Below are 576,716 nucleotides of genomic sequence, written 5' to 3'. Positions count from 1 at the left end.
ATCTCACCCAAGCCCTCTCATTGCCATTCTTTGTAATATCTTTCGTAATAAACTAGTAAATGAAAGAAAGTGTTGCCCTGAGTTCTGAGAGCCACTCTAGAAAATTCATGAAACCTGAGGCCAGGGGTATGGGAACCCCAACTTATAGCCAGTCAGTCAGAAACACAGGTAAAACAGCCTGGGCTTGCAATTGGCATCTAGAGGGAGGGCAGTCTTGTGGGACTGAGCCCTCAACATGTGAGATTTGATGCTGTCTCCAGGTAAAGAGTGTCATAATTGATTTTAATTAGAGGCCCCAGCTGGTGTCTGATGCAGAATGGATTACTTGCTTAGCCTATGGAGAAAAAGCCTCACACATTGGGTCACAGAAGTCTTTTGTGTTGATGATTGCATAAAATATGGGATAAATTGAGTTTGTGGGGGTTTTCCTATGTCCTATATGCAACATAACATATTCACAGGTTCCAGAAATTAACATGTGAACATTGTGAGGTGTCATTTCTGCCTAATGCAATGTGTGTATATCCCTTGCATGTACATACAAATTTTAAAATCAACTATCAAAAAATTTTCCTATTGTAATTTTTATTCCTCGTGTGCTTTTGATTGGGATATTGCATTGAACCTGCAGATTGACTTGGTGAATGCTGACATTTTAATGATACTGAGTCTTCTAATCCATGAATATCACATATCTTTCCATCTATTTAGGCCTTCTAAATTTCTCTGCAATGTTGTTAAAGATCTTTCACATCTCTTGTTAGACTTACTAATAAGTATTCAATACTTTTTGGTGTACTCTTTTTTATTTTCTAAAATGGTGTTGGTAAGGCACTTACCTGCTTGTATTGCCAACACGTAATACAGTACCTGTCAAACACTAGGTACTCAGTAAATATTTGTTGAATGAATAAATCTATTGGATTTTTCTGGATTCTGCCTTTTTATGGCTCTTGACAGTTGGCACCTTTCTTACAGATGTTTGTATGAAAGTCTTGGGTTACCTTGAGACTATAAGCATTGTGGGGTAGGGATATGACTCATTCATCTCTTCAGGCAATGGTCTAGTACAGTTTTTGGCGCATTGTAAAGTCCATGAAAGCATGCATATATGCTATAAATTAGTGAAGACGGAGCATCTTCATTTATTATGAAGTATACTTGCAAAGTCCCTATACGATTTTCATAGAAGTTTCTGTTGCACAAGATAGTATTGATGAAGGATTCCATGAAACATATGTGGTCCACATATCTGGAGTCTAGACTACAGCTCCTCTAAATTATGTCATTGGTTAAGTCAGAAAGTTGTATACTTCTGGTCAAGTTTTATACTCCTTAGATAATTTGTTTTTCTGAACAATGTTTGGCATTAAGGTCATTATCCTATATAATATATAAGAACATAATAGAAAACAATGCCATGAAGTTTAGTTTGTGCTATCTAGCTGATGCTGAGGACATAGTTCTTTGCGTCATTAGACAGCTGCTAAATGAAGACCCACAGGAAAGATGATCTCCACTTCCAGAGCCTTGAAGGACTGTGTATTTCCCCATAAATTGTAAATTATGCATATCTTTTCATTTTGTGTTGGCTACGAAAAAAATCACTATTAATTAGTGACTGTTTTAGTCAGCTTTTCATTGTTGTGACTGAAAGACCCAAAAGAACAACTTAAAGGAGGAAAAGTTTATCTTGGCTCATGGTTTTAGAGGTTCAGTCCATGGTTGACTGATTCCACAACTCTTGGCATGAGGCAGAACATCATTGCGGAAGAAAGCGGCTCAGAACATGGCAACCAGGAAGCAGAGAGAGAGAGAGAATTCTGCTTACCAAGGGCAAAATATAAATCGCAAAGGCACATCCCCTGTGACCCACTTCCTCCAGTCTCACCCCACCTACCTCTGGTTACCACCCAGTTAATCCATCAGTGGATTAACTGACTGATTAGGCTACAGTTCCCATAATGTAATCACTTCACCTCTAAAAATTCTTGCAGTGTCTCACACACAAGTTTTTGAGTGACACCTATATCCAAACCATAACACCAACTTCTAGCAAACTACATATAGCATGATATGCATTTTGGATTTAAGTATTAATCTTGCCCTTAGAAGGCAAAGTAGAAAGTGGAAGAGATCTATTAGGGTAGAAACTCCAGAAGGGCACATGCCATGTTTGTTTCACTCATGCCTGAATATACACTATCTATATATTAAGTAAGTGAATGCTAAATCACAACACCCTGATGAATAAGACAAGAGACATTAAAAAAAGAGCAAGGAAAGAAGCAAAAAGGAAAAGAGACAACAGTGCTGGTAAGATCAATCAATCAATTAAGTAACATGAGAATTTAATATGACTTTTTCCTCTAATGTTAAATGTTTAACTTGTTTTGATTTTTGTTTAAAGAAATGAGAACATTTATTTACTGAATGTATTAGTCCATTTTCTTTTCCTATAACAAAATACTTGAGTTGCTTATTTTATGAAGAAAAGATATTTATTATGCTCAATTCTGGAGGTTCAAAAACATGGCACTAGCTTATGCTCAGCTCTGGTGAGAGTCACATGGTAGATGGCAGCATAATAGCAAGAGCAAGAGTGATCCAACAGTGTAATGAGAACCCAGAGCATGGGGAGGGGCCAGGTTTGCTCTTTTTATAACAACCTAATCTCTTAGGAACTAACTAGGTTCCCAGGAGAACTATACTGATCCCCGCAAGGGCACTGTCCCCAATGAATTAATTATGTTCTACTAGGCCATACCTCATGAAGTTTCAACAGCACTGACACACTGGGACCAAGCTTCCAACACATGAATATTTGGGGGATACATTCAAACCGTATTCAAACCACCCCTGGTCCCCACATTCATGTCCTACTCACAATGCAAAATGCATTCATTCTATTCCCAAGAACCACAAAGTCTTCATTCATTCTAGCATCATTCAAAAGCCCAACACTAAAGACTCCTTTGAGTCTTGAGGTAATCTCCTTCCAGTTGTGAGCCTATAAAATAACAAACAAGTAATTTGCTTCCAAGATATGATGGCAAGACATGGATAAGATAAACATTCCGATTCCAAAAGGGAGAAGTAGGGAAACAAATAATCATCCCAAAGCAAGATCAAAGCCCAACAGGAAATCTTAAAGCTCCAAGTCCTGCATCCTGTGCACACTATGGGTGGGGGTGGTCTCCCAAGGTCTCAGGAGTCCCATCCCCAAGGATCTGCTCTCTCAGGTGGTACACAGGCCTGCATCTCGCCCAACAGACACTATAAGCCACTGGTTGCTTCAGCTCCACTTTCACAGCTCATGTGAACATGGGCTCTCTGAGGCAGTTCCAGCCCTGTGACAAACTTCTGAGGACCCTCCCAAAATCTCATTGTAAGCCACTCCTACACTGTCACACTGGGATTCTGTGCACCTACAGAGCCAGCAGCACACGGATGCCTGCTTGACAACATCAGAGCTGCCACAGAAGTTTTCACCAAAAGGCACTGAGCAGAACCCCAAGGTGACACTGGGCAGCAAACCCTGGAGAAGGGCCAGGGCCTGTTCCTTGAAAGAAATTTGCCCTTCTACACCTCTGGGCTTGTGATGGGAACAGATTCTTTCTCCTTATCCTGACAATTAGCAACCAGGTCCCCTTTACTGTGCTGATCTTTTTAAGAAGTGATCACTTAGGCACAGGCTGCTTCATTCTACATTTTTTTCTTTTGGTCAAACTGTGAATTTTTTAAGTCTTTTTGACCTGCCTTATTTTGCCCTAAGTCTCTGTAACTCTCACTAAAAGTAGCCAATAATAATGCTTTGCTGCTTAGAAATTTCCTCCACCAAATATCTTAGGTAATTGCTTTCAATTTGACCTTCCACAAAGCTCTAGGGTATGGGTGCAGGCAGGCTCTTTGCAGCAGAGTAACAATGATGGCCTTTACCCCAATTTCCAATAGGGTTCTCATTTCCATCTGAGACTAGTTTTCTAGTGTCCACATTGCCTGAGCCCTCACCAAAATCACACATAATGCTCCACTTATAACTGTAACAGTCTAGATTTTTTTCTAGTCCACATCTTCCAAATCCTTCCAACTTTTACCCATTATCCACATCCAAAGCCAATCCCACGTTTGTAGGTATAGTTATGGTAATGATACTACTTCTCAGTACCAATTTTCTGTATTATTCCATTTTCTGTGGCTATAACAAAATACCTGAAGCTAAGTATCTTATCAAAAACAGAAGTTTATTTTGCTCAGTTCTGGAAGTTCAAAAGCATGGCACTAACTTCTGCACAGCTCTGGTGAAGTCCTTACAGCAGATGGCATCACAATAGGGTGAACAAGGGTAATCACATGGCAAGACAGGAAACTAGGGCATGGGGAATGGACAGCCTTGCTCTTTTTATAATAGCCCACTGTGGATCCATAAAACCTACACCAATTCCTTCCAAAAGTGAATTCCCCAGTCATCTGATTATATCCCCACCTCTTGAAAGATTAACCACCTCAAAACCCTTGCCACTCAGGGGCCAAGCTTCCAACATAAGGGCCTTTGAGGGGCACACTTAAATCATATCCAAACCATAACACAGAATAAGGCAGATATTTATGTATTGATTTGGGAAGATAAAGCAAAGTGCATACAAATATATACTGTACAATCACAGTTCTGTTTTTGCAAAACAAAATCCATATGAATTTTTATGTCCTTTTTATAAATATATAATTACATAGTCATCAGAACAAAGAGAAACTTAGGCGTTCTGAGTCCTATTACACATTGTACACTGTATTGTTGTGACCCTGACTTGGAACATCTTCTCAGAAGGTACAATGTAATTCAGTGTGAAACTATTTTTCCTATGTCACTCATGAAAGTTTATATGGGGAACTTGTGGCTTGTTGGTTTAGCATTGCTTATCTAAAGCCATAATGATGTTAACCTTTGACCAGTTGTTCTACATTTATCTTAGAGAAATCACCCCAAAGAAGATAAGAGACGTTACACAAAGACAGTCACCACTATCATAATGAATATATTTAACAACCCAGAGTAAATGGGGATAAAATATTAAAATATTTCTTTTCTCAAAATTTGTCTCTCAATTGGATTATATTCAAAGCAGATCCTGTTGGCCTTTTCAGCTACTTCAAAGTATTAAAAATAAATAACAGTCTCATTTTGGAGTATTAAAATGTTTAATAATATTTGAATCAAAACTTTAATCTCATTTAATATTAAAACTCTTGGTCTGATTCAAGCTTAGAAGCCTGCAATGAAGAGAGACAGTGGAGAAGGGGACAGGGGGACAGTATTATCTATTTTTATTTCTTTCCTTACTTTTTTGCTCAGGTCAGGGGCAGGGAAAGAAAGACAATGGAGGTTGAAAAGTCTCCCTTAACTAATGTTAATTTTAGACCAGCACTCTCTTGGGCTAGCTCTCTTTTCTTTCATCCCCTTGGTAGGGAAACCCCCAGTTGAGGTCTTCCCACTCCATTTTCAGATTAAGCAGATCCTTGCTTCTGACTTTCTTCCATGGCACAGGCATACCTTTTGGGTATGTGTGTTTGTCAGCTATTCAAAGCTATGTCAAAACACCTGAGATACACATTTTATAAGGAGAAAAGGTTATTTTGGCTCACAGTTTCAGAGATTTTAGTCCATGGTCTCTTGGCCCTGTTGCTTTGGCCCTGTGGCTGTAAGCTCATCATGATGGAAGCACATGGCAGAGGAGGCCTGTTCATTTCATGGTGGTCAAAAAGAAAAGAGAGAGGAAAGGGCTGAGGTTCCAATATCTCCTTCAAGGGCACACCCCAATGACCAAACTTCCTTACACTAAGCCCCACCTTGTAAGTATTCCACCAACTCCTAATGGTGCCACAGGTTGGCAACTAAGCCCTCAACACACAGGACTTTGGGGGGTATTCAAGATCCAAACTAGAGCAGGCAGAGTGCTTTAAATTCAACACAACCCCAGCTATCATCCAGAGACCATATTGTCCCACCACAGCTGGAAATGTCCCTTGTTCCGCTGTTCCTACCCTCCCAACATGCTAACCTCTGGGGAATCGGGTCCTTGCATTTAAGTATTTCTGTATATGAACACTTTTGTCCTCCAGTATGGATGTGCTCTCTAGGAGTCCCATTGACACCTCCCATATTGGGCTTAATTAAGGTCAGGGTAGAGGACCCAGTGCTTCTTCAGTTCTCAAAAGATTCTTGCTAATGATATACTCTAACCCCTCATGGCCTCCCAGATACAGGCAAAATACAGGTGAGTGATGGGCTCTATGAGGCAGGAATTTTGGCTTTAAATTCCCTTTAGCAAGGACCACATGGATAATTCAGTACCTCTCTTTAGATACATGGACACTTAACACTTTTACCCCAGCTGCAGCTCTGAAATAGAAAAGTATTCTGTTAACACCAATAAAAATTTTATTTCAGTGAAGTCAAACAATTTTCTCAGTGCTACAATAGAAAGCATAGTTCTTAATGGATAAAAACAACCTTTAAATTTCTAAATGTGCAAAGTTGTTCATGCAAAATGCCTATTATAGCTTACGTTATGGTGGACTGGTTAATCAAATCACAATACAAATCTACTACCTACAGAGTACAATAAAATGAAAATAACTCATTCATAAGATTCTAATTTGTAGATCAACTTCACTTACAAAATACTACCCTAAGAATTATAACTTTATCAAGTTACAATTTGAATAAACATACAATCACTTCAACAATGGCCATTAAATTAAAAAGAATTCAAAATGACTAGAGAGGAATGAAATTATTGCTCACAAGGTAGCTCTCTAGAAGGCTGAATCTGCCCTAGAGAGATCATTCCTTGGCAGTAGGGGTGAAATTCAGCTCTTGGGAAGAGTCACAACGAAACTCCCTTGATGGACAGATGTTCCTCAGAATCAATGCAGGATAAAAGGATCAGGAAAATCCTCAGAGGATCCTTTTCTAAAATCTCAAATTTAATATCTTCTTTGGTTGCTTTTCATCTTCTCTGCACTGTGTTCTTCTTCTAAGTTGTAGATATTTCTTTGACCAGTCTAAACTATCATCTTCAGTTTAAGAGCTATTATCAAGGGCAGTAATTTCGCTATTCAAAGGACAAATAAGTTTTTCCATTTCTTCTCTGAAAGCTTTGGGTTGTTTTTTTAATTTTATTTTTGTATTCTTTTTTGTTCTGTTTTTGTTTTTGTTTTTGTTACTGTTTTTTGGCATATAGCTCGTGTATCTGCTGTGAAACTTCTTCCTTGATCTCAAATTATTCTCCCCTTCTACAGAACAATGTGGGAGGTTTCTTATCATTGGCTTATGGTTCAATATAGTTTGAGTGTGGCCCCCTCAGGTTCATGTGCTGGAAGCTTCATTCTCAGTGTGGTGGGGTTAGGTGGCAAAGGTTGGTGTTAAGGTAGGAGGTTGGGCCTAGTGGAAAGTGGTTAGGTCACTGTGGGCCCTGATTATTGTTGTTCTTGCAGGGCCCTTTTTAGTTCCCTCAAGAGCAAGTTTTAAAGAGCAAGCCTAGTCTCTGGATCCCTCTGACTTTCTGTCTTTCCATGTGATCTCTTTCTCCTGCACACACTCACATGATGAGGCCATCCACCCTGTTGTGATACAGATAGAAGGCCCACACCAGAGCCAAGCAGTGGCTTGCACCATGCTCTTGAACCTCAAGAACTGTGAGCTAAATAAATCTCTTTTCTTTACCAATTGCCTAGCCTTAGGTATCTGACATAGTTCAGTCCTTAATTTATGCTAAATCTCATTTTAATATCTTCATTTTCTGATTCCAGAAATGAATTTATTTTGTTGTTGAGAGAGTTGTGGTAATGATTTGTTAGTGAGTGTCCCATCTTCTGTATTAGTAAGCTTTTCATCATTGTGACTAAATACTTGATAGGAACAATTTAGAAAAGGAAAAGTTTATTTGGTGCTCATAGTTTCAGAGGTTCAGTCCATGGGCATCTTATTCCATTGCTCTGGACCCAATGTAAGGTAGAACATCATGGCAGAAGGGTGTTGAAAGAAAGCTGCTCAGTCCATCACAACTAAGAAACAGAAAAAAAAAAAAAAAAAAAAAAAAAAAAAAAAAGGCCAGAAGCTAGGGACAAGATATATAACCCCAAAGGCAAGCACCCAGTGACCTATTTCCTCCAGCCACAACCCACCTGCCTAAAGTTATCAATCAATAATCCATTCAAAGTATTCCATCAAATGGATTGATATACTGATTAAGTTACATTTCTTATGATCTAACTGTTCTACCTCCAAACATTGCTGCATTGTCTAACATGAGATTTTGGGGGGGACACCTCACATTCAACCACAGTGTCCTCTCTAGCTAGTTGAATACACATTACATTTAATTACTTTTTACTCTGAGAATTTATAAGGAAGCATTTAGCTTCATGGTGTCAGTTTCCTCAAAGCTCATAAGAATTGGTCATTTACATGTTGTCTATTCCCTGACTTTCTCATAATCTCCATTTCCTGTTCGCCTTCATCTTTTCCAAGGACAGCAACCAAATCTTTCACGGGCAAATTATTCAGATTTAGTCATAATCTTGACTGATGTTCCATTTCATGTGGAACTTATTTCACCCATACTTTAGAGTAGTGATTCTCAAAGACTGGTTCATGGAGCCCCCAAGGGAGAGTGTCCCAAGACTCTCTCAGGAGACTATGAGGTCCATGAAACTGCTTCATAATAATATTAAGATAATAGTTCCCTTCATTTTGTTTCACTCTTGATGGTTGTATGAGATGAAACAAAAATTATGATGGATAATACTTGTGATAGTTAAGTATGAATTAAGATAAAATCACCAGAGCTGGGGTTGTGCCTCGGTGGTAGAGCACTTGCCTAGCATGTGTGAGGGATTGGATTCAATCCTCAGCACCACATATAAATAAATAAAATACAGGTCCTTTGACAACTAAAAAATATTTTTAAAAAAGATAGAAGCACCAAATAGTACTATGAGTCATATTTTTCTTCACTTTGTAATCTCAGGTGTTCTTTGTTTAAAGCTGTCTTCTTTTAAGTATGTCCTTAATGGAGCAGAAAAAGACAACTAGTAATTTTATTCAAGTTTGATTCCTTAATACAAGTTGTTCTAGTATCTTGAACAGCAAAATGGAAAGTCCACATAAAATACTTCTGCCTCATACTGAGAAAAAATGATTGTCTAGAGGGAAAGCACATGGATGATTGAGTTACAAGCTAAAGTAGCCAATTTTTTCAAAGAAAACTATTTTCACTTGAAAGAAAAACTGACAAACTATAGACTAGATATTAGCAGATATTTTCATGAAAACAAAGTCTGTCACTTAACAGAAAACTGATAGTATTTTTTCAAATGAATATTAGGATTTTGGAAAAAAAAAAAACTTGGGTCTATCTCCATGAACTTGACAGATTCCCAATACTTAAAGACTTTCTGTTTAAATCAGTGGTGTTGTTAACAAATGTAATATTTTGATATTTTTAATTAAATATGCCAACATTTGGAAGATTTGAATTACTCAGTTTCCAATATTTTTCAAGTGGCCAATACACGTTGTTATAAAAGTATATGATAGACAAATGAACTTCAATGTAATAGAGTATAAGATGTCATTAATACGATGTCAGGTTCCATAGTGCAACTATCCTTTAAGAAACAATTGTCAAGTCTTAACAGTAATAAATACAATTATCTAAAAAGCATGTTAATATTCCCCTCCCTTTTCCAACTATATATTTATGTAAGACAGGCTTTTCTTCATATACCTGAACTAAAATATCAATCTGCAACATACTGAATGTAGATGCAGAAATAAGAATTGAGATATCTTCTGTTAAGCCAGACTTTTAAAATGTTTGCAAATCTTTAGAACACAACAGTAATGTGTTGTTGGGGAAATTTTTGATGATATTTTTTCACTAAATTTTGCTATTTATTAAAAAATACAAATAATTTATAGTAATAAATACAAATGATTAGATAATTATGATAATAATGAATATTTTCCTTAAAGTTTTTCCATTTAATTTCTAATAGTTATTATCAGTAGACATAACCCATGTAAACAAAAGCCTTTTGGGATCCTTAATAATTTTTAAAACTGTAAAAGGCACACTCCTGGAATCCCAGTGACACAAGAGGCTGAGGCAGGAGGATCACAATTTCAAGGCCAGCCTCAGCAACTTAGCAAAGCTCTGCGCAACTTAGCCAGATCCTGTCTCAAAATAAAAAATAGAAAGGACTGGGCATGTTACTCAGTGGTTAAGCATCACTGGGTTCAATCCCTACTACCAAAAAAAAAAAAAAAAAAAAAAGACTATAAAGAGATCCTGACACCAAAAATCTGAGAGCATCTGCTTTAGCATCTTCAACCTTTTATTTTTCTGTCCACTTATTTTCTTACCCTTCCTGTCATTCAACCTCTTTTGACAGTTGTCTCATGCTTTCCTGAAGATGGGTGTACTTACCGCTTGCATATTACCATTTGCATATTACCATTTGCATATTGCATGTGCTAAAGCTTTGGTACCCAAGGTGGCAGCATTGGGAGGTTGTGGATCCTTCAGAAGGTGGGGCCTAGTAGGAGGTCCTTAGATTATTGCATGGGTGTCCTCAAAGACATCTGTTCTCCCTCTCCCTCTCTGCTTTCTCTGATTCCTGCCTGGCTCAGGATGTGAGCAATCACTCCAACACATATTCCCACCATGACGCGGCTCCTTCACCAGAGGGACCCAAACCAGTGGGTGCCACCCAATCTTGGACTTGAACCTCTAGGAACCAGGAGACAAAAGAAGCAGCCGGTGTCAGGTATTTCATTACAGCAATTCAAACCTAATACATTCCTCCATAGCTTTCTTTAATGCTAGCATTAGTTCTTCACTTTTTCAAATGTAACTTTAAGAGTAATTTGACTTCTGACACATGGGCCTGAATGGCTTCTGATTCACCTTCTAGTGCCTCGGTATCCATGTGATATGAGCCCTACCAACTCTCATTCTGGACATTTCGATTTTTCTTTCCTTAATTCTATACTGACAAGTCTATTTTAACCTCAAGAAGGAAATTTTCAGTTTTTTATTACTAGCCTCCGGGCTTAGTGTTTCTGCTAACTTGTTCTCAAGGCTGGCCTTCATCAAAAAGGTTTACAGTGCTTCGTAATCTTTTTCAATATTCCTGAGCTCAGAATTTTTACTTTTTCTTTATCTAAGCCAGAAAAAGTTATGCTTAGCTCTTTTTCCCTGATTTTAAAATTGGCTTTTGTTCCCATGAAAGCCCATGCCTTCCACCTCCTGGGTCGTGCTATTGAGGGTTGGACCTAGACTTGCACCTTCAGCCAGGCCCTCAGCCCTGCACAGAATTTGCCAGGATAACCTCTGGTAAAGCTCTGGAGCCCACTGACAGACCCTCCAAGGCACCAGGTTGTCAGGACCCTACTGACCCCAACAGAATTCAGGGTACCTCACAGAGTGCTCTATTGAGAATACAAGCCAGGGCCCAGCAACAAGAACAGATCAGCAGTAAGAAGGAGACAGGGAGGGCAGGAGGGAAGTAAAATGGACAAAACAGAGCTTTTCCACATTTTCTATATCATGACACACCAATACATGACCACCAGGGGAGATGGGAGGTTCTTCATGGTCAAGGGTACAGGCCCCATCTGGCAGCTGGGATCAGGGTTGTGGGGCAAGCAAGTGCCTGCACCTTTGCACACACCTTTCCAGGCTTGCTGATCAACAAGAGTCTCTGCAGTAAAGAGCTTGGGTGCTCATGCCATGAGCCCAGCTCCTTCTTGTCCTGTAGTTCTAGAGGCATGATCCTCCCTGCCAAGGTCCCAGAGATCTCCTGCACACAGCACCTCTGACCCCAGTTTATTTTGGTCAGTATGAGAGCATTCATATGGGTATGACTGAGTCTGAGTACAAAAAGCCTTACAAGGATTTTCAATAAACTTTATGATAGCAGGGTTGTGTATTTCTCCCTTTGGTTTCATTTTGTTTCAACTGTTTTGCTGCTGTGTCATTAAATGGGCACACATTACATCTTCCCGATGAACTGACCTTTTCACATCATTGTGAAGTAACAATCTCTGGCAGTACTTTCTTTCAAAGTTTACTTTTCTTTATTAATAACATCAGATCAGCTTTCTTATACTTTGTGCTTACTTGGCATCTTTGCCCACCCAACTACCAACCTATTTTTATAAAGTCTGTCTCATACAAACAGCAAATAGGTGATCTTGTCTTTTTTTCTAACTCAAGATGATTTGCCTTCTAGATGGACTGTTTAGTCTACCTTATTTAATGTCATTATCGATACAGTAGAGTTTCCCCCTTTTCCTTATTTCCTACCTTCTTCTGATTAATCAGGTTTTAATATGTTTGGTTTTTTATTTTTTAGTTTTTTATCTTTTGTGTTATTCAGTAGTGGTTGATCTAGAGATTAAAATATGAATCCTTACCCTGTTACAGTAGACTGACACTAAACTACTTTGTGAATAATTTGTCTAATTGCATTTGGCCCATCTACTACTCTTGTAAATTACTTCTGCCTTTGTTATAGTTCCATACTGTATTTTTATCACTTTATTTAAGAAAGTGTGTGCACATATGTGTATGTACATTAAGTACATTATTTCTGGTAAGCAATTTGTCATCATTCTGTAAGTAATGTCTTTTACCTCAGGTTGGTTTTATGATTCTTTATTTTTGTTTTTTCAGAAGTTCCCTACAGAGTGCCTATTATTTATTTATTTTTAATTTATTCTACTTAAGACTCATTGAGATTCTTGGATCTGTGAGTTGATATGGTTCTTGAATGTGGGGAAATATGTGGCCATTATCTCTTCAGCAACCTCTTCTGCCCTGTTCCCTCACCTCATCTCATCTCATGCCTTCCCTTCCTTTCCCTCTCTCCCTCCTCTGTACCCCCTGCCTATTACACTTACATTAGATCATTTGATACTGTCCCCAAGGTCTCACATGTTCTCTCAGTTTTCCATTCTTAGCTTCTTATTATTTTCAACTTGAATAATCTTCTTTAGTCTGTGTCCATCTTCTTTAGTCTGTGACTTTTCTGCTGTTAGGCTGATAAGTTCAGTTATAAAAATCAATTCTGTTAAGTATTTTTCAATTCTAGCATGTCCATTTGACTTGTAATGTTTTCCAATTTTTTTCTAAGATTCTGTTTATTTACATAGGTTATCCATCTTTCCCACTAGATGTTCCTAACATATTTATAATAGCTCTTCTATAATCTGTGTCTGCTAATTCCAACCTTTAAGTCTTATGTAGACCTAATTGTTTTAACTCTTTTTTTCTTCTGAGTTATAGGTCACATTTTCCTACTTTGTCTCGTAACTTGTTTTGTTTTGTTTTGTTTTTTTTTCTCATTATGTACCAGAAATCATGTGCAAAAGAACAGTAGAGGTTGAAGTAAACAGTATTTACCCCATAAAACAGTATGTCCCTTCCTCTGTCAGGATGCAGGAATATGAACTGGTGCTGGAGAGGAGGGCAGAGGTGAACAACCTCATCGACATTGGAGCACAGTTCACTTAGTGAGGCGTACCCAGCTATTTTGAGGTGGGATCCGATCCCTTCAGCAGTAATGGGATCTGAGCATCAGTGAGACGCCACAGACCTGTGCTTTGAACTTTTCTGTTCAGATGCACCTACGTTTTCATGTTATTGTTCTTGTTGTTGTTGGAAACTATTTAAATGCCCAACCAAATGGTTATGTTAGGGATAGAAAACCAATAATGGCATTGTATGTATTGATTTCTAAAATACTTCTGAAGAAAACATGCTTAACATATAAAGGTTTTCTGAGGAAAACATGCTTAACATAATAAAGGTAAATTTTAAAAATTGAATATTAGATCAGTTAGTATCTAATAAAAACCATGTTTAAAAAAACTACACGTGTGCAAGTATTGGAAGGAAGCCCCCAAGAATGAAATAGGAGTCACCAGTGTGTCAGAACCAAGAGCAACTTTGTCTTAATTTTTTTATTTCCATTAATATCACCAATTGTATTGAGCATGTAATAAAGAGCTTAAAAAGATAACCTAAGTCATTTGGGGCAAAATTTAGACAGATCAGAAGTAACATTAACAATTTCTTAGTCTATAAAAGATGATATAGAACTAAAGAGAGTGAGCTAGTCTTCTCTTGTCCAAACCCCAAGTGAAACAGAGCTGGTTTAAAATACAGCAGAATGAGTTAGGAGCAAGGAAGAAAGAGCCTTTGGATTGTCAAGGTTATAAAATGACAACTAAAGTGAGCAGAATAGAAAAGAGAAACAAACTTAGAGAAACACATACACCTGCAATCCAATCCTGCCATGCATTCCATGTTAAATGTGAGCCATGCCCTCAGACATCTCAGAGTGGACCATCTTCATCTCTCACTGTTACTATGAGCCAGCACTGGTTACCAAGGGAAGCCGTGCCAGTTTTACCAAGGAGGCCATTTAAAATAAGATATGGGCAACCACCTGTCTTTAATAAGTTAAATCCCACCCTGCCTGGAGACAGGGGATTGGTCCAGAAGTTCCTTTTAAATCCTATAGCTTTGGTCCAGAAGTTCCTTTTAAACTATATAGCTTTGTGGTCCCAGCATTAATCATCTTAAGAAATGCTTAATACCCATGTTTTTCCTGATCCTTTTGTGGTTATATAGATTTTTTTCAGATTGAAAAGGGAAGTTTCGTTCCTTCAAGTATTCCATTCACTTCTCTCCCTGACTCCCGGCTGAAATTTCACTCTGGCAAATGTCACTGGGAAATATTTCTCAGCCGAAGTTGATTATTTCTTCTTTCACTGCCAGGTGTCACCACACCTGGAGAGAATGCACTGAGCAAGGAAGAGGGAAGCAGTGGGCTCCAGAGGTAAGAAGCAGTCAGAGGAGCTGATGGGAGGGTCTGGAAGGAGTGGGGGAGTTGTGGGGGAGACTTCACAGAAGGCAGGACACAAAGCAAGTATTCAAGACTAGAAATAAAGAGCCTTCTAAACAACTGTATGTGCGTGTGTGTGTGTGTGTGTGTGTGTGTTTTGGGATGCAAAATTCTACATTATCCAACCAAAGCTGTTTTACCACAGCAATTAAAAATATTAATGTGAGCTGAGGATAAAGCTCAGTGATATGCACTTGCCTAGTATGTACAAAGCCTTGGGTTCAATGCCCAGCATGGCCCTGCCAATACATATTAGAGAGAGAGACATAATAAATATATATTAATATGCAATTATCAATATATATTTAATAGACACAAAATACATATAAACATATCAATATAGTATATAATTGTAATATAACATTGATAAATATATGTCTCTACACATTTATCAATATAGATTAATGTATATATTAATGATACCACTCCAAATGCTTCATAAGAAGTCATCCCAAATGTCAGAAATGGGGGGAACTGTTAGGTAAAATTTACATATACCCATTCAGAATGAAAATCAGCAACCTGAAAAAAAAAAAAAACTTGTGTATTACACCTGAATTTCTCATCTCTCCAATTTTTCGGTGGTCCTTTGTGGGGCATCTTTCAAGGACTACCCGTTGTCCCCTTTAGAATGTGATTTTTGGCCAGAGGAGAAACATCGGGGCAGAATTATGGAAAGCCCTGCTTCAGATCAGCATTAACAATTCATGGAACTCATCTCTAGTTCCACCTACAGCGTTGGAAAGGACACCTGACGTGCAGCCAGGGCCTGTTCAAAGTGTCTCCTAATCTGCTTTGAAATGCACAGTGGATTGGGGCCAACACGAGGTCAATGCTGGCCTCATCTCCGGAGCCGCCTGGCTGTGCTCTTCTGGTAGAGGAAGCGAAAAGAGGACCCACTGCAAACCCACGACAGCGCTTTGGGCTGGTGCTGAAGGGTCTTTTGAAATGCAAACCTCTAGAACTGAGAAGTCAGTCGGAAACTTGTTTCCTATTCTGGGCCACTGGCTCACAGAGGGGGTAAAAATAATCACCGGAAAGTCATTTAGGTTGAGTGGTTTACAAAGTGAGGTGGATCAAAGGTTAAACTCACACAATTTAAATGTGGAGAAGAGGGGATTTCAACATGATTCATTAAACATGCTCAATTTGGGGGACAGTATTTCGATTGCAAATGAGGAGCAGATTAAGGAAGACTTCTAGCCTTCCATTTCTGCAAACTTCATGCAGACAAACATGCTCTGCAGAGTTGCCCCTGACCCCTTCCCACACGCCCTGCCTCTGGCTTCTTCCCTGTGAACCCTTGGTTTTCCTCCCACTCCTTCTCCAGGTCTGCCTTGTCTTATTACACTTTGTTCCTCAAGGCCACCAGAGACCTGCTATTGTTCTCTCAAGGTGCCCTCCACCCAGAACACTTCCTCCTGCCCTAGATCCACGAGGTCCCCAAGCAGGTGACCCCGCCTTTGATCTCCACCCAGCACCTGCTTCAGAACTTCAGGCCCACAAATCCAGCAGCCTGCTAACCACGCCCCTTCAACCCCCTCCTCCAATCCCATCGTTTCTCCAGTGTTCCTTTCTCAGTGAGGGCAAGTCCATTCACTCTACTGCCAAAGTCGGAGAAGCAGCGTTCTGTCTTGAAACTTCCTCTCCCTCACCCCACATCCAATCCATCTCCAAATCCTAAACACATTCCCTTCTCTCTACTTCCAAAGTCCAGCCTGCCCACATCTCTGCATCCAGATGGTAATAACATCAGCCAGGGTCTTCACATCCATCTTGGCTCCCTCCAGTCAGTTCTCTCTACATGCCAGTCAGCATGTCTCCCGGGACAGGGTAGAGCTGCAGGGAATTGCTCAATGCATTGTAAAGCTTCTAGGATAAAGATCACATCTTGATCACGGTCCATAAAGCTGCAAAAGACTTGTCTTCGCACAATCCTGCAGTCTCATCTCTAGACACCTTCCTGCCTCCCACACACTCTTGCGGTTCCACTCTGAAAACCACACAGGTCTTTCATTTCCTCAGACTCTCTCTGCTGTTTGCCACGCCTGGCCTTCAAACAGAGCTGGGTTTCTCTGCCCTTCATACTTCCTCGCTGTCCATCTGCTTGGCCAGTTTCTTCTCAGCCCCTGATCTCAGCAGTAAAACTGAGAAATCTTTCTGCATTCCCAAGCCTAGCTCAGACCCCTTCTTACCTAGTTTCAATGGTGTCCCTGATTTTCTTTATCACACTTTCTAATTAAATGCTACATATTGCTTTCTATCTTTCACATTACTATTTCCCCTGAGTACCTAGCACTATGACCTTCAGATAAAAGAGGCAATAAAGTTGTCTTGAATGAATGAATAAATGAGGAAAAGAAATCAAGACAAAATCACCAAAGAAAAGAGAAAGATCATCTCCAACCAAATGACTCACAACTTACATGGGTTTTGTTTTTTTGTTGTTGCCGTCGTTTTACAAATTTTTATTTCTGTGAATGTAGTAGAATATTCTCTCGGGTACTTATATTGGAATTAGTGACCAATTTAAACACCAATTTTTTATTTCCACATTACCTGGTGACAAGTGAGTTATCCCTCTATGTTTAGGTAATTTGTTTCACTTTAAGTTTTATCTTTAGAAAAGATGACTTTTGAAACCTAATCCTGCAATTCAATGTATTAGCTGTCCTCCCAGCTGTCATTTTAAAATAGTATAATCATGACCTTCACGTCTTTTTCAAGTCGTTGAAAAATGGCCTTCTTACACTAGCACCATAAAACCCAATGAAATACCTGCCTCTTTCCCAGTAAGGCAGGAATAACTAATCAATTCATCCAATGGCCATTTTCCCCAATCTGATTATTCCTTATACTCTTCAGTTAAAAAGTAGCCAGAAACCCACTTTGCCAGCTTTCTTTACAGCTAGTAGGGACTAGTGACATATAATGTCAATGAGGAGAAATGAGGGAAATATTTTGCTCCAATTAAAAAAAAAAAAACAAAGCAAGATCAATCTAAGACATGCTCTATAAACACTGATTACTCCATGACTTCTGTCTTTGAATGAGGTTGTAATACCTGAAGCCCTGCAGCCATCTTAGCATCATAAGATAAAAGCATAAAGGCAGAGATCATAGAAAATGGAAAACTTCTGAACAGGGGGTGGGGACGGGGAGAGCCTGTTATACCTGTCTCCAGAATTCTAGTTATGAGAGATAATTGTGTCTTTATTGCCTAAAAGAAAGCCAGTATTAGTTGGGTTTTGAGGGGGATCTGTAGTAAAACATCTTAAATGATACATTTGCTTAGAATAGGACCACTGATGTTCTATTCCAAGTGTAGTTGATTAAACAGACACAATTCCACCTGTAGTGAACTTCAATACTCAATTCTCTATCTTGCCTGCTGAGCTATCACAAAAGACTATTTCAAATTCCTTTTTCAAGTTAAGGTACACCTAGACTATGAGATTTTCCTCTTTAACAGTTCAGTAACTTTACCCTAAAAGCACTGCTCTTGGTCTGAAAAATACATAGAGGAGAGACATAGTATGCCCAGATCTTTTTTTGTAAGATTGGGTCTGGATTAACATTAAGCCTCTTAAGACCTTGCTCTCCGTCAGCTTCATCCTACTCTTTTCTATAATTATTTTTAAAGAAGATACATACTTTTTCTTTCTGAATACACACAAATTTTAAAAACCAATAAACCAAATACAGAATAAGTCTTCTCTACTGTTCCTCCAAACTCCTTAATGGTTATTTACTGTGAAAATTTCTTCAGAGGTTCTTTCCAATAAACAGAAGAGTTACAGCATCCCCTGGAATTAGGTAGAATATCAGTTGGACTTCTGTATCCAAGAACCAAAATAACAGCAGCCTCCAATAAGAAAGGCGATTATTCCTAACCTGACACTCCAGATGATAGCAGAGTACTGTGGAGTTCTGCTAATCCGAAAGCCAATCCTCCTCTCTCTCTTCATTCTAGCATATTTGTTTGGGGTTTGTTCTTGGGCCAAGATGGAACCCACCACATCCATACCCAAACCAGCAAGATGGAGACAGGAGAATGGAAGACATCTTTCCTTTTACAGGCATGACCTCCAAATTGCCATCACTTCTGCCTCATCCGCTCGACTAGAACTTACTCCCCTGTTCACATCTAGCTGCAAGGAAGGCTAGGAAATACAGTTCCTATCCTGGTAAAGCTCAGGGCTTTCATGACTGTAGATCAAAGAGAGAAGAGATTGTGAGGGGCGCCTCATCCTCTCCATCAGAACATCCACCTGAGAGAAATTTTATTTCCTGCCTTGAAGTTGCTGTAACAAACAATAGAACAATTTAAATGAAATTTAACCGAAGGACAAAGCCAACTTTTGAGCTAGACAGAGGTCACTGACTTTAATGAGCAAGGCTAAATATTCTGTTAAGAAGATTCTCTGTAAAAGTGGAACCATTGTCATCACCTGGGAACCATTAGCAATGCAAATTCCTAGGCCCAACTTAGACTCACTAAATCAGAAATTCTAGAAAAAGAGCCGAAAGTATCTGTTTTTTAGACAAGCTCTCCAGGAGATGCCAACACGTGTTCAAGTTTGAGACTTGCCACACTGCAGATTATGTGGGTTCTTAATAAACATCTATTAATTCCTGCAAGAGACACCAGGTGACTGAGTAATTCTTGTGCTCGAGTGACAATGAGTTGTTCACTTAAAGAAATATTTTGAGGGGGTCAAGAAGGCGGAGTAGAGAAGGTTACTTTCCAAACTGCTCCATGGCGCCAGCCAAGTAAAAAGACAAACAGCTTCTCTTTGAGGTCAGTTAAAAAAAAAAAAAAAAAATGGAAAGGAAAGGGAAGGAAGGAAGGAAGGAAGGAAGGAAGGAAGGAAGGGAGAGAGAGAGAGAGAGAGAGAGAGAGAGAGAAAGAAAGAAAGAAAGAAAGAAAGAAAGAAAGAAAGAAAGAAAGAAAGAAAGAAAGAAAGAAAGAGAAAGAAAGAAGAAAAGAAAAGAAATCCTACTGGGATTTAATCCTGGACTCTCTCAGAACGGCCTAGGGACACAGAAGGCTTGATAGAATTCAATTTAAAAAGAAAAGAAAGAAAAAAAACCTACCTCCGCCACCAGCAGCTGCCAATTTGGATCCACCGTGGGCAGGCAGGTCAAAGAGAGAGAAAGACCAAGAGAGCCCTCATTGCGTATGGCACCGAGGTGTGTCTTGAAACGGAGAGGAGGTGATCAGGGACGTCGTCCAGCTGATCCAGTGTGTGAGCTGCACCTTGCCTTCATGTAAGAGGGACGAGGGACACTGCCTGCGTCCCAGTAACATACAGAGAGTGGGAACAGTCTCCTTGTTTCTCTGCTGTGCTAGAGGCAGGCAGGTGTGCATCTGAACCCAGGGGTGATTCCAGCTGGGTCCAAAACCTGACGTGAGGGAGGCCTGTCGCATGACCCTGAATGTGACTAGAAACCCAGGTGAAATTCAGGCGTGGAGAGGGTTGCACCCAGGGGAATTCGAGACACCCAGAACCGAGAGATCCTAGGTGTCTCTCACTCTTTGAATCTCACAGTTGGCAGGACCAGTTGGGGATGATACAGGACCTGATGGGGTAGGAGTGGAGGGGAGTGAATGTGCACTTTGGAAGATTCTTTTTTGTTGTTGTTTATTGGTTCTAGGGATTGAACTCAGGGGCACTTGACCACTGAGCCACATGCCCTATTTTGTATTTTATTTAGAGACAGGGTCACACTGAGTTCCTTAGCGCCTCGTCTTTGCTGAGGCTGGCTTTGAACTAGAGATCCTCCTGCCTCAGCCTCCAGAGTTGCTGGGATTACAGGCGTGCGCCACCAAATGTGCCCTTTGGTTCTGAGCACAGGAGTCTAAGATACAGGAGCCATGGGAGGCAGAGGGGGGCAAAGGACTGGCTTCTTCGCCAATCGATCCAAACCCAGGGGATATTCAAGCGATACATAGGCCCAGTGCACTGGAGGTGTGATGATTTAAAAGCTTCACGAAACATCCTTCCACAAAGCACTGGGGATCTGGCTAGACCCAAGCCCCGCCACTAGGAGCTCAGCCTCTGGGAATCCCTTTCACGGAACTCTGCAGCGACCCCTTGCTGTGCCTGGAGTAGACAACACCCTCCAACCTGCCCCACCTCATACTGCTGAGAAGGGAAGCTGAGGACGCACAACCTGACCAGCTCCACAAAAAGAAGGAAGTGACAGCCCCCGACTACTACTCTGTGCACAACAAATACCTCAAGAAAAAATAGATATCATGTAAAGGCCAAATTTGAGAATTATTGGGATTGAGGAAGGCTTAGAGAAACAAACCAAAGGAATGAACAATCTATTCAATGAAATAATATCAGAAAATTTCCCAAATCTGAAGAATGAAATGGAAAATCAAGTCTAAGAGGCTTATAGGACTCCAAATACACAAAATTACAACAGACCCACACGAAGGCACATTATAATGAAAATACCTAACATACAAAATAAAGACAGAATTTTAAAGGCTGTGAGAGAAAAGAACCAAATTACATTCAGAGGGAAACCAATACGGATATCAGCAGATTTTTCAATTCAGACCCTAAAAGCTAGAAGGGCCTGGAACAAAATTTTTCAAGCTCTGAAAGAAAATGGATGCCAACCAAGAATCTTATACCCAGGAAAACTTACCTTCATATTTGACGATGAAATAAAATCTTTCCATGATAAACAAAAGCTAAAAGAATTTACAAAAAGAAAGCCAGCATTACAGAACATTCTCAGCAAAATATTTCATGAGGAAGAGATAAAAAACAAAGAAGCAAATCAGCAAAGGGAGGAATTATCCTAAAGGAACTGTCAAATAAAGGAGGAACCAAGATGTGTCAAAAAATAAATAAATAAATAAATAAAATTTTAAATATGAACCAAATGACCGGGAATATAAATCATATCTCAATAATAACCCTGAATGTTAATGGCCTGAATTCATCAATCAAAAGACATAGACTGGCAGATTGGATTAAAAAAAAAAATCCAACAATATGTTGCCTGCAAGAGACTCACCTCATAGAAAGAGATGCCCATAGACTAAAGGTGAAAGGATGGGAAAAACATACCATGCACATGGACTCAGCAAAAAAAGCTGGAGTATCCATCCTCATTTCAGATAATGTGGACTTCAAGCCAATGTTAGTCAGAAGGGATAAGGAAGGACATTTCATACTGCTTAAGGGAAGCATAAATCAGCAAGACATAACAATCATAAACATCTATGCCCCAAACAGTGACTCATCCATGTATGTTAAACAAATCCTTCTCAATTTTAGAAACCAAATAGACCATAACACAATAATACTAGGTGATTTTAACACGCCTCTCTCACCACTGGACAGATCTTCCAAACAAAAATTGAACAAAGAAACCATAGATCTCAATAACACAATCAATAATTTAGACTTAACAGACATTTATAGAATATACCATCCAACCAAGAGTGAATACACTTTCTTCTCAGCAGCACATGGATCCTTCTCTAAAATAGACCATATATTATGCCACAAAGCTAAAGTCCGCAAATACAAGAAGATAGAAACACTACCTTGTATTCTATCAGATCATAATGGATTGAAGTTAGAAATAAATGAAAGAGTAAAAAACAGAAACTACTCCAACACCTGGAGATTAAACAATATGCTATTATATGATGAATGGATAACAGAAGATATTAGGAAGGAAATTAAAAATTTCTTAGAGGTAAACGAGAACAAAGAAACATCATATCAAAATCTCTGGGACACTATGAAAGCAGTACTTAGAGGAAGATTTATTTCATAGAGCGCATTTAATAAAAGAAGTAAAACTCAAAAAATAAACGACCTAACACTACAGCTCAAAGCCCTAGAAAAAGAAGAACAGAACAACACCAAAAGTAGTAGAAGACAGGAAATAGTTAAACTCAGAGCTAAAATCAATGAAATTGAAACAAAAGAAACAATACAAAAAATTGACAAAATAAATAGTTGGTTCTTCGAAAAAATAAACAAAATTGATAAACCTTTAGCCACACTAACAAAGAGAAGATGAGAGAAAACCCAAATCACTAAAATTCGGAATGAACAAGGAAATATCACAACAGACACAACTGAAATACAAAACATAATTAGAAGCTATTTTGAAAATCTATACTCCAACAAAATAGAAAATTTCGAAGACATCAACAGGTTTCTAGAGACATATGAATTGTCTAAACTCAACGAGGAGGACATACACAATTTAAATAGACCAATTTCAAGTAATGAAATAGAAGAAGTCATCAAAAGCCTACCAACAAAGAAAAGTCCAGGACCAGATGGGTTCTCAGCTGAGTTCTACAAAACTTTTAAAGAAGAGCTCATTTCAATACTTCTCAAAGTATTCCAGAAAATAGAAGAGGAGGGAACCCTCCCAAACTCATTCTATGAAGCCAATATTACCCTGATACCTAAACCAGACAGAGACACATCGAGGAAAGAAAATTTCAGACCAATATCCTTAATGAACATCGACACAAAAATTCTCAACAAAATTTTAGCAAATCGCATACAAAAACATATTTAAAAGATAGTGCACCATGATCAAGTGGGTTTCATCCCAGGGATGCAAGGTTGGTTCAACATCAGGAAATCAATAAATGTCATTCACCATATCAATAGACTTAAAGTCAAGAATCACATGATTATTTTCATAGATGCAGAAAAAGCATTTGATAAAATACAGCACCCCTTCATGCTCAAAACACTAGAAAAAATAGGGATAGTGGGAACATTCCTTAACATGGTAAGGCCATCTACACTAAGCCCATGGCTAATATTATTCTAAATGGTGAAAAACTGAAAACATTCCCTCTAAAAACTGGAACAAGGCAGGGATGCCCTCTTTCACCACTTCTTCTCAATATCGTCCTTGAAACTCTAGCCAGAGCAATTAGACAGACCAAAGAAATTAAAGGGGTAGGAATAGGAAAAGAACTCAAACTATCCCTATTTGCTGATGATATGATTGTATACTTAGAGGAACCAGGAAATTCCACCAGAAAACTTTTAGATCTCATAAATTAATTCAGTAAAGTAGCGGGATATAAGATTAATGCACATAAATCTAAGGCATTCTTATACATAAGCAATGAATCTTCAGAAAGAGAAATTAGGAAAACTACCCCATTCACAATAGCCTCAAAAAAAATAAAATACTTGGGAATCAATCTCACAAAAGAGGTGAAAGACCTCTACAGTGAGAACTACAGAACACTAAAGAAAGAAATTAAAGAAAACCTTAGAAGATGGAAAGATCTCCCATGTTCTTGGATAGGCAGAATTAATATTGTCAAAATGGCCATACTACCAAAAGTGCTATACAGATTCAGTGCAATTCCAATTAAAATCCCAATGATGTACCTTACAGAAATAGAGCAAGAAATTTTGAAATTCATCTGGAAGAATAAAAAACCCAGAAAAGCTAAAGCAATCCTTGGCAGAAAGAGTGAAGCAGGGGGTATCGCAATACCAGATCTTCAACTCTACTACAAAGCAATAGTAACAAAAATGGCATGGTATTGGTACCAAAATAGAAAGGTGGATCAATGGTACAGAATAGAGGACACAGACACAAACCCAAAAAAATACAATTTTCTCATACTAGACAAAGGGGCCAAAAATATGCAATGGAGAAAAGTTAGCCTCTTCAACAAATGGTGCTGGGAGAATTGGAAATCCATATGCAACAGAATGAAACTAAATTTATATCTCTCACCATGCACGAAACTAAACTCAAAATGGATTAAGGATCTCGGAATCAGACCAGAGACCTTGCATCTTATAGAAGAAAAAGTAGGTCCAGAGCTTCAACATGTCGGCTTAGGACTAGACTTCCTCAACAGGACTCCCATAGCACAAGAAATAAAAGCAAGAATTAATAACTGGGATAGATTCAAACTAAAAAGCTTTCTCTCAGCAAAGGAAACTATCAGCAATGTGAAGAGAGAGCCTACAGAGTTGGAGAAAATCTTTGCCAATCATACTTCAGATAGAGCACTAATCTCCAGAATCTATAAAGAACTCAAAAAACTCTACACCAAGAATGCAAATAATCCAATCGACAAATGGGCTAAGGAAATGAATAGACACTTCACAGAAGAAGATCTACAAGCAATCAACAAACATATGGAAAAATGTTCAACATCTCTAGTAATAAGAGAAATGCAAATCAAAACCACCCTAAGATTCCATCTCACCCCAATTAGAATGGCGATTATCAAGAATACAAGCAACAACAGGTGTTGGCGAGGATGTGGGGAGAAAGGTACACTCATACATTGCTGGTGGGGCTGCAAATTAGTGCAGCCACTCTGGAAAGCAGTATGGAGACTCCTTAGAAAACTTGGAATGGAACCACCATTTGACCCAGCTATCCCACTCCTTGGCCTATACCCAAAGGACTTAAAATCAGCATATTACAGAGATACAGCCACATCAATGTTCATAGCTGCTCAGTTCACAATAGCCAGATTGTGGAACCAACCTATATGTCCTTCAATTGATGAATGGATAAAGAAAATGTGGTATATATATACAATGGAATATTACTCTGCCATAAAGAATGATAAAATTATGGCATTTGCAGGCAAATGGATGAAACTGGAGAATATCATGCTAAGTGAGATAAGCCAATCTCAAAAAACCAAAGGAAGAATGATATCGCTAATAAGTGGATGATGACACATAATGGGTGGTGGGAGGGGTTAGTGTTAGGGTTAGAGTTAGGTTTAGGGAGGGGGGCAAGAATGGAGGAAGGAAGGACTGTATAGAGGGAAAAGAAGGGTGGGAGGGGTGGGGGGGAAGGGAAAAAAATAACAGAATGAATCAAACAACATTACCCTATGTAAATTTATGATTACACAAATGGTATGCCTTTACGCCATGTACAAACAGAGAAACAACATGTATCCCATTTGTTTACAATAATAAAAAAAAATAGAAAGAAAGATAATCAGGAACTGACAACTACCAAATAAAATAATTTTTCAACCATCACAATGTAAACAATCCCTTCATCTTCCATCAGGAACTATTTTTTTGTTTTACTTCTGTGTGCTGAATGATTTATGTACATTTGAACATATAAATATCTATCTCATCTTATTTCAAGCATTTCTTGAAAGTAGTTATTTTCTTGACTCTGTCTTTTGAGGAACAGGATTTTTGATTAGTATACCTTGGTTTTGTTTTATATTGTTTTTGTTTGTTTTATATTGTTTTTCTCCTATTTCCTTTGATTCTCTTCCACTTTTTTCTTTCATGAACAAATTATATTGTTCTCTCTTCCACTTTTCCTTTAACTCTTTCTACTACTCTCTCTCATCCTCCCTTTCATTATTACCCCTACTTCTCACTGCATTCTCCCTCTTCATCTTTTGAAATAGCAAACCCTTTGATAAACATAATATCTCTACTGTTGGCAATTGCCTAACATACCATTTCTATTTATAGTGCCAATTACCCTTGTAGATAACAAAATAGCAAATATTTAGTTTAATGCTGAATATTGATTGCATTGGTTGTTACTATTTGTCTCCCCCTAAAAAGTGAGGTACTAGAAATCTTCAGAAACACTATAAATTCATAGGGTAGAAGCTCTGCCATCACAGATTGTTACTGATAAGTGGACAGACATACAAATAACATGAAAAAGTATCCCAAACAAATCAAAATAACTCATTAACAGAATCCAATGATATCCCAGTGGAGGAAATGTCAAAGAAGGAATTCTTGAAATGAAGGACTCAATCAGCCAAATTAAACACCCAATGGAGAATATCACCAGCAGACTAAACCACTTGGAAGATAGAGGTTCAAACAATGAAGAGAATAAATCAATTGTGTTCCTGTACACCAATGATGAATCAGTCAAAAGAGAAATTAAGAAAACTATCCCATTCACAATAGGATAAAAAAAAAAGATACCTGGGAATCAATCTAACAAAAGAAGTTAAAGACCTCTACAATTAAAACTACAGAACACTAGGGAAAGAAATTGAAGAAGACCTTAGAAGATGGAAAGATCTCCCATATTCTTGGATAGGCAGAATATTGTCAAAATGGCTATACTACCAAAAGTGCTAGATTCAATGCAATTCCTATTAAAATTCCAATGGCATTCTTCATAGAAATAGAAAAAGCAATCATGAAATTTATTTGGAATGATAAGAGGCCCAGAATAGCCAAAGCAATCCTTAGTGAGAAAAGTGAAGCAGGAAACATCACAATACCAGATCTGAAATTATGCTATAGAACTACAGTAACAAAAACAGCATGATATTGGTACCAAAACAGATGTGAAGACAAATGGAACAGAATAGAAGACACAGAGACAAACCCGCATAAATCCAATTATCTCATACTGGACAAAGGCACCATAAACATACATTGGAGAAAAGATAGTTTCTTCAACAAGTGGTGCTGGGAAAACTGGAAATTCATATGTAGCAGAATGAAATTTAACCCCTATCTCTCACCCTGCCCAAAACCCAACTCAAAGTGAATCAAAGACCTAAACATTAGACCAGAAACCCTACATCTCCTAAAATAAAAGATAGGCCCAACACTCCATCATGTCAGCTTAGAGACTGAATTACTCAATAAGACTCCTAAAGCACAAGAAGTAAAATCAAGAATCAAAAAATGGGGAAGTATCAAACTAAAGCTTATTCACAGCAAAGTAAACAATCAAGAGCATGAAGACAGAGCCTACAGAATGGGAGAAAATCTTTGCCCCCTGCTCCTCAGATAGGATATACAAAGAACTCAAAAACCTTAACACCAAAAAAAAAAAAAAATCCAATTAATAAATGGGCAAAGGAACTGAACAGACACTTCACAGAAAAAAAATACAAATGGCCAACAAATACATGAAAAAATGCTTAACATCTCTAGCAATTAGAGAAATGCAAACTAAAACTACACTGCGATTTCATTTCACTCCAGTCAGAATGGCAGTTATCAAGAATACAAATAAGAATAAATGTTGGTAAGGATGTGGAGAAAAAAGCACACGCATACATGCTTGTGGGACTGCAAATCAGTGCAACCACTCTGGAAAGCATTATGGAGATTCCTTAGAAAACTTGGAACGGAAACCACCATTTGACCTAGTTATTCCACTTTTTGGTATATACCTTAAGGACCTTAAAATCAGCATATTACAGTGATGCAACCACATCAATGTTTATAGCAGCTCAATTCACAATAACTAAGCTATGAAAGTAACCTAGATACCCTTCAACAGATGAATGGATAAAGAAACTGTGGTGTATATACACAATGGAATATTATTCAGTCATAAAAAGAAATGACTTTATGACATTTGCCAGTAAACGAATGGATCTGGAGGCTATCAGGCTAAGAGAAATAAGTCAAACCCAATAGCTAAAGGTCAAATGTTCTCTTCAATTTGTGATGCTAACACACAACAAGCAGGAGAGGAAAAGAATAGAAGTTCATTGGATTAGACAAAGGGGAATGAAGGGAAGGGAGAGGGAATGGGAGTAGGAAAGACAGTGGAATGATTCTGACATAACTTTCCTGTGTTCATATATGAATACGCCCCAGGGAATCTCTACATCATGTACAACCACAAGACTGGGATCCTAATTAGACTAAGATATACTCCACTTTTGTATAAATAGGTCAAATTATACTCTACTGTCATGTATAACTAAAAAGAACAAAAAGAAAAAAAAGTTTGATCATAAAATGTGTTCTAAATAAAATATATTTATATCAAAGAGTCTTTAATTCTCCTTAAGAAGGATTCTGAACATTAGGTTCACTTTTAACCTTTTTAAAAACATAATTCTGCAGCAGTGGATTTAAAATCCAGCCATGGGTAAACCTTCCCCTTTCCATGTTTATTTCTCTTCATAAAGATATGGACTGGCTCTCCCTCTGACGCAGTCAGCATTAGGAACAGCAAGTCCCATGCAGACATCCCTCAGAGGAAGGGATGCTGATGACTGGTTCAAGATTGGAGGAGGAAGGGATCTCTGGGGCATCCCTGTACACTTTCCAATACTCTCCTTTTCTGGCTCATAGATCTGAGCAATTACTTGTTTACATAGTCTTTCCTTTCTCTTCAAAGGTTATTACTTGTAGGAAGTAATACATTGTCTTTATAATCAGTCATAGCGGGGCCTCTATAGGAGTCACCTAAGGAGATTGATAAGATGCAGACTCAGGTTCAGGAGGTTTGGGGACCATATCTGAGATTCTGTATTTCTGATTAGCTCTCAGGTAAAGCCCCTGCTGATCCACAGACCATAACTTGAGTAAGAAGGATTTGTATTATTACAGGAGGTTGAATAGAGGAACTGCTTCAGAAGGCCTCCAAATTTAGTTGAAGAAGTCCCTTCCCATAGGCACTGCTCAAATTACACTTTCAACAAGAAAAAGATGCATATTTACCAGGAGCATTGGATAAAGAGGGGGAAAAAGAAAAGGCACAGGCTGCCCATTCCCCCAACTATTGTCCCACCCTTGCTTTCCAGGCAGGACATCTTCAAAGTATAGGTTCTCCCCTGGGAATCACTATGCTGGGTGCCAGGTAGTCCCTCACGCGTGCAATTCATGTAATAAAGCTTTGCTAAACAATCTACATGCACAGGGGTCAACTCAAGTCTCAAAGCATCAGACAACTAGGCAGAAGGGTACTGTCATGGTTCCATACCCTTGCTGGGCTTTTTGGCCTCTTGAAGGGCCCCCACCAGCCCTTCCACCCATCAGAGCACTGACTGGTTCCCAGAACACTACCTCTGAGGTAGGGTCTCACTTCTCATTGGGTAGCTTAATAGTTTCATGTTGTAGGGAACCAATTTTATTGGGATGAATTGCATTACCCTGCAACACCTTAGGAGATCATTTTCTCCATGGGGCAGTGGGGCAGGGCTGTGGAGATAGTTTGTCCATGGGTGCCCCTTGGTCACCCGCCTCCTCTCTCAACTTATAGAGCTAGTATTCAGTGTTTCTTTCCCCCACTCAAAATTATTCTTTTGGTCAGGCCTTGATGACAGAAAAGCTATTTCTGCTTTACTTTACACTGTCAGCACAAACATTCTCAATGTCTTAACCAAAAGATAAAGTGCCTCTTCTCTGCTATTCCTCAAGGCAGGACAAACTTCTAGAAATTCCCCACAGACAGCTTGACCCTTCTCATTCTCCACAAAGCATCTTTAAAAATCCTTAAGAATCCTTACATTTGAGAGGACTCAAGGAACCATGAATGCCCTGGGCAAATTGAACATATTTTTTTTGAAGCCAAAAATCAAAAACCATGCCTGGAATATTATAAAGTACGCATGGGGACAAAGGAACAGAAAATTTAAGAATAGACTTGTCCAAAAACGTTTCAGACATCTTGGCTGTGGGTAGTTGAAAACATCATAGAAGTGATGGTGAAGGAGAGAAAGGGTAAAGAAAGAGACATATTAAAAAAAAAAAAAAGCATGTACTTCTAATGTATAATGGTATCATTTACACCATTCAGGGTAAATTATATAAGTGTTTCTCACCTATTTTTCATTATCACCTTTCTAAGGAGTCATTTTTAGACATTTTTCTTAATCCAATTCCATGAAATTTTTAATGTGCTTATTTTTGACAGATAAATATTGTATATATGAATGCAGTACAAGGTATCATTCTGATATATGTATATATTGTGGAATAATTAAATCAATCTAGTTAACATATTTTTCACCTCAAATATCACTTTTTGTGATAAGGACATTTAAAATGTTATCTCATATTTCCAAATATACAGTATTATTAACTATAAAATCTATGCTATAAGTAGATTTCCAGAACTTATTTTGCTTATCTAAGTATAAATTTGAACACTGTGACCATCATCTCCCCATTTCCTCCCCTTTCCTCATGAAATTTGAATATTTGCTGATGTACCGTACGTATATATTATATTTTTTCTCCTATCCCCAAAGCAAGTTTTTGTACCCTTGAAAGTGCTGTCACCCCTGTTAAGAATGCATGGGTTAGATAAACGTAGTAACAAACAATCCCAAAAATCTTAGTAGCCAGTTACAGCAAAGCTATTTACTCACATCCCTGCATATCGCAGAGCAGACACAGGCAATACTCCCCAGATTGCCTCACCCTACCATCCAGGCTGACAGAGCAAGTATCAATTCCACTGTTACCAGTTGCCAATGGCAGAGGGAGAGGAATACTCTGGAAGGTGTCACACCTGCAATTAAAGCTCCTTGACCAAAATTTACCATATGGCCTCTCAATCACAAGAGGCCAGGCCATTGATTTTATTGTATATCTGGGAGAGGGAGAACAGGAGAAAATAACAAGTAAGAAGCATCAGACTGAAAACAACCTTGACTTTGGCCAACCCTGCCAATCAGAAAGAATATGCTGCCAGTCATACACGGAGAAGCTGACAGGACCACAGAATGTAAACCTTCCTGGTCAGAGTCTCACTTACATTCTTGCCAGAATTAGTGAGCAGAGACACTTCCCCTTCTCCCACCATCCTGTCAATGTCCTGTCTGTCCATACCTCAATCACACTGTAGCCACCAACTCCATATCCTCTCTGTTCTCACTACCACTTCCACTTCGACTCCCTCATGGGAGAGAGAAAACCACCAAAAGGAAGTTAGGTGACGAAGAAGACTCATAGAGAAACTCTATAAGCACACATGGTCCAATGGCATGCCTTTGGAGAAGCAAATGAACTCGATACAAAAGGCTCGACACACTAGCAAGGGTCGTTGGACCCAACGAAACAAGGTAGGTGCTCGATAAATTCCTAATAGATGAATGAGTGCCTGGTTGGATAAATCATTGATTGAAAAGTACCAGGCACGGCCCATTTTTCAAGGTCTTCAATAATACATTTCCCCCCTTCTTGACTGTTTTTCTTATCTTGAGCTGGGTCAGTAGTGTTCTCCTTCCTTTCCTGTTATGTTTCAGTATCTGCCCATCAGCAAGCTCTGTTCCCTGTGGTCACGCGGTTGGCGTGACTTCTTGATTTGTATTACCTGTGTTTATTACTCTACTTCCTCTTTCCTTCCTCTCTATTTGTGGGCCATGTCTTGTAATTCGACCCCTTCTCTGAAGTGTTCCATGCCTGATTCAACCCATAACTAGCCAGCCCTCGTGTTAGTCCTCCCCAAAGTCTCCAGAGGAAAGGACCCTGTGATATAAACACAGCAAAACAATGACACCAAGAAACACAAAGAAAGAAATTTACAAAATGCCAGATGCATGCACACAAAGTCTTTCATGTGGGTTCAGCCCAGAGTTGTTATATAAGTTTGCTGTTTCTCATTTTAAAATCCGCTAATGGAGCAAGAGTGGAGCAGCAAAGACTTCTCCTTCCACACAGAGTTATGTGACCAAGCGCCCCTGATGCAGAGTGCTGTCACTTCTCTTGAAAAGTACAAACTATGAACAAGAACCAGTCAGCCGTTGGTCCATCTTAGGCAGTTCAAGTGTCCAAGCAGAGGCTTGTCACAACCCAATGTATCTAGGGTACTTAAAAACATGAAAATGTGGGCTGGGAATATAGCTCAGTTGGTAGAGTGCTTGCCTCACCAGCACTAAAGCCCTGAGTTCAATTCCCAGCACCACAAAGAAAAAAAAAAAAAAAAGGTGTTATCAAACACCCTCTTGGGAGAGGGGCAGGGGCAGAGTGAGGATGTGGGAATGGGAGTTTAGATTTTATTTTATGAGCAATGCAGTGAATAAAAATACTTGAGGGAAGGGAGAGGAACAAGTAGTTCCCAGGCCAGCAGAACAGTTTCAAGTTAGAAATTTTGGAACCAAAGCTCAGAAGGGGCAACACAGACTTTCCCTGAACAAATCAGCCATGGTTAACATGCCAGATGGCCACCTAGGTTGTCTGTATCCTGGCACTTGTCATTCTTTTATGTGCCTCAGATAGAGACTTCTGTTTCCATCTCTATTAACCCAATATTCTCAACAAACATCATAATGGAGAGGAGAGAGTAGAGAGCACAGAAGGAAAAGGATCCATGCAGACTCACCATAACATACATATTTTTTGAGCACCATTTGGGCAGACATTGAACAAGGTACTGAGGACACAGGAGTGAACTCAGTCTCTGATCTCATGAAAGTAACATGGAAATGACAAAGAGATAAGAAGCAAGTAAATAAACAAACAAACGACCAAATAAATACAATTTTCTCATACTAGACAAAGGTTCCAAAAATATGCAATGGAGAAAAGATAGCCTCTTCAACAAATGGTGCTGGGAAAACTGGAAAACCATATGCAATAGAATGAAATTAAACCCCTATCTCTCACCCTACACAAAACTCAACTCAAAATGGATCAAGGACCTTGGAATCAGACCAGAGACCCTGCATCTTATAGAACAAAAAGTAGGTCCAAATCTTCAACTTGTTGGCTTAGGATCAGACTTCCTTAACAGGACTCCCATAGCACAAGAAATAAAAGCAAGAATCAACAACTGGGATAGATTCAAATTAAAAAGCTTTCTCTCAGCAAAGGAAACTATCAGTAATGTGAAGAGAGAGCCTACAGAGTGGGAGAATATCTTTGCCAACCATACTTCAGATAGAGCGCTAATTTCCAGAATCTATAAAGAACTCAAAAAACTCTACACAAAGAATACAAATAATCCAATCAACAAATGAGCTAAGGAAATGAATAGACACTTCACAGAGGAAGATGTACAAGCAATCAACAGATATATGAAAAAATGTTCAACATCCCTAGTAATAAGGGAAATGCAAATCAAAACTACCCTAAGATTTCATCTCACCCCAATTAGAATGGCGATTATCAAGAACACAAGCAACAATAGGTGTTGGTGAGGATGTGGTGAAAAAGGAACACTCATACATTGCTGGTGGGGCTGCAAATTAGTGCAGCCACTCTGGAAAGCAGTGTGGAGATTCCTTAGAAAACTTGGAATGGACCCACCATTTGACCCAGCTATCCCACTCCTTGGCCTATACCCAAAGGACTTAAAATCAGCATACTACAGAGATACAGCCACATCAATGTTCATTGCTGCTCAATTCACCATAGCCAGATTGTGGAACCAACCTAGATGCCCTTCAGTTGATGAATGGATAAAGAAACTGTGGCATATTTATACAATGGAATATTACTCCGCAATGAAGAATGATAAAATTATGGCATTTGTAGGCAAATGGTCGAAATTGGAGAATATCATGCTAAGTGAGATAAGCCAATCTCAAAAAACTAAAGGACGAATGATCTCGCTGATAAGCGGATGAGGACATATAATGGGGGGTGGGACGGGCTAGCATTAGGTTTAGGGTTAGGTTTAGAGTTAGGCTAAGGAGAGCGGTAAGAATGAAGGAAAGAAGGACTGTGTAGAGGGAAAAGAGGGGTGGGAGGGGTGGGAGGGGTGGGGGGGAGGGGAAAAATAAAATAAACATCATTACCCTATGTAAACGTAAAAAAATAAAAAAAATAAATAAAAAAAAATTAAATTAAATTAAAAATAAAAATCTAAATGTAATTTAAAAAAAAAAACTAAAGGATGAATGATCTCACTGATAAGCGGATGAGGACATAAAATGGGGGGTGGGAGGGGTTAGCATTAGGCTTAGGGTTAGGTTTAGGGTTAGGGATAAGGAGGGTGGTAAGAATGAAGGAAAGAAGGACTGTATAGAGGGAAAAGAGGGGTGGGAGAGGTGGGGGGGAAGGGAAAAAAATAATGAATCAAACATCATTGCCCTATGTAAACGTATGATTACACAAATGGTATGCCTTGACTCTATGTACAAATAGAGAAACAACATGTATCCCATTTGTATACAATAATAAAAAAAAAAAAAAACCGAGGTAATTTCATGTAACAATAAATGCCAGAAAGAAAATAAAACAAAATGAGATGGATTTTCAATGACGTGAGAGTTGGGCGCTGCTTTAGATAGGGTGGTTAGGGAAGCTTTTCTAAGGGAGTGTCACTTGAACTAAGACCTCAGTCAGGAGAAAAGGACAAAGACCCTGGGGTACTAATGAGTTTGGAGTCTTTAAAGAACTAAGAGAAGGTCACGTACCTGGAGAAGTGAGGTACGTGAGGAGGAGAATGAGGAGAATGAGGAAGCTGGAGTGATGTGCAGCATCACTTAAGGACGAGGGTAAATAAATGGTTGGATAAATCATTGATTGAAAAGTACCAGGCACAGCCCATTTTTCAAGGTCTTCAATAATACATTTCCCCCCTTCTTGGCTGTTTGAACGTGTGGTTGTCACAAGTGAGAGTCAGAGTAGGGCGCTGAGCTGGTCTGTCTTCCCTTTGTCTATTCTATCCCAGCTTCACTGTGTAGCAGCTAGGTGAGAGGGGGTCTCACTCCTGGATATGTTGAAAACCTTGTTCTGTCCTATGACAAGTTTCCTAGAAGCAGACCCCAAAATAACAGTTCATGAGCAACTGATTTATGAAGGAAGTGCAGCCAGAAGAAGCCAGTAAGTGAGGGCGGCGAAATAAAATATAGAAAGTAGAGAGATGAAGGAAGGGAGTAAGGTCAGACAGAGTCCCACAGACAGGAGCTACAGTTCCCTAGAGGGAACTCTGAAGGGAGATTGTTTAATTTAACCTCCAAGCAGTGCTAAGGTGAGGCGAGGAAGTTAGCTTCCCTGATGTCACTCTGACAGTCATTAATGAAAGGCCATCCCAGGACAAGTAAGTATCAGAATCCCAGATGCAGTCCTCCAAGAAAGAGCTGCAGATGATAAGCACTGTAAGCAAAAACACACTAAAGTGCATGAATGTACACAGTTGTACACGCACGCACGCGTACACACACACACACACATACACACACACACAGAGCAAAATCAGATTCCAGAGACCCTGGCAGACCATTGATTTCACCCACTACACATCCTAACCAAATTATCTAGTTTCCAACTAGAATTCTACCATGTAGTCTCCAGGTAGCCTCAGTTTTCTCATCTATAAAATGTATATAATCTCATAATACATTTAAAATCCCTAACACAATGCCTGTCATACATTAGACATTCAATAAATGTTTTTTACACTTAACCAAGCATTCCAAAATTACTGTGCCAATCTAATGTTTTCCCTTTTTTTGTTTTCTCATAATTATATGAGGTCATAAAAACTCTGGTGATCTACACGAGTACAAGAGCTTTATTATAAGATCAGTTGGCAAGCTAGAGGATGGTCCTTGAAACCTTCAAAGAGAAACAAAACTGCATTCCCACCTAATTACACCTCAAGGCATCCTCAAGATTCACTCTTAAGGGAGGACTAGGAATGTTCTTAATAATAACCCTGTAATGTCATTAGCTGTCACAAATAGATTTAGCAATCACAAATGTCAAAAAAAACTTCAATCAAGTTCTTCATCGTTGAGTCTATTGTGGGATAATAGACTTGAGGCTGCTTCATGGATTCCTGGATCTATTTCACTGCCTTCAGAGTTACAGTACTTCAAATGCCCTCCCACTTCCTAATAACTCAGGTGCATATTCCCTTCGGCAGAATTCTTTTTTAATCTTGATTAAAAGAACCAATGTCAAAGAATCTCTGTTTAGCACTCAACGGACTTTGAACATTTAATCGTGTCTGCGTCTTTGATCAAGACCATGTGCGGCACCTACTGTTCTGAGCTGTTTCCAGGTTGGCCCATTTCCTTCCATCCATTGAATGGACCCACCTCAAGCGAGGGCTGACCTAAAGCAGGGAATGAGAAAACAAACTCAAAACAAGCCCAAGGTCCCACACACAGCAAGACACCACTCAGCTCAGGATCCTGTTGGACAGGAAAGTAATACCTTCTACCCCTTAAAGTCATCACAGTCTATTTAGATGGAAATTAAGGGGACTTGATTGATAAAGACTGTGAAACGTAGTTGGCTTAGACTCCTAGATAAAGATGGATTATGCTCTATGGTTTTCTCCCTCTCCTTGCCAAACCTCACTGAAATTCCAGGAAAGGGATGAAAAATAAATGTGTTAATCCAAAAGGACAGGGCCAAAGAGGAGATAGCAAAGAGTTAGAGTTAGAAGTAGGATTGGAAACACAGCAAATAAGTGAAAATTCACCTACTGAACTGTAGGGACTAGACCCGCCTTCCTCCATCTGCCCCAGAATGACAGTAGCTAGCTGAATTCTGCCCCTTCACCACATACCAGCAGAGAGGCTGGATTCTTCTCTGGAAAAACTGACAAGTACAAATGTAAGCTCTTTAGAGATATGTGCTCCACCCAAGAAACCTGTCCCCATGGCTTACCCCCTTACTATCCACATATGAAGCCCACCAGTGGACAAGCTTCTCACACCTCACACTCACACACACACACACACACACACACACACACACACACACAGAGATTCTACTCTGCTTTTTCAAAAATGAAAACCTAAACCAGATGCAGTGGTGCACGCCTATAATCCTAGCTACTGGGGAGGCTGAGGCAGAAGGATGGCAAATTCAGGACAAGCCTGGGCAACCTAGCAAGGACCTTGGCTCCAAATGAAAAATAAAAAGGGTTGGGAATGTAGCTCAGTGGTAGAGCATGCCTGGGTTCAATCCCCAGTACCAAAAACAAACAAACAAACCCTAAAGATCATCAGTTAAAAAAGCAAGTTTCTAAGAGGGGTGGGGGGGGGGGGGGGGTGGGGGGGAAGGGAAAAAATAACAGAATGAATCAAACAACATTACCCTATGTAAATGTATGATTACACAAATGGTATGCCTTTACGCCATGTACAAACAGAGAAACAACATGTATCCCATTTGTTTACAATTAAAAAAAAAAAAAACTAGGAATGGAAAAAAAAAAAAAGCAAGTTTCTGGCATGAAATACACCTAAAAATATAGAAAAGCAGTATCTAAAGAGGCAGAGATGAAAAACAGAAGTTTGAAAAATCTGTAGTATGTATCTTCATGAAATATCTAAGAAGAGATAATTCCATTTGTGAAATTGTTTACTGTAAAAGTACAAATCAAAGAACAATATACAGCAATAATTGAAAATATTACTGACATTAAAACTTTGATGGAAGAAAAAGTACCTTAAAAAGAAGATTTGAAAAGTAAGTTGGATCTTATTTAATAAAAAGCTGACCTTTCTTTTCCGTGGTAGGGAGAGCTGGGTTTATGCATGTTTTTCATTCACATGTTAATTCTTTTTTTTTTTTTTTTTTTTATTTGCTGTACTAGGGATCGAACTCAGGGCCTTGTAGCACTCTACCAGCTGAGCTATCTCTCCAACCCATTTTTTTCTTAATTATTCAGTGAAGTTTATAAATGAAAGTTGAGAGTCAAGGTGAAGACTTATTTTAATTTTTGTGGAGGAGGATATCCAGTTTTACAGTAGAAGAGAGGGAACCAAGTTTACAGGTGAATTTGCAACCATTTTATTTGTCTTTCTCTTGGATTTCCCCCCACCAATTCTAGAGTCAGCTCTACTCTTTCATATGAAATTTAGAGATTATTGTGTAAACATTGGCAAACGTGGTCATATTCAAACTATGTAATTTATATTCTGTCAAACAATATAAATTTATATTCTGTGACACTAATCACACTTCTTGTAACAAGAATGGATTTCAAAAAAGATCTCCTTGTCAGCCAGGCACAGTGGTGAATGCCTGTAATCCTAGCAGCTCAGGAGACTGAGGCAGGAGGACCACAAGTTCAAAGCCAGACTCAGCAAATTAGAGAGGCTCTAAACAACTCAGCAAGACCCTGTCTCTAAATAAAATATAAAAAAGGACTGGGGATATGACTCAGTGGCATTGCCCTGGTACCAAAAAGGAAAAAGGAAAAAAAAAGAAAGAAAGAAAGAAAGAAATCTAGTCAAAGCTCTTATTCCTGAATTATTTTTATGTTTTTGTAACTCCCTCCAATTTTACTCTGTATTAGTTTCTTAAAACTGTTTATCACTTGGTGATATTTTCTAACTTGTTAATTCATTAATTTATTCATTCATTTACTTGTATCTATTTGTTTATTGTTTCTTTCCCTAATTAGGTTTTTGACACATGTACAAAAATTTTTTCTGGAAAGGCAAGATAACAAATTTGAGGAACTTACCCAGAAAATACACTAGAACTTACCCAAAAAGTAGAACAATTTTTCAAAGACACAGTAAATGAGAGGGAAAATAAAAATTAGGTGATCAGTTCGCACAATCAAATACCTAACTAATATGAATCTCAGAAAGAAAGAACAGAGAAAAAAATAAAACAATCACAGTCTTGGTAAAAGAGCTCATAACTGAAGACATAAGTGTTTAGCTCTCTAAATAAGAGACTCAACTAAAGGCATGTCATCCTGAAAAATCAGAGTATCTAGGATAAATGAAAACTCTAAAAGCTTTCAGAGAAAGAAAATATGTCAGACAGTAATGTTGGGAACAAGAATGTCAAGGCTAGTTGTTAAAAGAGCCTGAAGCAACGCCTTCAAATTTCTGAGAGTCATTAATCTAGAATTCTATACTACGTCTAACCATCAATCAAGTACAGGAAGAAAATAAAGTCATTTGCAAATATGAAAATGTTCAAATAAATAAACCTCTGTGCACCCTTTGTACAGGAAGCTACTAAGTAATATACTTCCATAAAAGAATGAGAAAGAAGTGAAATCCAGAAAGGTGCAACAGAAAAGAAAAATAAGAGAAATTTACAAGTTGATGGTGAATAGAAGACAGCAGCCTAGCCAGCAAGCATTTCAAACAGGAGAAGGAAGAGAAAAGGGAGCAAAGGCGTTAAAACAGAAAAATTATGTGATACGTTTAATCATTTGAAAAAAAAAAAAAAAACTGGTGTCTTTAACAGATCAATAAGAGCATTCGGAGAAAAACTTGGAGAAAAAAGGATAAAGAAACCTAATCAAAAGTAAAACAGAAGCAACAATTAAGTACAAGAAACATAAAGCTCCATTAAATACAATCATAAAATAGACTTATTTCAGCACTGCAGGATATTCATAAATTGGAAAAACAGAGCAACGGTTGATTGAAACAAAATATTGATAGATTGGGAAGAGAGTAGAGAAAGTAGAGAGAATTACAGAGAGGCATATAAACAGTGAAATTCTCCACAACATAGCAAGAAATCAAAAAGCAATGTTAAGTAATAACATGAGCATATGATTTGTTCCATACTCATATGTGGATGTTGAAAAAGTCAAATCTCATAGAAGGAGAGAGTAGGTGTTATGGTTTGAATGTGAGGTGCCCCCCAGAAGCTCATGTGTGGACAATACAAGAAGGTTCAGAGGAGAAATGATTGGGTTGTGAGAGTCTTAACCTAATCAGTGAATTAATCCCTGATGGGATTAACTGAGTGGTAACAGGAGGCAGGTGGAGTGTGGCTAAAGGGAGTGGTTCATTGGGGGGCGTGGCTATAGGGTATATATTTTGTATCTGGAGAGTGTATCTCTCTCTCTCCCCCTCCCCCTCCCCCTCCCCCTCCCCCCTCCCCCTCCCCTCCCCCTCCCCCTCCCCCTCTCCCTCTCCCTCTCCCTCTCCCCCTCCCTCCCTCCCTCTCTCCCCCTCCCTCCCTCCCTCCCTCCCTCTCTCTCTCCCTCTCTCTCCCTCTCTCTCCCTCTCCCCCTTCCCCCCTCTTCTCTCTCTCCCTCTCCCTCCCTCCCTGCCTCCCTCCCTCTCTCTCTCTCTCTCCCCCCCCTTCCTGATGATGCAAGCCCACTCTTCCACCATGATGTTCTGCCTCACCTCAAGCCCTAAGGAATGGAGCTGGCCTTCTATGGACTAAAACCTCTGAAACTGTGAGCCCTCACATAAAGTTTTCTTCCTTTAAAATTGTTCTGGTCAGATCTTTTAGCCACAGCAGTGAAAACGCTGACTAAAATAGTAGGATAGAAGCAATCAGAGGCCAGGATGGTTGGGGGAACACGGACTTATAACCACTAAAAGAGGTAACTATAGTCAATATACTTTGAAAAATATAAAAAGAGTGGATGTTATGTATTCTCACCCCCAAAATTTAATTATCTAAGGCGATGCATTTGTTAACTAACTAGACTTAACCACTAAATCATTTAATGATTAAAATATTTTTAGCCATTTGAACAAGATTTTAACCATTCTACTTTATATTGTGTATGATAAAAACATGTGATGTTGTCAATTTTTTAAAAACAATTTAGAAAAAAAGAATATTATTTGAAATGGGAAAATATACATCAGAAGTCATGTCTAAAATAGTTGAATATGGTTTCTAGGGATCAGAGGTAAGGAATGAAGAAAGAAGGAAAAGAGAGTCCCTTTTTGTACCAAGTATTTTAGCACTGTTTTTTTTAAATATAGACATAAAATTTTCATATAAATGAGTTTTGTTTATAACATGAAGAGGGAAGAAGAAAATTAATTGTCTCCTGTGACCTATTCTCTACCAACAAATGCTAACAGGTATAAAATTGCTCTTGGTGAGGTGGTACCCATTCAAAGGGCTCTCTGAGGAAACCAGAACCTAGTCAAAAGACTTTTAAGCACTCAGCCAGTTTGGAACCAAAAATCAATAACATATTCAGTTCACTGGAAAATAAAGATTCAAATAAATAAAATATCAAGTTTACTTCAGGCTGTAGCCCCCCCCCAAAAAAAATGTACATATTAGCCTTTCAGTTTTGACCCTCTTTGATCATTTTAGTACACACACACACACATAGCTCTTTATTCAAACCTCCCAAAGATGTGAACTCTCACTTTCTTTATTTTACTTTTGATCATTTTGACTCAGAATAAACACTGTAACACAATCATTGGCCTTTTTACCTTGTAAGATAGGATTGTTGAATAAAATGAGATGCACAGGAAAATCTGAATTTCAGATTAACAACGGATTTTTTTAGTACAAGTGTGTCTCAAATATTTTGTGGGATATACTTACACCAAAAATTACTCCTTGTCCATCTGCAATTCAATTTAGCTGGGATTGCTGTACTTTTACTCACTAAATGGCAACTGTCTCAAGGGTTGTGTCTCTCGCAATCATCTGCTTCTGAGTGAGAGCTGAGGCTGTGTTTTTCCCCACAGGCTTCCTCTCTGCTACCTTGAACCATAATTTTGTTTCGGGAGTCCTAGGCCAGAGGCCTGGTTCCAGGGATCCCAACGAACCAGGTCCAACTACTCATCCCAAAAACGAAATAGAAAAGGAAATGGTGAAAAACAGGACAGGAACTTTAATCTGTACCCCCATATTGGGAAAGCAAAGGGAGATCCAGGATCTCCTCTGACTTCCGGGTGCTAACAGGAGATTTTGGTTTAAACTGAGGAAGAATTGGGGCAGGAGTCAGAGGTTGGCAAAATTAGGCAGTCTTGGTCAAACTGGCCAGCTAGATCATTCTCTCAGTTCTGGTGCTGTCAGGTAGCTCAGGAGTTCTTATCCTTTTTTTTTTTTTTTTTTTTTTTACAGACTGCATTTTGATTCATTGTTCATAAATGGGGTACATCATTTTGTTTCTATGGTTGTGCACAGTGTAGATTCATACCATTCATGTAATCATACATGTATATAGGGTAATGATGTCTGTCTCATTCCACCATTTTTCATACCCCCCCATTTTCTTCTACATAATCTAAAGTTCCTCCATTCTTCTCTCACCCCCACCCCTCCACCCCCATTATATATCATCATCCACTTATCAGGGAAAACATTCGGCCTTTGGTTTTTGGGATTGGTTTATTTCACTTAGTATGATATTCTCCAATTCCATCCATTTATCTGCAAATGCCATAATATTATTCTTCTTTATGGCTGAATAATATTCCATTGTGTATATTTACCACAGTTTCTTTATCCATTCTTCTGTCGAAGGGCCTCTAGGTTGGCTCCACAATCTAGCTATTATGAATGGAGCTGCTATAAACATTGATGTGGCTGCATCACTGTGTAGTTCAACATCTCTAATAATTAGAGAAATGCAAATTAAAACAACTCTAAGATTTCATCTTACTCCAATCAGAATGTCTGTTATCAAGAACACAAACAATAACAGGTGTTGGCAATGATGTGGGGAAAAAGGCACACTCATACATTGCTGGTGAAATTGCATTGCTGTGGAGATTCCTCAGAAAACTTGGAATGCACCCACCTTTTACCCAGTTATTCCACTCCTCAGTTTATACCCAAAGGAGTTCTTATCCTTGAAAGGGCATTTTCCACCTCTGCTCAGGATGTTTATCTATCTGACCTGTGATCCTGGAAAGGGGCAACTCCGTTCCCATGAGACAACTGCTCCTGCTTTGTGGAACTAGTCTTGCCATGGAAGTGCCTCCCTCCCACTGTTCCTAGAAGGTGTAGGAAGGTTTCTAGGCTGCACTCCGTGGGTCTGAAACGGGATACTACAAAAGCTGGCAGTCTAATGTCCCTGTAAGTCTTACAGGTCTTGAGGTCTTGAAGGAGAACTAGATAAGCTAGGTAAACTTAGGGCTAATAATCCTAGTATTACCATCTTCTAGATGAACACTCAAATGATAGACGTGCCTACATACAGTCAAGCAGGAATGTGCAGAAGATGAAGGCAGAGATGCCAAGCATTCTCCTGCTTTTAGATACCCATAGGGGGGCGGCAGACCTAAGTGAAGAGTCACTGCTTTTAGCAAATGCAGCTTCTCTGAGTCCCCATTATAATCCCTGCTGCCAATGCTGTTTCCTCTTGCCACCTGCTGCTAAACTGGAGTCTGTTCCATTGTAAGATTTGGTGACACTTAACATAGAATACTAAATGTGAGTTAGAGCAAAAGAGAAGAAAATCCTTTGCCTGGGATCATCCCATGGAAAACTTCAGTTCCTGGTTCACTTACTTCTCTTGTGGTCAGCTACTATCCCGTCCTCTTCTGGTTGATGTAATCAGTCCCATCGGTCCTCCTCTTTAATGAGTCCAGTTCCTACTCCATCACCAGAGGACTTTGTCAGGGTTAAGAATCCCTGGCAGTACCAGGTGTGGTGGTGCAGGCCTGTAATTCCAGCAACTGGGAGGCTGAGGCAGGAGCATCACAAGTTCAAGGCCAGCCTCAGCAATTTAGTGAAACTCCAAGCAACTTAGCTAGATCCTTTCTCAAAATAAAAAATAAAAAGGTCTGGGGATGTGGCTCAGTGGTTAAGCACCCCTAAGTTCAATCCCTGGTACCAATAAAAAAGAATTCCCCACGATGATGGAAATATTCTTTCTTGATTGTAGTGGCGATAACAGGTGTGCAAACATTTGTCAAGATTCATGAATTGTATACATTGAATGGGTGCATTTAATACTATATAAATGATACTTCAATAAAATGGATTGTTTTTTAAAAATCCCATAGCAGTACTTTTAGTAAAGCATGAGTTAATCATTCTGAGAATCGAAAATAATACCACAGGGATTTCAGCAGCACAGTTAAGCCCAGAATTTTGCATGTGGATTTCCTTGTATTCTGGTCACCAGTGTGAAGTGGACTACACCTCCATTTATTTCTTGTGGGTATTATGTCTAGCTCCCTGTGGGTACTTTTGAATAAAAACACATACCTTAGAAACAGTGCAATATAGTCCACCTAAATACCTTACAGAAAGCAATACTATTTAATAATAATCTCTTTATGTGACATAAAGATGTGCCGTGAGGGCTACCCAGAATATCATCCCTGCATCCACTGGAGTTGCCAAGGCTACGGGCAAGGTCATCCCTGAACTGAATGGGAAGTTCACCGGCATGGCTTTCCGTGTGCCCAACATGTCCGTTGTGGATCTGACCTGTCAACTGGAGAAAGCTGCCAAATACGATGACATCAAGAAGGTGGTGAAGCAGGCGTCAGAGGGCCCCCTCGAGGGCATCCTGGGCCACACAGAGGTCATCTCCTGCGACTTCAACAGTGATACCCACTCTTCCACCTTTGATGCTGGGGCGGGCATTTCCCTCAACGACCACTTTGTCAAGTTCATTTCTTGGTATGACAGTGACTTTGGCTACGACAACAGGATGGTGGACCTTATGTTCCACATGTCCTCCAAGGAGTAGGAGCCCCTGGGATCGTCTGACCCAGCAAGAACACAGAGGAAGAGAGAGGCCCTCAGCTGCTGGGGAATCCCTGCCCCTAACTGAGTCCCTCAACACACTGAGAATCTCCCCTCCCCCCAACTTCCACCCCAGGCCCCCTGAAGAAGGGAGGGTCTTAGGGAGCCCTATTGTCACATACCATCAGTAAAGTTCACCGTACCCAGCAAAAAAAGATGTGCCAGACATCGCTTGATAAAAGAATTCAGTCAAGACCAAATCATTGAAGTCTCTATGAGAATGTTCTTGCATATGAGGGAGACAATATTAAAAATGAAATTCTTAAACAAGAAGTTCTTCTGAACCATTACGGGTGGGCCTTGGAGGTGGAGTTGAGGAGGTGTTTAATGTTTGTGGTCAGAGTCCTGGCTCCCACTGTTTTTCCACCCAACAAAGGGAAAATTCCATTTTCAGCGCAAACCCCAATCAGGAAATGATTCTTCCTAAAAAAAAAAAAAAAACAGGGAACAGTTCAAAAGCTCCTCCCTACTGCACAGCCCAGAAAACACAAACAGGACAGAGGACTTCGTTGGGACAGAAGGACGGGAAGAGCCTGTGCTCCACCCAAGAAAAGCTGTTTCAGGGTTAGGAATGATTTAGGGCCAGGCATTTAGCTGATGACGCAAGAGGGAAGCGAACCTCTTAAGCAAAAAGTGGATACTTAAAGGGAGCCTCCTGAAGGCACGTACACAACGCTACCTACTTTCTGTGAACTTGAATAAATAAATGTTTGATTCTAGACAGAGAGAAGAAATAAGAAATAAAGTAATCTAATACCAAACCCAAACAGAGCAAAGGGATCCCAGCAGACTGTCAAAAGATACAAAGAAAAGAGAATGGTAATCCCCAGAAGAATAGCTGCAACAGTGATAACAATTTTGAGCACCCACAGTGTCCCGACATTCCTAAGCACTTAGTGCACATTGAATCCTTACAACAGGCCTATGAGCTAGAGTTATTATTAGTGTCACTTGGCACCTCATGAAACTTAAGGTATTGGAGACTCAAGCAACTTGCACAAAGTCACCCTGCACACGAGAAGCAGGGAGCAGGTCTGAATCCATCTCCATCTGATTGTAAATCCTGAACCCCTGGCCACTGCAGTCACGACCTTGCTACTTCAAGTGTGTTCCATGGGCCAACAGCACTAAGAGCATCACTCTGGTGCTTATTAAAACGCAGCTTCAGGTGGCACCTCCAAACCTACTGAATCGGAATCTGCATTTTGACAAGAACCCCACGTGATTCTGTGCATATTAAAGTTTGAAAGATACTGCCCTAGCCCCTTTCAGAAGGCAGACACATTTCTTAATCTTCTCTGGTTAAGATTCATCACCAGTTCCTTCATGAAAGTAGACTCAAAATTTACATCAAAATCTATTGTATAGAATTTGTAATTATTTTAAATAATGTAATGCTTTTTCTTTTAAGCACATACTACTTAGTTAGGTTCTTTTAGTTCAGGAACCATGCATCCCCAAGTTACTCTGCAGCTATGCTTATAATTTTTTTTTCACTAAGTACCCCTAACAACTAAACCTACCTCTCCAGAGGCTCTGGAGCCATAAACATCTCTCTTGCTCTCTCTCTCTCTCTCTCTCTCTCTCTCTCTCTCCCCTTCCTTTTTGCATGCTTTTTTTTTTTTTTTTTTTGGTAAAATATTGAAGAGTAATTTTCATGCTGTAAGATTCACCCATCAAATTTACAATTCAATGATTTTCAATAAATTTACTGAGTCGTGCAATCACCAGAATCCAGTTTTAGAACATTTCCGTCATCCCAATAGGATGCTTCATGCCTATTTACAATTAACCTCTATTTCCACCACCAGCCTCAAGCAGCCACTAAGCTGTTTCTGTTTCGATAGATTTGCCAACTCTGAACATTGTATATAATTAGATGCATATAATATGTGGTCTTTCCTCCTCTGGCTTTTTTCCCTCAGTATAATCTTTTTGAGGTTTATGCATATCATCTCATACACCAGTACTTAATTCTTTTTACTGCTGGGTTGTTCTCCATTGCATGGAGCCATAGCACTTTTCAATTTTTAGCAAATTTGAAAAAAATATTCAAAGCCTCCATACTTACCTTTGAAATCCATTCAAGTGTTGTACATGTCTGTATGGACATTACTATAAAAATGCTTTAAATAACATATTAGTTTCCTTGAAATTATTTAAAATTAAAACTGTGGCTCCAACTCACCTGAGACTCTATCACTGTAAAAAATATAACCTTGAGGAATGGAAATTGATTTTGTGGAGAAGCACACAGAGAAGAGAAGAAGGTGAGGTTATAGACTCTTAAGCCTTTCCTGAAGTGTCAATCATAGGTCCAAGAAGTTGTGACCAGGTTAACTGAGTCAAGTGGGGTCAAGAAAGGCAACTCTAGGCACTGAGAACAGCCTCTGGAGGCCTCCCTAAGCAGGCAATAGAGTTTCACAATTCTTTAACTCCTACATTTATATTTCTCATTCCAAAATCTTCAGTCATTCCCAAATTAATTCTATAATTTGCTTCAAGTCCCAAAATAAAGGTACCTACTAGGTACTGATATAAAGGAATAGCAGAATGAGGTGGACCATAATGACAATGGTAGTCAAGACTCTGAGGACTACATCATTGGGGGAAAAAGTAACATTACACCTTAAAAATAAAGGTTTGTGCCAGCTGCCATGGTGCACTCCTGTAATCCCAGCAGCTCGGGAGGCTGAGGCAGGAGGATCGCAAGTTCAAAGCCAGCCTCAGCAAAAGTGAGGCACTAAGCAACTCAGTGAAACCCTGTCTCTAAATAATATACAAAAAAGGGCTGGGGATATTGCTCAGTGGTTAAGTGCCCCTGGGTTCAACCTCTGGTACCCCCCAAAATTTTTTTTTTAAAGTTTGTTTTTGATTTTTGTTTTTATTTGAGATGTGGTCTCACTAAATTGCCCAGGTTGACTTCGAACTTCTGAACTTGTGATCCTCCTACCTCAGCCTCCCAAGTTGTTGAGATTACAGACATGAGCCACTGCACCTGGCGTACACACACACACACACACACACACACACACAAATTGCTTTAACGGAGAATTTTTCTGCTTACAAAAAAAAGTGGCTATCCTCACCTGTAAGTTTCCAAAAGCTTACCCTTAAAGGGAAACCCTTCTTTGCATGTTTTAAAGTTCATTTTGTTGACTTGGTCAACCTGAGAAGAGCCCCCATGGGATAGTAATTGATTCTACGGATGATCCACCCAAGGTCTGTAACTGACATTCTATTAAAATCACCACCAAATCACCCAGGGAAAGTCTTGGATTCTAATGCCACTTTCAAGTGAAAGAAATATAGGTTCCTGCTGGGCACATTGTTTCATGCCTATAATCTCAGTGACTCAGGAGGATGAGGCAGGAAGATTGCAAGTTCAAGGCCAACCTCAGCAACTTATTGAGTCCCTAAGCAATTTAGCTATAAATAAAAAGGGCTGGGAATGTGATTCAGTGGTTTGGTTAAGTGGCCCTGAGTTCAATCTCTGGTACAAACAAACAACTCCTCAAAACCAAGTTCACCAAAAACAACATCTGAAAAACTGTCACAGACCACAGAAGGCAAAGAAGTCACACAAGTAAATGTGATGTGGAATCTTGGAAGGGATCCTGAAGATAAAAAGAACATTGGAGGGAAAAAAATCAATAAAATCTAAATAAAGTATGGAGTTGAGTTAATAGTAATGTACCATTATCGTTTCCTTAGTTGTGACAAAAGCATTATAAGTAACATAAGATGTTAACCTTAAGGGACACAGGGCATGGGATATATGGATTCTCCCCCTCCTATCTTTCTAAGTTTTCCATTAATCTGTGGTATTTTAAAACACACAGATTGTTTTTAAAAAATATCAATTTATAACCAAAGGGTTAGTTCACAAATTCCTCTACACAAAATATATGCATTAAATTAGCCTAGCTATAGGCAATCAATGATTATATAAATAGGGACCTTTTTTCATTCTTTTTAAGGAAGCATTCACTGCCTAGATTGTTGCCATCCATAGTCATATGCCCTGTGCTACGTAATTATGATTCAGTCCCCTGCCCACAGCCCCGATTCAAATATCCAAAGCCTATAACCATCTCCTGGAAGACTCAAATGCATGTAACAGTAATTTACAGACAGTAAAGATGTGTATAGCAGTTGCTTATTATTGTAATGGTTCAAATATCCAACACAGACTCATTTTCAAAAAGGCTGATATTTTTGAATTTGACCTTTTGACTGCCCCTGGGAATTTGCACGTGGATGGACATATGTTATAAACCATAAAAGGTAAAGGTCCACTACTACATAACCTAGTCATTCCTACATGCCCAGAGTAGTCCTTGAAATAATACACAATAAACTGAAGCTAATTGTGTGTGTGTGTGTGTGTGTGTGTGTGTGTGTGTGTGTAGGGTGATGTAGAGATAGTAAATCATGTCAAACCCCTAACTCAAACTCCAAAAGCAAGAGCATGATCCCAGGACAGGAATTCAAGTTTGCCCTTGGGGTTATTTTTCCATCGTCTTTCATTCCTTCTTTCAACATGTATTGGAACGACAGTGAACCTGGTAACCCTGGCCCATTGCCAGGTGATCTCTTAACAACAAGAAAAGAAGAAAGACAAATCAAACCAAGAATGAAATAAATCACCCCAGAACTACCTGGATACAATTGTCCAAAGTTCTTTATACCACCCAACAGTATCTGATATACAGTAGGTGTTTAATAGATTTATTGAATGAGTGAGTGACACATCAAGGCTTTCCTTAGATACCAATCTAAATAACCGATGTAGGATGTTTTGTTCAATGGCAAGTTGGAAAATTAAGGAACCATTCTGAGGCCCATTTCCTATGGGTCCAAGGAGGAAGTGGTTATTTTTTCTAATTTTCCTTTATGACCAGTGAATTTGCCCCACATGAACCCAACCACCAGTGAAACAAGTAAAATGACTATTTCCAAGCTGACTAAGGGAACAGCCTTTGCAATGACAACACCCAAGAGGAGCCTGCAGAGTTTCTTTAACAAACACACTTATCCTGAGGGCCCTGTGAGATAAAGTAATGGATTGAACAGGCAAGGAACCTGGTCTCAAGCCAGATGCCAAATGGAGTTCTTATTATGACATCACTTCTACATTTCCCAGGTTTCTCTCTGGTCTTAAAATTAGCTGGACAAGACGGAAACATCCTTAATGTAACCTGAATGAACAAATATTTAAAAGCAGAGCAATCACCAGTGCTGGATTAGGAGGCAAGAGATGAGTGTTCTGGCACCAGTTGTGCCTTTTAGCTCTTCATAGAACTTCAGCAGTAGGGGGATTGGCCATTTCTCTGTCACTTCATGTCTTTTCCTTAAAAAAGAGGTGGGGCTGGGGATGTAGCTCAGTTGGTAGAGTGCTTGCCTTGCAAGCACAAGGCCCTGGGTTCAATCCCCAGCACCGCAAAAAAAAAAAAAAAAAAAAAAAAAGAGGGCAGTGTGAAGATTTGGACTACATTAGCTCTAAGGTATAAAATCTCATAATTCTAAGGTGATCACTCTAGTAATAATAATAGTAATATAATTATCATAGAAGCTATCCATATATCATGCTTATCACATGTCAGGCACTGTTCTATGCACTTTCCAGATATCATCTCATTTAATCCTCACAACCATTGCATTATTCCTGCTTTTAGATGAGGAAGCTGAAGCACATTGTACATGATGCCATTTGTAGGGTAAGCACAAGATGGTTATAGTTAGGCTGCTTGACGAGACTCTGGCCAGCTTTGTTTTAGTATGTAATCAAGGTCATAAACACACCGATTCATCATATGTACTCAAGGTCATACATATCTGCTTATGAGATATGTATCACTCACTTTGTGCAACCTGTTGCTAATGTGCCTGCACATAAAAAGGTCTATGGAAAAACAGTGCTGGGTTGGGGGGCTGCTACCACCTCCATATAAAGCATGTCTACTATCCCAACTGTGCCTCGCATACTCTTTCACCTGCTGGGATCCTGAATCTGTTTCCCAGGGACTGAACCTCAGCAGGACACCATTTAACTGAAACTTGCATACATTGAGATCACACAAAGCAAGGACTGCTCTACACACATTCCTGTTATCATAGACTTGAAAGGTGATCACTGTCTGTATAGGAACTCAAGCAACTCAACTTCAGAGTCTGCATGCTTAGCTTCTAACTGCACCAATGCTTCTCAACAGTTTCTTCCCTGACCACAAACATCAATAGCATCTGTCAACTTGGTAGAAAGGCAACTTTTCAGAGTCTCCTCTAGACCAATAGAATGGGAAAGCAGGGATCTGTAGCCCAGCCATCTGCTTGAACAGCCCTCTGGATTATTGTGATGCAGGCCAAGCTTGAGATCCATGGCTCCCTGAAATCCTACTCCATAGCCCTGGTAGGTGTGATGGTGGAAATCAGGAAGCAGAGAGAGGATGGTTGGGGCATCCTCGAAGACCATCTACTCTAATGGTTCCTTGAGCTGAGACAAAAACCTTAAAAAGAAAACTTGCAAAAGTAGGTCAACTTTGCAACCTGCATACCTTTAGAAACTGCACTTTTTTCTTTTAACCATAGAACTTCAGTGAATAAAGAAAAGAAGAAATTCCATCTTTACCCTTAAAAATATTGCCCATTTCTTTCATGTCTAGTGTCTTCAGGAAGAGTCCCTGAGTTGCAAAGTACCAGGCAGGTATCTAGCTGCATGACTCCAGTGGGACATCAGAGCCAGGGATCCAGCTGCAAACACTGACAGACACTTTAAAATCTTTACCGCTGGTGGTCAGTCTTCTCTTCCTAGACCCATGTCTCATGTTCTGAAAGTGGTAGCAAGCACCCGACAACCCTCTTCTTTCTCTTTAGGACTAATACTCCCAATTCTGTGGACTTTTTCTAAGAGTGACACCAGATTGTCAGCTTACTTTCTTAAATTAAAAAAAAAAAAAATACTCCAAGCTAAAATATTCAAATTGCTGAACCAATGGTATCATGGGAGACCATTATAAAATCCTCTCTGAGTTAAGTCTGCATGCCTCAAAGAGCAAAAAATTAATATACTGTCGTTACACAGTTGAGAGGGGAAATTAATTTATACAGAAACCCTTTCTAAGTCATGTTCAGACTGCCCGGATACGGCTCCAAATGGGAGCATTATCTGCCTTCCCAAAATAATACACCATATGCCCTAATCTGGCAGACACGAAGATAATTATATGACTCTGGCAGAGCCAATATGCTCACTAATAAATGGAAAAATGAGAACAATGCACATCAAAGTTAAGTTCAATGGTTATTCAGAATTGTGGTAGGGAAGCTACCTGCTACAATTAAACATGGTGACAAGCAGAAAATGGGTCTCTTCCATAGAATTAAAGAGCCAAAGCTGCTGTGAGGAGACCCATTTATATTAAAGAATATTAACATGATAAAGGAAGTTGGTGGCCATGGGAGGCAGCCTTACAGGATTCCCAGCTATTGGGTAATTCCCTTTCTAATAATCCACTCTCACAGGGACTCAATGGAGGCTCTTAATAAAACCAAAGCTTGAAAATGTCAAATTCCACACAATTGCCTTCAGTTTTAAGCGAAGAAAACTAAATGCAAAATGTGGTCTGGAAGTTGGATTTGCATCAACACACCTCTGCTTCTGATGTTGGGCATCCATGTAGTCTTCAGAGTTGTTTCTTTTTTAGGTGAATGATTTTTTTTCTTCATTGTTTTCTTGCAAAGCTATCGAGAATTCTCGTTTCTAAGCTACTTGGTCTTGACATATCTCAAAGTGCTAAGTGACTGGGAATTATCAAGTCTGACTCCATGTAACTCTCCAAATAAAACTTATTTATTTCACCTTAAAAATAACTGACTTTTCACAGGAAAATCTTTTTTCCTGCAATTTTCATCTTGATTTCCCCCCCACTAATAAGTCCTCCATCCCAGCCCCAGCAAGTCTTCCTCTCTTTAGAACAGAAGAAAGAACACCATCTCAGTAGGGAAAGAAATATAGGTACAGGGAACCTAAAGTAAAAGCACTCATACTCCACTGTGCTAAATCAAGAACCATCCAGAATCCTGAGACATCCCTGGCATAAGATGTGGGGATATGGCAAGCCCTGTGTAAGGGGCTTCAGCTTAGAAGCCCCTCTTGTGAACCACAAAGAAAAATCAATTATTGGGAACATGAACCCTTAGAGAAAATGTCCCTCCCAGAATGCTAGCAAATAAGGTCCCACGAGTCACTCTTGCCAATTAAATTCCAGGAGAAAGACAGTGACAGATGTGGGGGTGCCGGTGGATTTGAGCTCTGTCAGTACAAATAACTTCACAAGGGAGCTTGCATTGTACGGAGGAAAGCATCAGTGATGAAATATTTACATATTTATAAATAGGCATTAACAAGCTTGCCAGGTTTGTTCCGTGCATTCTGACGAGTGGTCCCAGGGAAGAGAGCAGAGACATGGCCCTTGATCGAGAGAGGACATCAGGCAGAGTCTGACCAGGCTTTCCACTCCTGGAGGGTACCCACCACTGTCATTGCTTCAGGCATGACCTTTGACTATCACAGGAGAGATTATTACAAGCACCAGCACTTTTCTAATATATCACCCTAAAGCATTTTCCATTCTGTTCCCAAGAGACGATCCTGGGAGGGGAAAACAGACAAAAAACCAAACTCCTTCATTTTCTACTAGGGAAATGCTTTATTCTTAGAGACCATAGACTTAGCAAAGGCTCTGAAAGTCCTGCAAGAAAGAAATCATTGCTTCACCCAACATTTTCCCATACTTCTTAAGCCACAGGAATCCTTTCATAAAAGGATCACCTACATCCTGTGTAGTACAAATTATCCTTCATTACATTACATCAAAGTGGAATATAATTAGGAAAATAATGCTTATTCGGTATTTTAGTGTTGAATTAAATAATAGTGCATTCCTTTTCCTCTATAGAAGGAAGATAATTTCCTGTAAGACGAAAACGAACCAGATGGGAGTGCCTACGAGTTTCTGTTTGATTTATTGTTTTATTTCTTTTTTTGTTCTTTATAGATATGCATGGCAGTAGAGTGTATTTCGACATGTTATACATACATGGAGTATAACTTATCCTAATTAGGATCTCATTCTTTTGGTGGCACATGATGTGGCATTTCATCGGTGGGGTATTCATGTATGAACATAGGAAAGTCACATCCAATTGATTGATTTATATCTCCTTTTTTATTTATTTGCTATTCTTGTGCCAGGAGGCCAGGATAAGACTTGCTTTTCTATGAAGACAAACAGAAAAGGCACAACTACACTATGAGGTCATTCTCTGGGACTGGAAAACAACCATAGAAGGCGTGTGGACAGTTCTGGGGGTGGGCAGGGAGCTAGGAGTACTCAAAAGTTTTAGTGACTGCTTCCTGGTCCAGCTTGTCTTCTTGCCAGGTTTGGAGTAAGACACCTAACTCTTTTATAAAGCAGGGCCACTGCGTGGCTTACTGAATTCATTTCCATGCAAAGCAAATTCTGAACGTGAATTTGTCACCCAGGGCAGCAGAGTAACAGTAGCCCTGCCCAACTTCTCACTGGCCTCCAGAATGCAGGGCAGATGCAAGCCCTGGTTTTGAAGTCCCTCCTCCACATACACCCAGTGTGCTCTCTGTGACTAGGAGACACACCCAGCATCCTTCCAAACAACTCCCCCTTCCCCTGAAGCCACAAATCCCCAAATTTGACTCCACATTGGAACAACCTAGAAATCTCTGAAAAGTGGTTCTCACACTCCAGCATTCTGTTTTCATTGTTCTGGAGTGAATCTGGGTACCAGAATTTTTTTAATCTCCTCAGACGATTCTAATGGGCAGCAAAGTTTAGGACCCACTGATCTAAAAATATATTCTAGCCCATCAGACTTTGACAAGATCTCACTTCAAATCCACAACTCTAGATCCTCAACTCAAAGTAAGGGGTTCCCATTATGAGTTTGTATATAGGAGCAATAGAAATCTCATCAACCCCACACAAGAAAATGCAAGGTTCTGGAGGTGTATAATTCAGAGGTCAGTGTGCTTAGCATACGTAAGGTCCTGCGCTCCACCCCCAGTGCTAAGCAAACAAACAAAAACAGGTCTATCATCTTTGTTCTGAATCCCAACAGGCTCTAAACACTGTTTTTCAAACCTCAGTGGCAATACACCCTGACCTGACTTGAACTCACTTGGTGTTAAGACCTTGCTATTTATAGTCTGTATTCATCCCACTTAGTGTGAATATCCATGCATTTTGCCAGGAAAATATTAATGTGTTTAATTACAGAGTCCTTTCCCAGACCCTGCTGGAGTTGATACATAATCCAGGGTGTGTGTACCTTTCTATGATCCGAAATTTTCTGAATTCAGAAAGAAATGTGTGGCCCGAGGGTTTAGGCTGGGATAGTCTGATCTTACTGAAGGAACTTGTTTTACTGCTCCTTGGATAGAAAGAGCAGAGAGAAGAAGGGGATAGAACAAAGTAAAATGACCAAACAACATGACCCTTGTGTGTCTTAGATAAAAGTGCCTCATCTGGGTGGATTAATTAGAGCAAAGGAGCCTCTCTGGGTAAACAGCCCTTCACTAGGGCTCATAGCTTGACAAGCAAATCACAGGCAGAATTTTACCTTCACTCATCTCCCTTAGTCAGATTCTTTCATGCAGTGCACAAACTGCACTACCATACAGATGGTCTTACCAAACAATTTTTATAGCAGCTGGTAAATTTTTATAGCAAAGCTCTTTCTAAGAACATGGATGTCTAAAATTCAACTTTTTGTTGTTTCTGTTAATAAAATGAAAATGTTTCTGCCTCCCAAACCTTTAGCACAGTCTACACACACACAAAAAAAAAAATGGGGTGAAAAGTATAGAATGACCTGCATAGGTTGGCCTGCCTGGGGCAGCATGCCCAGGATAGCATGTACCGGGTGCTGTGCCTGCAGGGATGGCAACTGGGGAAGGGCCAGAGTTCACAGATGGGGCATTGGACTTTCCATAAGTGGTGAATGAGTTAATTTTATCCAACTATCAAGGAACAGTATCTAGTGTGACCCTAGCCAGTGTTTGAGCTACAATAACATTTAATTGAACATTTATTTTACTAAAGATAATATGCACTATCTGTGGTAGGTTTCCAATTCTAGGAGAGAGGAGGAAGCTAAGAGAGGTTAGGTCATTTTCCCAGTAAGAGTCAAAACATAACAAAGCCAGTTATTCGATCCAGTTATTTCTGATGCCAAAGCCAATGCTTATAACCACTGCCCCGTCACTACCCTATTACAGCTATAAGAGCACTCAGTGCTCAAAGGTCACTCCAGAAAAAGCAAAAAATGACCCACCCAGCCCTTTGCCTGTGTGAGAGTATTGTTAAAGTTATGCTTTAGCACACGAAACCATAACAAATACCCTACCAGACTAACACAGTATGTCAAACACTTGACCATATTGTGTGTTTGTCTGTTTCCTTATTCACATTTATATGAACTGTACAGTGCCAATGTACTCTCAACTTCAGCTATAATTTGAGGAGACATGTATTGGTTTATGCATTTCATTTGTAGGACCCATTAAAGTGAACCTCAACAATAGTTAGAACCCCAAAATCACACCATCAGATACTAGGCAAAACTGAAAATATTCACAGCAAGGGTGTTTTTCATTAAGGGCACTTTCATGAATATGTAACAGACCAAGAAATTCAACCAATCAAGATGCACCAGTACCTTGAGTTATGACCAGTCACACATAGAATTGTTTCCTTAAACACCCATCAAACTCAGCTACCAAATTGAACTAATGATTGATATGGCACTTAATAAGCAATATAAATAAATTAAAAATATAAATTTCCTGCTCTTAGTGGCAGACATGGCTGATTATCAACAGCTAACTATGCATCAAAAATTTATCCTCCCCAGAGAGGATTCTGGGGTGCTACTTATGTTCTGTTTCTAGGTCTAGATGCTGGTCACGCTGGTGTGTTTAGTTTGTAAAAATGCATTGGGTGATACATTAATGATATATGCACTCTTCTGATTGTTTACTATATGTTAATTAAAAGTTTAAAAAAAAATAATTATCAAGTTGAAAAAAAAAAAAACAGTCATCCAGACTACACAATATAGGCAAATAAAAATAACAAACTAAGAAAAAAAATGTATGTCTCTTTCCAGGTATAGAGTTGTCTCTAGTAGCAGATGCCCAGGCAGGAAGTACATTTCCCAGGACCACCTGCTCCCAGATGGAGCCATGTGACTTGTTCCCACCAGTGGAACCTGAACAGCAGTAAGGTTAGGCAGTGATGTGAACAGTCACAGTGGCTAAGGCACCACGTACTTTCTTATACCCTTTCTTCCCATCTGCCCATTGACTAAAGGATTCCATTACTCTAGAGAATGACAGAGTAACAAGATCAAAGGCAATGGAGGCTGTCATCTCAGCAACTCAGGAGGCTAAGGAAGAGGATCACAAGTTCAAAGCCAGCCTCAACAACTTAGCAAGACCCTGTCTCAAAATAAAACATAAAAAGGACTGGGGATGTGGCTCAGTGGTTAAGTTCCCCTGGATTCAATCCTTAGTACAAAAAAAAAAAAAAAAAAAGAAAGAAAGAAAGAAAAGAAAGGAAGGAAGGAAGGGAAGAAAAGATGGAAAGCTCACTTTGGACTTTTTGTGAACTAGAAATAAAATTCTGTTGTGTTAAGCCACCACAATTTTTGGAGTGTCCTTGGTTAGAAGGTAGAATTACCCTAACTTATGTATTCACCCACAATCTCTATTCTGCCTTGCTGACTCACTGAATTCTGCTTGACAATGTCCACTTAAAAATACTCATTTCTGACACTCCCTTGTAATAAGATGTAGCCACATGACTCAGTCTTGGTCAATGAGACATAATTGCAATTTTCTATGACTCCTAGAAAAGTTCTTTAAAAGACCCAGCTTATCCTGTATGGAGCATAGACATGCCTTATGGAGGTATAGTAGGCATTTTGCAATCGTGACAGCACACTACAATAGCTATGAACTCCTGTATGAAAGTCACTCAGTCAAGAAATAGAATATTGCCCTCAGCCCAGAAATCTCTTATGTTTCCTTTCCTGATCACAGTCTTTTTTCTCCCCCATCCATAAGGACTACTCTGCAAGTCTCTCTTATTTACAACATTTCCCAAACCCACTTACATACACGTTCAACACTCATATGCATATTCCTTTCCAAAATGACTTTTGGATATAAGGGAAAGGGAGTTCCAGTGTATTCATGGCACTGACAACCATGGTATTCTCAAATCTGCACGGTGCCCTCTAATGGCGTCCCTCATCTTCGTGAGAGGGAATATCAAGACCTACCTGTCCAAGAGGCTTCCTTTTCTGCCTCTGTCTCTCCCTCAGTCTGACTCCTCTTTGTCCTTTAAACATCTTTAAAGGGACAGGCTTTCTTCCCAGTTTCATCTCTTGAGACTAAGTGGGGATATTATTTCTTTCTTTACTAAAGAGAAATGCAGGGTTGGGATTGGGGCAGAGCTTGTGATACAGTATTTGCCTAACATTCACAAAACTTTAGATTCAATCCCCAGTACCAAAAAAGATAAATAAGAGAAACTCCAAGAAGACTGGCTTTTGCCATGCTCAAAAAGAACTAAATAAATTTAGAAAAATCTCCCTTCTCAAAAATCCCTAATGCTTGAACTGTCTCTTGCTAAAGAAATCAAGAACCTAACTTTTCCTGCCTGAATCACAAAGCCTCCAGGCTGGTAGGTCAAGGAGAACTTAGTAGCTTAAAATAACCAATTATTCTACTCATGGGTTTGCAGGTCAGCCAGGAAGTTTCTTTTGATCTCAGTCAAGCTCACTCATGCGTCTGCAGTCCAGCTGTGGAATGGCTAGTTGGCTCTGCTGATTTTGACTCTCTCATATGCCCAGGGGTCATATGACTATCAACTCCTCTACAAAGGCCTCAGCTGCTCCATATGTCTCACTCTCTGGTAGATAGTCTGGCCATGTTTTCAGGCAATCACAGAGGAATGGGGAGAAAGCAGCAAAGCACAAAGGCTTCCTCGAGTCTCTGCTTACAGCAAGTCTGCTAGTGTCTTGCAGCCCAATGAAAGTCACAACAATCCAGATTTAAATGACAGGGAAAGAGCTTCTCTTCAGCAAGAGAACCTGTAAGATCAAAAGCCAAGGGGCACGAATTCGGAGAGGGTAAAAGAAGAAGTGCCATCGACACACACAGCATTCTGCCATCTCCACTAAACTCATCTGCCATTGGTTTAGAAGAGTGTCCCAACACTGCCAGATGGCCCCACAGGCTTGGGCCAAGAGAAAGCCTTCAGAAGGACTGATGCAGACAGACTAGCATAGCCACAATTACCTGGAGCACCAAGGGAATATGAGTGAGACTCGATAGTCTATCTGCAGTTTGATAGATGGCCCATGGGGGAACCAACCCATGAGATTCTCACTCAGGAATCAGTACCAGAGTTCTGCTTGGTTGTGGTAGGAAAAGAGAAACAAACCAATTAGCAAGACGGCAAGAATAATAGAGTGTCTAGGTCTAGGTGCAAGCTAGGTGATCTAGCATGTGCATTTTACAATGAATCCCCTTGTCTTGGAAATACCTAAGTGAATCTCTGTGTGTATACTGATTGACAAAAATGGGCCAAATTCTTCATCTCTCCCAATATCTATGCCTGCACTGTGGCTCTGTAGTTCCTCTAATCAAACATCCACTTCCATACCTTTTGAATCTGCGCTGGCCTTTGACCATAAGATGCAACGGAAGTGACAGTGTGCCAGTTCCAAGTCTGAGTCCCCAGGCATACACAGATCTCTGCAACCTTGTGAATCCTTACCAGCACCACAAAAACAAACCTGCTAGAGGAGGAGAGAAACAGTCTGGAAGAAAGAAATCATTCCAGCCATCCCAGCCCAACTAGCTCCTCCAACATCAGCAGAACCCAGGCTCATAAGATAATCTGCCCAAGGACAAGGAGTGGTCCACCCAGCCCAGTGGTCCACCACAGACATATGCGGGAGGTCTCCCTCTCTCTCTCCCCCTCTCTCTGAGCCTCTCCCACCACCCCCATCTCTCCCTGTCTCTCTCTGGAGAGTATGGATAGAGGTACAAATTTTCTTGATATTCTCAAAAAAAAAATAACCTTTTATTTCATTGGTCAGTTTCTATTTTCTGTTTTTCATTTCATTGATTTCTACTTTTTAAATTTTTTTTATTTCCTTTCTTCAGCTTTCTTTTGAGTTTATTTTGCTATTCATTTACTAGTTGCTTAAATTGGAAGCTTAGATTATGGATTTGAGACCTCTCTTCTTTTTTAATAGGTGCATTTGATGCCACAAATATTCATCAAAACTCTACTTTAGCTGCATCCCATAAATTTTTATATTTTTTTCATTTTCAATCATTTTAGAACATTCTCCAATTTACCTCAAGATTTACTGTTTTTTTATTATTATTATTGTAAACAAATGGGATACATGTTGTTTCTCTATTTGTACATGGAGTCAAGGCATACCATTTGTGTAATCATAAATTTACATAGGGCAATGATGTTTGATTCATTCTGTTATTTTTTCCCTTTCCCCCACCCCTCCCACCCCTCTTTTCCCTCTATACAGTCCTTTCCTTCATTCTTACCACCCTCCTTATCCCTAACCCTAAACCTAACCCTAACGCTAACCCCTCCCACCCCCCATTTTATGTCCTCATCCGCTTATCAGCGAGATTATTCATCCTTTAGTTTTTTGAGATTGGCTTATCTCACTCAGCATGATATTCTCCAATTTCATCCATTTGCCTGTAAATGCCATAATTTTATCATTCTTCATGGCAGAGTAATATTCCATTGTATATATATGCCACAGTTTCTTTATCCATTCATCAACTGAAAGGCATCTAGGTTGGTTCCACAATCTGGCTATGGTGAATTGAGCAGCAATAAACATTGATGTGGCTGTATCTCTGTAGTATGCTGATTTTAAGTCCTTTGGGTATAGGCCAAGGAGTGGGATAGCTGGGTAAATGGTGGTTGTGTTCTTGATAATAGCCATTCTAATTGGAGTTAGATGAAATCTTAGGGTGATTTTAATTTGCATTTCTCTAATTACTAGAGATGATGAGTACTTCTTCATATATTTGTTGATCACCTGTATATCTTCTTCTGTGAAGTTTCTGCCCAGTTCCTCAGCCCATTTATTGATTGGGTTCTTTATATTTTGGGTGTAAAGTTTTTTAAGTTCTTCATAAATTTTGGAGGTTAGTGCTGTGTCTGAAGTGTGTGTGTGGAAAAGAGTTCTCCTACTCTGTAGACTCTCTTCTCACTTTATTGATTGTTTCCTTTTCTGAGAAAAAGCTTTTTAGTTTGAATCTGTCGCATTTATTGATTCTTGCTTTTATTTCTTGTGCTATGGGGGTCTTGTTAAGGAAGTCTAGTTGTAAAACAACATGATGGAGATTCAGGTCTACTTTTTCTTCTATTTGGTAAAGGGTCTCAGGTCTAATTCCTAGATCCTTGATTCATTTTGAGTTGAGTTTTGTATAGGGTGAGAGAGAAGGGTTTAATTTCATTTTACTGTATATGAATTTCTGAGAACATGGGAGATGTTTCCATTTTCTAAGGTTTTCTTCAATTTCTTTCTTTAGTGTTCTATACTTTTCATTGTAGAGATCTTTCACCTCTTTTGTTAGATTGATTCCCAAGTATTTTATTTTTTGAGGCTATTGTGAATGGAGTTGTTTTCCTCATTTCCCTTTCAGATGATTCATCACTTATGAATAAAAATGCTTTAGATTTATGTGTGTTCATTTTATATCCTGCTATTTTGTTGAATTCATTTATTAGGTCTAGAAGTTTTCTGGTGGAGTTTTTTGGATCCTCTAAATATAGAATGATGTGACAGCAAATAGTGACATCTTGAGTTCTTCTTTTCCTATTCGTATCCCTTTAATTTCTTTGGTGTGTCTAATTGCTCTGGATAGTATTTCAAGCACGATCTCAAATAGAAGTGGTGAAAGAGGACATCCCTTTTAAAGGGAATGTTTTCAGTTTTTCTCCATTAAGAATGATGTTGGCCGTGGGCTTAGCATAAATAGCCTTTACAATGTTGAGGTTCAATTTGTTGATATTTTATTTAAGATTTTTGTGTCATCATTTTCTGTATTTTCTTATAATCTTTTTTTCATCAAAGTAATGCTAATCTCATAATATGAATTTGGAAGTGTTTTTTCCTTATCTACTTGAAAGAAGAGATTTTGCAGAAATAGTGTTGTTTCTTCATTAAATAATTGACAGATGTCACCAGTAAAACTTACTGGGCCTACAGTTTTGGTGCTTTTCTTTATTTGTTTGTTGTTTTAAGGTTTCTAAAACATAAATCCAATCTACTTAATAGATACAGAACTATTCAGATTATTTATTTCATATTGAATGAGTTTTGCTATTTTTGCTATTTTTTCACCTTGTTGAATTTAAGTGCCTAGAGTTATTCATAGCTTTTTCTTATTATTCTCTTAAAGTTTACAGTCTGAAGTGATACCCCTATTTGAATCCTAATATTGGTAATTTGTGTCTCTTCTCTCTCTCTCTCTCTCTCTCTCTCTCTCTCTCTCTCTCTCTCCCTCCCTCTCTCTATCCCCCTCTCTCTGAGCCTCTCCCACCACCCCCATCTCTCCCTGTCTGTCTCTGGAGAGTATGGATAGAGGTACAAATTTTCTTGATATTCTCAAAAAAAAATAACCTTTTATTTCATTGGTCAGTTTCTATTTTCTGTTTTTCATTTCATTGATTTCTACTTTTTAAACTTTTTTTATTTCCTTTCTTCAGCTTTCTTTTGAGTTTATTTTGCTATTCATTTACTAGTTGCTTAAATTGGAAGCTTAGATTATGGATTTGAGACCTCTCTTCTTTTTTAATAGGTGCATTTGATGCCACAAATATTCATCAAAACTCTACTTTAGCTGCATCCGTAAATTTTTATATTTTTTTCATTTTCATTCATATAAGAACATTCTCCAATTTACCTCAAGATTTACTGTTTTTTTTTTTATTGTAAACAAATGGGATACATGTCATTTCTCTGTTTGTACATGGAGTCAAGGCATACCATTTGTGTAATCATAAATTTACAGAGGGCAATGTTGTTTGATTCATTCTGTTATTTTTTCCCTTCCCCCCCACCCTTCCCACCCCTCTTTTCCCTCTATACAGTCCTTCCTTCCTCCATTCTTACCACGCTCCTTATCCCTAACCCTAACCCTAACCCTAACCCTAATGCTAACCCCTCCCACCCCCATTATATATCCTCATCCGCTTATCAGCAAGATCATTCATCCTTTAGTTTTTTGAGATTGGCTTATCTCACTTAGCATGATATTCTCCAATTTCATCCACTTGCCTGCAAATGCCATAATTTTATCATTCTTCATGGCGGAGTAATATTCCATTATATATGTATGCCACAGTTTCTTTATCCATTCATCAACTGAAGGGCATCTAGGTTGGTTCCACAATCTGGCTATGGTGAACTGAGCAGCAATGAACATTGATGTGGCTGTATCTCTGTAGTATGCTGATTTTAAGTCCTTTGGGTATGGGCCAAGGAGTGGGATAGCTGGGTCAAATGGTGGGTCCATTCCAAGTTTTCTGAGGAATCTCCATACTGCTTTCCAGAGTGGCTGCACTAATTTGCAACCCCACCAGCATGTATGAGTGTACCTTTTTCCCCACATCCTCGCCAACGCCTATTGTTGCTTGTGTTCTTGATAATTGCCATTCTAATTGGGGTGAGATGAAATCTTAGGGTACTTTTGATTTGCATTTCTCTTATTACTAGGGATGTTGAACATTTTTTCATATATCTGTTGATTGCTTGTACATCTCCTTCTGTGAAGTGTCTATTCATTTCCTTAGCCCATTTGTTGATTGGATTATTGGTATTCTTTGTGTAGAGTTTTTTGAGTTCTTTATAGATTCTGGAAATTAGTGCTCTATCTGAAGTATGAGTGGCAAAGATATTCTCCCACTCTGTAGGCTCTCTCTTCACATTACTGATAGTTTCCTTTGCTGAGAGAAAGTTTTTTAGTTTGACTCTATCCCAGTTATTGATTCTTGCTTTTATTTCTTGTGCTATGGGAGTCCTGTTAAGGAAGTATGATCCTAAGCCAAAAGTTGAAGGTTTGGACCTACTTTTTCTTCTATAAGATGCATGGTCTCTAGTCTGATTCCAAGGTCCTTGATCCATTTTGAGTTGAGTTTTGTGTAGGGTGAGAGATAGGGGTTTAATTTCATTCTATTGCATATGGTTTTCCAGTTTTCCCAGCACCATTTGTTGAAGAGGCTATCTTTTCTCCATTGCATATTTTTGGAACCTTTGTCTAGTATGAGAAAATTGTATTTATTTGGGTTTGTGTCCGTGTCCTCTATTCTGTACCATTGATCTACCTGTCTATTTTGGTACCAATACCATGCCATTTTTGTTACTATTGCTTTGTAATAGAGTTGAAGATCTGGTATTGCGATATCCCCTGCTTCGCTCTTTCTACTGAGGATTGCTTTAGCTTTTCTGGGTTTTTTATTCTTCCAGATGAATTTCATGATTGCTTGTTCTATTTCTGTAAGGTACATCATTGGGATTTTAATTGGAATTGCATTGAATCTGTATAGCACTTTAGGTAGTATGGCCATTTTGACAATATTAATTCTGCCTACCCAAGAACATGGGAGATCTTTCCATCTTCTAAGGTTTTCTTGAATTTCTTTCTTTAGTGTTCTGTAGTTCTCATTGTAGAGGTCTTTCACCTCTTTTGTGAGATTGATTCCCAAGTATTTTATTTTTTTCAATGCTATTGTAAATGGGGTAGTTTTCCTAATTTCTCTTTCTGAAGATTCATCACTTATGTATAAAAATGCATTGGATTTATGAGCATTGATCTTGTAACCTGCTACTTTACTGAATTCACTTATGAGTTCTAAAAGTTTTCTGGTGGAATTTCCAGGTTCCTCTAAATATATAATCATGTCATCAGCGAACAGGCATAGTTTGAGTTCTTCTTTTCCAATTCGTATCCCTTTAATTTCTTTGGTCTGTCTAATTGCTCTGGCTAGAGTCTCAAGGATGATGTTGAATAGAAGTGGTGAAAGGGGGCATCTCTGCCTTGTTCCAGTTTTTCGGGGAAATGCTTTCAGTTTTTCACCATTTAGAATGACATTGGCCATGGGCTTAGTGTAGATGGCCTTTACAATGTTAAGGAATGTTCCCACTACCCCAATTTTTTCTAGTGTTTTGAGCATGAAGGGATGCTGTATTTTATTGAATGCTTTTTTCTGCATCTTTTGAAATAATCATGTGATTCTTAACTTTAAGTCTGTTGATATGGTGAATGACATTTATTGATTTCCGGATGTTGAACCAACCTTGCATCCCTGGGATGAAACCCACTTGATCGTGGTGCACTATCTTTTTAATATATTTTTGTATGCAATTTGCTAAAATTTTGTTGAGAATTTTTGCGTTGATGTTCATTAAGGATATTGGTCTGAAATTTTTTTTCCTCAATGTGTCTCTGTCTGGTTTAGGTATCAGGGTGATATTGGCTTCATAGAACGAGTTTGGGAGGGTTCCCTCCTCTTCTATTTCATGGAATACTTTGAGGAGTATTGGAATGAGCTCTTCTTTAAAGGTTTTGTAGAACTCGGCTGAGAACCCATCTGGTCCCAGACTTTTCTTTGTTGGTAGGCTTTTGATGACCTCTTCTATTTCATTGCTTGAAATTGATTTATTTAAGTTGTGTATGTCCTCCTCGTTCAGTTTAGGTAATTCATATGTTTCTAGAAACTTGTTGATGTCTTTGAGGTTTTCTGTTTTGTTGGAGTATAGATTTTCGAAATAGCTTCTAATTATGTTTTGTATTTCACTCGTGTCTGTTGTGATATTTCCTTGTTCATTCCAAATTTTAGTAATTTGAGTTTTCTCCCTTTTTCTCTTTGTTAGTGTGGCTAAGGGTTTATCAATTTTGTTTATTTTTTTCAAAGAACCAACTATTTATTTTGTTAATTTTTCCGATTGTTACTTTTGTTTCAATTTCGTTGAATTCAGCTCTGATTTTAACTATTTCCTGTCTTCTACTACTTTTGGTGTTGGTCTCCTCTTCTTTTTCTAGGGCTTTGAGCTGTAGTGTTAAATCATTTATTTGTTGATTTCTACTTCTTTTGTTGAATGCACCCCATGAAATAAATCTTCCTCTAAGTACTGCTTTCATAGTGTCCCAGAGATTTTGATATGATGTGTCTTTGTTCTCATTTACTTCTAAGAATTTTTTATTTCCCTCCTGATGTCTTCTGTTATCCATTCATCATATAATAGTGTATTATTTAATCTCCAGGTATTGGAGAAGTTTCTGTTTTTTATTCTGTCATTTATTTCTAATTTCAATCCATTATGATCTGATAGAATACAAGGTAATATCTCTATCTTCTTGTATTTGCTACAGTAGCTTTGTGGCATAAAATATAGTCTATTTTAGAGAAGGATCCATGTGCTGCTGAGAAGAAAGTGCATTCATTCTTTGTTGGATGGTATATTCTATATATGTTGGTTAAGTCTAAATTGTTGATTGTGTTATTGAGATCTATGGTTTCTTTATTCAATTTTTGTTTGGAAGATCTATCCAGTGGTGAGAGAGGTGTGTTAAAATCGCCTAGTATTATTGTGTTGTGGTCTATTTGATTTCTGGAATTGAGAAGGATTTGTTTGATGTACATGGATGAGCCAATGTTCAGGGCATAGATATTTATGATTGTTATGTCTTGCTGATTTATGCTTCCCTTAAGCAGTATGTAATGTCCTTCTTTATCCCTTCTGACTAGTTTTGACTTGAAGTTCACATTATCTGAAATGAGGATGGATACTCCAGCTTTTTTGCTGTGTCCATGTGCATGGTATGTTTTTTCCCATCCTTTAACCTTTAGTCTATGGGTATCTCTTTCTATGAGATGAGTCTCTTGCAGGCAGCATATTGTTGGATTTTTCTTTTTAATCCAATTGGCCAGTCTATGTCTTTTGATTGATGAGTTCAATCCATTAACATTCTGGGTTATTATTGTGATATGATTTGTATTCTCAGTCATTTGACTCATTTTTGTTTTTTGACATGATTTGGTTTCTCCTTTATTTGGCTATTCCTTTAGGCTAGTTCCTCCTGTTGCTGATTTGCATCATTGCTTTTCATCTCTTCCTCATGGAATATTTTGCTGAGAATGTTCTGTAATGCTGGCTTTCTTTTTGTAAATTTCTTTAGCTTTTGTTTATCATGAAAGGATCTTATTTCGTCGTCAAATCTGAAAGTATGTTTTGCTGGGGTATAAGATTCTTGGTTGGCATCCATTTTCTTTCAGGGCTTGGTAAATGTTGTTCCAGGCCCTTCTAGCTTTTAGGGTCTGGATTGAAAAATCTGCTGATATTCTTATTGGTTTCCCCCTGAATATAATTTGATTCTTTTCTCTCGTGGCCTTTAAAATTCTGACTTTATTTTGTATGTTAGGTATTTTCATAATAATGTGCCTTTGTGTGGGTCTGTTGTAATTTTGTATATTCGGAGTACTATAAGCCTTTTGTACTTGGTTTTCCATTTCATTCTTCAGATTTGAGAAATTTTCTGATATTATTTCATTGAATAGATTGTTCATTCCTTTGGTTTGTTTCTCTAAGCCTTCCTCAATCCCAATAATTCCTAAATTTGGCCTTTTCATGATATCCCATAATTCTTGTAGATTCTGTTCATGATTTCTTACCATCTTCTCTGTTTGGTCATCTTTGTTTTCAAGATTAAATATTTTATCTTCAATGTCTGAGGTTCTTTCTTCCAGGGGTTCTATCCTATTGGTTATGCTTTTTATGGAGTTTTTCATTTGGTTTATTGTTTCCTTCATTTCAAGGATTTCTGTTTGTTTGTTTGTTTCAGTATCTCTAACTCTTCATTGAAATGATCTCTTGCTTCCCGTATTTGCTCTTTTAACTGTTGATTGGTGCGATCATTCAATGCCTGCATTTGCTCTTTCATCTCCTCCTTCAATGCCTGCATTTGCTCTTTCATCTCCTCATTTGCTTCCCTGATTGTTTTAATTATGTACATTCTGAACTCCCTTTCTGACATTTCTTCTGCTGTGCTGTCATTGGGTTTTATTGATATAGTATCTAGGTTTTTTTGGGACATTTTCTTCCCTTGTTTTCTCATATTGGTCAGATGTCAGTGGGACTCTAAGATATTGCAGATTTCCTCTATTGGCTTATAGTGTCCCTGTAGATTTCCAGTTTATCACCTCCCAGCCTTCAGTAGCCTGAAGTCTTGGAGGAACTTGATAATGCAGTGCTTCCAAAGAAAGCTGCCCCTAGCCAGCTACTGGTTCCAGGACTTGGAGCTGGCTCTGTGTGGAAAGGCTCTCACTGGGGGGCCTGCTCCGAGAAGCTGGCCGTTTGGGAGGAGCCCACTGCCAGAGTGTGCAGGGCTACCTGGGGAAGACTCTAACTGCCCTGCCCTGCTCTGATAAGCCGCCCCTCTCCGTGCCTGCTGCCCAGGCCGAGCTTCATCCAGTGGGGGAGACTCACCCCGTGGCTCTATTTTAGTCCAAGTCTCTCAATGCCTCCCCTTCTTGAATCCTGGGTTCTGGAGTGACTGGAGATGCAGTAACCCTCTAGTCCGCCATCTTGGATCGCCCCCTCAAGATTTACTGTTTGATTCATGGATTATTTGAAAGTGTGTGCTTCATTTTCCAATGCTAAGTGATTTTCCAGTTATCTTTGTTGATTTCTAGTTTATTTTCTTTAAGGTCAGAGTAGACTTATTGCAGTTATCTTAAATCTATTAAGGATTGTTTAATGATTCAGGATATGTTGTATCATGGTGAGTGTTCAAGTGACTTAAAAAGAATAAGTATTCTGCTCTTGCTGTGTAAGGTGTTCTGTGAATGTCTATTAGGTCAACTTGGTTGATAATATTGCTCAGATATTCTGTGAAATTTATTTCCTACTTCTTTCTCTGTTAGTGAACTAGGAGTGTTGAAGTTGCCAGTAATAATTGGGTCTGTCTATTTCTCCTTTCAGTTCTATTGCCTTTTGCTTCATATGAATTTATCTATTTATCCTTGTAGTTTTTTCAGTACTTCCTTTGGTTATTTTGATACTTTGTTATTAGGCACACAGACATTAATAATTGTTGTTTCTTCTTGGACAACAGACCTCTTCATCATTATATAAAGCCTTTCTTCATTCTCGCTAATTCTTCTTGATCGAAAGTCTGCTTTCTCTGAAATTAATTTAATACTCCAACTTTCTTTTTATTAGCGTTAACATGGCCTATCTTTCTCCATCTCTTTGTTGTTAATCTGTCTGAATCTTAATATTTAAAATGGGTTTCTTATAAGATAATAACTAGTTGATTCCTATTTCTTATCCACTCTGACAGTCCTTATCATTTCATTAGGGTATTTATGTCATTCACGTTTAAAGTGATCGGGACATATCTGGACTAAGAGCTACCGTATTTGTCACTGTTTTCTATCTGTTGCTTTTGTGTCTTTTTCTTTTTATCTCTTCTTTTTATGCCTTCTCTGGTTTTAATTAGACATCGTGTCATTTAGTTTTTCACCACTGTGAAAAATAACTCGGAAAACAACTTCGAGGGACAAAAAGATCGATTTTGGTTCTTGGTTTCAGAATTCTCAGTTCATAATCTGCTGGCTCCATTACTTTGGGTCTAAGGTGAAACAGAACATCATGGTGGAAAGGCATAGGAGAGGAAAACTGCTCAGCTCCTGGCAGCCAGGAATCAGACAAAAGAAGGGGCTGGGAATAAAAAACTACCCTTCCAAGGCCGGTCCCTCAGCGACCTATACCTCCAACCATGCCCCATGGTTTCTACCATCTCTCAGAACTCCATTCAGCTATCAATGGATTAGTCCCATTAAAGAAGTCAGAGCCCTCATCATTCAATCACGTCCCAAAAGTCCCACCTCTGAATATTACTGCACTGGGGACCAAGCCTTCCACACGAAAGCCTTTGGAGGACATTCATATCCAAACCATACCAGGAATTTATATCATTCCTTTTTATCTTCTTTCTTAATGTATCAATTATATTTCCTTTTAAAAAAATTTAGTGGTTGCACTAGTTTGCAATGTACCTTTACAACTAATTTAAATCTCCTTTCAAATAGCACTACTTCAAATAATACTACTTCACAGGAAATACCATTTAATAGAGTATTACCAATTCCTCCTTCTTATCCTTTATTAGACTGTTGCAATTTATGTCATTTATTTGTAAGCTATATCATCCAACATATTATTTTGAACAAGCTATCTGTTAGATCAATTAATAAGAAAATATCTTATTTTACCTTTGTAATTGTTTCTCTCTTTCTTTCCAATATCTCAATCCAAGTTTCTAACCTACATAAATTCTTTCTCTCTGAAGAATTTCTCTTAACACTTCTTGCAAGGCAGATCTACTGGTAAAAACAAAACAAAACAAACAAAAACATTCCCTCAATTTTTGTTTGTCTAAAATGTCTTAGTTTTTCTTCATTGTTAAGAACAATTTTGCTAGGTACAGAATTCTAATTGGATGGCTTTTTTCTTTCAACCCTTTAAAAATTTCATTCTATTCTCTTTTTGCTTGCATTATTTCTAAAGACCAGAATGATATCTTATGCTTGTTTCTCTGCAAATAAGGTGATTTTCTTCCTCTGATCTCAAGAAGATTTTCTGTCTTTGAATATGATATGCTTCAGTATAATATTTTAAAACTATTTATCCTGCCTGATCTCTAACCTTCCTAAATCTGTGTTTCAGTGTCTATCATTAATTTTGAAAATTTTGGAATCCTTGTTAGTTCAAATTTTTCTCCTGGTTTTGTTTTTGTTTTGTTTTGTTTCTTTCTGGTATTCCCATTATGTGTATTTATCCTCTTGCTGTTGTCCCACAATTATTGAATATTTTGTTCCAGTTTTTCATTCTTGTTTCTCTTTGCTTTTCAGTCCAAGAATTTTCTCTAGACCTATCTTCAAGCCTACTGATCCTTTCCACAGCCATGTCTGGTTTAATAATGAGCCCACCAAAGGCATTTATTATTTTCATTATCATAGTATTTTTTGTTTCTAGCATTTTATTTTGATGCTTTCTGAGAGTTTCTAGCGCTGTGCTTGCATTACCCATCTGTTGTTGCATGTTATCCACTTTTTTCAATAGTGCCCTTAGAGTATTAATGGTAATTACTTTAAATTCCTGGTGTGATCAATTCCAAAATTTCTGCTATCTTGGAATCTGGTTCTGATGTTTGCTTCTCTTCAGACTATCTTTTGCTGAGAGCAGCTTCATAACTTCCAGGCAATACCATCTTCCTTATGTTGCCTCTCCAGTCATTCCTAAACTTTTGCAACCAATTCTCTGCATTAAATCCCTCTCTATTTGGATTATCTAGAAAGATTTCTATTTTTATCAGATGCTCACTAGTGGGATAGGTGGAGTAGGGTCCTCATATGTGGTCTCTGGGGATGCCATGCACAAACAAGTAGCCACAAGAGTCCTCATTTATGCATTTGGAGCAGAATATAATCAGAAATATGTGCCTTGAGGATCAGCAAAGGGACCAAGTTTATTGCTGCCATACAAATGAGAAAGGAAACAACCTTAAATTCGTAAATCTGCTTGTTCTCTTATCTTGAGTTTAACAGTGCAATTTAGTCTTAACATGATAGACAAACCATTAAAATTAAATGTGGAATCTGTGTTACATAGTCAGGTGAGGAAACTCTTGCCATTACCACTGTCCCCAGGCAATAACCATGCAGTTTACATTGCCACACCCATGCCAGGAATAATACCTCATACTCTTAAATTTCAAATTGAAAAAGAAATTATGAAAATTAAAAGAAAAAAAAAACTCAACTATTCTTCAATAGGTGAATGGAAAAACTTTACTACATCTATATAATGGAACATTATTCAGTGCTAAAAAGAAATGAACTATCAAAAAGACATGGATGAGCCCTAAATGCAAATTATTATATAAAAGAAGCCAATTTGAAAAAGCTACTGACTGTATGATTGCAACTATTTGACATCCTGGCAAAACTATAGAGACCATGAAAGAAACAGTGTTGCCAGGAGTCTGGTGGGGGAGGAGAGGGAAGACTAGGTGTAGCCCAGAGACTTTTTAGGACAGTAAAAATATTCTGTATATCATAATATTGGATACATATCATCATGTATTTGTCACAACCCATGGAATTTATACCACCAAGCGTGAACTGTGGACTTGGGGTTATGATGATGCATTAATATTAGTTCCTTGATTTTTTAACAAATACACTCTAAGTGGGAAGGTCATGTCAGTTTGGATAGGGAAGTCTTTGTAGTATCTCCTCAATTCTGCTGTGAACCTAAAACTACTATAAAAAGTCTATTTGAAAAAAAATCGTCATACTTAAAAGGATATTGTGTAAAAGATGCTCAATTTAAGGATATAGTCACTGCTTTATTAATTCACATAACAAGAGGAGAACTCATATTTTCTCAAAAATTTCATCCTTTTATGCATCTCCATGGGAGCCAAAATGTTAAGACATTATTATATCAGAAATAAAAAACATTGGTTAAATTACCCAGCAAAAGGGACTATTCCTTAGGCAAGGTTTTAAATCTTCTGTTTTGTAGAAATTAATCCTTCCACAAACATCACAAAAACTGCAAGCTTAACTACATATTTATATAAAGAGCAGGAGAAAAAGGAACAGAATAACACACACCTACCATCTTAGTTAGAATGCAGTTTCTTACAAACACAATCACATTTGCTTCCTCATGCTAAATCAAGATTGCGGGGACATTCAGAAGTGAAATTAAATGAGGGAATGATAATACTTCTACTAATGCTTGAACAGTTTGTTTGTGCCAGTCTGCAAAAGTGCATTAGGTCCCAAAGATAGAAATAATAGTATAGCTGAATGACAGCATATTTAATTGTTTATTGTAAGAAAAAAAATGAATTATTTTTATGCCATAAAATAACATTTGATAAACATTGCTTAAACCAACAAGCAAATATTATTTTATGATTTGATTTTATTCCAACTGTGCTTAGGCCATGCTTCCATCATGGTTAACAGAGCTGGACTCTGAATAAGCAAAGAAGGGAATTCGATAAATTAACTGTTAACCATCCTTTGTTCCCTCTGGAAGATGGGAGAACCAGGCTTGAGATAGGTTCCCAGGATCAGGAGTTTCCAAACCCATATTGCAGAACTAGTCTGATGGCCAAACCATTGCCACCATCACCTCTACATCCATGCCAGGAATCCAACCTTAACCTTCAAAAGAGAGAGAAAGATTTATTTTAAGGAACATGTTCACATGATTGTGGAGGCTTAGTAACTCCAAATCTGATGGTGGAGACCAGTAGGAAGGAGTTGCAGTTGGATTTCGAAGGTCATATCCTGGAAAAATTTCCTCCTTGCTGTGGAGAGGTCAGTTTTTTGTTCCATTCATGCCTCTGACTAATTGGATGAGATTCCCCCACATTGTAGAGATGATAAGCTTTCCTCAAAGTCCACCAATTTAAATGTTAATCTCATCCAAAAACACCCTCACAGAAACATCCAGAATAATGTTTCACTATATATATACCTAGATACCATGCCCCAGTCAAAGTGACACAAAATTAACCATTGCATTATTCCAACCCTGTCCCAGGTCACAGTTTGATAAGACATGTCTGATAGAGTGAATCAGTGAGGGTACAGTCAGGAAAGACAGGGCTCAGAAGGATAAATGGAGAGTGTTGTGGGAGGGATGGCAAACACAACAACCGACAACAGAAGGAAGCCACTACCACACCTAGATCTGAAGAATTAAGGGAAAGGAGCTATTCCCGGCACGTGGTGAGATCTGCCCTTCATGAGCGGTTGTGGTGGGTGTAGAAATGTAGCAACAGTCAGAAGGCATGCCGACATAGAAAGGAGCTGGGGGATTAACGCCTCCACCCTTCTTTCCTCCTATTCTCCAACCTGCCTCCATTTCCTCCTATTGGCTAAACCCAACCAGAAGCATGAGGCAAGGAAACTTGTTGCCCTGTTCCATCCAAGGCAGCCTTCTGGGGAACAAAGTAAATAGTGATCGGTGGATAGTGAATCCAGGAGGACAAACAGATGAAACTTATACTCAGAGCTGGGGATGCAGTCCTGAGCACCAGCTGTAAGAGATCAGGAAGGTGAGCTCTGCCCCTTACCTTCAGTAAGCAGGATTAAAAATGAGGAAAACTTCCAAAATAGAAGAAAGGTGTTCTAGTGATGCTGGGTGGCTACAAATAGGACAACTGTCCTCTTCACACTCCATCAATGGAGATGGTACCTCCAAATCATAGACATCTTCAAATAGTAGCCACTACTGTGATATACATCTCTCCAATCTTAGAAAACTTAGCCCCTTCTTTCCTCTTCTAGAGTTTCCCTTCTCCTTGAACTCCGAACACTTTGCATCTTCATCCAGCACAACATCTTTTCCCAAGATTGAGATTGAACATTTCCTAATATCATCTGAGAGAAAGAAACAAGAAACAAATAAACATGCTTGCACAAAATTCAAAACTTCATTTCAGCAAGGACATCCTGAATGTATAATTTATTACCCAAATTTCCAATTTAGTCTTACAAATACTCCAAGTCAAAAGACCTTGACCCAAATCAAGGAGAGACTCAGAATGGATGAACAAAAGTCTCCTGTTAGCTTTGTGGCAGCTGGCATGATGAGTCACCAATCGGTAGTTTAGGGGCAATGGAAACTCGCATCAGCCTTCCTGCAGGTGTTTTCTAAAAATACACACACACACACACACACTCACACACCTATACAAATACGACACTAAGATCAAGAGCTTTTACCCCATACGCAATCATTGTAAAAATTTACTGAAGTCAGGAGTTGCAACTGGTGGCCTGTGGGTCAAATTTGTCCTATAAAAATGTATTGTTTCATGGTGGTAAACTATACATCCCTAAAAATTGGGAGGTTTTGTTATCAATATTTAAAAACCAGGAGATTCAAAAACAAAAATTCATATTTCCAACTTCTCCCCCCAAATCAGGATACACTCAGAAAACTGGACCCATGTTCCATCGTGGTAGCACACTCAACAGCCGCTGAGAAATACCTGACTCCTTTTGATAGGGTGTGTGCTCTTCAGGCTACCATTTTTGCCCCCTAGAAACTGAGGCTGACCATGAGTGACTGCCATAATCCTTGTGGTTTTTTATTTCTTAAGTTAGAGAGAAAAATATTTTTCACACACACCTCCATATGAGGAAATTAAAGGTAGACAAAGAGAAGTACATGTTTCAAGGAAAAGGGAAGGGTGCTATAATTCTGTCTGCCTCACTCATTTATTCTTTCTGCATATGCCAGAGTGGCATTTGGGATTGTGATACCTGGTATGGCTCTTAAAAACTTCTTTAGAAACACTTTAGATTCTTAGTTCCTTGACTTGCTTGTCAAACCCTAAACATGAAGGCAAAGTGTTTTTCAAACCCAAAATGCCAAAATCACCTATGAGAATGAAGATGTCCTATTTCTTGTTTGTTTAATTATTCTGTATTCATTCAGCACATAGTTATTGAAATTTTAGGGGCAAGGCGCTTCACTAAACACCAGGGATACCTTAATGAGAAAGACCAACATAACCCTGGCCCTCTTAGAGCCACCACTCTCTGACCAACTATTCTCTAGAAAGTAACTGAGTATGTTATGATATGGGCACTTCATTTTTTAGTGAGTGACTGCATATCTTTTTTCTGAGCCAACATAGTGACCTGGAAAAGCGTTTTTGCATATGGTAATTGGGTTGCTTTCTATGAGAAAAAATCAGACAAAGAGGAGAAAAGACAAAATTATTTTTACAAACTAGCTCCCAAATGTTTTCAGTAGATCAGTCAGGTTAAGCTGTTGTGCTGCAATAACAAAAGACCACAAGCTTCACTGGCATGTTTTGTTCAAGCTACAAATCCATCACACAGATTATCTATGGTGCTAAATCAGCTTTATCCTGGAACTCAGGTTGAGGAGGCCAACTATCCAAGACCTGGCTGGTGTGTAGGAAAGAGCTATAGCGGAACCACACAAGAGCCCTCAGATCTTCCACTAGGAGGTCTTGTATCTCATTTTCACTCATTCTTTTTTGGACAAAGCAACTCACATGGCCATGCTTGAGTTCAGCTGAGCAGAGATAAGCAACCCTGCAATAGGATGGGTCACAGGAAGGGCTTTTTAAGGAAAAACAATTGATACTTTGGACAATGATACTATTGACCACAAATAGCAATAGGATCAAAGTCACTGGACCCTGGGAGGCCTCTGGTCCCTAGGACCAAAATAAAAATAGAACTTGGGTATAAAAATCGTACCTGCAAGCAACTGATACTCTCCAGGGAAAAAGTCACATGACACAGCAAAGGAAGAAAATGGAAACCCCACGGTCTTGTGTTCCTTTGTTCTTCACTGAAACAGTCCCAGCCACTGTTTCCTCACAAAGCAGATGGGAACTTACACCATACATCACCTCTCTTCTGAGGTGAAGTCCCCAGTCTGCTAATCACAGCAAAATGAGTGGAACAGGAAGCCTAGAAAATTGGAGGGGCAAAGAACTTCCTGACTTAATTGACTGATGAATAAAAACTTCTAAAATTAGCTCTGCATTTCATTACATCTGAAATGAAATACACTGAGTTTATGTGAAATTCTGGGAAATAAAAATGCCCAACCCCCTCATCCCATTTCATTCCTAGGTTTTCTTCCAGACCTTACACTCCGGGAGGGGTAGAGGTAGTTCATTTCCATTCATAAAGTACCATCTTTAGAGTACCCTCAGGTTTACAATCTTAGCCACCCAGAAAGCCAACATCCTCTCTTCACCCCTTTGGAGATAAAGATTGGGCATTGACAACTACAATTACTCCCCACCAAGCAAACTCTTGCCTTTTATCTCCCCACATTTACTAGTAGAAATTGTAAAATACTCGTGGCACAAGGCAGCTGCATGATTCCTAAAGATCTGGGGAAAGAACCAGAAGACAGTAAATAAACAAATGCATTGCAAGAAGAAAAGGAATCCTCTTCACCCCCAGACTGGAAAGTACTTGGCCTCAACAGGGGTGAGGGCTATGAAGGAATCCTGAGGCTTTTAAAGCAATTATCCATGTCTGCAGACTGGTTGCAGTTTATTTTCATTAGTTTGCTTTCAGTCCAAGAGATATAAATTGAAGTTCCCAGAATTATTCTACTACAGATCACTAAATGTTAATTCCATGAGAAAACATGATTAAAAATAGAAATACTGTTATTACAGCTCTGAGACCCTTTTGTTAAGATCCAAATGTAGGAGGGCAAAATGCACTTTCCCAAATTTGAGCTTCTGAGTCTGCATTACCACTTCCCTTTGCCACTGATTTCTAAGCTCAGAAAGTATTGAGCAAGCATTCATAGGCTATAGAATACCATTAGATGCAGAATTTATTTATCTCCCAGGCAACAAAGAACTTGTTTCACGTCCATCTCTGGGCAGGTATACACACAAGATTGACTGGTCCAACAGATAACCTCCCAGGTGGTCTTAGAAAAATACCTCCCATAAAACATGAGAAGATTTGCATTTCCATTAGCTTGCATTTATTAGCAAAGAAACCTGGAAGACCCCTGATAGACCAGCATGGGGTAAAGCAGGAAATTTTCTCAAAGCCAAGCTATAAAAATGATTCATAATGCAAAAATCAACACCTTCGAAGGTAACAATCAAAAAGAAAAGAATGGTTGGGTACACAATCCACACATCACTGAGCAATAAGGTACTGAGTTAGGTGCTAGAGATAGAGACACGAATAAGACAGAATTCCTGCCCCTCATGGAATTTATAGTCAATGAGGACAGGTAGAAATGTATTTGGAAATCTAATGAACATTGTGAAAGAGAAGGGCCAGGGAACGGTGGATTATAGAACAAAGATATTTAATTTGGAGGAGTCTGAAAAGACTTCCTTAACAAAGTGACTTGGAAGATGAGACCTGAAAGATTTGTTGTCAATTAATTAGAACACATGGCAGCTCATATTGCTGCCCACAGAGCTCTCACTGTTGTCAGCTCCCCACCTTTTACATCCAAGAAGCTCCCATGAGGCAGGACACATCACAGGCATCAAAACTCAACAGCAAACCACCCACCTCGTTCCATTAGGAAGACAATAAGACAAATAACTGGAGAAATAAATGGAGCCGTGCTTTCAGTTCAAGAAAATCTAACTGGAAAAACCCAAAGTTTATTAGATAGGTCATTCCAGATATTAACAAGTTCGGATTCTATAAATAAGTAGTCACGAACCCCTGCTCAAATCATGATAACTACACCTTCTCACCATCAAGAATAGTGCTTCACTTTTTTGATAGTCTTTCAAAGATAATAAGCTCTGGAAGTGCAGCTTTATAAATGAAACAAGCAGGAGGAACTTCTTGTCAATCTTCTGACAAGCATATTTGAAAACTTTCCTCCTAGATTGGTGCAAAAAGAAAAATAACAGCATGTGTTATCAACAGTCAACATCACTCTTAAATCTAAGGATAAAATGTACGTTGCTTTCCTAAAATGTCATGCTTTAGTTAGAACCAGAATATTTGATCCCCTGTTTCTCGTAACAGCAATAAGCAGCTACCCAGTTGAACCAGCAAGAATCTAGCTGGCAAGCAAGATGCACACTGTTTGAGCTGAACAACTGGGCTGGATATGGAACCTTCTTAGATAATTGATTAATACATAAGTATCAGTGTTTTTCCTTTTGAAGATGTGTGATCATAACAAATAAAAATGTTCTTTGATGTAATTTCCATACAAGGACACCAGTTCCTTCTGGGCATTATTTTAATTGTATGTGGTATTTTCATTAGCTACACAAAGAGAACAAGTGATAGGGGAAACGTCCGTAAGAAACCTGGACTCCATGCCCAAAGTGTGTCAACCTCAGAGTTGACAGATATCTCAAGGACATCTTCTACCTCCCTTCTCTTTTTACCACTGTCCCCATTCCTCTGCCAAAGCAAATTAAACCCAATTCCTTTTGCTAACCTTGAAGGCACTCTGTGGATCAAACCCATCTCAGCTGAGACAACTTTATTTTCAGCCAAGAGTAAACTTGAGACTTGAGGAGCCCTGACTCTGGAAAGCATTCGCTCCATACCCAGAGATTCTTTTATTAGGGAAAAAGGGGCCACAGGGGTGCTTCGCTCCTGGTGCTCTGAGGTCTGTGTTACAGGCAGGAAGACTTCGAGGAAATTGTTTCTGGCCTTTCTTTGAAATAAATGTAACTTTAACTTCAAGTTTGGGGATGTACAAGTCTCTAAAGGAACCCCTGGGTAATGTCATCTGGCGCAATACATTTGCTGGGTGAGAATAAAAGTCTGTGAGTTATGTCTTACTCTTCTCAGGAAGAAATCTCTTGAGAAGATTATTGCAAAGCAATAGGATTTTTATTTTATTTTGTTTTCTCTTTTAAAATAAAACAACTAAGAGAACATTTTCTTTTCTGATCTTTTTGTCATTGAGATAGTTGCGCTGTGCCTTTATTTTTAATATGACTTGAACAATTATCATGTCTGCCATCCATGTGTTGCAGGGATAGTTTCCATGTTCCCACTGGGACTAACACTCATTAAACAAATAAAATACACTTTATTTCCTCCAAATAGTCATAATGCATTTTTAAATTGATTTCTCAATTATAAATCAGTTGAATCAAGTAAACCACAAAGAGATTTCAGCATACTAGTTTTCAGCATTCTGTCATCTATGGTAGATTCAGTCCTTTTTCCAAAAAATGTGCCAACACATCCATTGAGTGATTTATTACATTCCTTTCTTAAATTTTCTATACCTCCTGACCGCCAACACCAGAAAAAAAAATCCTAAAAAAATCAGATATAAATATTAGTTGATAGATTGTCAACTTTCTAAATGTCGGTAGAAGAAACAAAAGGCCACAGGCTGATTATTGGTTTAACTATCAAAAGAAACAGAGACATACAAAATGACCCCAATCTATCTAGAGGACTACCTTTTGTCTACCTTGTCTCAGGCCTATTTGAAATGATCCAGGCTCAGATTCTATTTGGAATATTTATAAGTCACTTCTGTGCATATGATTCCCTTCGACTTGACTGATACCTCCCTTTTCCTCCCCAGTACTGTCTTTCTCCATACTCTTAAGAGGTCTAGGAAGAACATGACTCAACTGCTCAGAAGTTTCTACATGGCTATAAAAAGAAAATCTCTTACATTTTCATGTATGGCGTTTTCCCTTACATGTTCAAATCTCTCAAGTTTATCATTATATTCCTAATTACCCATACTTTCTAAGTAGATGCGGGTTTTCTTTTCTAATCGTAAATATCTTTAATGTTCACATGACTTTATTAACCATTTTCACATGGACAGTGTTACCTGGCACAACGCAGCACTAAAGATTTCCTTAACATTCAAGAAATATTATTCTTCCTACTCTTTTTTCTTCCCAAACAAAATCCCAGTTTAAGCCAGGCTCGGTGACTCACACCTATAATCTCAGCAATTTGGGAGGCTGAGTCAGGAGAATCATGAGTTCAAATCCAGCCTCAGCAATTTAGTGAGGCCCTAAGCAACTCATTGAGACCCTGTCTCTAATAAAATATAAAAAAGGGCTCTGGGTGTGGTACAGTGGTTAAGTCACCTTGGGTTTAATCGCTGGTACCAAAAAAAAAAAAAAAAAAAAAAAAAATCCCAACTGATAGACCTGTTTCCTTCTTTTTTATATCCCTTTTAAAAATAAGGAAATTGTCTCCAGCAAATGGACACAGGGCTCTGGGATACCAAGAAGGGAGTGAAACTTAAAAAATATAAAAACCCTCCACAGCTTAAAACAACACAAATTTATTATCTCACAATCTGTCTTGGTTGTGACTTGACAGATTTCTCTGCTTCTGGATGTCAAAGGCTAAAACAAAGTATCATCAGGGCCGTGTTTCTTGCTGGAGAAGAATCTATTTTAAAGCCTAGTTGGGTTGTTGTCTGAATCTAAATCCTTATGACCACAGGACTACGGTTCTCATTTCCTTGCTGGCTATCAGCTGGGGACTGAGTGTCTGAGGCAGCCTGCAATCCACTGAGGGGACCCCCTCTAGCAGCAGTGCTCACCCCTGGAATCGCTCTGCCTTCTCTTCTACTGCATCTCTTGGACTCTGACCTGAGAAATTCCTTTGTTGTAAAGGGCTCACTTAAATTGGGCCACCTAGGTAATCTCAGGAAAACTCCCTATCTTAAAGACTATACCTTTAATTCCATTTGGGAGTCTCTTTTGCTACATAATATATTCACAGAATTCAGGGATTAGGGATGTGGACATCTTTTGAGAAAGGGCATTATTTGACCTGCCTCATCACTGTGTATATTTTTTTAATATTTTTAATTTCTACTATGTATATGTATTACTTCTTCAAAAAAATAATTAAAATAATAGAAAAGGACTTATAAGCAACAATATATGCTATGATTTTGATAAGTGTTCCCCAAAGCCTTGGTCTCCAGCTTGGAACCACTGGAAGGTAGTGAAAACTTTAAGAAGTAGGGCCCAGTGAGAGGAAACTAGGTCATTGGGTGGTGTGCCTTTAGAGGTAATTATGGACCCAAGTCTCTTCCTGTTCTCTGTTTTGCTTCCCAGCCACCATGAGGTGGGCACCTACCTCCACTATATGCCCCTGCCATGATGTACTGCCTCACCATAGACTCAAAAGCAATGAGACAACTGTAAACCAAGATCAGTTTCCCCTTTTGAAGTTGATTTTCTCAGCTATTTTGTTACAGTAATAGAGAGCTGACTAAGACAACATGGTAACATTTATGGAAGTTGTAGCCTTTCTAAGCACTTACCAAGTGCCAGGTTCTGGATATGTATTACTAATTTAATCATCACACCGCATTATCTAAATTTTTACAAATGAGGAATCTAAGGCCCAAATGAATTAAGTGTTTGCCCAAGATCTCGCAGATAGTGTGTGGAACTCTGCCACACCCAGAGGTATCTGGCACCATTAGAACTACTTCTAACCACTCCTTGCTCAGTACTGCTGAGCAAGTCCCCGGTCTATTGGAACACCTGTTCTCATTCCTCCTTTGTCTCTTCCTCCTATGCCACCTTTCTGGTGGCATCAATAGAAGCTTTGGTGCAATTTATTATGCAGTGATGTTATGCAGATAACTGATGTTTGATGCAGGAAGAAACCCAGCAGGGGCAAGATTTCAAGCAAAATCATACAGAGGGTATCTGTAGCTGGATCTCATTGAGAAAACCTGAATTATGTCTCAAAGTTCTCCTGACTTAGAATAAGACTTTCATCTTTCTAGTCACTGGATAAAAGCCCTCCTGGGGTCAGAATTCCCAGACTCTTCTGGCTTTCTAAAGAGGCTGGGCAGGATCAAGCACCCCTCAAAGTACACCTGGCCCAGTACATGTATTGCCCCGTCATATCAGAGTATGTGGCAGGAACTCTTGACTGATATTATTTCTCAGTGTTTAACAGAATCTACAACCCAAGTCACCCCCGCCCAAAGTGCAAGTATCTTAGGCACAAAGCTTAAGTTTGATCAATTTAAAGGAATCAGGACTTTATTCAGCAAAAACAAATAATGTAAGAAACCTTTGTAGATAGGGGAAAAGGTAGGCACAGATTCCTTTTTGCAAGATAGAAAAAATAAGCCTTGAAAAATAATGCAGGTGGAAGATGCTTGCGTAGCAAAGCACAGGAAAGCAGCCTTATGACAACGCTGAACATTTCCTGCTGTTCAGAGAAGCATGAAGCAGGCAGATGCTAAACCGTTGGCAGGTGAGTTTGACATTAGTGTTGGCACACTTAACTTCCTTATTTCTGACCCAATGGAAGAAATGCTTCTAGTCTATCGTTGGGTTTAATTAGAGTACAAATACAGTCTATTTCTTTAAAAAGAAGAAATTGGTTAAAATTCCATTATTATTTCTATAGAGAAAATTAGTTTTCAACAGTGGTTTAGAAAATCTGTGTTGGCAGTTTTGGGAGGAAGATTTCATTTTCTAAATGTAAATTTTGGCTACCCCTGTCTTCTTCCTTCTACTTCAATACTTTTTAAAAAACCAGAAACAGGTTTTTTGGGTTTTTTTACTCATAACATAAAGCAGTAAGTTTTACAATATTCTTTCCTAGGTTCAACTTACATGGAAAAATGATTCTTCGCTTGGTATGTAGTTTTTAACTTGCAGATGTGCAGAATGAATGATCTTTGAATGTTCATTCATTAAGAGCTGATCCATTCCATTGCTCTCCTACACTATACCCTGGGCCTCTGCTGGGCGTGGGAAACACTGCCTTCGGGGTTTTTGCAGGTTTTGACAATGCCATATAAAGCTTAACTGGTGGGGCTAAGGTAGGTACTCTGGATAAATGTTGCTTCAAAACAACTAGTGGCATCAAAGCCAGATTAACCAAGGAATCAAGTGCCCTCAGATGGCTGCCTCAGAACTATCATTGCTTATAGCTGTTGGAAGAAAACTCTCTGGCCAAGTCAGGTATCTGATGACACAGAGGAACAGAATATACTTTTGCTTGGGTAATTGTTTCCCTTCCGCGAGTTCCAGCCTGCAGGACACAGGCAGTGTCAAATGATCCCAAGTTGCTGCCCTTCCAGCACCTGGGCATTGTTGCCTCCATCCAGATACCTTAACTGGCAATGATGAAATTTTAATGGGAGATGATTGTACTCCAGGGATTTCCATGTACAAACTGATGAGAGAGGTCTTCCGGGTCACAGACGCAGTCACTGCTCCCTAGGACCTGAATGTGCCTGCTCATTGCTGGGGGTGATTGGAATTTGCAAGTTGGTGACAGCTGGAGGTTTAGTGGCTGAAATAGAATTTCTCAGATAATTGCTGGAAATGGGCCAATGCCTTTGCTGGACTGTGCTCCATGTGGCAGTTTATATTCTCTGTGACTAAAACCAAATCCCCCAAACACAGAAGAACTTAAAAGAGAAGCCTTCAGAACAGGCATTTGTCTTCCGACATGCAGAACATGAGAGGAGAGGGTGGGCTCCCAGCCTTGGGACTGGATGCTAAACAAAACTAAATCTAAGCAAAGATGGTTCTCCCCCTGGAAGCAGTTTCAAAGGACTTCCTAGTTCTTTCTTCCCCTGAATCTTTTCTTTGATAATTGCACAGTTTTCTCTTTGTAAATTTCCACGTCTTTCATGATTTTTTTCTGCATAAGAACATGTCTGCTCCTCATGATAGGTAGACTAGGAACTGATTAAAACAGTAACCCAGAAAAGCTTTTAAAACTTGTGCTCCCAAACCAAGACCCCAGATAGATTTGTACCATGCTAGAGTTGAAAATATTTTTGAATGATATGCTTGAAAGAGTTTTTGAAAAAAAATATGCCACTCAAGACTGGTGATGGGGCCTGAAAAAAGGTACTCTATGCCCTCCCTGTAACCTCTCCCAGAAAGTCATTTAGCAATATTGATCAATGACCTTTAAAATGTACATGCCCTTTGACCCAGTACTTCTTCTAGGACTCAAGATTTTAGAAGATAATCAAGGGTGTAAACAAAGGATTAGCTTCTCTGATGTTTTCTGCTACCTGCCTACTGGGAACTGGGCAAGTGTTCAACTTTGGAGGACCACGATAGTGTGTACCCAGGAACAAGGAGGCAGGAGATGTCAACAGTGGTTGTCTTCACATGGTAGAACTGCAATTTTATTTTGATTATCTGTATTTTCAAAGTTTTCTTCAATGAATATGATACTCATTTTAAAAATATTTTCAAAAATCTTTGAATAATGAAAGTGTTTTGTTGCAAAAATCTATCTACTGACATAATAAATACGCACAAAAAATAATTAATGCAAATAAAAGGGTATCAAACTACATATGGTATGACTCCAGTTTTTAAAAAAGAGAAATCAATAGACTGCACGCTCTTTCTCTCTCTCTCTCTCTCTCTCTCACACACACACACACACATGCACGCACACACACACACACACACACACACACACACATACACACACACACACACACCTGGAAGCACATAACCAATATATTACTGTGGCTCTCAATTTGTGAAGAAATAATGGCAACTTAATTTCTTCTCTTTGCTCGTGTATATAATTTATCATTTTTCTTCAATAAACATGTGTTACTTGTATAATTGAAAAAACAAAGCTTAATTTCACATCCACTAGATCGGGCACATTAAGTATATCTGTGAAGGGAGATTGTCAGGTAGCTCTGTTCTCGATCCCCCACTGGCTTTTGCCCACCATGTGCTGATGCACACTGGGGACTCCCTTTTTGTCTTAAGTAAAATGGAGCCTCCTCTTATTAGAAAGATGGTCTGGGGTCTCAGAGCCATGAAATAGCTACTCAGGGGTGACCTTCAGAATAACGTGTGTATCTGGCACTTAAAAGGTGCAGAAAGAGGAGGATGTGTTGCCTGCCATCTCTAAAAACTCTACCCTTGACCTCATTCTCACTAGCCATCAACTTGTCCCACCCACTGACCCTAGGGGTGACCTCCAGCTCTCTCCAAATGGGATGCACAGATGTAAAATAGCATGTACAGATGCTAATCAATCAGAAACCTGGATTCTCACAAAACATGCTACATTTATAGTTGCCTCCCAATTATTTTATTTGCTTGTTTTTCTCCTGGTCAGGAATTAAGATGAGAAATGGTGGGACAGGTTATCTCTTCCAAGATGTTTGTGGACCTCAGGATGACTCAAGTGATGAGGTGGCTGGGTGGGCGGACAACTCGTGTCATTGTCTGGGGCTGCCTTCCTCAATTCTTCCCTCCACTTGACCCTTCCATGTTTCTAGCTCGAACTTCACAGTCCAGTGGTCTTGAAATGGTTGGGATTTTACATGGCCCTTGGTTACTGGTAGGGACAAGAAGATACTGCTAGGCCTTTTCAAAAATAGGCCTAGAATTGACCCAGCTCCCTTCTGCCATCTCTACTATCAAGGCAAGTTATAAAAGCACCTCTGATGGCTGAGGAAATGAGCTCACCCTGGTGAGGGAAGTGTGCAAACAGGGGGGAGGAAGAAGGGAGGCAGTCACCTATGGGAACCAGCTATCACACTCCCCTCCCTGTCCCACTTACTCCCTTAAAGGTTCCTCATAGGAGTACTTTCTGAAAGAAATCACTTACACATAAGTCCTAATTTTGGGGTCTGCCTTTAAGGAAACTGCCCCTAAGATAGATTATTCCAATCCAAATCTTCCAGCCTCTTCTTCCAGAGAAGTTTGTTGCTAGCACATGCCAAAGCCAATTCTCCATTCTGACACCTACAAAACCCCAAGAGCAAACATTATAGCCTGTAAGTTAGGGATCTTGATTTGGGCTTCTCATTACAAGTTCTTGGGAGTTTAAAAAAAAAAAAAGGCCACCATCTTTGAGTCATGCCCTAGAAATTCTGAATTAATTGTGCTGGAATGAGATCCAGGCATGGGTAGTTTGGGTATTTACTTTTCTGTTTCCTCAATAACTCTGATGTGTAGCCTGAATTAAGAACTACAGTCCTAAAGCAGTTCAAGCTTTGAAGAATGTCTGTGGAGGAGGAAGATGAAGATGCCATGGCATCCGTGATAAAGAAAAATAAATAACCCTGACCAAGTCACCACTTGCCCTGGGAACAAAATCCTGGCAGTGCCATTAAATAAGCTGGTTTGCAAATCCGGTTTCCAAATCCAGTTGCTCTATTTTCAAGTCTAGGAATAGGTGCCTTTTTTTTTTTTTATTGTAAACAAATGGGATACATGTTGTTTCTCTGTTTGTACATGGAGTGAAGGCATACCATTTGTGTAATCATAAATTTACATAGGGTAATGTTGTTTGATTCATTCTGTTATTTTTTCCCTTCCCCCCCCCCACCCCTCCCATCCCTCTTTTCCCTCTATACAGTCCTTCCTTCCTCCATTCTTGCCCCCCTCCCTAACCCTAACTCTAACCCTAACACTAACCCCTGGAATGGGTGACTTTTAACATGAGTCTCAGCTGAAAAAAAAAAGAAGTCACATATCTACACTCTTCTAATTTAGACAAATTCCAGGCACTATGTGCCCTTTGCCTTCTGGCATACAGCATATTGAATGTGATTCCTAAATCCCAGGAGCATTTTATAGGCTTGGTAATACCTAGCTTTTTCACAAGCAACAGAGAACAATCTTGATTATATCAGCACTTGAATTGGAAAAATAAAATAAAATAAACATGCCTTCCAGAGCCATTTATTAAGCTTGGAGGGTGAAATCTGCCTGTTAAAGTTCCATCCCCTAGAAAGATATTTCACAGAATAAAGAACCAGTGAACACTGGGTCACTCCACTACGAATAGGGCCATATTTCCCCTTTTTCCTTCTTGCTAGTCCATAAATCTCCAAAGGATACAGAGGAGACAGCATTCTAACATCCTGTTGTTATATATTCTTGTGAAACTTTATCCTTAGTCCTTATTCTCAATTTGGTTCCTATAATCACAGGCTTTTATTCTATAAAACTATGTTTTGTAATTAGCAAGATAGAGATCACTTTAATGCAAAATATGTGCTAACACAGAAGTAGATTCTGCTCTCCCGAGCATGGATGCCAAGTGCAGAAAAGATAACCTGCAAAAACAGTTCGAGGGAATCTTAATCTCATCCCCAAAATAACAGCCTCCTCTTTCATGAGCAGCAGCAATCTTGAAATACCACATTTCAATATTGCTCACCCCCCAACTCCAGCCCAGGAATTATAACATCTCTGAAATAAAGATATGTCTGATAATTGTGGTTTAATTGGCAGTACTTTTCCTTTCACGTGGTGAATAAAATAATGTGTACCTTAAAAACTGATAATGTCTTAGTTGACATGAAATATAGCAATACACACCAATCCACCCAAACAGGGAACAGAATTCATTTCAGATTAAAATGCAGATATGTGAAGAGTAAAGAGAAAAACTAAATTTCCTCTCCGATGGAGTTCCTTGTGGACTCCACAGGGAGCTAACAGATATACCTAAAGCTTGGAGTGTTATTTACAGGTCTGTATGTACACTATCTCTCACCTATTACAATTTCAAGCGTACCAACCACATCTAGGATGGGCTCTGAAAGAGACTACATTGGAAGTATAGGTTTTTGGTCAAACATATTTCAGTTACCCTGTTGGCATTTGATTGTGTTTCCATGACACAGTTCTGTTTAAAAAAAAAAAAAAAAAAAAGAAAAGAAAAAGTTGCCTTTGGGGTTTTAATACCAATAAGAACTCCAAGACAGGAGGTAATAATTCTCCAACTTTAGTGAGAATAATATTTGGTGTTTTCAAACACATTAATTTCACGGCAGACATTTCAACTCAGAAATTCTGGAGGTGGTGGGTGATTAACAAGTTCTGCAGGCGATTCGGGTGTGTACCATGCTGAATGCACTGCAGTGGTAGTTTTAGGGTGTTGATGCAACCTGGCATACACATTGGCACATCAGTGATGACATTTCCTAAGCCCAGTATCTTGTGCAGAGCTGATTCCCAAATTGTCCAGAGTCATCGACTAGGTGCTCGCCCTAACCACTGGGCCTATCTCAAACCTGGATCTCCTTTCTTACCATCTCTATTTAATCAAAGATCTGTTCTCTACCTTCCATGTGAAAAATGCTCTGAAGATGCTTGTTCAATGAATAAAGGAACTGAGGCATTCAAGGGTTTTCTTAAAATAATGTTGGGCCAGGAACATTTGGATTAAGAAACATTGATGAATTTGCAAAATAATATTCATTTTCATGGCCGCACGTCTTTCACTAGATGTGGAATTATGACCAAGCTCCTCACTCAATGCCTACTTCCTCCCCCCAATGCCATTTATTAGACACTACAAACAGTGTGTGCACTTGACTGAAGAATGGCTTCCATTCTATTGTCTATAGATGATAGAATTTTATTTCTAACAGTTCTGAAGACTGGGAAGTCCAAATTGAAGCTGCCTACAGATTGAGTGTTTGGTAAGGTCCTGCTTCCTGGTTCACAGTCAGTCATTTTTCGGTGTGTCCCCACAAGACAGAAAGGCAAAGGAGCTCTGTGGCGCTGTTTTTATAAAGAGCAGTAATTAAATTCATGAAGTCTTCACCCTCATGACCTAATCATATTCCAAAGGCCCCACCTTCTATACCATTATATTGGACACTGGGTTTAATACATGAATTTTAGAAGACACATTCAGTCTACAGTTTATACCCATGTCCTGGAACATGTGAATATGCTTACATGATAAAAGGGACTTTGTAGGTATGACTAAATTAAAGGTTTTGAGATAAGGAGATTAGCTCTAATCATCCAGGTGGGTTTTGTAATCCCAGGGATCCTTCTAAGAGAGAAGCAGGAGGACCCAACTCAGAGAGAAGATGTAAGTATGGAAACAGAGGTCAGAACAAAGGACAGAACCATCTTTTTTTTTTATTTTGCTCATTTTAACATCAGTGAAGTTGCAAGTACAACTTTCTATTTTGTATCATACTTATTTCATTATATAAGTTACCTTTCTTTTGTTTCTGAGACAGACATCATTACCCTATGTACATGTATGATTACACAAATAGTATGAATCTACGTCGTGCACAACCATAGAAATGAAAAGTTGCACCCCATTTGTGTACCATGAATCAAAATGCAGTCTGTAAAAATAAAAAAAAAAAAAATTTAAATAAAGTCTTTAAAAAGAGAGAGAGAATGTGATGTTAATCCAGTTTTATTGATTGGAGATTTTAGAAGGAAATTGTTAACAAAGGGGAAGAGTGTTAAGAATTAGTTAAAATAACAACAAATAAAAAATATTGATTTTATATTCCTTAAGAAAAAAAAAAAAAAGAACAAAGGAGAGAAATGCTACATTACTGACTCTGAGGATGGAAGAAGGAACCATGAGTCAAGGAATATAGGGAACTTCTAGCTGTCAGAAAAACCCAAGAAAGGGATTCTCCCCTAATACTTCCAGAAGGAACATAGGCCTGCTGCCACCCTGTATTTAGATCAGCACCAGCACTACCCACCCAGAACAGTAAGATCATGAATTCACCTTGTTTTAAGCCACTAACTTTATATTTTTTACATAAACAATAGAAAATGAATATAGTGGGGATTTAAGTTATCTTTTTATGGTAGAGTTTAAAATTCTCTGAACAAACACGGGCCTCTGGGAGACCCAGGGGAGCATGCCTCACAAGGAGCCTGAGACACCTGACGCTGAGTTTTCCTAGTTCTGGAAAGCAGATGGGATTAACCAACTGTGACTTTGATTCTTAAGCAACAAATGCCAAGGTCTCCAGGTCCCTCCCTGGAGGTCTGCAGCATTTTGCAACCAAGCAGGAGTACCCACAAGTTTGCAAGTCTCCTGTTCAAACCTGCTTGCCTTTGAAATTGTGCTTGCTCACACCTGGGTCTGTATGCATTTCTATTAACTAAAAGAAAAACTTACACATCAGTGTCTCAAAGAAGATAAAAGGAGGAATAAACCCTTAATTTCTGCCCTCCATGAGACAATGAAGGGACTGAACAGCTCCATGCCTGGAAGTTTCTTAGGTGTCCTTGAAGGGACACTTTCCAGCCTGCAGGAAGTGCCTTCTGCTATTCCAGTCATTGCCCCTATCTTTTGCTGTTTTCTCCCTTTGCCCACACATCTACCTCTATAAATTTATACTACACTGATTCTGAAACTTTTAGAGTCTTCTGATCTTGACCATCAGGAAAAGGATGTGAACTTGGTGTTAAAGTGCCAGATGCTATCTGCTTTCTCTCTGCAGTACACTTCTAGATCCTTTTCACCACCAGAGCAGAAGGCCTGCAAACCACATTTTCCAGACTTGCCTTCCACCTGGCTCCTGTCAGATGCTACCAAAGAGAAGCACTGGCAGGAGTTTGGAGAGTGAGAGGGAAGAAGGATTTCTCTGTAGATTTGGTTGTGTTGCTTGCAGAGGAGCAACAAGAGGGCAGGAGCAGCAACAGCAAAGGTGGCAGCAGAGGCAGAGCCAGCAATGGTAGTGCAAGCTTCAGGTTCCTGCCAACTCTGCCAGCTTGGTTCTCATTACACCACACTGTGACTCTGCATAACACCTTTTTCTCTTTGCTCTTTCAAAAATAGAAGTGGTAACAGCCCCATGCAGTTACTGAGTCTGGGAGAACTTACCTTCCACCTTTCTCTCCTCTAGCTGTAACACCTATAACAACCAATTGCCTATTTGAAACCCAGTTTCTGTTTCCTGGTTAGATGCAGAGTGTTAGGACTTCATCTTTCACTTGCATGAGCAAGAGACAAAGGGCAAGCAAATCCCTTTCCTTACTTTCAATATCTTGCTTTTTTGAAACTACCTTTTTATTGGGATCAAAAGAATCAAAGCAGCGTCCTGCCCAGATGGTGAGGGTCATTTGAGTTTGATGGATTCCTGGAAAACCAGGTTGCAAGCCAATGTTCTTTCTTAGATACTTATAATCTTAGGTCAGTTTCTCTGGACATACTCCCTGCTGCAATGATTCACGCATTAGTGACTTATTGCAGGAATGCTGTTAAAAGAAGCTGTAAAACAGTGGGATAAGCATGGCAGTATGAAGCCAAGCAGGGCTGAGGTGCAGGTAAGGTCCAGCCTGATTGTTCCAGAACAACCCAGGCCTAATGCACAAGAATTGACCAAGGTGCTGTGAGACTGAAGAGAGAGACACATCCAGGATTGCACAGAGTGCAATTTATTAGAGAACTCACTGACAAACCATGGTCCTGGGTCAGAGTGAGACCAGTTAGATCTCTGCAGTTAGGTTACAAAAAACAGGCAAGTATGTGGGTTAGGACAAAAGTGACTTCATCCTGGTTGGAATGTACCTGTCTTATCTTAAACAAATATCAAAGAGTCAGGCGCATTGCTGGAGCCAGGGTCTGCTTATAAAGCTCCACATACCACTCTGATGGTTTTGTTTATTGTAGTGTTCTGGGAAACACTGCAAAGAAAACTGACTAGGTTTACTGTGAGGCAATCATGGCGGTTACAACCCAAGATGACTGTTGTCACGTCAAACTGAATACACACACTGATCCCCAGGGGAGCCCAGGCATACAAACTGTGCCTCAGAGCTCTCCTATTAATTGCACTAGTCAGTCATTGTCTAAGGGCTGCCTTAGGGCTCATAATCTCCCACCCAATTTTGACTAGCTCTAGTAGCCTGAGAGCAAGTATGAAAAAGAGTTGCAGGTATAGTTCGTAAGAAGCAAAGACACACTAAAGTTAGGAAGAGGCACACAAAAAAAGGTAGAAGGAACCAGAGAGGACCTGGCTGGGACACTGACAGGTCACTATATCCCTGTTCCCCACTACAGTGAAGTTACCTTAACTCTAAGCCCACTTTTTCCTTCCTTCATTCATTCAGAATGAGACCCTATTCTCTGGCACAGTCCCCTAAGGCAGAGTCCCAAGCTGGAAGGGTAGTGCCCAGACTCTCAGATCTGGGGACAAAGTGGAGAATGCAGACCTCTGAACAAACTATTATAGCACCATGGGACAAGCTCTGTGGTAGAGGAACAGGGATGGAGAGTCCATGAAACCCAGGAACACTTAGAAGAAGCACATGAATCAGAATTTAGCAAATGAAGACTGGAGTTTGTCTTTGCAGTTTGCAGAGAGAAAGGGAAGCTACCAAGAAAATAATTATAAGCTGTATCAATAAAGAGGGTCTCACCACTCCATATCCACCCAAAGTACCAAGGCAGAAGCTTTTTCTCCCATGTGGTTCCTCTGGGTATCAAGGAGGCAACTTCTCTTTTGAGCAGTTTAGGAATAGTATAGTACAGTAGTCAGTGCCTTAGTCAAGGAAGCAGAGCCACTGTGGTGGTACTGGAACAAGGAACATATGAGAAGAAATAGACTTTACCCAGTTAAGGAAGTTGCTGGAAGGGAAGGTCCCGAAGAAAGTTGGAGGATCAGAGAAAAACTCCCCAACCAACCTCTGGAATTCCCAGACCAGTGGTCAAGTTAGAACTCCCAGGAGAGTCTCTAGCTGCTGAAGTAAGGCTGGGAAGGGGGCCTTAGGGAGTAGCTGTTCCTCTATGGAACCACCACCTTGAGGGCCTGCTGCTGGGCATCTGGAAGTGGTCCTGAGATAAAAATGGGTTGTTGGTCAGAGGTCAGCAGTTGGGAGGAAGATCTGGTCACAGAGTAGACAAGAATGAGTACAGTCTGGGACACCGTGCTGACTGTAAAAATCCTTTAGAAAAGCAGATGCTTCACTTCTGCCTCCAAAATTTCATTGAAGTTCTTCTTTTGGCCAGTCTAACCTAGAACCACACAAGGAAGGAGATTCTGGGAAACTAGTGTCTAGATTAATCAAGTTGATAATAGAACAATCCAGCACACCTAGTTCCGACCTTCTTATAAAGTCCCAGGCTATGGGTGGACTGCCCTTGGCTAGAAGATTCAGAGTAACTGACAATAAAAGGGCTAGGAGCATTAGAAAGAACTGTTAACATGATCCTCTCTGTGGGATCAACCAAATGGCAGTAGATCATCTGCAGGCAAACTTCCATGCAGCAGCCTAAGCTTGGCCCCGGAAGATGCTAAGTTGGCTCTACACCTCTCCATGTGGACTTAGAGGACATGTGGTATTGCCACTATGAGCTTGATCCCTGAAGTCAAACTTTCTGGATTTCAGTTGTAGGTTCACCATTTGTTAGCATGTTACCTTGACCAAGTAACTTAACCTCTGTACTTCAATTTCCTCGTTTATTAAATAGTGTTCATACCTGTTTTCTATAACTACTGAGAGGATCACTAGAGTTCATATGTGTCACACACTTATAACACTTAAGCCTGTTTAAGAGTGCTTTTTTTCTTCTTCTTCTTTTTTTTTTTTTTTTTTTTTTGCAATAGGAGGATTGACCCCAAGGCTTTGCATACGCTGTCTGGGGATGCCAATATTCCCTCAGGCAATGTAAATTTCATGCCTGATTAGAGAAAGGGTAGGAGTCAGAAATAAAAAGAAGAGCAATGATGATATATATATATATATGTATATATACACACACACACACACATATATGGTCTAGAACTGGTCTAATAAGGTATCAAGTAGACACACATGACTACTTGTATTTAAATTGAAATTAGTTAAAATTAAATAAAATTAGACTTTTGGCCACTCAGTTGTACCAGTCACATATGACCCACACCTACTATATTGGATAACTGAGACAGAAATTTTCCACTATTCCAAAAGTTTTATTAGATGTTGCTGGTCTAGAATTTCAAGAGGATTGCTTAACCTACTTACCATCCAGGCTGTTTTTGAAGACTGGGATTAATATATATGAATAGTATTCATTAAACATCAATGATTATAAATCATCTTTATTTAATGAATATATATTTTATCTCTTCTACTTAGGCATTAACCTATAGGATTTGACAACACTTTGGAGCAAATGAACAGTCCTGTGAAGGAAAACAGTAAAAGTGCACAACGATATTTTCAAAATGTTCTTATTCCTATTTGTCACTCATTCAGAATGGCCCTTCCCAAATCTGTGGAGTTTTCTCATGGCTGGTATATACTCTCACAAGGCAGTCTTTAAAGAAACTTTCTAAAAAGGAAGAGTGATTATAGAAAGGCTAAAACCAAGGAGAGGGTATTTGGATTCCTCTCACTTCTATGAATAGCTGGGGAGTTTAACCAACAATTATTTGCCCAAGTAATGGGAGCATACAGCCATAAGGAAAGTTTGCCGGTGGTAGGTTTCATTTGAAGATCTCAGCAAGAATATAAATGTGTCCTCTGGAGACATATAAATAGCCTAGAGCTCCTCATGTTCAGTCTCCAGGAAATTACTGGCACATTCTAGTGATCTGGTATGCGAATCATCATGATCAGAATTGTCCCTCCAAAAACATTTAGATACATTGCTGGTGGGAATGTATATTTGGCACTTCTTTGGGGGACAATCTGGAAATATCTGTCAACACTCTACTTATACCCAGAAATGTGCTAAGTGTTGTATAATAAAGAATTTAGTCTTTGTTCCAAGTTCCTGGCACAAAGCTTCTAAATACTTGGAGTGTCTTTTTTATTCATGGTGGGTCCCTGGGACCACATCTGGTGGGCTCCTAGATAGTTTTAGGATGGACTCTGGCCATACCTGAAAGATCAACCCCTATGATTTGAGGGGTGGGATTGGACCACCTGACACCAGCTCCATCTCTCAACCTATAGGGAGGGAAGAGGAAAGGAAGATTGAGTTCAATCACGTGACCAGTGATCCAGTCAGGCATGCCTACATAACAAAATCTAAATTGCACCCCTGTCATCCCAGGCATGGAAGGCTGAGGCAGGAGGATTGCAAGGCAGGAGGATCGAAAGTGTGAGGATAGCCTCAGCAACTTAGCAAGACCCTGTGTCAAAATAAAAAATGTAAGGGTCTAGGGATTTAGCTCAGTGGTAAAGCATTCCTGAGTTCAATCCCTAGTACCGAAAAAAAAAAAAAAATCTAAATAAGAACTGGACACCTGAAGCTCCAGTGGGTTTTCTGGTTGGTGAACACACTGATGTGCCAAGAGAGTGGTGTGTCCTAAAGCCACAGGGAGAGGACACAAAAGCTCCATGCTTAAAGGGATGGGAGTTATAGTTCAGTGGTAGAGCTTACCTAGCATGCTTGTGGCTCTGGGTTCAATTCCCAGTACTGCCAAAAAAAAAAAAAAAAAAAAAAAGAAGAAGAAGAAGAAGAAGGAGATGAAGAAGAAAGAAGATAGGGGGAAGGGGTATGGGAGGAACACTTCTACATTTAGGACTCCCCCAAACCTCGCTAATGTGCATCTTCACAGACTGGTTCTGCCTCGTATCTCTCACAATGAAGTTATAATCATAAATGCAGCTTTCCTGACTTCTGTCAGTCATTCCAGCCAATAAATCATCAAATTTGAGCAGCTGGGGAACTCCCAGATTTTCAGAAGTACAGTTGACCTAGGGATCCTTGAACTTGTAGATTGGCATCTGGAGTGAGATCAGTCTTGCCGAGGACTGTGTCCTTCACCTAAGGGATTTGCACTAACAACCGGTGGTCTTTGTCAGAATGGAATCACAGTATTCCAATATTGAACAGTTAGCTCTCCAGGAGGGAGGGACAAAGCCTTAGTTTGGTGTTTGTGGGTTTCCACAGTGTAAATATTCTCACTGTGGCCAATTTAAACTTACCTGTTGTGAGGTCATCAATCAAGGGGTTAGGAAGAAATGCAGAGATTAGCAACTCCAGAGCCTGTGCAAGTTCACTACAGCTCACCACTGTTTATACAGTTGACCAAGCAATCTGACTCCTTCGAATGTATCCAACAGATCTGCTGGCACGATATCCCCTGCCCAAATGTGCACAAGGATGTTCATTGCAGCCTTATTTGTTTTCATAAAAAAGTAAGAACAAGCTACAGGCCTATGAGTAAGCTTAAACAAATCAGAGTAAATAAAATGAAGTGCTTTGCAGGCTGTAGAAAGAAGGCAAAGCAATCCTGATGTGGAATAACTGGCAAGCTATATCATCAAGTGAAAAAGGGAACCATCTGCAGCCTGCCACCATTTAGTATACATGAATATACAGAATATACACCCCACATAAAGTGGGGTGTATATTCGTGTGTGTGTGTGTGTGTGTGTGTGTGTGTGTGTGTGTCTTGAAAAGTAATGCAAAAGGCCTAGTAAGAAAGGTGACTTCTGGGAAGGAGAATTCGATGATTCAAGTGAGAGGGTGAGGGAAACACATTTTTTAAGTATACATTCCTTTCTGTGCCATCTGAATTTCTCATGGTGTCTACTTAGAGTTTTAGAGCATAGGCGATGATGGAGAGAGCAGCATAACAGGAATGACTGGTTGAATAAATAAATGAACAAGGACACCCTTTGAACAAGATGACTCCAGCTCCTTTATCATGGGTAATGCCCTTCCTACACACCTCTGCACACAACTCTGTTCTAAGACCTGCTTCTGGAAGAGGGAGACAAGAGTTCAAAGAGAAACTGCAGAGCCCTTTCTCTAACAATAAGGTCAAACACTGAGATGCCTGTAGGAGCCAGGCAGGCACCATGAGTGCAGGAAGTTGTCCAGGTAAGGCCTGCGCTGTCCCTAAGGCACCTGCCATAGAAGGAAGCCACGGTTCAGCTTCAACAGGCTTGTTCTGCAGACACGTAAGCCTGGAGTTGCCAGATCTTTCCATTTCAGAAGAATCCATAAATCCAAAATAGCACATGGAATTTCTTCCCCTTTACAAAGCGAGCGGCTAGTACAAATCTTTCAAAGACACAATAGGGGCCAAATAAAACCTATCACAGCTTCATGACTTTAAAGAGGAGAGATGTATTTCCACCACAGAAATATAGGAATTTACTTTGGGTTGAGCTTAGATAAGTAGCAATATCTAGATGTGCATTCTAAGGAAAGAGATTTTTGTCATTTCCTCCCATTTCCAAGACAATTAAATGTAATGGTGGTATTTGTAAGGTCAATTAAATCGGAAGCATATTCCCCTTGTCATTACCAGTTAACACATTTCAAACGCTATGAAAAGTCTGTCAGCACATACAAAAGTGAGGGATGGGTATGTACAGAGAAAGAGACTCAGAGGTGGTAGCAAGACAGACACAGGAAAGGAGTCAGAGGGGAGGCTGGCAGGGGCAAGTGAAAGACAGGACTCCAGTACGAAGCTGCCTCAGGACGAGAAAGAGGCCAAAGACGGGAAGTTCAATCACTATACAAGTGGTGTTTTCAGTGGGATTTCTTGTTTATTGATCTGCCTTTCTGAATCCCCTGTGTTTCCATTCTAGTTTGATTAGAATTGTCTGAGTCCATCAATATCAGCATTGTGACTAATCTGTCCCTACCGACTGAGATGCTCCCAGCACCCTGTTGGCTGAAAGTGTGCTGACTTCTTGTTGCTCTAGCTTTTTTAGAATCTCAGTTGTAAGCATGACCATGCTTCTATGGAAGCTCACGCCTGTAAGCGTTAAGCAAGCCAGATGGAAGTGAGATTAATGATGGTGCCTGTGTTACTGTAAAGGAAGAGAAAGAAGTGACATTAAGAATAATGATGATGATGGTAGTAGCTACCATCCTGAGCATTTATTATGAGCCATGGTGCTTTATGAGAGAGATGATGAGAAGTTTCACCCTATTACTGCACCTAGATCCACATCCAGCATCTTGGAGGAATGTATATCCCTGAGTTGGGCACATGTATAGCTTCTCAGATTTCAGAGGCATGTGGCTAAATGAGAAACTTAAATATTTCCAATACACCATAAACAACAAAAGTAATAATAGAAAGAAAATAAATAACTGCAGTAGACTTTTTTTTTTTTTTTTTTTTTTTTTTTTTTTTTTTTGGACAAAAGCAAACAGGGAGAACAACTGGTCCTAAGTATATGCTCTATTCAGCCAGAAAAGACTGGCAGGAATTCCCATCTTTGGCAATGAAATGGTGTCCTTGGTCAGCCAATCTGGCTGCCCCTGTTCCTGCTGCTAACAGAAAGGACTTCATGTAGCAAGGTTATATCCTGTTTCCTCTTCTAAAAGCCAACTTGGACCAAACTTTGTCCCTTTCTTTCAGGACTTTACTGAAGGCTGCAAGAATAAGCCAACACACTCCCACACGGTAACATTTTTCTACCTGAGTCAAGGCTGAACTCACTTCCATATTATTGTCTTCTATCTACAGAGCAGGAAGCTAAGACTCAGAGAGATTAAATAACTAACACAATCAGCAAGCAGCAGTGCACAGGCATGAGTGAGTTTATCCTACTTCAGAATTATTATTCTTTCTTTTTACTTCATCTTTTATTACTTGTTAATGTCTAACTACAGAAGTAAGTACATAAGCATGATGGAAAAATTGGAAGACACAGAAATGCATTTTGTATTTCCAGCCTCACTCTTTCTCTTTTATTATTATGTGCACATAAAAACACAAGCAGTATTTCATCAGGATTGGTCCTAACATGTTCTTTCTACTTCTCTACAAAGGTACAGAGTTCTCACCCGCAAGGCAGGAAAATCAGCCCTGAGAATTTCAATGGCCAGCAGTTTTTTACTTAGGTAAAAGCAACCTCAAAATTACTTCAGGTAGGTTTCTATTATACTGTGTTAATTTTCAGATAGCCCATTATAATTTAATAATAGAGGCAGTAGATTAATTGAGATTTATGAAACATTTCTACTTTTGTGCCTAATTTCAAAAAGCTAGAGTATAACAAATACCAAGTTTACAGGTAAGTACAATCCTGAAAAACAGAGAGAAATAAAATAAAGTACTAATATGCATTCATTCATTTATCATTCAACAAATAAATTTGAGCACCTTTTATCTGCCAGGAACTGAAGATACCAAGTAAATCAAATAGACACACTTCCTGCCCTCAAGAAACTTATACTATACTATGGAGAGAATGACAACAAATTGAGGAAATAGCAGGTTGTAAAAAGTACTATGGAGAAAAATAAGTCAGGAAAAAGGGAAGGAAAGTGCTGAGGAAGGAGCTTGATCTTTTATACAATGTATTAGTTAGCTCTGACTGTCATAACAACAAACATTTATTTTCTTAGTAGTTCTGGAGGCTAGACATCCAAGATTCAGATCCCAGTCAATACAGTTTCTAACTAGGGCTCTCCTCCTGGCTTGCAGATGTCTGAGTTCTTGCCATATTCTCACAAGTACTTTCTTCAATGTGCTCTCATGGAGAGAGAACAAGAGAGAGAGAGAGAGAATAAACTTTCTGGAGTCTCTTCATGTAAGGATACTGTTCTTCTTGAATTAGGGCCCTACCCTTCTGACCTCATTTAACTTTAATTATGTTCTTACTCCAAATACAAACCACTCTGGACATCAAGACTTCAGCATATGAAATTTGGAGGGACATATGCATTCAATCCACAACATACAGGATAGTCAGGGAAGGCATCTCTGGTAAGATGTGGTAGCTATCTTATTTTTATGATTTTTTTTTCAGGATGGTTCAACCTGATTGTCTGGTATGAACACCCTTGCATAGTCCCAAATAAATCAGGACTGGTCTTGGTACAATAGAGTCCAACAGAAATTAAGGTATTTGACTTCTGAAGCTAGATCACAAAAGCAGCCGAAGCTTCCACTTGCTTTTTTGGATCACTCACTCTGAGACAAGTCAGCCACTGTGAAATGAGGACCCTCCAGCAACCTTGGAAAAGGACAATGTAGAAAGACCTCCCAAAAACAGCAATAATTTGTCAGCCATGTGAATGAGCCACCTTGGAAGTGGAACCCTCCAGCCCCAGCTGAAGTCTAGCCTCAGAGCTCATGTGAAGCCCTTAGCCAGAACCAGCCAGTTAAGCTGCTTCCAAATTTCTGGGTCACAAAAAAAAGTGTGACAATGAATGAATGTTGTTGTTTTAAGCCGCTAAACTCTGGAGCCATTTTTTATGCAGCAAGAAATACATATAATAATACACAAGGTGACATTGAGAGACCTGAAGGAAATAAGTGAGTAACTGTGCATATATCTGAGAAAGAAGATGTTCAGGTAGAAGGAATACCAAGTGGTCATAAAAGTAGAGCATGTGTGGCATGTTCAAGGAATAGCAAGGAACACAGTGCGCCAGAAACAGATGAGCCAGAGCAAGAGGAGAAGGCAAGTCAGAGAGGAAACGAGAGGCCACACACATAGGGTCTATGGGTCTGCAGCCCAACCAGAGTGATGTGCAGAGACATCCACTTAAGATATTCTAATTAACAGTGAATCCCTTATCATCAGGTTATACCATCTCCCTTAGTAATCTCAACAACTTTTACACTTCAAATTTTTTTGATGTTTCTAATATAAAACTCTCCCCTGAGCATCAGTATCTTATCCAAAGGGTCTCAGTATCTTATATACCAAGGACGGAGGGTCTGGTTCAGAGGAGAGCACTTGCCTAATACATGTGAGGCCCTGGGGTTCCATCCCCAGCACCGCAAATAAAAAAATACCATGGGCCTAGTCAACACCTCCCCTAGAATATCTAATAGGTATCCCAAACTTACTGGGTCTGAAATGAGTCTCCTGGTCCCACCTCACTCCCCATAATCTTCCCCATCAAATTCATTCTTTCAGGGACTCAAGCCAAAAACCTTAGAATCATCCTTTACCCTTCTCTTTTATCTTCCATATTCCCATCAGACTTTTTGAAAATGTGCGCAGCACTTCACCACCTCAATCTCCATTGCTGTTCTCCAAGCCACTGTGTCTTCTAGTCAGGATTATGGGATAAGCATTCAAACCAGTTTCCTTGCTTCCACTCTTTATAGTCTATAGTTTACTCTCAGTAGTCATCTAGAGATTTGACCATATACATCAGGAGCATGCCATTTCTTTGCCCCAATCCCCCAGTGTGTTCTTATCTTACTCAATGTAAAACCAAAATCTTCATACAGTGAGATTTCCTGGAATCTTTCCCAATTATCTTTCCAACCCATCTCCATTTCTGGTCACTCAGCTTCAGCCACAGTAGTCTCCCTACCATCCCAGAAACTCAGGAACTCAGGCCTCAGAGTGTGCACTCTTGCTTTTCCCTTTATGGAATATTCTTCCTTCAGATATATCCAAGGTTCACTCCATTACCTTCCTAGAATTTTTTCATGTCACCATCTCAGCAAAATCATCCCTCACAATCCTATTAAAAATGTGCTGACCCCTCCAGAATCCTTTAGCTCTTCTTTGACTTTTTTAAAAATGGATCTGTTATCATTATCTGACATGTTAAACATTGTTATCATTGTGCATTCGTTTCATTTGTTTATTTTGTTTGTCTCCTTCCATTGGCATGCAAGCTCCATCCTGCTAAGGGTGTAGTTTGTTTTGGTTGGATCTTTCTAGAACAGTGCCTAATACATTACACACACCTCATATATACTTGCTGGAAACTCAGTAAGTCCCTTAGAAAGGGTGTGCGACTCTCCAGGACATGACCAAATGATGAAAGATGGTGGCTAAAACTGCTGTGCATAAGATAATGAGAACTTGAGATTCTCTAGAGAGAGAAGAAAAGAAAAATAAAGGCAGCATGTATTGAGAAGTGCCCAGCATGGGTAGGGGCTGCCTGAAAGGAGAAAGTTTTCCCTCAGGGATAGACCCCCAAAATTGGAGAAACCAGGGTTATTTAAGAAAACTTTAAAACTAGTTTCCCATGGGACATGGAATATAGAACCCAATCCTTCATCTCCTCCACAAAATACTCATACCAATCCTTCCTTACTTGTTAGTGCTTAGGAGGAGGGAAAGTGAAAGACAATCAATTTCTGCATCCTGCATGGCAGAGAGTCAACATGCTCAGATGCAGAAGTCAAAGGCCAAAAGCACAGCGGATATCTGAGCTGCACAATCAGTATTTAACCTCACTGTGTATTTCCTTGGTTGGCTTCTGTTGAATGGAATGGTAATTTTCACAAGGACCAGGGATTTTAATTAATCAGACACTGTTCGCTGTGGCTTTGCTCCAATTCATCTTAGGGCAGCTGCTTCCCTACACATTCTTCAATTCATATTTATAATTATTATCAAATAACCACCACATGCATACACAGAGTGCCAGACAGTACATTCTTGACGTGATCTCTGAGCCAGTTTCATTTCCACCATTTTAATCATGCAATCCCCAGATCTTACTCCTTTTTCTAATAAGCTTGGCTTATTTAAAGCAGGTAGCCTTTCAGATTTGTTTCTCCATGATATTTTGCTGAAGTTGCTCTTTGCAAGTGCTACAGGCAGAGGAATCTCTTTGTGGAACAACAAAAGTGGTCATTTCCACTGAAGTAGTACCAGAAAATTAAAATATGGAGATAAGAATCATATTGTGTATTGTTCACACAAAATCACATTGAGATCATACATACAATGATAGTTAAACTATTCACAGAGAGAGAAAAATTTTGTAGAATAAAAAACCTCATTCAAAAAATTATGTTTTTTTTTATCTACATCCTACATGGTTAACATGTATCTGTCTGTATTTTATTCCCTTTATATCGTACTGAATATTAATAGTGTGCAATAGGCTACAAGGGCCACCAGGCCACTTTTCCTTCTGGCTTTTCTTATTTGGATGTTCTGTTTACCCTTACAACCTGGCTTATGAACAACCCCTTTTCCACCCATCCAGCTTGACAAATCACAGAACACTTCATCCTAAAAAGGTTGTGGTTTCTGGAGGATCTTTCATTTCATTTTTCATTTTTTCACATCCTTTACAAGTACAAAGGCATATACATAATCCTTCCCAAATTCTCTCAGATTTTTAAACTCAGTTTCATCAAATTCAGATATCACAAATGACAAAAAAAAAAAAAAAAAAAAAAAAAAAAAAAAAAACAATGCCTTTGTTCCAATGTGGATGGAGAAGAACAGGGACTGGCAATGATATCTGTCAGGGAGAATTTAGTAACATTCCTTGAAACCAGAGCAGCAGAGTGCTGCTGAGTACATGACAGGACATGGAAAGAGCCTTCACAGGTGCACACACTCTATGCCATAGCCTGTCACATCCTCTAACGAGTAAAGTTTAAGTCCAAGGTTTAAAACACATAAACACATGTATTGGTGCAGGGATGGACTAATAGTCCAAGAGAACAGAAAGATAGCAACAAAAAAATTTTTTTGCAGGTTTACAAGGACACCTGAGAAAAATAGTCAGTGAGCAGATAGTACCAGGACACTTGGTTGTCAATGTGGGAAATTTGAAACTGATTACCTACCTTACAACACACTTAAGAAATTTCTGGTAGATTTCGGATTCAAATATGAAGCTCAAAACTTGCAAACTTTTAGAATAAAATAGGAGAAAATATCTTTGTGGTGGAAGGGAGGCAAGAATGGAGAAAGGATAGATTGTATAGAGGAAAAAGAGGGGTGGGAGGGATGGGGGCAGGAAAAATAACAGAATGAAGCAAACATCTTTACCCTATGTACATGTATGATTACACAAATGGTGCAACTCTACTTCATGTACAACCAGAGAAACAACAGTTGTACCCCATTTGTGTGCAATTTAAATAAATTTTAAAAAAATAAAAAAGAAAATATCTTTGTGACTTGAGGGACTGTGTGGAAAAGGGCTTCTTAAACTAAGCACAAAAAGTAGAAAGCTCACAGGATGAGAATTATTGGTAAGTTACACTACTACAGTTATGAGCTTATAGTCATCAAATAGGCAATCCACAAACTGGGAATTAGTATTTGCAAATGAAATAAGAAGTGTTGGTATTCTGAAGATACAAAGAGTTCCTATAATTGGTTGCAAAAACAAACAGCACAATATTTAGGTGTGTAAAATATATGAACGAGTACATCTCAGAATATAGCCAATAAACACAAAATGCATTTAATAAATATTTTTAAATTATCCTTGTTAGTTATCAGGAAAATGCCAATTAAAAAAGTGAGAGGACACTGTCTCTCCATTGAATTGGGAAATAACTTTAAAAAGTCTGACACTAAGTGTTAAAGACTGTGTAGGGTTGTGTAGAATAACACTGCTGATAAAACAATTTGATGCCATCTGACTGATGACATACATACTTACATATAACTTGATTTCACTCCTAGGTATAGATCCCAGAAGAACTTCTAAAAATAGCCAAAACTATATAGCACTTCATAGTTGATAAAACACTAGTGCTACTATATGTAGTATACAAACTATTGTGTTTTTTTGTTTGTTTGTTTTTTGTTTTTTGTTTTTTGTTTTTTTTTGCAGGGCTGGGGATTGAACCCAGGGCCTGTGCTTGCAAGGCAAGCACTCTACCAACTGAGCTATCTCCCCAGGCTCAAACAACTGCTTTAATACATTTTTTCCAATAGACATTCTTAGCTCTACATTTTTATGTGTGTGTGAGATACTGGGGGTTGAACTCTGGGTTGTTCTAGCACTGGGCTACACCCCTACCCTTTTTCTTATTTGGATGTTCTGTTTACCCTGACATCCTGGCTTATGAGCAACCTCCTTTTTATTTTGAAATAAGGTCTCACTAAGTTGCCCAGGCTAACCTCAAATTTGTGATCTTCCTGTCTCAGCCTCCTGAGTAGTTGGGATTATAGGCATGTGCCACCATGCCCAGCTAACTCTGCTTTTATCTTCTCAAGGTCACACAATAGCTGAATGACCTCGATACTTCCCAGTATTAATATCTCCTCTTCCTGGGAACAGCTCCAAATCTTGTCTAACCTGCTCTCCCCAGTGTTGTGGACTCTAGATGAAGCCCCAATGAGACCCAGTCAGTCAAAGTACCAGTGATTTCTGGGGAATAACTTGGGAGTAAGTCACAGGACTGTTGGAGAAGAATCTTGCCCTTTCATTCTAGAGCCTGGGAGGAGATGAAACCAGAATGCTGTGAGCCACCAAGTGGTGTCTGAGAACAAAGCTGACAAAGCAGAAGGCATAGTTCAATGACGGAAAGAAGTCTTTTAAAAAAAAAAAAAAAAATTTTTTTTAGTTGTCAATGGACCTTTATTTTATTTATTTATTTATTTATATGCAGTGCTGAGGATCAAACCGAGGGCTCACACATGTCAGGCAAGCACTCTACCACTGAACCACAACCCCAGCCCTGGAAGGAAGTCTTGATGACATAATTTACAGTTCTGAGTTCCCTGAAACTAGGTCTACCCCTAAACATCTAGATTGCTTAAGCAATAAACTCCATTTTCGCTTACATGGTTTTCAGTTGCCCTTTCTGCAGTTCACAACCCAGGGAATTCTGGATGATACATGGACCAGGTCAAAATCATAACCAAGGTGTCCCAATGTCCACTTTCCTTTCCATAGAACTACCTAGAAAGCCACAGCTCCAGAATCAACATGAAAATAGCATTTTTCTTTTACTATGACAAGAATCTTTGGGGTTGTTTTTCCCAGGCTATTGTACAGAAGTATATTTCTGTCTCTTATTTCTGGAAGCGTGCATCAAGTTTATATATTACCCAACTCAAGGTCAACAACTTCATACTCAAAGTAGTTTCTTTGACAAAATTCCTCTTAACTTGGTCAAGGACAACAATCCATAATTATAAGGAAGTTCATCCAAACCACCACTTGTGTTCAACGATCAATGTGAGCATATATGTTAAATTATTATCACTAAAGACATTTGGACCATTTGATTAATGACATGAGTGAAGTGTGGTGACACTATGAATAAAATACCCAACAAAAGAGAGTCCTAAACAACATTCCCTCTCCACAGGAGAGTGGGAGCTTGTCAGAGCTGTCACCAAAATGTTCTTGTCTTCTGACAGGCTGACTACACTTAGAGAGAGTACCCACCCCGCCAGCTGGACTCACTGAGCTGGAACAGGGGGGCCATAATCGCAAGATCGTGATTCCCAGACGTAGTCTGACAAATGTGAATGTGTACCTGATGACAGTGGAATAGGATATATTCAAAAACAGGACTTCCTGGGAATCCCAGAATGGCGATCACCATCATCCATCATTAGAGCCATTCTCGGTCAGAACAAGCAGGTCGGGATACCAGAGGATGAACGTGAGATGGTTGCCAAAGTCGCAAGCATTCTGTTATGTTCTCAAAGTCTTACACTGCTGTTTGCCCCCTCACCCTCTCCCCTCAGTCCCCAGCAGCCCAATACCTACCTCTGTGAAAACCCCACAATGAGGCACCTAATTCAGACACACTCTGGCAAAAGGCTGAAAGCTCCAAAATTAAGCCTTTTTTTCTTTTTCTCCATTTCACTCATTGAACTTTCCATTCCTAAGCCAGATATGGTAGCACACATCTATAATCCCAGCTACCCAGGAGATCCAGGCTGGAGGATCGTAAGTTTGAGACCTCAGAAAGTTAGCAAGACCCTGTCTCAAAATAAAAAATTAAAAGGGCTAGGAATGTAGCTCACTGGTTGGGCACCTATAGGCTCAGGCCAAAGGAAGGAAGGAAGGAAGGAAGGAAGGAAGGAAGGAAGGAAGGAAGGAAGGAAGGAAGGAAGGGAGGAAGAAAGGAAGGAAGGAAGGAAGAAAGGAAGGAAGGAAGGAAGGAAGGAAGGAAGGAAGGGAGGGAGGGAGGGAGGGAGGGAGGCTGGCTTCTCCTTTATATATAGTGAGCACTGAAGCCATGCAATGCTAACTTAGAAGACAAGCAATGCATCTTATAAGTTAATTAAGTGGGGCAAGTCTGTTAACATTCCTAAACATCAGTTTCCTCATCTGAAAGATAGAAATAATAATAGCCTGTAATTCATAGAGTTGTTTAGAGAATTCAGTGAAATAAAAACTAATGCAGCTGATCCAATGGATGGCCCAGAGGAATAACCAAAATAACATCAGTTATTATTAGTATTGCTACTTCTAATAATAATAGCAATAAAGATAAAGAAGATCAAGAGGTTTAAGTTGGAAATAACTGTGGAAATTTGTCTATTTTTTTTCTAAAAGAAACTGAATTGCCACTCGGTAATTATACGGAAGTACACGCTCACGATTTCTGTTTTGCATCCACTATTTTTGCTCAGGGGGCTTTTGTAGAGAAGATCATGTATCTCTTACTGTAGTAAATTTCAATATTCCTTTTTCACAGGAATCCATCAGCTCTTAATTAAGAAACTTTTTATACAATATGTTTAACCAACACAAGCCATGCAAAATAATGCCCCAGCCCAGAGATCTGATACTAGCAATATAAAAGAAGACCTCTCCCCCACCTTTTCTTTAGCCATTTACTTTATGAATAAATTGCTTTTCTTTAAAGGTCACTTTGTTGTTTTAGAACACTTTTCACCTGACACTATCCTCTTACGGTAGAAAGCACACAACAGATATTTCAAGCAATAGCTCTGAAGATTTTATCCATTGTATTATCACAGTTCTCCCAGAGGGGAAAAAAAAAACAACTCAAGATGTTGACTAAGTAATGTGATTTGCCTGAAAATACAAGTGTCATAAAAAATCAAAACAATAAGAAAAGTATTTTATATATCTTCCCCCTTGGGTAAGAAATAATAATTTATTACAACTGATGTTTATTGAGTATTTACTATATGCTTGACAATACAAACTAATTAAGGTTTTAAATAAATCATCTCACTGAGTCATGACAATTATTTTATGAGGCAAGTTAGCTCTTATTCTCATTTTTAAAATAAGAAAATTATGGCTTAGTAATGAGCAAAAGGCACATAACCAACAAGAATGGATTATTCTCCTCTCTAATCTAAACTAGTTGATTACACTAGCTAGATCCAAACATTTGGCCATGACGCCTCCAAAAAGGAAATTTGGGGAAATGTAAATTAGGATAGTTCTGAAGACCTGAATAAGAAGAGCCAATTCCTATAACCTTTCTAGACTCTTCCCTCTTAGTCTTCTTCAGAACTTCTATCCTAAAGTTCCCTAGGATAGGAATTTAAGAATTTTCTAATTCTAAAGCAGATTAATCATTAAAAAATCAGACACATTAAAAATTATCAACTCAGGACATATACCATTTTCTTCCTCCCTCCCTACAATTCTCTGAGACAGGTATTGCTTCCACTTGACAAATGAGGAAATAAAGTTCTGAAAGATTGAGTTACAGATCTGAGCTGTTTTTAATCCCATAGGGATGTTCTTTTGGCCCACATAATGGTATTAAAATATTTGATCCAACTTTTAAAAGTTAGGAAATTACATTATAAAAAACAAATTGTATCCTAAAAATCGAAACTTTGGATTCTCTTGAAAACAAACCTCTGGAAACATTAGCAATATTCCTTCATGACAATTGACAACTAAAGTTGAGAAATAGTTGCCCAAAGCCCATTTTTTTTCTGACCTTCACTGTCCCCATTAACCAGCATCACTCATTTCAATTTAGTATAGAGTCTTTCTGTTGGTTCTCACCTCTCTTGAGAACAGGGAGACTATTATGGCCAGTTGTGAACCAGTCCCCAAAAGGCCCTGGTCATGTAACCACTCTGATACTGTCACCATCTTCAAAAGATGCTAAAATGCCAGAAGACTCACAAATGAATGATATAGGAGTTAGGAGGATGAATGCGTCTTCTCAGTTTATTGGAAACACTACTTGCTTCAGGACATCTTTTCAAAATTCATTTTAATTAATTGTTTTGTATAAGTATCTGGAATGCCAGCAAACTTTGAGGCGTTGCCATATGACTTCCCTAGGAGCAGTTTTAACAGAAGTCTTTGAAAGATCTCACAGTATCCATTTTCCACCTCCTTTTAGTAGAACCCTCCATTTTGGGTTGGGCATATAGTCTCCTGAGATTAAAAACTACATTTCCCAGCCTCCCTTTCAGTCTAATGAGGCAAAATCAATGGAACGTGGATGAACAAGGCCATCTATAACTTTTGGGACTTCTGAAAGATCTACCTGTGTACTATTTTTCTCTCACCCTAGACTAGACAACCAATATGAAAGTGAGCCAACATCAGACATGTGGACATTGGAGAAGGTTACAGAACAATGAAATGGAAGGGTCCAGGTTTTCTGCTTTATGGAAGAGACCCACCCTGCCAGTTCACATCAACTCATCCTGGAGTATTTGTTGAGAGTTAAAGAAATTTTTATTTACTGAAGTCACTATAGTTTTTATGTCTTTGCTACAACAGCCTTCTTCCCCTCCTCCATGCCCACTCTGTCTATTCTCATTTATCCCGTTCTTCTTAGATTTCAGAGGATGAGTTATCCCTTACATTGCCACATAAAGTAGAACCTTGAATCCTGATGCCTTGCTTCTTGGGAACTTCTTGGGACCTTGGGCAAGTTACTTATCTTCTCTAAATCTGATCTGCAAAATCAGAGTTGGAATAGTTCGTCAAAAGGATTAAATAAAGCTAAACAACAGTCCCTGGCATTTCAAAAGCACTAAATAAATGTCAGTGTCAGTCTTTCTCTTTTCTGGTTCAAATCAAATCATTCCATCAGTGCTCCGCAATTTTCCTCTGCTCTGTGACCTCCAAGTAGCCATCAATTGCCCACCTTTCTCCCATACCATTAATCTTCCCATCTCTATTGTTCTGCCCATTGACATATAAACAGATTGAAGTCTCAGCCACCCTAAAATTAAGAATAAAAATTCTGTCAAACCAATAACTTCCCTCCTCTCTCCTCCTCACAACCAAAAGTGCACAAAAGAGATTCATCCTCAACCACTCCCATCCCCTCACCCTCCACATCCTGGTGAACCAGGTCTTACTCATTCTACTTCATGGAGAACTTAAGTCTTCCCTCTCTTCTTTATGTCTCTTTATACAATCTTGCTCCAAGACATTGTGTTTTCACACCTTGGCTGCTACAATTTCATCCTTATTAAAATCCAACTCTCTAATCTTTCCACCCACAGCAGATTGCTAGCTGTCCCTCCAGCATCTGTTGCCCCTTTCTTCCTGACCTCCTAGTGCTCCTTGCAGATATCTGAATGACTAGATTCTGGCCAACAGACATGAGAAAAAGCACTGTGTGAAACTCCTAGGCAGCATTCTTGCCAGTGAGTCACTGTCACACTTCACACTGGCTGAAGAGAGCTGAGCGACGTGGAGGAGGACCACACCTTAGGAATGGCAAAGCAACAAAACAGGAGGATCTTAGATCTCCATGAGGTCATGAAGCAAAGGTATTTGTCAGTTGGTTCTCGCACCTCTTACTGGACTGAGACACAAGAGAGAAATAACCTCTCTCTTTATATTTCAGGAAGTATTTGGTCTATATCCTAACTCACATACTCCTCTTCAACCTGTTTTTCAAATCTATCCTTAAGCCCATTACTCCACCCTGAAATCTGACAATGGCACTTCCATTGCCCTTAAGAGAGAATCCAAGCTTCTATTAAAAGGTCTTAAAGGCCCCAGTTGACTGAACTAAAGTGTCACCTCCCAGCACACTCTTCAGGCAGTCAGGCAAGCTGTCTCTGAGTTGGGTAAGACCCTTTTTCCCATCCTGGATTGCAGTTCCTACAGGCCTTCTACTCCGAATTTCTTACAGCTTGACAGTCTAGAAGACTGAATAGGGGAGGAGGTTAAGACCAAAGGAATCTGACAGACTTGGGATAAAATACTCTCTCCACTGCTTCCTGGTATAACCTCTGGCAAAGGGCTTACCTTCCCTGTAAAATGGGGATAATATTATTCCTCACTTCAGGTTTGTTTTGACTATTAAATCAGGTAATGTACACAAAGTCTTCAGGTGAGTGCCTTGCAGGTAGTAAATGCTCAGTAATTACTGAGTATTGCAGCTCTCCTTGCTAGTATTTTAGTTTGCTATACCCAGAAGAAGCATGGAATACCTCCCAAACTCCCAGCACTACCAGAGGATTTATCAAGGACAGTACTCAGCATTAAATCACAAATTATGCATCTCTAATAATAATCTACCATGGACACAAAATACAGCCTAAGCTCTTTCCAAAACTCCTAAACTCATAAACAGTTTAGGAGAGAGGTTAAGTCTCATTTTATACTGACAGTACAGATGCTGAGTACTGTCTAGAGAATTTTGGAAAAGATTAAGGAGTGGCCATGTCCTCCTGGTATATGAACAGTCAAATTTCAGCATCCTTGAGTCCATTTATCAGTTCTAAATCCCTCTCTATCATTTTTTTCTTGTTAAATCATATGCAAGTTGACTCTGGCTTTCAGAATTCTCTCCTGAAAATTTCAATAATAAAAGTCCCTCATGTATATCTCCCAAGGCCCAGCTGCATTGTGGTCCAGTCATGCATTAATTAAAACGACAAGCCAGCAACCAAAAAGTAATTTTTTTAATTAGCATTTTTACTACAGTTTCTTGGATTAGGAAAAAAAAGTAGAGGGAGAACAGAATAACTTAGAAATTTTCTTTCCCTTTTCATTTATTTTCAATTATTCCCAAACCTTGCAGCTGCCCCAAAGTCTCTCGGTCTCTTGCCTAAAACTAGACACATAAACACATGCATACACACACACACACACACACACACACACACATACACACACAGAACCCATCAGAGGTATGCCTAAACCAACTTGTACCAGTTTGAAAGAGCTGATTGTTAAATCTCCAGGAATTTTTCCAACCTGATGTTAAACATAGCCATTATTAAAAATTAAATGATTTAAACTTGCACTGAAATAAATTATAAGCAGTTGTAATAAATATAAAATACTCAGGGGGAAAAAGAAATGAACACACAATAACATGGACGAGTCTCAAAATAATTATGCGGGAGTCAGGCAAAACAAGAATATACATTGCATGATTCCATTTAAAGAAAACTAATCTATAATGATGAAAAGGGAAAAAAACAGATCAGTGGTTGCCTGAGAGGGAAGCGGAAAGAAGAGTTGAAAGAGAGAAATGAAGCATAAGGAAATTTGGGGGACAGATGGACATGTTCCTAACCTTGATTGCAGTGATAAGTTCACAGACATGTCCAATAAACAAAACTCATGAAATCGTACGCTTCAAGTGTGATTGACTTATTGTATGTTAATAGTACCTCAATAATATTGTTAAATAAACACTCATATCCACCACCTTCTTATTTTATTACAATGTACTATCTTATTACATTTTACTATTTAACGTGTCTTCTTAAAGTTTCCTTACACCTATTGTACCTGTCTGGTGGAAACTGCACAAGGGTGCTGCTTGATAACTCTTCCCAACTCCACATCAGGGTGAAATTGGCCGGGGTAGAAGTAATTAGTTCATGGAAATCAGCAAACACTACAAACCAGGGATTGGTTTATGATTCTGTTTATGGTCTAGACTTAAGAAAGTCATGGGAAAAATGCTAATAATTCAGATTAAACTGTAAAGTGTGTCATGCCTACAGCTGTTACATTATAAGCATCATAAAATATTAAGAAAACTTCCTTTCAGCATTCAACAACTATTATCTCATTCAGCTAAGAAGTCACTTGCTCATATCATTAGAGAATGTGTAAAGTTCCAACACATTCTTCGTTGTCTCACTTTCTTACATCTAACTCGTTAACATAAATGAAAATATTAATTAATGCTTATGTTAAAACTATATTAATTCATCAGTTGCAACCATAAGTTGGCTATGAATACAAGAGTTTAGCAAAAATCAATATGAACATTCTGTGAGAATCAATTGATTGCATAGAATTTAAAATAAAGAACACTGCAGATTTTATTAGTATCTATAAATTATGTGCTTCACAAATAAAATGTATAACGAACTTACACATGTATATTCACAAACTCTGTTTGTTGTGACCATTTATAATCTTCCAAAAGGTAATCACCTAAATATTTATCTGCCCTGTGCCACAATTTATGTCACTTGTGATGCTGGAGGCTGGATAACTATTGTACTTCCTGGTGTACCTTGTCCTTTCCTCACCTTGGGTCTTTATTATGTAGCCTTCTAGTTGAGGATTCTGTTGCTGTTTTTATTTGTTTTTCTTTTTTTTTTTAAATTCATATTTCCCTATACCAAAATCTGTGTAAGAAAAGAAGATACTGGACTGACTAAATAATTATGCAAGACTCCTGCCTCCTTAGCAAGAGAGGAAGACTGCCACCACTTCGGTAGAATGCACTGACTTCTCTTTTATTACTGCACCGTGCATATTTTTGGCATAGTGCTTTACAGCTGATGAGGCGCTCACACACAACTCTGCTTGCTGTAATACAGCTGGCTGCACTCACTTCCACGTCTCCCATCAAGAGGCCTCACTGGGGTCTTGTTGTAAAGCCACCATGCATTTGCTAAATGCATTGCAAAGAGAAGCAAGTGTTCCTTGCATGACATCCACTGAGCTCAGAGGTGACAAGAACCTTGAATTTAGGGATCCAGGAAAAAAGTCTTGGGTCTATCGCATTTCCTGGCCATGAGATCATTAGCAACACTGTGATCACTGAGATGGTAGCATTTCATCGGCTTTCTTGCAAGGCCTAGAAAGACACAACAATGAAATCTCTCATTTGTTGGGGTGCTCAACATGTAGGGGACTTTTCTCTTGTGTTTTGGATTTTGTTAATGTCACCGTGAGTTGTTAGCAAAACTATATAAATAATTAGAGGAATTTATTCACATATAGGATATCAAAATAGAGAAATAATATTTTAATCGGATTTGCTTCTACGCACCCATAAGCACATTCATTCCTATTCCAGGACCTGCACCCTCACTCCCACAATATGTTGGCTCCCTCACCTCCCTCTTCCACCACAGCTGTTCTGCCCCCACCAGCCAGACAGCTGCTCCTGAACTCACCTGCTCTGCACAAACAAGCTCCCTTCCTGCCCTCAACAAAACCAAAAGGACCTTGGTTTCCCCAGCCCTGTGGCTGTATCATCACATACTCCATTTCTCCAGAAAGTCCAACATTGTCATCTCTTCATTCCTTTGTTCAAACTGTTTACACCACTTGGAATATTCTTCTCCATTGAAATGCTACTTGTCCTTCAAACTCTAGAAAATGACACTTCCCCAGGGGCCAGAGAGAATTAAGGAACCCCATTCCCTATTCTTCCATGCCGCTCCCTGAGCCTCCATGTCCGGTGCCTCTCATGCTGTGGCCCATGCCCACTCCACCAGCTGAAGTTTCTCAAAAGATAACTTGTGTTAAACTGCATATTCGTGCTTCTGGAATGATACCTGGCTCATTTGCAGAACAAACAAGTGTCTTGTGCTACAATCAGTTTTCATATTAATTTTACTAAGTTACTGGACACTTAAAATGTGTCATATCTGAGAGTAAGCACTATGGATCATATAAAATAATTGGGCCTAATCCTTGTCTTCAAGAAGCCCACAGGTGAGGGAGTGGGGTTGGGGAGGTGCTCAGGCCCAGGGTAGGGTAAGGGAAGTGAGCAATTCCCCTTCAGTGCAAATTGTAAGGAGATGCTGAAAAAACTCAGTAATTAAGATAAATAATGTGGGTTTCATTTGTTTGTTTTTGAGGGGCTGGGGATGGAACCTAGAGTCCTGTGCATACTAGGCAAGCACTCTATCACTGAGCTATATCCCCTACCCATCAATGATGTTTTAATGAAATATTTTTTAAAAATCAGAATTACTGCAAAAATATCTATGGAGTCTCAAAACAAAAACTTTGCAATTTTGAAATAAATCCAATTATCACCATGATTAAAGACATATGAATGGTATACAGCTCCTTTGCAGAGATCCTTCTTGAAGCTCATCCCAGTCAGGAAAACGTGCTTGACTCTCCCCCCATGTTCTAAGACAGTAATGGAAGTCTCATCTATGTCCTCTCGTAGAAACCCAGTTGTATACCTGCTGTGTGTTATGTGTTTCCTGTTAACTTATGTTCTCAGCATTGTAAGCAACCTGGAGTCAGGACTTAGGGATCATTTCTGTTGCCCAGCTCAAAGAAAGGGAAATATCTGTCTCAGGGTTGCTGTGTACAGTTAGATTAGTTGTATACTTCATAGCTTTAAGGAGGTACAATTTATGTCACATCTATGTGAATGGCAGTCCCAGAAACCACATGAGGAAATCCTATCCCACCTCTAAATTGTCATTCCTTGAAAGCAAGCACTGTCTTAGTCATGGCAGGTCCCTGTGCAGTATCCAGCATAGTGCCTGGTACCCTGTAGGTGCAGCAGGCCTTTAAGCAAAAAAATACATACACTTTTCACAGAACTGTGATCATCAGTAGTTTACTCTTCTTCATGTAGAGTGTATTTTCATTTTTAGAACTATACCGAGTAATCCAAAAATGATGTCTTTTCATTCAGCAAGCATTTATTCATTTGACAAAATTCACTGAAATAACTACTTACATGCCAAGCACAGGTACCGCCTTGGAAACTGAGGATACAATGGAGAGCAAAACCAAGAGCCTGTCCTTGGGGAGTTTACATTCCAGTAAAGAAAATATGATAAATAAGCAATTCAGGTGTGGTAGCAACCGATCCCAGCAACTCCAGAGATTGAAGCAGGAAGATTGCATGTTTGAAGTCAGCCTGTCTCAAAATAAAAATAAAAGGACTGGGGATGTAACTCAGTGGTAAAATTCCCCTAAATTCAATCCCTAATATTGGGAGGGAGAAAAAAAGCAAAACGAATAAGATGTCAGATAGTAGGAAGTGAAAGAAGAAAATTAACTCCAACTTAGAAGATCAAGGAACATGGGGAGCAACTTTAGGTAAGATAGTGCTATGGTCTGAATATCTGAATCCCACCCAAATTCATCTGTTGAAATTTAATCTCCATGTAATGGTTTTAAGAGGTTGGGACTTACCCGCCCCATGAATGGATTAGTACCCTTACAAAAGAGGTTTGAGGGAGCCTGTTTGCCTTTTCTGCCATATGAGGTCACAAGAAGAAGGTGACACCTATGAGGAAACAGGCCGCACCAGACTCAGTATCTGCTGGGGCCTTGATCTTGGACCTCCCCACCTAAAAAACTGTGAGCAATAAATTCCATGGTTTACAAATGACCCAATCTTTGTGTTACAAATATATAAATACGTCACGAAAAAATCTCACTATAATGTGCAATTATAATGCACAAATTAAAAAATTTAAACAAATTACTCAATCTAAGGTATTTTTGTTATAGCAGCCTGGACAGACTAAGACAGATGGTTAGGGCTGACCTATATGAGGAAGTGATAACTAAGCAGACCTAAATAAAGAAAATGAGGAAGAGGGATGTGCTCTGAATGAAGGGAGACTCATCAGAACTGGGCAGAGCAGCTGGACAGCTCAGGGTGAGAATAATCTTGGTGCCTGGGGACCACAGGGAGGCCTGCAGGCAGGACTATGGTGTGTGGAAGAAAAATTCCTAAAATTTCTTGCATTCTGGCCTTCTCTTTCAAGGTACCATGGAGACCATGACAGTTAATAATTTTTTTTTTTTAACAAAAAAAAAGATTCTTTACCTCAGGCTACTAGTTTACAGCACCATTCAGGAGATTCCTTTCTTTCTTTTTTAACCATCTATATAATCTAAATTCTTCTTTTTTGATCTGAGCTCCTGAATATTTAGAAAACATTCTCATTTCTCCAGTCAGGACAAGTCTTTTTTTTTTTTTTTTTTTTTAAAGGAAAATCAAGGTGGAGGGGATTGCTACTTCTAGGCTTTCTCCCATCAGATAATTTAGATTTTTGCGAATTAAAATTTCAAAAATGGCCTTTTCTTTACCTTGTCCCAATTCTGAAAAACTATGTGTTGGTTGTTGGTGGAATGACTAAAAAATAAGATGGGCATGTGCAAAAAGCAAACTAGAGTTTCAATATGAAAAAATAAAAAGACTTAAATTTTCAAGACTTTGTGTCCCAAGTTTCAATATGAAAAAATAAAGGGGCTGGGGAGATGGCTCAGTCGGTAGAGTGCTTGCCTTGTAAGCATAAGGCCTTGGGTTCGATCCCCAGCATCCCCCCCCCAAAAAAATAAATAAATAAAAATAAAAAAGACTTAAATTTTCAAGGCTTTGTGTCTCAAGGCATGGAGTGTGGCAAAGATAATTTACCATCACTTTTCATAAGGAGACCCTGGTTAAATAGCAACACTTTTCATCTTAGTAAGGATTTCCCAAGTCAGATTTAACCAAAGCATTTCTTTTCCTAGAAGGTATCGGTGGACAGAGTATTATTATATTGAAGGCTCTATCATTGTCTGGAAAATAACTTCTGGACACTTTTTCCCATCATAGAATCCCAATAGTCTGGTAATGTGAAATAGTTTATGAACAGGTGAATTATGCTTGGAATATTCTTTCTCTATCTGGACCAAGTCATACAATGAAAAAACCCAAACTCGGTTTCATTTGATCCCATGGTGTTATTTCTCTGTCCTTTACACCACATTCTCACAAAATGATTGCTCATCTGGTAGATTGAAATAATAGCTCCATTCAAAGCAGAATCTCTGGAAGTATCGAGGATAAAGTATGCTCAATAACCTTGCACACAATGGTTAAAATACTAATTAGTCTTTTATAGAACCTTGATAAGAGGCAATAAAACTATGAACACTCCTCTCTCTTTCCCAGCCTAGTCCAGGTAAATAATGAAATTTCATGTATAATTTAGGTTTGAGAGGTAGGGTGGACAAGAAACATATATGTATTTTGAAAAAGTTCCCTTGATATCCTGGTGAGTCTCTTGATAAGTCTTTTTCCCATCCTACTTATTATTCTGCTGTTTGGTGGCTATATTTCTATTCACCTTCTTTTTTTCCCATGTATTACATATTAGTTATTTACCACCATCTTCACCCCTTCAAAATTTGAAGAGATATTTTTTTCTTTCTCATTCCTCAGTTTCACTAGGCTCCTCAATATCTCCTCTTATTATTTCTTCTCTCGCAACTCATCACAATACAGAATTCAAGTTTATTTTAAAACAGCTATTGTAGCTCTGAAATTAAGTTTGTATTCCCCATTCTTCATTGTGCAGTCAGTTTGGAGGAGAAAAAAGGAAATAACATTTTTAAACATTTTAGTGCCAGGCATTATGCAAGGTGCTTTGTGGACATAAATTCATATAATCATTTTAACAACACGTGGTAGGGCTGGGATTGTGGCTTAATAGTAGAACACTTGCCTAGCATGTGTGAGGTACTGGGTTCGATTCTCAGCACTATGTATAAATGAATAAAATAAAAATAAAGATCCACTGACAATTTAAAAATGCACTTAAGAAAACACATGGTAAATGAGATAGTTTTCGTAAACATTTGCCCCTTCCCCTCACTTTCATGGGGAAATCTACTTCCTGCTTCAGGGATGTTGGGTTTGTGCAGACATCTTGCTTTGGCTGCATACTTTCTGTTGCATACTGGTTCCCACATACTTCTCTTGACTTTGGTCTCAACTGTGTGTCATGTTTTGGTCAATGGGATATTAGTAGATACAATGTGATACAAGCAGGAACTTGCCAGTGTTATGTAAAAAATATTCTCAGATATCATGCTAAGTGAGATAAGCCAATCTCAAAAAACCAAAGGACGAATGATTTCACTGATAAGCGGATGATGACACATAATGGGGGGTAGGAGGCAGGCAAGAATGGAGGAAGGAGGGACTCTATAGAGGGATAAGAGGAGTGGGAGGGGTGGGGGGGAAGGGAAAAAATAACAGAATGAATCAAACACCATTACCCTATGTAAATGTGTGATTACACAAATGGTATGCCTTTACTCCGTGTACAAACAGAAACAACATGTATCCCATTTGTTTACAATAAAAATAAATTTAAAAAAAATATTCTCAGGCACTATGGTTCCAGAAGGATTATGAGGTTCTCAGAGAATGAAACTATTTACCCCAGTGAAGTTTTGCCAGTTTTGCAACTGGCCACAAATGGTTTAAATAAAGGTTTATTGTCTTATGCCATTGAGATTTGTGACTTTCATTACAGAACAATCGCTAACCAATACACAGTCCTATGAGCTAAACAGCATTATCCCTTTTTAAACAAAATGGGAACTGAGAGTAAGAAACAAGCCCACATACCCATAGCTTAGAATGCTATGAAACCAGGATCCACTCCAAAATTTGTCTGATCTGAAATCCAGTGCTCTTTTATCTACAGAACACTTCCTCTTTAAATAGTTTTTTCCTCTTTTCATGAAACCGTCAAAATTAATTTAACTCTCACTTCCATATGTCTCTTGCTTGGTTTTTGCTGAGGTCAGTGACCCTCTCTAGAAAGTATATTCTTTCCATTGTCCAGAAAGTTGATCTCCCCCAATTATGCCTTTCCTCTATTCTGTGAACTCTCAATGTCACTTACTGATAATAAGATTAAAAAACTAATAACTGGTTATTCCTGAAAAGTAATATGTGTGAAAATTATATATACTTAACATATATGTTACATATACAATAAAATTTGTTTATTGAGTTCAAGATTGATTAAATATGAAAAGCAAGTTCTGACTGCAAGTGTATCATGAACAATCATGTCCCTTTGTACTCCAACCTAGAGGTGGGGCGTGTGATAGGCCTGGAGTATTCTGCATAGTGGGCCCTGATAAAGCAGCTCTCAGAGCTTGGCAGATATTTGTAGTGTTACTGCTGAGTGACTTGCCATTATTTTTCAGAACTGATAGTACACTAAAGAGAAATACCTGAAAAAAATATATATAACACCCATTATTTTTAAAAGGCCAAAGACTCCCCTGGACCACTAGAGATTGATCAGTTTAACTTCAATATCTGCAAAGGTACCAGAACAAATAGTCAATTTGAAATGATGCTCTATACAACTCAATTGCTGGCCAAAAGGGTACCCACTTTGCTAGTTTAGCTCTGGATCGTAGATCATTAAATATCACCAGTGGTGGTTGTAACATTGTAAATGTGTCTTTGGGATACAGTTCAGTTTCTCATCCTAGGCATTATTGAAATTTGGGCACTATTAGAATCTGAGTCCAGAAATCCTTTGTTATAGGAGCTGCCTAAGCAGTGCAGGATACTTAGCAGGACAGTTAGCCCTCAGTATCTTCAGGAAATTAGTTCTAGGCCTCACCATATTAAAATCTGCAGATGCTCAAGGCCCTTATTTAAAATGACATAGTATTCACATGTAACTTACACATGTTCTCCCACAAGCTTTAAATTGTCTCTAGATTACTTATAATACCTAACACAATATAAATAGTTGTTTTATTGTATTGTTCAGAGAGTGATAAAAAGAAAAACTTTAGTCAGTACGTGTTCAGCACAAATGCAACTTTGTCTTTCAAATATTTTCAATCTGCAGATACAGAGGGCCAACTGTATACCTGACCTCTAATCATGAGGTGCCAATGTCTCTAGACATCATCAAATGCCCTGTGGGGATCAAAATTGCCCTCAATTGAGAATCACTGGCCCCAACATTGCAAGAGAGAGAGAAAGAGAGTATCACGGGAGCACATGAACTTAATTGCACTTTTTCATATGCCAAACTATGCTGAAACCTGCTTCCTTACCAGCCTATGAGTATGTATCCAGCGGCCCTTGCTTCCACGGATATTATGTAGTATGGGTCCCCTGCTCCTTCTGGACATCAGCAGGGGCGGTTCATGTGCGTCCTTGAAGAAGGCTTTAGCCACCCGGCACTTGCCATTCTGTGTTCCCCTGCTCCAGTCTCTCTATAGGAAACCATCAGAGGATGCTTCCCCATGTCAATGCCACCAGGCAGGGCCTATCAGGATGTCTGTGCAGCCTACCTCCAGGAGCATTAAAGATGCCATCCCTCACACTGGTACCACCTACCTTCCAGTCCTCACTGCACCAGAGTGGTCCTGGGCTCCCTACAGAGGGCCTCTGTGTACTATGCTGCATCGCTAGGGCATCAAAAGAATTCTATTTGTACCCTGCCACCCCCCAACCCCTTCCATCTCACAGAGTCTATCAGGAAAGGAATCCTCTGGGCTCAGTAGCTTTTAAGCCATTAGGTCAGAGCATCTGAAATAGAATGTACAAAAGAATCACCTAAGGAGCCTGAGAAAATGCAGATTATGATTCAGCACATCTAAAGTGGGGCCTGATTTTCTGTATGTCTCACAGGCTCCCAGTGAAGCTGACTTTGAACTATAGTGTAAGCAGCAAGGTCTTAATAGATGTCAGAATCACTGAGATACAGATTCTACCAGAGAACTGGACTCAGACGGTCTAAGTGCAACCCAGGCATCTATATTTCCAACAACCTTCCTCAAGTAGTTCAGAGTCCGCACTGTAAGAAATGCATTCCCTAGGACTGAGCCCAATCCGGGGAGCTATAAAGCTGGTGCCACCCTCAGGTCATTAGGCCATACCCAAATAAGCCCAAGCCCCTAACTACTAGCCCAGGTCAGGCACCTGCTGTGTCCCTAGCAGATTGGAAAGAAAGCTTGGATATCCTTCCAGGTTGGGTTATAGGGTCAACCTTTTAAGTGAGGCACAATTGCCAATTCACAGAAAATGTATACCACTTGCTGAAAGCATAGAATTAGAAAATCCTATGCCTTGTGGACTTGGCCTACAGCAGGAACCCTTAAAAGACGTTAAAATACGTCTTTTGAGTATTTATAGGAGAGAACCCTCTTAAATTGAAATCCATAGAGACCTCACTCTGTGTGTTTACCTAAGGGAATTCCCTCTCTCAGCCACCCTGTTCTCCAGGGGCCACACTTTTCCATCAATTACCTCCTCACAACAGGCATAAGACATAAAGCAGAAACAGAAAATTTCCAAAAGAGAGAGGAAAAGAGAGGCTATAAAGGTTGAAGAGAAGAGCAGAACGTTTTTACAATGCATTCACTTAATCATAAAGAACTTGACAAAATTGACAATAAAGTCAACATGACTCCAAGTCCATGTAAGGAACAGCAACTGAACTCCTATTGGGTAAGATGCACCCTGTGTGCATCACCTTCTGGCACCCTTGCAAAGACAATGAAGTGTTATCACTCTCCTTTCATTGACAAAGATGTGGAGCTCAAAGGATCTAACTGCAGGAGAGAAGGAATATGGGTTCCTGATCCAAAGGGGCTGCCTATCAACCCTCTGCTGCTCACACTGGAACCTCCATCTGATATAAGCCACTGCTATGTGGGTCTCTCTATGACAGTAGCTGCACAGTAGTTATATTAGTAACTTAACTAATATAACTGAATTCTATATCCAAAATGACTAGGGTAAATATAGCACTTAAGCACTATAATTCAGGAGATTTCATAACATTTTTCTAGGGATGCTTTTCCTTGATACTATTTCTGCACATGAATAAAACAATCAGTGCCCACTGCTTTGACCTCTGGTGCTTCTGTAAGCTCACCACCATTATCTGCTAACACCAATAATGGAATCTATCAAGCTCTTTAGTACTTATAGCATGAGAAGAAATGTCCTGATAGATCTGGTGGAATCAGGCTAAATCTACCCAGGAAGAAAATGTTACTTTCGATTTTCATAATAGACTTTTGAAGAAACCTATCATATTACTATCCTTCTTTATGAAAACTTATATTGCAAGGGATGAACTACTAAGCCAAAGTAGATCAATAAATATGCCAGTGTGGTTCAACTTAATTCCAGGTTTCTCCAGTCTAACTGTAAAATAGGAATCCATTTCACTGCACATTGTTTTTATAAGAGGAAGCAGTCAAGATTTTACATTTTAGGTTATGATCTAAACCCCTGATATTTTTAAAGAAATATGAATGCAATGGCAACACAGCCCAGCTCGTCCAAGGTCGACCCAATTTCAAATGTTTTTCAATTGCCATTCTTAGGTCTCAGTCTGTAATTCACCCCTGTGTCTGAGAGTGAATTCCTATTCTTCCCATTTAAAATAATAAAATATGGACTTCCCCAATATGAAAATTTGTTTTCTCATCCTTATTCTGAAATGAATTTGATTTAGATAAACTAAAATCTTCCCAAATCTTTTCTTATTCCCAATTCCACCTTTCCCTCCCATTTCCAAAGACCCTGGTTAATTTCCTTAGGTAACTTTCCTTTTATTTATCTGAATATTATTTCTATAGTATAATAATCATTACAATTGCTGAGTTTTGATTTGGTACATATACACATGTGTGTGCATCTCTCTCCTTGCCTAGACCATGAACTCTTTGAAAACAGGGACCCATGGCATTTACTTGAGTATTCATATGGCTAACACATAAGGCTGGCACACAATGTATGTTCGATAATTTTATGTTTTAAATCAATGAAATAAATAAATATGGTTTTGCTCATAGATGAGTATAGAAGTGGAGTCTCTGGGTACTATAGAGAAAGTTGGGTCTGTTTAAGATGTGTCACCTAGGCAACACAAATGGCTTGCAGGGGTTGGGAGAGGGAAAAGAATCTGCTAATAGGGGAGATGAAAAGCAGCCAACAACAAATGTTACCTTCTTCCAATTTTATCTAAAGCTCATCTTGTCTACAACAGTCACAGAGAACTAAACGTAACAACTAGAAGTGAGGTCAAGGGCCAGGGGCAGACTTGGTTAAATTAGAAATAAATTCTGAAGTTGAAGAATGGAGAAAAAATGCTCTACTGCAACACTCCAAGAACATCCCCAAGAAAAATAAGTTCCATTAATTTAAGAAACCAGAAACATGGTTCAAAAGAAATATTGTTTCCTTGCTTGATAAAAAGCTAATTGCTAGGCACTATTAATGGCCAGTCCTGTGTGATGTGATCATAGTTCACTGTTCCTTTTAGACTAGTGTTTACTTGGTGCTTACATTGGGGAAATGAAGGCTTTCAGTGGAGTACTTGACAAATTAGGCAAAATTTCAGGAGTACTCAAATAGGCTCATCTTAAAGTTTTATTTTAGCTAGCAGAGGGGATGCAAGGGAAGGAAAAATTATCCTCAAGTAACATGAACCAGAGCTTGAATGTGGGCCCTCAAACTATAGTCACTTCCTGTGACACTCACATCCATGGGTCTGAACTCATCTACCAAGCAAGCCAAAACTCACCCCCAAAAGTTAGATTTCTCCCAAATCCAAAAGAGATCTACAGTGTGCACATTTCTTGACTTATTTGTGAAATCCGGATGGTTCATCCCCCAAGTTCCGATTTTTGATCTGTGATTTTATTTTTGCCTCGGTTGATAAAAGATAGTACATCCTTTCTTGGCATTCTGCACCCCCAACTTAGTCACCAGAAGCAGATGGCCATGAACATGTGACCAAACTTATTTTTTAATGATTTTTTTTTTAACCAAGCCAATATATCAATACATGAAAGCAGGCATTCTGAGAGCCTAAAATAATAAGCACTACAAAAACCTCCTATGCTTAAAGTGAAAACTTCCCCCCACCCCATGCACTCCCCCTACCTCAAAGGGCTCAGCTGCTCTGCACAGGCTGTTAAGGTTCCCCTTCCTTTGTTCATGCTGATCATTAACTCAGGGCATAACTGTTTCTGATTCTGCCCTGACATAAACAACCTGCACTTCACACTGGCAGTTTGATGTGCACAGATTTTAGATTGGGGCTTTGCGACTCAATGCGTCGTCACCACTGTTCTCTATTCCTTTAAAGTAACTACTAACAGCTACTCGTGATTATCCAAGCTCTTCTTGATGCTGCTACCCACTCAGCTTAATTAAGTCCTTTGTTGATATAAATAAGATTTTGGTTTAACTGAGCTCAGCAAAAGGAAAAGTGTGTTCGTGTGTGTTAAAGATCTTTAGTAGCAAATAACAGAAATACAATTGGACAAACTCAAACTCATGAAAAAGGAAATTTTACTGTGATGCTATACAGAGACCCAAAGGCCCGAAGGATGGGAGGATGTCGAGGTAGAGACACACCACCTTAGGAAGAGAAAGACCCTGAGAATTGCAAAGGTAGGAGGAAGTGCTCAGCAAAGGTGTCTTCTGTAGTCCCACTCCACAAACCAGCTTCTGCTTCTGAGAACCTGCAGGTTCAGCCAAGGAACAGGCTCAATCCCAAATGCCCAGAGGATGGACTAGTTTGAAACTGACTTGTAGCTTTGGTCCAGGTGGCCAGAACCAGAGATGGTATCACACAGAATAACCACGGTGACTAGAGGACCAGGTCAGGGGGTGAAAGTTGTTCTTGTGACAATGGGGAGTCATGATCTCCCTGGCTAATCTGACATCTCCAGAAGAGTCCACCAGAGAAAACTATCTTAAAAAAAAAAAAAAAAGAACACTCTGCGATCCCATAGAAGGGGAAAGCAACTACAAGTTTAATAATTTGGGTAAAAAATGAAGAATGCTGTAGACAGGTATTTGCCATTCCTTTAAAAGGGAATGGCCACCCTTTCCAGCTTGTCCTAAGGAAAATAATGGGGATATTTAGACGGCTTTCTAGTTTCTCTTAAACCTTATTTTCATCACGTAAATGGATTTGCTATTTTGTTCAAATATTATTTTCCAGTGTCAAATTCACATTTCAATGAAAGTCCCACAATCCATTTAAAGACCAATAAGATGTTACTTGAGGAAGAATGTTGTTGGATGTTTTTTCTATTTCCTTCAAATGTCAAAGGACTGAAGAATGATCAGTGTACCTCAGTTTGTAAATGTAATAGACAAGTATTTTTGAGACTCTCCCCAGTAGTTCATTTCTTTCCCATACTTTTTTCCTCTCCAAGCAACTCAGAAGATCTAACTTCCCTTGTTGCCTCAGGGAAGGGATAAGCCCTGATGGAAAACTGAAATGACACATTTTCTGGCTTGGGTTTCCAAAGTCCTAGGCATGTTAAGGGACAAGGAGATGGTATATGGCCGCCATCTTTAGAATAGACAGAACTATGGTAGGAAAACTCCATGGTTGAAAATAAGGGATGAAAGGGAAAGATGGTTCAGTGGACAGCTGTTTTTCTTACAGTCGGAAAATTTTTCTTAGCTCGAAGAGCAGGAGAAATCTAGAGAACAAATTGACCCTGCTTTCCAAATGCATCTGGGAAACAGCAAATTCTGTGGATTACAAGCTTGAAACTTTTTTCCTGTCAAAGTCCCTGGCAGACACTAAAGCCTCAGATAGATTTGAAGACCAGGGACAAGGTGTCTGATCTCTACTTCCCATGTGAATGGAACTACCTAGGGCCTACACAATAATAAGTGGTGACCCTCTCCCTGGCAGAGACCTAGGCAGAGTCATGGACACCTAGGCATGTGGAACATTGGTCATCCATGACCCTAGATAACCACAACAGTGCTGAAGGTTGAATGTTCTGTTCTCTGGAACACTGTGCATAGCAAGCCATAGAAGTGACACCTCAGTGGTTATTTGCACAGATTGAATTCTGAGACAAAAGAATGGCGAACATTTCAGTAGACGTCTATGCAGGTAGATGACTTAAAGATCAGAGGCTTCCCAGATGTGTTTTGATAATATATAAGCTCCCAGGGTTTAGATACAATCTTGAAAGAGCTGGGGACAGATCATTCTGGATTAAATGAGGTTAAGTTTCAACCACTCAGCCAATTGGGAGCTCAAAATAGAATTAAGTTGCATTATAGAAAAATAAAGTTTTATGTCATGCACACTTGAATTTCTGAACTGAGATATGCATCCTCTAAATAAATATATAGGAAAACAAGAAAAACACAAGGAACAATTTCAACAGACTTTCTTGAAGGTCTTTCAATGTCACTCAGTATTGTGGTAGATTTTCTTATTTTCCACTAAGTATTCACTCTCTTTGCCCCACTTTGGTGAAACTAGTTTACTTCTCTTGCCCCATTGATGTGGGGTATGGGTAATGGAATATTGAGATAAGATACAAGTGGAGGTACATAAGTGGAACTGGAGACTATCATACTCAGTGAAATAAGCTAATGTCAAAAAACCAAAGACTGAAGGTTCTCTCTGATTTGTGGATGCTAACCCAAAACAGTGGAGGTTGAGGAGGGGAATAATAGAAATAGATTGGACTAGACAAAGGGTAACAAAGGGAATGGAGGATGGAAGAGAATAGGAAAGACAGTTGAATTAATTGGTCAAAACTTTCCTAGCCTTGTATTTGTATACAGGACCAGAGTAACTTAACATCATATATGATCACAAGAGTGGGAACCTAATAGGACAAGTTATACTTTATGTATGCATATTCTACCAGATACATTCTATTGTCATATATAACTAAAAAAAAAAAAAAAAAAGATACAAGTGGAGGCAGAAACATTTTAAAATATCCTTGCATGTTTTTGGCTTGATCTCTTGTGGTTTGGGCCTTCATCCTAAGAAGACCATACCCTAGACAGCCCCTCTCCCAGAATGACAAGATGCACAGAGCAGACCAGAATCCAACCCACAGTCCAAGGCAGAGTTATCCCCGTTGACCTCCATCCTTGAAGGACAAATAAATTTTTGTTGTAAGCCACTGAGGCTTCAGATTATTATGTAGCATTTTAATAACTAGTTAAACTGGGTGCAGTGGTGCGCACCTGTAATTCCAGAGACTCAGGAGGCTGAGGCAGGAGGATCGCAAGTTCAAAGCCCGCCTCAGCAACTTAGCAATATCCTCTCTCAAATTAAAAAATAAAAATGGGGTGGGGATGTGACTCAGAGGCTAAGCGTCCCTGGGTTCAATTCCCTGTACAAATAATAGTAATAATAATAATAATAACAACAACAACAACTAACTAATACACACAGAGAACATCAGTACCTGTTCTGATGATGCAAATCTTAAGTGCTTATGTGCTCAGGAGTAGTTATTCACTGATTCCTTCTCCAACTTTCTGCCATCACGTTAAGTAGAGTGACTATCAATGGTGTGTTCTCTCTCTTCTTCAGGGAAATGAACCCTCTTTCTGTTGGAGACCTATCTGTTCTTAGTCTTCCTTGCAAACTATTTATTTTTATTGAAGTCTGACAACCACAGTACACAGTCCTCCTGACCACACTGATTAGTCTAGTGGTTATGTGTCTCAAACAGCCTTTTCCCAGGATTTTGTGTGTGTGTGTGTGTGTGTGTGTGTGTGTGTGTGTGTGTATTGGGACTCAAAGGGCCATGCCCCGTCTCTCCACATGGACAATACCTGTTGACAAAAGGAAAGAATGAAGCAGACATTCAGAGGAAAATGGAGATACAAAACAAACAGAAATTTCTGGGTGGATTCTGTTCTTGCTACTCATGCTACCTAATCACATGACTAATATTTCTGGCTCTATTAGCCAAACATTTCCACATTTCTTTCTAAGGAAGTTCAAGTTGGGTTTTTTTTCCCTTGAAACCAAAAATCTTGACAACTAATTTTCTGCTTTTGCTTCTACTTTTTCGGTCACTGTCAACTGACACTCTTCATCTTCCCATCGCAGTTTCCATACTTAGAGTCATTTCTTTATAAACTCTCTGTTTTTATACTGCCCTCCTCTTACTGTATATCCATGTATGTCTCATACTCCAACATCCTGAGAGAAGTCAGTCATGAATCAGGATAGATCCAGACCACCTTAAGGACTGCTTGACTTTGGCTATCTTTGAACCTGGTACCCATCACTACTCCAAGCAGGCATGGCCTGAGTGGTAGGGTACCACAGTGCAAATCTTGTCTTGTGTGAACAGAACTCTGCAGAGAGGGATTATGGACTTGGAAGGCACTCTGATACTTCTCACGAAGAAACAGTAACCACCATTCTTGGTCTATCCTTTTCAAATTACTATTCTTGATGATCCACATTATTATTCCCAATTCAATTTTTACAGACAATAGGTGGGGGCACTGGCTGAAAATGGAAGCAGAAACAGATTTCCACTTAGAGGATAATATGGAATGGGAAACTTTGGGTAAAATAATTGATCTATAGGTGCCAACAATGCAACTAAGAGGAGGTTCTTTTTAGCTTCCAACTCTTCCATGTCTCTAAGATCTTCTTGATACCCTTCACTTCTCTCTGATTGAAATGAATTCTCTAGTAGTTCTCATTTCTAATATTTTCTCTCAAATAGAAGGTCAGAGATCAGATCATTCATTCATTTATTCAACTAATATTAATTTTTAAATTTATTTATGTTTATTTCTTTGTAAAGCATAATTTGCCATCTTTTTTACTATTTCCAGATTTGCTAATAATTATCTAATCAATCATATCTTTTTTTCTAACTTTTTATATTGGAAAATGCCAAACTCACAGAAGAGTTGCAAGAATAATCAAGACAATAACTCTATCCTCTTAACTTGAATTCATCAATTAAGTTTTATTGAGTGAATGTTACTTCACTGTATCAGGCTGATACTTAAGAAATGAAGTCAGGAAAACCAGTTAAATAGCCCACACAAAAATGAAAAATGCCCTTGAGGAAGTCAAGGTCTAGTCCAGGGACAAGAAAGAGAAAGAGAGAGAGAGAGAGAGAGAGAGAGAGAGAGAGAGAGAGAGAGAGAGAGAGAGAGAGAGAGAGAGAAGAGAGAGAGAGAAAGAGAAGAAAGAAAGAAAGAAAGAAAGAAAGAAAGAAAGAAAGAAAGAAAGAAAGAAAGAAAGAAAGAAAAGGAAATGAAAAGGGAAGGAAGGAAGGAAGGGAGGGAGGGAGGGAGGGAGGGAGGGAGGAAGGAAGGGAAGGGAAGGAGAAGAGGAAGAAAGCAAAGGAGGAGGAGGAGTCAGAGGAGGAGCAGGAGGAGGAAAAGAACAACTGGTAGTAGACTGAACTGAGATCCTCTGATTCAATAGATCTGCAGTGGAGCTCAGAGAACCGAATTGCTAATAAATCCAGCAAGTAACCCTACTATAAAGTCAAGACTGAGGTTGAAGGTCCAACAGAAGAAAGAACAAAGAAAGAGAAGCAAAATGACAGGCTGAATTAAAGATATAAAAACACACTTTCACATATTTGTGAAAAGAACAGGATTGAAAGGTCCACATGAGATCACATGGACTTTCTCAAATGGAACTGTTTATGAGGGTGTGGCGGCTATTTTTAGGTGTGGTTCTAGAAACCTCCATTTACCCACTTTTGTACCCTCCTCTTGTGGTATGGGTAATAACAGGTGAGCACTGGGTACACAGACTGCCCTAGCTCTGGGAAATGTCTAGGCCAAAATTCAAGAGAGCTTCTCATTTGTGGAAAGGAGTTCATATTTTCCCTTTGCCATTTCACGGAGTTGAGGTATAAATCAAAGAAAAGAAAGCTTGAGAACGTCCTTTGTTGTCTGGCAAGCGATTTATACACACAGAATAATTATTCTCACCCTCAGCTATTGGATCCATGTTCACATTCACACCATCCACACGTGTTTAGGTATTCCTTCCCCTCCCCACAGCCTCATCACAGAATGTGTGAAAAGCACATAGTATATGCAAAGGTTTTATTAACCTCACTTTGAACGGTGCTGGCGACTAATAGTCATGTAATAAACTTTTATTGGCTAATTAATTGATAGACTTTTTCCAGTTAAATTAATCTCTCTGAAGATGAAATGGAGTTGTTTGACATATTTCTGGTCTTAGACCATTTCCCCTACTAAATATATATGACCTCACAATAACAAGAAGATGTTGATTCATTCTCAAAGAAGACTTAAAACTGCCCTGAGCAACACGTGCGGCGAGTTACCTGAGATTTCCTTATTTCAAACACAGAGGAGCCAGAGTTCCTTGCAGACCATTAATTTGTGCATTGGATTATCCCCGTTGCTTTGTTTGCGAGTTCAAGTCCTTTGATGTGAGCAGAATCGGCAGCTTCTTTTCTTGAGCTGGGCAAGCTGGCTCTGGTGACAGCTGCTGCTGCTATCTTGCCCCACAGCATTTCAGAGTAAACCTGTCATCAAGAAGCCTGTGTGGGACACTTAACTGGTTTGCCTGACTTTCTTTGTTTCTAGTTAAGTATCCTCAGAAGGGGGACACACATTGGAAGCCTGCTGTGTGTAATTAAGAGATAATTGTAGTTGTCTCTGCATTTCTTGCTGCTATACCATTAGCTTATTTGCAAGTGATGTCTAAATGTGGTTGGGATGACAATTTCAAAAATGAATAAAGAATGCATTTTGAAAGATAAAATGTGTGATAATTTGGAAGAGTACTTTACCTTGTTTGGCTAAGAAATGCTAGATGTTTGCTCGATGCTTTAAAATGAAATCGACTTGCTGGCATTTCAAGGAGTGATGGTGACATATTTTGTCCTACTATGCAAAGCCTTGAAGATTCTTTTTATATCATAACTTTTCTTCCTAGCAGATACATAATGAGATCTTTGGACAACTGAATATGATTAAATGAATTCTAAGACAGTGAATGATGATTCCCAATGAATTTTGGAGCAAGCCTATTCAATTTCATTAATATTAGCTAGATGGAGAAATTGTCTGGTATTATCCTGGGTGTGAATTTTCACTATTCTACTACATGATAAATGCTGGTGAGTTATTTATGGGAGAAAAAATTCTAAAAATAAAAAATAACGAAAACATTATTCATCTCACTGAATAGTGGATGGACGATGAGTCAAAGAATAAAGGTAAAATTTTTAAAGTGAAATAATGCACTTAAGTCCTGTTTCATTATTGTTTTCTCCATTGAACTTTGCACTGTTTCTGTTTGGGTTGGGCTTTTTCTGAGGTCTATAAAGGTCTTTAGCCAGTTGTAAATGGTTAAGACCTAGCTGTGAGTGCAAATATATATGTCTGTTGTGAATTTGGCCAAACCAAGTTTTTACCTGATGGAATTGTCCATATTTGTTATGATCCCTTCACAAGAACCCTGAGAAAAAAATTCAGTTTGCACTTTAACACAACCATATAAATTTACCATCCCCTTGTGGTGCTAATCTGAGTAATTCTAAATTTTTTTAGCTTTCAGAGATGATTAAAAAGGGACCAACATCACTTTCCTTTAAAGAATGAAAAGGCAGGAGCTTATTTGCTTTTGGCAATAATTATACCCCTTCAGTAGGGTAATGGCTACTATAAATAGCATAATTTAGAATTATCAGGATTATCAAATATTTATGGAGTCCTTCTTCACACCATGCACAGATCGTTGGGATTTATAGGGTTGATTAGGAAGAGCCAGTGTCCTCAATAGTTTATACTCTAAAGACAGAGATAATTCACAAGAACATAAAAGATATTCTTTTCTTGAAGCTTAAAATGGCATCATGTACTCATTCTGCATTTCTCACTTCTCATTGTCCTTCTAGAGTCTCCTATCCTAAATGAGTTCTCCCAAAAGCCAGTCCCTGAGACAAGAATTTGGAAGTGGTTTATTTTGGAGGTGATCACAGGAAGCAAGTGTGAGAGTAAGATAGTGAAACAGGGAGGAAGGAAAATATAGAGTGTGCTAAATAGCAACAGGGCTCATCCTGCTGAGCAACTTCAGGGAACACATCTTGGAAGTGACAGGAAATTTGGGTATTAATCCTTCAATTTCTGACCATAATGATTGACAGTTACTAGTGAGAAGTTAAATTCCAGGCACTGCCAGGCATCCTCCTCACAGAGGTCCACCACAGCCAGGGAAAGTCTCCAGTAGAGAGATGCAGGAGGGAGGTTTTGCAAATACTGGAACCCTGCAAGGAAGCTGCAGGCCGCCTGAAGATGGGTGGTGATGGGTGGGGTTAGAGGGGTCAGTAGGGCATTCGCAGCTTCTGCTACATCTCCTTTACCATTTGGCTAAAAGATAGTCCTAGCCAAAAGTCATCATCAGAATACTTATGATTCAAACCATTTTTACAACTATTTTAAGATACCATGTACTCCACTTATACTAAAAATTACATAGTCTCTAATTCAGTCTTGAATAACCCATCCTGATTTATATAGTCCAGAAATTAGCACCTATGTCTGTATCATTTTTTATCACAAGTGTGATACATTGGTATATATTTTTCTTGTCATTATTTTTTTTTTCTTATAGAGCAATGGGTACCTAAGAAAAGAAATTATCCATCTTATATAAGATGATTGTCTCAAAACAAAGTGACATCTGTGCTAACTAAAACATTATATGCTTTAGTGCATATTATATAATCGTATATATATTGCATGTTGCATATTGTATTTCTGAGGGTCTGCTTATGCCAAACAGAGTTAATAAAATTCAATTTAACAAGACTAAATTGAATAAAATTTATTTATAGTGATTGGCTTCCTGACAGGGAATAGCCAGTTTGAAGATTTCTCCTAGTTTCTTAAAAGGTTGTTTGAGTGAACTAAAAAAACAGAAATTGAAACAAACAAAAAGATATAGAAAGCAAATGAGCAGAGGCAAGTCAGGACCAGAGTGAATCCAGAGAACGGGAGGGATCAACTCATTCTTCTCAAAATGGGACAGGGCAAACACACAAAAAATAAATAAATACAAACACAGTGGTCTTTTCTGGAAATGTATAAGACTATTAGAGTCTGGGCATATGAAAGAGGCAGAAGAGAAAATGGGCAAAGAGGAGTCATAGTGTTTTCTCATTAGGGTCTGGCAAGAAATACAAGTGATCTGAGGCAAGATTAATAGAAGGACGAGTTCTACCGGTGTGGGCAGGATTAGGGAAACTGCAACAGAATGTGTAGCATTCAGGGTTAGTAACACCGAGAGAGGGATCGAATGCTGAAAGGGCAAGAGTGTCTGAGAGAAGTTACCAGAAATCAGACAGACAGAACTGTGAGGAGAGGATCACCAAACAGGAGCTGGACCAGTGTGTCAGCACTGAGGTGTTGAGGGAATAGATATCCTAGCCTCACCTGCCTGCGCTCACCATTGGACAAACCCAACCAAAAGCCAGAGGGACGGTACCACAGGGATGTAACCCATGCAGGTCAGCCCCTGGAGCAGAGGGCAGTGGCCAAGTGAAATCTTGGAGGCAAGAAGAGGGGTTATGTCATCAACATGGTGGGATAGGAGGCTACTGACTCTTCACCCAGGGGCACACCATATGAATATCTATTCAATCAGAGACTGGTTAAGAGATTCCTACCAACCAGACACCGAAAATATCCTCATCAAATGGGCAGGAAGAGCAGAGGCACACTTGGGCATTGCCTCTGCCCAGACTCTGCACCATAAAATCAGGCAAGGAATCTCCAACGCCCAGCTTCTCATTGTGGATAGGAAAGTTTGGACTTCACACATAACACCTGAACTCTGAAGTTTCCTATGGTTGGACTCTTACTCCATGAAGTCCCCAGTTTTCAGTTCTGCAAATATTTCAATGAAATTAATACAGGTGCATTAAAATAGGTTGGAAATAGTAATCTAGAGCTTAACTATCCTATATTATCATTAAAAACAAAAATAGGTTGTCCTACAAATAGGCCCCTGAGACTATATTGTACCTTTTACATATACATGAGTCAAATTATAAATAGGACGTTGGGCAAATATATCTGGGATGCTGGGACAAAATGGATTAATTCACCAACTCCTGAGGTGGAGGAGATTAGACACATGTGAGTCTCTCTAGACACCAGAGGGCAAAAGGATATATCTAGTACCATAATCCTGAGAAGACCTTGCTTAGCTCTTCTGTAAGTTCGAGGGAGAGACCGCCACCTCCTGAGCACTCCTGCTCTTCCTCATTTGTGCTGAAGCCACTGGGAGAAAAGGCAAGTAGAAGTCTGCCATCTCGTGAGGCAATGAGGTGTCCCCCAATGTCAACTGCAAGAGGCAGGATACTCAGTCACCACAGTGACAGAGTCTGAAGTGTCAGGACCCCATTTATAATCCTAAAGCGGATGTGTAACTCCCTGAGTTCTGATAATTTGTGACACACTCAGAAAGAAGAGTCACCATAATCATAAATTAGTGGATTCCCTGCTGCCATACCTGGACATTTGTAGAATTTGACCTTGTGTTTCAGATGCTTTAGGAGCCTCTGTGGTTCTCCCAAGCCTAATTGCATTAGGCTGGTAACAACTGCTTATGATGCCCATGGGGGTATGAATGTTCTATAATGTGGCTGTGCCTCAGGTCAAACAAATGTAATCCAAAAACACATACGTGAAAGACATCCAGAACTCTGCCATTCCTGGAGCTTTGCGCTCATGGCTGCCTGCAGCCAGTCGTGGGAAGACAGGCAACATTTGACTCAGATGGGTTCTTCCCATCTGTGATGGTGTGCAGAAACTTTTCTCTCTGTGGCTTAAAATCCTGTATGTCATTGTACGGGGAGGTGGCAGGTAATGCTGAGCCTCAGAGAGCCGGTGAAACTTGGCCTATGACAGCAAAATTCCCCTTGCTGGAGAGGAACTGTCAGGAAAGAAATTGAGCACTCCTTTCCCCTATACCATATGGTGCTGTAGTATAATTGAAATTCAAAAGGCCAACTTTCATAGCCTGAGAGTTGCTATTGGTAGACACTCGTAATCACTTTACTGATATGAGTAGGTACAAAGAAGCATAATAATTTAGTTGAACACCATGCTTTCAGAATCTGATAGGAAAATCTCCAAACCTAATGTTTTGCTTCGAAGGAAAAAGATGTGGAGGGAACAACCTAGGCAAATTGATACTATTAGCAAAGTAACTTAAAAAAAAAAAAAAGAGCTATACTGCTGACCAATTATTTAGAACCCTTTTAAATGAAACCTATTATGGCAGGATTCTCAGATCAACAGAAAGAAATCCATTAGACTCTAATTCCCACAGATACTGTTAATGTTAATAAAAGTCATAATTGAGAAAGAAGAGGAAGATATGGAGCCAAGCTATTTTGACAAAGGAGTTTTTACTGAATAGCACAAGAATTCCAAGAAGCATTTGCTGAAGATCAATAAATATACCTCAAATAGGTAGTATGAGAATTCTGGCTTATGAGTCTTAGCGGAGATTTACAAAACACACTTTTAAAATTTCTGTCAAATCTAAGAAGGCATGTTCTAAGAAACATAAGCAGTTCTCTCTCCTTTCAACCAAAAGGAAATGGAGTATGAAGATGCTCCATAACTTAGCCCTTAGGAGATCTATGGGAAGACTCAGTTGCTATTCTGAGCAAGTGTAAGGGAAATGGAGAGTTTAAAAGGACAAAGAAACAAAGATGGTTTTATGTTCGCTGCTGGGAGAATTCTTTCTGTGTCTATCAGAATTTTTTTCAGTTGGGAAAAACGGGGTAGGGGAAGGAAGAAAGAAGGAGAAAAAAATAAATTAGCTTAAGTAGCAGAGATAGTTTACTAACTTCAGGTACAGCTTGATCCAGAGGCTCAAAGATATCATTCAGGAAATTTTTTTTTTCTTGTCATCTTTCAGTTCTGCTCATTCAAGAAAGGCTTTCTTGTCAGTCAGTCTCTTCTTTTGTGGAAGCACTGCCAAGAAAGCTCATTGTCCTCCTATAGTTGTTTCCCCCTTTGTTTCTTTGTGCTAAACCTTTAAGAAGTAAGGAACAATTCATGAAAAATTTCCAGAAAGTCTCCCTTCAGCCCTTCCTCCTTCCTAGAAGCTCAAGGGGCCATTCTGGGTCACCAGGTAGAATCAGGTATCACGGATGCCGGAGCAAGAGAGGAAGCTCTCCCTGGTGACCTTGAAGCACCAGGGAGCCCTGGATCACTCACCACCAGGCTTCATTTATGTGTGACAGGAGAAAAGACACTTTTCTATGTTATGTAAATTATTGTAATTTTGGGATTTCCTGTCTCATAGCAAAACTTAATCTCATTTAATACACTTAGCAGAATGCTCACCACAGCCCCCTCTTCTGAGTCTTTATGAGGTCAAATTCCTACAGGGAGCTGTGCCTGTCTCCTCCTCAGTAGCCCGGAAAGAGCCTCGTTTGAACATCTCAATGGATCTGACTAGGGTCATAAGTCAATCCTTGACCACTGGCCAAGGTCATGTGCCTACCACTGAACCCAAAGTGTTTTTCTTTCTATCTGAATTGCATAGACAGAGAGTTGAAAGATTTTGCAGAGGGAAAATAATATGCACTATGCTTTCCAAGCCTGATTTTCTCCCAAATTTTCTGATTTCTATCAAAGATGTGATCATTCTTTTCATAACCCCTTACTCTGCTGTCTCTTTATATGTCATTCTGTTATCTAATTGTCTCTTGAGTTTGATGTGGTCTCTCCTCCAATACCTCTCAAGACAAAACAAAAACAAAAACAAAACAAAACAAACAGCAAAACAGATGCAGGAGAAACATTATAGTTCCATAATGTAATGTCTGGGAGGAGGGAAATAATCAGTACTCTCCAAAAGTTACATGAGGATGTGGAGGACAGAGTCTAAGATGACCAACCCCTGGTGTTCGTACTGGGTTAACACCTCCCTTTGTCCTGCTTCTAACAATACAATATGGCAAAGGTGGTGGGATGTTGTTTCTGTGATTATCTTGCCCTAAGACTCTATACTGTCAACAAACTTGCTCACCAGGTCTCTCTGCCTAGATGACTTTGAAGAAATAACTCACATAGTAAGGAGCTGAGATAAGCCCTCAGGGTCTGCAGTAGCCTCCAGCCAATAGCCAAAAAGAAGCCAGAGTCCTCAATCTCACAACCTCAAGGTAATTAATTCTGCAGTGCCTGAGAGAGCTTGGAAAGTTAGTTCTCTCCAGTTAAGCCTCCATATGAAACTGCAGCCCATCTGCCACCTTGACTTTAGCCTCATGAGACCATAAGCAGAGGATCCTGTTAAGCTGTGTCTGGAATCCTAACCCACAGGAACTGTTAGATAGTGTATGTTGTTGTAAGAGGCTAAGTTTGTGGCAATTTGTAAAAATTTGTAACAAAATGTTCATCGAAACAGAAAACTATGGACAATTCGAACACCACATCTATCTGTTTGATGATCTGCTTTTTTTCCTTCCCTCTGTGCAAACTCTGCTCCTGCCAACACTTGAGCAGCATTGCTTCCCTTGGCACCCAAACTTATTATTTTAATCAATCATTTGATTTCACACAGCTATTGATAGTTATGGTGTTGTTCTTGGTTATCATGACCATTTGAAAATAATGCTCACATAAAGATCATTCCCCTCAATCTCCCTGGAAATTGTTCCTGTTTATATTTTTCCTATAGCTTCTATTCATAACAACCTCATTCTTTCTTTTTTTTCTATTTTTTTTTTTTTTGCGGGGGGGCTTCATCATTTTTAACTTTAGTACACCAACAGATACCATCAACAAAGTGAAAAGCTAAGCCACAGATTACAGAAACACTTGTAAAAATTGTGCAGTTCAGTAGCATTAAGTACATCCACATTGTTGTGCAACCATCACCACCATCATCTCTAGAACATTTTAATTCTGCTACACTGAAACTCTACCCATTAACAGTAATTCTCTCTTCTTCCCTCCCTACACTCTAGAAATCATCATTCTACATTGTTTCTATGAACTTGAGTCCTCTATGTATCTCATTAAGCATAATCATGTCGTATTGATCCTTTTATATATGGTTTATTTCTCTAAGGTTCATCCATGTTGTAGTATATGTCAGAATTTCCTTCCTTTGTAAGGTTGAATAATATTTCACTGCACCCATATACCGCATTTTGTTTATTCATTCATCTGTTGAAGGACTCTTAAGAAGTTTCCATCTTTGGCTACTGTGAATAATGTTGCTAAGAATGTGAATATCCCAGGCTGGGGAGATAGCTCAGTCAGTAGAGTGCTTGCCTTGCAAGCACAAAGTCCTGGGTTCGATCCCCAGCACCCAAAAAAAAAAAAAAAAAAAAAAAAGAAGAATGTGAATATCCTTTTGCATATATACCAAGAAGTGGTATTGATGGATTACATGGTAAGTCTAAGTTTTTGAGGAAACACCATGCTGTTTTGCACAGCAGCTACACCGTTTTACATTCTCATCAGCAATGCACAAGAATTCCAATTTCTTCACATCCTTGCCAACACTCATTATTTTCTTTTTTTACATTCTTTTTTTAAATTTAATTAAGTGAAATAAGCCAATCTGAAAAAAACCAAAGGTCAAATGTTTTCCCTGATAAGTGGATGATGATATATAATGGGGGTGAGGGGATGGGGGTGAGAGAAGAATGGAAGAACTTTAGATTAGGTAGAAGGAAATGAGGGGGGGATATGAAAATGGTGGAACGAGACAGACATCATTACCCTATGTACATGTATGATTACACGGATGGTATGAATCTACATCATGCACAATCATAGAATTGAAATGATGTACCCCATTTGTGTACAATGAATCAAAATGTAGTCTGTAAAAAAAAAAAAAAAAACCTCATTCTTTCTTTGCCCTCCATACCTCCTTCTTCTCCTCTCACCCTCTCTTTTCTTATTTGATTTAGAATTCCTAAGGAAGGTTGAACACAAATCACCTGTATAGGACAGTCAAGAAGTGTGGTGGTGTTACTGTTTTATTTAATACTCCAGACAGATGCATATCTACCATCCCACCTCTTCAAAACTTTAGTCGTGCTATGATTAGATTCCATCCAGAATTAATCACTTCCTTCCACTCAGATCTACCCAAGAGCATCTTAGCCAGGGTAAAAGGTGTCCAAGTAGTTGTACCTTTTTGTTCTCAAGAGGGATTTGTAACTTCAAAGTACATTTGTAACTACTTTTAAAAATATAGATCAGGTGTGATCCATACTTGGCAAAGAAAATGAAAACAGAGATCCAGAAAGTTAAAGAGCAGAGTTCATTTTATGCACTACTGTTTGGAAAATAAATTGCTCAAATAAAACCTGGACCCCAAACAAAATGAGAATAATAAATGAGGCTATTGACTTGGTGAAAATATACTAAATCTGACTAAGAGGGGCATAAATATTAATTAAACAAACACCTTATTTTTAATCCTGTACTATAAAGTTAAAAACTTCTTAATATTCTTAGAACTCTCAGGACAATTTCTTGCTACTTACCCTAGGTATTATGAATTCCTGTATAGATCTTAATGTCTATAATATTTGGTGAATGTTTCCCATATAATCTGTACTTTATGCTCTGCCTTCAAGATGCTTAACTATTTCTGAAATTATTGAATCTTCTTTTGAAGTAGAGGCAAATTAAGACATCTTCTACCACTAATGCAGAGATACAAAATAATAATTGTATGCAGAGTATAAAGTAAGCACCCTATTTTTTAAAGGAAATAGGAAAAATAAAGGAGAACTAAATGAAGAACTTTGGTATGCTTATAGAAGTTATTATTAACCCTTCATTATCTTTGTTAAATAACGTACATACATAGAGATTTGAATTTCTTATTTCCAAACTACTTCCTTTTCAAAGGTAAATTTTAAAGTGCACTCAGAGTTTGATGGGTTTTATTATGTATATTACACAAGAAGCTTGTGGACACTTGGATTTAATGAGTGCTTTCAATTTAGAGCAATAAAAACTTGAAATTCAAGCAGGAATACATTTGATTTTATGGTTAATGTTTTGAGTTTGCCTGCATATCTAAACAAGATTTTGTTCTCACAAATGTTTGGTGGGGTTCTTAATGTCAAAATGAAAAGGAGTCAGGCAGTGTGAGTCTAGTGGATGCTGGCAGACGGGAGATGCTGCCCATGTCAAAGTGCTGGCAGATTGCTTTCCGCACCACACCTCTAGGGGAGGGAGAGAAGAGGTTTTGGTGCTCATTAATCCCACACAGAGCGACCACTCCTCAGAGAGTGTTTGGAAGAAAAGGAACAAGAACACAAAAAGTATCCAGCTTCATGGAATGTTTCAAGCCTCAATATCCAAGAACAGACTGAACATATTGTGTATGTGGGGGGGAGGGCAAGCACGTGCGCGCGCACAAACACACGCACCTGCAAAATAACAGTAGATTAAATAAAATCCATATTTTAACAGTAGATTAAATAAAATCTGTATTCTTTAGACTTAGTTTTACTTTTTGATTCCTATAAGACCATGTGTCCATATATTGCATTATATACATGACCCACAGGAGAGATTGAATTTCAAGGGGGCGCTCGTGAAACACTTGGTGCTTTACACTTTTTACCTTGCGCAAAAACACACCCACATGCACATACATGTGTGTGCACGCACACACCTGTACACACACACACAAGCACACACACACACACACACACACACACACACACACACACAGTTCTTTTGCCAATAAAGGCCACACTACTAAACTACTTCAACTGAACATGACCTTCGAGATGTTTTTCCAATAGTGGCTTGAGGTTTGCACCGCTATTCCCTCTTATGCGGTTGCCTTTGTGACCCAGCACACACATTTCCAAATTTCCTGGCTGAAATTACATTTTGCAGCTGGAAAACAGTTTTTCTCATTGAAACACTAAGTGGTTCTACAATAATCATTATAAGACTTATTGAGCACTCATGGTATTAAATACTGTCCTGTGCTTTATTTCTGTGAACTCATTTAATCCTGATAACCCTGTGATATAGACAGTATTATTAATATCATTATTATTCCCTTAAACAGATAACAAAACTGAGGCACAGAAATGTTAAATAACTCATCCAAGGGCAGGCAATAAGTTAAAAGAGTGAGGATACAAACTCAGTGAGTCTGGCTCTATGAGACATGCTCTCAATCACGACCCTATCTCTACTATTATATTGTATTCTACAGAATCTGGAAATCCTTAACAACTGGTACTTCAGAACAGCAAAATAAAAAGCAGCTAGACAAAAAGTCGAAATTTAGGTCTGATGGACAGAATCCCTATCCTATAGTAAGAAAAGCCCTTGTTTGCCTTGGCCATGTGACTTTGCTGTCCAGTGGATGTCTGAAAGCGTCCCTACACTTTTGGGGGCCCATGGTGCAGGTGAGGCCATGGGATAGTCTGGTCAGTGGGCTGTAAGTGGAAGGGAAGCAGACCACCTACGAGCTGAAGAATTTACAAAACAATGTGTTACTCTTCAGTTCTCTGTCATCTGGCATGATGATTAAGAAAGCCCACTGGTCCATAAGGAGTAGACTTAGGACAGCCCAGGTCCCCATGGAACAGAGTCCCTCATAAGCTCACTTGGATGTGACCAGGAGTGAGAAATAAACCTTAGTTGTGTTAAGCTACAGGGAAATAAGACTAAATTTGTTTCTGATATTATCTAATTAGTACAGACTACACATTTCATCAGGTTTTCTGTATATTCATAGAAAAGTTATTTGACCTCTGTGAACTCATTTTCTCATGTTGAAGTTTTGGATACTAATACTTTCCTGGCAGAGCTGACCTGGGGATTAAATAAAAGCTTTTGGTGTGGTTTGAAAGTAGAAGATGCTTGATAAATGGTAGCTCTTGCAATTATTCAGCATTACACTAGATAAAATAGGAGAACAGCTGAAGTGTCTGTCATAGTGTATAAAGAACATGAGGGACATTTTCTCAGTATGGCTTATTATTAGTTCCCTACAAATCACAACTACAAAACAGCTAGAGTATCTCCAATACAACACATAAATAAGATTATAATATGTTCTTACTTTATAAATATCTTTTGTTTTGGCATCCAGCATCCACACTCCTGTCCTTTGTTAATTATAGCTCAAATTCCCATGGGAAACCTTCTTTCCCTGCAATCTCAACATGCTCCAGGTAGGGCTCCATTGAAATTCCAGAATGGAGCATGTGACCTGAGACTAAGTCAATTATTACAGTTCATTTTCAATCAATCAGCCACAGTGACTGATTGATTCAAGGAGGGACACATTGTCTGCTTGGAGTAAAAAAAAAAAATGTAATAAGGAAGCCAGGTATGGTGGTATCCATCTGTAATCCAAGCTACTGGGGAGGCTGAGGCAGGAGGATCAAAAGTTTGAAGCCAGCCTGGGTAACTTTGTAAGACCCTATCTCAAAATAAAAAGTAAAAAAGGCTGGGGGTATAGCTCAATGGAAGAGCACCCCTGGGTTTCATCTCCAGTGTCAGAAAATAATAATAGTAATTAAACTAGGATGCTGGGAATTCTGTAAAAAAAGATTAGATCATTCTCTCTTATTTGCACATGAGATGTTGAAAGAGTTGGAGATGTGTGCTAGCCAGGTGGAACTAACTGCCTGTCTGGAAATGGAGTCGGCCTGGAGGTGAATGTTACCAAATAGATGGTTGTGATGGAAAATGAGGTTTGGTGACATTGTATGAACCCTGGTCAAGCTGCCTCTGAAACTAAATCAAACATTGCGATTTTTACTTTAGTGAACTAGAAATATTCTTTTTTTCTTCATCCAGTGTTAAATAAGATTTGGGTCAGAAGGGAAGTTTGGGTAGACCAAAAGCACAGTGCTCAATTCTGGCTAAATGGGGGTAAGATTTGTATCACATGAAATTATATGAGATTCCTTCCCATTCCTGAAACTCTATCAAACATTTTCTCTGTCATATGTCCTGGAGTCCTCATTGGCCTCTTTATTTTATGGCCTCCAAAGTTCACATTCTTGGATTTACATCTAACAGAGGAGTCCATGATTATATAAATGAAATTGGGCTTACATGCCTAAACACTGAAACTCCCCATGTAATTAAAAATTTTCCAAAATGACAAGTTCGCAACCAGAATGTTTCTTTTTCACTCCTAAAAAAAAAGACTTCAATATAAGTAATGTAGATATTCTTCAGAAGAGACATGTGTTTTGCTCAAGAAATACAGAACTTTTAATTAATACTGTGTTTCCTTATCATGGAGAATGTATACAGCAAATTGAAATTTATTCTCACTTTTGGCTCATAAATTTGTTGCATGGAATTTTATAAACTACATTTTACAAGCTATATTGTAATTACCAGGGACCACAAGTACTATTTCTCATAGATTGGATTATTTTCAATTCATCATTCTCCTGCAATAGGATTATATACCCATGTTCTTTGCCATGAGTCTTTACAATGATTCCCAGGTGTGCTAGTCAATTTCCATCACTGTGACAAAATACCTGAGATACACAACTTAAAAGGAAGAAAGATTTATTTGGTTCATAGTTTCAGAGGTTTCAGTCCTTGGTATTTGGCCCCATCACTTTGGGCCTGGGGCAAGGCTGAATGTCATGGAACAGAGGACATGGTGAAACAAAAGCTACTCACCTCATGGTAGCTGGGAACTGAAGAGAGAGAGAGAGAGGAAGGGATCAGGGTCCCAATATACTCTTCAAGGGAACACACCCAACGATCTATTTCCTTGAACTAGGACCCATCTCCTAAACTTTCCACCACCTCCTAAGTCAGATCCATGAGGAGGAGCTGGAGACCATGCCTTCAACACATGAGCTTTTGGGGGACATTTAAGATCCAAATCATAGCATCAGAGTTCCTAAGATTTAGTTCATAAGAGTTGAACTACATCACTCCAGGCAAAAATGTTATGATTGTGGTCTGTAAACTCATATAAAGTATGTACATAAGAACAAAGGTTGAGGCTCAGTGGTAGAGCACTTGCCTAGCACGTGTGAGGCACTGGGTTCAATCCTCAGCACCACTTAAAATAAATGAATAAAAAATAAAGTTATAAAAAAAGAAAGCATTAGGTTGGGGTTGTGGCTCAGTGGTAGAATGTTCACCTAGCACCCATGAGGCCCTGGGTTTGATCCTCAGCACCACATAAAAATAAAATAAAGGTATTGTTAAACATTTATGGATTTTAGAATATAGGTAAAATGAAATTTCAAAGAATTCTGGGTATTCTTTTCATGTTCCTGAATTTCTTAGATAAACGTGATGTATGTGTAAGTTTCTCAGATTTATTCTGATCAAATCTTTTAAGACTGTGTAATTTCAAAAACTTCTGTGAATATGATAGAGTAGAAAAAGTCACATAAAGGAAAATGTATTGATCACCCAGGCTGTGCTCAGTCCACTCAGGGTGCTGTAACAGAATACCATTAACTGAGTGGTTTACACAACAGAAATTTATTTTCTCACCATTCTGTGATACTAAAAGTTGAAGATCAAGGTATCAACAGGCTGGTTCCTGGTCAGGACTTCCTCCTCAAGTTCCAGATGGCTTCTTGAAGGAACTTCCCATGCCCTTTCCTTGGTGCATGTGGATGGAGAGGGAAAGAGAGAAGGAGAGAGAGAGGGAAAGGGAGAGAGGGAGAGGGAGAGGGAGAAAGAGAGGGAGAAAGGGACAAGGGAAGGGAGATCTGATGTCTCTTTCTTATAAGGATGCTGGTCCTTATAAGAAATTGGGCCCCCCCTATTATGACCTATGATTTCATAGAACCTTAATCACTTCCAATTATACTCACAGTGGGATCAGGACGTCAAGTCTGAATTATGGTGAGATAGTTCAGTCCACAACGATAATAAAGTAAAAAGACAATTTAGTGGAAGGAACACAGATTCTGGCAAGGATTAGAATTAGACTCTATTATCTACTAAGATATCTCTAAATTCTTTCCTATAGAAGAATGGATTATGAGCAATAATACACAAAGAAATCATATTTGTATTGACTATGTTTTATCTTTTTGCTAGTAGGCCAATTCTTGCATTTGGAGGTGAGAACTTGACCAAAAGTTTCAAATCTGCCTTTATGGAAAAAGGTGGCTGTTATGGTTTGGATGCAAGGTGTCAACCAAAAGCTCACGTGTGAGACTATGCAAGAGGATTGGAGGAGAAATGCTTGGGTTGTGAGAGCCTTAACCCAATCAGTGAATTAATCACCTGATAGGATTGATTGAATGACAACTAAAGGCAGATGGGGTGTGGCTGGAGGGGATAGGGCATTGGGGGCATGGCTTTGGGTACGTATTTGTATATGGTGAGTGGAGACCTCTCCCTCTGTTTCCTGATCATCATGTGAGCTGCTTCCCTCTGCCACACTCTTCCACCATGATGTTCTGCCTCGCCTTGAGCCCAGAGGAATGGAGCTAGCTGTCCATGAACTTAGACCTTTGAAACCATGAGCCCCCAAATAAACCTTTCCTCCTCTACAATTGTTCTGGTTGTGTCCTTTAGTCACAGCAGTGAGAAGAGTCCACACAGCTAAGCATGGAAATGAAAGATCTGCACTTTGTGTTGGACATGGCAGAACATCAGTCCCATGCAATTCCTGCATTCTCACCTAGGTTAAAAGCAACATCCACATTCCATGTATATGCTTAGATTAACCTAGAGTAAAGACAACAATCCTGACCCTACATCATGGAACAAGTATGAAATGATGAATCTTCCCAGCATTTCACCAAATATGCACTGTCACTGTGCAACAAAACTGCTGAGCTATCTGCTCCATCTCTTGATGGCTTCCTTCTCCCCACCCTTCCACCTTTAGCTTTGCATATTTGCTGGGCTGCTGCTCAGTACTCAAGTCTTCTTTTCCAGCAGGAATGTAGAAGTACTCAAATTATAATTTTGGAGTCACACAACTGGGAGACTGCAGTTAGTTTAAATGAAATGATGTAGACTGAGACAATATGTAGTCATAAACACCTGGAAATTTGCTTCAAGTTGATAGCAAACATTTTTGAAAACAAGTGAACTTTCACATTGCAAACATAGCATCAATAGAAACTTCCTTTTATAGAAAAGAACTTTTGAGAAGCTTTCAGTATTGTAAAACCTCAAGTGAATTTCCCAGCCTTTTAAAGTTTCAATTTCCTTAACAGTAAAATGAAGAGGATAATAATAACTTTTTAAAGCAGTGGTTCTCAAACTTTGACATTAGTTCGAAAAAAGTTACCTGGAGTACTTAAGGAAAATGCAAGCTATTAGGGCACACTCCAGACATACTGGGTAAGTGGCCCCCAGAGCTGCACTTTTAATAATCACCTGAGAGGTAATGATGTAGGTACTATTGGAGTCTTATTTTGAGAATTATTGTAAAAAATAAACAAAATACCAAGCATTCATTCCCTTTCCAGTATGTGAACAGTAATTACTATTTAGAACACAAGGAGTGCATCCAAAAACTCAAACCTGAGAGTTAAGCTTTAAAAGTAACAGTAACAGCAACAAAGTAACAAAAATCAAAGTAACAAAGCATCTAGGTGCAAACAAACAAAACAAAAACAAGTAGCCCGCACTGGAACAGACTATGCAAAGTACAGGCCAATTCCTCTGTTATTCTAAGCCTCAGTATGAAAACAGAGCCACTCCCTACTGGAGGCTTATTATACATATGACTTTACATTTTCACTACCCTAACCTCTATTGATCAACCAAAGGACTATGCCTAGTCTAAAGGGCAAGGTGTCAGTAGACTAAGGAGAGTGTGGCCCTATACAATAGTCCACTAGTAGTATCTTACACAGGAGGGTCACTTCCTGGTCCAAGCAGATCCTCTCTCTTTGGGAGCGCCAATCTGAGTTGTACTACCCAGTACAAGGTCCTCAGATCGCTCTTAATCATTTGTGTCCTTCCCTGAGGGCTTTTCCTTCTAATAACCAGAGAGCTAGAAGAACCTAGAAGCTGAGGCATCACCAGCCACTAACCAGTGACTGACAGGTGTAGGAGTAAAACCTCCCAGGCCCTAGCCTCCAATTTCCACACCTGCAGCATAATTTACACAGCGACACTCCCGCACTGGGATTAGGTTAAAGGATCCTCCCTGGTCTTTTCCTGAGATTGCTTCCTCGCTTGGCTGCTTACCTTCCATGACCTTCTACTCCCTTTCTGATTTTTTCTGAGGGCACTTTCTTTAAAAATCATCGTCATAAATCCCCCCAAACATCAACTTGAGGTCTATTTCTGGGGAAACTAATCTAAAACAGATGCCCAAAGCTTTCATGAGACACAGAGATTGGAGAGAGAGGGCAGTCAGTAATCAGAAACCACACAGCTGTCGGAGCCATGAGGAGGCATGAGTAAATAGCCTAAGAGAAGAAGGAATGAGGTAAAGGTGAAGGCAGGAGAGGGAAGAAGTGATCACAAAAGGCAAACCAGCACAGAACAGTGGAATCAGCATCTGGACTGCGCATGGGACAGCGAGCTGCCATGTGCAAAGAGGGTGATGGGTCATGCTGTGGACCTACTGGGGTTTTGTTGAGCCATCAGAAACGCTGTGTCCTGAAATAACTTCCTGTTTTCTGCAAGACCTAGCTGTGCAGCCACAGTTATCTTCCTGTCTTACTCCTCTGTGCATCCTTTCAATAAACTCCATTACCCTCTTACCCAGATACAACTCTTCTTTGAAAACAAACACCATAAGAATTCCACACTATCAGAAGTAGAATTAGCATCCCAATCATAAATGCATTCAGACACATTTATTCTTTAGATGTTTAGAATTTTTTATAATTAATATGTCCCTTCAGTTCTTTTTAATTTTGTTTTTATTATCCAAATTATAATGTGGTTTTCTGTTTTATAACTTCTAGTTAATGTGGTCTCCATTTTTCATTGTGTCACTAATTTAATAACAAATAAAGTCCCTTCTAATTCTTTAGTAAATGAATTTGTTCTGTATAATTATTAAGTGGAATACATTTCTTCAGTATAATATTTATTGTACCTAAATTTAAAATTAAACATTTGAGATATCAACAATTTATAATATAAAAAAAGTAGGGAGATGTTTTTAAACGTATAATCCTGAAGCACAATACCTATTAAATTTTCTTGTTAAGCCAGAGAGTCCTTAATTCAGCGTTCCAGGTTTCTTGACACCTGTGAGGTAAAATCTTCATATTCTATAATCTTCCACTCTGAACTTTGCTCTGGTTTATTTTATGGTTCACATTAGATCATAATTTCATCAATTTTCTCACAAAACATAATGCAGTTACTGATTCTAGGATTGCTTGGATCAATATGAAAAACAAAAACATGTAGAAGGATAGGTTTTGGTGCTGCATCTGAAGCACTATTATTGTAGTTGAAATGCATGGAAAGAAAACATTATTTGCAAAAGTAACCTGTTTATTCATCTGCTCCCATAAAACTCTCAGAATAAGACAGTTTAGCTCCACATCAGAATGGCACAAAACTTTGTAACGTTAGAGCAAAATGATCATGTGTCTGTCAAGGGAGGTATTCCCTAACAGTTACTTTATTTTCAGGAAATTTTTATTTGAATTTCATAATGCACCATAAAAAATCCCTTCATTACTTCAAAGGTACTTTCATGAAGTACATGATCTAAAGTAGATAATCTAGGGGATATGCTAAATTGAACAGGAGAAGAGTTGTGTGGTTTTTTTTTTTTTTTTAAGAACAAGATTTGCATGAATTTAATATAGATGACTTCATTTTCTGAGCAACTAGCAAACAAAACAACATGTTAATGGTTTCCATAACATGGGAGCATACTATTCCAATGATTATGCTTAAGAATGTACAATGGGTGATGGTAATTCTGCCTCACTGAGGATGTGAAAAGACTGCCTTAAATGTTGAATAAGAACCTTCAGCCTCACTCACAGAGGAAATGCAAATCAAAGCTACCGGTGTACCCCTTGCTTATTGGAAAAAGTCAACAGTCTTAACACACTCCCTTGGGGAGCCCTGGGAAACAGGCTCCTCACACACTGTGGAGATCTCATGGCAGAAAATTTACCTATAAAAATTACAAATGGAGAGCCTTATATCAAATTCCACTTACAGCAATTTCTCCAACAAGCACATTTGTACTTGGGCAAACTCACTCTGTTTCAGTGTATTCAGCGTAGCCTTGTTTGTAATGGCACAAGATTGAAAACAGCCTAGCATTTACCAAGGGGTGGGTGAATTAATTGTGGTCTACCCTCTGGAATACTATGAAACTATAAAAAGGAATGAAAAAGTTCTCCATGAGTTGACATGGAAAGATCATGAAGACAAATATTTAGGAACAAAAAATTGAGACGGAGAGAAGTTTATAGAGCATGGAAGAAGAATTGAAAAATAAGAAAATATATTCATATGTGCTTACATTATGTTTTAAGGATAGAAAAAGAAAAAATGAAAATGATTACCAATGAGGCTGAAAACAAGAATTTGGCAATCAGGATACAGGATGGGAGTCATTCTTCACCATGGATGTATTACCTTGCATTGAATTAAGTAAAATAAAAAATAATAAAATCATTTATTGACTAAAGACTGCAAAAACTTAGCTCTCACGTTTGCATCATTTCAAGGATAAGAAATGTTCCAGCTCAGGTTTGGCATCTATAGGCTTTGAGTTAAACCTGGCTTGCTGCCCAATTCAGTAGTTTTACTGGAACACAAACAATTAGTGTATGTATTGTTTACGGCTGCTTTTGCACTACAGTGGCAAAACCAAGTGGTTGAACCATAGAGCTGACAAAGCCTACATATTTACTGTTGGACCCTTTGTAGAAACACTTTGCCAACCTCTGGTCTAGACTGATGTCAGGTCTGAATAGTCCCTACTGAACAAGGAAAGCTATTCACACACACACACAGAGACACACACACACACACATACCTTAAAATATTTATTTTACACATTCTTCAAATTTTAGTTTTATCTCATAGTCACACTAGAGTATAAATAACTACATTCAGTTTATCCTCTTTTTGACCAGAAAGTAAGTGAAGAATTCTCTTTTCCTCTCTAGCAGCAAGTCCTTTCTTCCTTTCTGTAACAATTTTGACTTAACTTGTGTTCCAGTGTGGCTTAAACCAATGTGTGTGTTTCTCGATCTTGTTGGCAAAGGTACCTGGTCAGAAATTGGCTTATGATCTAAGTCATACCAAGCAGAGTCTCTGGAACCCACTGGAACCCACTTGAACCCTATCTCAAGATTTTTGTTTGATTAATATTTCAGGAAGGCCAGGTATGCCTGAAGAAGTAAAACTGTAGCTTATACGCAATATAATGTCATGTGACATAGTGGTGCCAATGAGGAAGTCTTCTACGATTCTGCTGGGGAAAACGTTTGTAGTCCTTTTAAAAAGGAGAATATATGATTGGTATCTCCCCTTCTCCTAGGTTTCTGCCTGAAATGCAGATGTGATATTTGGAGCTGCAGCAGCTATCTTATGGTAGGGAGGCAACAATCAAAAGAATGAAAACCAATATAGTAGTGATTTGACAATATGTTATTGGGTTCACTCTGGATAAGAGTTACTCTAGGTATTTCAAGAATAAGAAATTTTTAAAAAACTATTTTTAGATATTGACAGATCTTTATTTTATTCATTTATTTATATGTGGTACTAAGAATTGAACTCAGTGCCTCACACATGCTAGGCAAGTGCTCTACCACTGAGCCACAAACCCAGCACCAGGAATAAAGAGTTTAGTATAGAAATGATTACTTACATGACTGTTGGAAGATCATGAGAAAAAAATAGATTAAGGAAGTTCTGTCTGAAATTCAGAGTCAGGAAAAGATTTTGAAATTCAGCCCCAAGAACTAAAGGAGATCTCAGAAAATCTCTTGGAAACTGCCATAATTCTCAATGATTTCCAAAAGCTTCTACAAACCATCTTAGTCTACAACTATGTAGTTTGTTCTCACATCAGTCAAAAAGATTCTGTATAGCTTACATTTCCTCTTTCTTCCTCTTATTTTCCAAATACTATCTCTGTCCCTCTTATTGACAAATTGCAATGTAGAACAATGCAGAGAAGAGAAACTAGGAAAATATACTCCTATTTATTTAAGTCACTATTCTTTGAGCCAGAGGTGTGATTAATTGATATACCTTCCTTCTCTGGAAACCTTAAGATAATGGACATAGAAATGTGAACTTTGTGAGGACAAAAATGAAAAATTAGTTTGCTTTTATAACATGAAATCTAAAACTGGATGGTGTCATTATTTTGATGGTAAAAAATAGAGATAAAATGTGACAATGTATTTCAATTCTAGATAACTGGCTCATTCTCAATGATCCTTTACATGGCTTCTAATATACTCTTTCCATTCCCCAGATCTCGACTGTCAAAATCCTTAGCATATTCTTTTAATGCTAAGCCAATCGCTTTATGAAAAATCCTTGCTGAGTGCCCAGACACAAGCTCTTACTTCTCCTCTTAGTGATCATAGTACAGAACATCTTTTGCTTCCCACTGGATTTTAATCTAGATCAGATCCCAGTAATTACTGTATTCCTCTCCCACAAGGGTCAACAAAGTGGCCTGTAGGAATGGCTGTGTTTTTTGGAGAATAGCCATGCCCATTTCCTTGCATATTATCTATGGCTACTTTCACACTAAAATGGTGGAGTTAAGTAGAAGACTAACACAGTAAGACCCGCAAAGTTGACAACTTTTACCACGCTGTGTGGCCCTTCACAGAAAAAGTTGCAAATACAAGTTTTATTGTATATAAATGAGAGAGGATTATTTACTTTCATATTCTCTCCCGGAATAGGTATTGCCTTCATCTCTTTCCCATCCAGAATCCTCCAATACATTTTTAGCAATTCCCCCCATGGGCACTTGGAAATGAATCAATTTGGACAAAAGAACTAACTTTACTAGTCACCTTATGAATTTTGTGTGTACCAAATAATAATAATATCATAGTGTACACCAACTCTCTTATTCAATAAATTATTTACTGTTATTGGCCAAGCCCTGGGACCAGAGCACTGAAGGAACAGGTGAGGTCCTTATATCATGCTTTAGGTTCCTTTTTTGAGATTGCATTGAATGACCTCATAGACTTGCAGAATGTGTGAAATTTAAGGCGGTGCAGCTCTATTTATTTTACAGAAGTAGCCAGGAAGCTTCAATGACTGCCCAAAGTCACTTGACTTACTAGCAAGACCTCACCTAGTACCCAACTCTCAACTGCCTGTCCATAGGAAAAGGCTTTCCAGTTCTGAGAACTGAAGTTGAAGTGCCAAGTTTATTCTCATGCAGTGTTTTCCAAAATGTGTTCTGAGGACTAGATGTTTTACATTCTGTGAACTAGCATTATGAGGAAAAGAGATCAGAGAGCCAAACATATTTGAGCAATGCTGGGTAAAATCATACAATAGTAGGATTTTTTTCAGAGCATTCAGTATTGATAGGTTTATCATAAATTTCTTATTTTTCTTCATTAATACATAAAACATAATATTAAAGGGGCATTCATATATACATTAGTGGGGTACCATGTGATGTTTCAGTACATGTATACATTGTATAATGTTTCAATCAGGTTAAACATATCTCCTCAAACATTTATCATTTCTTTATGGTGAAAACATTTAAAATCCTTCCTTCTGGCTTTAAAAATAAGCAGTATACAACTATCATCTGTAGTCAACTTACTATGCCACAGCGTATCAGAATTTTTTACTCCTATGTAACTATAACTTAGTATTCATCAACTTTTCCCATCTCTCCCTCCCTAACCCTGCTACTCTCCACAGCCTCTTGTAACCCATTCTCCTCTCAACTTCTGTGAGATCAACATTTTTATATTCCACACAAGAGAGATCTTGTAGTACTTGTCTTTCTGTGCCTTATTTCACTTAACGTAATGATCTCCAGTTCCATTCGTGTTTTGCAAATGACAGAATTTCAATCTTTTTTTTTTTATGGTGGAATAGTATTCCAAGGCATATATGGACCACATTTTCTTCACCCATTCACTTAGGTATACGGACACTTAGGTTGTTTCCGTATCTTGGCTCTTGTGAATAGTGCTGCAATGAACATGGGAGTGAAGATGTATTCTTGACATACTGATTTCATTCCTTTGGAAAAGAAGTAGTGGAATTGTTGGATCATATGGTAGTTCTATTTTTAATTTTTTGAGGAACCTCCATACTATTTTCCATAATAGCTGTACTAATTTACATTCCCACAACAGTGTGTAAGCCTTCCTTTTTCTCCACATTCTTGTCAGCATGTGTAAACTTTAGTCTTCTTGACCAGAAGCCATTCTTACTGGGGTGAGGTGATGGATCAGATGGTTTTGACTTGCATTATCCTGATGATTAGTGATGTTGAACCTGTTTTTCATATAACCCTTGGACATTTGTATGACTTCTTTTGAGAAGTTTCTATTTAGGAATATTGCCTATTTTTAAATCAGGTTGTTTGATCATGAATTTCTAAGAGAGAAATAAAACATGCAGTTTGACTGATAAGGAATCCCCTCCTCCAGTGTCTTGTGGAATGAGTGCTCCTTAGGGCATTGAGTAAACAGTGGTGACAGTGGGACTGCTTCTTGTCATCCTTACAGGTTATTAGGTGCATTCTCAGGAAAATTATAAAAGAATGGTTGCTGATAACCATGTTATTATTTACTCCCACTCTGTTAGTTATCCATAGCTGTGTAACAAATAACTCCAAAGATAGAGGCTCAGAACAATAAGCATTTATTATTTCAAAGTTTCTGGGGTTAGGAATCTTGGTGCAGCTTATCAAAGTCTTCTGACTAAGGGTGTCTCTCTAGGTTGCAGTCAAAGTGCCATCTGGAGCTGCAGTCATCTCACGACTGGACAATGGGCGATCTTCTAAGCTTGCTCTTGTGGCTGTTGGCAGGGTTCAGCTCCTTGTGGGTTGCTGGACAGAGACAACAGTCTCTTGCCACATGAGACCTCATTATAGAGCTACTCACAATATGGTTATTTGCTAGAGGGTGGTGGATAGATGCAGAAAGGCAGACAGAGAAGAGCAGAAACAGATGGAGAAGAAAGAGAAGGAGAAAAGAAAAAGAGGAGAGGAGAGACAAGTTTTATATAACCTAATTTCCAAAGTGTATTCCCTTCACTTCTGCCACATTCTTTTTGTTACCAGGAAGTCCCTAGATCCATCCCATACATAAGATGAAGGTACTACATAGACAATGAATTCCAGGTGTCAAGGACCATGGGGAGCCATTTAGAAATTGCCTATCACACTCACATTCCAAGGTTTTCTTCCCACCTTATATGTTCACTAGTCTATGCAGCAGTTATTTCGGTGAGACAGCATTTTGAAGTAGTATTTTATTTGAGGCAAGCACTTTCCATTTTAAGAAAAAAACAAAGAGCATTCAGATGGGTTCAGGTCATGGAGGATTATTTTAAGGCTATCCAGAGAGGTCAGTCTCATCTGCCATTGTTCTGGATGTGGTAGTAATCCTGATGACACTGTTAATAACCAGCACGCAGTAAGTGCTTCCTTTGTGCCAGATGCTCTAAGTTCTTTGTACATGTTGATTCACTTATTCCTTAACACAATCTTAAGAGGAAGGTATACTCCTTATCCATACTGTAGAAACGAAGATACCCAGGCACAAGAAAAGAAGTGGCTTGCTAAAGGCTATGTAACTCAGAATTAAAACTGATCTCATTAAAGAATCTGATGAACTCCTGATTGCCAAAAGAAAGGTACCCTTTTCAGCTGTGTGACACTGCCCCTCTCAGAACCTTCTGTTGCTGCTGATCTTACTTCATTTTTCTTAGCTGCCAAGACACACTTGTGTGTGTATGTCTGTTGTTTCTTCTTTCTCTGTGGTTGCTTTATCTTGGGCTTTCTGTAGGCATATCTAGTTTATTAATTTGGGAATTCCTAAGGGCTCTACCCTCAACCCTTCTATCATTTCTCTGATGCCAGTGAAATTTCATCCATGGCCATGGAGTTCTAAATCTTTATCCCCAGAAAAAAAATGGCATTACCATCCTCTCTCCATATCTGTTTCTTGTCCTGAGCTCCCCATTTCCACTCTAATGACCAAGTCAGGAACTCCAGATTCATTCTAACCTCAACTTCCTTTATCTTGTCTATGCCATCAATGTCTGAATTCTACTTTCTTGGTGCCTATCTTATGAGTCCCCTCCTCTATGGGCCCTGCCATCCTAGCTTTGGCATCTAATTTTCCTGCCTAAACTTCTACAAATGTCTCCTTACTGATACCCTGCATCTGTTCTCACCTTTCCAGTAAATCCTTTATATTGCTGTCAAAATTTTTTCTTCCATCAACCATGTCTGATCATGTTATTGTTCAAAATGTTTCAATGGTTCCCAGCTGCTTACAGATTAATATCTAAAACTCCTTAACCAGGCAAACAAGTCCTTGATAATCTGGTTCTTATCTCCCTTACAGTTTTATCTCCCAAAGCACCCTTGTTAATACTTAACTTTGCATATTAATTTTTAAAACTTGTTCCTATTTAAAAGTCTAGGATTCTTCTTCCTGTGAACTTCAGTTTGTCCCTCAAGTTTCAGTTTAAATACTGCCTCTCCCCAGAAGTACCATAGCAGAACTGGGCAGCTTGATATCACATCACCCTGCTCAACAATCTTAGTGTTTGACTGACTCCCCAGAGATATGTACTCTGGGAGAACCTAGGCACCCAGTAAGGCCAAGAAATTCAAGCACATGGAGGCAAATACACCGAAGCTTCCTGCACAAACTAGAAACCATTTTCTGTGTTGACAGGCTGGGAATTAAGAATTCACAATGTCACAACTTATTTCTAAGGGTTCCTTCATGATCTGACAGTAATATATTCCTCACAAAAATAATCTCTGAAGTCTCAGGTAGACTGAGATCTCTTTCTGATCTCTCTAAAGTGCTTTCTACATTGCAGCCTCAGTAATCTTGTAAAACACACAGCTGATCAACTCACTCCATCACACCACACCTAGTTTAAAACCCTTTATGCCTTCCTAACACTCTTAGGTTAAAATTAAGCAATCCTCAAAAAAACAAAGCAAAAAGAACCTCCCTTCTTAACATGCCCCACTTGCTCCCACTGTCTGTGTTGCAACTATACTAACCTTTTTCTGGGTTCCTTGGACTTATCTTCCCTGCCCCACAAAGGGCCTTTATATGTGCTTCTCTGTCAGAATCTCTTTCCATTCTTCTTCCCCTGGTCCATTCATTCTCACCCTCAATGTTGTTTCCTCTGGGTAGCTTCCCAAACTTGTGTGGATCAAACCACCAATGCAATGATCCTCCAGAGTGTTTGCCACATTGCATTTTGGTACTTAACACTGATAATTTGGTTGGTGTCCATTTCCTAGGGCCAGCAGGTGAGCTCTTGAGGGCTGAAATCATGTCTCTCAGGTTCCCTGTTACATCCCAGTGCCTGCATAGTGGTTAGCATAATGGAGGAGCTCAATAATTATTTGCCCAACGAATGAATAAATATCAAGAATAAAAGGAGTTTTCATATTGCTTTTACCTTCACCACTATCCAGTATTTGCATATCCCTGTTCATAATTTTCTAGTCTTTTCAATAAGCTATCTCAATTCATTTCAACAACTGACTTTAACTGTAGGAAGGGCAACCTTTGCAGGCTACTTGCTCAATGTCACATGCTAATAAGCAATAATTTGGAACTTGAACCAAGACTTGTCACTTTTCAGTATGGCTTCTGGCCATTAAACAACCAATAAAGGAAGTAAAAGAAGATTATGTAGAACTCACCAGGGAACATAAAACAATGAAATAGAAATATTCAAACAAGTTAAAAAAAACCCACAAAATAAATTTTATTTTAGGCAAGTAGAGCTTTAGTTCATGAAACTGGACAAAAAAAAAACATACTCTAAATGCTGTCATTTTAGCATATACTGTGTATGCTCTGAGGAAGACACATGTCACTTTTCTCTGTACAAGAGGGATTGGTTAATATTCTGTCATAATTCTCATCAAAATTTGTATGGTCAATAAATAAATGTTGGCTATTAAATTGGTGATGAGAAAGCCTACTTCTGGGAAACTTTTCACTTTTAATATGACTATTTTGTACGCAAAAAAGAATAGTTAATCACTCAGTAGGTTAAAAGGGTAGCAAGATCCATCAGTTTCAAAGAGCCACCTCAAACTAGGTACATTTTTTCACTTAACATTTGACCAGACCACCTAAACACAATTTGTATTCACATAATTCACATAATTTAAGAAAATAATTGTGTTTTAAAGTTACTGGTAAAAATACACCCTTTTAAATTCAAATGGTACTTACCTAATAAAATAAACAATTAAGTGCGAATTTACATGATGTTAATCAAGTATTTACTGAACAATGATTATACATCAAGCTCTGCGCCTTTCGTGGGGCTTATAGATCTTAGCAATTCTAGTTTCTCCACTAGTCCGCTTAAACTCATTTTATCCTGAGTTTAGCCTACTCGTTAATAATTTATTTGGGAGGCAAAGGAAGATGAGGTGTGAAGAAAGAGAAGAAAGGCTTAAAAATACAACCTGGATATTCAAAAATACGTGTACAGGGGTTTCGTTCCGTCATTTATTGAGACTTGGTAACAGTTGATAGGGGAAAGTCAGTTTCACTCTTTTGATGGAATGTATACAGTTAACAATGAATTCCTGCATTTGCCCATATTTGCAGTGAAGACCTTACTTTTGCTAATAGCAAATACAAGAAATGAAAAAGGGCGAGAGAAGGTCGTATTTTGCCTGCCCCGCTAGGTCTTTCTGGAGCTAGGTGTGCGTTTGCCTGCTCCAAGCTGTCAACCCCAGGAAACCTGTCCTCGCCGGGATCCTCGCTCTCATGCGGCGCTCACCGGAGGCGAAACGTGTGGCGCAACGAGCGCGGCAGACAGTGTCACTGCGCCGCGGGATCACCGCCTGCGCCCGGTGCGGGGCAGCTGGGCAGTGGAGCCCGGCCGCCAGAACCACGCGCCCCGGGCTGCTGCAGCGCGCCTGCGCGCTGTCACGTGGTGAGCGCTCCGCACAGAGCGGGTTAAAAGTCACGGCCGCGGAGAGCTTGCGAGCGCCCTGTCGGTCGGCGCTCTTGCTTCCTTTTAACCGGGTTTGGCGGGGGCTGCTCGGCTGTGCTTGACCACCTCCCGATCCGTCGGCCAGGCTCAGCTCTGTGAAGCTAGCAGAGCCGCCTAGCGCCCTTCCTCGTAGACCGCACACGCGCACGAAACCGCGTCTTTCAACTGACAATGAAGCCGTAGCCGCGCAGCTCGGCTGCTTGGGGCGAATGGGCGCGAGGCCGCGAGGGGGAGGGGAGGAGGAGGAGGACCGTTGGGCCAAACCCCGCCTCAGCACGCGCCCCTATTGGTGGGCGCCACGGTTCTGGGCCCGCCCCCTAACGGACCTGTCGCTTTGTGACAGGCGGAGGGGCCAGTTCCTGTTGGGTGGGGGGCGGAGTCAGAGGTTGCCCGAGCTCCGCCCGGACTCCGGGGTGCTCCTCCTCCGGCTCTTCTCCGCTGGGCGGGCGGCGGGCGTGAGGGAGAATGTCATTGCTTCTCCGAGCTGTGGTGCCGCCTCCGTCTGCTCCTTCTCTGGCACCCTCGTCCCGTCTGCTTTCGCCGCCACCGCAGCTTCACTGGGGATACGGATGGCTAGTGGGGCGCAGGGGCCATCTGGGTTGAGAGAGCGGCGGTCGCGGCCGCTATTGAGGCGGAGACTCCCCGCCGCCGCCTCCACCCCCCCGTCCCCCGGCCTCGCGGCGCTGAGGGCGGGAGCGCGCTGAGCTCTTCCCTCCTCCTCCCTTTTCTTCCTCCTCCTCCTCCTCTTCTCCCTCCTCCTCCTCCTCCTCCGGGTCCCCGCCCAGCACCCCTCGCACCAGGCGGCGGCGGCGGCGGCCGCGGAGGAGAGCAAGACCCGCCGCCGGGGCACAACATGGCGGAGCCCTCAGCCCCGGAGAGCAAGCACAAGTCGTCCCTCAACTCGTCCCCTTGGAGCGGCCTCATGGCCCTGGGGAACAGCCGGCAGGGCCACCACGGGCCCGGGGCCCAGTTCGCGCACAAGGCGGCAGGCGGCGCGGCGCCGCCGAAACCGGCCCCCGCGGGGCTGTCCGGGGGGCTGTCGCAGCCGGCCGGCTGGCAGTCGCTGCTCTCCTTCACCATCCTCTTTCTGGCCTGGCTTGCCGGCTTCAGCTCTCGGCTCTTCGCGGTCATCCGCTTCGAGAGCATCATCCACGAGTTCGACCCGTGGTAAGTGCCCCGCTGCCCCTCCCCCGCCCGCGGCCGGGGGACGCGGGACGGCGCCTCTGCCCGCCGCGGCTCTCGGGGTCCTGTTCCTGCTCGCGTCCCGGCCGCGGCGGGCGCGGGTCCCGCAGCTGCGGGCGAAGTTTGCCCCGAGCAGCCTGAGGCGGGGCGTCGGGGTCCGGGAGCGGAAGCCTGACCCTCGACTGGGCGAGTGTGACCATAGCCGCGAGGGTGGGCTCAGCTGCTCGCAGCGCAGAGTTCCGACCCGCCGCTCCGGGAGACGGTGGGTCTCCTCCGCGGACTCGTGGTCTGCTCCTAGCGCTGCCTGCGCTCCCCGCCCGCGCCTCGCGTGTTCTTTCATATTTTGCGGGCTCGTTTTTGCTGGTTGGGGTGGGATCGGCCCGGGGTTGCCCTGTTAACGCTGGAGGTGAGTCTAGATGTGCTGGAACCCTATCTGCTCATCCTTGCAGTTTTACGCTTTTCTCCTTTCTCTTTTTGCTCTCATACGAGACGGGAAAAGGAGAGTGAAGTGTTGTAGGAAAGGAAATAATATCCCTAAAAGTGATCCGAAAGCCAGCGACTTTTATTTATTCAGCATTAGGTATTTTCAGGAGTGGCTTTTTTCAAGGCCCTATTAAGTGCACTCAGCACTTCACTGTTCCACAATCATCTCGGGTTGCTTTTTAGAGCAAGATTATTATTTTTATTATTCTGTTAGCCAAACTGTCACCTTCAGTGTGTTACGCACAGTATCCGAAAGCATTGCATTAGTTCCTTTATCGATCTCTGCAGGAAGGGTTGTGGATAAGAGAACAAACAGTGCCACAGTAATAGGAGCCTAGATTACAGTGACGAAGTTGCACATAGTATAAGGGACTACCCCAGTGTTTTAGGAAATTACTCGACTCCTAACGCTAGCTAATTCTGTATACTGTGAGTTATCTAGGCAGGAAGATTGCTTTAACTTTTTTCCCAACTTGCCCAGCCTGAGTTAAGTTTTTTCCACCTGAGAGTATGCCTTTTAAACTAATTCATCTTGTTGCCCGATCAGCCTTGAGTTCATCCTTTGAATTAGACGATTAAACTTTAGAATGTCTGTTTTATCCGAAATACATAGAGAATCTTGTTGAGAATCACGAAATATGTAGATTTAAAATGTTCTGGGAGCTTACTTGTATTATGATACTGAATTTCGGTTCTGCTTTTATGAAGAGAAAAATTCATACTGCAACATGTATTGAAAACCAGAGGGTCCCACTCATGGAGAATTCAATTTAGATAAACAGTTAATTACTTTGACATTCTGTGTGATGGTTGTAATCCCATTTTAGAGTTTTTGATTTTTTTTTTCCAACTCGTTTTCTTTTTTAAATAACCCTTATATTATTTGAAATCAAAGAAGGAAAATATTGGTGTGGATTATTTATGAGCCTAAGAATATCCGTGAAACCTTATTAGACACAGTACACTTCGGTAGTCTTAGCTTTGAAACACTTAAGCAAATTAGATAAAATGAAAATAGAACCAGAAAATGAAAACAAGTAGTATTTACTGAACAATTTGAAAAGAGAAAGTTATGTCTTTTCAGATTAAAACAGAAGTGCATGGTTGATCAAGCATGTTGGGTAACAAAAGTTGTAACTAGTATTTCCAGAGAGTGATATTTAAATATTTTCAGAGTAACATTTTTACAAAAGGAAGCCAGAGTTCTGTTTAAGAGGAACTCTGAGGCTGAAATCGTTTTGCAGAAAAATTTCACAACTGAACAATGAGATGATTTTTGTCATTTTTTCCTTATTTTGAAGGAAGATGAGAAATCTATACCATCAGCCAAAGGTCACTACTAAAAGTGAATAATGTATCATGAAAAGCCTTTTAGATTGCTTTACAAAGTGCTTAAATATTATTTTTTAAAAGAGGAATAAGAATTAAAAGTTGATTTCTTTCTCCAGTTTCAAGAATATGTCTTCAGGGCATAACCCTTTTTCATTAACATAAAAATTTGTATCACTTCTGTTTTTCTATGTGTTAACACACATTTTTGACTCATTATCCTTTAGTAAGTTTGTACCATTTGAATTTCAGTTTATATCCACTAATCACAAAGTATATACATCTTTTCAGTCTTTAAGACCTGCTTAGTTTAGATATTCTGATTACTAAGAGTTTTAATATCCATGTTTATCATATTCTTGATTAAATGTTTATGTGTTTATAATGTTAGATAATCCTTATTAGTAGTAAACAGATATATGTAATAAATGAAATGTCCCTATACCTTATTGTGATGAAGATTTGTCAGTTTGTCAATATGAATCAACTTGTAAGGTCTATTTCAGGTGTCTTAATGAGAGAACCAGGTTTCAGACCACAAAAAGACAAAAATCCAAAACCCTTGCCTGCCCACTTTGGTTTTTCTTTTCATATCTTTTAAAGATCTCAGATAGGCATGTTATTCTTTCTTCTTGTCTCATTCTTTTCATCATTCTTGTTAGGAAAAAAAAAATGTAAAGGGGGTATTGTATAGATTACCTGTTGTTTGGATTTTAAAGCAGTTTTTCTCCAAAGCTACTAATAATTCCAGCACTTTAACAGGTCTTCAGTCTTACCACTCTAGTGTTATACTAGCTTGGAGTTGCTTATCATATAGCAGTGACATAAACCTTTCATAATATTTAAATGTTCCTTTCAGACACTCTTTCTGTAAACCAGTTTATTTTGACCTGCCCACATCTTCCTCAACCCCTTTTTCCATGTCTGGTTTCATTTTTGAAGTTTTTAGTGAAAGACTTATTCTCTGTGAGTTATTTCTATAAATTTTACAGTAGTTCATAAATTTTGTGAAACTCAAAGTTAGCTACCAAAATGATTTGTTGACACAGTTATACTTGTTTTTTAACTTATCACCCAAGTTATTTTATAAATCCTAATGCATACTTATTTAATTAAAGTGCATTGCACTTTTCTAGAACTTGGCAGCATTTTTGGTTACAATTTCCTCACCTTTTCACTTTAGTAATTTGCTTCCTTCTTAGTTGAGTTGATCATGAGATATCGGTTTGTGATTGTGTTGTCTTTAGGTAAATTTAACAGCACCTAATCATCTTATTTTTATCTGGAGCAAACTGTAGTTTCTGCTTTTATTTTAACATTAATGCTTGTACATTATAATACCCAGATTCTTTCCCACAACTATTATCTTAAATTGTGGTAGCTTTTTCCATTGAAGCAATGTAAAAGATTCCTGTGTCAGGAAAGCTACCGTTTTCTCTGTCTTTACAGGTTATATAGTTGGCTCTCCAGAGCAGAGAGAATTCTCTGAACCTTAGCTTTGTCTGCAGTTATCAATAAGGCAGCAGATGCCTTTTACAGGGCTCAGAGTTTTAGTTAAGAGTCAAAAGTTGGAATGCAAATTTTTCCATAGAAACTATTGTAGAAATAGGTTATTGTTACATGTTTTCAAAGGAGTGATAAGCCTTGGAACATAAGCTGTTTTTAAGTTGGGGACTACTTCCTGTACTTTGAGGTCTCCATGTTTTTCTTCACTTTGCAGATGACAGAAAGATGCTATTGACCTTATTTCTGAAGAAGACAAAATGGGTAACAAAACAAGTTTTAGGAAAACGCCCCCAAATCTTAAAAAGTAATTTTGACTGTGGGATCATTAGCAACAGCAGTCCACCTGCACTTCAAAACAGGTATACTGTCACTGATTTCATTGTAATTTAAAATTTTTTCTAGCCTTGAGCTTCTGAGAACATTCTAAGTTACAAGAATGCATAGTTGGGGAGGGGAGTGCCTTGAGTTGTTGTTTTGGATGGTGAGATTGGACCTCCTTCCACTTTCAGTAATGCGCAACTCCCATAAGTAGTAATCATGGATTTCATGAGGCATATATTAGGTCCTGGAGTAGTTGGGATCTATCATCAAAGACCTTGGAACCTTTTCTTTAGGGTTTTTATATCTTGAGGGCTAACTTGGGTAGGACTGCATGCTCCATACTGCCATGAGTAGTTTACATAAAGACAACATTGGTTGTAGACTAAGCATTAGAAACTCAAAAGTAAGAATTACTGACACTGCCTCTGACCTAGTTTTTATAAATATGGGGATAACTTAGCAGCCTGATCTCCAGTTTTTATGTTCTCAAAAAGCGTTGAGTATACAGGAAAATGTTAAAAATTCTCTTTATTGTAATATCTTAGTATCTGTTAGTACACACATGTGCTCTCAGAAATAAAGAATGGAAAGGTTAATATTTCTGAACTACCAAATCACATTTTTTCCCTTTAGTTGGTTTGCTTTGAAAACTTAGAATTTTAGGGATCCATAATACTGCCATTAATTTGAATTATAAAACCCCCATAATTCAACAGACCTATGTATTGCTAAATGACTGTATTTTAAAAATTTTCAGACATACAGGAAAATGGAAAGATACCAACTAGATTCTTCAGTTACTATTTTACTTTGTTTTGTTATTTCTATCTGTCCATTGCTGCTTTTAAATAGTGCTTAAAGACTGGTAGTGCATTGTTTACTTCCATACGAGGAATGTTATCATTGTTCCTCAATTTCATGAAGAAAATCTCTTATTTCTGGATAGCATTTGTTTTCTGTAACACTTGAACGTAAATATGTATAAATATTGTTTCTATACCTACTATCCATCCAGGTTTTGGTTGGTAACTTAACTAAGTTCAATATAGGCTAGGACCTACAAATGTACTGTATGGGACAAATTAGTATTACTGAAAGGAGAAAGAATATAAATGATTAACTTACTACTTTGTCTTCACCTCTCTGCTTTACTTGATTCTGATGGTTGCTTTTTTGTTTTTAAATCACTTTTCTGAGAAGGCTTCTGTGTCCTCACCGTACTATACTTCTGACCATGAATAATTTCCAAGGATTCAGAAATTGATGGAAATGGCAATGTAGGGGGAGCTGGGGAGGTGGTCTCAATTGGGGTCCAAGTGTTGGGACGGGTAGTTGCTCCAGAGACTCCCATCTTTTAGGTAAATGTAGGTTAATTGGCATTTATAGGCTTGGCACTATAAATGCCTAACCACTATTAGAATTTTATGCCTTAGGAAAAATGTTTTCATATTGTCAATGAAAGACATAAACATATTTTGGAATATAACTTGTACATATGTTGGGTGAATATCTTTATGTTGTTCAAGTTTTTGCTGTTTGTAGATAAATAAATCTGAAGGATTATGATTGTTATACTAATTAAATTGACCATATCATCTGTAACCTTTTTTTTCCTTTCTGTGGAACTGGGTGTTGTAGAATAACTTATATATGTTCTGAATGATAGTAGATTAAAGTTTTTGTAGTGTCTTAGAATTTTTATCTTAGAATTGAAGACATGAGTGGGACAACTTTTATTTCCATAGACAAAATAGTCTAGTTCAGTATTCTCTACAAGGAATGAAAAATACAAGTATGCCCGACTCCAAAGTGTATGTTCTTTTTTACTGTACTCTGCCTCCAAGGCAGGCTTAAATGAAAATGTCTTCCATTTAATTTATGTTTTTTAATCAGCTATTCCGATTTAATTCTTAACATACTGGCCTATCAAAATACCTAGTCCCAATCTTTCCTCTAGCTAACTAAGCTCAATAGTTGGATGATGGTTAATTATTTTGATTGTTTTAATATAGGGGAGAGAGAAAAGTTAATGATGATTTCAAGTTTTTTAACTAGAATGACCAGGGAATTTTCAGAAACAGGACCTTTAAAGGGAGTAGCTGGATTATAGGAATAGGTGATTGAATCTAGACGAATGTTGTTTTTGTTTAGATTTATTTTGTCTGTGAAAAGTTCACTGTAATGAGATTGGAGGCATTAAGCCAGTCTAGCTAGTTAAGGGGATTATGAAGCAAATAACTTTCAGAGTAGACTTAAAATTCAATATCTTAATGGGTTTTCGAAGTATATGTTAGCTCCCTATCTTTTTGCTTTCTGCAAAAGAAGCCGAAGAATAAAGGAATGAAATACTTAAGATGTTACAGTTACAGCTTGTTAGATTATTTTCCATTTTCTTTGACCATCTACATTATTTTTGAGAGGTTGTTTGAAAATTGTTACTTGAGAAGATGAGGGGAAGTTACTTTCTGTTACCACTCACTTTGAATTGACAGTATTGGAAATGTTGACAATTCAATTTTAGATATGGGAACAAAAGGAACTTCTGTGTGAAATTTACTAATTTGGAATTGGTGATATAAAAAGTTGTGTACCTGTTGTTTGTTGCTGACCAGATTTGCCTTAAGAAGATCAGACCAAATTGACCAAATGGAGTTGGAGAAAAGGACCATGATTGGAAACTCACTTGTTAATTTTTTTTTTTTAATATATGTATTTTTTAGTTAGGTGGACACAATACCTTTATTTTCTTTTTATGTGGTGCCTAGGATCGAACCCAGGGCCTCACGATCCTAGGTGAGCGCTCTACCACTGAGCCACAACCCCAGCCCCTTACTTGTTAAATTATTATACCATCTTACTTGAGTAATCAACAGTAAAAATAAGAGTATGGAATTATTGCAAAGCAGCACTTTTGTACTCTTTGAGGTGATCTTTGAAAATGTCTTAAATGTTTATATAAGCAAGAGCAAAGAACTGTGTTCTGCAAAGGTTTTTTTTTTTTTAAAGATGAAAAAGTGATTTCAGTCTTTAAAACTTTTTTTTTAAATGTGGAACTATAACACATCCTAAAAGTATAAATAAAGTATATAGTAGAATGAACCCCAGGGTGACCATTACCCAGATCAAGATCATTGCTACTACCTCAGAGAGGCCCTGATGGATGCCTTTCCAATCCCTCACCTGCCAACTTATAGTAATTAATTAAATCCTTTTTTTTATCTCATAGGTGATAAACCTTTGTGTGTTGCTAAATAACATAGTTTAGTTTTGCCTATTTTTAAACTTTAGATAAATGAAATTGTGACTTTGGTGTTTTGCTCTTTTTGCCCAGTATTGTTTTTAAGATTCGTATTTATTAGTCAAAGAGTAGTCAAGAATATGTGGCTAATAATTTGACTAACTAGGCTTTTTTTATCCACCTCAGGAGATTGAATGCTCTTTTATAGCAGAAAATGCTTGTAAGAAAGGAAAGGGGAAGATATCCTCTTCATTTAAGATAATAAATTGTCTCAAAGCTTAACTGTTGAGATGGAGACACCTTTGTCCCTAGATAACCTTGACAACTATTTTTAAGGTGCTCTCAGTCAGTCAGCAGACACTGAGAATACAAAGATGAGGGGATGGAGGAGGAGACCTTACGGACTTTCAAGAGGCAAATGATAATTAGATAAATGCACATTACTAGTTTTAAAACTATGGCTTTTAGTGGACATGGCAGCTTTCACTTGTAGTCCCAGCTACTCAAGAGGCTGCAGTAACACATTCATTCACTAAAACCCATGAGTTCAAGACCAGTCTGGACAACACTGGGAGAACTCATCTCAAAAACAAAATAAAAACTGTGGCTGATGTATGTATGTGTATTAAAATTAAGAGAGTAGTTGCTTGGTAATTTTTGAAAGAAGGAAAGCGAACACTGAAAGAGGGAGTCTGAGCTCAAGGAATTTAGGACAACCCAAAGAACACAGTCTACTTGATGTACTGGTTTTGTAGAAGATTGTTTATCCTGGTTTGTGTGTATAATATTAATTTATGTTGATATGGAATCTCAAATATCATCTTGTGTTTCTCTGTTTTCCATGTTGCTTCTTTCTGTTGTTTTTTGGCTACCAATTTTATTCTTCTTCATTTCATTTCTTTTATTAATTCAGCATAGCCATCTTTGTCTTCAGGAAGAATGGAAAAAGTGTATTATGAAGATTCCTTCAAAAACTGTCCTCAGAGGATAAAAAATTTATAAAGAACAATAAAAGGCCATTTATCTTTATGCAGGAACTTGAAATCTGTTGGGGTATGAGAATTTTTTTGTGTGTGTTAACTAATGTTTTAGGACACTGCAAATGTGATTCCTACAAGGTTTTCTTTTAATTAGCAGTTCTTAAGTGAAGCAAACATGAAAGCTTTCTAATGCATTTGTATTTATTGGTCAATGATTTTGATCAAATTAATAGTATTGTTCTGTTGTACATAAATATATAACCCTTGCTACTTGTGAATAGATTGTTTCTTTTTTGAACAAATAATGAGCTGTCATCATAGTTAATTCTTTGTTAATTGAAGAAAAGTTTTAATCTTGGACTACCTTTCTCCAAACTCTCAATTTAGTCAGCCAGTGTTTCCACAGAATTCAAACTTAAAATTTAAACCAAATATAATAAGAAAGATATACAACAGACATGGGATGTAACTTAGTGGTAGTGCTTGCTTAGAATGCATGAGTCCCTGGGGTTCAGTCCCAAGCACCACAAAAAAGATACACATACTTATGTCCCATCACCACAAAATCCCCTGTAGTATCTGTCTTGAATTAGGTAGGCTTTATTTCGGTAAGGGTCCAACTTAATGATTTAAGCTATTTTAACACTCCTAGTATTTCTTTTTTTAAAATTTTTTTGTAGTTGTAGATGGACAGAATGCCTTTATTTTATTTGTTTATTATTATGTGGTACTAAGGATTGAACTGAGTGCCTCACATGTGGTAGGCAAGTGCTCTGCCACTGAACTACAGTCCCAGCCCCACTAATATTTCTTTTGTGTGAATTCCTCAAGTGGATATACTTTTTGGACGTGAATTAACTCTTAGGAAATGGGAAGCATTTTTCCTTGAGAGATATCAATTTGATAATGGCTTATGTGCCTTATGTGAGAGGTAACAGGTACAGGGTTTATTAATCCAGTATAAAACAGACTTACTTTGGTTAAATGTTACTCAGGACTATTCACTTAACTGAATAGACTGGACTTACTTGGAAGATTTTAACACCTATAAAGTAAAAGCACTCAAGGAGACCAAGTCATTTATTTTCCTGAATCAGTAAAGATACTGTTATAATGGATTTGAATTTTGATGCTCATTTTTCTCTGTAATAAATAATAATGACTGTTTATTGTTACTGTTGCTATAATTTATTGTAACTCCTATTATAGACAGACAAAAGATTGTTTAAAGCAAGAAAGTAATTTCTAATCTTCCTGCATTATCTTATACAGTGTTAGGAACTTAATGAATGCTCTTTGAATATTAAAACAGACCCTTTCTCCTTAATAATCATATTTTTTTCTTTTGTTCATAATGGTAATAGGTACAGTAAGTAAGTCTTCTGTGTAATACTTTGATAAATCTTGAATTAGTGTTGGCAGTAAATCATTTAGTGAGCATCATAATCTTGCTTTTTTGTTTTTTGTAATGCCACTTTCAAAAAAGTTTTTTTAGTCTTACAGAAAAAGAAAGTTGAGGAAGAAAGGAGATGATCGTGATTACAGAAGAAATTATGTGTCATTGATTACCATTAGCAATTGGGAGGTGAATAGCTAAATGAATATGTTAGAAAAAACCTTGAGGGAGGTTTTAGTTTCATGAGTATTTCCTCAAAGTACAGTTAACATGAGTTGTCTCATGTTTTCACTAGTTAAGGAACAGTGAATCAGATAATAATGAAAAGTTAATATCAAAAACCATATGGATTATAAAAGTTTCATTGTTAATTTTTGAGATAGTAAAATGGAAGAAGAGATCAATAGTTAAATTTATAAACTGACATTTTAGGAACAGTAAGAATTGAATTTATAATTGATAGTGAAGAATGTATTAAATTCTTGCATATGGTAATCTGGGTGGGGCTGGATTAATGATCCAGATTGTTTCCTGGCTCTTGAATTAACTGTAGGGTTATAGGCAATTAATATGCAAATATAGCAACGGTAGAAACTGTCATAGCTCTGGCTGTTCTCATTTAAACTTTAACATGAGGTTAAAGAATATTGAATAAAAACACTCCTTGGAAATGAAATAAATTGCTTGTCTCCATTAATTTTTTTTTCAATGAAAATAGCTTTGTCTGTGTCTAATTACTGGAAAGATCATTGAATAGAGTAGATCTTTTATGTTAAATAAACCAAGGTATAAAGTCTTTACCTTCTTTTAGTATCAATTGAACTCTAGAAAAATAACAGGTCAGCTCTTTAATTATAGTATAATTTCATATAATAATAGTAATACTATCCTATGAGTCCTAAAACTGATAGGCTGTAATGATCTCAGAAGATGTTTTTACTTGGCAATAATGTTTGATTTGGAAAAAAACAAAAAACAAATCTTTATCAGTGTGCCTTTTTTAAAAATTGTTGAGCAGTATTTGTTGAATACATCGATACTTGAAACATGGCATGTGTTCTTAATTTTCAAAATATAGTAAACTTGCTCTGTGAACTTTTAGTTTCAATCCCCAAGTCATTTTTACTCTAAGCCAGAACTAAAGAAAGCTTTTATTTTATTATGCTACATAGTTTTCTGGCATTTGAAGGAGGAACAGGATAATGAAACTATGTTAGGTAGATGAAATAAATCTTAAAACTGTGTAAAGGCCAGTCATATGTCAAAGTAGAAAAATGAGCTTGAGGAACAACTAAAATCTTTTAAAATAAAGATATTTTTTGAAGGTTGTTAAAATGAGTCAGTCACTTCATTAAAAGGGAAATCTTTTCTCCTTTTCAATTATTTTAGTTGTTAAAATAATTTATTACATTTAAATAGTGTCTAATATAAACAGTCTTTATAAAAAAGTTTTACTTTTGAAAGAAAATAAAAATTATGGATGCTTAAAATGAATTTGTATAATTTAAGTGATGTTACAGCTATTGGATATAAGTAATATTTATATAAAGCTTATCTTTTTATAAATTAAAGATATTTAAAATGAAGCTTGCATGTGAAGTGGAATGTGTACACTAACTAAATACATCTAATTATTAAACTTAAGGGTAAACTGTTGAACTTCCTACCCAACTATAGAAGTAGAACAATACCAATTTCACATCTTTCTCTGTCTCTGTTTTTTATTAGGCCTTTCCCTTTAGTTTTCCTCTTAGGTCTAGGAAACAATTTGAGTTTTAACATTTCCTTTGCTATAATTTGTGTGTGTGTGTGTGTGGTAGTAGGGATCAAATTCAGCTCCTTATGCATACTGTTGGGCAAGCAATCTACCACTGACGTATATGCCTAGTTTTCTCTTGCAATATTTTAAAAATATCCTCATATATATGTAAACAATGTATTCAACAATGTATTCTTAAGTTTTGCTCTCTTTGGAACTTCAAAAAGGAATATTTGCCTACTTTGTTGTTGTTGTTGTTGTTTTTTAAACTAAGGATTGAACCAGGAGTGCTTTAGCACTTTTTTTTTTAAAACTCCATTTATACATCTGCCGGTTGAATATTTTGGATTTCTCGTTTTTTGCTATTATGGACAATGCTGTTAGGAATATTAAAGCTGTTTTCTGATGTGTATGTGTTCATGCTACTAGGATATACACCTGGCACTGAATTGTAATTACATAATTATATTTTATATTCATATTTACATTTATAATTATACAATTATAACATTTCAGTTATTTTAAATATACACTACCCCAAAACTTAGTGATAAAACAGTAGTTTGTTATTTCATAATTCTGTGGGCTGATTGGGAAGTTATTCCACTTCATTTTTCAGCTTGGGTATTAGGATGATCATAGTCATCTGGAAGCTCAATAAAATGTAGTTATCTGGGACTAGAATGTCTGGGATGTGTGGACAGCTGAAGGGTCATCTGGAATTTGGGTCCTCAACTGGGACTTTTGGCTCTTTCACATGTCTACTTAGGTTGCCTCATAGGATATCGGTAGAGGAATGAAGTTGCCAGGCCAACTAAGGGTTAGGCTTAGAGTAGATAGAGCATCACTTCTGTAATTTATTGCACACAACAAATACAGGCCTACTTCAGTGTCAGAAGGAGATGCATATACAGGTAGGGACAGAATTGTTTAGGGACATCTTTAGAAACTACCACATTTATTATTTTTAGCTCTATTTGAGAATGTCTACTCATATCTTTTAGCCAGTTTTTTAGATTGGGTTGTTTTGTCTTTTTCCTACTGATATAGATATATCTCCTGTGATGCTTAATCTAGGTTAAATTTGTTGCAATATCTTAATTCCAGTTAGTGACTTATTGGTCCTTTGAGCAATCTTATTTTATTATCCCCATTTTACAGATGTACTGCTTTGTGTGTTTTTAAAAAAAACTTGAATCAGCTTCTGACTTTTTTGTTTTGCAAAGGTGTATAATTATGAAATACAATGCTTTTGTTAACCTACCTGACACACCCCTTCCTCCAAAAAATTGAGGCTTGGAAAAATTTACAAGTTATTTTTAATTTATTTATAGTTAATAGTGAATTATAAGATTCTGGTTAAAATATTTTATATGAGGAGATTGAGAACAGATGATGCTCGATGACTTGCCTAGAATGATGGATCTGGAACCTTACATTTAACCCCAGGTTTTTTGTAGTCTTCTCTGACATTCTCCGTCCTCAGTTTTTTTGCTTCTCAATTATTCATCTGGATTAGCCAGTCAGTATCTGCCAAAACATTTTGTACCCTTTTGTTTTAAATAGACTGGTTACTATCAGTGCTGTATCTGAGGATATGCTGGAGTTTTAAGAGTAAAAAGGTATTTGAGATTTTCTTGCCTTCCCCTACCTCCACACTTTATCATGGGAATTAAGATTCTTAAGTATTATGACCCGGATATTTTTTCAGCATTATATTAGAATTCAGAAAATCATAGTTTCATATTTAAATCCTTGCCTTTTGTACTTTAAAAAAAAATTGTAGGCATGCATTGAGTATAGTTGAGTTCCTTTAAAGCTGCAAATACCACAAAGCAATTCTGATCTCCAAAATGCAGAGATTTGAATAAAATGAAACAACTTTCTCTCATGCCTGAACAAATACAAGAAGATATAAATAAATTTGTAGATACTTTTCCCAACCCTCAAATTAGGATGATTTGTTTTGTGTATAGTTTCCAATTATTGCAGTTCTATATGTTGAAGACAGTATAGCTTACTAGTATAAAGTAGTGCTTCAGGCAGCATGACTTATTTACATGTCACTTCATATTTCTTGGATCTAAGATTAAAAGACAGAAGGTAGAAATAATAATAGTATTTCACTCATTGGAAGGATTCTTGACATATGAAATACAGAGCAAGAATATTTTCCATCAGTGGCTCTAGCCATTGCATGACCAAGGCTTTCATTGAATTTTATTTGTTCTTGCCCCAGATTGTTCCATTTTTAGGTCATAGAGAATTAAGTTATCTCTTTAAGAAGTAAACTAAGTATAAAGTACCAATGTCAGGTAGTTTGGTGGAAAATGTAAAGCCATATTCCACCACTTTGAGCATATCTTTGCCAAAACAAAGAGGGAAAAAATAAAGTCTGTTTAAAATTCAGTAAATGGGAACTAGAGGTATAGTTCAGCAGTAGAGTGCTATCTTATTAGCATGTGTGAGGCCCTGGGTTCAATTAATAATTATATTTGTAATTCTCAAAGAGGTTTTAAAATAGAGTAAACATGGTAACCCCTGTGGAGTTAATAAATGTTATTTTATAGAAATCGATAGTTTCTTTTAAAATGCTAAGGATATTAACGCTTTCATATAGTTCAATATTTTTAATTGCCCTTCCTTAATACCTTTAAAAAAGGAGAAAATTGATTTACTCCCTTTTGTTCTTTACTCTTTTGCTTGCTGATGTTTTCTGTTTGAAAAAGGAGCAATGTTTAGGGTATTTAAACTAGGTAAGTTAGATAGCTTTTGGTTTCTGTGGAATATGGAATAAACTTCATGCTCGAAGAAAGCTTAGAAATTATTTTTAGAGTTCTTGCCAAAGTATACTCTACAGACCACATATCCTAGAACTTGCAGTTCAAAATTTAAATTTGAAAAATTTTTCTTGTCACATCCCTTTATATTGATTTACGACACATATTTGTGTGTTACGGGCTGAGAAATTCTTCAATAAACTCTTAATTTCAATATAGTATTTACTGTATTTAATTTAGGAATCACCATACTAGCTTTACTTACTTAATAAATTGGTATTTGTCTTAATCTGTTTTTTGCTATTACAGAGTAGTGAGAATAGGTAATTTATGAAGAATGGATTTTTATTTCCTACATCTCTGGAGACAGGGAAGTCCAAGGTCAAAGAACCCGCATCTGGTGAAGGCCTACTTGCTACATTATTGTGGTGGAAAGTAGAAGGGCAAGAGAGCACACATGACAAAAATGTGCACTCTTGCATATACACCCACATACACACAGAATTGGTCTTGGTTTTATAATAAATCTACTCCCGTAATAATGACATTAATCCATTCATGAGGGCAGACCCTTCAGGCCTAAACACCTGTTAACACTGTTGCATTGAGGTTTAAGTTTTTAACCCATGGATTTGGGGGACACATTTAAACCATAACAGTATTCCATGCAATTCAGTTTGAGAAAGACTGATCTAGTTGCTTTATTTGATAGACAGTCGTGAAGCCTCATGTTGTTAGGTGACTTTTCCTAAGTGACAGAGCTACATTTAGGTTTTAAGTCTTTTTATTTTGTTTGAATTATTGCATTATGAACATCAAGGTCATGCATATTGTAATAGCATTTTTTTCCCAAAAGAGTATTCATTTATAACATCCCTCTTGACTTGTCTTGGTGATTGTTCTGACACTTCAAAATTTAGAGGTTTTTCAACTTGCTTGTAAGTATGCTTTACATCCGTGAAAACCAAAGACATCCAGAGAAGGCCTGTGTGTACATCACTTTTTAAAAAGTGATTGCTTTATTTTAGGTTATCTCTTGTTCTTGCTTTCCCCAAGAGAGTAATCCCTGCTCATTTTGCTTTTGATCTTATTAGTTGTCCAAACCATTTTGATTCTTTCATCATAGTAAACTGTAGGTTATTTACTATAGATGATGCCCATGATGTGATCTTATTATGGAAATCCTATTTACATGGTATATTATATTGCATAATTATATGTTGAATAAGTTAGATAATATTTATTATTTTTTGTATATTATGTAATATATACAAAAACAGAAAGGAAAAAACACATGGGCCTGGACCTTTTGTCTAGATTTTTAAAATTTTAGTCTGCAGTGGACTTAGCTGGACTAATCATTGAATAGTTTTAATTGATCAAATATGTTATTTTATATATACCTTGGATTTTTTTCCTAGGTATTTTAGTGGCATCAAAGTGGTATAAGAGCCTCTTATTTTGGTGTAATACTTTCGTTGCCAACTTCTTGTTCATTCCACTTTCTCATTAGTTTATTAAATATCTTTTATAAAGCAGAAGAGACCTTTTTCAGATGAATACTGATGAGAACTTGTAGTTGCCAGTGCCAGTTAAAGTAGAAGTTAAGAGATGAGACTAAAATAGGAATCCTGTTTTTGGATAAAATGTGCTGGGAAGAAGTTTTATTAGTGTCTTTTTGATTTGACATATGTTTAAGTGGGAAAGTACAGAGTAGCTTTAAGTAGTTTGCAAGACATTTTCAACCTTCGAAGAGCCCTTCGTTTTCTCCTGTTTTGCTCAAAAGTAGAGAAACATGTACTTTGTCTATCTGGTGTACTTACCAGCATGCTCTCTACTTGTGAAGAAACTTATGTGTATCAGTTACAAGGGTATAGGTTAGTGAAAGTAGTCTTAAGACAATTACTTATATACAATTGAGTTCATTAATAGTGGCCAGTCTGTGTAGGTCTTTTCCTTCACAGTTGACCTAGTAAAAGTGATTTAGAAAAGATCTTTTTTATGTATCACTAATAATTCCTTGAAATTTGTATTGCTTTTCTGTTATTTAAATATTTACATGACTGTCTATAAGCATACTAGGCTTGAACATATCCTCGTGTGACTTTCTATATTTTAAGTCTTAAAATTGGCTGTGTGTTATTGGTGTTATTGCCTAGATAGTGTTTATATGTATCCCTTGGTGAGATTAGATTTAGATTGTTTTAGTAGTCCTTGTAAAGTAGGTTATTTTCCCCCTCTTTGTACTTAATAATATAGTTGGCCAGCTCGGCTTGCTTATGTTTTTGATCCTGCCACTAGATGGCAGGAGTAATAAAAGGTGGATTGAAATGCCAACTCTAGCTGTCGTCCTTATCTCCTTTGTACTTTACTTTGCTTGTTCTTTATTCCCATTAATGCTGAGTTTGGGTATATATGAAGTCTTTCAATTAGTAAGACTTGGCTGTGTAAGAGAGATTTGGTACTTCTATATAGCTTGTGAAGGTCTAATACCAGGGTAAAGGAGAAGGAATAGAAAACCTTTAATCCTTAAGGTAATCATTGATATTCTAACACTTTGCTTTTCACTCTTACTGAATTTTGCCCTTTGTTAGATTTTTTCTTTAATTTTCTGATTCTGTTTTACTATATTGACATCCATAATTGATCATTTCTTTTGGTACCTCCAGTTGTTTGCCCAACATACTAGTTGGAATACATGTTAACCTGGACAGTTTTAATAGTTACATGGGTTAAAAACTTGAGCTACACTTTGCAAACAGACTCTTAGAGTGGCTATATAAATCTCTTCACAAGACATATTATTTTCACAGGAGCTTGTTTGATGATAAGCCTTTAAAGAATAGAGAGGAGGCTGGGTGTGGCAGTGCATACCTGTAATTCAGTTCAAAGTCAATCTTAGCAATTTAGCAAAGCCCTAAGAAACTCAGTGAGACCCTGTCTAGATAAAAGTGCAAAAAAGTGCTGGGGATGTGGCTCAGTTGTTAAATGTCCCTGAGTTCAGTCCCTGGTACACAGGAAACAAAAAATAATAGAGAGGTGGACAGAGGTGATGTGATACAGCTTCCATGATTATGTGACATTATTTTAAGATTTTGTCTTATGAGCAAACCTGCACCAGAGGCTCTTCTTGCTGATATTGTAAAATAAGTAGCCATATCGGCAGGGAGGTATAGAGAGCTTCTATGATGGTCTAGCTAAAAGTCATCAAGAAATTGTTGGACCCTCAGTCCTGTACCCTTCAGGAAATCAATTCTGCCAGTAACCCAGGTAGACTTGGAAGTGGATTCTCTCCCTAACTGAGCCCCCAAATGAGAACCCAACACTGTTGATACCTTGTTTACAGCCTCATGAGACCCTAAGCAGACAGTTTAGGTAAACTGTGCCTGGACTTTGGACCAATGAAACTATGATATATTATTTTCAACCATTAAGTTTGTGGTAATTTGTTATGCAAACTAAATATCCTTCACAAACATTTCTTCCCATCTCTGAATGTTACTGCCTGACTTCTACCTCATGTTATCAAGAAATATTTATCAAATATCTTATGTGACATGCACTGTGGGTACAGTGGTGTGAACTCAAATAGACATGATTCTAGTCCAGTGGGAAAGACAGACTTGAAGCAAGATTGACAAATGCTGTGAAAGGCATATGATACAATAAGGGAATATAATAGGATTTTCAGAACTTTTTCAGCTTTCTAAAACTTATGCTTCCCATATTGCTTTCTGTGATGGTTAATTTTGATTGTCAACTTGACTGGATTAAAGAATGCCTAGAAAATTGATACTGAGAATTGGGGTTATTGTTGTGACTGTCTTATGATGTGCTTCATAAGCCTTTGGAATTGGCTCATGGGAGTAGTTTGGAAAAGTTTAGAGGAGTGGTCTACAGAAAGCAGTAAATAGAGCTTAAGAGTGATTCTGATGTGGGCACAGGAGACCAATAAGAATGCAGACAGTAAAGGCCAGATTGAAGAGGTTTCAGATGGAAATGAGGACTGTGTTGGAAATTGTACAAAAGGCTATCCTTGTTACACCAGGGGCAAAGAATTTGGATACATTTTGTCGGTACTGTGATACTTTGGGAGGCTAAGTTTAAGGTGATTGTCTAGTTTATCTGGTGAATATAATTTCGAGGCAGCACAGTATTCAGGCAGTGACATGAATATTTGTCTGTTTTTTTTGCCAAGTATACAGCAAGAATCAGGAGCACCAATGAGAAGAGTAGAAAGATTTAGAAAATTTGCGGTTTGGCCAAAAAGAAGTGTGCATCAGGATGCAGCCAAGGAGGGTGCTCTTGACTAAAGAGATTAGGGCTGTTCAGAAACCACATTTGCATAGGGATGGTAGGAAAGATGCCTGGAGGGAATCAGAAATCTGCAAGTCCATAGCTGTCACTGGCTGAAGGGTTGAGTCTGTGTTTTTGGGGATTGAACCTAGTGGGGACTCCACCACTGAGGTACATCCCTAGCCCTTTTAATTTTAGCCAGTCTTACTGAGTTGCCTAGGTTGTTCTGGAACTTTGATTCTTCTGCCCACACCTGTTTAAAGAAGCAGACCCCAGAAAGCCCCACCCACCCTACACCGTCTAAGCCAACAAGGCAGAACACTTGCAGCTGCAGCCCAAGTAGGCCCACAGCTTGGTGTCATCTGCATCCATGTGATGGTGGTTTTGCAGGATATGGAATGCAATTTACAGTCATGGAGTTTTCCATCAATCTCCCAGGAAAGCCCAGGAGGAAAGGCAGTGTTGTTTGCAGATTCAGAGTACCCTGCAAACAGTTCATGGCAGGGGGATGTGTAGAGTTGTGAAAGGTACGCCAAAGCTACAGTGGCAAGAGACCCTAAGAAGATAGAGATGCCAGGAATGTGGACCATCTGCCAAGCTACAACCAAATGTGCAAAACCAGCTCAAGAGAGTGACCTTTTAGGCTGCAGCCAGTAAAGCTGTGTGGCAGGGTTGTCCCAGCCCTTGGGATCTTGCCATCTGTGTCTCAGATGACAAACATGAAAACTTAGGATTTAATGCTTGCCCTCCTGGGCTTTGCTCTTGCTTTGACCCATCTGTCCTTTCTAATCCCCTATTCTTTCCTTTTGGAATGGAAATGTTTATCCTGTGTCATTGTATCTTGAAAGTATGTAATTTGTTCTTTCGATTTTTCAGGTTCTCATAGCTGAGATTGACTTGGGTCTTCAGACTTTGTACTTGGACCTTCAAGCAGTGCCGTAAAAGTAAAGACTTAAGGGACTCTTGAGAAAGGGCTGAATGCATTTTGTATCATGAAATGGGGCTCCAGGGCAGAGTGCTATAATTTGCATTTTAGTGTCCCATAAAAGCCCATGTGTTAAAGACTTAGTCCCTGACTTGGTGCTATTAAGAGGTAATGGAAATTTAAGAGATGGGGCCTAGTGGAAGGTCTTCCAATCTTTGGGGGCATGCCCTTGAGGGTAATAGTGGATGGGATTTTACCCCTTTCTCTTTCTCTCTTGCTTTGGTGCCATGAGGTATGTTACTATGCAACACAATTACTACCATGATGCCCCTCAACACCTCACCAAAGGCCTCAAAACAATAGGTTCCACCAACCATGGACTGAAGTCATAGCCTCCTCTTTATTTTGTTGGTTAACTTAGGTATTATAGTAACAAAAAGCTAATCACTTTTTCATTTTTTAAAGCAGATTCCTGCAATCACAAAACTTGTTGGAGCTTGATATTAGCATCATGAAAATAATATGCGTACTTTTTTTTCCTTTTTTTTTATTGTAAACAAATGGGATACATGTTGTTTCTCTGTACGTGGAGTGAAGGCATACCATTTGTGTAATCATAAATTTACATAGGGTAATTTTGTTTGATTCATTCTGTTATTTTTTCCCTTCCTTCCCACCCATCCCACCCCTCTTTTCCCTCTATACAGTCCTTCCTTCCTCCATTCTTGTCCCCCTCCCTAACCCTAACAATAACCCCTCCCACCTCCCATTATGTGTCATCATCCAATTATCAGAGAGATCATTCGGCCTTTGTTTTTTTGAGATTGGCTTATTTCACTTAGCATGATATTCTCCAGTTTCATCCATTTGCCTGCAAATGCCATAATTTTATCATTCTTTATGGCTGAGTAATATTCCATTGTGTATATATATATATATATATATATATATATATATATATATATATATATACCACAGTTTTTTTTTATCCATTCATCAATTGAAGGACATCTAGGTTGGTTCCACAGTCTGGCTATTGTGAATTGAGCAGCTGTGAACATTGATGTGGCTGTATCTCTGTAGTATGCTGATTTTAAGTCCTTTGGATATAGGCCAAGGAGTGGGATAGCTGGGTCAAATGGTGGGTCCATACCAAGTTTTCTGAGGAATCTCCACACTGATTTCCAGAGTGGCTGCACTAATTTGCAGCCCCACCAGCAATGTATGAGTGTACCTTTTTCCCATATCCTCGCCAACACCTATTGTTGCTTGTATTCTTGATATTCGCCATTCTAATTGGGGTGAGATGGAATCTTAGGATGGTTTTGATTTGCATTTCTCTTATTACTAGAGATGTGGAACATTTTTTAATGTTTGTTGATTGCTTGTAGATCTTCTTCTGTGAAGTGTATTCAGTTCCTTAGCGCATTTGTCGATTGGATTATTTGCATTCTTGGTGTAGAGTTTTTTGAGTTCTTTATAGATTCTGGAGATTAGTGCTCTATCTGAAGTATGATTGGCAAAGATTTTCTCCCACTCTGTAGGCTCTTTCTTCGCATTGCTGATAGTTTCCTTTGCTGAGAGAAAGCTTTTTAGTTTGAATCTATCCCAGTTATTAATTCTTGCTTTTATTTCTTGTGCTATGGGAGTCCTGTTGAGAAAGTCTAGTCCTAAGCCGACATGTTGAAGATCTGGACCTGCTTTTTCTTCTATAATCTGCAAGGTCTCTGGTCTGACTCCGAGGTCCTTAATCCATTTTGAGTTGAGTTTTGTGCAGGGTGAGAAATATGGGTTTAGTTTCATTCTGTTGCATATGGATTTCCAATTTTCCCAGCACCATTTGTTGAAGAGGCTATCTTTTCTCCATTGCATATTTTTGGCCCCTTTGTCTAGTATGAGAAAATTGTATTTATTTGGATTTGTGTCTGTGTCCTCTATTCTGTACCATTGATCTACCTGTCTATTTTGATACCAATACCATGCTGTTTTTGTTATTATTGCTTTGTACTATAGTTGAAGTTCTGGTATTGCAATACCCCCAGCTTCATTTTTCCTGTGAAGGATTGCTTTAGCTATTCTGTGTTTCTTATTCTTCCAGATGAATTTCATGATTGCTTGCTCTATTTCTGTAAGGTATGTCATTGGGATTTTAATTGGGATTGCAGTGAATCTGTATAGCACTTTTGGTAGTATGGCCATTTTGACGATATTAATTCTGCCTATCCAAGAACATGGGAGATCTTTCCATCTTCTAAGGTTTTCTTTAATTTCTTTCTTTAGTGTTCTGTAGTTCTCATTGTAGAGGTCTTTCACCTCTTGTGTTAGATTGATTCCCAAGTATTTTATTTTTTTCGAAGCTATTGTGAATGGGGTAGTTTTCCTAATTTTTCTTTCCAAAGAGTCATCACTTATGTATAAAAATGCATTAGACTTATGAGCATTGATCTTATATTCTGCTACTTTACTGAATTGACTTATGAGTTCTAAGTTTACTGGTGGAATTTCCTGTTTCCTCGAAATATATAATCATATCATCAGCAAATAGGGATAGTTTGAGTTCTTCTTTTCCTATTCGTATCCCTTTAATTTCTTTGGTCTGTCTAATTGCTCTGGCTAGAGTTTCAAGGACAGTGTTGAATAGAAGTGGTGAAAGGGGGCATCCCTGCCTTGTTCCAGTTTTTAGGGGGAATGTTTCAGTTTTACACCATTTAGAATGATATTAGCCATGGGCTTAGCATAGATAGCCTTTACAATGTTAAGGAATGTTCCTACTATCCCTATTTTTTCTAGTGTTTTGAGCATGAAGGGGTGCTGTATTTTATCAAATGCTTTTTCTGCATCTATTGAAATAATCATGTGATTCTTAACTTTAAGTCTGTTGATATGGTGAATTACATTAATTGATTTCCTGATGTTGAACCAACCTTGCATCCCTGGGATGAAACCCACTTGATCATGGTGCATTATCTTTTTAATACGTTTTTGTATGCAATTTGCTAAAATTTTGTTGAGAATTTTTGCATCAATGTTCATTAAGGGTATTGGTCTGAAATTTTCTTTCGTTGATGTGTCTCTGTCTGGTTTAGGTATCAGGGTGATATTGGCTTCATGTAATGAGTTTGGGAGGGTTCCCTCCTCTTCTGTTTCATGGAATACTTTGAGAAGTAATGGAATAAGCTCTTCTTTAAAGATTTTGTAGAACTCGGCTGAGAACCCATCTGGTCCTGGACTTTTCTTTGTTGGTAGGCTTTTGATGACTTCTTCTATTTCATTACTTGAAATTGGTCTATTTAAATTGTGTATGTCCTCCTCGTTCAGTTTAGTCAATTCATATGTCTCTAGAAACCTGTTGATGTCTTTGAAATTTTCTATTTTGTTGGAGTATAGATTTTCAAAATAGCTTCTAATTATGTTTTGTATTTCAGTCGTGTCTGTTGTGATATTTCCTTGTTCATTCCGAATTTTAATAATTTGGATTTTCTCTCTTCTTCTCTTTGTTAGTGTGGCTAAGGGCTTAATTTTGTTTATTTTTTCAAGGAACCAACTATTTATTTTGTCAATTTTTTGAACTATTTCTTTTGTTTCAATTTCATTGATTTCAGCTCTGGTTTTAACTATTTCCTGTCTTCTACTGCTTTTGGTGGTGGTCTGTTCTTTTTCTAGGGCTTTGAGCTGTAGTGTTAGGTCGTTTATTTGTTGATTTTTTTTCTTCTTTTATTGAATGCGCTCCATGAAATAAATTTTCCTGTAAGTACTGCTTTCATAGTGTCCCAGAGATTTTGATATGTTTCTTTGTTCTCATTTACCTCTAAGAATTTTTTAATTTCCTTCCTGATATCTTCCGTTATCCATTCATCATATAATAACATATTGTTTAATCTCCAGGTGTTGGAGTAGTTTGTTTTTTACTCTTTCATTTATTTCTAATTTCAATCCATTATGATCTGATAGAATACAAGGTAGTGTCTCTATCTTCTTGTATTTGCTGACATTAGCTTTGTGGCATAATATATGGTCTGTTTTAGAGAAGGATCCAGGTACTGCTGAGAAGAACATGTATTCGTTCTTTGTTGGATGGTATATTCTATAAATGTCCATTAAGTCAACTTATCGATTGTGTTAAGATCTATGGTTTCTTTGTTCAATTTTTGTTTGGAAGATCTGTCCAGTGGTTAGGGAGACATGTTAAAATCACCTAGTATTATTGTGTTATGGTCTATTTGGTTTCTGAAATTGAGAAGGATTTGTTTGACATACATGGATGAGCCACTGTTTGGGGCATAGATATTTATGATTGTTATGTCTTGCTGATTTATGCTTCCCTTAAGTAGTATGAAATGTCCTTCTTTATCCCTTCCGACTAACTTTGTCTTGAAGTCCACATTATCTGAAATGAGAATGGATACCCCAGCTTTTTTGCTGAGTCCATGTGCATGGTATGTTTTTCCCCATCCTTTCACCTTTAGTCTATGGGTTTCTTTTTCTATGAGATGAGTCTCTTGCAGGCAGCATATTGTTGGATCTTTCTTTTTAATCCAATCTGCCAGTCTATATCTTTTGATTGATGAATTCAGGCCATTAATATTCAGGGTTATTATTGAGATAGGATTTATATTCCTGGTCATTTGGCTCTTTTTTGTTTTTTTAGACACGACTTGGTTTCTCCTTTATTTGACAATTCCTTTAGGATAGTTCCTCCCTTTGCTGATTTGCATCGTTGTTTTTCATTTCTTCCTCATGGAATATTGTGCTGCAAATGTTCTGTAATGCTGGCTTTCTTTTTGTAAATTCTTTTCGCTTTTGTTTATCATGGAAGGATTTTATTTCATTGTCATCTGAAGTTAAGTTTTGCTGGGTAAAAGATTCTTGGTTGGCATCCATTTTCTTACAGGGCTTGAAAAATGTTCCAGGCCCTCCTAGATTTTAGGGTCTGGATTGAAAAATCTGCTGATATCCATATTGGTTTCCCCCTGAATGTAATTTGATTCTTTTCTCTCACAGCCTTAAAATTCTGTCTTTATTTTGTATGTTAGGTATTTTCATTATAATGTGACTTGGTGTGTTGTCTGTTGTAATTTTGGTTTGTTTCGTTTGTTTTGAATTTCCACAATCCAACAGTGCCGGGGACTCAAACCTGGGTCTCGAGCTTGAGAGGCAAGCACTCTACGTGATGAGCTATATCGCCAGCACTCTGTTGTAATTTTGTATATTTGGAGTCCTATAAGCCTCTTGTATCTGGTTTTCCATTTCATTCTTCAGATTTGGGAAATTTTCTGATATTATTTCATTGAATATATTGTTCATTCCTTTGGTTTGTTTCTCTGTGCCTTCCTCAATCCCAGTAATTCTTAAGTTTGACCTTTTCATGATATCCCATAATTCTTGTAGATTCTGTTCATGATTTCTTACCGTCTTCTCTGTTTGGTCAACTTTGTTTTCAAGATTAAATATTTTGTCTTCAATGTCTGAGGTTCAACTGTTGATTGGTGCGATCATTCAATGCCTGCATTTGCTCTTTCATCTCATCATTCAATGCCCGCATTTGCTCTTTCATCTCATTGTTTGCTTACCTGATCATTTTAATTATGTACATTCTGAACTCCCTTTCTGTCATTTCTTCTGCCATGCTGTCATTGGATTTTATTGATATAACATCTAGATTTGTTTGGGGCATTTTCTTCCCTTGTTTTCTCATATTTTTCAGGTATCAGTGAATCGCTGAGATATTGCAGATTTCCTCTATTGACTTATAATGTCCCTGAAGATTTCTAGTATATCCCCTCTTAGCCTTCAGTAGCCTGAAGTCTTGGAGGAAGTTGATAATGCAGTGCTCCACAAGGAAGCTGCCTCTCTAGGGGTGGTGGCCTTCAGGTAGGGTATATTCCCTGCTAGTGGGCAGAGGTGCCTCCACTTGTTGACCAATGGTCATGCAAAGGGGAACTAGTCTGCAGGCTGAGGCAAGGCCTGTTTGTGCCTGTGTCTCTGGTTTTACCGTCCTTGTGGGAAAACCTCACCCGGCAGGGAAGACTCACCCGATGGGGAGGTCTCGCTGGTCAGTTCCCATCCTAGAGGTTTCCCCCAATCCAAAACTACTGCCTGGGCTGGGCAGCCATCCTCTGCAACGTTCCCAGGGGCCTGGACCTACCCCCTGGGCCTGGGAGCCTCGCCCTGCCCAGAAGAGTCTCCTTAGGCTGCCCCTCCTTAGAGAAGCTGCCCGCAGTCCTGGAACCTTCTCTCTGCCCCCTCAGCTTGTCTCTGTGCGGCTCCTCCACCAAAAAGCCGCCTAGGTCCTGGGACTGTGCTCTGTACCTAATCGCCTGGAAGCAACCCGCCGCACACCTCCTCCTCCGGGCAGCTGCCCGGTGTTCTGTGCGGTCGCTCGAAGTCCAAGCGACCTGCCATGCGCCTCTTCCTCCGGGCAGCTGCCTGGAGTTCTGGTGCGGTCACTCCAAGTCCAAGCAACTTGCTGCGCACCTCCTCCTGGCAGCCGCCCAGAGCCCCAGTGCAGTCGCTCCGAGTCCAAGTGACTCGTCACACGCCTCCTCCTCCGGGCAGCCGCCCTGAGTTCCGGTGTGGCGGCTCCAAGTCCAAACAGCTCGCTGCATATCTCCTCCTCCCGGCAGCCTCCCGGAGCTCCAGTGTGGTGGCTCCAAGTAGCAACCCGTTGCTCTCCTCCTCCTCCTCCTCTGGGCAGCTGCCTGGAGTTCCCGTGTGGTCACTCCAAGTCCAAGCGACCCGCCACACTCCTCCTCCTCCGGGTAGCCGCCCGGTGTTCTGTGTGGTTGCTCCGAGTCCAAGTGACCCGCTGCATGCCTCCTCCTCCAGGCAGCCACTCGGAACTCCGGTGCGGTGGCTCCAAGTAGCAATCCACCGCGCTCCTCCTCCTCCTCCTCTGGGCAGCTGCCTGGAGTTCTGGTGTGGTTGCTCTGAGTCCAAAAAACTTGCCGCGTGCCTCCTCCTCTGGGCAGCCGCCCGGAGCTCTGGTGGGTTGGTCCGAGTCCAAGCGTTGTGCTGTGCGGCCTCCTCTACAATGCTCCCAGTTGTCCGAGTTCAGTGCTCCAGCTGGGGGAGGGGTATCTTGTTGGGTAACTCTACTTCACAAAGTTCCCTGCGTTCCGTGACTACCGCCCCATCCGGGACGCCTCCCCAATGGGAGAGACTCACCTGGTGGCTTTGAGTTGGTCCCAAGTCTCTCAATATCTCCTCTTCTTGAATCCTGAGTCCTGGAGCAACATGAAATGCAGCCACCCTCTAGTCTGCCATCTTGAAACTGATATGTGTACATATTTTAGCCCTTGCATCTGCTCTTTGCTCTTTCTATAACATTTCTACTCCTTCTCTGCCGTTTTTGCTCAATGATTCATCCAGGTATAAGTTAAATGTCAGTTGTAGAAGCCTTCCCTGAGTCCTTTAGATAGTAAGCTTTTTGTGGACTGGTCTACCCTGCTTACTAGTAGTGTCTTCAACACCCAGTATAATACATAGGTAAATTCTTAAAAACAAAACTTGATATGATGGAATTGGGAGTTAACCAAAAACTCGGTCCTTGCCCCCATTGCCAATTTAATAAGGACAGTATGGTTTTGAGAAGAAGTATAAAGAAGTTTTATTGCTTTGCTAGCAAAGGAGAAGCATAGGGGAGTCCTGCCCCAGAGACTGTGAGTCCGCCCATCAGCAGGGACAAGGGAATTTTAAAGGAGCTCTTTAAAGGCTACATTTCAGGTGTGCCCTGACAGGGCGCCCCAGGCATCCTGATGGTGTGTTAACATTTACTTGTTAATTTGGGAGATGTTCCCTTCCTAGTTCCTCTGGCAGATAACTTAAGATAATCTTGTTCCCCACCCCCAAGTTAGGGATGAGGAGAGGGAAAAGAGGAAAAAGAAAACATGTCCCTTTTAAAAATAAGCCTCAGAAATATGTGGACCACTGTTATAGGAGTTTTCCTATACATTGCTGATGGGAGTGTAAATAGTAATTACTTTGGAAAACAATTTAATATTTTTTTAAATACATGGCTGTTCCATAACCTAGGAGTGAAATTGGCCCATGAAGTATTAACCCCCCCCCAATGAAAACACATGTCCTTAAAAAACCTTTACAAGAATTATTCATTCATATTTTGTAAGAATGTATAGCCTCTTATTCATTATTACCTCAACTGGAAACAACCCCCAAACCCTTCAGTAAGCTATGGATTACAGTAGTTATAAAAGTAGTTGTGCTCAAAAACATGTTCAGTAAAAGAAGCCAGACTCACATATGTAAAAGTAGAATTATATATGAAAAGAAATCTGCAAATGAACAAAATAAATATATGAACAAATATTAATATGTGAAAGAAGTCAGTGTTTGAAAAGGGGAAGTGATGAAAAGGTATGGTGTGTGCAGAGACTTTCTGGGTTGGTGTCTTTGGGTGATAAGAGTGATGTTATGTATACAGTTGTCAAAACTCATTTTAAATCAGTATGCAAGATCTGAGTATTTTAATGCATGTAAATTATACTTCAGATTTTTTAAATGAGAAAGAAAGTATGAGTAAGTCAGGTATCCTTAGTACCTCTTGTGTTCTCTTCTTAATTGTATTTGCTTACTTGTTCTTGCTGTAGGATTATCAGGTATTGTCAACTCTGTGGAGTTGGGTACCACGTTTGCGTTTGTTCTTAGTTAAAATTGTGTACTTACAGGCAGAATGCCCAGGCTTATTAGTTCTGAGGTGAAAAGTATTTGAGAATATAATTTATTCATAGGTTGATACCTATATTTTATGGTTGCAGTTTCAAGGGAAAATTTTACATTATTACAGAATCTTGTATTTGGTGTTTTTCTTTATGTAGCTTCTTGATTTTTCTGAGGATTCACAAAAGACATCTGTATAAGTATTGCTAGAGTAATCCTGTTCCAAGTGTAGAGATAGAATAGTGTTATAAACCAAAATAAAAAAATCAAAATTTTCTTAAATGATTTATTTCTTAAAATTAAATATTTTCAAAATTTTGCTAATATATTTTTTGTTTTCGATGTTAACAGACCTTTATTTTATTCATTTATTTATACATCATACTGAGAATCGAACTCAGTGCCTCACACATGCTAGGCAAGCACTCCACCACTGAACCACAACCCCAGCCCCTTAAAACTAAGTATTAGTCCTAGTTTTTTTTTACTCTCTTCCTGCCACCTGTTCTTAATTTCTTGAGATAATGTAAGAAATGAAACCAGATTATTTTACCTTTTTAATACAAAAGCCCTTAAGTACCAGAGCAGTTTGAAAAAGAACTAGGTGGTTATATTTTGTCTAATAAGTACTATCACTTGGTGGGTTTTTCACCCTAATGAAGATAGTATTAATTTTTAAATGATATAATGGCTAGCTCAAAAACTTGAAAAGTAAGTACAGTCTGGATTTTCTAGAAATTTTTCTTTAAATAGGTGCCACTGTTTGTGACTTACGTTGGGGAGTCTTTTAATAAACAAATTTGAAATTCTGCAACACTTTTATGCACACTTTTCTGGTAAGAAAATCCATATGTTTATCGAATTCTCAGAAGCCCTCTTCCAGAAATGTTGAACCTGTTTTAGGAGATTTTCTTTTACATTATTAGCTGCTGGTTTTGCCAACTTTTCAGAATCAACCAAACCTAAAGTTGACAAGAAATTATTCCATATTCAATGTTTGCCTATACTAAACACTCTCAAAGTGTATTTGATATGTTTGTTGTGTCCTCTTTTTTCTTCATTTGTTTTTACTCTTTTTCTGATCTTTTTGGTTGCAGAACTATATCATAATGACTGACCTATGTTCTAACTGTCCCAGTTAACAGCTATAAGAATGAAGAAGAAATACTCCCTTAAGCATATCTGATTTTTTTAATGGAATCTTTGATCATAATATACTTGTTCTTGATTGTAATATCAATTTTATGGGGAATATGAACTTCTTGGCAAGATGTTTAGAAATGCCAAAATCTGAAACTGTGTGGCCACACGCCTATCTTGTCACCCACCTGCTAATCTGCCTTGACTCTCCTGTTTCTAATGCAATCATTATCCTTGAGTTGGTAGGTACTCAACTATGAAAACCCATGAAAGGAGAAAATAATATGATTTTTGCAAAAAGTTATGACAAACTTTGTATTTTAAGAAAATTCACAGTACAGACTCACTATATTTTGATACCTGTAGTCTATTTTAGTTTAAGAACATATACTTTTAGCCAGGTGCAGTGGCACATACCTGTAATCCCAGTGACTGAGGAGACTGATGCTGGAGGATCAAGTTGAAAGCTAGCCTTAACAACACAGTGAGCCCCTAGCAACTTAGCCAGTCCATGTCTCAAAAAGTAAAAAGGGCTAGGGATGTGGCTCAGTATAATAAATCTTAGAATTTTAAATAACATTGGCTTATGGACTTCAATTACATATATAAACTATGTTAAAACAAATGCTTTTTGTATTAATGATAAACATACAGCCATTTTAAAAATATCCATTTTATGATAACTGTGTGCCAAGTACAGAGCCCAGTGTTTGGGATATAAACAATCTCTGTTGCAATGGAGCTTATCTTGCAGAAAGAGAAGCAAAGTGCAAAACAAAAGTATCAAGATAATGTTAATGATAAGGCCTTGAAAAAATGGAGTAATATGCTAGCTAGTGTATGTTGTGTACTTAGAATATAGTTATGAGGCTACCAGTATAGATTTGAAAGTAAAAGAAGGCCTTTTGAAGTGATACTTGAGCTAAAACTAGAATTGACAAGTTAGGCATGTGAAGATCTGGGTTAAGAGCATTCCTCCAAGCCGAAATAAGCTTAGTATGTTGAAGGAACAAAAATAGTGTCCCTATAGCTAGGGTAGAGTTTGAAGTGATGGTGTTAGGATAGGGCCAGATCAGTTACTAAGATTGATAATTGTGAAAATTAAACCCTTTTTGAGATGCTTTGTGTGTGTGTGTGTGTGTGTGTGTGTGTGTTTTGTAATCGTTGTTTGTTTGGTTTTGAGACAGGGTCTCTTGTTGCTCAGGCTTGTCTCCAACTCCTGAACTCAAACTGTTCTCTTACATCAGCCTCCCAAGTAACTGGGCTTTACACACACATGCCTAGCTTTAGAGGTTTTTTTCCTTCTGAAGAATGCTACAGAAATTCATTTGTCTGCAGCAGATGGTTTTGTGAGTAATACAGAGAATTGATAAAAGACTTTAGAGACAAGACCATAGAGGGACCCAGATAGCCCTGAAAAAAGTATGTGGAATGTTCTCTGAATGAAAATTTAATTAGGCCAGTTGCACTTTTTGTTTGTTTGGCACTAGGGATTGGAACTAGGTCCTTCTGCTAGGCAAGTGCTTTACCATTGGACTATACTCCCAGCTTCCAGGTACACTATGTTTATTACCCTTTACCTGAATAATACATGTCTTTAGAAAAATGTTTACCTTTGTAGAGTAGGAATATAGACATTTTACACAACTCATAACTCCATACTGGCACTAAATCACTTCACTCAGGAGAGCTGGGGAAATTTTTTGTTAGGTTGGGTAATATACAAAATATTCTAGAGCAGCTTTAGCAAATATTTATTGAACTTACTATATACCAGGCACTGTGGTTGATGCTGGAGACTGGAAGGTTGATTTATTCATATTTGCCTAGAGCCTTACTTTGCTCTTCATAAGTTGCATGACCTTGAACAAATTACTTAACCTTTCTGTGCTTTTGTTTTCCATAAATTGAAACTGATAATACCCATCTCAGTAAGTTGGCATGATGATTAAATTGGCTAATACAAATAGTTACTTAAAACACTGCATAATGTATAATAAACATTCATTGTATATTAACTATGTTGGTTTTTGTTCATATCATTTGCTTAAGTTAAAGGGGTTCCGACTGTCAAGATCTTTCTAATACAGTGACGGAGCCAAATTGAGAGGAACCAGTAAATTGATGCTATTTAGTATATTTGAAAATGGTAGATGCAAAGTACGAGATCCAGTTAGGGCTATAAAGGAGGGAGTGCCAACTATCTGAAAAGATAGTTAAGGTCTTTAGGAGTAGGTGTCTTTTGAGTTCAGTTCTGAAAGGTAGGTGTGGGAGGATATAGAAGGAAGACTTGCTTTTCAATAACAAAACAGCTCATGCAAAAGTATACAAGTATGGAAAAGCATTAACAGTGCACATTTAGGGAAAACTCAGAAGTTAGGAATACAAGGTGAGAAAAAAGTAGAAAGGGACCATTTCAGGATAGAGCTAGAAAAGGGAGTCTTAAAAACATAAGCACTTTACCTTGTAGGTTTTGGGATACAACTGAAGGATTATAATAGTTAGCTAATAGTTCTTTTAAGAGAAAAAATTGTTTTATATAGCATGTATTGGAGTTAAGAATAGAATACTGGAAGCTAGGAAGTCTGTAAGGAGTCAAGTGAAATAGTCTAGATAAAATAAGAGGACTTTAATGGGGGGGATAATTTAAGAGATGGGTTTATGGGATAATGGAATCTATGATGATTCCCAAAGAGCTGTGATAATGGTAATATTTTAACTGGAATAGAGAGCAACATTCATAGTGGAGGGCAGATTGAAAAATGAGTTCAGTTATAGGTTATTGGTTGAGCATGAGGTACCTGTGAAGATAGATTTATGTGGGCTGTTTCAATATATAAGACTTAGAATCTTGAAAAGGAATTGTGTACTTGGGAATTCCATGTGATAGTCAGGGAACGGGCAAGGGAAGAGAAGAGAGGTAGTAGTGAAAAGAAAATGAAGACCAAGCCTCGATGTCAACATTTGGAGCTAGGGACTAAAATCTGTACAGTCCTTGAAGATTTGTCCATCCAAAGAATTAATCATGGGCAGTTTTAAGAGAATCTGTGTTCAGGTTCTCAGCTTTATGTATTTTTTCTTAAAACCGAGGTCCAGTCATATTAATTCTTTTCCTCTCTCTTACTGCACATTCATCCACCTTTCATTTTATAGAAAGAAGGCATACCACACACATATTCCCTTCATTGTCCTGAAGTATTAAAAAAACCCTATAGCTCCAAATGAAGATTCATTCACAGTGTGGATGTGGGAGTGAAGATACTGTGCTTTCTCCAGAAGAAAGCAAATAAGATATCTTTATTCAAAGAATCCTGTGATACTTCTAGATAACTTGAATTTTTAGAAATTTGTTATATCATTTGAGACTCTAAACTGTAGAAAAAATGTCTAGAAAGTGCTAAGATAATTCTTGGTATAATCCTGAAATATTTGTGAAGTACAATAAAGATTAGGACTATTCTATTTCTAAAGCATTAAGTAGAACAGAGAAATCAGTATTAGAGAAAAATGGGCAGAAGTCAATTTCAAACATAGAAAATACAGTACAAACATTGAGGTGCTTGCCTTGGGTGAAGTGTGCCTTGTTTGAAATTTTGGTGTTCAGTTGGTGTCTGTTAGGACAGAGCCAAGTTTTTATATTGCTTAGTCATAGATTTTCTAATATATGTTAAAATATTAGAAATATATAACATTTTTCTGTATAAGCTTAATCGTAGATTTTTCTAATAAAGCTGATCATGTTCAAGCAAGATTTCTCTAGGAAGGAATGTAAAACTCTGAAATTAGAAAAGTAGAGCTTTTCCACAAAGCCAGTATCTTAAAAGACAGGGCTTTTTCTTCTTGAGTTTTCATTTTATGTTTTTTGCTACTATATATGAGGCAACAAAAACTCTTTTTCATCTTATGGAGGACCTAGAGTAATGCTAGAAGTTGAAGAGATTCAGAGAATGACTAGAAGTCATTATGATAGTTGTTACTGGTCAAGCAGTACTTAATAAAGGTTTCCGACCATGTTTATATTATTTATACCAAAGAGTTGAAATCTGAAATGATAAAATAAGATGTGTATTGGATTTTTTTTGTTCTTTTGTTTCCAAAGTAAATTAAGAAAGGGCATCAACTTCAAGGTTTAAAGTTATATGTCAGTGCATTTTCAATGTTTTTTGTTTATATGTATTTTAAACGTATATGCCAGTGTTTTTTTTAAATATTTAACTTTTGAACACTTTCATCAAATGAGAATTTATGTATAAAGAGCTCAGTAGATAAACAAACAAGACGGTACTTGGTTCCATTTTATTGATTTATCTATTCTGGTATCCCACTCTTGTCAGAAAAGTAGTTCCAGAGGAGCTCTTTGGAATCCCTAAGGTACTGGGAACAGTCTGAAATCTACTTTTTAAAGTTCACAGTACCCAGAAGGTAATGGAAATGATTACATACATTGATTGCTGCATTGCTGTTTTTTTTTTTTTTTAATTAAAATCTTTTTTAGTTTTACAGACTGCATTTTGATTCATTGTACACAAGTGGGGTACAACTTTTCATCTCTATGGTTGTACACGTTGTAGATTCACACCATTCCTGTAATCATACATATACATAGGGTAATACTTCGTTTCATTCTACCATCTTTCTGTCCTGCACTCCCTTCCACCCCATTTTCCTCTATACCTTCCAAAGTTCCTTCATTTTCTCTTCCCCCCATCACCCCCCTTGTTATATATTGTCATGCACTTATCTGAGAAAACATTTGGCCTTTGGTTTTGGGGGCTTTGGCCTATTTTACTTAGCATGATATTTTCCAACTTTATCCATTTACCAGCAAATGCCATAATTTTATTCTTCTTTATGGCTGAGTAATATTCCATTGTGTGTGTGTGTATATATATATATACATACCACAGTTTCTTTATCCATTTTTCAGTTGAAGGGCATCTCGGTTGGTTCCACAATCTAGCTACTGTGAATTGAGCTGCTATGAACATTGATGTGGCTGCATCACTGTAGTATGCTGATTTTCAGTCCTTTGGGTATAAACTGAAGAGTGGGATAGCTGGGTCAAATGGTGGTTCCATTCCAAGTTTTTTGAGGAATCTCCATACTGCTTTCCAGAGTGGCTGCACCAATTTGCAACTCCACCAGCAAAGTATGAGTGTGCCTTTTTCCCCACATCCACGCCAACACTTATTATTGCTTGTGTTCTTGATAATAGCCATTCTAATTGGAGTTAGATGAAATCTTAGGGTGGTTTTAATTTGCATTTCTCTAATTACTAGGGATTATGAGCACTTTTTCATATATTCGTTGATCACCTATATATCTTCTTCTGTGAAGTGTCTGCCCATTTCCTTAGCCCATTTATTGATTGGGTTCTTTGTATTTTGGGTGTAAAGCTTTCTTGTGATCATGCATAAGAATGTGGATGCTGGAGTCAAAGCTGCCTAGTTTAGATCCCATCCTGGTCATTCATGACTGTATGATTTTAGACAAGTTATGACAACATATTTGTGCCTTAGGCTAATCATCTATATAGTATCCTACCTCAGGTTTGTATGTCTGATGAGTAAATGAAAAATGTTTTTATTCCAGTGTCTAACAAATATTAACATGTTAATAATGACTGAAAGTAAGTAGTGTTTAAAACACATCTCATTACCACTGTCCCTCTTGGCAACCCTTCTTTTGCTTAATCACACCAGTTCTTCTACTGCATGCCCTTTGCACTTGCATATTTGCCTAGCACAGCTTTTTTCCCCTCTTTAGCTGCTTCCATCCTTATATGTCTCAGAACTGATGTAAGCTAGGTGCCGAACAGAAACATGGTACATACCAGTTGCTCAAGGAATTTTTTAAAGAAATAAATGATTTTTACTTTGCAAAAATGAAAACAAACTAATGCCAGATATAGAGTAGCCACCTGTAGAAGCACATGCTTTTCTAATGTTGTCAGAAAAGAGTTTTGGGGAGTCTTTGAAAGTTAGACTGTCAAATTGACACTGTCTTCTATCCATAGGAGACAACCTGCACCCTCACTTGGAGTCCAAGTATCCTTATTTTTTATTCAAAGGGTGGGGGGAAGAATCCAATACACACACAAAAAAACTTTATTTAACCTGATTTCTCAACTCAAAACAATTAGAACCATGGGGTGATTCAAGACTTTGCCTGTCCAAAAGGGAACTGACTATGTTGACATATGGTAGTACTTGGTGTGGTGTCCCACTTCCCTCCACACCCATGTCTTCCCTTCTGCCCTGCCTTTTACCTCTCCTACCTTTTCTTTCTGTTCTTTATCACTGCCATCATTGAGCAAAGCCGCTTTCCTCCCTTTACTTAATTTTATTTTCCTTTCTGGTTCTGACTGATTTCTTTTCTTTATGTCTTGGATTTAATTTGTGTCTTGTGTGTCTTATGAACTGAACATTTATGGATATGGGATAAGTTTGTCTTTCATCACCCTATTTTAGCCTGACAAAGGGTTTCCCTTTCTTCTTTTATTATTTCCTACTCTGAATCTGTTTTGTAAAGCCTGATTTCTATACTTCTAAGGTTACTTTTGTGTTCAGAGTGTACTTATATAAGAATGTAGTATAGAAGTGAAGAGTACCAACTACTAAAGTAGGTACTTGATATAGTCATCTTAATGCCAGTATTATGAAAAAGCAATACTTCTCACATCTCCCCTCAAAGAGCCAAGGAAAGTTGATTCATTTATGTGTATGCATTTGGTAGAAAAAAACATGATTTGAGAAAAAAGACCCTTGGGAAACTTAATTTTTACTTTTAACATGTTCTTTAGCACATTTATTTGAGCTAAAAGTTGCATTAGGTATAAATTAAGAGAAACTTTTCTCAGCTTTTCTAGCTCAAGTTCTACATATGCCGTGTATATTATGTTGAAAATTACCTCAGTGGGAGAGTGCTTACCTAGCAGGCATGAGACCGTGGGATCAAGGACCTGGGTTGTGCTTCATTTAATTTTAGGGCTGAGACATATTAAAGGATATATTGTGGTATTTTGCTTCTGTACATTATCATGATATTTCTTAGCTGGTTTTTTGAGTGTACATTTGGTATTTCAATATGCTATAAGATGAACTATTAAATCTTAAGCCAGATGTCTTGAATGGTTAGGTGTCTAACAAGATCCAATAGAAGGAAAATACAGAGGTAGCTTTTGGTGCCATTCCTTGTTTATAAAAGCAGCCCTCCTTTATAAAGCAAGTTGGTGATACCTGGTATTTGTTTACCTAGAGAGATAATGTAGCATTTGTTGGGTAAGTCTTAAACCAATTCATAAAATTCTATTTAAACTGTAATGTTTTTGAATATAGCATTATACCAATCATTTTTTTCTTCTATTTTTGCTGTCCATAAGAAATTTACTTATTAAAAAAAATTCAAATGCTGGTGGCATTGTCCAGAAAAATGTTTCATTTATAATTGTTATAAAGTTGAACTGCTGAAACTTGTTCAGTGAAACATTTTGACTTGCATTAATGCTTTACATCCCTACATTTATATTAAAAATTCACACACAAATGAAAATGGAAAAACATCCAATACCTGATTTCTGTCCCCAATTTTTCCGCTTTCCAAATATATATACTTAGGTACCTTTTGACCCCCATGGGAAAAAGTATCTACCAATAGCAGAAAGAAAAGAAAAAAAATTTTTTTTGAGAATGAAATGTTTCCCATCATAGTGAATTCTTAAGCACATTCTGTGTGTATGTAGTGTGCTAGTTGGATCTTTTGGCATTTACACGTTTGGCATGGATGACACACGGGTTAGTGTCTTCAAAAAGACCAACTAGGTAGGCCTCACTTGCCTCCTGCAGAACACCAGTAGCTACGCTGTGGAAGCACAGATCTGTTTTGAAGTCCTGAGCAATTTCTTGCATCAGCCTCAGGAAGGGGAGTTTATTTCATGGAGTGCCATAGTATCAGGTCTGTTCTGATGAGATTTGTTCATGCCTCCAGTAGAGAGCGCACTCTTGCAGCTTTTGTAGCCAATTGCTTTACCAATCGATTTGTGGGCAGTCTTGCTTCCTATGAGTCATGGTATAAAGACTTTACTTCACCTGCCTTTTCCTTCAGCTGGAGTTGGCAGCTAGAGGTGGTTCATTGTTTATCCGAACCCGAGAAGTATAATCATTTGCGGGGGGGACAGATACAGGATATTGAACTCAGAGGCACTCTACCACTGAACCACATCCCCAGCCCTATTTTGTATTTTATTTAGAGACAGGGTCTCTTGAGTTGCTTAGTGTCTTGCTTTTGCTGAGCTGGCTTTGAACCGGAGATACTCCTGCCTCAGTCCCCCGCCCCGCAGCTGCTGGGATTGCAGGTCTGCATCACTGTGCCCAGCCCATAACCATTTTTGTATAAATGCAATTCTAGTATTTTTTTTTTCTTGCTGTATTAGGAGATAATCTCTTCTCCCTAAATCAAGTTCTTGAAATTTTCTTGCCTTTTGTTGGGATGAAAAAGAAACCAGAGGCTTCACAAGGATTAAAAAAAAAAAAAAAAAAAAAAGTGACTTTTAGCAAATTCTGTTCTTTTAGTTTCCTATAAGTAAAAGCAGTTATAATACAGTATATATTAATATCCAACAAACAACAATACATTTTAGAAGACAGTACAATTTATATATATTTAGCTTATTTTTAAAGGTGGGTCTTTAAGAAGTCTTTTACTTTGTAATGTGGTTTTTTTCTCTTCTCAAATTAAGTAATCCCTTTTTAACTCTTTCATCTCAGGTAGTTACATGTTTATTTCTTTTCGAGAAGTAGTATAATTATTTATATGCCACTTCCAGAAGTGAAAAAAATTTGTGAAGCTTATTTGTCTCTTTAAACAAGTCTTACATTATTGGAATTGTAGGGTGGCTCTAAATATTTGAACAGAGAATTTGAAAGAGTTATTCATTCATTATGAAAATTTCAAATAAACTAAAAGTGGAGAAAAGACCACGACAAACCTCGTATATAACAATACTGCCTATATAATAATTATCAACTTTTGTCATATACTACATAATAAATTCTTTTATTATAGTTAAAATACTTAAGGTTGATCTGATAACATTAGTTAAAAAAGGGTTATGATAGTGTTAGACTGTTACTTTTATTTCTCTTTTTTATTTTAGTATTTACTTTGGTGACCACTAACTTTTAATGTGTCATTTTTCAGCCACCTCACCTAGTTTTGCTTGGGGAAAATTTATAGTCTGTGTGGGTGGGAGTGTGTATGTATATTAAATTTTTCATAATAAAAATTTTACACATATGTATACATTTTTGTTGTGTTTTCTTTTGTTTTTGTGATGTTAAGGATTAAACCAAGGGCCTTGTGCATGTGAGAAAAATGCTCTACCACTGAGCTACGTCCGTAGCCATGTATGTACTTTTAAAGTTCAATAAGTTTTATAAATACATACATGTGTACTACATTTACACATGCACATATACATTCTTCTTGGAACATTTCAATCATACAAGAAAGTAGAGCTAATATTGGAGTGAACCTTTATGTATACATCACCCAGCTCCAATGATTATCAATTCGTGGTCTTATGTATAATTCCCCCAGCTATTTAAATAATTTTTTTAAAGTAAGTGAATTGGACATGCCAAAATTAAAAACTACCTTTCATGCACAATTGCTTTAGTTTATGAAGAAGGGAATACAACACAAAAATTTCCAGTTTGCTGATAAATATTCGTATGCCAAGAAGGAATTATAAAGTAAACATTAGCTGGGTGTGGTGACACATGCCTGTAATCCCAGCAGTTTGGGAGGCTGAGGTAGAAAGAAGACTGGCAAGTTCTAGGCCGTCACCCTCTGCAGCTTAGCAAGACCATGTCTCAAAATAAAAAATAGGGCTGGGGTAACTCATTGGTAGAGCACTTGCCCTAGCAAGTGTGAGGCACTGGGTTCAATCCCCAGGATTACAAAATAAACAAAATAAAATAAACATTAATTGAATCTTAGGAGGGAAGTACTGGGAAACTATGAGATACCTCCAGGATACAAGAATCACTAAGAAGATATTCCACTGTGAGGTGAACCTAGAATAGAGGTTCCAACATATTTTGAATACACAAATAAACATGGACTGGCAGAAGTTGGGTAGAATAAAATATTAGAGAAAGCATCTTTAAGAATAATTACAGGGGCTGGGGAGATAGCTCTGTCGGTAGAGCGCTTGCCTTGTAAGCACAAGGCCCTGGGTTCGATCCCCAGCACCCAAAAAAAAAAAAAAAAGAATAATTACAAACTCCAGATGATTGCGTGAAATAGGGAGAGTAAAATACATGACTGTGGCAGGTTTTAAGTAGGCAGAACAAAGAACTAAGAAAAAGACCATGCTAAAATTTGCTTAAAAGAGGGTGTGATTGAAAAATACATTCAGTTTTTCATTATTTTCTGTAGAAAAGAGTAGTTGTATAGACAATCCAAATGTCATATTTGTTTGTGTTACAACTGAGGTATCCTGGAAATTTGCGTAGAAACAATAATCTCTAACAGATTTGTATTGTGTTATAAATATAGTTTTGGGGACTTCCAGTTTAATAGTTATAAACATGATGAAGAATTCAGGTAATTATGAAGTCACTTGATCTTGAATCAGAATTTTTTATTAGACCCCAAACAAACTTCCATATCATTTAATTGAAGAATATCATTTAACCCTTGGGAGAACTTTTTTACCATCAAATTTTGTACAAATTTAAGTTTGAACTTAATTTGTATTTTCTTTTGAGTTCATGAAGATTTTATTTGAATAAAGATAATACCCTTTTAAAAGTATCCAGGAGCTTATTCCATTTTGGAATTTTGTGTTGTTTATCTTTGTTAACTAAGTTTTACTTAGAACAAAATTTGTGTTTATTTGTATTTGTATACTTATTTAAATGTATATGTATACATAAATATACATACTTATGTATTTGTAATTGAAAAAATGGCAGTTATAAGGGATGTCAAAGGGATAAAAATGATAGGTGAAATACTGCCTCTTCTAAATAGAGCATTAAAAATGAAGTTTTGTGAAATAGTCTTTGAGAAATCTCTTTTTAAGACACAGGGGTATTTATTAATTTTCAAATTTAAAATAACCTGGTGATAAATTACTAGAATTAATAAGCATGCAAGGTTTCTGGTAACAGAATCAATGTAAAAGTATCAACAGATGCCTGTCAACATGTCAAACAAATTTTTAAAAAAATAAATTAAGGTAGCATTAAAGGTGGGATTAAATCAAAGAGATGTTCAAGACGTTTAACATAAAATTATATACTTTCTGGAGAAACATAAAGAAGACCTTAAAAAAGAGATAATCTGACCTAAATAGGTAAAGAGATAATCTGTATTCATGGGTTGGATGGGTCTACATTATGAAGGTGTTAATTCTCCTTAAATTGATTTGTAGAGTAAGCGAAATTTCAGTAAAAAAATCCTGCGAAGTATTTTGGGTAGAATTGATGGAATTTATTTTAAAATTTCTCTGGAAATAGGAAGGGACAAAACCAAAAGCACCAAATAAAAATGTTCTACCAGATGTCAAGATTTAATTTAAAGTTGTGTAATAAAAATAGCATAACATCGTTGCAAGGACGGAAGTAAATAACACTTTGATGGAATATAGAATCCAGAAGCTGATGCAGGCATTAGTAAACCCTTAGTATATAATAGAGGTGGAACTATAGAAAGATGGAGAAAATAGTTATTTCAATAAATGATGTAGCAGTTATAAGGAGGTAAGAGATTAAAACTGAATCCCTATTTGTCACCACATATAATAATCGATCTCAAGTATATTAAAAACTGAAGTAGGTAAGTTTAAACTATAAATTGTCCAGTGGAGATCAAAATTGAATATCCTAATGATCTTAGAGTAACAAAGCGTTTTTTTCCCCCAAGAAAAGTACTATCTCTATGATAAAAACTGATGTTTAGACTTATATCAAGAATTTCTGTTCCTTAAATACCATTAAGAATGAAAAATGAAAAGTCCTAGAATGACAGAAGTTTACAACTTATAAAACTTGACAAAAGAAACCAGCCCTAGTTATTGTGGAGTCTGAGGCTAGATGACTGCAAGTTTGAGGCTAGTCTCTGCAACTTAGACCCTGTCTCAAAATAGAGAGTACTAGGTGGTAGCACAGTGGTAGAGCTTTCCTGGGTTCAATCTCCAGTACCACAAACAAACCTGACAAAAGAATAGTACTCAAGATACAAAAAAAGTATTCAAATCAACCAAATAGAAAAATGTGCAAAGTACTGCTGATCACACTTCACCCAGGCAGAAATTTTATAGTCACTAAATATATTTCAGGATGCATCATGGAAATGCAAATCAAAACTACAATAAGATATCAGCAGTCACCATTGTTGGCAAAATTAAGAAACTTCATAATCCTAAGTGTTTGTGAGAGATTACTAAACAAGAATCTTGGATGAGTTTTATTTATCGCCACAGTCAGGTAGTTGTCATTCATTCAGGGCAACTGATCAGTTGAGTGTTCTGTACAGGGTGGGGCATGAGTTTAGGGTACTGAGTTGTAGGTTCAAAAAGAAAATAGGGACCACTACTAACTGAAAAAGCAAAGTGAAATAAGAGTGTGTTGCCCTTTACAGTCTTGTTATTTAATTTCCAGGATATGATGGGAAAGACATGAGGCCTTTGAAAAGAACTTTTATAGAGGTCAGTAGAAAACTGGGTCAGAAAATAGTATAAAAGGAATAGAGGCAGTTCAGACAGGAAGAAGTTACCTAAAAATCAAAGAGCCTGGGTATGTAGGGATCTGTAAGGGAGTTGTGATAGCCTTAAAAAATGCATACAGGTAGTGACTTGATCATAAGGATCAACTAGGACTGATCACATTCTACTTCCATTTCTATTTTGCTTTTAGCTATCCTAGCTAGGTTTTTAATAGAACCATAATGGGTCAGTTAACTTTAATTCTGCCTGTAGGCTTGGATCTCAAGAAGTACATGGTTCAGTTGGTTCTTTAACTTTGGGACCTATTTAATGTTAGCATCTGGGTAAGTAATTGGATCTCATCTCCATTTAAAAACATTTATGGAATCAGTTATTCATTCAGCAAGAGGTTTGAACTAGGTGCTGTGCTAGGTGTTGGGAGACTCAGTGGTGCCTCCGTAGAGATATTAACTAAACAAATGTGAAAGTGGTGTCTGTGGAAGGTACTAGGAGGAAAAGTTCACTGAACCTTTTCTGTTAGGTACAGGGTTCTAGAGAAATGTGCTGGAGTATAAAAGATGAATTAACCAGGCTAAAAGAGTGACAAGACTGATGCGGGCCCAGGGGATTCAGTCTAAAGATTCTGTGGCGGGAGGTGATGAGGTGATTCTGGAGGACTGAAAGATGGGTGTATGGAAAGTAGAGTAGTAGATCGTTACAAGATGAGATTGTAGAGTTATGTATGAGCTAGACCATGTGTGATATTCAACCATTATGTTAAGAAATGGAGTTTTTTTTCTCTTTAAGAGCTAGGTCGGCTTTGTGTAGTTCAAATTGAAAGTCAAATTATGCTCATGTTTGCATTTTGAAATCACCTTCCTTCTTGTGGCATGGTACACAGATTGGGGAATTAGAAAATTGAAGGTGACCAAGTAGAAGCTATTTCAGTTGTTTCATTAAAAGACAGTAGCTTGGATTGAAGTCCTAGTAACAGAGTAGAAAAATAGTGGACAGATTTAATAAATATTTAGGAAGTAAAGTGACAACCTTGTTAGGATTTGTTTATAGAATGTGAAAGAGAAGGAACTTTGAAGGACAACTCCTAGATTTGTTTATTCTTCAAGTTAGGCAATAGCAAACGTAACATAGACATAGTATGTGTATTTGTATTGGAGGTGTATGAGAACTGTCTGATAAATTAGTTGGAAGTTGAGTTTGAGATGCCTTTGTGACATTCAAGAAGAAACACATAAGCACTTAGATAATGCTAGTTTAAATATGAGAAGAAAGATGTAGGTGGGGGAAATGTTAAATCAGGAGCTAAAGGCCTAGGTATGACTGATGTCTCTTGGGCAGAGATTTTAGAGTGAGTTATTGAGAAAATCTCAGGTAGAGAAGGCTCCCTGTACAGAAAGCAGAGAAGGGAACTAGATGTGGTGTCTAAAAATCAGAAGACTACTATAGTCATTAAAGTCAAAGGAAGAGAGTGATTCAGTAAGAGGGAGACTTATATAAAATGGAAAGTGAAAAATACTTCTCAGGAAAGCTTTGAAGTTGGAATCACACAGTTCCTGGTATTTAAAACATGTTATTAATCACCCCTTGGAATAAGTTTTTTCAAATGAAAAGTTAGGTTGAGAATTTAAAACCTCCATTCTTGCTGTTAATCCTAGGCCTTGTTCATTAAAATACTTTCACAAGTTTTGAAGGTATTACTCTTTCTGTTTGTACTTATTTTCCTATGGTGAATCTCTTCCTTCTGTAGATATTCCTTGTTATGATCTCATCTGGGTCTCTTTAGAGATGTTTGGAATGTTCTTTAGATGTTGGAGTCTTGTTGATAAATGATAATTTTGTGGCTTGGGAATTCCTTACAAATTTAGACTGTACTCTTATGCATACTACAAAGGTTAGGTCTGCTTTTTTGTGGGTCTTTTTTTCCTTGAGAAAAAATGTCACATCTATGGTGCTGGATAGATCATTTTCCATCTCCTTTTTGCTGTACAGCCTTTCCATGGCCTTGTCTTTATAAGCAAAACAAAATTTTTGTTCAGAAACAAAGTAGCTTAAATTTCCCTTTCTAAATTCAGCTTCCGTAAATACTTGTTTGGGTGGGAGGTAACAATCCTAGCATTATCTTAGCTATCTATGTTACTGATTAAAAGTTATTGTTTTATTTAAAATTCTGATTTTAAAAATTCTTTCAGAAATTTCAAATATATATTACTCCATTATCTTACAGCATCCAGTAGTTCTAATGAGAAATATAGTATTAATCTGATTTTGTGATTCCTTTATAGAAAATCACCTTTTCTCTGAATAAATGATTTTAAATTATTCTTTATCCTTAACATTTTGGTTGTGCAATTTCTGTTATAATTCATTCTTTTGTCCATTATACTATTTAACCTAGCTTTGATTTTGTTTATCTTAACAACTACCATTCACAATTTTAAGTGAATCTTTTATCATAAGTCTAATTAATTCTAGTAACAGTACCTTCCAAGTACTTCAAATTGTTTACTGTATTGTTTATTTTACTCATCATAGCTACCTTATGATAGAGGTGTTAATTATTATCCCTGTTTTACAGATGAAGAAGCTAGAGCACAGGGAGCATAAGTAACTGGAGTCACAGCAAGTTGAGGTTCATACTCAGTGGGCACTGTGATTCTAGAACCTGGGCTTTTAACCTCCAAGTTAAGCTTTTATCTCAGGCTACTCTGGAGATTTTCTTCTTTCTATTTCCTATGATATTCTTCTCTTTGCTGATTTTGTTCCTTAGTCCTCATGGTGCTTACTTTCTCAAATGTTTGATTTTAGGGTATGCACTTCTTAGTATTTCATAAGTTTATCTAAAAGTACTACAAAATTGGCATCTATCTAGTGATTGTTATGGAGAGTTAGGATTTGCTGCTGGGAAGGATGTATCAAACTGATTTGGGGTTTGAGAATTTCTTGCGTATTTTGTGTATCCAGCATTGTTCTACCTCTTGTCTACACATAATTTATTTTTAAGGCCATACATATTCATGTTTTACAGTGCTTGTTTATTCTTATTTGCTTAGTACTGTTGTTGTTTTTCTTTAGTTTTTAATGTTGAAGATATTTGGCATTTATGTCACGTACTGCTTATTTTATTTAAAAAACTTTTTTTTTTTTTTAGTTGTTGATGGACATTTATTTAAATACAGTGCTGAGAATTGAACCCAGTGCCTCACACATGCTAGGAAGCACTCTACCACTGAGCCAGTCCTGCTTATTTCATTTTGATGCTATCTTCTGTCAGTAGTTTTTAGTCTTTTGAGTCATGGACTTCCTTGATCATAAAATGAATTCTGTGGACTTTCTACTACCTTTTTCACTCAAATTATAACCCTCTGTCCTGGGTCAAGCAATGACCAAGTACTAATTTGAGCATTAATAGTTCTGTAGACATAGTTTCTTTTTTGTTGTGCGGGGGAGGGGTGCTTTTAGTAATATTAGAGATATAAGCATATTTATTTTTCAGGTAACTTTATTATTTGAGTTGAAGAAAAATACTGTAAAAATATTTGTGTAGCTACAGAATTTAATGAACTATTCCTTTCTGTTAATTGATTTTATAACTTTTTTTTCTTTTTTCTCTCAGGTTTAACTATAGATCAACACATCATCTTGCATCTCATGGGTTCTATGAATTTTTAAATTGGTTTGATGAAAGAGCATGGTATCCACTAGGAAGAATAGTAGGTGGTACTGTAAGTATACTAGCAGTTATTTTGTTAATTTATAGTTACTTGAATAAATTGTTAATTGCTAAGGGGAAAGAGTTTCTTGAAAACTTTGTATAATTTACAATATTTTCTGTGACCGATTTTTCAGTATTTCCATAGATTCTTTTCTTGATAAAATTTCCCCTAACCTGTTTTTGTTTTGGGATTATTTCACAATGGCCACTATTTCTAAATGGTGGAGGCTAGATGGGAATCTACTTTCATAGCGTATCTCAAGTTCAGATTGTGTTTTACTCTATTCTGTAGCAACTTGGTTAATATCATTTAAGAGTTTTGGGTATAAGAATTTTGAAGAGAAGGTGAAAGACAAGGCAGTTATTGAGGAAATCTTGATTTTCCTTTTTTTCCTTGATCAGTTTCACCAGTTTGTCAACTTCTTTAAGTTTTTTTCTTAATTCGAAGAAACTTTGTCGATTATGTTACATGTTTGTTTTCTGTTTTAGTAACTTCAGTTTTTTTCTTCCATTTTCTTGAGTTTTTTTGAGGTGATTTGCTAAGTAATTTTCAGACTTTGTTATTAAAGCTATACTTTTTACATTAATCACTGTGACTGTATTACTTCCATAAGTTTTGATTTTTTTGTATTTTCATTATCATTCTAATTTTCTTTTTCAGATTATATTTAACTTCCAAACATAAAGGGATTTCACAGTTATCTTTCTTGGTATTTCAAATGTTTTGTTGCTATACAACAAATTGTATACAATTTGAATCCTTTAAATTGAGAAATTGATTTGTGGCCTAGAATATATTCACACTTTGTATATGTTCTCTCTGTATTTAGGAAGAACATGTTTTCCATTTTAGTAAGGTGTTCTAGTTTGGAGCATCTTATCCTGATGTAAATGGAGATGAAGGCACATTAAAGTAATTATGATAATCTCCATTGTGAATTAGAGAGGTATGAAATGGTAGTGGCGATGGTCAGTGTCTATTACCTGTGGTTCTTTGGTTCTAATCTTATATGCCTGATTGATGACTATAATTTGTTCCCTTCCATGTTGTAACTTTTTATCTTGAATTTATCCTCAATGGGGACCTGTTTGTACTTACACTTTAGGAGTCCTGGGATTTGGGACCAGCCCCATATTAATCTTTGTCTTTGGATTGTTAGGGGTTTCATCACTGGTTTTAGAACAGTTTTTAGAGGTTATTTCTCAACTGGAGATTTCTTATACCTAATGTTGTAAATTTGGAACCCGCATTCACACATTTCAGTGAGTTTCTTATTTCTCCTTGGACTTAGTTCCTACTTAGTTCTGTGGAAAGAAGGCAAAGTTCCTTACTGCTTCCCTTGTTGGATGAGTAGAATTTGTTTAGTTATGTTTCATAAACAGGACCTGACTTTATGCTGGACCTGATCCCTGTGTTGGGTGAAAACCCGCTGACCTCTAGTTCCTAGTCTGGTTTGTTGGGATTTTTTTCCCCCTCCTTTCCTTCATTTTGTGGGCTACCATGACATTTAGTACCTACTTCGAATTTCATTTTTATTTTTGGTTTCTGGAGAATTGTCTAGTTTTTTGAATTTGAATATGCTTTTTTTGTTGTTAGGATTTTGTTTCTTTGGTTTTGGTCCTTTCATTCAGTACTTTTATGTATTTTAAGCTGTTACATGTCAACTCAGTCTGCCATATTACGTGAACATATTAACTTACCTCGAGAAGTATTTTCAAATTCATTTCCATTTTCTTACATGATTGCTGACAAAATCATACAGTGGGACCTAGTATTTAATGTGAAATAAAAGACAATTTCTGCTTTGTAAGAATGATGATAAATTACTACTTTTTTCTTCCTTCCTTGAGTCCCTTTCTTCATCCATGCATTAATTAGTTATTGAGTATCCACTTTGTGCTATTTTTCTCACAACTGTGAGGAAAATTCTTGCTATTCTGGAACTTATATTATTGTGAGAGTGAACACTTAATCGTATGTCAAATGATGACAAGTGTTAAGGAGAAAAAGCAAGGGAGTAAGTTGAAGACAAGGGGGAATTGCAGTTTCAAATAGTATAGTCAGAATATGGAATTTATAATTTTATCTTGGTAATTTTAGATATGGAGGTAAAAGGAGTCTTGGGATTTAGCTGAGGATGCAGATGTAAACGCACATTTTAATCACTGAGGAAAAGCTAAGAAATAAAACCCTATTTACTATTGTTTGAATCATCTTAATGTTTTATATTTCTCTTTTATATGAAGGTGATTTAACTGTTAACTGACCATTTCTTATATATTATTTCCCTTCCATCCCTAAATACTTTAAGTGATATAAAATCTTGAAACCTTTCAGAAGTCTCAAAAAATTATCTTTGAATTCACCAACTGGTCTTTCTTTTCTTAGCTGGAGTTGTTTGCTTTCCAAATCTTTAGCTTAAAAAGAGAAAAGACTTATTTATAAATACTAACTAAACATGTTTATGTACAACTTTTCTTTGCTTTGTCTTCCTTTTCTTATATGCATATGGTATGAACAAAATTGAAGTGTGTTAACATCTCAATCTTGAGTGTAGGTTAAACTGAGACTATTTTAGGAGTGAGAAAAAGAATTAGTAGAATCATTAAGAAATCACCTATGGTTTAACTGATAAACATTTTTAATTTTAATCATTGTTTCATTCTTTTGTCTTCTTTCATATATTAACTTGTTCTTTGTATCTAATCAAAAAAGATTTTATTTTGTACTATATAAAAAAGGAAATCTTTTGACATTCTCAAACTTACATAAGCAATATGTAATATTATAAAGAAGAGAACTAATGTTAACATTTTCATCCACCTCATTTTTATATGTAATTACATTTTCCATTATTTTTTCTTCCTAGGTTTATCCAGGGCTGATGATAACAGCTGGCCTTATCCATTGGATTTTAAATACATTGAACATAACAGTTCACATAAGAGATGTATGTGTATTCCTTGCACCAACTTTTAGCGGCCTTACATCTATATCTACTTTCCTGCTTACCAGAGAACTTTGGAACCAAGGAGCAGGACTTTTAGCTGCTTGTTTTATTGCTATTGTACCAGGTTATATATCTCGGTCAGTAGCCGGATCCTTTGATAATGAAGGCATTGCTATTTTTGCACTTCAGTTCACATACTACTTGTGGGTAAGTAACACTTAATGGATTTGCTACCATTAAAGCCCATGATCTTTCTGCTGAAATGCCTTAGATTGTACATTTTGTCTTTTACCAATTGTTGCATACAGAGATCTCTATCACTATTCTTAGTAAATTTAATAATAGTTAACAATTTAAAATGTCAGGCTTTTTTCTTTTTATACATAACTAGATTAATGTGTATGTATATAAATTTTTACATGTTTCCCAACAATTCTGTTATTAATTCAGAGGTGAAGATAATAGTTATTCTTTATTTATAAGTCAGAGTTCCAAAACAGGGGCTATCACAAAACAACATGTGAAGTTTGTTTTTGTTTCAGGGGAGAAAGTTCTGAAATAGAAAAAGAAAATGATTTGGCTTGAAATTTTAAATTCTGTTTCAGAAATTAGCAGTGTTTATTTTGCTGTTGACAAATTATTTAAATTTAGTTAATTTTTTTCTGCATACAATATGGTACTACTTATTATTGGGTTCAACTCAGAGCTTTGAATTGATTTATTATTTTAACTTAATGCATCCTACTTTTTCAGTGATGGAAATTGCCCAAAAGCTTTGTGTGTCAGTACTTTTTTAATAAGAATGTTTTAAGGTAGCTAGGGGATTGGCAGCATGGTGGGGTTTTTGTTTGTTTGTTTTTTTTGTTTTCCTCTTTAATAGTGATTTAATGTTGATTAAAATCACTTGGCTAGTAGATATTTTTGCTCTGGTCTGAAATTCCAGAAGAGAATGTTGCAATATGATCAATAGAGACAGTCTCTTGATCTTGAGTTTTAAAAGAGAAGAAAAAAAAGCACCCAAGGAGATAAAGATGATAGTAATCTGTAGGATGTTGCCAGTGCCATTATATTCATCAAAAAATGTTTTTAAAAACTCTTCTCATTTATTGTGTACAGCTGAGAAAAATTTAAATTCAAAATCTGTTTAAAGCCATTTAATAAGCATAATTTTTAATTATAAAAATAATCCATCTAAATATAGATGGATCTTGATAATATGATGCCAAGTGGAAAAATAAGTAGCAGAATAGGCATGATAAATCTTTTATGTAAATTTTAAACAACACAAACCATACTGTCTTTGTTTATACCTGTTTATAATGAAAGTACAAAATATGGTATGTATCCTTCATATACACTACTTTCATTATATGAATTTTTCCTGAATCTGGGTTGTTGATTGAGGAAGCAGAATTAAAGGAGCTTTAACTTATATCAGTTAAAACTTTTTTTTAACAGAATAATCTGAAACAAATACAGTATTTTAATTTGAAAGTCTAGATAGCAAGGCTGTTAACTGCTTCAGTACTCTCTATTTATGTTTCATGTATTATGTAGTAAATTTAAAAAAAATAAAATGCCCTATTTGGGGGAAATTTTAAACAATAGAAAAATATGAAGAAAAAAATTCTCCAGAGGTAACTATCATTAACATTTGGGCACATTTTTAAAAAAAGTTATGCTCTTGAGAAACATAAAAATGGCATGTATGCTTTATTTTCTTTTAACATATGTGTCAGAACCATTACAGTCGTGTCCTGAACTATCTTTCCATATTTTTAAAAATTTTCCAAATTGAGATGAAATTCATATAACATGCTGAGCACTGTGATGCAGGCCTGTAATCCCAATTACTTAGGAGGCTGAGGGAGAAGGATCTAAGAGCAACCTCAGGAATTTAGCAAGGCTCTGAGCAACCTAGTGACACTCTGTCTCAAAAAATGTTTTTTCTCAAAATGAAAACAGTCCTTGAAACTCTAGCCAGAGCAGTTAGGCAAAATAAAGATATTAAAAGGATGTGAATAGAAAAAGAAGAGCTCAAACTATGTTTGCCAATAACATGATTCTCTACTTAGAAGACACAAAAATTTCCGCCAGAAAACTTCTAGAACTCATTAATGAACTCAGCAAAGTAACAGACATACAAAAATAACATCATTTGCGTTCCTATACTCCAGTGATTAATCAGCTGAAAGGGAAATTAGGAAAACCATTCCATTTACACTAGACTCAGAAAACAAAACAAAACTTGGGAATCAGTCTAATAAAAGAGGCAAAGGATCTCTACAATGAAAACTACAGAACACTAAAGAAAGAAATTGAGGAAGAACTTAGAAGATGGAAAGATCTCCCATGTTCTTATATAGGCAGAATTAATATTGTCAAAATGGCCATACAACCAAAAGTGATATACAGATTTAATGCAGTTCCCATCCAGATTCCAGTGATGTTCTTCTTAGAAATAGAAAAAGCAGCCATGAGATTCATTTGGAAAAATAAAAAGTCCAGAATAGCCAAAGCAATGTATAGCTAGAAAAGCAAAGCAGTAGGCATCACAATACCAGACCTTAAGTTAAACCACAGTAACAAAAACAGCATGGTATTGACACCAAAACAGGCAACAAGACCAATGGAACAGAATAGAATACAGAGACAAATCCACATAAATACAGTTACCTCATACTAGACAAAGGTACCAAAAACATACATAGGAGAAAAGATAGCCTCATTAACAAGTGGTACTGGGAAAACTGGAAATCCATATCTAGTAGAATGAAACCTAACCCCTGTCTCTCACTCTGCACAAAATACAACTCCAAGTGGATCAAAGACCTAGGAATTAGACCAGAAACCCTGCACATACTAGAAGAAAATGTAGGCCCAATACTCAATGTATTGGCTCAGGAGCTTACTTAACAAGATTCCTGAAGTGCAAGAAGCAAAATTAAAATTCAATAAATGGGAGGACATCAAACTAAAAAGCTTCTTCACAGCAAAGGAAACAATCGAGTGTGAAGAGAGAGCCAACAGAATGGTAGAAAATCTTTGCTATTTACTCCTCAGAGCATTAATACCCTGGATAAACAACTCAAAAAACTTAACACCTAAAAAACAAACAACCCAATCAATAAATGGGCAAAGGAACTAAACAGACTCTTCTCGAAAGAAGAAATACAAATGGTTAATAATATATGAAAAAAGGTTCAATGTCTCTAGCAGTTAGAGAAATGCCAATTAAAACTCCACTGAGATTTCTTCTCATTCCAGTCAGAATGGCAATTTTCAAGAATACAAGTAATAATAAATTTTGGTGAGGATGTGGGGAAAAGGTACATTCATACATTGCTAGTGGGACTTCAAATTGCTGCAACCACTCTGGAAAGCAATATGGAGATTCCTTGGGAAACTTGAAGTGGAACTGTCATTTGACCCAGTTATTCCACTCCTCGTCATATACACAAAGGACTTAAAATGCATACTACAGTGACACAGCCACATCATTGTTTATAGCAGCACAAGTCAGGATTGGAACCAACCTAGGTGCCCTTCAACAGATAAAAGGATAAAGAAAATGTGGTTTATATACACAGTGGAGTATTACTGAGACATTAAAAAGAATCACTTTATGACATTTGCCAGTAAGTGGGTGAATTTGGAGACTATCTGCTAAGTAAATAAGACAATCCCCCAATACCAAAGGTCGAATATTTTTGCTGATATGTCAAAGCTAACCCACAATAAGAGAGGGTAGGGGAAGAATAGAAGTTCAGTGGCTTAGACAAAGGGGAATGAAGGGAAGGGAAGAGGGATAGTAAAAGGAAAGACAGTGGAATGAATCTGACATTTTTCCTAGATATACATGAATACACCACATTGAATCTCACTCTCAGCATCCACAGGGATGGGGGTCCTAATTAGAATGAGATGTCCTCCATGCTTTTATAATTATATCAAAATGGATTCTGCTGTCATGTATAACTAAAAAGAACCAATTAAAAAAAAAAGATAAGGGTTTGAGGTCTTTGAATTTGGAAATCCAGTTGCTAAGATACTATGTGATAAAAAAGGCTAACCTTTCTTCACTGGATTTCCTACCTTGGTAACTTCTTGACTATCAATTGGCTGTACCTATGAATCTATTTAGAGACTTCTCTATTCTATTGATTTGTATGTATCTCTTCTTATAACACTGTACCCTATTGATCAGTTTATAGAAGCTCTTGGAATCAGGTTGCGTAAATAATCTAACTTTATTCTTCTTCAGAATTATTTTGGCCCTTAATTCTTTGCTTTGTATAAATTTTAGAATTGCATTATTAACTTCTAATAAAAGCTTCTTGGGATTTGATTTTGGAGGGAATTGATTCTGTAGATCAGTTTGGAGAGAATTGTTTTCTTGGTATTTTCTCATCCATGAATGGGGTATCTTTTTCTATTTATTTAGCTCTTCTTTGATTTATCTTAGTTTTTGTTTTAATTTTTCTAAATCACTAGATTAGTAATTTGACATCTTCTCTTCTAATATAATCATTTAACGTTATGAATTTCCCTTTGCACCTCACAGGTTTTTTTAAATAACTTTTAAATAATTTGTATATCATAAAAATTACCGATTAAAGTGTAAAGTTCAGTGACTTTTAGTGTATTTCCCTTGCGTATATTTGCATCACTATTACCAGTATTAAATTATAGAACATTTTCATCACTGCAAGAGGAGCACCAGTGCCTCCTATTGTTCATTTCTCATTGCTACATCCCCTCACCGCTTAGGAATAAGTAATAGACTTTTTGCCTCTATGTAGGTGGAAACATATAATATGTGACACTTCATATCTGGCTTCTTTCACTTAATGGCATTTTGAAGATTGATCTATTTTGTATCATATATCAATACTTCATTTCTATTTATGGTTCGTAATATTTCATAGTGTGCATTATCACATGACATTTATTTTCCAGTTGGGAAACGTGGGTCATTTCTGCCTATTGGCTGTTACAAACAATGCTACTATAAACTTTTGTGAACACATTTTTCTTTATTTTGGACAAATGCAGACATTTATGTACAAGTTTTTCCATGGAAATTTAAAAATTTTTTCTATGCAGTGTTTTCATTAATTTTCTTTAGTTCAGTCTTTTTTCCTTTCTTACTCTGGGGGTTTGGGGATAGAAAAGGGGCAGGGGATTAAACATACTAAGTATGAGCATAGTTCTACCACTAAACTACAACCCTATCCCTAAGTTCAAATGTTTTCTAATGTCCCCTGTAACTGACAGTGTCACCAAGGGGATTGAGTTTCTAACCTACCCTCATGACAACCCATTGTGGTTCCATAGGAAAGAGCTTATGAATGGAAGGAAACACCTGTATCTAGAATCCACAATTAGGATGTTTGAACATTTGCTTATTTATTTGCCTTGTTACTTTTTAACTCTCTGATAAACTTTTAATGTTTTGTAGATTAGCCATGATTTTTTTCTTCATTGTTGGAGTGACAGTAGCATTCCTTCTTGCAGCTTCATGCATTCTAAGCACAAAAAGAATTCAGCAGAGCCAAAACAGGAGAAGGGCCTGTGATTATAGGTCTAGAGCAGTGTTTTCCATTAGAACTTTCTGTGATAATAGAAATGTTCTCTTTACTCCATTTAAGAACTATTTAATGGTCATATGCATATGACCTTTTTTGGTGTGGATCCTAGGTGCTTGTCTTTTACCTAGGTAATAGAATTGAACTTTACCCTTAAAATATATGTCTTAAATATGTATTTCTTTTAAGGTTATTAAGAGGTATTAACTTGTTCTAAAACCAAAGGACCTCAGAATTTATGGATAATGATTGTCAAGTTTATTGTTCAATAATACCCTAAACCGAATTCATTTAAAAAATTCTTTCAAAAAAAAGTTCTGTTTAGGACAATCATCTGGATTCACTTAAAATTTCTTCTGGGTGTGCCCATTACAAAGAAGGCAAACTATTTGTAAATGGCATTGGAATGTTTTATACTGTGTTCAGGCTACAGCTAGTTTTTGCCTTTTATTCCAAGTTAGATTCTTCTCAAACTTGGAAATTTAATCATAGGTTGTACATTTAATATTATATGTTTAAGAAAAACAGAACTCATCACCAAACCCAAGTTTATCCAGATTTTTTTGTTTTCTATAAATTTTATAATTTTGTATTTTACATTTATATATGTAATCCATTTTGAGTTGTTTTTTGTGAAAGGTATAAGTCTGTCTAGATTTATTTCTTTTTTATATGGATATCTAGTTATTTCAGCACCATTTTTGAAAAATATTACCCTTTATAGAATTGCCTTTTTGTTGTTGTTGTTGTTGTTGTTGTTAAAGATTAATTTATATTCATGTGGATCTGTTTCTGGGCTATATACTGTTCCTTTGATTTGTTTGTCTTTTCCCAATATTATGCTGTCTTGGTTACTGTAGTATTATAAGTCAAGTAGTATCAATTCTATGATGTTCTTGTTATTCAATATTGTGTTGGTTTTTCAGGTCTTTTGCCTTTCCGTGTAAAATTTCGGTTCAATTTTGGGTTTTTTTTTTTTTTTTTTTTTTTTTTTTTTTTTAAGTAAAACATATTTCACAATAGTAAGTCTTCCTGTTGTAAACATGGACTATCTCTCTATTTAGATCTTTGATTTCTTTAATTGGAGTTTGGTAGTTTATACATATTCTGTTAGAATTATCCCTAATTATTTTATTTTTTTGGGTGTGCTAATATGTACTGTGCTCAAAATGGTATTTGTTTTTAATTTTACAATCCTCTTGTTCATTTCTGGTATATGGATATAAAATTGATGTTTGTGAACTAACCTTGTATCCTACAGTGTTACCTGTAATCACTTAGCAGTTCCAGTAGTTTTTTGATTCTTTGAGATTTTCTGTGTAGACCACCGTCTGTGAAGTGGTGTCAACTTTATTCCAATCTGTATCCCTTTTATTTCCTGTTCTTGTCTGAATGCATTTACTAAGACTGCCAGTACCATTATTGGGAATGGTGAGAGAAGACAACTTTGTTTTGTCCCAATCTCAGGGGAAAACATAATTATGAATTTATATCTAGACTCTTTCATTGATCTAGGTGAACGTACTTAACCTCACTGTCACACTGTCTTGATTATTATAGTTTGATAGTACATTTTAAAATTGGGATGTACTATAGATTTTTATGTATTATGTGTCCTGTGACTTTGACAAACTTGTGTTAAATTTTGTTTTATCTTCTAGGATTTAATACATATAAGATCATGTTATATGTATTAAATCCTAGAAGGGGAGGTGTTTATTGCTGCCTTTCCAATATGTATACCTTTACAGTAATTTTTTTTCCTTGCCTAATTGTACTGACTAGGGCCTCTAAATACAGTTTTGATTAGAAATAAGAATGGATATTCTTTTCTTGTTCTGATTTTAAACAGAAAACTTTCAGACTTTTATTATGAAATATTCTATAGCTGTAGGTTTTTGATAGATGTCCATTGTCATAACAGTGTTCTTCAATTTTAGATTTGAGAGTTTTTAAAATGCATGGTTGTTAGATTTTATCAAATGTCTTTTCTGTGTCTTTTGAGGTGATCACATAGTTTTGTCCTATTTTATATTAATTCATAGTTTCTCAACCTCAGCATTATTAATATTTTGAGTCAGGTAATACTTTATTATTTCTTATGCCTTGAGTATAGTAGGATATTAGGAAAAGTAGGATGTTTAGAAGCATTGCCTTTATACAGTAGATGCCAGCCAGTTGCACACTGATCTTTTCCTTTAGTTATGATAGCCAAAATGTCTCTATATGTTGCCTAATATTCCCTACGGTTGAAAATTAACCCCAGTAGGCAGTCACTGTCTTGATTTATTTTCAGATGTTAAAACAATTTTGTACTTATAAAATAAACTCCATTTTACATATTGCTGGATTTATATTGCCTATATTTTGTTAAGTATATATAATGCTTATATATTTATGAGGGATATTGGTCTTCAGTTTTGTTTTCTTGTAATGTCTTTGGCTTTAGTATCAGAATTATAACAGGCTCCTAAAATGAGTTAGGGTAATGTTTTCTCCTATTTTCTGAAAAAGTTTTTATAGGATTGGTTTTTGTTTCTTCAACATTGAATTCACCAGTGGACCTATGGAGATTTTTAATTACTAATTCAATTTTGAAATGACACAGTTCTGGTCTGATTTTTGTCTTCATGAGTAATTTGGTAATGTGTATCTGTTTTGAAGCTTGTTTCATCTGAATGGTCTAATATATTGCAGAAGTTCTTCATAACAGTCTTACCATTATAATTTTTGCAGTCTGTAGTTATGTCTCTTTTCTTTCCGGTATTGCTAATTTGTATCCTTTGGTTACTCTGACTGGCTAATTTATACAACTTTTGGGTTCATTGATTTTTGTTTTCTATTGCAAGGATTCCTTGGTCTTTATGATTTTTTTCTACTTTGCATTTTTTAAATCTATTACTACTTTCCTAATATAACCATTAAATATGTTACTGTAATTACTGCTTTTGCTATACTCTGTATTTAATATGTTGTATTTTCATTGTCACGTAATTCAAGATGTTTCAAATTTAGTTTCTCTCTTTGATTCATGGGTTCTTGAAGAAGTATGTTAATTTCCAAATATTTGGAGATTTCCCAGAATATTTTTTTCTTGTTGATTTCTGTTTCTGTTGTTGAAGAATATACTTTCCAATCCTTTTAAACATATTGGGGCTTGTCTTATGGTTTAGCAAATTATGGCAAATATAGGCAAGCCACCCGCTTTATTAAATAAAAGTCTTACTGGAACATAGCCCTGGTCATTACATTACACATGGTCTATGCTTTTTTTTTCATTGCAATGGCAGATTTGAGTAGTTGTCAGAAATATGGCCCCTGAGCTTAAATGTGTACTGCTTTGTGTATTCAGAAAAATTGCTAAACCCTCGATTAACATGTAATCTGTCCTGGAAAGATATAATCTATTCTGGAAAGTGATTCATGTATGCTTGAAAAGAATATATATTCTGATCTTCGGAGGTTGAATATTTGAAATGAATGATAGGATCAAGTTGGTTGATGATGTCAGTGTTTCCTGTATATAGTACTCATTGTTTTTCTTTTAAGTTCTGTCACTACTGAGAGGTAGTTATTGTAATCTCCAACCACAAATGTATTGTCAGGTTTTTTTTTTTTTAGTTTTGTTTGTTTCTGTTTTATATTTTAAGGATCTATATTAGGTCCTTATATACTTAATTTTTATATTTTCCTGATACATTGATCCCTCTATTATAATGAATCCTTTTTTAGAGTGAAATAGTTCTTCTTGTCCCTAGAAATATTCCTTGTCTTCAAATCTGTTTGGAGTGTTATCAACTTGCTACTCTGATTTGTTTCACAACTTACCTCTTCTCATTCTCTTTGTGTGTGTGTGTGTGCGGTGCCGGGGATTGAACTCAGGGCCTTGTGCCCATTCTTTAAATTCAAACTATTTGTGTCTCTGAGTTTAAAGGTTTCATAGACCCTATATAGTTAGATTGTGCTTTTTAAAAATTCATCTAGACCATGACTACCTTTTGATTAGCATGTTTATTAGTTCATTCACATTTAATGCAGTTATTGTTAAAATGATTTGCTTTGCATCTGCCATTTATGGTTTCCTTTTGTGTTAAAATGTATTTTAATTCCCCTCTTTTAAAACTTTGTTATTTATAGTGGTTGATATAGAGAACTTTACAGTCTGCTTCAGATTAACATTAATACTAATAATTCTGATAAAATAATAGCAGTGCTGCTCTAACAACTTCATTTTTTCTTTTCTTCTGTGTTATTTTATGTATGCTATCTGTGTAATAGTACAGATTAAAATAAAATATTTCTATAATTTTAACCAATAAAAATTAAGAGAAAAAAATGTAGAGTCTTATCTGTACTCTGGTTACCATTTCCATTGCTCTCATTTTTTCCTTTGGGTCTGAGTTTCCATATGGTATCAGCCTAAAGGATATCCTTTTGTATTTCTCATAGTACAAATCTGATAATAATAGAATATGTCAATTTTGCCTTCATGTTTTTCCCTTTTTAATTTTTTTTTAACTGTTGAGAAACACACTAATTTTGTTTTTACTGTTTTTAAGTATATACAGTTTAGTGGCATTACATACATTCATGTTGTTGGGCACTGGTCACTATCATCCATCCTCAGAACACATGTATCTTGGAAAACTGAAACTCTGTAGCTATTAAACAATAATTCCCTCCCACTGCCAGCTCCTAGCAACCACCATTCTACTTTCTGTCTCTATAACTTTGAGTATTCTAACCTAAGTACTTCATAAAGTGGAATCATACAATATTTTGTCTTATTTTTAGCTGACTTATTTCCCTTAGCATAGTGTCTTCAAGGATCATCCATGTCAGAATTTCTTTTTTAAATTTGTGATAATATTCAAATTATATGTATATACCACATCTTCAATATTGATTCATTTATAAATGGACACTTGGATTGCTTCCATGTTTTACCTGCTTTGAATGTGGGTTCACACATATCTCTTTGAAACCCTGCTTTCAGTTCGAGTATATACCTTGACATGGAATTGGTGGATCATGTTAATTGTTTTAGAATTTTAAAGTAACACCATACTGTATTCCACAGTATCTATACCATTTTACATTCCCACCAAAACGTGTGCAGGGGTTTCAGTTTGTCCACATTCTTGTCAACACACATTTTTTTTTTTAAGTATTAGTCATACTAATGAGTTTGAGGCATTCCATAATTGTGTTTTTATTTCCACGATGATCAGTGATGTTGAGCACCCTTTCATATACTCATTGACCATTTCTGAAGTCCAGACCTTCCCCTGGGCATGCACAGTGACTTTCCAATTTCTATTGTATATGTGACTGCTTCTGAACGTCTTAGTCTTCAATGTCAGACTTCCAAAAGGGGAACGTAATAGAAAATAAAGGAGAAAAAAGCACTAGCCATTTAAAATCCCTGGAAGTCACTTCAGCTCTTTGGGGGGAGGTTTGTAACATTGGGGGAGGATACAACATTGCCTGACATGCCTCTTTGCACCTCCATAATTAGAAGCAGAAACTAGTGATCCCCAGTATTCAGAAGACAGGATTCTTTTTGAATTCTTGCAATCTGTGTTCAAGCTGCTCCCGGAATAGGTGGTAGCTGCTACTCTGCTAAGAGCTGAATGTGGCCAAAATTAACCTTAATTTACTGTCCAGGTCTTTCCTGCCTGGAAGGTATAATCCCTCCATCAACTCCAAAGTTCTAAAATGGATTCTGCCAGTGTAGTTATTAATCTAGGTGGGGAGCAGATTTCTGGAGTTTCTTATTCTGTCATCTTCCCAGAATCCTTGCCTGCCTTCCCTTTTGAAGGATAGTTCATAGGAGTATAGTTAGGGTTGATACTTTTTTTTCTTTTGACACTCTGAGGGTGTCATTCCGCTGACTCTGCCATTTTTTTCTCCTTTAAAATTTTTCTCTTTATCTGTGTGCACTTCAACTATGGTGTGTCTAGAGGTGGCTTTGTTTGTGTTTATTGTACTTGTTGATTCGTTAGTTTTCATGGATCTATAGCTTCATGTTTACCATAAAATAGGAAAGTTATAATTTATTTAAAGTTACTTTTTTCCCTGTCTCTTCATCACCTCTCCTTTTTGAACTTCTGTTCTCTTGTGTTTTTTGAATTATACAATTTCTATTGACTAGTTTTCATTTTCACTGATTCTTCTGCCATCTCAAAATTGCTATTATGCCTAGTTAATGAATTTTTTATTTTTTCATATACTTTTCAACTCTAAAATCCTGGTTGCTTCTTATTTCTCACATTTATATAAGGATTTATATATTTTAATTTTATTATTGAAATTCCCTACCATATTGTATGTTTTCCTTAATTTTCTGAATAATGGTCTCCTTTAGTTCTTTGAATGTATTTGTAATAGCTTATTGAAGTTTTTGTCCTCTAAATCCAATCTGTGCCCACTCACAATTTTTATTGACTATTATCCCCACTCCCTTACTTTCACCCTCCATATATGGGTCATGTTTTCTGGTTTCTTTGCATGTCTTGTATTTTTTTTTTTTTTTTGAATGAATGAATGAATGAAGCTGGACATTTTAGGTAATGTAGTAACTGAATTCTATTTCATTTTTCTGAGATATGTTGGTTTATTTTAGTAATTTACCTAGACTCAAACTGCAAAATCTCTCCCAGTTGTATTTTATTGATTTGTTTGCTCAGGGTTTTTTTTTTTTTTTTTTGGTGGTGCTGCGGATTGAACCCAGGGCCTTGTACATGTGAGGCAAGCACTCTACCAACTGAGCTGTATCCCCAGCACTTATTTTTGTATTTTAAATTGGCTTCTAAAGATCATCCCATTATCAGAGATTACATGTCAGCCAAAAATTTGGGCAGGTTTTGTGTTCAGACACTTTGATTTAGAAGGCCTCTACTCTGCATTGATTAGTCAGTTTGTGGGTTAATAAATGCATTCAGAGTTCCAGCCAATTCTCAAACTTTCCTTGGCTTTTACTTTTAACTGCTTTTCTCTTGTTTTCCCTCTGTATGTATATAGTTTCTTGTTCAGCAAATAAACCTTAGCACAGGGTTTTGTTTTTGTTTTTTTGTTTTTTTTTTCTTTTTTTTTTATTGTAAACAAATGGGATACATGTTGTTTGTCTGTCTGTACATGGCGTAAAGGCATACCATTTGTGTAATCATAAATTTACATAGGGTAATGTTGTTTGATTCATTCTGCCATTTTTTCCCTTCCACCCCTCCCCTCCCACCCCTCCCCTCCATCTATACAGTCCTTCCTTCCTCCATTCCTGCCCCGCTCCCTAAACCCAACTCCAACCCCAACACTAACCCTTCCCACCCCCCATTATGTGTCATCATCCACTTATTAGCGATATCATTCTTCCTTTGGTTTTTTTGAGATTGGCTTATCTCACTTAGCATGATATTCTCCAGTTTCATCCATTTGCCTGCAAATGCCATAATTTTATCATTCTTTATGGCTGAGTAATATTCCATTGTATATATATATACTACATTTTCTTTATCCATTCATCAATTGAAGGACATCTAGGTTGGTTCCACAATCTGGCTATTGTGAACTGAGCAGCTATGAACATTGATGTGGCTGTATCTCTGTAATATGCTGATTTTAAGTCCTTTGGGTATAGGCCAAATGGTGGTTCCATTCCAAGTTTTCTAAGGAATCTCCACACTGCTTTCCAGAGTGGCTGCACTAATTTGCAACCCCACCAGCAATGTAAGAGTGTACCTTTCTCCCCACATCCTCGCCAACACCTGTTGTTGCTTGTATTCTTGATAATTGCCATTCTAATTGGGGTGAGATGGAATCTTCAGGTGGTTTTGATTTGCATTTCTCTTATTACTAGAGATGTTGAACATTTTTCCATATGTTTATTGATTGCTTGTAGATCTTCTTCTGTGAAGTGTCTATTCATTTCTTTAGCCCATTTGTCAATTGGATTATTTACATTCTTGGTGTAGAGTTTTTTGAGTTCTTTATAGATTCTGGAGATTAGCGCTCTATCTGAAGTATGATTGGCAAAGATTTTCTCCCACTCTGTAGGCTCTTTCTTCGCATTGCTGATAGATTCCTTTGCTGAGAGAAAACTTTTTAGTTTGAATCTATCCCAGTTATTAATTCTTGCTTTTATTTCTTGTGCTATGGGAGTCCTGTTGAGAAAGTCTGGTCCTAAGCCGACATGTTGAAGCTCTGGACCTACTTTTTCTTCTATAAGATGCAAGGTCTCTGGTCTGATTCCGAGATCCTTAATCCATTTTGAGTTTAGTTTCGTGCATGGTGAGAGATATGGGTTTACTTTCATTCTGTTGCATATGGATTTCCAATTCTCCCAGCACCATTTGTTGAAGAGGCTATCTTTTCTCCATTGCATATTTTTGGCCCCTTTGTCTAGTATGAGAAAATTGTATTTATTTGGGTTTGTGTCCGTGTCCTCTATTCTGTACCATTGATCCACCTTTCTATTTTGGTACCAATACCATGCCGTTTTTGTTACTATTGCTTTGTAGTAGAGTTGAAGATCTGGTATTGCGATACCCCCTGCTTCACTCTTTCTGCCAAGGATTGCTTTAGCTTTTCTGGGTTTTTTATTCTTCCAGATGAATTTCATAATTGCTTGCTCTATTTCTGTACGGTACATCATTGGGATTTTCATTGGAATTGCATTGAATCTGTATAGCACTTTTGGTAGTATGGCCATTTTGACAATATTAATTCTTCCTATCCAAGAACATGGGAGATCTTTCCATCTTCTAAGGTTTTCTTGAATTTCTTTCTTTAGTGTTCTGTAGTTCTCATTGTAGAGGTCTTTCACCTCTTTTGTGAGATTGATTCCCAAATACTTTATTTTTTTCGAAGCTATTGTGAATGGGGTAGTTTTCCTAATTTCTCTTTCTCAAGATTCATCGCTTACGTATAAAAATGCCTTCGATTTATGTGCATTGATCTTATATCCCGCTACTTTACTGAATTCACTTATGAGATCTAAAAGTTTTCTGGTGGAATTTCCTGGTTCCTCTAAGTATATAATTATATCATCAGCAAATAGGGGTAGTTTGAGTTCTTCTTTTCCTATTCGTATCCCTTTAATTTCTTTGGTCTGTCTAATTGCTCTGGCTAGAGTTTCAAGGACAATATTGAATAGAAGTGGTGAAAGGGGCATCCCTGCCTTGTTCCAGTTTTTAGAGGGAATGCTTTCAGTTTTTCACCATTTAGAATGATATTAGCCATGGGTTTAGCGTAGGTGGCCTTTACAATGTTAAGGAATGTTCCCACTATCCTATTTTTTCTAGTGTTTTGAGCATGAAGGGGTGCTGTATTTTATCAAATGCTTTTTCTGCATCTATCGAAATAATCATGTGATTCTTGACTTTAAGTCTATTGATATGGTGAATGACATTTATTGATTTCCTGATGTTGAACCAACCTTGCATCCCTGGGATGAAACCCACTTGATCATGGTGCACTATCTTTTTAATATGTTTTTGTATGCGATTTGCTAAAATTTTGTTGAGAATTTTTGCGTCGATGTTCATTAAGGATATTGGTCTGAAATTTTCTTTCGTTGATGTGTCTCTGTCTGGTTTAGGAATCAGGGTAATATTGGCTTCATAGAATGAGTTTGGGAGAGTTCCCTCCTCTTCTATTTTCTGGAATACTTTGAGAAGTATTGGAATGAGCTCTTCTTTAAAAGTTTTATAGAACTCGGCTGAGAACCCATCCTGGACTTTTCTTTGTTGGAAGGCTTTTGATGACTTCTTCTATTTCATTACTTGAAATTGGTCTATTTAAGTTGTGTATGTCTTCCTCGTTCAGTTTAGGCAATTCATATGTCTCTAGAAACCTGTTGATGTCTTCGAAATTTTCTATTTTGTTGGAGTATAGATTTTCAAAATAGCTTCTAATTATGTTTTGTATTTCAGTCGTGTCTGTTGTGATATTTCCTTGTTCATTCCGAATTTTAGTGATTTGGGTTTTCTCTTGTCTTCTCTTTGTTGGTGTGGCTAAAGGTTTATCAATTTTGTTTATTTTTTCGAAGAACCAACTATTTATTTTGTCAATTTTTTGTATTGTTTCTTTCGTTTCAATTTCGTTGATTTCAGCTCTCAGATTAACTATTTCCTGTCTTCTACTACTTTTGGTGTTGGTCTGTTCTTCTTTTTCTAGGGCTTTGAGCTGTAGTGTTAGGTCATTTATTTTTTGAGTTTTACTTCTTTTATTAAATGTGCTCCATGAAATAAATCTTCCTCTAAGTACTGCTTTCATAGTGTCCCAGAGATTTTTTTTTTTTTTTTTTTTTTTTGGGTGCTGGGGATCGAACTCAGGGCCTTGTGCTTACAAGGCAAGCACTCTACCAACTGAGCTATCTCCCCAGCCCCCCAGAGATTTTGATATGATGTTTCTTTGTTCTTGTTTACCTCTAAGAATTTTTTAATTTCCTTCCTAATATCTTCTGTTATCCATTCATCATATAGTAGCATATTGTTTAATCTCCAGGTGTTGGAGTAGTTTCTGTTTTTTACTCTTTCATTAATTTGTAACTTCAATCCATTATGATCTGATAGAATACAAGGTAGTGTTTCTATCTTCTTGTATTTGCTGACATTAGCTTTGTGGCATAATATATGGTCTATTTTAGAGAAGGATCCATGTGCTGCTGAGAAGAAAGTGTATTCACTCTTGGTTGGATGGTATATTCTATAAATGTCTGTTAAGTCTAAATTATTGATTGTGTTATTGAGATCTATGGTTTCTTTGTTCAATTTTTGTTTGGAAGATCTGTCCAGTGGTGAAAGAGGCGTGTTAAAATCACCTAGTATTATTGTGTTATGGTCTATTTGGTTTCTAAAATTGAGGAGGATTTGTTTAACATACATGGATGAGCCACTGTTTGGGGCATAGATGTTTATGATTGTTATATCTTGCTGATTTATGCTTCCCTTAAGCAGTATGAAATGTCCTTCTTTATCCCTTCTGACTAACATTGGCTTGAAATCCACATTATCTGAAATGAGGATGGATACTCCAGCTTTTTTGCTGAGTCCATGTGCATGGTATGTTTTGCCCCATCCTTTCACCTTTAGTCTATGGGTATCTCTTTCTATGAGGTGAGTCTCTTGCAGGCAACATATTGTTGGATCTTTCTTTTTAATCCAATCTGCCAGTCTATGTCTTTTGATTGATGAATTCAGGCCGTTAACATTCAGGGTTATTATTGAGATATGATTTGTATTCCCGGTCATTTGGTTCATATTTACAATTTTATTTATTTATTTATTTATTTCTTTTTTGACACATCTTGGTTCCTCCTTTATTTGACAGTTCCTTTAGGATAATTCCTCCCTTTGCTGATTTGCTTCTTTGTTTTTTATCTGTTCCTCATGAAATATTTTGCTGAGAATGTTCTGTAATGCTGGCTTTCTTTTTGTAAATTCTTTTAGCTTTTGTTTATCATGGAATGATTTTATTTCATCGTCAAATTTGAAGGTAAGTTTTGCTGGGTATAAGATTCTTGGTTGGCATCCATTTTCTTTCAGAGCTTGAAAAATGTTGTTCCAGGCCCTTCTAGCTTTTAGGGTCTGGATTGAAAAATCTGCTGATATCCATATTGGCTTCCCCCTGAATGTAATTTGGTTCTTTTCTCTCACCGCCTTTAAAATTCTGTCTTTATTTTATATGTTAGGTATTTTCATTATAATGTGCCTTGGTGTGGGTCTGTTGTAATTTTGTGTATTTGGAGTCCTATAAGCCTCTTGGACTTGATTTTCCATTTCATTCTTCAGATTTGGGAAATTTTCTGATATAATTTCTTCAAATAGATTGTTCATTCCTTTGGTTTGTTTCTCTAAGCCTTCCTCAATCCCAATAATTCTCAAATTTGGCCTTTTCATGATATCCCATAGTTCTTGGAGATTCTGTTCATGATTTCTCACCATCTTCTCTGTTTGTTCAACTTTGTTTTCGAGGTTAAATATTTTGTCTTCAATATCTGAAGTTCTGTCTTCCAGCTGTTCTATCCTATTGGTTATGCTTTCTATGGAGTTCTTAATTTGGTTTATTGTTTCCTTCATTTCAAGGATTTCTGTTTGGTTTTTTTTCAATATCTCTAACTCTTTATTGAAATGATCTTTTGCTTCCTGAATTTGCTCTGTTAACTGTTGATTGGTGCGATCGTTCAATGCCTGCATTTGCTCTTTCATCTCATCGTTTGCTTCCCTAATCATTTTAATTATGTACATTCTGAACTCCCTTTCTGTCATTTCTTCTGCCATGCTGTCGTTGGATTTTATTGATGTAACATCTAGATTTGTTTGGGGCATTTTCTTCCCTTGTTTTCTCATATTGTTCAGGAATCAGTGGGTCATTAAGATATTGCAGATTTCCTCTATTAACTTATAATGTCCCTGAAGATTGCTAGTATATCCCCTCTTATCCTTCAGTAGCCTGAAGTCTTGGAGGAGGTTGATAACGAAGAGCTCCACGAAGAAGCTGCCTCTCTAGGGGTGGTGACCCTCAGGTGGCGTATATTCCCTGCTAGTGGGCAGAGGTGCCTCCACTTGTTGACCAGTGGTCATCCAATGGGGAACTACACTGCGGGCTGAGGCAAGGCCTGTTTGTGCCTGTGTCTCTGGTTTTACCGTCCCTGTGGGAAAACCTTCCCCGGCCGGGAAGACTCACTCGGTGGGGACATCTCGCTGGTCAGTTGCCCTCCTAGAGGTTCCCCTCAATCTACAACTACCACCTGGGCTGGGCTGTCTTCCTCTGCAAGGATCCCAGGGGCCCGGACCTACGTCCTGGGCCTGGGAGCCTCACCTTTCGCAGGCGAGTCTCCTTAGGCTGCCTCTCCCTGAGAATCTACCTGCCGCCCTGGAAACTTCACTCCGCCCCTAGGCGTGTCTGTGTGTGGCTCTTCCAGCAAGAAGCCACCTAGCTCCTGGGACCCTGCTCTGCACCAATCACCTGGCTATGCAGCCCCTCCTCTGAGCCACCACGTGGAGCCCCGTACAATAGCTCCGAGACTCAGAGACCCGCCACCCACCTCCTCCTCCAGAGAGCCGCCAGGTTTCCGACGCAGTCACTAGGAGTCCAAACAACTCACTTCAGTTCTCCTCCTCCCACCAACCACCCGTAGCCCTAGGCAGTCACTCCAAGTCCAAGTGACCCGCCCTGTTCCTCCTCCTCCTCCTTGGGGTAGCCCCCCGGGTGTTCAGGAGCGGTGGCTCCAAGACCAAGTGACTCACCACGCTCCTCCTCCAGGCAGGCCACCAGTGTTCAGGAGCGGTCACTTTTAGTCCAATCAACTCACCACTTGCCTCCTCCTCTGGCAACCACCTGTGGCTCTGATGCAGTCACTCCTAGACCAAGCGTCCCACCGCTCTCCTCCTCCAGGCAGGCCACCAGTGTTCTGGAGCAGTTGTTCTGAGTTCAAACAGCTCGCCACGCAGCTCCTCCTCTGGCAACTGCCTGTGGCTCTGATGCAGTCACTCCTAGGTCAAGCGACCCGCCGGGCTTCTCCTCTTCCTCCGGGCAACCCCCCGGTGTTCAGAAGCGGTCGTTCTGGGTCTAAACAGGTTGCCACGCAGCTCCTCCTCAGGCAGCTGCCTGGAGCCCCAGTGGTTGCTCGAGTTCAAGCGCTGTGCTGAGCCGCCTCCTCTACGATGATCCCAGTTGTCCGTGTTTACCGCTCCAGTAGGGGGAGGGGCGTCTCGCCGAGCAACTCCACTTCACAAATTCCCTGCGTTCCGGGGCTACCGCCCCATCCAGGACGCCTCCCCAACAGAAGAGACTCACCCGGCGGCTTTGAGTTGGTCCCAAGTCTCTCACTATCTACTCTTTTGAATCTTGCGTCCTGGAGCAACGTGAAATGCAGCCGCCCTCTAGTCCGCCATCTTGGCCCCTTGTTTTTGTTTTTAATGTGGCTTTCTCCTTTCCAGGATCATTTCATTGATTTCCAACTAGTCTGTGGTTTATTCTAACTATTCTCACAGCTTTGGACAAGCAAAATTATAGATTTCCCCCCATTTGATCCTAATTTTATTGTTCTTAGGTGGCACAGCTGTTCTTCATTCTCAACCCCTCCAATCCTGCATCAAGTCCTCCTCCTCGGACAAGAAAGCATTTTATTTTCTTGTGCAATCTCAGACTAATTAAATCACCATTTTTACTAGGGCATGCTTTTGGAGTAGTCTCAGGCAAGAAGATCAGAATTCTCTATTTCTTATATTTGATTGATTTCAAGTGCCTGAAATGATTGTTTTGGACTGTTTTATCTCTGTTCCTTCCTCTCTTCCTTCATTGCAGAGTCTTTTAACTTCACATCCCTATAACTAGAAATGTCTCTTAAGTCAGTCAGTTTTTTTTTTTTTTTTTTTTTTTTTTTAAATTTTCCTTTGATAAAGGCTCCTTTTCAACTAGCTTTGGAAGCAAATAATTTATTTTTATTAATTTAATAGATTATCTTTAATAACTGAGAACTCAGTAAACTTATTGTATTGTGACAATTTGATTTGTGAAATTACTGGCATAAACTAATTAATTTCCTTTTAAGACCTCTCGATCTAATTGTAACATCCTTTTTCTTTTCCCTAGAATGACTATTTGTTAGTCTCCAGACTTGCTGCTCCTCCTCCTCTCTTTTTTTATTATTATTATTTTTTTTTTCTTTCACTCTTATTCAATGCTGATTTCCCATCATTTAACTCAATATTTCCTCCGTATGTGTTGAGGATAAGTAGAGGTCTGATGTTTGCAATTTCTTTTTAGTGCTGTACACAGGACATTATGCTTTTGATGGTTTTTTGTTTTTTATTTAATCCTTACAGCTTTATAAAGAGATACTTTATTGGTTAAGCTATGGGGGTTCAGAAAGACTAAGTAACTAGATTGAAAATCTGTACTCTAAAGTCTTTCCAGTTCCTTTTGAATAGTTGTGCTGCTCTGCTTTCACATATGCTGCTATTTCTTGTTTTGTTATTGATTCCTATTTCCCCATTTATACTCCTTCAGGACTTGCATCTTTGAAACCTTGATTGTTGGCTCAGGTGGATTTTGTTATTCTCATTTCTGTTTTTATAGAACTTATTTGTTACCTAGCTCTGTTCTAGCATTTGGTGTATACTCTCTTTCATCAATTCTAAGACATACACTTTCTGAAACATGGCATACAGATTACTTTTCTACTTACCTCATCCTCTAAACTGTAAACTTTTGTGGGTTCACAGTTTTAAATTCAACACCCTTTTTCCATCTCTGTACCTGCTACTGGATATACTGTGGGTAGTTGATTTGATGCCTTTCATCTTTACTACCTCATTGCTTACAGATATCTCCATCTCAATAAAGCTTTTTATAATTTTTAATCCAGCCAGAACTGCTTTCATTACTTTTACATTCAGAATCTGTAAGAACCACTTAGTGCCCTTATTCACTGTATGATCTCTGTTATAGTGTACTTTGAGGAGCTTGCCTTTGTGTCTTATCTCCACAGTTGGAGCAAGACTTAATTTTTATTTGTCCGACATAACCTACCAAAGTTTTTTTTGTGTGTGTGTATATTAGTAAGTACTGAAGAATATTGTCAATTTATTTTCCTCATTCTCCCTCAGCCCAATTGGCTTTAGAGTCTGAGCACATTCAAGGATAGGAACTGTTTGGTGGTTGTAAAGTTTGTCTTGATTTTCTTGTAATAAATTACAGTAATCTGAATCCAATCAGGAGAGAGACAGGCATGGTACATTGTTTTAAAAAAGGAAATTTATGTCTGAAAAATGGTAGAATGAGACAACATTACCCTATGCACATGATATGAATCTGCATTGTGTACAACCATAGAAATGAAAAGATGTACCCCATTTGTGTACAATGAATCAAAATGCAGTCTGTAAAAATAAAAAAAAATTTAAAAGGGAAATTTATATATAAAGAAGTATTAACTATGATAAAGAGTAAAACAGAGAAACCGTGGTAACCTCTGGGAGAGTACCCAAGGAAGTACAAACTTGACAGGTGTTCAAAACCCTTTGGATACTGTGTGGTTCAGCCCATTAACAGTGGTTTGGATAGGCCGGAACTATTGTGGAGCTACTGAACAATCAGTAGACTACCCTCTAAAGTCAGGCAGGTGAGGAATGGGGAATTGGTGACCTGGGGCACACAGTAGGATTCTGGGTATCCATGGGAGTAGGGCTTTGAAAGTATCCATGGGAGCTCTGGTTATCAGGTCATGAATGCTACAGAAAGACTATCATCACCAGATCATGACTGCCCAGTCAGAAAGACTCTTCTGAATCAATGACTGGCATCAGCTCCACTAGATGAACTCATACCTACACTGCCAACCCCTAGCATACATCTGAAGTGATAGGAGTACCTCTTACAATGTTTCTTCAACCCCCTGCTGAGAAAGATTAACATGATACTCACTTTAGGAGTAGTATTTCCTTGAAGGAATCTTGTTCTTCATCTTGAAAGAATGCATTCAGGAGCTGAGAGGCAATAACTGATACACAAATATAAAGGAAAAAATGAACATTTGCAAACTTCCCCTGACAATATTTTTCTTCTCTAGCTCCACTTTGTTTCCATAAGCCTATCTTTTCTACTCTCAAGTTCTAGGTTGAACTTTTTTTGTTTGCTCTGTTGACATTGTTTGGTCTTATTGCTACCATACCTCATAGCCTTTTGTGTCCTATCCTTGGGGATTCCTTTTTGCTTTCTTGCCCATCTTATCCTCTGAGAGCACTAGTTTTTCCACTTAGGATTAGACTTGTCTGAATATTCTTAAGTTTTTCATTTCACTATCACCCGCCACTGTGCCTAAAAATTGTATTTTGAGCTGCCTGTCCTTTGGTCTCTATCTGTACAATTTTTGGCATTACCACCTTTCCCTTCTCCAATCTTTTTGGAGTTCAGGTATCAAAGGAATAATCTCAAATCTGTCCAGGGACATTGTCTTGCTTTTTGAAATTTTCAACGTTGTATTATACTTTCTTCCCTAATTACATTAAGGTGCTATAAGTTAGAACTTTTTTTTCCCCTTCCTTCCTTCCTTCCTTCCTGCACTCTCTCCCTTCCATTGTATTCTTTTTTTACACTTTTTTTTCTCCATAGTTTTGGTGTCATCTCTAGTTTAATGTAGAGGCTCATTTTAAAAGTAAAGAATTTCTGGAAAGTATTGCTATAGAAGACTTAAATTTGAACTTGCATGGCAGGATAAAGAGATAAAGATGTAACTCTTAATACAGAATTATTTGTAATAGATTTGTTCAATTGATTTTTTTTCTTTTTTAGGATACTCATTTTAAAGAAGACCCTTTGATATTACCTGTGTTTCTAAAACTTAAATTCAATGTTCTGAAGGTGCTAATACTTTGCTTTTTCAGATGAACAGATAAACTCATGTTTGAAAGTTACTTCTTTCATTTTTTTAAGACAGTACAGATTAATCAACTTTTGAACTTGTTTATTATAAATTGCCTTTGTAATTGAGAATTTTACTTACATATTATAACATTTTAGTGTTATAATTTTTTTAGTTATTGATTATGGTATCTGAAAATTTCTAAGTGTAGTAATGAAAAGTTTTCAAAAATAGATGCTCAGAATTATATGTAAGATGTATGTGATTGCATATTCAAATGAAAACACATAGGTTAAAGTGTTAGGTCTAAGCAAATCAACCTTATAAAAGTGTAAATTTACTTAACGAATTTATTTCTTTAGGCCCCAGTTTGTTGACAGTCATTTTAAGGTAGAAGGTGGAAAAAATGTAATTTGCTTTTAAGGTAATTATTTTTACTGGAACTACATAACAAAAGGAATATAGTCTGTTATTAAAATGTCTGCTGCCCAGTGGTAAAAATGCATGTATTTGATAGACCTGGATGTTCAAGTAACCTCAGTACTTCTATTTTTTTTTTAATAACCTTTTGTAGCACAAGTTTAGTAAACATTGAACTTATTTTTAAATAGGAGTAACTTTATAAACATTTTTATTAAAAGTTTGGGTTTTTTTGTTTTTTTTGTTTTTTTTTTTTAGGTAAAATCTGTAAAAACTGGGTCAGTTTTTTGGACAATGTGCTGCTGCTTATCGTATTTCTATATGGTAAGATTTCGTAATTGAAACTATATGAACTCTGATGGGTCTTTGACAGTTAAAACAATTCCTCCTCTTATTCTCTTCTCACCCCAGTCTGGTTTTTCACTTCCTTTCTCCTGCAGTCTTTGGGATTTTGATTTTGTCTAATGTGTTACCTTACATTGCTACCAATCCTCTTTCCTTGTCTCTATCCCCAGGACCTTTATAGACTTATTTTAGTCCAAAGGGCTAATACTTAAACTCTCAAGTACACTATGAAAGTCAAAACATTTTTCTCATAACTTTTTAAACTATTTTAATGTTTGATGACATTTAGACTTAATTTAAAAATAAAATTGTTCCTAGTTTTTGTTTTTCAGGTTAGATTACAAACTGAAAAGGAACAGGAGGGCTGGGATTGTGGCTCAGTGGTAGAGCTCTTGCCTAGCACATGTGAGGCACTGGGTTTAATTCTCAGCATCACATATAAATAAATGAATAAAATAAAGGTCTGTCAACATCTAAAATACACATATTTAAAAAATAAATAAATAGGGAATAGGAAAATTTCCCTGTCAAATATTTAGGATAGAACTGTGTTTAGAAGAAATAAACTTTTTTTTAGCACTCAAATAATTTTAAATGTTGTACTAAAATTATTTTTTCAGTATTCAAATTCACTAAGTAACTGCTTAATGGTAAAATAATCTGAATTTTTGACAGCTGTCATCTACTCAACTGAGTAAGTTGACCTAAAGCAGAAAAATAAGTACAATTAGAAGTCTTGGTGAAAAAAGCTACCCCAAGTACAGATTAACTAAAAAGATAGAAGGAATGAAAGAAAAGGTTGTAAAAAGAATGTTCTTTTGGTCTATTCTCTTCATTCCTTAAAGTAAATGGGGGAAAAAAATCTCTAAGATAAATTTTATGGGACAGAGAATAAATAAGCCTCACAGTAAAATACTAAGCATGATAAGATTAGCAACTATTTTTCAAATATTGAATTTACTCAAATTGTTTGTTTTTCTTCATTTGTAAGTGGTCAAAGTAGATAAGGTAGTATGTTGATATGCTTCATTTTCAAAAGTTTAGGAATTTTCTAGAGTCATTACCTAAATAATAGTCCTATGTTAGCTTATAAACTACCTACACAGTTTTTAAGCAAATTTCTTTAAGATTGGGGTTCAGTACTACCTTTTCATTCTTTTTTCCTCTCTTTTCCAACCCAGAGCCTTGTAGTAGTCTTGTGCTGAAAGTTACTGATAATATCAGCTGATATTTAAAATCAGCATCATAGACTAAGAATATGCTTCAAGTTATTTGTGGCCCCCTGTGAAAGTAGTTTAAACCTAGGGTACACTTGTGCAGTTGTCCTCAGTAATAACAAACCCATGTGCTTTGAAATTTGTCCGTAAATTTTGGAAATAATCAAAAGTTTTTCAGTTATAACTGGTGCTTATTTAGAGTAATTTTGTGTTTTGGTGAAAGACAGTATATGACTAAAACAGTAAACAGATGTTTTTATATGAATTATGTAAACTGATGGCAGTTCCTTACAAGGTCTTCTGAAATATTTGAGACAGGAGCAGCATTGTTAGAAGGTATATGTTAACATATCCTTACTGAAAAATTAATACATTCTTACTGAGAACAAGCATTTTCTTTTTAGACTATTTATTAATTTAAACCAGAATATCCTTAGTTTACCTGATTAAATAGTATATACGGTATAGAACAAACATTAAAATGGGATCTTCCTTTATAATTCATTTGTAGGAAAAAAAATTATACCCAATTAGCACTTTTAGGAATCTTAAAGTGTGTACTGATCATCTGAATATTCCCTTCACTTAAAATGTAGATCAGTGCTTACATTTATTGTTCTACTCTGAGCAAACTTTCTTACAATAAATTTATCTTCAAAAATAGGTGAAGTAAAAACATTTTTATTCTAAAAATTTATGGTGTATATTTTAGAACTGTTTCATGACAGTCTTTTTACTGACAATTCACAAATTATAATGTTCTTAACTTTCCTATGAAATCTCATTTAATTTGAACATTCCTTCAGTGAAATGAGATAAGCATATTAGATTTATGGGATGATGTTACTTTTAATTATCAATGAAAATAAGGGTAAATGGGTTATTTATGTTATATTAAACCATGCTTAAGCATCTTTTGAAATTGCTGAAAGTCTTAATGTTTTATATTTGCGCATTATGTTTAGGTTATCTTGATAAATGAAATGTACCTATTTTTAAAAGTAAAAATATTTATCATTTTTTTTCTCATAGGTCTCTGCTTGGGGTGGTTATGTGTTTATCATCAACCTTATTCCATTGCATGTATTTGTGCTGTTACTGATGCAGAGATACAGCAAGAGAGTCTACATAGGTAAGTGATTTTAACTTTGAAGTCTGTCAGTGTTACTTTCATTGAGTAGACATTTCTGGTTTCGGTCAGTATTACCCATGAAAAGGTAAAAATAATTTGCTTTCTACATTGATAAGGGAAGGTCAAGCATTTTACATAAATGTTTTGTTATCAGCTTTAACTTGATGAAGGTTTGTTTCATTTTTGTGGAAATTAGTTTGAGTTTAATTTGTCAGCCTTTTTTCCCCTTAATTTTGGCGAATGGACATTTTTATTGTGAAAATTATTCACACTTTTTGTATAATAACATATTCAAATTCATCTTACTCTAAGAGATTGACATCCTCAAAATAGTTTGATAAACTTTTAAAAGCCTTTTTTGTATAATATACAAATAGACTGAGTCTCTGTCTCTGGAAAATCTTTATTTTTACTACAGGTTTTAAAACAAATTTTTGACAAAGTTCTTTAGTAAAATGAAATCTTATTAACCTTAGAGCTCATTTTCTGTGATAAACATAGGGTTTTTATGGGCTAAATAGAGATCTGAAACCAGTCTTAGTGTTATAACAATAATATAATAGGATTAACTTATGATACAATTCTGTTAAAACAATTTGTTGTTGAAAAATAGGCAAATATAAACTTGTTTAAGCAGGTTCACTTTTTAAAACATAGCAGCTTGACAGTTCCTCAAAAATTAACTTAATGTTTATAGCAACATTTATTATTCTTAATAGCCAAAAAGGAAAGACAAACCCAAATGTCTAGCAACTAATAAGTAGATAAATAAAAGGTGGTATATCTATACAGGGGAATAGTGTTCAACCATAAGAATGAATAAATGCTGACACATGCTGTAATGTGAAATTTGTAATTATCTTGCTGAGTGAAAGAGCCAGGCACAAAAGGCTACATAGTGTAGGATTCTGTTTGTATGAAACGTCCAGAATATGCAGATCGATAGAGAAAGTAAATTATTGGTTGCCAGGTACTTGGGGTGAGGGATAATGACCTTTCTCTTTTGGGAGAGAAATACTCTACAATTAGATAGTGGTGATGGTTGTGCAGCCTTGTAAATACATTAAAAGCTCATACATGGTAGATTTTTAGAAGGTGAGTTTTATAGTAAATGAATTATATCTCAGTAAAATTAAAAAACCAAAAAATTCATAGTACACTAATGACATTTACATCTGATTGCAGAATATAACTCATTGCCAAAATAAATATTAAGTTCTTATGTACCATAAAGTGTTTAATTTTTTTTACATACTTTTAATTTATTTAATCTTCATAATGTCTCTTTGAAGATAGGTACTGTTGCTGTTTTCATTTTACAGATAAAGTACAAAAGTGTAGTTTGTCTTTTGTGCCAGGCTAGCTCAGACGCTGGAAAGGACGCAGAGTTAAGACCCAGACTCCAGGAGTTGGGTAGAAGCAGGCTTGTGGCGAGCAGCCTGCAAACTTGTCTATTGCAGGAACAGCTATACATTTTATAGGCTTCTTCCAATCACAATGTGCCACGGGGGATAAGACCACCAGGTTCCTATGTGGGTAACACTGAGTCAACTCGGGGCAGTTGTTTACTTTCCTAGGTAGGAGAGGCGGAATGCTCCTCCCTGCAAGTTTTCTTTACACACTTGAGATGTTCATTGCTGCCAGCCAAGAACTAGGATTTCTCCCAACATTTCCCCCATTTTTATTAATTTGGACAAGGTGTTCCTTCAGGAGGACATGATTGACCTGAACCCTTGTGATTCTTTTGTTGAAAATGGACCACAAACATTTAAGAACTGCAAGTATTATAAGGAAGAGCATGCAGGCTAGTCCTAACATTACAGTAGGATTTAGCATATTAAGCAGGTTCTATTTAAAGGTAATAACACAGACCTCTTCCAGGAGGGAGAAGAGGGCCATGGCTGATGTTCTAAAGTCAGTCAGGAGAAGTGAGCGCACCCTACATAGCAACTCCTTTTGTCTGCAGTCCTTGATAAGGGCAGGTAAATCTGGTAATCAATGGGCTCTGCAGATCCTTGACATTCCATTCTCCCAGGAGCAGTCTCCAACTTCCAGAGGCAGATGACTTTCATGGCCTCCATTTCCTCCATTTGACTCGATCCCCTATTTCTACACTAACTGCCTGTCCCCAGTTCTGGCTTCACAAAAGGAGATGTAATAATTTGCTCTAGATCTTGACACTAAAGCCCAAACATTGATATTAATATCCACTATAACTGTTAAGTTCCAAGATGCCAATATTCACTAAAACTATGTTCCTCCTTATAAAGTACTTATAAAAATAAGTAGTTGCGATATATCAACCTATATGTCTCTACTATGAAAACACTATAAACAGTAATTGGAGTCCAGAAAGAAAAATAATGGATTAAACTGTATTCCTGAGATTTTTATTTTGGGAAAATATAAGAAAAAACAATTTTTTTTGTTAAATGGTTATAGAGGAGCTACTAAGACAGTTTTAAAAATCTGGGGCCCAGAAAATTTGTCACAGGAATAAAATAGGGAGAAGATTGAGAGAGGAATTTTTTTCTGAAATGCCCAAAAGTCAGGAAGGAGGAGCTCAAGGAGATAAATGTCAGAAGTAGTCAGATAAATACATTATTAAAGACATCAAATGGAAGTATTTTTCCCTTAAAGTTTGAAATGGTGTTTAACTTCCCTTGAACATTAACAGCAAGATGAGACTGAGAACTGGACGAAAGGATTACAATTGAGGAAAAAGAACTTTGTATGTGTTACCTATCTGTGGTGACTGGAATTTTTCTAGTCACTCTAGAAAACCATGCAATTACTATTACCACTTTGGTTGACTCTGAGAATATTTCTTTTTGTCAGAGGAAATAAAAATAAAATGTACATGTATAAAAAATTAGTTTCGTAAATGTCTTATGTAATTCTAAAATTCTCTACCCTGCTTGTTTCTTTTATCTTACTCTACCTGTATAACTTTCTAGCGGTATTCTTGGTGATTTCTATTTTGTTTTCTTATAGTTTACTTTTGAATGAATGGAAAGTTATGGTGTTCTCTTTGTGTTCTAAATACCAAATTAAATGAATTTTTTTTTTTCCGCCATTTGGGAGATTGGTCCCAAATTAAATGAATTTTAAATGAGTTTTGTAAAATAATTATGAAAAAATGTTTTCCTTTTTAGTAAATTTTTGGCAGATGTCCTTAGAATCAGTTGTTAACACAGCTAAATTAGACAACTCTGTTTATTCACATGTTAAAAAAGGAGATTGTTAATTGTGGAGTAGCATGGAATTTGGGGAAATAGTGTTAAAAAGACTAAGAAAGGGAAGGTCTCTTCTTCATGAAATTTGTGAAAGAAAAATAAGATTTTTTTCTGAAGATTATTTTGGACTTACTTGTTCAATTCCACTGTATTGGGAAATGAATTTTACAAAATTGTAGTGCAAAGAGGATTCTCATATTTTAACAAGAACTCCCTAACTTTGTTTTGCAGTTGTAGGTTTGCAGATAAGAACATAATACTGATAGGATATGAAATGATTTGACCTTTATAATTTGATGAAAATCTGTCACACTTTATGTCATAGAAAATGTATTAAAGATGAAAGCAAGTTTAGGGATTATCACTGTGGGATAACTTATAATTGTGAAAATATGGAACTGGCTGGCTTCTCTGTTCAGTAAGGAGATGATTTGCTTAAATTACATTGTTGTCACACTTGATACTATTCAGCCTTAAACTTAGTCTTTGAGTATTTTCAATGACACAGGAAAAATCAAGGATTGCTAGTGATACTTTGCTTCTCTATTTTCTAAATTTTCTGCAATGAATATGTATTAAATTCATAATAAATGATACTTAATTTTTAGTTTATAGAAGGTAAGAATTTTACCTCTCCTGGTACAGAAGGACTGCATTAATTAAATAATTTAAACAGGGAGGACATTAGTTTCAAATATCAATTAATGATTTTGAAATATTTATGGTATTGTCTAATTTATGATATAGTTTATGGTATTGTCTAAGTTTTCTGTAATATATTAATTTGAGTAAGAGATTAGAAGAATTTTTTTCACATTTAAAATGCATTTTTATGTGGTGTTTGCTGGGAACTGTTACTAAAAGAGTGAAGTTTTATAGACATACTACAGACTTTTAGTTCTGTGCAAATTATTATGGGATTATAAATCTTGGGAATGAAGAAAAGTTAATCCTATTGAATAAATTAAAAGTAAAGCTGTAATTGCTCAGATTCACATTTTTATTTGGCAACTGTAAACAAACATATGTAATGTTAGATCAATTTACCAAAAAAAAGTATTTAAAAGAATGCATATAAGAGTTCTAGGATATAAGCGCTGAAGTCTCTATACTTTATTTTGTGTAATTTTACCATAATATTTTTGAGGAAATTAAGGTGAATCCGTTCGTTAGGCATTTTTTGTTTTATAAAATTTTACTAGCCATTATGATACAAAATGAATAAACAATAATAACACTTTAAGGAATTTATTATACTGTAATCAGTTTTATAGCGTATGATCAAAATGGAAATTAGGAGAAGTTTTTAAAATTCAGTTTAAATTTTAAGAGAAGTTTTGTTAGGCTTTCCAGCTAATTGTGTCCTTCTAAAAGTTGTGTAGATAAATCCTGAAAGAATTTAGAAAAGAGAAAATAGTAAAGGGAATACAAAGGATTTTTGATGATGTAACCATAAAATATGAGATCAATATCATAGAGAATAAGAGTACTTAGTTCAGAGCCAAGTTACCAGAATTTAATTTCTGATCTCTTACTACTAATTTTGGACAGATTACCTGAGTCTTTCTATATAATGTTCTTATGGGTCAGATAGAGAGAAAAATAGTTCCTATCTCACAAAGTTAAGCATGAATAAGGTGCTTATAATAGGGCTAACATAAAAATGTGCTATTTGTTTATGTCTGTTAATATTAAAGTTTTGAATGAATGACCAAAAGAGACAAAAGAGTTCCAAAGGGAGAAGTAATTTTAAAATCTTAGGAGATGAAATCCCAATGAGAATATAAAGATTGTTACTTTTGCCAAGCACAGTGTACACACCTATCACCCCAGCAACTCAGGAGACTGAGACAAGAGGATTGCAAGTTAAGTAAATAAATAGAACTGAGGAAGTGGCACAGTGGTAGAGTATCTTTTTAAAGTGAAAATAAGTGTTCACTAACTATTTATATATGTATGTGCTGGAGCTTGAACCCTGTATATCAGGCCTATTAAGTAATGGCTCTTCTGAGCTTATCCACTAAAATAGTTGTAACAGAGTGATATTATTACCTTTGTTTATAATTTTAAATATAAGGTAATTGAAAAAGTCAAATATTACTACAGGGCTTATAGCAAAATTAGTAGCTCCATTTCCTACTTTTATTTGACCGACTCACTCCCTTAAATAGTATCTAATGTTCTTTGGGCTTTTTATTTCTTGAATTTTTTTTTTTTTTTTTTTAGGATGCCATTTATTGATCTCCTGTTATCTCTAGGCCTTTAAGATTTAGCCACTACATTAGTTATTTCTCTTTCTTTTTTAAAAATATTTTTAGTTGTAGATGGACACAATATCTTTATTTTTTATGTGGTGCCAAGAATCAAACTCAGTGCCTCAAGCTACTACTGAGCCATAACCCCAGCCCGTAGTTATTTCTCTTTCTGTGTCTCTTACACACACACAAACACACACTCTTTTTCCTACCTTTCTACTCTGAATGTATTTATATCATAGCTTTTAAAGATATGATTTTGCAATATTTAGAAAAATAAAATCTGATTTCTGTAAAAGTACTACACAATCTTCTTTTTAAAAATACATAGAACTTTATTAACATGGCCCATTTCAGGGTCTTAGGAAATCTCTATTTTGAAAGACTAGCAACTTCATACTGAGGTAGGAATGTGGTTTAGTTTATGAAATAAGAAGCAGCATCTCTGGTCTTGAATATAACCTGTACTGCTTTACCACAGTAATTTAACCTAAGAGAATAGAGCCACGTGCTTTGTAAAAAAATGAGGACTCAGATATGAAAAAAATCAGTTAAACTTGGAATAGTAGTGGTTTATTCTCAAATGAGAGTTGTAAATCAGTGAAGAATTCACAAAACAAAATAAAAATCATGTTCCCTTACTACAGAGATACATTTTTTAAATCACTATTAACATTTTGTGGGATGGAGATGTTAAATATTGAAGTAATATCTTTGCCTTTTGTGATGATGTATAATTGTAGGTAATAGAACATCTTTAAAACCTATTAATTGGTAACTTTTGTGTATTTAAAATAATATAGGATATAGTAAACAGTCTATAGAATCAAGAAAGGTAATTCCCAAATATCCATTTGTCCACATAATTTTGTGTTTGGCAGATGACACATCCTGGTATGAGTGTTCAGTGATTCCTATAACTTCCTTTAAATTTTGTCTTATATGACAAACATTTGTCTTTATGGCCTGAGTTTGTAAAAATTATTTTGAAACTCATTTTCAATTATTTTACCTTATGTTTTTAATATAGCTAAATTTTTACTACCCCCAAATTCATGAGATGAAACTCCAGTATATGTATATGTAATTGAAGTTTTAATGATTTCAAGCTAAGATATTGAAGTCAATAAAAGACTGTATGACTATTTTAAACATTTTTTTAGTTGTAGATGAACACAATACCTGTATTTTATTTTATGTTTTTTAATGTGATGCTGAGGATCAGACCCAGTGTCTCACACATGCTAGGCAAGCACTCTACCACTGAACTACAACCCCAGCTATATGATTTTTATATTTGTGGTAGGTGAAGTTTTACCAAGACAAAAGATCATTCTCGTCTCCTACAGATGTTATTTGCCAGTATGGATATTTCTGTATAATCTTAAAATGATTTTCTTATGCTTCCCAGAATGCCCAATTTATTAGTGATGTACTTTGTTGAGTTTTTAAAATTGTACCTGCAAAGTATGTGAACCAGGAACAGAAAAAGAAACTGTTTGAGATTTTTGTCCTAGGTTTTCATTTAAATTTAGAAGTTTTGGCAGTATTGGTTATGTAAAGTGAGTTTCCCAGATGAGTGTTGTAATAGGCATTTATTGATATTATTGGGAAAATGGGTGGAAGGTTTTCCTTAGCCTGGCTTATAATAGATTGTGTTTTATTAGTGGGTATTTTAAAGGTTAGTTTTTAGGAAAAATTCACCTTGAAGTGCACAAAGGGAACATGCTGTTCCTTCTGTAATCTGTACTTTTAAATATAACTCATTGTTTAGTTTACAAAGGATTAGTCTTCCAGTATCTTCTTAAATTAAGACTTCAGGATATTTAGAGCCAAGGGTCTTGCCTTAAATTTAGTAGTAATCACTGGCTTGATCAAAATGCTTTTCCAACAAAGGCTCTTCATGTTCTAAAAGCTAGACAGATATAATAAATCATTTTGTACTAGTATCTAGAATACATCTGAATGAGATTTCCTTTAGCAGCCTGTTCTTGTTAAGAATTGTATCTATTTCATAGGCCAGAAGAATTTCTGTGTAGAAGTTAATAGACTTATAATATTAATTAAATGTCTTTAGGTGGCTACTTGCAATAGTAGAGATTAAGAAAAGGTTGTGTTAAGAAGGCCCTAAATGTATTTTAGTAATAACATGATTTGTGATTTCATGTAGTTTAAATCCTTTTTCATTTGTATTTGTTTTCTCTTTGTTTATGAATTAAATGTACTGATAATTACTGTTCTTGTTGTAGTATAGTGTCAACATAGAATTAAATTTGCTGAGTATTACTGCTCTTTGATGTAGTAGTTATAGTCTCAACATAGCTCTAGGAGTTACTGAGGAGCTTTATCTACTATTTTAAATCATGTGAAAGTAGTATATATTTTATGAGTTTCTCATAGTCTTCACACATACATATTTATAGTTTCAGTATACTTTGATATATCTCATTAACCATTCCAGAGTTAAAATGAATTGTTTTCATATAGTAACAGATTTTAAATCCAGATGTATTTCTTCTAGATTTTATCTTTTTTTTTTTCCTGTTATATTATCCTTGATTTCAGTTTAGGTGTTTGTACAAGATTTACTTTCTGTTGTAATTAATTGTTTCTGCTGAAGTATTTTGATTAAACTATTTATTGCTATTTTTACAAATCAGGAGCTTATAAAATATAAGTTTCAGTGACTTATTCTCTACATAGTTTACCTTGAGCAATGTCCTTGGAAAAGAAAAATGGTTCTTTTCATTGTGTATACCTGTTAAGTTAATCATGTATTTCTTTCTCTGCTAGTCAAGAAGAACTAGTTTGGGCTGGGGTTGTGGCTCAGTGGGGGAGTACTTGTCTAGCACGTGCGAGGCCCTGGGTTCAATCTTCAGCACCACATAAAAATAAATAAATAAAATAAAGGTATTGTGTCTATCTACAACTAAAAAATTAAAAAAAAAAGAACTAGTTTTTTGTGGTTTGTTTTAATTTTTCATTCATGCAAATTTCTTACCATTTTTCACCTTGCATATTTACCAGGGTTCACAGTGTCTTTATTAATCAGAAATGTCAACATTCTTGCCAGTCTTTAATTGTATTTGTTAGTAATAAAGCAGAATTGGTTGGATTTTAAGATATTTTCCCAACTGTTTCTTTGATTTACACTATTTGATTGACAGCTAAGTTGTATAGCAAAGGAGTATTTTGTTACCCATCTCTGCTAAAGATTAGCCAGAAGATAAAAGCAAATCAGAATAATAATGTGGTTTAATGATGGGTTAAGGTTAATGGGAATATAATATTCACTTAACTTTTCTAACTTTACATAAAAGAAAGTTACAGTAACTTAAAAATATAAAGAGTTCTATCAGCACAAGTTGTTAATGCCTGGTCAACAGCAGGAACAGCAGGAGCTTCATCTGTACTTAAAATTTCAGTGGAACTTGAATCAGACTCTCCGGTTCTTTTTATTGTATAGAGTATCTCATTTGAGTGCCTTAAATCAAGACCAATGGTGTTTTTCTTCTCTGTATCTTATTCTGACAAACCCTAGATTTAAAGTACTCTAAGAATGAAAACGTGTAGTGTCTGTTTAGAAAAATACTATTTGGGGTTGGGGATATAGCTCCGCTAGTAAAGTGCTTGCCTAGTAAGCATAAGGTCCTGGGTTCAATTCCCAGCACAGCAAAAAAAAGAAAAATACTATTTGTTCCAGATCAATGAGGTTTTCTTAGGTTAAAAATAAATAATATTGGCCTGGGGAGATAGCTCAGTTGGTAGAGTTCTCGCCTTGCAAGCACAAAGCCCTGGGTTCGATCCCCAGCACCAGAAAAAAAAAAAAAAAATTTGTGTGTGTGTATATGTACATGTTACTGTATGTACATATCTTGGTTATTTTTTTCTCGAATTTTTTTGTGACTTTTGAAGTAAGAGCTGTAGTAATAAATGCCAGTAACTGTGCTTCCACAGGATGGCAGTGTGGTAACATTTTCATGATGTATAATAAATGATTTACAACATTATTGGTATTGTGCATTTTCTTAGACCTCACCACTTTGATGGAATGCTTTAATATTCTTCTTTAAAAGGTAAGAAAATTAGTTAACATTGATGAGTAGAAAGTTGTAATAGTTGTGTATAGTAGTTTGGTTCATAGATCCTTCATAGGAAAGAGAATTAGTAGAAAATGATTACTATGGCTATTGCTTATTGAGGTCTTCTGAGAACATTAGAGAATCAGTACAGAAATTATCTACTACCTCTTCAGTGCTCACGTCAAGAAGAAAAGAAATCTCTCCCCCGTTTAAGTTTTTAATAAAGCCCCACTGTCACCACAATGAAGTAACTTGCTTCACTGTGTTATGGTTGTTTGTATATATCTCAGATTTTGCCAACTTAACTCCTAGAGGCTAGTCAAGAGATTTTACTACAAAGTCTGGAGGAAGCATATGCTTTTATGTTTTATTGTGGAGGTTATTTTTAAGAATAATTACCATTTCTTTCTACTCAAATGATTTGAATTTCTTGTTTTCTGTATTTTAAAATGTATATTTGTAAATATGATTAAAATTGAGATTTTTATATATATATGCAATTTTACACATTTGAGGAGAAAATCAGTATTAAGGAAGGTAAATGTTGTGATAGTTGACATTGTATATTTCCTGGCAGGGAATCCTGAACTTTATTAAATGGAAAGGTTTACCAGTGTATTGAAGAGTACTGTGAAATAGGACATCTATTCCCATGTGTTAACATTTCACAATTAATGATTCAAAAAAAGTTAGAATGACTTTTTGGTTTCAGTTCTCTTGAGAGAATACTTATATTTGGGTTATTATGGATACCATATCAGATTCATTTCATTGGTATGTGTAAATAGGTATGAGTGAAGATAATTGGAATAAAGTTTCAAAAGTAAAATATTGATAAGGAATTATCTATTTCTATTCAGTTTTACTTGACATTAACCTATATTTACCAAGTAATAAGTTAAAGTCCCACTTTTGTTTCCTGAGATTGTTGTTTTTCCCTTGAACTCATCTCTGTCATTCTTATTAAACTCTGCATTTGTTTCTATAAAAGTATTTTCTTCTTTGCTAATGAGAATAAATGTCTCTGTGAAGTTGCATGAAAGTGTTGATTTGAGAATATTATCACGCTTAGTCTTCTCTTTTTAAACATGCCTGGGAATGAACTTGAACAGAATGCCCAAGACAGAACTTCATCTATATTTACCAAACAAGCAGTTGCTGAAATTTTTACATTATCAGGCAAAAAATGCCTTAATTTGAAAAGGAGAATATGAATGTGACTACAAATGTGTGTATGTGTTCACATCACACCTTCTAGTTATTATTTATGGAGAATATAATATAGAGGGAAATAAATGGAGTAGTTGTTCACTTTTTAATTAATTTACACACACACACACACACACACACACACACACGTTTGCACACCAGTATCTATAGGGACAGATTCAGACTTGTGGTTGACATAGGCTTGGAAGAGAGGGAAATGGCGAACAACTTCTTGGTGAGTGTGGGGTTTGCTTTTCAGGTAATGGAAATATTTTGAAACTAGAGAGGTCATACAACATTGTGAGTATACTTAATTTCCTTGAATTGTTGACTGTAATATGTTTTTATGTTAACCTCATTTTATAAAAGGGAGGGGATCTGCTTTTTTATTCAGTTTGTACCATTTACTCAGTCCAAATTCTATATTAATGTTAATAGCATTCCATGTTCATTTGTACTTGTAAGAAAGAGAAATCCAGCCTAAGCAGTAATAATGGTAATGTTTAGATATAAGTGGACCCACCTATAATAAAGTCACATAAATGATAGGAGGTTTTCTTAGGTCTCATCTTTCTAGTTGTGCCTTTGTGTGTTCAGTATTTGTAAGGGTTTAATTTATCAGCTCTGGGTTTTGAAAAGGTCTGTTGATCATAGAATCTTAGATTTTGTTGAAAGGGATCTTACAAATCTTGTTGCTGTATCAAGAAAATGTAAGTATTTGTTATTTATATAGTTGTTTGAGATCACAGTGATTTCCCATTTTTTTCTGATTGTGCATCTGTGATTCTGCTGTGTCCAGGGATTCAGTATGTTATTGATTTGTAAACAAATTTTGATATTAGACCCATCAACCAAATTTGTTAACAATAGAAATCATGTGACATAGAAATTTTTCTTTTATATTTTTATTGGTACCTTATAATTACACACAATAGTGGGGTTCATTGTGACATTGATCTTCACATCTGTTTTATACCAGGACCATGCTGTTTTTGTTAATAGCTCTGTAGTATAATTTGAGGTACAGTATTGTGATGTCTAGCCTTATTCTTATTGCTCAGGATGGTTTTGGCTATTCTGGGTCTTTTATTCATTCAAATGAATTTTATGACTTTCTAGTTCCCTGATGAATGTCCTTGGAGTTTTGTGAAGAATTGCACTGAATCTGTAGAATGCTTTTGGTAATATGGACATTTTAGCAATATTGAGTCTGCCTATGCAAGAAATAGGAGATCTTTCCATCTTCTAATGTCTTCAATTCATTCATTGTTTTATGATTTTCATTGTAGAGGTCTTTCATCTTGTTGCTTAGATTTATTCCCAGGTTTATTTCATTTGTTTTTTGAGGCTGTTGTGAATGGAATTGTTTTCATTTTCATTGGGTACATTATTGGTATATAGAAAAACTATTGACTTTTGTATGTTGATGATTTTGCTGAATTATTTGTGTGTGTGTGTGTGTGTGTGTGTGTGTGTGTGGTACTAGGGATTGAACCCAGGGGCTCTCTACCAGTTATCTACATCCCCAGCCCTTTTTATATTTTATATTGGGTAGGGTCTTGCCAGCTGAGTCTGACCTTGTACTTGGATCTTCCTGCCTGAGCTTCCTTAGCTGGGATTATAGGCATGTGTCCCCTTTCATTCTTGCCTGGCCTGAATTTGTTTTATCAACTCCAGAAGTTTTCTTGTGGGATTTTTTGGGTCTCTAAGTATAGAATCATATCACTTGCAAACAGCAACAATTCAACTTCTGTTTATTCCAGATAGTCTCTTGCCTAATTGATTGGACTAACAGTTGAAGAAATACGTTGAGTAGGAATGATGAGAAGGGGACACCTTGTTTCTGTTTTTAGAGGAAACGGTTTCAGCCTTTCTCCATGTAGTATGATATTTTGCATTTCAGTTAGAGCATCTGATAGAAGGTAATTCCATTTCAACATTAACATGTCTGGAAAGCACTCTATTGTACGAATTACTTCTGCTGTCTTCTCTAGATAGCTAGTCCTCCATTAGCTTCAAAGTCATCGGGAATACTACTCTCATACTTTGGTTCTCACTATTAAATTTATGAGCTTCTTATCGTCTTCTTAATGCTGTAGTCGTTTCTTATGATTTGGCTTGGGAGACAACATAACATTTGAACTAATAGCCCATAATTTACCTTCTGTAAATGGATTTTCTTTTTTTTTTTTTTTTTTTTTTTTTTTTGGGTGCTGGGATCGAACCCAGGGCCTTGTGCTTGCAAGGCGAGAACTCTACCGACTGAGCTATCTCCCCAGCCCTTGGATTTTCTTTGAAAACAATTTTTCTTACTAAGTTGGGTGAGGAGAAGTATATGTTATATAATATGTAGCATACAGAAATGCATGCTACAGCACTTCGCTATTCTGAAATGAGCTTCCCAGTCTTTTTGATTGTAGTTTATTTGCCAAAAACTAAATATTGACTTATGTTTATGAAATGTGAATAAATTGTATAAACGGAATTATTTTTATATTAATTTACTTCAGATGGACTTTATCTTAATTTCTAAGTTTTATAGTGATTCATCAACCTAATTGTGATCTGTAAATATGTGAGTACTAAGCAAGTCCTTCACACAGTTGTTAATTCCCTCCTCAACTTTCCTGTGCGTTGACGTTAGCATAAGCTGAGAATACTATACTATACTCCGGGCAGAGTGCAAGTAGTTTTCCTTTATTAGACTCTAAATTCAGTAACTGGTTGGTTTTATGGCTTGACTATTGTGTTCTTTAAACACAAAAAACTTGGTGAACACACAGTTTGTTTTTTTACTCTTAAAGTACAATATGAAGAACATTATGAGACTGTAGACAAGGTGTGAGATATTTAGCACTTTTGAAACAATAGTAGGTATTCATATATGCTGGTGGTGGTGATAGTTACTAGATTGTGAATATTTTGGATTAATGCCAATCGGAATGGAATTTACTTATTTTGTGTGTGTTATTACATAACTTCGTGGGTCATGTTATTGATTACTAATTTCATTTAAAACAAATGATTGCCTTTTGTGGGAAAAGAAAACAAAAACCAGTCACTTCAGGGTTCTAATCTTAAATTCAATTGAAACTTTGCTACAAAAAGTAACATTTTATGTATTTTTGTTTTGAGTACTTACTGATAGTAGTAAATTATCCTTGTTTCCTATTTTGTCTTTATAGCATATAGCACTTTCTACATTGTGGGTTTAATATTATCCATGCAGATACCTTTTGTGGGATTCCAGCCTATCAGAACAAGTGAACACATGGCAGCTGCAGGTATGAAGAAGACTATTTTCCTTCTAAAGAAGGAAAATGTGTAAATCTGTGATCAGTCATTCTTCCAATTAAACTATTTTGGTTTTCTTTTTCTTTTTTAAAAGTTTTCAATAATAACCAAAATGAACTGCGTTCTACTCTTGAAAAATCTGTAAATAAAACTTTATCAGTGATTCTCAGTGCAGGGTCCATGACTTAGAATAAGTCCATTTGTAGTTATTTTATTTGTAATATTTTATGAATATCACCTTGTGTGGACTATCCCTTTACTTGCAGAAGTGCTTTACATTACAGTTTTTTTCAGATTTTAGAATATTTGCTCAGACTTTACCAGTTGAGCATCACTAATCCAAAAATTTAATGTTCTAGAACCATAACTTTTTGAGCATTATATTTATGCTTAAAAGTTTTAGATTTTGAATTTTCAGATTATCGATTCCCAACTGGTATACAGTATATAATAACTTTCTGTGGGGCATTCCATAGTGTTTACCATCAGATTCTCAGTGGGATTTAAAACCTCCTGTCATCTACCCTCCTCAAGTTAAGAACCACTCACTACCTTACTGTTACCTAGCACTTCAAAATCTACTTACATTCCTGATGTTACAGTTTACCCATTTGGTAATTTCAGACACAGAACTATATAGTATAATATATAGCAATGTCTAGTATACACAGCCACCTATTTTTTTGCATGTGTTATTACATTTCCTAAATCTAATTTTTGATAATACTCTTAGGTAACTATTAATAATGTACTTGAAAAAAAATAACTTGATTAAATTTATTTTAAAATTAATATTCCAAATGGACTAAAAGTCTTAGGACTCTTTTACCTCTAGTGTTTTTGTATCATGTACATTTTGACAATTAAATTTTTTCACTAGAACTGCCTTAATTTTCTTATCTTGTATTCACCTTTGTATTTTCTAATATAGGGGAGGTAAGATTAATATCTTTTCTCCACCCTTCCAAAATTCATGACTGAGACCTCTATAACAGAAGACAGATTCACAAGAGAAAAGCATACAAATTTATTTAATAGAAGTTTTCGTATGCCTGGAGTCTTCAGAAATGAAAATCCAGAGAAAAATGTTTGTATGCTTAGGTTTGATGAAGAGTGGACAGTTATATAAAAGTATGAATTGACAAAGGGGAGTTATGATCTAATGGCAATAAACTGAAGGATTTAGAAAGAAAGTTCTATTTGTTCATTTTCTTGGCATCTCTTTCTTCATTGATTTCCTCTGGATATAGGGAGGATCCTTTGTAATGAGAATATCAGACTTGCTTAGAGGAAGGTCGGAGAATTATTTTATGTCATGCTTCGTGATAGTACATAGGGAAAAGATCAGGTAGACCTTCCTGTTTTCTCAAATGCCAAAGTGGCATATTTTGAGATAGCTTGTTCTGAACCCCAACACCAGGTTAGAGTCTTTTCTAAGTGTGTAGTTAAGGTCACACTTATTATTCAGTTATAAACAGTAACTGTGTATCAGGATTCTCCTGATCTGTGTCATTCATTAGGCAAAACCTAATGAATCTAATCTGTCTTAGGATTATTTTTAATGATATTTTTATTAATCCCCCACCCCCACCCAGAAAACATGTCATTTAAAATATAGGGGATAGGAAAGAAGTTACTGTGTTAAACAGACTTCAGTCGTTCAAATGATATTTGTTTTGCCTCGTACATGTATGGGGGTGTCTGATCATTTTGGGGAAAATCTATAGGATTTTTTGGATGTATTAATCAATTGGTCAGTTTCATTTGGCAAAGGAGATGTTGGCTAGATGAAGTAACTGAGTTTTGGTGTGAATATTATAAGGTAAGAAGCCCTTTCAAGTGAAAAATTTTAAATAGCCTGTGAAAATTGCATTTTCGCTTATTTATATGACCCTATTTTCTTTAATTAGGTGTCTTTGCATTGCTGCAAGCTTATGCTTTCTTGCAGTATCTGAGAGACCGATTAACAAAACAGGAGTTCCAGACCCTTTTCTTTTTGGGTGTATCACTAGCTGCAGGTGCTGTGTTTCTTAGTGTCATCTATTTGACTTACACAGGTAGGTGCCATTATTTGTAAAATGTGAATCTTATCTTTAGATTATTCAAAAGGGTAATTCTTATTCAGATATTTTTCACGTTCCATTTATCCTAGTAGATCAAATACTGTGATTGTATTCTATACAGACAATATTAAAATAATAGTCAAAGATTCTAAAATCAGAATAACATTATTAAAAATTATGATTTTTAAGTTTATCTTAATTTTATTGCTTCAGTTGCTGATAAATCCACAAACATTCTTTTCTTGCTGGATGAATAGGCCCAAACCATAAACAGTTCAGAGCTTCTAAGTGATAACCTACTACATGTTCACCCTTTCTGTGTGTACTCTCTCTTCCACCTAACCACTCTCCCCATCACCACTGGGGGGGTTGAATTCATTGGTGTTTTACCATTGAACTACCTTCCACCCTTCATAGTTTTTGAGAAAGGTTCTCACTAAGTTGTGAGGCTGGCCTTGAACTTGCATCCTTCTGCCTCAGCCTCCCAAATTGCTGAGATTAAAGGCATTCACCACTGCACCTGGCTCTCTTTTAAACAGTCAAACAAATCAGTTTCAATCTGCTTCTATATTCTAAATCTCTCACCCTGACTTATTCCATCTGTCAAATTAACGTACCAGCCTAGCTTATAAAATCATAAAGGATAGACAGGAGTTAAAGGCGTAAGTCTTTAAAATCATCTTTGTAATTTGATGGGATTTGGTAAACTAGATTAGATCATTTAGACACTACCCCCATTTAAAAAAATTATCCAATGTTGTTTATTTTTAGCCTTCTTTATTAATCAACTAGAAACTTCAGAGAGAATTGGAAAACTTTCTATAATTTGATCTCAGTATTATTTAGAGTGTTAAGTTTCTTAATTTTTATTTAACTTGTTATTTTCCCTGGAAACAGATTCTCTGTGGATTTATTGTTTTTTATTTAGTCACTACCTTATTTTGTATGATTGGCAGCCTTATGAAATATGCTGGCACCTATAAAAGAACAACTGAAATTTTTGACATTATTTTAAATCAATCCTAATTAACAATAACCACGTATGCCTTTACTCCATGTACAGAGAAACAACATGTATCCCATTTGTTTACAATTAAAAAAAAAAACAGTAACCACAAAACCATTAAAAATATACATGATAAATAAATCAAGTGCAGTAGTGGACAACTTCAGCAATTTAGTGAGATCCTATCCCAAAATAAAAATTTTAAAAGGAGATATAGTTCAGTGGTAGAGTGCTCCTGGCTTAAATCCCTGATATCCCACCACCACACACACACACACAAACACCAAAAAATCTTTTTTACACAATAATAGAAAGGCAGATAAATTCTTCTACATTTTTCTTTCCAAGGTTACATTGCACCGTGGAGTGGCAGGTTTTATTCATTATGGGACACTGGGTAAGTGCAGATATGTTATTTAGCCTCATATTAAAATACCCATTTCCCTGTTCTTAATATTGTTGGTATTTCTGTCAGTATTTGATTCAGGTACCTAGGATATGCTAGTCTAGTAAATGTTGATTCTCTTGTGTATTATCTTTGTTAATAGTAGTTTTTTGACTATACCTTTAATATGCAATATAAGCCATGTATTTCCATTCAGCATGTCCAACTTCTTATTTTAGTTTGTCAAAATTTAGGTAACATTTGTGCAGTTTAGTGGTTGGAATATTTTACTAACATAGGAAACTTCCATCTTTAACATTTGTTAAGGATAGATGCTGTGTTATAAATCCATGCCTTATGAAGAAAGTTTCATTTTAAAGTGCTGTTATTATGAATTAATGAAAAAATCTTGGTTTCAAATTGGAGTAGTTCAAATAAACTTCTTGTCTCTAAAATGTTTCTGTAGGAATAAGAAAATATATTAATGACCATTTATCCCCCTCTCCTTTCCTGCTCTTTGTTAACTTTCTTGATGACCCAATAAAAACCTTACACAGTTTATTGAATGCGCATGTCTTCTGCTGTGATACCAAAAGGGCTGGTCCAATTGAAGGACATATACATTCCTACATAATTTGTATGTAAGCATGCATTGAAAATTCAGCCTGTGGATCACCAGAGAATTTGAGGGAGTCAGTCATAGTGGGTTATTCTGATTAGGGTAAACTACCAGGTTAACTTTTGTTAGTTATCCTTACTCTTAACTTTCTAAAATTTGAGCTACTTTGGAATCTCAGGGTGTTTCAGGAATAATTTTAATTTCCCTCACCTGCCTCCATACCATAAGCAAGGCATTGTGGCATTATATCTTACTAGGTAACGTATTTATGCTGTTTTAAATGAAGTCCAGAAGGTAGTGAAATTCACTTAGGAAAATATAGGAGATGGAGATAAACTGGAGAACAAATTCCTATTGGGCAAATATTTTTGTATTAGAAATCAGAGCCAGAGTCATGTGATTAGCCCTTGATAATTCTTCGTTTTATGGAGGGCACATTAGCTTTAGTTTTATTGATGTGGATCAAACAGATTTATTTCCACTAGAGCTGGTTACATTAGAATGCATGTTTAAACAAGAAGAGGTGAGGACTAAGAACCATATCTACAGGCCAAGAAAATTTCATCTGAAAAGAACTTTTAGCTGGGTGTATTGTCAACACCTTTTGTAGTCCCAGCAAAACTGGGAGGCTGAAGCAAGAAGATCACCATGAGCTATAAGTTCAAGACCAGCTTAGTCAATATAGTGAGACCGTCTCAAAAAGAAAAAAGAAATGTTTTATGTAATTGTAAATAATATTAACTTTTTTGATATCAGGTATGCAAAAATACACATTCCAATTATTGCATCAGTGTCTGAGCATCAACCTACGACTTGGGTGTCTTTCTTCTTTGATCTACATATTCTTGTATGTACCTTCCCAGCAGGCCTATGGTTCTGCATCAAAAATATCAACGATGAAAGAGTATTTGGTAAGAGATTTTTTTAATGAATACTTTGATTTGGGAACAAATATTTATTCAATTCTTCTTTTTTTATTCACTTCAAGGTTTTTTGTTTTTTCCTTGATATATTCAGAATAAATTTTCCCCCCTAATGTGCATAGGTATTTAGCCAAGGAAAATAGAATTTTCAATATGTATATTCTAATTATTAACTTCTAATTTAGAGCTAGTACATGAATTTTGTGTTCACTTTTATGGTTTCTTGGAGGTTAGTGTTATTGTAGTCTGGTTGAAAATTAAAAATTAAAAATTTGTTGACAGTATAATTTTGACTTCCTTTTCTAAGTTAGATTTGATTAAGTAGGAAGAAGTTTTCTGGGTCATCCATCATCCCCGTTTCAGAGTACAGTACATTTTTATATTGGAATAAGGATTACATCTCTTTCATTGACATATTTGTGTATTTTTCCAACTAACAAGACCTGATACACAAATATTTAAAAGCCAAACATTTAGGGTGTGATATTCAAAATACAAAGCCTAGCCTGTAATCCCAGTAACTTGGGAAGCTGAGGCAGGAGGATCACAAGTTCAAGGCTAGCCTGGGCAATTTAGCACGACCCTGTCTTGGGGACCCCTGCTGGGGATGTGACTGTTGGTAAAGTGCCCTTGGGTTCAGTCCCCAATACAGTTGAGGGCGGGGCATGCAAACCAATGACTTTTACATAATTTAATAATTACAAGAAGTGTGCTGTGGTTGTTATAGAAACTAACCTTGAGAAATGCTTTGTAACATGTCCAGAGTCACACAGGCCATTAATTTATAATACGGGGACTTGGACCGTAAGTGTCATTTCTGGTTACTATTACAGAGCACCCAAATGAGTTAACTAAATATGATACTAATTTTTTTCTAGTTTATCTAGATTCATAAACTCTGAAATAAGGTCATGTTTTACTGCATCATTCAAAAAGACTTAAACATAACCCCACTTCATGACCCAACAGTCCCATTCTTAGGTATATCTCCAGGGGAAGAAAGTGCATGTATTCCCCAAAGGACATATTTAAGAATGCTTAGAACAACTTTATCCAGGATGGCCCCTAATTTTAAACGTTCCAAAGGTCATTATCAATAAAATGGATAGATATATTTTTATAGATTTGTACAACGGAATACATTATAGCAATTAACAAAAGAACAGTATGGCCAAATTAAGTCAGTACAAAAGAGAACATTTACAAATGATTATGTTTTTATAAAGTTAATGAATAAGGAAAACTAAGTTCATGCTTTAAAAGTCCAAATAGTGGTTACTTTTTTTTATAGGGGAGGGAGCAGTTATTACCTGAGAAGAGACATGAGAAGGTGGAAAAATGTTGTATACCTTGATCATCATGGGTGGTAATTACATAGGGCATGCATATATACAAAGTCATTGAGCTGTACGCTTAAGAATATGGTATAATAAATGTTTTACTTAGGAAAAGTATTTTATGAGCTCAAATGACTCCTTGACTTTGTAAAGTTAATAACCTTCAATCAGAATGGTAGAACTTTTTCCTGTGGTTATTAGCACATATCTAGAAGACACTGGCTATTGAAAAATTTTTTGCAATTTTTAAAAAAGTTTCCTGACAGTGGCTTTATAGATTATTCCTTTGATTAATAATATAATGGTCTTCTCATCCCACTTTCCTTTAAAACAGGCTTTATGCCAAGAGCTGACAGTGGCTTTTCATGGACTATGTTTGATTCTGTTAACTTGTGCCTAATAATTTAGAAATATGTTTTCATCCGTCAACTAAGGATTTTATAATATATGTGATGCTATTGACAAAGTGATTTAGTCTGATTCCTTATAGATATAATTAGTTAAATATGAATCATGGTACCTGTCTCCAAATTGTTGCTGTATTAGTTTTAGTCAACATTAATTCTAATTTCTAAATAGGACTATCAGTTTTAATATAGAAGCAATTAGGTAATTTATGAGACTTTACTTTTAGATTTGTTTGAAACTGTGGTATTAAATATTTAATTTCCTGTGAACATTTTTCCCCTGAAGTGTTGTAAGAGAACTTGTTTTTGCAGTTGCTCTGTATGCAATCAGTGCTGTCTACTTTGCTGGAGTGATGGTGCGATTGATGTTGACTCTGACTCCAGTCGTCTGTATGCTATCTGCAATTGCCTTCTCAAATGTTTTTGAGCACTATTTGGGGGATGACATGAAAAGGGAAAATCCACCTGTGGAGGACAGCAGTGATGAGGATGACAAAAGAAACCCAGGAAATTTGTATGATAAGGTGGGGAATCTAAGGCCTTTAAAAATTTTATGAGCTTTCTTAATTTTTCTACAACAATATGAACCATATGTATTAAGAAATGTGATTAAATGAGGATTTAGACAAGCTGTGATGCTTCTGTCTGGTTAGAACATTTTCCTCAAAATTTGAATCCCAGTCGATCTTTTAGCTCAGGGTAAGAAAATAGAATGTAATCAGACAAGGAATTCTTTCTTTTGGGACATTTGTTACCTGAATACTTAAGACTTGTTAATAAGCTTTTTTACAGCAAAAACTTGGTGCTTTGCTAAATTACATGAGACTTTAAGCCACTTGGATGAGTGCTTATCTTTTAAGAACCATATACATTACAAACTTTTTAAATGATAATTTGATATTTAACTGACTTTCTTTTAAGCCTCCAGTTTTTTGGCCATCTGTAGCTGACTTATACAGTGTAATTCATTTTTAACCTTTAGTCTCTCAATTAACAAAGCAAGTTAGTTTGTGTGAAAAAGACTTAAAGCAAATCTTGTGTGATATATAACTTTGCTATTTTAATATCAACTAGGTTTGTAGATACTAATAAGTAAGTAAAGAGGGCTGGGATTGCTGCTCAGTGGTGGAGCACTTGCCTAGCATGCATGAGGTGCTGGATTCAGTCCTCAGCACCACATACAAAACTAAATAAAATAAAGTTATTATAAAAAAAAAAAATCTACCAAAAAAATAAGTAAGCAGTGAAACTTCCCACTGTAGAAATTAACTGAAATTCTTTCTTTCCTAACTATAAGATCAATAAAATTCATGAAGATTTGACATACCTGCTTTTGGGATTTTTGTTTTATTTATAATATATATATATATTTATATAGTTTGTGTTATTTTTGGTGGTGTCTTAATCTTAGCCTTGTAATTTTGAGTTTGCATCTGTTACCTGTTCTCTCTCACCAGATTTTTGGTGGTGGTGGTGGTAAAAGTGTGTGTTTAAGGTAATCTTGGTTTTAGCAAGTCTATTGGTTTTAGGGTTTGGGAATTAGAAAGCTAATTTGGTAAGTGCACTTTTTTCCCCCCATACCAAAGTCCTGCATAGTTTGGATTATAACTAGACATTGCCTTTTTTTTTTTTTTTTAGTTACAGATGGACACAATACCTTTATTTTTTAACCCCATGCCTCACATGTGCTAGGCAAGTGCTCTACCATTGAGCTACAACCCCAGAACAGCATTGCTATTTTCAGGATGTGAAATTTAAGATTTCCTAAGGATTTGTTAGATTTTTATATTGTCAGAATTGGGACTATTTGCTTATCTCCTTTGTATTTAATTAAGACATAAGGATAACTGATTTCAAAAGTAGCTTCTTAGTGGAGATTATTTTGCTCTGAGATCAGCTCCTGGGCTGGGTATAATCCCAGGAAACTTTGATTCACAATTGACTCTGGAATCTACTTTGCTAAGTTTTAGAAAACTTCATAACCTGTAGAAGAATATCTACTAGTTACACGTTTTCTGAATCATAGAATTAAATTGATAGATTAGTGTTTGCCCAACTTTTTTCCCCTGAATGTCATAGGAAGCAAATCAAATGATGAATTTGTCTAACCAGTTTTCTGTATCCTCAGGCAGGTAAAGTGAGGAAACATGTAACCGAACAGGAAAAAACTGAAGAGGGATTAGGTCCCAATATAAAAAGCATTGTCACCATGTTGATGCTGATGCTACTGATGATGTTTGCAGTGCACTGTACTTGGGTCACAAGCAATGCCTACTCCAGTCCAAGTGTGGTCTTGGCCTCTTATAATCATGATGGGTAAGAAAACAACTGCTACAGAAAGAGTTTAGAGCACCCTCCTCCCCTACACACACAACATAAACTTTTTGTCCCAAAAGATAGAATTGTGTTTGTGAAGCCCCGAATTTGGATCAGTCTTCCTTCCTTTCTTTCTCCCTTCCCTCCCTCCTTTCTTCCTTATTTCTTTTTCAAGTGTGTGTGTGTGTATGGGGGGGTGGTTCTGGGGATGAAACTTGGGGCCTCCCACATACTATACTTTCTACACCCCCAGTCCGTCAGTCTACTTGTGTTTTTCCCACTTTGGGTATGACTTCTCTCTCTCCAGCTTTGAAGTAATATTTCATGCTGCTCTTTTTCAAAATATTTTTCAGTGTACCTCATTTTTTCTCAAAATGTGTCCATTGGAGACACAACATCATCATTACAGTGAAACTTGTTAGAAATGCTAATTCATTGATTCTGCCCTTAGCCTAATGAATCATCGATGAATTGGAGCCCAGCAATCTGGTTTAAACAGACCCAGATGATTCTCATACAGCTAAAATTTAACAGTTGACTTACACACTGCCTTTGCCCCTTCCCACTTTTGCTTCACACTGGAGTTTAGTAGACTTGCAAAACTATCAGGCCCATCCCAGAACTATCTATAGAATCTACTTTTTAATAAGATTTGTAGATGATTTGTATTCACATTACTTTGAGAAGCACTGGTTTTTCTCTTCATTTTTACCTTTTTTTTTTTTAGAAACTGTCATCCTTAAAATGTGAAATTATTCAGTAGTCTAACACCTCAAGATTTTAAATTATCTCCTTCATGTTTATATGTTATTTAAAATATTATTATTCTTTTCAGCACCAGGAATATCTTAGATGATTTTAGAGAAGCTTATTTTTGGCTAAGGCAAAATACAGATGAACATGCCCGAGTAATGTCTTGGTGGGATTATGGCTATCAAATAGCTGGAATGGCTAATAGAACTACTTTGGTGGATAATAATACCTGGAATAACAGCCACATAGCACTGGTAAGCATTTGACTTTTTTAGAAAAGGTTAAAGAAAATCTTTATTCCTTTTCAGTCAGGCTTCACTTGTGATTAAATAGAAAATATGAGAGTGAAAGTACTCTTTGATTGCTCAGTTCTCAAAGTACTTCTTTTTAACATATATTTAATAATGTAACTTGAAGATATACTCATTTTGTTTGTAAGAATGGTATTTATTTATTTAGGTATAATTCAGAATTATACACTTGTTTCTGGTAGACTTTATAATATATTTAGCTTATTGGAGAATTAGGCAAAATCTGAAACCTTAAATGTTTATTATATTTTCCATTTTATAAACTTTAAAGAAATTACTTGCAAATAGCATTGTATTTTATGGGTATGAAAATTATGTTCACTGTTAAATGGCAAATTACATAAATTAAGGTAATCACTTCTCTGTTCTTTAAAGATTTTGAATAGATAAATGGGTCAACTACATGAATTCTATTTGTATTAGTGTTATAGCTGGTGATCAAATGTCTGCTATGCTGGGGTGAAGAATATATATATGTGCTAGCAAGATCATTTAAAGGCCTGGCCTGAAGTTGTGAGAAATTGTCTCTTAAAGTTTGCCTCCTTTTGCTGGGCATAGTGGCATGTGCCTTAATCCCAGCTACTCAGGAGGATTACAGGTTTGAGGCCAGCCCACGCAACCAAGCGAAGAGACCCTGTCTCAAAATTTAAAAAGAACTGGGGATGTAGCTCTGTCTTGCCTAGCATGTGCAAAACCCTGGGTTCAATCTAGTACCACACACACCATAAAACTTGTCTCCTTTCATTTTTAAATGTTAATTTCATAGAACTTAATTGTTAGCAAAATATTAGAACATGTATTCAAATTTTGACATTTCTGTTATAAGTCGGTTATAGTGAGTTGTTCGTGTTTATAAATCTCAATAAATTCTTTGATATCATAGAAATAATTTTTGCAAAAACATTCCAAGTAAGGCTCATGCAACAAAAATGTACATTTTTATTTTATTCTGCAGGTGGGAAAAGCTATGTCTTCTAATGAAACAGCAGCCTATAAAATCATGAGGACTCTCGATGTAGATTATGTTTTGGTTATTTTTGGAGGGGTTATTGGCTATTCTGGTGATGATATCAACAAGTTTCTCTGGATGGTTAGGATAGCTGAAGGGGAACATCCAAAAGACATTCGGGTAAGAAACTAAATAATCCCAAGTATGTGAAAGACAGTTCATAATGTCCAAATCTTATCTTTTTAATTTTGCATTATATTTGTTTTCATTATTCTATCCCCTGAAGAGGTCACTTAGACTAAGTTTACTATTTATTAAAAATACTAAAAGCATTTCCTAGGTTTAGAACATTTGAAACTCATCCTTGATAAAGTCACATGTTGCATAAGGACATTTAGGTTAACTACAGATTACATATTGACAGTAATTTCTATACCACATAGCCTAGGTGTGTAGTAAGCTATACCATCTGGATTTTTGTAAGTATATTATGATATTCCTGTGCATGATTACAAGATTGCCTAATGATGCATATCTCAGAATGTAGCCTCAAGATTACACTTCCATTTTACCCTATAAAGCAATCCCTTGCCCAAGTTTTCTTGCTTTTACTTTTTCATACCCTCTCACTTCAGTCCTTTCTTTACATTTTCATTATTTCTAACCTTGTACTGTCCTGAAAGAGGACAGTAACCTTGAAATTGCTATCTTTGCCTTAGTCTTGTTTTTTCCCAGTGTAGTGTGACATTGATCATGTCATTTCCTGGCTTAAAAGTCCTCAACAGATGATAAGAAAAGGCCTTGAAACCAGACAGACCTGAATCAGAACTAAAACTGTCAGCTTGTGTTATAGGCAAATTATTTTGGATGAGTCAACATAAATGAACACCAGCTCTTACTCCAGGATCTGGAGTTTGGTGACCAAGACAAGATTAGATCATCACTAATAAAAATGTCAATAATAACTCATTTGGTATTATGAAATTTGTGGTAATGTAGATGAAACTTCTCGAAGTGTCTAGTATGAAATAGATATTTTCTTGGTGATGCATTGGTATAAAGTCCAAACTACTTATCTTCTAATGCAAGCCTTTCTATGCTTTACGTTCCTTTGCTGGTCTCTTCACCCCCTACTAATTTTTTCCACTCTGCCAGTCTGCTCTGTCTCTTGAAACTTGCCTGTGGTTTCTTTTCTTGATTTACCTGTCATGTTTTTTTGTTGTCCCTTTTCTTAGACTAACTTCCCTTTCACACACTTGGCACTTTTCCAAAGCCCTTTTCTGGTGCACCCTTGTCTTTGTTTATCATCACATATGCCTGTTTCCTAGTTAGATTTTATCTTATCTCTCCCATTCATTTGTGAACTCTTAGAAAATGGGTATCCACAGTTGTGCTCCACATGAGGAATCCACAGAACATGATAGTAAGATTTGTTCCTGAGACAAAAGAATTCTTTGGGAAAACCATATGCATGCATGTGGCTTGTGAAAGAGCTGAAGTAAAACCCCAGATTTCTTTGTCAATGTAAATACCATGACGTTTTCCTTGGCTGTGATTAATAAACACCATTTTCTTATTTGAAGTTAATCTAAAATTTTATTCTCCCACTGTGTAATTTTCTTTTGTGAATTTGCCTTAGCAGTATGACATGACAGATCATTATTTTCACATATATGCTCTGAATGCTTATATAGAAACTCTAAATTTCTGTGCTTTATAAATTCTTTTTAAACTTCGAGAATAGATAATACATTTACATGGTTCAAAAATAAAGTATAAAAGTATCCCCACAAAAAAGGGTAATCTTGAAGTGAATAAATTGATAAGATTATAAATTGACAAGATTTTTAAGTGCTCTCACCATATAGAAATAAGTATGTGAAAAAAATACGTATTTAATTAGCTCCATTTATATATTCCCTTTTTTTGTTTTTACATTTGCAGAGTAATATACGTGATGTGGTTATATACTTGATTTATTTAACCTGTCCTTATCTATGGACTTTTATGTATTCGCCAGTTTTTCACCCCTCAAACAGTGATGCAATAAATAGCTTTCTACATTTATTAGTTCACCCATATATAAGTATCTCTGTTGAATATGTACCTGGACCAAAAATCTTTGCATCAGAATACATTTTTATATTCAGACATTATATTTTTTTTCACTGGAGTATCAAAAAGTTCCTTGTAAAGGTTAATTTATAAATTAACCCAATGAAAATTATTACTAAAAATAGCTCTACGAACTATTATTAGTTTTCTAAACATTCTCCTCTCCAACAAAAAGGAGCTGATTTTAGAGTTCATTTGGGAAAATTTAGGAAAATTGTGAAAATGAATGAGGATGAGGACATTTGGAGTCAGCCCCACCTGATATTATAACCATGGTGTTGGTACTATACTTTTAAAATTATTAAGGCTTTATAACAGGTTTAACATCTGATGGGATTAAGTTTAGGGATGGAGATAAATGAATGACTTTATGACTATACCTCGAAAGTTGGTTCCTATGGGGAAATACACAAAGGAAACCCTGTAGCTTTGGATGTGTTAAACTGAACTGACATAGAAACTTCTGGTTTCTTTCTTATAGGAAAGTGACTATTTCACCCCACAGGGAGAATTCCGTGTAGACAAAGCAGGATCCCCCACTTTGTTGAATTGCCTTATGTATAAAATGTCATACTACAGATTTGGAGAAATGCAGGTTAGTTAAATCAATTTTTCTATAATCTTTATTCAGAAGAAAAGAATAATGTTAATTGCCTCTAGAAAATAGAATAATGCTGTTTTATTGTGCTGTATAGAGAAATATGCTTAGCCAAAGATTCTCTCCCATCTCATTAAATTTAGATTTCTGAAATTTCTAATGTGAGAAATTAGGGGAAAAAAATTAAAATCAGGGACTTATTTCCAAAATATGTTTTAGACACTAGCTCAAATCCAACCTTTGCTTGCCATACTGTCTTTTGACTTTTTGCTTTTGGAAGGCATTGTTCTCCAGGGGCAAGGTTTTCCATCTAGGAAACAGTATAGTCTTAAGTAGGTCACTTTGCTATTTAATGGAAAAAATTCTTAAAGAGTTAAATAACATAGTCACTTCAGACATTCACTCTATCTATTCTCCATTATCACAGATAGCTAAAACTCTCTAGATTAGAGTTTCCTAATAATTCAGAATGATGTGGAACAAAAGCTTAAGGATGTGCAAAATGCATGTACAGAGAGGCATTGTGGCAGAAAGAACGAACAGTGGGGTTTTTCTCCCTCTGGAGATGGCCACATTTTCCCTTGATTGTGTAGTCCATGCTTTACCTCAGAGGACATCTCTCTCTTGAGATAGCCCATATTCTCCCTTGAATGTGTTTCTCCTTTCCTAAATAAATCTGTCTGTCTCTAGGGGGAAAAAAAAGAAGAAAGAATAATGAATTTGATGTCATAATACCTGTGTTTTAGGTCAAGCTCTGTCAAGTCATGTAACCCTCATATGTTCTTTTTGGACTCTGCTTGTTCTCCTTGTACTGGACTCATAAATTGATTTAGAGGGAAACCAGAATATGTCACACCCAAGATATGCATTTGTGGCATAAAAGTTATTTTTAAAATAAAAGCAATTAGGAAGCAACAAATGAAGGGAAAGCTTGCTTTATATATTAAGGAAAGCTCTAGATTCTTTTATCAGCCCAGAGACGGCACTAGAGGAATCTGCAAACAAACCTTATTCCATTTATTTCTCCTTTATATTTACCTTCCCATACTTTGTTATCTTGGAGGCTTAAAACCACTTTCCTTTGTCTTGTCATTTCCCCACAAACCTAACTGTTCTTAGTTAAATGTGGTATATAAGCCAGAGTTCTAAGCCATTGCTTTGAGTTTTTCATTGCAATTTCTCACGTGATGTATGCTACATGTATTATTCAACTTGTTTTTCTCTTTTTTTAATCTATCCATTGTTAACAGGGGTCCATCCCAACTAAGAACTCATGAGAGTTGAGGAAAAAATTACATTCTTCCCCAACTATTTGTAAATTTTTTTAATAGCTCTTTTATTACATGACTATAATACCAAGTTGTTGCCACCATACTGAAGCCTCAGTGAAAACTAATTTCATAGTGCTCTCTGGTTAAGTTTGATACCCTGTAAAGCAGAGGAAAAATTACTTAATTTTTTGCTATCACTAGAGATCAAGATAATTCTGTAAATGGAAGGGGTTTGTTTAGGCTTCAGTTTGTGAAAGAAATTTTTATCCTTTTGAAAAATACAACATTATGGCTAATGGGGGCTGGTACACTTGTTTTTAGAAAAGCGTGCTTATCACTCTACTCCTACTCATTGTTTTGCTTCAAGGTAGATTTATACAACTGGTCATTGGCTTTGTCATTTATTTAACTGGAATTACTCTGGAGGTGGCTTTAAAAACAAAGAAACAAAAAAATAACACAATAATTTAAATTTGTTTTTATTTGTGTTTTTGTTTCTTTGAGGGTTACTGGTTGGTGTCTCAAACTATGAAAGTAATAACAACTAGTTACTCTAGAAATAAGGTTTTCTGGGGTAAATGAGTAGTTTCTCTGCTAATGTTTGTGTTGAAGGGCTTTTTTCCCCTCTCACTTAAGTTTATCAACAGTTTAAACCATGATTCTGTCGGGCTTAGTGGCACATGCTTGTATCCCAGCGACTTGGGAGGCTGAGACAGGAGGATCAGGAGTTCAAAGCCAGCCTCAGCAAAACCTAGGCACTAAGCAACTCAGTGAGACCCTGTCTCTAAGTAAAATACAAAATAGGGCTGGGGGTGTGGCTTAGGGCTTGAGTGCCCCCGAAATTCAATTCCTGGCACAAAAAATTAAAATTAAAACAAACCAAAAAACCCCACGATTCTAGCATGCAATTATTTTGATGCCTGCTCTGCTTACAGATGAGATATAGTTAAAATATGAAGTGTAGTTTTTAATGTTGTGTAAATAAGCAAAAACAAACTATCTACTCTTTGGAATAGAAGGTTTATTTCTGTTTCTAAGTTGACTTCATCTATGCTAAGTTTGTATGCTACATAAACTTGTTCTGAGTATTTCTTAGTCCCCTCTCCCCACCCTGTTTTTCTTTTTCTATTCTTCATAAATCCTCCCATGGATCAACTAGTTGAGGTTCCTTTGTAGTTCTCATTTCCAGGGTATAATACCACTGTTTACTTGTGCATTTATTTAACAAATAACACTTGAAATACAGGTATACTTTGAATTATAAAGTCATCATTCTAGTTTAGGATATAGGAAACTTTAAAAATAAATAAAATGTTAACAGTGTATGCAATAGAGTAAAATAAGACGGTTCTGTAGGACAGTGGAAGAGACTTAAACCACCAGTCTCAAAAAGTATTTCTCTGAAGAGATGCTATATAGGTTGAGGTCAAAGGCTAAAAAAGGAGCCAGCAATGAATTGAAGGCCATGCCAGGCAGGAGAAAACAGATAGTTATAAGACCCTGAGGCAGGAAAGAAAAGCCTTCTGTGGTTTTCTCTATATACTTATAAAAAAGGGACTCTTTTAAAAATCTTAATTTTTAAAAAAGAGTTTTTGATGGATTTCATTGATTTTTTTTTTTTTAAATAAGCTGCTTATCCAGTCCACTCAAGGAGCCTCGTATTCTGATTCAATTTTTCTTCCTGATTGCTTTCTGTCTAGTTATCAGCATGAGAACTGTTAAGATACATTTCTTGATTCTGTTTTCTTAATTTAAAGGGAAAAGGTATTACTCAAATGATAGCATTTATTACTTTCTAACATGGAATAAGTTTTCCAATACTAACGTTATTTTTGCAGCTGGATTTTCGTACACCCCCAGGATTTGACCGAACACGTAATGCTGAAATTGGAAATAAGGACATTAAATTCAAGCACTTGGAGGAAGCCTTTACATCAGAACACTGGCTTGTCAGGATATATAAAGTGAAAGCACCTGATAACAGGGAGACACTAGATCATAAACCTCGAGTCACCAACATTTTCCCAAAACAGAAGTATTTGTCAAAGAAGGTGGGTTTCAAGTGAAATCATTCTTATGAAAGGATGATTCAAGGTTGGTTAGTTTCTGTATGAGAAAAATGACTGAAAACTGCTAAAGAATTTCCATTTGCCAGACTTATAGGCTATGGCTTATATATATAAAGTATGTATCAGGCTAGCCTGGCTAGGAGAATTATTTTCAAACTGTGTACTTAAGCCATCCCTAGCAGCAACTTTTTCTAGATAGCATGGTGGTTATTAGTGAACTAGGCTGAGATTTTTCTGTGTGCCATTGCCATTAGTAAGATTTATTTGTAAAGTAAGATGTATCTTTGGCTATCACTTTCCAAACCTATTTGAAAGTAAAAATGCCAAGTGCTTAATTGTGATTAGTTCCTCATCTTTGGTCAAAGCAAATTTACATTGCATCTTCATTCTCCATTCTTAGTATTATGTTACTATATTATTCACAAATAAAGAATAGGCTTTAGATGGGTGAGTTCTTTTGAAGAAAAATTATCGTTTATCTTAAGATAATTATTTTTTGTTTGTGAATTTTTTTTGGGGGGGGGTAGGGGGTGCTGGGGATCGAACCCAGGGCCTTGTGCTTACAAGGCAAGCACTCTACCAACTGAGCTATCTCCCCAGCCCAAGATAATTATTTTTTAATGTAATTATTATGACAAAACTTGTAGGCAGGAATTATGATGAGACTACTGCAGTCCTTTTGTAATAAATATTTAATAATATATGAAGTATTTTATTAGAGGTCATTATTGCTCGTTAAAGCCAAATAGATCTCTAATTTTTTTCTATAAAAGATTACTAAAAAAGAATATTTATGTAGGTTGCCCAGCTGTCAAAGATGGGAAATAATAAGCTGTCAGGTAAAATGTTAAGGTTGTATTATAAGGTTCTATTCTTATAATACTGGTTATTATTAGATTGATTTCAGTCTTAATTTTTAAAAGATGCTCAGGTTTCCACAGCTCACATCAGTTATTTTAAATCATTAATTGTCTTATCCCTTTATTGCTTAAAATATACTCCAGATTATTTCAAATTTTACTATAAAAGTGTTAAATATTAACTGTGATATTTAAATACAAATTTTATATGAATACTTTCTCTCCCAGAAAAAGATTACCATATCTAGAATAATGTATTTAAAGGTGTCACATAGAACTGACCTTCATTGTGTCAGTTATGTCAAATTCAGTTACCAATCTTTATGCCAGATGGCAAAGAAATCAAATGATCTAGTTTCTCACAGGCATGAGAATGGGAAAGCTAATGAGGTATGCCTGTGCAGAGCAAATGCTGCTAGGTCTAAAAGCAGTTACTCCTAAGACATCCAAGCCTACTTAAGATCTATGTTTTTGTATTGTTTGGGTTGGGGGAGAGATAAAGGGAAGAAGGCTGTTGAATTTGCAATCTGAATAACAGAGATCTCAAAGACAGTGAATTTTCTTAATCTGACTCCTTTTGTCTTCCCATCCATCATTTCCCTAAAATAAGCAAGTGTGAATGGATAAATAAAAATTAGTCTTGTGTACCCAAACATATTCTAGTAGATAATAACATGAATTTTTATTTTGTTTTCCATGACTTTATATTCTTTTGGTACTAGCACTATAAAGGAATGCTTCTTGTTTACTTTCCTCTCCCTACCCTGGTTTTCACTTTGAGGGTGAAGGTGTGCATACAACAGACATTTTAGGAGTTTTCCTGCCACTGTAAACTTGGCATGGCTGAGGTGCTAGAAATTGTAGTCCAGGGCTGCAGAAAAAAACTCTGTGGCATGACTTCTTAACAGTAGGGGGAAAAAACACTCTGAGGACTCAGTTGCATAGTTATTTGCATAGATCTTATAGAAAAGTTTTCATGTTAGAAAGCTGTAGATAATAAGAAAAAAGGAACTCCTTGGCTTGGTTTATGTTTTTAAAATTGCACCATCTGACATTTTTATGTTTACCATAATAAAATAAGGTAAGATAACTTGTACTGTGGTTAAAAAATTAACAGCTAATTTGTGTAACCTCAACAAGGGATTGCATTTTGCCTTATGTTCTTATCATTGTTAGAAAAATTATAAATTGTTTTGAAGTAAACATCATGAATAGAAGGAAGATGATGCTGTATTTATCCTAGGTTTCTGAAACCTCTAAGAGTGGTATTTAAGTGTAAAAATTGAATTGGACAGGTCTTGATTCTTGAGCCTCTGTTAACCCAGCATTTGATAGTGCATTCAGCTATTTATTTCCCAAAAATTGTTGCTTCCTTCAATATGTAGGCATGTGTGTCAAATCAACAAACACATGCTTGTATAATATAGCCTGTGGAATTCTAGCATAGCAAATGTTTTTGCAATGATTTCTTCTACCACCTTTGCAGTAATTTGTTTCTTACAACAGAAAACATCTGTTCGAAGTATTTTAGTGAGATGCTGAATTAAGAAAAGCATTTTCTTTTAAAAAGAGCCATGAAACTCAAGACATGTGTTTTTGAAGTACTTACTTTCCTTCCTAAAATATTATTAGAGAATGTGCCAAGTGATTTGTCTTTCAGTTTTGTGAATTGATCATCATCCTTATTTTACAGATAAGAAAACTGGGGCTCTAAAAGTTACTAAGTTAATTTATGTTTCTGACACTTAGCTGGTTCCTTAGAGGCTAAGAAGCAGCATTACCATTTTATGATCCCTTCTTTTATTGTATCATGACTGGAAATTTAAGTAATTATTGCAGCTAAGCATTTTGTTGAAAAGGGAGGTGGGTATTCATTCATTTGATGGTGAAGAATGCATTTGAGACGTGCTATGGTAGTCCTTGCATGTTAAAGTTAGGGACCTACTCATATTCATCCATTCAATAGTTAGTACTTACTAACTGCTCAAGGAGTTCAGTCACAAGAGCTAAGGGCCTTATTAAGACAGTCTTCATCATAATATAATAAATATGTATGTAGATAGATTTTCTTTTAACCATAAGAAATCTGTACTAATATCATATGTTCTGGTTTTGTTTTTTTAGACTACCAAAAGGAAGCGTGGCTACATTAAAAATAAGCTAGTTTTTAAGAAAGGCAAGAAAATATCTAAGAAGACTGTTTAAAACACTGTTTTGGTTCTTGACTTGAAGCAGTTGTCCTTGTGAGAACCGGTCTTTGCCTTTAGCTCATGTCATGTTTCACAGCAACAGAGGGTACAGAACCATCACTGGTCCAGGTTAATGTACAAAATTTTCTGGCAATGCCTGATTGAAAAAATAAAATTTGGATTATAGAGAACAGCTGTTTCTGATTTGTAATGTGAAGCAAGACAGAGCACTGCTGTAAAATGACTAGCAGCAGATTTTTTTATTGGTACATATTATCCTTCAAATCTGAGAATTTGGACTAATTGCACCAAAGAACCCTCTAATTTGGTCCCTGGCACATGCATTCTTGTCAATGTTTTTATTTTACAAGACCTGCATTTTATTTGAATTACCCAAATAGCAATATGTAAAATACAAAAGACAAAAAAATGTGATGAGAACTTCTTGAACTGGTAAACCAGTACAGGTCTGAGAAAGGTATTAGAAAAATAATTATACTTCCTTGAACTGTATTTATTTTCATGTTTCTCCAATGCAAAGAATGTTTCATCAAATGTACATTTTTCACTTGCTTACTGATTGCTATAAGAAGCTGCTGTTTCAAAGATGGACCTCAGAGTAGCTAATTGATTCAAATAGATTTTTATGTTGACACATTATTACTGCTATTAGCAGTTGTTTTCACCAGGTACTTACAGAGCAAGTTTCATACATTGTCATTCAAGGGCTAAATTTATATCCTTTGGAAATCATAGCAACTACAGAGAATGTTGCTTACCAGGATAGGGTTTGGCACCTTAGTACTGAGGTTAGCACTATGTTTACATGCAAAAGATTTAAGGAGAACAACAACAAAAAAAAAATCTTAAAAGTGGATAGGTATCCAAAGTTCACCTTCTGTGACTCTTTAAAATGACAGAGGATTTGTAAATTTTGTCTGGATTTTTCTCATTTTATAACAGTTTCATTCATCACGGTGATTTTTGTTCTCTGCTCCATATTTTTTAATACCTTAAGCATTTGATGAAACACTCTTAGTGCTATATGCATTTTCTTAACTTTTATTAAAAATGTGACAATTGTCAAAAAAATGCACTAAAATATAAATGGAGATTGAACATGTTCACTTTCCAGCTTATAGGCAACTTTATACAGACTTGAAAATTTTCTCCAGTCGTTTAGTAAAAGTGGAAGAGAAAGGGTTTTTCCTGCCACAGGATATAATTTTTTTTTATATGACAAGCATAACACCACTGCTTTTGGTGGAAAAGTGCAGAATAGTATGTACCTTTTATGAAGAACAATGTAATATACAATGTTCAGTGAGAATGTTACTGCTGATTTTCTTTTTCAAGGTGTAGAATATTCTTTGATTTATAGAATTCATTTTTGACCCAGATGATGGTTCTTTTACAGAACAATAAAATGGCTGAACATTTTCACAAATAAAGCGTAACTAAATCTGGATTTCTGATACCTTGTCATTCGGGGGATTTTCTTTTACTTTGTTGCTTTAAAATTCAATGCAGAGAAGTTGTTGACTGTAGGGGAATAAAGTTCATTCAAATTTTGTGTTAAGTGTTGTCTTTTACAAATTATTTGTTTTTGAAAGAACATAACCTCCTTGTTCACATTTATAAAGGTTTTATACAAAAGGTGTGGAAAATCGGTTCAACTAAAACCAGCTATCTTATTTTGCCTTCTTTTTAGCCCAGAATGAAGATCTTATTTTGATTTTTCTTTTGGGGGAGAAGGGGGCAGGGGAAGGGGGAAGAAACCTAGTTGAACAGATTTATCCCTGTTAAGGAATCTGACAAACTATACACCGTGAAGTTTTTGGTATTTAATCAACAAATCTTTAGTGTAGAATTTTTTCATTTTGCACAGGAAAGAACCCTTAGCTTTTAAGTTTTAGGAAACAATGTTTTGGTTCAATGTAACTTGTCAGTAAATTGCCATGTGGTAACTTTTTAAGAACTTTTTATTTTAGCATAAAAGTGAAAATATAGTTTGACTACATTGTATATAGAATAATTGGCTTAAATATTCTTTAAATTCAAAGATCATGACCTTTGAAGTTTTAGACTGCAAAATAGTGCTTGGGCTATTGTTTTTATTTTTTGGTACAGTAAATGAGACATCAAGGCAGCAAGTCTGAAGACAAAATTTAGTTGTTTATACTTACACTGTTAACCCGAGTTTGCAGTTCTCAAACTTTAAAATTCACTTGAGTGCCTAAACAATGACCCAAGAGGTCAGAAGAGTACTACTGAGCACTACTGTTTCCATAGCCAATAGTCAGTAAGATTATAAAATTGGAGCTGCTGCTCCTTTTAAAAAATTTCTTTACTAGGGCTGGCAGTGTAGCTCAGTGGTAGAGCTCTTGCCTACCACATGCAGGATATCCTGGGTTCCATCCTCAGCACTTCTAAAAAAAATTGTTTTTAAATATAACAATTTCCAACTTAAACACTTTGAAGTAGTGTTAAGCACATTACATCATTGTGCAACTAATCATAACTTTCTTTCTTGGAACTGCTGCTCATAATCTTGAAGTAGGCAAATAAAATAGTTAAATGAAGTAGATCTCAGTGTCAGTCTGCAATTGCAATGGTAATAAATTGAGAAAACACCAAGCAGTAATGAAATATCATGACAACTGATTTTTATTATGAAATAGAAGTAAAAATGGACAATTTAGTGAAGTTACCACAAAGTAGACAATTTTGTAACCATGACTCCCAAGTCAGGGTAACAGAACAGTACTAGTATTACAGAAACTTCCTCACGATAACTCTCAGAAACTTTCCTGTCCCACTTCCTGGTCCAGAAGGTAATCACTCTTAGCTTTTATGGTAGTTTTATTTATGCTTTTACCACTTAAGTATTAAGTGCTTCTATGAATTATGTAAATGGACTAAATAGGATATGTATTTTTCATATTTAGCTTCTTTTGCTTAGTATTTGTGAAAAATCATACAGGTTCTTACATGCAACAGTAAGCTTATTTTCATTGATATGTAGTGTTCTCTTATCTCTCTCAAGCTTACTCTCTCAGATATCCATTCTATCGTTGACGGACCTGTGCAGTTTCCATTTTGAGTATTATAAATAATACTTATTTGACATCTGTCTTGGTGCTTATGTGCACTTATTTCTGTGGTTATTTGCCCCCAAAAATGGAATTGCTGGGTTGCATATAAAGTTTTTGTTGCTTCCACATCCTTATCAGTTCTTGTTACTCCATTCAGTTATCCCTTTCTGGAGGGTGCATAGTGATTTTTCTGTTTAGTGTGCCTTTTCCAGGTTGCTAATGAAGTTGACCATATGGAAATCCCCTTTTTCTAAGGTACTGATTCTTGTGCATATTTATATTTTTTATGAGTTCTTTATATATCTTATATATGAGGTCTTCGACCTTTGTGTTTTAAATTTTCTAAGAATAATTTTAATGTTTTTCTCAATTATTTCTATGTGTATGACTTTGTTTTAAAATCCTTTTCCTAACCTGAAATGAAGATAGTTGCCTGTGTTGTTTCCCAGGAAATTTATTGATTTTTCAGTTTGTTTTGCAGTTCACTGGAATTCATTTGTGTAATATCCTACGAATTGTTTTTGTTTGGGGTTTTTAGTTGTTTTTGGCGTATAGATACCCAATTTTCCCAGCACCATTTATTGAGGGGCAAAAAAAAAAAACAAGCAAACAAAAAACCATCCTTTTCTTACAGCTCTGAAATACCCCTTTTGTAGTAAATCAAATTCCATCAACTTGTTATATTCCTTAGAGCTCTTTGTATGACTTAGTGTAGCTTTAAGATAAATAAGATATAGCAGAGTATTCCTCACCTTGCTCTTTAAACTTCTCTTGGATTTCATGGACCTTATTGCCCATGAAAATTTTAGAGTCATATTAAGTTCCACCAAAAGAGTTTTTGATTGACTATTGAGTTGGGGAAAATTAACACCTTTAAAACATTGAAACTTCTGACCATAAATATGGCATATCCTTGAATTTATATGAATCCTGTTTATTTTATAGTTTTGAAGAGCTTGCATATTTTCATAACTTATAACAAAGTGGTACTTTTTTATGTCAGTTTATGATCAGTGTAAAGTTCATTTCTATATATTGAAATCGTTTTCAAAAACCTCAATAAACTCATTCTACCAGTTTATTTCAGAGATTTATTGTGAATGTAACTCCTCATGACCTGGGAGTAGTGAGTTTTATTTCTTCCTTTATAATGGTTACATACTTAGTTTTCTTGAATAGAAAAGGCACCATCCTTGTCTTCTGTTTCACACAGAATGCCTTTTTTTAAGAGGAGAGGTACTGAGGCTCAAATCCAGGACTTTGTTCATGCTAGGCAAGCACTCTACCACTGAACTTCATCCCCAGCCCTTACAGGGAAAGCTTTTGATAGTTTGCTTTCAAGTATGTTTGCTGTAGATTCTTGGTAGATAACCTTTGATCAAATTAAGGACATTGCTGTTTCCTACTTTTAGTCATGAATGGCTTTGTTTCTCAAGCTTTTTTTTCCTTTGAGATTTTTGTTCTGTTACAAAGATTACAGAGACTTTGTTCTAAAATACACTTGTATTCCTACAATAATGATCTGTTAGAAATCACTTGTGAAACCATTTGGGCCTGGAAATTTCTTTGAACAAATTTGTTGTTCCAATGGGTTTGTTTTGTTTTGTTTTAAATTATACATTATTTTACAGACAGAGGATTATTTCAGGCTCTTTAGTTTTTATTTGGGCTTTCCAAGGAAATTACCCATTTCATCTCAATTTTCAATTAATGTAAAATTGTTGATATCGCCTGGTTTAATACCTATAGGTTCTGTGGTGATGTCCCCTTTTACTTTTTTCTTTTTATTGTATTTATCCCTTTCCCCAACTTCTACTATGACTCCCTCATTTTAAATCAATTTTAACCTTCCTCCCCTCTTTTGAAGGCCAGCTCCTAACAGTTTCTGCAGTGTGTCTTTTAGTCTGCTAATTTGTGGCCTTTTCTTGGAGGAGGCAGTTTTCGTTTTACCTTGGTGTACTGATCTTTCCTAATATATGAATTTAAATGTAAATATATGCATTTAAGCAACTTGTTCTTTTGGTAATTTGGGGGCATGTTTCTTGTTTGATTATTAAAACTGTATACTGTTACAGATGTGCTTCTCAAACAATTTGTTCTTAATTGATTCCATATTAAGTGTACACACATTAACAATTTCTTGGGGGCTGGGGTTGTAGTGGTAGAGTGCTTGCCTAGCACATGTGAGGCACTGGGATTTGATCTTCAGCACCACATAAAAATAAATGTGTCCATCTACAAGATATGTTTTTAAAGAATTTAACTGGAACTTCCAAGGCTTTATTTTCAGTAATGTTTTTCCTTTAACTGCTTATTTGATTAATTGCATTATGCCACCTTTCTTATGGGGTTTAGAATAAATACACCATTTCATCCTTATATATCCTACTTTGGATTTGACAACCTTTTAACTAAGACTTGTTTTCATCAGTTTCTAACGTCCATTATCTTGTTAAATATTTCATCTGCCTCATTCATTCTTTCCTTCTGAGACTATTAAGCATAATTAGGCATTATCATAACAGTTCTTTTGGATTTTCTTGGTTTTTCAATTCTAGTCATTTTAACATTGAGCATATTTTAAAGTTGTGTCTAATATTCTATAAAGGGTCTTGTTTCTATTGCATGGGTTTTTTCCCTGCTGGTGGTGGTTTGTGGTCTTATAAAATGGACATGAGGATTTTGTGTTTCAGACATATTTAAGAGTAGTATGGGTAAATTTAGGCCTAACATTTTTCAGAGGATTTTCTTTTCAGGAAAACAAGCCAAAATCACCTGATGGATGTTGCTAACCTGCCATCTCCTTCTCCGAACAGGCGAAGTTCATTATTCCCAGGGTGCAATTATCCAAGGATCTCATCCAAGCAGATACAAATATTTGTTGTCCTATTCCTTTAAAGGTATTAAAATTACTATTCAACCTCTGCCAATTTCCCATGGGAAAATAGCCCCAAATGGTAGACTTTCTCAGAATTTCCATCTTCTAGATTCTGGCCTGGTGATGATTTTTTCCTGTGAAATCTTATTTTTTAATGCAGGCTATATGAGGAGTTGTCCAAACTCCTCAGAGTCTACTACTATTAGAACTGGAATATTAAACATTTATTCCTTTGGATTTCAGAACACAAAAGCATTTAAGATGTTAAATCATCCCCACTATCTCACTGAATGACATTACCAGTCCTATTTTTGTGTCTCTTAAAGATCCAACATTAGAAAAAAGTTTTATTTTTACAGGCTGCATTTTGATTCATTGTATACAAATGGGGTACAACTTTTCATTTCTATGGTTGTGCATGATGTAGATGCACACCATTTGTGTAATCATATGTATACATAGGGTAATACTGTCTGTCTCATTCTCTTTCCTTCCTCCACCTCACCCCCACTCATTTTCCTCTATACCATCCAAAGTTCCTTCATCCCCCCCCCCCCCCCACCTCCACCCTTGCTCCTATGTATTGTCAGAGAAAACTCGATCTTTGGTCTTTTGGGCTTGACCTATTTCACTGAGTGTTATTTTCCAACTTCATTTACCCAGCAAATGCCTTAATAGAAAAATTTTTAATAGAGATAGTAACAGCTTGGAGGCATTTTGCTTAGAATATCAGGTATCTGCTTTCTGAAATTGGCTTCTTTCAAAGGCAGAGACTGAACGAAAACTCAGGATTATATGGCAGCCAGAATGACTAACTGCATTCTCTTGTAACCTTAGCACACCATCTTAATTTGTTAAAAATAAGCTAAATGGATCATAGACCTCTTTCCTTCTGAAGGAAATTTTTAAATTTATGGCCTTGGTGGAGGGAGGACCTGCATTAACATTGCAGAAGATGAGCACTAGTCAAGCTTCTGATACTTCCCTTTCCCCAAGGACTATAAAAAGATTGAGAAACTGGACAATGAGTAAATCTCTGAATTTGTTTCAAGTTTTTTTTACATTTAGGTCTATATTTTGAGTTAAATTTCGTATGACTGGAGATGTTTTACTTCAGTTGGCAACACTGTCCAAAGACTTGTGTCTACACTGGCATCTTAGTAGAAAACTGAGAAAAAAATGTTTTCTGTATTCTCTGTTCCATTGATCTTTGTGGTCCTTAAACTAATACTTTCCCATCTTGACTGTACCTTTACAGTGAGTATTGAAGCAATGCATATTCTAAATCTTTGTTCAGTGGCCTTTTAATAATTACCTTGGACAATAGATATGTACTGTCATCTAGCCTGCAACTGACAAAAAACTAATATTCAGAATAAAGAACTCTTAGGAAGACAAGATTTTTATTAGCCCTTGACAGAAAAAAATCCAAAATAGCAAATATATATGAAAGGAATACTACCCACCAGGTTAGCTAAATATACAAAAGTATTGAAAAGCGTGCAAAAATGAACTCATACTTTGACATTAGTGCAATTGCTATACATACTCTATCCTAGGAATTCTATCAAAAATAGACAAATTGATAACTGTGTTCATGTAATAAAACTATGAAGACCAAGTTCCTTTATAAGGTAAAATATTGATAATCCTTGAAATAAAATGGAGAAAGATCAAAATTAGCAAAGAGATTAAGGTCAAATAAAATTAGAAAGTGGAGACATTACTCCAGTTCTACAAAGGTAAACAAGATTATGATAGTTCTATGTTCAGAGACAGCCTGAGCAACATAGACAGTAAGTACTGTAAACTTGCCCACCAATTGGATAATCTTGAACAAATTCCTAGAAGGATGCAACCTGCAAAGACTGAATCACAAAGTAGAAAATCTGAATAGATCTATAATTTGTAATTATTGACTGGATCAATATTTAAAAGCCCCTGATCCCCCCAAAAAAGATAGCCCAAGATCACATGGCTTCATTGGTGAATTCTGCCAGTCATTTAAAGAATACGGATCCTTCCCAAGACATTTCTGAATTCATCCTAGCCATAAAAAACAAAACAGACCAAGATCCCTTACGAATATTTGGTCCAAAAATTATTAAAAATACTAGCAAAGTCAACAGTATATAAAAGGATTATACACTGACAAAGTGGAATCTTGGAATTAAAAGGTAGTTCAATATATGAAAATGTAACGGTAACCAAAGGGGGAAAACTATATGATCATCTTAATTCTTGAAGAAAAGGCATGTGACAAGATCAAGACCCTTTCAGTGATCAAAATACAACAGAACTAAGAATAGAAGGAAACTAACTCAAAGTCCACATATGAAAACTCCACAACAGACATAATAGTTAAGGATTGAGAGCTTTTTCCAATAATAAAAATAAGACAAGGATACTGCTTCTGCTATCTCCATTCAACACAAGTTCTAGCCAGAACAACCAGGCAAGAAGAAATAAAAGGTATATATTTTTATGTACACGTTTTACACAGCAATATGAAAAATACACTAAGTTATAGATTGACCTGGAAATAGTGTTGGCTTGAATAAGCTAACAGTAGTATGATACAGTACGATTATGCAATGTCCAAAATATAGGTAAAGCCAAATATGCTGTTTAGAACTACACATAGCAGGTATAGTATAAAACAACGGGGATGGTTACTGCAAAAGGGCATGGAGGGGAGATACAATAGTGTAGGAATGCAATGGGAACTTTTGAGGTACCACAAACAGGTTTCATTACTTAAGCAGTGAGTACATGGGATGTTAAATTATTCTTGGGAGTTCTACCCTATTTTTATATAAATCAAGTATGGATATTTAACAATTTCAAAAAAATATTTGCCCTACCACTCAAAAAGTGAGCCTTCTGTGTTTGACTTCCCAAATGACTTATGCTTTGTAGAAAGACTAGAAAATCCAGATACCATAGTGATTACTCATGGAGAATTTCTCCCTCAAAATAGCATCTTTTCCACTTACCTACTTAGAAATAAAATGGTCCCAAGCACTATTCACCTGGATGTTTTAGGATTATGGTCCTTAACAGACCCATAACTCAACAAGAACTCTTCTCATGAAGCATGTGCTTAGTCTTAAGGACTTGTCAAAGTATTCATAATATTGGATAGATTTTAAAAATGTATTTAGAACACTTGATAGATGAGTAACTAGCAATACCTAATAAAGAAAATCTGGGCTCATTCAGAGCCGCCAGTTGATCAGAATGTCTGAATCCCTGAAAATAAACACACAGAGACAATAGTAATATTTAATTGAAATATATTTGTCTAAGATCTACAAAGTGTGAACAGTTGGTCTTAAGAAAGCAGACGAAAGGCACAAAATTAGTATTACTACAGAGAAGCATTCATGCTACTGAATTTTATAAGTATCATTGGAGTGGCACAGTAAAAAATAAATTAAGCCTTGAGCAAAAATCAAATCATATTTCCTTTTTGTTTTGGTCACGTCTGGCCTCATTTGTAAAGGCTGAGGACAAATTCAACTGAAACCATGGAACACTTACAAAGGCTGTTATATATGTTTTAATCACAGTGGCTTTCTTGCAGAGTTTGAGTCATACCAGAGAAGAACACTTTTTAAAAATCCACAGGAAAGTCTTTTTCTCTATCCAAACTAAATATAAGATTGAGGTGGTATTTGTGCATGTTTGAATATGCATGCATGTGTATTTCGCTTCTAAAGCCCTTTTTTCCATCATGAAGATAATGAACTCTCCATAAGATTTGTTTTCTGCTGTAAAGGAAGAAACTTGAGGAATGTATGACTCGTGCCTTGAGCATCAGGAAAACTCACTAGAGGAGCCTGGCTCTGGATTCCATCCTAGAAGGCTCTGGCATTCATCTCCAACAGCTTCCTGCACACCCCCGTCTCAACAAGAAAAAGTAGTTTGGGTGTGGACAAACAAAACATGGATGTGGGGAGGGAGGTGAAAAATCACACTTAGGAAATGATTGCAACCTGCACTTGTACCAGGAATGAGCCACTTTGCTAAAAAGGACATCAATTGGGCCATGCCAATTCAATCTTCATTTTGACAGAAGTTGACTTAAGTGAAAACATCTTTGTAAGTGCAAAACATTTTTGGCAAAGTGAAAAATAGAAAACTTCAAACCTCATTGATAAAAAGGAGCTCATGATTACCCACTTAAACCTTGGTAAGTGCAGTATTTACATGTGTAGTAATACTCAGATATGTACATAGTGCGTGTGTGAACACTTAAGTGTGTATACACACGCCCCAAATGGCTCTTGGATAAATTCAATCCTTTAGCAAGAGTTTGGGGGAGCATGGTTCACAGTATAGATTTTTTTTTTTTTTTAACCATTTCTTGTTTGCTAGCAAGAGGTCTCGGTGAATGCCAACAGAACCTTGGTACTGTACCACTTTAATTCCTACAAAAACAGGGCTATTTAGGAAAGCTCTGCACCTCCAGCCCATCAGTGTGCCTTCCAGAGGGGATTGAAGTATACCCAGCCATCGCCCTGAAAGAGAAGGAAGGAGGAATTACATGGAGACCTCTCAGTAGACAAAAGGAGAAAAGCAAGGGTAGGTGCCCCAGTCTCTGATATAACAGGATAATACAGGGACCTCTGCTAGTCTGCACATACCTGCTTTGTTCCCAATGTCTCATCCAAGCCAACCAGTGACTTCACTGCCCCTCTTGGCCTGGCTGCTTTTAGAACCCAAGATAATCTTCTATCTGAGTATTGGAATGACCAAAATATACAGGGACTTTGTTACTTCACATCAAGATTACTTGGCAAAAAAGCAGTTTGACACAGCAGAGAAAGGTGGTGACTGGATGAATGAACCAACTTAGAAAGAAAAGGCATAGCTTACACGTGAACCCAAACCAGTGACTTATCCCACCATGCTGCAGGGGTGAGACGCCAGAGAGACTTCAACAGGCAGTAGCCAGAGAGAGCAGCACACAAAAGAAATGACCACCAACCAATGAAGTACAGAAAGGCAAGAATCAAAATGGCAGCTAAGCCAGAAGGCAATGTACATTACCATTCAGGAGTTGGGATGATTTTTATTGTTTTCGTGCCCTCAGGCCTTCTGTTATCAATGTTCTGATTTTTATTAAACCCAAGTAAAAGAATTTCTTATTGTTTAATGTACAGCTTTCCACAGAATCCAGGCAATATAGCTGTCTCAGGGACAGGACCCCACCTCATGGAAGGGTTCTTAAAGGATTTACCTCATCTGGGCAAAGGTCCCTAAAGGCAGTGCCCCCCAACCCCCACCCCCAAGCATCCTGTCTGAACCAGAGTCCAAACTTCAAGTGTCCTTTCAGTCCATTTTTCTCAGTTCCTGACTTGGGGAGCACTGGTGGCTTGCTGCTCTGACTATAAGGCCCCTACTAAGTTGCTATGTTGCTCTAAGTCACCCCATAGCCTTATGTCTAGAAAGAATGAGCTATATTTGTATCAGAAGTTAAGAGATTAGTGGCACCAGGGCTAAAGAAAGACCCACAGATACATTTTGATTGGTATTTAAATTTTTAAAATTTCTTGACATTGGGCTGGGGAGATAACTCAATTGGTAAAGTGCTTGCCTTGCACTTGATCCCTGGGTTCAATCCCCAGCACCACAAAAAAAAAAAAAAAAAAAAAAAAAAAAAAAAAAATTCTTGACATCATGCAAATATCAGATTTCCCATAAATATCCAGATTTCTGGCTTGGCATGAATAATTAGATAATCATTCTATGCTGACCTAGACGTGCGTGGCATCTCCTGCTTGGGACAGAGACTGACATTTGCCCCGTTCTCACTGACCACCTCTGTTACTAGGCTCCCGAGGGCCTACTTTGCAAATCGTGGCTCCTACCTTTTTAAAACTTACTATTCTGTTCCAAGTGCTTCCTAATTACTTTATAAACAGTTAAGAGTATAAGGGCCTCTATGGGGCATACCGTGTCTTGCCCACTTGCCCAATGGGGTGGCAGCCACGTGGATATTACTTCTGCCTTCCAACATCACTTTCTTAAGTGACAGCCGTGACAGCATTTCAGGCAGGGTAATCACACTGGTCTTCCCTAACACATCCATCCCATGTGGCTCACAGGAGGTAGAGCCCTGAGAGGCAGTTCTCCATCATGAGAGTTCCAGCCCACCAGGTGTGGGTTGGCTGTGAGGCACTTCATAACTGATATGTTACTAATGATAAAGTAACAAAGAGTTATGGTTTCCTTAAATAGAACAGTATTCAGATGTGCAATCCCATTCCTTTCCCTTCCAGCAGGCTCATGGGATTTTCTAATGGAGGGACACTAGAGGGGAAGTGTCAATAGCTCAGTTCTGCCCTCAAGATGGTTTTAGGCTTCAAGAAATTACCATGAGTGCAGTTACAGGACTATCCTGAATCCTGTTCCAAAGCTGGAGCCAGAGCTAAGATGCCCCTAATTGATCCCAGGACCTCCCTTTCGCCTGTACCCCTGCATCCAAACTGGTGAGCATGAAAAACCCATCAGCTTCCTTGCCCAGGGTAAGCTCTCATGAGCAAGAATCCATTAACAGGCAGCAGAGTTACCTCCTGGATAAAATATTTGGGCTGCCATGGTGTGCGGAGATTTTCCCGTTTTCGTTCCTCTACCCGCTGTTTCTCTTCCAGGCACCGCTTCTGCTCTGTGGCTGCATCAATGTCCCCCAGTCGCAGATACCGGGTAACCTCCTGCCAAAGGTTCCTGGAGAGGCACAGAGGAGAGGAAACAGTGTGAAGAGGTCAGCCAGCTGGAGGATGACAAGAGAGTGCCCAGGCAGGAAGGGAACTTGGGCAAGCCACCTCCAGAGGGAGCTTATCCAGGTATCGAAGCTGCCCAAGCCAGGATTTGAACCCAGAGTTACCTGGCTCTGTGACTGTGCTGCCTTCATTCTACTTGTCCCAAGCAGCATGGCTTTCTCTGGGCTCTGAGTTTCTGGAGCTCAGATCTACCAATAACATCAGTAGGCAGTATAACATTACTACCAACAATAATCGCGGGCACTGACATGGCATTTACCATGTACATTTTTAAGCATTTTACATTTATAAATCCATTTAATCCTCCCCATTCCATGATATAGATGTTATATTATTCCCATTTTACAAAGAAAACTAACGTGTAGAAGAGTAAGAAGAGGAGGAGAAAGTAATGGTGTGTGTGTTTGTGGTGTAGGATCCATCATTTTCCCCCAGGCCTACACAGAAAGCTGTCTCTGCTGCATTCCTTCACTGTAGAAGTAGCTAGTCTGTCTTCTAACATGCAGCTCTCCTCAGGACTTCCCAGGGACCAGCCTGGATTCCAAGGAACACCCCAATCTAAAGTGCAAAGAACCATGGTGGGGCTGGGGTTGTGGCTCAGCAGTAGAGCACTTGCCTAGCATGTGTGAGGCATTGGGGTCAATCCTCAGCCCCACATATAAATAAATAAATTTTAAAAATTGACAAAAAAAAAAAAAACATGGTAAAGCAGGACACTGTCATGCACACACTTCCACACTGAAATGCATCAGGAAAAGCCTCAATTTCCAAATAAAAGGAGCCATCAGTTTTCAATGGTGCCTCTGTACCCAGGAGGCAAGTGGAGGCTTCTCATTAGATCCCTTTCCACAGGGGATACCCCTGACCCTTTCTGCAGGCAGGGCTTATGTGCAATAGGAAACCTTGAATGTTGGCCTCTAGGCTGAGAAGGGACAGTGGGGCCACCAGCAAGTCAGGGACAGCAAGCAACACCTTCTGAGGAGGATTGACGCCAAGGGTCATGTTCTCCTTCCCACCACTCCTGCCATGAGTCTCCCATACAGACCCTGGGAGCACGACGTAATGGCCTGTTCTACAGCAAAAGAAGCTTCAGGAGCTGCAAAATGAAGCTAGGTCTTAGGAAGAACTAGAAGAGAGGTGTACAAAGATTCCCAGCACAATGAAATGATGAATGTTGAAGGAGATGGAAATGCCAGTTGCCCTGATTTGTTCATTAGACAATGAATATATGTATCAAACTATCGCACTGTACACCATAAATATGTACAATTATGTCAATTAAAAAAGGAATTGGACTGAGAGATGTAGCTCAATGGTAGAGTGCTTGCCTAGCATGTTCAAGACCTGGGTTCAGTCCCCAGCAACACACACACACAATCGGCCAAAACAGTAAAGGGAGATAAGGAATCAACTAGAACTGTTCATTACTCCTCATGCCAAAGGAAGAATTGGGTACAGGGACATCTAGAATGGGAGATCCTCTCTAGGACAGTGGCCCAAATTTAGAGGGCAGAGACACCCAGGGACTGGAGAGGAGAAGGTGGGGCAAGAACTGGCCTACAAAGAGCTCACAAAGATCCAACCCAGAGAGCCACCAGACCTGGGGGTCAGGGGGGATGAGAGTGTGTGAGGACTCAGCTGAGGAAAGCGCTGAACACCAAGCTAAGGAAAAAACAGCAAGGGAAGGCACCTTCAGGGTGGGGAGGGACAGGCACAGGTTAAAGCAAAAGGAAAGCCAAAAGGAGCTCTCACTGAGGGAGACAACATGGCAAAGGGTGGACAAGTGGCTAAGGCCAGGTGTGCCTGGCATCGCTGGGCACCAGCTTTGCCTTTTGCTGAGGGCTTTCACCAAGGCAGGACCCCTGCTCAGACCACACTCGGCACATCAACAGGTGCGGACAGAGTATCTGCTCTACTCCTGATGGGGCACTGGTTCCCTTCCAAGGGGACTTGCTGGGGACTGGAGGCCTCCTCAGGCATGTCACCACTGTAAGGCCGAGATGACTGGTCTAACCACTGGTCCACTAAGTCATGCTGATGGCCCTTCCTTTGCACTGGGGACCTGGTGGGAACAGGGAATGCAGGTTTTCTAAGCAGCAAGGGAGTCCTCGGACCAGCCGCTCTATTCAATGCTGTTTGCTCCCCAAAGAACAAAGTGGGTTGGCTCCATTTCCCTGCAGTCCAGCTCCACCTTTCAATAAAAGTACACAAACACACCAGACTCCATCCCTGCTCCAGGATGAATTCTGAGTTCCCATAGGCTAACAAGGCAGTAAAGAGCCTTAATGAAGGGTAGCTCAGCTGCTAATATCCTCAGAAGAACAGCAGCTGGACTATCACAGTTGTGTTCTCAATGGCCAGACTGGAAACAACCATCAAGTCATGATAAGACCCACAGGATTACTTGTCCTGGGAATTCTCCATCACAGCCAGCATGACCAGGGGCTGGATTTTATTCCTTACTGCAGCTTTTTCCTTTTCCTGCTACCACTGCTCAATGGGTTGGGTTGAAAAAAGGATGCTTGGACAGAGTTCATGACATCCATCTGGACATAGAGAAGTTATACTCATTATCCCCAAATAACAAGGATGAGTTGTTCTAATACTAATCCTACAACAAAGCAAAGGTTCCAGGATGCTGAAGCTCTGTTTTTATTAAGCTCAGCTATAATGTATTATTTATACACCTTGTGTTCCTGCTTTGTTTCCACTTAACAAGCACCTCTTTTATTTGGCTGTAGACTCTTCTAGTAATAGCAAACCCTTCTGCAGAATCATTTGAAATTTCATTTTAACCTTACATGCTATCTATAAAAGAGCAGCATACTTTTAGATTAGAGTGAGGGTTGGCAAGCATTTTCTGTAAAGGGCCAGACAGTAAACATTTGAGGCTCTGCAGACCATATGGTCTATGGTCCGCAACTACTTAACTCTGCTGTTGCACAGGAAAGCAGCCATAAACCATATGTAAACCATGTACAGCTGTGAACCGTCATGGCTCTGTTCCAATGAAACTTGGTTTATAAAACCAGTCACAGGCTGGATCTGACCCATGGGTCATGCATAGTTTGCTAACATCCTAGATTGAAAAATCAAAATGGCATCTTCCAATAAGATTCTGCTTGTGTATTTGCATAAATGTCACTTTAAGGGGCTGCACTGTATTCATACCATAGAGTGGACATACTAATTGAGTGTATACTCCATAACTCACCAACTATTTTCCAAATGCTAGACAGTTAGGTGGTTTCTTTCTTTTGTTTAGTTCCCTCCTCTGCCTCTCTTCTTTTTTAAAAATCAGCTTCCTAAATCTGAATTTAGGAATTTTCCCAAGAACAGATTCCCAGCAGTAGCAAACAAAATTAAAGTGAATTCATTCGTTTAACACTACTGATCCATACAGGTAAACTCCTCATATTCCTACTAGGAGGAAACAATTTTATTACACCCTTGCCAGCACTGAATTTTTAAAAATAACACTACTAAGCTGGGAAGAAATAGTATTTCACTGCTTCATCACACAGTTCTTCAATTATTAGCAACTCTGTAGTTGATGTTGTAGTCAAGCAACACATCAGCTGTGTTGACAGACATTTTTCAGGACAGGCATTAAAAGTCTGTCTTAGACATCCATTTTCACAACTCTTATGTAATATACTGCTAGAAAGTTCAACCAGAGCAATTAGCCAAGAGAAGAAAATAAAAGGGAGAAAAATAGGAAGGGAAGAAGTCCAATTATCACCATTTACAGATGAGCTGATCCTATACTTAGAAGACCCAAAGGCGCCATCAGAAGACTTCTAGAGCTAATAAACAAATTTACAAGGCAACAGGTTACAAAGTCAGTGCACAAAAATCAATAGCTTTCCTATACACCAATAATGAATCTGCTGGAAAGAAATCAGGAAAACAATCCCCTTTCACAATAACCTCAAAGAATAAAATACCTAGGTTTAAATCTAACCAAGGAGGTAAAAGATCTCTATGATGAAAACTATAGAACACTGAAAAAAGGAATTGAGGACAACACAAGATAAGACCTCCCATGTTCATGGATAGGCAGAATATTGTTAAAATGGTCATACTACCCAAAGCAATTTACAGATTCAATGCAGTAGACTACAAATGTCAAGTTCAATGACAAAAATATCAATGATAATCTTCACAGAACTAGGAAAAAAAAAAGTTCTAAAATTGATTTGGAAGAATAAAAGCCCAGAATAGTCAAAGCAATTCTTAAAAAAAAAAAAAAAAAGAAAAAAGAAAAAAGAAAAGAAAAGAAAAAATGCAATGCTGGAGGCATCACAGTACCTGACTTCAAAATTATTCTACAGAGCTACAGTTAACAAGAACTGCTTGGTACTGGCATAAAAACAGAAACATTAGGGCTTCAGCACAGAGTAAGGGTCCCAGGCCCAGACGGCAGGACTGAACCCCAGGGAATGTCGCAGAGGAGGGCTGCCCAGCAAGAGACTCACTCACAGGGCGAGGCTCCCTGGCCCAGGAGGTAGGTACAGACCCCTGGGAACGTCGCAGAGGACGGCTGCCCAGCCCAGGTGGTAGTTCTGGATTGAAGGGAACTTCTCGGAGGAGAGCTGCCCAGCCAGACTTCCCCACCAGGTGAGTCTCCCCGCCAGGCAAGGCTTTCCTACCGGGGCGGTAGAACCACAGACACAGGCCCAGACCAGCCACACCCCAGTCCGCAGTCTAGTCCCCCTTTGGCTGATCATCGGTCAACAAGTGGAGGCACCTCTGCTCACCAGCAGGAAATATACCCTACCTGAAGGCCACCACCCCTAGAGGGGCAGATTCTTTGTGGAGCACTGCATTATCAAGTTCCTCCAAGACTTAAGGCTACTGAAGGCTAGGAGGTGAGTTATTGGAAATCTACAGGGACACTGTAAGTCAATAGAGGAAATCTGCAATATCTCAGAGTTTCACTACTAGAGGGGTAGATACCTGACCAATAAGAAAGCAAGGGAAGAAAATGTCCCAAACAAACCTAAAGATGCTACATCAATAAAATCCAATGACAGCATGGCAGAAGAAATGTCAGAAAGGGAGTTCAGTTGGTAGAGTGCTTGCCTTGCAAGCACAAGGCCCTGGGTTCAATCCCCATCACTGTTAAAAAAAAAAAAAAAAAAAAAAAAAAAAAAAAAAAAAAAAGGGAGTTCAGAATGTACATAATTAAAATGATCAGAGAAGCAAATGATGAAATGAGAGAGCAAATGCAGGCTTTGAATGATCACACCAATCAACATTTAAAAGACCAAATGCAAGAAGCAATAGAACATTTCAATAAAGAGTTAGAGATACTGGAAAAAAACAAAAACAAATAGAAATCCTTGAAATGAAGGAAACAATAAACCAAATGAAAAACTCCATAGAAAGCATAACCAATAAGATAGAACACCTGGAAGACAGAACCTCAGACATTGAAGATAAAATATTTAATCTTGAAAACAAAGTTGACCAGAGAAGATGGTAAGAAATCATGAACAGAATCTACAAGAATTATGAGATATCATGAAAAGGTCAAATTTAAGAGTTATTGGGATTGAGGAAGGCACAGAGAAACAAACCAAAGGAATGAACAATATATTCAATGAAATAATATCAGAAAATTCCCCAAATCTAAAGAATGAAATGGAAAATCAAGTACAAGAGGCTTTTAGGACTCCAAATATACAAAATTACAACAGACCCACACCAAGGCACATTATAATGAAAATACCTAACAGACAAAATAAAGACAGAATTTTAAAGGCTTCGAGAGAGAAAAATCAAATTACATTCAGGGGGAAACCAATACGGATATCAGCAGATCTTTCAATCCAGACCCTAAAAGCTAGAAGGGCCTAGAACAACAACATTCTTCAAGCTCTGAAAGAAAATGGATGTCAACCAAGAATCTTATACCCAGCAAAATTTACCTTCACATTTGATGACGAAATAAAATCCTTCCATGATAAACAAAAGCTAAAAGAATTTACAAAAAGAAAGCCGGCACTACAGAATATTCTCAGCAAAATATTCCATGAGGAAGAGATGAAAAACAATGATGCAAATCAGTAAAGGGAGGAACTACCCTAAGGGAATAGCCAAATAAAGGAGAAACCAAGTTGTGTCAAAAAACCAAAATGAGCCAAATGACTGGGAATACAAATCATATCTCAATAATAACCCTGAATGTTAATGGACTGAACTCATCAATCAAAAGACATAGACTGGCCGATTGGATTAAAAGGAAAGATCCAATAATATGCTGCCTGCAAGAGACTCATCTCATAGAAAGAGATACCCACAGACTAAAGGCAAAAGGATGGGGAAAAACATACCTTGCACATGGACACAGCAAAAAAGCCAGAGTATCCATCCTCCTATTAGATAATCTTCAAGCCAAAGTTACTCAGAAGGGATAAAGAAGGACATTTCATACTGCTTAAGGGAAGCATAAATCAGCAAGACATAACAATCATAAATATCTATGCCCCGAACATTGGCTCATCCATGTACATCAAACAAATCCTTCTCAATTCCAGAAATCAAATAGACCACAACACAATAATACTAGGTGACTATAACACACCTCTCTCACCACTGGACAGATCTTCCAAACAAAAATTGAACAAAGAAACCATAGATCTCAATAACACAATAATTTAGACTTAACAGACATATATAGAATATACCATCCAACGAAGAGTGAATACACTTTCTTCTCAGCAATACATGGATCCTTCTCTAAAATAGACCGTATATTATGCCACAAAGCTACTGTTAGCAAATACAAGAAGATAGAGATACTACCTTGTATTCTATCAGATCACAATGGATTAAAATTGGAAATAAATGACAGAATAAAAACAAACTACTGCAACACCTGGAGATTAAATAATATGCTATTGAATGATGAATGGATAACAGAAGACATTGGGGGGATTAAAAATTCTTAGAGGTAAACAAGAACAAAGATACATCATATCAAAATTTCTGGGACACTATGAAAGCAATACTTAGAGGAAAATTTATTTCATGGAGTGCATTCAATAAAAGAAGGGAAAAAAAATCAACAAATAAATGACCTAACACTACAGCTCAAAGCCCTAGAAAAAGAAGAACAGAGCAACACCAAAAGTAGAAGACAGGAAATAGTTAAAATCAGAGCTAAAAATCAATGAAATTGAAACAAAAGAAACAATAGAAAAAATTGACAAAAAAGTTGATTTTTGAAAAAATAAAAAAAATTGATAAATCCTTAGCCACACTAACAAAGAGAAGGAGAGAGAAAACCAAAATTACTAAAATTCGGAATGAACAAGGAAATATCACAACAGCACAATTGCAATACAAAACATAATTAGAAGCTATTTTGAAAATCTATACTCCAACAAAGTAGAAAATCTCGAAGACTTCAACAGCTTTCTAGAGACATATGAATTACCTAAACTGAACCAAGAGGACATACACAATTTAAATAGATCAATTTCAAATAATGAAATAGAAGAAGTCATCAAAAGCCTAACAACAAAGAAAAGTCTAGGACCAGATGGGTTCTTAGCCGAGTTCTACAAAACCTTTAAAGAAGAGCTCATTCCAATACTCCTCAAAGTATTCCATGAAATAGAAGAGAAGGGAACCCTCCCAAACTCATTCTATGAAGCCAATATCACCCTGATACCTAAATCAGACAGAGACACATCAAGGAAAGAAAATTTCAGACCAATATCCTTCATGAACATCGACCCAAAAATTCTCAACAAAATTTTAGCAAATCACATGCAAAAACATACTGAAAAGATGGTGCACCATGATCAAGTGGGTCTTATCCCAGGGATGCAAGGTTGGTTCAACATCTGGAAATCAATAAATGTAATTCACCATATCAACAGACTTAAAGTCAAGAATCAAGTGATTATTTTGATAGATGCAGAAAAAGCATTTGATTAGCATCACTTCATGCTCAAAACACTAGAAAAAATAGGGATAGTGGGAACATTCCTTAACATTGTAAAGGCCATCTACGCTAAGCCCATGGCCAATATCATTCTAAATGGTGAAAAAAACTGAAAGCATTCCCCCTAAAAACTGGAACAAGGCAGGAATGCCCCCTTTCACCACTTCTATTCAACACTGTCCTTGAAACTCTAGCCAGAGCAATTAGACAAACCAAAGAAATTAAAGGGATATGAATAGGAAAAGAACTCAAACTATCCCTATTTGCTGATGACATGATTATATATTTAGAGGAACCAGGAAATTCCACCAGAAAACTTTTAGAACTCATAAGTGAATTCAGTAAAGTAGCAGGATATAAGATCAATGCTCATAAATCTAATGCATTTTTATACATAAATAATGAATCCTCAGAAAGAGAAGTTAGGAAAACTACCCCAATAGCCTCGAAAAAAATAAAATACTTGGGAATCAATCTCACAAAAGAGGTGAAAGACCTCTACAATGAGAACTACAGAACACTAAAGAAAGAAATTAAAGAAAACCTTAGAAGATGGAAAGATCTCCCATGTTCTTGGATAGGCAGAATTAATATTGTCAAAATGGACATACTAACAAATTGCTATACAGATTCAATGTAATTCCAATTAAAATCCCAATGATGTACTTTACAGAAATAGAGCAAGCAATCATGAAATTCATCTGGAAGAATAAGAAACCCAGAATAGCTAAAACAATCCTTAGCAGGAAGAGTGAAGCAGCGGGTATCGCAATACCAGAACTTCAACTATACTACGAAGCAATAGTAACAAAAATGCATGGTATTGGTACCAAAATAGACAGGAAGATCAATGGTACAGAATAGAGGACATGGACACGAACCCAAATAAATACAATTTTCTCATACTAGACAAAGGTGCCAAAAATATGCAATGGAGAAAAGATAGCCTCTTCAACAAATGGTGCTGGGAAATCTGGAAAACCATATGCAACAGAATGAAATTAAACCCCTATCTCTCACTCTGCACAAAAATCAACTCACAATGGATCAAGGACCTTGGAATCAGACCAGAGACCTTGCAGGTTATAGAAGAAAAAGTAGGTCCAAATCTTCAACATGTCAGCTTAGGATCAGACTTCCTTAACAGGACTCCCATAGCACAAGAAATAAAAGCAAGAGTCACTAACTGGGATAGATTCAAACTAAAAAGCTTTCTCTCAGCAAAGGAAACTATCAGTAATGTGAAGAGAGAGCCTACAGAGTGGGAGAAAATCTTTGCCACCCATACTTCAGATAGAGCACTAATTTCCAGAATATATAAAGAACTCAAAAAACTCCACACCAAAAATACAAATAACCCAGTCAACAAATAGGCTAATGAAATGAACATTACAAACTACAAGCAATGGACAGATATATGAAAAAATGTTCAACATTTCTAGTAATTAGAGATAAGCAGATTAAAACTACCCGAAGATTACATCTCGCCCCAATTAGAAACGCAATTATCAAGAATACAAGCAACAACAGGTATTGGCGAGGATGTGGGGAAAAGGTACACTCATACATTGCTGGTGGGGTTGCAAATTAGTGCAGCCACTCTGGAAAGCAGTGTGGAGATTCCTTAGAAAACTTGGAATGGAACCACCATTTGACCCAGCTATTCCACTCCTCAGTTTATACCCAAAGGACTTAAAATCAGCATACTACAGTGATGCAGCCACATCAATGTTCATAGCTGCTCAATTCACAATAGCCAGATTGTGGAACCAACCTAGATGCCCTTCAGTTGATGAATGGATAAAGAAACTATATACACAATGGAATATCACTCAGTCATAAAGAATAATAAAATTATGGCATTTGCAGGCAAATGGATGAAATTGGAGAATATCATGCTAAATGAGATAAGCCAATCTCAAAAACCCAAAGGACGAATGATCTCACTGATAAGTGGATGATGATACCTAATGGGGAGTGGGAGGGGGGCAAGAATGGAGGAAGGAGGGACTGTATAGAGAGAAAAGAGGGGTGGGGGGGAGGAAAAAATGACAGAATGAATCAAATACCATTACCCTATGTAAACGTATGATTACAGAAATAATATGCCTCTACTTCATGTACAGAGAAACGAGATGTACCCCATTTGTTTACAATTTTTTAAAAAGTCACTTGTCTTTCAACTAATAATCAACCAATAAAGTTTGGATTTTACTGATTGCTCTTAAAAAAAACCAAACAGACACATTAATCATTGGAACAGAATAGAAGACACAGAGACAAACCCCCACGTCTATAGTCGTCTGATCCTTGACAAAGGAGCCAAGAACATACACTGGAGAAAAGACAGTCTTTTGAACAAATGGTGCTGGGAAAACTGGTTATCCTATGTAAAAGAATGCAACCTGACCCTTATCTCATATCCTGCACGAAAATCAACTCAAAACAGATCAGAGATCTAGGAATTAGACCAGAAACCATGCAACTCCTTCAAGTAAATATAGGATCAACACTCCGGCATATAGGTACAGGCAACAACTTTTTCAGTAGGACCTCAAAAGCTCAGGTAAGACAAATAGCCAATGAATATATAACAAAAATTCAACTTCTTTAGCAATTAGACCATGCAAATCACAACTACAGAGATTTCATTTCATACCAGTCAAAATGGCAGTCATCAAGAAACAGTAATAAATGCTGGAAAAGATGTGTAGGAAAAGGAACACTTTTATGCTGTTAATGGGACTGTAAATTAGTACGACCACTACAGAAATTAGCATGGAGGTCCCTCAAAAGAACAGGCCTGGATCCACCATATGACTCAGATACACCACTCCTTGGTATTTATCCTGAAGAACTGAAATCATCATACTGCGGTGATACATGCATAGCTATGTTCACAGCAGCATAATTTACAATAGCCAAACTATGGAACCAGCTGAGGTGTCCATCAACAGATGAATGGATAAAGAAAATATGGTATATATACACAATGGAGTTTTATTGAGCTATATAAAAAAAAAAAAGAATGAAATTGTGTCATTTACAGAAAAACAGATGGAACTTGAGAACAAGTGAAATAAGCCAAACTCAAAGTCAAGGGTTTTGTTTTCCCTCACAAATGGAAGCTAGAGGGGGAAAAGGAAAAGAAATGTTACCGGGAGTAGGTGGGGGCAGGGGCTCTCCAGAAAATTGAAGGAAAAACAGTAGAGGAAAGGAGGGAAAGGGGAGGTTCTGGGAGATGAAACTGGCCAAATTATATTGTTACATCATGTTCGTGTATGAATATGTAAAAAGGAATCCCACTGTTATGTTGTGCCAATAAAAAGTACAGGAAAAACCGGATTAAAAAAAAAAAGTCTATCAGACTATTTCTACAGCCCACCCCATAAGTGCAGGACAATTAAACTAAAAGCTACATGGGTCTACCCTAAGGGACAGATGGGAAATTCAAGTAGCTGGGACTCCTGGCCAGTGCCCAGGAGCTGTGCTTCGAAAGCTTCCTCCCGCTCCCTGAGTCAGTGAGGCTGGGAGACGCACAGGCTGGTTCCCACCTGGACTCCATGGGCCCCTGCTTCTCCAGAGGCCTGATCTTCTTAGGGTACACTGGTAGTGAAGTTGTGTCGATGACTTTGGTCTCCCCATTGCTGTAGGTGAACTCCAAGGTACCGTTCCACTCCCCGTGGGCTTTACAAACAATGGTGTTGGTTGGGTTGTGCTTCACTTCAGCTGTGACCCTGAATTCGTGAATGAGCCAAATGAAAACAGATTTCAAAGGAAGTACTTGTACTTAAGAGTTTTTTAGGCAGGTTGTGGAGGAGGTTCCCCCCCCCTTTAGTTTTACTCTTAAAATATCCTTAAAAAAAAAAACAAACAAAAACAGGTGAAATCTGAATAACGTCCATAAACTGGTTAATGGTAATTAAGAGTAATTTGTTAATAGTAGAAATGTTTACTTCTTAGTTCTTATAAACATGCACATATATAAGATGGAAATCTAACAGTCGAGTGAAAACAAACTCTTTTCTCCCCCAAAAGCATCTAACAGCGCTATATTTCAAGCACAAAAAGATTATGAGTGGAGAGAGAGCTTTTCAGTCCTTAAATAGGGTCAATTCTGAATGTGGGTCAAGCACAATCCCAACAGAGCTCACGCTGGGAAAGGAGGCAGTGGCCGGCCCAGCGTCCACGCACCCTGGAAAGCAGGCTGAGCAGAACTGACCCTACCGGCCTCCAGTCAGTACCTTCCAACTCAGGGGCAGCTGGAGGGGAATCTTCAACCTCCCTTGAAAAGGGCTTTGTGGAAATTTGTGACCTCTCTCCTTGCTGCCTCACCCCAGGGAACTCTAGGTCTCTGCTTCTGAGTGAGAGCAGACGCCCACCCACCTCCTCACTTTGTAGTTTTCTGCACAGTCAGAGCAACAAAGCTAAAGCAGGAGGCTAGTCCAAAGCAGCCAAGGGCCAGGGCTAAGGTCCTCCGTACCTGAATTGGAGTTTTCAGATACAGGCATGGGAGCATTCTCCCTGAGCCTGAAAACTGTCCCAGTTCCTGGGTGGCAAGGCAGAGGCTTGGCCCCAGGGACGAGGTGCACAGTGGGAGATTATGAGTGGTGTGCTGTACCACGTTTAACAACTGGCTCTCTCTGCAGGGAAACACCAGTCCCGTCTGCCTCTGTCAATTTCTGTGTTAATTCCACTACCAACATGGTATCACTGAATGCGCAGCCTGGAAGAAATATACAGTCAGCTCATGTGAGCCAGTGGCTTCAGGGAGCCACTGAAAATGTCCTTGTGTGAACACCAATGTTTTTCTAAGGAAAAGGGCAAAGACAGAAGCTTGCTCACACAGTAGGTCTGCTCTTTAAGGAGTTTTTTTTTTTTATTGCTGGAGCCTTAAAACCACTTGGTGCTTCCTCAAACAGCAGACCTCTCCTTCAGTTTAAGGCTAGGGTTTCCCAGCTTATAAAAGGGAAAAAAGATGGGCTGGGGAAGGATCCCATCTGATAGGTACATGACCCAGGATTCAGGAGAGTGAATGGAGCCCGTTGAACAAGAAACCAGGAGCTCCCAGCAATGTCTAGACTCACAGGCCAAATCATTTCAGAGCGGAGGAACAGGCTGAGGCCTCGGAAGGCAGAGTCCATTGTAACAAACAGAAGCACCGTTTATTCTCTGGGGTGCGTTCTGCAAAGGCTTGACCAAAGCTTCCCCCATCCATTAAGAGTGGGGCAGGCGCCAAAAAAGCCCTGTGAAGTGGGGAAACAGCCTCTTGCAAAAAATCTGCTAGCTTTATTTCCACTCGCTAGAATTCCATGTCCCCGGTCCCCCAGGGACAGGAAAGTTCAGCATCGCCACAAGGCGAAGCCGCATCCCACCTGTGCACTTTCCCGCCGTAGAAGGGCTTGGTGTGGAACGTCACCGTCGCCGAGTACCCGGTCTTGGCGCAGTTGATGCTGACCTTTCCTCCGAGCTCCACCCACGGGATGGTGAGGATGGACCGCGCGTAGGCGCTGGGCAGGGTGAAGACGTACTCTTCTCCGTGTTCCAGGAGCCTCAGCACACCTCCAGGGGGAGAGGGGGCAGTCAGGCAAACGGCAGGGACAGGGGCCACTAGCCGAGTAACGCAAGATGCTCCTGCCAGCTGCCACCACTCCCGCCTCCCAGAGGTCAGCCTCCCCCTGGCCACGTGCTTGGCTGTGAGCCGGGTGCTGCAGGAGGCACTGAGAAGGCACCACGCACCAGACAGAAGGGTGCACATTCTGCCCTCAGGGAGCCCTCAGGGAGCCCAAGCGAATGCCGGGTGTTAAGCAATCATCACACAGACACAAAATTGTAATTGTGATAAAGGCAGAGGGGAGAGGTGCCCCGGGCCAATGAGGCCTCCAAAGGGAAGTGCTGATTTGGTAAGGGACAACTGAGCCAGGTCAGAGTCAGAGTTTGCAAAGGCCCTGAGGCAGGAAGCACCTGGTGAGCCTGGAGAGGCTGAAAAAAGGGACCCCCCAGAAGGCAGGTGGTGTGCAGAGGCCCACCCCACCAGCGACAGCCAGACCTTGTCTTTTGAGTTCTAAAAGGCACATTAAGAAGTTTTGCCTTTATTGTGACAGCAAGAGACAGCCACAATAGTTCTCATGAAGTTAAAGACATCAGACTCCTTGGCCTATACCCAAAGGACTTACAATCAGCATACTACATAGATATAGCCACATCAATGTTCATAGCCGCTCAATTCACAATAGCTAGACTGTGGGACCAACCTTGATGTCCTTCAATTGATGAATGGATAAAGAAACTGTGGCATATATATACAATGGAATATTACTCTGCCATAAAGAATGATAAAATTATGGCATTTGCAGGCAAATGGATGAAATTGGAGAATATCATGCTAAGTGAGATAAGCCAATCTCAAAAAACCAAAAGACAAATGATCTCACTGATAAGCCGATGATGACACATAATGGGGGTGGGAGGGGTTAGTGTTAGGGTTAGGGGTTAGGTTTAGGGTTAGGGTTAAGGAGGGGGGCAAGAATGGAGGAAGGAAGGACTGTATAGAGGGAAAAGAGGGGTGGGAGAGGTGGGGGGGGAGGAAAAAATAACAGAATGAATCAAACAACATTACCCTATGTAAATTTATGATTACACAAATGGTATGCCTTCACTCCATGTACAAACTGAGAAACAACATGTATCCCATTTGTTTACAATAAAAGAAAGAAAGAAAGAAAGAAAGAAAGAAAGAAAGAAAGAAAGAAAGAAAGAAAGAAAGACATCAGACTCTACACCTGCTGTCAACCAGGGGTGGGGAGCACCATCCCACCTACTTCTAGATCATAGGTTCTCTGAGGACCCAAGAACTGGGCTTGGAAGGGTATCAGTCCTCTCAAAAAATTCAGAATTAGGTGGGTTTATCCATATCCCCAGGGGAAAGGCCACACTCTTCATGGCTGAGATGCCTACTCTAAACTACACACCTCCCAGGGCTGCTGTGTGGGTTGTGTACCGAGGTCCCACAGAGGCCCTTGGGATCAGCACCAGGCCCTCTGCAGCACCCCATTCCGGCGCTGCGGGCCTTAGCTCCCTAAGCAAAGCCTCCCCCGTGCTACTCCAGCTCAGGCCAGGCCACACCATCATCAAGGGCACCGTGGGCCCCACGAAGGCCAACATACACGGCCAGAGGTAGTTTGTAACGTCTCCTCCCTGGTTCCTCCACCGCAGCAGGTGAAGACTGTGCCCAAGATTCCATGTGTGAGCACTTTCTGGCTGCCACTTTCCCGGGGCTCCTCATCCCCACAGCCATGAGCCTCGAGACGTCGCATACAGCTATCATCACCGTGTTAACAGGAAGAGATCGAAATTCAGCTCAGCCACTTGGCTCATCACTGCCCTTCTCTGAGGCTAGCAGACATCTAAGTCAACTAGAGCTGGAATCAGAGAGGGACGGTGAGGGGCAGCAGGGAAAGAGGGAGGGAATGAACTTTTGGTTCAGAGGAGGTCGCCAGGGGAGTGTCAGCCACGTGGGGCTGATTGACACAGAGGCGTCGTGGCTGCTGTTGGCTTCTGAAGTCGACAAAAGGTGCATTCAGCTATCTATCATTCCGCTCGCCCTTGAAAATTCCTTAACCGCCAGGAGCTCCAGGAGACACAGCACACTTAGCTCTCCGTTTAGTCCACTAGAGTCGGTTTTCCCAGCCCACAAAACAGAGGACTGGTTCTGGAAACCCAAGACGACATGCTGGTCTAGAGCCCTTCCCACGTGGAGGGAGGCTCACCAAGGGCCCGGCCAGGAGCTAAGACCACCAGAAAGCGAGGATTTGGGGGTTACTGGGAGTCACATGGCAGGACTGGAGGGCAGAGGGAGCAGCAGCAGTTTTTCTCTGGTTGTTTTTGGCCGGACTAGGGCCGGAACCCAGGGCCTCACACGGGCGAGCCAAGTGCTCTGCCCCTGAGCTACACCCCCACCCCCTCGCTGCAGCATTTACCTGCCCCCTCTTCCCCACTGGCTGGTTAGATAACTGAATAGGTGTGACGAATGCACCAATTTATGGTGCACACTCGTTGTCCTGGCACTCTTAACTTCCCTGTGACTCGGTTTCCACATCTGTAACATGTGGATAATGGTACGCATACTCAAGGTTTTGATGAAGATGGAGGAGGCGATTCTCAAACTCAACTAACTGCATCCTGCCACTGCCCCAAGCACCCTGAGGTTGTCATCTCATTCCTTCCCGACGACTCTTTATGGCAGGGTTTTTTTGTTTGTTTTTCGTTTTGTTTTGTTTTGTACCTGCAACTGAATTCAGGGGCACTTAACCACTGCACCACATCCCCAGCCCTTTTTTTTTGAGACAGGGTCTCACTAAGTCGCTTAGGGCCTAAGTTGCTGAGGCTGGCTTTGAACTTGTGATCCTCCTGCCTCAGCCTCCAGAGCCACTGGGATTACTTGGCATCTGGCTGACAAGTTTAACACTTAACTGCACCAAGTAAGCAGCCATTTAAGTATTTTTAAAGTTATTCTCTCAAAAAGGAGGGAGCTTTTCTTTTTCACCAGCACATACTAGTTTCTCAAAAGTTCTCTTTTTGGAGGACTTTCAAGTGATCAAACTTTGAAGATATTTCAGAACTCCTCTCCCCAAATGAAAACTAATCTGGACAATTATATACTGCATAGATTTCTCTACAGTTTTTTAGTTTTTGAGGGGGTTTGTTCATTTTTGGTACTGGAGATTGAACTCAGGGGTGCTTAACCACTGAGCCACACATCCCCAGACCCTTTTTTTTTTTTTTTTTCCTTCTTTCTTGCAGTGCTGGGGATTGAACCCAGGGCCTTGTGCATGCAAGACAAGCACTCTACCAACTGAGCTATATCCCCAGCCCCAGCCCCAGACCTTTTAAAAAATTTTTTTATATATTTTATTTAGAGACAGGGTCTCATCTGAGCTGCTCAGGGCCTCGCTGAGTTGCTGAGGCTGGCTTTGAACTTGTGATCCTCCTGCCTCAGCCTTCCAAACCACCAGGATTATAGGTATGCACCACATTGCCTGGACACAGATTCTTCTCTTTAATGCAAATTCCACACAGTATAATTTTAACCTATTTGTCCCACCGTAAAAATTATCTGTCCTGAAAAATGATGGGACATATCCTGTGTTCTTCCAAGTTAAGAGAATTACTATTTTATCTTAAAAGATTTTTTTTTTTTAGCATCTATCAAAATAAGTAAACGAGGGGTATTAAACTTTGATTTTTACTGACTCATAGGCATATGAACTAGTGCCCAGCTTCTGCTTCTGGAAAAGATGTTTTGAAACAATGCTTTGCATAAGAGATAGCATCACCACCCCCTTCCACTGGTCTACAGAAAAATCTCTTCCAAACCACAGAGAAATTTCCCTCAAATCCCCAGAAGTCAGCGAGCCCCAGAGCTAAAATGATGTGAAGACACTGACAAAATCGCATTCCTCTGTCTCTTTTCTGAGTATCCCCAAATGTATGTTCATTCATTAAATCACCTGTGATGATGCCAACTTAGTATTCTTTTTTTGTAGAGTTACTTTTATAAAAAAATGTTCTTAATAGGAATAAATGACCATATTAAAATTAGACTTACAAATGGGACTGCAAATGAAAGTTACTTCCTTCATTTGATTCAGAAGCTGAGAGAAGCTGAAAAATGCCACATAATCATTTGTGCTGTGGTTCAGACCTCAAGCGGGGAAATTTTCATTTGAAATCCCACAAACGAACTTACCAATAAACATAAGGTAAAGCATGAAGATTTTCAAACTGATCCACTGAAAACAGTTCTGTGTCCAATCTCAAACAAAGGAATCAAAATATTCCAATAGTAGTATCTGAACACTACAGATAGCACCTTGGGCGGGTCTGCAGACCCGGTGGCTGGGTGCTCCTCACCCCAAGGCCCACACCACTCTCAGCAGCCCTAACGCGTTCCCAGACTCTGACAAGCGGCAGCTCATTTCTGGGCATTGATCCTGGCATTTTGGGGGGTAGTGGTTGGAAGAACAGTTGAGGGCGGCTCAGCTCCCTGCAGTGGGGCTTCTGAAGGGGGTTAGAGGAGCTGTCCTTGTTTAAGGACATAGGCCCAGAGGTCCCTCAACAGCATCTCAGTTCAAGTCATCAGCATGGGGGTGCCCTCTGACCTGTAACCTCAGTGAACTCATGGCACAGGGAAGCACTTTACAATAGTCTAAAAAGATATTAAGATATCATTTTTAGAACAAGGGGCTGGAATGTTACTGGAAACCCAATCAATAAATTTGTGGAATGTGGAGGAAATAAATGAAGAAAAGATTCCCTCTCCTCAACACAAAAGGAACTCTAATGCAGGAACCAGAACCTTCTGCTTTGAAGTTTGGGGATTCTTAGAAGTATTTTTTGGTGAAAAATAAGATCGTATGTGACAAAGGGCACATCTGATGACTAGGAAGGAGAAGGGGGCGTGACTACTGAAAAGGGCTCAGGCAAACCTCAGGTTTCACCCAAGTGAATCAATGGTGTCCCTGTCCAGGTCATCTGCAGCAGGAATACACTGGGTGGGTGGCCAGGGAGAGGCCCTGCAGAGTTTCTCTCTAGAATCTTCTTTCTGTACTTAGCACTCCACTGAGAAGTTCTGAGCAGAATTTTAGAAGCAGCGCCCCCACCCCGCCTCCCCCCCAAAAAGGCAAAAGCAGCAAATTTGATTCTGCTTCAGCAATGGTGATGCTCGAGGGCCCAAGAGGAGGGCATCAAATGGCTTCTCACCCAGGATGTTAGGTGAGTGCCAGGGCTGTGCAGGGGGGAATTAAAGCCCTTGCCCTGGGTAATTTATCCTGCCAGGTAGCAGGGATGGCTAAGACCACGAGACATCACACGTCCAGACAGGGCTGGAAGGACCTCATCACTCACGCCAGGACAGGTCCAGAGGCCATGAGAGGAGACCATGTGTTCTGGGAGGAGACCTGGTGACGTGGCTTAAGTGAAAGGACTGGGCACATAAGAGGAGTGACAGAAAAAACAAAGCACAGAGACACAGAGAAAGGGGTGGGGGCAACCATGCCAGGAAGGAAGAACCGGTGTTAAAACAGGCACACGGGGGAAGCCACCACACACCCTACTCCCTGCCAAAGCCACAGCCGAGAGTGGAAGAGGCAGGCAGGGGCCACTACCCAGGAGGAGAAAGCAGCATCCTGGAAGTTGGGGAAAGGTTGAGTTTCTCTGACTTGTGAATTTCTGAAATCACTAAAAACGGATTTGTACATCTTTTTTTGTATAAAATTTCCAGATATCTGTCCAGTGGCAAGAGCCCCTACTCAGGGTCTCACAGCCTGGGACAGCTCTACTCTACACTCCAGTTTAAGAATCTGGGTTTCTCATGTCTTGACGAGTAGCAACAAACGTTTCTGCTGAGTGCACAGAAAACTCTAGAAAGGAAGGTGAATATTCTCTAGATGCCAGGAACTCTATTCTATATGAAGTATTATATTCGCCAAGTGCATATTCTGACTAATCCTAGATTTAAACTCTGCACGTGCATGTGTGTAGGAAGGAAGGAGAAAAATAAACACCTTCTCTCTGCTTCTCCCTTTGCAATGCCCACTCCCACTTTCTGTTTTAGCAGCCACACTAATGCTGCTAGAATCACGTCCACCCTCCAGGGAGTCCCATCTCACTCAGTAAAAGCCAAAAATCCTCTCAGGGCCCCCCCTGACCTCACCCCAAGATCTGCCTCCCCATCGTGTCTCTCCTGCCCCCTGGCTGCAGCCACAGTGGCCCCTTGAGTCCTCAGAACCCTGGTGACAGGCTCCAGTCCTGCAGCCATTGTACTTGCTGTTTTTGTCTGGGGCACCCCTTCTTAAGCCCCCCGACTGACTCCCTCACCTGGTCAGGCCGTCACTCAAATGCTCCAATCCTAATAAGGTCCACCCTACTGAAAATAGCCACATCCTGTCTCCTCTCTCCTCCACGTCTTCCCCCGCTTTGTTAAGCCAGTGGCCTGCAGACCACACACAGGTGTCTTGTCTTCTCTCTGAGCCCACAGGGGTGACCTGAAGGCGGGGATATCTGTGTGTCATGACTTCTGCTAGGACCCTCACTCAGGGACGGTGCCAGTCACTTTGCAGATGAACAAATGGAAAAAAACAAGGCATTTATCTGAGCTGCCGCCATTGTAGATGAGGCAGACAGACTTACAGTAGTGCCTGTATAAATCAGGGAATCGCCTGTGCACATAAGACACAAATATAAACCGTAGGTGTGAATGCCTTCTCTACCTTCTCTAGGAAACACACATTTCAGCTTCAAAGAATTATGTGGGAAATTTAGAATAAGTATAACATCAAATAGAAAAAGAGCCTCCTGAATAGTAATTTTTGTTTTTAAATAAAGGAAATGATTTTATCAGTACAATCCTGAGTATGCAGCAGACCCTTAGTGACCTGTGAAAACACAGAGCCCCAGATAAGTCAAAATCAAGATTAATGCTGGCCCCGTTTCCCATTACAAACCCACGGATATGAATCAAAGTGAACATAAAGCTCCCACAGGGGGTCCTTAGCAATCTTCTCCCTGAGCTCTTGGCTCATGTCCACAGTCAGGGCTGAGACACACTTATTGGGCCCTGCTGTGTGGCTTTAACCCAAATAGTGCTACACAGGGGCAGCTCCCCTATCCCTCGTTCTGGGCAGAAGGCTGAGTTTAGGAAAACAAGCAAGCACTGGATCAGAAAAGAGACCTGTGGGGACATGCCCAATCCTACGCTTCTGCCCCACAAAGCCCATTCAAGTTTCCTCAGCTTCCCGCGGATGAGCCTCAGCACCCGCCTTGCTATCTTATCATAGGAACCCTAGAGTTTACTGACAGGCCACCAACCTTCCCTTGCCCTGCACCTGCTGGATACCCCTCCACACATTCCAGGGCCTGTGACCTCAGATATCTTCCTGAACCTTCAAAAGATTCTGATTTCTCATACACAGATCAGAGAGGCATGAACTCAAGGAGACCCTAGTGAGGAAGATCAAAATAAGCCACCCTAAGTAAACTTCTTAAGCATATTTCAAGGTGGCCATTCAGAACTTGCAGACACAGATGGCTCTGAAAAGCCATCTTTTTGTAAAAAGAAATTTACCTCCAGCTGCTCTGATATCCCTGATGGTTTTAGGAAGGACCTTTCCAACAAGATGAACCCTAGCCCAGACAGCAAGGGGCTGTCGCCCAAGAGACTCCATCTGCAGAGACAACCCTTGCTCCCTCTGCACGTCCTCCCCTGACCTTCCACAGCCTGGGCCACCTCCCTGCCCAGAAGCCCAAGTCCCCCTCCTTTATTTAGCTCTACATAAGCTCCATCTTCCTTGCCCTCCTTTGTCTTCTTTGTGTATGAACCCTAAGCTTATGCATGTTCATAAAATTTGTTAATGTTTTTCCTGTTAATCTGCCTATTGTTAGTTCATTCCACAGACTAAAACTCTTGAACCTTCTGAGGGAAGAAGTAAATTTAAAACTTCCCTACACCAGCACCTGCCCTGCATCCCTCCTCGCTGTCTCATCCTGGGGCAGAAGAGATATTGTTGGGTGTTGTGTCTCTGACACCCACATAGGACATACCTGGGCGAGTTGCCTGTCAGGCTCCTCATATGTAAGACAAGGCACAGATGGGCTCATCCGAGGTTTTCTATGTATCTTGAAGCAGTTAAACCCTTTGGAATTGAACTCTTACAGGGAAGCCCACCAGGTAATCAGGTAAAGTTGGATGCAGATGATCAGGATAGAGAGGGGGTTGTTGGGTGAGAAGCCTCACTCCTCACACCCTTTGTTCCTCGTGGTCTGAGTTCCTCCAAAGAGATTCACATTTTTTGTGTGTGTGTGTGGGTACCAGGGATTGAACTCAGGGGCAATCGACCATTGAGCTACAACCCCAGCCCTATTTTGTATTTTATTTAGAGACAGGGTCTCACTGCTTTATTTAGTGCCTTGCTTTTGTTGAGGCTGGCTTTGAACGCTTGATCCTCCTGTCTCAGCCTCTAGAGCCACTGGGATTACAGGAGTGCACCCCTTGCCCAGCCAAGACCCACATTTTCTACAGCACAGCTGAGATCCCTGAGGCTTGAGATGGACAAATGATCTTTCAGCTACAAGGATCCATCGCCATTGGTAACAACTCCTTAAGAGAAAACAGTTCTGATGCCCCTGACCCTTTCAACAATAGGAAAAGCTGACAATCTGGTCATTGGAATTTTTCCACTGGAAAATGTCAAAGGCCTAAGGCTGAGGTCATGCTGGTGACAGATGAAGTCCCTGGCTCCTTCACAAATAGATGAATCTCCCTTTGCTGAATTTCTTGATTCTGACTGATCCTTGAGAGGATGGAACAATCAGTGCCCCCCAAACTGGCTAAATACTGGACCTGTGTGCTTGGAAAACCCAGTACACATGGAGCCTAGAGAAGGCCCAACCTGATGCTGAGCACCTATGGGTGTTCTGGAGTTGCCATCTTATCTACAAGTGGAGAGCAGCATTTCATCTATATCACACACACACACACACACACACACACACACACACACACACACATACAGCTGGAACCCAAGAATACATTTCTGGGTTTTTGTTTCTCCTAAATGGTGTAATTGCACACAAACAATAAATAAGTCATCTGGATTTACTCCCTGATCCAATCCCCTTTCCTCCCATTCGCTCTTGAATTTATTTCCATTAGATTTTCACTAGGACTCCTCCTGGCGACTGTCACTGAGGTTGCCAATGACCTCCATTGGTCCATACTCCAGTGTCTCAGTCCAAATGACCGAGTCTCACTGGCTGATTGCTTCTGTCTTTTTGAACCTCTTCATACAGGATGGTTACAGGGACACACAGCAGCCTCATTAGTCTCAAGGCCTTAAATTACAAGATTTTACCTCAGACAGGATCTTCCTTGAACTGGAGGCTGAATGCACAGTGGCTCACTCAAGCATCCCACCTGAGCTGCTAAACTGTAACACAACCAGACCGAGATTCTACACTCTGCCTCCACCCTCACTTCCCCTGCCCCAGTCCTCAGTTAATGGCTAGACCATCCTTCGTAGCTGCTCAGGTCAAAAGCCTTAGCATGCTGGGCATGGTGGTGCACACCCATAATCCCCTGCTCAGGAGGATCACAAGAACAGCCTTGACAACTTAGTAAAACCCCCATCGCGAAAAAAATATATAAATAAATAAAGCTAGGGGTGCTCAGTGGTAAGCACCCCTGGGCTCAATCCACAGTACCAGAACCAGAACCTTCGCAATCTTTGCTCTCACAGTCTGTGTGTGACCCAGAGGTAAACCCTCTTGGCTCCACTTATACATCCAGACTGTTAATGGTTTGGATCTTAAATGACCTCAAAGGCTCATGTGCTAAAGACTAGGTCAACAGCCCGTGGCATGGCTAGGCGGTGGTGGAACTCTTGGAGGTGGGGCCTAGTGGAAGGCAGTTAGGTCATTGGGGCTTACCCTTGAGTGGATATGGGAATCCTGGCCACCATGAGGTGACAGCTTTGTTCTGCCACATGCTCTTTGCTACAATGTTCTGCCTCATCATAGACCCAAAAGTAAGGGAGCCAACTGTCCATGGACTGAAACCTCTCAAACCATGAGCCAAAATAAACTTTTCCTCCTTTCAGTTGATTTTTTTTCAGGCATCTTGTCACAGTTATGGAAAGCTAACACATGGACCCTTACCACACGTTACTTCCCTGACCTGGTCCAAGCACCATCATCTCCTGCCTGTTCTCAATCTCTTAACTGGTTTCTTTGATCTTACCTTTGCCGCCCACCCCCTCACCATGATTTATTGTCAGAAAGGAAAAGGAGACAGCTTGCTGATCCATAAGTCAGATCACAGAAACACTGCAGTGGCTTTGCAGCTCACTCAGCGTAGAGTTAAGAAAACACTCCAGAATCCAGCCATGATCATGGCTCTGACCTTGCCCCACCATCCCCAGTCACCCTGCTCCAAGCCCCATGGGCTTCCTGTCCTCTACCAGCATGCAGGGACCATCCTGCCTCTGAGCTCTTGTCTTGTTCTTTCTGCCTACGCACTCCTCCCCTGACAGTTCACAAAGTCTTTCATTTCCCTGTTTGGGTCTTTGATCAGATGTCACCGTCACAGTGAGAGGCCAACCACCCCACCTGAAGGCTCCCCTAGTCCCTGTCCTGCTTTATTTTTCTCTGTATCACTTACCATCTCTTCCAACATAGCACATGACTGATGCATGTATTTATTTCCCCAGAAGATAGAACAGAAGCTTCATAAGGATACAGTTGGGGTTTTATCCCCCCTGGTTTGACTTTTGTATACTCAAGCATCCACAGCTAAGATAATCCCTAGCATCTAGTAGGTGCTCCATAAAAATGTGCTCAATAAATGAAAGGTGTTCTTAAACCATGGGATTTGGGAAGATTTCCAAGGAGCCATGTATTCCTTAAAAGTAAAAGCCAAATTTTGTGTTAATTTTTATTCCCCCTGGGAAGAGAGTTACAGTGTTAGAGTCTCAAAGGGATTTGCAGTCTCAAAAGTTTAAAAGCCCCACTAACACAGACACTTCAATTTAACAAGGATTATTATAGGTTTCTTCAAACAATGAATAAACTTCATTCACAGCTATTTGCTAAAATAGGGACTTGCAATCCACCAGTGGTGTGATTATACAGTGTTCTTGCTTCAGAATTTCTAGCATAGAGTCAAAAGATTTGCCTTGGGAATTTTTATGAGCAGCTTCTGAATAGGCAGCCCTATTATCCTCATTGTCTGTGAGCCAGCACACCAGTAAGGATGAATAAAAATGTGTTTTCACAGATTTGGAGCCAGCTCTAATATCCATGCAAAGCTGAAAGAATAAAGTACAGGGAGGATGGAACATATGCATGCACTGCATGTGGAGACCCAGGTGGGCAGCTGGTGGGGCCAATAGCTGCATCCCACCTAGTCCATCACCTTGGCCCCACTGGGAAACTAACAGACCTGGTCCAAAATCCAGCCTTCTTTCCCACTCACTCGATTCAAAAAGATGAGCACAAAATCACCCAGGTCATTAATCATCTCTCAGTACACAGATATCACTATGTGAGAGCCAAATTCCAACACGCGACATAGCTTACCTTCCCCTATCATAGAGACCCCCACGGACATGCCCATGAACTTGCTTTTGGTCCATACGTGAGTGTTGACACACAGTCTCTTCTCCTTGCACTCACAGTAGAAGCAGGAGATGGGTGGGTGATGGGACACTTGCTCAGCCACAAACCTCAATTTGTAGCTTTTGGAAGGGTCATCGGTCACTGGCTGTTCATGATCACTGGTAGGAGATGGGGGAGCAGTCCTTTTTGGCTTGACCTTATCCTTGGGAACTTCCCAGGAGCAGTGAAACGTCTCCCCGATGATGGGGTTGTAGGGCTTCTTGGCCAAGGCCCCCTTGCGCCCCTCATGGAAGGCTGTGAGATAATACTCCACGAAGCAAATGACTCTCTCCTCTGGCGTGGCCCCGGCAGTGATGGCCAGCAGGAGGTCAGGGTGTGCCATAAAGTCTGCATACATCTCCAGCAAGGATCTCTTCTCCAGAATGAACGTGGGAAGCACCACCTGAAGGACAGAGGGGCAGACAAGAGTCCCTGTGATTTCACTGAAAAAAGCCCAAGCCAGGGAAAAGTTCCTTTCGATTTGTGCACCAATGACGAATCAAAGGACACGACATCAAAGAAATCAGAAGTGGCAGCAGTATCCACATGAACCCAGCTTCGTGGGCCAGGCTGTTCTGAGCCATCTTCCTCTTTGGTTATCTGGGCTAAGACAATAGCTTGTGCCTCTCTCCTACCACATGCCACTCTTCTCTCCACTACTGAAAAACATGAAGAAACCACCCAGAAGGGCTTTTCCGATTTCCTCCTCCAATTGGGAACAGCCAGGGGGCACTTGAACATGAACACTGCGCTTCATTGCTGCTGCACCAAAGGGGGCCAAGCAGACCAGGACCCACAACCACCAAGTGTCTGCTTGGAGATCTGTCAAAAAATTGGCATATCCACCTCAACATGAGGAAAGCAGGGGTCTTGGAGGTGGGTCAATCAGCAGACACGTGCCACAGAGCTCCACAACCCCAAATGCCTATAACCCATTTAAAGCAGATGAGGGAGTCGGGTGCAGTGGTACACGCCTGTAACTCCAGCTACTCGGGGGCTGGAGGTCGGAGGATCCCAAGTTTGAGGCCAGCCTGGGTAACTTAGGGAGATCCTGTCTCAAAATAGGACTGGGGGTGCAGCCCCCCTAGGTTCAATACCCAGTACCACAATAAATATATACGTACATAAAGCGAATGAAGGGCACTCTGAACCTGGGAGGCTGGTGACTCATTAACATTACCGTCATGGAAAGGAGGGAGCCCATTTCCCATGCCCCAGAGTTGATGTAATATAACCTGGTTGTTGGGTGTTCATATTGCACCCACTTAGCTGACCTGGGCTGGGGATGTAGCTCAGTGGTAAGTGCTTGCCTAGCATGTGCAAGGCCCTGGGTTAAATCTACAGTACTACAAGCAAAACAAAACAAAACCCACACATCTAACTTCTTTAACAAGGACCACCGCATCTTGCTCTTCCAACATGGATGCATAGGATAGTGAAGCTGGCACCAGCTCAGACCAGCTGGCTCCTCCCCTGCACACTTCCCCTCTCCATGGAAAGGAAGAGGAGCCCCACTAGGTTCAAGAGAGTTGACCAACATCTCACAGCCAGTTTATGCTTCCTCCTAACATGATCAACTGTGTCCTTCCTTTACACAGCCCTCATACCCCATGAAAACTTGGGCGGATGTACAACAACAGACTGTAAATGGCACAGGCTTACAGATCTGTAACCCTAACCCACATCAGCTTTCTGAAGACCTTCCTTGCAGATGATGTGGAAACAAGAAAGAAGTGTCTAGACACACTGGCAGACATGAGACCTGCAAAGCATACCCATTTCATAGGACCTAGCAAAAGCCCAGCCCACTGGAGAAGCAAGACTTGGTAGACACTCTGTAATGCTATTTATCTTTCATTTAAGAACTATGTCTTTGCACATGTGCCAAGTAAAAGGCAGGAAGATATAAAATTGAACATGTAACACAATCCATGTAAATCCATAAAGAGATTCAAAATGTTAACGTGTCTCTAGATGATAGAGTGCTTTAAATATCTCCTTAGTGTCTTTCTGCTTTAATACACAGGAAGAAGAAACACTAATCAAAATGCAACTATGCAAATCAATAGAGATTTTCTGATTTTCTTTTAGCCACAACTTGACAAAAATCAATCCAGCTGCCTGAGGATTTATTCTGGTGTGGAGCAGCCTTCAGATGCCACGCTATTGTTTTTGTGGGGACAGGTCATCATTCAGGGCCATCACTGTCCACTCAGGGTCTGCACTTCCAAAGAGGCTTCCCTGGGGTACTCTCCCCCTTGCAGCTGGACAGTGGCAGACTTAAGAACAAGGCGGCAAAACAGCCCCAAACCTCACCACCCTTCCCTCTCCCACGTCACTCAAGGGCTCCCCTCTAACTCCACCTGGATGTGGCACAGGTTGTGGATTTAAGTAACTGGAAAGCCCCAGTGAGTTCAAATTCATTATAAAGGAGAAGGAAAACCAATGTCCTGCCTACCATCCCCGGCTGGCCCCACTCCCTTCTCTCTCCCTTGCTGGGTCTGCAAGGCAGCTGGGGAAGGGGACAGGCAGAACCACACAGCTGCCAGCCCTGGGATCTAACATCAGGAAAGCAGCTCTCGGGACCTGTCTGACATGGCCCGCCCCACTCTGTGGCTCCAGGCTTCTCTAGCAACATTCCACCTCTGGGGCAAGTATTCTCATGTTAGCATCCAAGATTGAAATGATGATAGAAGAACCAAGCCTGCTCCAATATTTACTCTCCAATTATTGTGCTTTTTGAAAAGGGCATGATTTAAGGCATTTCTCTTAATTTAGGCAGCATGTCTGAACTTGGAAACTGAAGAATTAAAAATAGGAATTCCACTCAGAACCACGAGTCACTGCATGTCACATTCAAAAGGGACCTTGGAGCTTATGTAGTTCCCACGCCATGCCCTGGTCTCACAGGCGAGGGACAGAGGCTGGGAAAAGGAGGCAGAAGGCACTGGGTCTAGGCCACCCAGGGCTCCCCACCGCCACCCATGGACACACGACTGTGCTCCGCCTCATGTCCACATGCCCTTTCCTTCAAAGGAGATGGAGTTTCAGGGAACTTAAAAGCCTGGCCACCCATCTGCTGTCACCGATTTCAAAGAAGGGGAAGGAGGTAGCAGAGACAGTGGGACAAGAGCCCCAGTTTCTAGAACATTCTGCCCTCCCCATCTGGCAATAAACCCACCATTCTGAATCCTATCATTAACTTTACAGATGAGGGGGAGACCACTGGCAGTGAAGAAAGCACACAACAGTGCACCTCCACCTTACAGCTCCCCAGCTGGCCTCCCAGCCTCCTGTCGGTCCCCGTTAGCTCTTCTCCACACCCCCCGACGGACTCGTCTAAAATCTCTGTGTGGTGTTCACTTTGACCCCACCTCCCGGTCTTGTGCCACACCCTTGGTTTTGCCCCCAGTCTGCCCTTCACAACCCCCACTCCCCCAACACACTCACTGCATTTCCTTTTCTGCCGTCTCTGCAGCTCGTCTAGATGATAAAAAGCTGTTCCGCTTCAGGGTTACTTTACCTGCTCCCAAGGCCAAACCAACAATCCCCCTTCATACCTCAGTGCATCCCATGCTTATTTCTGTCACATCATTGATGATGCTGTCTGCTCTTATTAATATGCATATTTCCAGACTGTAAGCTCCTGGAGGACAGACTCTGGAGTCCCTAGTACCTAGCATGAAGCAAGACAAACCCCTGAATCACACATAAGACATACCTTCACTTCCTCTGATATATAAGGTCATCTCCTCCTACTTCCAAATGCAGGTGCTTTTGCATAGAGAGTTCAATACGTCACACTCTATCAGGTCAAGTTTCTAGTTGCTGCTTCTCTCCAGGAACACCAGAATATTCCGACTCATTCTAGGGAATTCTGGGCTGAGAGCATGCTGAAGGCAGCCTAGACAAGACTTAGCATAGTTCAGGAAGATGTTTTCTGGTGCAATGAACCACAGAACTGAGGAATCACAAATCTGCTCGGGGCTGTAGAGCACTTGCCAAGCATGTGCCTAGCATGCATGAAGCCCTGAGTTCAATCCTTAGCGCGCACACACACACACAAGTAAAGTTTGCTGAGTGACTAATGAATTGAGTGGGCTCAAACCTGGTTCGCCCTACACTGAATCAGACTTCCTGAGACAACTTGGAGACCAAAGAAGTGACAGCTCCAAAGTTTCCAAAAGGAATCCTGTAGCCTAATCTATAGCACCCAGCCTGTCTTCATCAGAGGGTCAAAAAAGTCCTTGCTACACAGCATCTATCTGGCATGACTGTCCAACTCTGTGACTATGCAAACCCAAAGTGAGGAACATTCTGCAAAACAAATGCTGAGCTGGGCTTGTCGGAAACTTCCTTGCTATGAAAGAAAAAAGGCAGAGGAATTTTCTAGATTAAAGAAAACTAAAGAGACAAGATAACCAAATGTCATATAATTTGGATTGAATCCAAAACAGTTCCAAAGGCATCCCACACGTGATGAATGAATGTATTTTGTATGAGTGATGTCTTTGCTCTCAGCAGATGCTCACTTGAAAGGTTACGGAGGGACCATCATGATATCTGCAGTGCGCTCTATCTAAAATAGTTCACTGAAGAATAAACATACACCTATATGCATGTGGGGGGTAGGGAGGGAGAGCGAGAGGGAGCACTAGCTAGAAATGGAAGGAGGTGGGGGGAGGGGAGGCTGGCAGAGAGCAGAAGGGAGAAGACACACACAGTACAAAACGTAACGACTGGCCAATACAGTGTAGACTAAACAGGAATCCACTCTTCGATTCGTACACCTTTACTGTCCATCAGAAAATGAAGCACAACCCTCCTGGAACTGCAGGCTTCAGATGGTGGGCTCCATGCAGTGGACCCACTAGGTCTGCCTTCTGCACTTCCAGATGATGATGTGGCTTTATCAGAGCTGAAAAAGAGCCGACTACCTGGAGAGCTGTGGCAGAATGGGGTCGGGGTGGAATGACTACCCTCTCTCGTCTCTCCTTGGTACGTGTCACTAGTGTTTGTGCAAAATACCAGACTGACTTCAAAAGCAGCACATTAACACTCTGGACGAGATTGTCATGCTTCTCATTAAAACAGGATTCCTGGTCTGGTCTGATTTCTTTTTGTCATAAATTTCTTGGGACCCACCCCCCTCCTCCTTTTCTTGGTGCATTTGCAAACAAGTCACTTAATCATCTGGGTTTTTTTCTTCTTCTTTTTGGGCGGTGGACACTGGGGATACAGAGCCAAGAAGTGCTGAGTACTAATTGGGCTGTCTGCCTCCGACAGAGGGTGAGTGATAGCCCAGCTGTTCAGACTCATGGCATCCAAATGGCCTAAATCACTGCTGCAGATTTATCGAGCCATCAATAAGGACTGCCTTTTCTCCCATTAACATAATTAAGACAATGAACTACTTCGGGGGGTGGGGAGAAGAAGACCTGCACTAGGGACTCAGACAATAATTAATTACATGTAGAGTTGCATCAATCTAGAAGTAACTACTCAACTTCAGCCTGGGTTCTTAAACTCTTAGAACTCTGAAATAAATGCTCACCCCCTGAGGAAGGCAAAGGACACCTGGAAAGAGGGAGAGAGTTCCCTCCCTTCAAGAGGGAGCATGGCAGGCCCCTGTGAAGGGCGACGGAGAGCAGGTGTAATTCTCTTCAAAAAACCATCAGTTAACCACCTCAGGAGGCTTCTACAAGCTGCCAAACACCCAGTGCAAAGTAACAAGCAGAGAAAGACCAAGACCACCCACTGAGGCTCATTTATGTAACAAGAAAACCAAGGACATGCACAAAAATCCAACCTTACAAGATAGAAGAAGTTGTTGTTTTTGTTGCTTGTTTATTTAGCCAACCTGTCCCCAGGGTTTCCTTAATGTACCCTTTATACCCATCTGGAATACCACAAAAGGCATTTGTTAAAATTTTTGTTGAATGTAAAGAGTTTGAAATAAGATTTTACTTTCCCAAGTCGATATCTGCCACAGAGAAATGAATCTGTTAAAACTATCCCTTTATTCCTTCCAAATCCTTCTCCCCAGCTCACAAAAGGGAGCCATTTATGAACCGAGCTTCATCCCTTGGCAACTACCAGTAGGCGTCCTTGGCAAGTTCATCTCTCCGACAATCCCTCAGCTATAGAACCAGGGAGATCAGAATATCATCCTCCTAAGTTTTTCCTGAGCATCTAGTACCTTCCTAGCACCTAGGAAATGCTTACTCTGTGTGGGCTATTGTTATAATCAGGGATCAGAAACCTCATTTGGAGACCAGGAAGATAAGGAGAACTGAGATTAGTCATGAATTTACACATAATATCCCAGTGACAATGCTGAAAACATGACTGCCCAGTGACCAGAACCATCCTGAGCCTACCTCTGAGGTTTCCATAAATAATCGATTAAGATAACTGCTCAGAGAAGGAGAAATCATTGTGTAAAACGAGTTATAAAAACTATGAAATGTTTCAGACTGATTTTCTCATAGAATCTTTTTTTTTTTTTTTTTGGGGGGGGGGTGCTGGGGATTGAACCCAGGGCCTTGTGCTTGCAAGACAAGCACTTTACTGCCTGAGCTATCTCCCCAGCCCCCTCTCATATAATCTTCTCAGAAACCTCTGAAGGTACAACTAGACCATTTGACAGATGAGGAAACTAAGGCCCAGAGGGTTTTAAAATTTATAATGACTGAATGCAAGCCACCTCTGCTTGGTCCCTATACTCCTTTTTGCTCATTCTCCCTCGAGTCCACTCCAGTCAATATAAGGGTCATTCACATTCCTACTCTTTAAAAACTCACAAGCAGCAATGTGCCACAGTTGGTCACTCCTATGTCCTTCAAACATGGACATCACGCTCCTCTGGTTTCTGCCCTGCTTTACCAACTGCACTCTCTCTTAATAGCCTTTGCTGCCTCTGCCTCCTCCTCCTCCTCCTCCCCTGGGCTCTACATGTTGGAGCATCCCAGGGCTCTGGACTGGGTCTTCCCCTAGGTCTCCCTCACTCTCTAGAGGAATTCAACAACCCTGGGGATTTGAACACCATTCATGTGTTGCTTCTTCTCAAGCCTATACAGCAACTTCATCATGAACTGCAAATTGTACATCCAGCTGCCCACATATCCTCTCAACTTGAATTTCCAGTGCAGGGGTATCTTGGACATAATGGTCCAAGATTGCATGTGATAGCCCCCCAACAACCCCAACCTGCTCTTCCCTTAGTCCTCTGCTGGGTAACATGGAGAGGCAACTTATGAAGCCCCCTCCTGGAATCCATACTCTCGCACAGGCCCTCCAATCAGAAGCTGTGACTCACTTTACTCAACAGAACAGAAATAACCTTATGCCAAGTTGTGGCCTATGTCTTAAGAAGGCTCATCTATGTCCACTTTTACCCTCTTGTGAGCCTTAAGCCACCATGCCATGCAAGTAGTGTGGCTACCCACTGGAGAAACCGTGTACAAAGGATCCACGGAGGAAGAGAGGTCCCAAGACTTCATGGTGGAGGCTAGGGACGTAGCTAAGTGGTAGGGCGCATGCTCAGCATGGTCGGGCTCTCGGTTCAATTCCCAGCACCACCACAAAAGAAGAAAGAAGACTTCATGGAGAGAGAGGGGCCAGGCTCTGCCAGACAAGTCCAGTCCACAGCCCACCCACCAACCGATGACGGGCACATGAGTGACCAATGCCAAGTCCAGGAGAACTGCCTTGCTGAGCTCTTCCTAGATTGTATTACCATGAACAAATAAAACAGTTATTGTTTTAGGCCTCCAAGTCTTGTGGCAGTCAGTTAACAGTGACGGATAATTCAAACAAATGGTAGCGCTTATTTTCTTACTTGCTCAGGCTAAAACCTTAGAGTTGCCTTTTATTCTTCTCTCATGCTGCTCCTCAGGCTCATCTGCAAATCCAGCTGGCACTATCTTCTAAGAATATCCAGAATCTGCTTCTGCTACCATCATCCTTGCCTGGTGACTACAGTAGCTCCTTCCTGCCTTCACCCTTGCCCCTGTTGGCCCCAATCCAGTTCCCCTGTCCTGGTCTAATTTCCACATCAGAGTCTGAATATCCTTTAAAATTACAAATAAGACCACATATTCCTTTGCTCAAAACCCTCCAGTGCCACCCACATCACTCAGAACAACACCCGAGTCTTTACAGTATCCCCAAGGCCCTGTGATCCCTGCAGTCCCTGCCGTCTTGTCAACCAGGCCTCCAGACCACCCCATGCAGTTCTCTGGTCCTAGCCTCCCTGCTCATCCTCGAATGCCAGGCGAGGTCTACCTTGGGCCTCCTTTGCTCACCGTCCACTCCATTCACATGGTTGACTCCCTCTTTTACTCTGGTCTGAACTCAATGTTACCTGAAGAATCCTGCTCTGACCAGTGTACCAGAAAGAGCATGCCCTATCCCAGTCCCCTCACCTGCCACCCCCCTATCCACCACTTCCCGTCTCCCTGTGCTTGCCTTTCCCTCTCGTTTCTTGTCTGTCTCTATCACTGAACAAGCTCCGTCAGGGTAGGGGTTCTGAATGTTTTGCAGCACATCCAGCATCCAGAACATACCCGGCATCGACAGTGCTCAATAAATACATGTCAGATGAGTAGACTTACTTGTTGCTAAGTGCTGCCTTTTGTATCTCTTCCTGAAAATGAAGTAAAAACAGTCCTATGCCCTGAGCTCAACACTGTTAGCTGAGAGAGTGAACCCGTCATGTTTCTTACCTGCTCAAACCCTCCCATGGCTTCCCATTGCCCTTAGGATCAGGTACGCTTCCTCTCCACATGGCTCTGCAGGTTCCGCCCCACCCTTCACTCCACATTCAACCGTGCCACCCAGCAGCAGAGCCTGGCTCTGCGTTCCCCACGAAGTTCCCTCTGCTCACATCAGTCATCCTCAGATGCAACCTAAATGGCCTTTCCTCCCACAGCCACCCACTCGGGACCCACTGAGAGCTTTGTGGGGCCCAGTGAAAACTGTAAATGCGAGTCCCCTTGTGCAAAAATGATAGAGAACTTCAGGGAGTGACAGCAGAGTTTAAATCAAGCTTGGTGCTCTTCTGAGCATGGGGTGCTGTGAATCCCCACAGGTCACTTTCCCCTATAACAGTTAACTAAGACCGAGGCAGCAGCATGTGCCCAGGCTGATAATGATTTTGTTAATGTGTCAACCAGTATTCCTGCTTTATGGAGGGAGACCAGAGCTTCATCCAGAGGGGAAGACTGCTCCTATCCAGGGCAGGTGCCTGCTCATCAGGCACTCCATTCCAGCTAAGGTCTTCCATTGCCAATTTAGTACAAGATTGGCTTAATGACATGGCAAGAGCCAAGAGGAGAAGAGGAGACAGTGGGGATAATGTCCTCAACCTCTTTAGGATGCAAAGCAACACAAGCAAGAAGCCCCATGGGATCCTAGCAGGGCTGCCTCCTTCCTTTCCTAGGTATTTCAGCTTGTCACATTTCCCCTGGTTTTTGAAAAACAGCTTCTTCCCAGCAAAGCTTGCTAGCTAATAAACCATAGACTGGAAAATTTCTTATTTCAGGTACTCAACCAAGTTTTGAATAAATGCAATGTTTGCTCTTTTAGGAGTAGCTGTAGCTCCAGAGATGCAAAGCAATCATAGCTTAATAAAATAACAATAAATACAAAATGCACAGTTCTAATATTCCTTCATTTTAAAACAAGAGAGCTGTAAAGCCTCTTAGCCACGCAGCCCACCATTACATTCTCCTCGGCATTTTATCGTCCATCCATATCTGACCTAAATTATTTCATTTTCTCTTAGCCTCTCTCCTCCAAGATTCTAGCTGAGTTTTGCAAACTTTGTAAAAAGACAAGCTACGATGAGACCGTTTTCTTTGTGACACAGTACATGTGTATCGGTGAAACAAAGTTTCATGAGCAGTACACTCATGTTTCCTAATGTATTTCATGTTTCAGAAATCATTGTCTGCCCCACTCAACTGGTTTTACAACCTACTAATGGGTCATGACCCACAGTTTGGACACACTGATTTGAGCTTGCATTTGTGCCCATTATCGCTGCCATCAGTCTTCAACTCAAGTTCTGTCTGTCTATACCATCCACAGGAATGAAAACCAGGCAGCTTTTTTAACAGCCAAGCATTTTCTAGAAGAAAAGTGGTAACAATTATAGAGCTAGAAGACTGAAATTATGGGAGGCAGGACAGAAAACAGGTCTTCCTGGCTTGGTACAGAGACAGGGAACAGCCACGCAGAGGGAGGAGAAGGGCAAAGAGGGGAATTCCTGTCTGGCGTCCGCAGCATGGGCCCACTGTTTTATTTAAAGTGGTATAGTCTCCCGGGACGTCAGACATGCTCACATCCAAACCCACAGAAACATTTCAAAGAAAGGATTCTCTGTCATCTTCGAGGCTCCTGTCTCCTCTGTCTCTCTACTGTTTCTAAGTGGTCAGTCACCATGTTCTGTCATCTTACTCTTCAAAGAATCACACCCATGGGGCTTCCCTCTCTAGTCTCAGGCTTCCAGCCCACTCTGAAGTGAACTTGTGAAATTCAGACCCCTCTGCAGCCAGACAAGCCAAGGCCCTCAGTGCTCTGACCACCTAAGGTACATCCTCGGTTTTCTGGCTGGCCTTCAGATTTGAGAACTTCCATCCCCCGCACACCCTCCAGCAGGACACATCGTTCTGTCTTCCTGGTTGCTGCTCTTCTACATACCACATGTGATCTTACTGTGACGTTTTGTAAGGATAAGAACAAGGACACTCTCTCGAGGAGAGCAGCGCCGTGTGGGGTCCCCTGCATACCACCTCCGAGTCTCACCCTACCCTTCCAGGGAGTCTTGACGGGAAGGCCTGGCTGCACGTGCATCCCAGGCAGGCCGAACTGCAGGACCCAGGCGCTTTCCACAAACTCTCAGTGCCCCAGATGACATAGGACCAGCCAGTCACCTGCAAGGTTGCCTTTCCTGCTTGCTTCCTGTGTTAGCTTTTTGCCACTATGACAAAAATACCTCACAAGAATAAGTTAGAGAAAGGAAAGCTTATTTGGGGCTCACAGTTTCAGCCCATGGTGGGGTGACTCCATTGCTCTGGGCCTGAGGTAAATCAGAAAGTTAGGGAGGAAGGATGTGGTGAAGGCAAGTTTCTCAGCTTATGACAGAAAGCAGAGACAAAAAAGTCAGGGACAAAATATTTAATCCCTGAGGGCACAATCCCAATGACCTTCCCCAGAGCCTTACCTGCCTACAGTTACCACCCACATATCCCTTCAAATGATTAATTCACCAAATGGATTAATCCACTGATGAGGTCACAGTTCTCATAATCTAATCATTTCACCTCTGACCCTTTCTTCATTGTCTGACGTGAGCTTTTTAAGGGGATACCTCATATCCAAACTATAACCCTGAGGTCAAAGAGGAAGCTTATGGGACCCTCAACCTGTCACCAACAGTTAAGAGGCTGGGTTCTCCAGATGAGGTTCATCAGGAAGCATCCTGCACACACTCAGCACCAGGAACCTGCCCACTGGCAGGTTCATTTCTTCATGCATGGACAATGAGATCTGTATCACCCACAAGGCTACCCCGGGGGCCAACGTGATGGCCAATGACAGCTAGCAGCAGCTTGTGAGGTGGGGCATGATCCTGGCTCCACCATTTTCCTTCTCCTTTCTCTCCATGTCCCTGGTGCCACAGCCAACTCTTCAGGCCACTTAATCTCTAGAACATAGTGGGAAAACATGTCACCCTGGTGTCCCTTATCTTCTTCACATGCTTTTTCCGATGCCCTCCAGCCTTGTACAGCAGCAGGTCCTCCAGGAAGCCAAATGCAATGCTCTCCACTCTAAGGGTGGACGTTCTTGTAAGAACCATCCTTTCCAGCCAGGTATAGTGGCACACACCTATAGCCCAGTACACCAGAGGCTGAAGCAGGAGGGATGCCTGAGCCCAGGGGTTGGAGCCAAGCCCAAACAGCACAGCGAGACCCCATTATGTATAATACGTGTATTATATAATATACACAAGACATACAATATATATGGCACATGTATTATATAATCTATAACACATGCATATAATATATAATATGTGTATATAATATGTAACATGTTATACACACATACATATTTTCCAATTCACCTGGAACATTCACACTGGAAATCAGTGCCGGTCTCTTCCCCAACTCACCACAGTGAAAAGAACGCTTGACTCGAGGACAAAGGCAGAACCCAGACAACAGTTTCCAAATCCAGGATGACCAGCCAACCTACCTTGGTCAAATCCATTCCAAGTTTGAGCTGTGAAATGAGGTGAAGAATTATACTGCGATGATCTTCCATGACGCCCAACTCTGTCTCTTCCTTATCTTCATTGTCAGTTTTTTCATCTTCGGATGAAACCAATTCAGGGCCTGAGTTTGGCTAAAATGAAACCATCATTAAAAATCACCAGTTGGTCTGTTAGAAGTGAGAAATACAGCATAAGAATTCATACGCTTAATCACAAAAGGAACCCTGCCTCAGGAAGAAATTCTCTATACACCAGGCCTACTGGCCATGGGGCATGAAAGAGACCCTCTTTGGAGTACAGGCCCTGTGCCTTGAACATTGCACATGGCCTCTCATCTCCCCTTCTTCACCCCCCATGAATGACAATGGTTCCCCAAAAAAACAAAAACAAAAACAAAAACAAACAAACAAAAAAAAAAACGAACAAAACCATCCTCCTGCTTTTTAAGAAACTAACTGTGGCATATGGGCATGAGTCCCCTAATCTTGCCTATTGCCAAACAACTATTATTAACTTCTATGACCTGTGATCCTTTATATCTGAGGCAAATTTTTCTTTTTATAAATAAGTATTGGATTCTCCTGGGACTGACTAAAATTACCATATCTATGGAAAAATCTACTCAGGCTATTTTGACTCAAATCAGTGAGGATTACTATGGTAAATGCAAAGCTCAGAACTGGCATTAACTTGAAACACAAAAATGAAAATTTCAGAAGAAAACCTCTTGAAACTATGGGAATTCATACTGGACATATATTCTGCTTTCCTCAATGCAAATTTATAAATCCAATTGCTGGACTCAAATTCCAAATGACATGGACAATAGGCAAATTAACCGACAAAATGTTCAAGGGGGATTTCTGAGTATAAAATCAACCAGTACCCAAGTATCGAGAACTCTGGTCATGAGGGTAAAGCTGTCCTTGGAATTCTGCTAGAAGTGAAAGTGTTCCACCGCTCCATATTCTCCTATATTCTTAAGGTACTTGCTTATCTGTAAGCAAAAGCGCTCCACAGAACATTATAGATTTGTTTCCAATTATCAATGATAGGTCAGATATAAATGCAGGAGCTCAAAGGTATTAAATATGAGAGACTTGTCCAAATGTTCATGCAAAAACTGATGATTTATTCACCTCCTTAGAACATCTTACACCCAAAGAGATGTCCAGTAGATATGTCCCCTGCTGATCAAGGAGCTTGAAACTACCCAGGTCAATACATTTGTGCTGGCTGCCCCCAGCCAACACTCCAAAGGAGGAATCACGGTGCTCCTTCCAGCCTGGGGTAGGTATTTTTAAAATATAAATTTAAATAGACTTTTCCATAGACAGACTGTAAATTACTCTCAGCTGCCCCTAAATAACTCCAGTTCTGGGGAAAAGTTTGGGAAGGTCCCAATGACACCCACAGGGCTCAAGTCTGAGTTTATTTCCATCACGTGTCTGGTTCTCTAGCCTGCTCAGAATGTGTGCTACAGGACATCACTGGCAAGCTGCTTCGCAAGAATAGGCTGAAATACCTGGGGAACCTTTACCCACCCTGTTCTAGAAAAGAATGCCTAAAGGAAATGCAAAGATGTGGGCTGCTCTGACTCTACACAAGAAAGTTGGGGGAGAGCAGGCAGGAGCCTAGCATCACAGCCAGGGGCCTGGAAGCTGTTCTGCCTCTCCACCATTTTCTCCTCGTGGACACTCCCTTCTACTGTAGTTCAGTGGCTACTGCCACCAAGGCCAACATAGCTGTGAGCCTCAATGACCAAGGCCAGAATTTGTAGGGCCCTTCCTCCACTTGACTCTCCCTGCTCTGGATTCCTGTGGGTGGTGGCCTCAGTTCACTGTGAGCTTGCATTTCCAAACAGACACCTCTGGAGTCAGACACGCTTCCCAGTGGCAAAGGTGACATTAACCTCCTTAGATGGAATATCTTACATCTAATGACACTTCCAATGACCAAGATGTTTGCAATTATCCAGCCTAACACACACATGATGCCATCCCTTACCAAAACTCCAAAAAGGGATGATGGTGACCTGGAGCAGTCATCAATCCCCTCATCCCAGGGCCAGCAGGGGAAGGACAGGACAGAACCTGGCATTCTGCTTTGGGGCTGGGGGAAGAACAACATTTAAAAATCAAACCAAACCATCAGGGGCAAAGGGGCTGCGATGTCCTTAACCATCTCAGCAAGATAGGTAACTATGTTTCTAGTGCAATTATTCCTGCTTGAAATTAGTTGTTCTCACAAAATACTGATTGCAAACTAAATAAATCAACAGCTCAAGTGAGGCTGCTATAGGCATCTTGAAGCAAACTGATCTTTCTTCTGAAGATGGGATTTCCATTTGCCCACCAGCCTATGTATGGGGAGATCTTCATCCTTCCCATTCACTGCCACACTCGGTGTGACATGTTCACAGAGGACCACGCTCCCTTCTGCCACCTACCTTACTCAAAAATTGAACCCAGCTTGTCCTCTGCGAGATGCTGCCACATGAAACCAAGTGCACTAACATGAACACAAACTTCTCTAGTTCCTACCACTTCAAATCAACATCACATGTTCCCTCTTGGAATGTTCCTCTCCAAGACTGGCTTCAGCAGAGAGATTAAGGCTGGTGCACAGGGCCCTGAGCTGACTCATCTGGGGTGACTGGTGGCCAGAACTCCTGGAGGCCCTGATGTCCTGCCAAGGGGAGAAAGCCCGTGGGAGGCCCCATAAACATCCCTGCACTGGTGAACCTTGCCCTAACCTTAAACAAGGACCCAGCACTCTTTTCTGACTTTCATAAGCTTCTGAGAACTCACCCTTTGGTTTTACAAAATGATCCAGAAACGTTTCTCCTACCCAACCTCGAGTAAATAATCAGTTAAAAAAAAACAACTCGTTTCCTTCATCAGGTTGATACTGAAGTCTTAGAGAACACACTGTTCCAGCCACACTGAAGCTCAGTCCATCTGCAGGAAGGACCAGCCAGTCTCTGCGTGGGTCCACGTCAGGGGTGAGAAGAAGGTGGGGAGAACCCAGCAGATGGACTGGCCATGAAGACAGACATCTGTTAGCATCCACAAAGCACTCACCATTAAGAACAGTACAGGGGATCTGAGGACTCAGCCTCTGATGGAGGTTTAAAGGTACAAAACTTTTTTTTTTTTTTTTTTTTTAATAAGGGTCAAAGGTATGTTGATTCTTCTATTCTGATGTGGAATCCAAAGATATCCATACCTGTCACTCAATCCAAGTGCTACTTTCCAGAGTCAGGTCCATGTGTTTACCCACATCCAGGCCCTCCCTCTCTCATGATATCCCAGGTCTCTCCTGGGTGCCCCTGCATGCCCACTCTCTCCATATCTATGGATTTGCACCTACAAAGCAATAACAGCAGACTGGAGGTGACTAAAGGTGGCAGAATGGTGTCTCTCCAGCCGAGAAGAAAAATGGGTGTCAGAAATGGTTTCATAATGCTGATCAAATTTATACAACTTAGCAAGAGGAAAGTTCAGATTTCCACTCCCCCAGAGATCTTTACAGATGAGCTGGTCCAGCCACAAAAATGTACGTAAACTTAAAGATGAAATGGAATTAAAATATGCTTTAATGAGAAGCAGGCTTTGGAAAAATGAGATTTTTAATAAAACTGAAAATTATGACTCAATATTTCTACCACACGAGCACCTCGGGGCATGTGGTGCTACAAATATCAAGTGACTCATGCCTGTTAGCAAATAAGGAGGAAAGACAAGTGAAAATTGGAAGGACATGAAAAGGTTTCACAGGTGGGTTAAGGTCTAATCTGGGGCATTCCCTGATGGCTCACCAATGCCCAGAGCAAAGGCTCTTGACCTGGGCCCCAGGGACAGTCCTTAAGATATCTACCACCATGTGTGACATCTTATGAAAATTTGTGCATCTGTGCATTTTTCTGAAGAGAGTTTCCAGAGCCCTCCTTGGACTCTCAAAAAGGTCTCTATCCCTAAGTTGACCTCAGGCCTCTTGAGGATCAATGGTGAGACCACGTAAGACATGAGCTCTTGGGGTAAAAACAGAGGGCAGGCACACACTGCCCTTAACCACTGACCTCTCCATCTCATCCAACAGGGAGGAGATGGCGCATGAAACCATGACCAAGACCAAAGCCAGAAGGGAAAACTGACTTGGGTCAGGTTGTATGGGTCTAACAGTCTTCTCACTGGGGACGTGGGTGAAGGAGAAACATTTAGCGTTGCTTTCAACTGTTATTTTTAACAAAAATCTTAATTCTTCAACATAAATGCAAATTTCAAGCAAGAAGGAATGAAATTCCAATATTTTTATTGGATACATGTATGCAACTTAATTACAATTTAGGTCAGTTCCAGGAAAAGCCACCAACCAGATGTTCATGTGCAGAGTCTACTTACTCCCCGGTGGCAGGCCTCACTCACCCCACACCCTCACATGGACTCCCCACTTCCTGGAGCCTCACCATGTCACCCCTTCCTTCTCCACCTGCTCCTCCTCCCTCAGTGACCTTGCCTTCTCTCCTGGATCCTGGCCCTTGGAGAGCTGGAGCCAGTGGCAGAGTTCAGTGGATTGACTCCTGCTGTATCGGTACATCCTAACATCTTAACTCAAAGGGCTGAATCCTCACAGGCTAGACTCGAGACATCATGGTAGAGGCCCACGTGGTGGCATTACCCTTTAAAGCTGACTTTTGCCTTCTAATGGGGAGCTCATGCATGCCAGAGCCCTTAAATCACAGACATGCAGGGGCGAAGGGAGCCACTCCAGTGAGGATTAAGACAAGCTCCTAAAGCCATCTTCTGCCAAAGGAAATAAGCATCCTGAATCCACCTATTCTTAAATAGACAATATCTTCAACAGAAAAACAAACCTCTGAGTTCAAGTGATCTGAAACTGTCCCAAGCACCTCGTGCCAAGGACGGACAATAAAGCCAGTAAGAGCGAACATCCAAGTCTCTCCCTGCAGGGTGCATGCTGCAGTCTGACCAACTGTAAAGCCTGGCAACTCTCCCCTGCTCTGCCCAGTTACCTTGGCAAGGAGGTGCTGGGGTGAGTTGAGCCACATCAAAGAACCATGGCACTAGGCAAGACCCAAACTATCTGGGTATTGCACTTTTGGGGAAAATAGGGAAAACCAGCAAGTAAAAAAAAAATTTTTTTTGGTAATGCTAGGGATTGAACCCAAGGCCTTGTGCATTCTAGACACACACTCAACCACTGAGCTCGACCCCAGCCCTTTAAAAAGAGTTTAAAGGTATTCTGAGGTCATGGAAAGGCAGGTGGAGAGGAGAAGAGATGACATAGCACCTTCCTCAGATACCCTCAAATGAGAGATTGTCACACAGCAGCGATAGCAGGGCAGAGGACCACCCGGGGGGTGCCGCACCCTTGTAGACAGCCTCTCAGCTCCACAGTTACACATAATACATGGGGCGACGGTTATCAGGGCAAGGGAACTAAGTTGAGAGAAGCTGGTGTGCCAGCTGATGAGGGGTTTGAGAAAAAAATAAATGTGAAGCTGAGACATGGATAGAGGCCAGAGGGGCTGGAGAGACTGCTGGAGCAGGTAAATGGGGAACAAAGGTGAAGAAGTCAATGCAGAGAATTCCACAAGAAAAGGGAGGAGACCCAAGTGTCTAAGAGGTAGGGACCCAACCACTGAACTAACATTCCGTTATTGTTGACAACATTTACAGAATTCATCAAGCCAAGGACTTATTCCCTTTCATCTCCACTCATTTTCTATTCATAGCATATTTAACCAAATTTTCACCATCATCACATAATTCTATAGTGTATGTTCGCATCAGCAGTATTTCACACCCCACATAACAGCCCAAAGTCATGAAAACTGGCACAGTTGCATTTGAAAACCCAGTTCAGCTCTGTGCATGTTCCAGTAACATCGGCAAGGCCTAGGTGTGCAAAGGCTGCTCAGCAAGTTCCACTTGGCTTTCCTACACACCCCCGTGCCCCCATGAGAAAATTCTACCACATAAGTCCCAAATGCAAGGCATTCATTATTACATGCTTAGAAAGTTGATCTCTAAGGACACAAAGACATAAAATTTGTCCTATAAATGAAAAATGGCTGTCCCCATCCACCTACTGTCATGTTCATTCTTAGCACAGGCAGGATTTCTCCTCTGGAAGGGTTTCTGTGGTGCCTGCCTCTAATTCCCCCAAAGTAGGCCATCCTTGTGAGGTGGAGGGTCTCTCAGTTTCGTGGACGGTTTCTCTCCTCTGGTCAGAAGTCATGCCGAGGACGGATGCCGTGAGCACGTCTCGGAATGGGTCTTGCACAGCAGCTGCCCCTGGGCCCTGATGCAGGGCAGCTGTGGAAGGCTCCTGTGCATGCACCACCCTCTGTGTGAAGTGTCTTCCAATCCAGGTGGCTGACTGTGCCCTGAAGGCCACCACTGTATTTAGGGGACCTTATGTTGCCATTTGGAGGTAGGTTCAATGGAACCCGATGGAGAGGCTGGCTCTTAATCCTCGACAGGTCCAAGTGTGAGCATGCCCACACAGCAGGCTGGTGCCCATTGCCATTTTGGAGATGCTGGGTTGGTTGCCATTGACATCACAATCCTTCTGCCGCCTCCCAGTGGATGAGCTGGCCTTCTTGCGCTAACCACACATACACACACATTTACCACACTTGGCTCTCATAGACTGGAAGGACAGATGCTCTTCCTGAGCAAAGGGGCCGACCTGCAGAAAGGTTAATTTTAAATAAAACACACCCTGGAAGGTAGAAGGAAGTCACTTCTGTCGGGGGACAGGGCAGGGAGTGAGGGGCATTTATCATCAGCCAAGATAATCAGGAACAATTATCCCAAGGGGACTGACAGGTGTTCCTTTAAAAGCATTTGAGGGAAGCATTCATGGGCAACACAAGCATCTCTGTCTCACTTCCACATACCTGCTTAGAAAGTGGACTCTAGCTACTTTAAACAGAAGGGGAAAAGAAAGGGATCAAGAGGGAACAAAGAAAACCCAAAGAAAGTACCAAAAAGGAAACAAGCACCCGGCGGTGAGGGGAGGGGAGGCCATTGCCTTGCAGTTGTGGCTCTGCAGCATGCCAGGGGCAGAAATGACAGACAGCATGCAGGAAGTAGGATCTGCAAAGCCAACAGGTGCCTTCTGTTAGCATCAGCCTGCAGCTGAGAAAGGGAAGCATCCCAACAGCCGCAGAGCGCCGACTGGGTGCCACGTGCTGTGGCAGGTACTTTACATTATCTCAAGGAGCAAGAGGCTGGCACCGTAAGAACAAAGCCAGCACTGAATTGGTGACAGGGCCAAGGGCTTCCTGAGAGTCAAGCTGTGTGCGGTCAAGGATTAGGGTCCCCACAGCCCTAATCCTGGTGTTGCACAAGCAGCACAAATTACAAAAGCTTGTTAGCGTCGTCGGCATGAAAGTCATGACGAAGGAAAAAAGAAAACACCAGGCTTCAGGGGACAGCGAAGCAGAGAGGGAAAGCTCTGAGCTGCGTTTGCAGAGAGTCGGTCCTGAAGCCACCACTTCCACCTGTAAGGCCAGCTCGGTCTCCTCCTCTATAAAATGGAGATGGTACTGGCCACTTCTGAGAAGTCACAACAAAACAAAGCGTGTAAGGTGCGGAGCCAGGGGCTGGCTCACAGACAGGCTTGAAAGGCAACAATACGCCCTTGAGGAACAGCATTCATGCTGGGTACACCGTGGTACGCACAGGCATGCTGTGGTGAAGCCACCACCGACAAACCTGCGTCCCCCTCTCCAGCAGCATCCCTCTGCCAGCTGCATGATGCCACCCCAGTACCTCCCCTAAAAACTGAGGGCTCTGGGGCAGCAACAAGCCAGGCTCCCATGTAGTTCAGGCCCCAGTGATAAGGCAGCATCACCTCCCAGGCCTGGCCACACCAGGAAAGGACCAACACCAGGCAGCAACACTCATCCAGGTTTCTCAGAGGACCAGCTGTGGTTTAAAGGCGACAGGAGCAGTGGAAATGCCACCCGCGGCTACTCACGTGCTCCAGAATGTTCAGGTCAGGTAGGAAGAAACTCCTGGAAGGCCCTGATCTAGCCGTCCTGGAGCTCTAATGCGGGGGAAAGCCATGGCTTAAGACCTAGGAGACCTCAGGGAGGCTGAACGGTGAGCAGGCGGCAGGCCCGAAAGAGTTACTCTCATCTCTGCCACCCTGGACGCCCGCTAGGCGCGAGGAACTTCACCGAGGACATAAAGACGCTTAGGACAGGGCCTCTGCATCCAACCAGCTGACTCTGAATACCTTCCTTCCTTTCTCCTAGCCCTGGGTCACACTGGCAAGTTCCAACTCATCGTTCAAGACTTGGTTCTACCACATTTCACAGGGGCAGAGGTGAGGCCTCCATCCCCCAAGGAATCCCCTTGCACTCAGTGCACCTCCATTCTGGCACCTATAAAGCTGTAGTTACGCAACTGCAACATGCTGACGGGACCAGGAATGTCAAGTCCCTTTCAGTGGAGGGACACTGATTCTTCAGTGCTGCCCAGGCAAGGCCATGGGTTGAGAGGCCGCCTCCGGGACTAGGGAGAAAGAATGCCATGTGATCAATCTGTAGTATCAGCAGGAGTTGAGGAGAGAAGTGGCCCTGTGGTTGCTGGCCTACCCTAACCCAAACTCCCTGATGACAGAAACCTGTCTGACTCAGGTCCTCATTTCTAGGATCCCAACAGAAAGGATAGTTTATAATACATAGTCAATAAAATTTTTAAAGTAATGAGTGAATAAAATCAAATAAAAATGGGGGAAATTCGAGTATACACACACACACACACACACACACACACACACACAACTTTAAAAGGCCAGCCAGTCACATATATGATAAGTCCATTTATGTGAAACACAGGCAAATCCGGAGAGACAAAGTAGATTCATGGTCGCCAGGGGCTGGGAGGACGGAGGTCATGGGGAGAGAGCTAAAGGGTACTGGGTGTCTTCTTGAGGTCACGAGAATGCTCTAGAGTTGGCTGTGGTGGCGACACCTGTGAAAACACCAAAGTCCACTGAATGCTGGGTGCAGTGAAAATGAGTTGGATGGCATGTGTATCGTATCTCAATAACGCCTTTATTTTAAATATAAAATGAAAGGACACACAATGCAAGATCACGCGACAAAGGCCAGGCAGAAGGTGATCAGAGAGGCTCATGCAGAGGTGACCAACTCCAGTCCAAGTCCACTACTATGCTCAAAACCCTCCTAGATTTGTTCAGAGGAAATTTCAAAGTCCTGACTGTGGCCTACGGGGTCCTCTAGGAGGTTGCCCTGTGGACTTCTAGCTTCCCTCCTGGTTTACCCTACTCAACCTGCCAGCCACCTTCTGTTCCCGGGGTACAGATTATATGCTCTCCTCAGGGCCTTTGCCCCTGCCAGTATTGTTCCTCCTCCTCTGGGTCTGTTCATGATTTGCTCCCTACATCTCTGCTCATGTGGCCTCACCAGAGCAGCCTCACATAGGCCCACCTGCGTCCTGGTCTCCTCTGCTATCACAGCTAAGGCCTCAGGCACATGGTTCCCAGGTCATGGTTCATCCCAGGACCCCTACTCCTCAGAGATTCCACATGGTACTATACCAGAACATTCTTCCCCAAACATCCTCTCCTCTGATAAGAAGTCTTCAGTGGGAGGCTGGGGGTGTAGCTCAGGGGTGGAGCACATGTTTATCATGAGCAAGACCCTGGGTTACATGCCCAGCAACACACATGCACACAGACAAACAAGTCCACTCAACCCAACACTGAAGAATTCCTAATCTGACTTGCGCCACAAACCCTCCTGCTCCCCACCTAAATTTCCTCTTGCCAAGAAGGAGCACAGGATGCAATGGGCCCTCTCTTAGATCTACATACAGGGGTTCAACCAACTTGGATGGAAATTCAGGGGGGGAAATAACTATCTATACTAAATACATGCAGACTCTTGTCATTGTTCCCTAAACAATAAAGTATAAGCACTATGGACGTAGCATTTACACTGTATGACACATAAGAAGCCAGAGATGACTCAAAGTATGTAGAGGATTATGCAAAGATTATATGCAAATACTGCACCATTTTATACAAGAGACTTGCACATTCATGGATTTGGGTATCCATGGATGGGGTCCTGGAACCAATCCCCCACACCAATACTGAGAAAGAACTGTAGGTGTTTCTCAAGCTCTGCTCTTGACTTCCACTGCCTGATAGTGGTAACCAGTCACATGGAACAGTCGCGGTAAAATTAAATAAAAATCCTAATTCCTGCACTTGTGGAGGAAGGGGCCACAAGCAGTTCCTTAAGAGTACTAGCCACGGTTTTAAGCCCTCGGCAGCCACAGGTGGCTTTTGGCTACCACATTAGACACTGTAGACAGCAAACATTTCCATCATGGCAGGAAGTGCCATGAGAGAACATTTCTCTAAAGTTTTAGTGTCTCTCATTTCTCTTCATTACACCACTTGCCATTTCTCTGAATAGCCAGTACCTGTGCCATGATGTCGGCTCAAACACCCCAGGCAGGAGCCCTCCGTCCCTCCTCTGAAACCCCACAAGTAAGCTTAACTTGGGGCCAAACACACTGTTGCCACCTCTAACTGTGCTTAACCTCTTGCTGATGCAAAGTTCAGGGAGAGGAGGGTGATTTTTAAAATCTAAAATTCCTAATGAAGCACAGAAGAACCATTTTACAAACACTTCCAGCTCCAAAATAAAACAGAATAAGGTAGTTGTTGTAGCCAGTAATAAAATGATCCTGGGCCTTAAAACTCAGAGGAATTCTACTACCGGTGATTTGCTTCTATCATAACCAGAGTTGCACTCTGAGAACAGAATTCTGCCTTTCTGAGGCTACAGCTTAACATTATTGACTTGTGCTCTGTGCTGGGTGATGGATTTCTTCTAATTCTGCAGATGGTAAATGCCTTTACTCAAAGTAAACACAAGGAGACTAGAGTCGATGGTACCACATAACTGATTCTTTCAGACTCCACACTCAATGCCACTAATTACTAAATTGCCTTGCTTTTCCCACAAATTATGTGGTTATGGACCTGAACTCTAAGCAGTGGGTGGGGACAATGAGGGTACGTCAAGTGGCAGCACAGAAAAGCTCTAAATCAGGTCAACTCAATGTGTGGTCCCCAGACTGCAGTGTCAGCACCGCTGCACAGAAAAGCAGAGTCCAGGACCCACGCCAGACGATAGTCAGAAACCTACATTTTTTTTTTTTTTTTGCCTTTTATTCTTTTGATTGAAGAATCATAATTTATATCCCAAATATACAGATATAGTGCACAGTTCCATATATTTTGACAATGTGTCACTTTAAATGGAAATCTCTTTTAAACCATTTTTAAGTGTACGGTTTAGTGGCATTAACCACGTTGATACTATTGTGCAATAGCTCTCTAGAACTTTTTCAAGTTGCAAAACAAACTCTAAATCAGCAAACACAGCAACCCCTTTCCCCCTCTCCCCCTGCCCCTTCAGAACACAGTGTTTGAGCCAGTCCTCCCTCCAGGGGACTTTGATGTGCCTGGTGTTTAAGCGCTCCTCTAAGGATCCCAGGCCATGGGGCCCAGAGGAGCAGCAAAGCAGCAGACATGCTGGAGGCTGCCTCCAGGGAAGAGCTGGCAGGACAGGAGGTGGCTGTCAAACCCAGCCAAGAGCACCCAGTGTGGATATGGCTGTGTACTGGCTGCTAGGGGGATCCAAACACGGACAAATGGAAAACTTTCCCCTATAAACTTGAACAGGCACAAGTTGAAGAAGGAAATTGTTTGCTCAACATTTAACCAGGTTCTAGCAATTTCCCTTGACTCCAGAAGTGATTCGGAAAGCTATCAACCTTGATTGGACAAGGGGGATGGTGTTCTCATCCATGCCATGCCAACTGGTCTTTCACTTCTGACTTTGAATTTTATGTGCCCATTTTAATCACTTACATCTCTCGCCTGGAAATTCCCAGCCGATTCTCTTCAGTGGAAATTTCAGAAGGGTACGATAACACAAATGAAATAACCAGTGGCATCGCAAACCACAGAACAGTTTTGATTTACAAGTCATTAAAAGCAAGAGGCATTTACTGTTCGTTGCAGGCCAAAAGGGATTGCATCATGAATAATGGAAAAGGCGTCGTGCATTAAGAACTCTTCTGCAATAAGGTTCTCCCCAGGCCACACAGAACACACATTCCCTAAGCACCTCCAATGTGCCACGCACGTAACGTATACAGAGGAGCAGCCCAGCCTTTGAGGACCAAAATCCAGCAAATTTGCCCCATTTTGTTTCACAAGGTGGAGTTTCTGGATCACTAGCCACTGGCTCCCAAATAACCAGTGATTGGGTACCACAAGCAGACCAAGAGCTAGGGATTTTAGAAACCAAAGCTTAGGCAATTTTAGACTTTTCACTTTTCTTAAGGATAGCTCTGGTAGATGCCAATGATGTCCATCCAGATTGCTGTAAATATTAACAAGCCAAGGAAAAGTATCTGGGAGAAAACAGGCTCCAGTGTTTTGCAGAAATAAAGAACCCAAGGCAAAACAAACAGCTCCCAATTCCACAGAGAGGAAGCACCAACGATGCTCTGTGAAAGCTACAGTCTCTAAATCCCCCTCAATGCCTTTTGGCTCAAATAGAGAGCATTTTCTCTGCTTTTAAATTTGTATTATGTGTCCATTTTTCTAGCCCCTGTGACAGAGAATAGTAAAAGGAGGTCTCCCTGTACTTTTATTCAAATGTGAGTTGAATAAAGGATCTAAGAGGGTAATCACAGCAATTCATAATTTTTTCATGTTATTCCATTGCCATAAAATCCAAATGAGGCTCACTATGTCCTCCGTTTTAAAAACTGTCACATTAGCATGCTTTACTTTGCCCCACTCCTAAATGCTTCATTCAGTGAAAACTTTCAAGGGGAAATTTGTGAGACAGCCGTAATCAGCCTAGGGTAATGGGAACAGTATGTGGCAGTACTATTAATGATCAGGACTGTGCGATTATAGTTAGCTCAAAAAGAACATGAATTTTAAGGTCTCCATGTAATCAGGTAGGACCTATATTCCTCTTAATACTAAATTCCAGTTTTCCTGTGAATTATTATGATGCATAGAAATTCCATCTCTGCAGCATAAAATAGCCCAATGACGACTCTCCAAGCTAGGCTTTTGGTCACTTGGGTAGAGGTTTCGTTAGAATTCTCCCCTCCTGAACAACACATCCTCATTCTATTCCTAAAACATAACTGTGAAACACATACTTGAGTTTCAAAACAACCCACACCATGCGACTCTTGGAGGCTGACACTGAACTAGTACTTTATCATGCCATCCGATGTCTTTAAAACAAAAAAAAAGGTTTAACTTCTGTCATTTAGAATTTATTTTTAAGAAACAAATCTATTGGTATTTTTCCCCCCTCCAACTTGATAAATATACTGTAGGAAACTGCATTAAAAACCAGCAACATCAGACCCTGGATGGGGATAGATGGTCCCTAACCAGAACTTCTACAGAATGTGTCTCTGCATTTTGATATTTGCTTCTGAGAGACAAGTAGGGCCAGCAAGAAGGTGAGTGGCGGGTAATGATGTCACTTCTCTCAGTGAGGGGACTGCTCAGGTCTGGCTCGATGACATTCCCAGGAGAGATCAATATTTGGATCCATTGGTGTATATTCTGCAGTGCACCTCTCCACAGAGCAGCCAGCGCGCGGACCTACCTAGGTGGCTCATGCAATTCAGGTCCCTAGACCACGACCTAAAATTCTGGGGCCTAATTTTAAATGAATGCTAACTTATGAAAGGATGCAGGGGAATCTGACCCTGGAAGCAACTGAAGGCAAGGGATCTTTGTGTGGAAACATTTTACAGTGGCCATTACGATCATGCTTATTGTCACTGTCTCTGACCTCTCTACAAATGCACCCCAAGTGCAAGAAAATACTGCTCCCCATTATGAAGAATGTGATATAATGACCTGATGATAAAAAGGATTCTTAGAAAATATTAAAGTTCAACCACAAGGTGGGAAACTGTGAAAAGGCTGTGAATAACACATCAAAGACCAAAAAAAAAAAAAAAATACAAATGCCTAACAAATATGAGAATGTGCTTAACTTTGTCCATAACTTTAAAAATAGAAATTAGAAACAAGGTATTTCTCAACTAAAAAAAATAAGCACTCAACACTGATGGCAAAAGTACAGGATCACAGCAAAACATAAACTGGCTTATCTTAGAGGGCAATTCAGGAATATTATCAAAATTTTAAATTCTCACACTTGCCTTAATTTCACTAAAATTTCCACTGCTAGAAAGTTTCCCTATAAAAGACACATTGGCCTAAGTATACATGTGTGGGGCATGGTTTGCAGTGAAAAACTGGACAACTAAATGTTCCTCCTAGGGTCTGGTTAATTATGGGTTAAATAACGTCTAATACGTAACTCCACAAACTAGGAGACATTCATCAGATGAAATGGCTGTGCAGATGTTCCAAAGAATGCACACAATCTCTACATACTGACATGGAAAGACACCTGAGACACAAATTTAAAAGCCAGAGAATACTTTCTATAGGGTGATTCCATTGGAGTAAAAATATTTTTACAAGAATGTGTGTGTGTGTTGCTGTGCAAATTTCCCAGGAGAGACACGCAGCAGCCCCTCCTCTAAGGGCAGCATTAAAAGAAAGGGTCAAGACAGGAGATTTTCTATTTCTTCTTCTTCTTCTTCTTTTTTTTTTTTTAAACTTCTGACTTCCTACGCACATTCCATATTGTATTTTTTAAACATGATGATTTTCCATTATGGTAATTTTTAAAACCCTCCTCCTGCCAAACTATGATTCTCAAAGATGAGACAAAGGGTTTCATTTCTGGTTTAATTCTGAGGCTCTTGAGGGGCAGTGGGAGAAGGTGGGAGTGATGAGCACAGACAGACCTGGAAAAGCAAGTGTGAAGAGGTGCGCCACGTACAAAAAGCAGAGCCAGTTACTTTTCTTCCAACAAGGAAGCCAGCTGAGCCATGCCTTCCTCAACCGGAGCAATTTAACAACTTGCCCGATCTCAAGCCACAGGACAATCCCAGTCTTACTTTTGCAGAACACCTAATATATTTGGTGAATGCTGGGGCCAAGTTACCTGCTGTAGGAGATGGAATAATGGCCCAAAGATGTCCCGGTCCTAATCCCCTGGACTGTAGATGTCAAGTTACATGATGGGGGAATTAAAGTTACTAACTAGCTGATCTTAAAAATGGAAAATTATTCTAGATTATCTAGATGTGCTTGATGCAATCACAAGGGTCCTTAATGGGAAAGAGGGAGGCAGAGAGAGAAGTCAGAAACCAGGACTATGGAAGAAGGGTCAAAGAGATGCAAGGTTCCCATTTCTGAAGATGGAGGAAGGGACCACAAAGCCAAGGAATGCAGGAGCCTCTCGAAGCTAGAAAAGCCAAGGAAACAGATTCTCCTCTAGTCTCTTCAGAAAGAAAGAACACTGTCTATACCTTTGATGTTAGCCCACTGAGTTGTGTTTGACTTCTAACCTATGGAAGTTTAGAATTTGTGGGAATTTGTTACAGCAGCAACAGAAAACTAATACAGGCTACTTATATTTCTTTGTCTACATTCCAGACTTCCTCTGCCTCACAAATCTGGGGTATGTTGTGAAAATCAGCCAGGGCTTCCCACCTATGGATGCTCACTGATGTAGGCTGGCACTGCCAACTGGTCAGGTGATTTTAGATTTTGTCAGAGAAAATGTAGGCAAGACACCAGACACAAAATTACTATGATGATTATTAAATTAGCTTTATCTGGAAAAGCCATATTTAACTAAATTATCAATGGATGCCCTTTGATTTTGCTTTTTATTTATCTATTTTTTTGTGATCCTGGGATTCAAACCCAGAGCCTTGCACATTCATGGTAAGCTCTGCCACAGAGCCACATCTCCAGCCTGGAAGCCCTATGTAAGTCACACCCCACCATACAAATGTCAGACACCATTGTTTACACCCAGGATGTTCCTCCAAAGACAAACTGGACCTCACCTAAGAACCCCAGAGTAGCATCACAACAAATGGTATTAAGAGTTCCCCAAAAGACTTCCTATCTATGAATGAGAAAAAAACCAAAGAACAATTTTAATAAGGTCTGATTTTCGCATGCCAGGCACTGAGTTGAACCCTGGAAATACATGATCTCATACCCCCCTCACCCCATTTCCATCAGGAAATCACTCTTATAACTACTGGTGATATGCATGCTTATGTTCTTACAGGCATGAATGGGAAGAGTGTGGGTTCAAAGTGGTCTGCCAGACTCCAGAGAGACATCATGCCCATCCCAACCCTCCTCAAGCAGCTTACAGTGCTGAGGAGAAGAGTAGCTTGTCATCCTACCACCCCAGAAATGCAATCACTTAAGTGCACTTCCATGAACAACCTCTGGGACTTTGAAGAACTTTTAACTCATCTCAATATACAAAGAATCTCAAACAGGATCTCTCTCTCCTACTGTTGTTTTGGATCTTATGACCTATGAATTGATAGCTTCATCAAGAAATATGTGTTCTCCAAGGATACAAACACAAAAGAATCTGTGAGGTGAGGACTCAGATTTATAAAGAATTCTGCTAAGACTTGCTCAGGAGCCATCACGAGCACCCATCCCTCACTTCTACAGAATACAAGGCTTCCCGACTCACCTGGGGAAGAATCACTGCCCTAGTAGAGGAATATCTAAAATCAGCAAGGAACTCCCCAGTATGAGATTTCTGTATAGGATTCCATTCTAAACAAATTTTGTAGCTCTAAAATTCATTGTACCGGGATTTTTTTTTAAAGGCAGGTAAACATAAAAGCAAGTCCCTTCCTTTTCTTCTCTCAATGCTATATGTGAAATTGGAATCAATCTATTAAGAGAAAAGTTCACATCCCCAAAGCAGTTGTTTTCTCCCTGAGTTATGTAATGTATTTCTTTTTAAATCAAAACTATGAGCGAGTTCTGCACTTTAGTACACAGGCAATTGAAAAGATATCTGGCCTCTGAAACATACTCTCCAAAATAGAATGTCATTCACAGGGTGGGTCCACTCCCAGAGCAAGTCACGGGTTGTTTTAAAACCATGCGTGTTGGGGCTGGGCTCAGTCGGTAGAGTGCTTGCCTTGTAAGCACAAGGCCCTGGGTTTGATCCCCAGCACAAAAAAAAAAAAAAAAATGTGTGTTAAACGCTATATATTACAAGTTGAGATTTCGTACTTTTACAATATTAGTTTTAAATAAGAAAAAAAAAAGCTATATAAACTTCTTAGTCTTCTAAAAGGGAAACAATTCTGATGAGATGAAGGAAAATGTGAGGGAGATTTGGGGCCATCTGAAGAGTACTTCATGGTTCTCAATTATGACCAATTTCATTTTTCTCATTTATGGCTTTTTCCTCCATATGGCTGTATTCTTTTTTAAAATTTTTTTTTAGTTGTAGATGGACACACTATCTTTGTTTATTCATTTATTTTCATGTGGTGCTGAGGCTCAAACCCAGTGCCTCTGACATGTGAGGCAACTGCTCTACCACTGGCTGTGTTCTGCCACTCCTCTTATGCATATTAGTCATGAGGTGATCCATTGGGACCTTTGTAGCCCAAGAGGACGGCGTGGGTCACAGGACGGCATGCTTAGCTGGCTGTGCACAGTGAATGACCAAGAAAGGGAGCTGGGGCCCTGAGTGAGGATGGCGGAGCACCATCACCAGAGGAAAGGAAAAGCCTGTGGCGACTGAGCATCACGTGACACCAGGCTGCTCTCCCTGCATGGAGTCTATCCATCGGTCCTGGCTCTGCTCATATCTGCAAGGATAAGGAGGGCTGTGGGTGTGGGGAGGGCGAGGACAGGCTGGACAGCTGAGCAGTCGCAGCACCACTTGTCAAGTCTTTCAGAAGTGGCTGTTCGGGGGCTGGGGTGGCTCAGTGGTACAGCACTTGCCTTGCATGCCTGGGGCACTGGGTTCCATCCTCAGCACCACATAAATAAAATAAAGGTATTGCATCCATCTACACCTGAAGAAGTAATTTAAAAAAAAAGCGGGGGGGGGGCGCTGTTCAGGTCCCATAGCCGCAGACTCTGAATGACACTGTCAGAACTGACACGCTGTTCCACAGCTCACTCCCTCTCCCAGGCACACATCCCCCACTGCCTACCTAGTTGCTCACACCTATCATCATTATTGGAAGAATTACAAGCTCATAATTATGGTTTAGCACACAGCAAGCCCCTGCAATGCTGTGAAAATCAGTTTCAATTGCAAAAGGGAGACAAGAGTTCATCGACTAGCCAGGCAAAGCCAAAGTACATATGAGAAACATTTTACTCTTTTCTTCCCTAATGTGCTCTCCCCAAGATCATAAATCACAGAGCGTTGGCTTTCCATCTTCAGAAAGTGTATGTCATCAGAAGCAGCATATAAATCACCTTGAGAATAGTTACTCGTCCTGGGCAAATAAAAATGTAAGCCAGGCAGATGGTGCAAAACTCACTGATGTTTGAGATCTGGTTTCCCAGGTCTAGGCAAACAGGGCAGAAGAAGAGAGAGTTGTGAAATTTGGGGCCACAATGACAGGGGCAGAGTAAGTACCCAAAGCAACAGAATACTAAAAATGTCCATACCACATCGCTACAATCTCTTCAACGCTTCGCCTCTGGTTCAGATCTGACTTTCTCCCTTCGTGGCAACAGGAATGGTGGGGAGAGAGAGAGAGGGGGAGAGAGGAGGGAAACCCACACGAGACGCAGCAGTGCTTTAAGCCCTTTGCATTCACCAGTTTCAAAGTGCTTAGTCCTTTGGGTACTGCTGCAGGATAGGAGAGATCAGACCACTTGGTGCTGATTTTTTTCATAGAGATCCAGCTCACAATTGGCAAATCCAAGGTGGCTACCTGCCCAACACTCTAGCAGGTGTTTATGTCACAAAGCTACACTGGCCCGGTGGGGGAGGGGAGAGAAGAGAAGGAGAGGTATACGCTCCTGAGGCTGCCCCCCACCTCGCTCACCCAAAGCCAGCGTCAAAACCCTTAAGGGCCCCAGGCACATCCCACTGGTGAGGGCATGATTTGGGACCCGCCACCAAACTCCACTCCTATTTTATAAAGGCCAGCACTTGGCCAAGAGGAGAAAACCTCATCTCTGCTCATGAAAAGGATGGAAGGAAAAATGGAAAGAGAAAGAAAACCAAGAAAAAGTAGCATACACTGAAATGAACCCCCCACCCTGCCCAAAATGGCACAGGGAAATATCCTGCCGTGCCCTGTAGTCAGGGAGTTCAAGAAAGCTTCCAGAAACCAAGTCCAAGGAGTTCTTGAAAAATGCTCACTAGGCTTAGTTGTGTGTCAGGTTACGCTGTTCAGTCATTAGAAAAGGCCCTGGGTTCAATCCCCAGCACCGCAAAAAAAAAAAAAAAAAAAAAAGAAAAGGAACCAGCTGGGGTGCAAGTTGGTGGGAAAGCATTTGCCTAGTGTGCATGAGGCCCTGGGCTCCATCTCCAGAACCAAAAATTGAGGGGGCCAGAAAAATTCTATTTTGAAAGATCACAAGGCGTTCTTAACCATGGGAAGTACAATTACAGCCTATCTGAGTACCAGAGAAACACATCTTTGAATTCCATGTCATCTCACAAATAGTTACTTCAATTGCTTACAGGCCACAAGTAGGCCCATAGCCACATACTACCAGGACCTACAGAGTCTTGAACCTCATGAACATTCCTTGGCTAAGAGCCATTTCTCCAGTTTCTAATCGTCACGATATAAACAAACCTAACTATTGTGAAATATCCACGGAGATAAATCTGGATTATGAAAATCTACTAAACTAAGGAGGGCTCCATTCAATGCCCAGTGCACAGTAGGAGCTCAATTGTGTTTGCTGAATGAATAAATGAATAAGAAAGTAGATGATCACTGATGTGCTATACTGGTCACAGAGCAAAGTAAAGAGCGAGCAGTGTATCTTCAAGCACACACCATAAGCTAGGTCCTTGTGACTTTTAGTAAGTCCTGAAGTCTGACAGCTACATGTATTTCCTGGAAGGATGGATCACTTTCCCTGAAGACCAACAGCGAGAGGAGAAGAAATTCGGACAACAAAATCATCCCTCATACCTATAGTGCCAGGGTTAGGCAGGAGATAGGGCATAGAGAAGGCCATCCCTTAAGGGTTTTTAGCTCCAGCCAGGGCCCTCGGCCCTCATCCCACACTCTACCTGCTGGCCCTTCTTGTGAAGGGAAACTGTATCATCTTATGGTTAAAGGGAAGAAGCCAGACAACCACAGGGGAATTTAAGCCCCTAGAGGGAAACTCTCCATCTTGGGCATGAACGATAGCCCAAAGGACTAGACTACTGTAAACTTGTTGCTAGTTAACATATCATTAGCATTGTGGTTTGTTCCCCTTCCGTGCATTGTGGGGAGGGGCACTTATGCTGGGTAATAAAGAAATTGTGTCAAATTCAGCTGTCAATCAAGATGCCAATCAACCCCAGATCCACCCAAGGGAGAAGGGGGAGAACTAGCACAGCCCAATAAAAGCAATCTCCATGGATAGTCAGGGCCTCAAGCTACTTGGCAGCTCAGCTCCCTCTGCTCTCCCAGAGCAAACTTTTGCTTTTAATGAAGCTGTGCCTTGCCTACCAACTTCTCATGTCTCAATTCCTTGTCTGGGTCACCAAGAGCCTGGCTCTGGGACCCCACTAAGGATCCCCTTCCAGAGCACTGGTAACATCATCATCTAAGTGGAATGCCCTAGTGGCTCTTCTAAAAGGATTTAATGAGTTCCACTAAGAACCACTACCATCTGGGCTGGGGTTGTGGCTCAGTGGTAGAGTGCTTGCCTAGCACGTGTGAGGCACTGGGTTCAATTCTCAGCACCACATATAAATTAAAAATAAAAAGAATAAAATAAAGGTCTATCAGTATCTGGAAAAAAAATTAGGAAAAAAAAAAAAAAAAAGAACCACTACCATCCAGTTCCTGTTGGATAAGTGCTCAAGGTCAATGGCTATTAATGACTGTTTCACCAACAGCATATGTAAGCCATATTCCACCTAACAGGTTAAAGTTAACTTCTGTCAGGGTTAATGGAATCCCAAGGAGCATAGAATAAAGATGAGATTTAGTCATGGACACTACCAATGGATCTTATCCTTCACATTCATCAAATACTTGCATAAATATTTCAGTCTCCAAAAAAAAGGAATCAGACATGGGATCTGTCCTCAAAGAAGTGGTCTATGAGATAAAAAGGCCATGTCAGACAAATCTTGGGAGAAGTGAGGGTAGATTGGAGGGTACAATGGACACTGTCACCACCCAAAGCCATCACTGCTTCTGCGTTGCTATCCCTGTTCCTTTTTGATCTCAGGCAAGGTACTGCAAGGGAGGGGGACTCATGGGAATCTAGTCACTTGTTACCAGCCACAGGTTCCAGGGGGCATGTGAGTCAGTTCTGGCTGTGAGATAATAGGGGAAGGGTATTGGGAGCTTCCCTTCCCAAACAGTCTTGAAAGGATCCCCCATCTCTTCCTCTTCCAAAGGGAACATCGATATGGAAACGCAACACTTCAAATTACATTTATGAGTATGCAACCATGAAGCGACCAGCCTAAGGATGTACGTCAACAGCAGGGATGATGGAAGAAACTGTCTTCAAAGTCATTGTGATTGTATACCAAACCAGAACCACCTGCTGCCAGAATTCTTGAGAAAGTTAAGTTCATCATTGCTTGAGCTACTAAGCGCTAGATTTTACATTATTTGCAGCTGAGAGAATCCTGTCCAATACAGGAAATTTGGTATAAAGGGCACCAACTTGGAAGAAGTCCAGATACCAGTTTCATCTCTACCACTGACTAGTTCTGTGATGTGTGGCCAGTTAGCCACTCCAGTGTGGGCAGTGGCCACTTGACCCCTAAATAGTGTTCTAAGATTTAGTGATTCAGAGACCATGCTTCAGAGAACCTGGGGAAAAGATGTAACTAAACCGGTGATGGAATGAGGGGTGGTGTGGGGAGGGTAACCCTATCAACCACAAACCTACTTGTAACGAATTTTGAGTATAATGTGCAGCATTTCCTATGCAGCAAACATTTGGAATTAAATTCTGAGGAAAATCAGCAAAGGGATTTTCAATCTTTTAAGTTAGTGACCATCACTCCTTAGTCAAACTGTTGACAACCAATACATGTGCAAGCATTTTGAACAAACCTATAAGATTGAAATTTTGTGTTAAAAGAATTATCTAAGGGATTAAAACAACATATATCTCATGTTTCTTAAATACATCAACACCCCATTAACATTCTTAATCAACATCTACATATGCCTTCATGTGTCATGAAAGTAAAGACTAGGTGGTGGTTAGAATGGGTTTGAGGGGATTGTCCTGGCCAGGCTTGAACTTGAAGCCATGGTATTTCAAATTGACAGTTTTATATGTTAAGGATTCAAAAGTCCAGTACTAAAATGACAACTCAACCAAAAGGAAAATCCTTCCTGGGGGAGCACTCAGCTAAGTCTTTTATAACCACCCTCCTTTATTCTTAAAACTATCTTCCTCCCTTGTAGAGGAGGGAATTCTACCTTATTTATTTGAAAACTCAATTGTGAAAATTCCTAACCAAAGTCCAACTGGCTAATATATATGCCAATCAAGTGCTCTGTGCAGATGGACGTTAGGAGAGGTCTTTCTAAACCTGCTAGATCTGCAGGCACGGGGCTGGGGTCTCTTGACAGCACTGCTGGCACTGTGATCCCGATGCTTAACTGGGCAAAGTTCCTCCCTGGAACAACTGATGAGGAGGTTGTTGAGAGCAGACAGTGTGATCCAGGGCACAGGCTGCAGTGGATCCTGACGGTACGGATTCTCCTGAGGCCAGGGAAGATGTCTCCACACCAAATATTTGTTTCAAATATTTGACACTTCTTCATCACTGCCCTTTTACCACCTTCTCATGAAGGATTTGAGGAATTTTTTAAAGTTTATCAGATGTGGGCTGGTGATGTAGCTCCGTGGTAGAGGACTTGCCTAGCATGCATGAGACCCTGGGTTCCATCCCACGCACCACAAAAATCAACAAATAATAGTTACCCAGTGTTCAACTAGTTAATGGAAAAGATGTGGATCCCATGGCTACCACTCACAAAAAGGACAGGCTGGTGTGACCCATGTGACAATATGGGTGAACTGCAGATGCACGATGCTAATAGCGGAAGCCCAACACCGAGGGCGGCGAACTGCAGGATTCCATTCCCATGGCTTCCGGGAAATGCAAAGCTATCGGGACAGGGAAACATTAGTGGTTTCCAAACGCTAAGGGCAAGAGCTGACCGTCAAGGGACACAAGGGAATTGTGGGTGAAAGAACTCCTCTACACCTTGATGGGTTAAAACTGATAGAATTGCACTTTTAACAGTGAATTATGTCTCAATAAATGACTTTATTATGAATTATGCCTCAATAAATGACTTTAAAAAGTTAAGATTTGACCCTCAGATACGTCCTCATGTTATGTATGAGGTGCCACTCAGGATGGGTCACTGTGTTGCCCTGCATTATCTTGCACCCAGAGCCCAGCCAGCTGTGATGGGGTGCTGAAGAGAACCCACTCAGGGATTCCAACAGAAGGGAACGTGATATGGGAACTCCGTGCTTACAGAATCACTGAAAGGACTGGAGGAGAAGTCAGGGGTCCCTTAGACCTTTAAATTCAAGGACACACCATTGTGGACAGCCTTTATGAAGCTCCTTCCCAGTCACCACAGCAGCTTCTTGCACCCAGGCAGGTGAGACCAAGTCCCCAGAGCAATGCGTCTGACCACGTCTCTGAACACTCAGGACCTTGCCTGCCGGGAGCACAGCAGAAGGAACTTGATCTTCCAAAACTCACACACATGCATCTCATTGTTACACAGTTCGAAACCCACTGTAAAGAGAAGTTGTGGACATGCAGTTGTTAGGTTTCCAATCTCTCCATCAAGAGGGTGGAAAGATCAGCATCCTATAGGAATGCAGCCACAACAATGTTTATGGCAGCTCAATTCCCAGTAGCTCAGCTATGGACCCATCCTAGGTGCCCTTCAACAGATGAATGGATAAAGAAAACGTGGTACATATACACAATGGAATATTACTCAGCCTTGAAGAAAAATGAAATCATAACATTTGCTACTAAATGGATGGAAAAACCAAAGGCTGAATGTTCTCTGATACGCAGATGCTAACTCACAATAAGCAGGGGTGAAGAGGGAATAGAAATTCACTGCATTAGACAAAGAGGAATGAAGGGAAGGGAGGGGCAGGGGATGGGCATAGGAAAGACAGTAGAATAAATCAGACATAACTATCCTATGTTCACACAGGAATACGTGACCACTGTAACTCCACATCATGTACAACCATGAAAATGGGAAGTTATACTCCATGAATATATAATACATCACAATACATTCTACTGTCATGTACAACTAAAAAGAATTTAAAAAATTAAAAAAGAAGAGGGTGGAAGGGGGCTGGGGTGGGACTCAGTGGCAAAACACATGCTTATTAGCAGGTGTGAAGCCCGGGGTTCTATCCCCAGCACAGCTGCACACACACAGGATAGAGTGAAGGTTGAAAGCCTGTCCACACTGCCTACCCTAGTCCCCGTTCTCATCCTAAAACAAGGCATTCTTCAAAGGAAGCACAATATAAACCTTCTGTCTAAGCTTCAGTTTCCAATGGTGTTACGGAGTTGGACACCTGTTTTACTAATGGAAGAAACCAAAGTCCTAGCTCACTTCATTATGGAAGCATATTTCATTTTCATATTTAGTTTTAGCCCCAGCAGAATAAAATGTTAAGATTACTGCATTCAACCACAGCTCCTTTCTCATTCACATATTTGATACACACCATTCGTCAAGCTTTTGTTCCACTGGGAATCAAGCAGACCAAATTTAAAAACACATTGGTTTTCCCAATGTAGGTTATTTTATGGTGAGCCAGAACCAGCAGAGGTGGTACCTTTTGCATTCTAATTGTCATCCTCCCAAAACCTAAAACATGATCAAAATGACAAACCAGGAGAAAATAATTTAGCTAAAATATAATAACTACAATTCTATTCTTTAAAATTAGTTCCCCACCCATTGCTCACATAAGTAACAATATTCTTTATACCAAAGGGTTAAAGAATCTCCTAAGGAATTTTCAGCCTTTAGGAATTTCACTTCACCCCTTCCTTATTTCTCCAGACTGTACAGAAGGGAGACTATGGAAACACTTTCCTTTTTTGTGTGTGTGCAGGAGGGGGACCGGAGTTGAACCCAGAGGATTTTTACCACTGAGGCACGTCTCCAGACCTTTTTTATTTTGAGACAGGGTCTCACTAAGGTGCTTAGGGCCTTGCTGAGTTGCTGAAGTTGGCTTTGAACTTGCAATCCTCCTGCCTTAGTCCCCTGAGTTCTTGGGATTACAGGCATGTGCCACCATGCCCAGCACATTCTCCTTTGACAGGAAAACCATCAGATGAATTTTGCTAGCTTCAACTATTAAGACAAAAAAACACCAAGCACAATGGCCTAAAAAATAAAAATAGTATCCAACAAACAGTAGCTTTTTGGGTTTAGAGAATTGACTACCAGCATTGTCCTTGGGAAAAAAGAGGGAAATCTTTGCAAAAGAACTCTAATTATCCCTTCTCAGAAAACCATCAAAACACCATCATACCCGCGAGTCTCTCACTGCTAGAAGGAATTACTGAATGCTATCTTACATTGCTCTGACAAAGGGATAAAGGGCAACAACAACAACCAGAAATTAATGACTATTCTTAACTTAATGGAAAACACTTTTCTCCTTTAGGGCATTTATTAAAAGTTGAACTTGGGAGCTGGTTATTTCTGATGAATAATTATATACTATCATCTGCCAATGCTGCTGACTGGCATAGCAAAGGAGGCAACAATTTTAGATAAAAACAGACCTGGCCCCTCGACCCTCAGGGGTCGAAGCAGCATCTGTCTGAGGAAATCAGGAGAAACACTGAGGAGGAATTGCAGGAAACATCACCAGCCCTAACAAGTATGCTTACCAGGTTGTAAGCCCCTGTTAGGTGCCCAAGAATGGTGCTGGGGATGAGAAACCAAAAGGTGATCGATTACAGAAGATCTAATAACTCGCTTGCCTTCTCCTCCAATTTCTCGCTAGAGTGAAGCTTTAAATATGTTCATTATGGTATGAAACCCCCCTCCTCAAGTTTCTTTTGGGGGAGTGGGGGGAGAATGAAAGAGATTGTATTTTTTCCCAATGCTTTCACAGTTAAGCACCCTGTCCTCAAACGCCAACCCACCCAGTCTCCAAAAGGAGACAGCAAGCCTCCTGCCATTTACAGTCACAGACTTACCGTGCAATTCACTTACACATCGGCCACATGCCTTTTTTTTTTTTTTCCCAGCCTGAAGCTCCTTACACAGTTACAGGCCAAATGCCTTTCAAAATCCACATCCTCTATTTGCTTGGCACCCTGGCTGAGGTCCCTTGAAGAAGCTAATGAAACATGTGTAGACAGACTGATACTGCCTTCGTGAGAGTCAAGCTAAGTCACAGTCAGAGAATATAAGCACAAGAAGCCTGAAGAAAAAGTGCCATTGATAACCAAGAGTATCTGATGGAAGAAAACCGCGCCAGAGCTTTCAACCTGACAACGCAGATATTCTGAGTGTCTCGCCATTTGGGGGCTAAAATGATTTCAATTAAGAGCCCCCTCTAATGAATGTCTCATCCCAGTTCTAGAGACCATCTCGAGAGCGAACGTGCACCACAGGAAAAAGAGTCACACATCCACTGTAGACACAAGGTGAAATTGGCAAAAGGAATCACTGCCTTGGCTCCCTTCCAGCTGCCCTCAGAGGCAGAGTCGGGAGCGCCCAGCCGTGGTGACAGATGGCAGAGTTGTGAGCCTGCTGGAGCCTCGCCAGTGGTCAAGGTCTGCGTGGGCTGCTCCTCCGTGACAAGGCAGGTACTCATCCTCTGCAGTCTGAACCCAGGCTGCGGGTCAACATCCCCACGGAGATTCGGCCACCACCCACGACCCCGGCCTGGTTCAGTAGCATGCGGGAGTCGAGCGTGTGAGGCAGGGGCTTGGATCAGCACGGACCACGCAAAGAAGCCATTGCTCAGGGGAGCGACATAATATATTGTAACTGCTCCCATCATGTCAATAGGCATCATTTTAATGGGTCTGTTAGGATTTCTCCCACTTGAAGTTAAAAGGACTCCCATTTCCATGAAAATAGGAGATTCCTCATGGATAGGATCACAATTCACCCATGGCAGCAGCCAGACACAAGAACAAGACGAGTGCCAGGCGTGCACAGAGCTGCTTTTGTCTCTCCCGGCAACTTCCCTTTGGTAATTTGTCTCCTCTTAAAACAAAGATGAGCAAGTTACAAATATAATCACTGTACTTCTGATCAAGCGCTAGATACCACAAGCCATGAATGGGCTGAGAGAGGACAGCTGGCTTACCTCTGGCTCAGGTGGGAAGGTTTGCTCGTCTTCAGTGGAGTTTGGTAAAATGGCCCAGGTTATGTTGGCACTGGCTGATGGCAAAGAGCCAAGTGTCCCATTTTTCAGCTGCTCTGTGGAATGTGACTTGGGCCCGTGCCATCCCAGGATGTTCTCTGAAATAAAGACCTAGAATGATGCCAAGTATTGAAAGTATCCAAATTAAACGTTCATAGCTTGTGAAATATCACTACCTCACTGCAGGAGGAGACCTGCTCAAAATGGGTCCAAGGTCACAGAGGGTGGGGCTTGTTTGGAATGAGGTACCACGTGGAGGTTCTGATCACGTACTTATGAGCTCCCTTCTGCACATCAGGATCAGATTCATCACAATTTGTTTCTCTCCCCAACTCTGGGCAGAAGCATTGCTGCTTTATCAACACCAGATAAAGATGTTTTTCTAATGCAGTCTTTTGAATATGTTTTTAAATATTTATGAAAAAAGCCAAAAGTCAGATTTCATCAAAAAGAGTTCACTCATAATGTGGTTTAAATGCCAATGGCCATCATCATCATGGCTCAGAAAAGATGCGTGTGGCGGTTACACAACACCATCCCAGCCATCAGACATGACCCGTGCACAGTATGCAGGAAGCCCCACCACTCAGAACCGACATACTCATTCCACCAGGAATTTCTATAGGGGCTGTGGTTGTAGCTCAAAGATAGAGTGCTTGCCTAGCATGTGTGAGGCACTAGGTTCGCTCCTCAGCACCTCATAAAAATAAAGGTATTAAAAATACAGCAACATTAAAAAAAAAGAATTTCTATAAACACCCATCTGGTAAACCAAGAGCATTTTTATAACCCAACTCAACCTCTAAGAGGAGCAAGGAAAGACTTTCTCCTCTGATAGTATTAAGGGTCATGTGTTACTATAGACTTTTTCTATGCTCATCAACAGGGACAGGAGTAGCCAGAAGTGGACTTCTTTACCCCTAGCAATTCCGCCATAAGAATAAACAGGCCTCACTCTCAGCTGATTTGCACTCTGGAGGTTGTCCTCCATGGAGGATCACAGATAAATGCAAGAGAGAGGCTGAAGTTGAGGCTCACCCACGTGAGTTAGAACTCAACCTTTTCAGGGTCTCAGGTATTGCATTCCTAAAGCAATCCTATCTGGAAGCCCTGTGCTGGAGTCACTCACAGAAAAGTCTACAAGTATCCCAAACTTTTAACACACCAAGGAAATCTAGCTGATGGAAGCAAAACGACAGGGCAGAGGTGAAAGGCTGTACGTGTGTACCCGCATAAGTGTTGACCTTTGCGCTCCTATTCAACTCAAGTACATTTTTATACAAAAAAAATACCTTTCTGAATGTCAAGTATCGGATCATATAACTCTGCTGCTTAAGCCTCAAGTGTCTTCCTATCGCAACTGAAATAAAACCCAAACTGCCTGGCTTTCCTCTTGGGGCTGAGAGCCTGCAGCCTCACTTCATTCTCCTCTCCCTGTGCCACTAGGCTCCAGTCCCACTGGTACTTTTTCCATTTCTCGAATGAGCCAAGTTCATTGCAATCTTAAAGCCCCTACACATGCCGCTCCTCCAGTCCTCCTGCAGGTGGGAGGTGGTCTTGCGGGTAAGCCCAGGGTCAGCTCAGCATTGCTTGCTCAGAGAGCTGGGACCTCTCCAGCCACAGCCCAGCTGCAAAGGCATCCCTGTCATATGGCTGCTTACTCTCTTCCCAGGACTCACTCATCTACTTCTTGGTTATTTTTCTCTCCTCTCTGGAATGCCAGCTCCTTGAAGGCACTTGTGCCCTTGCTCATGGTTGTGATCCCAGTACCTAGAACATGATCTAGCAGAGTATGTGCCCGCTGCATATTTGATGAATGACTGAATGACTGTTAAGACATTCAGAAAGCAAATTTCACCAAGAGTGAGTTTCATAACCACCTAAAAATAGAAAAATTCTGAAATGGCAGAAAGTAGAATGTTGGTGCTAGGGGTTGGGGAGTGGGTGGGAAGTGGGAGTCATTGATTGATGGGTACAAAGCTTCTGTTTTGCAAGATGAAAGAGCACTGGAGATCAGTTGCACAACAATGTGAACACATTAACACTACAGATATGCACATATAAAAATGGTTAAGATGGCACGTTACTATTTTTTTAAATGACAAAAAAAAAGGGGGGCCTCTATACAGCAGCCCTTGAGGTCATTTAAAAACAGGTAAAAACGCAAAACACTAAACCCAAAGGCTATAGGTAGAAGACTAAAACATGAGAGGAATCTTCATAAATAATGGAACTGGACTAAGAAAACCAGGCCAGGATTTGAAACACCCATCTTGCTATAGAAGGACAGACACTTACCTGTCCTGTTGACTGACTCCAGCCTCAGAGACCTGGAATTGGATTAGACCTTAAATATTGGTTGGCTAGTCCACAAATATAGGAGTACAATTTTAAAATTTATTTTATCACACAAGTAGTAAACATCCTTTTGAACAAGTTAGGAAATTTTAAAAAGTACTAGGGGGGAAATTAGATTTGCATAAGTACTCAGGGCAATGTTCTCCTCCATTATTCTGACATCCTGATTCTGTCCTTCCCTCCCCTTAATAACCATTGTCCAGAGATGGCTATCAGGACCCAAATGGATGGTGGTGAACTACAACCTGGGACAAAGACCAGGATGTAAAAGTAGCAATGCATGCTGGGAATGTAGTTTTCTGTGTACTCTGTAGATTCTAAAGGTTTAAGAACAAGTGAATAAACACAAGAGAAAAGCCCATCTCAAACCAGTTCAACTTCTCTAAAAAATGATCACGGGTTTAGGAGTCTGGACAGACCTGACTTATTTGGGGATGAAATAGAAAAGTTACAAAATGAAGTGAATGAAAAGAACTGTACAGAGTTTGTGAAAAGAAATATCCTCAAAAAAGGCTTAGAGAAAGAATACTTCTAAAATTTCTAATGTAAACTGTCAGAGAAAACACCAGGAAAGGTGTATCCTCAGCCTAATACAAATAAAGCAGTCTCTGTGAAACAAGAACAGGAAGTCAGAAGAAGAAAACAGGCTGAGGTAAAAAGGAAGATCAATGTATCAAGGAATTAATGAGGAGGAAATATTCATAGTTAAGATTAACAGGAAAAACTGGAATCAAAATCAATACTAGAATGTCAAACAAGCAGTGCATTGAGATAAGGAAGGTCTACTGATGCACACGTACAAAGGACACAGACAACAATCATGGCACAGAAAGTAATAGAGATGATACAAAACAAAAGAGATCAGACTAATGAAACAGAAACAACAAAAAACAAAACCAGCAAAGAAATGTGTCCTGAGCTGCCTGGAGTCCTTTGAGGCGATGGAAAGGATCCACCACATTCCAGCAAAATTGATGGGAAGAAATTCACACTTTGACACAGTTTGGCGATGTTTTGTAAGCTTTTCATTACTGAAACTTGAAACGCATACAAAAGTAGACAGAATGGCATAATGAACCCCCAGCTCATGAAGTTTAGCAATGTTTTTGAATAACAAGAATAAACAGAAAAATTTTCCAATCATGTAGGCAGAAAAATGAGAACTACTTTAAAGGGGAAAAATTAGGTGAATCTTTAATTTCACTAAGACACTAAATGCCAGGAGATGAACAAACAGGACAATGCAAATAAAAGTCTACAGATTTGGAATGGGGTAGGGGTTGGGGGTTAATGGTCATTTCCTGCCCAGTTATGGTTCCTCTGGTAAAAATGGCCAACTTTTATTGAACTTTTACTAGCCACTGAAGACAACTGTACCCACTTCATGTGTACAAATTCAACCACTGGTAATGGAGACCCCATGAGGTATACTACTGTGCCCACTTGACAGATGAAGAAACAGAGGCATAAGAGCTGGAAGGTATTAGAGTCAGGATTACACACAGGCAGCCTGGCCTATCTTCCTGTACCTTATGCTTCTCCATATAACTGCAAAGACCCAGAAGAGATTCTACCTTCTCGGAGGAAAAAACTACTGGAAAACATTTACCAACAAAGGTAAGCAGCAGAATGAGGAATTCAACAACAGGGAGAAATGTGCAAAGGTACCAGTGGTGAGCCACAGAGTAAGTATGGCACAGCGTGGGGCAGGCCAGGACTTTTCAAAGACACTCGCCCTGGTGCGAAAGTATAAAGAGTACCAAGAAACGCAGCCATGAAGGCAAATGGTATTTTTAACATAATTTTTTAATGGAAAAATGGGAGGGGGTGTCAGTCAGACTTGGTCTCACATGCCTATCCCTAATTCCCACCCTGTTGGAGGATGCTGCCTGCTATGAACTGAATGCTTATGTCCCCCTAAATTCACATGCTGTAGTCCTAAACTCCAATGTAACTGGATTTGGAGTCAGGCTTTTACAGAAGTAGTGAAGGTTTTATGTGAGGTCATGAAGCGGGGCCCCAATCCAGTAGGATTCATCTCCTTAAATGATGGAGGAAACCAAGCTCGCTCTCCACCCACACACACCCAGAAAGGCCATATGAAGGTAGCAAGAAGGTGGCCATCAGCAAGCCAGGAAGAGAGACTCCACCAGCAACCAAACTGGCTGCAACCTGGATCTTGTACTTCTCACCTCCAGAACTGTGAGAAGTGAATTTCTGTTGCTGAAGCCACCCAGGCTATGGTTTTTGTTATAGTGGCCCAAACTGACTGGGATACTGTCTTGGTGTAAAATTTTGATATTTTATTCATCATGGATTTTTTTGCATTAATTTTGATCTAAAAATGTCTTGCACTAAAGTATCATTTATCTTACTTACGGAGATTTTTGGAACTCCTTAAATTCTGTACCCTTTCAAGGAGGGTGTTACACTCATCCTTGTCCCAGCCTTGGAATGGACTATGTATAATTTCCTGAACATGGCTATATAACTCAATATCACAGACAAAATTATTTTAAAAGAGAATTAGTCATCACACATTATGTAAACAGCATACTAATATTAAAATATTAACAGTAGAGCACTTCCCTGGCAAGCGTGAGGTCTTGGGTTTACTCCTTAGCACTGCCAAAACAAAGAAAAAATTATCATTAGCAAGAGCCTACATATTATAGCACCAAAAATTTAGTAAGTGAATTGGGAAAGCAGAGGAAATTATAGTGTACTCTGTCTTCATCATGAAGGAGTCAAAAAGCATGTCATCCTTGACTTTGATGACTATAAAAATAGGTTTAAGAAGGCTTGTGACAATCTTAATGCAACTACTACTAGTGTGTGTGTGTGTGTGTGGGGGTGTGGGTGTGTGTGTGTGTGTGTGTGTGTGTGCGCATGTACATACATAATATTTTCCCCCAAGCACTAAAGAAAAGTAAAAGAATGTAAACTGTATTGCAAAATCATATGGGGAAATAAAAGCACTTTATAAGATTTTTAAAAAGCCTAAAGAAAAGCCAACCAATCTTTAAGGGCAAAGGTTTGACTGCAGAACCGCTGTGAGAGCTACAGAGTCTCCACCCAGAGGCCTGTCACAGGCCTCCTGGAAAGCCCTCCCTCCTCCTGTGGCACAGGGACTGCTAGCCTCCCAGGTTCAGTAAACATAAAAGGAGTTTCTAAGATAGAGGGAGACTGGCATCTACAAACTTTGAAACCACAGGCCTACCTGTGATGGAAAACCAGGGTGTCAGTGCCCCAGGGCTTTCTTTAGGGAGAAGTCTACACTCAAAAACTTTGGAGAGTGTTTTTTAAAAAAATCCACCCATCCGAGATAGTCTGCAACACTCGTTTTTCCCTTCACCCACTGTCTTGTTCACTGAAGGAATCGGCACGTTTCTCTCTTGGCTTTTAAACATCAAGGAAGGTAGTCAACTGCAAGTGGGATCTATTTTCACCACAGGTTAAAGGTGTTGGGAAAGACATGGTAAGAGGGGACAGAAAAAGCAAAGGAAGATTCTGGATGGTAGAAAAGAGATGCAAAAAGAGAGCGGGGAGGAGAGAGGAAGGGAGGGAGGCAGGCACAGCAGAGAAGATGCAAATGACCAGAAAAGCCAAGAAAAAAAAGTGTGTATAATAGTCACAACCCTCTCTGCCGAATCTCATCACCGGAGGATCAATGCAACTGACTTATTACCCGACACTTGCCCACAAACCTTATAAGGAAGAAAACAGTTTTGGAGGCTAAGTCAAGGAAAGCAGGTCAATTTCTGCTCTGGTTCTCCTCTCTTCAATTACACATTCCTTCGTCTTTTGTCTTCATTTACGCCCAGGGGCATCTGTGCCATGCACTGCCCCTCTGTCAGGCTCCACTGTCGTTTGTCCCGACAGCTGTGATTCCAGGGTCCTCTTCCAAGTGCACATTGACCCCATCATGCTGTTAGGGCCCAGCTCTCCCTACCACTCTACTTTCATGGGTCTGCTCTGAATCTGACTTCTGTTCCCTGAACTGAAACGTAGAAGCAAATAACCAACCCCGCACACAGACAGCACAGTACTCTGCACTTCCTACAGACTTCAAAGGTGTGGCTCACTCCCATGCGGCAACCCGCCTAGAGCACAGCCTTTTCCAACTCTGCGCATGGCTCGTGCCTGCCTTTCCGGCATACATGTGGAGGAGCACATCTGGGCTGGGAAAACGGACTCCCAGTCCCTGGTCAGCCGGGCCTTTGCCTCCTCAAGCTGCTGAAACAGTTAGCAAGAAGGGCAAGAGCACTGCAAAACTCAAGCCTGGATCAAAAAGCCAAATCACTTCATTAATTTTCATTACAAACTTCTCCATAAACAGAAGCGTTTCGGACCCGGCAGAACCTAGAGATGACATCAGAGACAGGTCTGGGAGCCACCAGGCGTAGGAGGGTGCAGAGGCACACTAAAGTATTTCCAGGTCTCAGTCCAGTTGATCAGGGAGCCACACTCAGACAAAGGTTCCCAAGACAACGTATTCTCCAGAAGACAGAGCAATACTGCCGAAGATGAAATACAAGATCGCAAATTCACTTTAAATTCAAAAAAGGAGCAGAAGAAAAAAACGGGGCAGGAAAGTCAGGAAGCACAGACTTCTAGCAAGAAGAGCACTTTTCGGGAATCTGGTGAGCTGCAAGAATCTGGGCTTTGCTGCCCACTGAACACTGAAACAAACCCCCCCCCCAGTTCTGCTATAATGAGATTTTTGACTCCCATTAACCAGCCTGGCACTTCTGAGACCTAAGCATGCTTTTATCGGTGGGTGTCAGGCAGCCACGCTACCATCAGCCTGGAGAGCCCGAGACAGTACATAAACACACTTCGTGGTGACACTTAGAAGGTCACCATATTCTCTCGATTCACTCGGTTTCAGAGCCTGGAATTCTGTTTTAATTCTGGGCAACTGGGGTGATTTGGATGCAAGATATGATTCAATCCCCCCCCATACACACAATTTGTGGCATAGATTTAAAGGATTTAAATAAACATGCACAGATTCTTTTAAACCAAAGGGATGCTGTGTTACAGGGAGTAGAACTTTTATTATTTTTTGGGGGGAGAGGAGGGTACCAGAGAGTGAACTCAGGGGCACTCAACCACTGAGCCACATCCCCATCTCTATTTTGTATTTTATTTAGAGACAGGGTCTCACTGAGTTGCTTAGCATCTCGCTTTTGCCGAGGCTGGCTCTGAACTCATGATCCTCCCGTCTCAGCCTCCAGAGCCACTGGGATTACAGGTGTGCACCACACCAGATGAGAACAACTTTTAAAGAGTCAAGCCAGGGGCTGAGATTGTGACTCAGTGGTAGAGCGCTCGCCTAGCATGTGTGAGGCACTGGGTTCAATCCTCAGAACTACATAAAAATAAAAGTAATGAGTCCATCTACAACTAAAAAAAAAAAAAAAGTCAATCCAAGTGCAGTGGCGCACATCTATAATCCCAGTGACTTAGGAGGATCACAAGTTTAAGGCCAGCCTCAGCAATTTAGCAAGGCTCTAAGCAACTTAGGAAGACCCTGTCTCAAAATAAAAATTAAAAAGAACTAGGGATGTGGGCTCAGTGGGTAAGCTCAATCCCTGGTACCAAAAAAAAAAAAAAAAAAAAAAAAAAAGATGTGGGGGAGGACCAGGAAACAAATTAGTCATCGTGAAATAGTCAAAAAGTCTGACTTCAGGGTCTCTATACTCCAACTTTTTGCCACATTTCTGGATGAAAATGTCCCAGAAGGGAAAACGGGCAAATGGGGGGTGGGGTAGAAGACATGAAGGACTTGACACCTTATCTGCTCAGTCTCCCCTCCTCCCACATCGCTGCAATCTCAACCTGTCTGAAATTCTACCATCTGAGCTTTGTCCCTTCAGGTCCTTAATACCAGAGACCCAGTGAAAATGAGGAGGGAAAAAAAAAAATTGCTAGAAACTAGCCCTAAAGAAATCATCTTTTTTAAGGGATTAATTTCAGGAATCAGAAAATGGTACGAGCTTTTACTAATGAAAGATTCTCAGAATGAGCCACCTGGTTGCAGAGCCTAGACGTTACAAGACAGGGTCAGAGAGACCACAGATGAGTCCAGGTTTAACCTGAATCTGAGCCCCACCGGGAGTCACCAAGGCTCCATCCAGATCAGAAAGTGTCAAGGAATCTGGCTGAGGCGTCCTCATTCGACTTTTTCAAGCTGAGAAGGGAGATGGAAGGGAGGAAAACAGGTTTGGGTTCCTTCGCTCTGCTCCCAAACACACACAGATCTGCCCCAGACTAGATCCTACCTGCAAACCTTTTCCTCCTGTTCACAGAGAACATTGGGGGGAAGACATGGCAAATTTAGTAGGATCTGTAGATTAGGGAATAGGGGTATATTCATGTTCATTTACCAATTTTGATCATTATGCTGTCTATTTAGGGCAGTCTTCTTTTTAAAGGAAATACACATTAGTATTTCAGAGAGAAGTTTTATCACTTCTCCAACATGATTAAAAAAAAAATCACAATATGCTTCACATTTAGATAGAGATGATAATGAAGCAAAGGTCGTAAACTGCACCATTTCAGGACTTTGAAGAGGGAGGTATGAGAGTTTTCTATACCATCCTTGCAACTTTTTTGAAGCCTGAAATTATTTTTTAAAAATAAACTTATCAGCCCTTGAGAGAACTGTGCTGCAAGACACTGTCTCCAGGCCCCATTTGGAGGACCCAGGGCCCATGGTGTGTTCTGCTCTGGCTGGAACATAGAACCCCAAGCAGGGGGAGGTATCTACAGCAGAGCCAGGAGCCTGTGTCTCACCTTGGCTCCGCCACGTAGCTGGGTGGCCTGAGGCAAGTCACTTAACTGCTCTGATTCTCAGCATCTCGTCCAAAAGATGGACATGAAATCACCTACTTTGTAAAGCTTTCAGACAACACAAAGCAAAGACCCAACATGGGAAGGACCACAACTCACTTACTGGCAGCGGGTGTCACAAAAAGAAATTCAAAATTACTCAGTCTCTGGAAAACCCACTGTGCCTTTTAATCTTCTGTGAAATAGAGGACAAAGGGCACTTGAGGAAAGTTTGAGATAGGAAGGCCAGCACCCACAGCAGCTTTACTGTCTAGTCACCTAAGCTACCTCTCCTCATCAATAGAGTGACCCCTACTCAGTGAAGCTCAATCAGGTGTCTGCTGTTCTGCTAATGACAAGACTTATTTATATATGTCATGACCAAGGCTCAAGCTGTTTTGACATTTTTTAATTTACTTATCACAAATATCTTTATATCTGCTATTGATTAATAAAGTTCCCTTCCAAAAGGACTTAAGGAAACACTGTGGTCTCTGGTTTCTGGATAAAGATCTACAGATGCTTCTGGTACATACTCCAGAGAGATCCCTAAGGGGACCTGCCAAGGATGTTGCTGCAGCTGGGTGAACAGGACAGAGAGCTGGAGGTCGTGTGTGTCCATCAGCAAGAGTGGCTGGTGAACGTGGTGGTTGGAGGGTGCTCAGAGATGGATCTTAAAGACAAACACCAAGTGCCGAGGTCACAAATGCAACGAGACATACAGTTGAGGCCAGCGAGTCTGCGAGGTGGTCCACAGTGCTCATGCGACATGTTAGATTATTCATAGAATGTTATGTTCTAATTTGTTTAAAAAAAAATTCCAAACTGGAGAGGGAGTGGGGAGGGAAGGATGAACAGAGACACATGAGGATAAAAGGACAGCTGGGTGGACAGTGGGGAAATGGATGGTTTAGAGGAGAAAGGTGAGGAGATGCACGCACCCACACACTCAGGCTGGGCAGCCTCATCCCGAACAAGACCAGCCCAGGTCTTACCTGAGGGCCCCGGCCTGTGGCTGGGTGGGCCCACCTGGTGCACGCTCTGCTGTAAGAGGTTGAGGCACTCCCCGAGGCAGCTGAGGGTGGCCGCAGAGGTAGCTTTCAGGAGCAGCAGGTCCTGGTCCAAGGCAGTGAGGGGACCGGAGCCCGGCAGGGACTCAATGGCATGCACCAAGTTCTTCTGCTGCCCTTCCACCTGGTTCATCATCTGCAGCAGGGGGAGGAGAGCAGAGTGAGGTACGGAAGTTCTCCTTTCAATAGGCGGGTGAGCCAGCACCAGTGAACCGGGGAGGGTGAGGCCGGAGCTGGCTCAGAGTGCCGCATGCACATTAGTCCTTTGATAAGATAGGCAAGCCTGGGAGAAGTCGGCCCAGGTACATTAAGTCAAACGCACTCTGACTGAAAGGGAAATTTAGGCTGTCAGAGATGAAAGGGACCACAAGTGCCAACTGAGCTTATCATCTTATAGTTCTTCAGCAGGTAAACCCGTAAGAACACATTAAGAGCACAAGGGCTCTGCTCATTCTGGACACTGTTTACTACAGAGGGTTGTCTCAGCGCTGGGCATGCTGAGGCTTTCCCTCCAATGTCCCTCCAGCGCCAACTCTTCACTCCTGGGCAGTCCTATTCCAGGGTGAAGAAATGGAAGTGAGGGGCTGCGGGTGTGGCTCAGTGGCAGAGCACTTGCCTAGCATGTGTGAGGCCTGGGTTCGATCCTCAGCACCACATATAAATAAATAAAAGTATTCTGTCCATCTCCAACAAAAGAAATGGAAATGAAATCTGGAGCTGGTATTCGTACTAAACCAATGAGGAACTATTTCACTCCCCAAAATTGCCACACACCATGTGGCTTTCTGCATCACCACCGGAGATGACAGAAGAAGAGAAAAACCAGGAATGGCATGCCGGTCCTACAACGCTGCTTACGATGTGACTCGGCTTCAAGTCCTAAGCTTGTCATAAGACTCAGTAGTCTAACTGTGTCTTTGAATTGGAAAAATCAAGGACAAAGAAATCTAAGGAGAGCTGGAAAGGGACTTTAGTGGTTATGGTGTGAAGTTCATCCTCCTCATGTTTTACAACTTATCTCATTAAACAAGATGATGTGCATAAAGTGCTCAGCACCATGTCTGGCACATAATTAGTCGTTGGAGAAGCGAGGGAGCTAAAGTGACTGCCCAAGGTCACCGAGCTGGTTGGCCTCCAAGGCAGGGACAAGCTCCTGTTTTCAGGGCTCCGTTTAAATTTTTCTACAAAAGCTGTCCTTAATTTGGAGCAACGTCTCCAGCTTTGTCACTGTCAACCCCAGAGGATACATGTCACCATCACGATGTCACCAGCTGGGAAGAAGCAACAATTCTATACAGGACTTGGATCCAAAACTTCTTCCACATTTAGCCCTTTTTCTGGGGAGGGGGAACCCTACTATTTTCTATCATTTGGTATAGTCGCTTGCTTTAAAAAAGTTCCTCCCTTGCAAGTCTGCTTTTCAACGCAGGTGTCATTGCATCAAAATGATTTCTTAAAGAGTCAGTGTTGTATGCATGCTATAGACATGGCTAGGAATGTTCTCACTTTACAGTGCACACCCACAATCTGGTCTTTTGAATTATTCCTTTTTTTTTTTCTTTGTCAGATTACACAGGGTGTCCAATTAAGCCATTCTGGTTCCTACAATAGCATGTAGAGCATAGTAGGGGCTCAACAGTATTTATTACTCCTTCCAATTTTTGCTGGAAAATCACCTTCTCAAGAAAGCTTCCCAAACCACCTCATTTCAAACCGTACCTCCAGCTTGTGCCCCAAACCTCCTGACTGGTTTTAGTTTTGTCAGTAGCATTTATCACCTTCCAACTTAACTTGCAAGGTACTGATTTATTATGTTCAGTTATGCTACTGTGAAAGTAGGGATCATTATCTCTGTGGTCCACTGAATCCCAAGTATAGTGAGTATCTATTGAATGAATGAATCCCAATCTTACTATTCTCTTGCTGAAGTGCAAGAGAATCCATTCATGACACAAAGTCCATAGAAACCATTATATTCCAAAAGCATAAGAGTATTAAAGATTTAGTAAAGACAAGACCTTTGTTATCAGTTTAAGCTTGCCAAGAAATATTGCCTGGTTAAGTTTAATTTCAAAAAGATAAATTGCCTATGTGTTCACTGATCACCAAGTATATGTATAACTGCTACAGTTAGGGAAAAGAGGATTTCAAGCTATTTGTCGTCGTCAGCATTTTTTTTGCAAATACTTACCATAAAACCTTGTCTTTGAAAAGTGATGTGTTGAAAAAAAGAACATAACGATGAAATGTATAATACATTATGTTTTTGACTATTATGCATGATGCCATAATGCTTAAGAGGTGAGTAAAATCAAGCCATTAACTGTGGAATACATTCATTTTTAATCAACAAAACGAACTAACTATATTCCAATTATATAGTATGAATAAATTCTTGTTATTTCACAAGCAAAAGCTATTATGTAAATTTGAGGTAATAAAACTACAAAATTGGCTTACGGAATGTTCTTTCCTATTGCAACAGAGGCACGTGCCCAGAGATGGATCTACGCACCAGCTTTCCAAAATTCATTCAACAGTGTTTACTGTAAGCCTGTGGCCTGTGCCAGAGCAGAATGGCCTTTTAGAACAGGCATGTGGAGATGGCCCTGGAGTAGTTTAAGGGGTTACAGTGAAGAATGTCGGCTCCAAGTGGGTGGGATGCAGGAGGGCTAGATGCCTCACAAGTTGGCTCAGACAGACAACAGTGCTTCACTGCCAACCTGGGGTGGTGGCCCACACTTATCTAATCCCAGCCACTTGGGAGGCTGAAGCAGGAGGATCACAAGTTCAAGGCCAGCCTCTGCTACTTACTGTCTCAAAAATCAAAAATCAAAAGGCCTGGGAATGTAGCTCAGTGGCAGAGTGCCACAGGGTTTAATGCCCAATATAGGGAGGTGGAGGGGAAGCACTTTGGTGCCTAAAATGCCAACAGTGCCCACACTTGAACAACTCTTTGCAAGAGACTTAACCAGTAACCAGGCATCTCATGGCTTTCAACATCTTTCTTGGTACACTGAGCCAAGCATATTGACTGGCACACAGTAGTCGTTTCCTCAAAATGATTTTCCTGTGAGATGTGAAACAGAACTCTGGTTTTCTTTTTCTTTTTTTTTTTTTTTTTGGGGGGGGTGGGCAGGGTAGAGAGTGCTGGGGCACTCTACCACTGAGTTACATCCCAGTCCTTTTTGTGTGTGGGTGTGATACTGGGATTTGAACCCAGAGGCACTTAATCACTGAACCACATCCCTAGCCCTTTTATTTTTTGAGATGGCCTTGCCAAATTGCTGAAGCTGACCTCAAACTTGGAATTCTCCTGCCTCAGCCTCCTTAGCTGCTGGGATTACAGGCATGCACCACTGTGCCCAGCTATCCCAGTCCTTTCTAAGATGGGGTCTCACCAACTTGCCCCGGTTGATCTCGAACTTGGGATACTCCTACCTCAGACTCCCAAGTAGCTGTGATTACAGGTGTGTGTCACCATGCCCAGACACAACTCTAGCTTTTAATGACAAAATTAATGCCCATCTTCACTTTACATTAGCTTCATCAGACACCAAAAGACACTTAATGAACCCTTAAAAGAAATGTAGGCTTCCTGACCTACAGGTATACCACATTTATTCTTGTTCACATTTGCTCAGACTGGGAGGCACTTGATGAAGAGTACTTATTAGACTTTGGAAGAACAAGTTTTAGTTATTTCTAGATCTAATTTTAATTAGGAGAACACCTAAGAAGACGAATGTGGCACTCAATGTCTGTGTGCACCCAAAATACCAAGGCTCCTTCCCCTTTTCAAGGTTTCAAAGAGCTCAGCACAACCCCTTCACCAACCGACTCACCTGCAGCTACCAGCCCTCCACAAAATGAATTGCTTGCTTTACTCAAGCAAGTTTCAAATCAGAGCCTTAAATACTTTCTCCAAGGCACATCCACATTTGTCAGCCACCAAAGCAAGCAGAGATTTCATTTCTTTCTGGTATTTGGCTTCCACAGCCAAGGGTACCACCATCTTGTAACACAGGCACCCAAATGAGACCCCAAATTCAATGTCAAAGATACTCTCTCTCCCAAGTGTCAACTCCAAGGTTGTAAGAGAAATTAAATGTAGGTCAAGCTGAACTTCACAGATAAGGGAACTTTACAAATAAGCAAACTTCACAGATAAGCAAACTTCACAGGGAGATGGGGGAAATTTTCTGGCCTGTTTCCCACAGCACAAACAACAGCACGTGCATTTCAAAATCAAATCACAGGAGTTAATGCCAAGAGGATCAGTGACTGCATGGAGATTAAAGACACTAAAACCTAGATGCAAAGACCAGCACTCAAAGACAGATGACTCAACAAGTTCAAATCTTGAGAGAGATCCAAAGGAGACAGCAAAGGGGGAAGGGCCTCCTTTGTCCTGTTTCCCATTTGTCTGAGCTGCAAATCTTGGTGCAGGTTTTAGAGGTATCTGGAAAGCCCAGATCCTTTAGGCTAGATGTTATCAAATACAAGTTGGATCACTCATCTGTATGTCCAAAAGGTCAGCATCAGGAACCTTGTGGACATAGGTTCCAAATCTTATATTTAGGAGCCTCCGTAAGTTTCCTGGTGCCTGCAGTAACTTCATGCCATCCATCTGGTTTGGAAGTAGACAGAACAATACATACAAGTCCAAGGTGGCTCTGGTTTGGCCAAATTTCTCCTCAGTCTGGTGGAATTCCTGAGTCCCAGCTGAGCCGAGCCTCTGAGTCAAGGGAAGGTCTGCGGCACTGTTCTACCTGATCAAGGTACCAGGTGCTTAAACTATCTTCTGAATTCAGCTTAAACGCTTACTCCAATGTAGCTTACTGTCTTTAGTAAAAAAGACAACTATTTCACTAACATCATAAGCGTTATTTTACTCTTCCAGGAGACTACCCCAGAAATGTTTTGATGATTACATTAACTTCTTGAGCATTTACTGACTCTTTCAGGGAAACCAACAGTTTGTACATTAGAACTCTTTGAGGGGCTGGGGAGATAGCTCAGTTGGTAGAGTGCTTCCCTTGTAAGCACAAGGCCCTGGGTTTGATCCCCAGCACCCAAAAAAAAAAAGAAAAAAAAAAAGAAAGAAAGAACTCTTTGAATGATCTGCCTCAAAATCCTTGCCTCATTTCCACCAGTCCTGAACAGCTGTATCTAGATCATTACCTAATCCTAATCAAGTCCCCGCTTATAAACAAAACTTCCAATGCTCCATACTCTGGCCCTGCTTTCTTCCCTCAGAGACATGGCAATACTCTGTGGAGATGGTGTTCTCTGAAAGATAAAATCAGCTCTGTCTTATGCACAGACTGTACTATCAACATTTGGAGAGTTGGCCTTCCAATCTGCAATGGCCTTCTCCAAACCTCTGGGTTGGGACAAAGTCCTGACCTCACACCCGAACCATCTGTTCTTCCAACGAGGTACTGCTGGCTTCCACACCTGACATTCAGCCTTCCCCCCACACTTCCCAGGCTATGCCTCTTGTTCTATCTCCTGGCACAACATATACCTGGAATGATTAGCTACTGAGTACGGTCTATGGGCAGTCCTGGGCACCCTGGAGACACTGCTTCTCATCTCCTCAAACACAATCCTGTATAGATTAGTCATAAACCTCTGTGACCCCCAAATGTTTCTCAAGCCTGATGAAGTGAGAGGAGAAAGAAAACCCCCATCCAGTGCACAGATCTTCAAAACCCACCTTTCTGAACGGGGTTAAGAGCATGACAGTGGCACTGAGGGACAGGATGATCAGGAGAAGAGGGGCCCAACTCCAAAGTGGGGAGGCTCTATCCCCAAAGAATTATAAAAAAAAAAAAAAAAAAAGAAAAGACAGAATTGACATAAGGAATATATCACTCTACACTATGAATTAAAGGAAATAAAAAGGGTAAAATAAGGGGGGAAAAGGTTATTAGGTCTTCAATAAGCTTTATGCAGGGCTCAGAGAACTTCCGTAAAGGGCCAGAGAACAGACTAAATATTTCAGTCTTTGCTAACATATAGTCTCCGTGGTGTCTCCTCAGCTGGGCCAGAGTAGCCTGAAGGCAGCCAGATAGTGCAAACAGGCATGGTTGTGCTCCAATTCAACTAACATATGCTTTGTCTCAGTTTTAGTGTCAGATAATTAATTTCTTTCCAATTGTGATTCTCCTGCTTCTTGAGATGACTGGCGATTTTTGATTACGTCCTAGACATTTTGGCTATCAAATTAGGAGCCTTGGGGTCCTATTTGAATTTTCTTAAGCTGGCAGTCACATTTTTAGGGTTAGTAAAGGTCCTGGCCTGTGTTTATGGGTGGTGGTTTCAATGACAAATTAATTTCAGAACTGCTATGGTGCTATTCTGATCTACTTGGTTATTTCCTGCCTCTGCAGCCTCCACTGGTCCCTGCTGATGTTGCCTGAGGGACAGAGAACACTTCCCCAGTCTGATGTCTAGCATCTCAGTGGGGAAAGGGTCTCCAGTCTTCAGGGACAGGTGCCAGCTTTGGCAGGATCACCTGGCAGGTGGCTCCAGCTGGACCTTGCCCCCACCTCTGAGTAAGGGAGAGCAGTCTCAGGTCTGAAGTCATTTTTTAAGCCTCAGGACCTTTCCAAGGTGTGTATGTGCACACATTCTCATTTCACTTCCAAGTTGAAGGCTGCTTCATAAGCTATCAAACTGGCCAGCTGGCAAGCTGCATTAATCTATTTGCTAACAGAACCTATTCTCCCTTTCAGAAAATTGTCAGGAGAGAAGCATTCATCATTTCCAGGTGCTTAACTAACTTCTGGATTCACACCCCATTTGCTTTGGACTTCACAGGGTCATTCCTGAGGCTGACCATTACTAAATGACTTAAGTCATGACTCCAGATTTCTCTGTCCACCCCCATGCCTGGGAGGCAGGACAGGCTAATGGCATTTTAAAAGTTCAACATTTTGACAGCTAGCCTTTATCATGAGATGATGGGGGACAGAAATTAAACAGTGGTTGAAATCAATCCAGAGATACAAGACTTCTGAAGTTTGCTCTGATCTCTCTGTAGTTTATAATGAGTGTGCTGAACATTACCAGAAGTTTCAGTGCTGTTTATAAATGAATCCATGCTATTGAGGGCATTCTGAATTATACATGTACACACAAAAAAGTGCTTTCTGAAAAGGGATGACCCCTCTATTTCTTAAAAATGTACCCATCATTTCTCACCTTCAGCTTTTCTACAACCACGTCTTCACCATCCTGAACAATGCCACACTGCAGATCATAAAACGCAAATTTTATCTTAATAAACTACTAAGTCACAAACCCTGACCAAAACGTTCAAGTATGTAAAATCATAACATTCACAACCAAACCAATCATATGGATCTGGTCAAATCCGATTCTTTCCTTTTGCAGATACCAAACCACAGTTCAGGGAGGCTGGGTGATCTTGCCAAGGTCACAGGGCTTCATTTCTATGGCAAGGCAGGACTGGGCCTCAGTCTTTCGGTGCCCTAAACACGATGACTCACGATCCTATGTTTTTCCTCTTATTTCTTTCATATATTCTAGAAGCAAAATACTACCTCCTGCCTCAAAAAACTATGGCAAAGTTTTTTCCTTTCCACTCTCCCTCCTTCCCTCAAGTAACCATCTCTAACCACCTGGTTTCATTTTGCCTTCTGATTTAAAAAAACAAAAAAAATTTTTAAAAACTGGCTCATTCCATCAACAAAGTTATAAAGACAGAAGTAAAAAATACCGCCCCCCCAAAAAAAAATCCCACCTCCTAGAGTCAAGCACTGTCATTTGGAATTATTCTGACTCCTCTAATACACACAGGTACATAATTCTATTTTTAAAAGATCATCTCTTATACCGAACTTGTATCATTTTAAATGATGACTGGTATTTTCTGCAAAATAATCCACTGACGGGGAGGGAGGATGAAATGAGACTGCCTTTGGGGGTGGTGAAGCTGCTGACAGGAACATGGAAATTTGATATTATTTTCTTGAATGCTTTTATGCTTGAAATTTTCTATAATAATACTTTTTAATTTTTTAAATTCATTTTGCTGGGCATAGTGGCCTATGCTTATACACCCAGTGCCTCAACAGGCTGAGTCAGGAGGATTATAAGTGCCAGGTCAGCCTCAGCAACTTAGTGAGACCCTGTCTCAAAAAAAAAAAAAGTGGCAGGGGCGGTTTGAGGATGTAGATCAGTGGTTAAAGTATCCTTGGGTTAAATCCCAGGTATCACAATAAATAAATTTTACCTTTTCCTATTAAGAGACAAATCTTGCTATGTTGCCCAGTTGCCCAGGCTGGCCTTGAACTTGCAATCCTCCTGCCTCAGCCTCCCTAGTATCTAGGATTATAGGCACATGCTGATGTACCTGTTTTTTTGTTTTTTGTTTTATCAAACAGAAAACCACATTGCTATTGACTGAATTATAGCCTCCCCCAATCCCTGCCCCAAATTCATATGTCGAAGCCCTCTAAATCTCTCAGAATATGAACTTATTTGGAGATGGGGTCACGATGGAGGTAATCAAGCTAATGAAAGCAGGTCCCATTCCAATGTGACTGGTGTCCTTACAAAGACAGCATAGAAAAAAAAGGAGGTAAAGATGGAGGGAGAAGAGGAGCATCTATAAGCCAAGGAAAGGCTGGAAGCGGCTCCTTCTCTCATGATCATGAGGGGGCCCCAAACTTGCCAATGACTCGATTGCAGACTTCTCTCCTCCAGATCTGGGAGACAGGAAGGTTCTGTGGTCCTTTCCCAATGCAGCACTAGCAAAGAGCACACACATCCTGGAGGCCCTTCCACAGAAGAGTTAGGGAGAAATCTCATTTTAATTGCTACATTGTATAAGAGATATTAACCACAAAAAAAAAAATTTTTTTTTTCCAGTGCTAGGGATGGAAACTAGGGCCTCACACATGCTAGGCAAGCACTCTACCACTGAGCTACACCCCAGCTCAGACCCTGCTTTTGGAACAAAAGTTCCTTCAGCACAACTTCCGTTACTTATTCTCATGTACTTCTTGCTAATAGAAAAACTGAGGCCGAGCATGCATTTTCAGAATCGTGTAACGGAAGATGGTGTAGGAGACCAAAAACTGCCATCCCGAATGCGCCTGTAGATCAGACCACGCCACTGAAAAATATGCCCGTTTGGTATAAGAATTATTATGACCTGAATATTTTAGAAACTACAGACTAGAAGTTCTCAAAACACAGCAGAATTGCCCTCCACTAAGGGAAAATTAGAGCTAAAAAGGAACTCTCCTTTTTGTCAGGATGTCTCCCTCTCTGTGCCAGGAGAAGGCTGGCAAAGTCACTATGGACTCTCCAAGGAGAGGACTCCAAGGCAAATCTGCATGACAAGCTTTATTCTTGTTTGCTGAGCTCTCTATGCACCCGCCAACCTCCACAGCCTGCCCTCCCACACCCGTCTCTGTTTCAGAGGAGGGTGGCATTGAAGGCCGAGGTCTGAGCCACCTCCGAGACCCACTCATTTCTCCCAGTATCTCCCATGTAAGACAGGAAGCCTACGTGGCCTTGCATTCCTGCCTTTACTCTCGTTAATCTGCCTTTTGTTACAGAGGTCCATCCCAACTAAGAACCAGGAAGGGCAGAGAAGTTATTTTCCTCCTCCTCTACGACAGGTTAAAAATTATTAATTCCATGCATCAACAATGAATGCTAAGGTGTTAGCACGTTGGTAACAAAGGGCGCCAGACACAAAAGGAATAGTCTCTTCTGCTGCCATCAAAGGAAAAGCCACAGCCTCACAGGAGGCTCCTGAGTAGAAGGGATGAGCACACAGCCCTGCATTCGCTACTCATTTTTCTATACCCTCTGCCGCCCTGACACAAATAGGAATCAAACAGCATCCTGAAAGTGGATCAAGAATGTGCACTTTCTGGCCGGTTGTGGTGGTACACATCTGTAATGCCAGCGGCTCAGGGAGGCTGAGACGGGAGGATCGAGAGTTCAAAGTCAGCCTCAGTAACTTACAAGGCACTAAAAAACTCAATGAGACCATGTCTCTAAATAAAATTCAAAAAAGAACTGAGCATGTGGCTCAGTGGACGAGTGCCCCCGAGTTCAATCCCCAGTACACACACACACACACACACACACACACACACACACGAACACGTGCTTTCTGGACACAAAGTTGTCCTCCCTCACAAAATACCCTGAACCAGGGTTTCCCTAGACACTCCTATCTGTAACAGGCTATTCCCTGCTTTAATTTAAAATCTTTTTTTTTTTATTTTTTACTAGAAAAGTAAGACTAAAGAAAAAAAAAAATAGAATACCCATAACGTACCCAAAATAAGAGATAAATGTTAACATCTTGGTATATGAACTTGATATGAATATATATTCATATATATCATATATAACTTGTACTTTTTATGAAAATTGCTGCACATCATAATGGTACATATAGCATTTTTTTAGTTCTACATACCATGTCAATAAATTTCTACAGTACTATTTAAAATCACACAGATCATTCTGTCACATAAATATACCATAAATTCTTGGTCAATCCTGTACCACTGGACATTACAATGTCATCTTACTCTCTTTTTAATAACGATTCAACCAACTTCTCTGTAGCTAAATCTTAGCATAAGTTTTCAAAGATTTTCTTAAAGAGGATTTGCTGGGTTTAAGGGTATTTAACATGTTAAGGCTTTTTAATTAATATTGCCAGCTCATCACTGGAAAAAAAATTGCAACAATTTGTATTTCCTCATTAATATGTGAACTGTCCTTTTCTTATCCTTCTCCAATATCATATTTTTTAAACAAATTTCATAGAGAAAAAAAATCTCAAAAACAATTGCTTACTGTTTTAATTCATTGTTCACATGCTTACTTTAAATGGGAAAAAGAAAGGTCAGAAAGTATCTGCATCCAGTACATGAAATTTAAGTAAATAGGACTAAGGGTTGTCACTGTGCTTTCCTACATGAGGAGGAGGGATGGGTGTGGAAGGCGGGGGTGGGCACTAGTGTGGGGGCTAAGATGGCACCTAGTGACCCAAGGGAAGCCCTGAGGAAAGGCGGGTTGGGACAACAAGAACAAGGGGAAACACTTTCTGAGGTCCCCACAAACATGAGAGAACCCAAGAGAACAGTTCCGCTTGAACCTTACTAGTTATGATGTCCCCAGATCCCACTGGGTCAAGGAAGAACATTCCCACCTTTGCTGACCCCACCTAAAGCTCTGTGTCTGATGTTAGCCCAACGTTTAGCCTCAGAGAAAAGCAGAGAGCAGCTCTTTCCTCCCCTGGCTCTTCCTTCTGACCTCCACTATAAAAGCCATACCAGTACCAGTCATTTCCACGAACAGCAGGGCCCTTTCACAGTCAGGGAAAGTGAGGAACCTTCTAGTTTACAAAACTGCTCTCACACCCACAATCTCTAATCCTCCCAACTCTGCCCTGGTCACAAGGAAAGGATCATTACAGTTATTTCCAATCCTAGGGCTAAAAGGATCAACCATTTGGCTAAACCATAATCTGTGGGGTGGGGACAGCGTCAGGGATGCAAACTTCTCTGGCCCCTAACCTGCACTCCCTGCAGACACACAAGACAAGCTTTTCCTATGGATCCGGCTGCAGACACTCACATGCACCCTGTGTGGCTCAGCTAGCAGGGCCTTCCACCTGGAGGATGCAGATGCTTGGGAGTCGGTGGGTGCACCACCAGGCACTTCATTCTAAGGATGACAACATCCTGAGATGACAAGCTCTTCGTGGGTGAAAGTCACAGAAAACACAAAAGTAAGCAAGACGTGAATTTATAGAATGGTAAGGGACCATTCTATAAATGGGGCAGGAGTTTCACTCAAGCATTGAAGTTTCTCTCAGTTCTCTAACTCAAACTGTTAAGCAAACACCACGTAAAAGCAAAATCAGAAACCACAACGCTGCCTTCCTAACCAGCTTCGGGTGTCTTCTGATGAATCTACCACCCCTCTTCAGGAAATGCTAGGTAGTATATCCGGATACTTTCTCTTATAGAATACAACGATCCAAACAAATATCACCATGTATGAAACTGAGCCATCTTCTGGAAGATGCTACACCTCTGTTCACGTGTCCCATGCACATGGCTCAACCTATCTCAAAGGAGCTCTAAGTTTCTAGAAATTTAATCTCTATTTCAGGGAGATTCTTTCATTTTGCAAGGAGAGTAGGTTGCCTGAACATTCCTGAAGAAAAAATGCCAAAAGACATCTGTATTCTAAGTTCAGCTTGGTCGCTTATATAACTGGGCCTGAACTCCATTCCATAATCCTTAAAACTTCATGTACTGATTTTATCAGATGTCCAGAGTTACAGACTACATTGTTCTCTTTTCCAACTAAAATGAGTTTTACTACTGTCAATTACTTTCAAGAAGAAACACATCTCCAAAGGGTGCTTGAAAGAGATAGAGAAAAAAAAAAAAATTGGCCAAGAACTTCACCCCTGGAGGCAAATCCTATGCAGCATTTGAGCCTTGGCAAATGACACTCTGGAGACACAAATGCATTTATCAGGAATCTGCTTCATTAATCTGAAAGGGAAAGTTATGTTAAGGGATAAGCCACCAGTAATTAATATTTATTGGATCCCCACTGGGTAAATAACACTGTAGTCACCATTTTACAGAAGAGAGAACACAATTCCTGCACACAAACTGCTTACAACATAATCCTCAAGGTGCTCAAATATGAGGCAGAATAATGATATATCACACACAATGCTCGGCAAAGGAGCCAACCACCCTTTGCAGATGGCTGCCTGTAGAACTGGTTTCCAGGGGCAGTAATGGGCTAGCCTGAATCCATCCTCATCCCTTTCCCCACTTCTCTGACCATGCACGCACACTTTAAAAGAAAGGGGTGCCGTTCATGACTACTGCTTGTGTAAACAAGCACACAGAAGGATTAGCTCCATCCATGTCTGTCCCACACATCAGCCCAGTCTGGTGATTCGATCAACCCACTGCAGTGAACTGTGGGCAGGCCCATGGGATCCGATTCATCAAAGGACACTGCTCACAGGAGAGGATGAACATGCTTGCTGAGAAGAAGAAGGAAAGACGAGAAAGATAAGGGAGGACAAGTGAAAGGAAAGGGAACGAGGGAGGGAGAAAGGGAGGAGGACACAAGGATGGAGGGAGAGGAAAAGGAGAAGGAAGGACAGAGCAAGGTTTCTGGAAGTTTCTGCAAGCTGGCAAATCCAGGCACTCCTTTCCATTGATTATGGGCTGCTATTTCTACATCCACTCAGGATATTTTCCCTTTTAGTCTCAGACCCTGAACTTCAGCTTTGCCCATTATTTCTCCCCAGTACTAATCTCCCAGAGTGTGTGAAACATGTTAAGTGCACATTAGATAGCTCTAGACACCTTCCCCCACGCTTCTTAAAGCCTCTAACTAAATTTTATGATCTTGGGATAAACAAGGCCCTGCCTGAATGGGTTCTATCCTCATCTCCAGTGACCTCCATGAAATGTTTTCTCCTATTCTATCCTTCTCCCACCCCACCCCTAGCACTGGGGATTGAACCCAGGACCTGTCACATGTGAGGCAAATGCTCTACCACTGAGCTACATCCCCAGCCCTTTTTATTTTGAGATAGGGTCTCATTCAGCTGCCGAAGCTGGCCTCAAACTTTCGATCCTCCTGCCTCAGTCTCCCAAGTGGCTGGGATTATAGGAGTGCACCACCACACCCTGCTCCTAGTTACTTCTTACTCTTCCATCAGAGCCCAGCAGGTTACATTCACCAGCCAGCCTTGCCACCATCCCCACCCACAAAAGGTCATGATCCTCGTCACTCAGAGTGCACCATGGCTTGGTTAAATACATGTTATTAATCCATTAACCTCTCTCATCATTAACAGGCTCTGAGCTCCATAATGTAAGAACCCAGAAAACCATGCCAGACACGGCATTGACATAAGAGGGTTTATTAAGCAAACACAGTGTCTCCCTGCAGGGTAAGAGAAAATGAGAGGAAAAGAGAGAGAGTGCACACAAGAGAGAATGTGAAAAGCGAGGAGAAGAAAGAGAGTAGGAGAGAGAAAGCCTGAGAAAAGATGGCAGGGTAGCCAGCCTTAAGCAGTTGAATTCCTCAGGGCTAACAAGGGACCAATAACGGAGAAGGATACTTGCAAGCTGACTGATGAACCAATAGCGAGCTAGGATGTTCACAAGTAGTTGGGAGGCGGGGAAATGAATGCAGCATAAAGGGTGGGGGAGCAGCTTTATATTATACATAAGTCTAGGACAAGGCACAGTACACTGCAGGAAAAAACTATTAGGGAGTTAAAAGAATAAGTGAACAAACATATGAAGGACAGCACATGGCATCTCAAGTGCTGGGAACCAGCTGTTCTCCCTTACAGGGAGGCGAGAAGATAGTAGGGCTAAGTGGAACCAAGAGATGGGTTTGTTTAAAAAAAAAAAAAAAAAGTGTCAAACTAAATGACCGGCAAATGTGACTTTAAAATTGACCATGAATGATGTGCAATATCAATTCTGGAAACAAAAATGAATGGGGTGTGTAATGAAAAATTTGAATTGTCAAGATTGATTGGATTAGGAGATGCCTATGATTAAGAGGTTTCCGGGAGTGTCAATGAGGGCGTGTTTAGGAATGTTTGGAATGTGGGATAGTGAACTGAAGTGGAGCTCCTCCCCTAAACATGGGCAGCACTACAACAGGATGGAATAAAAGTTGAAAGAACAAGGAAGCAGATGCAGATGCAAGCTCTGCTCTTCTTGATTGCTGCTTTGATCCTCTGAGGATATGGGACTCTCACTTCTTCTCTCTTCTAAAATGGATTCTGCCAGTGATTCTCCAGGTACCTTCCAGAACTCTTGGTCTTGGACTGTTGATCCTTGTTGTTCTGGGACTTCCGCCTCTTGGACTGCGCAGCTGCTGGTTCTTCCAGCTCTCCAGCTGCAGATGGCCATTGTGGACTATCTAGCTTCTGGTCGTGTAAGCCAATCTAATAAATTCTTTTTATAATCATACTTCCTATTGATTCTGTGCCTCTAAAGAACCCTGACTAATACAGGGTGTTTTTGTTTTTTTCTGGATATTATTAAGACTGGCAGCCTCAGTCTGGGGGACAAGGTTTCAAAATTTTCTGTGCATCGTCTAGGATCTGGTTGATCATGGACATAGAGTTCAGTAGCAAAGGGTAGAAACCACCCAAGTTATTTCCAGGAGGTTTATTGTATGGATACAGGAACAAGGTACCCAGAATCCACTATAAAGGGCTACTTTCTTTCCTCTGGAGACTCCCCTCTCTCATCTCTGCGGTGTTCAGTTTTCACACACTCTCTCCTCTTACTATACTAACTTTCCTTTACTTGTTCAAATCTCAGTAGAGCCATCGGAGCCGAATCCACCAAGCTCTCTCCTCCCTCGGATTTGAGAGAAAGTGGATGTGATTTGCTGGCCTTGGGCCCAACGCACACCCTGGTCCAGTTGGCCGTCACTAATGGCATGGAGAGCAGAGGTCTCAGGACATGACGGTGTTTACACACTGATCTACCTCTTCAGGTCAGGGTCTTGTCTCTACCCACTTTTCTTTGTGCTATTTATCCCAATATAGATTCTGATATGAGATAAAAGGATGCACATTATTTGCATTTTTTGTTCTTTTGAGATAGAATTTTTGCTGGCCTCAAACTCCTACGCTCAAGTGATTCTCCCATCTCAGCCTTCTGAGTAGCTGGGACTACAGCATGTGCCACCACACCTGGCTGCAAAAACTTTTAAAACTCATTTCACAAGAAGATTTATGAGTCAATTGAAACATCAGTTAACACTTATCAAAAACAACCAGTTTAATATTGAGACATTTCCCTAAACAATGCTGGTGTGACATGAATACCAGGGTTACACAGCTTCCTGTGGAACTAACTTCTGATAAACGCCTATGATAACCATCTCTGCAACCAAGTCCAAAACACCCCTCCTTTTTCTTTAACTTGTGGCACAGTCTTATAATGAAACCAATGAAAGCTTCCAGGTTACAGAGGAGTTAAAGAGACAAGAGCTCGATTTATAGTCCTCGTTCAGCTTACACGTTCTCTGATGATTTCTAAGACATAGAAAACAGCTCAACTAGCTGTGCTATTTTTTCCACATCAGGTCCACAGACCTAACACTTCAATTACCTCTGTGGAAATTAAAATTACCACAAGGAGCTCTGGATTTTGCAGGAGTATGAGGCAATTCTCTTTCAAGAACCCTCATGTGTTTTCTTCATGCAGTGGTGATTAAAACAATTCTTTTTCATGGGAATAAATTTTTCTTTTCTCTTGACCATCACCAAACCACAGAAACAAAAATGTCTGGGCCAGCAAAAACTGCTTGGAAAATACAGCACAGAACAGGGCGCAGTTCTCACAAAAGGTGGCTTGCACACCTCGTCTTTGCCCCCCTGTGAGCATACTACCTATGTAGATAACAGCACCTCTTCCCTTTCTCAGTTACAGTGACCTACAAATCCTTTCCTCCTCAACAAAGTCCTTCCTCAGTACTTCACAAAGTTTTCCTTCCTTCTCAGGTCAGAGGCCGCCATGCGGCCAGTCTCTGGAAGCTCTCGCCTTTCCTCCTGAAAGGCCTTGAGGTCTGGGGAACAGGTCCATGTTGTCCTTCCTTAGCACCTGGCTAGTGTAGGGTGGTGCCAATCAGGTCCTTAATAAACCACTGACCACGTCCTTTGGGATTCAGGTCTATGCCTCCACCTTCAGATCGGTTCTCTCAGGTGAAGATGCTCTACTTCAGTTGTTACATTTGTGCCAATAGTTGAGGTGGCCTACTTTTGGCTAATCCAGGCATTTACTGAAGGAAAATGCCTTTCCTCTTCAGAAAATTCTTAGAAATTTATCATCTCCCTTTAGACTTATCTGTGCACTGTAAACTCACCATCGTTAAACTCAACTTTTAGGAAATGTATAATAAGAGCTCCTCTTCCAGATAATCTCTCATATGTCCCAACTGCAAAATAAACACATGGTGTAATTCTTTGCTGCACTACAATGTAAATACATAATTCACTCCAGGGATAAATTGGCCTTATTTTCACGTACATTTATTGGCAATAAAAGGTAGCAATCAGCGTGAGGAAATGCTCGCTGGCTTCCTGCTTAAGCTGCAGGTTGTATACCTTACCCTCTACCCGACTCCAACACCTCAAAACCCAAAATACTGTGCATCTAAAAAATGGCAATTCCTCTAGTAAAACAATTTTTTTAAAAATTCCTTCAATTTTAAACATATGCTAGAGCTGTCTTTATTTTAAGGACAATTTCCTCAGCATTCACATTGAATGGGCATTCCTTAAGGGCTCTTCTACCTCTGAAAAGCATGGTTAATCTGAAGACCAATGGCCATCTTTGCCCACTCTGTTGCTGCCCCCTGCTGACCAAAGCATGGACCAGACACAACATCTCCTGAGAAAATGGTGGCTGGGTGCCAAGTCCCATGAAGAGCAAGAAAGGGGCCTTTAAGATATCGTCTCTTCAAGGTCTTAAGAAGAAACAGAGAAGACGAAACATACGTATGAAATAAAGAACACTACAAAATTATAATGCTTCATTATATGATCAGGACGGTCCAGACTTAGGATTCTGGGAGGGGTGAAGCATATAAAGAGGGAGGTACCATATAGGCTAATGGTTCCCTATCTTTTCACCACTAAGGAACCACTCAGCATGAACTTCTCTTGATTTTAGTAATTCTTCCTCATAAGACAAGCAGAGTACCCAGCAAATGATCACTTATATTCAGCCAAGAATGAAGAAACACAGATAAGTGACTTTTATTAGAGATTTTTAAATGGTAAAAATAGCTTTTAAGGAAGATGATTCTGGAATCTGTGAACCTTAAGATGCTATCTCATGAACTTTTTCAGGGAGTCTGGGAATATTCGTGAAATTCATTTAATGACAAGGTTCTGTACCTACAAGCATTTACCTCCTTAGGAGAGGGTCCCCAGCTTTCATTAGACTCTCAAAGGGACGTTGAGAATCTAACTGATATTTTGCCAATGATCAACTGGCAATCTAATGATCAAATCTAATTGATCATTAGTCTAAATGATCAGATCTAATCATTTGGTAGTGATCAATTAAAAAAAAAAAAAAAAGGTCCGGGGATAATAGGCAAGAAACTCCTGGTACAGAAGGAGGGAGAGGTCACTTCTGTCCTGAGATGCTAACACTCAAGTGTAAACCAAGGAACAAGATGTTGACTCTTCATTTCCTCTGGAACAAAAGGGAGAAGAGTATACCATTTCCACCATACTTTATACCCCCACCAACAAGTTCCAAAGATTTTAAGGTGGGACGACCACAATAGGCCCCAACCCTGTGTGGCCAGTTCTCCATGGCATGATCAGTCTCTGCTTGAGGAATCGGTCTGAGAAATAGGAGTTTGCTGTCTGGCCTTGCTAAGTAATAATGTGCACAAACCGACCACCTACAATGCTTCCAGGCACTAATTTTGAACTCAGTTTCCTGGAAAACTAATAATATACAAACAAAAAGTGGAGACTGTCTAAGTTCCCACCCAGTGACCATGTTTATTGGTGGAGGCAGCTCCATTCCTAACCCAAGACGCTGCAGAGAGGCTGCAGGCCCAGGACCACTTACTCACTGTAACCTTGTTACCTGAAACAACATGTAACATGTTGTTTCATCTTTCCTGGCCTCAGTTTCCTCTCCTATAAAATGGAACATGTAATAGAGCCTGTCACTCAGGTTTGATGTGAATAATGAATTAGTCAATAAATGTGTAATGCCTGGAAATGCTCCTAATACCCAGGAGTATTATACAAGTGTCTGGTTGCTGCTATTCCCAAGGCTGCTACTATGTTCTGACTACTGAGATTACACATCTCAGTAGAAGAGTTAAAAAAACAAAAAGTACCAACAGTGAGAGTCATGGTGAACACCAGTAGAAAAAGTAAACAAGGGGGCTGGGGTTGTGGCTCAGTGGTAGAGCACTTGCCTAGTACACATGAGGCACTGGGTTCGATCCTCAACACCACATAAAAATAAATAAAAGGTATCATGTCCATCTACAACTAAAAAAAATTTAAAAAAAAAAGTAAACACAGATTTCCACCCTGGGGTCATTATAGCTAAGCATCATAAAAACCTGTTTATTTAAGACGTAATATATTCAATGCAAAACATTATACTTCTCCTTTTTTAAAAATAACTTTACCAAATCAATTTAGCCAATTCTCATTTTTCATAATAGTTGTGTTCTATAAATTAAAGAATATTGAACTATCACAACTATAGGAAAGAGTTGGGTTTTTAAGCCTCTGGTCACATTTTCATCAATCAAAATGCCAATGTTCTTCTGCCAAGGTCCTCTTGAAACACAGCAGTTTCACTAGTACTGACAACCAAGTCTTCCACGTCACTCTTCTCCTGTGTGACACATAGCAGGTGCAGCAGTAGCATCCCCTCCCCACCATCTACAGTTTTACTTTCCACAGTTTTCGTTACCCCAGGGGTCAACCAGGTTCCAAAATATTTAATGGAAAATTCCAGAACAAACAATTCAGAAGTTTTAAATTGTACACCATTCTGTGCAGCATGATGAAATCTCACTCAGCACTGCTCCAATCCCTCCCAGGGAATCAACCCTTTTTCCGGCGCATTTACACTACATGTGCAACCTGTCACTGAACAACTGTCTTGACTGTTGCATTATTCCATGCTTGTGTTCCAGTAACCCTTATTCTCATTAATAATGACCCCAAAGCATGAGTAGTGATGCTGGCAATTTGGATGTGCCATAGAGGAACCGTGTAGTACTTGCATGAAGTCAATAAGTTAAATTTCTTGAAGAAAAATAATTGTATATTGAGGTTGCTAAGTCCTATGGAAGTTATGTTAATTTCTTACTATGCCAAATTTTTGTATTAAATTTCATAGAAAAAATAGTATATATAGGATTGGTACTACCCTCCATTACAGGTGTCCACTGAGGGTCTTCAGACATATCCCTCCACTGTACCTACGGAGGGACTGTTGTACAGTTAATTCTCCTTATGTATGGTGGTTATGTTCTGGAAAGTCACCATGAACAGCAAATTAGCAAATACTGAACCACTGGTTCTAGGAGAAATGGGTGTATGTGTCTCTCGAGTAAATTAAAACCCTAAATGCTAACAACAACTCATGCTGCCATGTTCTATCTTTTTTTATTTTACAAAAGAAAAACTTAGGTCTACATGTGGTAAGCAACTTGCCAGAGGCCACCTCACTAACAGATGGCAGGGAGGGTTCAAATCCCATGCAGCTAGCCCCAGAGCCGGCCCTCTTGGCGCCTCATGCAGCACACACTGCCCCGGCCGTCTGCCTCCTTTGGGCAACTCTGTGAGGCAGAGCAGGGCCCTGCCCAGCCTCAGCTGGAAACATGTGCATCTGGCAATAATTAGTACATCTTTGCAAATAACCATAAGCACACTGTGAGTACCAATTTTGAAGTTCCAAATAATTTCAGCAAGTAGGGAAATTTGCAAATATAAAATATGTGAATGAGGATAAACCATATTTTAAAAAATTTGTCCTCACTTTCCTAATCTTTAGAATCTTCCTCCCCTACAAACTGAACATTTTTCAAACTGCATCCATTTTTTGAAGCATATGAGTCAGACAGGGCTGGCCAAGAAGGGTGTAACGTTTTTCTGACCCCAAGTGGTGTTATCAAAAAACTTTTGGCTTTCTGCCCCCAAACAATGCCATTCACTAAGCTTGCTTACTTGGTTATTCATTGGTTTTCCATATGCGAAATGTTTATTAAATAATAGGAGGAGACTACTACACCATCTATCCTACTACATGTTTGTCTATTTGATTGTCCCCTGTCATTGCTTTTTAAATTTTTTTATTTATTCTTTTTAGTTACATATGACAGAATGTATTTTGACATATAAATACATGGAGTACAACTTCCCATTCTTGAGGGTGAACATGATGTGGAGTTTCACTGGTCATGGATTCATATATGAACATAGGAATGTTATGACTGATTCATTCTACTGTCTTTCCCATTCCCATCCTGTTTTTGCTTTTGCAGTACTGGGGGATTGAATCCAGGGGTGCTTTACCACCAAGCTAAACCCACGACCCACTTTTTATTTTGAGACAGGGTCTCACTAAGTTTCTGAGGCTGGCCTTGAATTTGAGATCCTCCTTCCTCAGCCTCCTGAGTCTCTGGGATTACAGGTGTGTGCCACTGCACCCAGGCACTATGTTTTTATAAATCATATAAATTTGTATGTTTTATAAATTCATCTCATGAATTTATACTAGCTCTTTTCCTTTTTTCCATAGTTTCATATGCTCTCTAGCTGTTACGTTAGCACTTTTCAGAGTGGCCTTACAAATAAACTGACATCTTTTTGTTTTTGATGTACCCTCCTTGGATTCATTAATATTGCACTCACAGCCAACATCACTGTAGCTCAGGCCTGAACAAAGCATATCTAATGTGGGCATTTTCCCTGTAAGACACACAACAGCCTTCTTGCTCTTAGGAACACTAGATAGCACTTCAGCCTTACACTTGGTGGCTACTTAAGACTGCAAAAATCACTAAAATAATGCATAAATATGCAAAAAAATGCACTAAACAGACTGTCAAAAGGACACTTGTTTGAAGTATATGACTGAAATAAGATGGCAGAGTATGGCCTTGTTCTGCCTCTGCTGGGAATGGCGCTTCCAGTAATTCAAATGTTCACAGCTCTGGGTGTATGTCCATGACCGACCACAAATGCAACCACAGTATTGATCCTGGGGAATGCAAATGAATTACGTTGAGCAAATTTGCCGATATAGAATCTGCGAATGAGGATCGGCTGTTATGTTTTTAAGTTAGGAGAATGTTTGAAAGACTGGAGCTACCCAACTGATGCAAAGAAATCTTGGAACATACGTGTAATGTGTGCATGCTCCTGGACATGTGCATGGTCATGGGAAACCATTTACTTGTATTTTCACAGGATTAGGGTTCCTCTGAATTACTGAAACATGACACTTATTACCACCATCTCCACTTTAGAACAGGCAGCTTAACTTGACTCAGTACTTTAAAGTTCTGTGATGAATAATAAATTGGTGCAGTCTTCACCACTGCAGTTATTTGAGTTCAAAAAATATGCCTCTGAAGTTTAAAAGGTATCGATTCCGATGTAGCATAAAGTTCCTCAAATACCACCCGCTCCTTCTGTGTAGTAAATCATCCTCCGGGCAGCCTCCCCCCACCAGGCCTCACTGATCTCACGGCAGACCGTCCTCACAGATGCTAAATGACATCCACCTATGGATTCTGCTCTGCTTCCTTCAAGCGCTATCGTTTTCTTTACGGTTCACAGGGGCACCATTTTGTAAAGGCTTTTTAAAGTTTCTGGGAAGAAAAACCTGGGACTACATGTTTCATCTTTGGCCAGCTTAAACTGGACAAATTCCTAGGCGCAGAGGTGGAGTAATGACCAAACTGTGAAAACCCCCTGCTCCTGGGAGCTGACTCTCTAGTGGCAGAAGACTGGCCATAAACAAAGCATTCACTGGGCCGGCTGAGGGAATACCACAAGGAAACAAGAGGAAGCCATATAGAGCCAAAGGAAGGGTGCTTCGGAAAGCAATGACAGGAAGTGCAAAGGCCCTGAGGCTGGAATAGCTGGCATGGATAACAGCAAGGCCAGTGGGACGTCTCTTAAGAGGGAGAAGAAAGAGAAGAGGTCAGAGATAAGAACAGGGTTGCACGTGCAGAAGCTTTCTTAAGGTCTAGATTTCATCGTGAGAAAGGGCATTCAATAATTTTGGATTGGGTCACATATCATATGATTCCATTTATACGAAATACCCAGAACAGGGAAATCCACAGAACCAAGTCTAGGGATTGCCCAGGGCTCGGGGAGGAGGCCATAAGGGACAGAAGATATGAGTGGTGGGATGCGAAGTTAAGGGAATAATTCCATAAAATGGGCCCGCTGGGCTGACCCCCACATGCTTTCTTTACCAAGAAGCAACTTACCTGCAGCCTTGCCTGGCTTAAGTGGACAGGATTCATCACATTCCTCAGCAACTACCTGTTATCTGCAGGAGAAATGCAGGCCCCAAAGTGTGTCAATAAGAGGAACCCAAGTTACCCCAAAGGGGGGACTTTTGTGACCCTTTACACAGATCAGATCCCAGAACTCAGGGATAAGAATAGTTTCCCCTCACCATAAAATCTGTAAGAATGTATGGTTAAGATTCCAGTTACAACTGGTCTGCATGGGCCAAAGTGACCTAGAGTGGTCATAGCAGAGGGGACTTGAAATTCTGATGTTGACCATGCTGTCCGTCAAGAGGTGAACCTCAGTAGGACTCTGGAAACTTCTTTGGGATCCCCAATAAAACTGGAGTGCAGGGGAGGCACACAGTCCCTGAGAGCACCCACTCTCTTGGAAGGCCCCAGCCCTATAACAGGGTCTGAAGGACTAATTGGTATGAGCTTTTCCCCTGCAGCGGTGAAAGCATTTTCCAACTAGATACAGGGCCCAGGGGGTAGCTGCACAACACTGAATATACTTTCTTCACTTTAAAATGGCTGATCATATGTTTAAAATTTTAAGGTGAAATTCCCTTTATTTATTTTTACAGACTGCATTTTGATTCATTGTACACAAATGGGGTACAACTTTTCATTTCTCTGGTTGTACACGATGTCGCTTCACACCATTTGTGTAATCATACATGTACATAGGGTGATGATGTCTCAGTCTAACATCTTTCCTTCCCCCTTGTTTTTACAAGGAAAAAAAGTTAATTACTTACTCATCTCAAGATCAGATAATCCTTAATCCTGCACTAAAAGATGTAAATGTATTTAGTGTTAAAAAAAAAAAAAAATCACTGAATAAACAGAATGTCAAGACTTAGAAGCAAGTCACCTCTGGTCTTTGGAATTGTGTTTTCTCAACACACCAAGGCTTTTGAAAAGTTCAACCTAAAAACAAAATTGCAAAGGGGATCCCAGCACAGACAGCATAGCAAAGAGAACACAGCCCAGCCGCTCTTCCCGTGGCCTCTGGCTCCCAGGAACAATGAACAGCAGTGACAAGTTTGGCACTTAGTTTCCAAGTAGTTATTAAATTATTTTTTATGATACACTTGTCAATAATTTTTATGATGTGCTTTTAAAAGCCCAGCAATTCTTTTTTTCATCTTCAGAGAAACGATCCACTCTCCTGAGGTAGGAGAGTGACCTGCTGTTGGTCCACTAGCCTGGCAGTTACTAGAGGATTTGATTGGAATTGGTAGACAATACATGAAGTGCTTAGGTCCTTTTTCATTCCCTCTTCTGTAACAGTGTACAACCCATGGTAGGCCCATAACTGGTATTTGTTGGAGGGAGATTAAGAGAAAACAAGATAAAACTCAGGTCTGGTCAACCCCACCCCTGGTACTGAGGATTGAACCTGAAGTGCTTTATCACTGAGCCTCATCTCCCAGTTCTTTTTATTTTGAGAAAGGGTCTTGCTCAGTTGCTGAGAATCTTGCTATATTGCTAAGGTTGGCCTCAAATTTGCAATCCTCTTGCCTCAGCCTCCTAAATCACTGGGATTATAAGCACAAACCACTGCACCCAGCTTCTGACCAAGTAATTTTTTAAAGAAATAGTTTCTATGAAGAATTCCCAGACTTGAATCAATTCACCTTAAAACAGTTCCAGGAGACCCTAAATCCCACTTACAAGCACGGTGCTGTGGCAAGTGTTGGGCTGTTAGTTGAGACACTTAACTCCACCACAAACGTGATGTGTGACTTTCAACAAACCACTCACCCTCTCTGAGCTGTATTTTTTTTTTTTTTCATCTATAAAATGAAGAGATGGGCCAGGCCCAGGGGTGCATACCTATAATCCCAACAACTTAGGAAGTGAGACAAGAGGATCACAAGTTCAAGGCCAACATAGGCAACTTAGCAAGGCCCTGTTTCAACTGTTTCAAATTTTAACAAGGGAGGGGAGCTAGGATGTAGCTAAGTGGTAAGAGCACCTGGGTTTAATACCTAGTACCATTTAAAAAAAAATAAAGGACAGAATTAGATTAGCTCAAGATGTCACTCAGCCCTAAAAATTTTCCATTCCGGTATTCCTTTTGTAGGCCTTGCCCTCAAGCCCTGAAAGTTTCTAGATACTTCCTGGTTGCTGACAGAAAATAATCCCAAACTAAAGTCCTAGCCTTCCCTTCAGTTAAAATTTGAGAACTTCACTCTGAAATTGACAAGGCATCGGGTGACTCTGTACATGAGAGAGTTGTTATCAGGATCAGGACTCTCAGTCCCGACTCAGGGAGCCTCCACCTACACTGCTCATCACCGCAGGGGGAAGCAACTGTCAAAAAGCTGCAGGGCCAGGTGGGGCTCTGGAATCACCCCCATGATTCTGTTCCCCAGAGCCTGGCCAGAAACAGGTGAGACAGGCAAGGGCCCAGAGGAGTCATTTTTCTTTCCTTCCAGCGAACCATGTTCTATTTTTCTCTTCTTCTTCTCTCTTCCACTGGCTTTCAGAGCTTTATGACCAATGTCTAGGAGGCCTATGTACAGTAGAATTGCCCTTCATCTATATTTTAGTTGCCATTTTCTCCCCAAGTTGATTCTGTTTATAGGATTTTTTTCTTTTTTGGCAGGTTATTCATAACAGAAGCTTATTTCTCACAGTTCCAGAAGCTGAGAAGACCAAGATCAAGGTGCTGGCCAATTTGCTGTCTGGTGAGGGCACCTTCCGCTGTGTCCTCAAGCAACAGAGGAAAAAGAGAGGCGAACATTGTCCGTGCACAAGGGAGAAAGGATGGGACGGCAAAGGGAGCTGGCTGGTTCCCTCCAGTCCTTCCCCAAGGCCCTGACTGACTCCTAACAGCCTCAGCTTTTATGTCACAGTGGGGATTTGAGTTTCAGCACGAATTTTTCCGTACATTCAAACCATAGCATAAGAGGGAGAAAAGATCCTCGTATGATTTTGCTGAGTATTTTTAAAGTTCCATTTTCCTACACCTACATCTTTGCTCTACTTGAAATGCGCCATAGCACACTTCTCGGGTAATGCAGGATGACAGGGACCCAGAGTGCTCCACATGGGAACAGCAGGGGCCAGACCAACCACAGTCGCTTCCGCTCTAGCCAGCTCACTTCCTGACTGATAAATGACAAACCTCTCCAGTCCTCAGCTTCCTCCATCATAAAGGAAGGAACATTACCTGTTTAACAGGTAGGTTGTTCTGATATTAAATAAGGTCCCACACCTGACCTCAGGAAGGAGTGGCCAAGACAGTTGTCACCTCCTTCTCCATTTCCCTTGGTCTTTCCCTGTTTAACTTCATGCTTCTCCAAGGATACACAAATATCACAGGGATATCAATTTTCCACTATTCTTTAAAAAAAAAAAAAAAAAAAAAAAAAAAAAAACACACAAAAAATTTATGATTGAAGCTAAAATTTGACTTTAGGACAGTTTGTGGATTGCTTTGACCATCTTAAATTTGGTCCCTTTTAGTCATATCTAATGGATTCAAGGATACGATAGTATATTACTATATTGTACATCCTTAGAGAAGGGTTAGCTTGCCAGCTGAGCAGTATCAACACTACTGGTCTCATAGGACAGGTCAAAAACAGGCCACTCATTCCCAAACTCATTCACCAACTACAAATTTAACATGGCGTTTTGCTAAGAAACTTGATATCTACATACTCAAGTCTTAGATCTTGAATGGCAAAAACCTAAATAATCAAGAACGGGATAAATATTTAAATACATTATAGGGAATTTGGCATTTCTAAATAAACATGTAAGTAGAATATGTTTTACCTTCAAATACAAAATGGAAACATGAAGTGAAAAAGACTCAGTCATATGCCCACAAGTGTAAAAATGCATGGACAATATTTATAAAAAGTGACAAAGAAGACATATACATTAAAATAGGTAGTTTTACTTTCCTTTTATAGTACGTGTTTTTTTTTTTTCTATCTCAAATAAGACAACTCTGGAATAAAAGTTATCTAGAGATTGGCCTATGTCTGGAGTTCAGAGATGTCAGCAAATCAACCCCAATAGGGTAACAGGAATTATTTTTCTGGATTGATGGGCACAGAAATACTGAAAGAGGTTACTGTACCAAGTTATTTCCTAGAAAAGATCACTTGTCACAATGCTATTTAGAAGGTAATTTTTTTTTGTACCAAGGATTTAACCCAGGCATGCTTAACCACTAAGCCACATCCCCAGCTCTTTTTATTTTGAGACAGGGTCTAAATTGCTTAGGGACCTTGCTCAATTGCTAAGGCTGGCTTCAAACTTGTAATCCTCCTGCCTCAGCCTTCTGAGCTTCTGGGATTTCAGGCAAGCACCACTGTATTCAGCATGAAAGATAATCTTTATCAGTGTAGAATAAATGTCAAAACAAGTATCAAAAAACCTATAGGAGACTGCTTTTATTTCTTAATTTGACTTAGTCCCTTCTCTGGTTCTATCTGCTGGTGACAAGTATATAATTCTTGATTTTGTTTTGCAAATTTGAGGGTGGATGTGATAGGTGAGTTGGAAGAAAGAGACCTGAAAAATGAAAAATTATCAGAAGACATGGATGGTCCTCAAAAAACTAGGAATGGAACCACCACAGAACCCAGTTATCCCACTCCTTGGTATATATGCAAAAGAATTAAAATCAGCATACTACAGCAATACAGCCACATCAATGTTTATAACAGCTCAACTCAATAGCCAAGTTATGGATCCAGCCCAGGTGCCCATCAACAGATGAATGGATTAAAAAAATGTGGTATATATACATACAGTGGGGTTTCACTAGCCATTAAGAATGGTATTATGACATTATGTGGTAACTGGATGGAACCAGAGAACATCGTGCTAAGTGAAATAAGCCAGGGTCAAGAGTTCAATGTTTTCTCTTATGTGCAGAAACTACAGCAAAATCAGGAGGGAAAAAAGTTGGGGGTAGAATGCCATGAAAATAGCAGGAAGAGGACTGAGGAGGGGGGACAAGAAACAAGAGGAAGAGTGGAAAGAAACTGACAAAACTCTATTATGGACATATATAAATATACCACAGCGATTTTTACTCTTATCTATAAAGCACTAATTTTGAAAAAATTATATATATATACACATAAATATATATAAATAAGTAAATACAAATATATAAATATAAATGTATTTTATATTTATATATATATTTTTATATATATTTATATATAACAGAAGACCAGTAGAGTAAAGGAAACAAGGGGAGAAAGGAGGGCAGGGACAAGAGAAGAGGACTGAAGGGGAGCAAATTATATTGCAGGCTTGTTAATTATGTCAGAATGAACCCCCGATATTATGTGTAACTATAAGGCACTAATAAAAAATAAGACTAAAAAAGGCATATTACATTTAATCACTGATTTTGCCCCTTTCCCTCTTTTAAAAAGTGTTTCCTTCAGTCCTGAGGATGGAACCCCAGGGTGCTCTACCACTGAGATATCTCCCCAGTCCCCCACCTCTTTTTGGGCATTTTTGGCTCTTTTATTTTTAGCCCTTGGAAACTTGTTTTGAGCAAAAGACAACAGGTCATAAACATTGTTCGCCAACATGAAATGACTACATCACGAGTTTCTAAAGGCATCTCAGGTATTTCTGTAAACGCCGAGACCGAGAACTCTGATCTGTGTCCTACTATCCCCAAGCGCCTGGTTATCACCTAGGCGATCTGTCGAGGGACGGTCTACAGAGCCCATCGTGGTACCTTCTCACACGGCTGCTGGGGAACATGGTCTTGCTTTGCCCCGAGTGTCATGGGAACTCCTGTCTGGGGATAGCAAATAGGGAGAAAGCAGCTGCAGAGCTGCCCTTAGACCAAGGCAGCATGGTTCTGTCCTGCTGACCTGGACCTTCCCAGTTTGGCCCTAGGATCTTCTCAAGTGACGCCTGCAGTCTGAGCTCCCTCTGTCTCCATCAGGCCTTGCCCTGCTGCATCCTAAACCCATTTATTGTGAGAAACGCTCTTGCTTGGTTGCCCAGCCTGCATTGAACTTGCTTCCCACCTCAGCCTCCAATATAAGTGTATACCACACACCCAACTGTCTTCCCTGAAGCTTAAGGAAATAAAAAGGAAAAAAACCCAACTCCCATTTTAAAATGGCTTTAGAGAATTAAAACCTTGTATAAATACTGTAAGAAGTTCAAAATACAGAAAAGCATGAATAAAATAAAATTCATGTATGATCCAAATAATCTAAGAAGGGAGAAAAAAAAATCAATGTTTGGCATATTTCCTTCCAGGTGTTTTCTTTTCCCATAGAAATATTTAATGAAATATTGACAGACTTGCATGTCCTATAAATTGTATGGCCTAAAACTCCCCACCCTGGGGCTGGAAGGGATCCTGGAGCAGAAAGAAGGGATCGTTCTTCAGGTTTTGAGGCCGTGAGGGAGTAGCCATTTCATCAAGCTTTGTTGGAGGACAGATCAGATTTGGAATCTCCTGAATACCTCTATTTGCCCCAGAACAAAGGTTGAAATCTAAACTAGAATCTTCCTATAGCCCACAGAACAGGGAGGCCTGAGGCCATGAAGTCCCGACCTTTGCATGTGAGTGTGGGAGAAGTGGCAGGGCCAAGTGGAGAGCCACAGGCACCACCGGAGAAGGGACACTCCCTGAGGAAGCACCCAGTTGTGGGGACCTATCAGGACAGATGGAAGTCAGGGAGTGTACAGCACCACAGGAAGCAGTTACCACAGGTGACCCTGGTGAACACAGGAAACTGAGACAAGGCCATGATGAGGACCATTGGGCCCTGACTGAACCAAGAGAACAGGCAAGAAGAGGCTAACTCTGCATAGTTTTCTCCTCCCTGCTGGGGTGGGGGTGCATTAGGACTGACTCCTTCACCCAAAGTAAAGAGGACACTTTTTCCTTGTAACTTGAGTTGTGGGGTAAATAAGTTTGTGACTTTTAAATGTACATGGTTGTACGTGTATACTACATTAATATCTTGTTAATCTGGAATCATGACACATTACTGATTCTTTTTTAACTTAAAATATTATGAATATTCTGCTACAACATCATCTGCATGGCTATCCGGAATCCCACCATATGGAAGCTCCTTTAACTAAATGGAAATTGGTGAAATAAAACCAAGTAGAACAATTACTATAATAAAAATTATAAGCGATCAATAAGCATGTAACATTTTTCAGTCTTACAACTCATTACAGAAATGCAAATCAGAAGAATAGTTAGATGCTTCTTTGTCTGCCGAGCAAGTTGGCAAAATGTTGAAGTATGATAATACTTGGTGTTGGCAACCACTCAGGAAAGTGAGCAAACAGACTGTTGGCCAAGGGTGTAAATTAGGATGACTTTTCTCCCGGTCATTTGGCAATATGTTCCCAAAGCCTTTAAAAGACCATTTGTGTGTGGCACTACTTGTGAACCCCCGAGTATGTGCTCAAAAAGAAATGTGTCCTGAATTACCCTCTGCATACTTAAGAGCTAATCTGCACATCGCATACGAAAAATGTGTATGCTTCTGTATCACAGATGATAGGATCCACCATCTGCTAATGACTCAATACTGACAGGGGATAAAGGGCAAAAGATTAAGAGGCCACCTGATGGATCTTGTGGCAGTCTCTTAGCCAACTGCAGGCAGAGAAGACACTGAGATGCTTGCAGCTGAAAAGTTGCTTGGAACTGGCATTAATTCCTGGAATCTCACTCTAAAGCCTGAATAGACAATTTGGAAGCCCCAATCACCCACCACCACCTGGTGACCCTGGTAATGAACACCACACTCTGCTCATCCACTGGATGCAACACTTACTGCAACCTTTCCTGGGGAAGAGGCATATGTCAATCAAATCACATGGAATGGACATGGAAGATCCACTGCATGTGTCTTGGAAGGCCAGATGGCAGAAGACATATGTGCTGTCTGGAACTCATTTTCAAGTTAGTCCCCATACTAAAGCATATGGTAGAAGATCCCTTGGTTGGTTGGAATGAGGAACTGGACATTTGGGACTCAAATAACTCACTGAATGCAAAGAGAAAGATAGAAAGGGCTCAAATCTGGACCACCTGCATTGTGAAAATACATATCAAGGGATGGGGGGAGTACCTAGGTGGCCCTTTTGCACAACAGAAAGTTTTCTTAAAATAGAAGTGTCATTTTTAATGCCAGAACAGCCAACTCTTTAAAAATTTGGCTCTTAATACTAGGTTAAAAATCTCATCATTTAAAAGCCATCATACATCTTTTTAAACCTCAGACTGGCAGTGTGTGCCCAGTGGCTTCTAGAGAATTAATGTGGAGGGCACATACCCAGACTAAAAATTCCCATTTAGTAAAAGCCAATCAGTCACAGTATTTAGTACACATCCAAAGCCAGTGGTAGTCTGGGGACAGAGTTATAAAAGGAAGGATTAACACAAAATGAAAATACAGATGCACTTACCCTGAGGATCTGACATTTTCTGAGCATAGCATAGTATTTAATAAGAATTCATGGCAAGATAAATTCAGTCTTACATCATAGAGACAATTCACTATGCCTACATTCTAATGCGCATTTATTTTTTCTTCTTGGGAGAGTACTGGGGATTGAACCCAGGGATGCTTTACCACTGACCTACATCCCTGGTACTATTTATTTTGAGACAGGTCTTGCAATGTTCCTGAGAGTCTAAGATGTTAAAGCTGGCCTCAAACGTATGATCCTCCTGCCTCGGTCTCCCAAGTTGCTGGGATTACAGGCATATGCCATCTCAGATTTCTACTATTTTTTTTTTTTTATTTTGAGGATAGTTGCTGAGGTTGTCCTGGAACTTGTGATCTTCCTGCCTCAGCTTCCCGAGTAGCTGCGTTACAGGTGTGCACCACCTTGCCACACAATAATGTGCATTAACCACAGCCCAGTGCCACCTTGAGTTCTCACTGGCTCCTGTTAGAAGGCACAGTACTCCCTCTCCCATGACCAACAGAGGATACCTTGACAGGCTCACAATTAGCTCAACGTGAGAGACAAATGCAGCAGTTTGTTCGAGATGTGTGTCTGTTTCAAACTCTCCGCTCTCCAGACACAATGGATGCTCCAGAAAGTAACAGGGACTGGCTTTGTCCCCAAAACACACATTTTAGATTTCCTGGAAGCTAAGTATGAAACAAGTTTCCATGTCCTTTAGTTGTAGCCTTGGAGGCAATATCTATCAATTTAGCCAATTTCCCACAGCTTCTCGATTCACAAAGCAACCAAAGGGGGCAGAAATGCCTTCCATATTCTTTCAGTCTCCTTCACATCCTGCCTCCTCCTCCTTATGGCATCTACACCTCCTGTGAACTCCCAGCCAGAATGGGAACACGTCTGTCATTTTCTCTCTGCCTAAAATAGCTCTGAAAGCAGAAGCAGCCAGCCACGGCAGCTTCCCTTGGCTTCACTGAAGTCTTCAATACCACAGTCAAGCACCCATTTGTATGATCCCTGTGGCACAATTTAAACAGGAAATTAAAATATATGGGGAATTTTTTCCAAAATCCCGAAAATTAGATATAATTTAATCAGCAATAAGTGTCTGATGATAGAGCTGCTTATTGACCAGGCTGTAAGCTTCAACAATGGGATTCTCCCCTTTGTTCTGCAGTGTTTTAAAGTCACTGACTCTCAGGATCACCTTCCTTGTGGGACAGCAAAACATTGACAACAAGTCAAGAGACCAGGCGCAGTGACCTCATGCAAACCATTTAACCTCCTTGATCCTCAGGGCCCAGGAGAGAAAATGAAGTTGAACCATTTGATCTGAGAAGATATTTCCATTTCTCCAATCCACAATTTCTATGAACCCTGCCAAAGGTCATAGCTACTTTTCCACATAAAAGTGTGTAAGTTAAAAATACACACATAGTCTTTCTATAAGAACACCGATGTAAGTCAGTCACGTTTTACCATTCCCACAGTATAATGTACCAGAAAGTTCAACTGGGTTTGAGCCTTGGCAATGCCAATAACTGAGACCTCAGATAGCCTTCTGAGCATTCACGCCTTCATCTGTAAAGTGGGGGAGGGGTGGTAATGTTACAATGGCTGGGTTCTGCCTAGGACTCTCAACCTGGAACCTGCACACATCTGCAGTCTGCTCCACTAACAAACTAGGAAAGTCACTTTTATACAAATCATTCCAAACTTTGGGTCCAGGTCCAAGCAGCTCCCTGCAAGCCTATCTTAAAACATCTACCTACCAGTAATGGCTGTGCAATATGGTAGCTTCCAGCACATGTAGCTACTGAGCACAAGAGAGCAGCTACTCCTAATCAGAATGTATGTGGCGCATATGCAAAATGCCTACTGACCTTAAAGACTTACAGTTGGGCATGGAGGTGTGCGCCAATAATACCAGTTGCTAGGGAGGTTAAGCAGGAGGATCATGAATTCAAGGCCAGTCAGGGCGACCTAGTGAGAGATCCCCATCTCAAAAAAATTTTTAGAAGATTAAATATGAAAAAATGTAAATATCACATTATAATGTATAATTATGTCAAAACTATATATTTGGCATATATTCAGTTAAACTATTAAAATTAATTTTACCTATTTTTATTACTTCCAGTGTGACTACTGGAAACTTTTAATACATATGTGACTTGCATTACATTTCTATCAAACCATGCTGACATAACCTAGCTTCTTTCCATCCCTTGCCTAATGCCATACTCCATTCCAACTAAAGTAAAACTTGAAAGAAATCCCATCTAGTCCCCATTTTATTTAGTGGTGGAAAGATTTTAAATCCTCTGTACAAAGAGTTTGCCTCTGAATTGCAGAAAACTCATCCTAAGACATATGTCACCAGGGCTTTGACATAAAAGACCCTTCCAGAATTTGATCTCCTTTGAGTCTGCAAATCTGCCAGGCATTTTCACCCTCTGGGTTTTATTTTCAGATATGCCAACAGAGGTCAAGGGCCTAACAGGTAACCCGAGTAAGTGCCTGGGCTTACAAGTCAATCAGCTGGCGTGAATTTCAGCTCCACACTTACAATCTGTCTGACCTTGGGCAAGTTACCTACCATCTCATCACTTCTAGGACCTCATTTGTAAAATGGTGATCGTAACGGGACATAGCTCATGGAAGTGGAATGAAAAGTAAATCAAGGTGCTCAGATGTGATCAGCACTCAAGAAATGCTGCACGCATTTATCAACCTCCTTCAATAGATAAGAACAAAAACAAAACTCAAGAAACAGGCTATTTGCTTAAAGTCACTCAAATCCTAAGTGACAGTACTAAAAACATAAGCAAGAGGTGCTGCTTTTAGGATATGTGTGTGTGTGTGCATGCGCATTTGCTTGCACACGCACACACACATACACCCATGCATTAGAGATCAAGCCCAAGGCCTCACACATGCTATGCAGGTGCATTTTTTATTTTTCAGTAAACTGCCTGGGCTCTATTTTATCAAAGGGTAAAAAAGGCAAAAAGTTGTGAGCAGCAAAGAATCTTGGGGATTGTTCAACTTCTCAAATGAACTTGAATCACGGTGACAACATGGCTTTAGGTGTTATGTACTCTTGTGCATAACAGATGCTCCTAAAGTGAATCATCTACCCACATTGTCTGCTCTCCTTTTCCAAGGGTAGATCTCAGTATTTTTTTTTTTCAAGTCAGCAAATGGGATGAAGATGGGCCACAAGGAAGCAGCTGCCTCTCACTTCTGTGTTTTTGTTACAGTCGTCCCTCTGTATCCATAGAGATTGGTTCCAGGAACCATCCAAGAATTCCCAAATCTGCAGATGCTCAAGTCCTTTATATAAATGGCATAGTATTTGCATATGACCTACATACATCTCCCAGTACTTTAAAGCATCTATCTCTAAATTGCCTCTAATACCTAATATGGTATACATCCCATGTAAATAGTCATTATATGGTATTGTTTAGGGAACAATAAAAAGGAGGGAAAAGTCTGAACATGTTCAATACAGATGCTCTTTCTGCCCCCATCCCACCAAATATATTCATCCTTCAGTTGGTTGAGTCCAAGGATGTGGAGCCTCCAAATACAGTAGCCTGATTATATTGCACTATCCTCTGGTCATACCCAGGTACAACTAAAAATCTGTCTCTGGGAGAAGAAAGGAAAGGACTAACAGGCTGAGCAAGCTGTTGGGCCCACTGCATACGTCAGCCTGCCATGGGAAGCTGGCCCTCCTATATGGCAGGAGTTGCAACCTCTTCTGGGCATGCTAATAAAGAACTTAAGCCCATGAACTGCCAGCTAATGCCAAAGCTTCCACCTAAGAAGGGTTTTTCTTTCCCACCTTTCCAGTCACCTTCTCTCACTGAAAGCAAATGAGTAGGCTAAACACCACTGCTTACAGGAATAAACAATCATAAAACCACCCAGGGCTACAGCAAGGAAAGACTTTTAATGAACCATATTTGGGGGTTAAGCTAAAATTCACAACCATACCATGAAATTCAATATGCTATAAAAACTTATGGTACTCATTTAAATTTTATTTTGAAAAGAAAACCCTACTGATAACAGTTCAGGAGACATAGAAATTATATGAGCCTATAATAAGAAAAATGTTATCAGAATAATTCAGTTTTTCATGCCCTTTGGCTTTCTCTAAAGAGGTTTTTCTGAAGTAAGCCTAAAATAAGAACCATCTTTCAGGCTTTATTAATTTTCTTAAATTTTAATTCAGCCACAAAATAATCCTTTATGGCCCCCTCAACAACAACAAAAAAAGTTACCCTTTTAAATGGACTTTTCTTTACAGATAAAGATAAGACTCCTGAGATTTTCATAGTTGGGCTGTCTCCAGCAGGGGAGATGGGGAGGCCTAGGACAGTCATCTGGGCTATTCTTACAGTTCCCTGGGTACTGAAGGTCAGGGAGGAGAGTTAGCAACTTTCTGGGGAAACAGCTGAGAACTCTCCTCAGGCAGAACTAAACTGGTCCAAAGAGAAATGCAAGGACATCTCTGTGAGACGGTGATATGATTGTTATGGTCTCCAAGTCTTCGAAGTTCCCTATAGAGACAAACAGCTACTGCCAACACCATGTGCAGAGGAAGGATTGAACAGATGTGAAGAGCTCACCTTGGCCCGACCTAAGAGCAGATGACAAGCCCAACCACCCTCACCCCATCTGCTCTAGCCACTTCTGGCTTCTCAACTGCCTGCTTCCCGGGTGCAAAACCACCTCCAGTCACTTTTGAGTGTTTGGAGGTGGTTCTGAGGACAATCTCTGAGCAGAGGTCTCCCAGGGCAGACCCAGACCCCCGAGGTATAAACTGGAAGGGACCAAACCTCTTGCTATAGCCTTATTTCTTGGCAGGCAACAAGGGGTAGGGCTGAAGGAATGTGAAACGTTTCTCAAGAGTATGCCTCTCTATCACCCATTCCTTTTCTTCTTTTAACACCCCCTTTCCAGGTTTTAGCAGGGTATTTAACTGAGCAGTCAGAAACTGCATTACTCACTTAACAACAGAGCAGTAACCATTTTTTTGTTTGGTTGCAGGGGGCGTTTTTGGAGATTAAACCCAGGGGCACTTTACCACAGAGCTACATCCCCAGCCCTTTTTGAGACAGGGTTTTGCCAACCTGCTAGAGACCTTCCTAAGTTACTAAGATTGGCCTCAAACTTACTATCCTCCTGCCTCAGCCTCCTGAGGTGTGTGCCACTGTGCCCAGGTTGTGGCCATGTTCTTATAAATGGTTCCTGAGCATAAGTAAAACATTCAAATTCTCCATTTCCTTAAAAACAATTAGAAACATATTCTTCCTCTCCTCCTCCTAGTTCAGAAAAGATAATAGTTAGATAGCCACATTTAGTCCAGAATAGAAGCCAATGCTCATAATGGAAGAGCTATCCAGCCAGCAATAATTGATCATCTACAGACCCTCCACTGGAACAGACTTGTGCCTCATTTAGATGATGGTATTTTGTGTCTCTGTTATAGCATCTAAGTCTGAGCTATACACTAATACCTTTCCACAAAATGGACTTTCTATAATCACACAATTCAGCCAGAATATCTCAGATGATTTTCTTGCCAAATCAGTGAGAGTATTCTGTAAACATCAGCTTTTCCCTGGATAGGACATTTTCATAAGAAGGTGACAAGAAAGTAGGTTCTGGCCAGGCGTGGTGGTGCATGCCTGTAATCCCAACAGCTCGGGAGGCTGAGGCAGGAGGATTGCAAGTTCAAAGTCAGTCTCAGCAATTTAGAGACCCCATCTCAAATCAAAAAAAGGGGCTGGGATGTGGCCCAGTGGTTAAGTACCCCTGGGTTCAATCCCCAGTACCAAAAAAAAAAAAAAAAAAAAAAAAAAGGATGAGAGAGAGAGAGAAAGTAGGTGGTTCTGATGGTCCAGCTCCCAAGCCAAGCTCCACTGGGCCAAAGACCATCATTGGCCTCTCGTTTCCCAGAGGGGCACCAGCTTGAGGTCAGTCATGAGCCCAAGCTTTTCTGGAGAGAGGCTCTGATATCCAGCTGCCAAGCCCACAGCCCAGTGACAAACAGAAGAGCACCTTCTGGATGCTATGGAGCCACGCTAAGCCCCTGGCACACTCAGGGCTATCTATAATGACCTGCTTCCAAATCAAAGGATACATCAGAATGAACAGCAATCATCAGTAACATTTACTGCACACTTGCCATTTTCCAGGAACCTGTCAAGTACTTCACATGTACATAGGATGCATCTCCCTTATCTGGAGGCTTAGAGCCAGAGGTATTACAAATACTGATTTTTTTTTTTTTTCAGATTTTGGGATATTTGCATATACATGAGATATTTTGGGAACAGGACCCAAGTCTAAACATAAAATTCATTAATGTTTCATAAACGCCTTGCCCAAAGGTGATTTCATACAATATTTTTAGTACATTGTATTTGGATTGTGACCCAACACATGGGGCCCAGGTGTGGAATTTTCCACTGTGGCATTCTGTTGGCACTCAAAATTTCCAGATTTTAGATTTTCGATTTTTTTATTTAGAAAGCTAGACCTATAATTGATATTTTAAAACTTCTTACTTTGAAATAATTTTAGATTTACTGAAACTCTGCCAAAGTTGTACAGATTTTCTGTATACTCTTCATCCAGCTTCTCCTAAGGTTAACATCTATACGTAAATGAATAATGATCAAAATTGGGAAATCTGCGTGCATAAAATACTATGACCTGAATCTACAGGCCCTGTTTAAACTTCACCTGTTTACTCACTAATTTTTTCTGATCCTGGATCCAAACTGGGACCCCATGTTGCATGTGGCTCTCATGTCTTCTTCATCTTCTTCAATCTGTCATACTTTTTAAAAATAATTTTCAAAATAATTGACCTTATTATTTCCAAGACTGAAGTTCTATGTGCTTTGGCAAGACTCACAGAGGTAAGGTTTTGTTTCTCAATGCATCACATTTGATGTGTTATATCTCATTCTGGTGACACCAACTTTGGTCCCTTGGCAATGGTGATGTCTGTTGGGTTTCTCCACTGTAAAGTACTAGTTTCTTTTTGTAACAAATTAGCATTCTGTGTCAAGATACCTTGAGACTATGCAAATACTTTGCTGCTCAGTCTTTCACCCACTGGTTTTAGTATACATTCGTGTCTCTGTACACAACAACCATTACTAAAATGTTTGCCTGGTGATTTTTTGTTTCCTCGTTCCTCCTACATATACCAACTGGAGGATTTCTGTTCCAGTTCCTTCCATCCCCTCCATTTACTTATTTATTCAATTATTTATGTCAGAATTAAATACCTGTATACAACTCATTTGTTAAGTGTTAAAACCCAATACTGTCAACATAACAGATTTTATGATGCTTATAATATTCTACTATTATCTCCATTGTACAGGTTAGAAAAATGAGGCAGGAGGTTTAGAAACCCTGCCTAACATCACTCACTTGATCAGTAGTAGAGATGCAAAGCCAGTCCAACTGACCTACAAGTACTTAATTAGCAAATGATCCAGCCTCTAGGATAAACAGTGAAATTATCAATTAGCAAAAAAAAAAAAAAGCAGAATGTGATCCACCAACTGAGCAGGCATATAATAGAAGAGAACCAAATACCTGAAACTTGCTTTAACCAGTAGAATTACTTACCAACTTCCCAGAGAAGAACCATTAAAGGTGGAGCTCCCTCCCCTATAGTAGACACGCACTACCAAGTATTTACCACCAGCACTTTGAGAGGACTCAGGGCAATTCTACTAACCTGCAAAGTGCTGACTGTCAACCACAATGAATGACAACATTAGTGATCTCAATGAAGCTTAAACAATTAAGCTACTTCAGAGGTCATTCAACTTTAATAAGTCTTCACTTTTCCAACTCCTAAATCTGCTTTCATCTGCAATTTATTTGGCCTCTGTAAATGATCAGAATTCTCATTTTGTGCGCCTGCTTAGTGGGAATGATTGAATTTCAATTCAAACAAACCACACTACCTCCAAGGGAGCAACTTACTTTTATGTTCTCAGGATCATGTTCGACTTTCCTTCTGGTTTTCCACATCATTGATGAAATTCATAATGACAATTATTATTTTAATATAATAGGTGTTCAGGATCTGATGTGTCACTCTTAGCTTTAAGACATCTCTTGCCTACATTTCAAATGAATTGGCATGGGATGGCAGTTTAAAAAAATGAACTATGCATGTTATTTCATGCATGGTATTTCAGATTCCTCCTTTAGGATGAACCTTTAAAACAAAATTCATAATCTGCCAAGACAGTACAAATGTCAGCCCTTTCTGGGGATCTGCAAAAGTCTCTCCTCACACAAGTCCTTGTGCTTATTACCAGCACTGCTCACAGTGCTTCATGCAAAAGATGACTTTTATTCTGAGCTGAAAGAACACTAGTCAATGTAACCATAAATTGCTTTGTATTTTGCATTCAACCTTCAACCAAGTGTGCAGTCATGCGTGTTGTTAAGTTATATAATTTGAAATGACTAATGATTGGATACCCAACTAACAAATTGAGCCCTCTTGATCATACAGGTAAGACATAAAGAGCAACAGTCCAGATTAAATACCAGAGTATGTCCAAATGGCACATACAGCACCAACTGCTGCGTTCTAAGACCCTGAATGCCCAGTCGCTACACACAGGCTGCCTCAGGAAGTGTTCTCCTTTAACAAGATTCTCTTTAGGGTCCACAGGGTCAGGCAGGCTCTCTACAGACCAACCAAAAAAGGGATTTAGGAGTTTGCAATCATGAGACATTGAACTGTTCCCAAAAACACCCTCGGAGCCAGGTGCTCTTCTAAGTGCCACACGTGCATTTCTCCCTCAATCTTCAAATGAGTCTAAGAAATGACATTATCCGCATTTAAATAGCCTGAAAAATCTTCACACATGTAAATGATGAGCTAGCTTTTCCAATGTCACAGAGCTAAAAATGGCAGTCAGGAATGGGACTCTGGTATCCCAAATGCTTAGCCTGTACCCATATACTGTTATGTCATTTACCTCCCTATCCAGTAATAAGTAATGATCAGACTCTATCATGGATGTGGGAAAGACCCCCAACCTTTGGTCCTTCGACCCTCCCAGGGTCTCCAAACAGATATCCCACACCCACACCTCCAGGATTTGCCAGAGTCACAGTCCTATGTCTAATTCACCATTTTCCTACTTGACAAAATAACGTTTATAGAAAGGTCTTCCTCACCCGCCCACCACAAAACCTCTTCCTAAAGGCCTGGAAAGAACTCGAATGCATAAAGGAAAGAAATTCTGGATGGCCACCCTTCATTCTTTCAGCCGGGAGTCTGAAGTTGCAAGGGCTGCTTATTCTTTCAATACATTGATCACCTGCCAGGTGCCAGCAGAGCAAGTCCCCACTGCATGGAGTTTCATATTCTAGTGAGGGACACAGACAAGGAGCAAATAAAGACATACTATCATGTCAGGCAACAATGAAGTCATAGTGCTATCTTAAAAATGAAACAAGGCGAGGGGGTGGAGACAGATGGGCCAGGCAGTGCTAAATACTCAGGGAAAGAGATGGGAAGGAAGCATCAGGCAGAGGCCTGGAAGAGGAGGAAATGAGCCACATGGATGGACACATGGGGAAACAATGAGGACAAAGACCAAGAAGTGAGTCTCCTGGCAAGTGGAGAAGGATGGGAAGTCAGGGTGGTGGGAACCCAGGAAACAGAGGTCTAGAAGGGAGTGCTGAGGAAGGTCAGAGACAAAGCTGAGACCTGGTCATATAGAGCCTGCAGGCCATGCAGGAGATTTGGAATCTAGTGAGGGATAATGGACAGCCACTGAAGCTTTCTAACTGCTGTGTGATCTGATGCCACCATTAGAAGATTTGTGCTATTATGTTGGTGAATACAGGGTGAAGCCAATGGTAGAAGCAGGGACAGTTAAAAGGAAAAACAATGGTACTGAACAGAACAACAGTGGTAAAGATGGTAAGACACGGTTTGGCCAAACTGAGAGCCAAACTCCTTCCAGGAAAATAGGACATAGGAAATTACTTCAGAATTGGAAAATACTTAAAAATTGGAATACAGATGCTGGGTCATGATATAATAATGCATTAATAACTTTTTTGTTCATACAGACAACCACTGAAGGGGGGTTATTGCTTACATAGCATGAAGACGGTGTCACAGTCCACATTTCCATCCTGATTTTGTACATTGAATAACTAGCTATGGCGACCCTGAGTCTCACCCCAAATCAGTCACCTGAAACCAGGTGTTGTGCTAGGGAGAAAAAGTATATGAGTCCTTGTACTTACCAAGGCTAAAGTTACTCCCATTTTTCTATTGTCCCAGCAGGTCTGACAGGAGCCTAAAGCGGGTAAGAAGTGGGGGTGGGCAAAGGGCAGATACTTCTCGGGGAAGCTGCCCTGCCCCGGGGCAGCGCCAGGGGAGCTGGCTGGCAGAGATCTTGTCAGGTACCATGTCTGGAGACCATGGTACCAGAACGCAGTCAGTTGCCTTAGCAACAGTATCTCTATCCAAGGTGATAAATTACCCTGCTGTCTAACAAATTCAGTTCATTTCTTAAATAATCAGTGTACTGGAAATAATATGAGAACAAGCAAATGCCAACCAGCGGACTGAGAGGGCAAATCAATCACTAGGTTTGCTCTAAAACCTACAGCTGGGGAAAAGGCTGGAGACTGGGTCCAGGGAACAGGGAAAGAATTTGGAAAGAGCTGAAGTATTCGAAACTTCAAATTATGAACAAAGAAGAAGAAGAAAAAAAAAAAAAAAAGAGTAATGGAGACCCTTAAAAATTCCACATCCCTTTCTGACCATTCTAACTAAATTCATCACATTACTCTATCGTTCTCCTCACTTTACTTCTAGAGCCCAACATTTATTAATAATTTGATTTATGTCCCTGTCTGTTTCACTAGACTTTAAGCTTCGTGACTCCCAAGGCTTTGCCCGCTTCATTTCCCCCTGTACCCGTAGAACTGGAATCCTGCCCAGAACACTGTAGGCCTGAAATAATATTTATCAAATGAATAAATTATTCTCTTCTATATTTCTAAGAACTATTAATCATGAAACAACACATTCACATATATATATGTCCATGTCTGATTGGGATACTAGTGGCATTTTCAGCAAAAACAGGACTGAGACAAAAATGATCGCAACCACCACGACTATTCAAAACTATTTTGGACGTGCTAGTCACGCCATTATGAGAAGAAATCCAATGTTAAAAAAAAAAAATGAAGAGGCCAAGTGATCACTATTTGCAACACTTAAGATTGCATACCTGGAAACCCCAAGAAAATCAAGAGAAATGACAATAAATAGAATACATTTGAAGGAATAAACTAAGCCACCCAACCAAGAAAATAAAAAGGATAAAGTCTCATTTTTCAAAAGTAACAAAAGAGATAAATACTCAGCAATTAAAAGGAACATGTAGATCCAAAGCTTTAAAATGTTCATGAGGGACACAAAAGAACACTGAGGTGCAAAGATACAAAATTATGCCTCTATTCTTAGGAAAGCTATCTGTCAGATACCAATTTTTAAGGAATATTCAAATTTAATGCAGTCCTGATAAAAATGCCAATAGGATAATGGCAGCCAGGGTGATTATAAGAACTAAAGTGAGCTGACTGTACAGTTCTTACAGAAAAACAACCCTCCAAGAGTGAAGAGTACAGTATGATTCAGGTCACTAAGGGTGAACTGCTCCTATCAGACATGGAAGAGAATCTAAAGTCACAGGATAATAAAATTATGGTTCTAGCCATGAACAGGACACAAAGACTCATGAGAAAGAAGAGCAAAACCAGAGATAAACCCAGATATTTTGTGCAGCATGTAGCTGAAGTGCCATGATGTGCTGCCCCAAAAACCAGAGGCCTGAAAGCAATGGGTGTGTGTAACCATGGACTAAAACCTCCAAAACCAAGCCCAAACAAACCTTTTTTCTTTATAAATTGACTATCTCAAGTAACGGTCACAGTAACAAAGCTGACTAACAATGGTATTAACATGTTGGCAGGAAAAAATGGATAATAAATGTTTTTGGAAAACAAGATAGGCATAGAAAACAGATGCATTCACAACAAATAAATCCCACATGAAACAAAAATTCAACATAAAAACAAAACCACAGTGATGGAACTACTCTAGGACTGTTTCGTGGTAATTTGGCACACTACATAAATTTACTAAAATTGGGTTTTGGGTGCAGCTTAATGGTAGAGTGCATGCTTAGCATGTATGGGGCCCTGGATTCAATCTCTGTAGCACCCCAAAAAAGTTAGTGAGCTCATTAAGCTGTCAACTTAAAGTGAATGTTATAGTATGTCATGTATCTCAATAAAGTTGTTTAATAAAGGAAACCAGAACAGTATTTGAAAACATGTTTTTTTAATTAGTAATCCCAGAGAGGAAATGAACTATTACAATATAAAACTCCAAATCTCTAAAGAAAAGACTGGTAATTTACCTATATAAAAATAAACTTCCTATATAAATCAAAAGATAACTGAGGAATTAAAAAAGGTCAATTATCTTAATAAAATTTTTTAAAATCCTAGCTGGGTACACACCTATAGCCCCAGCTATGCAGGAAGCTAAGGCAAGAAGATTCCTTCCAGGAGTTTGAGGCCAGCCTAGGCAACAAAGCAAGACCCCCACCCATCCCAGCAACAATAAAAACCTCCTAGAAATCCATAAGAACAAGGCATATACTAAACAGAAGCAGGCAAAGAACACAAATAGTGTTCAGAAAATAAGAAATGCCAATTTCCCTTCTAAACATGAAATAATATTTACCTCACCTCAAATAAGAAATTTAAACAAGAATTATCAGATACCAGTTTCTCCCTAGCTGTTTTAGTCAGCTTTTTCACTACGGTGACTAAATGACCTGACCAACACAACTATAGAAGAGCAAGAGTTTGAGGGCTCATGGTTTCAGGGGTCTCAATCCAGAGACAGCTGGCTCCATTCCTCAGGACTCGAGGTGAGACAGAAACAAATGGTGGAAGAGTGTGGCAGAGGGAAGCAGCTCACGTGGGACCTGGAAGCAGAGACTCTACTTGCCAGATACAAATATATACCCAAAGTCATGTGCCCCACCTTCCCCATCCACATCTTAACCACTTCCATTACCACTCAGTTAATCCCTATCAGGGGATTAAATCACTGATTGGGTTAAGACTCTTGCACTCATGTCTCCTCTGAACCTTCTTGCACTGTCTCACACTTGAGCTTTTGGGGGACACCTCACATCCAAACCATAACACTAGTCAATTGACAAGTCCACAAGGAGCGAGGACATTGCCACTCCCTGACATCACAGGGGTGACGACACTGGTCTCAACAAGCAATTGTCCACCTGTGATCCTAAGGATCTCCCCACACACGTTAACACAAGAACACAGGTGTTCCTTATAGCATTGTAAGAGCAAAAACCTGGAAATGCCCTAATGGCTCATCAAGAGTGTCAAGAGTTGCCAGGTCAATCAGGATGAGAGGCCAAATGCAAAGTAACAAGGCAGTCATTACTTACCATGATGGTATAAGCCAGGGACAAAGCAGGTAAAGGTACCAGCTTCCCCAGTATCCGATTTGTCCCCAGTGAAAGATCAGATGTGTCATGTAGATGGAGACTCGGGGGATCCCTTGTGAGGGAGAGGGGAAGGGTTAGGGAGGACAAGTACTGAGAAGTGAGTCAGAGAAGAGGGTCTTCAAGCCCCTTCTCACAGGAAGGCCTTGGCAGAGATGCCTGGGAAGAATGAGGGCCCTTAGATAAGGAGGCCCTGCCTGGCAAGGAACAGAGAGGGCACAAAACCAGTTTACTGCCTGGCTAACTTCCCCCAGCCAGGGCCACTGGGCACCTTTCCATATCACCCATTCTGATTCTTGAATCATCATCAATATTTCCCAAACAGTTTAATGCAACTATCCTATCTGGTCTACTGTAATCCCAGCTCCTCAGAAGGCTGAGGCAGGAGGACTGCAAGTTCAAAGCCAGCCTCAGCGATAGCGAGGTGCTAAGCAACTCCGTGAGACCCCATCTCTAATACAAAAATAGGGCTTGGGGCGTGGCTCAGTGGTCTAGTACCCCAGAGTTAAAATTCCCAGTACGTACGTACGTATGTACGTACACACACACACACACACACACACACACACAAACTCAAAAAACTGGTCTGCAAATTTTTAGAATCTTTTATATAATAGGTGAAAAGAAATGATTTGTCCTACTACATGTCGGAAAGACAATTATTTTTATGTTTAGATATAAAAATGTGCATGAAAATGATGCAAACTATTTTCCTTTCAATATATAGCACAGAAGTTTTTGTTTACTTTTAAGATTCTTATTTCATCCCTACTGAACCACCAGTATAAATCACCTTCTATGAATTTAACATTAGAATCTCTCCAATATAAGAAAAAAGAAACATTAAGAATCTCTCCAAAACTGTAGGAATTCTTTTTTTTTAAGACCTATTTGAAGACTATATCCTTGCACTGGGGAGAATAATCAAGGAATGCAAGTAGCTAGAGAGAAGAGTAGTCTTAAGAAATCCTATATTGTCCTTTTCACTGTGAAATCAAGTTCTGATTCAAAGTCAAGGGCAATGCATCTTTGAGCCAGTGACCCAGCATGGTGCTTCATTTCACAGATGGAAACAAAGGTCAAATGACTTTCCCAATGGTGTCCCAGCAGCTCGTGGGCCCAGGACACAAACCTGATCCTTTGCATCGGTCTCACCAGCCTTGTAATCCACACTATTTTCTTTTAGGTACTGGGGTTTAAACCCAGGGGTGTAACCACTGAGCCACATCCCCAGCCCTTTTTTATATTTTAAGAGACAGGGTCTTGCTAAGTTGTTTAGGGCCATGCTAAGTTGCTGAGGCTGGCTTTGAACTTGTGATCCTCCTGCCTCAGCCTCTTGAGTCTCTGGGATTACAGGCAGGTGCCACTATACCTGGCATAACCCACACGAGCTGTTCATTTATAATCTCATGCACCAGTAGAGACTTTTTTCCCTCTGTAAAATGGCACATGAAAGTGTTTACTGTTACATCAAAACCTTAAAAATTTCTGTTGTTGCCTTTAACACCAACTAGAGCCTTAGAATTATACATAAAGAAATCTGTGGTTGATGCTATGAGTACTGTTCTTGCCCTGACACTACCTAGAGACTGAGGTACGATGGGGCAAGGGAGCTTTCTGTGCATCTGGTTCAGAGACAGGGCCCCAGGGTGGACTCCCCCGGGTTCCAGTTCCAGCACAGCCACTTCTGCCAGCATGAACCTGGACATGTGGTTTGGACCCGCTAAGCCTCAGTGTCCTTACGTGTTCAATGGGAAAGAAACCTACCTCACAGTGTACAGACACATTAGCAATTAATACACCTGAGCTTTTCTTTAGGTATATATCTAAACACCGAATCTACTACATAAACCAAGAATCCAGACACAGCAAGAATGCACTGGGTCTTGCCACCACCCATGGCTTAAATAAGCATAACCTATCCTCAAAGCCCCTCTCATTTTAGGGCAAAGGTGAGAGGGCAGAGACCTCTCAGCCCACTCAATACAATCTTATTTATAAATAGCATCTTTGCAGAAGTATTAGTTAAGATGAAGTTATTTGAGACAAGCAAGGTCCTAAATCCAATAATTGAGGGCCTTACTAGAGCGGGGATAGTCACCCAAGGAGAAGGCTGCATAACAAAGGAGTCAGAAATTGCAGTGAGGCATCTACAAGTGAAGGAATACACCGAAGACTGCCAGAAATCACTAGAAGCTAGGAGAGAGGCTTCAGAGCTTGCAGGAACCAACCTTGCCACCCCTTTGATTTCACTGGACTAAGAACTATGAGAACAGATTTCCATTGTTTAAGGCACTCAGTTCATTGTACTTTGATGTGGCAATAGCAGCAAATTCACAGGATCGAAACCTGGAAGAACAGATCAAGGAAGGGATACAGGCCCATTCAGGCCATACCAGTATGCACAAGACTCAAAAATGGCTTATTAAAGGTATTTTCAAGTTGGCCACAACTCCTTTGCTACTTTTCCCATTGAGGGGTAGGGTCTCTGTCCCCTCCACTGGAATCTTGGCAGATTCTATATGTTCTATGAACCATAAAATAGCAGAAATGACAGTATGCCAGTTTCCATTCCCAGGTTATAAGATACTAGCAATTTATGTTTTCTGTCCCAAGAACACTTGTTTCTAGGGTTCTGAGGTGCCACGTAAGAAATCTGAAGCCACCATACTAGAGTGTCTGTGTGGAGACCCCGAGACTATATGCAGACAGGGAGACACCCATCAGCCCGGGCTGCGTCTGCCCTCAGGAATCCCACAGAAGCCCCAGAAATCCTGAGGCAGAGACAAGGACTACTGCCACCGCAGCTCCAATTGCCGATTTCTAAGCAAAAAAAAAAAAAAAAAAGTTGCTGCGGTTTTAAGCTGACATACTTGGGGGCATTTTGTTATGCAAGATAATCAGGGCAGTTTTTGATGCTCAACTTGTAATACTAAAGTAGAAGCAAAAGCTCTTACACCTTAAGGAAGACTAGAGAAAATTCAGATCAAAGCAGTAAGAAATGATTACAGTCCTGACAGGGCGACTCGTAGAGGTGGCTAGTTATGGAAACTGTTGTATTTAACCTGCAATTTTATAATGCCAAGGCATCTGAAGGAGGTCAGGGAGGGGAATCACCAGAGCACCCTGTTCTGCTAAAAACAGAACATGACAACTGGGTTTTAAAACAAGGAAGAGTCTGTCATATCTTGGAACAATGAACCACTGGGAAAAAATATAACACCCTCTGCAGTATTCACCCAGATTAAGGTCACAGAACAAAAAGACCACAAAATGACCAAGGGTGGCTTGTGTGTCACAGGATGAGGTTCACCAACTTCTCTCCTGTCCACTCACTCAAAATTCAACAGTCATTACATTGAGGTCTCAGAGCATTTGAACAAAAACTCCTTGTATTCACTCATCACGTCAGGTAAAAATGGGCAGAATAACCTCCCATGTCAAATCACCTTTTGACCTAGCTATCCTACTCCTTGGTCTATACCCAAAGGACTTAAAGTCAGCATACTACAGTGACACAGCCACATCAATGTTTATAGCAGCTCATTTCACAGTATCTAAATTGTGGAACCAACCTAGATGCCCTTTAACAGATAAATGGATAAAGAAATTGCATATATATACAATGGAATATTACTCAGCAATAAAGAATAAAATTTTGGCATTTGCAGGTAAATGGATGGAGTTGAAGAATACCATGCTAAGCAAAATAAGCCAATCCCAGAAAACCAAAGGCCAAATGTATTTTCTGATAAGTGGATGTGATACATAACGGGGGAAGGGGGCGGGTAAGGGAAGAATGGAGGAACTTTGGATTATGTAGAGGGAAATGGGGGAGGGGGAAGGGGGCAGGAACAATGGTGCAATGAGAGACATCATTCCCCTATGTATGTGTACGACTGCACAAATGATATGACTACATCGTGCACAGCTAGAGAAATGCAAAGTTGTGCTCCATTTGTGTACGATGAATCCAAATGCATTCTACTGTCATGTGCAACTACATAGAATTTTAAAATAACCTTGAATGTTGTACCCTATTTGTGTACAATGAATCAAATTTTTTAAAAAACCTTCCATGTCACTGAAATATAAAATAACTCACCACTTAGCTCCTTCTGAGTACAAGATCTGAAGGCATCTGAACCATGAATTTTCTGTTAGCAACCCTGAGGACGAAGAGTTTGGAAGGCATAGATTGTGTGCCCTGGATGCTAAACCCTAATGGGGTGAGTCTTCAGGATTCCTAGTGACCTGTGGAGCCCAGCGCATACCGGCCCACATAGGACAGTCAGCCCATAGGATGGGCTCACCCTCTAGTGAATTCCTATTGTCATTATTACCAATGAGCCACACAACTGTCATGATAATTTAGTTACCTAGATTATCAGGTCCCTGGACCAAAGCCAGGCGACATACATCATTGCACTCCCCACAACAGTCAAGCTCTGCACCCACCCATGAGCACCCATGAGCAACAGCCATGCATGGCAGGACGTGACAGGCTCCCCGAGTTTTCCAGCAACGAGCTCAAGGGGACCTCAGGGAACAGACGTGGGCGGTAAGGCTACAAGGAAAAGAAAGCTCAGGGTGCTTGGGATGGTTAGTTCTGTGTCAACTTGGCTGAGCCATGATACTCAGATATTTGGTCATACATTATTCTGATGTTTCTGAGTGTGTTTCTTGGATGAGATTAATATTTAAATTGGTGGACCTTGAGTAAAGCAGATGGCCCTCCATCACTTGAGCGGGTCTTGCACATCAGTTAAAGGCATAAGCAGAACCAGACTGACCTCCAAAGAGGAAATTCTTCCAGCAGGCAGCTTCACACTGGAACTACAGCACGGCCTGCCAGCTCAGTTTATCCATTTTGTACTTGCCAGACTCCATCCTGCGTGAACTAATTCTTGAAATCAACCTCTCCATACGTACACGTATCCTTACTGGTTCCATTTCTCTGGAGAACTCCATAGCAGCTCTCACGACTTCATGCATGGCTAGGAGTCACCAGTTTGTGACTTGGTTGCCGACACTGTTGGCTTTAATTAACTGCTCCACCTCTTGGCCTCTGCCTAGTTCCCACTCATACTCCCCAAAGGAGTACCTCACTTCAACCACGTGGTCCTCCAGAATAGAGTTCTGAGATCACCTCAAATCCAGTGTCCCTGCTGGAAGACAGGGCAGAGATAGCTGGCTGGATCAGCTTTGGGCAAGTCGGTGAAGCCAAAAAGAACAAAACTCAATAAACTGGTCATAATTAGCTACCCAAGTCTCCCCCTCCTGTTGTAGTCACTAGCGGCCAGGGCAGGAAGTGCCCAGAGACTGCCAGGTGTTGCCAACAGGCCCTCTCAGGCATAAATCCTGACCCTGTACACACTGGCCAATTAACCAAGACTCCCATGTTTTGCCAAGGGCACAGCAAGTGGGATTGAATGGCCCTTGAAGGACAGACAGGGTCCATGACAGGGAGAGCAGCTCCTCAAACAGTGTTAGAGGCTAAAGAGGTGGCTCTGCTGCAATGGGGTGGAGGCTGCCCCTGGGTACCGCCTCCCCTTCTCTGCCTGCCCAGCATGAGAAATCAGTGGGTGGAGTGCAGCAGTTTGGGGGCCTTTCCATCCTTTAAGGCAGCAACCAAACACATTTGGGAATTCCTGATGGTGACCTGCACCTACTTTCGCCACCCGCTGCTGGCCCCTTTCACTTCTATCATCTATCAACATAAAAAGCCAGTTGGATATTTCCACTTACCATACATGTGGTGTGACTTGGCCAAGCACTGGAGCTGAGGTTACTGCTCTTAACACGAAAAGCTGCTGAGCTCTGGTGACTCACTCAAGTGAATAAATTCACTGGAGCATGACACAGGCCAAGGGGCAGGAGGAAGGGGCACAAAAGGTGAGCACGTCAGCCACACTTTCAGGAGAGCAAGGCAGCCCCAGTCCTGACAGCGGCCACCACCCTAGTACCCCACCCCAAATGTGACATCCAGTGTCTGGTTATCTACATGGAGCGAGGGGTCCAATTCTCTCAACCACTTGGTCAGGATCAACCACTTCACGTTTGCCTTTCATTTTGGTTTCTCTCACCTCGTTGACTTAGCAAAGCTACAATCCCCAGGTACTTAAACATGAATCTAGATGCTTCTGCAAGGGATTTTGGAGATATGATTCAAATTTTTAATCAACTGATTAAAAAAAAAAAAAAATGGAGATTACCTTGACAGTCTGGGAGTGGGGGCTAGTTCACTGAAATCTAAGTGCAGAGCTGAGGCTTCCTTGAAATTGTGCCTATAGATAATACTACCATGTCTGCCCAATAGGTTCTAGAACAGTCTTGGACAGTCCCACGACTGGGCAAATCAATTCCCTGCAGTAAGACTCTTGATGTACAGTCTTTCCTTAGCCACAGGGATACATTCCAGGACCCTCAGGGGAAGTCTGAAATTATGGAAAGAATCAAATCCCATGTTTTTCCTGTATTCTCTGTAGTGTACAGCACTAGTGCCATAGTCAAACTGTGTTCTGTGTTTTATGATCTGGTGCCTACTTAGCATCATTACTCTTGCACTTTGGGGTCTTTATTAAAATAAAGATCGCTTGAAGACAAAGAGCTGCAGCACCACGATAATCGATCTGATAACGGGTGGCTACTAGGTGGCTATCATTCACACCATGGATACGCTGAACAAAGATGATGATTCACGTCCCTGGTGCACAATTTTAAGACATTCCCATTTCTGGAATTTTCCATTTAATTTTCATTTTCAGACATGAGTTCAGTTGCACTCAAGAAAATAGAAACTGCAAAAAGTCAAATTGTGGACAAGGGCTTAGGATAACCTCTGGCTGAATGCTGCTGATACACTTCTCTTTGCCTTAGCCTCTGTATGCATCAGTTTCCCATCTATAAACTAGAAACTGTAAGAGTATCTACCTTACAAGGCCAACTGGAGGATAACCCAAGTAAAACACTGGACCCAGACCAAGGTGCACAGTAAGATCCCAACAATAAAAAATAATTTTGCTCATGTTATAGAGATTATTATTACCAATTATGATTATTTCAGCCAGTTTTTTCACCACTGAGACCAAAAATTTTAGAGGAGGAAAAGTTTATTTGGGGCTTCAGATGTCTCAATCCATAGACAGCCACCTCCATTGCTGTGGGCCCGAGGTGAGGCAGAACAACATGGCAGAAGGGTATGGCAGAGGAAAGCAGGTCAGGGCATGACAATCAGGAAGCAGAGAGACTAAGCTTGGCTCACCAGGGACTTAGCTTGACCCCCTCCTTAAGCCACACCCTAGCTGCATAGTTACCACCCAGTTAATCCCTTATCAGTGGAGTAAGGCACTGATTTACATTAAGGCTCTCATAACCCAATCATTTCACCTTTAAACTTTCTTGTATTGTCTTACTTATGCGCTTTTGGGGTGACATCTCATATCTAAACCATAACACTGATGGAGCCATGGCTTTGAGAAAGGAGCTAATAGACTAGTGGGGAAGAGACTTTAAAACTAATTGTAACAGAGGTATTTGCTAAAAACAGGTAGACAAAGCATACCACCCAGCACTAAGAACACATCTAGGAATGCAGGGGCTGAAGTGGAAGGTAGCCACCATATGTAAATAATACAGCTGGGCACAGACTCCCCACTGCTGTTTGGGGGTCATAACTCATAAGTACATGCTTCAAGGTTAGAAACTCGTTCCTTACAAAGACTTTTAACCAAGTCTCTGAAGAAGTGGTTCCCAATAGTTATAATCCTCTTTATTAAGGGAAATTACTCAAGTTTTTATGAGCACCTAACTATATGCTAGGAGCTATGCTAAGGGCTTGGAAATAAACAGGTTAAATAATAAAAGACCTTCATTATCCACTTCCTCTTCTCCCTCTACCTAAACAAGTAAATACATAATTTCCAAATGTTGCAAGATGAAAGAAAGAAGTCTAGTCAGAATAAACAGGGTTAGAAAAGAACTCCGGGTATAAGGGATAAAAGTGGGAAAAAGAACAATTTGCATTATAGCCAGCTTAGATAAAGAATGCTGAGGAGTAGAAACTTACAGACATTTCTCGCATTCTGGAAGACCAGGCAGTTACTTTTGTAATTAAGCATGTACTTGGCCTCCTCCACCTCCCACATCCCACCCAGCCTTCCCTAAGCAGGATGAGGTCACAGCAGGGCCCCCTCCCAGGACAGCAGCTGGAGAGAAAAAGGACAAAGGAAGCCATTATCTCAGTATTCTGCTTTTGTGGTTCACCTGAAATACTATTAGTTAATGCCAAAGTCAATGGCCCTCAAACTGTGCTCTCAGAGTCCCAAACTGTTCTACAGACTGTAGAGCTATTTGTTCACATTTTACGGATGCAGAGGATTGCAATGGGGGTCATAAATCCTCACCATTCCAGTCAACTTGCTTCAAAATCAATAAATGCCCATTTTATTTTCTAAATAAAATGCCACTTTTAACCTGTTTTGACACTGTAAGGATCTGTAATATTTTTATTTGAAAATAACACTCTCCTGCTTTAAAAACATTTGGAAATGACCATTTTTAACTACCTCCACATTACAATTTTTGGAAACCAATGTCTGGAACTGACATACTTTGAGAGATGGCAAACTGCTACCAGGAATACATGCTACCGTTATTTGTCATCAATTATCCAAAAAGTGCACAGGAGAATCAATTCTGGACATTTTTAAAAATAATCACTCTGTTTGCACAAAGGATAAATGCGCTTGATATACTAGATGTGGTTTCCCTGGTGATGGGGTGGTCTGTATTCAATGCAGTCAGTGCAGATCACTACCTTAAAATTGATCACCTAATAAAATTCATTAGGGTGGTAGTTTACAGTTACTGCTTCCATGGCAGAGGCTGTCCATGAATCAAGGTTTCTGATCAGACATTTACTATGGCTGTGTGTGAACCATGATCCAAACCAAACCACCCTGGAGGGAAGAACTACTGAGTCAATATCCATTTATAAAGATGGCAACTTAATTAAAGGATCTTCCCTGTGTATGTGTATCAAGTAAATATGACATTGCAATTACATGAAGAAACATATAAATTCACATAGCTGGAGCCACATAAACACATATCTCCTCCATAAATTAGTCTCCATAAAAGGTTTATTTAAAACCATGTTAAAATTACACTACCTTAATACAGTTTCTCTACCCAGTATAAACCAGAACAACTGACAGCTCTTTCTCCCATTGTGTGTGCCTGGAAGCAAAACATTTAAGAAATTTAAAAAGTTTAAAAGAAGGACAACTTCTCTATTTGCCAATAAATCATCATTGGAAGCTTAATTAAATCTAGATTTATGCTGCACACATACTCATTTCCATTCAACAGCACGACCTTTTCTCTCATCAAGCTACAAAATCCAAAGTCTCCCTACTGAATTAAGTGTAATTTTTTTTAAGTCTCAAATGTCACAACTAAAAACAAGTCTTCAGTACACACACATGCATGTGCATGTGTTCGGGTTATAATTTTTCAGAAAGCACCTAGCAAACAATTTCATAAAAATCATACTGTCCTTGTATCAATTAAACTTGTATCTATTTAAATGTGAGCTGCATTAAAAACCTGTCATTCAGAACTGGAAGTTTAAAAGTCAAAATGCCAAAAAAGTTTGTGAATATCATACATTTCCATTATCACATGCTTAAATAGCTGAGGGGTCAAATTCATTTTTTAAAAATTAAGTTAGATTCTCGCTGGGTGTGGTGGCACATGCCTGTAACCCCAGCAGCTCAGGAGGCTAAGGTAGGAGGATCTTAAGTTCGAAGCCAGCCTCAGCAACTTAGCAAGGTCCTAAGCAACTCAACCTGTCTAGCAATCATGCTGGGGCTGGAAAAAGCCAGGATGAGTAAAATGTGTCCTTTAATATAAAACTCCAGTGTTCGGCACAAAGAAGGTGCACAATTAATGTCTGCAGAATGTTCTCTAGTTGCACAGTTTAAAAGGTAGAAAACAGAAGCAATGAATTTTAATATATCTTCTTTAACTGAACAAATTATCGTTTCCATGTTATCAGTGTTAAAAATGTTAATACTTTACCTTGTTTTACACTAACTTTTTAAAACGTAGTGTGCATTTTACATTTGAAGCAGCTAGCTCCATTCAGACTATCCACATTTCAAGAACTCACTGGCTCCAGGTAACTGGTGGCGACTCCAGTAGAGAGCAAAGATATGGGAACATTTCTAACATGACGAAGTTCCACTTGGGGTATATCCCACTGGATACTAAAGGACACAGAGGGGCAAGGAGGAGCATTGAGGCCAGGGAAGCCCGAGTGTGTACAAACCACAGAAGCCCTCCCTTATAGGACAAGGAGCTTGGCCTTTATCCTATGGACAACAGGGAATCAAAAAAAAACACTGATATGATAAAAATGCTTTACAACACTTAGGAAGGTGGATTTCTGGAGATAGTAAGGAATGAAATAGAAGGGCCATGAAGAAGATAATTGGACTGAGAGATGTTTCTGAAGTTAGAATCAGGAGTAACCAGTGCTTTAAAAATAGATTCATATGTCAAGACTAGTCCATGATGAGCTGTCTTCCAGCCTAAGATAAAATATTAAAAATTAAAATGCAGTATGTTTTTCATCAAATGTATCACTGTAACATGTGGCCCTCTATTCTGAGATTATACTCCTTTTATGGGGGGGGGCATTTATAAAATAGTAATAACCAGAGAGTCACTGTGCTCTTCAAATTATTCTCACTGCATGACTTTGTAACATTTTGTGGTTCCCCAAATCTACCTTAGTTTGCAAGTAAAATCCAAAATTTTGGGAACTGCCGTTTTACCTGGAGTTTATTAAGATGGACATAGACTCTATCATGTGTACATTACTCTGTATACTCATTTTCTTGTTTCACATATTAATTTCCATGTAATAGTAACACTGACATGACTTATCTTAAATTGCTATAATTATTCAGTATCTTAATTATTGTTTACATAGTCATTCCCATAATGTATTATACTGGATCCATGACCTTATAAGTAAGAAGTTGGTTATCAAAATTAACTTTCTTCTTCCTACCTCTAATTCCATAAATAGTTTCCACAGGATATTGCTCCCAATAGGGAATATATGGGTGAATGGCAATGCACAGTTTTGTGTTTAGCTTTTATTATACATCACTAAACTGTCGTGATGCATGCCACACTGCCAACATTTCTGAACACCCCAAACAATCATGGACTATAATTAATTCTGGTAACTTCATCAACAACACTTAGATTTTGCTTTTCAAATGCTCTGAGGATGTGCCTACGCCTCATGACAACACTGAATTCCCTCAACTCCTCTCTTAACTGCCTCCTTGAGAGGACTTTGGGTTCTGACCTTTGGTATCTCAATTCTTCATATTTTAGATAATAACCACTTAATCTTTTAGGCTGTCCCATTATTTTCAGCCATGCTGTGGCATTCCATTTAATATTTATTCTGTGGCCTTTGGTTGGGCTATTTTTCTTTTATTCTTCTGATATTCAGGCACATTTGTCTTGTATATGATGACTTTCTCCATTGCTTCAGTGGCCATAAGTTTATCTTCCCTGTACAGCTGGGTTAAAAATGCTATTCCATTTTCTTCTAGTTATACTGTAGATAAACACAGTGGAACTTAAAAGCAGAGGACTTTATACTCTGAAATTAGTAAGTGCAGGACTTTCTGATAGGGGTGAGATTTGCTCAGGTGATTCCCAAGGTGGATCTGGCCATCTCATAAAATGACATTATACCACAAAACAGCTTCCCTTCCCCAATCAGGAATCACAGTGGACATGATCACCAAAAACCAAAACCTTCAACTCCTCCTAGGGGGCTCAGCACCCTAAAACCCTTGACTTACCAATATATTTGTACTTACATCTCAAAAGTCTCCCTTAAAATTAAATTTTCAGCAAGAAAGATCATCAGTATGCAAAAACAATCATCTGAAGACACACACTGTCACCCCAGAGTGCAAAAGCCAAATCAAAATGCTCTGGAGGTCATTTCACCAATTATTTTTCAAATAATGAAATTCCATGGGAAATTTCAATACGCTGCCCATAGATAGAAAATGGAGTAAAAACAATGCAAAAGAAGAAAAAAAAAAAAAAAAAAAAAAAATCAAAGCAGGATACACATAATCATTTACAAAATTTAGATTACAGCATAATTTTTACATACCTATAGATATAGCTAAAAAAATTCAGAAGTAAGTTCATGGGAAGGTTAACAGTAGTTGCCAATAGGGAGTACGCTTATGGGCAATTTGTACTTTTATCCTTATACCTTTTTTTTGCAATATATACTTATACTATATACCTTACATAATTAAACATCTTTATAAACACTTGCACAAATATGCCTATATATTTTTTAAATCCTGATTTTTTAAAAATGGAGGAAGAAAAGATGACTCTATATAAAATTAAATGCTAATAAAGTACCTCTTTAGACCACAGCTCAGTGAACATCAGCAATATCATCATTTACAACAGTAAGTCTAACAGACTCAAAGAATACAAAGAATCCCTCCAAAATACCATGAACTTTTAAGATCATGGTCTCAGGTTGCAGGCTGCAAATATAGATCAGTGGTGGAGCACTTGCCTAGCACATGAGAGGCACTGGGTTCAATTCTCAGCACTGTATAAAAACTACAGTAACATTAAAAAACTACTAAAGATTATGATGTCAAAGGACTTATGAAAGCAACTGCAATGAGGTCTACATACAAAAAAACAATAAGAGGCTTGATATGGTGTTCAATTGTGTAAAAAGTTTGTTAGATAAATACTGATACGTAGATGATACATGATTTAACCTTTCTTTAAAATTCTCTAGCCCCCCCCCCCCCAAAATTGGTGGAGGAACATAAAAACAGATGAAATAACAAAGTTGAAAGTGAAGTTGGGTGATAGGTACATGGTAGTGTACTATTCTATTGAGAGAATTTGAAAATTTTCTACTGTATTTTCCATAAGTGTTTTGAAAAGGAGCTACAAAAAATAAACAATATACTCATGGGTGTGATCATTCACATCAAGAAAAAAAGTGCCTTTCATATGTGTCTCCAGACTTGATTCAGAAGATTTTTTAATTTCCTATCCCAGGCCAAGACAGCCATCAGAACACTGCCTGGCTCATGTCATTTAAAAAATAAAGAAACAACAGGGAGGATGGATAGAAACAAAGTACATTTTATGCACATATGAAAATATCACACAGACCCCCATTACTTTGGGCAATTAACATGCACTAATAATTAAACATTTTTAGAAGTAAGATGAATGTTGACTCGGGCAGCAAGACCCTAGTCTGAGATCCCATTCTCCTGTGAGATACAGAGAAAGGCTCTGCTATGTTCTCTAAGGTGACAACAAGCTGGCAGGACAGGAGTAAGCTGTGGGGCAAAAAGTCTCCACACTCAACCCTAGTTAGGCAACCAGGACCAACGTCATTTATCTTAGATGATCTGTTCTCCATAATGGTTGCAAAGGATTGTATGAATATTATGGATCCAGGATCCCCAAACTGATGACTTCCCAGAATTTCACAAGTAAAAATAAAAGACAACCTCACGTCGTTTTTGTAAGGTACAGTTAAAAGAACTTCATGGGTGGCCATTTCCCTGCCACTCAGAGGTTGGCAAAGCCAGCTTTGTTTTATAAAAGGAGAAACTGAGGTTCAGAGCTGTTAAAAGACTTGCTCTTAAACCATAGTCTTTGAACTTTGAGGACAGTGTTGTCTTCACCACCCAACACGTCTTGAGTTTCGGAGGGCAGGGCAGAACAGAAGGGTGATCAGCTCCAGGTCCAATACTCCCAAATTTCCAAGTACCTGGAACTACTTCCTGAGTCTGCACTATTTTGCACTGTCTCTTTGCTAGGAGCATGGTGACTTTGATAGTGCTCCATGTACATCCACACTTCTGGGGGCTTGTTTTCTCTGCTTTCTGAGCTACTCCAGACATCTCCTAACAACTTGGTCAGCCTAAGAAGCAAACTTTTTTTTTTTTTTTTTTTTTTTTTTTTTTTAAATCAGGAGGGATGGCCATGGCCATGGCCATGTGGCTGGGAGGTTGACCACTGGTCCCACTTTCTGTAAATCAAGAGGATCCAAAGGAAGAGCAGTTGGCAGAGCCAATAGGTCACAATTCCCAACTCCCAGGGGACACTTAACTTCATAGGAGAGCAAAGCCTACCTCTCTGACTTCATGAAGTTGGCCGGAATACTGACTCTTGGCTCTTCGGGCAGCTGCAGGCGACTTGTGATGCATGATTGTGACAACACCGGGGGCCCCCGCACTGAGGTGTCTCTGGCTACAGGGAGACGCAGAATTGGGTGTTCCATGGGGGAGCAAAGTGAGACTTCGGCTTCGGGAGCTTGGAGTACTCTAGAATAAGCAACAGGTGTCAACTCAACAACTGACCTGCAGAACATGACCAAGTGTTGCCTTCAATTTGTTTGGAACCTCTTTATCTTCCCCTTTACCTGTTTAGATGGATGAGGCCCCAGGGGCTGGGGAGGGCGGGGAGATGTAAGAGCACCACATGCCCAACACCACAAATGCTCACCTAAGAATTTACATTCTCATCTCATTGTCTCTCCTGTCCTATGCCATGGCCATGAGGAGGTTCTATGGGCTCCTGCCCTGGTTACTTCCTCTTCATGGAATGCCCTTCCCCTCCTGGCTAGCAAACTTCCATTGAAACTTCAAGACTCAGCTCCACGTTGCCTGTTCTGGAGGGCCTCTTCCTACTGTTACTGGACATAATCTTCCTTGTCCAGAGACCTTCAGACATTTGTTCACTCTCATCTTTATACCCCCCCAAGGCCCAGCGGACAATAATTGTTTATTAAGTACTTAAAAGTTTGCTGCATGACTAAGTGAAATAAGCCAATCCCAAAAAACCAAAGGTTGAATATTTTCTCTGATAAGTGGATAATGATCCATAGTGGGGGGGGGGGGGGGGAGAATGAATGAACTTTGGATGAGGAGAGGGGAGGCATGGGGCAGTGGGGATGGGAGGGACAGTAGAATGAGATAGACATTATCACCCTACACACATGTATGAAAAAATTAAAAATTTAAAAACAAATTTTTAAAAAATTTTAAGTTTGTTGCATGAAGGAATACACTAAGTTATCCACCTTTTTTTTTGTCAGTCCAGGTGTTATGGTTTGGATGTGAGGTATTTCCCAAAAGCTCATGTGTAAGACAATGCAAGAAAGTTTAGAAGTAAAATGATTTGGTTTTGAGAGACTTAACCCATCAGTGAATGAATCTCCTGAGTGGGGATACTGAGTGGTAACTAAAAGTGGGTAGGGTGTGGCTGGAGGACGTGGTTATTGGGGGTGTGCCTTTGGGGCATATATTTGTATCTGGCAAGCAGAGATCTCTCTGCTTCCTGATCATCACGTGAGCCACTTTCCTTCACCACACTCATTCACCATGATGTTCTGCCTCACCTCGAGTCCTGAGGAATGAAGCCAGCTGTCTAGGGACTGAAACCATGAGCCCCCAAATCAACTTTTCCTCCTCTAAAATTGCTCTCATCAGATCTTTTTGTCATAGCAATGAAAAAGCTAGCTAAAACGCTAGGGCTTACATTTCAGTCTATAATATGTTATCCAAATTCCAATTTGGTCAATGATAAAGATGACATCTCAACTTAGGAATTTTTCAACAACTGGACTGCCAAGCACAGAACCCAAGAAGGTCAAAGATTAAGAGGAACAAAAGCACAAGAAAATGTGTAACCATGGAGTAAAAAAGGCTTAAAACTTTGAAACCCAAAGGCCAGAAAAAAGGTAAGTTTGATTATCTAAAACTTGAAACTTCTACAAGGAAACAAACTACGACCACCACCAATAAAGCCAAGTGATCAACTAGAAAAAAAACACAGACCTGCAAATCTTCATTAAGTGTGAACAAAAGAGTTTCACAAAAGATATAAGGGTTGCTTAAACCATACAAAAAAATATGTTCAACTGTATTCATAAGATAAATGTAAATCACATTTACACACCATCTTTTTTTTCCTTTCTTTCTTTTTTTGTGATTCTGCAGATTGAACCCTGAAATACTCTACCACTGAGCTACATCCCTAGCCCTTTTTATTTTTTGAGACAGGTCTCACTAAGTTGCTGAGGCTGGCCTCAAACTTGTGATCTTCCAGCCTCAGCCTCCCAAGTAGCTAGGATTACAGACGTGCACCACTGAATTCACCTAGACATTATCTTTCCCCCATGCGATTGGTAAAAATTCAAAAACCTCAGTGCACAACCCATCAACAGGACCACAGAGAAATGAGTTTGTGAAAGCAAAAAGTGACATACCCCTGACAGGGACGATCTGGCAGACCCATCACAGCTGTAAATGTACTTGTCTGAGGATATATCCTCCTGATATACTATACCTGGGTGAAGTGCCGCATGTCCCCTATAGTCACTACAACAGTACATTTAATGACAAAGAATGGTAACCTAAATATTCATCAGCGTGGGACAAGTTAAATAAATTATTATACCTACATAAGAGAATACTGCCAAGCTGTAAGAGAATACTTGAAGTTCTCTTATCAACTGATATTTAAAAATCTCTAAGCTATACAACTAAATGTAAAATGTAAGGTGCCATATCCTAGTATGCAAAGCTCTGCTTCAAAATGTAGAAAGTAACTATTTTCACTATTATTTAAAAACATTTGTTTGAAACAAATACTCTGGAAGGATACACATAAAACTAATAAAGTGGCTGCTTATTTGTAGAGAAGCAGGGGATGAGAGGTTGGGGGAGTGATTCTTCATTGTATAGCTTTTTATATTTTCATTAAAATTTTCATTAAAATTCAAAAAAATTTACATTCTATTTGTTCCTATGCTTCATTAAGCTTGAGAAAAGGCAGTTAATTGTATGTTAAAATCATGCCAGGTGTTCTATTTATGATCTCCTATGTGCCTTGCAGAATGCCTACTGTGAAATGTTAGAGAAAAACAAGATGCATGAGACTGTTTTCCCCATAGATACTTATAATTTAGTGATAAGATACAGTCACACACACTGAAAATGCAAGGTAGTAATAAGATGTTAATTGGGCAACAAATGTCAATGAAGTGGGGAAGAAAGTCACCGATCTCAGCTCAGGAAGACATTCTTGGGGTGAGGAGCAAAGCGTGCATAGGACTTGAGACAATAAGAAATGAGACAGAAGAATACAAGGCAGCAGCAAACCAGACCGACTGGTTACTCAAAGCAGTCTTGGCCTCAGGTCTCTGGCAATGGCACAGTTCTAAAAACTGTTAAATGTTAATAGTTCATCATTTTATAAATCACAGAGAGGGGAGTACGTTGGGAACCCAAGCAGAAGTCTGAATTCTGAAATACTCTGAAAAGCCACAACAGTTTATGAAGTTTCTCTGGATTTGGTTTGCACATAACAGGACTACAGATAAAGAAGGGAACCTGTGTGCAGCTTTTTAAATAAGTGCATGGATAGGTAATTGGAGAAAAATGTGGTCCAAGAATTATATCTATCTCAATCACAATGAGCTACAACAGCCCTCTACACTCAGCCTCAATCTTTTCAGAGTGCAAAGGAGTAAAGAGGCTATTTCCCTAATCCTTTAATAACAGTAAATTTGCCTAAGTATTAAGAGCCCACTGAAATACATTTTGATTGTTTGAAAGGCTTATTTCTATCCGACAAAAGGCAGATTTTGCACTGGGCTTTGAAGCCAGACAGACAAGTTCCATTTCCCCATCTCTACTGGGTTCTAGCCACGTGACCTCGGGTGAGTTTTCAGCTTTCTCATTAAGCATCAATTTCCTAATCTTTAAAAGAGGAATAATAATATTGACCCTTAAAAGCCATCATGAAGATTAAATTAGATCATGCCCATAAAATGCTTAGCACAGAACCTGACGTGCAGGAGCTGCCCGCCCAAAGTTAGTTTGTTTACATCACTTAAAACTTGATCAATAAAGGTCTTATTGATTTTTAAAATGTTAAGTTGCTTAGCACAAAAAATTGTAGCAGCCACTGACCTTATTTTCTATAAGATCAAAGTGGTGATGAAGCCCAAAATATGATTTAATACTTACATGGTCAGCAATTAGATACAAGACTGCAGGAAAAATCTGTCACATTTCTCTCTCTCTCTCTCTCTCTCTCTCTCTCTCTCTCTCTCTCTCTCTCTCTCACACACACACACACACACACACACACACACACACACATCTAAATTCTGAGTAGAAATAAGACCCCTCAAAAAATTAGAGGAAGAGGGGCTGGGGAGATAGCCCAGTCGGTAGAGTGCTTGCCTTGCAAGCACAAGGCCCTGGGTTCGATCCCCAGCACCCAAAAAAAAAAATCGGAGGAAGACAGCTATGGTCATAGACACCTTTGCCTACAGCAATATTACCATGAATGGCAATAAATCAAGAAATTCACCTAAATTATTCCACTGTGACTGTCTAACCCCATGATCATTACTTAATGGTTGTCATTTGAATTCACAAGCAGTACATTTGAGTCAAAAAACCTTTAATTTTCCATTAACTGTGGGAGTCTCAGGGTTTAATTCACACCCGTGCCTCCTCTCAGGGTAAATGTGAGCAAAAAAGTCTTGCTCTTGGTAAATCCCACAGGTAATCAGGAGGAAAAATGAGACAAGGCAGCAAATTGCAACTTCTACAAATGAGCAAGCTGTCTTTTTAGCACACGGTCTGTCTAAAACCTCCAGGCTTGTTTTAACATTGTTCTTGGATGTCATAAAATCTTATTCTTGCTACTAATTGAAAATAAAATATTAACAGAGTCTGAGGAACAACATGGCAACGTTTAGTTCCAAATATTTACTTTGGTGGTGGCAACGTGAAATGCCAAGTGTGCCATCTGCAGAAAATTCTGAGTCAAGATTGACAGTTTCTTCATCCCCTACCCAGGAGGGCTGCCCCTTGGTGCTGCTATCAGACTCTCGTCTGGCCACTCCTGTGTCTCCTCGCCTGGGTAATTACCTGCCTGACAAAGAGGTGACAGTGACAAAGGTGGGAGTAGGTAGGACCAAGCTGGCGCTGGGCCTGTCCCAGCATCCTACAGAGTCACACAGACCTCAGGGATTTGCCCTGTACTCTCCATTTTTCCCCTACCCTTTCCAAGTTGCAAAGAATGCACACTCTTACCTACAGGCCAAAACTGGCAAAAAAGGCACAGGAATCACTAGGAAGATTATGCCTAATCACAGTCATCAGGCAACAAGCCTGGGAGACAGAAGTGTCATCTAAGAAGGCACAGAGCAAGACACACTGGGTCATCTAAAGGTTTCCATAGAGGAGCCAGCTAGCTCCCTGAGAGCACACTTTCTCAGGTCAGCTTCCTACGTTCAAATCCAGGCTCTACTTTCTGCAAGCTGAGTGGCCCAGTAAAGGAATATACTTAAAACTTGATCAATAAAGGTCTTATTGATTTTTAAAATGTTAAGTTGCTTAGCACAAAAAAATTGTGCAAAAAACTCAACATCCCCTACCTCATCAAGTCGCTGGAGAATAAATGAGAAAAATACACATAACAGCATACAATAAATTTCATCATCAAATACTGAAAATGAGGCTTTCAAGCACTGCTACAGGTGAATGGTTAAGTATTGTACAAGTCACATATGAGGTCCTAAGAGCCAACAATGCCATGAGACCTCCCTAAGTTATAAAGAATCACTCCAATTACTAAAAGTCCACTTGCTTCAGAGAAAAGAGAAATTTAAAATATGATCTCATTTTCAGAAGCATATTATAGAAAGTAAAGTGCCTATAGATTGCTACAATCAAAAGTAAAAGATCAATTTAAATAAGTTAATTTCCCAATACTTGGATAACATACCAAGTCCCAAATAGAAAAGATTTATCAGCTGATCCCAAGAACCTCTTCAAACATATCAAGAGTTGCAATTGCCGAATTAGAATTAAAAGGCTAAAAGGGAGTAAGGGAGTTTTAATTTCTTAAATATACATCTGTGGTAACCATTCTTCTGCAGAAAACTTTTCCGACGGCAAAAACTTCTCAGACAACTAATTTTTAACCATATTCAAATGACATTTAATTTGGAGTGCATTTTCCTCATTTCCTTGAATTCTTTCACGGCAAGGGAGGAGAAAAAAAGATGTGGTATTTCAGAAGAAAACAGCCCAAAAGAAGCAAGGAGGGGGGAACCCAGTCTGGCTATGTGTTTTGAAGAACAAATTTAACCAACTAAAACCATTTCATTACATTCTTTTCCTCTAAACAAAAAAAATTAATGTGCCATTTCTAAATATGTGAAGGCTAAGAATAAAATTGTGATTTCTTTCTTTTCTTCCAAAGGTGAACATGCCTCAAAAACAATATGGAAAAGTATAACAGCTTTTAAAATAGAACACTGGGAGACTTAACATTAAGAATTTCATTTTCCTGGTAGTCAACATCTAAATAAAATGTGGACTGGTTTTTAAATGAATCCATTCCAATATTCTACTTAATAGCTTCACATCGACCTTCTTGATGCCCTGCTTTTGGCTTTCGTTTTTTAATTTTCTGTTATCTCGAGCTTAAAACAGACTTTAAGTACAAATAAGATTGTTTCAGGACATTTTCCAAGTTCATTTCCATGATTAACTTTTCAAAGTCATTTTAGCTCTCCTTTTCAAATTTCTATCTTCTTCTAGAAATAGTTTCAACTTCGAGTTACCAAGCCTAGGTGATTTCTTCCATTGTCATATGCAAATCTTTAACATATCTTAAATATTTTTCACTAGCTTTGGACCAATACCGTCTTAAAGGACACAGGAGTGCAAATGTGTGAAAGGAAAAATAGCATTCCCAGACAGGCTCTAGACTGCCTCTAAACAAATCTGTGATTACACATGCAAATGCCAAATCTTTGAAAAAAGTCTTTGCAAGCAAACACATGTATTTCCCTATCCTACAAATAGAGGGAAAAGAAACATTTTCAGCTTGCCTCTTCGCTATCATTTTCAGGTCCTACTCCCACCTACCATTCTCTACAAATTCTCAGACTCTTCTCTACAGCTAATCCAACCACTCTAGAATCTCTAGGCCTTTTTTCAGGTCAGCTCCACGGTCCCACCTGCACTGAGAACACTGGTCTTTGTGCACTGGACCTCCTTATGAGACACCACCTCTTCTCCCCAATTCCACCAGAAGCAGTCAGGTGTGATTTCACCACCTTCCACTCTGAGCTTTGCACCTCCCCTCAAAACCATAGGCAAGGCCCATGCAATTCCCAGACCAAGGCTCCTTTTAGATGCTTTATTCTGAAAGCATCCAAGTCTTCATCCTCATGCTGACCACTGACCAAGTCAACTCCATTTTGCCTGCTGTAGAACCATAAAATTTTAGAGCTATCCAGATGCAGTGGCACACACCTATAAATCCCAGTGGCTCGGGAGGCTGAGGCAGGAGGATTGCAAGTTCAAAGTCAACCTCAGCAACTTAGTGAGACCCTGAGCAACTCAGTGAGACTGTCTCTAAATAAAATATAAAAAGGGCTGGGGATGCAGTTCAGAGGTTAAGTGCCCCTGGGTTCAATCCCCAGTACCCCCAAAAAATAAAAGTTTAGAGCTAAAATAAACCTCAGATATTCACCTTCAGATTCTACAGTAGTCTTTTAATAGCTCTACAGACTATTAGCCTCCAAATGTAAGCAAATCATACAAAGGTAGATTCCAAATTACAAGTTTCATTCAAGACTTGAAACAGCCCCACTGGCAATTTAGCCCCTCCAGCTGGTCCTTTCCAACTAAATAAAGACCTACAAGGATGTGAAGTAACTGATATCAAGGGAGCAAGTCGATATGCGTTAGACATGTTCACCTTGCTTCGTACCCAAAAATTTAATCCAGTCATGTATCCTTAGAATATACACATTACACTGCTTTGGAAGCAAGGCAATAGTGTACTTGCTGGGCATATTCTCTTGGAATTGCTGATCCCCAAAGGAAGCAATTCTACTTTGTGGATGTTGTTTATAAGTAACATGATACTGAGACTTTTTAATGCTGGGTTGACATTATAATGGCAAAAATTGTGAAAAGAACAGAAAGATGTTTCCTTGACTTAATTGGGTTAGACACCAAAAACCTAGAGCAATAACACTTCTTATAAAAATCTTAGTTTTATTCCTTTTAGTCTTAGGAACGAGATGAGGATTTCCACTGTCATTGTTTTTTGTTGGTACTAGCCAATGAAATGAACAAGAATAAAGGAAGAAGGGAAGCCAAGGAACAAAGTGGCATTGACTGTAGATGTAATTGTTTTACTAGAAGAAAACTAATGAGCCCAGCAATGTTGCCAGATATATGATGAGTTTAGAAAAGCTAATGCATTCCTCTGTATCAGCAATAACCAAATTATAACAAAGATATCCTTCCTAATAGCATTAAAAACCATGATGTACAGACATTAAGGTATACATGAAAACTGTAGGGAGGAAAACAATTATGAAAAGAAATCAAGAATTAGAAAAACAGCCAGGTGCAGTGGCACACGCCTGTAATCCCAGCAGCTCGGGAGGTTGAGGCAGGAGGATAGCAAGTTCAAAGCCAGCCTCATTAGCTGAGTGAGGCCCTAAGTAACTCAGCAAGGCTGTCTCTAAATAAAACACAAAAGGGGTCAGGGATGTGGCTCAGTCGTTAAGTATCCCTGGGTTCAATCCCTGGTACCAAAAAAAAAAAAATTTTTTTAGGAAAATAGAAATATATATACACGGTACATGAAAACAACTTAATGTTATAAAAAATGTCAATTTGCCACCAAAGTATTCATACTTATCCTAATAAAAATTCTAGTGAGATTTTCTTTAGCAATTCAAATTTCTATAAAATATAAATGAAAGAATAAAGGTTATGACAGACCAAGTTATTTTTAAAAATGAGAGGAAAAGGGAAGGTCTCACTCCATCAGATACAGATAGTAAAGCCACAGGAGAAATACATACATGCATGCATGCTCTGATCTACAGGACTATTGCTATCATATACATGTATGTATTTTATATATGTATACATACACATGCAATCTATATACTTTTTCCTTTTGCAATGCAGAGCAGTGATCAAATCCAGGGCAAGCGCTCCGTCTCCAAGCTTCATCCCCAGCCCTCAATTCATACATTTAAATCCTAACCAGGGTGTAGGCAGGGCCTTTGGGAGGCCATTAGGTCATGGGTGTGCACTGCCACTATAGGCAAGTCACTCAGTTCTTCAACTAAGGCCCAAAAAGGTTACCACAGCTCTTCACAGAACACGGTGACTGATAGCTTAATTAACCTTCTGGGAAAAGTTACTTTTAATATCAAAGTCCCATAGAGCATACTAATTCTCAGGTACTTAAACAATAAGCTCATTAGGAATAAGACACATGGAGTTAACACTTTTTCTTTAATGGTTTGTAATCATTGCTCATAATCACAGGAGTGATGTTTGATGCACAGCATTATCGACAGGTATCAAAGATGACAGCACTCGATGTGTTTCATCCCCAGTCCTGTCTCCAAGTGTTATGGCCTGCCCTAGAGGATGACCTCCCCTCAGCCAGGGACTGTCTGTACCCAGCCATGCATACTCCATGGAACCCGATACAGGCCCTCACCTTACAAATTCTACAAACACAATAAATCCTTAGAAACGAATGGGCCCTGCATCAATCTTAACTACTATCCCTTCCCTAGAGACTTAAATTTTAAATTATCAACACTGAGTCATTGGTACCTCCTCTTTCGAGAGGGCAGAAGAATCTGGAAAAAGGCACAACACCCTAATTATACATGAAATAAACATGAAATGCCCCCAAAACCACCTGGTACAACACCAACTAACACAATATTCAGAGTTCACAGAATATTTAATGCACATTGACCACGTGCCAGGTACTGAGATAATAGAAATATAACAATAAGCAAAACAGAGGAATATCCTTGCCTCATGGAAATGGTTTTCTGGTGAGAAAAAGGGGACTCTCCCTCACCAAAAATGATGAGGCAAAGGAATTAGCCACACTATCCAGGGAGGAGCATTCTAGGCAGAAGTTCGACACATACAAAGGCCCTGGGGCAGGGGGGTGGGGGTATGAGTCCACCAGGTATGTTTGAGCCAGATGGACAGTAGGACAAAGGTGGAAGTGCTCTAGGCATAGAGCAGGAGTCAAGGTCAAAAAGATAATGGATGGGAGATTCCAGTTATGGGGATGCAGAACAGGTGTGCTGGGGATCAAGACCAGGGCCTCTCGCCTGCTAAGCACGAGCACTCCCACGGACCTACAACCCCAACCCACAGTTCCAGTTCCTGTATTAGAAAGTTACAGACAAATGCCACACAAGCCAGAATAGGCGAGATCCCTGTGGGTTTTCACAGACACTCAATTACAAACCATCCGAACAATGGGTTCCAGGAAGCTTTCTCCTCCGGGTCACATTCAGGTATTAAATTGTTATATGTATCCAATTTACATATGTCTACATGGCATGTATCATCTCTACTGGATAATTTTTATTATAAAATTATATTACTACTGCCCTGACGATGGGCATTTCATGATTTATTCCATTCTCTATTTCTTTTCACGTCTTCATATAATCGATCCAGGAGACACTTTATGCCAGAAATGAATCACAGAACAAAATGCATACGCATGCCCAGGAGTTCCATAGATGATCACCCTACAACATGGGAAAAGAAGCTCCTAATTTTCTGGTTAAATTTATCTCCCACCAGCGAGTCAAACCAGCCACGGGAATGAGAAGTCCAATATGATCCTAAAACAGATCATTTTAAGAAGCAAATTTGGTTTTCTTAAAATCAATAACTAATCTCTGACAGAAGCATTCCTATCTACTTAGAGATCATTATCTCCTTCCCAAATGCTCATGCGCCAAAGTGTGGCACTCAAAAAGGCACTGCGACTTGTGTTTCAAAATGTCTCATGCTAAATAGAAAAAAATATATATAGCAAATCAAATCACGTGACCGTCAACATGCCCAAGCTTCACAGAGTCCTACAGAATTTGTGAATGAATTCCATTAATTACTATTCCAAGCTTTGTGTTGCTGATGCAGGTAAAAGGGAGATGAGAGATTTGCTAATGACTCAGGTAATCTAGGTAGATGGTGCCTGACGGTGGGCAGAACCATAGGAGGCCACAGAAACCTTCCAAGCCTATGCATTAATGAGGTAATTTTCCTTAAAACACTGTATTGACCAGGACCTGGGAAGCTCTTGCTATTCTCGTCTACTTTGCTGCTTCACTTTTTATGTTTATAACATATACACAGGTGTACCAAGTATCTACAGTGAACCCCTAATTCACCCTAAGGAACTTCTTACCAATGCAGGAATAAACAGTAAGTTGACAGTCTTATGCTAACACTAAGCTAGGCTTAATTTAAAGACACAAAGGACTTTAGACGTGTGTCTTGGATTTTTAAGAATCCTACATCCAGACACAGAACTAGATGAGTATACAGAGCTAACAAGATTCATTACATACTTATTTTGCTTTCTACTAATTTCTTATTCATAAAGAACCTGATCCTCTCTCAGGTGTCTTCATTTTTCCCCAAGAAATTTAAGACAGGAAATACACAGAACAGGATATGGTATAAGGACTAAGCCCTTATCATTCCAATCAATGAAATCAGAAGTCCTGGCACATCATATGAATATCCAGCAACGACGGATGGCCTGTAGGACTCAACGTGGATGTTGATAATTGCCATGCAGAAAGGGTGTGGATGGGGCCATCAGAAGTCACCCAGAAGAGGTTTGATCATCTTCTGTTTTCATTGCCCAACGTCAGGTGCCTTGCAACAGAATTAGGAGACCTGTCAGAGATGCTCTCAACACCTTAGTTTAACCAACCAATTAAACTTCTCCCAATTCCATTGCTTCCCTTCGGCCTCTAGACCTTCCCACACAGGTGCTGCCTGCTCATGGCTTATGGCCTCTCTAGTTATGCCTGCATACCTCTCTGCCTGCACCAGCTGAGCTGGGTAACCACAAAGAGCCAACTGTGTTTACTCCCCAACTACATGTTTCAAACAAACAAAATACAAGTCTGAAAAATAACTTCATAAAACTAAGTTGTGATTTGGAAAAGCATCAGTAGAAGTCGGTTGCTAAAAACTGCTGTTGAATTGGGTGTGGGCATGACCATTATAAGAAGTAAACTCTTCATGAAAAATCTAGGAAGATTCTATAATCAGTTTGTCCTCTAATTTAAAAGAGACTGAAACAGGAAATTACAGATGATGCATTACAGATATGCTTGAGACCAGAGAGATGATGCAGAAACTCTCGCACTAAGCCTGTGCTTGATGAAAGAGCCTTGGGACTTCATGTGAAGACTGTTGAGGGAGGATTATTAGTTAAAGTGTCACATATGCTTAAGGTTTGTACACATCACGGTTTATGATTTAGCCGAATGTTTTCAACTCTGGGACCATGTCCCCAAATTGCAATAGCTTAGAGGATTTCTAGGATATCTTAGCCCTAGAATCACTGAACCATGGAATTCTATGCATGTTCTCCAATGCATGCGATCTAAGAAAGCGGTTCTTATAATTCTACCAGTGCAAAGACTGGCTCAGCAAAGAGCTCCCAATGGCTTTGGCTCACAGGTGTTAATACCCAGGCAGGTCAGCTCTGTATCACAAAGTCCCCCTCATCTAAAATGCTTGGGACAAAGTATTTCAGAAGTCCAATTTCTTCCCCACCGCCCCAGATTTTGGAATATATGTATATACACAATGAGATATCTTGGAGATGGGATTCAAGCCTAGATACAAATTCATTTGTTTCCTATAAACCTTATACACAGCCTGAAGATAATTTTACTCAATATTTTCAGTTCACCTTCATTGCAACTATGGCCCATCATGTGGGTCAGCTCTGGAATCTTCCACTTGTGGCATGTTGGCACTCAAAGTTTGGATTTTGGAACATTTGGGATTTTGTATTGGAGAGGGTCAACCTGTAATACCCCAGGGACAGGAAGGAAGACAGCTGGCTTTCAAATGAAATGCAGACCAAAGTTGCTGGGTCTTACATTAACACAATAGCTCATACTACCTCACAAAGTGCTTCTGAACTACTATGTCACTGTCATAACAGACTCTGGAGCACATGAAGGAGAAAATTAAACTCTTATCGCTCCCTGCATGATGGTACATGAAAGATTTTTCTTCATTCCTTCCTGTCCCCAGAGACTCTGCCACCTGTTGCAAAGTTCAAATTATTCATTTTTAAAAAGAGTTTGGTCTTGTGTTAAAATCTAATTGGATTCCTACTGCTTTAACAGACTTAGTGGTTTTAAGTCTAATGGATCAACTGGCCCAATTCCCTCAAAAGTAATCAGGGAAGAGAGAGAGGGGGGGAAAAAAAGAGGGAACTGGGATAAATGCATGCCTTTCACACAGAGCTAGCCGGAAAACTATTCCTGAAATTCAAGGATGAGGAGGACTCAAGTGACCCCCAAAACGGAGATGAAGGAACAGGGAAATATGAGCTGGAAATACCTGTGTCCCATCTTCTAAACTCGCCATCCACATCTGAACCCCAGAGGCCATTGAAGCAACTACTGTACACAGAGCACCTACGTGGTCTACCTCCTGCTTTGTCATCAAGGATTATTCTATGGTTCCAGTCTGGAAAGTCCACAGTAACTTCTCAGTCAGGCATAAGTACAAGATAGTCAGCACCCCATGGGATGACCACGGATTGATGGAAGATGAGAGTCAATGGATAAGCACCCTTATCTGTACACAAGACAGGGAACCACATGCTGTGTGGTCAGCAGCAGGACTCAGCAACAACCAGCACAACACCACACCTTCTGTGTTGCCTTCGTCTTTTCATACTTCGTTCTTCCTGGCCTCTGCTTGCCTGGGATCACATTCTGCACCCAAGCCTTCCTCTCTTGGGCTTTGCTTTCTGGAGGACCCAACTATAACAACAGGTCCTCACCATTTCACAGGTGCAGACACTGCCAAACCAGTGCGCTTTGCTTTACTCCATCAACTGATAGTTGCTCATCCCCCTTTCTCACCCAGATGCACTCTCTAAAGTTCCAGTTTACCTAACATCAAATTCCATTTCTACCTCAAGTCTATCAAGGACCAGCCTGAGGAAGAGACAAGACACCATAAATAGAAACAGAGCCTAACAGTAAAAAGTTCATGACAGAGGTATCTCCAAGACACATGCAGGTCCCAGGTGAGTCACATGGAACAGTTTCATAGTCACTGGTGACCCTGGGTCTTTAGTTCTGAACCAAATCAGCAGCCAATGAGTGCAGATCCTCTCTGAGCAGCAGGTACTGATGAGGCAAGGAACAGGGACACTGGGATCTGGGACTATGAAACAAAGCAAAGATCTTCTGAGACACAGTAGTATAAAACTTTTTCCCCTGTGAGCAATTTTAAGATAGTAGAGGTTCTATCTTATATCCTGCACTAGAAGTGGAAGTGCCAAAACTAGGATTTGCATGACAAAGCACCAATCTCCCTCTCTTGGGCCAATGAGACTCCATGTATTATCTATGGAATTACAACCAAAAATTAATGCAATGCACAGAAGTGCTTCACAAAAAACTGTGTGAGTTTCCAACCTTGAGTTGCCATGTTCTAAGTGATCTGCCTCTGCCTGTGTATGTCATGACCCAGGGATGATGAACAACATTAGTGTCTTTCTCAAAAGAATTAAAAATAGACTCAAACAAGTGTTCACAGTAGAAACACCTCAAATGTCCACCAATGAATGAATGGATTGACAAAATGTGATACATTCATACAAGTGGAATATTATTCAGTCATAAAAGGAATGATACAGAGTATAAAAGGAATTGATACATACCAAACAACATGGTTGAACCTCAAAAACATTATGCTGAATATAAGAAATCAGATACAAAAAGTTGCATATCATATCATTGGATTCTATTTCTATGAAATAGTCTGTTAATTCATAGATAAAATCTGCAGAAGCAGATTGGTGGTTGCCAGAGGCTCAGGGAATGGAGAAATGCCAAGTAACTACTAAAGGGGTACAAGATTCAGAGGTGATGAAAGTTTTAGAATTAGATACAAATAGTAGTCACACAATGTTGTGATGTGTTAAGCAGCTAAAGTGTCCACTTTAAATGGTTAATTTTATGTTACACAGATCTCAATTCAAAACAATGTCCATCCATGGACGATTTTAACATGGTCCATCTGCCCCTTTTCATCCTGAAAGAGCTTCTTTTTGTTCCACAAGGTATGTGGAACACAAAATATTTTCTTGTAAGACCAGTCTTATTTCTCCTTAATGTGGGCAGCACTACATACCCAGGACTAGTGCTGGAAAAAAGAGGCATTCTACACAACCATTCAAATTACTAAAATAGGAAGTCTGCCAACACAAGTATAAAAGCAAATCTTTGCACAAATTATTCCAAATTGTTAACATGTAAACAATGATCTTAGAAAGGCAAGACCATGATCATCTTCCCTCCATGTTCCATGTGTCTTATATGCCATTACTTTTATAATAAGAAAAAGTTAAACTAATGAGTTATACTATCCTGGAATTGCCTTATAGGATTGGCTGTTATTCACACAGAGAATTCAGTAGAAAGCAGTTCTCTGACTTCATCCAGAGGAGCTACAAAAAGTACAAGTCTCAGCACACATTACAAGGAGAAAAACAGCAAAAGCAATTGCTCTCAAGTCCAGATCTGAAATTCTCTACTACTCTGCATGCTCCAGAAAGAGGGAGGGATGGGCAAACCGATTGTTGTCAAAGGTCTGTCACTCACAGCTCTTTTCAGTCCATGTATTGCTACCATGTATCATTTTCACGGTTCACCTGTGCATTTACTCAGCTGGATTCAAAAGGGATCCCACACAGCTGTGGTCAAGGCACTGAGAAGATAAGGCATGTACTTTGCAGAGGGAAAACTTGGACAATGAAGAAATGGTTATTTTTAAAAATCCTATTTGGAACAATTAATCTAGCTCCAGTGGCCAAATATAAACACCCTCTTGACCTTCCTTCCAGCAAATTTCCCAATCACCCTTCTTTTACTTCTCTGCAACTTTTCATGCCACTGAGCACTACCAACATTTCAGAGCTGCTAGGATGACAAACTGCCTAAATTCGCATCCTACACTTGAGTATGCATGCCTTTAGCTCATCAACGTCCTCCAACCTCCAACCGTGGGTCAACCTGGAGTCCAGCCTACAGTTCTTTGGATGTACCCTTCTCAAAGAGGTTTTCTCACCTGTCTTCGACTTTCACCTTTGCTCAGATGAATCACACCCCAGATTTCCACTAATCTATTAAAAGGCTCTTCACCCCTGACTCAGTACCTCACTTCTTCCTTTTCTCATTACATCACATATCCACCGGCTGATTCCCCCTATTGCAGTCTCCACTCACAAGTCATCTTCAATTTTCTTACTCCTCACTCTCTGGTAATATTCCACATGTACTTTTTCCTCCTTAGAATTGTCTATTCCTTATTCACTCACTAGCACCACCCCATTAAATATTCCTGTCAACTGTCATCCAAATGAGTGGTCCAAATAATCTCTTGATACTCCGTGAGAGGCAAAGTACATCTTGAGACAATCAGATTATGTCCAGTCAGGATTCTGTCTCTCAAAGGGGAGCTGTGATAATGGAAATGAGGTTTTGCAGTGGATGGAACAGCAGAAAGTCAGAGAGAAGTGAGGCAGCAAGAGCTGAGCAGCAGCGGTAGCTATTACAACCCCCTGGGCAGGAGGAATGGTGGGAAAAGGGAGTGGTGGGAGCCAGACACTGGGAGGTTGGTGGAGAGGGCGGAGCCACCGGGGCCCGGCAGCCACGGCTCAGTTCCCATTGGCTGACACCCTGGCCCCACCCCCAAGTACAGCGCAAGGGATCCTGGGAAAGGCCATTCCACAGGACCCAGCCACTGGTCGCAGGCACTGGAGTTTACATCATGGGAATCTCGCCACAAAGGTTCGTTGTTTGGTCCCAAGCATGGTGCGGTGGGCTTCTGTGTGCTGTGGCGTATCCCCTGTGTTTTTCTCCAGTTCTGTCACCTTCAGGCTTAGCTCTTGCCGCAGTTCCCACCCTTACTGTAGACAATTTTTTCTTTTCTGCTGTTTGCTCTTCCTGGAAGGTTTTCACATCTTCCAACCCCCTCCCCTCTCACATGCATTCAACAGTCTGTGTAAATGTAGACATATGGCAGGTGCAAGGTCATGGTTAAAAACCACTGTGATTTTTTTTTTCCCCTCCAATGGAACATGAACATAAATTTCATTATCTGGTTCCAGTTCCACTCAGTGGCTTTTTTCTTCAGTTCATTTTACCATTCTCAAATCTACTTTGTTAAACACAGGAGAAGCTCACAAAGAACATTGTATTCCTGTGCCGAAGCTGGCAACCTTACCCTCTTACTCTTTTGCCCTAGAATAGATGGGAGCAATGCCTGTCTACCATATGCCTGTTCCTTGTGTGACCTCTTGTTCAGGTTTAAGAATTAGCATAAGAATACCTGAAATAACATTTCTGATCAAAAGCCAAGAATGCAAGATAATCGAAAAGCTTGCCCAACTGCTCAATAGTATATTTCATATGTAAAGATGGAACAGGAGAAAAGACACGCCCAGATCATGATACAAACCACAAGTCAATTAGCAACACAATTACAAGTAATGGAAAACTGACAGACAGGGACCAAACTTCAGAACTCTATCACTTAACAGGAAGTCCAGAACTAGATGATCCTAGTGTTGGTTTGTGGCTCTTTTCATCCTTCTGCTTAGCCACCATGTGTATATTGACTTTGGCCCAAGGGCACAATGCCTCATGAAGAAAAGCTAGCTGCCACAGCTCTATGCAACAACCTCACATGTGTATCCTGAGTAGGAAGGAAGGGAAAAGAGACCAAGGAACTTTCTCCTTCTGAAGGGCTCTCCTTTTAACCAGAAAAACCTTCCCCTTCTGCCCCACTGGTCTCAACTGGGTCTCATGACCATCCCTAGCTACAGGAAGGGATAGTGAGAAAGCACCTGGATAAGGGGGAACAGACTGGCCACTAGGGGCTCAGACCCAGCACCATTCATCCCTAGGCCTAGGACCATTGACTCATGGAGCAAATCAGGGTTCTACTGGCAAGAAAAGAAACTGGCCTCTGTCAAGGGCAGTCATCTACTCACAGGCTTCTTGGGGAAAAGGACACGTTTTGAGTACAGCACAGGAAGGTAGAATTACTCTTTTCCTGGGGCTGATCTGTTATCTCCCACTCATCCTGGAAGGAACCAAGGCCAAATAAGAAACATTATCCCTTCATTATGTGTTTGGTATACATGTACCAAACAACTGCCTCAGAAATGAGGGACTGGAAAAACAACCTCGAGTCTTCCAGAAAATACAAGGACAGATTCAGTGATGGTGTTGAATTTTTGGTTCATTTTCGCTGATTTGGATGAAGTTGAAAGAACTCCTGGGCCTGTCTGGCTCCACCTTTTTCAGGGGTGACACAAGCACTTAATTGGCACAGACCAGTCACAACTTCCAGTGATGTCTATGATACCCACTGTGTCTGCCCCTGACCTTGGGCCTCGCTGCTCACTCTCCTGATCATGAACCCATTAGTTTTTCAGGGCAGACCTTCATTCATGAGTTTGCTTTGGCTGCAAGCCTCTTCCCCTGGCCCATCCAGCTCTGCTCTGCTTAACACAAGCTGTCATTTATCCTGCTAAAATTGGTTCAACAAAATCTTTGCTGAACCTCAAATGGAATTGAGGGGCCCTTTCTTTGGGCTTTCACAGCACTAGATTTATATTTCAACTCAGCACACTTGTTATGGATTATGGTATATTGGTTTAATTGTCAAATCTCACACTAAATTGTCTCAGAACAACAGTCATGGGGAATTTATCATGAACCCTGGTGAAGAGAGTATCCAGCATACATATAGGAGTGGTCAAGGAAGGTTTTTTTTTTTTTTTTTTTGCTTTTCTTGTTTTTTTTTCTTTTGCATTAAGGCACACTAACCCAAAATTCTTGAAGTCTCAAAGTTCCTTTCTGGCTATGTTTTCCTCCTCTTTGTACAGCCTTTCATCACTACTCAGGGGCTTAGTTTATAGGATATACTAGACTATAAAAATGGTCACAATACTTTGTAGTTCTTCCCATTAGGAGGTGGAGTCTATCACTGCCGGTGGCATCTGGCTGGCCTTATGATTTGCTCTGACCAGCAGAATGTGATAGAAGTGACCCTACATCAGTTCTATACCAAGGCATCTCCTCTTGCTGCTTTAGAAACCCTGCCTGGTTACATGTGACCAGACCTAGACTAGCCCACTAGAGGATGAGAAACATGATTTGTGGACACCGCAGCCCATGCTGTCAGCCAACAGCCAGCCAGCCACCTAGGAACATCAGGCCCCTCACCCCCCCGCTAGCCTCATGTGACCACAGACACACACAAATCCAATCAAGACCAAGGGGGCCCTGCTCAGAAACATCCAGCAAAAACATAAGCTACACAGATGATTGAGACCTTAAGACATTAGGTTTTAGGATATTACACACTAATAGAAAACGAATACACAAGATCTAAGGATAAATTTATAACATTTAAACAGGGCCTCAGAATGTTTTCCAGTCCTGATCCCTTTTTTTATTAAGGAAACTGAAGCCCAGAGAAACCCATCAATTATCTCTTCAGCATACAGAGCCTTCATTCTGAATCTCACTACCTATGCCACTTCACACCATAACATGGCCTTTTTCAGGTTCAAGTGCATATTACGTACCCAGAAAGTATCCATCAAGAGAGCTTTGTAATTATGACAGACCCATTCCATTAAATACCATGCATCTGATTTTTTTTTTTTAATGACAGACCCACATACATATATGCGTACACTGGCATGGAAAGATTCCCAAGATCTTTTTGGAGAAACACGCAAACAAAATACAAGAAATAAATCATAAAACAATGTAAAATATAGTCCACTTCCCCCTTTGGTTGAGAGCAATACATACACAAACCCAGAAGGGTTACTCTGGGGAATGGGATGGATGGGCTAAGAGCAAGGGGGCAGCAGAGAGCTTCCAACATGGAAAAAGGCAACTCAAAATTTTCTTCCTTGTGCACAACACCTGGTTAAAGCGAGTATATGAGAGATGTTCTGCCTGCCCTTCCCACAGGAATGCAGAGGTCAGCAGCAGAGCATTCCCAGGTAACTCTCCTGGCACCTTCTGCAGATACAGCTGGCAATTTTACGATTCGTTATAATTATATTAATAGCTACTGAACTTGTCCTTCAAGTTCTCCAAAAGTATTAATTCACTTACCATGCAGTGTCTCCGTGAAATGTGAATGGGGAAATGCTCTTACTTTATAGAATAAAAAATTTTGGTACAAAGAGAAAAGAGTTCAAGGTCAAGGCCAATACTAGAACCACTGAGAAAACGACCTGCATTTCTTCTGATTCTGGATGACTGCCCCTACTAATGTCGTATGTCTGCATGTTCCTTGGCATATGAGGTAATGAGGAGAGTACTAACCACATGGCATTGGCTTCAAAACCAGCAAATCAAAGCTGTTATCCAAGGTCAGTATATAAATTCACAGAATAATTTGACAAAAGGTAGAGATATTTTTTCCCCTTATTTCAAAAGTCAACCAACTGCCTAGTAATATTCTTTTGTATTTCAAAAATTAGATCCTAAAGAGATACTTCAAGTTTAACCAGCCTATACTATGCATCCCACTAGGAAAAGAGAATATTTATAGCTTTGCAATGCATACAAATTCCCAGTACCCAGGGAGCCCACATCTAGATGCCCCAAGAGAGAAGTGATCTTCCTGAGCCAGAGGCGTAAAGGCAAGCTGAAGAGTAACATGCCCCCTCCACCCGACTCCCCAGCCCACCCCTCCCCATCATGTACCTTAGATGACCAGGAGCCTGGGAACCGGCAAGTACCTCTCTCTGCATCTGCCCGCAGTGGGATGAGGCAGGAGGACGCACCGCTGTCGGTTCGTACCACGGCAGAGCGGGTACAGCCCATGAGGACAGCCAGACCCTGCTGGTCCTGCCTGGCCCCAGCACTGGTCACTGGGGCTGCCAAGCTTCAGCCTCGGGCTACCATACTCCCCAGTCTCTTCTCTGTCAGTGCAGCAAAGAGCACGAGAGAATTAAAAATTTCAGAAATAGGTGATTTGCCTCTTCAGTAGAGGCACATGCCAAAGATCCATGTGGCTCTCTCCAGAAATATGCAGAATTCTAGCAAAAGAGGTCCCAGGCTGCAAAGTCTGGAGTCCCCTTGCAGGGTCTAGCAATCCCTGGAGCACATGTCCCCACCAGCCAAGATGGAGCAGGACAGAGAGCATTCTAGCTTTGCTGTTAAACCATCTCTCAGTTTTTATCTGTATCCCTCTTTGGGAGAGATGCCTGAGAGTCTCAAAGACATGATGGATAGACTGTCTTGCATCTGGCAAAGAGAACAGGACTTTTCCCAAGAGCACAAGCTCAACTGAAGAGCAGCCCCACCAGACTCACTGCATTGAAACACGACTTCCCAGCAGCTGGGGGATTAAAGAACCTCAAAGGAAGAGCCCAACACACAGGGATGACTTCAAACCTCACTTCTGTCATGCACCGGCCATATGGCCATTTAACCTCTCTCTGAGCCTCAACTCCCTCATCTGCAAAAACAGCTTCAATACCTACCTAATAGATTTACTGTGAGGGCACTTATTCCCCAGGCCTAGAAACATTCAGTAAAATCTAGAGACCCTTTTTAGCTGGGACAACTGGTGTTGGGGGTGGGTACTACTACCATCTACTGGGCACAAGCAGAGATGTTGCTGAACATCTCACACCACTCTTGACAGAACCCACAACAAAGACTGTCTAGACAAAAATGTCAGTAGTGTCCAGGAGAAACCCTGATATGAGGCAATGCATATCCCAGGAACTTATGAGCTACAACGCATCATTTATTGCGGGAGAAGAGCATGTTTTGTGATCTTAGAACATGCTACTTCCATAGGACAAAAGTTTGTGGTTTTTGTTGTTATTTTGACAATCAATACATGACGAGAATCGGGGAATTTAAAGCTTCTATGCTGTAAGCTATAAAGGAAAGAGCACCAACAGCAGTGTGCTACACATAGTAGGTAGCTGCTAAATGCCTACAGTGCAGTGCACCAGAAAAACTTTTTAATCCAAAAAATCAGATCTGCCAAGTAACAGGGCTTTAGGGGATGGAAGAGGCCATTAAGATAAGCTGCCATGTAGGTGAATGGGAAATAAATATCCTGAATACTGGTATCAGGCTTCAGCAGCCAGTGCCAGCTGCTGAGCTGGCCTAAGGAGGGTTCAGAGAGAACAAAGTTCCTGAAGGCGGGTGCCAACCCACTAATGGAACTCAGAGTGCCATTTAAAATGTCTCTGTATCCTGACCCCAATGGGGTTCTTGATAACCTGTCTGGGTTACTGAGGGTAGTGTCAAGGGGCCTATGGAGAGGGTAAAAGCTGCACAGAGATGCTGGAGGTAAAGTTTGTGGTGGAGAAACATCAAGTCTGTAGCACAGGAAAGAGGACAGGAACGCCAGTGCCTATTAGAATACCACCCCACACACCTGCAAATCTGAGTCACATCTGGAACACAACTCTGGAAGACAGTTTTCAGAGCATAACAGATCCTATGAGGATAAACTCCAAGTTAACTTCCCAGATACCTTCATTTTCCTACATACCTTATTAGAGATTATTTACAGAGTTTTTCTTCCCTTCTTGGGCTGAGAAGGGTCAATTTGCCTCTTCCACATTTCAGGAGTGCCCCACATTCCATTACAAAAATCAGACAATCCTGCACACCATTCACACATCAGGATCACATACATGGGCATGCAACCTGGTCTATAGGCTTTGACATATCAGACCTAGATCCAAAACACAGCCCCTCATCCGGTATGTGACCTAAGTTACACCCTCTCAGGACTTCATCCTCTTTGTCTATTAAGAAAGTAAAAACTATCTGATAAGAATATTCTAAGGATTTGACTGGGGTTGTAGCTCAGTGGTAGAGTACTTGCCTAACACATGTAAGGCAGTGGGTTCAAACCTCAGCACCACATAAAAATCAATAAAACTAAGGTATTGTGTCCATCTACAACTAAAAGAATATTGTAAGGATTTAGTTAAGTTGTATCTATTCAAATGCTGAACACAGTGTCTAGCATTGGATAGCTATTCATTGTTACAGGTCACCTACAACCCTTCTTCATATGTAAATGATAATATTTAAAAAATAATTCATGCCAGGATGGCATACGGAATAGTCTACAGAATGCCAACCTGTAAGGCCAACCTTGAGCTCTATCCTTGCCTTCTCATCTAATCCCTCATCTTTCATAACACATTGTGTACTCTCCTCTCCAAGACCTAGCCTTCTACCTTGATCTCCATTTTAGCCTGAATGTCAAGACCTTCACATGCCTCCTTCTCCCAAGTTGCCTTTAACTCCCACGAAAGAAAGGGGGGAAAAAAATCACTCAGGTCTCAGCTAAATAATAGCAAATCAAAAATTACTTTTCAAATTTACATCAATATGTAAATGATCAATAGGAAATTCTCCCAAGGAATATAAGCATTTTTAACAGGATCTTGTTTTTAAAAGTGTTGGAAGACGCATAGTTTTTTTTTTTTTTTAAAGTTTTTGTATGGAAGCCGGGTACAGTAGCACACGCCTATAATGCTAGTGGCTCGGGAGGCTGAGATAGAAGGATTATGGGAGTTCAAAGCCAGCCTCAGCAAAAAGTGAGGCACTAAGCAATTCAATGAGACCCTGTCTCTAAATAAAATACAAAATAGGGCTGGGGATGTGACTCAGGGGTCAAGTGGCCCTGAATTCAATGCCCAGTAACAAACCAAAAAAAAAAAAAAAAGTTTGATATGAAAATTAACTTCAAACTTATATTTTAAAAAAAAGTACCCTTCAGGCGGCTCTGCCCACTCTGGCTGCAGGCTCTCTTCACGGGGCGATCCAAGATGGCGGCCTAGAGGGAGACTGCACCCCCAGTCACTCCAGAACCCTGGAGTTAAGAAGGGGAGGCACTGAGAGACTCGGACTGAAATAGAGCCACGGGTGAGTCTGCCCACTGGGTAAAGCTCGGCCCGGGTGGCAGGCCCAGATAGAGGTGGCTTATTGGAGCCGGGCAGGGCAGCTAGAGTCTTCCCAAGGTAGCCTTCCACACTCCGGCAGTGGGCTCCTCCCACACGGCCAGCTGCACGGCGCAGGCCCACAGTGAGAGCATTTCCGCACAGAGCCAGTTCCAAACCGTGGAACCAGGAGGGGGCTAGGGGCAGTTTTCTTCGGATGAGCTGCTTTATCAGATTCCTCCAAGACATCAGGCTACTGAAGGCTGGGAGGTGATACACTGGAAATCTACCAGAACACTATAAGCCAGTAGCGGAAAACTGCAATATCTCAGGGTCCCACTGACAACTGACCAATATGAGAAAACAAGGGAAGAAAATGTCCCAAACAAACCTAGATACTACATCAATAAAACCCAATGACAGCACAGCAGAAGAAATGTCAGAAAGGGAGTTCAGAATGTACGTAATTAAAACGATCAGGGAAGCTAATGAGGAGATGAAAGAGCAAATGCAGGCATTGAAGGAGGAGATGAAAGAGCAAATGCAGGCATTAAATGATCGCACCAATCAACAGTTAAAAGACCAAATACAGGAAGCAAGAGATCATTTCAATAAAGAGTTAGAGATACTGAAAAAAAAACAAACTGAAATACTTGAAATGAAGGAAACAATAAACCAAGTTAAAAACTCCATAGAAAGCATAACTAATAGGATAGAACACCTGGAAGACAGAACCTCAGACATTGAAGACAAATTATTTAATCTTGAAAGCAAAGTTGGCCAAACAGAAAAGATGGTAAGAAATCATGAACAGAATCTACAAGAATTATGGGATATCATGAAAAGGCCAAATTTAAGAATTATTGGGATTGAGGAAGGCTTAGAGAAACAAACCAAAGGAATGAACAATCTATTCAATGAAATAATAACAGAAAATTTCCCAAATCTGAAGAATGAAATGGAAAACCAAGTACAAGAGGCTTATAGAACTCCAAACATACAAAATTACAACAGACCCACACCAAGGCACATTATTATGAAAATACCTAACATACAAAATAAAGACAGAATTTTAAAGGCCGCGAGAGAAAAGAATCAAATTACATTCAGAGGGAAACCAATAAGAATATCAGCAGATTTTTCAATCCAGACCGTAAAAGCTAGAAGGGCCTGGAACAACATATACCAAGCCCTGAAAGAAAACGGATGCCAACCAAGAATCTTATACCCAGCAAAACTTACCTTCAAATTTGACGATGAAATAAGATCCTTCCATGATAAACAAAAGCTAAAGGAATTTACAAAAAGAAAGCCAGCATTACAGAACATTCTCAGCAAAATATTCCATGAGGAAGAGATGAAAAACAACGATGCAAATCAGCAACAGGAGGCGCTAGCCTAAAGGAATAGCCAAATAAAGGAGAAACCAAATCATGTCAAAAACAAATATGAGTCAATTGACTGGAAATACAAATCATATCACAATAATAACCCTGAATGTTAATGGCCTGAATTCATCAATCAAAAGACACAGACTGGCAGATTGGATTAAAAAGAAAAATCCAACAATATGCTGCCTGCAAGAGACTCACCTCATAGAAAGAGACACCCATAGACTAAAGGTGAAAGGATGGGGAAAAACATACCATGCACACGGACACAGCAAAAAAGCTGGAGTATCCATCCTCATCTCAGATAATGTGGACTTCAAACCAAAACTAGTCAGAAGGGATAAAGAAGGACATTACATGCTGCTTAAGGGAAGCATAAATCAGCAAGACATAACAATCATAAATATCTATGCCCCGAACATTGGCTCATCCACGTACGTCAAACAAATCCTTCTCAATTACAGAATTCAAATAGACCACAACACAATCATACTAGGCGATTTTAACACACCTCTCTCACCACTGGATAGATCGTCCAAACAAAAATTGAATAAAGAAACTACAGATCTCAACAACACAATCAGCAATTTAGACTTAACGGACATATATAGAATATACCATCCAACAAAGAACGAATACACTTTCTTCTCAGTAGCACATGGATCCTTCTCTAAAATAGACCATATTTTATGCCACAAAGCTACTGTTAGCAAATACAAGAAGATAGAGATACTACCTTGTACTCTATCAGATCATAATGGATTGAAATTAGAAATAAATGACAGAATAAAAAACAAAAACTTCTCCAATACCTGGAGACTAAATAATACACTATTATATGATGAATGGATAACAGAAGACATCAGGAGGGAAATAAAAAAATTCTTAGAAGTAAACGAGAACAAAGACACATCATATCAAAATCTCTGGGACACTATGAAAGCAGTACTTAGAGGAAGATTTATATCATGGGGTGCATTCAAAAAAAGAAGTAGAAATCAACAAATAAACGACTTAACACTACAGCTCAAAGCAGTAGAAAAAGAAGAGCAGACCAATACCAAAAGTAGTAGAAGACAGGAAATAGTTAAAATCAGAGCCGAAATCAACAAAATCGAAACAAAAGAAACAATTGGAAAAATTAACAAAATAAATAGTTGGTTCTTTGAAAAAATAAATAAAATTGATAAACCCTTAGCCACACTAGCAAAGAGAAAGAGGGAGAAAACTCAAATTACTAAAATTCGGAATGAACAAGGAAACATCACAACAGACACGAGTGAAATACAAAACATAATTAGAAGCTATTTCGAAAATCTATACTCCAACAAAACAGAAAACCTCGAAGACATCAACAAATTTCTAGAGACATATGAACTACCTAAACTGAACGAGGAGGACATACACAACTTAAATAAACCAATTTCAAGCAATGAAATAGAAGAGGTCATCAAAAGCCTACCAACAAAGAAAAGTCCAGGACCAGATGGGTTCTCAGCCGAGTTCTACAAAACCTTTAAAGAAGAGCTCATTCCAATACTTCTCAAACTATTCCATGAAATAGAAGAGGAGGGAACCCTACCAAACTCGTTCTATGAAGCCAATATCACCCTGATACCTAAACCAGACAGAGACACATCGAGGAAAGAAAATTTCAGACCAATATCCTTAATGAATATCGATGCAAAAATTCTCAACAAATTTTAGCAAATCGCATACAAATATATATTAAAAAGATAGTGCACCACGATCAAGTGGGTTTTATCCCAGGGATGCAAGGTTGGTTCAACATTCGGAAATCAATAAATGCCATTCACCATATCAACAGACTTAAAGTTAAGAATCACATGATTATTTCAATAGATGCAGAAAAAGCATTTGATAAAATACAGCATCCCTTCATGCTCAAAACACTAGAAAAAATTGGGGTAGTGGGAACATTCCTAAACATTATAAAGGCAATCTACGCTAAGCCCATGGCTAATATCATTCTAAATGGTGAAAAACTGAAAGCGTTCCCCCTAAAAACTGGAACAAGGCAGGGATGCCCTCTTTCACTGCTTCTATTCAACATCGTCTTTGAGACGCTAGCCAGAGCAATCAGACAAACCAAAGAAATTAAAGGGATACGAATAGGAAAAGAAGAACTCAAACTATCCCTGTTTGCTGATGACATGATTATATATTTAGAGGAACCTGGAAATTCCACCAGAAAACTTTTAGAACTCATAAGTGAATTCAGTAAAGTAGCAGGTTACAAGATCAATGCTCATAAATCCAATGCATTTTTATACATAAGTGATGAATCTTCAGAAAGAGAAATTAGGAAAACTACCCCATTCACAAAAGCATCGAAAAAAATAAAATACTTGGGAATCAATCTCACAAAAGAGGTGAAAGACCTCTACAATGAGAACTACAGAACACTAAAGAAAGAAATTCAAGAAAACCTTAGAAGATGGAAAGATCTCCCATGTTCCTGGATAGGCAGAATTAATATCGTCAAAATGGCTATACTACCTAAAGTGCTATACAGATTCAATGCAATTCCAATTAAAATCCCAATGATGTACCTTGCAGAAATAGAGCAAGCAATTATGAAATTCATCTGGAAGAATAAAAAACCTAGAATAGCTAAAGCAATCCTCAGTAGCAAGAGCGAAGCAGGGGGTATTGCAATACCAGATCTTCAACTCTACTACAAAGCAATAGTAACAAAAACGGCATGGTATTGGTACCAAAATAGACAGGTAGATCAATGGTACAGAATAGAGGACATGGACACAAACCCAAATAAATACAATTTTCTCATACTAGACAAAGGTTCCAACAATATGCAATGGAGAAAAGATAGCCTCTTCAACAAATGGTGCTGGGAAAACTGGAAAACCATATGCAATAGAATGAAATTAAACCCCTATCTCTCACCCTACACAAAACTCAACTCAAAATGGATCAAGGACCTTGAAATCAGACCAGAGACCCTGCATCTTATAGAAGAAAAAGTAGGTCCAAATCTTCAACTTGTTGGCTCAGGATCAGATTTCCTTAACAGGACACCCATAGCACAAGAAATAAAAGCAAGAATCAACAACTGGGATACATTCAAACTTAAAAGCTTTCTCTCAGCAAAGGAAACTATCAGAAATGTGAAGAGAGAGCCTACAGAGTGGGAGAATATCTTTGCCAACCATACCTCAGATAGAGCACTAATTTCCAGAATCTATAAAGAACTCAAAAAACTCTACACGAAGAATACAAATAATCCAATCAACAAATGGTCTAAGGAAATGAACAGACACTTCACAGAAGAAGATGTACAAGTAATCAACAGATATATGAAAAAATGTTCAACATCCCTAGTAATAAGGGAAATGCAAATCAAAACTACCCTAAGATTTCATCTCACCAAATTAGAATGGCGATTATCAAGAATACAAGCAACGATAGGTGTTGGCGAGGATGTGGTGAAAAAGGAACACTCATACATTGCTGGTGGGGTTGCAAATTAGTGCAGCCACTCTGGAAAGCAGTGTGGAGATTCCTCAGAAAGCTTGGAATGGAACCACCATTTGACCCAGCTATCCCACTCCTTGGCCTATACCCAAAGGACTTAAAATCAGCATACTACAGAGATACAGCCACATCAATGTTCATTGCTGCTCAATTCACAATAGCCAGATTGTGGAACCAACCTAGATGCCCTTCAGTTGATGAATGGATAAAGAAACTGTGGCATATTTATACAATGGAATATTACTCCGCAATGAAGAATGATAAAATTATGGCATTTGTAGGCAAATGGTCGAAATTGGAGAATATCATGCTAAGTGAGATAAGCCAATCTCAAACTAAAGGTCGAATGATCTCGCTGATAAGCGGATGAGGACATATAATGGGGGGTGGGAGGGGCTAGCATTAGGTTTAGGATTAGGTTTAGAGTTAAGCTAAGGACAGCGGCAAGAATGAAGGAAAGAAGGACTGTGTAGAGGGAAAAGAGGGGTGGGAGGGGTGGGGGGAGGGGAAAAATAAAATAAACATCATTACCCTATGTAAATGTAAAAAAATAAAAATAAAAAAAAGAGAAAAAAAAAAAAGGTACCTCTTGCTCAGTTTCACTAACATTTTATCCCATTTATTCTATCTTTTGTTCCCTCTCTTCTCTCCCCCCCCCCGTACACACATGCATACATTGTGTAAATAAAACATTTTATATACCATGGCCTTTTATCCCAAATACCTCACTCTTCAATATACTTTTCTAAAAACAAGGATATTCTCTTATCTAAACAACAGGATAGTTATTCACCCACTTTAATCTACTGTCCATATTCCAACTTTTTTTAATGCAAAATTAACAAAATTGGTGGGTCAGGTATTTCATTCAGTCATTGTCTCTTTGCCCTCATTTAATTTGGAAAGTTAATACAGGTCTTAAGTTTTTAATGATATCAAATTTTTTCTAAGAGCTGGGGAGTAAATTCAGTCTTACACCCACAGCCCCAGATACTGACATTTTTGAAGAATACAGTTGACATGGGATATATTTTTGAGCAGGAATATCTTAAAATATCTGCTGTTGCCCTCTGGCCTCTGACCCTACTTTACAGAACCTGTCACCACCTAATACAGCACTGTCTCCCCAATAACACTGTAAGCTCCACAGGGCCAGTCTCCGTGGTCCATCACCACATCCCAAGTTCTAGATCATCATGGTGCACACGCACCAAGTACTTCTCAATGTTCCTTACCCGCAAGTCAACCGTCTTCTGAGTCTCTCTTCCAATGTCAGCAAAATAAGAACCAAAAGTTTAGCATGGGAGAGTTCCTCGGACTAAGGATTGTCTACCCCACTTCAACAGACATTTCAGGGATCTATCTAGATAAAAAAAATCATCCATCAATGTTCTAGATAGAAAATAGCAACTCAATTGCTTATCCTAGAACAAAGCATTACTTTAGATAGATGGTGAAATAAATTACTTCAACTGTCAAACTGCACCATTTTGATTTTTCCTTTAAAAAAAAATATTTTAATTTAAAAGGTCTCCTTGACCAAGATAATCTTCCTGGGGAGCACTAATCCTTTCCTTTCAGGCAAGGCAGGCAGCCAAATTTTTAAATTATGCTCAAGAAGTTATGCAAAATTGTTGCATTTTATTCAGATAATAAAAAAGTCCCCAAACTTTATTGTTTTAATAAAAGCTACACTTATATTGTGTTTTATTTACTTAATTTGATGGTATGTTTAGGAGGGCAATGTTTTATACTTAGTTTTAAGTACTCAAGAGGTAATTATCTATGAAAAGTTCCAGAAGAAAAATGGCACTGATCTTAACATGAAAGTAAAATCTCTCAGTCGCAGAAACAAGCAAATAGAGAGAGCTGAGGGAAGAGTAAATCCCCAGATGAGCACATCCACCCTGACTGGAAGTTTATCAAGGGTAAACTCATCTAGTCCCCAAAGACTTGCTACTTAGGAAAACAAATAGTGCCCCATGACTCTCTTCAGCATCTCAGCTTGGGATATTTTATGCCTCAGGGTCTCAATGGGGGACGAGATGCTTCTTGCTTTTTATCCAACAACCTGGGAAAAAAAACAAAACAATTCTAAACTATTAAGTCAGGCTAATACATAATTCAGTGAAATATCCCAATTGACTTTTTTATGATACATAGGGGATTTCACATAAATACCATTATCCAATGGATTTCATGTAGGAACCATTAAAAGCCCCCTTTATCTCCAGGGGCATTCCCATTCCCTGCAGTCTAGCGACTGAAAGGACAGGCGCTGACTCTGCTAATCAGTCAACCACCCCACCACCAAAGGGTTCCATCAGTGAAGAGGCCACTTGACATTCATCATTAATCACTATTTGGTTCAAATAAAGGGGAGAAAAGCAGCACTTCCCTCAAAGAGCATTAAACTTTAAACACTTCAAACTATATCAAGTAAAATCAATTCGGAGGGACAAGAATAGAAGCCTAATCGGAATTGGCAAAGAATTTGGAATTATATCTTCAAGGACATTTGGTTTTAAGACTTTCAAGTGAAGGACATAATGAGATGCAGGTTAATCAGTGGTTGCCTGGTGGAGTGTGTCTCCCTGCAGATAAAGGACCAACTTGACAGTGGCCTAAAAGCATAGCACTAAGCAAAACACGTGTTTAAATGAGTTTTTACAAATTTAAATTTTAACTATTTGGGTAATCACATTTCCATTTATATATTCCTTTTTTTTTTTTTTTTTTTAAGTTGTAGGTGGACACAAACTATTTTTTTTATGTGGTGCTGAGGATCAAACCCAGTACCTTGCACATGTGAAGCAAGCATTCCACCACTGAGCTATAACCCTAGCCTTTCATATATATATATGTGTGTGTGTGTGTGTGTGTGTGTGTGTGTGTGTATGTGTATGTACACATGCCTGTGTGTATCTACTGCTTCTTGCTTTTCTGATTAGCTCCACAGTGGCCAATCAGCATTTCCCGCCGCCCACCCCCCTTTTCTTTTAAACTTTTCCTCAACTTTAATAACTTCATTAAATAGTTTTTAAAAATTCTCTTTTGAATATCTGAGGGACTCACCTGTCTACCAGCAATACACCATTTTATAAGTTGTGTGTTTCTTGGGCAGACCAGTGCTGGCTATTTCCCAAGGCAACTTCCCCAAAGCCCAACTTAGCAAGGTTCTCCCCTGACCAGATGTCCCAACAGTCCATCACCCATCATGGACCACTAACTCGGTGCCTGGCTCTGCATGGAGAGCACAAGGGACATGATTCTCATGCACTCCTCACCGCAACTCAGTCCTCCCATCTACAATTACTGTCCCCCTTTTAGAGCGTCACCTGCCCCAAGTGCCAGCCCACAGCCCAGAGTACTTGCCTCCTAAAGCCACTCAGACCCACAACATGAGCAATGTCCAACTGGTTAAGTCTGGATTATTCTGGAGTTTTCTAATACATGAATAAACATCTGAGCAGTCTAGCAAACCTTTTGTGAGGTGTCTCATTACAATCAGGCTTTAGAGCTGATTTTTAGCTATTACTCCTCAGTCATCCATCTTCAGAAGGGACCTAGCTCCACAACCAAGTCACATGTTGATAGAGACGTTCAGTCAGAGCCAGGTGAGTCTGTGGTACCAAGAGAACTGATATTTGCAGCATGCTTAATGGCATTAAATCCTAATTATCCAGTAAGGTTGATGCCATTATTTTGCTCAATTTATAGAAGCAGAAACTGGCTAAGAGATTATTCTCTTACTGGGATTACAAGGCTAGTTAGTGGCTTGTGAGTGGCCCAGATACATCCAGAAACCAGGTCCTTTGACTCAATTCCCTACTCTGTCCACCACATTAGAAACTATTCTGGAAATTTTTGCTAATCAAAAAAAAAAAAGATGCGAAAAGTCAAAAATCCACAGAATTGGAGGACTGGAGGAAAGACTTGCAAATTATATATCCGATAGTTCTGGTATCTGAAATATGTAAAGAAATCAAAACAGCTGGATGCCATGGTGCCTCCTATAATCCCAGTTACTCAGGGGGGCTGAAGCAAAAGATCACAAGTTCTGATCCAGCTTAGGCAACTTTAGCAAGGACCTATGTCAAAATAGGAAAAATTTTTTAAAAGGCTAAGGATGCAGCTCAATAGTAGAGCAACTCTGGATCCAATACCCAGTACTGAAAAAAAATGACATATGTGTAAATATTTGTATATGTGTAAATGTGTGCATAAATGTGTGACTCAATGAAAATAAATTTAAAATAACAAGGATTTTTATAAATATTTCTCCAAAGATATGAATGGCTGTTAAGTAATATAAAAAGATACTCAGCATTCCTGTTCATTAGGGGAGTGCAAATCAAAATCACAAGGAGATAACACTTCACACCCACTGGCATGCTACTAAAACAAGTGCTGGCAAGGACATGAAAAAATTGGAACCTTTGTGCATTGCTGATAAGAATGTAAAATTATATATCTACTTTGGAAAACAGTTTGCTTGTTCTTAAAATGCTAAATATAGAATTACCATATGGTCCAGCAATCCCAATCTTAGGTGTATACCCACAAGAATTAAAAACATACACAAAACCTTGTATACAGAGGTTATTAGCTACATTATTTATAGCAGTCAAAATGTGAAAGTAAATATCAACTGATGAATGGATTCAAAATGCAGCATATACCCACAATGGAATATTATTCAATCATAAAAAGAAATGAAGTACTGATTCGTGTTCCAGTATGAATGAACCTCTTCACAATGCCAAGTCAAAGAAACCAGACACAAAAAGCCACACTATTATATGATCCCATTTATATGAAATATCCAGAATAAACAAATCTAGAGAGACAATGGTTAGTGGTTGCCAGGGACTGGGAAGAAGGAATGAGTGGGCAGTGGGGAATGACTACTAATGGGAACATGGGGTTTCTTTTGGGGGTGATAATATTCTGATATGAGAGAGGCAATGGTTGCATAACTTAGAAAATGTACTTTTTAAAAAACATTAAGTCATATACTTCAAAAGGATAAATTGTATGGTACATGAATCAGATCTCAATTTGAAAAAAACAGATGAGATCCACCTGATACTTTGTGTAATGCAGACCTGCCTCATGAGGTGGTTGTAACATACAGTGATCAAGAAAAGAACTTTTCATAGTACTTGCCACACATTGTAATACCATTTATTATTTCCTTTTCCTCAAAATGCATTTCTTATGGTTATTAGTTTCTTCTTAAAAAAAAAAAATCAGGGCTGGGGATATAGCTCAGTTGGTAGAGTGCTTGCCTTACAAGCACAAGGCCCTGGGTTCAATTCCCACCACCGCTAAAAATAAATAAATAAATAAATGTACATTTTGCTTTAACGTTCCTGGCTGATTTTCAGTTATTAGAATATAAGAGCTCTCTGTACATATAAGGAATCTTCATACATGATTGAATACAAAATACTATAATATTTAGGAAATGAGAACTTGGATCTAGTTTTCAGGGGGAACCCCAATTCAACACCACTACAAATTTTACCATGATCACTGATACCAATAATGTCACTAATAACCAGGGGTGTGGGGGGAGCAGGGTGGACATTCACTGAGTGAGTAACAGACTAAATAGCTTACAGCCACCCACATGTCATAACACTGGATTCCCTAAAGCTCTAGGTCTCCAAGAGGAGCCACCCCAGAGGGCATGCGTGCACACAGGGAAGCAGCGCTGTGATACAGGGGATACTGGACAGAGGGGAGTAGAGAGCAGGTTCACTCTGACCAGGGAGGTCAGGAAGGCATCCCAAGAACATGCTTAGATAATCACACAAAGTAGAGGACACAGCAGGGACAAAGACAAGAGCATGTGACAGCACATGTGTGCTCAGGGATGCTCGTCTAGAACACTCGATCATGGAGGAAAAGAAATAGATCCCAAACCAACAGGCAACCCATGCCAAGATTAAAGTTCTGGTCTTCATCTTGGGAAGTCAAGTGGTCATTTGGACCAGGGAGCAACCCAGCTGACAGTCTTCCTTCGCTCTTCTGTCCTTCACAAAAGCAGCATGGGAGATGTTTTCTCCACGGACAGCTCCAGAGGGGTGGTGACCATTTAACAGACCCCAACCACAAGAGAGCATCGAGCTTCAACCTCAGACAAGTAAGAAGTGTGTCCTTTGTGCACAAAGCAACTGGAGAAGTGAGATTCATTAAGATTTTAAGGCCATGCCCCCAGAGAAGATCAGAACTCCCAGTACACAGATAGGAAGAGAAGGGACAGAAGGGGCAAGGAAGTACCACTCAACCTCTTTAAACACATACACATCCATAGTTCAAGAGGAGGATAAACAAGACACTGGTAAATTCCCTTTTTAAAAATCATCAAGTAAAGCTACAGGGAAGCGTTATCAGCTCTGTCCAACAGAACTTCTGATGATGGAAACAATCTATACCTGTGCTGTTCAATACAAAGCCATCAGCCAAATGTGGCTATTGAGCATTGAAATGTGTCTCAGTGCTATTGAAGAACTGAATTTTTAGTTTTGTTTTCATTTGAATTGCCTCACTTGACTAGACATAGCACAGATTTAGAATCTACATTTCATCCTTCTTCCTTACATCTGTTTTTTAGATAAATGGAACAAAGGGAGTTTGGAATCCCCACCTACTGTGTTTTGAAGGTCTGGGTCCCTCCTCCCAAATTCATACGTTGGATCCTCACCCCAAGGTGACAGCATTAGGAGCTGGGGTCTTTGGGAAGAGATTAGGTCATGAGGGTAGAACACTTATGAGATTAGAGCTGTTACAGAAGCAGCTCAGAAAGTTCCCCTGCCCCCTCTACCACAGGAAGACAGAGCAAGATGGCACTGTCCATGAGGAAACGCCCTCACCATGAACCAAATCTGCTGGTGCCTTGACCTAGGAAGACCCGGCCTCCAGAGCTAAAAGAAATCCATTTGTTGTTTCTAAGGTACCCCCAGCCTATGGTGCTTTGTTACAGAAGCCTAAGTGCACTAAGACATTCCATTAATTCTGAATTTTCCAAATTGTTCTGAGAGGCCTCAAATTTGCTTATCATGAGAGAGATATTCAATGTCATTTGTTAGATTACCTCTAAAATTCTGAGAATTCAATCAAGGAGTTATCAGCAGTGCTCTCTCTAGATGAATAAAATCAAGCCAAGTAGAATCAACCTGCACATCTTCATTAGCAAACATTTGGCTACATTTTTGTTCAAGTAGCACCACGAGGCGGGGCCAGCACATGGGAGTAGATGATATCTAAAGTCCCTGGTGACTGTGTGGCTTCAGAGCCCACAGATGCCACTGGGTTAGTCCTGGCAAGCACAAGTTTCCCATTGTGCTGCATCCCAACCAGAGCCGTCTGGCTCACACCCCAGGGCAGCAGAGACTTGGGAAGGCTATAGTTTCTCACCATCAGAAACTGAGGTGGCTGGAAGGAACACCGGAACAGTAGCTCCAATCTCTTCACGCCTCACATTCCACTGCAGATCAAAGGTTCAGTCAGGGGTTGGGGAGATAGCTCAGTTGGTAGAGTGCTTGCCTTGTAAGCACAAGGTCCTGGGTTTGATCCCCAGCACCCAAAAAAAATAAAATAAAGATTTTTTCGATCCCCAGCACCCAAAAAAAAAAAAAAAGAAGGTTCAGTCAGACAAAACTCCCCCCCTGTACATTTACCCCTCACCCCAAGAGGCAACCCTTTCAATTCCCCAGAGGCAATGCACCCATCCCTAGACCTCCCCAGGTAGCTTCTCAGTGTCCCCAAACAGGAGCGTCTGCCCCTGGCAACTCAGCTGTGTCTTCATTCATTCACTCCTATGCACTTAACCCAGCAAGTGGGAACAGAGGTGGGGTGATAGAACATACAGCACTTGGGACAAAAGACATTCAGAGAGCATGTTCTCCCAGGCCAGCCATTCACCAGGCCAGCCCATCACTCTTAAGCATCTGCTCTCACTGTCCAATGCCTCACTGTGCCCTGACTAAGCCCCCTGTGTCACCAGGATGCAGATTCAGACATCATGATAGAAGCAGGGAGGTCTCTTAGGGACTCTATCATGGTGTCAGCTGTCACTGAGAGGTTGTGTAAATGGGAGAGAAGAGCTGCTCCACCTACTCCTGGGGCTGTTCAAACCCCAGTCACCCAGATAAGACAGGGCTCAAAGACCACAAAGCCTCACATGAATTAATATGTAACTATCATTCTAGGGGTTAGAAAAAAAAGGAAAAGCCTTGTGATTTGAGCAGCTTCTGGCATGAATATTTATACATACATTCCCCGAAACTCAGCAGCTTTCACTGCTCGTTCAAGACCTCCTAAGATTTATAATGAATTTAAAATCCTGTATTAGACAATCTTATTCCTCTATGATCAAATTAGCATATAACTTTATTCTAAAATTTGCATTTAAATTTAGAATTGCCTAGCAAGGACAATCAGCCCTAACCATAGGCCCATCTGATCTAACCACAGTGCCTTCAGACTCTTCATATAGATGCAAATTCCCAGGAACTGACTGTCATCCTAGGTGTAGCCATCACTGCTTGCTCTCATAGAGCATAAGGTCAAGTGTGGGAGACAGACAGGAAGCTCATTAGAGCTCAAAGTAGCAAAAGCCAGGATGGAACCCCCCCAGGATGGAACCAGGTCTAGGGCCCTGTGAGCCCAAAGGAAGAATTTCAACTACCATGAGTATTGGAAATGATTTTGGCTATCTTGTATATATCCAAAAATGGGGAAAAAACTGCTATACTTTTCTTGTTGTTAGATGAGTAAAAGAATAAAGACTTCCCTTTATTTCCACAGCTTCCCATCTGGATCCAATCAAGAGCATGTCAAGGAATAAGGGTTGAAAAATGACAAAAGGAAAGAACCACTACCTAACTGGAAGATAAAACCCAATGGAGAGCTGGGGGGTAGCTCAGTGATCTTGCCTAGCATGTGCAAGGCCTTGCATTAAACCCCCAGCACCACAAAAAATAAATAAAAAGCCCACAATGGAGATCCCAGAAATATTCTAAGAAACAGGTTTACACACACACACACGCAAAATACAACAATCCAAACACAACAGGCCTGTGGCCTGAGCCTAGTCTTTCAGTTCATCATCGTGGAGATTTAGAATGCTCATGAAATAAATCTGACTTCTGTGCATACACATGCAGAGAAAAAAGATTAAAACATGGACCTCAAGTGGGTCATGTGTTCTCTTTGAATTTACCTATGGAGAAACATCCAGAAGGATGTACATCCAAATGGTAACATCGGCATCTTTATCTTCTGAGCGTTTTATACTGTGCAGGTTAATAACTTTAAAAAATAATGCTACTGCCAGGCACGGTGGCACAAGCCTGTAATCCCAGTGGCTCAGGAGGCTGAGGCTGAAAAATTGAGAGTTCAAAGCCAGCCTCAGCAAAAGTGAGGTGCTAAACAACTCAGCGAGATCCCATCTCTAAAATACAAAATAGGGCTGGGGATGTGGCTCAGTGGTTGAGCGACCCTGAGTTCAATCCCTAGTACCAAATAAATAAATAATGCCACTTCCATTATGGGAAAAGAAGGCCTTCACAAGCCATCAATGGTGAGTGATAGTGTGCTTCCAGTGGGGACAGGGACTGCCAATCAGAAAGCAGCCAGCTGAGCCAAAAAGGTTAGGAAGCCCTAAGCCCATCAAGACTGGGAAGCATCCCACCCCATCTCACCATAGCTGAGCTGGCTGAAAACCTCCACTTTAAGAGGAGGTGTCACACAGTGATCCTTTGGGACTGAAGGGTCAGAGGAGGTGGCACTAAAGCCCATTAGCATCAAAGCAGACTGAAAAGGGATACTGTAGACACAAGTCACCCCTGGGTGAACACACCTTCCATGTTGAAAAGGAAAAACAAAAGTCAAAGAGGTACTGAAATAAAAAGATAAATGCTGAAAACACAGGAAATTTTAAAATTCCCTTGGTTGATCAGAATTAAAGCCAAGGAAACAAAATCCTCAAAATCTCAGTGTTCCTCCAATGCTCTGTAAGTTGGGTGACTTTTGTTCCCTTTGCCACACTTTTCACACAGGTCAGAAGTAACTTGAAAATAGCACTGTATTCATAAGTGTATCTAGCTTCCCTCCCTACCCCCCAAATATTGACTTCTGTTAATTTTGAATGACTCCCAAGTTCTTGGACAAGACCACTTGAGAGTGATGGGGCCTCTGAAAACAGACACATTACCACAAATGGATTAGCGAGCAGACTTGCTTTTCTGCAGGAGTCTGTCAACGACTAAGAGCAGCCGAGAACCTGAACTTCCAAGAAGCAGCCTTGCTGGAAAAAAAATCTGTGTGCCCCCAAGTTCCCAGCCCCTCGGAACATTCCACATCAGTGATGACTTTTGCTTGCACTGCCTTGCGTGAGCCATAAACCTATGAGATGGCAGAGAGCTGCTGTCACCACTCCAAAGATGGGGAGACAGTATCGGAATACACACCACACAGCTGGCAGAGCAGGGATTAAGAGGTCTTCTCACTCTGAATCCCATGATAGTTCTTCTAAACCACACCATAATCAGAACACAGACATAATCAGAGGACCCAGCTCAAAATTCATTACAACCTGCCCAAAATGCTCACTTTGTATAAGTTTACACACCAGTACACACACCTAAAAATAGTGCAAAAAGTCAGTGTTACTTTTGAGCATCATTACTGGTGCTGAAAATTTTGGAATCAAAATCAGTTTAAGACTGGTGAAGGGTTCCTTTGATTATAAGGAATATTTAAATATTTATAAGACATTTTTAAATAAGATATCCTATCACAGAGCTGTCCCCTCCATAATGTAAGATATAAGGGTCATAGGTGGGGAAGATGTGGACCTTTCTAACCAGCTGCCAAGGAACTAGGATGGGACCGAGTGTGAAGCATCTTGTACTCCTGCCCCTGCTTGGTCACTTATCAGCTCAGCTGGTCTCATCTTCTAACTCAAAAGGGGCAATGCTACCTACCCCACAGGTCCACAGTGATGAGCAATACCATTGTGGATCCAGCTCCCAAACGCAAGGTAGTTACTCCCTTTACTTCTAGCAATAGGCCAGCTCCTGTCCCACCTTCAGAGCTCAAGTTCCCAGAAGACTGTGTCCCAGCCCCACCCCTAGATGAAAACAATAGGACACCTACCCTCACACTGGATACTTCCTAAGTCACCCACACGTTAAATTCTGAGGATGCCCTCATGGCTCTCTCAAAACTCAGCTAATGTGGGGCTCTAGGCTGTTTTTTACACCACGTTAAAAACAGGATATTCTGGGGGTAGGGCTTAGTTCAATGGCAGAATACCTGCCTAGCATGCACAAGGCCTTGGATTCAACCCCCAGTTCCACCAAAAAATAAAATTGTAAAAGCCAAGAGGTTTTGTTTTGTTGATCGTGCTTTCAGGGAAAGTCAGTTTTCTATTCCTCCTAGCAGGCTAATCTCAAAATCTGGCAACCCCAGCTCAAATAACACTAGAAGCCATAGGACAAACCTATTGATATGTAAAAAAAAAAAAAAAAAAAAAATTCTATCCATTCAGAAGCACCACTAAGGGAGAGAAGCAAACGGCAGCCCTAACTGGCATCTGTGAAGTCAGAGCAAGAGCAGGAAACCAGGAGGCCCAAGTTCAAGGCTCAGTTGCACAGTCTCCTTCCTCAGGTGCACATCATAGGGGGCTGGACTAGAGAGCCAGACCTTTAAATTCCAAGTTAGCAACATTTGTTTTTTTAAGGCTAGGAACTGATTTAGAGTTATCCACTTTTGATTTTTCCAAGAAAGAATATTAATAGTAGCACCTACTTGCTAAAATGTAAAAAAAAAAAAAAAAAAACTACCAATAAATATAATTGCATGGATGAAACTCAAAACCATTTTTTGTACATGAAAGTAGTCTGATGTGAAGTCATGAAATTCTATCTCTAGAACATTGTATAAAAAGCAGAACTACAGCCAAGAAGTCAGTCAGTGGTTATAGCTAAGTGGAATAGAGCAGTGGGGGTTGATCATACCAGTTAATGAACAAAATTTGGGGAATGGTGGAATTATGATTACACTACAGAACTGTATACATGTGTCCAAATGTGCTTAGTTTTACACTTGAGTACATTTTATTGATGAGTAAGGTATCTTAACCTGAATTTTTAAAGATAATCAATAATCTACATCTTCTGCACTAAATTTACATATATATATGCATATATATATAAATCTTCCAATTTTTCAATTCCTGAAAAAGGATAGTCTAATATGAAATACAGGTGGCTTTGGGAATAATTCCCTCCTTTTTCTCATTTCATTTCTGAATTGAGGGAACCCTTGCCAGAGAGTGACAAGTGGGTTTCAGACAGTTGGAGTGGTCATCTTCTTTTATTTTTAGTTGTCAATGGATATTTAGTTATATGTGGTGCCGAGAATCAAACCTCACGCATGCCAGACAAGCGCTCTACCGGCAAGCCACAACCACAGCCCCTGGAGTGGTCATCTTAAAAGCCTTTTTCAGCTCCCAAGTACTGGTTATCCTACATTGCTCACTAAAATGAGTTGGAATGACATGCCTAATGTTTGTTCCAAGGAACACCCCATTTTAAGTGAAAAGTCTTTAAAAGAAATTCCTAGCTGCTATAGGGAGAGTATTCTGTTCTCTACTGGGGAGAAATCTTATTACTCTAGAGAAAATGAAGAAACAGGGAGAAGATGACTTAGGATATATTCCTAATTCTAGGATAATTAAGCAGTGATCCTACAGTTATCTGGGTGTCACACTCTACTTTAAGACCAAATTCATTTCACTACTAATTTCTGCTGAAGCAGCCTTGACTTCACCTCCGATTCTCCAGTTAGACCTGTAGAATTCCTAAATATCCAAATTATTATTTATTTTGTTTCTATTAAATCAATTAGAACTTCTGAAGCTGACCGGAGAATATATCAAGAAATCACATTCTCCTCCAGAGAATCTTTATTTTCTTCTTTGTCACCACCATAAGGATGCTGCCACTTTTCCCTTCTCTTCAGTGATTCATTAGAATAGCAATGCACTTAAAGTTGGTTCCTCTACCTTACTTCCTACTCCCAAAGCGAATTCAAGATGCATCAATGATTTAAACATGATGTAACTGTAAACTCTCCAAGAAAACACTCAAGAACATTTTCTTAATTTTGGGAGAAGCCCTTACTAGCCATGATGCAAAACCAGGAGCCCAAAATGAAAATATACATAAACTTGACCACAAAAATTAAATGCTCTAGCCAGGTATGGCGACACAGGCCTGTAATCCCAGCAGCTCGAGAAGCCAAGGCAGGAGGATCCCGTAGTTCAAGGATAGCCTCAGGAACTGAGCGTGATGCCCCAAGCAATTTAGTTAGACTCCATCTCAAAATAAAAAAGTAAGAAGGGCTGGGGATGTGGCTCACTGATTAAGCACCCCTGGATTCAGTCCCTGGTACAGAAAAATGTTAATGCTTTAACTTAGCAAAAAAATTTTACTAAAAATACCAGCAACCTAATAGGTAAAAATACAAATGATAAGCAAATGTCCTTCATAAACAAAGAACTTCTGCAAATGAAGAGAAAATGAACTCATAGATAAACAAGTGAAGGATATAAACTGGCAGTTCATAAAAGAAACACATGGGCTGGGGGTGTAGCTCAGCTGTAGAGCATGAGGCCCCAGGTTCAATATTATAAGTGGCCAATAAACTTCGAAGACATACTCAGCCCCAGGCACAATTTTAGAAATTAAAGTGGAAATAATGGGGTATCTACTTTTGATCTGTGAGAATATCAAAAACTGTTAATACTCAAGGTTAATGAGGGGGAAACACACCCCTCAGAATTGGTGGGAATACAAATGAAGGCAACCTTTTTAGAAGACAATTTAGCAACAACTATGAAAACTCAAAAGATACATATTCCATGATCCTGCAATTATGCTGATATAAATTCATCCTCCAGATATACAATCTACAGGAACAAAAATATGTATAATGAAGCTGTTACAGCATTAGGTTTAACAGAAAGGAAACAACCCCAGATGTCCATTAGAATACTTCAGCACTAACATCCATTCCTTAGAGCACCCTCCAGTTATCCTGAAAAGATGGAAGTAGATCCATGTCTAAGATGGAAAGAGTTCCACTATGAGTAAAATTAACCAAAATGAGACCAGTATGCATCATATGATCCCATTCATGGGAAAGTTTGATGCAAATTCAGGCATTAGACACACACCAATCCATACTAACATTTGCCTAAATTTACTAGAATGACCACAGTAACAAGAGTAACTGCTTCTAATGAGCGTATCTGGCAATGGGTGGGGTAAGTCCTTTTTAATTTTGTCCTCTTCTGTCTTATGAAGCAGATGTGAAAGGAAACAAACTGCTTAGGTATGAATAAAATACTGACGAAATGTCCAAAGCTCCTACCATAATTCCTGGAAAATAACCAAGGAGAAAGTGGGGAAAGCCTTAGGAGAAGGGTCCTGCCCATACCTACTGAAGATCAAGCTTGGGGGCAGTCAGAAGGTACAATACAGGTAAGTGCACCTGTGGAAAGAAAGGTAGGAAAAGGGGCTGGCTATCCCTTTTCCCACCACCACCCCAACCCACAGACACAACACTGTGAAGAATTCATTTCAGGCTATATTTGGAGGCAGATAGCAAGGTATAACTAAGACATTTCACAGGGTGCTGAGCAGGTTGGTTACAGTGTATGGAAACATCAGAAGTTTGAAATGCACGTCTGCCTACCAGGTACACAGAATACAGAAAAAGACTAACTGGATAAAATCATTAAATTTGAACTAATGATATAAAAGGGGTAGTCCTGAGTACTAATTTTAATGAATATTTCTCTGGATAAGTGTGTTTTTCAATGATTTCCTGCATTTTCATGATTGGACATTCTCTGCAATAACCCACGAAAATGCCCACGCATCTGACACACTTTCACAAGATCCCGAGAAAATATATCTTACTTGGATGCCAAATTACCCAAGAGCAATTTTATACACTCAGAATGCAGAAGCTTCTTGCAGAGAACATAATCCATCTGAGGTCTCGGTTTTATTTAAGGCTCAGTAACAACAACTAGTCTTCACGGACTGTAAATCTGACTGTCTCCACAGTGAAATCATCCACTCGAGCTTCTCAATGGGCCAATTAACAGCTGCCTAAATTGACAACAGGAGCAATAAACGTATCTTTCCAGGATCAGCACCCGTAGCATCTAAATACTTATGTATTCTACCTACAAGAAAATCCTATTTCTTTTTACCTGGCTTTCAATTTAGAAGTGGCAGGACAAATATGAATGCCATTACTGTGAATAACTTTAAAGATAACATGAAAACCACCTCCCCCAAAGAAAACCAACAGGGCTGAAAGGAGCCATCCAGGTGCTCAGGAGCCTCCATCCTGACCCACAGTTACTCACCTTCGAATTTGTTTCCATGTGGTATTTGGCACAAGCTCGAAGCTGAGTCACCCAGAACTGCTTTTCTTTTGCATCAGCAGCTAAAATAGAGAAAATAGATAAAGCAATGTGTGCAGAGACCACCCAACTCATTTCTAAGAGGGTGGGGGGCCTGGCAAGTGAGAGGCGGGGAGGAGAAAGCAGGGGAAAGTGACTTCAAATCAGTGCTCTGAAGCAGGACCAAGAACCAAATTGCACCATATCGATAGCCACAGAAAATTCACACTTGAACCCAACTAAAAACATATTCTGAAATACCTGTTATATGAACAAGTTTGCCATTTTTTTAACCCCCTCTGTAAAAGTAATTTCTCCTTCTTTTTAAAAGACTGCTGGGAAGGGGATACAGCATTATTTTTAAATGTCTCTATGTGGGGCTAATATGAGCAAAGTACAGTTCTTCAGGGCCTTTTGTGATCCAGTCATACTGTGGAGTCAAGAGCATTTACAAAATGAGCACTAGGGTGAATTACTATTATAACATGTGCTCTCAAGGATTCATGTGATTGGACAGAACAAGACACCAGATGCTACCACTGAGATTCTTGAATTTCCCCCAAAGGGACATTAATGCACAACTCAACTACATATTCTTCCAACTACGCCCCATCTCTTAAATAATATATAAAATTATTCTTAAATATCATGGGCATATAATGAGTTCTAATAAAATATAAATCAATTTGACTGCACAAATTAACTGCATAAATATTGTCATATTCATAGTTGTTGACTATGCAAAAAAAAATGATTCCTGTGGAAATTATACTCATTTATAAAAATGAGCCTGAGCATCATCCGTCAATCAAACCAGACTTCAGGTTGAACTTTCAGGTAAGGAAATCGAGTTACAAAGTGGGAAAATCTTTGGCTTGGTCCCACATATGGGATGGTGATGGCCGTCAGTCTGGAGACCTTTGGCACATATAGGATAAGCAACATAAGACCAGGTGAAATTAACTCCCAAAGACAAAGGAGGTATGACAAAGGCTTAGCATTGAAAATATTCCCAAAAGCTCATGATGTAGTGATCCCATTTCGCTACAGGTGGAGGAGATGTGAAATGAAAAAATGAACAGCTGGAACCTTCTGGAATGGGCCCATGATAAGCCATAAACATGCAGAAATTTATCCTGCCCCTTTGTAGTCAAGTTTTAGCTAAATGTAGTGCTCTGTGACAATTCCATGCAGATAATAAAACTTTTATGTTTGCTATTAAAATTGCCCTTAAAAAAATTAGAGTTTAATAATCCACAGAATATTAGCAACTCAATGGCAAAACGAGATGGCTCAATTGTCGAATTAGTTGGAATTTTCTTTTGTGTGGGTTTGTGTCATTCCATAAACCACAGGCGGGGTGGGGGAAGTGCCATTAAGTTTTTCACCTGATATTGTTTCTGCTCTGACAATTTATTAAGCAATAAACGGCAAAGCGAAGCCAAGGACCATATAAATCTAGCCAGCTGGAATGCACGCTGCATGAATCTCTAAAGAGAGCATGAATCTTAGCACGTTTTCAAAAACCCAAAAAACTTTCTTCAACTACAGGCATTTTTATTTCATAGGCTTTTGGATTGTTTTATAGATACTGAAATAGAATTTATATAGAGATAATAAAGAAACATTAGCTTATTTCATCTCTTGGGTAGTAAAGCCTAGAAGTAGAAAACTAGACCAAGAGGTGGAGATTCCAGGCTGGCTTTGCAGAGGTGAAAAACTGTCACAGTCAAGGACAGATGAAAAGGGGCTGTTTCTTGGTAGCTCTTATTTAGGTGACGAAAAATGTTAAAGAAGGCAGACTGATCAGCGGCCCCCATACCTAATACATCCTGCCCTTCATGGGCCTTAATAAATCACACTGCCTGTGCATGCATTTGGATTTCTGCTTTGTTATTTTATTAGAAGAAAACTGACAGGAGAATCATAGCAATGCAACCCTAACAGAATCCTGGTAGAAAGGCCAGGCAATCAAATTACACTGCTGCAATCAAGTCTGGCATTTCTGCGATGGATGTGCCTCAAGGCAGAGCTCGACTCCCTGGACAGTCATGCTCGTTTCTGAGGATACCCAGCAAACATCAGTCTTCAGGAGGCAAAGAGCAGGCGAAAAAGCGCACGAAGGGAAATTAAATTAACACCAGCAGGCTCTACTGCTACTGTGGATTGAATAAAACTTGAATAAAGGGCCCTTTACCAAGAGAAGTTTCGAGAGAAACTTTGCGGGGACAACATTCTAGCCCTTAAAGGGCTGGTTTTGTCCTTACAGCACAGCCCACAGAGGGCACTGGAGTGAAGATTCATACTATTAGGGCAAAGAAAATAGACAGTGAGCAAATACTAAGTCTTCAGCAGTCCCAAGCCTCTGCCCCCTCTGCAAACACCACCTTTGCTTTGTCCTCAATTCCTCAATTACAACAAGCAATTCCTAAGGTCAGCTCCACCTCCCTAGCCCAGGGGTAAGAAAGGCAGTAACTGTCAGAGTCCTCCAAACCCAATAAATCATTAAAGGTGGTTTTAAAAAAATAATAAAAGCCATCACACCACAACAACTATAAAGTAACCCCCAGGCCCTGAATGAAAAGTCACTAGAAGGACGAAGGACGTACCTCTCAGTTTATACATCTCTCCATTAGCAGAGTACACGACCATCATGTGGGGAGCCTCATCGCTCAGGGACACTATGGCTCCAGATAGAGACAGGGCTCCTCGAGGCTTCTGGTGCTTGCTTTGTTCATTCACAAAATACTGCAGGATGCCAGCCTCAAAATCCAGCACAAAGTACCTGCAGAGAAACCACAGTGCATCATTTTTCTCCCCTAGCCTATTCTACACAGCGGGGATGGGGAGGGGGCAGCAATCTCTGAAATTCACATCAAGGCTCCAAATTCATGAAGCTGTAGACCAAAACTTTCTCCCAGGGCCCCACAGGAATCAACCCAAATAGGCAGAGAGCATTGGATTCTTACGTCCATGTCAGAATGGACCTTGTAATAGGCTCCAGTGGGCCAGGTTCATTCAGAACATGGTACAACCCCCGCCGCTTCACCTGGTGCTTGGATACCACATTAAACCTCTGAATGGCAAAGACTAGCAGTAGCACTGCAACACAGTCTCTCAAGAGACGCCCCATGTGACTTCACAGGAACACCTGGAATTCAGAGGCCCCAAGAGCAGTGGTTTTATACCCAGGAAGCAGCAGCAAGCTGGGCCTCCACTTCCAACAAGCAGTGAGGGGATCAGGAGGAACCTGAGTACCTGGCATCTGGCAGGTTACTGGAGGTGCTTCTGCAACCACCTGCACACACTTCAGGCCCTCCTATATATTCCTTGTAGAAAAAAAAGGGCAGAACATCCCTGGTAAGAGGACAATTGCAAATTGCCCAAGTCATACAGCAAATCTTTGAAGTCAAATATCTGATCTAAGGATTATTCTCTCAAGCCACGCATAATAGTGCACACCTGTAATCCCAGTGGCTCGGGAGGCCGAGGCAGGAGGATTGCGAGTTCAAAGCCAGCCTCAGCAACTTAGCAAGGCCCTAAGCAACTCAGATAGACCCTGTTTCTAAAAATATAAAAAAGGGCTAGGGATGTGGCTCAGGGTTGAGTGTCCCCGACAGTACCAACATTAAAAAAAAAAAAAATTGTTCTATAGAGTTGTCACCTGCTAAGTAGTTAAGACAACTTCCCCTTCTCCACCAACATGGAAATGTCTTCAACTGGGACTCTAAATCTCCCTGCAGCTGTGCAGGGACCCAGCACAGTCCCTGCTGGCTTTTCTCCCTCTCCCCTTCTGCTCCATCCACACTGGCCTTTTCTCTCTTCCCTCATCCCCCAAGACCTCTGCATATGCAGTTCCTCCTATCTGGAGCAGTTACTTAAAGTGTGGCCAACATTTTGCTGGTCCATACCAACCGATTCTAGTGTACAACAGCTTTTTGAAACTTCCTGCATGTGGCTTTGTTTCCACATTCAACAGTATCATCAGTTGAACGGGTCTCTAACCAGTTGAGATGATGTCAAATGCATGGCACTACCTACTAGTCACGAGGCATTCATAATGCCTAGGGGAAGAGCAGGTCTTCACCACAGGCAGGTTGAGAAACACCTGCCCAGAATGTGCTTCCCCTTCCTCCAGTATGTTCCCTCCCTTTTCTTTCCATGCTAACCTTGAGCAAATCAAACATCCCTCTTCATAGCACCCTGAAATTCTGGCCAAGGTGGACGTCTACATTTGTGATCTGATTCAACGTCTAGCATCTGTGTCCCTGCCCCCGCCCCAGTGTCCAGCATGGTACCTGACTTCACTGCATTCAATTGCCACTTGTTAAAGAAATGAATAAAGAAACTTACTGAATTCCACATGCACCATATATCTGGGCCATTCAATGACCTCAGAGACACTGAACAATACTTCACATTTGAGGGACACATGGTGATACTTCACAGGTCAGATCCTATCCATGCTAATTCCAGTAGTTCTCAGTTTCAGTATCAGATTGCACTACATTCTTTTGACCACATCCTGTCTTTGCAAAAAGTTTCAGCAGATGCTGCAATTAAAAAAAAAAAAACCCAACACTGGGGCTGGTGTGCAGTTCAGTGGTAGAGCATGCACCTTACATGCATGAAGCCCTGGGCTCAATACTCAGCACACACACACAAAAAAATTAATGTAGAAGAGAGCAGTGATGTCCAATATAATTCCAAGGTCTGAGCAGCTACACAGTGCCTACTGGTGGACACATTCCATTAATAAGTAATCACAGCTAAGAAAGGAAAATAGTTTTTCTCCCTTATTTTTCAAAGAGCTACCAAGTTAATAGGGCATAAATTTGGATGGGGTTGTTTTGCACTAACCACTTTATAAGTGAAACAGATTTCTTTTAACCTAGAAGTATCACCAACTAAGAAAGCTTACAAACCTCCCACCTCATTTATTCTGATCACAACTAAAAGACATTGTCTCCATTTTACAGATGCTCCAAGAGGCAAAGGAACTTGAAATCCAAAACCAGCTCATCCGCATCCAACGTCAGGACTTAGCCTGACTTGATCTCACTCCCCATTTTTCTCCCCAGTACCTCTCCAGCATCTACTTATGTCCTTCATTCCCCAATCTTCCTGCTCCAACACAGCTAACAACACCGAAAGCCCCTGTGCCTGGCAGCAGAGGCCTTTCCTCACCCTCCTGCTCTCCTGAAGCAAGGAGCAGCCGCCTCCTGAGCCCATGCCCACCCGGACCTCAATCCTACAAAGCTTCTAGTCTTCTTAGCAATCTTCCATCTCTAAATATTTTTAATATTCTGGATGGCCTGGCCAAGACTATTAATCTATTTCACTTCTCACCCTCCCTCCCATCTCTCATGTCACTATAATAAAGACACTTCTGGTTCTTACAATCAACATGTATAAATCAAAACATAAAAGTGTATCATGGGGCTGGGGTTGTGGCTCAATGGCAGAGTACTTGCCTGGCATGTGTAAGGCCTTGGGTTCCATTCGCAGCACCACATAGAAAAGATTCATTGACAACTAAATATTTTTTAAAAATGAATCACAGGGCTGGGGTTGTGGCTCAGCAGTACAGTACTTGCCTCAAGTGCCTGGGGCACTGTGTTCGATCCTCAGCACCACATAAATAAATCAAATAAAGATATTATCTCCATTTATAACTAAAATATTTTTAAATGTATCATAAAACAGGACTATTTAAAGTATGATCCCTAGCCCCACAGCAGCATCACCACTGGGGAGCTTGTCAGAAATGGAAGCTGAGGCCACACTCAAAACCTGCTCAATCACAAACGCTGGGAGGCGGTGCGCTACCAAGCTTCCAGGTAATTCTGATGTAAGTAAAGTTTGAGAAGCACTGGCCAGAACTAATCCCTTTTTCTTCTTAGAGTGGACGTAGATGAAATGCTCCAGAACTTCCTTGCAGTGAGGGTGTGGCTGTTTGAGCTTTAGCCAACAGAATGCAAGCAGAAGCAACACAGGGCTGGTCCATAAAACCCCTCGCAATTCTAGTTTCACGTCTTTCTACTTGAAATTTGCTTCTGTTCTTTCACATGGAGTGAAGACCAAACTCCAATGACAGATGAACCAGGTCAATTCCTGAACTGCCAACGGTCAGGGTAAGTGCTGACATGCCTCTCTAGGAGGAAATGCTTTCAAGTTGACCTGTCGTTAATGTCACCATGACCAAGCCTGTGTAGACAAGTCACAGCATTACCGACGATACCTAAAAGCACAGGAACTACGGCACATTATCTAGCCCCCCAACACTGGGACAGAGCCATAGCATTCGCACAAATGGGTGCTGCTCTTAACACTGGAGGAAGTAGAAAGAAGGGGATGTGTGTTCAAGGAAACACAGGACCGACCTGCTCTCAACTGCCTCAATTTTTCTCTGCACTGTGCCACTGATGGCAATGGAGAGACAATCTCTTTCTGCTTCCTCCTGCTATGGACCCCACTACGGAAGCCTGGCAGCTTGCCAAGCACATCCTGCACAAACGAGCAACTGTATTTGCAAAGGATATCTTTCAGAAGCTGGTTTGAAGAAGTGAACTGAATGCCGTTTTATTTTTTCAGTAAGGATGGCAGAATAACCAATTGATGTCACATTATGCAGGATATGGGGACACATTAATGAATTTTCACATTACCCATTTCAAACTGGCATCTTAATTCTAACCTCCTGCCTCAGATGGGAGGAGGGATTGTTTCCACTACTTCCTAAAATAGTTTAGATGCAAATGCACAAATCTGAATCATGCATCCTAAGGAAGGTCATCAATAAATGTACTGCTAAACACACTTAAAAATTTCATCACATTTGGAGAAAAGCATGGGATCCTGTCTGATTAAGAAATGCAACATGCTAAACAAAGTGTGCTAATGCAACATGCTAAACAAAGTGCTCTTTCAGTGCAGCCTTTGAAACTTAAGTCAGCTCTGGTCACATACAGGTAAGAACTGCCCAGGCGGCATTCAAAAGGGCAACTCCTGTTGGTTTGTGTCCCCTGGGAGGAAATAAATTAAATCTGGCTTCCCACGGGATCGTGGCTCTGTCTGCTTCTGCTGTTTGGAGCCTGCAGCAATATCTAAAAATCACAGCTTTCATTCTCAATAGGACAGTTAACCATATTTCTGGATTAGGCTTCATTAAACCAAGTGAAACTGCTAGATAAAATCCAAGAACAATCTTAAAGGCCTTCCCATCTAGAGGGAGGAGTAAGGCAAACTTGCAGGTTCCGTTATCTTTTTAAATTAGTATCTTTGAGCTGTAGTGTGCAACTTGACTCCTGTGTAGGTGAACTGAATTGTGTGCAGAGCTTTTTTGTTATAGTAAATGAAAACAAATCAAACAATGTGCTGGGTAAGAAAGAGAAAGAGGGATGGAGTCAAACCCATGAATAAACTGTCACAGTTTGGCTCTGCAAGTCCCAGATGTTGAGGACCTGGTCTCCAGCTGGTGATGCTATGGGAAGGTGAAGGAAATGTCAGGAGGTGGGGCCTAGCTGGAAGAGGTGGGTCACTGGGATGTGTCTTTAAAGGTCTATTTTGACACTGGCCCCTAACTCTGTTTCTCTGCATCCTGGCTTCCATGAGTCAAGTGGGTTTCTCTGCCATGACCTTCTACCATGATATTCCACGTTGCCATAGCCTAAGAGCAATGGAATCAACTGACCACAGACTGCAACTTCTAAAACCATGAGTCAAATAAAATCTTTTCTCCTTGAAGTTGTTTTTCTCAGGTATATTGTCACAGTAACCTAAAGCTGACTAATAGAGAAAGTCACTTTAATTCTTATCAAACCAGTCTCTTGGAGGCACCCCCTGTCTAATTCCAAGCTGGGAGATTTGGCAGTGGGAAGGACACTTCCTGGGAAGGGCTCAAGAAAAGTCACTACATACTAATATCCTTTAACAAATTCTGTTGCTTTCCAAAGAAATGCAAGTGCACACACAAGCACTAATATACATTCACATTTACACAGGTGCACTCTCACCAGAACCCAAACATATACTCATACATGCAACTACTAGCACACACTCACAAACCAGTTCCTGCACACTCATGTATCCACTCATACAGTCACGCTCACTTGCACATGCCCTGGCTCACCAACTCCCACACAGCACAGCACCTACTCCTGGGGCTTTCCTGGTCAGGCATCTCTCAAGGGTCATCTGTCTACACCAGTGGCCCTATTATTCCCCCCACCCCATCTGCCTGACACAGTTTCATTACAGGTCTAAACATTGGCAAAAAACGTGCACTTTTACTTTGGTGGGGAGTGGGCCAGGGCCAACAGTCACCCACCAAACCCCAGGTTCCCCAGCACTCATCTGTGACCAGGTGTTTCTAGCACTGCCACCACCATCCCCCAAACACGGAGACGGAGGGTCCAACACACTCCAGAGAAATGTCAAGGAGAAGGATGTGCATGGCAGTGAGTCAGCTGCTCATTAATGCTGACAGGCAGGAGTTACAGCCAAAATACAGGAAAATTACAGAGTAAAACAAGCAGAGAAGAAAACCTTCCTTTGAAGGATTGTTTGACAGGCTGGTCTTCACACACGGTGAAATCATTTCATCTAAGTTCAAAAGTGAAACTTAAAATAAGAGTAAAGGGCCCAAGAAGTAAAGCCAGGGGCTTGTCCTTGGTGTCCCATCAGACTGTCTCTCAGTCACATTGCTGTTCTTCCCAAGAGGGTCCCGGACTCCTAGTTCTTGCGAGGACCAGGCCCTCATCTCCACACCAGATGCCAGGGCCAACCCACTGAGCCCTGGATCAGACGAGCCCAGGTCCCCCACATGAAAGAGGACAACTACCAAGTCCCTGGTTGGCCACAGCCCATGGTCACCACTGATGCACCTGCCTCACCTTCCCCAGGGACCCCATCTGAGAAGCACCTGCTCCAAACTGCTGGACTGCATGAACAGGGTCTGAGCTCTGATGCCCACATCCCACCTTGCCCTAACCAATGGCAAGAGCAACTTTGTTCTTCCGCTTACAACCACTCTCCACGTGAGGCTATTTACTACCAGACTCTTCCAGATCCAGGTCCACACCCCCACCAACACCCCAAAATAGCAGAGACTCGACCCCTTTGGCATCCCCCCCCAACCCTCCGCACACAGCTAGAAGGAGTTGCTCTTTCTGGCAGGGCATGCACTGTGTTTCAGTAGCCTACCAATTCCCTCTGCACACAAATGCAGCATCAATTCTCAGATCTAGAAGCACCAAGTAAGCCGGAAGCAGTGGCGCACACCTGTTATCCCAGCAGCTCTGGAGTTGAGGCAGGATTGAGGGTTCAAAGTCAACCCCAGAAACTTAGCAAGGCCCTAAGCGAGATCCTGACTCTAAATAAAATAAAAAGGGCTGGGGATGTGACTCATTGGTTAAGAGCCCCCTGGGTTTAATCGCCAGCACAAAAAAAAAAAAAAACAAACACACCAAGTTTCTAAAACTTCTAATCCACTGTTTTTCAGAAAATAAAATGGGGGAGAAATCAACCAAGGAAAGGGAAGAGACCCAAATTGTGGATTCAGTTTCCCAAGTGTATCTTAAACCTCCAAAATTAATACTATCTGTGGGTGATTGATGGAATTTTGATATCCAGGGATCACAGCATATTAAAATCCTCCAAAACGTGACCGCCTTGGAGCTGCCAGACTCCGTAAGAAGTGTCCACACATCCTCAGGTGGGATCTTGATCCCTCCTCAGGAGGCTGCGTTGGTTATCATGATGTAGGAAAGCAGAATGCACCACCCCAAACTGTGCCCTCACCCAGGGAGCACAAGACCCTACAGAGATCTTGTCACCTTAGAAGAGTTCGCACTCAAAACTCAAAGAGTTTCTAGCTTGGGAGAAAAGGATAAATCTTCCAGAATTTCTTTCATACTGACCAAGTGTTTTGGAGAAGATGTTGGATCTTACAGTCAAGACCTCCCAACAGGTTCCAAGGTAAAGTGCCAAACCTGGGATCCTCCCAACTCTTGGAATTTTTGGCAATGGCTGGAGAAACAGGGTGGCCTTCTCATATCTGAGCTCCCTATCACTGTCACCAGCATGCCCAAAACACTAGGAGGGGGTTCAACACACTCCAGAGGGCCCCAAAACTCATCACCAAGCAGAGGACGAAGACACCCTATTACCTAAGAATTATATGAGACCATGTATGTAGAATATGTCAAAAATACACTGTCACGTATCTAAAAAGATTATAAAGAATTATACAAGAACACAATCCATTCCTACACACTCAGGCATATAGTGCAACAAGATCAATCTCAAACATCATAAAATTGTGATATAAGGTCTTGTCTGGTGCATAACCATTAATGCTCATCCTCAGACATCTTAAAGCTGTAAACTGAACCATTAATAAAAATATTTGGTACTATTTACTGAGTGCCTTTTATGTGCCACGCACTGTGATGCACACGAAAATAATTCATTTATGCTGTGCAGCAGTCCTATAAAATAAATGTGATTATAACCCCTTCCCTACATATGGAAAACTTCAAGCACAGAAAGGTTGATAGCTCAACGAGATCTGAAAGAGTTAATAATGGGGCCTATGTTGACCCAGGCAATCTGACTTCAAAGCCCAGTACTCTAAACTATTCAGATATTTTGTGCTGAGAAAATAGTCGCAGAACTATAAACTCTCAACACAGGGTCAAAAATACACAAAGCAAAAATTGATAGACATATAAACAGAAAATAAAACAATCAATCATTGCAAAGTACCTGACATGTTAATAAAGATTTAAATCTTTAAAAATATCTGAAAACAAACTAATGATAGTTTAAATAATATAGTAAATAATGTCATAGTATGTTTATACTAAAATATTATAGTTTAACAACCCAATTATATATTATAGAATATAAAATTGTTTAATATTAGCATTGGGAGAAAATACTAAGGACTATTTTTTAACTAAGCATGGGCAGGGTACAACAGAACAAAGTATTAAAAATGTTTCTAAATTAAAAAAAATTCTAAAGCAAAAAAATTCCATAAATACAATTTAAAAATAACCAGTGAAGTATACTTTAAAAAATTAAAATGAACTGCCTTCTAAAAAGAGTATTAAAGTTTGGTCCAGCTACTTTGTTTCTGAAATCGAAGCTTGTTTAACACAGTGGATTCGACTCTCCACCCAGGCCTAGAGAATCTTTGTGATTGGGGGAAAAATAAATAGGAATGTCACAACCTTTACCAAGTGATTCAGAAGCCCCCTAAAACAAAATCAGAGCCAAGATAAAACTTGACAGACGATATTGGTTGCTCATTTTGCTTCTGATCTGCCTAGCCTTCCCCTCAATTACTCACTCAACAAACACCTGAGCACACTGGAGCCCATACAATACAGATGAATATATTAGAGTGCTAGCCAACCTCATTTTGTCTTCATATAAAGAGCCAAAGCTCAGCTTTTCTAAATCACCATAGCATAGGCAGGTTTCTCGGTTGTCAGTTTGGAAATACATTTTTGAGAAAGATTTAGTTACAAAATATGGCATGGAGTTCCCTCTCAATAAAATCATCACCTGACCTCATGCAAGCTCTCACCTGAATAGGAGGGCCCATGGCACCAGGAGATTGAGAGCTGCCAGCCCCAGAGTTTGCTGCTTGGGAACCCCTAATAAGGCACCCACAAAAGTCAAAGTGAACTTTCAACAGGAGTTTTTGAGGCACTGCGCTTGGACTTGACCTATAATGAGGTTCAACTTGCTATTAAAGACTAGGAGATTTCATACTGAAACTAAAGACTGAGCCGGAACAAGGATTAATGCAGGTTTTCAGAATGCTGCCTTGTCACTCTCTGAACTATTAACTTGGGTTCCCGGTGCCTGTCAGTGAGAACAGTGTGGTACCCAGAGTACATCCTATCAAGCTGTGTCTTCTTGCTCACAAATCACATCATCGTTCTTGCCACCAACCAGGACAGGAACCTACTTGTGAATCTCCGAGATGGGCCAAGTCCAGATTCAAGTCTTTGTTTTACTATAGGCTTGAAAAAACATCACATCCTTAAACAGATCCCACTACTGGCTTAAGCCCCGGGGTAAAGGTGGATGGGTGCCCCCAGATATCACCCCTGAAGAGGGAAGAGATGGCAAGCCATTCTGGGGAGTCCGGGAGAGCCAGCACGTCAGGAATAGGCCCCATGGCTCAGCTTTTCCCCCAAGCATCCAACAGAGTCAGACTCTGATACTTCACTGTCCCTGGATTCAAGGCGTCCTGATGTTTTCCTGAGGGGTGACGCAGGAGCAGGGAAAGAGATGCCATTTGACAGTCAGCAGCCAGGCTACAGCCTGAAGCTGAGGTTTTTAAACTTAGCCTGCCTCAGCTTCACTTGGAGATTGCTAAAAAAACACCTGGGCTCCTTCACGAGCTTGTCTGATTCAGGAGGTCTGGGTAGAGCACAAGAATTCAAGTTCCCTGTAAGGTCCCAGGTGATTCTGATGCTATTCGTGGGTGTGCACTTTGGAAGTCACTTGAGAAAGAAACATAAAGGTTATCAAAATTAAAACGGAGTCACTTGCATCAGCCCTACCAAAAGAGTGAATGAACCCAAGAGGTTGGTTACGAAGGAAGGGTTTCTGCCTGTGACTGCTGATGGCAGCTAGTACAGAAGACTGCCAGAGCCACCAGCAGGCACAGAGGCCACTGCAGCCTCTTACAAAAAGCACCTCTACAAGGACATCTGCCCAGCAAAGGCTCAGCCTTGGACAGACACCACTCTTGTTATTAATCATTGCAGCCAAGGATTACTGTTTCAGAACATCTGATGTAATTCTCACTTTTGCCTTTGAAACCCTTCCCCTTGCCTCAACCTCCTTGAATACCCACACAGTTTACTATGGCACGGGTATTCTGCAATGCTCTGCCATTCCCAAATACCAGTATTCTTTGGAGAATCTCTGATTACTGCTTCTTTTTTTTCTTTCCTTTTTTTTTTTTTTTAGGTTGACAGTAATTCTCATTTTTGTGACCTTAGGCAAGTTATTTATCCATGCAGGGTCTCAATTTCCACATCTGTAAAAGCTAAAAGCTAGCTAATTCTCTTTTGCGGATCGTTCCACCATCTCTGTTGCCCACAGATCTGCCTGCTTATAAAACAAGAACTTCTAAATGAACCTATTACATTCCTAAGTGCAGACAGTAAATTGGATCTGATGATGATGCTCATATTGCATAATATTAGCAGTTTAGTTAATTTACTACCAGACCAATAAGACAGGACTTCATATGAGAGCCTGCGTTTACTCTTTTTTTGAGGGGTAAATTATTTGGCAGGAACTCATGCTCAGTTCTCAGTGTGGTCAGCTGTACCTAGGTTCTGCAATATGGTAAAGCATTCTGGATAAGTTTATTCACATATGGTTAAAAAGAAGAGAATCCACAAAAGTTTGATAATGCTTTGAAGTAGGTTGTCTCTAGTCCCATAACTAAGTTTTATTTGCAAACATCCCTAATTTGGTGTTTTAAATATAATTTCCTGAGTACCTACTATGTGCCAGATATCACGCTAAGTGCTAAGGATACATGGGAGGGGGACAGACAATATTGACTAAAAACAAAAGCCAAACTCTTAACTGTGATAACACATTACGTAGAATTGCATCAATTAGTAGAACGGGACCTGGAGGGAATTCCAAGGAGAGAGGAGCTGAGATCTGAGGAATGAGGAAATGGAACCGGAGGAGAGAGGAGCAGACTCTTCCAGGCGAAGGAACCTGTGTAGAGGCCCTGAGGCTGGGAAAGGGGACAGTGTGACTGTAGCACAGAAGAAGGAGCATGCTTTCAGATGCTGCTAAGAGACATCAGGAAGGTAAAGCAGGCAGGCCAGCGAGGCATGGAGGAGTCCATCAAGAGCACTCCACCAACAGGTGTCAAGCAGAGGCAGGGGGAGCTAGGACCAGTTTAGAAAAGGAGAACCCCTGAGCTCCAGGGCAGGATGAGGCTAGGAGAGAAGTTTGGTAGACACAGGAGAGCAGAGGTTCACTGCTGTTCAACACCATGGACTAAGGACGCTAACCAAGTCTCTCCCCCAGAAATCAACTACACAACTAGACAAAACTGCACAAAGCAACCAGTTCAGCAGAGTAGAAACAGACCAAAGCCATGATTCATGCAAACTCTTGAACTTCGATAAGAATAGGCAGGGTCTGCAGTGACCAGGCATAGGCTGTTCCCATCCCCTGCCTGGCTACGTTAACTAGTAGTTCTGTAAGGCCCCAGTGAGTTAACTAAAAAAGTTGCCAGAGTTGCTGATGCTAAAAAGGGGTTAAAAATGAAAAGCTGAAGACGAGCTGAAATCAGCCTACCTAGATAACAGGATGTCCTTGACAGTAGATTTAGGCTGTTGCTAGGGGTAATTGGGGATCCTCCCGACTGCTGTCAAGCTGACCCTCTGCAGACCAGTGGTTACTATGGTGACCAAAACTTTAGAGCCGAAACTTTTATGTCCTGATATGCAAACAAGGACATAAACCTTCCAATCGTAAAAGAGAAACTGAGTCCCTTTGTCTGAAGTGTATAAAACGGCTTGTAAACTTGTGCTCAGGGTACTCAGCATTGACTGCTAAGCTGGTCTGTGTCAAGTGCCCGAGCAGCTGCTTGAATAAACTGGCTCTTTCTGCAGTTGCATACGGCTTGGTCTCCCTCGTAGTCTCTTTGGGGGTGGTTTGGGGCTTGGGCAGAACACCCACCTGGTGGTCCCGGCATAACATTACCAGGATGGGCAGGCCTGAAGAACCAGCACTTTGAGACCACTAAGGGACAGTGCTCCTGTGATTGGGAACATTATCAAAGTGACAATGTTGCCACTGGAAAGGCTCCATTGGCCTGAAAAGGCAGCCTGGTTTGGAGCAATCCACTCACTAGCCAGGGATCTAACTGGGAGCTCCTGAAAGGGAGGAAACCATTCACAGACTCAGGTTCCCCAGTGGTTGAGCAGAAATATAGCAAAGATCCAAGCAGGCCCAAGTCACCCACACATCCTCGGCCAACAAAGCCTACACACAGAGGAGACTGCCAGAAAGACAAAGCCAGGACAGGCAGGAAAGCAGCCTGAGGTTCTAGACACACCAGCAGAGCAAGACAGCCTTTCTGGCCAAAGGTACTGGAACACAATCTCTGACCAATCTTTGGCTGAATGCCAAGCACATACATCTGAACATACAGAAAACTCCCACACTTTACAATAAGACATGCAACCCAATCAAAAAGCAGGCAAAAGATTTCCTTTCACCAAAGGAGATACATGAGTACCTAATAAATACATGAAAATATGCACATTGTTAGTCTATAGGAAAATGTAAATTAAAACACACTTAACGACCATTTCACAGCCACAGAATGGCCATAACAAAAAAGACTAATAACAGCAAATGGTGAAGTGGGGAAACTAAGACCCTCCTACAATGCTGGTAGGAACATACAATGTACAGCTGCTGGGAAAATGATAAACCCGCCCTGAAACACAGCGGTTTTCCTCCGGAAAATCTACTACGCAGAAAACACAACCTGTCCACACCAAAGGATTACATGCAAATGTTCAAAGCAGTATTACTGATTGTAAACAGAAACTGAGAATAATTCACATGTCCATACACTGGCAATATGTGATGTGTGATTCCATACCATGGAATAATGTTCAGCAACAAAAAGAACAAAATACTAACACATGCTACAACAGGAATCTTTGGTTTGTTGTTTTTTTTTTGTTTGTTTTGTGCTAGGGATCGAACTCAGAGCTTTGTGCTTGCAAGGCAAGCACTCTACCGACTGAGCTATCTCCCCAGCCCGCTACAACAGGAATGAACTTCAAAATTAGGCTGAGTGAAAAAAGCCAGATGCAAAAGACTACACATTATTTGATTCCATTTATATGAAAGGTCCAGAAAAGGGATACACAGAGACAAAAAGATCAGTGGTTGTCTGGGGCTGAGGGTAGGAACAGGATTAATTGCCAACTGCTTAGAGGGATTTGCATGTATGTTAGAAATGTTGCCAAACTGAACTATGCTGGTCTTTATACAACTCTATAAACACACTAAAAATAACTGGATTGTATACTTGAAACTAGTGAATTTTACAGTGTGGAAATTATACCTTAATAAAAGTATTTAAAAAATAAAAAAATGTCCAGTGTCCCTGGCAATAGTGTAGACCAGGGTCGGGACAGCAGAGTTATCGCAGTTACGTAGTAAGTCTTGATGGAATAGGCAGGGGGCGGAGCTCAGTGGCACAGCACTACCTCACATGCGTGAGGCCCTGGATTCAGTTCTCCAGCACCACTTAAAAAAAATAAATGCATGATGGGCCAGGAATTCAGTTTGGGAAGTCCACCTATGAGGCATCCCTAAAACTCCCGGAAATGTTACTTAGCCATTAGAGGAACAGATCTGAATCCTGAGGTCTGAGTTGGAGGTGTAAATTTGAAGGTCAAGTGTAAGCTGATTGACACTGAGGCCACAGGCATGGGGAAACTGCAGATGGGGAGAAGGGAGGCGGGAAGGAGAGGGCCTGGGCCCAAGACCTGAGGAACTCTAACATTAAACAGTCAAAGAGAAGAGGAAACAAGGCAGAGAGGTAGGTGGAAAGCCAGAAGCTCATTAGGAAAATGTCTAAGAAAGGAAGAAGTGATCAACCGAGTCAAAAGCTAATAAAATGTCGGTGAGAACTGAAACGTGCCTGTTTGTGACATATACTGATGTGTTTATTTCTAGATCATGGATCCTCATGACCCCACTTTACCATCAAGCAGACCATTCTTTCTGATGCAGTGAACTCAGGCGCGAAGCTGAACGTCTTTTAACTTCCAAACATTTACTGCCCAAGTCCTCCAGTTGTTTCCCAATAGCCATATTCCATTTTTACTGGGAGTAATAGAAACCGTAGTTGAAACAAAGATCCAAAACTCAGCTCTGCAATTAGTGGTCTGAAACCAGGTGTGGCAGAGGTAGGCTGCTACCCTAGAATATCCATTTTTTTCTTCTCTTTCATATTAATAGAATGCCAGTTTTTAGTTGAGCCATAACCCACTATGCCAGAATACCTATCCTAACCTCCTCTTCCGCTAAATGTAGTCACCTAAGTTCCTGCTAATGAGAAACCATGACATATTACACGCCCTCTCTCCTCCATCTGCTTTGTGTAAGATGGATACGATGGCTGGAATCCCATTAATCCTCTTGTACCAGGAAGACATGCCACATTCTACAGTGAGGCAGAAAGTTCAAAGGAGTTTGGGTCTCTGATATCCGTGGAGTCCCCCAAGCCAGTCTCCAAAAGTTTGCCTCCAAACTTCTTTCATGTGGCAGAAAACTAAAGGCTGCACATTAGAATCATCTGGACCCTTTTTACAAACCTCAATCCCAGCATGCACTGGGACCAATAAGTCAGAATCCCTTAGGGAGAAACCCAGGCACTGGTAGCTTTTTAATGCTTCCCAGGTGACTGCAATTGCAACCAACTATGAGAACCTGTGATTGACTATCTTCATGCAGTTCTAATACTCAAACAGTTAAACACGATTCCTGTGTCACCAAACCATAAACTGGTGTGAACATCTTTAAAATAGGAGATTTTTTTTACACCCTTATTTTACTCAAAAGTGTTTGTTATAACAATAGTTCATTCATTTTTTTCATTTTTTATTCTTTTTAGATATACATGACAATAGAGTATACTTTGACACACATGCATGAAGTATAATTTACTCTAAAGAGGATCCCATTCTTGTGAAAATAGGAATTTTTAATGTTTACTACTTCCACAAATATTTAGTAGTCTACTATATGTCAGCTATTGAGCATATGCTGGTAAGTGACTCAATTCCTTCCCTCAAGAAACTTACAGGTATCTTGTCTGAAATTACATGTGTTCAATTCACAAAGGTCCCAAACTAGCCAGGCACGGTAGCACACACCTGTAATCCCAGCAGCTCCGGAGGCTGAGGCAGGAGGATCGCAAGTTCAAAGCCAGCCTCAGCAATTTAGTGAGGTCCTAAGCAACTCAAGGAGACACTGTCTCTAAATAAAATAGAAAAAAGGGCTAGGGATGTGGCTCAGTGGTTAAGGGCCCCTGAGTTCAATCACTGGTACCAAAAAAGAAAAAAGAAAAGGCCCCAACTATCCAACTACTACCTTATTGGTAGGAACCATAATGCAGTACCCAGGAGAAGTGGCATGATGAGGCAAAATCCTATCACCACACTAAAGGAAAGTTAACAACCTCTTACAAATCTGCCTTTGTGTTTCAGCAAAGCGCTCAGTAATTAATTGCTGAGAAGAACTCAGCATCGCTGCTGTGTCCTCAACACACAGGGCACTAGAATTGATGATTAGAATGTTCCACATTTCTTATTTATGATAATCAGTAACAATGCTACATTAATTTTAAGAAACTTGAACTCCAATTACAGTACGACAGCGGCATGAACGAAGCGTTCACCAGCGTTCATAAAGCTGTCAAACACGCAGGCCCTTTAGAAACCCACGTGATCACTGCTGCCACCCGAAAAATACCTGTGCGGATACAGTTACTGCACCATTTTTTCAGATTACAAAGAAAAGCAATCATTACTCCCCAAAAGACTGATTAAGATTTATCCTTTAGTGGATTAAATGTTCCAGGTTCTAAGCATAAGGGCCCACACGCCAGAGCTTCCCCTCAAATGGAAACCACTGGGATTTTTTGCAGAGGACAGCACTATTTCTTTGCAAACCTACAAAGCTGGATCACTGTGTCTAGTTCTGGACCAGGTGCAGGACCAGCGCACCTCAGGGGGATGTCACACAAGAGAGGGAGCAGAGGGAGCAGAGAGGGCCTGAGGAGGAAAAGAGGTCGGGTTCTCAGCTACAGGGACCGTCTGGGCCAGAAAGCATGAGGGGCCACGGGGGAAGGGCCTGTTCAAGGAGGGTCCACTAGCTGGGCCACCCAAGTCACCGTCCCAGGCTGATAAGCAGAAGCACTATCAGGATGGTGCCTGGATTGGGTGGGTCAGCGGCAGGAACAGCCTAGAAGAGTAAGTGGCTCCTGAGCCTCCTCCCCACTCAGCACCTTGCCACAGGCCACAGGCAGGTGGAGTTAAGACAAACTGGGACCAGACCTGGGGAGGAAGAGAGGAAGGACAGAGGGTGAAGGCGCCCCAGCTGCACTCTAGGCCTGAGGGCACCTTCCTCACCTGGGGGGGACAAGGGAGGGCCTGCAGGTCTGTCACTCCACTCTTAGGTACCAAACTCCAGCAAGGCAGCTAAACATAGAAAGGTAGTAAAAGGTGCATGCCAAAGGCAGAAAGAAGCAGGTGTCAGAGGGCACGGGTGCTACACAGGTGCGCAAAGCAGGAAGGAGCCTTTTACACCGCAAGGAGACCTAGCAGAGAATAAAGAATAAAAGCCTAAAGCGAATCTTAAACAGCCCAGTGAACTATGTAGTTATTGAAAATGTGGATGCAGTTAGAACTACTGACTGAATCGGAAGGCTGAGGCAGAAGGATTGCAAGTTCGAAGCCAGCCTCAGCAACAGGGAGGCACTAAGCAACTCGGTGAGACCCTGTCTCTAAATAAAATATAATACAGGGCTGGGGATGTGGCTCAGTGGTCGAGTGCCCCTGAGTTCAGTCCTCGGTACCCACCCCCAGAAAAAAATAACTACTGACTGAAACTAATGGAACTGAAAAAGAAGAGTTCTGATCAAGGCACACGCTTGTGCACACACTCATGCACACACTCCCTCTGCTCCCTCTCTTGTGTGGCATCTCCCTGAGGTGCGCTGGTCTACCGACCAAAGAGATTGGTAGAAGAGCAGACCATGGTGAGAAGAACTGGTGAGCGGGCAGATAAATTAAGGCACTCTCAGAAGGCCTTGGGGATGGACTTTAAAAATGGAAAAAATCTGATAAAACAGAAGTGTCAACATCCCTCTCATAGTAAGCAGTTTCAGAGATTAAAAATAAATTAATTAATTAATTAAATAAAAAGAGAGAAGGAAATAAGATCAGGAATTTGCCACTAACATTTCAGATTGAAAGATCTCACAGAGTGCCAAATCAGTGGATAAAGAAAAAGCCACACCTAGATCATTAGAGTAAAATTTTAAATGAAAGAAAAATTTAAAAAGCTAGAAGTTTCCAAAGAGAAAAAGTAGAAAACTACAAAGGGGAAAAAAATCAGATTGGCATCAGACTTTTAAAACTGCATGTATAAGAAGACAAAGGAATGATATTTCCAAATTGTAAAGGAAAAGATCTTGAAATCCTTAGTGTGGCAGACAGCTAAATTATTATTAAATGTGAGGGTAAAGAAAACATCCTTCAGTCCGTTCATTTCCCACCTAAGGGCAGTGGAGGGCTTTGAGGAATTGCTTGTTACAGCTCCTACTCTCTAGGTAGTACACAGACATCTCACCAGAAATCAGAGGTTTCCAAAGAACACCCAACCATGTCCCATGTGGCACCAGGGCAGCGGGTAGCAGGAGCAGTAGTACTGGTTGTCTTGTGGGGTGCAGTGGTACATGCCTGTCATCCCAGAGACTCAGGAGGCTGAGGCAGGAGGATTGCAAGTTTGAGCCCAGTCTCAGCAACTTAGCAAGACCCTAAGCAACTTAGTGTAGGTCAGTGGCAAAGCACCCTGGGTTCAATTCTCAGTACAAAAAAAAAAAAAGAACTGGTTTTCTGGAGAGCAAAGGTATGGCAGCACACTAACTGCATGCTGAGCTTGGGTTTAAGATAGTGCACTTTAAACTTTCTAAAGCTCAATCTGTATGGTACAGTTCCAAGGGAAATCACTAGAAAAATACACTCTGTAAATTCCAAGAGTAGAAAGAAAAATGGAATATAAACAAAGGAACAAAAAAGGTAATTCCCCCCATCACATCCCCCCAAAATAATCATAAGATGGGAGGAAAAAAAGAACGAGGAAAAACAGGACAATTAGAAATCAGTGGTTACAATAGCACAAACACAACCAAATGTACCAATAACCACAATATAAGTAACTGAATTTAACTTGGCTGTAAAACAAGAGATACTGCAAATTAAATGGATGTTTTTAAAAATCCAAACACATCCCTAAAATGCAAGAACATGACAATGAGAAGTCAGAAATAGGTCATTCAGGCCCATGTGGCCACTATTAGGGATGATATATTTTAAACAAAAACGAGATAGAAAAACCAAGTGATCATCTCAGTAGATACACAAAAAGTATACATAAAAGTTAAAAATCCAATTATGGAAAGAAAAAAATTAGCAAAACAGAAAAGGTAGAAAACTGCCTGAACTGGTGTCTGAAACACCCATGGGCACACACTCGTGCACACGCTCGTGCACACACTCAACACACATACCCAGAGCAACCCAAGTGAAAACTGAAAATGTTAAAAGCGTCTCTACTAGAATCACTAATAAGAATACCCACAATCATTATTAATTCTATTCAACATCTGCAGGTCCCACATCCATGGATTCAATCAACTGCGGATCAAAAAATACTTAGAAAGAAAATTTGTACTGAACATATACAAACTTTTTTTCTTGTCATTATTCCCCAGAAACACATTATAATAGCTATTCACCCACAGCATTTACATCGTCTTAGGCATTATGACAGTGCAGGCCATATAGCACATCTCGTAGAGTGCCAGCTTCTCATGCTGGAGGCCCGGGTTCGAGTCCCCAGCACTCTGGGGTTCTGGAAATAACAAACAAATGAAACCTAGGCATTATGAGTAATCTAGAGATGATTTCAAATATACAGGAGGGTCTGTGGGGTGTAGCTCAGTGGTAGAATACCTGGTTAGCACACACAAGACCCTGGATGCAATCTACAGCACATAATAAACAATAAATAAATAAACAGGAGAATGTGCATAGGTATTATGCAAATGCTGTGCCAATTTATAAAAGGGACTTAAGTATCCTTGGAGTTTGGTGTCTTCAGAGGGCCCTAGAATCGATCCCCCACAGATACTGAGGGATGACTATCTAGAATTACTAGACTCATACAGTAATAAAAGAAAAACAAATAAAAAGTCTAAGAATTGTGAGGATTATAAATGTCTAAAGTACAGAAAAATTCTACAAAAAAATAACTACAACTAAAAAAAAGAACCTCAGTAGCTAGGCACAGTGGCATATGCCTGTAATCCCAGGGACTCAGGAGGCTAAGGCAGGAGGAATACAAGTTCAAGACCAGCTTCAGCAATCTAACAATTCTCTAAGCTTAAGGAGATCTGTCCCAAAATTTAAAAAGATAAAATGGGCTGGGGATGTAGTTCAGAGAAGTACAGCACCTTTGGATTCAATCCCCAAGTAAAGGAAAGGGAGGATGGGGGCTTAGTAATATACTTGATTTTAGTGCAATTTTAAAACAGCATTTCTAATCACCAACAAGGTTAGAAAATGAAATTTTAAAAAAATCATTTTACTGTAGCAATTTCCCCTCTTGTCCTACAGTCCTGCCCCTGATAAAAGCTCCAACTCTTGGCCCTTTACAATGTCTACCATGAGGAACTCTCACTAGTCATCCTTCCTATCCAACCCCTGGTCTCCCCTTATATCGGGCCCTCTGTTCCCTAAGATCTCTCCTCACATTTTCTCACTTTTCAGGCAGGTATTACTTAGAAGCAAAGTCACTGCGGTCAATTGCTTTAAGTAGCAATTATTTTCCCTCTATTGTTCCGATACAGATTTTTAAGTACTTATTTTATACTTCTGGCATTCCACTGATTGCATTAATATTAGGAAATTTTTAATTTACTTTTTCGGATGTTACAGGTACTGAGAAGGATCACTTTTTCTAATTGCTTCTGATTTCTTTTTCTTGCCTTAGTGCATAGTACAGAATGTTCTGATATACAAGTAAGTGAACAGGCAACTGTGTTATTGTCTTAAATGAAAGCATTTTCAAAGAATTTTACCATTCCACAATGTCAGCTATTTGTTTCAAAGAGATATTCTTCATTACAGTAGGAAATATTCTCTTCTTTTTCTATAATTTAGATTATTTTTAACTAGCACACATTAATTATATATAAATGGGGTTCCATGTAATAGTCTCACACATGCATAAAGTGTACACTGATAAATCCAAACTCCTTTTATCCTGCCCCCCATACATCCTTTCCATTCTTTAGTAACCACTGTTCTATCCTCAGGTCAAATTCTTTTTAGTTTCCACACGTGAGAACATGCAGTGCTTTTCTTCCTGTGAGTTGGAAATAACCATTTCTCATTTGTAAGGACACATATCATGTCTACCTTCCCTTCTACTTTCTCCTGTCCTCCCTTTTCTGTCCCCTTCCCAGGCCCCTTTCCCTTCCCTATTAGTTCTTCTACATTCTGGTCTTTTTTTCACATTTGAGTGAAAACGTGGTACTTGTCTTTCTGGTCTGGCTCATTTTACTTACATAATGTCCACTGTACCATTCATTTTTCTGCAAATAAAAGGATTTCATTCTTTTTTTATGGCAGACTAACACTCCATTGTGTGTATAGGTCATATGTTCTTTGTCCATTCATCTGCTGAAGGGCACCCAGGCTGATTCCATAGCTTGGCAACTGTGCACTGTGCCACAACAAATGTGGGTATGCAGGTGTCTCTTTGGTATGCTGACTCCATTTCCTTTGAGTGTACACCCAGGAAGTGGGATAGCTGGATCATATGGCAGTTCAATATTAGTTTTTGAGGAACCTCCATACTGTTTTCCATACTGTGGATGAACTTTTAAATCCAGTAGTCAACACATAAACTTCCGGCTGATCTTCCACACCCATTCGCCAAAACTTCCGATCTATTTCCCTTGATCAACAAATGATTTTTCTTTATGGTAAATGAGATGCCCCTGTACTCCTGATTAAAATCCTTAAATGGCTTCCCACTGCATTCAGGATGAAAACCAAAATCCTCAAATGGGTTTAAGGGTCTTCATGATGTGTTCAGCTGGCCTCCTAGATCTCCTCTGCCAACTCCTCATCCCTCTGCTCCTGCCCCACTGGCGTCCTCACATCCCTAAGGACTCCCCCCATGTATTTACTCAGCAGATACACTTAGCACTCCCCAAGTGTCCTAGGCACCAGGAATACATCCATGGGCAAAAGGGAAACAACAAAAATTCTTGCCTTCATCTCCAAGGAGATCCTTAGGGAAAACAAAAAATAATAATAATAATAATAAATGCTAACACATGGTGAACCCCATGATGTGGGTCTTATTACTCCTTTGAAAAGATGAGGAAACCAAAGCACAGAGAGGGGTCTCTCACTTACCAGCGCCACACAATCACCGGAGTTATGCTTCTAACCATTGCACCACACTGCTGCTCTCAGAAAGAGCGCACTAAATCTACCATCTCAGAACAAAAGGCCTTGCCTTCAGGGAATTTTTTTTTTTTTTTTTAAAGCAGGGGAGGTGGGAGAGAGAGGAAACACTGGTCAGGAAAGGTCAAATAGACAGGAAATGAGAGCTGGATGACAGCTAAATCCAGTGACCCAAGCATGCCCAGGAATAATCTGCAAACAGTTAGAAGAAGCAAAAAGGAGATGAACGGGTGAAATCGAAACTTCTACTGTGGGATGAATTCTCACAGGGCCCCTGGGGTCACCCCAGGATGGTGGCTATACCCCCATCCTCTCTGCCTCTCCCACACCCACTTGGATCTGCCTTCTCACATCCAGCATTAGCTTTATTGCTTGATTACCTTGCCCCAGCACGGCAGCCCACGCCTCCCAGACTGGCAGGAAACCAAAGCACTCAGCAGGAGCCTAATGGCCACCCAGTCAGCCATCTCTGAGCTGGGGAGGGCAGACCGGGACAGGCAGGGCAATTAGTCGCAGACACTAATGCACAAAGAAGCCGGTGTGATGTATGGGCAATCAGATCAGGCTGCCACACAGGGATCCGGAAAGAATACATGCATTTTCTAAATGAAAGCCACTAACTGGCTAGCTTCACCTGGCATTTAATTAAACTAACCAGAAAGGGCCCAACACACCCCAAAAAGCCATCAAAAACAAATTTAAAATCTCAAATACCCTTCCAACATAGGCTCCAAGCCTCCATGCAACATGATCCGCTGTGACCACATGGAGTCATATCAGTCACTTGGTTCTCCTGAGGTGACATTGTGGATGCTCAGCATGGCATACTCTCCAGAGAACACATAATCCCAAACAGAGAACAGAGTGGCCATGACTTCTGCATGGTCTGGCTCTCCAATCTCAAAGGTAACCTGAACCAAAATTATTTCCAATCTGGGTCTGAACAGGCCAAAATCTGTGCTATGAAAACAGCTGGTGTTTAGGCAAAATACTGGGGAATGATATTGGCTAAATTATATTGTTATCTTGTGTGCATATATGAATACACAACAACAAATCCCACCGTTATCTACAACTATAATGCACCAATAAAAAAAACATTGTGGAAAAAGAAAATAGTCTTCAGTCACTGGGCTCAAATAAAGGTGGAACTTACCTGATGTTCTGGGGGAAAAGGAGGTGTTAATGGGCAGAATTTTCAGTTTTGAGGTTTTCTCCAAAGGATGTATCTTAAACCAGAAGCAGCTACAAACATATCTATAGGCTACCACCTAGACCCAAAATGAAAACACAAGCAAGCAAAGGAATAGGGCATAGTGGCACACGCCTGTAACCCCAGCAGCTTGGGAGGCTGAGGCAGGAGGACTGCAAGTTCAAAGCCAGCCTCAGCAACTTAGCAAGGCCCTAAGCAACTTAGCAAGACCCTATCTCAAAAAAATAAAACATAAAAAGGGCTGGGGATGTGGCTCAGTGGTTAAGTCCCCCTGGGTTCAATTCTCGGTGCCCAAAAAAAAAAAAAAAAAAAAAAAATTTACACCCCTTAAGACCTTATGGAAATTAAATTTAGTGTTTGTAAGATGCTCAGGATGATATTTACACCCCTTAAGACCTTATGGAAATTAAATTTAGTGTTTGTAAGATGCTGAGGATGATAACTGTCTGGCACACAGCACACATAATGCTGTGTCTGTCAAATAACACAAACTAAGGAAGTACTATCCGATCATTCTTAAAATAATCCCACTCTTGCCTACTTCGCTCATATTTTCAGGACTTGTGTCTGTGATCATATTCTGCACCTGTGTTGTGAGCTCCTGTTCCTTGGGCCACACAATGGCATCATGTGTAGAGAGCCTGTGGCGTTGCATGAGAGCACTACTTCCAGGAACCTAGTGCCTACTCATCTGGAGAGGTCAGATTAAGGCCCAATGAGAGGAAAAGTCAGAGATAAATAAAGGTCACTGAATTGCAAACACTGACTCTCATATTTTCCAAGTCTGGTTTGAAATATCCCTTCTACTATCTCTAGGAAAAAATATCTAAGACGTTTTAGCAAGATGGTAAAGTATTTCCTGCCAAAAAACTATGGCTTGATTAACTGTTCTGACTAGCCCCGTCACCCCCAAAGAACGGAAAAAACAACAGAAAAGCAGAATAAAGACATGGGTGTTCTATGCAGATTGAATAAACACACGCTGGGGTCTCACACCGGTCACCACCTTCAACTTTCTGGGTCTCTTCTGTGGAAGTAACATGACTTTGGGGCAGTGACCCCCTCCCTCTGCTGCTTTAACTCCCACAAACAGTACCAAAGTCAGCCTCCTGAAACAGGTGGGCACTCTCCCATTTGCTCCGCAGATGATTTCCCTCTTCAGTATGCCAAGCAAGAACAAAATAAATAAACAAAAGAACAAACCGAACAACCTACTTCACAAAAAGAGAACCAAAGGTCAATCCCTTCTCTTAATCCTTTGCATTTCTCAGACCCTTCCATGAACACCTCTTAAATTACATTACATGAAATATATCTGACCTACCCCAGCCAGAATTAATCTTTCTTCAACTCTCACACCAGCACACTGGAGCCAAAAAAAGTGGGAAGTTATTTTTATCCATGAATAATATTAGGACTATCTCTGCCAAGTAAGCTGCAAAGTCCTGTGGGGCCCTGCCACTGAATTGAGCATCCATCCCTTTGGGTTGGGTACAATATCATGCATATAAAGAAGGATAACACATGTTCCTTGAGGGGTGCAGGGTAAAAGATGGGTAATCAAACATGTGTCCCACCAAAATGATTCTGTATAACCAGGGACATTCTTGGTACTTTTCAAGTCTTTATATTCAGCTAGCAACATAACCAATTCCCAATCAATCCGGACCTAATTATCAATCTGGGGACCACTCTGGCCTTCTAATCTTTCTCATCTGCTCGCTACTTGTCTTTTCTGAGCAGGAAGAAATGATGAGAGCCAAAGCTGGCAAGCATGGTAGACCACAGAAGATTTGATTCAAGTTTCAAGGACAGAAGAGGCTGCACCTGCTGGTGACAATGATGTTTTTAGATCATCCATGGCTAATGAAGAACTCACTGAAGTAAAGCTTGATTTTGAAAAACCATCACAGGTCACTGAAGACAGCTTGCCTGCCAAACCCACTTCTGTAGATGATTTTATATCCAGAGAATTTTATGGCTCTTGGAAGCAGATCATTTTTCCAGCCCTCTGAAGAAGCAGTGAAATTACACAGTCTGTCTCTGAATTATTGATGTCACAATTTATTGAAAGATCTCCATGAGGTCATAGGTCACACCCCGGGTGCAATGCCATGTACCCACCACAAGCTCTGTGACAAGAAAGTAAAAGCACAGAGCCCATTGTCCTTGAGCATCCTCTGCAAGAAAGGGTCCTATGCATCACGTGGAAAAGGACTCCCAACACTCACTCAATTATCCCATTTCATCATCTCCAAAATACAACAGGTATATTCTTTACTATGGTTTTATCAACAAGCAAAGTAGAGCTTGCACATTTCAATGATGTCCCCATCATCTCAAGCTAGTTTGCAGAAGTACCTGGCCTAGGATTTGAACTTTTGGTCTTTAGTTCATTTCACTAAGTTCTGAGGTTCCCTATACTTTATATGTTCACTGACAAGGACTCTTGTAGATGTTGGAGATAGAGCAATGAATCAATGAAAAAAAGCATTCCTCTCTGGTGGAGCTGATGTTCTAGTGCAGGGAGAGAAATTACAAATATGTAAGTAAATATGTGCAGGGTCAACAAGTGCTTAAGAAAAAAAATTTAATAGCAGGGTCCAGTGTTAAGAGCCCTGGAGGAGCCTGACCTTCACCTGGTCAGCAAAAACCTGCCTGTAAAGTGAATCTGAGCAAGAAATGGAAGAGGAGTGAGATGTGGCAGATAAAGAAAGTCACTGAGTTCTGGGCAACAGACACCAAGCAGAGGTGGGGGTAGGCAGGGCATGCTGGGGAAGAGCAGAAAAATCCAGGGTGGTGGAGTGGATTCGGGGAGGGGGAGGCGGGCCAGCTCTGCCTGCCAACTCCACACCCCAGGGTCAGTTCGTGAAGAACCTGGCAGATGTGGGAAGGCCTAGGGATTTGATTCCAGAAGTGAGGGGAGGCCCCTGAGCCCAGAGCAAAGGCCCGACACTAGGGGCTGGGGGCACTCAGCGCTTACTGCAATAGCCTTGGCGGAGATTTGTGTCAACGTATAGTACACAGCATACACAGATACATCACCCTGAAAGCATTACCTTTTTTATTTTTCCCAGCACAACTTATAGAGCCACTTTCTCTTCTACCTGCAGCCTGATAACCTGTGGCTCTACCAGGTGATTTAGAGGCAAGGTAAGCAGCCCAGCACAATACTGTGGGTGTTTTTGCCACATAAATGATCTACTTGTGTCGGCTATAGTTTACAAGTGAGGATGAGCCGTAGGAAACCACTAGAGAGGAATAAACATCACTGACCCTGTTTCCTATTACCTCAGGATGTCTGCTTGCCTTTAAACATTCTGCAATCGATCCCCTGATACAGCACTGCATTTCCATTGGTCAGGACATTTTTAAGTACCTGGAGGATATTGATCTCCTACAGTGGATGGCAGCAATCTTGAGCACTGAGATGTAAAACGGAGGTGAGCGGCTCCCCTGGGTGCTGCAAATAGCATTGTTTTATTTGGTTCTCACTTAACTGGTGATTAGTAACTATCAGGAAACTTTGAGATTGCTTCCACAGCAGTGGTGGACAGCAGCAGAGCCTGGTCAAGGGCCTTCTAAAGATGTTAACTCCAGGTCATTGGAGAAAAGTATGATTGAACTTGGAAAGAGGCGGCTGGGAATCAAATGTTAAAACATGGGTAGCATGTACCAGAATTCTTAATGACTATGTTAATTCCTTTTCCTTTCTATAAGCTTTGCTACTGCAAACCTACCTAGAAGTTAATGAACAAAGTAAACAACTTGAGAGCCTACATCAGCTTTTCAGATTGCTGGCTCTGGCCCTCTGGCAGTCTCTCAAAGCTATGTTTCTAGAACATTCTCCGTTGTATGGAACTATTAAGGTGCTCAGTCCTTTCATCATCAAGACCTATCCTTTCTAAACAGGATTTGTCACCAGATATATATATGTATCTGTGTGTGTGTGCGCGCATGTGTGTATGTGTACATATATATGTATGTATGTATATATGTATATATAAGCATTCAGCTAGGATACCAATTTGATTTGATTTCTGGTCTTCTGCATTTTGTTTTGTAAGGCTGTTTTTTAAGGCACCTGGAGATTAGTCCTGGGAAAGAGAACCAGCATAATGAAAAAAAATAAAAGATTCCATTAACTCCATGGCTATTGTGGCTAATGAAAGCTATCTCTGGTGCAGCTCAAGGTTAAAAAAGAGAGGCGGGAGAGGGGACTTCTCGCTAAATTGCCTCCTCTCAGCAAATTATTTCATTAGCACAAGAACAAAAAAAAAAAAAAAGCAATGAACTTTTGTACAGTGACTCACTGATTCAGCTAACCACTCTGTCTCCCCAACAATTTCGCCTCCCTCTGTCTTAGATCCCTCTCAGAGTACACTGTGACTTACATAAACCCACACATGAGCTTTTCTTTCCTGGGTTACTCTCCACATCCCAGTTGAAACAAATGCTAGTCCGCCTTTAGGAACTTGTCAAATCCATCTACTTGAATTGCCCTCACTCTGAGAAACCAGCCACCTAACACCTTTAAAAAAGAAAGAAAGAAAAAAAAAAAAAAATGAAGACACTGAAATGCCCAAGTTCAAGGCCAGCTAACCAAGAGATGTGGGAGATGGCCACTTCTCATCCTTGACCTCTGGCCTCTAAGAAGGAGGGACATGGGCTTCAGCCAGGAATAGCACATTTGCAGAATTCTAAGTTGGGGGACCCTGAGAGTCTCCCCTGTCATGCTTCCTGGCCTGTGGCTGTTAAGATGAGAAAGGCAATATTGAAATACAGCCAGGGCTCCCCTGCAAAATGTTTAAAGAACAGCTGTCACGTCCTTCAACCGAATCCATAAGTTTCCCAAGCCTCACAAATACTTATAGCATGCTTAAATGACTCTTAATCAACCACTTCATGAATTAAACGGCCCCTACTTCCTTTATTCCAATCATTAGGTGGCCAGCGGGCTGTGTGTTATCAAGCCTGGCCTGGAACAAGATGTTCTACCTGATCAGAGAACAGTAGTTCCAGTTCTGCCACACCTGGGCTGTTCCTCTGATTCTTTTCATCACAATGGCCCAGGCTTTCGGGCCACCAAGGAGAAGTTCTCTATTAGATGCAACGCCACACAGAACTCACATACAGCCATCTTCGGCCTCTGAGGTGGAACCAAGTGCAGGATGTGTGGGTCCTATGGCAAAGGCCCTAGAACAGGAGTTCCCACACTTTTCTGGAAAAGGTCAGAAAGTAGATATTTTTAGGCTCAGTGGTCATACAGTGTCTGTTGACTCTACCAACTCTGGGGATAGAGCAAAGAAGTAGCCACAGATGATAGTAAAGAAATGAGTCTAGCTATGTTCCAATAAAATGTCATGCTAAGCGAAATAAGTCAATCCCCAAAATCCAAAAAACCAATGTTTTTTCTGATATGCAGATGCTGATTCACAATGGGATGGGGGCTAGGGAAGAACAGAGTTACTTTAGGCAGAGGGGAGTGAAGGGAGAGAAGTGGGTATGGGGGGTAGGAAGGATAGTAGAATGAATCTGACATCATTACCCCATGTACATATATAACTATAGGACTGATGGGATTCTACATCATATATAGCCAGAAGAATGAGAAATTATACTCCATTATGTGTGATATATCAAAGTGCATTCTGCTGTCATGTATAACTAATTAAACAAATTTTAAAAATTTTTTAAATGGCGTTGTCTGTATCATCCTGAAGCTACTGTTATTACAGACAGAGGGGTGTTCTCAGCTCTTCGTCACCTGTCCCAAGACAGAGATTTACAGGCCTTAAGGTGAAATCTCCAGCGCTCTCCTCTAAGCAGGAGTAAGTCTTGCCCATTCACACCACCACGTTCTCTTGCCTCCATTGGAAAGGAAAGCGGTCTCGAGCGTGAGTCATTCTCCTTTCCAAATCTAGGTAATCGTGGAAATAGCTGACCCGGGGTTGGCATGTCTTGCTTGTGCACAGCAGATCCCATTCATTAACATAGAGCAGGTGGTGAAAGGTCAGACCACACTGGGGAATTTCTCCCATCCTTGGAGTAATGTTAAGCCAGGCGCCACGGCACACAACCTATAGTTCCAGCTACTCAAGAGGTTGAGGCAGGAAGGTCCTGAGTTCAAGGCCAGCCTGGCTACTTAGTGAGACCTTGTCTCAAAATGAAAAAAACAAAGGGGATAAAGTTTTTGGTTATAAAACAACATGAATGTATTTAATACCACAGGACTGTACACTTCAAAACAGTTAACGTAATAGATTTTTGCTAAGCATATTTTACCATGATAAAATGTTCTCTTTCTTAAATTTAAGGCAAAATATTGATCATCAGATGGAGGAAAAAAAGGCAAATTTTAAGAATTGGTTATTGATGAGTTCCAAATGGCAGAATCAAGCAATATTTTCTAAACTGTTAGAATGAAATGAAAAGTTAAGGAACCCAAAAATCTCTGGCCCTCCTCCAAGTTCGTCACATGCATTTCTTTATTAGAACCCTTCAATATTTTGCACACATCTCTTCTTTGATGCCAGAGTCTAAATTAGCCCACAATACACTGTCTTACTACAAAGATGACTCTCATAAAGCTGTCACAGAATGAGAGTTTTAGCACCAAAAGGAACCTTGGAAGATACACTACCCAGTAGCTCTCAAGTTCAAGTTTTTTCCTGTCACATCAAGTTGATGGATGGCATCCCCAAGCACGATGGACGACACAAGATCCACTCCCAGTTTGTTCACTCCATTTCCTTCCCTACTGTCAAGGAAGTATTTCAGAAGGCGAACAAGAATGGCATGGTGACATAACCTTGAATCCAGACTAGTTTTCTCTTTAAGCAAGACATTAGCAAACTTAAAATACCATAGTAGTGTGTATGCATACATACACCCACCCACATCCCCACATACATAGCAACATGAGCGAGAAGTGAAATCTAACCAGAGCTTCCAAAATGCCATGTGGGGTTATATATATTAGACTCAGGGCTTTGAATTTACACCAGTAGATGGAGGATTTTTTTTTTTTTTTTTTTTTTTTTTTTTGGTGCTGGGGATCGAACCCAGGGCCTTATGCTTGCAAGGCAAGCAATCTACCAACTGAGCTATCTCCCCAGCCCCTAGATGGAGGATTTTAACAACAGCCCTGGAGTCCAGGTAGGCCTCTGACCATGTAGGTCACAAGGTGGAAACAGCCACATACAGACTAGTTTTATAAACTGAAGTAAATAAGAGAAAAGTAAAATCCTACAGTTCAACCTCTCTGTGCATGTACTGATTCAGCCTAGCTTCGAAAAATAGAAAACTGATTGGAGAAGGTGGATTCAACATAATAAATGCACATGAAACTCTCTGAAATAAAGATGCTAGTTGCTCCTGACAAGAACCACTTACTCAGTAGTGAAAAGTGAAATATGCAGTTCTGTGCCCCACTGGTTTTGCCCCATCTCTAACTCACCAAAACCTAGATGCATGGAAGAATTCTCATGATTCTTGGAAAACCAAATACTAAGTAGTCACTCATAAACCAAGCTCAGCTGTGTCCCTAGAATAGTATTTCCCATAGGTGTCTCAAAATGAACAAACAAAAAAATAGCATCGGCCTTATGTGTCAGGGAATAACAATGCTGCCACCAGCTCAGTGTGAGAAAATCAGGCAAAATGGAACTGAACCAAGCAATTTCATTACCATAGTTTCTCTATTATGTGATTTATCAGAGTCTGTCAATATTCTTGTGTTCACTGTGCAGTTCCAAAAGGATATGGCAGCAGTGAGTGTTTCCCAAACTTACTAACCATAGCACCCTTTCTGGCAGTTTATTTCATTGAACTGGTATTACATGGAACCTACTTTGGGTAATGTCACAGCAAAAAATGTGTCCAAGATGTGACTGTGAATCCCCAATATAGAAATTATTTGAGCTTGGAGCTCTGAATTTTAGTACCAATTTTTTCTAACTTTTCTAGGATGAGGCAGTCAAAGCACAATGTGGTATTTTCGAATAAATATCTGTCGAATGGTAATAGGAGGTGGGGGGAAACACCATTAATAAGGCTGCTCTCATTTGCTGTTTCCTGGAGTTGCTCTAATTCCTCCCATCCCAGCTTCTGTCCTCAAATGCCCTGGTGACCAACCATGCAAAACCCCCAAAGCATAACTCCAGCTCTGTCTCCAGGAAGTCAATAAGTATTTATTTATTCTTGACATACATCAAATTCTGTCCAAAAAGCTAAAGTACACAAACATAGATACACTAAGATAGTTGCATTCAACTCAGAGGGCCTGCCTTCTAGAACACTTCAAAATAAACTAGCATGCAAAACCAATGTGCATTTGTTTATAAATAAACAACATATTTCCCCAGTCCTAAAGTAGCATCAAGTGTCCCCTTCTGCTTGGTCTTCCTGGCTGGGTGATCTGGCAAGTGTAGAGAGTGGCCCACCCTCTGCCTCTATCGCCACAGAGGTCAAGTGTAACACCAGGTCTATTCCCAGCATTATGAACTCTTTGTTCTCCTGTGCAGAGCAGAAGTGAAATAGCTTACACCTTTTTTTTCAGGCACCAAACCTCCCCCTGAATTCAGTTACAGTCTTTCACCACAACCCCCCAAAATGATCATCTTCCACAGTCCACAGCTCATCACTGAGTATGTTAATCAGTGCAATAAAAATGTAAATGCGTGTTCCACTCAATACTCCTAAAGATTGAAGTGGACACTTTCACAATCACCTTTCCCCCGACATAAAAGCTCTATAAATCTGTGATTAATTTCTTCACAGGCACCTGCTAATCTCCCGTGCTCTTTCCAATTAACAAAACCAAAATCAACGGGTTTTCATGTTCTTGCCAAAAAGACCAATTGTGTTGATTCATTCACTGGTTCTTTCCTGAAAATGGCTGCTTATCTCTACCTTTGCCTCTTTAACTGTCTGTTTGATCTTTTTTTTTTTTTTTTTTTTTTTTTGCGGTGCTGGGGATTGAACCCAGGACCTTGTGCTTGCAAGGCAAGCACTCTACCAACTGAGCTATATTCCTAGTCCTTGATAAATGTCTTTTATTGTGAGCCTCAACTCCTATTAAGAAATATGAAGACTAAATATATGTTGTTAAATATGTCTTTTGGGGGCTGGGGGTGAAGTTCAGTGGTAGAGTGCTTGTCTGGCATGCACTAGGCCCTGGGTTGGAACTCCAACATTGCCAAAATATTCTGCTCTGATATTTAATTTCAAAAAATCTATTTCAAGCCTCTCCAAAAGTCTTTCTTCTAAGTAATGTGAGCTATGCCTCTTCCATTTACTTCCCTGTACATGTCAATAATGTGACTCCAGGAAGGAGGTCAACAGGACACTGGAGAATCAGAAAGGAGAGTCAGTGTCACCGCAGCAGGGGCCAACATCTCATTGGTACCCACTTGGCTCCACACAGGAAGCTACCCGGTAGTTAATGCATCCATGGCAGGCAGGGCCAAGGGCCTTGGCAAAAGAACTCAAGTGTCCGATTTGACCTGGAGTTCAAACCAGATGAGAAAGTAAGAACTAATAATGAGATGGGTTTTGCTATCCTATAAAAATTGAAAAGAATAAATCCTTGCTTCTTGATTATAAAGAAAAAAGTAAATTCAAGAGCCCCTATTAATTTTCAATGATGTGTGGCTTAGGATAACTTTCTGCACACAAGTGCAACATATACAAAGAGAGAATGCCCAGAAGGACACAAACTTGAGCCTCCCACCCACTAGCAAGCTGTGTTTGCAACCAAGGAGCTCTTGAGACTGGAAGTACCTTGGAAGGTACGAACAGACCCAGAATGCTGATAAGAATCAATCAAAATGTCAAAACGTATAACCTTGACCAGGACACATTTTTTTCCTCTGTGCTCCTGTAGGATTGCTGCATTCTCTAGAAAATAAAATTTTTAAATATAAGTCTGAAAATCATACAAGAATAAATTTAAAGCCCATACCCTAAATACCTGTGCTTATCTTGAGCAGGTATGGAAGCGCTGAGTTGCTTTATGAGCACTTGGGGATGTCTGAAACATTCAAGAAAATCTGTTCCACTAAGTGGATGTATCTGATTTATTAACTCTCAAGGGCTGTTGAAATACTCAGTCTGACTTCACTCTTTGGTTGTGATCCACCTTAGCTAAGGTGCTTCAGAGAAACATATACTTTAAATTTGTGATTATAGCTTAAAATTCTGAAGGCATCTGATTAAATTTGGAAATGGTGCTAACGGCCTTAATAACTTTAATTTGTTAAATTTAGAAGCTAAGTGATGCTAATCAATGAATAAGTGAAACTCATTTATAAGAAATATATTGACAAGTTGAACTTAAGGTTTAAAAAATTACTAGGATTTTTAAAATTTTTTCCTGTTATAAAATGTAAAGTTTTAATGAACTGAATAATAATTGAAAAAGAACAGTTAACTATAAATGCTTCTTTATAAGCAGAAAAGTCATCTTCAGTCACTAAAAACACATGACAATACTCTTAACCTTTATGCTCTTATTTTAACTTTCCCTTTCTGGCTTTAAGAAAATCAGTAACAATGACAAAGTTAAAAGACAGTAAGATTAGTCCCCTGGAAGATGAAATGAGCCCTCGGAGAAGACACACATGGGTGCTATTTTTCACCTAAAGTGTTTGGAATAGAAAATCACCTCCAAAAGGGTTCATGAGAGGGTAAACTGGCACTCTGCTGACGAAACAAGAACCCACTGGAAGTTAGCAGGTCTCTGGCCCCACTGCCTCCATCTGGGTGACCAAGCCTAGAAGGACAGGGAGTCAGAGCCAGTGCGTGGACTAGACCAGATGAGACCTGGCAACAGGGCCCACACACCCCTTTTGCTAACGCCATGTGGAATGCAGGCCCACTGCTGCTAGACCACCCAGAGCCTCCTGAACATTCTGAAGAGCCATGATTACACACAGCCAGATTTTTAAGAGAAAGCATCTGATTTTTAATTAGTGACAAGTAATGATTGAAAACATTTGCACCAGTAAAATAAAACACATGTGTGGGTCACAAATGGCGCATACAAAGCCCATTTGTGGCTTCTGGTCTGTAGGATAAAATCAAACTCCAGAGCAGGAAATCCTCATACCCTGATCCAGCCCTCCTGCTAACCCCATCCCAATCATACCCTATGCAAACAGCCTGCAACTCCTAAAGATCATATCATCTCCAAACTCTGGGCTTTTGCTCATACTGCACCTTCAACCCAAAAAGCCCTGCCCAGTGTGCACCTGGCAAAATCCCCTCTTTCATGGGCTGTGTCCTCCCACCCTCAGGTAGATTCAACTTTCCTTCCTTAGCCTCTCACAGATTTCCATCGCAACCTTTATAATGCTTCAGTATCAATGTAAGTAAGTGGGCCACATCAACTCCACTTAGAATAAACTTGGCAGAGCAAAGGGGCAAACTATAACACAGATGACTTCAGCAGGACTCCTTCACTGCAAATGACAGGAACCAATTTGAACTGACTTGAGCAAAAATAGACGTGACCTACTGAGGGGCTCAAGACAACTTGCAGAAGCCAAGGGAGGTAGCCAAGGCAGAAGGACCAGAGTAAAAGCTAGAAATCCAACTAACAGAGATCAAGTCTCAGTGTCTCTCTCCCTCTCTCTCTCTCTCTCTCTCTCTCTCTCTCTCTCTCTCTCCACCTCCCTCCCCACCACCTCTCTCTCTCTGGTTCTTGTCTATTTTTCCTGAACATAGCTATAGCTACTCCAGTGGCACCTTCTAGAGTTCCAGGAACCTGCCCACCCTGACTGTCTATCCAATCCAAATTACTGAAAGGAATCTGACTGACTGGCCCAGCCTGTCCAATCACATCACTAGGGGAATAAACTTCCTTACCAAAGACTCAGGGAGGCAGTTCACAAAGGAGTCCACCATGTGTCTCCAAAACTGTCTGCTGAGTAAAGGGTGATCACTATCCCAGGCTAAGGAAAAGGAAGAAGAAGAACACAGGCAGGGCAGTTCTATCCATCAAACCAGATTACCCAGGAAGCCTGGAACAAATGCATTCTTTATTGGAAGATAATGGTCCCAGTATTGCAGATTATAACCCATGAAGGTGTCAGTGTAATACATTTTGGCTATCATAACTATCCTCTGCCTTATTTCACATGAGGACCCAACTTTCTGAGCCTTTCAAGAAAAGCAGAATAATGACTATGAGCTCTGAATGGCCAGCCATCTTCAGTGGATACTCAAGGGATTCAAATGTAAAAAGTTTAAAAAGCACGAGATGAAAAAGACCAAAGTATGAAGGCAATAAAAAGATTAGTGGCTGCTAATGGCTTAGAAGACGGAGGGAAGGAACAAATGTGTGAAGAATAGGGGATTTTCAGTGTGGCAAAACTATTCTGCATAATACTATAACAACAGATATATAACATGCACTTGTCAAAATTCATAGACCTGTATGACACCAAGAATGAACCTTGGCGTATGCAAATTTAAAAAGAAAATCACTTAGGGGATTGCAGGATTCCAGGAAAGAATCCAGCCTGTACCAAGAGAATCTATGATATTACAACTATAGGAAACAACCTCACTGAAGAGGATGGGAGAAAGGTGCCAACCTAAGTAACTCTGGAAATAAGTGGAGTCTGTCAGACTAAAGGCACAAAGGAACTGCACATAAGAATTGTACTCCAGTTGATAAAATTATTTCCCATGGGGCAAAGGTCAACAACTGATATAGATAGATAGATAGATAGATAGATAGATAGATAGATAGATAGACACAAACGTATATACATACTGGAACTTAGCAATTAAGTAGATGGATAGCAGACGGCAGGAGCCAAGTTTCTCACTGTTGAAGTGGGGATTTACAGATAAACAAGAGGGGGAGGCTAGCTTGATCCATGTGGTAATGCATTAGTTGCAGACATCTAAATATCAAACTTAATATTGGGGTGGGGGAAGGGAAAAAAATAACAGAATGAATCAAACAACATTACCCTATGTAAATTTATGATTACACAAATGGTACGCCTTTACTCCATGTACAAACAGAGAAACAACATGTACCCCATTTGTTTACAATAAAAAAAAACCTTAATATTAACACAACTGGGCACAGTGGCACATGCCTGTAATCCCAGCCTGAGGCAGGAGGATCATAAGTTCAAGACCAGTTTCAGAAGCTTAGTGAGGTCCCAAATAACTTAACAAGACCCTGAATCAAAAATTTTTTAAAAGAATAAGACCTGGGGATTTAGCTCAATGGAAAAGCATCCCTGGGTTCAATCCCCAATTTAAAAAAATATATATAAATATATACATTTATACCTCTCTCTCTCTCTAAGAAATAATACACCATGACAAAAAGCACACATAATGCCCAGATCTTGGTTTCTAACACCATTTTTCAACAAAAGGAACCAGGCTCCTTGGAGAAATGGCTGATTTGAAGATAAAGGCAGAATATGGACAATATTAGCCTGGAGCATCTTGTAATGCCAGAAGGTAAGGAAGTACTCAAAAAAAAAAAAAAAAAAAAAAAAAAAAAAAAAAAAAAAAAAAGCCCGTCCACAATGATAGGGGTATGTCAAGGTAATGCAAGAACAATGTGCAAGAGCTTCTAATGGTCAACAAAATATAAAAAAAAAAAAAGATGAACAGAATAAATAAAGTAACATTAAACTATAGCCCAAAGTAAAAACTACTGCTCTGTCCCACCCAGGATATGCATCTCCCTTTGTCCAGTATATCCAGGCATACAGCCTGCCCGCCCCCCTTACTCACTTAATAGCTGTCTCAGCTCCACTATTGCAATATCACAGTGCTTACACATACGTTCAATACTATCCTAAATTTCAGATATCCACTGGGACACTTGAAATATAGTCCCCTGCTGCAGATAAGGGAAGACTACTGTATAGTCTCCCCTCAGATAAGGGGGAATTACTAAATCCATGATTCCATACTGATATGAATAAATGATAGATAATAATGGGAGACAAATCTCCTATGCAGAAATCCAAATAAATCATGTAAATACTCTTTCCTAAAGAAGAAGGGGTAGCTGGGTGACTCCTGTGTAATCCCAGTGGCTCAGGAGGCTGAGGCAGGAGGATGACAAGTTCAAAGCCAGCCTCAGCAACAGCGAGGTGCTAAGCAACTCGGTGAGACCCTGTCTCTAAATAAAATATGAAATAGGGCTGGGGATGTGACTCAGTGGTTGAGTGTCCCAGAGTTCAATCCCTGGTACCAAAAAAAGAGAGAGAGAGAGAGAGAGAGAGAGAAGGAGGGGCATAACTTGGCACTCCTTAAGTGTGGGTGCAGCACAGGGACTTCCTTTCGAAGGGTACAGTATGAAGGGGACAGATTCAGGGGAAGGCTGAACTTCCAGCTAAAAGACCTAAAATGTGCTTCTTCTAGCCGTGTGATTCAAGCCAACAGCAGCATCATGAATCATGTAGATAAAGTGCTTTTCCCATGATGTAATGAAAATGGCACTCTCCCTCTGTGATCCTCCGCAGCAATCCCATAATCCTAGTGTAATCGTGAGAAATAAAAACATCAGATGATTCCAGTAATATTCTACGATATATCTGACCAGGTCTCCTCAAAACTTAGATAAGGTCATCAAAAACAAGAAATGTCAGAGAAAGGAGCCTCAGGAGACTTGGCAACTGAAGGCCATTTGGTATCCCAAATGGGATCCTGAAAAGGAAAGGGATATTGGGTAAAAGCTAAAGAAATGTTTGTAAACTATATGCTTTAGTTACTAATGTGATGTCAATACAGTTTCATTAGTTGTTAACAAAGGTAACCATGTTAAAGTAAGGTGTTGACCACAGGGAAACCTGGAGGAGGTATATGAGAACAATTATCTGCTGAATATTTCTATACATATGAAACTGTTCTAAAAAAAAAAAAACAAAACAAAAAAAAACAAAAAAAAAAAAAAAAAAGTATATCAATTTTTTTAAATGGAAGAAAAGAGGACCAGGATCCAGGGTTGCCAGTTTTCAGGGAGGATTGTGGTGACCTGCGCCCACCTGGCTTGCCGGGTGGCTGTCTTCTGGGATGGAATTTTTCATCTCAGCACTGCACACCAACCTGGGCAAAACCCCCTTAGCTCTGAGATGTAACCGCTGGCACTCAGTCACCAGAATCTCTGGAGCACAAGAGAGAAGCTCTTTTTAAGTGGTACCAGGAACTTCCAGGCACATTTCAAGCAGTTGGTGAGAGGGTTTCACAAGGTATCAAAATCACTCGGGGGCTTTAAAGGAGCAATGGAAAGATCAAAGAGCACCCTCATCTGAACACCCCATGAGAAAAGAACAAGGGGCAAGGTCCAGGACCATAAAGGAGTAAAAAGCATTCTCTGCTTCTGAGTCCGTTTCCTAGGGCAACCCATCTCCTTTTATTGAAGTCCCTGAAGGCAAGGAGCCAAACCTGGGAAGAGCCCAGCTGCCCAGCAGCCGGAGGAAAGGAGAGGGGGGCTTGAGGCTGAGCCACTAATTCTGCCTAATTAACACCATCCTTGGTTACCATCTTGCTGTGGTCCCTGGCTCCCTCTCTGAAAGTCTGATTCCTACCCAAACACCAGTGTGCAGCCTGAAGAGAATCACAGCCTAAGTATTCCTCTGAAAAAGAAAAAACAGACGGTCATTCAGTCACTGAAATAAGAAGAGATCAGAGAATTATGAGGAAGAAATGAAGGTATCAGGTCAACCTCAAACACTACTTGTCTTTATCCTCTTGTATTTTTAAGGCTTAAAAATAAAATTTTAAAAAAATGAAAAATAAAATATTCAATAAAAAAATATTAAACACAAAGTTGTGTAAAATAATACTTTTAAAACATGTGAAATGGTGCGTTATGCTTGTCCTTTATGGTCTTCGCTGTGGAGCTAAAAGAGAAAAGCTGCCAGACATGCCTCAAGGCTGACAGGGTGGCTGTCACAGGTAGGAAGAGAGTCCCACCAGGCAGCCTGACCCGCCTGGGCAGCACTCTCTGAGAATTCAGTGGGAGATCCAGGGAGGAGACTCAAGACTTCCTGGCAGACAGAAATGCCAAGTTCCAGAACTTTATCCCTCCCTCAGGTAAAATCCTGGATGACACAACTATTGTGAGATTGAAAACACAAGCCCAATTTGGAAAAGAAATACGTGTACTAAAAACAGCATAAGATGGTCCATTCCTGAAACCACCTTAACCAAAGTGAAAGTGTGAAAAACGCTTCTAAAGGATTTGATGAGAAAAGATGAATTCAGTTGGGTCTGAGACTGGGAAACTTTTGCTTTAAAAGCCCAAAGAATCATTTTAAAGCACTGGCAGGCCTTACGGTATTGGAGCAACTCCTTAATTCTGCCCTTGTGGCACAAAGGCAGCTGTAGATAGCACAGAAAGGAAGGACTGTGTCTGTGTTTCAATAAAACTTTATTTACAAAAAACAGCAGCAGGCCAGGCGAGGTGGTGCACACCTATAATCCCAGTGGCTGGGGAGGCTAATGCAGGAGGATCTCGAGTTCAAAGTCAGTCTCAGCAATAGCAACTCAGTGAGACCCGTCTCTAACTAAAATACAAAATAGGGCTGGGGATGTGGTTCAGTGGTCGAGTGCCCCTGAGTTCAACCCCTGGGACCCTCCCCCCCCCATAACAAAAACAAAACAAAACACAGCAGTAGGCTAGATTTCACTCACAGGCTGCAATACCCTAAATTAGATCATTCCATTTTTATAAAAAAACTAAAATAGTCAGAACATTCAAATTTCACTAACAGAGCAAAACTTCATTCAATTATAAGTCAGGAAGAAAGTTAAAATGAATAGAAGTCTCCTTTATACATTCCTTAAAGAAACTTAGTTGAAAGTCACACATTGTGAATAGTACCTAGAGGTTACCAAGCAAAACCCAGCTGAGGAGAACCTACCCGGGACTTGTTTTTTCTAAAACGAAGCACTTGGAAGACATACATACCACATGGAAGAGACCAGACCTACCTAGGGCCTGAAAAGTTTGTTTTCTCTGTCACTCTCCTCCTAACATATTCCCTTGCCTGGGAACTCTTTGTTTACTCCTACATTGCCCAGAACAAGCTCAACTTTCATAATGCGACACAGCCGACTCTCCAAGACCCTCTGGAATAGTCCCAACCTTGTCTCCAGTCACCTGCCACACCCTCTCCCACTCCCTAAACTCCCCTCTGAGGACGTGAACTCATTGAACCTCAAACACATCATTTACCCACAAAATTTCAAGTCTCCAGGCTTCTAACAGAGTGAGCATCTAATTTATTATTCAAAGCAGGGCATTTTGAGACTAAAAAGGGTGCTATTAATAATTATGCTGGAACAAGAATTATGGTCCACAGCAAACCATAATGCAGAGTCATTCAGTCTTTATCACAATGACTTCTCCACTGCGAAAGTTGTTAGCTCATACTCCTCTGTCCAGGCCTGGATCAAGTGTCCCCCACTTTCTTGGGCTTTGCTGACATCTTTCTGGAAGCAGTAACCCCTCCTGCATCTTCATTTCTATTATAACTTTTATCACATGGTATTGTATTTAATTGTTCACGTACATATTTCCTTTTGAGGCTAGGGATGCTTCCCCGGTACTCTTGGCTTTGTGCTGGAACTGGCTCATAGTTTGTGCTTGGTAAAGATTTAGTCACTTTCTATTTATTTATTTATTTATTTATTTGATACTTGGGATTTAACGCAGGGGTGTTTAACCACTGAGCCACCTCTCAGGCCCTTTTTATTTTTTTGAGACAAGGTCTCACTAAGTTGCTTAGAGCCTTGCTAAGTGGCTTAGGACCTCGCTAAGTTGCTAAGGCTGGCTTTGAACTTGCAATCCTCCAGCTATTCACTTCCTTATAATAACATAAAGTACTTATTTTACTCAAAACCACCCTTTGAACAGCATCAACCGTTCGTTATCAACCATTGGTAATTTTGCTCCTTCCCCACAGGATATCTTCAGTCTGGTCACATTTTGGGTGGTCACAACCAGTGGAGATGACAGTACTGTCTAGTAGGTAAAGATCAGGGATGGAGCTGAGCACTCTAGATTGCACAGTCTTTCCCCCAATTCCCATGACAAAGAATAATCTAGACCCAAAATGTAAAAAGTGCTGAAGTTGAGAAACCCTGGAAAAAAACTTTAAATTTCAGTTTACTTCCTCATAAAATTATCATAAATTCTGGAATATGGAGATAAAAAGTTATGAAAATTTCTAGCACATATGCCATAAACATATTCAGAAAGCCAAGACATCTGAAGATTTAGAGTACCATAAGACAAGGAAAATTGACACAGATTTGTTGTGAGATTCATGAACTGGTCTGAAAAGCATGTGGGCAGGCATGATACACAGAGTGCTTTGAATGCTACTCTTGTGGAGAGGTTATTAACCATATGAATGATACAGCACACACACACAGTAGTAGTTATAATACCAGTGGAACATCCTCTGTCATGCACAAAATCAAGGGTAAAGTAAAAGCTACAAACTCTGGATCCTTCTCAATGCACTGACATTTGGAAACCACAGTAGATTAAAACCATATGCACAACAAAACTTGAATTTGAAACTTTCAACTACCATGAGGCTCACATGTAAAAGAAATTCCAGAATATCCAGAGGATACTTTCAACCACATAATCTTATGAAATCCATTTCTAAAGAAAAACTTGGCCATCACCTACTTAACTGCTTCTATTAGAACAAATCTTTTACACTTCTATGGTAACAGAAATCTGTACTCTTGAATATGGGCTGGGTAAATTTTCCAGATAACTGAGTCTGAAATGTAGCACACACCTTTCTCCCTTCATGAACAGAACCCTACATCAGATTTACCTTTCCTGGATGCTCAGGGTCACCTTACTGTATTTAATATAATATCACACTGACCTGACCTTTACAGTCCTCTGCAAAGGGGCACAGACTCACCCCTTCACTGACTGGGCCCCCCAGGCCAGTTTTGGAGAGTCGGTTTTCCCGTTACCATTTTCAGAATCACCCATTAAGCTCCACCTGGTTCCTTATTGCAGTCAGCATATGATTGATCTCTGACCTTTATCCCCAGTTAGGCTTATGCAGAAATCTAGTATAAAGAAATTAACCAGAAACACCTTATCTAAAACATGGGTGCTAGAGTGTGGATCCAGAATGTCCCACATGTTAAAGGTTTAGTCCAAAATTTGGCACTAAGGGGAGGTGATAGAAACTTTAAGAGGTCAGGCCTAGTGGAAGTTCTTCAGGTCACAAGGGGCGTACAGTCCCCACCATGATGTGCTGCCTCACCCCAGGCCCAAAAGCAAGGGTCTAACCCACCATGAACAGAAACCTCTAAAACTGTAAGCCAAAATAAACCTTTACTAAGTTGGTTGTCTCAGGCTTTTTGTTACAGTAACAGAAAGCTGAGTAATACAACAGGTGAAGAGTCTGAGTGAATGAATGATTGTGGAGTTCTTCTATCAGCCAAGGAGCTTTGCAGTCTGTGAATTCTCACACCTGGGTATATTAATGACTTGGGGAGTCTTCTTCCCTGACCCCCTGACCCTTGCAGTCAGGAACAGGGTGGTTGCCATGTCGCTAAGGAGGAGTACAAAGTTTTAAAAGACACAAAAAGATAGAAAGCAGGAGGCAAAAGAAGGGAGAGAAAATTAAACATGAGCCACAATCAGTAAAATTAGGTCATTGAACTCCCAAAGGTTGAGTTTAGGTTAGTTACATTACAACAATCACCTTCTACTCCTAAAGCACAAATACTTTTGTTAAAAATAACTGACATTTGCAGATGATATTTAAGACTCTACAGAAAATGAGCACTTAAGAACTTACAAGACTTTAATTCAGATGTATTGATTTTTTTTTAAAACAACCAACATATAACCAAAATATCCTGTCCATTTGGCATCTATCTTAGGAAGAAAAACCACTAATTGAGATTTTCAACAATGGCCCAAACATCAAGGTGACTTTTAAAAGTTTATCTATGTGCTCCCAGACAGTAACTACTGTGCTTGCTGTCCCTGCACTCTTGACTCAGAGGCCACAATCCCTAGCATCAACCTCACCCTTGAACAATTAGGAATGTCCAGAATGTATCTGCACGTATCTAAGAGCATCCAACCCAGAAGTTCAACTTGAAGCTACCAAAAGGTGTGGAAAGAAGGTGGAAATATAAAAATCACTCCCCAAGGTCTATTATCAGGTGCTATGGGTTTGGATCTTAAGGGTCCCCCAAAGGTCCATGTGGTAAAGACCTGGTCTCAGTATAGTACTACTGGAGGTAGTAAAACATTTATGAAATGGGGCCTAGTGTGATGTCTTAAGGTCACAGAGAACATGTTCTCAAAGGGGACACTGGGACCCTGGTCCCTGGTCTCTTCCTCTCTCTCTCTCTCTCTCTCTCTCTTTCTCACATCCTGGCCATGAGGTGGACAGTTTTTCTCCTCCACACACCAGGCCATGATGCACCACCACAGCCCCAAGTTACAGGGCCAATCCTCATAAACTGGAACCTCCGAAACTGTGAGCCAAAATAAACCTTTCCCCTAAATAAGTTCATCATCTCAGGCATTTGTTACAGTAAGGGAAAGCTAACACACCAAGACTGTGTTTATGAAATATTGGTTGCACTGTGCAAAAGAACTGGGTTGTACAACAGAATCACAGATGCATCTGGCCCTAGACCAGCTCCCTTCCAAGTCTGCCTCCCCTTCACATCCAGCTGGGATGAAAAAGAAATCTTTTAGATGGTGGGTCATGTATCATTGCCACGGGCACTAAAAAGTCATCCAAGAGTACTCAACACCCATTCTTGCAAAAAAAGAAAAGATAGAGATGGATAGTTTTCTAACATCGTAAAATATATCTCCACATGAAAGCCAACATCAGAGAAAGTCTAACAACAACATTATATTGAGGAACAAAATCATACTGCTATCACAAGTATTTTTTAACATGCATCTGAAGAGTCTAGTCCTTGTGGTTAGACAGGAAAAAAAATTAATAACAGAAAATAAGCAGCTTTCTTACAGACAAAAAATAAAATAAAATACAATCAATAAATAGATCATACATGATGACTACAAACTAAAGAGGAAAATGGCCAGGCACATGGTACATGGCTGTAATTCCAGCAACTTGGGAGGCTAAGGCAAGAGGATTTCAAGTTCAAGGTCAGCACCAGCAACTTGGCAAGATCATCAGCAACTTCGAGAGACCCTGTCTCAAAATAAAATTCAAAATAGATTGGGAATATAGCTTAGTGCTAAAGTGACCCTGGGCTCAATAAATAAATAAATAAATAAATAAATGAAAACACCTGGCAATAAACTCAACAACAAATATGCAAGTATTATATGAAGAAAAATTAAAAACACTCCAAGGTATCATTAAAAAAAAAAAAAGACTGCAATGAATGAAAACTTTACTATGTTGTGGGATCAATTTTACATTATCAAGATGTTAACTCTCCATAAATTATAAATCCAATATGATTTCAATAAAAGTGCTATGGAATCCTTTGGTGGAGAACTGGCACTGAATGAATATATTCTAAAATTTATATGGGGAAAAACAACAGGGAAGGCTAGCCAAGAAAATTTTGAAAATATAGATAATAAAGAGAAAGTAGTTATAAAAATATTCAAATATATAATAAAGCTACAAGAATTAAAAGAGTATGTGGTTAGAACTTGAAGAGTGAGTCAGACAGCGTATAACATGAAGTCCAGCAATAGACCCAAATGCACGTGAGAATTCAGAATATCACAGAAGTGGCATCTCAAATCAGTGGCAGACTCATGACTGCTTCAATAAGTGATGTGGGGTCCCTCAGGAAGCCATCTGGAAGAAAAAATAAAGCTGGATCCAAATCTCTTATAAACATGAGGTTAAACATCAGGACAACCTCTGAACAAATTCTAAGTAAATCAAAACTTTAAACATGGAAAAAAAAAAAAAAAAGGCCCAAAGAGATCTTAGATAGTTTCTTCCATTGATCCTGAAGTGTTATGGGTTTTTCTTCCTGTGGCATAAAGAATCTGATTAATGCAATTACACAGAAATTGAATGTTCTTTATGATTTTAAAAAAATATCCACCAAAAGCAAAGTCAAAAGCAAACCACTGGCTAGAGGTGTAGCTCAGTGGTAGAGCACTTGCCTAGCATATGTGGGGTCCTGGGTTCAATCTCCAGCACCACAAAAACAAGACAAACAAAAAACTGCAAAAGGTGAAAAATACACACATGCACAGTCCTAACATACACAGCTCCTGCTAAGACCAATAAACTAATATAAAAATGGTCAAGTGATACAAAAATTCACAGATGAGGAAATATAAATGGAGTTTTGGTGTATTAAAAAAAAGGTTCAACTTCATTCACAATAAGATAAATGCACAATTAAAACTGAACTAAGCAATCATTTTTACCTCTCAGATCATCAAGAATTCAAAGTCTTGAAAATACACCTGGTTGATACACACTTGCCTATTTTGCAGTAGGGATATACAAACTTTATGAAGGGGAATAAGGTAATGATATATCAGAATAAAAAATGCACACACTCTCTGCACACTCAACATTTACACCACAGAAGTAAGTATGCATGTGAAAAATGATGTATCTACAGGTACTGCAATTTGTATTATTTATACTAGTAAAAACTAGAACCAAACTAAATGGGCATCAACAGGGGAAAGATGAATAAATCAAGGAAACCCATACAATGTACTACTATGCAACTGTAGTAGTAAAAGGAAGAAAGTCTCTTATACAATGGTATGGAATGATATTTTAAAATACTATTAGGTGAAAAAAAACTGCAACCGAATAGAATAAAAAGATGGAAGAAGAATTCTTATACTACATATCTCTTCACACCATATTAAAAATCTCTGGCAAAATATTCAAGAATCTGGTAATGCTGGTGACCTTCTTTGGAGAGGCCTACAGTGAGACTAAGGGAAGAGAGAAATTACTCATGTCATACTTCTTTGGTAGTAACTTAAATGAGCATAATACCTACTAAAATATGAATTCAAATTAAATTATTTTAAGCCCTTAGTAACACTCCCATGCACAACCAGTTACTATGCTCTGCCAATCCCTCTCCCAAACATCTCTTGTTTACCCAGCTCCTTCCCAACTCTGTGGCTAAAATCCAACTTCAACTCCTTGGGCAATTTCCAGGAGTCTCCGAGTGGATCTCTGCACAACCTTCTGGCCTCGGCATTAAGAAGGCACCTAGGGGGGCTGGTGGGCCACGCCTATAATCCCAGCAGCCTGGGGGGAGGAAGGGCGCCAGCTAAGATAGGAGGATCACGAATTCAAAGCCAGACTCAGCAAAAGAGAGGTGCTAAGCAACTCAGTGAGACCCAGTCTCTAAATAAAATACAAAATAGGGCTGGGGATGTGATCAGTGGTTGAGTGTGCCGGAGTTCAATTCCCTGGTACCAGAAAAAAAAAAAAAAAAATGCACTGCCAGATTCAGATCCCTGTCAAGAGACTGGCTCAGATCTGATGAAGCCCGCCTCCAGGCGTGGGAGGATGCACCTACCTGCAGAAGGCCCCGCCCCCTCAGCCTGGAACTGAGTCCACGGCCTGGCATTCAGCTTTATTGGGAAAGGCCCTTTACTGGAATGTTCCATGTTTATTTTTTGACTTCCCAACTGTACTAGAACTTTCAAATTATATATATATATATATATATATATATATATATATATATATATATATAATATATATAAAGACAAATCACTGTCCAAGCTATCTTTTTATTCTCAAAAACTTCTACAACAGCCAGATGTGGGGTGGTGCACATCTGCAATTGCAGCAACTCAGGAGACTGAGGCAGGTAGATAGCAAGTTCCAGGTCATCCTACACAATTTAGTGAGACCCTGTCTCAAAATAAAACTTAAAAAGAAAAAAAAGCTCAGTGGCAGAGCACTTGGCAAGTATGGGCAAGGCTTTGGGTTCAATCCCCAGCATTTGCCCCACCCCACTCCGGGCACGTGCACACACACACAAATGCACACACAAAAATCCTAGAACGGAGCCTTGCATGTAGGAGTTCAAGAAGTGTTCTTTGAATAATGAATACATGATGAATAGTAATTATAATTTATAGAATTTAAATATCAAATTGTATTATATGAAAAAATAAAAGTGAAAAGCATGGTCTTTCATTCAAGGAACTTGAGGAAAATGAAGTTTAAGAAAACCAAATATCATGCAAATGCTAATTCACAATAAGGTGGGGGGCAGCTAGGGAAGAATAGGGCTACTTTGGACTAGACAGAGGGGAGTGAAGGGAGGGGAGGGGCATGGAGATAGGAAGGATAGCAGAATGAATGGAACATTATTACCCTATGTGCATAGACAATTACACAACCAGTGTAACTCTACATCGTGTACAACCACAGAAGCAAAAAGTTTTACCCCATTTGTGTACAATGAATCAAAATGCAGTCTGTAAAAATAAAATTTAAAAAAAAAAATATATATATACACCCACAATTATCTGAAACGCTATAAAAATGCACCTCCACTCTCCAGCTACACACCTGTATGAAGCCAGATTTTCTTCATATCCTTCAACATCCAGGTACAGACTGAAGGCCAAAGCAGATAAGAAAATCCAGCTGACCCATTGAAAAATGGTTTAAATGATGTTTTTGTTATGTATATTTTACATTTTTTAAAATTGTTTTTGATTAATTCAGACATTAAACCAACATGCAAAAAGAAAACCAAATATTATTATTTACTAATGACAAAAGTTGATGCTAAAATGATCCACTTGCCTAGATTTTCCAGCTCAAACACATGCTCATTGCCACCTCCATCCCCACCTTCCAGTTTCCCCAGGACGTTGTACTATAGTTTGGGTCTGGTATATCCCCCAAAAGCCTGTGTGCTACAGGTCTGGTCCCCAGTCCTGGGTAGAATCTTCAAGAGGTGGAGCTAAGTGGGCATCCTTAGATTATTGGGGACATATTATCTGAGGGGGACCATGGGACTCTGGTCTCTTCCTCTTCCTTTTGCTTCCCTGTCATAGAAGAACCATCTTGCTCTGTCACACACTCCCACCCTAAGGGCACACCACAGGCCCAAAACAATGGAACCACTGACCATGGACTAAAACTGCAAGCCAAAATAAGCCTTTTCTCTTATAAGTTTGCTGTCTCTGGTATTTGTCACAGTATAGAAAAGCTGACTAACACACTTAGGTCTTTTCCTCATTTCCCAGATGGAACTGCCTCAAATTCAATAGCTTAAGTAATTTGACTTCCTTCGTCTCAAATGGAATACAAATGGCTTAAGTACCTTGACACTGCTCTTTCTGATAATGACCTTAACAATAACAGTGTAAGAAAAAAAAAATAAAAATGTCAGAAGTTATACAATTCACTCTATTGACATAGGCTTCTGTTTCCCCACGACTTCAATGTAATAAACACTCTATGTCCCCAAATCCATAGGAAATCTTGGACCATTTTAAATTACACAGAATAAAAATAAGCAAGTCTGCATACAATAGATGTTAGTCTACTGTTTTCTTAACTACCTTTCTTTTTCTAGTTGAATAGTATTAAAGCACATGACATTCTCAAAAATCATGAAGAGACTATTTAACATTACAGATGCCGCTTCTCCCCCTCTTTTTTGGTGTCAGCAAAAAGCAGAAATCAAAAGCTTAAACAGCAGAGCTGGGGTTGTGGCTCAGTGGTTGAGCGCTTGCCTAGCCTCTGTGAGGCACTGAGTTCGATTTTCAGCACCACATATAAATAAATGAATAAAATAAAGGTCCATCAACAATGAAAAAAAAATTTTTTTAAAGTTAAACAGCTTACATGAAAATAATAGGTGAATTTTTAAAGTCATATTAATATTTTTATCTGAATAAATATCCTTATTAGAGATTAGAGTATTATTTCATATTAGTCAAAGAAAAATAAGCTCAACTTTTTAGGGTGGTAGAAATATTTTTATTTATGGTGATGGTTTGCTAAAACCATAGACATTTATCAAAACTCATTAAACCATACAGACAGGGGCTAGGCTCCAGGCCTCCACAGAACCCTTTGGTAAATTCTTAGTCCCCGCAGCTGCAGGTTGAGGCTGCACCCATTTGCTAAGGTTTAGGAACATTATGGTTTTATACTCTCAAGACATGAAATGTACTTTAAATATCTTCTAAGGAAAAAGAAAAAAAACTGAAATTCTTTTATCAGAAAATTGTTAAACACTATAAGAATATCCCAGGAAAACCAATTTACAGAACAAGAGCAATCACAGGATGGTTCAATCTAATTACAAAAGACTTCTGACATTACAAAAAGCATTCACATTAAGAGAGTCCCTATGACATTCAGGTGCTAGCTTATAGAACATTAATTTTGAGAGGAAAGAAGACAGAAAAATTGTTAAGTGCCATAGTCAAGAATAAAACCATTCAAAAGAAACTAAACACCTCTGATATTATGATGGAAATAAATGTACATCTGAGTAAATTTACCTATAAATTTTTTAACAATTCCACTGTGTAAAGAAGGTATGAGTAGGCTAATAAAACCACTGGGATTTTTTTTAATCTGCCACATAAAAAGTGCTTTGGTAAGACTCACTTAAAAAATCATAAAGCATAAAAAAAGGGAAGCAAAATTTCTCATGAGATAAGAACAGAAAAAAAAGTCAAAATTCAAAAACCTAATTTCACAAAAAAAAAATCAGAAAATTCAAAGGAAAAAGGTTATTATCTTTCACTTCAAACTCTTTGAGGTACTAGAGAGTGAACCCAGGGGTGCTCTGCCACTGAGATACACCCCCAGCTGTCTTTATTTTTAGACAGGATCTCACTAAATTGCTGAGGTTGGCCTTGAACCTGCAATCCTCCTGCCTCAGACTCCTGAGGTGCTTAGATTACAGGTGCATGCCACCACACCCGACTCTATTCATTCTCTTTAAGGCAGGATTTCCCAAGGCTTATCTGTAAGTATAAAGGGAGGGGGTGTCCATGGTTGAAATAAATGCAGTCAGTGCTTACTGCATCACCCTGGTATGGGCTAGGCTTGCATCTGCCTCAACTACAAAGAATTAACCAGTCAAGCCTTTTATTTTCTGTAATAAAACAATAGCACAAATATGGAGACTCCAATGTTGGTAGTTTCATGAAGCCATGAAGAGCTCTTTCAATCTTTTGATTTGCATCTCTTAGCAAATGGCTTTTCTGTTCCTGGTATGACATGGCTTCAGCATCTTCAGGCATTCCTGAAGATAGCAGAGACAATGGAACCAAAATTATTTGATCCTCTTTAAGCAAGAAGCCAATAGTTTTCCCAGAGCTGGGTGTGGTGGTGCACACTGTAATCTCAGCAGCTCTGGAGGCTGAGACAGGAGGATTGAAAGTTCAAAGCCAGTCTCAGAAATTTTTCAAGAGCAGGTTGGGGATATAGCTCAGCTCGTAGAGCTTGCCTATTAAGCACAAGGCCCTGAGTTCAATCCCCAGCACTGAAAAAAAAAAAAAAAAACAAGACCCTAAGCAACTCAGTGAGACCCTGTCTCTAAATAAAATACAAGATAGGGCCAGGGATGTGGCTCAGTGATTGAATGTCCCTGAGTTCAATTCCCAGTACCAAAAAAAAAAAAAAAATCATTTTCCCAGAAGCCATCCTTGCTTCTGAAGTCCACCCAGGGACTTCTACTTGCATCTCATTGGCTAGCTCTGTGTCATCTCTAGCAGTAATGGAGTGGGAGGTGAGAATGTCTATTTTCACTTTTTTATTGGTGCCTTACAATTATAATATTAGTGGGATTATTACATATTCATACATGCACACAATAAAGTCAGTCACCTTCATTCTCTAATTGGGAGATGAGAATTTTAAAGGAGATACAGTGTCATTCAAAGCAAAACTAGAATTCCATTAAAAGAAGAGAGACTGGATATTTGATTAGCAACTTAAAAGGACTACCTCATTTATCTTAAACATTCAAAATGCATATTTGATCTTGAGGGCTCTGCCAAGCTGTGCAGTAAATAAGCCTGTTCAGCTTTTCTTTAACACAGAACTTCCCAAACTTGGTGGAACACAAAACTATTTCCTTTGAACAGTCTGTTAAAATAGCATTCGGTGCAACATACCTTGGGAATGCTGCTTTGGGCACTCAAGGAAGAAAAATAAATCTCAGGAAAGCATTTGTTTTCTACTTAGAAAGGTGAAGGTCTTGCATTTAAGCAAAGGGTTCTGGAAATAAAATTATTGAAGGTATCGCAAAATCCAACAAGTAGTAGGGCTGGGGTTGTGGCTCAGTGGTAGAGTGCTTGCTTAGCATGTGTGAGGCACCACACTTAAAAAATAATAATAAATGAATAAAATAAAAATAATTTTTAAAAATCCAGCAAGCGGGTTCTGGTGTATTTTCACTTTTTCCTATTCCATCACAGTTCTTGTGAGAAAATCTCTTTCCCCTTTATGCCGTTATAGTTTGGGCTACCCCTCACCTCCTCCTCTTTGTCCCCGCTCAACCCCTGAGCTGTCACTTCTTCAGAACTCCGGCTTCAGCCTGGTCTTTAAATATCCATTCCTGAGTCTGTTTCACCCATCCTTTGGTTCAGGCCCTCCTGCACGAATTACTTTTTTTTCTTCTCCCATTTTCTTGTTATTCCACCCAAACCATGTGGGGCTTAGCATTTATTTTCTGCATCAGTCTTTTCTGTACATATTATATTCAATCTGTATAAAACGACCATCCTTTGATACCTGTAGGCTGTTAACTGACTGTTGTGACAACATCTACATTACTTCTAAAAGGAAAAGCTCATAGTTTTTAGGGAAAAAAAGCAAAACACAATTTTTCATTCCCATTCTAAAGCTTACAAAGGCAAGTCATTCATCGAAGCCAGTTGCATTGAAATATTTGCTTCTTTTAATTAACTCCACTCGTTAAAAAACAAAAACTGCATGTTTCACATTTCCAAACACCATCTATTTCCATGGCACACAACTAATATCTCCTTGCCCCCAAAATTGGTTTTCTGTTTTCCCTCAAAGGAAAAAAATTAAATAGGTCAAATATATAAAACTTTCATGAAAAAAGCAACACTTCATTTAAGCCATTAAAATGAAATGTGTTTAAACTCCCCAGTGGAATTCCACGCTCTATACTGTGAAAGGTTTATTCTCTGCAGACTTTGAAAGAACCAGTGTGGCTCATCACACCATTTAATGAAGACAATGAAGAGTATCAAACCCCAAAGAGTCTTCTTACCCTTCTGCTATCTAGAAGCCAGGCAAAAAGCAGCGGGGCCTCTTCACTCCTCTGCTAGATGGGCCGCTACAAATTCAAAGCAACAGAAAACATTCAAGTGCCGTGAAGGGTCCTTTGGCACCATTTATGGCTCCATGGGTTCTCCACAGTCTTTAGAGACAGTGATCACTCACAAGAGAGGTGCCGCCATCTTGTCCCAAGGCAGAAATCAAGACTACATCAACTCCATCCAGCAGAACGCTTCCCAAAATGCTTCCAGAGAGAAGATGGGCCCTCCCAACCCCAGGGAAACTGAGAACCCTACAGATATTCACTCTGCGGTGCCTCCCAGCCCATCCAAAGCTTAAGCCCTCCTGCCCCCCAAACATCTTATCTTGCCCACAACCACTCCCACACTCTAGAACAACTCTCTGCTCACACCCTCTTACATCTTTCTCTTGTACCTCTGGAACCATCCCTCACCCCCAAGCTTTCTTCCTGTTTGGCTGAAACCTGGAACTTCTAAAGGAAACATGGCAGCCTCTTCTCATTCCCCAAAGCTGGTACCAAAATAAGACTCCTCCATTCTTGTGTGAAAATTCCCGTTGCCTCTCATGCACTGAAGGTCTTGTCCACAGCTCAGTCCTCCCTAGGGACCAAGTCCAGCTGTCAAGTCTGAAACCTGAGGATCCACACAGCACAATGGCTAGATGGTTCCTTGCCCTCACTCGGCCACCACCTCCTCTGTTACCGTCTTCCTCCCATAGACCCATCCTGACCTTTCCCATCACCACACAGAGTTTCTCCCCCACCCCACACAGCACCCCACAGCCCGCTCCACATCCTTCCTCTGTATCCAAGTCTGTCCCCTTCAGAACTCTCTTGAAGCTTCTCCCACTACACCAGCTCTTCCTTCTCAGCTGATGCCCCAGGTAGGCCCCTCTATTTCCTCCTTCCCTGACAGTACTCTAGTCTTCATCAACTTCCTCCTCCACCCTAACATCAACAGCTCACTCTGCATTCCCACACACATGCCCAACCAACCAAATCCCAACCTGGATCCTTCTCCCTGTCACCTTCTCTGTTCCTCTCTCCAGCAGTGCATCAGAGTCTCTCTTGCTTCACATCCTTGCCATCACTTGTTGACAAGACTGTCTTATTTTTCTTAAGGGGCTGAGATGATCTGTCATTGTGGCCTTGATAGCATTCTCTGAAGAACAGTAAGACTGACATAGCTTGAGGTCCCCAGCTGGGAGAAGCCTCATTTTATCAGGTGTCCCTTTTCTATTAGACTGCTTACCCTTGTCTTACTGATTTTGTTTTTTCAAGCGAGGGTCTCTCTATGTGGCCCTGGCTGGTCTCAAACTCCTGAGCTCAAGCAATCCTCTTGACTCAGCCTCCCAAGTGCTGGGACTACAGACACGCGCCATTTCAACCAGCTTTGTCATTTTTTTTTTTTTTTTCCAGCACTGGGGATTGAATCTAGGGCCTTGTGCATGATAGGAAAGTGCTCTACCACTGAGCCACATCCCCAATGCTGACTTTTAGCAGTGCTTCAATATAATCCAAAACCAAACTGCATGAATCTTGATGTGTCCAGTGTCTCCTCTTAGTCTTTGGGTCCTTGGTCTTTGGGTCCCATGGCCTCTGTTACCTGCTCCAAGGATTACCACCACCTACCCCATTTGCTTCAGGCCATCTCTCTCTTTGGCCTCCAGATCACAGAGTCACTGCCTCCTGGTCATCCTCCTGCCTGCAGCACCTCAAACTCAACTCATCCCAAACTAACCCTCATTACTGTCCTCAACCCTGTGCCTCAGGGCAAAACATAGCCTTCCATCCTGAGGATCCCAGATCCTTTTTCTTCTCTCATTTCCATTCCCTTAGTCAACTTCTAGAGTAAGGAGATTTTTTTTCATTCCTGCCCACCCTCAGTGTTATTCTATGCTGAACACCTTCATCTCTCACTGCGATTGCACATCACGCACAACATACATGAAAATATATGTCCACAAAAAAAGACTTGAACAAGAATGTTGACAGCAACTTTATTCATCAAAGCAACAAGGCAGAAACAAGGCAAACGTCCCTCAACCGAAGAATGAACAGACTGTGGTGGCCCCATACTGTGAAATACTACTCGGCAATAAAAAGGAACTACCAATGATAAATATAACAAAGTGCATGAGTTTCAAATCATTACGCTGACTGAAAATAGCCAGACATGACAGTGCCCACTGCGTGACACCATCTACATAAAGGCCGAGAGAGATGTAACTGGTGGTGAACACTGGAAAGCGGCTGTGGGGGGCAGGGGGAGTGGCAGGGGGCACGGTGACTGACTAGAGATGAGTGTGGAGGAACTACTGGGGTAAAGGAGATGTCCTCGGTCTGGTTTGGAGTGGTGACAATGTGAATGACAACAGCTGTCAAATCTCATTTCCCTGCTTAGATTTTTTTTTTTTTTTTTCCTGAGAGCCCTGTGATGTCAGGCCAAAGGCTTTTAGAATGTCATTCCTATTTCCCTCTCCATATCAGATCTTAACCCCGCCACTCACCTTCCCTCATGGGCTACACTGTTCTGTCACTAAAATTATGTCTTCAGTACCGATGAGGTCCTCCTTCACCTCTGGCCCCACTCTGCTTGGACGGCCCCACACCCCTTCATACAGTCAAGTCCTACTTACTGTCTTTCGAGACTTGGTGCAGATGTCACTCTTCACAAGTTTCCCCAATGGCACATCAAGGTCTCCCCATTGGGCTTCTGCAGTTCCTGTACTGACCAACACCACAGCCCCTTTAACTCTGAAATGCACTTGTCCATCTGCCCCTCCAGGGTAGAAACTCCCAGGTGCCAAGGTCTGTGTGCTATCTGCTGCTGGTTACACCAGGGGTTAAGGATGGTGCTGTATTCAATGAACATTTATTCAATAAATGAGTGAAATATTTAAAAAGAATGTGTTCTCCCCAGGCTAAACACAGAGGGATGGACACTTGCAATATCAATATTTAAGGAAATAACTTCAAAGGAAAACGAGGTAAATATTTTATATGTAATACTTCAAGTAATCACATATACGCAGGAGACTGTTGTATCAAGATCCGCTACCAACAAAAAGGAAGAATAAGACAGACTCTGCTAATTCTTACTCCAAAAGCTCAGATCAAAGGAAAATGGAAATCATCTTGGGTAAATAAATAAATCTCAGGGAAGGCATACTGAGCAAAGAGAAAAGTCTTTGATGGATATAAAACTGGTCACTTTTTCAGTTGATTTAAGGAGAGCCGAGGGTTAGTTCAACAAACCTTCCTGAATTGTGTAAATTCCAACAGAAGCAGTGAGGAGCCGAACAATAAGCTGGAAACGTACCAAGTGTTCAAAAGCACCAAGTCTAGACACCTTGAACTCCCCAAGAGGGATCTGGCTGCTTGCCCATTGCCAGGAACCCTGCTGACCCCAATTTCTTGCTTTCCATAATCATTTTTAGATGGACTGCTAAGAAGCACCTTTAAGCGAACAGTCTCAGCTACCTGCCATCCTTGATGTCTCAGAGGGACACAGGCTTCATAAGGGAAAGAAAATGGACCAGCGTTAAATTGCAAGTGAAATGAATTCTTACATACCAGGAAGCAGAGAATATAAGTAAAGATCTTTTAGCACTTCTTGCTGCCAAATAAATCTCCAAAGCAAAAAAGTGCTGGCTGTATTTCTTCAAGTGCAATCTGATTTGCTAGAACATTCTTAAACATTCCAGAATGATCATCAGTGCTGGTTACCACTGGGCTTCTCTTTCTTCCTTCTCCCAGTCAATAGTTCAGTGAATGGCTACATTTTTAAAAGAGGTGACACATTTCCCCTTACAAACGTTTTTTTTAAAACCCTCACAGATGCCTCGTTAGCCCCCTGCTCCGTTGTCAGTGTCTGACCCTGGCATCTGAAACCTTCAAACCAACCCATTTAACTGCAAGTGTGTTTACAGGGGTAAAAAGGAAAAGCAAAAATTTGAAATAAATGAGCCCAAAAGCGAGAACCACTGTCATTCAAAACAAACACAGTACAATTGGCTAGCATGATTTTGTTCTGTTTTGAATTTTTTTTTATTATGGTAACATATATATAACAACATCTGCATGTAGCCTTTTCAATTTTTTTATTATTTTTTAATTTATTGGTATTAGAGATTGAACCCAGAGGGTGTTTGACCACTGAGCTACATGCCCAGTCTTTTCTAAAAATTTCTTATCTTGCAACAGGTTCTGGCTAAGTTGCTGAAGCTGGCCCTGAATTTGCAATCCTCCTGCCTCAGCCTTCCAAGTCACTGGGATGACAGGCATGTGCCACAACTCCAGACTTCATAAGTTATTTCTTGGGCACTTCTCTGATCATTATCTTAAGAGATCTTACTACAAGTAGAGTCACTGGGCCAAACAACATGAACATTTCTTTTCAGGCTGTTGATAAAGATTATGCATTTATCTTCCATGAAAGTCTTACCCATCTGCCTTCCTAGCAGTAATGTCAGATTTTTAAATGTAAAATTTAATTAATTATATAATTCTAAAATAATGTAATATAAAAGAACTAATGCTGAACTGGTAAATCATGCAATAACAGTCTTCTTTTCTGTTAAAGGTTGTGACCAGGCAGGATGACCCAAGGTTTTAGGCATCTAAGACAAATGCCAAGTTCTCAAATGACAATCCATATTTTAAGCAGAAAGGTCTGCTAAAACATCACCCACTTACACACAGACACGTGGAGAGAAAGATTTCTAGAAAACCACCACCTTCAAGATGGCTGCCCCAGCCCGCATTTTTCCACTTGTGTTTTTATCCAGGCTGCAGAAATGAACCGGCAACTTTTTTTTTTTAATTTATTTTTATTGTAAACAAATGGGATACATCTTGTTTCTGTTTGTACATGGAGAAACAGCATACCATTTGCATAATCATACATTCACAGAGTAATGATGTTTGATTCATTGTTATTTTTCCTTCCCCCCCACCCCTCCCACCTCCCTTTTCCCTCTATACAGTCCCTCCTTCCTCCATTCTTGCCCCCCTCCCATCCCCCATTATGTGTCATCATCTGTTTAGCAGTGAGATCATTCGTCTTTTGGATTTTTGAGATTGGACTTATCTCACTTAGCATGATATTCTCCAATTTCATCCATTTGCCTGCAAATGCCATAATTTTATTATTCTTTATAGCTGAGTAATATTCCATTGTATATATACACCAGAGTTTCTTTATCCATTCATCAATTGAAGGACATCTAGGTTGGTTCCACAATCTGGCTTTTGTGAATTGAGCAGCTATGAACATTGAGGTGGCTGTATCTCTGCAGTATGCTGATTTTAAGTCCTTTGGGTATAGGCCGAGGAGTGGGATAGCTGGGTTAAATGGTGGGTCCATTCCAAGTTTTCTAAGGAATCTCTATACTGCTTTCCAGAGTGGCTGCACTAATTTGCAGCCCCACCAGCAATATATGAGTGTACCTTTCTCCCCACATCCTCTCCACACCTATTGTTGCTTGTAATCTTGATAATTGCCATTCTAATTGGGGTGAAATGGAATCTTAGTGTAGTTTTGATTTGCATTTCTCTTATTACTAAAGATGTTGAACATTTTTTCATATGTTTGTTGATTGCTTGTAGATCTTCTGTGAAGCGTCTGTTCATATCCTTAGCCCATTTGTTGATTGGGTTATTTGTAGTCTGGTGTAGAGTTTTTTGAGTTCTTTATAGATTCTGGAAATTAGCGCTCTATCTGAAGTATGAGTGGCAAAGATTTTCTCCCACTCTGTAGGCTCTCTCTTCACATTGCTGATAGTTTCCTTTGCTGAGAGAAAGCTATTTAGTTTGAATGTATCCCAGTTATTGATTCTTGCTTTTATTTCTTGTGCTATGGGAGTCCTGTTAAGGAAGTCTGATCCTAAGCCAACAAGTTGAAGATTTGGACCTACTTTTTCTTCTATAAGATGCAGGGTCTCTGGTCTGATTTCAAGGTCCTTGATCCATTGTGAGTTGATTTTTGTGCAGAGTGAGAGATAGGGGTTTAGTTTCATTCTGATGAACGGGCAACTTTGATACTTAACTTAGAAGACCCAGGTCTTGGGTTTTAGTCCAAAGGGCAGTTTTATCCTCTACCAACAAATACGCTTTTTTTTTTTAAAGTGGCAATTTTCTAAATGCAAAAAAAAAAAAAAAATCCCACTTGTGGTATGGACTTGTCACCTTCAAGATGCCCCCATGCCAGGGTATCAGCAGTGTGACTGCTTCATGTAAAAAGAGGGAACCACACTTGCAAGAAGAGCTCCAAGGTCACTTTAAGAAGAGGGAGTTACCCCAAAATCCCTCCTTTCCCAGACAAAAGATGTCACCTTCCCACCACCAGTCATTGTCCCCAACCTCAGCTTCAGAAATCATGGGGCCCAAGAGTCACTGCAGACAAGCTCAGGAAACACCATCTGGCCAGACCCCGCAAAGTGTCAATCAGTAGGTGACACAGGTTTTGGTTTTTGTTTATTGTTTTCATTTTTGTTTCTTTGACTTTTTAAAAATTTTGAATCCGTTGCCAATCTTTAAAAATTGAAGTAGCGTCTCTTAAAAATCCACGTCTGGATTCTCTTGAAATAGGCAAGGATCTCCACAGCAGGGCCATGGTCACCACAGGGCAGCAACAGGCCCTGTCAGGAGCCCCTGTCAAACGCAGCTGCACTCCTGTCTCCACCGGCGCACACACTCAGGATGCAGAGGCCAGCAGTCCTTGACCAGGGGGCTGGTACTGTGTTTCTGGCACCCGTGTTCCATGGCACGGCCTGAGTGTCTGAGCCTGTGACCCCTGGCCCAATATGAATAATGTGTCATGCACACACACAGGGGTTAACCCAAATTACATAAAAGCATAACAGAATTCAGAGTACCTTTTGCATTAGATATTTCCTGAAACAATACTATTAAATACTATGAAACTGAGGACTCGATTTTTTTTTTACTTTAATGATAATAAAGATGAGAAGCCCCTCAATGAAGAATTTTTTAAGTTTTTTTCTTTTTACTCCCTGCCTACTGTGTATCAAGCATTGGTCTCTGTAGCACTGGGGTAATGGTGAGTAGCACTGCCCTAGTCCTCACAGGCACAAGGAGGATGAGCCAGCGAAGGCAGCAGGGGCAGACACCCAGGCAGGCGTGGTGGTGACAGCTCCAGGGCCCTCAGGAGGTGACTCTGGCGGCATTATCGAAGGATCCAAGCATGAAGCATCTGCCCAGCTAAGGGGAATGAATTCAGAGTGACACTAGAGCTGGGGTTTGGTCCCATTTCACCAGTGCTAGGAGTTGACTGGGAGGTCACAGGAAGTCACCTAGGAGAGCTGAGGATCACACGCTTCAGGAGATGGCAACAGATGGCGCTGAAGTGGCCTGGAAGAAGAGGAGTTTGGGCTAAGGGAGGTCAGCAGAGGAGGACTGTGGGGGCCCAGACCAGAAGCAAGGGGCATGAAAACAAAGGTAGAGGTTGGGAGGAGCAGAGCAGAGAGGCCATTAGGGCCCCGTGACAGGCTAGAGAGGGGAGAGAAGGAAGAGCAGGAATTTGAATAAAATCACAAAGTAACTGTTTCTGGCAACTGGATGGAGATTCAGAACCACAGAGCCAAGACAAGAAATGTAGGAGGAAGAGCAGTAATTGGGAGGTGAGAGTAACTGGGGGAAGAGACAGAAGCCAGGGCCTCATCTGCAGAAGTGGGACAGTTAGGGATGTAGGCAGAGCCAGGACCAACTCTTCCGTGTCCACCCCTGGATCTGGGTTGCCATGAGCATGTGGTGCACCACCAAATCTTGCAACACCAACTGCTGTACCCAGCTCGGCAGCTGGCATCACTAGGAGGGAGAGACCCAGTGTTGCCTTCCTCACTAAAGCAGATCCAGACTGTCCACTGCCCGCTGGTAGGGAGCTGTCCAAGATCCAATGCCAGATCCCACACCCACCTGGGAACTCACTTCCAGTCCCTTGGCCTCTGCATATGCCACCTTCCCTCACTCAGTTATTCTTTCAAAAGTCCAAGCAGGTACAAGGAGCAGAGCATGATGTTGGGAGGTTTGGTGGGGTCTACAGATGAACAACACATGACATCAGCCCTGCGATGAGCCTAGCAGCCCAGGGAAGGTCCCTGTGGGAACACTCCACGGGCTGAGCAGTGTGACAGCCAGGGAGGAGAGGCAGGAGGGGTCTGACTGAGGTCCAGTTCTCCAGAAGCAGAGCCTGGTGGGGGATTCCTGGGCAGGTGAATGCTTCAGGAGTGCTCTCAGGAGACGCAGGAAAGAAGGTGAAAGAAGCTGCACAGGAAAGAGGAAGGTGGGGGCTGGGATAAGAGCGCCCTGGAGGAAATGCATGACAGTCAGTCTTTGGCTGCCTGGAGGGAAGAGGCTGAGGAGAGTCCTAACCATTGACAGGACTCAGTGACGTCAGCCACTGGGAACAAGGCCACACCAGGCGAGAGGATGGGTGTTACCGCCAGTCATCTCCCAGCTCGCGGCGGAAGGGCGCAGGGTTGAGGTGCTAGCAGTAAAGCCCTGCAGGAGTCCAGGACCTGGGCAGCGCCTCCGCACATCTACACCGCGCAATGCCGAGGTCCACGAGAACACGCGGGTAGGGCAGAGGGAAGGATCATGCATCCAGATGAATCTTTCCCTCTTTCCCTGTCCCTGGACACTGGCCAGGAGCTTAACAAACTCATCTCCACAAGGGGGCTGGGCACCTCTGAAACGCCCTGAGCACGCAATGTGGTTTTACAACCCAGGCTGCAGGCTCGCCTCCCGGCTGCTGGGTTCATTATTCCCTATTACAAGCTGCAGCCCGCAGTCCCACCTGCCTTCCGCCCAGAAGCGCTTTTAGCCTCAGAGTGGATTTCTGTGACCACACTCGAGCCATAAATGGGCTGTCGTCCTCGGTCATATAACTGACAACTTTCTTCCCATTTTTATGGCACCTTTTATGTTCAAAGTTTCATGTTTTACTTCCCAGATTTCATTGTGTGCACTCAACACGCCCCAGGTGTGTTGCTAAGCAGTCTTAATTTCCCAAAAGTTTCTCTCTGCCTCTTCTTTCCACCAAAACATGGCTAAGAAACTGGAAAAGGAGCCCTAGGCAAGTTTTCTGCATGGGTGTACAATGTGATCCAAGTCATTCAAGAAGGGATGGACTTGAGAACTTCAGGTGGAGCCCCACAAAACCTATCTCGGTATATTTAGAGGGCATATCAATGGCAATCAATCCAGGGCCAAATTCGATAGCAACAAAATTAACCTTGTAATAAAAGACTACCTGGTTACTCAGGGTGAAGGGAGTAGGTATTTGCCAAGGTGCCAGAGAAATTCCTGAATCATCAGCCAAGTTCAAAAGGAAATAAATATTCAAATCAATTAACTCATTCATTATAATGCACTCTCTGATTAAACTTACAGACCAAGCTTCTGACAAAATGCTAAGGAGGGATTTGGGGGAAAGGAAGTTCCAGGTTGATATCTTAACCACTGCAAATTGGTCTCAATTGTTTTTCTTAACCACATAGTAATTTTTTCATGAAAGCACATACCAATCAACTGAAAAAAAAAAAAAAAGGGACAAAAAGTTAAAATAGAAAGAGCTAACCTTTATAGATCATTCTGCATGTGTCTGGAACAGTGCAAGGAACTGAATGCATACAGCATTCTCCATTCTCATGAAAACACTGTACAGTATAGGAAGTATAAAAAGATATTGGGTCCCTACCTCACACCATACTCCAAGATCTGGACAGACTAAAGACTTAATTGAGCAAAGTAAATTTTTGAAATTTCAGTAGAAGTTATGAGAACATCTCTGTAGCTAACTATAAAAGAAAATACTGCCACATTAAAATTAAGAATTTCTTGATCTGAGGTGCTATGAACCATCTTGGTTGGATCAGAACTGAAAGCTGCTCTCAACGAAAAATTTGAATTGTCAGTTCTGCTGTGGGTTGAAGTAGCAATCTGAGAGTCAGCAAAAAATTTTAAGTAGGTCTCTGTGCAAGTCCTATTTATGTATGCTTGTATTAGTTTTCCAGTATCTGAAAAGGTCCTGTCAGTAGGAAAGAGCTGTTTCCATCCATGAATGGAGCCATAGACAGTACAATTAAATATTATAAAAAAGAAGTTAAGAATTTGTTTTTCAAAAGCATCAAAACTAAAGTAAAAACACAAACCATGAAGAAGAGATATTTGCAACACATATATTCAAAAAAGGATAAGCATGCAGAATATATAAAGAACTCCTACAAACCAATGTGAAAAAAGACAAAAAAAAAAACCTAACATAATAGGAAAGGAATCAAGCTGAGATTTCACAAAACAGGAAGAAAGAATGAAACTTGAGCATATGAAGATTCTTCCTCTTTCTGATAATCAGGGAAACACACATTAAAATACCAAGGGGATAGCATTTATAACCACTGGTTATAAAATTATAAAAAATTATATAAAATTAACGAGTTACAATATCAAAATCCAGAAAAAGATATCAAACAATGGGAATACTTATACTGTGCTGATTGGCATTAAACTGGTACACCCACTTTAGAAAACAATCGCATAATCCTGTGAACTTGGGCGTCTAGGTACCCTTAAGCTGAGCAATTCTATTTGCATATAAATATAACAGAGATATTCCAGTGCCTATGTGGTGGGAAGGCCACACAAACATGAGCACAGCAGCAATAGTACCCAAAGAACAAGAAATGGTAAACACCTAAATACCCATCACTAGGATGGTGGCACAGTCACACAAAGAAGGGCAGTGTAGCATTGAAGTCCACTGCACCACAGTGAAACAGTCACAGGAAGCAATTTGGGAACCACAATGAAGAGAAGAAAAAAAAAAAGGCAGTTGCAGAAACACTAAACACAACCTGCCTTTTTGGTTTTGGTTTTGTTTTGCTTTTCTGCTACCAGGGATTCAACCCAGAGATGCTTAACCACTGAGCACATCCCCAGCCCTTTTTTTTTTTTTTTTTTTTTTTTTTTTCAGACACGCTCTCACTGAGTTGCTTAGGATCTTGCCAAGTTGCTGAGGCTGCCCTTGAACTTGTGATCCTCCTGCCTTAGCCTCCCAAACCACAGGGGTTACAGGCGTGCACCACTGCACCCGGCATAACCTGCCTTTTTAAAAAAAAATAGAAAACTGGAAAACAAAACTACATGATATATAGAGATAATACATATTTATTTTATATGTCTATTATAAAAACAATTTATGAAAAGGCAAAGGAATGATATACTTAGAATGATATACTTATAGAAAGAGGGTAACTTTACACATGCAGTTAAGTGAGCTTTTAATTAATTTAGAAATCCCTGCTTTTAACACTAAGTAAAGTTTCTACCAGGGAAGGGGAGAAAAAAAACTAGAAGTAGTTCACAAGATTCAGGAATCCCTGCCTAAGACCCCGTGGATATGCAAATCTTGCAGACCCCTGCTTGTCATCTGCATCTTCCGAACTGAGAAATAAGCATCACTGATGGAGGATTTCCTGGCTTTAAAGTTGTTCGTTTATTTACATCTTAACATATGATTATATTAAGCAAAAAACCAAAACCCTTTCAAATTCAATGAAATTTGCCATTTATAGAAACCCTATGACGAATCATCTTGTTTTACTTTCCAAATGCAAATAAAGAATCCTGTTGTCTTTAACATTGAAAAAAAAAATGCCTGGGTGCACTCTGTGCTGGGGAGTCAATGGTCCTCAGTGAGGCGCATCCATCTATTCAGGCGATCCGAGTGGGTCTGCGTCCTGGTTCTGTGCTTTCTTGCTTCCAGCTTCTGAGCTTTTCCACTCCTCCACCTCCACCCGCCACAGTCCATGCTTCCTCTCTCACACCTCCAGGTCTCAACGAGGTGGATTTTCCTCCAGAGAGAGCTCTGCACTGAGGCCCAGACTGGGTGCTTCATCACATTCCCCAAAAGCACTCAGGATGCTGCAACCGACACCTGTCCCCTGAGGCTCATTCTTAGCCATCAGCTCCCTGGGACAGGGCAGCATCTACACTACTCCCAGGTACAGTATGGCACAGGGTGAGCAGTGCATGAGTGAACCACTGAATGAAGGAATGCTCATCCTACTATGTGAAATCCACTCCCACAAAGGGAGGAGAGGGAACCCAGGAAAACAGGGAAAATGTGGCACCTGGAATCAGAAGGTTCACCTCAACATCAGTTGGTTCAGCTAACATGGTACTAAAACCTACCTGCCTTTATGCTACTACAGCAGAATATCACAAGCTGAATCATTTATGAAGAATAGTGATTGATTTCTTAAAATTCTAGAGGCTGAGAAGTTCAAGATCAAGAGGCTGGTTGTCTCGCAAGGGCCTTCCTGCTGCATCACAACCTGACGGAAGGTGTCACACAGTGAGACAGAGCCCAGCATCAAGCCTGTTCATAAACAGTATTAATCCATTCATGGGGTGGAGTCTTCCTGACCCTACCACCTCCCATTAGATCCCACCCCCCAGCAGTGTTACACTGAAGATTATGTTCCCAGCATACGTTTTGGGGGGCACATTCAACCCACAGAAACAGTTATTCCAATCAGCAAAAATAATATGCATACAAATAGGTCCCTCCAGTACTGATTTTAAACCATGGCTGTGCACTAGAACTGCTGGGTGAATGGGCCCACATTCTGGTTCAGCTGGTCAGGACAGGACCTAGTGGTGGTATTTCTGTAACATTTTCCCTGATACTCCTAATGTGCAGGCAGGTTTCAGAACATCTGCACAGGACAGAAACAAAGAAGGATATAATACCTACACAGTTTTGCTGTGTCCAGCTCTCGGCTGGCACACATTATATTATTTAACAACCACCCCCCACTGCAAACCTGGGTTCTGCCTCCTCATTATCAAGAAGTGGTCATTTTTACCAACTTTCTCCTTCTTACCCTCAAACATGTCAACTGCCTTCAAAAAAAGATCTACCTTAGGGCTGGGGTTGTAGCTCAGTGATAGGATGCTCACCTAGCACGTGTGAGGCACTGGGTTTGATCCTCAGCACCACGTAAAAATAAATAACTACAACTAAAAAATGTTGTTTTAAAAAATCTACCTCATCCACTTATGGCTGGGATGTAGCTTAGTGGTAGAACGCTTACCTAGCATGCATAAGGCCCTGGGTTCAATCACCAGTACTGCAAAACAAAACAAAACTATCTAAACCTTTGGATAAGTCATTACATATAAATATCTTTAAACTCTGTGTGTGTGAGAGAGAGACAGAAGTAAAGAGAGATATGGAGAAGAAGGGAGAGAATTGGGGATAAGAGACAATTTTCCATTAGAGAGTTCAGCAGCCTCAGTGGTCTGGTTAATTCCTTTACACAAAAGCTAAACAAGAGCTTGTTTCCAGCTCCAGCTGTTGCAGCTGACTGGCCCTATAATTTCCAGCATAGACCAAGCAAAAGAAAATCCCCAGCAACAAAAATCATTAAGAGAAGGTTGGATTCATCATATGTCTAAACCTAAAACAAATTAAACAGCTGAGGTGCCCAAGTATTGACCCCCTCACTCTTGCACACGAATTCCCACTAATGCTAGTCCCACGAGGAAGGAAAATGGGGTCAGAAAGATGACTCCATGGCTAAGATGCCACAAGGTGGGAGAAGGGACTGAATTAAATGGCCCCCATGCCCTGGCAACTCTAATCATCTACAAAGAGCCTTTGTGCATTACTAACACTAGGCTGAAAAGCAGAAAGAAGAACTAAACCGCCAAGTTCCATGGATGTATCTTTCTCCTTTCCTGCAGTAATCAGGCATAATTTCAAAGCTAGCCATCTCAGCAATGAAAAGGAATCCATGACTGAAAAGACATGACTACACAGATGTATCTAAAAACATTATGCTGACGAGAGGAAACCAGACCCGAGTGAGCACATGCTGTGCAATTCCATTTATATGAAATGCCAGAAAAGGAAAAACTAATCTATAGCTGGGGGTGGAGTGGGCAAGGAAGGGAATCAGGACGGGCTGCCTGGGTGGTAAGGGGAGATGGTTCTGTTCTATACCTTGATGTAAAAGATGCATGCAATTGTCAAAATTCAGCAAATGCATACTTAAGCACATTTGTGCATTTTGTTTTGAAATTTTACATCCCAAAAAAAAAAAAAAACCCTGCCGCTGGGCACAGTGGCACACGCCTGTAATCCAGCAGCTAGGGAGGCTGAGGCAGGAGGATCACAAAGAGTTCAAAGCCAGCCTCAGAAAAAGGGAGATGCTAAGCGACTCAATGAGACTCTTTCTCTAAATAAAATACAAAAAATAGGGCTGGGGATGTGGCTCAGTGGTTGAGTGCCCCCGAGTTCAATCCCCAGTACCACCTCCCCAAAAAAAACCTGCAAACAAATAATGTTAATAATATTTGTTGATAAAATGTATGTTGAAAAATGAATGAGGAAGCTCACTGACATTAGCGATTTACTTTGAAATGTATAAAGAAACGGTGCTGATGGAGGGAGGCAGGGATGGAGCGATAGGTGATAAAAGCAAGTAGAATAAAATGTTAGTTATAGAGTCCAAGTGGTAGATATATGTGCTCACTGCACAATTCTTTCAACTTTTCTGTAGTTTGGTATTTTTCATGATAAAATGTTTAGTGGGGAAAGTAAGTCATAGGGCCGGGTAGAAAAGGTAAGCTAATTGCTAAGAAAAAAACTACTGGCAGGAAAAAAATCCTACTGAAACTTAGGACTGGCACCACTGGGCTTTAAATCAGCTGTACGTTGCTCAGTCAAAAGAAAAAGGGAAAGGAAGATGGCAAAGTTGAGCATCGTAGCAATAACTTCTCAGACAACTGCCATACATCAGAGGTGTATGTTAGGCAGCTGCATGCTGTCTGATTTTATCATCCCAACCTCCCTGCCTGCAAAGTAGGCATGATATCCTTTTATAGATAAGCAGACTGAAATTCAGGATGGTGCAGCAACTTACCTGAGGCCACACACTGTAGGATTTGAAACTGGTTCTGTAGCAAGCTCCTAGCTGCACAGAAAAAGAACCATGAGTCCAGCCCTTTTTCCTTTTGCTAAGGTCAGCCCCATGCCACCAGCACCGGCATGGCATGGCAGTCACTCCTATCAGTAATGCCAGTTACAGTACTGACACATAGACTGACACCCTGTCACTTAAATCTCTCAAGAACCCTTGCAGTTTCCCATCCTCAGTCCTCTTTCATCTCTTCTTTTCACTCCAAGGGCAATCTACCCACAAGGGGGTTAGCCAACATCTCTGGGCATCTACCCTTAGTAGCAAGTGCAAAGTGGCACATTCAGCACAATGGACAGTCTTCTAGATGTCTGCCTGGTCTATAGAAGCCAGAAAGCTAAAAGCTACACTTCACTGACTCCTTTGCAGCTAGATTCTTCCAAGCAGACACACTCATGCAAGATTTGAAAAAACACAGGGGAAAAACGGAGGCAGTAGCCATACACTGGGAGACCAGAACTTACAGCAAGACAGTGACGGTGTGCTTGACTCCTCAGAGCAGCTGTGGCAGATGTTTCAAAGTCCTGCCTCTCGTGTCACAGGTACCAAGGCAGAGATGGGTTTAAGGGAGTTGGCTGGACACAGGCTGTGTTATGCCGAAAATACGGCATCCAGCTTGGTTCTCCCAGAAATACTGTAAAAGGCTCTAATAAATCCCCTCCTGCTCAGCCTGCTTAGGAGGAATAGGCTGTCTGCAACTATGATCCTGACCAGCATGCCTCCAAAGGGCTCGGCCCCTGCCTCCCAAATTTTGATCCTACACAAATGTCTGTAGGCTCCAACAGTAAACCTCCCAGTACAGGACATAAGCTTCCCATTTTCCACATAAGGAAGAGGACGGGGAGAACATGAGGAGTAGGGAGAACAAACCACGATTCCTTAGATTTTATCAAGGTATACGGGGTGTCCCCGAAAAGCAAACCTAGAACAGCCTTTCACATGTCCCAGGGAGGGCTGGGGCTATAGCTCAGTGATGGAGCACTTGCCTAGCATGTGTGAGGCACTGGGTTCGATTCTCAGCACCACATCAAAATAAATAAATTAAATAAAGGTATTGAATCCATCTATAACTAAAAAAATATTTTTTAAAAAAATGTCCCAGGGAACAGAGACAACAGAGCAAATAATGATGTCAGACTTTCACAGGCCCTAGCCTTGCTCCCTAGAGATTTGGAATAAAAGAGGTTAATCTTGGACACTGGTCTCTGAAGCAATGATCCCATTCAAAGCCCTGTTGGCATGGTGGTCTAGGAACAGCCTAATGATGTATAAAGATGGAACTGATTTTTCAACTATTACAACTTACACAGAAAATAAATACATGTGGGGCTGGAGTTGTGGCTCAGTGGTAGAGCACTTGCCTTGCATGTGTGAGGTCCTGAAAAATACTCATATAAATAAATAAAATAAAAGATCCACTGACAACTAAAAAAAATTTTTTAAATATTAATTTAAAAAATTAATAAATAAATAAATATATTTGTTCCCTTTAGAAAATATCTTACAGGTTCCTGGCTTTGTGTCATTACCCACAATCTTTAGCTCAGGTGAGGTAACCCCAGCTCCTCTGAGCATGGTTATGAGATCTGGGAACAGGTAGAAGCAGTACACAATCACAGGTGACAGCCAAGGTGAGCAAGTGGTGCTAGCTAATACCATTTTTAGTCAAAATGAGGAAAGACAAGGAAGCAGGTAGACTTTTGCTGCAGCTAGTAACTTACCGTATTCTACCACATCATCATTGGACCCTGTTCTTTCAGTCCCAAAACTGGTTTATAGCCTTTCATCTCATAATTTTGTCCCACGGTGTAATTCCATTTGTCTCGCTGCTTAAAAGGTCACAGAGCAGTGATGCATTCACCAATGGCGTGTGGACACGCACTGGTCTTCTTGTACACTATGAATTCTCAGCCCACACACTGTCAGTCAGTTTACGTGGTTTATTTAAAGTGCTGCAGCACTGATGGTAAACACATCTTATGAGTGGTTTTGAGGACAGACCCTCAGATAACATAACCAACTGCACAGAACCTCCAGACACAGAAGATTAAATTCTGTGAGTCCATATTTTGCAACACTGTAGTAAATTTTCTCAGGTGCGATATTGTGACTATAATGCACAAATCAATAACAACTAATCTATTAACTTGCTTTTTCAGACCAGAAAAATGCTCATTAAACTTTGACAGACACTATGTGTATCAATTTGGACTATTCAATTTTAATGTATATGCATGAGTATTCCATACATACTAATCTTGCACCAAAGAAAGTTTAATCATAATTGATTTCTAAATAATACTGGCACAATTTTTCTTTGAAAAAGCTTCACACAATGATCATACCTCACTTTTTTGCAAAAAAAAAAAAAAAAAAAAAATCTACAATGATTATGCTGTGAAATATGGTATTCTGAAGGTAGTAACAAAAAAAGTACATTTGAAATATTTTGATCAAGGACAGCACTGTTACAAAAAAGAACCTTGCCATTCTTGGATATGCATATTCGGAAATCACTATTTGAAAAATACAGCTTTACCCAGGTATAGTAGTGCATACCTGTACTCCCAGCAACTCAGGAGACTGAGGCAGGAAGATCACCAAATCTGAGCCCAGCCTAGGCAACTTCACAAGACCTTGTCTCAAAATAAAATAAAAAGCACTGGGTATGTGGCTCAGCAGTAAAGCGCCTCTGGGTTCAATCCCCAGTACCAAAAAAAAAAAAAAGAAAAAAATCCCCAGTACCAAAGAAAAAGGAAAAGAAAAATATACCTTTAGAGAGACATTGTGTACAGTGAGTCTGAATTATTGTCCTTTTCTTCTTGGTTTTTTGTGTGTGCATCAGTTAAGAAGGAAGAAAAAATTAAACATCTGCTATGCTTTAGACTTTGTGGTCATCTGCAAATAAGGGCACAGATTCAAGCTACCACCTTACCCTATGATCACAGTCAACTTAGAGCCAAAGTGTGACTTTGACACTGATCATATGTTGGTTCCTGAAGAGCCAGTAGCCTGCTTTCCTTTAGCCCTGGCCTGGTTTCTACCAACAGTTAGTCCTCTGGGAGTTATTCTTTTGCAGGGCTAATGTAACAAGTGAATGATAACTCTATTATTATTTTAAATATTTTTTAGTTGCAGATGGACACAATATCTTTATTTTATTTATTTCTATGTGGTGCAGAGAGAGGATCCCAGTGCCTCTCACATGTTAGACAAGTGCTCTACCACTGAGCTCCAGTTCTAGCTTGTAACTCTTTTATTGACAAGGTGAAACCCACACAAAATGACAGTGCACCCCACCAAATGGTGCTTAGAAACATCTTCCCTGTTGAGTCAAGTTTGTGTCTTTAGATCCCACTTTATCTTGTTACACTAACAACTGAAAGATCTGGGGGTGCATTATGCTTTCTAATAATGCCAATTGGTATTGCAAATACCGCAGGATATTACAAAAGTACATATGAAAGATGGAATTCAAAGGACATGAAGAAAATAAAGATACAGTTGTAATGAGAGTGGTGGGATTGGGGTCCTTTCTATTTCTCCAAAGAAGTTTTAATTTTTGTTGCATCAACTTTTTGGTAAGACAAAGGCAACTTTCCCTAAATCTCATCTGAGATGTTTATTTTTGAGTACTGGAGTCTTCCTTCATCCCCTATAGAGCCAAGTGTATTTAAGTCTTGTTCTCCAAAAGCCACTAAACAAGGGGTCAGCAAGCACTGGCCCATGAACCAGGTCCAGCCCAACACTTGTTTTTGTAGATAAGGTTTCTGTGCTGGCCATATAGCTCATCACGTAGATAAGGTTTTACTGGAATAAAGTCACACTTATTTGTTTACATATGTCTAGGGCTGCTTCCAGGCTACAGTGGCAGAGTGGAAATTATTTATACTTTAGCCCTTTACAGGAAATGTTTTCTGAATTAAACCAAAGAATAACCACTACAGCACATGGAAGGTTCATTAATGCACCTTTGGAGCATCCCCCAAACGTCACATACCATCTCTGAAGAGCCACCATCCTTAAGACTCTTCTAGTAACAGTAGCTCAAGGCAGCAGTCCCTCAAAAATGAAGGAACTGTATCCTAAAGAATTAAAGTCAGCATACTACAGCAACACATGCAAACCCACATTTATAGAAGCACAGTTCACAATAGCTGAACTATGGAACCAGCCTAGGTATCCATCAACAGATGAATGAATAAAGAAAAAGTGATATAGATACACAATGGAGTTTTATTCAGCCATAAAGAAAAATAAAATTATGCCTTTTGCAGGGAAATGGATGGAACTTGGGAACATTTTGTGAAGCAAAATAAGCCAAACTCAGAAGGTCAAGGGCTGTATGTTCTCTCTCATATGTGGAAGCTAGAGAAGAACAAGGAAAAGAAAAGTGTGGGGTGCAGGGGGTGGATTTCATGAAAATGGAAGGGAGATCAGTAGAATAGAGGAAAGGGACCAGGGGAAGAAAAAGAAAAAAGGGAAAATACTGGAGAATGCTATTGGCCAAATTTTATTGTTATATTGTATGCCTGTACAAAAAAGTAGCAACAAATCTCACCAAATGTACCTCTAAAATGGACTAATAAAAAAACATTGTGCCCCCCAGTCCCCGCCCCCCAAAAAATGAAAGCGTGTGCCATAGGATCACGCAGCTACTTTTACCAACAAGCCAAAGTCCAGGCAAGAACCCACTCCAAACAATTACTGAAAGCTCTGTTCTAAAGAACCACTAGGAAGTACCAGCTCCTGGAGAAAAGTCTCAAATTTCCAATGCAGTCCACAGCCAGCCAGGTACCTTCCTGAATTTAGAAATTCATCTTCTATTTTTGTGGTACAATAACCAATGCACTATCTACTGACAGATCCAACACAATCCTAAAGGCTGGTTCTTTGTTCATCATCTAGGAAATAAAATAAAAGCAACTCTGCCCACCGAAAGCTACTATTAAACTCAGTACATTTTTCTATATATTTGAGGAAATTAGTGTCAGAGTCAGAGATAAGATATCCCAGACGTGATCTTTTAATACCCGGGGAACACAGGGTTCCAGAAAAGCTCTCTGCACATTTGGACGTTTTCTCCATCACTCAAAACAGCTAATAAATAAACCAGAACATCAGATGAGTCTCAGGGCATCAGCTGGTTTATGTGAGCCTCCTTTGCTATTTAACAAAACCACAGGGCAAGAAGACCATTTTTAGAATCACCTTCCTGGAGTTTTCCCAAGGTGAGAAGCAGAGGTTCAATTTCTGGTTCTAACTCAGTCACACACTGGCTGTAACTTTGAACTAAGCGACATCTCTTTGGGACCATTGCCTCACTTGTAAAACAAAGCCTGGTCGAGATCATTTGAGACCCTTCAAGGCCCAGCACAATGCCCTATGAAGGAAAATGTTAGCCTCCCCTCCCCTGGACTGGTGATTTGATTTATTTTGGAAAATGCTTCCAGAAAAAGGATATAGGAAAAATGCCAGGATTATTCCTGGGTTGTGACATGTGGTCACTCTGCTACTTAAAATCAGCTTCTCTCAAATGCAGAGAATGAAAGTTGCCTATCAGGAAAAATACAACCCTCCCTCCTGAGGCCTGACATAGGCCACTGGAAAAAAGTGTTTTTCCAAACTCCCCGAGACGGGGAGGACCCTTTTGGCACTTGGCTGAATGCTTAAGGAATTACACATGGAAAAGCTTCCATGAGCAACAAGCAGCTCAAGACCCAGGGATCATGCAAACAGGGACCCTCAGAGATTCCTTCCAGAACATCAGTCAGCTTCCCAGCTAACAGTGCCACATACCCTGGATGCCAGAGAAATCAATTGAAATGAGGCACACACCAGCCACAGGGGGCTTGTCATTCAGATCTCCAGCCACCCTCACCACATTCAATAATGCCATGTAAAATTAAGCAAACCAGAACTCTGCCTTCAGCTCACATTCATGATAACAACAGCATTTACATCAATTAGGATTATAAACAGACATGGAAATGAGAGGCAATAGGGGAATCAGTTCAAATTTTTTGTCTTCAAGCCAAATTCCTTCTGCAGATCCAATTGACCTAAATGAGAAAGCAAGGCTGGAATGGACACCCGTAAGGTTACGGGAGGGATGAGATAACTTGGCCTTCTCCACCTTCTGTCCAGTGGGAGGCTCCGTCTCCTCTTTCACCAGCAAAGAAACCAAATGAATACCTCTGAACCTTCCCAAATCCCTGGGAACTGTCACCAGAGATTGTGCAGACTATTTCTCTCTCAAGGGCCTGAGCCATCTAGTCCCCTCACCCCACCCCAGGATCACTCACCACCTGGAAGAGCATGACCCCTATCCTGCACAGCATGGCTACGGAATGTCCCATAAGGGCCCATCTGTCCAAGGCTTGGTCCCCAGGGTAGTACTATGAGGAGGTGGTGGAACCTTTTGGACATGGGGCCTGGTGAGAGGTCCTTAGGTCACTGGGGATGAGCCCTCAGAGGGCCCCTTCCTCTCTCTTTTGCTTTCCAGACATGTGGTAATAAGCAGTTTTGCTTCATCATATGCTCATACCACAATATGCTGCTCATCACAAGCCGAAAGCAACAGGGCCAAGAGATCACGATCAGAGCCAAAATGAACCTTTTCTCTTTATAAATTAATTATCTCAGTTGTTTTGTAATAGTGATGGAAATCTGACACACACACATGTTTTCTTTCTTACATCAGAACCATCCTTCTTAATCCTCCTTAATATTCCCTTGAAAGGTAAAATAAATCCAAGGTCTAAAAATCTCACCTACAAAGGTTAAAAACACAACACGTTTGTACACCAAAGTTGCCCCCAAAAATGGTATAAACCACCTAGCAGTTCACAAATGTCCTAAGAACCCTTGCTTTGAAATGTTGAATCAAGAACCATGGCTTTATTATTTTGTTTGCCAGACCAGCTCTACACAGAACATCCTTCCACACCATAAAGTATATTTCTAAGCCAGTCTGTAAGAAACCAAGTTCTGAAGCTGTGCAAATCCACTCACTGGCCAAGCAAACACCAGTCCATGGCTGGTCACATGACATATGTCACATGACTGTGTCACAAGCCACCAAACAGGAGGGAACACCTAAGTGTGAGGAATCTGCAAGGCCAGGAACCAGGGAAGGGTCTAGGAGGGAAGCAACCTCCTACTGTGGAAAGCTAGCACCTCTGAACTTTATTTTAGCAGGCAGACAACTATTTTTAAATTTTATAGTAAAAGAGGGTGTGTATATGTCAGAGCAGGGAACACATGGGGACTCTCTGTACTTTTTGCTCAACTTTACTGAGGGCCTAAAACTGCTCTAAAATGTAAAGTGTATGAGAAAGAGAGAGAGAGAGTGCACACTAATGTTTGGAGGGGAAGACAGGGTAATTATCGATGTCTTCTTTTTTCTGTGATCTTTGCTCAATTTTCAAATTTTTCCATAAAAACTATGTAAAAATACCTTCATAACCAGGAAAAAAAGTCATTAAAACAGAATAATCGCCAGGTGCAATGGCGCATGCCTATAATCCCAGCAGCTTGGGAGGCTGAGGCAGGAGGATCCCAAGTTCAAAGTCAGCCTCAGCAAAATCGAGGCACTAAGCAACTCAGTGAGACCCTGTCTCTAAATAAAATACAAAACAGGGCTGGGGATGTGGCTCAGTGGTCGAGTGCCCCTGAGTTCAATCCCTGGTACCCCAAAATTTAAAAAACAAAATAACCATCATTCCCCCAAAAAGAAGACAATAATATTTGTATTAAAAAAAAAAATTCCGGGAGTGCGGGTAGTCAGTAGTGTAGCACTTGCCTAGCATGTGCAAGGCCCTAGGTTCAATCCCCTGCATCACAAAAAAAAAAAAATCCAAAAGTCATCAAACCACACTATACACTGAAAACAGGTACTACGGTCTGTTAGTCATGTTTTCAGAAAGTTAATTTTAAGTAGTTGGAAGACAAGTTTTAGAACTCATATTTAATTTTAAATAGCACATGATATAAAAGTTCTCTCTATGGAAGGATCATATATGCACACCAGCAGATGTGCCTGTAAAGTCTCTAAGGGTGCCCCCCACCCCCATCAAGACAATTGTCATTAATTAAATTCAAGTAAATTCTCTCATTTGGGTGCCACCCATTTCAGATCTGGGATCCTGTAGCCGAGTCTTAACTAACAATGGCGTTTGTACTTCTACTGAATACAGGATTTGCTAAGGAAAGGATAATCATGGTTTCGTGGATCTAGATTTTCAGCTTGGGGTGATAAAAAAGTCCTGGAGATGGATGGTGGTGATGGTCTCCCAACAAGAAGGATGGACACCCAACTATACACTTAAAATGGTTAAAATGGTAAGATTTATGTTATATAGGGTTTACAGCAACAAAGTGATTGTGTGTGTGTGTGCAGATTCCATCTCTTTTCAACAGGCGTCCATATGGGAGAGATGTCTTCAGTGTTCTGCCTGATTCCCCAGCTTCATTAAGTAGCACAGGGAGGAACTTCAAGGTTCCTTCTTCTTGCAAGAAGTCTAAAATGAGGTTTCAACCACTGCATCACTCTAACTTGTAGCATAAGACCCCTGTAAGAAAACTTTTCTGTTTGGTGATTTTTCATGAAGTCCACAGACATGGAGAGGTGGACCTGGGAAAGCAAATCCACATCTCCTAGGTGCAAGGCCCATGCACACAGGAAACACTAGCTCCAAATCACTGCCTCTTTGATTTCATTCATTAAACAAATATTTGCTGATTATCTACTATGTGCCAGGCACCAGACCAGGACTTAGGTCTAATGCCTGCTCTCCTGGATCTTGCTTTCAATCAAAATACTTCATTTCTTCGGCAATTTCAAATAACATTATAAGACATGGTGTGACTTCTGTTTCTTGAAGGAGCTATGTGTTTCTTTTGTGAGTGTGGCAGGAGGGTACTGGGGATTGAGCCCCATCCAGTCCTTTTTATTTTTTAATTTGAGAACAGGTCTCACTAAGTACCTGAAGCTGGCCTTGAACTTGTGCTCCTCCTGCCTCAGCCTCTTGAGTCACTGGGATTACAGGCGTGTATGTCCCTGTGCCCGGCTCTTTGTTGTTGCTGTTCTTTGAAATGAATCAAACTTACCAAAGAACTGCAAAAATATTACAAAGGGCTCTATATACCTTCATCCAGATTCAATCGTGATTGATGTTCTGGCACATCTGCTTTATCATGTGCTCTGGCCACCTCTCCCCTTCTCTCCTCCATCCACTCCTCCCCATCCCGCCCCCTGTCTCCTACCCCTCTCCTTCCCATTCCCTTTCTCCTTATAGAAACTTTGTCTTGAGCCATTTAAGAATGAGTTGGAGTTATCTCCTTTAATCCCTAAATATTTCATTATGTACTTTCCAAGAACAAGTACATTTTCTTATATAACGACAGTATCATTATCAATTTCCGGCAGCTTAATATTGATTCGACAGTATTATTAATGTATGGCCTACACTCAATGGCTGCCAGTGATCTGAACCATGGGAGGCAGGGTGCACAGGACTCAAAAGCTCACTCCTCAACCATGGAATGAACTGGAGACCACAGCAGGAGACACTACCTGCTGAGACACCCACCAAGGCCTTTCCTGTAGGACTCTCAGGGAGAGGGAGCGTCTCGGGACCTTGAAGTTTCTTCCTGTGTTACTTGATGAAGCTGACACCAATAACTACCTCACATTTAACCTGACTTCATGACTCATTTTGGTCCTATTTATTTTTGTTCTATAGTCACTGAAGATCTTAGATAAAAACGTCTTGTAATAAAATTCAGTAGCATCACCTTCCATACCCTCCCCATTTGAAGCCGTTATCAATCAGTAACCCTTCTGATTAGTACCTCCTCTTAGCATCCTCAGTTTTCACCATTATCTGTCCCTTCTAGAGACTTTCCAGGCCTTAGTGTGGGGGCAAGGGGACACTGGGGATTGAACGTGAGGCCCTCTACCACTGAACTTCATCACCAGCCCCTTCCTTTTTTATTTATTTTGAGATAGGGTCTCATTAAGTTGTCAAGGTTGGCCTTAAAATTGCAATCCTCCTGCCTCAGCCTCCCAAGTTGCTGGGATTACAGATGAGCACAGCTGTGCCTGATCCTTTCCATATTTTTTCCCCAAAACATCCATTCATGGAATATTAAGGTAACAAATGTGCTGTACACCCAGCTATGTACTGTGCCTATATCTGCACTTTATACCCAAAGAGTAAACTATTTCCACCACCATCATGCCAAGAACCAATTTCTTATGGCCGCCATTTAGAACTGATGGTCTACGATAATTCCCAACCTAGGTTGGGAAAGGAAGGAGAGCAAGGAGTTACCAGCATGAGAAGGAAAGCTGACTCCAGGTCAGGTATGAAGTTCAAATCCAAGACTCTAATTGACCCATCTTTCACAGATATGGCCTGGGTGGATTCCACCCTGTTCCAAAAACATGCTCAAAATATGGGAGATTTCACACATCTACACCAAGACTGGAAGTCTCAGGGGGTGTAAGTAAATCTTCCTCTTCAAAAGGAGGTGGGTGAGCCTTGAACAGTTCCTATAGTGTACCTGGCAGATCTCTCCAATGACAGTCTACCCTGCACTTTCAATGAGTGAACAATGGTCTCAGATCCCCCTCTGGTCACCAACCACCCACGCATTAGAACCAATACATACTTCTTCATACCAATCTTAAGTTGATGAGGTAAACAACATGTTTATATAATTGGAGTTTGGTAAAGTATCCAGCAAAGTTATTCCAGGTGAGTCTGACACAGATTTTTTAGATATTTGACTAAAATAATAGCAGATGCCAGGTAGAATACCTTAAAAAAATAATTAACAGCACCTGTCCTCAACTATTTACACGCTTACCAAAAAAAATGAACACAACCAAGTTCCCATGACCCATCGTTCGATTGACTACCTGCAGTGATATTCAGGAAAATTAAAAATAAAAATAAGTCAGGGGGAGATCTGAATTCCACTGGCTTACTACAAGTAGGAGTTGTACTTTTTTTCCCAGAGTCCAGCTCCAAAATTCTAAAATACAATTAGAAAAAATTAGGATATGGAATCAACGACATCCTCAACCAATTAGACCTAACTGACATTTACAGGACAGTTCACCCGACGGTAACCAAATGCATATTCTTCCCGCGTACACGTGGGATATTCACCACCAGAACATTGGCCAAGGTCATAGCCAAGGTCATAAAATAATCCTCAACAAAATGAAAGGAAGTAAAAGGGTACAAAATATATTCTCTGGTCATAGTAGGAAAATCTTCCAATGCTTGGCCTTAAAACACTTCTAAATAATTCATGGGTCAAAGAGAAATTCTCAAAGGAAATATGAAAATTTTTGACCTAAACTAAAACGAAAATGCAACCTATCAAATTGGTAAAGGCAACCAAAGTAGCACTTAGAGTGATATTCCCAACACTAAGTATTTTTATTAGAAAAGAAATATTTTCATCATTTAAACACCTAGCACTAGGCACAACCTCCTAAAGGTTGTACCATGTCCCAATAGCACCACAGGTTGGCAAGCAAGCCTTTACTACCTGGCATTTGGGGACATTTAAGATCCAAAATATAACAGGTTATAAAACAAGAAAGGGACATCTGGCCAGGCATGGTGTCACATACCTGTGAACCCAGCAGCTCAAGAGGTTGAGGCAGGAGGATCACAGGTTCACAACTTAGCGAGGCCCTAAGCTGTCTCTAAATAAAATATTTAAAAAGGGATAGGGATGTTGCTCAGCAGTTAGGTACCCCTGGGTTCAATCCCCAGTCCCCCCCAAAAAAAGTCCCCAAAACATCTGTTCCTTTCTGAGCAGCCACTCACAGGGAAGAAGCCCTGTGCATCAGCCTCTACCCACCTGGTGAGTACGAAAGCTCACAATGCCCAGATCCATGAAAAGCACACAAATGGGGTATCAGAGCACAAAGAAGAGACAAGCAAGACTCCAGTCTACTAATTTTTTTGTTTTTTTGTTTTTGTTTTGATACCAGGAAATGAACCAGGGGCACTTAACCACTGAGCCACATCCCCAGCCTTTCTTTGTATTTTATTTGGAGACAGGGTCCCACTGAGTTACTTAGGTCCTCACTAAGTTGCTGAGGCTGGCTTTGAACTCAAGATCCTCCTGCCTCAGCCTCAAGAAAGAGCACATGGGAGTGTAGTCCCAGCTACTCAGGACTGAGGCAGGAAGATGGCTTCAGGGCTGGAGTTCAAGGCCAGCCTGGGCAACATAATGACAGTTGGTCTCAAAACGGAAAAGAAAGAGCAAGATCCCTCCTAAACTGTGAAATCACTGATGGCAAAGACACACGCAACACCATGAGCCTCGGACACCAGGGGCAACGGAACTACAGGTCACTAGGAACATCTGCCAGCGATGGGCAGGTCAGCACTGGCAGTGGCCTCAAGCCCCAGAGTCTTCATCCTGCAGTCCAACAGGGACAAGGTCACCCAGGGTCCATAGGAGCTGCTCTTAGAAACTGGCCCATCATCACCCGAAAATTCCCAAGCCACATTCCACAGGCCCTGTGTACTCAACAAACGTTTTACAAGCAATTTTAAAACCAACATCCCATTCTTGATAATAGAGTTATTAGAATGAAGTTATAGGTTTAACATGGAGTATAAAGGAGAGTTCTGATTTTCCCATGTTGGAACAAGGTGAAAACAAGCAATCTGCTTCCCACTTCATCCCATTTACAGATGAAAACCCAGTGGAGGGTTATGTAAGATAAAACAACTGAACAGGGAAGGGATAAATGCACAAATCTCCCAAGCCTCGGGTTTAATGGTCCTTTCATAAGCTGCAAATATGCTGGCTTTACCTAGTTTAATGGACAATTGCTGGTAGGCACTAACAGATTCAGTCAATTTCACTGTAGTTAATGTCTGGAATTGTCTAAGAATCATTTCTACTACACCTGGGCATCTTCCAAACCAATCTGGAAGAAGCCTACAGAACAGAGGCCTCGGTGACCACTTTAGAAGACGAGAGTTAAGGCAAATTAGATAATTGCATTAGCGAGAGGCTACATTCAGGCAGGAATATACTGCAAACTCCACGGAACTTTTTTTTTTTTTTTAAATAGGCCAAATGAATTTTTTTGTTAAGCTTTTAATGCAATTTCAAGTTTACAGAGAAGTGACGATAATACACAGAACTATTTTACTACTAGAAAACGAATGACATTTTGCCACTGTTGCTTTATCATTTTCTCTCTATATATTTATTTTTCCTGGAACCACTTGAGAGTAAGTTGCAGACATATGGCACCTTTAAACCTCGGAATAGTTCAGTGTAGAAATATTAAAATCAAGTAGTTAACATGGACATTGTCCTATTATCTAATCTACAGACCTTATACACATGTTGCCAATCTTCAAAATAATGTCATTTATAGGAAAAGAAAATTTCAGATAATAAGTTACACTTAGTTGCGACACAAAGGAATTTAAAGTCTTAAATTAAGAAACAAAGCAAAAATAAAGGAAATAAACAAAGCCAAAAAAGCACTAAAAATACCAATAATGCTACAATGCGAGCAAGGAAAAGGAAGCGAGGCTTTAGATAAACAGAAATTCAGACAATTCCATGATACGAATAACTGCAATTTAGTTTCATCCAAGTTAGGTCATGCTTTGTTTTAAAAAAATAAAAACTTCATCCAGATTTAAACTTGATTTCACAGACACGAGTTGAGTCCTCTGTCTTCGATACAAAGATTTTTCTGAAGCATAGTCTTTATGTCCAACCCATAAAAATGGTCTATCCTATTAGTTCAAATGAGAAAGAATTGTGGAGTTTTGGCTTTTTAACACCATTTTCTGAATTTTGGCTGACTCCAAAGTAATCGTGAAAACTGACATTTGACAGAACAATTTCAGTTACAGGAAACTCCAAATTAACTAAGCGACCATAATAGCGTTACGATGCACTTTAGGCCAAGGTATCAGCTGCAGACTTCTCATAAAAAGAAAAGGCACACATTAGCCAAGCTAATAAAAATTACCACAAAAGTGATTTGCTGAAGTAAAGGGTGGCATCAATATGAAACGTTATATAATAAACATCTAGCAACGCTCTCAACAGCCATAACTAGGTTTTTGTCCTGTTCAACTTTTGGGGGACCAATACACTAAATGAATCAGCTGCAATGAGCAGACAGAAAAGTCCTGGGTTGCATGGTGAGCAGAGCAGGGTCAGGAGGCCCGTTTTTAAGGTATTAGTAATAGGGTGGAATCCAGATTCACAAGAATCCCAAAAGCCGAGTGCATTCACAAATACATAACCCTTTTTCAGCAAAGCCCACACTGCTGAACCAACTGGGAGGCCTCTGCATAAAATCAAGATTCATCTGTCAGTGCCTGCAAATCATCACAGGGCCAAAGAGTCCCCTCATCCAGCCCCCAAAAGCCCAGGTGCAAAAAAGGCCAAGGAAGCCAAGAGAAGTTACAGAGCAGCTGCCCAGAGGAAGCAAGAGTCAGTTAAGGGTGTCCAAGGAGAAAGTCCTAAGCACCCAGACCAGAGAAAACCCACCAACTGTCACCTACACACAGAAAGGGATTTCTACCCATGGGAGGGCTACACAGTCACTAATTAAATCACAGGACCTACTTCTTTTGGAAGGCCCCAGCTGGAGAGAAAAACCGAGAGAGAGGAAAACAAAGGGAGAGAAGAAAAGAGAATAATGATTATCTTGCCGTGGAATGAGTTGATACTGGTCTGTCCTGAGGCTAAGCCCTCAGTCATCTCATCTACAAAATGAGGGGGTAAGTATCCAAGTTCTTCCAGAGTAGTGGAAAGAAAAAACACTACAGTCAGACAAATCCTGACTCCACAACTTATTAACTGTGCACTCTATATCACTCTAGGCCTATTTCTTTATTGTAAAACAGAGATTCTACCTGCATCAATTGAGATCTGATCTGTGAACAGATGCTTCTAAAAGAAGTTTATTCCCCACGCCCCCATGGAAAATTCCAGTTGAAGGCCCATGATTTGCAATGGCTCCATTCCACAAAGTTCTCAGAGACCAGGTTTCTTCTGTCTTGATGGGCTTCATTCCAGGCACCTCAAGATTCAAGATGGCAGCTGGAATTCCATACACCATGTCTGTATTCTAAGAAGAAAGAAAAAAAATTGGAAGAGACAGAAGAAAGTTCCAGGAAATTACCATAAGATGACTCTGCTTACATTCAGAATATAATCTCATGGCCATCCCTGGCTACAAGGAGGAGAAAGGGTGTGAATATAGTTTTATTTAAGACAGTCACATATCACCTAAAAACTGGAGTTCTGTGACTATAGAAGAAGAGGAAAATGGATAGATCTGTGATATCCCCACTCTCATTTTAAGGATTATGTTGGAAGATGATAAAATGTGTCTAATGCTTCCTAGGTTCACAAATAGTGCTAGGGCCAACATTCCCCTGTGGTAATGTGGACGTATCATGACCAGTGGTCCTAGGAGCCTTTTCCAGCCTGGTCCATCATCATTGTCTTTTCTCTGGCCACCCCACACACAACCTGCAACCCAGTCACACCAAACCCATCTCCTCCTTTCATGCCTCCAAACTACTGTACTCACAAAGACTTGTGCCAGGAAACCCTACTCAAGCCCTCTTCTGCAGGATGAGCTCCTCTCCTTAATGTTCTAGAATGTCCTAGAACATTCTTCACCTCAGGGCTACTCTCTCTGTGCCAGCCATTCCTACGTCCCAAACACACAGTGTTCATTTCATCCTAACAACCCTATTACACAGACACTATGTTGCTCCCCTGTTACAGGTTAGGAAACTGAGGTACAGTGAGGTTAAATAACTGGTCTGAGCTCACACAGGTGGTACAGAGCAGAACTGAGATTCAAACCCAGGGAATTTATCGGACCTGAGTCTGATCTCTCAGCTACTAGGCCACTCCATTATCTGCATTAGGGGTCCAGGGGTTGTTTAATTTTTTGTTGGCACATTATAATTATACATAATGGTGGGATTCATTGTTATATATTCATACGTGCACATAATATAATTTGGTCAACTTCATTCCCCAGTACTTCCCCTTTCCCTTCCCTCCTTTCTCAACCCTACTGGTGTCCCTTCTATTTTCATGAGATCCTCCCCGCCCCACCCCCTTGTTTTTCTTTCTTCTCTCTAGCTTTCACCTATGAGCAAAAACATACGATCCTTGACCTGAGTTTGGCTTATTTTGCTTAACATAATTGCTCTCAAGGTCCACCCATTGTCTTGCAAATGAGGGCATTTCATTCTTCTTTATGGCAGAATAAAACTCCACTTTGTACACATACCACATTTTCTTTATCCATTCATCCACTGATGGACACCTAGGCTGGTTCCACGGTTTGGCTGTTGTGAATGGTACTGCTATAAATGTGGGTATGCACGGATCACTGTGGTATTGACGGCTTTAATTCTTTAGGATAAATGCCAAGGCAAGGTACTGCTGGGTCATATGGTGGTTCCATTCTTAAGTCTTTTGAGGATCTAAGTGTCCTTCTAGATCAGGGATGGTCAAATTAAACCCCACAGGCCTTATGCAGCCCACTGCCTGTTTTACGAATACAGTTTTATTGGAACACCTCTGCTCCCACTTGTTTTCAATGGGAGGGTTGCACAGCAAGCACCACAGAGACCATATTGCCCATAAAGTGTCAATTCTTTCCTATCCTGCCCTCCCTAGCAGCAGTCTGCCTTCCCCTATTACAGAATGTCAGTGAGCTCCTCAAGGCAGGATCTGGGCTTTTTTTCTCTTTTGTCCCTGGATTCTCACTTGGCATTTGGCTCATACACAAAAGGCCCACAAGAAATATCCGGGGTACAAACACTCCACCAGGCTTCATTATGTGCAAAGAGGAGTGTGTGTGACAGAGCACGCTGCGGCTCACTCGGGACTTTTGTACTTTCTCCATTCTGTCCAGAGTAGACTTCACAACCCAAGGGCCCAGGGAACCACTGGGGTGCATTTCGCTACATTATGAGAAGCCCACCAATACCCAGATGGACTGACCACCAGAAAGACAAGTTGAGGGTCATCAGTATCTGTCACCTCATCTACTAACTCCCCTAAACACAGGCCCAGGTAGAGCCTCCAATTCCACCATGCTTAGAGTCCAGGGTGCCTCCTAAAGTCCACATGATGGCCTCACAGACACTTAAAATCACAGAAAAGAGTCACAAAAAACTGATGCTGGTTGTCTTTCAACTTTTTGTGTTTCCATCAATATATTTATAGAAAGGGAGCAAACTACACAGAAACATAAATAGTCCCCCTCAAAACTACAACAGAAGAAAAAGTTATTCATGGCTCAAAGGCCTTCTCTGACCTTCATAGAACTGCCACAAAAAGTCGTGTAGAACGTTTCCTAATTTTATCAAGGTTATTGGTATCATGGCAAGAGAAACAAATAAAGCACTTTCTTTCTAGGCTATAACCATATTCAATCCAGTCTGGGTTATCAAAAATCAAATTCTGGACTGTTTTCTTTTTAATTCTGACTTGGCCCAGACCCAAATCACATCAGCGGGAGCCAGAAGAACTGCAAAAAGCCTCCCTCGTTTCCGGCACAATTGTTTCAACCTCCTTTCAGGACACAAAGGCCCAAATTGCTTCTTTCTTCCCAGAGTTCTCAGACAACTGTCCACAAGCTGACCATGAGGAACCAACCTCAGGGGAGGCAGCAGAGACGGCCTTCCACTGTGCAAACCAAAGTACTTCAGTCACCTGGGTCCTCACACAAGAGGAAGGCTAAGACACATCTACACTTGCTAAGGCCTGGTCTAAACTGACCTGCCAACTCACACCCCAGTCCCATAAAGATATGTACTCATTGGTCTAACACAAGACTCTCAATTCACAAACTTCTGCCAAGAATCTATGCTATAGTTTGGATCTAGAACATTCCCCAAAGTACCATGTGTTCAGAGGTGGGTGTTATGGTTTGGATATGAGGTGTCTCCCAAAAGCTCATGTGTGAGACAATGCAAGAAGGTTCAGAGGAGAAATGACTGGGTTGTGAAAGTCTAAGCCCAATCAGTGAATTAACCCCCTGACAGGGGTTAACTGAGTGATAACTGAACTGGTAGGGTGTGGCTGGAGGAAGTGGGTACTGGGGGCATGGCTTTGGGGTTTATATTTGTATCTGGCAATTGGAGACCTCTCTCTCTGCTTCCTAAGCACCACTGAGCTTCTCCCTTTGCCACACTCTTCCGCCATGATGTCCTGCCTCACCTCAAGCCCCAAGGAATGGAGCCAGCCTTCCTCAGACTAAGACCTCTGAAACCAAGAGCCCTCAAATAAACTGTTCCTCCTCTCTGGTTGTTCTTGTCAGATCTTTTAGTCACAGCAGTGAAAAACCTGACTGAAACAGTGAGGCTTTGGGAAGTGACTAGATCTGAGGGCTCTGTCCTCATCAGTGGATTCACCCACCGGGAGTTAGATGGATTACTGGGGGGGGGGGGGGGCTAGTTGGAGGAAGTAGGTCACTGGGGGGAGTGTGCCCTGGAAGGGTTTATCTTCTCTCTGACCCCTTCCTCTCTCTTGCTCTCTCTACTTTCCAGTTGCCATGAGCAGACCAGCTTCCCTCCACCGTGCCCTTACCATGCTATTCTGCCTCACCTCAGGCCCAAAGCAATGGAGTCCTCTGACCATGGACTAAAACCTCTGAAACAGTGAGCCAGAATAAATCTTACCCCTCTAAGTTGTTCTTGTCAGGTATTTTGGTCATCCCAATAAAAAACTAACTAATAAAGCCCACTACATGCTAAGCACCAGGCCTGGACTGGAGCCTGTTGGAGTCTCACAAGGTTACAAAGTTAGTATCTTTTACAGATGAGGAGACCAAAGCCCAGCAAGTTAAATAACTGGCTCAAGGTCACTTAGCAAAAAAGGAGCAAAGATGGACTATGAAGGAGCACAGCACCAGCCTGAGTGCTTGTCCACGACCCTTCTCAGAAACATTGCAACTAGCCTGAGGAACGGGCAGCCCCCAGCTTTCCAAAAGCTGGAGTCAAATGAAATTGGATCAGAGTAGAGCACAATCCATCCACTTGTACCCTGCCACTGGGAGTGGGAGATGGTTCAGTCACTCTGGAAAAGAGCTGGCCACTTTTACATAGGATGCATCTATCCTATGACCCCACAATTCAATCCCAGGGATTTACCCAAGAGAAAAAAAAGCATATGTCCACACGAAGACCCCCACACAGAGAGCAGCTTTACTTATAATAGCCCAAAACTGGAAACAACCCAAATGTCCATGCACAGGTGATAGGATAAACAAATTGTGAATTTTCACAGCATGTACTACCACCCAACAACCAAAAGAAACAAATTATAAACTACCGATGGGCGGAGCAACACAGATGAATCCCAGAAGGTTATGCCGAGCTGAATAAATCAGACTCCAAAACAGATATCCTGTGCGGTCCCATTTACATGATACCCAAGAACAGACAAAACCAATTCAGGGAAACAGAAATCAGAAAGGGACTGCAGAGCGAAGAGAGCTGGCCAGAACGAAGCACAAAGAAACTTCCAGGGTGGGAGGAAGGTAGAAATATCCTGTGCCTTTTGGGGCAGTGGTTACCTGCCATAAACCACTGTCCAAACATGAAGACCTGAGCTCCTATTTCATGTTGATCATTACCTGTAAAGAAAGTTGTCAGGTTAATTAGTGAGTCATTCTGATGATGAAATGGAAAACACTGATTATTCTACATATACTTCCAAATGTGGTTGCTCAACAGTATTTAAAGAAACCCCAAAGAAACTGATTTGCCCGTTAAAAGAAAATTAGGCTTATTGGCTGGCCTTAGAAACAATTTGACTGACGATATTACATACCTTGCATTTGCCCAAGGGGTCTGTCTAGTAGACAGAGATGAACGAGTCCACCAACCCTTCTTAGCAAGCCCACTTACAGTCATGACAGCTATGTGGGCCCTCCCAAGGAAGAGATGCCTGTCACCATGGCAACCACGGAAGGGTGGGAAACGGGGATGGGGATGGGGAAGGAAGGCAGAGATCTTAAGAACCAGCTTAAACTACGACCATGTGGGAACCTGAATAATTCCCCCACCCCCAAGATGCCCAGATCCTAATCCCTGGACCCTATAAAACGTTGCCTTATATGGCAAAGACTCTGGCATGTGGCAGATGTGATTAACAATCTTGAGATGGAAAGATCATCCTGGATTATCTGGGTGGGCCCTAAATGCAATCACCAGAGCTCTTCTAAGAGGGAGGTAGAGGGAGGCCTGACACATACCAAAGAAGACAACAGGAGCCCCGAGGCAAAGAATGGGGTGATGCCATTACAAGCCAAGGACCGGCGGCAGCCACCTGCAGCTGGACAACGCAAGAGGTGGCTCTTCCCTTAAAGTCTCCAGGAGGACCGCCAATATTTTGTTCTGCCAACATCTTGACTGTGGCCCAGTAAAACTATCTGACATTCTGGGCCTGAAAAACAGATAGAATAAATATGTGTTGCTTTAAGCCACCAAGTTTGTGATCATTTGTTATAGCAGTCATACAGAACTGATAGGGATTAGAAGTCCTAAACACTCTATAGTTTCAGCCAAAGGTCCATGTTCCCCCTCCGTCAACTCAAACTTCTAATACATATTCAAAATAACAAAACCCCGTTCGCTTTTCTTCAAAGAAAATATCTTCATTCACAGGGATAGTAGGCAATGATTTCCTAAACAGGAGTCAAGGAGAACAAATCATAAAAAGAAGAAACTGGAAAATGTGGCTAGATTAAAATTAAGAATTTATCTTTATTAAGACACTAGGAAGAAGCTGGGCATGCTGGGGCATGCCTGTAATCTCAGTGACAGGGAGGCTGAGATAGGAGGATGGCAAGTTCTAGGCCAACCTCAGCAACTTAGCAAGACTCTGTCTCAAAATTAAAAAAAATTTTAAAGGACCAGAAATGTAGCTCCATGGTACAGCACCCTGGTTTGATACCCAGTACCCACCCCACCAAAAAAAGGAGGAGGAGGAGGAGGAGAACACACTAGTAAGAGATGAAATGGCAAACCACAGAGAGAGGAAAGTACCTACTTTCTCTGTATCTGAGGTGCCCAGGCCCACATGTGCACACTCCAAAAGGACAGGTACCAGAAGATACAAAGAAGGCTTAAACTACACTAGATGTTAGGATGCACACCTGTAATCCCAGCAACTCAGGTGGCTGAGGCAGAAGGATCACAAGTTCAAGGCCAGCCTCAGCACCTTGGTGAGATCCTCAGCAACTTAGCAAGACCTTATCTCAAAATAAAAAATTAGGACTGGGGACATAGCTCAGTGGTACAGCACCCCTGGGTTCAAACCCTAGTACCAAATAAATTTTAAAAAAACACTTAAGATTCACTAAGAAAAAAGCAGACAGCCAGTTGACAGGCAGGCAAAGGACTCAAACAACACCTCACCAGACATGATGTCCAAATGGCCAATAGACACATGAGAAGGTGCTCAACATCATCAATCATCAGGAAAAGGCAGGTTTTATATCACAAGGAGATACCACCACTCACCCATCAAATGGATGAAATGAAAACAAGAGACTGTCAAGTGTGGATAAGGATGGAGAGCACCCAGAACTCTCTCACTTCTGATGGGAGTATTTTTTTTAAATAATTTTTAGTTGTCAATGGACCTTTATTTATTTAAATGCGGTGCTGAGAATCAAACCCAGTGCTTCACACATGCTAGGCAAGTGCTCTACCACTGAGCCACAACCCCAGCCCCTGGTGGGAGTATTACAGATCCAACCACTATGGAAGGCTCTCAGGCAGTAACTACTAAGTTGCACTGCGGAAACACTGGACCCCAATATTTCCACTCCCAGGTGTGCCCCCTCAGAAATGCATAATTCTTGTCTCCAAAACACATGCATGAGAATATTCATAGCAGCACTGTTCAGAAGGGGCCCAAACAGGGAAGTACTCAAAGATCCATCCCTGACATCTAAACGAACTTATATATTCATATCATCAAAGACCAAATATCACCATTATACACAGAAACACAGATGGCCACACACACATATTCAGAAAAAGAATTCAGACATGAATGATCACACGGATCACATTCTTTGTGCTATACAGTTCAAAGGGAGGCCAACCCAGGGTAGATGGTTGGGGGAAGTCATAAGGACCAGTGGCAGGTGTTGGCTACCCTTTCCAGAACTAGGTGTGCTCCTTTGTGAAAATTCTCTGGCCTGTGTTCACTGGTGATTTGTGTCCTTTTCTAAATGTATGTTAGACTTCAAATTTATCCCTATCACTCAGAGCCACACAGAGACTATGTAAAAAAGCCTGGCTTTATTTTTTCTCAATAACTTTTTCAAACTGCAAAATAGATGCAAGTTCACCAGAGGAAAAAAACAGAAGTAAAAAAAAAAAAAACAAAAACCTCACCATCCCACTATCCCACAAAAACCACGGTAATCGTTTTGGGGTAAATTTCCTCTAATATACCTTTTTTTACACATTTAAAAGTCAGAGAGGACAGATCCTGCAGGGAGTAGTTAATACAAAGAAGGTGCTCAATAAATATTTTAAACCATAAGTGAATAAATCTTACTATATGCTGTTTTGTAACCTAGGCAACATCCCTTTATTATTACTGTCCATGAAGCAATCCAGTGTCCCTAAAGGATTTTGGTGCACAGCCTGAGAACAACCTGGTAGTCCAGGCAGCAAATGTGCAAATACTTCCTAAGTACACACGGGCAAGAAAGTAAAACCCAGGGCACTGATCTTCAACTCTAATATCCCCAATTACCTCTAAAAATATTGGAATATTCAAAAAACACTCATTTTAATTCAGCATGGTTTTAAAAATTAATATATGCCCCAGTGACTTTCATATTCTCTCTGTTTTTTTTTTTTTTTTTTTGGTGTGTGTGTGTGTGTGTGTGTGTGTGTGTGTGTGCGCGCGCGTGCCCACACACTGGGGATCAAATGCAGAGCCCTGTGCATTGCATGCTAAGCAAGTGCTTTACCACTGAGCCATACCCACACCCCAGCTGCTCCCCAATGACTTTTCTTTCTTTTTTTTTTTTCTAATGGGACAAGGAGCCCCCAAATGTATTTCCAAAGCATACTGTTAGCCGGGGTGAGTCAAAAGCAAGCCCTGGATATTTGGTCACTAACAGCCCACCTGGGTGGTTTGTGGTGGGCCCTCAGCCAGCACAGATATGTTACAAGGAAAGTCAGAATCTCTGATCCAGAAGACAAAGGCCGATGGTCAGAGAGCAGGAAAATGATAAACTTATTAACACAGGACAAGCCAACAAACAGGTACAAAGCCAAAAATTACAATATTAATATTAATGATAATGTATTGTTATTTTACTTTTATATATTATTAATTATATTATACACATTATATTACATATTATACATTATAAAAGTAATAATGTTAATAGTAGCTAGCATTGGCCAAAATAGAACCAAACCTTAGTTTAATTACTTCTCCTATTCAGTCCACATTACTATCATGGTTTGGATGTAGTTTGTCTCCTCAAACTTCATGTTTTTGGAGTAACATTATTGAGAGACGGTGGGACTTTTAAGAGGTGTTTGGGGCATGAGGGTTTCACTCTCATGAAGGGACTAATGCTGTTCTCCAGGAACTAGATTAATTCTGGAAGAAGTGAGTTCTTGCTCTTTTGTGATTGAACCAGATGCCCTAAAAGAAGGTTGTTATAAAGCCAGGCTGCCCCCTCACATTCTGTTTCTTCTGCAGGTGCCTGACTACCCTTTCCCCTTCCCACCATGTTATGACTCAGCATGAGACCCTCACCAAATGCAGCCACCAGATCTTGAACTTCCAGTTTCCAGAGCTCTGAGCCAAATAAACTTCTTTCCTTTATAAATTACCTTGTCCCAAGTGTTTTATTATAGCAGCAGAAAACAGACTAAGACACTGAATCAGATCCTATTCTCACCGTGGGAGAGAGTAGTGACCAAGACAGAAAAAATTCCCTGTCCCAGGGAGTTTACAATCTAATGAAGAAATTTTTTTTAAAAAAAGTAAATATGGAACATGTCACATGAGAAGGGAGACTGGGATATCACACTGGGGAAGGGAAACTGTAATTTGGTTCCAAGTTTTAAAATGATTCCTTCAAAACAAAGTCATCATTTCCTCCCCCAAAGAACTCTGAAATAATTATGTTAATATGGTCCCTAGACAACCACAGCAGTCAAAAATAAAAATAATAAAAAAAGAATTTTATGGACCAGAAAGGGTCCACTTAAGAAAGGACAAATTGATGATCCAATAATTGCCACCATTTCTGGTTTCTCGCTAGGCACTATTCTCAGTCCCTTATACACCAGTCATTTACTCCTCAAACCAAGCTAATGAGAAGAACAACACAGTTTTTCCCTGTTTAACAGAAGAGACAGCAGAAGCCAGAGCAATGAAGGACCTGGCTAAGTGCTGATGTTGAGTTTGAAACCAAAGTCTATACTACTCTTCCTCCCCAGTAAATGTCCCCTGGCCTGACGATTTTTCCTTTTGCCAACACCTCTTCCTTATCCTAGTCAAGATTTGCCTTTCAGTATTTTACAGAGTTCTTACATCCCCACTGACCACCAAAAAAAAAGAACTGGATGTTGGTTCCAGGTTTACAGTGTCCTCTTCTCCAAATACCAAAAAGTAAATGGCAGAGATCATCATCAAATATTTACATAGCAGTGTCTAGATCCAATTAGAAATTATTTCCTTAAACACCAAATGTTAGGAGCAACCCCAAAGTAGTTCCATTTTGGTTTGTGACTAAAATTAACCTTAGGGCAAATGAGAGTTCATACAGCCAATTTCCCACTGGGTTTAGGCACCCCAAGGCACAAAGTCCAAAGAGAACTCTTGGTTGTCCCTCATCCTACCCACAAAACACATTCTTCTCCTGTGATCCTTGTCTCTGCAAAAGATACCTCAACCTCCTGGTCTCAAGGGCCTGCAATTTAAGGGTTATCCTTGACCCCTCTCTTTCCAAACCTTCACATCCAATCCAATGACAATTTCTATCCTCCCCATTCAAATATATCCTTTCTCTTCATTTCTCCTTCCTCCCGAAACCCCAGGTCCCAGCATCTCTTGCCTACACCATTGGTCTCCCTGCCTCACTGTATGTTCCCTTGAAAATCTTATCATAGCAATCAGAGTGAACAAATCACCATGTCACCTTCCTGCCTAAAATTCTTCTGAGTAACCAAAACACTGAGATTCCTAGCCTGGGCTACACCAGGTGCTGTGTGACCTGGCACAGCTTGCCTCCCCAGGTTCTAGAGTTCTGTTCTCCCTGATTCCCTCCATATGAAAACCAAAACATGAGTGATAAGATGGCATTCAACAAAAGCCAGGCAGAGTGGCGTGCACCTGTAATCCCAATGGCTCAGGAGGCTGAAGCAGAAGGATTGCAAGTTCAAGGCCAGTCTCAACAACTTAGTGAGGCCCAAGCAACTTAGCAAGACCCTGTGTCAAAATTTTTAAAAAATACAATAAAATAAAAAGGGTTGTGGTTCAGTGTTAAGAGTCCTGGATTCAATCCCCAGTACCAAAAAAAAAAAAAAAAAAGAAAAGAAAAGAAAGAAAAATATATATATATATCATTCCACATGAATATGGGAAAGCAGGAGACCCAGATTCAGTTAAAATGATTCCCACAAATACCTGCCTTTACCTCATCACCCCCTTTTTAAACTTTCCCAGCACTTACTTACCACTTCCTAAATGCTTTTGTTCCTTTATGTAGACACATTTACTCCTTAAAGTCATCCTGCAAACCTAAAATATTTTCTTTAAACATGTATAACAGTGAGTTGGACAAAATCCTCCAGCCATGTTTTCCTCCTGCTATGATGCCTCTCAGCCAGTAAGTGTGAGCCCAGCATTCTGGACGTACTCTCCTGGGTGTGTTCCAGAACACAGTTTTCTCGCCCATGAATTCTCTGTGTGGTTTACCTCGTGTTCTGACCTTAACTGCCTTCCTAGGAGCCTGCTGATGGGGCTGTGGTGCTCCAAACAAACCAAGGCATAATAAACATTCAGATGTGCACCTTATAGCACTTAAGGGCAGGAAAGAGGACACCAGGGCAAAAACTTCATAGGTGACATTCAAGGACTGGGACACACCACTGGCCTGTGGTTTCAAAACTGGTGTGTTAATTCTGACGTGACTCTGATTTTTTTGTTTGTTTGGTTTGGTTTTTGTCTTTTTGTTTTAACTTTTTCCCCTGGCTATAAGTTCTACATTCATTCACTTTCTTTGCATTGAAACAATCAAGATGATGAAGGCTCTTTATGCTAATATCCATAAGCTGTGACTTGTGCTGTAATTTCATAATAAATGTGTTTTCTTTCATGTTTTAAAACTGAAGAAAAAAAAAAAAACATGTCGTGGGTGACTGATGTTAAGTCCTGGGAGATGGTGAGGAGCATTAGCAATGGCACACAGCTTGGGAGGACTCGCCAAGAATTCTGTAGCTGGTGGCTCGTCAGGAACTGCAGGTAGGGGTTGGGGTGGTAGCTCAGTGGTAGAGCACCTGCCTTGCATTTGTGGGGCACTGGGTTCGATCCTCAGCACAACATAAATAAAGTGAAGGTGTTGTGTCCATCTAAACTAAAAACTTTTTTTAAATTTTTAAAAAAGTACAGCTTGGGCTGGGGATACAGCTCAGTTGGTAGAGTGCTTGCCTTGCATGCATAAGGCCCTGGGTTCAATCCCCAGCACCAAAAAGAAAAAAAAAAAAAAAAAAAATTCAGGTAATTTGAAAAGAACTGCCAGAGGAAGATACTGTGCAGTCCAAAAAGAAAGGCGACATGAATCAGGCCAACTGTTTACACCAAGGCATTTCCCTGGATGAGGGAATGGTGGACTCACTCTACTGGTCAAGTCTAAGTTTCCTCCATAAGAACACACCCACGGTGTTGTTCTCTGGAGTAACTCCAGGCCCTAAAACATAACCTGGCACACAGTAGAGGCTCAACAAAATGGTCTCTGAAAAAATAAACTAACTGAACAAATGAATACATTGCCAAGGCTTCGGTCTTCATCCTGCTCTTTCTTTTCACAGATGCAGATCTCTTTTACCCTTGAGAAAGGAATGTGTGATCACTGGGTAATCATAAATCTTCTCCAGACCACTAATGGACCGTCAGCCATAGTTCAGAGAACACACCATGAGAAGTGTAGACCCTGACACAGAGACATTAGCCACTGCAGACAATGCCTTAGCAGTCAATGGTAGACTTGGAAAATGGGTGAGTCCGCTGTAGCAAGAACAAACATTGGCAGACCGCTATAAATCACAGTACGCAAACTCAATAGAGAAGAGACTTCCCTTAGGCACACTCAGTAGTATACGAAAATCACATTTTACCTAGGTAGCTTTCTACAAGGTAGGTTTGTTATCATCATCAATTATTTACTTTGCTGCTTCATATCTTACCTCCAATCTAAAAACCACAGTGAGTTTAAAACTATGTCGAAGTGCTAGGCACCGTGGTAAACACCTGTAATCCAAGCTACTTGGGAAGCTGAGACAGGAGGATCACAAATTTGAGGCCAGACTCAGCAACTTATTCAGACTCTGTCTCAAAATAAAATACAAAAAGGTCTGGGAGTGTAGCTCAGTGGTAAAGTGCCTCTGGGTTCAATCCCCAGAACCAAAAAGAAGAAAGCTATACAAAAGATCATTACTCCAATTCCTCTTAAATCCACTCCAAAAAAACAAATCCTTTAATGCACACTGTAGGTAAAACACTACTCAACCAAGGAAAACAACCGTAATCCAGGGTAAAAGCTCTGTTGACATCATAAACTACCTGAAGGAATAGCATTAAAAGTGATAACCTAACAAACCAACAAAATGCTGTCACTGACAGGTTACCTTGAGGAGTCATTAACAAGACACAATTTCCAAGAACCAAAAGCAGATTTAGTCATCTCATCTCTCTCCCATCCTACACACTCTACCTATTCTTTTTCAGCTTTCAAGAACTGAAGGGAGAAAGGAAGGGGTAAGAGCAGACACTGAGGTTATTTTTAGACATTAAAAAAATTCAAAAGTTAAGCGCAATTTTCACTAACATAGTAACACATCTCCAAGGAAACCCAGGTGACTCTGAAACTTCTATATCTAGAATATCAAGAGAGAAACGACTCAGTTTCCATACATCCAAATTCCTCTTCCTCCAAGTTGAGTTTCATGAAAACAGCCTACTGTTTCTGCTGGAAGCCATTTGAATCTTTCCAGCTTCCAGGAAGAGATGACCAAGAAATCTATTCCTCCTACCAAAGATAAACAAGACTTTGCAGGATGTGATTCAAATCTACTAAGAGCCATGGTCTATTGAAGGGAGGTCAAAGGATCTCACCAACAACCTCTCCAGTGCCCCTGCATGGCATTTGTGTTTTTCTCCAGCCTGTTTTTCAGAAACCAAGTTTAAAAAAAAAAAAAAAAAAGAGTAGTGTCATATCTGATCCTTACAAGTTATTCCTCACAAAAGTAGTACACACACCTAAGATCACCCCAAGTACACAAGGAGCCCCTTTCCTTGATATCCTCATCCTTCCATGGATCTGTCCACAAGTAGGCCAAAGGGGAGAGAGCAAGAAACTTAAAAAGGCATCTAAAGGGGAAATCATTTAAACAGCAGACTGTCCATTTTGAAAAAGGGAGAGGGTGTTTTCGTTTTCCTTTCTTTTTTTTTTTTTTTTTTTTTTTTTTTTTTCTTTATTTTAAGAAACTTGCATTGCAGAGATTGGAGGTGGGAAGCCACGCACTGAGGACGGGGTATACATGCCCGCCGGAGGACGCCAAGAAAGACTAGTGGCAAGATCTGTTGGTGGCACTGCTGTTTTTAAACACCAAAGTTTAAAACTACGTTATGGGAGATTGCTGTGATGGGACCAGACGTGCTGTTTGAACCGGGCACAAAGCACGCCTTCCCTGCCTGCCTTTCTCAGCCATTCTTAAGGGTGCGGGAAACTAACTGCTGGCAGGGAGAGCAAGGGAATCAACCAGCACGCTTCTCCTGTCACTACAGACCCTGCAGGTACCAGCACAGAAGAAAACCAGGGCTCTCGCCTCCCTCCCCGCCACTGCGGTGCAGTCCCGGGGTGGGGCCCTGGCGCACCCTATCCTGGGTTCCACACCTGGAAGGGAGCAGGGACTCAGAAAGGGCACGGTGCGGAGGCAGCACCGCGATCGCGGGTGTCACCATCGCGCGCGCACACAAACACACACTGAGCAGCGCGGGGAGGGGCGCGCGGTGGCGCGGGCGGTGGCGCGGGCGGCGGGCGCGTTACCTGTTCTGCCAGCCCTGGAGGAGGTTGGTGTATTTGCTGAGCACGCCCTCGAGCGCCGGCTCCCGCCGGCGGCTGCCTCCCCCGGACGGGCTAGCGGCCACCGAGCCCGGGCTGCTGCGGCTGCCCCCGCCGCCCAGCCCGGCCGCCGCCGATCGGCTAGAGACCCCCCGACCTGCCAGAGAGCAGGAGGGCGAGGAGCCCGCCGAGGTGGCGCGGCTGCTGCTTCGGCTGCTGCTGTTGCTGCCCCCGCCGCCGTCTGCGCCCTGGGCCGCCCTCTCCATGGTCCCTGCGCGCCCGGGACGCGGGTGCCCGCCGCGGTGGCGGCTGCCGCTGCTGCTACAGCTCCGGGCGCCCGGGCCGCGCGTGGCTGCTCCAAATCCCCGGGAAATGCCTGACTCATACAGGAGGAAGAGGAGGAGGAGGCGAAAGAGAGCTGGGAAGGAAGCCAACGGGGCTGGATGCAGCTGCGGCCGCCCCTCCTCCCGCCGCGGCCAGGGCCCGGCCCCTCCCTCCCTCCGCACTAGTTTCCCCGGCAAGTTCGGAGCTCTCGGCCCGCTCAGCCAGCCCTCCTCGGCTTCCTCCTCTGCTTTTGCCTCTCCGCGGCCGCTGAGGCCCGGAAAAGGGGTGCTCCCCAGGGCCGATCGGCAAGGTGGGCACGCCCTAAATCCACGCCCTGCCGCCCCGGCGTTCCTTCTGCCGCCCCCTCTCGGATCCGAAGGGGCGTCAGGGAATCTCCGCGCGTCACTCCCCACCCCCAACCCACCTCGGGACCTGGAGGAGGGACGGCCCCACCCACCGGGTCCACCCGGATATAGACCCGCCCGGCCTGACTCGAGCACATTCGCTCTCGCTGTCTTCCGCACACAAGCCGGGGCCAGACACGTACACAGTAACCTGGAAAGTGGCCTCATCGGCAGAGCAAAGTAACTGGACAGCGAGGCCTTCCGAGTTCTCCTACGTGTCCGGAGGGGGAGGGAAGGACAGGTGATTCTCACAGGTGAACTCCCCTGGTGTTGTCATGCCATGGAGTTAGTACAAACGCCTAACGGACGCCAGGTAAGGGACTCGCGTAAGATGAACTCTCAGTTTCGTGCAAGTGCCTCCTAAATTGAGTGCTCTAGGGAACTCGCTTTGCTCACATTAATCCCCCGCCCTAAAGGACACCTATGAATTAAATCAAAACCTCATTGTTACCATACAGCACTATGCACTTGTGGAAACCAGAGACTGAAACCGTTAAGACTGCACGCAAGGCAAGTGAAATGAACAGACACTTAACAAACCTAAGTTTAAAAACCCTCCAGATACACTGCACTTCAACTCGGTTTCAACTCAGTTTCCCAATCCAAGTGTTGCTCTTTGGCAAAAGGAGACGAGTTTCACTCTCTCCTCCCCACTCATAATTTTTTATGAATATAAATATTCATTGCAATCTGGAAGTTTCTAAAATTACCTAGAAAAAAAACCTCTGAGGAGCCCGAACTCCCTCCTACACACACAACATACACACATACACAGAAAGAGAGAAAACACAAAACCAAAGGTGATAGGTGATCCCTGTCCAAAGCATCTACAAACCCTTAGAGCAGATAAATAATTGAACCATTTAAAAAATTACTATATGGAATAGAAGCAGTTCTCATGGGGGCAATTCCCCAGCTGAGTCCTTTCCTGCCTCACATTCCTCTAGGAAGGTTTCATAGGGGTGTTAGCTCTAGAAATTTTCATGGAGAAATTTCTGGGACTGATGAGAAGTGGTTTTACAGCCAAATAAACTACAATCCCATATGTCTCCACAGGGTAAAAGAAAAAAAAAAAAATCTTCCAGGAAAGAGAGTACATGGACCAACATTGATGCCAGACAGAGCTGAGTGTTAATCTATGACTTTGATCAAGTTACCTCTTCTGTTTATTTATTTCTTTTATGTGGTGCTGAGAATCAAACCCAGTGCCTCACAAGTGCTAGGCAAGCGCTCTACCACTGAGCCACAACCCCAGCCCTTCAAGTTATCTCTTTAGCTTTAGTTTTCTTACCTGCAAAATGGAACGAATACTGGCAGTAATGAACTCTGAAAGAATGTATATTTGTTCAATATATTTCCTGCCTCTTCCTGTAAAAGGAGTCTTGACCTTAGACTTGCCCATGAAATTGCTCTGGCCAGTGGAATATGAACAGAAGTGATATGCCACATCCAAACATAAGCTTCAAGAGCTTTCATGCAGTTCCACCATCTTCCTCTTTTCTCTTCTACCTGGTGAGTGGAATGTCTCAGATAAGGGGTCTCCTTAAGCTTGGATCCTGGAGGACAAAATGTAGACTGGAGCAGAGCCAAAGCCAGTTAGTACTGGCCATGCAATGTGCACAAAATATTTGTTTTAAAGTCATTGAGGTTTAAGCATCATTTTGTAAAACAGCATAACTTCGCCTACGCCACCTGATACACTGATCAATTTGTGAATAGTCATCAAAAGTGGGGCTGCAAATTAGTGCAGCCACTCTGGAAAGCAGTGTGGAGATTCCTTAGAAAACTTGGAATGGGGGCTGGGGATATAGCTCAGTTGGTAGAGTGCTTGCCTTGCAAGCACAAGGCCTTGGGTTCAATCCTCAGCACTGCAAAAAAAAAAAAAAAAAAAAAGAAAACTTGGAATGGACCCACCATTTGACCCGGCTATCCCACTCCTCGGCCTATACCCAAAGGACTTAACATCAGCATACTACAGAGATACAGCCACATCAATGTTCATAGCTGCTCAATTCACAATAGCCAGATTGTGGAACCAACCTAGATGCCCTTCAATTGATGAATGGATAAAGAAACCATGGTGTATATATATATATATATATATATATATATATATATATATATATATATACAATGGAATATTACTCAACCATAAAGAATAATAAAATTATGGCATTGCAGGCAAATGGATGAAATTAGAGAATATCATGCTAAGTGAGATAAGCTAATCTCAAAAATCCAAAGGACGAATGATCTCCCTGATCAGTGGATGATGACACATAGTGGGGGGGTGGGAAGGAGGTGAGAATGGAGGAAAGAGGAACTGTATAGAGGGAAAAGAGGGGTGGGGGAAGGAAAAAAATAACAGAATGAATCAAACACTATTATCCTGTGTAAAAGTATGACTATACAAATGGTATGCCTTTACTTCATGTACAAACAGAGAAACAGTATGTATCCCATTTGTGTACAATAAAAATAAATAAATTTTAAAAGTCCGAACGTCTTTCATTGACACAAAGACTGAGCAGGTGGGAACATACTGAACAATAAATGTCAGTCATCCCTTTTTTTTTTTTTTTTCTTTTAAATTGGAGCCTACTACTCCAAGCTCCTGCTAAAAAGGGAGAAATAGCATCATTTCATTTTATATTGACTAACCTCTATACCATCATTTTTCAACCCTTCTCAATCAATCTGTGACTGGATGAGCTAGCACAGAAATTTCTTGCCTTGGGCTAAAAAAAACCCTTGTGACAGTCCAGTTGAAAGGAAGAAAGAGCTAAGTTGAAAAGAATAGTCAAGACCAGGATGGGTCAGAGGAAAACCAGCTATGTGGGATCAAAAATAACCCAAGAAGTCAGTCAGCAACAAGAGGGGAGTGTAACAATGTGCTGACGAGAGGAGACAATACCATGAAAGAGTTCTGAAGCTCATGCTGTTCCCTCTACTGGCAACACTCTTCCCTGCTTGCTTCACCTGGTTTGTGTAGGGAACACAGACTTTTGAATTAAAAGTCTTATTCTAGGAAGATTTTCCATACCTACACTAGTATAGCATATAGGGGGAAAAATACCTTCAGAATTCTCTTCAGAGAGAAAATGTCTTCGTATTAGAAAAACAATTTGATATCAAAAATACAAACAATAATAAGTGTTGGCAAGGATGTGCTGCAAAAGGTACAGTCATACATTGTTGATGGGACTGCAGATTGGTGCAACCACTTTGGAAAGCAGTATGGAGATTCCTAAGAAAACTTGGAATGGACCCACCATTTGACCCAGCTGTCCCACTCCTCGGTTTATACCCAAAGGACTTAAAATCAGCATATTACAGAGATACTGCCACATCAATGTTTATAGCAGCTCAATTCATGATAACAAAAATAAGGAACCAACCTAGATGCGCTTCAACAGATGAATTGGTAAGGAAAATGTGGTATATATATATATGCAATGGAATATTACTTAGCTTTAATTTGGCATTTGTAGGTAAATGAATGGAACTGGAGGAGATCATGCTAAGTGAAATAAGTCAATACCAAATAACCAAATGCCAAATGTTTTCTCTGATAAACAGATGCTGATCCATAGTGAGGGGTGGGTAGGGAAGAATAAAGGAACTTTGGATTGTACAGAGGGGAGTGAGAGGAGGGGCGGGGCGGATGGGGATGGAAAGGATGGTAGATTGAGACAGACATTATTGCCCTATATATAGGTATGAAAAAAAAATTTTTTAAATATTACTGTCAAAAAAAAGTTAAGGAGGCTGGGGCTGTAGCTCAGTGGCAGAGTGCTTGCCTAGCATGTATGAGGCACTGAGTTCAATCCTTAGCACCCCCATAAAAATAAACAAATAAAAGAAAGGAAAGCTGTCCATCTACAACTACAAAAAAAAAAAAAAAAAAAAAAAACAACTTTTTTTAAAGTTAAGGAAAAAAATAAATGAGTTTAAAAAAATGATTAAAAACAATTTGAGAACAAATACATAATAAATTGGCAAAAAACACTTGCAATACGTGTGATTATTTGTAAAACAAAAAAATTATTTGTAAAACATGTCCAATATAAGGATCATTTCCTTAATTTTCCCAGATTGCATAAATAATTAATAAAAATTGAAATATAATTAGGATAACTGAAAATCTAACAGCCATCTCAGGTCAAGACTTCAAGAATGGAAGCCATGCCTGATTGGAACAAGAAGACGAATCTCTCAAAATAATGGGCAGAATCGGTAAGCCCAGTAGGGAGCCAATCCCTGATCCCTCACCTTGTCCTCCACATGAATTTGGATAGCTGGTCTGGAGTTTGCAATAGTTCTGTTTGTTTGTATGTTTTGTTGTCTGTTTGTTCGCTTTTGGTTCTAGGGATTGAACCCAGGGGTGTTCTACCACTGAGCTACATCCCCAGCCCTTTTTTATTTTAGTTGTCAAGGCTGCTCTCAAACTTGCAATCTTCCTGCCTCAGCTTCCCTAGTGTCTGGGATTACAGGTGTGCACCACTCCACCCAGCTGTAGTACTTGCTTCTGAAACATGCGTCTCTAGCTGGGGATGTCATTCATGCCAGTGACACACAAAACCCTGGGAGAAGTAAGTGGATATTGACCTAACATTGACCTAGTGGGCCAAGTGATATGACTAAAGCCTGCCTCAAGTAGAGAAAAACTTATCACAAACAGATCATCCTCGGATATGAACTTGGCCATTTCTGTATTAGAAATACCTTATCTGACCTTTCTCCACACCAAATAATAAAACAATAACAGCTAATATTAAGCACTTACTGTGGCTAGACACTGTGTCAAGTGTTTTACTCACAGTGACCCATTAATCCTCACAGCAACCACATAAGGAAGCCCCATAGTTTTTATTCCCATTTTACAGGTAGAGGAAACTGAATCAAAGAGAAGTTAAGCAATATACTCCCTAATTCTCCTGGAGTCAGGATTTGAAATCAGGCAATCTGATTACTAAGCCCGAGTTCTTTTTTAAAAAAAAATTTTTTCTAGATGTTGATATTTTATTCTAGATGTCATTTATTTTATTCATTTATTTATATGTAGTGCTGAGAATTCAACCCAATGCCTCACACATGCTAGGCAAGCACTCCACCACTGAGCCACAACCCCAGCCCCTGAACCTGAGTTCTTAACCATGTTATGTGACCTGGGATGTCATTTCATAACAGATCCAGTTTCATTTCCTGTACTTAGCGAAACCACTGAAAGTACCAGTCAGCACCTGGAATTCCATTTCCTGTTATATTTTTGCTCATTTAGGAATTGATTCTCCCATCACCATTCCAAGGGAAGCGGGAGGTGTTTAGTGTTCAAAGCCCAGAAACTCAGAGAGGAGGAGCCAATACTGAGCCAAGGACCTTTACAGTGTTCTTGCAGATATAGCACACTGCTTGAACTTGAGCCGTGATATGTACATGCAACTTTACCATTCAGGGGAGACAAAAATGCCAGAATTACAGTACATTCTGCCATCCAGTGAATGAGTAGCACCATTAAGACCACCGGAGAGTTACTTCCAGGGAAACCGAATAGCTCTGAGGGTTGTATGCAGCTTTGCAGTACAGCTAGATATGCATTATATTAATATTCTTCCAAAATGAAAATAACATCACTCTTTTTATTTTCGGTTTTATTTTAAAAGATGCTTATTTTTGGGGTAGGATGGGTGGGGGGGAAGGAAAAAATAACAGAATGAATCAAACACCATTACCCTGTGTAGATATATGATTACACAAATGGTATGCCTTTACTTCATGTACAAATAGGAACAACATGTATCCCATTTGTTTACAATAAAAATAAATTTTAAAAAAATTTTAAAAAATTAAAACAGCAAAAAAAAAAAAAAAAAGACTATGGCTTCTCTAGAACCTCAACCAAAGGCCTGGAATATTTAGCCTCATCTCCCCATTTAGAATGGTTATACTTCTAATGACTCCTATTACTACTTAAATCTATTATCCTCTTTCTGTCTGTCCACAAGGTCTCCAATAGCCGTCCTCTGCCAATGCCTAGAGTTTCTGTCTTAATAGGTACAGATAAGTATTTGGCCAACAATTAAAATGGGATCACAGCTTAGTTTTGAACTTTCATTTCTAGTCTATATTCTCTTCTTAAGTATTCTATCTTGAAAAATCCAATCATCTTAACAATTCTGATTTTGGATCTCTGTTGCCTTCTGCCTAAGAAAACTGTTGAACTCCACTTTGGTTCTTTCCTAAGTGTCAATGCACACAAAGTGACTTAGGCTGAGTGTTGGGTTAAAAGAATCTTGCTTCATAATGTTTTCCTCCCTCAAGAACATGGTAATGCTTGTTGTCAATTTTAAAAGTGGACACTCTGCACACTTATATGTAAATAAAAATTGTATATTTAGTGTATAGCATATTAAATGTTATTTATAATTTTTAAAAAATGGGGAAAAAAGATGCTTACTTTTAAAGATTCACATATACCAAATTATAAAGCAGAAAATGAAAAATTAGTATTTCCTCAGAGGAAACCACTGCTAAAAAATTATATATATATATATATATATCTTTCCAGATACTTTCCTATGCAGAGATATGTATTTTATTCAAAATCAGGTGTGTACTATAAAATATATGATACTTTTTTTCCATTTTTTTTTTAGTTGTTGATGGACCTTTATTTTATTTATTTATATGTGGTGCTGATAAACCCAGTGCCTCACACATGCTAGGCATGTGCTCTACCACTAAGCACAACCCCAGCCCCAAAACACATAATACTTTTTTTTTAATTTATATGTTCACACTTTATTTTAGCCAAATAGAAATATTCTATAGTTAGTTTCTCTGTAAACTAACTTTATAAGTAATATAGTGATGATAAGCAGTTCAGTGTAAATTTTAATGGTTTTACAAAAATCTCCTGGCTATTTATCTGTTCCTTTTTTTACTGTTTGTTCTATTTAGTTATACATGACAGTAGAATGCATTATGATTCATTGTACACGAATGGAGTACAACTTTTCATTTCTATGGTTGTACACGATGTAGATTCATACCATTCGTGTAATCATACGTGTACATAGGGAAATGATGTCTGTCTCATTCCACCATTTTTCATACCCCCCTCATTTCCCTCTACATAATCTAAAGTTCCTCCATTCTTCTCTCACCCCCTACCCCCCCACCCATTATGTATCAGTGTGCTTTGTTCACTCACTGAAGAATGTAATGTGATAAAGCTGCACCATTGTTTGCAACAGTTTCAGTGGTCTGCTGTATACATCCACCCTACTTTAATCATTCCACTACTGATAAACACTAAGGTATAAAATTTTTGCTATTATGAAAAATGTCCTCTCTATAATCTTTTATCTTAGCTTAACTATTCCCTTAGAATAAGATAAAGGAATTGTAATGACTGGGTCAAAAGGCATACTCATTTTTAAATATGGCTGTGTACTGCAGAATCAGCCCTGCAAAGTGTGGATCAGTTTTTACTACGCCAATCCTGGCTCAATGCCACATGTTGAAGCCTTGGCTGGATAGCCTAGGTGGGTCTCGGCTGCAACAGTCAAGCTCTGTCCTCCATAGCTGGGTCTCCCATCCTCCACAGCTGAGCCCAGGCTTGTGCTCAGGCAATGGGAGGGATCCTGAGAGAGGAAGCACAAAGGACCTCTGGGAGCCTGTCTGGGGATGGACCTGAAGTCACTTCTGCCATGTTTCTACAAGTAGTGTTGAACAATTGGACATGTATGTGCAAAAATACGGAAAGACCTATAGTTTTATAATATAAATAAGTATTATCTCCAAATGGATCAAATACTCAAATGCAAAATGAAAAAACATAGACTTTTATAAGAAAACATAGCATAAATGTTCATAAGCTTGGGTTAGAAGATAGAGCAAGCACAGGGTTGCCTTTTATGCAAAGGAAAGGACTGAGAGGGCAAAAGCAAGGCCCGGCGGGGCCAAGGACCATGGAGAATCATTCCCAGGCTTGAGAACTAATCGAGGAATCTGCAACATTCACCCACTGGGTTTTCAGTTACCATGGACCACCGACTCCTTGGGCCATCTGTTCCCCACTTCTGAACAGGAATGTTGAGAGCAGTTATCCCACGCCTGTTTCCCCTTTGGAAACTGAGTGCAGTGCGAAGGCCCAGGTAACAGTGACTCAGCTTCCCAGGATGGAGGAAGCGACTCCTGGAGCTAAACTCACGGAGTCTCTCCTCACCTGTATCCAACTGAGATGACAAGACTGTGGCTTCAGGCTGGTGCAGTGATGGCAGGAGACACTTGGGAACATCAAGGAGTGGAATAAGTGTGTTTTGCATGTGGGAGGAATCGGAATAATTGTGGCCAGAGGGTGGACTGTAATAATTTTCATGATAGCCTCATATATTCTGTGATCCTATTTCCCTCAATAGGTGGAGTGTGGGATGGACTTAGTGACCCACCTCTAATGAATACAATGTGACAGCAGTGATGACATGTCATGTCTAGGATCACATTTGTGAAAAGACAGTGTTTTTTATCTGAGGCGAGTCCTCTCTGTCCCTGTCTGACTTTTTCCTCTCTCATTACTCTCTGCAATGAATCCAGCTGCCCTGTCTGTCCTAAGGACACTTGCATGCCTTTGAAGAGGCCCACGTAGGAGGCAGTAAGGCATGTCCACCACTGTCTAAGTCACCTAGGAAGCAGATTTTGTGGCACCTGCTAACAGCCACATGAGTGGCCTTAGAAGCAGAACATCCCCCAGGTGAGACTTGAGATGATAACAATGCTTGGTCACAGCTTGACTGCAATTTCCTGAGGGGTCCTGAACCACACAGCTCCTGCTAGACTGCCAACAGTCCTTGCCCTCAGGCACGATGAGGCAGCTGTGGTCTGTTGTTTTAAGCAAAAGTATTTTTCTGTTAAATTGAAAATTAAAAACTCCCAAATTGACAAGTATTGAAAAATAAAGACTATTTTCATTAATGGACCAGCTTCATGTTTGAGAACATGATTTTGCATGAGTATCTTCAAATAATGTCTACCTCATTCATCCTAGTGTTTAATCATGAGTGATAATATGTTTAGTATCCATTTGACCAAAGTATATGTCATTAAAAAGTTATTTTCTTACAATTAAAAAAAAAGAAAAAATGTGAGTCATTCGCAATCAAGAACTAGTGCAGATGTCTAACCTGAAACTTGCCATTTATCTTTTATCACTATCCGTTCGTATTCTGAAAATACAAAGTAGGAAAAATAAGAGAATTCAGGATAGGTCTAAACAAAGATATATTAGTGTGGTATCAACAAAAATATGGACACAAAGAAAAATGGAATAGAGATTCTAGAGATAGTTCTACATGAATACAGCCAATTGATTTTTGACAGAATTGCAAAGACAATTCAATGGAATTTTCTATTTCCTATTTACTAAACTTGTTTCTCGTTGCTATAAAATATTACCACACTTAATGACTTAAAACAACACAAATTTGTTATCTTCTAATTCTGGCATTCGGAAGTCCAAAGAAATGGGTCTTACAGGCTAAATCAAAGTTATCCACAGGGCTATGTTGTCTGAAGAGTCTAGGGTAGAAAGTTTCTTACCTTTCCCAGCACACATATTCAGAGGGGTGTAGCTCAGGGGCAGAGCACTTACCCCGCATGCGCGAGACCCTGGTCCCAGCATCCACGTCCTTGGCTCAAGCCCCTCCCAGCGAGACCATCTCTCCAGGCTCTGCTGCTATCATTGCACCTTCTCTGACTCTGACCCTCTCGCTTTCCTCTTATAAGGATGCTGGTGGTTACTTTGGGCCCACTGGGGTGATCTGTTCAACAGATGACACGGGAACAAATGGATATCTATCTATAAGCAAAAACAAAAAAACGAACAGAAAAAAAAAAAAAAAAAAAAAAAAAAAAACCCTAAAGAAAGAAATACAGAAATTAACTCAGGAAGAATCACCATAAACCAATGTGAAAGTTAAAACTCTTTAAATTTTAGAAGAAAACACTAGAGTCACCTTTGTGACCTTGGCTTGCATAAATAGTTCTTAGATAACACATCGACGGCACGATCCATTTTTTTAAAATTGGAAAATTAGACCATCGAAATTAGAAATTTTAAGTCTACAAAGTACAGATACAAACAAGAGAGAGAAGGGACAAGCTAAAATAGTTACAAATCATGTATCTAACAAAGGGCTTGTCTCCAGAATACACAAAGAATTCTTGAAACTCATAAATATGACAATAAACCTTATTTTTAAAATGATTAGAAAATTTTTAAAACAATCACTTCACCATAAAGATATACAGATGGCAGATAAACATGTGAAGAGATGTTTAACATCATTAATTATTAGGGAAATACAAATTAAAACCACAATAAACTACTACTAGTACATGCATGACTAAACACACACACACACACACACACACACACACACACACAAGGATATCAAGTGCTGGTAAAGACATGGAACTCCTAAGCATTGCTGATGAAAATACAAAACAGTAACAACCACTTGGAAAAACTGGTCATTTCTTTTAAAGTTTACCATATGACCTAGCAAACCCACTTCTAAATATTTGCACAAATGAAAATCTGTGTTTGCAGACACACAAGGAAAACTTACATATGAATATGTATTGCTGCTTTAATCATAATCACTAAAATGTGGAAATAGTCTAAATAGTCTTCAACAGAGAAATGAATGAAAAAAAAAAAACACAAGATATTCATTCAACAAACAGCAATAAAAGAAAGCAAACTATAAATATCACAGGTGAATCTCAAGCCCTTATGCTAAGTGAAAGAAGTCAGACTCCAGCATATAGTTTGTGATTCCATTTATATGACATTCTGGCAAAACCATAGTGAGGTTCCCAAGAAGTAAGGGTGCAGCAAGGGTTTGGCTATAAAGAGAAGGCTGCAGAGGATTTCTGGGAGGGTAGGATGATGGAACTGTTCTGCATGTCAGTTAAGACAGCGGTTGCAAGGACCCTGTGCTCTTGTCAAAACTCAGACTGTCCACCCAAAAAGGTAAATTTTATTAAATGTAAACTTTTTACATGAATTTTTAAAAAGAAACAGGAGGAGGTGGAGGAGAAGGAAGGGGAGGAGGAGGAGGAAGGGGAGGAGGAGGAGGAGGAGAACAGAAGAATAAGAAGAAAAGTGACTGGAGTTGTAGCTCAGTGACGAACCTCTTGTCTAGCACATGCAAGACCCTCATGTCAATCCTGCAAAAAAGGAGAAGAAAAATATATATGAAGTCAAATGCCCTGTGTGCCTTCTGGTTAAGAAAATGGGCTTTCAGGGTGGGGATGGAGCTCAGTATTGGAGTGCTTGCCTAGCATGCATGAAGCTCTGGGTTTGATCCCCAGCAGAGGTGGGGTGCAAGGGAAGATGGGTTTCCTATGTCAGAAAACAAAATGGGTAGATAGGAGGAGGCCTGCCAGTCAACCTACCTGCATGGCTGCTCAAGTTTCAATCCACCAGGTGATATTTCTAAGAGTAGAAGTGCAGGTATCTTTTCTGCACACTTCCCTCAAATTCCAGTGCTGTGAGCATTCCCAGAGTAGATAAGACACCAAATGAAAGAGTTTTTGAAAATTGGAACTGTACTACAAATGCCAAATACCTTGCAAAAGAGGAAACTATCTAGGTATTTGTATGTTTTGGAACAGTGTTGAGGCTTCTGAAAGACCATAAATCAAGTACACCAGGTTTAAAAAAAAAAAAAAATCTATAGAAAACCCCTGTCCAAAGATGAAGTGATATGCAGATAGTGTGATCTGGGCAGCACAGAGCTACTGTGACTGACCATCCAGGACACTGCCCCTCCCCAACTTGTCACCTGACAAGACACTAGTGAAGGCTGGAAGCAGAATGATCCAATCTCAGCCTTTTCTTGATAACTAAAGTGAAGCTCAGAAATAAGGAGACTCCCCCAGGGTCACACTGTGAGTTGGAGGTAGAGTTGGGGAATACAAATTAAAACTACAACTGTCAGTCTTTGATTGAATGTTCTTGACTGGTTTCCATTTCAATGGCAGTTTTAAGTGATGTGCAAAATAGTCCTTCCAACTTCCTAGCAAGCAAGCCAGAGCAGCAGATGACCAAAACAGGCAGAATACTCAAGGGATGTGAAAAAGGAAAAAAAAAAAAAAAATCAATGTTCCTATAATGAAAATATCTGTCCAAAGAAACCTTTTAAATTTAACTAAGAATTGTAACTTTCTTTGGACTGCAATCTACAGGGAACATCTTGATTTCCCTCAGCTCTCCCATGCCAGAGAACAATGGCATGATTGTGGATTATTTTGCTCAGAGTGGTTCTCAACTTCTAAATATGAGCCAACTTGTGTAGATCTGAAGAATTTTTTTAAAATATAAGTTACTGGAGTGGGGAACAGGGATGCACGGTTAGTGGACCTTGAAGCTTTTATCCACTGATCTAAGAATTGGCTTTCCCAAATGTTAAAAAGAGAAAAGAACATGCCAGAGAAAGTCTTTAATACATCTTTGTGCTCTCCAGTGTAAGGAAGGGGGAATTTCAGAAAGAAGCTCCTGCCACGGGTTGATTTTTTTTTTTTTTTTAATTGTATACAAATGGGATACATGTTGTTTCTCTATTTGTACATGGAGTCAAGGCATACCATTTGTGTAATCATACGATTACATAGGGCAATGATGTTTATTTTTTTTTCCCTTCCCCCCCACCCCTCCCACCCCTCTTTTCCCTCTATACAGTCCTTCTTTCCTTCATTCTTACCGCTCTCCTTATCCCTAACCCTAAACCTAACCCTAAACCTAATGCTAACCCCTCCCACCCCCCATTATATGTCCTCATCCGCTTATCAGCGAGATCATTCGTCCTTTAGTTTTTTGAGATTGGCTTATCTCACTTAGCATGATATTCTCCAATTTCATCCATTTGCCTACAAATGCCATAATTTTATCATTCTTCATTGCGGAGTAATATTCCATTGTATAAATATGCCACAGTTTCTTTATCCATTCATCAACTGAAGGGCATCTAGGTTGGTTCCACAATCTGGCTATGGTTAATTGAGCAGCAATGAACATTGATGTGGCTGTATCTCTGTAGTATGCTGATTTTAAGTCCTTTGGGTATAGGCCAAGGAGTGGGATAGCTGGGTCAAATGGTGTTTCCAGTCCAAGTTTTCTAAGGAATCTCCACACTGCTTAAGCATTCAAGTCAATTTCTATAAGCTGACAAGACCAAAGGAGAAAATGAAATTGCCGGAAACAAAAGGCCAAAATGGGGTAAAGAGAGCCCACTCTCAACTCAAGAGTATAGAATTTAGCAGGACCAGGAAGCACGCGCCTATAATCCCAAGTCTGAGGCCCGGGAATCTCAAGTTCAAGGGCAGCCTTAGCAATTTAACGAAAACCTGTTTCAGAATAAAAAGGACAGGATGTGGCTTAGTGGTAAAGCACCTGTGGGTTCAATTCTCAGAACAGCAAGGAAAAAAAAAAAAAACTTGACAAATATCCTTGGACAGGTAGAAAGCTCTCTTCTGTGAAACCTCCATTCCAAATAGCAACGAGACTGTGAATCTTAGAGAACAAAAGCCAAGTAGAGGGGCTGGAGATGTAGCTCTGTGGTAGAGTGCTCACCTTATATGTGCAAGGCCCCGGGTTTGAAACCCAGCACCACAAAACAACCAAGTGAGGGACTTCTACTCTCACAATAGGAAAGACTCTAGAGAAAAGGAAATGATCATAGAGATTCATCTTGATGCAAAGGTGGGAGACTTTATTTATAGACACCGTGCCCTTCCTACAGCTGTATGCTTTGCTTTCTGACAAGACACATTTAGGATCATCATATTCTCGAATTTACTGGCAGACATTATGCAGTAAATTATTTCTGGCTATAAAAGCATGCCGGATTTATGTGCATAGCAGAGCCCTGTAAGTATGACTATTACAATGTCAATAGACGGTGTTTAAGTCCTAATAACCTCCTTATGAGCGTTTATGTGCATCATTCATTTTTATTAATTTATTTATTTTACTTCAAACCTAGGGCCTCCTGCATGCTAGGCAAGAGCTCTACCACTAAGTGACATCCCCCATCCACATCATTCATTTTTAAATAGAGGAGTTAGTGACTTGGCAGGTGTCAGATTGAAGGAGTGTTTTTGTTTTGTTTTGTTTTTACTTTCCATATCAAATAGTCTGTTTATAAGATTTTTATCAAACAAACATTTGGGATAGAAGACCTGTAGTATAGTGATTTTTGGAATCCAGAGGACTTGAGTGGCATTAGCTTTGCCTCTTATTTTTTTGTTGTTTTTTTTTTAAGCTGAGGATTGGATCTAGGGACGTTTTACCACTGAGCTACATCCCCAGTCCTTTTATTAAAAAAAATATATTTTTAGTTATTTTATGTATTTATTTTTATGCGGTGCTGAGGCTCAAACCCAGTGCCTCACACGTGCTAGGTGAGTGCTCTACCACTGAGACACACCCTTAGACCCCACCCCCTTTTATTAAATTTTGAGACAGAGTCTCCCTAAGTTGCTGAGGCTGGCCTTCAACTTGCAATCCTCCTGCCTAGGCCTCCAGAGTTCCTGGGATTACAGGCATGCACCACCGCTCCCAGCTCTGGTTTCTCCTCCCCTTGTCATGGGCCTCAGTGTTGTCATCTAAACAGTGTGGATGGCCGTACCCATTTCAGGGTGCTGCCATAAGGCTTAAATAAGATACTTGGGATTGCACTGGAAGTCAGTCAAGTACTACAAAATAAGCGAGTATTGGGGGGAATGAAAGGGGAAAATGAGGACTGTCCTCAGCATCCACTTACACTCCCCACCAGCATAGCGCACCTCTGGTGGCTCACCCTGTCCAATGAAAACTACTCACAAAATACGCATGAGTGCTGAGTCCGTTGATTTCTTGCTAACAAGGGAGAATGGTTACAATCTGAGCAGATGGTTGTCGCCCAACCATGGGCTTATTTGCAATTTAGAAAGGGAACTTCACAACTGTATTACTTTGGGATTACAGTGTTTGAAATACTTCATTCTGTCACTAGCAAAACCCACAAAAAAATCCATATTTTTTCCTTTGGAGTTTTGATTGCTACATGCCAAATGTGGTCCTTAAGCAATTTGAATTTCCCCTTTTACAGCTGTTTTGCTTCTGTTTTTTCAGTTGAGTACCCTCAATTCAGGTCATATTGAGATCTCTGTGTTTTCCTTATCTGGCTCTAATTTCCTAGTCCTGATTACTGCTTATTAACCTGTGCCTTTTGATTTTCCAGTCCTTACTGAGTTTTTTCCCCTTAGTTATGATAGCTCTGCATCAATTGTCTCAGTTATTTTTTTCAACTCTTGTAGATAAATAAAATGTTTCCATTCATTGGCCTTGAGGAATCATTTCACATTTTAGTACAAATGGGTCTTTAAAATCTATTTATCTGATTTGTACTCATGAACACAATAAGTTGAGGAACATGCATAAAACAGAATAAAAGGAAGGACATATTTTGAAACTCTCAATCAGTCAGATGTGTGTGGTAATCTGCTGGAGAAGGTGTAACTTTTAACTTATACTTGACCTCTTTGTGGTCAGCTCTGTTCTGGGGACCCGCAGGTCTGATCAGCTGTCTCTCTTCTGCTCTCCAGTAGCATTATTTTAACTCTAGAAACAAGTTGATTTGGGACTGAAGTGCCATTTGGGGTTTGGAACCTGGGAAAGGTATTAGTCTTCCCTGTCTTGCCAACCCTGTCCTCAGCCCTATTCGCCTGTCTGTGGTAACAACATTGGTTCAAATGCCTTTTTTTCCTTTTTTTATGCGCCCCCACCTCCTGGGAATTGTACTCACTAAGGAGCTTCTTTATCACTAAGCTACATCCCCAATCCTTTTTATTTTTTATTTTGAGATAGGGTCTCACTAAGTTGCTGAGGCTGGCCTTTAACTTGTGATCCTCCTGCCT

The 576,716-nt window shown here is 39.9% G+C and overlaps 3 protein-coding genes and 1 non-coding gene across 5 annotated transcripts; 3 read left to right on the top strand and 1 right to left on the bottom strand.

The window, feature by feature from the left end:
- Positions 1-10,730: 10,730 nt before the first annotated feature.
- Positions 10,731-45,039, top strand: LOC124968263 (glyceraldehyde-3-phosphate dehydrogenase-like). Its single transcript, XM_047530540.1, has 3 exons — positions 10,731-10,833; positions 14,853-14,913; positions 44,634-45,039. Exons 1-3 carry the CDS (start codon positions 10,731-10,733, stop codon positions 45,037-45,039), a joined length of 570 nt encoding a protein of 189 aa, XP_047386496.1.
- A 5,428-nt stretch (positions 45,040-50,467) lies between these two features.
- Positions 50,468-50,541, top strand: Trnaa-ugc (transfer RNA alanine (anticodon UGC)). The gene has a single exon. It is a non-coding gene; the product is annotated as a tRNA-Ala (tRNA).
- Positions 50,542-159,604: 109,063 nt separating this feature from the next.
- On the top strand, positions 159,605-270,368 carry Stt3b (STT3 oligosaccharyltransferase complex catalytic subunit B). The gene is made up of 16 exons (XM_047530602.1): positions 159,605-160,244; positions 205,432-205,540; positions 208,401-208,688; positions 232,113-232,178; positions 234,449-234,548; positions 248,516-248,614; positions 250,535-250,681; positions 252,042-252,090; positions 253,454-253,608; positions 255,677-255,888; positions 257,493-257,680; positions 258,516-258,687; positions 259,700-259,873; positions 262,290-262,403; positions 265,516-265,728; positions 268,731-270,368. Exons 1-16 carry the CDS (start codon positions 159,931-159,933, stop codon positions 268,809-268,811), a joined length of 2,481 nt encoding a protein of 826 aa, XP_047386558.1. The 5' UTR covers positions 159,605-159,930; the 3' UTR covers positions 268,812-270,368.
- An 8,692-nt stretch (positions 270,369-279,060) lies between these two features.
- Positions 279,061-560,535, bottom strand: Osbpl10 (oxysterol binding protein like 10). Of its 2 annotated transcripts, XM_047531594.1 has the most exons (12): positions 560,008-560,534; positions 463,365-463,540; positions 460,720-460,799; positions 416,355-416,546; positions 356,825-357,035; positions 346,575-346,729; positions 318,983-319,132; positions 306,644-307,124; positions 294,889-295,075; positions 293,068-293,250; positions 281,347-281,500; positions 279,061-279,291 (listed from the first exon to the last, which is right to left on the bottom strand). In XM_047531594.1, the coding sequence occupies exons 1-12, from the start codon at positions 560,286-560,288 to the stop codon at positions 279,247-279,249; spliced, it is 2,295 nt and encodes a 764-aa protein (XP_047387550.1). In that variant the 5' UTR covers positions 560,289-560,534; the 3' UTR covers positions 279,061-279,246. The 2 variants fall into 2 exon arrangements, with proteins under 2 accessions (XP_047387550.1, XP_047387551.1); XM_047531595.1 differs by lacking the exon at positions 416,355-416,546 and having other exon boundaries at positions 560,008-560,535.
- Between the last annotated feature and the right edge of the window lie 16,181 nt (positions 560,536-576,716).

Source organism: Sciurus carolinensis, chromosome 17 (assembly GCF_902686445.1).
Source record: "Sciurus carolinensis chromosome 17, mSciCar1.2, whole genome shotgun sequence".
NCBI classification, from domain to species: domain Eukaryota; kingdom Metazoa; phylum Chordata; class Mammalia; order Rodentia; family Sciuridae; genus Sciurus; species Sciurus carolinensis.
This window is presented reverse-complemented; position numbering and strand designations above follow the sequence as displayed.

What these genes read in the sequence shown, in the direction of transcription:
- LOC124968263 (XM_047530540.1), top strand. Translation starts at nt 10,731, where the DNA reads ATGACGCGGCTCCTTCACCAGAGGGACCCAAACCAGTGGGTGCCACCC. An exon ending in AAAGAAGCAGCCGGTGTCAG is followed by an intron (nt 10,834 to 14,852) that starts GTATTTCATTAC and finishes TTTCACTGCCAG; the next exon opens with GTGTCACCACACCTGGAGAG. An exon ending in GGAAGCAGTGGGCTCCAGAG is followed by an intron (nt 14,914 to 44,633) that starts GTAAGAAGCAGT and finishes TGTGACATAAAG; the next exon opens with ATGTGCCGTGAGGGCTACCC.
- Stt3b (XM_047530602.1), top strand. Translation starts at nt 159,931, where the DNA reads ATGGCGGAGCCCTCAGCCCCGGAGAGCAAGCACAAGTCGTCCCTCAAC. An exon ending in GAAGAATAGTAGGTGGTACT is followed by an intron (nt 205,541 to 208,400) that starts GTAAGTATACTA and finishes TTTTCTTCCTAG; the next exon opens with GTTTATCCAGGGCTGATGAT. An exon ending in AGTTCACATACTACTTGTGG is followed by an intron (nt 208,689 to 232,112) that starts GTAAGTAACACT and finishes TTTTTTTTTTAG; the next exon opens with GTAAAATCTGTAAAAACTGG.
- Osbpl10 (XM_047531594.1), bottom strand. Translation starts at nt 560,288, where the DNA reads ATGGAGAGGGCGGCCCAGGGCGCAGACGGCGGCGGGGGCAGCAACAGC. An exon ending in AACTTCATGAAGTCAGAGAG is followed by an intron (nt 357,036 to 416,354) that starts GTAGGCTTTGCT and finishes CCCCTGCTGCAG; the next exon opens with ATGATGAACCAGGTGGAAGG. An exon ending in CCACAGGCCGGGGCCCTCAG is followed by an intron (nt 346,730 to 356,824) that starts GTAAGACCTGGG and finishes TCTTTATTTCAG; the next exon opens with AGAACATCCTGGGATGGCAC.